At 42.6% G+C, this 576,716-nt stretch overlaps 1 pseudogene; it reads left to right on the top strand.

The window, feature by feature from the left end:
• The first annotated feature begins 491,344 nt into the window (after window positions 1-491,344).
• LOC126212653 (5S ribosomal RNA) lies at window positions 491,345-491,462 on the top strand (annotated as a pseudogene).
• The last annotated feature ends 85,254 nt before the right edge of the window (window positions 491,463-576,716 follow it).

Raw genomic sequence — 576,716 nt, 5'->3', positions numbered from 1 at the left:
TTCAGACAAACAGTCGAACAAGAGACTGCTGAGTCAGATTGCCTAGCGGATAGTCAGAGGGAACAATTATTCAATATATTAACAGAATATGAGTCAGTTTTCAATGAAAAGCCCGGAATTATTAGAGGATATGTTTGTACATTACAGATTAAGCCCCATAAGACATTTTGCCGCACACACTATCCCATTCCCTGGCGGTTAAAACAACCAGTTCAGGAAGAGATACAAAAATGTTAAACTGGAATCTTATTGAACCGTCGAACAGCCCATATTGTTCTCCGTTCCTTGTTGTACCAAAGCGAGGAGGAAAAGTTCGATTGCTATTAGATGCAAGGGAAATTAACAAAATTATAGTACCTGTGCGCACACTTCCGGAGAACATCAATGAGTTAATACAGAAATTTCAAGATGTATCCTATTTAACCAGTATTGATTTGAGAAGTTCGTTCTGGCAAGTCCAGTTAGACAAGGACTCAAGAAAATATACTGCTTTTATATATGGAGGGAGAAGCTATCAGTTCAAAGTCGTTCGGTTTGGTCTCAATATCAGCTCTGGAGTTTTTATTTCTGCGTTGGACTATGCCCTTGGACCAGAACTACGTAGTCGAATAACAATTTTTGTGGATTATTTATTAATTGCCTCTAAAACTTGGGAGGAACATGTACAACATATTATGAGGATTTTTGCTGTGTTCAAACAAACAGGTATAACTGCAAATCTAAAAAAAAATCCCATTTTTCTCTACAGAGAATTAAATTCTTAGGACATATGATTAATGCAAAAGGCATTCTTCCAACAGAAACGAAGATCAGTGCGATTAAAAATTTTCCAACTCCAAGAAACAGAAGACAACTGAAAGGCTTTATAGGCTTGGCTTCATTTTTCCGTCGATTTATTAAAACTCAAGCAATGAACTCTGAAGCACTAAACAGGCTCCTGAGGAAAGATGTACCATGGCAATGGTCTAATGTTTGTGAAAAGGCTTTTTGTGAAATTAAGGATCAACTGATAAAAGCTCCGTTATTATTGTCAAGATCTAAAGAAGGCACAACACCTGAAATGGATGTAAATAATAAGGCAGAATTTCCAGTGCTTCTTCTTCAAGAAAATAATTACAAGTTATATTATATTCATTTATGTAAGACAATGGCTCAGCTTCAGAAGAAGGATCGGCGATGGAATGCTATAATACGACAATTCAATCAACAAAATCCTACGGTCAATTTGGGATACTACCGGCTTGTGGATAATATTTTATTTTTTAAATCTGGGAAGACCGAGAATCCAAAGTGGTGCGTCTGCATACCCGAAGAATATGAAGAACGATTAATTTGGTTTACACATTTGACCTGCGGTCATGTTGGTGTTGTAAAGTGTGCTAATAAGATTAGATATTGTTGTTACTTCCCAAATGTAAGGCGAAAAGTGCACAAAGTCATACAGAAATGTGTTCTCTAAGAAAAGGCTAAGCCGGACAATAAGGGAAATAAAATTGCGCTTCACTCAATAATACCTGATGCACGAAGATCATTTATATCATGTGATATTTGTGGACCACTTCCTCTAGCCAGAGGTGGTGTTAAGTACATTATTGGATTCTGTTATGTGCTTACAAAATATGATAAATTGTATCCTATAAAATCAGCAACTGCAAGAGTTGCCGCAGTAAAGTTTGTAAATGACTACATTCCTCATGCAGGGATTCAAAAATCTATAATCTCTGATAATGCGAAGATATTTACTGGATATTTATGGAGAAAATTAGTATCAAAACTAGGAATAAAACAGATATTTACATCTTGCTATCATCCACAAGGGAATTTAATTGAACGGGTTTTCCGAGAACTAAACAGATTCATGAGAACGTACTGTCATGATAAACAAACTACCTGGATAAACTGTTTGGCCGAGTTTGAGCAGATTTATAATAATTTACCACATAGTTCTACAAACTTTACCCCGAATGAACTGATGTTCAGAGATAACGAAAGAAACTTTTGGGTAGATAAGTTGCCTAAACTCGAGGACACCAAAATGTCATGGTAATAAAAAATTCGCAATGCTCTCATTAATATTGCGGAGAAAGCAAGACAGCGAAAGGAATTCCATGATAGAAACATCAAACGGATTCAGACTTTCAACATCGGACAGAAAATTCTTTTAAGAAAACACATCAAGACATCAAGGTTGAAGAAGACCATCAGAAAATGGAATCTAATTTATACAGGTCCATATATAATAGTTGATATACCGAATCCTGGTGCGTATTTATTAGCATATCCGGATTCTGGAAGAATAAAAGGATTATTTCCCCATGCAGACCTAAAGAGGCACTTTTAACGAAAGTGTGTCAAATTAAATGAAAAGTCTGTATAAAGTATTTGGGTGTTGAAAAAAATTGAAGTGCGAAGGACAGTATGCCTCAGCTACTGTGATAGGTTAAATGACAGCATGCCAAGCATCTGTGATAGTTTAATGAACAGTAAGCGATTGCTTCTGTGATATAGGAATATTTAGAAAAGTAAGTGGAGCTGTAGCTATTGCTGCTGTGAAGACTTACGGGTTATCTGTCTACGCGATATTCATCAAAGAAGCTTGTGCGTGTGAAATATTATACATTCAGGGAGAGTTAATCTCCAGTGATAATAAATTTACTGAAACTATATGATCGAATACGGCGCTTGCGTGTGAAGTTAGTGTTTGTAAACTGACAGTTCACAGGAGAACAAATGAACCGCGTTAGGAAATTAGAATCGATTGCAACTGTCCACAGACATAAAGACTCGCTGGTTTTTTTTTTTTTTTTTTTTTTTTTTTTTTTTTTTGGCGCGAGATAAATTCTGTTCAAGAGAATTTAATTAACTAGCTTAGTGTGTGTTTATAAATTTAGAGTTAATAAGAAAGTTCTTCATTGAATTTATAATAATGTGTCATTTTCCAGTTGAATTTGTTTATTGTTATATTGCAATCATATATGTTCATGAGAAAATGCGGCAGTCAGAGTATAAAAGAGAAAAATTAGATGGTCAATCACTACTAACAAAGATTAATTTCAGCTGGAGAGGTCATGCAGCAAGACTTAATTAAACGTTCTCTTTCAGCAAAATTTCATTGTAATCATGTATGAATAAGACATAATTTTTTTTAAATTGTCTCAAATAATAAAGTTTTTAATATTCTGACATGCTATCCACATTCGTACTTGAAACCAAATTAGGAAAGATTCAGATCTACTTCCTCCTGGAAAAGCCAACGAAACAAAAAAAATTAAAACCAGGATTAGAACCTTTAGCCTTACTCAATAAGATGGATGAAATTATCCATGTTTTCAAAATTGTTTTCCGACCTGGAGTTGTGATATTGTGCAACTACAGTATCGATTAAGACACCTACGTGTGGAAAGTATAGAGACGAATGGATTTTCCCATTCTTCAGATGGAAGACTGGATGGATCAGGTCTATATTTGAGTTAAAAATGAATCTGGAGAAATTCGACTAATTGGATGGATCAGGTCCATATCTGAGTTCAAAATGAATCTGGGGAAATTCGACTAACCCTTCTCTTCCAGAAATCTTTTATAGTTGACCATTCCTTAGACGATTTTCGATTGTTTCATGCCACAATCCTGAGTACCTGTTCCTGAGGGTCCTTCTGGTCTCTCAAATCCGTTACGTCTCCTGTCCGGTACGCCAGTGCGACGCCTGTCCTCCGTGCCGTGTCCCATGTTCCTAATCGATCAGTTTCACCGCAGTTCAGCAAGACATCGATGAAGAAAATTTTTCAGAAGATTGTAAAAATTTGCATGTGTAAAGATTTTTTTTTTTGGCTATGAAGCAGATTTTATCTTTCCTATGAATTCTAGAATATCTCTCAAATTTCTAAATTATTCTGTCTTTCCTATCACCTGTGATACCTAGTTGGGGTCTAAGCCTCCAGGTTTTCCGGGGTTTCCCTGTGAAGACCAGTCCCTGAATAGATAGACCTGATTAACAACTATATAAGTCCATCTTCCCTGATTGTGTACGTGGGATGCGGGTATGCCCCAGCACAAGTGAAAGCAACAACTAGGTATCTAGGTAACGAAGATCGGTGTTACCTATACCAAATCTCTTTCAATTCTTCTAATCAAAAAAATCTTACTAACTTCTTAAATTTTATATGAACGTATGTTCCACAAATTCTAACGAGTTAGCTAAACCAATAGTTAGCTCGCAAAGTGGATGCATATCAACTTTGCTCGCTGCGAGGGGCGATGTAATGTCTCTTGCAGCGGTCTCTTCGCGATATTTTCAGAAATTTGATAAATTATATAACTCAGTACATATCTCGAAATATCTCTTCTTATCTTACCGATTCCTAAACTTTAATATACGATGATTATCAATGCAAAGTAGTCTCAAGCCCTATCATTCCTTCGAGCGTGCATTTACTCCATGGAATATCTTCTCTGCTATCTATGTTTTCTCTTATGAAAAGAATGATTCAGACCTTGCGGATTAGCCGTGAAAGAACGAAGATGTATATGTATGTATTGTTGAGCTAGTCGCCATCTTCATGAGATTCTGCATGAGCAGGAATTTAATACATGAACTAAACTAACGTAAGTGTGTTCGCGTATTATTTAACTGATTATTATTGACAGTGTCTGCTTTCTACGCTTTCTTGCACGGGATCAGTGGGGAACGTCTGATTTACATTGGACGAACCTGCCGTTTTGTACGCTCAAGATATCCAGTTTATTACTTTCAATAAATGGGCTAACACGGTCTTACCAGCAGATCTCCGGTCTTCCCCATGTGATCACCGAAAGTTAATAATTATTACAAATGTTTTCAGGAGATCGACTGACAATTTTCGTCGCACCGAGACTTCGAAATTGTTTCACTGCCTTATAGAATTTAAGTTAAGCTCAATTTAATCAGGATAGAACAGTATTGAACTGTGTGAATGTGATAAGCCTGCTTTGTGAATGAAAATTCCCTTAATATACGCATGTTTTTTACTATACTGATCGGTGAAGCTAAATCAGGCCGGTGTGAAAGAGGTTTTCAAATTTCAGATCCCACAAAAAAAAAATATTAAAAGCAGTTGACCGGCGTTGCCTGGTGAAACGTTGTTGTGATGCATCGTGTAAGGAGGAGAATTGCGTACCATCACGTTTCCGACTTTGATACAGGCCGGATTGTAGCCTATCGCGATTGCGGTGTATCGTATCGCGACATTACTGGTCGCGTTGGTCGAGATCCAATGACTGTTAGCGGAATATGGAATCGGTGGGTTCAGGAGGGTAATACGGAACGCCGTGCTGGATCCCAACGGCCTCGTATCACTAGCAGTCGAGATGACAGGCATCTTATTCGCATGGCTGTAACGGATCGTGCAGCCATGTCTCGGTCCCTGAGTCAACAGATGAGGACGTTTGCAAGACAACAACCATCTGCACGAACAGTTCGACGACGTTTGCACCAGCATGGACTATCAGCTCGGAGACCATGGCTGCGGCTACCCTTGACGCTGCATCACAGACAGGAGCGCCTGCGACGGTGTACTCAACGACGAACCTGGGTGCACGAATGGCAAAACGTCATTTTTTCGGATGAATCCATGTTCTGTTTACAGCATCATGATGGTCGCATCCGCGTTTGGCGACATTGTGGTGAACGCACATTGGAAGCGTGTATTCGTCATCGCCATACTGGCGTATCCCCCGGCGTGATGGTATGGGGTGCTTTTGGTTACACGTCTCGGTCACCTCTTGTTCGCATTGACGGCACTTTGAACAGTGGACGTTACATTTCAGATGTGTTACGACCCGTGGCCCTACCCTTCATTCGATGCCCGCGAAACGCTACATTTCAGCAGGGTAATGCACGACCGCATGTTGCAGGTCCTGTACGGGCCTTTCTAGATACAGAAAATGTTCGATTGCTGCCCTGGCCAGCACAATCTCCAGATCTCTCACCAATTGAACAATTGTAAACGTCTGGTCAATGGTGGCCGAGCAACTAGCCAGTCACTACTCTTGATGAACTGTGGTATCGTGTTGAAGCTGCGTGGGCAGCTGTACCTGTACTCGCCAGCCAAGCTCTGTTTGACTCAATGCCCAGGTGTATCAGGGCAGTTATTGCGACCAGAGGTTGTTGTTCTGGGTACTGATTTCTCAGGATCTATTCACCCAAATTGCGTGAAAATGTAATCACATGTCAGTTCTAGTATAATATATTTCTCCAATGAATACCTGTTTATCATCTGCATTTCTTCTTGGTGTAGCAATTTTAATGGCCGATAGTGTATTTCAAGCTGCATTAGTGAAATACCCGTGCATATACTGTACATAAAGACAGGGTGGATGCTACTCTGCATAAAACAAAAACCTACCAGTAGGTATACTCTCCTGTCGTAAATTCTACTTGACGGACTTCAAGTACTGCTTCCACAAGGTGTGCAACTGTATCATTCAGTTAAGCAGACTCAGTCCTCCATGCAGTCCCAAAAGCATATCTTCGGTAATATCGCTATCGAGCACAAGCTGGACAGCTTTTCCTTCCAAACCATAGGGAGCAGGATTATCCAGCAAAAGTCATATTAGTTACACACGGCTGGCGTACCCGGGCCCTTGAGACACCCAACTGACAAGTCCTTCGCTAGAAGTCCCTTCCATACGTCTCGTACTGCTCGGTGACAATGACTGCCCCGCCCACTGCCACCAGTCTGGGATAGCCTAGGGTTCAGCACACATTACATGACACCAAAGATCTACTGACCCCCGGCACACTGGGATGAACACCTCCGAAATGTCAACAGTAAGCCTCTAGGTGATGACCTGCGCCTCTCTTGTAATGTCTGCCACTGGAATTTGGTAGAACCTCCGTAACGCACTCGCGGTTGTTCAACGATTCCCTGACGACACGCGCTCCACTTCTTTGGTTGTTCCACGTTCTTTCTCCTCTGTCATTCCTCGTACCAAGCCTATATTCTCTCGTAATCCTTTCTTCTACTTCTTCCCCACAATCGCAATCCAGTCCCCCATAACTATTAGATTTTTCATCTCCCTTTGCGTCCTAAAATACTCGTTCAATATCATCGTATACTTTCTCTGTCTATTGATCTCCGACTTACGACGTCGGCAGGCATACCTGAATTATCGTTTTTGGTGTTGGTTTGCTACCGATTCAGATGAATTACAATTACGAACAACTTTAATCGGAATGTTGGTAAAGATAACGTGGTGTGGAAGGCAAGGAAAGGACTGTGTTTTTTTGGTGGAACACTTTTATGAAGCAAGAGGACTGCTAATGAGACTGTCTGTACTGTGCTTGTGCGCCCTCTGCTAGAATACTAGGATACGCGACCTTTGTCAGATGGGACTGACGGAGAATGTCGAAAAAATTCAAACAAGGGCAGAGCGTTTGTGTTATCGTGACATAGGGGACAGAGCTGTGTTGGCAGTCTTTAAAACAAAGGCGTTTGTCGTTGAGGTGCGATCTTTTCAATAAATTTTAATCTCTAACATTCTCCTCCAAATGCTCAAATATTTTTTGACACTGAGAAATGATCTTTATAACGAAATAAGTGAAATCAAAGCCCACGCGCTCTTAGAGAGCGCAGTGGTAGAGGAACAGAGTTAAAGTGGTGCGATGAACAGTCTGCAGGGCATTCAAGTGTGAACTGTATGTAGCTGTAGACGTGATAATTATGGTTTGGCTCATGAGTGTCCCTACCCACGTACTAATAACGGCTAGAACAAAGCTGAGAAAGTACATTACAGTTGTGGTAGGCCTCTTCAACAGACCAAGGAGTATACAGTCCACATACTGGCATAATTATACAGCTGTGTGCTGTAGTTGCGCTGATTCATCAGCCCACAATGCGGCTTTCTACTGTCAGGGGTGAAGCAGATGCCTCATGCTGTAGCATAATGTGGCGTTTCTACAGCTGAAGACATGATTGGAGGCTACCACCTGTCATAACATACAAAGTTGGACCAAGTACCAATACATATACGGAGATGGTATCTGTTCTTTCGGACCTTGACCCTCTTCTGTGCGGATGCACACGCATTGCCCGAACTCTTACGGGACTTGTTAAGATTGTCCGCCGCGAGTAATTAATGTAATGGGCAGGGGCACAACGCATGTAGTGTGGACATTAAGTTGAGAATGTGGGTCTCACAGAGAGCGTGCAAGGGATAAATCCCTGCATTGCCACTATCCTCTGTACCCTCGGTGGCTCAGATGGATAGAGCGTCTGCCATCTAATCAGGAGATCCCGGGTTCGAGTCCCAGTCGGGGCACACATTTTCAACCGTCCCAGTTGATGTATATCACCACCTGTCGACAGCTTAGGGTCTTGATTTAAGTATCAATTGCAAGTATAAATACTTCCATCTGAGCTGGTAGAATCATTCTCTTAGTGCCATGCACTGGACTGGCACAGTCTCCGCAAGCTACTATAGCTTCATCGAGCAGTGTCACCAGCTACGCAAGGCTACTGATCTAAAGCCATCAGCAATCAGCAAGCACTGGTGTTTCTGGGCTTCAGGTTTGATCCACCGAGGTGAGGCCATCCCATGGATGCCTGACGCTCTAGCCAGTCTCTGAGAATCCTGGGTTAATCTTGGGACTGTGACGAGGCGAGGCCACTCTACGAATGCCTGACGCTCTAGCCTGTCTGAGGATCCTGTATTAATATTGTGGCTGTTCCGAGGCGAGGGTACCCCCAAGAAGTCCTGTCACTATAGCCAGTCTCTGAGGACCCTGGGTTAACCTCTGAACTGCGCTGACGTCGGGCCACCTGGTGGATGCCGGACACTCTAGTCAATCTCTGAGAATTCTGGGTTAATCTTGGGGCTCCACCGAGGTGAGGGCGCCCCTGGGTGCCCGACAGTCTAGCTAGTCTCTGAGGAGCCTGGGTCGTCTTGGGGCGCCTACATGTTTCAGCCAGCCATTTTTGGATGCAGACAATACTACCCAGCGCCTTCCCAGTCAATTAGCCTTGCTGTGATGAGAAGGTGACAGTAGACTTGCGCCAGCACGGACACTACCTGACACAGCACGCTGTCTCAGCTCCTGTCACTCACTGCCCTCTACGGTCAACACCTGGATCCCCATCATTGGAAGGCTGTATGAATGGCAGATGGCAACTGTTAAGAAAGCGTTCTTGACACCACACAGGTCGCAGTGCTGGAAAATCTAACCCACAGTTACCGCATACGCCCCTCCAGGGTTAGAAGTGGCTGTCCTGCAACACTGCTGTCACTCAGCTGTACCAGTACAGTAGGAGCACCATGCGGAGGCCAGGCCGTACACTGTAGTCGCTCCAGGACTCCTTCACGAGATGGAAGCACGGCACAGCAGGGCATGGTTGAAAGGTTGGTTCGTGTCTGCCACTGCGCTTACTGACCCAACTGGCAGCGGATGGTCTCTGCTCGTGGTTGGCCCATGTAAGTGGGTTTACTTCGTGCCAAACCTAAATTTCTTATCATTTTGTGGTCGAAGTAAGATCTATATTCACGAGGCAGCGACTCTATAAGAGAATTTGCTGCCAGAAGTATAAAGCATTCTCTTTGAGAACTGCACTGAAGTGATAACTCTTCACAGTGACCTTTCCCTCTGCAACCGACAGCCCAAAGCTAGTTATCATGGTCTCCGATGTGGTAGCACATTTGAAAGGCCAAATAAAGACGTTTTAATTATATTCAGTTTTCTGATAAATCTGTATAGCCGTGTCTAATAAAAGAATGTAAACGAACAACTAAGTAGCATGCTTCTGCACACCTTCTGCATGTGATGAATAGTCCAAAGCGATTACTCAAATTGAAGAATTTGTGCACATAACCGTTGACAACATCAGAAAGGAAATTTTCGTAAATTCCTAAACGTTAAAAAATTGAAATAATTGCACGGAGGTGACAAATCAGGGAAACGGAAGGGAAGGAAGGAGAAGCATTAATTTTCGCCTTTTCTCCTAAGTAACCATGTCATCTCAGATGAAAGACTATTGAACTGAACTGAAAGGAATCAGTGTTCCACACTCATTCTAAATAGAAATTAAAACGACCAATGGCAAGAATAATCAAAGAGTTTATGCCAAAGCTTACGTAACTGGTGTTACTGCGAAACTGTATTTTAATCATTTCGGGCTTGTAACAGAAAAAAGCAATTATGGTTGTACAGATATGCTGTAACATATTTCGGATGATGAAGTCGAGACAAATAATTTGTTGCTGTAAAACGTCAGCAAATAAAATACGTTCCAATAAGGTATCCACGCATAAATACTATCTCTCTCTCTTCTCAGCGATCACAGGCCCTGTAGACCACGGGTTGCATCAACGATCTGCTTCCACCGCCCTCTAGCTCTCGCAGCCTCTCTCCACCCTGTCGAAATTACTACTGCTGCAATGTCCTTTTCTGTATCATCTTTCCACCTTGTACGAGGTCGACCCAATGGTCTTGTTGCCTGGAGACCTCCTTCAAATGCTTTCTTGGTGATTCTGTTGTTTTCCATTCTATCCACCACATGTCCAGCCCATTCCAGTCTCCTACTTTTTAATTTCTGGATGATAGTGGGTTGCTTCATTAACTGATAAATTTCATTGTTCTTTCGAATTCTCCGTACGCCTCGGATAATGGATTCACACATAAATACTACTGAGTACAAAATTCCCGGAAAGTCGTAACTCAGTTCGTTACCCTGAATAGTAAAGCAAGTGACGGCTTACGATTTGTGGGCACGGTAATGAGAAATTCACAGTTTGTCAAAAAAAAAAAAAAAAAAAGGTATGGACCTACTTGAACATAACCTCAGTGTTTTGGACCCGTAGCAGGTCTTACAAAGAGGGTACTAAGAAGAGTGGTCCGAATTGTGAGAGCTTTGTTTGGTTGGCGAAAAAGTGTAACGGAACAGTAGAAAAATCATAACTGACACAAACTCGAAGACAGACACCGTACACTATAAGAACAGTCTTTTCAGAGCAGAACTTTTTGAATACGTTTCAGTTACCTGCCCGCTGGGATAGTGGAGATAACATCAGCCAAGTAACTGTGTGGAACCAGTGGTTCTTCTCGCGATCTGTTCGTGAATGGAACGAGAGGAAAATTTAATACCTATCGCGATGAAAAGCACCATTCTCCGCGCACTTCACAGTGACTGGCAGAGTTCAGATGTAGATGATAGATCCTATTTCTGTCATTATTAAGAATCTGTGAACCAGAGGCTCAGATGATTCTGCGGCCGTGTAGGCTGCCAGCTCCACAGCTTTCGCCATTGCGTGGTGACTTTCCGAATTCGGCTTAACAGGTCAGGGGTCCGCTACACGTAGGAAGCGGCTACACGGCCAGCGGGTGCTGTGTGGTGGGGAATGGGCGGGTTTTAAGGTTAGAGAGTCTCGGGAAAACACAGAAATGGTGTCACTCTAAAACGATGCAGGACAAACTCATGAAGGCAGACCCAGAAACAATCAGTACTGTAGCTGTACATTGTTGTAGCTCTGTTGGAAAAGAAACAAAGCTCCAAGCGCTAATAGAAAGCACTGAAGCTCAGATCATTACATGTACAGAAATCTGGCTAAAGCTGGAAGTTCAACCGAAATTCTTACATAAGATCTAATTGTGTTCGGAAAGGGTAGATTCAGTTGGTGGTAGTGTGTTTACTGCCGTCAGAAGTAGTTTAAGTTGAAGAGAAATTAAAGAAGGCAGTTCCTTTGAGTTAGTATGGGTAGGGGCTATACTTGACAACTTGTGTAAATGAAAAATTGTTTCCTTTCTTTCACCTCCCACCTCCTACCCCATCCCGGACTCAGATAATTTAGTTGCTGAACAGTTCAAAGAAATCTTCAGTCTTATTTGAACTAGGTACCCCAGTTATACAATCGTAGTCTATGGTGATTTCAATGTACTCCAGAGAGTAAATGTTTCAGGTCGGTGGTAGGCATAAAACGTCTTCCGAAATGGATCTGAATGAGTTCGCAGAAAATTATTTTGTGCAATTTGGAGCTCACTCGAAGCGCAAATGATTGCGGAAAAATACTTTACCTCTTAGCAATAATTAATCCCGAACAAATAGGAAGCGTCATGCCCGATACTGGGATTAGTGATCGCAAGGATTTCGTAGCTGCACTAAATACTGTAACACCAAAACCCACCTAACTATAAAGTCAAAATACATCCGTTCAAATACGGAGATCTCTTCCTAAGAGACAGTTTTCACTCCTTCCAGTCTATGCAGGCGTAGACGAAATCGGTTCAAATTCAGAGAAATAGTAGCGGCGGCAATTGAGAGATATATACCAAATAAACATAAGAGGTGGTACTGTTCCCCACGGTACGCAAAACAGGTCAGAACATTGTTACACAAGCAACGAAAAAAGCACGTAAAAGAACGCAAAACCCTCAAGAATGGCGAAGTTTTACAGAAGATCGAAAGTTAGCAATAATTTATGTGAGAGATGCTTTTAACAGTTTCCACAGTGAAACTCTTTCTCGAAATCTGATAGGGAATCCCAAGAGATTCTCATCCTAAGTGAAGCAGACTTGCGAAAAGACACAATCAATATCGTCACTGAGGGATTACAATGATCATGTCGCTGATGACAGCGCCACTAAAGCAAAGCTACTAAACATGTTTTTTTCCGAAATTCTTTCACAAAATAACACAAAGTAAATACTCCAGAATTCGAATCTAGAAAAACTGCCAACATGAGTAATTTAGAAGTAGATAGCATCGGTGTAGCAAAGCAAATTAAAACAACGACGGCAAGGCCTCCGGTCCAGATGGTATGCCAACCAGGTTCCTTCCAGAACATGCTGAGACAATAGTTCCGTACTTAGCAAACTTTACAACAGATCGCCCTTAAAAGACCCATACACAAACACGAAACCCAAGAAAGGAAATATGAGTAATCTGTTGCGTTGTGGACCCATGTCAATAAAGTCGATTTACAGTAGGATTTTGGATCATGTCCTGTGCTCGAACATTATAAATCACCTCGAAGAAAACGATTTATTTACAAATAGATAACACAGATTCAGAAAACATCGTTCTTGTGAAACATAGCTAGTATTCACTTTCACGAAGTAATGAATGTTATCGACAAGGGACGTCAAACTGATTCCAGATTTTTAGATTTCAAGGAGGCTTTTGACACCGTTCCTCAGAAGCGACTTCTAATCAAATTACGTGCCTGTGGAGAATGGACTCATTTGCGTGACTGGATACATGATTTCCTGTCAGAATGGTCACAGTTCTCAATAACTGGCGGAAAGTCATCGAATAAAACTGAAGTAATATGTGGCGTTCCCAAAGGAAGTGTTATAGGCCGTATAGTGTTTCTGGTCGACGTGAACGATTTCGGAGACAATCCAAGCAGCCCTATTAGGTTGTTTGCAAATGATGCTAACATTTACCGTCTTATAAAGTCATTAGATGGTCAAAAAACATTGAAAAATGATTTAGACATAATATCTGTATGGCGCACAAAGTGGTAACTGATTCAAAATAATAAAAAGTAATCCATACGAGTACTAAAAGGAATCCGCTAAATTTCGTTTCACGATAAATCACACAAATCTAAAGACTGTAAACTCAATTCAATAATTAGAGATTACAATTACGAATAATGATCACATGGATAATGTCGTGGAGAAAGTAAACCAAAGAGTGTGACTTATTGGCAGAACACTTGGAAAACGTAACAGGTCTTCCAAAAATACTGCTTACACTACGCTTGTCCGTCCTCTTCAGGAATACTACCGTGCAGCCTGCGATTCTCGTCAGATAGGATTGACGGAGGACATCGAAAAAGTTCAAAAATCGCGAAATAGGGGAGCAAGTGCTACGTATATAATATGCGAATGGCAATCTTTAAAAGAAGGACCGTTCTCATTATGGCAGGATCTTCTCATGAAATTTCGATCACCAACTTTCTCCTCAGAATGTGAAAACGTTTTCTGGCACCCATCTACAGATGGAAGAATGATCATCACATTAAAATAAGAGAAACCAGAGCTGTCTCGGGAAGATTTAAGTGTTGGTTACTCCCAAAAGCTGTTAGAGAGTGGAAGCGAAGAGAAATAGGTTGAAGATGGTTCGAATAACCGTCTGACAGGCACGTAATTGTGAATTCCAGAGTAATCATGTAGATGTAGATGTAGATGTAGATGTACACTCCTGGAAATGGAAAAAAGAACACATTGACACCGGTGTGTCAGACCCACCATACTTGCTCCGGACACTGCGAGAGGGCTGTACAAGCAATGATCACACGCACGGCACAGCGGACACACCAGGAACCGCGGTGTTGGCCGTCGAATGGCGCTAGCTGTGCAGCATTTGTGCACCGCCGCCGTCAGTGTCAGCCAGTTTGTCGTGGCATACGGAGCTCCATCGCAGTCTTTAACACTGGTAGCATGCCGCGACAGCGTGGACGTGAACCGTATGTGCAGTTGACGGACTTTGAGCGAGGGCGTATAGTGGGCATGCGGGAGGCTGGGTGGACGTACCGCCGAATTGCTCAACACGTGGGGCGTGAGGTCTCCACAGTACATCGATGTTGTCGCCAGTGGTCGGCGGAAGGTGCACGTGCCCGTCGACCTGGGACCGGACCGCAGCGACGCACGGATGCACGCCAAGACCGTAGGATCCTACGCAGTGCCGTAGGGGACCGCACCGCCACTTCCCAGCAAATTAGGGACACTGTTGCTCCTGGGGTATCGGCGACGACCATTCGCAACCGTCTCCATGAAGCTGGGCTACGGTCCCGCACACCGTTAGGCCGTCTTCCGCTCACGCCTCAACATCGTGCAGCCCGCCTCCAGTGGTGTCGCGACAGGCGTGAATGGAGGGACGAATGGAGACTTGTCGTCTTCAGCGATGAGAGTCGCTTCTGCCTTGGTGTCAATGATGGTCGTATGCGTGTTTGGCGCCGTGCAGGTGAGCGCCACAATCAGGACTGCATACGACCGAGGCACACAGGGCCAACACCCGGCATCATGGTGTGGGGAGCGATCTCCTACACTGGCCGTACACCACTGGTGATCGTCGAGGGGACACTGAATAGTGCACGGTACATCCAAACCGTCATCGAACCCATCGTTCTACCATTCCTAGACCGGCAAGGGAGCTTGCTGTTCCAACAGGACAATGCACGTCCGCATGTATCCCGTGCCACCCAAGTGCTCTAGAAGGTGTAAGTGAACTACCCTGGCCAGCAAGATCTCCGGATCAGTCCCCCATTGAGCATGTTTGGGACTGGATGAAGCGTCGTCTCACGCGGTCTGCACGTCCAGCACGAACGCTGGTCCATCTGAGGCGCCAGGTGGAAATGGCATGGCAAGCCGTTCCACAGGACTACATCCAGCATCTCTACGATCGTCTCCATGGGAGAATAGCAGCCTGCATTGCTGAAAAGGTGGATATACACTGTACTAGTGCCGACATTGTGCATGCTCTGTTGCCTGTGTCTATGTGCCTGTGGTTCTGTCAGTGTGATCATGTGATGTATCTGACCCCAGGAATGTGTCAATAAAGTTTCCCCTTCCTGGGACAATGAATTCACGGTGTTCTTATTTCAATTTCCAGGAGTGTAGATGTAGATGTAGATGTAGATGCAGACGTGGATGTAGATTTTTTCTCCAAACTTTGTTGTAGGAGACTGAGGTACGACCACTTATGAAGCCCTATAGATGTTGAAGCTTGATAAAACGTGGTTCATACAATGCGGAGTTTCACAGTGCGGAGTTGCTCAGTGCGTTTGTTGCAGATTCGGGATTGTACTTGTAGTCGCATTTGTCACAGAGTTTGTTGAAGGATCAATAGAATAGGAAAGATGACAGTGGGTGAAGCTACCTTCCCCAATAAACCACACTTTTAATGATAGTGAAGGTAATAATGTAGAAGTGATCTAAACTTTAGTTCTTCTTCTTTCACCTTCATCAGAAAATTGTAACTGTCTTTCAGAACAACAACGACGATCCATGAATGTCAACTATCATGCCGTGGACCTCAGATAGCATTTCCCTTACTCGTGAAGTACACTATTGTTTAACATTAGACTATGATTATTTTGTAATGTAATTTCTGAGGCAATCAGAGTACGTAAATGTTAACTTAATTCAGTAGCATGCTGGAGTACTTTATTTCGGAACAGTAATTCAAAATCCATTTATATTTTCAGTGGAGAGCATTACATCCCATGCTGAGCCACTCGAAACAAACCGCAGGTCATTGAGAGCCCTCTCGACCTCGTTTGTAATGTACTATATAGAATAGCTTCAGATGATATATAATACACACACTCAATAAAATGTACAGGTTCCAAATCGAACATCTGGAAGTAAAAATCGTAAATATATTTCAGAGCTTGCCTGTGTATGGTAAACAGACTTTCAGTTTCCACTTTCCATTTTTCTACACTTCGCTGAATGCAACAAATTTTTTCTACCGTTTATCGTAGGTCTCTAGAAAAGTGGTGGAACCGAAGAGTTTGGAAAAAGACAATTTCATCCAGACTTTAACAAATTTCTCTGTACGAATACAGGAAAGGAATGAGACAGGGTTGTAGCCTATCCCCGATGTTGTTCAATCTGTATTTTGAGCAAGCAGTAAAGGAAACAAAAGAAAAATTTGAAGTAGGAATTAAAATCCATGGAGCAGAAATAAATACTTTGAGGTTCGCCGATGACATTGTAATTCTATCAGAAACAGCAAAGGACCTGGAAGAGCAGTTGAACGGAGTGGACAGTGTCTTGAAAGAAGGATATAAGATGCACATCAACAAAACTAAAACGAGGATAATGGAACGTAGACGAAGTAAGTCGGGTGATGCTGAGGGAATTAGATTAGGAAATGAGACACTTAAATTAGTAGATGAGTTTTGCTATTTGAGGAGCAAAATATCTGCTGACGGTCGAAGTAGAGAGGATATAAAATGTAGACTGGCAATGGTAAGGAAAGCGTTTCTCAAGAAGAGAAATTTGTTAACATCGAGTATAGATTTAAGTGTCACGATGACTTTCCTGAAAGTTTTTGTGTGGAGTGTAGCAATATATGGAAGTGAAACATGGACAAGAAATAGTTTGGACAAGAAGAGAATAGAAACCTTCAAAATGTGGTGCTACAGGAGAATACTGAAGATTGCATGGGTTGATCATATAACTAATGAGAGGTATTCAACAGAATTGTGGAGAAGAGAAATTTGTGGCACAACTTGACTAGAAGGGATTTGTTGGTAGGACATGTTCTGAGGCATCAAGGGATCACCAATTTAGTATTGGAGGGCAGCGTGGAGGGTAAAAATCGTAGAGGGAGACCAAGAGATGAATACTCTAAGCAGATTCAGAAGGATGTAGGTTGCAGTAGGTACTGGGAGACGAAGAAGCTTGCACAGGATAGAGTAGCATGGAGAGCTGCATCAAACCAGTCTCTGGACTGAAGACCACAGCAACAACATCTCTAGCTGTAACTGAGAAGAATGTTTCTTTACGGACGGACAAACGGACAACAAAGTAATCCTATAAGAAGTCCGTTTTACCGACTGACGAAATGAACCCTACAAATTATATTCTAGGCAACATTTGTTTGTCCACATCCGACGTGTGAACTCTCCGAGCTCTTGCTCAATCCCTTGGCTTTGTTTGGAATGACGTCGTGGGTGCAACACGCTGGAAATTCAGACGGACTGCGGCGTTGAGGATGTCACGCAGAGGACAAGACCCGTACCTGTCGATACTTCCCCATTTTCAACGAGGAATAACAGGACCCAGTTACACTATTCACATTTTTCACAGTGCACATAATCACTCAGCTTCTGACTCCAGCAGAAGCTGAAAAGGTTGAGTACGGATGGCTGGCGTACGACACACCGGTCCCACTAGAATATCACAGTCAGGAAAAACACCATAGAAAATGAACGTCAACTGGAAGGCTAAACGTCAACATAACTAAATACAGTCTGTTCTCGACACAAATAAGATGGACCATGTCTCAACAAATGTTTGTTCCAGAATATATGTTTCTAGGACGTCTAGTTTTGATCAGCGCTATTGTAAGAATATGGTAGCGTACTTTTTTTTAAAGACAGCTTGAAGAAAATTCCTCTAACGTTATTAGCCGATGCCATAGTTATACCTATAGTGATGACGCCTGTTCTTCACTTGGTATTGTAATTTACCCTCCCACACATCACCATTAAAGTTCTCATTCTTTGCGCAAGTTCTGAAAACTTCGAGAGGAGTTAGATTGCTGCTGAAAATTTCGATTTAACGTTGCGGGTTCTGCAGACGAAATAACTGATGAAGATTTGCGAGTTACTATCATTTTCTTTTATTTTTATCTCATTCTTCTAAATCCTACTGACTTTGCAATTTTCATTTCTATCACACCAAGAATTACATTTTTGTTGACAGGTTTAGACAAGAATCTTACCAAATTACATCATTATTTCATATATATAAATCAAGAAACAAATTTAATAACCAGCGTTAGATTGCGAAACTAATTATATGAATTGTAGGTATGCCAGAAATTTTGTAATTTCAATTATTTTTAAAAGAAGAGTAATTTTAACTGTTAGTACATACCGAATGTAACACATTAATTTCGTTTTCATACATTTTAAGCTGAACCTTCAACATCGCAGCGCGTCAGCAATCGTTGGTTAATATATTAAAAAACTAAAAACTCGCCTTGATTGCGAAAAAAGCACCTAGTGTTAAATGTTAACTCAGGTTTCGGTGTAGATAACACCTTCTCCAGAAGAACAATAAAACCCATAAGTGCCTAAGAAGATCTTTGCCAATGAATCATTGGCAAAGACCTTTGTCAATGATTCATTGACAAAGATCTTCTTAGGCACTTGTAGGTTTTATTGTTGTTCTGAAGAAGGTGTAGTTATCTACGCCGACACCTGAGTTAACACTTAACACTAGGTGCTGTTTTCGCAATCGAGGCGGGTGTTTAGTTTTTTAATATTTTAAGCTGAAATATAAGACATGGTATACAAAATGATATGAATTCTTTTAGTGAAACAGCTGAGATAATTTTAACTTATCCAAGAATCCATAGAATACATGGTATCGGTTATCTCTATAAAAAAGCTAATGTTAGACGAGGATGATTCATTATAGAATGAAACTAACTTTTTGCAGGCCGCTTCGCCCGCACTCGCGTATGTCACATACATACTGTCCGAAAAAAAAAAACAACCCCAAGAAGGAGTTGTGTAACATAAACGTAATTTGGTAGGGGTGTTTCTTCATCTGAAAGACGATGTCTATTCAAATTTTGCGCCAGTCGCACAAGAATGTCGCTAGTAGTGCTATTATGAGGATGCCAGTCATTTGCGTTGAACACACGCTGTAGCGGTCGTGGTGTGTTGATGTTAGTGAGGAGTGCCTTTTAGGCGACAGTGACGTCATTACCAACATATCACTGAGTTTGATCGAGGTCGTGCGATAGGGCTACGAAAATCTGAATTTCCTTCTGCCATATTGCAGAAAGACTTGGCACGAATCTGGCCACTGTACACGGTTGCTGGCGGCGATGGTCGCGAGAATTTAAGGTCGCAAGAAGACCGCGCTGTGGACGACCGCGTCGCATTGCCGAGAGGGCGTAGGGGACTGGCGCATCGTACTGAGCAGCAGTTGGCACCACTGCGACACAACGAACTGATGCAAATCGGTTACTTCAACGACAGCTCCGAGCCAAACGCCCTGCAGCGTGCAGTCCACTAACCCCGAAACATGGCCATTTGCGTCTTAAGTGGTGTCAGGCGAGAGCTCACTGGAAGGCAGTTTGAAGACCTGTTGCGTTTTCTGATGAAAGCTGGTTTTGTCTCGGTGCCAGTGATGGTCGTATGTTGGTTAGAAGAGAGCCTGCAACCAACCCGTCTATGGCTAGGCAAACGGAACCTACACCTAGAGGTATGGTCTGGGATGCGGTTTGGTACGACAGCAGGAGCACTCTCTTGATTTTCCTGCAAATTTGTACGTCATTCTGGTGATTCTATCTGTTGTGCTGCCATTTATGAACAGCATTCCAGCAGATGTTTTCCAACAGGATAACGCTTGCTCAGAGCTCCAGCGTCATCCACAAACAGGATTAACCGTGCCTGTATTGACTGATCAAGTGCAACTGGCAAAGAACACCATCCCGTAAGCTGACATCTGTGAGCTGTACAACACAATCCGTGCACATGTGCATGCTTGCATTCAACATTCTGGCGGATAAGCCTGTCGTTAATGTACCAGAATTTCACATTTGTAATTGTTTCTCTCGCCTTACATTAATTAACATGTGATCTTGCAATGTTAACTACTTAAATATGTTACCTAGACAAATGTATTCCCGAAGTTCCGTTACTCTACATTAATTATTTTTTGCTGTTGCGATTTTTTTCCGACAGTGGATTTGTTTTACACCACGAGACTCGAGAGTGGACGTTAAATTAGATGTGGTATTCAGCCGCGTGGCAAGATTTTTGGCCCTCAAACACTCTGGGAAAGCTATTGGTTCTCGGTGGTGTTCATTCTTGAGACCTAATTGACGCACTGAACAACACAAATAAGAACAAGTAGTATTTCTTACTTTTAAACGATTCTAACTTAATTATCCTTTCCTTCCTTCTAAGCGTTAGGCCCCTTCACCTCGTACTATCTCTTTGAGGTCTACCATCTTCCCATTGATCGACCTAGCGAAGTTGCACCGTCGGGGTGGTAGCATAGCCTGGAGTTTTCGCATTCCCTTTGAGCTCATTCGTTGTAGATGTTTCCTCCAGGTGCCTTGGTACTTCTGTATACAACGTGTAGGTAGCTCCATTTCAATTTTATTCAACAAGTCCTCATTTCTTCTCTGATATCATTTTGTGCAGCTGATTGTTCGTATCAAGAATTTTATTTTAGAGGCTGTTAATCTTTCATATCTTTTGCCTTTATTATTCTCTCTTCGCCGTCTCAGTACATCACAGCTCTTGAAAGGTTATTCTAGTGTCCTTCTGAACGAGGGAAGGCTTCATCATTTTATTAATGACCCCTGTTGCTTTTATATATGTGGTGGCTTTTTCAGATAGGTTTGTTTCGTCCAGAAACGACAGTTTATAGTCTTTGTAAACAATGCATCATGAATATACCAAATTAGGTAAAAACTTTTCCAGGCGTCCCTGAGTTCGCTTTTCTCAGGCCTTTTCAACCCCAACGTCAGCTGTAGGGATGTTAGTACTACCTTACTGTCACAATAAGTTCTTCTCCATAGCTTGTGACTCATGTGCCAAGTTTGGGAGAAATTGCTTCAGGCGTTACAGATATGTGTTGACATGATACTAGTTTTGCTAATCCCTTGACCCGTATCGCCCCCCTCCCCACCTCGGCCCATACCTAGGGGAATAACTTTACTATCAATGAGCCTAGCGACACCGAAAACTATGGATTCGATACTACTATAAGCTATTACCGAATACTTTTGCATATGGGAGCCTCTCACCTCGACCCACACCCATGGCAGTGGTAGGTATATGTCATCACTACAGTACTATACAAATAATATGAAAAACTGCAAATAATGAGTCATTTATGTATAAAATTTGGCTGATATTTGTCCAGTCTTTCGTGATATATGTTTCTATATCACCACCATTCTCACCCCCGTAACCATCTTTATGAGAAGAAGGTCGTTCTTACTCTCACAGCGCTTCTTTCCAGATAGTAAATGATGTGTGTACCAAGTTAGGTTGAAACTAATCTAGTAGTTTAGGAAGAGATTCGGAGCGAACACACATTCACACAGTTATTTTTATGAATGGATCGATTGTTACTATGTCGGTGAGCGACCCTATGGAACAACGACGAAATACAGAAAACTGTGCAACATGATAATCGTTAGTTCTGCAGCTGGCACTTGTTTCTCAATGCAAGAAACCTGACGTGTGCGAGTACGACTCGCGCTCTGAGCCTTTCGTACAATCTTAATTGTCTTCTACTATGTAGACAGTTCATCTAAAAGTTTCTATGAGTGAGTTTGCTAGAATCAAAATATATGACATAAATGGCCGTTTCTTCCTGCTGTATTAACTTCGAAGTTTAAATTTTTTTCCATCGTCAAGGGATCTTAGACGACAGTATCCACACATGTTATGAAAGTGGATGAACGCATCTGTGTATGATCATATTTAAGTCCAAATGGATGTGTGAATGCTTCACTTCTTCTAAGCCACTGGGCCGATTTCGACCAAACTTGGTACACGTATAACTTACTGTCTGGAAACAATCGCTGTGGGGACAATAAGCAATAACCTATCAAAAGGTTGGGAGTGGGGGTGAGAAATCAGTGTAACCCACGACGAGCGACTACCCGTAATTATTTCATACAGTATTCGAGAATCAGAGCACCTAATGACCTGCAACAAACATTACACATAATTTCAAATCTTAACGAAACGTTTTCTTGCTGACAGCACACACAAAAAGCTAAATGTAAAATGTTTATTTCTTGATAAATTTTCGCTGTTTATGCAATAAAACTGCCGCATGGAGCATGACGTTTTAATTTATTACTTCCTTACTACCAAATGCCTTCGCGACAAATTTTGCAGAAAGTATTCAGGTATGATACTGAATACACCAGCGAAATTATATCACTGTGTGGCTCTAGTTTAAGAAATGTGACATCATTAACACAAATACATGAAAAACTCTCCCATTATTCATGACGTTTAAATTTATTACTTCTTTGTTGCTAACTCTATTCACAGCACATTTCTCAGACAGTATTAACACACGTCGATCAATTTAAGTACAAAAATATATCGTTGTACGATATAGTTCACGAGATGTGATGCCAAATACTGAGATGCGTGCGAAACTGTCGCTCCATGTATCACGTTTTAATGTATTATTTGTTTACTACTAATTCTATTCAAGAAACATTTCGCAGACAGTTACTGGATGTACCTGTAAAATTATATCATTTAGCCATTCATAGATCAGGAGGCACGACGTCATAACCATTGAGGTTCATGAAAGTGAAAATGTAAGGCTGAATTTGCTAGAGGTACAGGTTCAATATGTTTACAAATACGTGTGAAATGCATTACGTGATAAAAAGTATCTGGACATCCTCAAAAACATACGTTTTTCGTATTAGGTGCATTGTGCTGCTAATTACTGCCAAGTACTCTATATCAGCGACCTCAGTAAGTCATTAGAAAAGTGGCTCTAAGCACTATGGGACTTAACATCTGACGTCATCAATCCCCTAGCCTTAGAACTACTTAAACCTAACTAACCTAAGGACTTCACACATATTCATGCCCGAGGCAGGATTCGAACCTGCGCCGTAGCAGCAGCGCCTAGAACCGCTCGGCCACAGCGGCCGTCAGTCAGTAGACATCGTGAGAGAGCAGAATGGGGCGCTCCACGGAACTCACGGACGTCGAACGTGGTCAGGTGATCGGGTGTCACTTGTGTCGTACGTCTGATGCGTGATTTCCACAGTCCTAAACATCCCCAGGCCCACTGGTTCCGTTGTGATAGTGAAGTGTAAACGTGAAGGGACACGTACAGCACAAAAGCGTACAGACCGACCTCGTCTGTTGACTGACAGAGGCCGCCGACAGTTGAAGAGGGTCGTAATGTCTAATAGGCAGACATCTATCCAGACCATCACACAGCAATCCCAAACTGTATCAGGATCCACTGCAAGTACTATGAAAGTTAAGCGGGACGTTGAGAAAACTTGGATTTCTTGGTCGAGTTGCTGCTCATAAGCCACACATCACGCCGGTAAATAACAGACGACGCCTCACTTAGTGTAAGGAGAGTAAACATTGGACGATTCAACAGTGGAAACACGCTGTGTGGAGTGACGAATCACGGTACACAATGTGGCGATCCGATGGCAGGGTATGGGTATGGCGAATGCCCGGTAATCATCATCTGCTAGCGTGTGTAGTGCCAACAGTAAAATTCGAGGGCGGTGGTGTTATGGTGTAGTCGTCTTTTTGGTTCAAATGGCTCTGAGCACTATGCGACTTAACTTCTAAGGTCATCAGTCGCCTAGAACTTAGAACTAATTAAACCTAACTAACCTAAAGACATCACACACATCCATGCCCGAGGCAGGATTCGAACCTGCGACAGCAGCGGTCGCGCGGTTCCAGACTGTAGCGCCTTTAACCGCTTGGCCACCACGGCCGGCAGTCGTCTTTTTCATGGAGGGAGCTTGCACCCCTTGTTTCTTTTGCGTGGCACTATCACAGCACTGGCCCACATTGATGTTTTAAGCACTTTCTTGCTTCCCACTGTTGAAGAGCGATTCGCGGATGGTGACTGCATCTTTCAACACGATTTAACACCTGTTTGTAATGCACGGCCTGTGGCAGAGTGGTTACACGACACTAACATCCCTGTATTTGACTGCCCCCCACAGACTCCTGTCCTTGATGCCTACAGAACACCTTTGAGGTGTTTTGGAACGCTGACTTCGTGCCAGGCCTCACCGAGCGACATCGATACCCCTCCTCAGTGCAGCACTCCGTGAAGAATCGGCTGCCATTCCCCAAGAAACCATCTAGTACCTGATTGAACGTATGCGTGTGATAGTGGAAATTGTCATCAAGGCTAAGGGTGGGCCAACACCGTATTGAATTCCAGCATTACCGATGTAGGGTGCCACGAACTTGTAAGTCATTTTCAGCCAGGTGTCCGGATACTTTTGATCACATAGTGTATGTTAAACGTATCTGAAATACATTTGACATGTGCGTAGGCGGGAAAAGCCAGGGATAAAAAGACGGGACGATTTCAGTCAAATTTGGTACATATATTCGTTACTATCTAAAAAGAAGAGACAGAGGAGGACAGGGAAATCGACAGAGAAATGGAAGTGGATGCGACGGTCAGTGAGAGTGGAGAAGGCGAGATGTACAGAGAAAGAAAAAGCAGGTGTTGGGTCGAGGGAGAAGGAGAGTTAAATGGCGACGGTCCACTAACAGACGTCGACGGTCCACAAACAGATGGACATGGATAGGGCCTATAAGGAGATGGACAAAGAAGATCTGATGGACAGAGAGAGGGCAGGAGGCGATCATACAGTGAGTGGAGTAGGTGGAGAGAGAGATAGATGGGGTGGAGAAGACGGACAGAGAGGGGGGAAGAAGGAGATTGATTAAAAGAAGAAATGAATAAAAATAAAGAATAAATGAATATGGAGGTGGTGTCGGGTATTCAGCTAGTCTGACATAGATTTAAACTTGATATCTCCATATGTTCCTGGAAAAAGGGGTCTAAACATGCAGATGAGCAACAAAATGACCCTGCAATGATTCCGTTTTTACCGACTGAGGTAGAGAACTTATAGAGTTAAATATTGTTTAAGTAAACAGGCGAAAATACCTTATATTCTTTGACGTAGGCAGAAAAAACTGTACAAAACATTCGTTTGACCGATTACTGAACATTGCTCATAAGTTTTTTCATAATGTTGCATTGACAGAGGACACAGATGAGAGCAGCGGGCTTCGCGAAGGATTTCTTTTACTTGGCATAAGGGAGATGCGGAAATTATCAACAAAATCTAGTATCAGACGCTATAACAGAGGTGCTACGTGTTGCAGAGACGTTTCCTTTTGAAATTCCGAGAGCATACTTTCCAAGAAGAAACAGTTTATGTGTTACTTCAACCCGCATACGTTTTTTAAAGTACCCAACGTGTGAGAATCACAGAAACTATAGTTCATACGGACGTTCTTCCCAAGCATATTTTGCAAATTTGACAGCAGAGATAGTAAATGGTAGTGGTAAAAGAAGTACCCTCCACCACATGCCGTGAGTTGGCGTATGAAACACATTTGTAGATGTAAGTGAATTTTACAATCGAACGCTGCGCATAAATCACCACAGGACGCCCAGGCGTAAATACTTTGCGTTTCATGCTGCATAATGTTTGCATACTTATATTGCAGTAATGTGACATCTTCAATATACTTTCGCAGAATTCTGAACGGGAGGCAAGCGGTGGGTGAAAACCACACAATAAACAGCGTCACAATGGCGTAAATTCTTCTCTCCACAAAGGCTGGAGAACGCATTACTGCCTCTGTGACGTGCAGTTAAACCCTCTGATGTTATGGAAAGCAAGCAAATGAGGGGAGAAAATCCATTCAGGGAGAACAAAGGGATACACATAGTTATGTACCTATTTGCTTTATTAGCTTTTGTTGGTATTTCTGTTTCCTTCTCGTAATGAAGTATTGTGTGAAGTTGGAGGATAAATTCTGTCTGTCCGCAGATGGAAACGCTGTTTACTAACTACTGCGTAAGTGGAGGATCATTGCATCGGATTTCCAGAGGAAACTGTAGATAGCTGTATACTCTATATCTATAACCCTGAAGCCACCTTACGGCGTGTAGCGGAAGATACCTTAGGAATCACTATCTTTCTCCCTTCAATGTTCCACTGACGAACGGCGCATGGTGTGGCTTGTCGTTACTTCGTTTCGTTATCTCGCTATGAAAAGCCTCTTAAATTGTCTGTGTGTGCTTTCCACCTGCTTTGCTGTCTGCAAGAATCTAAAAAATAATTGTTGCTGTCTGTCAGAAAGCGGTGGAGAACATACTGACGTTAATTTACACTAAATGCGAACATTTAGGCTTAGGCTTTACCGTGACTGTTACTGACATTAAATGAAACAAGTTTACTGTTACTAGTCACCGTTTATTTACCTCCACGACGCGTTTCAAAGGTTTAAATCTCCATCATCAGGTGGATTTACAACTGTTAGTATGACATTTCTCTGTGTGTTGTGTTACGCTATTTGGAGGAATTTGTGGCTCTGTCTCCAGTGGTCACAGGTTCCATTCGCTGTAGTAACAAATCACATGTACACTGTCATACTTAGTAAACAAATATGGAGCCATATTATTTCTTAAATATTTTCAGACAAGATGACACAAATTTAAATTATATTTGTCATGTGTTCATTGGTGGTGATTTAAAATTTGTTTATTTTAAAGAAAAGTGAAGTAAATTTTGGAATAAATATGAATTTGGTTTTATTACAATAGATATGACAGGAAATACTTAATGTTTCTTCTTCTTTAGTAAATACGATACAGAGATTGTAAAAAGGCTGGACAAAATAGAAAAGTAAAAGAGCAATAAGCTGAAGATTTTAAAATATGGAAAAAAACCAATACCAGAACATGAAAAATATAAAAAACAAGATAAACCTGTTATCGATGCAGCCGAGAAAGTAAAATAAGGAATTGAAGAATTAGGTGGTATTGCATTACAAGCTATTGAAGAAATAGAGAACCTGAAAAACAAATTATTCCTTATAATCGACACTACTTAGTAGAATTTAATGATATACCAGCAGTTAAGCACTCTGATAGGAATTATACATTAAGCGAATCAGAAATACAGGATTTATTGAATAAATACAGGTATGAGGTTGAAAGTAGAAGGAAACAACCCACTAAGATTAAATATAAGTGAAAGAACACTGGAATATACAGTATTAATCATAGTGAAGATAACATTTTTGGATTAAAACCTGATGGTAGTTTTAAACATGTTGGTAGATTACCTACAGAATTTGAAGGAGATAAATTAACTATTGGTGATAAAACATATAAAGGTACAGATGGATTAATCAACTAAGAAACAGATTAATGTGGTAGATATGAATAAACTAATTACAGGTTCTCATTTATCAAATTATGCAGACATATTTATTCATTCAGGATAGTTGTAATCTTATAAAATCTAAATAAAATAAAATCAAGTAAAGGTAATTAATATAAATATTTGATAAAAGAAATCGCCGAACTTTAGCTTTCCAAAACAAAATTACCAGTAGATTTAGATGCAAGTACAGACGAAAAAACAGGTGCAACATTCATTGGAAGATACACAGGAAAACCAATCGAATATGTTGGATGGACGATGTCTCTCAATTAATCGATAGATTAGCTATAATTCATGGAGAAGAATTAGCTGGAAATGAGAAGTATCGTAATGAAAAAGTTGGTGCAGCACAGATATAAACAAATAAATATAGTGACTTCATAATTGATAATCGAAAAGGAATTCCATTTTTAATTAGATTTGTAAATAATCTTCCTCACACTTTCTGGACAAGTGAGAAACATTGTAAAGGATCAGTAAACACTTTTATTAATAAACTTCCATTTGAAATGGATCTACCTGGTGCTTTGTACTGTGGTCCTGGACCCAAATTAGATGAAAGATTGGCTAGAGGTGATCCATGAATAAATAAATTAAATGAAGCTTGCAAACAACATGACATCACCTATCGTGAATATAAAGATTTAGAAAAAAGACACAAAGCTGATATAGAAAATCAGTTAGCTGCAAAAGAAAGAAAACAAGCTTTGATTGCCTCATTAAGTGAAAGATTAGCTGCAGCTGCAGTTAGGGGAATAATATATGGAAAACTAAATTAAGTATAAGCTCAGATATGGATGAAAATAATAATCCTTTTAAATTTTTTATCTATGAAAATGAATAACTTCAGCACTGACTATGCTTTGCTACCTAGTTGGAAGACTAAACAAAAATCAGTTCAAATTAAATTGAATTATGAACAGTTAAATAGTGTTGAACCATTTTTAACTGACATTAAAAAATGAAAGAAAGACAGGAAAACTTTTGGAAACTGAATTATTACATTACATATTACAGTTGTGAAAGAAATTCTTGAACATCTAATAAAAAAGGAAGAAGGTCCAGGATTAAGAAAACATGAATCTGGATTTTTACCATTACAAATGGCTGAGATACCATATCTAGCAACAATTGATTTACTCTCTGGTGGAGCAGCTGCTGATGCAAATGCAATCATAAATGAGAAAAAAGTGATAAATAATGAGAAAACAAAAATTCATAACCAAGCAACGCAGATGAAAGTAACTAAAGCAAAAAATATTAGAAGAAATTATTAGAAAGTATGATAGACCATAAACAAATTTTGATATACTGAAACTTTGCTAAACATTTAAAAATTAAACACTTTCATTGTGCCAAACAGTCCATGGGTGTACTGCTGGTCCATAGTGTCCAATGTTCACAATATTTCGGCGATCAGACATGTTGCCATTGTCAGGTGCGCTGACGAACTGAACTCCTGAGGGCGGACGGCCGTCTTAAATCCCCTCCCCTCGCGAGGCGTTCTCTCCGCGGTCCGCAACCGCACGTTAGCGGTCAGTGAGACGCTGTTATCGGCGTCTATGATGGCGTCGGTGTATTTGCCTAGTCCGCCCTAGTCGCCCGTTCGTTTCCTTTGGTCAGCGTCTTTTTAATTAGACTCAATGCTGGTTCCCATGCCCTGCCATGGGGTATACAGGAAGAAAACGCACACCGACCTATATTTGCAAGAGGATAGCTGCCACCACCCTGCGCAGAGAAATGGTGTGCTAAAAACACTGGTGCACAGGGCGCACACCATCTCTGATGCAGAGAGTCTGCCCCAAGAGCTGGAACACCTCAAAACTGGATTCCGGAAAAACGGGTACTCGGAATGGCAGATCAGATGCGCTCTCCACCCCACCTCTACAATACAGCGTGTGGAGACAGAAGAAGTTACGGGGGAAGAGATAGCCACTGCCTATATACTGTATCCGGGCGCTATATCGGGGAAAATAGGACGAATATTGAGGAAAAACCGAACAGGAACTGTCTTTTGCCCACCAAATAAAACGTGAACATTATTGGGAAGCGCCAAAGACTATCTCGGTTTGCCAAAGGCCGGCATATACCAGATTCACTGTCAATGTGGGAAGACTTATTTTGGACAGACAGTGCGCACCATCGAAGATCGTTGCCGAGAACATCAGAGGCACGCTCGACTTGGGTACCCCAACAAGACGGCAGTCGCAGAGCACTGTTTGTCCGAAAGTCACGAAATGGGCTACCAACATACTAGGGTCTTGGCAGAGACATCCAAATACTGGGACAGTGTCGTTAGAGAGGCTATCGAAATTCGTACCAGGGACAGACTCATTAACCGAGATTGCGGCTACAACCTCAGCACGGCATGGGAATCAGCACTGAGTCTAATTAAAAAGACGCCCAGCAAATGAAACGAACGGGCGACTAGAGTGGACGAGGTAATTACACTGACACCACCACAGACGCCGACGCTAGCGTCTCATTGACCGCTGACGCGCGGGTGCGGATCGCGGAGAGAACGCCTCGTGAGGGAGGGGATTTTAGACGGCTGTCCGCCCTCAGAATTTCAGTCGTCAGGGCACCTGACGATGGCGACATGTCTGATCTCCGAAATACTGTGCCCGTTCGACACTATGGACTGGCAGTACACCCATGGACTGTTCGAGCAAGAAATACGCCAGGAGAAACTGAAGAATCAGACTTTCGTTGTTTTTATATGATTGACAAATTACCAAATAAACCATAAAAATTCAATCTGGAATAGTACATTTAGACACATCTGATCATATTGGTACTCTTTGGATTTGACATCCTAAATCGAGAAACTTGAAATTTGTGTTTGATTCATTTGGAGGAAATATATCAAAACAACTAGTTAACTATTTGGGAAAAAATGATTCATTTTACAATATCAACTAAATACAAAATTTTAATGAAGTAATATATGGTCAGTTGTGTATATTTGTGTTAAAACAATTAACAGGCACTTGTAAGTTTAATGATATTTTGACTTTAATAAATGGACAATTTTGGAAATAAGATAAATGAACAAAGTAACAGATAATTTTAAAATGTAATAATAATGAATTAGCTCAGTTGAAGCAGTTAATGTGGAATCAAAATTTATCCAAAAATTAAAATGTAATTAAATAGTTCCATATAGAATTAAGTAATACATTTATGTAGCATATTTAAAGCAACTAAAGGTTATATCTATTTGAAAGGTATGAGATTAGTAGATATAAAAGATCCAGTAATTGATCAAAATGCAGATGCTAAACATATTTAGAAACAAATGTCACAAAAGCTGAGTACACATGTATTTCAACACCATTCGGGATCTATATTAATAAAGAAGATCTAAAAGTCTTATTACTGAGGCTGAACACACAGCCATTTTCACAGATTTTAAGAAGCAAAATGCTTTGTGTGATGGAGCCTTAGAAGATTATCATGAAAGACACATGATATAATTTTTAAAGTTTCTTATGATTTAGATGAGTTTAATGGATTAAAAAATATAGTACATGACAGACAAATAATTGAATTTATTTACATAACTGGAAATGAACAAAAAATGCACAATATCCAATACGATTTCAGGCTTATAAGAATCATTGTTGTTGTAAGAATTCAAACAAATACTTGACATTTCATGAATTTCATATTATATAAGAGTTACCAATAAGCTATACAATGTAAATAATAGTAATCAACTTACAATGGTACGAAAAATCAAATTTACTAAGTTTGATATTAAAAGACACAGTTGCAACTGTTCCTGTTGATGTAAAGCTAATTGTATTTGGTGAAATAATTTAAACCTTATTAAATTTTTATTCTGTATAAATGGATAATCATATCTACTGTTTGACATGTCAAAAATTTACTAAGACAATCCTTACAAAATCATCACTACAATTGTAGGACAGAGGATTGGAAGTCTTTTTACAATATGTAAAAGTAAAAATAGTAAATCTGTTAAAAGATTTTACATGAAGAAATGTAATTTCTCTCAGTATTGGTGAATTATTGTTAACTGATTTAGTGGAAATGAATTCAGGATATTTCAAATTATTTTAAAAATAAATAAAGGCTATGAATATTTGTCAATTGTTATCATTTTTTCAAAATTTTCTTGGGCTATTCCAATTAAAATTAAACATATAAGAACGTGTCTTTTGAAAAATTAATTAGAGAAGTACACATTCCAAAACATTTGCAAACAGATAATGGTAAAGAATTCTATAATAAAGAATTCAAAATACTAATGAAAAATGGTGTACAGTTCATTGTCTCACTTCCCAAGCGTGGGGTCCTGAGTTCAATTCCCATAGTGGTCAGGGATTTTCACCTGCCCTGAGATTACTGGGTGTTGTTGTGTCATCTTCATCATTATCATTCATCCCCTTTATGGTCAGAGGAAGGCAATGGCAAACCACCTCCATTATGACCTTAGCTATTATGGTGGTGCAGATCTCCTGCATAGTTTCCCTACGCTCTGTCAAAAGCATCAGACATCATTTCCAATGAAAAATATAATATTAACCATTATTGAACTCCTACAGAATTAAAAGCATCTATTGTTGAACGATTTAATAGAACATTGAAAAAAAAGATGTGGAAAAATTAGACTCAGAAGGAAATTGCAAATGGAATGACATGGTCTTCAAATTAGCTGATGAATATAGTACCACAAAATATTTGACAATAGAAGTGAATCTGATATAAGTTAATGAAAAGAATTATAAAACAACTGTTATTGTAGCTAATGAAAAGTTGAAACTTAAAAAAGGTGATAAAGTTAGAATCAGTAAGCTCAAAGGAAGTTTTCAAAAAGGATTTACTGCTAGCTGGTTGACAAAAATGTTTGAATGGATTGTAGTCCAATAACATATATATTAAGTTATTTAAATGGAGAAGAAGTAAACAAAAATTTTTAAGAACAAGAATTGATGAAAACAAAATATTCACATGTACATCTTGTTGAAAAAGTTTTGAAAAACGAAGTAAACTAAGTATATGTTAAATGTCTGGCATTTGATAATCCACAGAAAAGTTGTGTAAATAAAAATACTGTTATTTTATTAAAAAAATTATTTTTAAATGGAGTTCGTTACTGAAAATTTAAACATGTTTGGTACTGATTATGTTCATTCTGCTAATTGTTTTATTAAAAGCGATAAAGTATAATCCAATATTAAGGGAAAGTTAACAAAAACGATACAATGTCAGAATTATTTGAGAACTTTGAAATTTTGAGTTGATTGAATCAAATCAAGGCTTTAGTGAGTTTTGATTATTGGATGTATAGAAGAATCGTTAAAAATGTTATAAGAAATGTAATTATGAAGAAGTAATTGGAAGTTTATTAAAATGAGAAATAAATAATATTTAATTGTAATTTTAGTTTCATTATTTGTTGTTGATTTTTTATTACTTTTCCATTTCTTTCTTTAAAACTATTCCATAGTTTTTATTAAAAAACCTGATCAGTTTCCATTCTATCAAATAACTGCTTCCTAGTTAGACTTCAATTATTTTCATTTATACAATCATGTAAGAGTTTATATCTTTTTCTCTTGTAATTCCTCACCATCTAATTATTTTTCTTTAGGTGTAGTTGGATCCATCATATACACATTGATTATAATTCAAGTTAAACTTGCAAACTGCTGTAGAAATAACAAGTTGAAATTGAGATCCAGTATGTTGTACAACTTAAGTGTTTCTGGGGCTAGGTTAACAATGTGTTGCGCAATATGTGCCTTCAATGCTGCTAAATTTGCAATCAGAACACTGATCACAACATCTTTCAGATACCCCTACAGCCAGAAGTCACACAGATTAAGATCTGGTGAACAGGATGCCAGGCTGTAGGAAAATGGTGACAGATAACTGTAGCATTTCCGAAATGGCGCTTTAGCAGCCGCCTAACTGGATTTTCAATGTGCGGACGTGGACGATCCTGCACAAAAATGATGCTTTTGGAGAGCTGGAATGATGTGGTTGTGCAAAAGGTACTCACAGCTCTGACCAGTGACAGTACAGGTAACAGGACTGGAAGCACCTGTCACTTCGAAAAAATATGGCCGTATGATAAATGATGCCGTAAAACCGCACCAAACAGTGATCTTTTCAGGATGAAGTGGTACTAGCTGATTTGTGTGTGGATTTCACGTTGCCCATATTTGAGAATTCTCTGTATTGACATATCCTGTCGGATGGAAGTGGATTTCGTCTGTCCACAAAATCTTCCACAGCCAATCATGGGTAATTTTGAATGGATAGCACACAAGGATGTCTCATAGGATTTTACGCACTGTGGTCACAGATATGTCCAATGTAATGGCAATTCTCCATGCACTATACGTTTTCACACCACCACACGCCTCTTCCTGCATAGCTGTGGCCACTGCTTCTACTGACATAGAATCAGTTCATTTGCTCCCTCTACCTGTTGCACACCAAAAATCCCGAATCATTTTCTCCATACCTACCGCAGTCATAGAACCAACGCCTTTTTTTTAAACCTTTCAGTTTCCGGAACTTCTGCAGAGCGATATGTGCGCAGTCATCATTTTTGTAATACCGCTTTACTACTACTAATCTTATCTAATCCAATCTAATCTACAAGCAGAGTGTGATCCTCCATTGAGACAGTCGTGGAAAATGTCGCAAACATTAAAGGAGGAAAACTGTGTACATGGCATGTTTATGCCAACTTCAGTGGGTTGTTTGTATGACAAGTGTTTTCATTTACGTATTCTGGTACATGCAGCGCCATCTATTGATGAATTTTCAAAGATTTTTTTTTTCTTTTGCCATACGTTTTCCTCGTCCTCCGTTAATATTCCATTGCAATTTTCACGTCATTCTGAACCAGTGATGTTATTTCTACAGCATTTTGACAGTTTAACATTAATAATAATCACCCTGTATGTTTATCTTAGGCAATTCCTAGTTAGGTCGTTAGTATAATCAAAAGTTTCGTTTATATTTTTAATCGTTAATTTAACAATCTCAAGTAATGGTGTGTAATGTAAAACAAAAATTTCTTTACCCGTCTTATCTCTATAATCACAAAGTAAATGATGGTTTAATTTTTCTGCTTCATTTACGCTATATGCTTTACCATAGTAACACAAATAAAATTTATCTAATTCATTGTATGAAGAATTAAAATTACAGTTTCTAATTGACAAACTGTCTGTTTTTCCTACTTTAAAATTATTGAATAAAGAATATCTTTTCGAGGTAGTTATGTTAATATAACCATTTTTAGCTTTTTGTTTAACCTCGTTCATAAACTTTTGAATTGTTCTAGAGTTTTACTTTTATTTTCCAATTCTTCCTTTTCTTCTTCTTTGATTTTTAATTCATTTTGGAAATCTATAGCTATTTGCGCATTTAAACTTTTGAAGTTTTTAGCCTCTTGTTTATTAAATGATAAAATAAGTGAGTATAAACCAGATTCAAAAATCAATATTGATGAGTTTTCATTACCTCTCAACCCTGGCAAATCACCAGAGTTAAAAATATTTTCATATTTTATTTTACCGTCAGCATCTACATGTTTACAAATTGCATCATTTGCATCTTTATACTCCAATATTTCAGGAACATCTTTCCTTTAAACAATTGTCATTTATCTTTATCAACAATGACACACACTTCCTTGTTTGATATGAAAGCATGTTATTCTGAATTAATTCAAATATATTAATAACATGTACTTGCAATAGCTGCCCTTCATCAAAAATAATTTTTATTAAATTAATAAAAATTTATATGTACAAGTGGCAATACTAAGAATGAAAACTCTTGCTCTTTCGTTCTTTCTGGCCATTGTTATCCTAGCGAAGATACATGTGTACTGTTGATTGATACTATAAAAGAGCAATTTAACGTGTAAAGTTTATTTGAAAATTATAATTTTTATTGATTTAATTAAATCTCATGTTATTTGTTGAATTATTTCAGGGTGAAACATCACAGACTCTGCAATCCTATAATGTATAAAAGATAAACTTGTCTACAATATTTCTTCCAAAACCTTTTTCTTATTTTTTACAAATCTAATAAAAAAAAGTCTTATAGATTGTGAGTTTAAATAGTCTGAAAGTCAATGAATTAAAAACTAGAGCAAAGGAACTGGGAAATAAATGAATGTCTACATTAGAAAAGGAAAAACGTTTTGTATTGAATAATTATAGTTTTGAAAACTTACATTTTAAGGAATTGTATAAATAAATCTTCTGCCTTGTGAAGACCATGAATGAGGAGAGTAAGATGGATTTTTTATTCTCTTTTCTTATATATATGTGTATATTTAGTGTTGTTTGCAAGAGCTATTTTCTGTATTTGTGTGTTGCCTTGGTTTTTGTGCTCATATTCGTGATGACCATTGCTGCATGTTAAGAACATACTCTTATTGTGCAGTGTCCATCATTAAGCTAGCAAACAAAAAGCAGTCACAAATAGCATGTTTGTTGGTGAAGTACTTAGGTAGTAGCAAAATCCTGTTTTGGGTAGACACGTAATGATCTGTGTTTATTGAAATACCAATATTCGTCATGGTTTTCTGAGCGAGAGTAAGGACTACCTTACGTGTGTGGCAGTGATTAGTAATCATATGAGCGGGCCACATCTGTTTCATAGGTGATGAATTACTGCATACAGATTGTGTTCTCGTAAAGCGACTTTCTTTTTTTCGAAACACAACTGCAGCCATTAGCACGGATTCCACGGTTATCAATCGCATTAAATCCTTCTTGCTCCCTTTGTTCATGATCTCCACAAGGAAGAAGACAGCGGAGCTCACGTTTATGTCGTGTTTCTTGACTTCCACAAAACGTTGTAGTTAATTCTACAGCTTCGTTTACCTAACAGTATACATTATTTCAGAATATACGATTAGATATGTAATTGATGCGGTTATAAATTCGGCAATCCTTGAGCTCCTACAACTGAGAAACAACACGTGTAAATATACTGAACACGGTCTCTAGGCCTGGGACTTTTAACAGATGAAATTTAATGAAATATTCGCACGGAAAGCCGACCGTGTTAAGGAGCGGCTACCGGGATGGGGAGGTGCACCGGCTCCGGACCGAATCTGCCCGGCGGATCAACGACGAGGCCCAGCATGCTGTCCAGCCTTGATGTGCTTCTAAGGCGGTTTCCCACGTCCCAGGACAAGAATACCAGGCTGGCACCCAAATCCTGTCTCAGTTACACGATTCGAAAACATAGGGAAAACTTTCGCTGACTTTCACATGAACAACACTACAAGCAGACATTTGGAATGCACATATTCCGCTGTTATAAAGATAGCTTCTAACGTCCTCAGGCTGATGTTTTAGGAGTTGTCTGATCTTCCAGCTGATCAGCAGTAGTCGGTGCATGTAACAAAGCTGGTAACCTTTCACATGCAGACGTTTGTCTAGAATGTATCAGGTAGCTGATTGCTCGCACGTGTCCCGATTTCTTCTCGCTCCTGCTGGATGACTCTTGCGCATGTTCCACCTTCTCTGCTAAAGATCCTGGACGGCCTGTTTTCTAGTCATCACAGAAACAGCCAGTCTCATGGAACGTGTTGTACCAGCCACAGATTGCTCTTCTTTTTTAACTTTTTACCTACTCCATCAATAAACACTTCCGGGCTAAGTTGCCGTGGTCGATCTGTAAAACTTCTTCTCCCTGACGTTTCGTTCTCAACTACGGAGAACATCTTCGGAGGTGAGAAGTTTTACAGATCGACAACGGCAACTTAGCCCGGAAGTGTTTATCGATGAAGACGCCGGCCGTGAAAGCCTACATGGAATGATTTTTACCTACTGTTTAGTATGAAACATTGATGTGTCACAACTGATTCACGTTCAGCGAGTTCTAAGGTACAAAACGCACCGCTCCATTATACGCCGAACTCCTCGTGGTGCTCTCTGCGACTACACTATGGCGCTTTGAAAGATGCTATAGCTAGTCATTTTTCTGTGTCTAGTTTTCGCTCAGTCGTCATCTGAAACCACAGAGATAGTTTGAACAACCTGTATAATTTGCTTCGCTGCAGATTAAACCACTCTCGCATGTTGATCCGAGCTGTACACATTAACTGTTTAGGAGATATGGTTGTTCTAATAGCAGTCGTGGCTCTTAAGTATATATTCTCGGTGTTCATAAATTTTTAAATTCAGGTAAAATGAGGATGTGAAATTCATAGCATCTGCTGTACAACAGGTATGCTTATCAACATATTTACACAACTTCAGCCACTGTCAATAATAATAATAATAATAATTAGTATGAATAGAGGAAGAATCCACTTTCTGGAAATTTGTTATTTTGTACATAATCAGGCACAGTTTACGGCAAGAACGAAATAATATTTAAGCTTTCACTAATGCCCGTTTCGCATTATTGTGTAAGTGGGAGTTTTCGGGATTTTTTTAGTTGTCTGAACAAATGTACATACTCACTAATCATGTATCAGTTAACGAATTAACTTCCAGGCTGAAAAGCATCCACATACCGAATTCCGTTTATTATACTCTCCTTCGTTAAATGTTTGCTTGTAGTTACGCTTGTTTGACTTCGTCACTTTCTGACAACGGATCTGGTCTGGGAGGAGCTAGTTCCATTGCGGCTGACTTTTCTCGGTAATTTTATTATATGTTGGCATTTATAATAGGTTTAACAGAGTTCATGCCGACACTGCACAGGAAAGCCGATTCCTGCATAGTAAATGACGAACCCCAAACAGAAAGTGCCATACGTGGAAATGATTAAATTAAAGTAGCACCAGTAAGGTCACTTTGACTAGAATACAAATGAGGCGCTGAGAGCCATAAGGGCCAAAAGCAAGCCGCCTTCCATCCCACATTTAGGTGAATGTCAAAGGAACCAGAACATAAGATCCACAGATGTCAGAAGCATGAATCAGTGCTATGCATCTCACAACCGACGATGATGTGCTTTATGTTTCTCAGCGCCTCAAACGGATAACTCTACGATAAGATCCAAAATTTGATATATTGTTTCTCATTCAGAATCCCAGAAAATAGGTTCAAATAGCTCTAAGCACTATGGGGCTTAACATCTGAGGTCAACAGTCCCCTAGGCAACTACTTAAATCTAACTAAGCTAAGGACATTAAATACATCCATGCCCGAGGCAGGATTCGAACCTGCGACCGTAGCAGCAGCGCGGTTCCGGACTGAAGCGCCTAGAACCGCGCGGCCACAGCGGCCGGCCCATAAAATAGGTCTATCATTATAACTACAACATATATCGATGTCCATTATCTGTGGAGAATGCTACTGCCTAGCGGGATTTATGCCAAGCGAACGGGCATAAAAGTCTGCTGCTGTGTGCTACAACCTGGTGACAGTGAAGTGAACTTGTAGGGGAGCAGTAAGTGCTATCTGTGCACGCCGTCAACCGTTTGTTTATGAAATCCATATGTATTTGGCCTGTAAGGCAGTGATGTCACGCCAGTTGCGCATGCGCAAAAGCTACTTCAAACGTGTGCAGCTGAAGGTGTACTCATAAACCTGATGCCATGTTTCAGCGACCCTAGAGGAGCAATGTAGCATAGCGCGGTAGATTTAGTGCCGTGTATTTCAGATTACCGCATCTACATTACGTTTAAATGCAGTCAAACAAAAATAACCAATAAATCCACAAGGTGTCAACAGTTAGGGTGCAACTTCCTGGAAGATTAAAACCGTGTGCTGGACCGAGACTCGAACTCGGGACCTTTGCCTTTGGTAGAGCACTTTCCCGCGAAAGGCAAAGGTCCCGAATTCGAGTCCCGGTCCAGCACACAGTTCAAATCTTCCAGGAAGTTTCATATCAATGCACACTCCGCTGCAGAGTGAAAATCTCATTCTGCAACAGTTATGGTGTTCACATGCTCTTGTGCTCTTACGGCCCCAGATCTATGATCACGCACGCACGCGACGCGACGGACGCACGCACGCACGCGACGCGACGCACTCCGCTGCTCGACACGCTGCGGCTCGCACCGTTTACACCGTCGCTCGCTCGCCACTAGCCCATCGCCATGTCCGGACGCGAAAAGGGAGGCAAACTTGCTGCTGTGGCAAAGCTTCTGTTCACGCTGACAGGTGACGGCCGCGGCAGCAACAAGAAGAAGCAGCGCAGCCGACCGCAGCACAAGAGGCAGTGCTACCGCTGCCAGATGATGGGACACGTCGCCAGGACGTGCAGGGACGCAGTCGCGTGTCTGAAATGTGCAAAGGCACATGATACACGCGACTGCGACAAGCCACCACACGTCGCGCCAACGTGCGTTAACTGTGGCGGCGCGCACGCCGCAAACGCACGCAGCTGCGCATACCCGAAGCAGCGGACACCAACAACCGCCAATAAAGCGGTACATGAAGAAGAGGCAGCCGTCCCGCCACCCCCGCCCAAGGGGGAAAACGGGGCGGCCGCAATCCCGTGCAGCGCCGCTACCGACGACGCCGTGGCCGCCCTCAAAGCCGCGATGGCAGCTGCATCTCCACCGGCAGCTGCAAGAGTTGCGGGAAGAAATCCGGACGACGCAGAAGAAGACACCCGCCCCCGTTGCCACCCCCACGGTGGCACGACAAGTTGGGGCGGATGTGTCCACGCAAACGGATGTGTCCACGCAGGCGGATGTGTCCGCACAGACGGACGTCGCCCCGGAACCTGTAGCAATACAGGAGACCGGGGAGACGCCCATGGACATGGTACAGTCCGTCTCGCCGCCGCCGTCGGTAGTGGTGAAGCAGCACCTGCAGGACATACAAGCAGTCGTCACTCCTGTGCGGAAACGCAGACGACACAGGAAGTGCTGACGGAGAACGAGGGAGAAGAAGAAGACGCGCCGTTCGAGTGCCTCCCCCTCCCCAACAAGAACTGTGTGAGGGAGGTGCTCACCAAGATCGCCGATTCCCTGCGTGACGGAAGCTACCCCCATCATGACCATCCTTACCCTTTCACGGCAGATAACATCCCTCCCCTTCCTCACACACCTTACGATTTCCACTGGGAGTGCGAACCCTTAAACCAGAAGCTGCGCGGGAGGGCAATCGTCAGCCGTGGAGATCTGGAGCTCATAAACAAGCACCCGATCTTCACGGACGAGGACTGGAAATGCATGACTGAGGAAGCAGTCAAGTACATCCGGACACAGATGCCGCCAGTGGACTGGTCCCGCCTGAAGAGAATAGAATTCGGGCAGCCAGGAAGCAGTGATAAGAAGAAGAAGAACAAGAAGCCGCCAGAATCAGCCGGCAGATAAGCTGCTGCATCTACAGAAACCAGAGGACAGACCAACACGCGAAGAAAAACCATTCCAAACCGAGAGGACTTCAGGAGGAACAGCTCAAACAGCTTAAACTCCGCTACTTCGGGCCAAGGCAGGCCCGTCATTATAGTGAGTGAGTGAGATCTATGATATTTCCGAACCGGAAGAAAAGCTTGATAGAGGAGCCACCCCCCCCCCCCCCTCCCCGTCACCGTCCCGTGTAACGTTTGAGATAGGACGTCAAAGCTTTTTCTTTAAGAAATGCTAAGAAATGGATTTTTGAAAAAAAGTTAATTTTGTAGTGCACGTCTTTCTGAAGAGTTTGATATATAAAACATATCTGTTCGAGGAAATGTCAGAACATGTTATCTAGTTTTAAGCGTGCTAAAGTGCAGTGCCATGCCTCTTCACACGGAATTCTTCTGCCGCACATCACTGTATCTCGCTCTGTGGAATTCAAATGCGTATATTTTGTAAGGGAAACCATTACAACTGTATTCAGGACAGTGGAAATGAAAATGTCTCGTGGTGCCTCTCCTTCTCCCAGGGGGGCCGTTTCAAATCCTACCACATGAAAACAAAACTCACAATTAATACAGCGTGGGATTATTTGTAATGGGCAGCATAAAAACTCTTCAGAGCACTTTCACTCTTTGTTGCCTATTAGCAAATAACTTTCTCCTGTTGCATGAAAACAAATATAGGGTACATAAAACCAATAAAGACAGAGACAACCATGACAGTACACTTTTCTTCAATCCTTAGGTCCCAACAGTTTTTCTCTCTAATCTTGCTCTAACTTTACATTACTTGCTTTCCATTATGCGAAAGAATCTATTACCTCATCAATCTTCCTCAAACGTTTTGCTGCATGAAAAATTAAAAATGTCCTTTTCGAATGCAGAAAAACATCTTAATACAAATAGTACCCAACACTGGTGTTGTTTCTCGATTTGTTTACGTCTGTCTTGTCACTGTCTGTTAGATAAAACGAAAAAGACCTTTCTAATATTGCAGCAATTTTAATAATAAACGAAAAGCAATAGATTGCTTTTGTTCTACAACATTACTTTTATTGTGTTAACCGATTTTCGTCTTACAAAGCCATCTTCAGACATTTACTGAGTGTTTTCACCAAAGAAGTAACAATGTTTGCAAACAACATTGGAAGAGAAGTAACAGACTAGACTGAAGAAGAAACATACTGTAAGTAACATCTTTGACAGTGTGGTGGTAATGCAATGAAAAAGTAAAAAATTAAACAGTAAATAAATAAAAATGGAGTAGACAGGAAAAACTTTAACACAAAATAGGAACAGCATGCCTACATAATACAGTAGTTTCTATTAATAAACAAAAGTAATAAAATAAAATTAGTAGTTGACAAGGCTACATCAGGAGGTATAAAACATGGAGAGTGATACACAAACCAATTAAGAGAAGAAACAATTATCAATGTTACTACAGAATACATAAGGAACTTAAGCAATATCGATAAGATAAACATCAATAAATAAATGCATGAAAATGGAGATGTTTGAGGGAACATACAGTAAATTCAATCTTTGAGAGTGTAGTGGTACTGCATTTTAACATTAAAATTATATTCAGAACTGTGCCTATGTAAGAGTTCACATTAAATATATGAACAAAGTAAAATATGAACAATACTTGATGAGACAACTACAAGAGGTGTTAAACACGGACATTAATAGAAGTACTAGTTAAAAGAAAGCCCTAACAATTGAAACTACAGTCTATATGGAATACACAGACAACTTTGTAAAACAAAAGAACTTAATGGACACAGGAAAATGGGAATATGTAGGAACAGACGTGTGAGAAGCAATGAACAACAGAAATGATTATATAAAGTTTAGGAAAGGGGAAGTGTTGAGCTGTGTCTGCTCATTTAGGATTAGCCTTGGAAATTAACAAACATCTTCCTCACAGTCCTGATCTGTAGATGGCCTTGTAAGTCGAAAACTGGTTAACACAGTAAAAGTAATATTGTGGAACAAAAGCTAACTGGTGCTTTTCATTTGTTCTACCAAGAACCGACAGAAGATTCTGTTAGCAATTTTAATACATGCCCGACAAGCGAGACTGTTTTGGCACAAATCGTCACTTTTATGTACCTAATTTACATAAATAAAGCTATATAATATAACTGACGAAGTACCCATATCAAATGCCTATTAGGCCTACTACAAGCAAAATGTTTTATCGACGTAAAAATTTTCTTGGTATGGTGCCGCGTCAAATTGTATAAAACTACTGCTGGAGAAAACCAATGTTTCGGTCACAGTTGCAACGGCCTTCTTCTGGGTCTATTGTGACCCAGAAGAAGGACGCCGCAAGCGTGACCGAAACATTGATTTTCTCTAGCAGTAGTTTTATACAATATGACGCGGCACCATACCAAGAAATTTTTTATGTCGACTGACTTTGGCCACAGAAGCCTACGCAATTAAAGTGTTTTATGTTAGGAAACAGTTTCACATTTCATTCATTCGCCTCAGTTTCTCATGTAGGAGAACGAAAAGTAGTAGTACGAAATTTGTACATAAATTTGGAATCGTCATATTCTTCAATATAATTTGTGTGAAGCCCCCCGTTTCTTCTCCTCCCTCGTTCTAACACTCTTTTCATCGCTAATTCTGTAACTATTACTGCCATTTTCAAAACTTATTCTTCCGGTTAACTTCACTAACCCTGTGTTTATTCTCCGGTTAGATGTTTGCCGCGCTATTCCGAGAACTGAACTTAAGCGCCTGCTAACCGGGGACTGAATAACTGGCTCTCAGTAGTGTAGTGATTTGGCAAAAGTTTCCTGTCAGGATTTCATTTTTCTGGGATAGATCGAGAAGATAATCTTTCTTGCCTGTTATTCCTGTTAGCCGTTTATTTCCTCTCTGATAGTCTGAATCTGTGGATTTCGCTAGTAATTACAACAAAGCTGATCATTCGCACACCCAACAAACCACATAAACGAACAGCGATTGGGATTCAGCCGTTCGGGTGTATTCGGCTCAGTTCGTTAGCCCCATCCTGCGAGTAAGTTTTCTATTTCTAGATGCGATGGAGATTCCCATAGCAGAGACATCACGTACATTATGCACGCATTCATAAATAAACTTATGATTCGTTCAGAAACCAACTTACAATGTGTTAAAAAATGTTCAAAAATCAATGGCGCGCCCTGATACTTCCGTCTGGGACAATAACCCCGGTTTGCCCCCCTCCCCTCCCCCCCCCCCCCCCCCGTGCCCACCGATAGATCTGGGATTGTGCTCTTACACAACAACCGCCACTATCTAATAGAAATTTATTCGATAGGGAAACCCGCTCCCCACTTAAATAATTTAACAAGTGACACGTCCTCGACCTTTAAATGAAAATGATTCGCTCGAAAATAATAAAAAAGAATTCTTCTTTCGTCTAATCTCGATCGGCCTAAATGTGTTGGAATTAGAGCGTAGTATGTTTTCATGTATACGGCACGACAGAAGTTGTTGATTTTTCGTCCACCTTGAGAACACATCAAGTCTGAGGATGCATTTGCAAATATTTTCTCATTAGGGAAAACAGTACGCCATCGGCTAACACAGCTGAACATTATTCTTGCCAGTAATATCAAAGAAAGGAAGTTACTGTGCACATTAATACGTTAACCAAAGCAGAAAATTTAAGGCACAGCAAAGAACAGTGTCTACGTAACGGAGAACTCAGCTTCCCTCCCTCTCTCTCTCTCTCTCTCAGTGACATCCTTAATTTCCACTCAGGGGGGGGGGGGTGTAGTCTCAATGAAGACCAGAAAATTACACCTGCGCGGAAATGACTCGGAAGTTCCGAGTTCGTTTATGTTCCCTCAAATGTTTTACGAGCGTTCCTTACTGCTTGCGAGTGTTTTATTTAATGCGGCACGCGAAGGCGGTATGTACACACACACATACACTCACACAAGCGTAGCATCCGCCAAGGAGCGATGTAAATGAGCCCAAATGCTAGTGTTAAGCTCCTTGCACGAACGTTCGCAAGGAAGTTCTTCCTTGGAAACATTACCCTGCGCAGACATTACTCCACGTTAATGAGCCTACGCGCCGAAATACGGACGTTAATTACGCACGTTAAACGTGTAAAGTCTCGCTGCACGTTTCGGTCTGTTATGACGACGAGGAGCTTTTGTCGCCGTTATCATTTCTTAACAGGCCGAGAATATTAACACATTTCCGCTATGGCGTCCCTTAAACGCTGCTTCTACGTCTACATTCCAAGCTACTGTACAGTAAATGGTTGAGGGTACTTCTTACCAGTGTTTGAGAATTTGTGTCCTTTTCCATCTGAGAAATGACCAAGCTGAAAATAATTGTCCAAATGGCTCTGTGCATGTCCTAATCTCTCTGATGCAACTATCACGGAAACTTTACTACACGTTTGGCGGATACAGATGAATAATCGGAAAATTTTCCCCAAATTTAAGTTCTCTCAGTGTACCAACACGTAAGAAGAATCAATTCTCCACTCTTCCAAAGAACACCGTTTACTTTTTCTGGCAACCTCTCTTAGAATTTGGTAAGCGCTAAACCAATCTATTACGATCCTAGCAGAGAGGGTACGAACTTTCTGGATATCATTTTATAAGGTCTCCAAATACTGGAATTGTAGTCTAGAATTGATCGCACTATCGTCTGGTATGAGATGCGTCTATACCATTTCATTGGACAGTCCCAGACCCATCCAACAACTCTATGACTTCCGTTTGCCTTCCCTTCTGTTGAGTGCATACGGTCGTCCCATTTCATATCACTTCTTAAATTTAACGTTCTGGTTGCGTTAAAGTATTTTATGCTAATAATTATCAGATACTAGCGAGTTCTTTCTCTTTGTTACAGACGTTATTGTGAATTCATCCACATTTAAAGAGAACTGCGATTCATTACGCCAAGTGGAAATTTTGCCAAAGCCCTTCTGCGTTTGTTTACAATCATTCAACGGTCATAATATCTTCCTTGACGATGCAGATTCCTACAGATATATCATACAGCTCCTGACCCTATCGAATAAGTGGTTCACTTGCATTTGTGGCCCTATTGCGCTTCATCCTAATGTCACTGGCTGGTCAGGGAACAGAAAAAATAAACTGCAATGTAAAGATGGGAAGATCATCAGAGATCAATCCCATAAGTGTTAAAACGTCCTGTACTGCATAAAAATGCCAAATACATACTCTTTGAGAACAGTAATAAAACTGCTTAATTTATCATGTATTTCTAAGTCCATCATGAGTTATGGGAGCGGAAACTATTCATACCAATGGAGCAAGAGCTGAAAACGTTTGAAATAAATCTGCAGGCAATTACCAAAGCTTCTGATAGTTAACATATACCCTCAGAAGGGAGACATTTCCCAGAGGACTGGAGTTCAAAACCAACTTCAGACTATGCATACAAATTCACATTTGCAGCCACTTCACTAGGAATCGCTTTCGCGAATTTCATGAAGTTCTTCTGCAAGCGCAGCCTAACAGTCTACCCTAACTGCTGCATCTGGATTAGACGTTTCATCCACTAGTACAGCTGACTCTGTATTATCCAGACTACTATTAGTTACTGTGGAAATACTAGCTACATTATCTGCGTTAGAATGTCTTTCTAATTCCGATACTTCCACGTTCTCATCTCTACCTCTTCCCAGCAGTTCGTTAGACAATCAACCAGAATTACAACTGCCATGGAACCATGCCACCTCCAAGAAGTCAATCTTAGAGCTCTAAAAGAAATATTCACGAAAGTCGACATTGTCTCTCTAACTATAAAAACCAACCAAAACTGAGTAAATAGTATTGCCATAATAGTCAAGTGTGTGCATAAACTCTATATAACATGTTGCATATTTTCCGTAATCATCCTGTATGTGCACTGACAGTGAAGAAAATTTATATGTTGTCAGCGGGAAACATTTTCGAAATAATTTGTAAAAAAATCTCATCTGCAATATATATTCTTTATTAGAAAAAGCATTTCACGTTATGTAATGAGTAAGACTGGATGTCACTAGAACCGGAATTCACGAAACTCTGTTCGCTTACATATACGGCATGTAGGAAACTTAGCTGTAAATATTAGTCCAAATGTTTACCGTATTGATTTTATACTGCATAATGTAGTAAATGTTACCCATACTCAGTCACACTATGTAATAAAAAGTATCCGCACACCTGTCTGAAAGTGACTTACAAGTTCGTGGCGCCCTCCATCGGTAACGCTGGGATTCAATATGCTGTCGACCCAGCGTTAGCCTTGATGACAGCTTCCACTCTCGCACGCACACGTTTAATCAGGTGCTGGAAGGTTTCTTGGCGAATGGCAGCCCATTCTTCACGTAGTGCTGCACTGAGGAGAGGTGTCGATGTCTGTCGGTGATGCCTGGCACGAAGTCGGTGTTCCAGAACATCCCAAAGGTGTTCCATAAGACTCAGGTCAGGACTCCGTGCAGGACACTCCATTACAGGGATGTTATTGTCGTGTAACCACTCCGCCACAGGCCGTGCATTATAAACAGGTGCTCGATCGTGTTGAAAGATGCAATCGCCATCCCCGAATTGCTCTTCAACAGTGGGAAGGAAGAAGATGCTTAAAACATCAATGTAGCCCTGTGCTGTGATAGTGACACGCATAACAACGAACGCAAGCCCAATCCATGAAAAATACGACCACAACATAACACCGCCGCCTCCGAATTTTACTGTTGGCACTACACACACTGGCAGATGACGTTCACCGGGCGTTCGCAATACCCTCACCATGGCATCGGATAGCCATGTTGTGTACCGTGACTCTTCACCCCACACAATGTTTCTCCAGTATTCAATCGTCTAATGTTTACGCGTCGTTTGGCATTTACTGGTTTGATGTATGGCTTATGAGCAGCCTCCCGCCTAACTGTCATAGTACTTGCAGTGGATACTGATGCAGTTTGGAATTCCTGCGTGATGGTCTGGATAGATGTCTGCTTAATACACATTACGACCCTCTTCAACTGTTGGCAGTCTCTGTCAGTCAACAGACGAGGTCGCCCTGTACGTTTTTGTGCTGTATGTGTCCCTTCACCTTTCCACTTGACTATCACATCGGTAACAGTGGACCTAGGGATGGTTAGGAGTGTGGAAATCTCGCGTACAGACGTATGTCACAACAGACACCCAATCACCCGACCACGTTCGAAGTCCGTGAGTTCCGCGGAGCGCCCCATTCTGCTCTCTCAGGATGTCTAATGACTACTGAGGTCGCTGATATTGAGTACCTGGCAGTCGGTGACAGCACAATGCACCTAATACGAAAAACATATTTTTTGAGGGTGTCAGGATACTTTTGATCACATAGTGTATTAACAACGTAAAAAAACGTACTTTGCATCTGCCATTGAAATATGCTTATTGTAAGCAATGTATTTCGAAAATACTAAGTGGGTAACTATCAGTCATTTAAAATACAATAAGTTTAGTGTAGTTCTTATCAAAGTTAGTCCTATGGACACGGCACGTTTTCAAATTCAGATAATTTGTTATATGAAAAACGGTGGTTTTGAATCTTGCCCTCTTAAAAAATATATGCACCTGTAAATTAGTCGGAAACTTTTTATAAACAGTCGCAGAAAAACAGTTACGATAAACTCCGAGGAGCGAGGGGAAGACCTGAGATTGCTGTTGTCCCAGCAAGCTAAAAATTTTAGTACACCGCTAATTTACACAAATGACTCCCAAATTCTTTATCAGGCGTGAGCCGAAGTCTTCCAGACGTGTACAAAAAGTCGTTTGTCTTGTTGCAGATCAGTTGATTCCACACTCAGGTGGAGATACGGTCTCATGCTACGCATCTTAAGGATTTGCGTTTTTCTTTTTCTTTTCTTTCAATTTGTTTTATTGGTATCGTGCTACGAACATATGCTGCGCAGATCGGTTTTTCACATATTATTTCAAATTGTTGGAAATCGTCGAGTTTAGGAAGATCGCTCTGAAGTACATTACTCGGTGAGAAATGTAGCACAACGACGAACGACGTATTCGCTGTCTGTAAGCAAGAACGTAAGTATGGAGATGATCAAACACATCCAGTGCCAGGTAACTAACGTCTTTTTCTTTTTCCCCTCCACCTCTAAACATTGAGGAAGTTCTCAGAGACCCATTGTAGAGTATGGAATTTTTCACACAAATAGCAGCCATGCTTGTAGTGTGGCAAAGAGAATCCCATTTCTGGATACTTTTGAGCAGATTTTCTATTCCAACATCTGTCTTACAGCCAAAGGTAAGCTCCCGAAGGTTTCGCATGGAATCGGGAGATGGGAACAGTTTCAATATGTGCAAGTGTATTTCTTTATTTGTATGTAGAATGAAGTCAATTTTACTCCACGTGTGAAATGTGCCTGTTTTATGGACACTTCAACCTTACTCCTAAAGGAAGAGCGAGTTCCTCGAGTAATGACCCATTGGAGATCAGCAACTTTTCAGCCTCACACCAGAAAATCTTGCAACTGGCCCCCACTTCTCTTCTCAGCCGACAACAATGCTGTGTATGCGAAACGTTAGGTACGTAGCTTGTGCATCCACAGGACAACACTCGGTGGCTGTGCACAGGGAGAGAGGCCATCAGATGTTTCATGGAAGAGATGGCTTTACACATAGCTGGTTTGAATCTTACTTGACCAACAGAGAGCAGAAGATAGTGCTGTGTAATTCAGACAGTGTCACAAAGGTAGAAATCTTAAGTGACTGGGTTAAAATCACAAATGAAGTACTGCAGGGTTCAACTTTGGGCCCACTCCTATTCCTTACAGTGACCTTCCTCTTCATATTGAACAAGTAAAATTGGTACCTTTTGGGTATGATACTAGTGTTGCTATAAAGCAACAGAAACAGTAAACGATATTTTCCAAAGATTTATTAAGCGGTTTCTGAAATGGACACTCCCTATATTTTGAAAAAAAAAAGACACACACACATTACGTTCAGTTCTGGAAAACAACCTATAATTGCTGGTCTTGGAAACAAACGTACCAGTCACCTGACAGCTTTACATATGTACAATCAATAAAATCCCACAGAATAATTTTCTGGGGTAATTCATCACTTGAAAAAAAAGTACTGATAGCACAAAAGCGAACAGTAAGAGTAATGTGAGGAGTTCGCCCACGGACGTCATGTAGGCACCTCTTCAAGGAGATACGGGCATTTTAACTGTACTATCACAATACATATTTTCGCTAGTGAAATTCGTCATAAATAATCCATCACAATTTGAGAAGAACAGTTATGTAGAAACCTACAATACTAGAGGGGGAGAAAAGACCACTTTATTACTCATTGTTAAAGCTGTCAGTTGCTCAGCGAGGAGTTCAATAACCATCAATAAAAATATTTGATCACTTGCCTAATAACATATAATGTCTGAATCTGGATAGTGCGCTGCCTGATTTAAAATCATTGCTCCTCGGTAACTGCCTCTACCCCAATGACGAATTTCTACTTAAAACTGGCAGCCACTAAAAAAGTCTTTAAGTGCAGTTGGCTGAATAGAAATAAAATGTGTTCATTAATGTTGACGGTAATCATGCATACATATCCTGTAAACTGACTCATTACAAATCATTTTGATACAACAATCGTTCAGATGATCTATGGAACATTTAACTAATTAACTAAGAAGGCAGTTCGGTGGTCTTCCGTAATTTGCAGTGAGCAGGTAGACCGTCCACGGCCGTCACACCGGAGATATTTCAGCGTGCTGATGTTCTCGTTCGCGAGGATCGGCGCATTACAGTTCGGCAGTTGGTGCTGCTGCTGACAATCAGCAAAGGAGGTGTGTACGCAATACTTCAATACTCAGAAGTGTGTGCACGATGTGTTATACGCTCACTTACGATGGAACTCAAATCTTATCGAAAAGCACATCTTTTCTGAGTTGTTGCAAAGTTATGAAGCTGATGGGTGTCCTCCTTGTCGTGGACAGGTCATGAAAACTGGGTGCACTGTTTTGAGCCCGAAACAAAAAGACAACCGATGCAATGGTGTCATCCTCATTCCCCAGAGATGGAAAAATTTTAAGCAACATCTTCCTCTGGTAAGATCATGATTACAGTCTTTTGCGACCGTTAGGGTGTTATTCCCATCGATGTGATGCCAAGAGACAGTAGCATTGATTCGGAGGTATACGTGGACGCATTAGCCACACTCAAGAAGCGTTTCCAGTGACTTGAGTGCCGTAACAATCCAGAGAATATTTTGCTTCAACACGATAACACTCGGCTTTACTCAAGTTTGAAGACGTTTGAACACATCACGGAACAGGGTTGGACAGTGTTACTCCATGTACCATATAGCCCCGACCTCCCTATGACTTCAGCTTGTTTGAGACATTTGTGGAAGACTTTTTGAGAGCAACGAAGAGGTGATTTGGGCAATGAAGAAATGGCTTCGTGATCAGAACTGGTACCGACAGAGCATAGACGTCACGTCCTTGTCACTCACTCCAGCAAAGCCGTAGAACTGGAAAGAGATTACATACGAAAATAGGGTGCGTTAAGAAAACATCGTTCTCCCATGAGTGTAATTTTCATTGTGTGGAATAAATAATTGTTGAAAGAAAAACATGTGGGGCATTAGTTTCTGGACAAACTTGTAATGGGGAGGGGTATTAAGTACTTTCTTTTGCCTTTCGAAAATCTTGGTCATAACTGGAGAATGGAAACGATCTTTAACGCTGGAAAATAACGTCCCCGACGAAATATATGAAATCCTAGTGAGCGTATTTGTTTCTGAGTATGCAGAGTTCAATGACATGCTCGAAATCCGCTTTGTTTTCACTCCCAACAGGTGAAAGCTGAGCGGGTTGAACTGATGTAGAACTCCGCCGTTTTCAACCCAAAGAGCCAACAGGCTGCGAGTGGGGCGGAGGGAATTGCAGGTGGGAGTCATTCAGAAGATATTTCCAGTTCGGGCTTTCGCCTGGTGACCAAGGGAACCTCACGACAAACTTGGTCGTGCTGACGGATTGCAAGTATTTTAATCCCAGAACAATGATGTTAATTAAAATTGTATGTGTGTGTGTGTGTGTGTGTGTGTGTGTGTGTGTGTGTGTGTGTGTGCGTGTAGGTCGATGTGACCTCCTATCTGTGATTGAACAGGAAAATCTATAGGCTTCGCCTGTGTGATTTTGGCAATTTTCTTGGCCGTAACTGTCTCTTGACCTGTTTCGGCCCTAATGACTGCCTGTGCAGAGTCTCTCTCTCTCTCTCTCTCTCTCTCTCTCTTACACACACACAACACACACTCGCACACATACACACTTGCAGTCCGCTGCTAGGTTTTGGATGTGCGCCGTTGCTGCCATTTGTGACAGGCGAGCAGCCAATTAGCGTGTAACGAGAACAAACAGGGGGTAGGGTAGTCTGGCCGTTAATAACGGGCTCTAAGCCGTGATTTGTGAGTGTGTGTGTGGGGGGGGGGAGAGGGGGGGGGGAGCCTGAACTCTGCACTCACCAGCACAGCTGAGCCCGTAGATCGTTACATCCACTTGCTGCCGGGGCTGCAACTGCGACGCCGCAAACTCACATCTGGGTTATCCGCAGCAGCGTGTTGAACTCTGGCTTAGCCCTTCGAGACGGTGGTGAAGTGATGACGGCCATTCAGCCGAAAAGTAAATTCTGGTGCAAAAAATAAGTTTAGGGAGATGTTGTTATTGTGGTCTACAGTCCTGAGACTGGTTTGATGCAGCTCTCCATGCTACTCTATCCTGTGCAAGCTTCTTCATCTCCCAGTACCTACTGCAGCCTACATCCTTCTGAATCTGCTTAGTGTATTCATTTCTTGGTCTCCCTCTACGATTTTTACCATCCGCGCTGCCCTCCAGTACTAAATTGGTGATCCCTTGATGCCTCAGAACATTTAGGAAGATATATGGACAAAACTTAGACGTGATAGGGATAAGTGAAAGAGAAAGAGGTGTCGTAGTGGCCCAGATGTATATGAAATTGGAGGAGGGACGCACGGCAGTTTGCCTCCGTTTACTTTCTATTTTTTACACCCAACGTCTTCTGTTACTTGCTTTATACTGTTTGTTTCCCATTTACTACTACCGACTCCTAAGGGATGTGGAAGGGACTTGGCGCTTGGATACAAAAGAATTTAAGATTGGATAAGTTTCACATCTTCCGCTTCACGGCACACACAAACTCAGAAGACGTCGCCGTCCTTTGTCTGTTGTAACTTACGTCGTACACCATTTTCGCCGAACCACAACAACAGCTGCGGGAAGTAAGCACGTTCGCGACTTGAGGGTTGACGACAACGAAGTGACAAAAGTCATGGGATACCGATGTGCACATAAACAGATGGCGCTAGCATCGCTTACACACGGTATAAATGGGCAGTGCATTGCTGCACTCTTCATTTGTTCTCAGGTGATTCGTGTGAAAAGGTGTCCCACGTTATTATGGCCGCTCGACGTGAATTAACAGACTTTAAACGCGGAATGGTAGTTGGAGCTATGGGCATAGGACATTCCATTTCGGAAATCGTTCGGGAATTCAATATTCCGAGATCCACAGTGTCATAGAGTGTGCCGAGGATACCGTATTGTAGGCGTTACCTCTCACCCCGGACAACACAGTGGCCGACGGCCTTCACTTAAAGCGGCGTTTGCGTAGAGCAGTATTGCTAATAGACATGCAGTACTGCGTGAAGTATCACAGCAATAAATGTTGGACGTACAATGAACTAATCAGTTAGGACAATGCGGCGAAACTTGGAGTAAATGAACTATGGCAGCAGACGATCGACCCGATTGTCTTTGCTAACAGCTCTGCATCGTCTGCAGCGAACCTCCTGGGCTCATGACCGTACCAGCTGGGCCCTAGACGACTGGGAAGCCGTGATCTGGTCATAGCTGATGGTGGGGTTCCAGTGTAGTTTAGACCCCACGAAGCCATCGACCCAAGATATCGATAAGGCACTGTGAAATCTGGTCGTGGCTCCCGATTGGTGTGTTTTGCGTTTACATGGAACGGACCGGATCCTCTGGTCCGTTTGAACAGTTGGTTGACTGCAGAGGCAACGGCCGTGCCGCAGTGTCAATACCAGTACCCGGCGGATCACCGAAGTTAAGTGCTGTCGGTCTGCCTAGAGCTCTTGTGAAGCAAACTGAGGAAATGCTTGATTGAAAAATAGCGGCTACGGTAACGAAACCTGATAAGGCTGGGAGAGAGGTGTGCTGACCACACGCCCCTCCTTACCAGCATCTAGTGACGCCTGTAGACTGAGGATGACATGGCGGTCGGTCAGAGCCGTTCTGTCTTCTGAGACCTGTTCGGACGGAGTTAAGTTTAGTCTTTTTATTGACTCGCTATGGTTATGTTCGGCTACTTCGAGACCATTTGCAGCCATTCATGTACTTCATGTAACCAAACATCGATGGAATTTTTTTGGATGAGAGTGCGCTACAATGGTTCGTGATTGATTTGACAGACATTCTGGAAAATTCGAGCTAATGATTTGGCCACCCACATAGACCGACATGAATCAAATGCAACATTAATGGGACTTAGTCGAGAGGTCAGTTCGTGCAAGAAATTCTGCAGCGGAAACAGTTTCACCATTATGGACGGCTATAGAGCCAACCAACTTGGCTCAATTACTCTGGAGGAGACTTCCAATGACTAGTTGAGTCCGTGCCAAGTCGAGCCACTGTATTTTGCCGAACAAAGGAGGTATCCCATTACTTAGGTCACCTCAGCGTATGGTGCTCCACGGACGCGCAGCACTCTCGACTTTGAGGAAGGCGCCCTTCTTCACACAGAAGGGAACGCAAATGCGAGTACTCCAAACATGGCCTCCTGTACAGCACTCATGTCAGAGCCCATTGTCTCCGCTGTGTGCGTAGCGTGTTGCGGTTTGAAAGTGATTCATTCTGCAAATTTATTTTACATCCAAACGGTACATTTCCGGACATGGGCTCTTTATTAAAATTTTGTCTACTGAGTCCCCTCAACAACCCGCAGCCTTCAATAGTAAATGTGTAACACACACTAGGGTAAAGCTAGAAGAATTGACACGGAGAGGTGAGAAGATACACTTTCCGTTTTCATAGTTGCTGGCATGTGCCAACATAAGTCTGTTAGCAGTCAATTAGTGGGCGTGGAAGACAGATTTTCTGCAAATTCTGTAGAATTTGTGAACATATTCACAAGAAGAGCGGCGCGTTTCGTCACAGGGTTATTTGGTAAGCGTGATTGCGTTACGGAGATGTTTAGCAAACTCAAGTTGCAGACTCTGCAAGAGAGGCGCTCTGCATCGCGGTGGAGCTTGCTGACCAGGTTTCGAGAGGGTGAGTTTCTGGATGAGGTATCGAATATGCCGGCCGCGGTGGTCTCGCGGTTCTAGGCGCTCAGTCCGGAACCGCGCGACTGCTACGGTCGCAGGTTCGAATCCTGCCTCGGGCATGGGTGTGTGTGATGTCCTTAGGTTAGTTAGGTTTAAGTAGTTCTAAGTTCTAGGGGACTGATAACCACAGATGTTAAGTCCCATAGTTCTCAGAGCCATTTGAACCATTTGTATCGAATATATTGCTTCCCCCTACTTATACCTCCCGAGGAGATTACGAATGTAAAATCAGAGAGATTCGAGCGCGCACGGAGGCTTTACGACAGTCGTTCTTCCCGCGAACCATAGGCGACTGGAACAGGAAGGGGAGGTAATGACAGTGGCACGTAAAGTGCCCTCCGCCACACATCGTTGGGTGGCTTGCGGAGTATAGATGTGGATGTAGAAGTTTTAGGAGGGAGTTTTCTCACCAACTGGCTAAAGTGACTTACTCAAATTTCACGAACATAGTAACATATAATTATTTTACTTTGGTGTGGAGCTACAGTCATACAAAACTTCTTGAAATATATAACTGCTTATTTAACTGTAAACAGGTTTTATTCCACAATCTAGATTTCGGCCTTTGACCATTTTCAAGTGGTACAACTGCAACAGGTTAAAGCACGATGAAAGTAGAAGGATTAGAAAAATAGGAGGGCAAACAGTTAATGTATGGACTGGGTGACTTATATAATAGAAGACAGATAATTTGATAATGACTTGTGTTCAACTCAAGTCTCATGATTTTTTATGTGTGATTCTACGTCTGCGTGATTACTCTGCTATTCACAAGAAAGTGCCTGCCAGAGGATTCATTGAACCACCTTCAAGCTGTCTCTCTACCGTTCTACTCCCGAACGGGGCGCGGGAAAAACGAGCAAATAAATTTTTCTATGCGAGCCTTAATTTCTCTTATTTTATCGTGATGATGATTTCTCCCTATGTAGGTGGGTGCCAACAGAATGTTTTCGCAATCGGAGGAAAAAACTGGTAATTGAAATTTATGAGAAGATCCCGTCGCAACGAAAAACGCCTTTGTTTTAATGATTGCCACTCCAATTCACGAATCATGTCTGTGGCACTATCTCCCCTACTTCGGGAATAAAAACGAGCTGCCCTTCTTTGTACTTTTTCGATGTCATCCGTCAGTCTCATTTGAAGAGGATCCCACTCCGCACAGCAATACCCCAGAATAGGGCGGACAAGCGTGGTGTAAGCTGCTTTGCGACACCGAGAATATCAGTTTCTATGTTTCTCATCTTGGAAGTTGTTCTTGATTGGAATTCAGGAATATTTACTTCGTCTTCTTAGACGAGAATAGCCCGAAGAGAATAACTCACACAACCCGTACATTAATTCAACAGTTCGCCCTGCTATTTTTCTACTACTCGTAGTTTCATTGTGCTTTAGTCTGTTGGAGTTGTAACAATGGAAAATGGCCTAAGGCCGAAATCTAGATCGTGGAATAAAACCTGTTGTACAGACAAATGGTGGTTATAAATGGTTCAAATGGCTCTGAGCACTATGGGTCTTAACATCTGAGGTCATCAGTCCCCTAGAACTTAGAACTACGTAAACCTAACCAGCCTAAGGATATCACACACATCCATGCCCGAGGCAGGATTCGAACCTGCGACCGTAACAGTCGCGCGGTTACGGACTGAAGTAATGGCGGTTATACCTTTCAAAAATATTTTTATATAATACGCATTCAAGGGAATTACCGGAGAACCAAATAATGGAAGCAACAGATAGGTTACTGATTGTAGCTTGTGGCGTGTTTAACGCTAGTCGGACATGTTTACATCAGAAAGACAAGGTACATCTTCTTCACTAGCACAGTTAACGCCTGAAGGCTGTAGGAGGGAAGACGAGAACCCAAAACGGGTATCAAGTTATTGCGCTGCAATTTCGCACTTACAGTGTAGTATAGCTTGTCTATGCCACCTGTGTTGTACTTGCAGGTTAAATACATCATACCGAATACCTATTGTCGGATAACAAATCGAGCTCCATGGAGTGAAGATGATTTGAGAAATGCGACCAGCGCTGTAATGAATAAAATTATAAAATTATTTTTTTGCGGGCAGCGTGCAAGCATTTCAGCATATCTGAGAAAACTCTAAGGACTGGAATAAAAAACAATAAATTCATTCAAGGAAGTGTCGGCCATCCATGTTATTACTTGAAGCAGAAAAAGTGGTAAAACTAATTCTTGAGTTGCATACTGTAAGATTTGCTACATCGAGAAGAGATCTTAGGGACATAGCGTACAATATAACGTACCTGCTCTATTTAAAAATCACATTTCATAAACATGAGAAAATGACGGGAAAAGTATCGCTAAGTTCCTTCCTAAGAAGAAATCTTTCTAAGAAAAAATTGCGAGCTCTTTACAAGGAAAAATGAAGGGTGTTCGCGACCAAGAACAAAAGGCATAAACAAGAAAGACTTATCTGATTATTTTGAACTTTTGGCCAAAGTATTGACAGAATACAATCTTCTTGACATACGTGATTCATATGGAATGGTGATGAAACTTGATTTCAGATGAACAGTGTTGGCGGACAAGTGTCTGCTCGGAAACGTAGCAAAGATGTTACAGTTATAACATCGACAGAGAAAGAGTAGACAGTTATTGTTTCGGCTTGCTGTAATGCACTTTTTACCCCATTACTGCATAATGAAGGGCGTGTACAGCAAATTACCATTACTGCGTAATGCACGGCGTGTACAGCAAATTAGAATTTTGAAGGGGGGCATCTCAAGGGACTGTTATCAAAACGAAGCTGAGTCAACCTACATTAACGGAGCCTTGTTCACGGATTGGGTACTAAATTATTTCATTCCTAGAAAGCTTTCAGGCGAAAATATTCTTCTCTTGGATAGTCGTGCTTCGCGTATGAACAATGCTAATTTATTAGAAGTATCCAGAGATAATTACATCACTATAATCTGCCTACCGAGTCATAAACGCATTATTTTCAGCCACAGGAATGTGTTGCTTTCAGACCACTAAAACCGTATTGGAAAGACATTTGCCAAAAATTCATGAGGGTGAACAACGGCATCAAGAATATCTCCAGATCCCATTTTGGAGAATTATTGAATTCAGCGTGGATTCGATATGCTGATGTTTAGAACGGTGTTTCAGTAGTTACAGGTACTGATATATATTCACTTAATACGCACGCTATTCTCTATTGTGCTTTTCTTTTATTCTGCGGCCCAAACCATTTTGATGTTCCTCTCCTAGCATACTATACTCATGTTATTTCCCCCCAACACCACAGCCAGCTACAAGTACTTCAGTAACTTCTCCTATTGTGCGTTCCTCACCTTATTTTCCTGATCCCACTTCTCCTCAGCAAGGTGCTGAGTTCTGGTAATGAGTCTTCAATAAATGTAATCTTATTTCAAATATTTGCGTCTAATACTACCCTGAATATTCAGCTGATGCCTTACAAGGCGCTGAGGGCTATTTGGCCTATTGCATCAGATTCAAAACCATGTGGTTCGAAAAGGAAACAACGTATTGTTAACGTAACGGATCCAGATAACATTTCCAGACAGAATGCCAAGAATGAAAACAAGACAAACCAAAACAACAAAAGGTCTGCTGAAACGTCCTTCATAAAGAACAGAGAAATGAATCTATGATGCCTAGACCGAGCAGGATTTTCCAGGAAGGTGTAGAGAAGATTGGGGTTAGAATCTTCATCAGATGATTAAAACGACCAGGAAATTATTGCGGTGATGAATCAGGGGAGTTCAATGAATATGAATGTGTAGAATGTCTGAAACTTTACTGCGAAACTTGGCCTAAAACTGACTGGATATAATACGTAGAGAACTAACGGTGATTGCATTAGGACTTTTTACTTTACAACAACAAATATGCCATTTATGGATGAAATAAAAACAAAGATTAGTAAAAGGCACAGTTACACAAAAAGTGACATAATAATTCCTATCTTGTAATTTCATTGCTGGTTTAGATACGTATCTATGGAAAATTTCATTCAGTTTCCACCACAAGTGTTTATAACCATCAAGTTCTAAGAGGTTATCATGTGTACCTTATGCAAATATTTTATCCGTGAAACCTGTTGCAATTTTACGTTGACAAGAGCCTCTACCTGTGGGCATTTACTAGTGAGCGCTCATTCTGAAGTACGATATATGTAATCTGGCTGCTATCTAAAGTCATGGTTTGCGATAATTATTATTGTTTTGTCAGTTATGTTTATGAGAAGAGCCGATCGGCTTCATTTAATCTAATGTACAATCATGTGATGTAACAAGGCCCACTACTTCTGAAGAAGGCTTTTTTTTTTTTTTTTTTTTTTTTACAAATATCGGTACCTAGGTCGAGAGCTAATTAACCTTAATTTGCAACTGGCTGGCTGATTTTTCATCCTCTCCAGATATACAGAGTTGCTGCTTCGCAGCCATGTTCAAGACATGGATTTAAGTGTTATTCAGACACATTCATCGTTTACGTTGGCTTGAAACAGTAACAAGAATTTCTCAATCCAGTTGTAAACCAGTAAACTAGACATATCTTTATAATTAAACGAATCAATTCCAAACTACAATTATGAAGCGTCTGTCCTAACAATAGTGCTTCATTAGATAGCGTTTAAAAGTCCAGTTTCATTGATGTATTTACGGTAGCGATCTTTGTCCAAACGGCAATAAATGCGTGTCAAACATTTGGCAAGCATTTATACTTTTACCTGTGCATTTTTTTAGGATTTAGATAATGTTTTCGAAATATGCGTGTTCTCTCCATTATCATATATTCCAAACTCTGTCTCCCTCTACCTTCCGGTGTCTTTCTGCTTCCTGTGGTAGCATGGAATTCATTCCCTAAGATATTTATACACGTCCCATCACCTTGTCCTTTACTGCAATCAGTATTTTCAAAATATTCGTGTCCTAATCAATTTTTCGCGAACTCCTACATTTCTTACAAGTTGCAGCGTTACCCTTCCAGTTTGTGCTTTTCCAGCACTGATACAACTGCATAAAATAGAAAGTGAGTTTTCTGTAATACTTCCCTAGGATTTGTTTAGTTTCATGGTTTCGGGTTGCATTTTGCAAATATTTATGAAAAAGGTTGTCAAGGAACTAGTTGCATAGCGCAAATTGTTTCATGTACGACTCATCAAGTGTCCTTATGTAAGGTATTAAAACAGCAGTCAGTTCAGTGATCTAAAAAATAAAAAAAAGAGTGGAAGTAGGAGAGATTATTATAGACGAGGGTGACATGTGGCCAAAAAGAAATCCAACTATGTTCCTGTAGCAGGGGTGACCACACATTAGTGAAAAATAAAAAAATAATAAAGCACCACAGTAATTATATATAATGACCGAAATCTAGACTTGCAATAAATATTGTTCGTGACTGATTGCTGCACCCTTGCTGTACTCTTTACCATTTGAAAAAAACAGCCATCAGGAGCATCTATTTCCACATTGAATCAAACTTGATTTAAATTGAACTAGCCATTTTAAAAAAAATGAACAGGAAGAAGGTGTACTGAATTGTGAAGAAAGAAGCACAATATAAACAGTGGACGGTCCAAGCTCAAGACGCGCAACATCGAGCATCCTGAAACAATTACTGTGTCGTGGTTACGTGGTCACGGTGATGGAATTCAAAGCGGGAAATCCGTGTTCAATTCTCCCTCGTGCTGCATTATAATTTTTTTTTTTTCACAAAATTATGAGGTTTCCGTCGGATCACCGACGTGTCTGTTCTCCTTCTGTTCATCAAGAGTAGTGACTGGCGAATTGTGACGAGCCAGTTGGTCGGCCATCATTGACCAGACGTTTTCAACTGGTGAGAGATCTGGAGAATGTGCTGGCCAGGGAAACTGTCGAACATTTTCTGTATCCAGAAAGGTCCGTACAGGACCTGCAACATGCGGTCGTGCATTATCCTGCTGAAATGTAGGATTTCGAAGGGATCGAATGAAGGGTAGAGCCACGGGTCGTAACACATCTGAAATGTAACGTCCACTGTTCAAAGCGCCGTCAATGCGAACAAGAGGTGACCGAGACGTGTAACCAATGGCACCCCGTACCATCACGTCGGGTGATACGGTATGTGGATGACGAATACACGCTTCGAACGTGCGTTCACCGCGTTGTCGTCAAACACGGATGCGACCATCATGACGCTGTAAACGGAACCTGGATTCATCCGAAAAAATGACGTTTTGCCATTCGCGCACCCAGGTTCGTCGTTGAGTACACCATCGCAGGCGCTCCTGTCTGTGATGCAGCGTCAAGGGTAACGGCAGCCATGGTCTCCGAGCTGATAGTCCATGCTGCTGCAAACGTCGTCGAACTGTTCGTGCAGATGGTTGTTGTCTTGCAAACGTCTCCATCTGTTGACTCAGGGAACGAGACGTGGCTGCACGATGCGTTACAGTCACGCGGATAAGACGCCTGTCATCTCGACTGCTAGTAATACGAGGCCGTTGGGATCCAGCACGGCGTTCCGTATTACCCTCCTGAACCCACCGATTCCATATTCTGCTAACAGTCATTGGATCTCTACCAACGCGAGCAGCAATGTCGCCATACGATAAACCGCAATCGATACAGGCTACAATCCGACCTTTATCAAAGTCGGAAACGTGATGGTACGCATTTCTCCTCCTTACACGAGGCATCACAACAACGTTTCACTAGGCAATGCCGGTCAGCTGCTGTTTGTGTACGAGAAATCGATTGGAAACTTTTCTCATGTCAGCGCGTTGTAGGTGTCGCCACCGGCGCCAACCTTGTGTGAATGCTATGAAAAGCTAATGATTTGCATATCACAGCAGCTTCTTCCTGTCGGTTAAATTTCGCGTCTGTAGCACGTCATCTTCGTGGTGTGGCAATTGTAATGGCCAGTAGTGTAATTTAAATACTGTCTGTTAGTAATTCACTGCTAACATCGGCGCATTTAGGAGAGGTTCCCCTCTACTGACAACATCTCCAGTAGGCCGCACTGTTGGCTCTCACCCCCTGCAGAGCCGCCAGTTGCCAGCCGCCCGCCCCGCCACTTTGCCCGCACTGCGCCCCCCCCCTTCCCCCCCCCCCACCACTCGCAATGGCTTTGGGTTCCGGGTTGCCTACCTCTGAGGCGCTTCCGCCAGCTACGGCTCGTTTTCCGCGCGGCCGAACTTCCGGCTCCGGCCGACATCAGCCCGGAGGCTAACGGGCCAGAAGGGGATTCTGTCTTTCGGGACGACGTCTTCCTCCACCGTCCGACGCGACGGTTCACTCAGACGGCAAAATCACTTCTTCGTGCTGCCTCGGCCTCCAGCGTGCTGTGTGTACGCCTAGTATCTGAGAACTTTGCACGGTGTTCATTATTGTAACTTGCAGCTGAGGTTCGTGGAAACACATCTCACTCAGACTGGAGACTTCCAGTCATTTTACTGCACAACATTCTAACAATGCATGTTCACTTTCTCCATAAACAGAAATAGTAAAATAATTTTCAAACCTATGTAGCGAACCTGGCAATGCTTCTCAATCGCTAAATACGTATGGGAATGCTACATCTACGTCATACTCCGCAAGACACCTAAGGGTGTGTGGCGGAGGGTACTTTCGGTACCACTATCTAATCCCTCTAATACTATTCCACTCCCGAATAGTCCATGGGGAGAATGATTGTCGGTAAGCCTCTGCATTGGCTCTGATTTCTCGAATTTTCTCCTCGTCGTCAATACGCGATATGTAGGTCGGGGTTAGTAATATGTTGTCCGACTCCTCCTGAAAAGTGCTGTCCCGAAATTTCAATAGTAAATCTCTCCGTGATGCACAACGCCTCCTTGGAACGTCTGCCAGTGGAGTTTGTTTAGCATCTTCGTAACGCTCTCTCGCCAGTTAAACGATCCCGTGGCGAAACGCGCCGCTGAACAATACTAAAGAATCAGGCGAACAAGTGCATTATAACCCACTTTTTTCATGGATGAGCTACATTTCCTTCAGATTCTTCCGATGAATCTGAGTCTGGTGTCTGCTTTTCCCACTATCTGTTTTAGATGGTCATTCTGTTCAAGGTCTCTCTGAATATTTTACGCCTAGATTTTTTACGGCAGACGGTGTTTCCAGCTGATTTTCATCAATAGTGTAGCTGTACAGTAGTGGATTTTTTTTCGTACGTCAGCGCAATGTGTTACATTTATTTACGTTCAGGCTGAACTTCCAGAGCCTCCACCATTCATCATTTCTCTGCAGATCGTTCTGCAAATTCTTACTATCATACTTTGGTATAGACGATTGCATCATCTGCAAATAGCCTTAGACAACATCCTCCGCTTTCTACTAGGTCATATATATGCACTATATGATCAAAAGTATCAGCACACCTGGCTGAAAATGGCTTACAAGTTCGTGCCGCCCTTCATCGGTGATGCTGAAATTCAATAAAATGTTTGTCCGCCCTTAGCCTTGATGACTGCTTCCATTCTAGCAGGCATCCGTTCAATCAGGTTCTGAAAGGTTTCTTGGGGAATGGCAGCCCATTCTTCATGTAGTGCTGCACTGAGGAGAGGTATCGACGTCGGTCGGTCAGAGCTGGCACGAAGTCGGCGTTCCAAAACATCCCAGAGGTGTTCTATAGCATTCAGGTCATGACTCTGTGCAGGCCAGTCCATTACGGAGGTGTTACTTTCGTGTAAACACTCCGCCACAGGCCGTGCATTATGAACAGGTGCTCGATCGTTTTGAAAGATACAATCGCCATCCCCGAATTGCTCTTCAACAGTGAGAAGCAAGAAGGTGCTTAAAACATCAATGTAGGTCTGTGCTGTGATAGTGCCATGTGAAACAACAGGGGGAGCAAGCCCCCTCCGTGAAAAACACGGCCACACCGTAACACCACCGCCTCCGAATTTTACTGTTGGCATTACACACGCTGGCAGATGACGTTCACCGGGCATTCGCCATACCCATACCCTGCCATCGGATCGCCACGTTGTGTGCCGTAATTCGTCACTCCACACAACGTTTTTCTACTTTCCAGTCGTCCAGTGTTTACGTTCCTTACACCAAGCGACGTGTCGTTTGGCATTTACCGGCGTGATGTGTGGCTTCTAAGCAGCCGCTCGACCATGAAATCCAAGTTTTCTCACCTCCCACCTAACTGTCATAGTACTTGCAGTGGATCCTGATGCTGTTTGGAATTCCTGTGTGGTGGTCTGGATAGATGTCTGCCTATTACACTTTACGATCCTCTTCAACTGTCGGTGGTCTCTGTCAGTCAACAGACGAGGTCGGCCTTTACGCTTTTGTGCTGTACGTGTTTCTTCACGTTTCCACTTCACTGTCATATCGGAAACAGTGGACATAGGGATGTTTAGGAGTGTGGAAATCTGGCGTACAGACGTATGGCACAAGTGACGCCGAATCACCTGAACACGTTTGAAGTCCGTGAGTTCCGTGGAGAGCCCCATTCTGCTCTCTCACGACCTCTAATGATTCAAAAATGGCTCTGAGCACTATGGGACTGAACTGCTGAGGTCATAAGTCCCCTAGAACTTAGAACTACTTAAACCTAACTAACCTAAGGACAACACACACATCAATGCCCGAGGCAGGATTCGAACCTGCGACCGTAGCGGTCGCGCGGCTCCAGACTGTAGCGCCAGAACCGCTCGGCCACCAGCGACCGGCTCTAATGATTACTGTGGTCGCTGATATGGGGTACCTGGCAGTAGGTGGCAGCACAAATCAACTGGTATGTTTTTGGGTGTGTCCGGATACTTTTGATCACATAATTTATATTGTAAACAGTAACGGTCCTATCACATATCCCTGTGGTACTCCGGATATTACCTTTACATGTGTCGATTTTGTGCCGTTTAGAGCGATGTTTTGAGTTCTATCTGCAAGAAGATCTTGAATCCAATCGTAATTGTATATATAAATTTCCGCCCCCCCCCTTCCACCTCTCTGCTCATCACCTTTTCCCCTTTCTTCCCCACTTCCTCTTAGTCCTGGAGCCTTGTTTATTGTTATGCAAACGGAACCCTCTCTGGTAACTGAAACCACTTAAAATGAACGGGTAATCCGGCTGGGATCATCGGTATACATGCTATGAGAGAGGACTCTTCAGCTGCTGGAACTTTGAGGATGGCAGCTTCAATGACAACATTTCATATAGTTTTAATCTACGAATGGGTAAGATGAAAACGTTTCGGGCGATTCAAACTCTGAGGTGGTTTTCTGATCATAAGCCGATGAGCAATAAAGTCACCTTTCTTATATTCCGTTCAAACCGATGGCAAGGACGAAAAGAAAACAGTGAATTGCTGTACATGAAATTTATGTCTGAAATTATAGATAATGAGAAACAATATATGTTGTGAAAAACAATATTTCTAATAGTTTAAATGCGTTGTCATCGTAGCTGAAACTGCCTGCAAGGAAGACAACGAAAACCCACATTTTCACAGAACAGTCCAACGTGTTCTTTCTCGCAGTTAAGTTTCAACAGATATCCTGTACTTTGTAGAAAAATAAGTAACCTCTGTCCATGTGAATGGCTATTATTGCATCAAGTAAAAAACTAAAGTAAATCGGTCAAGATCTTTTCGAGAATTTTGATAAGTACTTTTCCCATTTGCGTATTATGTATACATATATATTATACTGTATACGAAAAATATAGCCTGTATCTGTTCGAATGTTCATTAGAGTATTCCGTAAAAATTTAAAATAAATCGGTCTAGAAGTTTTCGAGGTTGTTGCTAGTAACGTTGTCCTCTTATATAGTGTATATATAGTTATGTATCACATACATATATTCAAAAATATATAGCTCACGTTCGTTTAAATGTTTAGTAGAGTATCGTGTAAAAATCTGAAGCATATATGTCAAGTACATTTAGAGATTTTTGGTAACAATGACTTGTCTTTTTATAGCAGTATAGATAACAATGCTCAAACATCTCTATATGGGAACAAAAATTAGTGCCATGACAAACCAGAAAGACAGAAACAGTTTTAACACAAGATACTGTCAAACACGGACACAGTAATTTCAGGCTATTTCGTAACGATCACTGGCCTCTAGAGAAAATTGAAATATTGTTCTTTCCAAAAATATTCGTTTGATGTTACCTTTTAGTGGACCTCAGTTTCTGGTGGTACACATGTAGGACGGGCTTCGTATGTAACGCAAAACAAATACAAAAAAAAGATTAGTGCATACTTGATGGTATTATATCTATCTGGTAAAGTGGGATAGCAGGATAACGGAAGTCATCAGTTGTCCATGCACTGAATCGGTGTGGATGTGATTTGTTTAGTGGATGTATATGATGCTGGCGGGATATGCACGGGGTGACCCAAAAGACCGTTAACATTTGAAACTTCAAAACTTCGATGAATAGTGTAGGTAGAGAGATGAAAAATGACACATTCTTGAAATGACATGAGATATTATTGAACCAAAAATATGTACAAAATGATCAACTGTCGGTGCTTCATACTATACGAAAGCAATAATTTTCAGTAGCATAACAACTGATTATTAGTAAACACAATGTTGTTCAGAGCCAGTGCTCAACATATCGGCTGTCATTCGACAGTAATGTTGTGAACAGCCCTGTCCAGTATATCAGTAGGTATTGTAAGAAATTGTTTTCAGATTTTATCTTTTAGCATCCCTAATGAGGTCGGACGATCGCGGTAGACTTGCGATATGAGGTAACCCCACAATCAATAATGATGCCTATTGATGTCTGGGGACCTGGGAGGCCAAGCCTGAGGAAGTGGCGGCTAAGCACGCGATCCAAACGACGTGCACAAACACGTAGAGTGCCATCTTGCATAAAATTCGTACGTTCCAGCAGGTGTTTATCAGGCCGGTTGGGATTAAGCGCTTCTGTAGCATCACGCCACACGGACGATTATCATGCGCTATCACTGACGTTTGCCTGTCTTCGCCGGCTTTTACACCTGTTTTTTGTTTCGATGAAACTTCCTGCCAATTCAGCCATGCATGTCAAATTTTACCTCTCTACCTACATTATTCCGTGAATTACTGCATTTTCAAACGTAAACAGTCTATTCGTTTATTCTGTATTCCGAAAACTGTCGTGTTTCTTGTATGAAAAATGGATACCAACAAAGTGCCACATGAAGAATTATGTATTCTTTCGCATAGTAAAATACATTGCAGCCTATTTGTGCATACGCATTCAAAGGCACAGACAAGAGATATGGGTTGGTTCATAATTTCGCAGCGTTTTTTCATAAATTTAATAAATGCTACAGATACACGTGAAAGAGACATTAGTCACCAATAATATATTCTCCTTCACTATTTACAACAATCTGCCAAAGCTGGGGTAAGTTTTCGATGCAGTAAATGTAGAAATTACGTGGGTTTGAAGTGGAGAACTTGTCGAGTCATTTTCGGAACGCGTTTTTGTCCAAAAAGGAAGTTCCTTGAAGGTTGCTCCCAGAGAGCATCCGAGAGTGCCCCAGAGAGCATCCCAGAGTGCCCCTGAGAGCTAAAACACCAAGAAGAATCGCTTCTCGGCTTTTGACAAGATCAATGTGTAGTACTTTGTTCTAAATCATAAAATAAAATAAAATAAATTTGCATCCTACAAATGTAATAGGACCACTCAGAAGCTCTTCTTGAACAACATTATTAGGAACAAAACCGAAAGTATCAACGGTTTTATATATGGGCATTCTCTGCTTCCTATAATATCTTCTCCGACGATATGACATGGCTGTGTGAGCATTTTAGACATCAGGTGAATAAGGTGGGTATGAAATGACTTCCCAACCCAACTGCTGTATAGTGGTTTTACCCGTCTAGCAGAATGCTGGTGAGCGTTATCAGCGTTTAAACGATCTTCATCAAATCTCGAAAGTCTTCCTGAACCTGGAGAGTCACTTTTGTCAAAACGATCCTCCTTAAAACGAGAAAATCTGTTTCTTGCCTTGGTCTATACGATGGCTTATACCCTGTAGAACGCAAATGTTTCCTCCTGGCTCCACTGCTGTCAGCCCTCTACTGAACTCAAACAGAAATGGCCGGCCGAAGTGGCCGTGCGGTTAAAGGCGCTGCAGTCTGGAACCGCAAGACCGCTACGGTCGCAGGTTCGAATCCTGCCTCGGGCATGGATGTTTGTGATGTCCTTAGGTTAGTTAGGTTTAACTAGTTCTAAGTTCTAGGGGACTAATGACCTCAGAAGTTGAGTCCCATAGTGCTCAGAGCCATTCAAACAGAAAAATATGTCTGAAATATTCCTAATCCTCCACTTGGCACCCCACTTTCTGGCATCCAAAGCGTCTCTCTAAATGACAAAATGACGACATTTAAACGCACATAGCAACAGTGAACAACGAATAAAAAACGACAAACGATAAATAAATCCATAGCAAACGGAATACCAACATGCGAAACAAAGACGCTACGAACTTTTGCACCAACCTAATTACCTGTCCTATATGGCAGCTCACGGCATAAATGTAAAATAATTTACTCCTAACTTATTGTGAAAAGCAATCTCTAAAATATATCACGAAAACTTCGGTTTATTTCCACTTCCATAACTAAACTGAGGGTATGTTGTCTCTAGTAACTGCCTCTCCAGATAACAACGCGAATACGTAGCACACTACACATAGATTTAGAATCTTGCGCTTCACTGGCATTTAATGTCATCTTTTGTTCGATAAGTACGTTTCATTCACTCAAGATACGTAATGAATAAGCAATGTGCGAATGTAATGTTTTACACCAATTCGTATCTCATTTTCGGCTAAATGCATTTACCTTCAATATCCTTCAACCGAAAGAGAAAGCAAGGGGAGATTCATAAGGACGTGATAGATTTTATAGTAATTCTTGGCAATCTGCGAGTCGTATCCGAAGACGACAAAGATTCAGTCTGAGAGCCTACATAAAGTTAATGACCACTTGGCAAAGAGAAAATATGTAGCGATTTTCTAACATTTCCCTGCGACGTATTGTATGCTTCATACTTCTGAAAGGAGAGATTAGAATATGACAGTATCCTTGCTGTGCTACATTAGCACAAATGGTCGAGCATAAACTTCATTATATTCTTTTTAAATGTCCATCTTCATGGTACCAGAGACTGAGTTTTTACACTAGCGGAGTCCATTGGAACGTAAAGCTGAGAGTGTTTCCCTGTAGTCTGTCGGCGTCTATGAACATTATTATCTCCACGGCCACTCAGTGGTATGATTCAAAGGACAAGTGTTTCATTTAATCAAACACATGAAGGAATGCTCACCAAGTGTGACAAGGGTTGTTGCAAATCCCAGAACCCAGAGGTCAAGACTGAACTTAACAGGGCGCTGCAACTCTTTTATCGCATTTATTGATTGGAAAATAACTCTTAAGCCTTTTCTGTATATAGTTACACATTACAGAGAACGTGGAGTTCAGAATGTGAACAGTAACTTTAACGGGGCAAGTGGATGTAATCGTTGTAGTAAGTGGACATGTTCTCTCATTGCTGAGATGTTGCAGATAAAACCAGTGAGCTTTTTGCGTTCTAAAGGAAGCCACGGGCATCAAAGACATCTTCACGTTCTGAGGCAGAATGACAACAGTTTAGTCTAAATTGAGATGGCAACAGTACCGAGAATATTTCACACAAGAGCACTACAATTGCGATTAATTTATTGATAAATCAACAACCAGTTTCGGTCTCGTGGGACACTTGTAACACGTCCTTTTGTATATTTTAGTTATCCGCTCGTTCACGGACCTAAGTAGCAGCCCAAAATTAGATAATTAATTAATGTGACCGTGTACCTAATGGGCGAGCAATCGGATTGGACTGCTCAGGAGGTGTTACATTCCGTACTGTCCTCACAAATATGGTAATAAGTATGGTTTGGTGGTAATGAGGACAGCAAACACAGTTTCATAAACAAAACCTATATTCTTAGCAAAGCACAAAAATAAGGAGACAGCCACTGCCTTCGTCAATACATAGTTAATGACGGCTAATCTCATCACAGGTCTCTATAATTATCGTTAATCGTCACACGCAATATCCAATCACTGTAATCCAATTAATGCCGGCGCGGTAGACGCGGAAGTATAGCAGCGGCACTCAATCTCACTGAAATCACTTTATAATAAAACTTTCTCACTTTCCCGCATAATATTGATACAAAGGGGTTAAACCACGGCGTTGGCCACTCCCTTTGCCGGTAAATGGTAATAATTTCTGCTGGCTTTTGCACAGCTATGCCCGCCTCGCGGGAACCTACCACACCTTGACTCGGCACTCTACCCAACTAACCTCGCACTGCTCTCCGCCCAGTTATTCCCGCCTCGCGGGAATCTACCCAAGCCGTCCACTCGGCACTCCGGGGAATCCCCTCTAGCTCGCGCGTCCTGCACACACTACTCGATATTTGCCCTGTCGACCTGTGTGAGCGCAAATTTTAATAGTAAGGGCCTGTGGACCCCTTACATCCCCGCCCTCAAAAACTTCTTTTGAACCACAGGTGAAAAAGAATCGGCTAGGGATTTAAAAACATAGTTACATTGAATCAAAACATGCAATACAAATCATTAATGAATTTACAATTTGTCAAAATAATCCTGGACTCCGGTAGTGGGCTGCCTCCACAACAATTTCTACAAAAAGGTTATTACATCACATAAATGGCATTGTTCAAAATTACAAATTTTCATTTTAACCAGCAAGTCGTCTATAGTTCAATATCAAAAATGAAAACATACACAACATATACACTCAAAAATTCCTTACCTAAATACAGAACATATGGATTATTATTACAACATAGTTATTACAAGTTTTATATTCATTCTGAGATAGTCTTTGACATGAAATATGCAACTCTAACTGTAATATAACACAAAGCACAAATGTAAACAAACCCTTTCCTTTCAATTGTCCATTTTACAGCTAATTGTCCTAACCATGTCCTAGCATGTTTATTTTGGGTCATTATAGCCCTCACTCTAGACCGGACCTCATCTGGAGTGTCATTCGGTTTATTGGTCCCTCCTCCTCTTCCTCGGAAATCAGACGAATGATTAATATGAATCCTTGGGTCATTACTCCCTTCTCTGTTTCGATCATTAGCTTGCTTGTATTTCTGTGACCTAATAGACTCCAACTGCTCCAGTATCTTCATTAAGGCCTCTCTACCTTTAATTGGGCTCCTGGATACGGTTCCTTGTCTTTTCTGATTCAATCTTCTTTTTATTGCAGATACCATTACGTTGTCACTCAGTGGTCGTTCCAAAGTCTCGTTCAATTTACATGAATGCTTGGCAATTTCTTCCGACGTTCCTTTCCCATTACTAAGTGGTCTGCATCGTAGTGGGTTCTCAAGTGTTGTACACTGACGACTTTTGGGCCAGCATTCCTTCAACAATTCTCTTCCTATTCGGTGCATTAAGCATGGGTCCTTTGATAAACTTCCTATAAAACTCACACACCCCAAAGAATGCTCGCAACTGTTTCTTACTATGGGGAGCCGGAAAATTCCTAATAGCCTCCAATTTACTAGGATCAGGATAGATACCCTCCTCGGATATTATATGGCCCAGAAATTTTATCCTTGATTTGCCAAATTCCGACTTATCCAGGTTTACATTTACTCCCGCGGTTTCAAAAGCTGCCAAGATTGCATCCAGTCTATCCAAATGCTCTTCCCATGATTCGCTTGCTATCAAGAGATCATCCACGTAGACAGTGACTTTTTTAAGTAACTCTTCACCTAGTATCTTATCCATCGCTCTTATAAACTCAGACACTGATACGTTAAGTCCAAATGGCAACACTCTAAATTGATAGCACCTTCCTCCATAAGTAAATGCTGTATACTGGCGAGACTCTGTGGCTAATGGTATCTGCCAGTACCCAGCAGTCAAATCGATACTACTCAGCACCTTTGCTCCTCGGAATTTTTGAATCAGTTCTTCTATGGTTTCTGGTTTGTCCCTCTCCGGTTCGATGATTTTGTTCACCGTCCGGGCATCCAAAACTATCCTTACTTTTCCATCTTTCTTATCGACAACAAATAGGGGGTTGTTGTATTGACTATTGGCCCGTTCGATAACCCCAAGGTCCATCATCCTCTGTATTTCTTCATCTACTGCTTTTCGTTTTGCCTGGGGAATGGGATACTGTTTTATATTGAATGGTTTATGGTTCCTTATTTTTAATTTACATTCCACTCCTTGCATGATACCTGGCCGTTGAGAAAATACTCTACAATGCTTATATAATATTGCAGCTAATTTCTTCTTAGCCCCCTCATCTAGGTGCGTCATTTCCTCCAATTTTTTTCTGATCTTGTCCTCTTTATGTCTATCTTCTCGTGCTAGTCCCTCAAGGTATATCAACACTTCTGCTACTGGTTCCTCTTCACCGTATCCCGTGGTGGGTTCCTCTTCGTGACACAAATTTATTCTTCTGAATTCTTCCTCTTCTTCGATCGCATTCCCCTCAGCAAATTTCAACCTCTTTTCTTCGCCCTTTCTTCCTTTAACTTTGATAGTACCTTCATCAAAACTCACTACTGCATCAACTTCATTTAACCAATCTATCCCTAAAATAATCGATAACTACCAAAAATGTTGCTTCATATTCTTCTTCCTCTATCTCGAATGTAATTAATACTTGTTCTTTAATAGGTTTGCTCTTTGCACCTACTGTGTTCACGATCCTCACTGCACTCACTGGGAAACTAGGCAAGTTAACCTTCGCTTTTAGTATCTGTTCATATAACCTTTTGGATATTGCACATGCTTCACTTCCTGTATCAACTAATGCTTCGATGTTCAGCCCACATAACTTGATTCCTATCATGGGTAACCTGGGTTCTTTGGGAATCTCACTTCTTTCCTCTAGTAGATCTTCTCTGAGGTCTCCACCATCGTCCTGTCTCAGTAGGTTTATTCTGGTCCTCATAGCTCTCACTCCCGATCGGTTTCATTTTCTTCCACATCTTCTTCTATCTTCTCAACCACGTCGTTGCATTGTTTCTGCATCTGCGTCACTTCGGTGATCTTTTCTCCCAATTCGGTTCTCTTTTCTTCAACATCTTCTTCTATCTTCTCTGTTAACTTTCCTTCTGTCTTCTCCACGTCTCCCTGGACCTGGTCTATATTTGTCTGTAGTTTATTTTCTTTCTCGTCGACGTTCACCTTCAGTCGTTCTGGTAACTCCTGCATTTCCTTCTTCAGATTATTTTCCATCTTCGTTTTCGATGTTTTGATTTCTTGTAAATCTTCCTTTAGTAATTCTCTCGTTTCTTGTGAATTCTCCTCTAACGGTGCGTTAGTTTCTCGTAAACGCTTCTTTAACGATTCTCTTGTTTTTTGCGAACTCTTCTCTAATGATTCGTTAAATTCTTGTAAACTTTTCTTAAACGAGGCGTGATATTTTTCTACTGATTCGTTAGTCTCCTCTAGCACTTCCATCACCCTCGACCACGCATCTACCGCCCTTGAAACTAGCTTATCTTTCATCGTTGTGCTCGATGTTGTGATCTCTTGTAAATCTTCCTTTAGTGGTTCCCTGAATTCCTGTGACTTCTTCTCTAACGGTGCGTTAGTTTTTTGTAAACTTTTCTCTACTGATCCGCTAGTCTCCTCCAGCCATTCCATCAACCTCGACCACGGATCTGCCGCTCTTGAAACTGGCTTATCTTTCATCGTTTGTCCCGGTGTCTCCGGGTAACTAGTTGAATGTGCTGATGGGCTTCCTAATGACAATCCACAATCACTAATTCCTGAATCATCTCTGTCTCTCTGTCCTACCCCTTTCCTTTCAATTATTGCCTCACAGACCTGCCTATCTTCAGAAGACATTTTTGGTTTATATTTAATGCCCAGGCAAGTAATACAAAATAACCTCCAATAATCCAAAACACTCCTAATTACCATGAACCTAATCAAACAGTACCTGTAATCCTTTCATTTAGTTCCCACAATGACACAACATGCCTGAGTACTGAACATAACAGCTCTCACAAACCTACATTTCCAAAAACAATTTTCACATACACAATTTATGTAAAAATATTTTAAACAAGATAATCACAACTCTCACAAAATCTATAAATGCAAATTCCTCAAAACAATTGTCATTTATACAATGCAGTGTGCACCAATAAGCATGCTAGACTTCCGAGTATGTTTCGCAACTCTTCTGAATTTACTGCAATTTAGCATTTTTTCTAATGTAAATACCAGTTAAGAATTGTTTATTTATCGCGAAGACTGCACACTGCAATTTACTGTTATTTTAACCCGTCGTCTTCACTCACCAACCGACGTTACCGCGAGTCGCGATGTTTTGACGTTTAAGATGGGCGTGGCTGGGCCGCCGCTGGAGCTCGCGTGAAGGCGACGTAGTTCCCCGTCGGTCGCTTCGTGGCGCTGCAGGCGGGCGTAGATCATAGTTCGGCCGCTAGATGCCAGGACTGCGCTCGTTGTCTCGAAGTTGCGTCGCTCGCCGTGGTGTCGTGTGAAATCACCTCGCGGATCGAAGCTCTTTGGTGCGACTGCTACGTGGCTCTGCGTGACGTCACTCACTAATTGCGTCGCCACAATACGTTATCGTCAGCATACCAGTTTATGGGTCCACACGAAACCGTCCGATTTTCACCGTTCAAAGGGCAATTTCGGTCAACATTTTATCACAAAATACCTTTCTGACAACTTGTATGACGGAATCTTGTCTCGTCTCACTATTTTACTGTTCACACGTGTCTTTCTTTAGTATCCACTTTTCACAGGATTTCGCGCGGATTTTCGCATTTGTACTTTACAACATAGTTTAATATAGCCAGCAAAACAGTTTAGTCACAATCTTGCGATATTATTACTTCGTATTGTTCAAAAATTGCACTGTTCCTTATCGCGATTTTAACGTTCATGCACTGTCCCGATTCCACATTGAAAATTTAGATTTCTCGTCCGAAATTTGCACTTGTTCTTTTCACGATAAGCCAACTGTGTAACACTGCGTTCGAAAATTGCATTAGTCCGAATCCTGTCAACGGTAAGCCAAGGTGTATAACACGTCCTTTTATTCTTTTAGTTATCCGCTCATTCACGGACCTAAGTAGCAGCCCAAAATTAGATAATTAATTAATGTGACCGTGTACCTAATGGGCGAGCAATCGGATTGGACTGCTCAGGAGGTGTTACATTCCGTACTGTCCTCACAAATATGGTAATAAGTATGGTTTGGTGGTAATGAGGACAGCAAACACAGTTTCATAAACAAAACCTATATTCTTAGCAAAGCACAAAAATAAGGAGACAGCCACTGCCTTCGTCAATACATAGTTAATGACGGCTAATCTCATCACAGGTCTCTATAATTATCGTTAATCGTCACACGCAATATCCAATCACTGTAATCCAATTAATGCCGGCGCGGTAGACGCGGAAGTATAGCAGCGGCACTCAATCTCACTGAAATCACTTTATAATAAAACTTTCTCACTTTCCCGCATAATATTGATACAAAGGGGTTAAACCACGGCGTTGGCCACTCCCTTTGCCGGTAAATGGTAATAATTTCTGCTGGCTTTTGCACAGCTATGCCCGCCTCGCGGGAACCTACCACACCTTGACTCGGCACTCTACCCAACTAACCTCGCACTGCTCTCCGCCCAGTTATTCCCGCCTCGCGGGAATCTACCCAAGCCGTCCACTCGGCACTCCGGGGAATCCCCTCTAGCTCGCGCGTCCTGCACACACTACTCGATATTTGCCCTGTCGACCTGTGTGAGCGCAAATTTTAATAGTAAGGGCCTGTGGACCCCTTACATCCCCGCCCTCAAAAACTTCTTTTGAACCACAGGTGAAAAAGAATCGGCTAGGGATTTAAAAACATAGTTACATTGAATCAAAACATGCAATACAAATCATTAATGAATTTACAATTTGTCAAAATAATCCTGGACTCCGGTAGTGGGCTGCCTCCACAACAATTTCTACAAAAAGGTTATTACATCACATAAATGGCATTGTTCAAAATTACAAATTTTCATTTTAACCAGCAAGTCGTCTATAGTTCAATATCAAAAATGAAAACATACACAACATATACACTCAAAAATTCCTTACCTAAATACAGAACATATGGATTATTATTACAACATAGTTATTACAAGTTTTATATTCATTCTGAGATAGTCTTTGACATGAAATATGCAACTCTAACTGTAATATAACACAAAGCACAAATGTAAACAAACCCTTTCCTTTCAATTGTCCATTTTACAGCTAATTGTCCTAACCATGTCCTAGCATGTTTATTTTGGGTCATTATAGCCCTCACTCTAGACCGGACCTCATCTGGAGTGTCATTCGGTTTATTGGTCCCTCCTCCTCTTCCTCGGAAATCAGACGAATGATTAATATGAATCCTTGGGTCATTACTCCCTTCTCTGTTTCGATCATTAGCTTGCTTGTATTTCTGTGACCTAATAGACTCCAACTGCTCCAGTATCTTCATTAAGGCCTCTCTACCTTTAATTGGGCTCCTGGATACGGTTCCTTGTCTTTTCTGATTCAATCTTCTTTTTATTGCAGATACCATTACGTTGTCACTCAGTGGTCGTTCCAAAGTCTCGTTCAATTTACATGAATGCTTGGCAATTTCTTCCGACGTTCCTTTCCCATTACTAAGTGGTCTGCATCGTAGTGGGTTCTCAAGTGTTGTACACTGACGACTTTTGGGCCAGCATTCCTTCAACAATTCTCTTCCTATTCGGTGCATTAAGCATGGGTCCTTTGATAAACTTCCTATAAAACTCACACACCCCAAAGAATGCTCGCAACTGTTTCTTACTATGGGGAGCCGGAAAATTCCTAATAGCCTCCAATTTACTAGGATCAGGATAGATACCCTCCTCGGATATTATATGGCCCAGAAATTTTATCCTTGATTTGCCAAATTCCGACTTATCCAGGTTTACATTTACTCCCGCGGTTTCAAAAGCTGCCAAGATTGCATCCAGTCTATCCAAATGCTCTTCCCATGATTCGCTTGCTATCAAGAGATCATCCACGTAGACAGTGACTTTTTTAAGTAACTCTTCACCTAGTATCTTATCCATCGCTCTTATAAACTCAGACACTGATACGTTAAGTCCAAATGGCAACACTCTAAATTGATAGCACCTTCCTCCATAAGTAAATGCTGTATACTGGCGAGACTCTGTGGCTAATGGTATCTGCCAGTACCCAGCAGTCAAATCGATACTACTCAGCACCTTTGCTCCTCGGAATTTTTGAATCAGTTCTTCTATGGTTTCTGGTTTGTCCCTCTCCGGTTCGATGATTTTGTTCACCGTCCGGGCATCCAAAACTATCCTTACTTTTCCATCTTTCTTATCGACAACAAATAGGGGGTTGTTGTATTGACTATTGGCCCGTTCGATAACCCCAAGGTCCATCATCCTCTGTATTTCTTCATCTACTGCTTTTCGTTTTGCCTGGGGAATGGGATACTGTTTTATATTGAATGGTTTATGGTTCCTTATTTTTAATTTACATTCCACTCCTTGCATGATACCTGGCCGTTGAGAAAATACTCTACAATGCTTATATAATATTGCAGCTAATTTCTTCTTAGCCCCCTCATCTAGGTGCGTCATTTCCTCCAATTTTTTTCTGATCTTGTCCTCTTTATGTCTATCTTCTCGTGCTAGTCCCTCAAGGTATATCAACACTTCTGCTACTGGTTCCTCTTCACCGTATCCCGTGGTGGGTTCCTCTTCGTGACACAAATTTATTCTTCTGAATTCTTCCTCTTCTTCGATCGCATTCCCCTCAGCAAATTTCAACCTCTTTTCTTCGCCCTTTCTTCCTTTAACTTTGATAGTACCTTCATCAAAACTCACTACTGCATCAACTTCATTTAACCAATCTATCCCTAAAATAATCGATAACTACCAAAAATGTTGCTTCATATTCTTCTTCCTCTATCTCGAATGTAATTAATACTTGTTCTTTAATAGGTTTGCTCTTTGCACCTACTGTGTTCACGATCCTCACTGCACTCACTGGGAAACTAGGCAAGTTAACCTTCGCTTTTAGTATCTGTTCATATAACCTTTTGGATATTGCACATGCTTCACTTCCTGTATCAACTAATGCTTCGATGTTCAGCCCACATAACTTGATTCCTATCATGGGTAACCTGGGTTCTTTGGGAATCTCACTTCTTTCCTCTAGTAGATCTTCTCTGAGGTCTCCACCATCGTCCTGTCTCAGTAGGTTTATTCTGGTCCTCGTAGCTCTCACTCCCGATCGGTTTCATTTTCTTCCACATCTTCTTCTATCTTCTCAACCACGTCGTTGCATTGTTTCTGCATCTGCGTCACTTCGGTGATCTTTTCTCCCAATTCGGTTCTCTTTTCTTCAACATCTTCTTCTATCTTCTCTGTTAACTTTCCTTCTGTCTTCTCCACGTCTCCCTGGACCTGGTCTATATTTGTCTGTAGTTTATTTTCTTTCTCGTCGACGTTCACCTTCAGTCGTTCTGGTAACTCCTGCATTTCCTTCTTCAGATTATTTTCCATCTTCGTTTTCGATGTTTTGATTTCTTGTAAATCTTCCTTTAGTAATTCTCTCGTTTCTTGTGAATTCTCCTCTAACGGTGCGTTAGTTTCTCGTAAACGCTTCTTTAACGATTCTCTTGTTTTTTGCGAACTCTTCTCTAATGATTCGTTAAATTCTTGTAAACTTTTCTTAAACGAGGCGTGATATTTTTCTACTGATTCGTTAGTCTCCTCTAGCACTTCCATCACCCTCGACCACGCATCTACCGCCCTTGAAACTAGCTTATCTTTCATCGTTGTGCTCGATGTTGTGATCTCTTGTAAATCTTCCTTTAGTGGTTCCCTGAATTCCTGTGACTTCTTCTCTAACGGTGCGTTAGTTTTTTGTAAACTTTTCTCTACTGATCCGCTAGTCTCCTCCAGCCATTCCATCAACCTCGACCACGGATCTGCCGCTCTTGAAACTGGCTTATCTTTCATCGTTTGTCCCGGTGTCTCCGGGTAACTAGTTGAATGTGCTGATGGGCTTCCTAATGACAATCCACAATCACTAATTCCTGAATCATCTCTGTCTCTCTGTCCTACCCCTTTCCTTTCAATTATTGCCTCACAGACCTGCCTATCTTCAGAAGACATTTTTGGTTTATATTTAATGCCCAGGCAAGTAATACAAAATAACCTCCAATAATCCAAAACACTCCTAATTACCATGAACCTAATCAAACAGTACCTGTAATCCTTTCATTTAGTTCCCACAATGACACAACATGCCTGAGTACTGAACATAACAGCTCTCACAAACCTACATTTCCAAAAACAATTTTCACATACACAATTTATGTAAAAATATTTTAAACAAGATAATCACAACTCTCACAAAATCTATAAATGCAAATTCCTCAAAACAATTGTCATTTATACAATGCAGTGTGCACCAATAAACATGCTAGACTTCCGAGTATGTTTCGCAACTCTTCTGAATTTACTGCAATTTAGCATTTTTTCTAATGTAAATACCAGTTAAGAATTGTTTATTTATCGCGAAGACTGCACACTGCAATTTACTGTTATTTTAACCCGTCGTCTTCACTCACCAACCGACGTTACCGCGAGTCGCGATGTTTTGACGTTTAAGATGGGCGTGGCTGGGCCGCCGCTGGAGCTCGCGTGAAGGCGACGTAGTTCCCCATCGGTCGCTTCGTGGCGCTGCAGGCGGGCGTAGATCATAGTTCGGCCGCTAGATGCCAGGACTGCGCTCGTTGTCTCGAAGTTGCGTCGCTCGCCGTGGTGTCGTGTGAAATCACCTCGCGGATCGAAGCTCTTTGGTGCGACTGCTACGTGGCTCTGCGTGACGTCACTCACTAATTGCGTCGCCACAATACGTTATCGTCAGCATACCAGTTTATGGGTCCACACGAAACCGTCCGATTTTCACCGTTCAAAGGGCAATTTCGGTCAACATTTTATCACAAAATACCTTTCTGACAACTTGTATGACGGAATCTTGTCTCGTCTCACTATTTTACTGTTCACACGTGTCTTTCTTTAGTATCCACTTTTCACAGGATTTCGCGCGGATTTTCGCATTTGTACTTTACAACATAGTTTAATATAGCCAGCAAAACAGTTTAGTCACAATCTTGCGATATTATTACTTCGTATTGTTCAAAAATTGCACTGTTCCTTATCGCGATTTTAACGTTCATGCACTGTCCCGATTCCACATTGAAAATTTAGATTTCTCGTCCGAAATTTGCACTTGTTCTTTTCACGATAAGCCAACTGTGTAACACTGCGTTCGAAAATTGCATTAGTCCGAATCCTGTCAACGGTAAGCCAAGGTGTATAACACGTCCTTTTATTCTTTTAGTTATCCGCTCATTCACGGACCTAAGTAGCAGCCCAAAATTAGATAATTAATTAATGTGACCGTGTACCTAATGGGCGAGCAATCGGATTGGACTGCTCAGGAGGTGTTACATTCCGTACTGTCCTCACAAATATGGTAATAAGTATGGTTTGGTGGTAATGAGGACAGCAAACACAGTTTCATAAACAAAACCTATATTCTTAGCAAAGCACAAAAATAAGGAGACAGCCACTGCCTTCGTCAATACATAGTTAATGACGGCTAATCTCATCACAGGTCTCTATAATTATCGTTAATCGTCACACGCAATATCCAATCACTGTAATCCAATTAATGCCGGCGCGGTAGACGCGGAAGTATAGCAGCGGCACTCAATCTCACTGAAATCACTTTATAATAAAACTTTCTCACTTTCCCGCATAATATTGATACAAAGGGGTTAAACCACGGCGTTGGCCACTCCCTTTGCCGGTAAATGGTAATAATTTCTGCTGGCTTTTGCACAGCTATGCCCGCCTCGCGGGAACCTACCACACCTTGACTCGGCACTCTACCCAACTAACCTCGCACTGCTCTCCGCCCAGTTATTCCCGCCTCGCGGGAATCTACCCAAGCCGTCCACTCGGCACTCCGGGGAATCCCCTCTAGCTCGCGCGTCCTGCACACACTACTCGATATTTGCCCTGTCGACCTGTGTGAGCGCAAATTTTAATAGTAAGGGCCTGTGGACCCCTTACATCCCCGCCCTCAAAAACTTCTTTTGAACCACAGGTGAAAAAGAATCGGCTAGGGATTTAAAAACATAGTTACATTGAATCAAAACATGCAATACAAATCATTAATGAATTTACAATTTGTCAAAATAATCCTGGACTCCGGTAGTGGGCTGCCTCCACAACAATTTCTACAAAAAGGTTATTACATCACATAAATGGCATTGTTCAAAATTACAAATTTTCATTTTAACCAGCAAGTCGTCTATAGTTCAATATCAAAAATGAAAACATACACAACATATACACTCAAAAATTCCTTACCTAAATACAGAACATATGGATTATTATTACAACATAGTTATTACAAGTTTTATATTCATTCTGAGATAGTCTTTGACATGAAATATGCAACTCTAACTGTAATATAACACAAAGCACAAATGTAAACAAACCCTTTCCTTTCAATTGTCCATTTTACAGCTAATTGTCCTAACCATGTCCTAGCATGTTTATTTTGGGTCATTATAGCCCTCACTCTAGACCGGACCTCATCTGGAGTGTCATTCGGTTTATTGGTCCCTCCTCCTCTTCCTCGGAAATCAGACGAATGATTAATATGAATCCTTGGGTCATTACTCCCTTCTCTGTTTCGATCATTAGCTTGCTTGTATTTCTGTGACCTAATAGACTCCAACTGCTCCAGTATCTTCATTAAGGCCTCTCTACCTTTAATTGGGCTCCTGGATACGGTTCCTTGTCTTTTCTGATTCAATCTTCTTTTTATTGCAGATACCATTACGTTGTCACTCAGTGGTCGTTCCAAAGTCTCGTTCAATTTACATGAATGCTTGGCAATTTCTTCCGACGTTCCTTTCCCATTACTAAGTGGTCTGCATCGTAGTGGGTTCTCAAGTGTTGTACACTGACGACTTTTGGGCCAGCATTCCTTCAACAATTCTCTTCCTATTCGGTGCATTAAGCATGGGTCCTTTGATAAACTTCCTATAAAACTCACACACCCCAAAGAATGCTCGCAACTGTTTCTTACTATGGGGAGCCGGAAAATTCCTAATAGCCTCCAATTTACTAGGATCAGGATAGATACCCTCCTCGGATATTATATGGCCCAGAAATTTTATCCTTGATTTGCCAAATTCCGACTTATCCAGGTTTACATTTACTCCCGCGGTTTCAAAAGCTGCCAAGATTGCATCCAGTCTATCCAAATGCTCTTCCCATGATTCGCTTGCTATCAAGAGATCATCCACGTAGACAGTGACTTTTTTAAGTAACTCTTCACCTAGTATCTTATCCATCGCTCTTATAAACTCAGACACTGATACGTTAAGTCCAAATGGCAACACTCTAAATTGATAGCACCTTCCTCCATAAGTAAATGCTGTATACTGGCGAGACTCTGTGGCTAATGGTATCTGCCAGTACCCAGCAGTCAAATCGATACTACTCAGCACCTTTGCTCCTCGGAATTTTTGAATCAGTTCTTCTATGGTTTCTGGTTTGTCCCTCTCCGGTTCGATGATTTTGTTCACCGTCCGGGCATCCAAAACTATCCTTACTTTTCCATCTTTCTTATCGACAACAAATAGGGGGTTGTTGTATTGACTATTGGCCCGTTCGATAACCCCAAGGTCCATCATCCTCTGTATTTCTTCATCTACTGCTTTTCGTTTTGCCTGGGGAATGGGATACTGTTTTATATTGAATGGTTTATGGTTCCTTATTTTTAATTTACATTCCACTCCTTGCATGATACCTGGCCGTTGAGAAAATACTCTACAATGCTTATATAATATTGCAGCTAATTTCTTCTTAGCCCCCTCATCTAGGTGCGTCATTTCCTCCAATTTTTTTCTGATCTTGTCCTCTTTATGTCTATCTTCTCGTGCTAGTCCCTCAAGGTATATCAACACTTCTGCTACTGGTTCCTCTTCACCGTATCCCGTGGTGGGTTCCTCTTCGTGACACAAATTTATTCTTCTGAATTCTTCCTCTTCTTCGATCGCATTCCCCTCAGCAAATTTCAACCTCTTTTCTTCGCCCTTTCTTCCTTTAACTTTGATAGTACCTTCATCAAAACTCACTACTGCATCAACTTCATTTAACCAATCTATCCCTAAAATAATCGATAACTACCAAAAATGTTGCTTCATATTCTTCTTCCTCTATCTCGAATGTAATTAATACTTGTTCTTTAATAGGTTTGCTCTTTGCACCTACTGTGTTCACGATCCTCACTGCACTCACTGGGAAACTAGGCAAGTTAACCTTCGCTTTTAGTATCTGTTCATATAACCTTTTGGATATTGCACATGCTTCACTTCCTGTATCAACTAATGCTTCGATGTTCAGCCCACATAACTTGATTCCTATCATGGGTAACCTGGGTTCTTTGGGAATCTCACTTCTTTCCTCTAGTAGATCTTCTCTGAGGTCTCCACCATCGTCCTGTCTCAGTAGGTTTATTCTGGTCCTCGTAGCTCTCACTCCCGATCGGTTTCATTTTCTTCCACATCTTCTTCTATCTTCTCAACCACGTCGTTGCATTGTTTCTGCATCTGCGTCACTTCGGTGATCTTTTCTCCCAATTCGGTTCTCTTTTCTTCAACATCTTCTTCTATCTTCTCTGTTAACTTTTCTTCTGTCTTCTCCACGTCTCCCTGGACCTGGTCTATATTTGTCTGTAGTTTATTTTCTTTCTCGTCGACATTCACCTTCAGTCGTTCTGGTAACTCCTGCATTTCCTTCTTCAGATTATTTTCCATCTTCGTTTTCGATGTTTTGATTTCTTGTAAATCTTCCTTTAGTAATTCTCTCGTTTCTTGTGAATTCTCCTCTAACGGTGCGTTAGTTTCTCGTAAACGCTTCTTTAACGATTCTCTTGTTTTTTGCGAACTCTTCTCTAATGATTCGTTAAATTCTTGTAAACTTTTCTTAAACGAGGCGTGATATTTTTCTACTGATTCGTTAGTCTCCTCTAGCACTTCCATCACCCTCGACCACGCATCTACCGCCCTTGAAACTAGCTTATCTTTCATCGTTGTGCTCGATGTTGTGATCTCTTGTAAATCTTCCTTTAGTGGTTCCCTGAATTCCTGTGACTTCTTCTCTAACGGTGCGTTAGTTTTTTGTAAACTTTTCTCTACTGATCCGCTAGTCTCCTCCAGCCATTCCATCAACCTCGACCACGGATCTGCCGCTCTTGAAACTGGCTTATCTTTCATCGTTTGTCCCGGTGTCTCCGGGTAACTAGTTGAATGTGCTGATGGGCTTCCTAATGACAATCCACAATCACTAATTCCTGAATCATCTCTGTCTCTCTGTCCTACCCCTTTCCTTTCAATTATTGCCTCACAGACCTGCCTATCTTCAGAAGACATTTTTGGTTTATATTTAATGCCCAGGCAAGTAATACAAAATAACCTCCAATAATCCAAAACACTCCTAATTACCATGAACCTAATCAAACAGTACCTGTAATCCTTTCATTTAGTTCCCACAATGACACAACATGCCTGAGTACTGAACATAACAGCTCTCACAAACCTACATTTCCAAAAACAATTTTCACATACACAATTTATGTAAAAATATTTTAAACAAGATAATCACAACTCTCACAAAATCTATAAATGCAAATTCCTCAAAACAATTGTCATTTATACAATGCAGTGTGCACCAATAAACATGCTAGACTTCCGAGTATGTTTCGCAACTCTTCTGAATTTACTGCAATTTAGCATTTTTTCTAATGTAAATACCAGTTAAGAATTGTTTATTTATCGCGAAGACTGCACACTGCAATTTACTGTTATTTTAACCCGTCGTCTTCACTCACCAACCGACGTTACCGCGAGTCGCGATGTTTTGACGTTTAAGATGGGCGTGGCTGGGCCGCCGCTGGAGCTCGCGTGAAGGCGACGTAGTTCCCCATCGGTCGCTTCGTGGCGCTGCAGGCGGGCGTAGATCATAGTTCGGCCGCTAGATGCCAGGACTGCGCTCGTTGTCTCGAAGTTGCGTCGCTCGCCGTGGTGTCGTGTGAAATCACCTCGCGGATCGAAGCTCTTTGGTGCGACTGCTACGTGGCTCTGCGTGACGTCACTCACTAATTGCGTCGCCACAATACGTTATCGTCAGCATACCAGTTTATGGGTCCACACGAAACCGTCCGATTTTCACCGTTCAAAGGGCAATTTCGGTCAACATTTTATCACAAAATACCTTTCTGACAACTTGTATGACGGAATCTTGTCTCGTCTCACTATTTTACTGTTCACACGTGTCTTTCTTTAGTATCCACTTTTCACAGGATTTCGCGCGGATTTTCGCATTTGTACTTTACAACATAGTTTAATATAGTCAGCAAAACAGTTTAGTCACAATCTTGCGATATTATTACTTCGTATTGTTCAAAAATTGCACTGTTCCTTATCGCGATTTTAACGTTCATGCACTGTCCCGATTCCACATTGAAAATTTAGATTTCTCGTCCGAAATTTGCACTTGTTCTTTTCACGATAAGCCAACTGTGTAACACTGCGTTCGAAAATTGCATTAGTCCGAATCCTGTCAACGGTAAGCCAAGGTGTATAACACGTCCTTTTATTCTTTTAGTTATCCGCTCATTCACGGACCTAAGTAGCAGCCCAAAATTAGATAATTAATTAATGTGACCGTGTACCTAATGGGCGAGCAATCGGATTGGACTGCTCAGGAGGTGTTACATTCCGTACTGTCCTCACAAATATGGTAATAAGTATGGTTTGGTGGTAATGAGGACAGCAAACACAGTTTCATAAACAAAACCTATATTCTTAGCAAAGCACAAAAATAAGGAGACAGCCACTGCCTTCGTCAATACATAGTTAATGACGGCTAATCTCATCACAGGTCTCTATAATTATCGTTAATCGTCACACGCAATATCCAATCACTGTAATCCAATTAATGCCGGCGCGGTAGACGCGGAAGTATAGCAGCGGCACTCAATCTCACTGAAATCACTTTATAATAAAACTTTCTCACTTTCCCGCATAATATTGATACAAAGGGGTTAAACCACGGCGTTGGCCACTCCCTTTGCCGGTAAATGGTAATAATTTCTGCTGGCTTTTGCACAGCTATGCCCGCCTCGCGGGAACCTACCACACCTTGACTCGGCACTCTACCCAACTAACCTCGCACTGCTCTCCGCCCAGTTATTCCCGCCTCGCGGGAATCTACCCAAGCCGTCCACTCGGCACTCCGGGGAATCCCCTCTAGCTCGCGCGTCCTGCACACACTACTCGATATTTGCCCTGTCGACCTGTGTGAGCGCAAATTTTAATAGTAAGGGCCTGTGGACCCCTTACACACTGTTATTCTATGGAACATTTAACTGGATAACGAAATCAGCCATTGGATAATGGCCAACACTATATTTTTATTTGCCACTAAATCAGTTTCAGTAGGAGCTGTCGTCTTCTCCATCATATAGAGCGAGATGTTATAAACAAATTAGTGGATACAACGTTTGTCAACCGGAGACGATCGACACGTAATTGCAGAGCCTCAACAACGCGGTGCTGAAAAAGAAGTATTCGTTCCCTGAGATAAAAGGAAGTCTGAGACAACCAATGGAAGATCACAGCAATCTACAGGCGAAATCCGAGGTTTCCCTGACGGCATAGGAAAGGTCTTGGCGAAACGAAATATCACTGTAATCTGCAAACCCAATCGGAACACTCAAGGACACCTAATGTCCGCCACGAATAGTCGTAAGCCGCTGAAAATATCCAGAATTTACAGGACACAGCGTACGTGGGGTCACGTGCACGTAGGTACTGCCAAAAAACCTGTCTAGAAACTAAAGCAAGACAAGGGCAACTATAAAAGGAGAGATACAAATACATCAGCTGTATCACAACATGTATTGCTGCTTTTGCCCGGCGTGCTATAGCAAATCGACGAGGCAGACTCAACAAGTCGTTGGAACTCGTCCGTAGAATAATTCTGCCATGCTGCCTCTACAGCCATTCTTAACTGCAAAAGTGTTGCCGGTGCTGGATTTTGTGCGTGAACTGACCTCCAAACTACACTCCTGGAAATTGAAATAAGAACACCGTGAATTCATTGTCCCAGGAAGGGGAAACTTTATTGACACATTCCTGGGGTCAGATACATCACATGATCACACTGACAGAACCACAGGCACATAGACACAGGCAACAGAGCATGCATAATGTCGGCACTAGTACAGTGTATATCCACCTTTCGCAGCAATGCAGGCTGCTATTCTCCCATGGAGACGATCGTAGAGATGCTGGATGTAGTCCTGTGGAACGGCTTGCCATGCCATTTCCACCTGGCGCCTCAGTTGGACCAGCGTTCGTGCTGGACGTGCAGACCGCGTGAGACGACGCTTCATCCAGTCCCAAACATGCTCAATGGGGGACAGATCCGGAGATCTTGCTGGCCAGGGTAGTTGACTTACACCTTCTAGAGCACGTTGGGTGGCACGGGATACATGCGGACGTGCATTGTCCTGTTGGAACAGCAAGTTCCCTTGCCGGTCTAGGAATGGTAGAACGATGGGTTCGATGACGGTTTGGATGTACCGTGCACTATTCGGTGTCCCCTCGACGATCACCAGTGGTGTACGGCCAGTGTAGGAGATCGCTCCCCACACCATGATGCCGGGTGTTGGCCCTGTGTGCCTCGGTCGTATGCAGTCCTGATTGTGGCGCTCACCTGCACGGCGCCAAACACGCATACGACCATCATTGGCACCAACGCAGAAGCTACTCTCATCGCTGAAGACGACACGTCTCCATTCGTCCCTCCATTCACGCCTGTCGCGACACCACTGGAGGCGGGCTGCACGATGTTGGGGCGTGAGCGGAAGACGGCCTAACGGTGTGCGGGACCGTAGCCCAGCTTCATGGAGACGGTTGCGAATGGTCCTCGCCGATACCCCAGGAGCAACAGTGTCCCTAATTTGCTGGGAAGTGGCGGTGCGGTCCCCTACGGCACTGCGTAGGATCCTACGGTCTTGGCGTGGATCCGTGCGTCGCTGCGGTCCGGTCCCAGGTCGACGGGCACGTGCACCTTCCGCCGACCACTGGCGACAACATCGATGTACTGTGGAGACCTCACGCCCCACGTGTTGAGCAATTCGGCGGTACGTCCACCCGGCCTCCCGCATGCCCACTATACGCCCTCGCTCAAAGTCCGTCAACTGCACATACGGTTCACGTCCACGCTGTCGCGGCATGCTACCAATGTTAAAGACTGCGATGGAGCTCCGTATGCCACGGCAAACTGGCTGACACTGACGGCGGCGGTGCACAAATGCTGCGCAGCTAGCGCCATTCGACGGCCAACACCGCGGGTCCTGGTGTGTCCGCTGTGCCGTGCGTGTGATCATTGCTTGTACAGCCCTCTCGCAGTGTCCGGAGCAAGTATGGTGGGTCTGACACACCGGTGTCAATGTGTTCTTTTTTCCATTTCCAGGAGTGTATGTCCCACAAATGTACGATGGATAGCCAAACAATTCATTCGAATTATCCAGAATGTTCTTCAAACCAACCGCAACAATTTTGGCCCGGTGACATAGCACATTGTCGTCCATAAAAATTCTATCGTCGTTTGGGAACATGAAGTCCATGAATGGCTGCAAATGATTTCCTATTTTGCGAAAACAACCATTTCCAGTCAATGATAGGTTCAGTTGCACCAGAGGACACGGTCAATTACATGTAAACACAGTCTGCATCACTATGAAGCCACCACCAGCTTGCTCTGTGCCTTGTTGACAACTAGGATCCATGGGTTCGTGGGGTCTCCGCCACATTTGAGCCCTGCCATCAGCCCTTACGAACTGAAATCGAAGTTCAGCTGACCGGGTCACGGTTTTCCAGTCGTCTGGCGTCCACCCAATATGGTAACGACCTCGAAGAGGCGCTGTTAGGAAAGCCGCTCGCGTCACTCGTTTGCTGCCATAGCCCGCTGACGCCAAATTTCGCCGCACTGACCTAACGGATACGTTGGTCGTAGGTCCTGAGCTGGCCAGCAGAAGAGTGTCTCGCCAGTGGATGAAAGCCGGCGTATGCTCGACTCACAGGAGTACAGGTAGTGCATTTAATAGTTGTGTAGCTGCTTGGACGTCGACTGTGTAATGCAGTGACCTCTAGCTCTGCATATCGATCTCCAGACTGCTCTCATGGACCTCGAAGATTTGCACTGTGGAGTTCCGCCCCAGGTAGGCCTAATACACCTGCTGGTTTGCAGGGGGTGGCTCTCAGCTCCGTTTAGGAAACGGGAGACAGTAGCATTGGTGTTGGACTCGGGAATGAAATGACCAACAGCTTTGCTCCCTCTACCGAAGTCGGACGATGGACAATTCCCAGGTCGTGCAGGGTGACGGCGGCCTCCGTGGTCCGTTAATGTGGCCTCGGAAGTTGGCAGTGCATCAGGCAGGAGCACAGCATCCTTCCACAGTATCGTTGATTGAAGACAGCGAGCTGAGCTGAGGGTCGACCTCCGTAGCCTCCCCTCTGACTGACAGCTGCAGCTGAGGCTACGCACTGAGCAGTCGGCAATCAGCACCTGACATTCCTACATTTGCTACGAAGGGTGGGATATTTATGCTGGCGCTTCCGGTGTGCTCTCTGGCGGTGGGAAAGTCTATGACATCATGTGTCCTTTTCCCTCACTATCAGCTCTCCTAGTGACTTCAGACTTTCGCAACTCCACCTTGCAGAGGCTATTTTCTGCTGCCTCGACACCTGAATACTTACAGTTGTGTCGTACCTGGCCTTTCCCGCGCAACTCTGCTTTGTCACTAATATGTTATCTCTCTGTTTCCATAACGTCATTATGCTTTCATTGCAGACTTGGGCGTTTGGTCATCCCCCTGTACTGTGATAGCTTCCGTGTTTGCCGCAACTCGGTCATATTTTTCTCTAGCTTGCAGTCTACCCTCATAGACACAGACAGTTCGGCTTCCAGGGGCTGGCAAGAGAGAACTTGGACAAATTTTTAGTGTCCGCCAGGAATGCTGCCCTCAGACATGCCTCCCCCTCGCTTCAGAAAGTTCGTCTCGAATTTTTCAATTTGCAATACCTCGTTACTGAGCGTAGAATGTCTAGATTCAGAGCGTTATTTAAGAAGGTTAAGTTTTGCGTGGGCAGGGCCTCTAATTACTTCTTGAGCGTGGGTTGTCACACTTACGTGTGGTCGTACGAGCGATCGGAGGTGATAGACGAAATGACGCACCTGTTACTTCACAAGTCGTACCGTTTATTTTTATCCCGCTATCCCGTTATTTCAGTCTGTTCACGCCTTTTTATTTCCCGTGTACATAACAGTTTATTATGACTACTTCTGGTTCAAAATGGTTCAAATGGCTCTGAGCTCTATGGGACTTAACAGCTGTGGTCATCAGTCCGCTAGAACTTAGAACTACTTAAACCTAACTAACCTAAGGACATCACACACATCCATGCCCGAGGCAGGATTCGAACCTGCGACCGTAGCAGTCGCGCGCTACTTCTGGTGAAAAACTGAATAGACTCAGTGGGTGCCTAGTCCCTAGATATGTGGATATGGCGCTAAGGCTGCCCTTTGACATTCACTTACTTGGATTTTCCCAGGGAATAGCTGGACCTCGGATGCCTGTACGACGGTCTGTATCATCCTACTTGGGCAGATAGTAACACTTTCCCTCTGTATGTCTTCCTACAACATTAAAGCGTAGCCATCTGCTTGCCCTGAAAATATTAATACCTGCACCCCTTTCGGTAAGCGACCAGAGAGAAATGAATATCCATAACCATCTCTACCTCCCCTCAAAAAGCGAGATTACCTCCAATAAAGCTATACGCGCTTATAAAAAAAATCATTGTATTGATTACTCAATAATGGAAAAAAAGACTTTAAAACATAATATAAATAGAATAAAACAATACTGTACGACTTTCTAATAATCTACACAAGATCAAACGAAGAGCAAAATAGGCAAACAACAATCTCAAATCTTATCTGTCGACGTGACCTAAGGGCGTAAGACAATTTAGACGTGCTCTGGTCATAAATCGTCTTCTTTGTTCCACGAGTCATCGCATTCTGTACTGCTGAGGCTGTTGGTATTTGTGTCAATGCATCGACGATTGACACCTTACTTAAAAGGTTTAATACGTCCCATGTGAATAATCGAAGACTTCGCTGGTATCTGAATTTTAACATTGGCAGATGACGTCATTTCCAGTACTTGGTGTGGTCCATGGTATCGGATTAGGAATTTCTTTCTTTTGCCACTTAGTGTATATGGCTTCGTTGCAAATACCCATTTTGCAAACTTGTATTGTGGTAACCTCCTACGCGTTGTTCTGTCTCTTGTGATTTTAAGGCTTTCGTATTTTCGAGTTTTAATTGTCCCCAAATGTCTAGCAATCTCTTACCAAACTCTTTTTACTGATTCGACGTCCGATCTAAGCTTCGGCTTAAAAATATGAAGGCATTTTCTCCCATACTTCACCTCTTATGACGAAAGTCTAGTAGACGTAAGGACTTTGGAATTGTGTGCAGCAGTTACAAAATTTAACTCTACGTCCCAGTTTTCGTGACTACTGCTGATGTAACAAATCAACATCTCTCTCTGTTCTCCCATTGCCTTGAGGGTGAAAGGAGCTTGCTCGCACTTTTGCGAATCCGGAGCAATCGACACAACTGCATCATAATATCTCTACAGTAAATTGATTTCTTAGGATGGATAGGATGTGTGACTGCTGTGTAGGGACGCAGGAGGAACTGGCCACTGTTCGCGAACAGCTGAACGTGTTGATGGCCGCGGTCAGCCGTCTTCAGGCTGCTGCCTCGGAGAGTAGCGGCAGTGGGCAGTCTGGTAAGTCGCATGGTACACCCCAGGTGTTACATGCTTCACCCACTGTCCCTGCTGTCGAGACATCTTCGTGGGTACCGCGCGCGGTTGGGCCACCCTCTCCCCAAGGGGAGTGGCGGGTTCAGCGGCGTTCGCTGCGCACGAGGCGGAGGGTCAATGTGGAAGCTGGCCGTGTGGCATCGCCCGCTCTGCCTGTGAGTGGACATGTGGCCGCTCCTTCAGCTAGGTCCGAGCAGGCACACGGGGGGAGGGGTTTATTAGTTATTGGGAGCTCCAACGTTAGGCGGGTGATGGAGCCCCTTAGGGAAATAGTGGAAAGGTCGGGGAAGAAGGCGAGTGTTAGCTCTGTCTGCTTGCCGGGGGGTCTCATCCGAGCTGTGGAGGAGGCCCTGCCGGCGGCGATAGAGAGCACTGGGTGCACCCGACTGCAAATTGTTGCTCATGTCGGCACCAATGACTCCTGCCGTCTCGGTTCAGAGGTCATCCTCAGTTTATACAGGCGGTTATCGGAGTTGTTGAAGGCGGAAAGCCTCGCTCGCGGGGTGGAATCAGAGCTTAAACCAGAGGCTCAGACGATTCTGCGGAGATCTGGGGTGCAAATTTCTCGACCTCCGCTATCGGGTGGAGAAATGTAGAGTCCCCCTGAATAGGCCAGGCGTGCACGACACGCAGGAAGCGGCTACAAGGGTAGCGGAGTATGTATGGAGTGCACATGTGGGTTTTTTAGGTTAGAGAATTCCCTCCCTAGGCCCGACTAGACGCCTCCTGAGACGCGAGAAGGTAGTAGTAGGCAAAACGGAACGGGGAATAACAATATTAATGTGGTAATAGTAAACTGTAGGAGCGTCTATAGATAGGTCCCAGAACTGCTCTCATTAATAAACGGTCACAATGCCCACAGAAAGTTGGCTGAGAAAAGATGTCAACAGTAATGAAATTCTAAACTCAGGTTGGAATGTATACTGCAGAGACAAGCTGGACAGTGAAGGGGGAGGCGTGTTTATAGCGATAAGAAGTGCAATAGTATCGAAGGAAATTGACGGAGATCCGAAATGTGAAATAATTTGGGTGAAGGTTACGGTTAAAGCAGGCTCAAACATGGTAATTGGATGTCTCTATAGGCCCCCTGGCTCAGCAGCTGTTGTCGCTGAGCACATGAAGGATAATCTGGATAATATTTCGAGTAGATTTCCCCTCCATGTTATAGTTCTGGGTGGAGATTTTAATTTGCCGCATACAGACTGGGAGACTCAAACGTTCATAACGGGTGGCAGGGACAAAGAATCCAGTGAAATTTTTAAGTGCATTATCTGAAAACTACCTTGAGCAGTTAAACAGAGAACCGACTCGTGACGATAACATACTAGACCTTCTGGTGACAAACAGTCCCGAACTATATGAAACACTTAACGCAGAACATGGAATCAGCGATCATAAAGCGGTTACTGCATCGATGATTTCAGCCGTAAATAGACATATTAAAAAACGCAGGAAGATTTTTCTTTTTAGCAAAAGTGACAAAAAGCAGATTTCAGAGTACTTGACGGCTCAACACAAAAGTTTTGTCTCAAGTACAGATAGTGTTGAGGATCAGTGGACAAAGTTCAAAACCATCGTACAATACGCATTACATGAATATGTGCCAAGTAAGATCGAAAAAGATGGAAAAGAGCCACCGTGGTACAACAACTCAGTTAGAAAACTGCTGCGGAAGCAAAGGGAACTTCACAGCAAACATAAACATAGCCAAAGTGTTGCAGACAAACAAAAATTATGCGAAGCGAAATGTAGTGTGAGGAGGGCTATGCGAGAGGCATTCAATGAATTCGAAAGTAAAGTTATATGTACTGACTTCGCAGAAAATCCTAAGAAATGATGGTCTTATGTCAAAGCGGTAGGTGGATCAAAACAAAATGTCCAGACACTCTGTGACCAAAATGGTACTGAAACAGAGGATAACAGACTAAAGGCCGAAATACTAAATGTCTTTTTCCAAAGCCGTTTCACAGAGGAAGACTACACTGTAGTTCCTTCTCTAGATTGTCGCACAGATGACAAAATGGTAGATATCGAAATAGACAACAGAGGGATAGAGAAACAATTAAAATCGCTCAAAAAAGGAAAGGCCGCTGGACCTGATGGGATACCAGTTCGATTTTACACAGAGTACGCGAAGGAACTTGCCCCCTTTCTTGCAGCGGTGTACCGTAGGTCTCTAGAATAGCGTAGCGTTCCAAAGGATTGGAAAAGGGTACAGGTCATCCCCGTCTTTGAAGAAGGGACGTCGAACAGATGTGCAGAACTATAGACCTATTTCTCTAACGTCGATCAGTTGTAGAATTTTGGAACATATATTGTGTTCGAGTATAATGACTTTCCTGGAGACTAGAAATCTACTGTGTAGGAATCAGCATGGGTTTCGAAAAAGACGCTCGTGTGAAACCCAGCTCGCGCTATTCGTCCACGAGACTCAGAGGGCCATAGACACGGCTTCCCAGGTAGATGCCGTGTTTCTTGACTTCCACAAGGCGTTCAATACAGTTCCCCACAGTCGTTTAATGAACAAAGTAAGAGCATACGGACTATCAGACCAATTGCGTGATTGGATTGAAGAGCTCCTAGATAATAGAACGCAGCATGTCATTCTCAATGGAGAGAAGTCTTCCGAAGTAAGAGTGATTAAAGGTGTGCCGCAGGGGAGTGTCGTAGGACCGTTGCTATTCACAATATACATAAATGACCTTGTGGATGACATCGGAAGTTCACTAAGGCTTTTTGCGGATGATGCTGTGGTTTATCGAGAGGTTGTAACAATGCAAAATTGTACTGAAATGCTGGAGGATCTACAGTGAATTGACGCATGGTGCAGGGAATGGCAATTGAATCTCGATGTAGACAAGTGTAATGTGCTGCGGATACATAGAAATAAATATCCCTTATCATTGAGCTACAATATAGCAACTGCAAGCAGTTAATTCCATAAATTATCTGGGAGTACGCATTAGGAGTGATTTAAAATGGAATGATCATACAAAGTTGATCGTTCGTAAAGCAGATGCCAGACTTAGATTCATTGGAAAAATCCTAAGCAAATGCAATCCGAAAACAAAGGAAGTAGGTTACAGTACACTTGTTCTCCCAATGCTTGAATACTGTTCACCAGTGTGGGCTCCGTACCAGATAGGGTTGATAGAACAGATAGAGAAGATCCAACGGAGAGCAGCGCGCTTCGTTACAGGATCATTTACTAATCGCGAAAGCGTTACGGATATGATGGATAAACTCCAGTGGAAGACTCTGCAGGAGAGACGCTCAGTAGCTCGGTACGGGTTTTTGTTGAAGTTTCGAGAACATACCTTCACTGAGGAGTCAAGCAGTATATTGCTCCCTCCTACGTATATCTCGCGAAGAGACCATTAGGATAAAATCAGAGAGATTAGAGCCCACACAGAGGCATACCGACAATACTTCTTTCCACGAACAATACGAGACTGGAATAGAAGGGAGAACCGATAGAGGTTCTTAAGGTACCCTCCGCCACACACTGTCAGGTGGTTTGCGGAGTACGGATGTAGATGTACACTCCTGGAAATTGAAATAAGAACACCGTGAATTCATTGTCCCAGGAAGGGGAAACTTTATTGACACATTCCTGGGGTCAGATACATCACATGATCACACTGACCGAACCACAGGCACATAGACACAGGCAACAGAGCACGCACAATGTCGGCACTAGTACAGTGTATATCCACCTTTCGCAGCAATGCAGGCTGCTATTCTCCCATGGAGACGATCGTAGAGATGCTGGATGTAGTCCTGTGGAACGGCTTGCCATGCCATTTCCACCTGGCGCCTCAGTTGGACCAGCGTTCGTGCTGGACGTGCAGACCGCGTGAGACGACGCTTCATCCAGTCCCAAACATGCTCAATGGGGGACAGATCCGGAGATCTTGCTGGCCAGGGTAGTTGGCTTACACCTTCTAGAGCACGTTGGGTGGCACGGGATACATGCGGACGTGCATTGTCCTGTTGGTACAGCAAGTTCCCTTGCCGGTCTAGGAATGGTAGAACGATGGGTTCGATGACGGTTTGGATGTACCGTGCACTATTCAGTGGCCCCTCGACGATCACCAGTGATGTACGGCCAGTGTAGGAGATCGCTTCCCACACCATGATGCCGGGTGTTGGCCCTGTGTGCCTCGGTCGTATGCAGTCCTGATTGTGGCGCTCAACTGCACGGCGCCAAACACGCATACGACCATCATTGGCACCAAGGCAGAAGCGACTCTCATCGCTGAAGAAGACACATCTCCATTCGTCCCTCCATTCACGCCTGTCGCGACACCACTGGAGGCGGGCTGCACGATGTTGGGGCGTGAGCGGAAGATGGCCTAACGGTGTGCGGGACCGTAGCCCAGCTTCATGGAGACGGTTGCGAATGGTCCTCGCCGATACCCCAGGAGCAACAGTGTCCCTAATTTACTGGGAAGTGGCGGTGCGGTCCCCTACGGCACTGCGTAGGATCCCACGGTCTTGGCGTGCATCCGTGCGTCGCTGCGGTCCGGTCCCAGGTCGACGGGCACGTGCACCTTCCGCCGACCACTGGCGACAACATCGATGTACTGTGGAGACCTCACGCCCCACGTGTTGAGCAATTCGGCGGTACGTCCACCCGGCCTCCCGCATGCCCACTATACGCCCTCGCTCAAAGTCCGTCAACTGCACATACGGTTCACGTCCACGCTGTCACGGCGTGCTACCAGTGTTAAAGACTGCGATGGAGCTCCGTATGCCACGGCAAACTGGCTGACACTGACGGCGGCGGTGCACAAATGCTGCGCAGCTAGCGCCATTCGACGGCCAACACCGCGGTTCCTGGTGTGTCCGCTGTGCCGTGCGTGTGATCATTGCTTGTACAGCCCTCTCGCAGTGTCCGGAGCAAGTATGGTGGGTCTGACACACCGGTGTCAATGTGTTTTTTTTTCCATTTCCAGGAGTGTAGATGTAGACGTGGAATTGGTACCCCGATGTGTAATCAGCGTGTCCGGAATGCCAGATGTGAGAAACCAATTATTTGCTAACGCTTTAGCAATTGTACTCGTTTTTTTTTTGTCACGAATTGCAACCATTACTATATAAATTGAGAATTGCCCACCTCTTCATCTCAGAGTAGCACTTGCAACCTACGTCATCATTCGCTGGATGTATTCCAGTCTCTGTTTCCTTCTACATTTTGTACTCTATAGCTTCCTCTAGTACCATGGATGTTATTCCTTGATGTCTTAACAGACGTCGTCTCATCCTGTCCCTTCTTCTTGTTAGTGTTTTCCATGTATTAAGTTCCACGCCGATTCTCCGGAGAACCTCCTTGTTCCTACCTATTTTTCGACATTCTTCTATAACATCACATCTCAAATGCTTCGATTCACTTTCTTTTACCAGTTTTCCCACAGTCTATTTTTCACTACCATACAATACTGTACTCCAAACGTACATTCTCAGGAATTTCTCCCTCAAATTAATGCCTATGGATGTAGTAGATTTCTCTTGTCCAAGAATGCCCTCTTTTCCAGTGCTAGTTAGCTTTTCATGTCCTCCTTGTTCCTCTCGCTGGCTAGATAACAGAACTCCATAAAATTCCTTAACTTCGCCAATTTCGTCATCACTAATCCTGAGCTAAAAATTCTCGCTGTTCTCATTTCTGCTACTTCTCACTGCTTTCGTCTTTCTTCAATTCTCTCTCAGTCCATATTTTGTACTCATTAGAAGGTTTATTCCATTTAGCCGATCCTATAACTCTTCTTCACTTTCAACGAAGACAGAAATGTTATCAGTCAATCTTATCACTGATGCCCTTTCACCTGGAATTTTAATTCCGCTCGTGAAGCTTTCTTTTATTTCCGCCAATGCTTCTTCGATGCACAGATTGAACAGTCTATCATCTGAAGTATTTCTTCTCTCACTCATGGTTTTTTCACAGTTACCTTCTTCGTACCTATGATTTTCTTTTCAACTTTCGTGACTGCCCCTTTTAGAGGTACTCCCGTATCCCATTTCATTGCGCATTGATTCTTCCTGACTAGTCTCTGAAACTTCAGGCTATTCCTCATCACTACTAAATATGTTCTGAGCCTATATCTGCTACTGGGTACACTTTACAATCCAGTATCTGATTTCGAAATCTCTTCCCGACCATAATGTAATCTAAATGAAAATCCTCCCGTGTCCTCGAATTTTCCAAGTATGCCTCCTCCTCTTGTGCTTCTTGTACAGGGTATTCGCCAATACTAGCTGAAATCTATTGAAATATTCGCTACTACTAGGTGAAATTTATTGCAAGTCCATATTCTCCCGTAATCCTCTCTTCTACTCCTTTTCCTACAACCGCATTCCTATCCCCCATTACTATTACATTTTCATCTGTCTTTACATACTGAATCAGCTGTTCAGTATGTTCATATACTTCCTTTCTCTCTAGATCTTCAGCTTGGAAAGTCAGCAGGTACACATCGATAGATGTAGGTGTTGGTTGACTATCCATTCTGATGAGAACAACCCTGTCATTGAACTGTTCACAGTAACTCTCTGCCCTACCTTCCCATTCATAATGAATACTTCTTTCGTTACACCATTTTCTGCTTCGGCCGATATCACCCTATACCCATATGACCAGAAATCCTTGTCTTCTCTCCACTTCACTTCACTGACGCCCTACTCCTCCTCTACGTCTAGACTGAGACTTAGAATTCCCTTTTCCAATTTTCTAGGTTTCCTACAATGCTCGAACTTATGACATTCCACGACACACCACTTAGCACCTTATCCTTTCTTTGGTTGTTCAGTCTTTTTCTCATGATCACCTTCCCCTTGGTGCTGCCCTCCCAAAAACCTGAATGGGGGACTAGACCACTACATCATTGACAATGACATACACTATGTGATCAAAAGTATCAGGACAACGCCAAAAACATACGTTCTTCATATTAGGTGCATTTTGCCGCTACCTACTGCCAGGTACTCCATATCAGCGACCTCAGTAGTCATTAGACATCCTGAGAGAGCAGAATGGGGCGCTCCGCGGAACTCACGGACTTCGAATGTGCTCAGGTTATTGGGTGTCACTTGTGTCATACGTCTGTACGCGAGATTCCCACACTCCTAAGCATCCCTAGGTCCACTGTTTCCGATGTGATAGTGAATTGGAAACGTGATGTGACTCCTACAGCACAAAAGTGTACAGACCGACCTCGTCTGTTGACGGACAGAGACCGCCGACAGTTGAAGAGGGTCGTAATGTGTAATAGGCACACATCTATCCAGACCATCACACAGGAATCCCAAACTGCATCAGGATCCACTGCAAGTACTACGACAGTTGGGTGGGGGGTGAGAAAACTTTCATTTCATGGTCGAGCGGCTGCCCATAACCCACACATCACGCCGGTACGTGCCAAACGACGCCTCGCTTGGTGTAAGGAGCTTAAACATTGGACGATTGAACAGTGGAAAAACGTTGTGTGGACTGATGAATCACGGTACACAATGTGGCGACCCGATGGCAGGGTGTGGGTGTGGTGAATGCCCGATGAACTTCATCTGCCAGTGTGTGTAGTACCAACAGTAAAATTCGGAGGCGGTGGTGTTATGGTGCGGTCGTGTTTTTCGTGGAGGGGGATTTTACCCATTGTTGTTTTGCGTGTCACTATCACATCACAGGCCTACATTGATGCTTCCCACTGTTGAAGAGCAACTCGGGGATAGCGATTGCATCTTTCGACACGTTCGAACACCTGTTTGTAATGCACAACCTGTGGCGGAGTGTTTACACGACAATAACATCCCTGTAATGGACTGCCCTGCAGAGAGTCCTGACCTGAATCCTATAGAAAACCTTTGGGATGTTTTGGAACGCCGGCTTCGTGCCAGGCCCCTCCTCAGTGCAGCAGTTCGTGAAGAATGGGATGCCATTCCCCAAGAAGCTTCCAGCACCTGATTGAACTGCCTGCAATAGTGGAAGCTGTCATCAAGGCTAAGTGTGGGCGAACACCATATTGAATTACAGCACTACCGGTGGTGGGCGGCACGAAGTTGTAAGTCATTTTCAGCCAGATGTCCGGATACTTTTGATCACATAGTGTTTTTATTAGGCTGTAATATAGGTTTGTCTTCCAGAGTGCCGAGCATCAGCCAGGCCGGCAGAACAGTGCCGGCGTGCGCTCGTCTCGCAGCATAGCGAAGCGTCGGGCAGTGGTTGCTACGTAGCAGGCAGTCGTTGACTGCAAGATCTGGAGGCCTCCAATTCTGCATATCGAACTGCAAAGTGCTCTCATGGACGTCGAAGTTCTACACTCAAGAGTCTCGGTCCACCTGAAGTACTCGCTGGCTCTCAGGGGGCGGCTCTCAGCCCCTGTTTAGGATTCAGGAGACAGCAGCATCGGTGTCGGACTCAGGAACGAGATGAGCAGCAGCTGTGCTCACTCTCTCTCTCTCTCTCTCTCTCTCTCTCTCTCTCTCTCTCGTCTCTCGAAGGCAGATGACAGGCAGCTTACAGGACACGCAGGTCAAGCCTCGACCAGATCTGCAGGTGTAGGCTGCCTTCGTGGCCCATCTGTGTGGCCTCAGAAGTTGGCAGTGCAGCTGACAGCGGGAGAGTCCTTTCAGCTAGGCTTATAGTTCCATAGATGATCGAAGACAGCTACTCATACCAAAGGTCGACTTCCACAGCCCCCCCCCCCCTCTCACTGGAGAGCTGCAGATGACGCAAGAGCCGAGATTACACAATTGGCAACCACCATTCAGCACTCATCAATCTGACATTTGTTAAGATAGGTGGGGCTTCCCATGCACTCTGCAGCGGCAAGGATGCTTAAGATATCATGTGTCCTCGTTTTCACTCGGTGTCAGCTCCCCTAGTGACTTCAGAGTTTCGCAACTTCAACTTTCAGAGGCACTTTTCTGCTGGCTCGACATTTGGATAGTTAAAGATGCTTTGTATATACCATTTTTTACGAAACTCAGCTTTGTCACTGGTATGATAGAGCTCTCGTCTTCCATGACGTTGTTATGCTTCGCTTGCAGACTTCTGCGCTTGGTCATTCCCGCGTGGTGCGAGAGCTCCCGTGTTTGTCGCAACTCGCTCAGCATTTCCCTCTAGCTGGTAGTCTACTGGTCTTTGACAAAGGTCAAGGTAGAACTTTTAGTGTCCGATGGGGATACTATCCTCTAGCTGGCAGTCTACTGGTCTTTGACAAAGGTCAAGGTAGAACTTTTAGTATCCGATGGGGATACTATCCTCTAGCTGGCAGTCTACTGGTCTTTGACAAAGGTCAAGGTAGAACTTTTAGTGTCCGATGGGGATACTATCCTCTAGCTGGCAGTCTACTGGTCTTTGACAAAGGTCAAGGTAGAACTTTTAGTGTCCGATGGGGATACTATCCTCTAGCTGGCAGTATACTGGTCTTTGACAAAGGTCAAGGTAGAACTTTTAGTGTCCGATGGGGATACTATCCTCTAGCTGGCAGTCTACTGGTCTTTGACAAAGGTCAAGGTAGAACTTTTAGTGTCCAATGGGGATACTATCCTCTAGCTGGCAGTCTACTGGTCTTTGACAAAGGTCAAGGTAGAACTTTTAGTGTCCGATGGGGATACTATCCTCTAGCTGGCAGTCTGCTGGTCTTTGACAAAGGTCAAGGTGGAACTTTTAGTGTCCGATGGGGATACTATCCTCTAGCTGGCAGTCTACTGGTCTTTGACAAAGGTCAAGGTAGAACTTTTAGTGTCCGATGGGGATACTATCCTCTAGCTGGCAGTCTACTGGTCTTTGACAAAGGTCAAGGTAGAACTTTTAGTGTCCGATGGGGATACTATCCTCTAGCTGGCAGTCTACTGGTCTTTGACAAAGGTCAAGGTAGAACTTTTAGTGTCCGATGGGGATACTATCCTCTAGCTGGCAGTCTACTGGTCTTTGACAAAGGTCAAGGTAGAACTTTTAGTGTCCGATGGGGATACTATCCTCTAGCTGGCAGTCTACTGGTCTTTGACAAAGGTCAAGGTAGAACTTTTAGTGTCCGATGGGGATACTATCCTCTAGCTGGCAGTCTACTGGTCTTTGACAAAGGTCAAGGTAGAACTTTTAGTGTCCGATGGGGATACTATCCTCTAGCTGGCAGTCTACTGGTCTTTGACAAAGGTCAAGGTAGAACTTTTAGTGTCCGATGGGGATACTATCCTCTAGCTGGCAGTCTATTGGTCTTTGACAAAGGTCAAGGTAGAACTTTTAGTGTCCGATGGGGATACTATCCTCTAGCTGGCAGTCTACTGGTCTTTGACAAAGGTCAAGGTAGAACTTTTAGTGTCCGATGGGGATACTATCCAGGAGGCCCAACTCTACGAACGTCGATACGGTAGATATTGAGATACTCGATTGGGAGAATAGAAGCGCATCTACAGTTGGTTAGAGGTGCAGAGGCATCAGTGCCACATGAGATACCTATAATATTCTGCAAAGATTGAGCGAAAGAACTTGCTCCCCTTCTAGCAGTAGTTTATCGTATATCACAGTAGCAACGAACCTAGTAACTGCGAAAAAACAAAGGCCATTCCCATTTTCAAGAACTCCATTGCGTAAAAAACACTCGAAAAATATCATGTTTGCTACTCAGGAAGGACTATTACGTCACTTTTTTCTGAAATTCGAGCCGCCATTTCGCTGGCTGCTCTGACCGGCATTAAGAGCGGCATTTTTCTCATCGATTTCCGTAAAGCCTTTGATCATGTCGGTTATCAATATATAATGAGAATAATGGAGAAAGGGGTCAGGAAGAGAGTGTAATAAAAGTCATTAGGAATACGCTCACTGGCATATCCGCTAGGGTACAAGTTAATGGATAGCTAACAAAGTGTTTTCACAGTCAGCGGTGTGCGCCACAGAGAAGCGTCCTCTCTACGCTCCTTTTCATGCTGTAACTGGGACTGTTGCTGCGATTTTTTAAGCAAACATCAGGTATTCAGTATCCGATCAAACGCTAGTAGTAATAACGTACGGTGATAACGTCGCTAATGACCAATGAAGAGGAGATAGCATCTCTGAAACGAAACATTGAGAGTTATTGCGGCATGCCAGGGCAAAACTTAGTGAGCGAGAACGTAAACTCCTAAACATCAGGGGATTCGATAACCTCGATATACCGTAGACACGAGTTGTGGACTATCCCACAATGCTAGGAGTCATCTGTAATGTCTCAAATGATTGTTACGACGTGAGTCAGAGTAGCTTTTGTGTGAAAGGTTTCGGTATAGGGCACTCATCTCGTGTTGTTATCGCTATCACATTCCAACTGTTCCAAATTTCTTCTTTGATAAAGGAAATATTAAATAATTACCCTCATATACACTCTGTTGTACTCTTCCGATAGGAAAGGATGTACTGAATAATGAGTCGTATTCAACCGTTTGTATAACGTTAATGGCGAACATGCGTGTTTATAACTGATGTGCTATCATTTCATATTACCTTAAGAGCGCTGTACTAAACTTGGTGAAATTGTTTCATGCAACTTTTGTTCTTATGGTACAGATTAACGTTCGTGTCATTGCTCCTCTTCTTTTCTTGAAACGATTACAAGTGGTATGATATTATTTTCCAGGTAAAGGTACAACAAATGAGAGCTTGCATCCTTGGAGTTGTTGAATTCGATACTACTAACAAATAAATAACTTGGCTCAAGCACGAGCAAAGCAAGAGCGTTACACTTTGCCAGCCACTAAGCAGAAAAACTGTCTGCCCTCATACTGATAATAATAAGAAGAAGAATTGAAATTTATATCTTTAATTTCTATTAAATGAGGCACATAATTTAACTGACTCCGGTTGTTGCAGGACGTTGTTAGTAGTAGAATTAGTACTAAAATATTCTTTGTATGTATCGTACTGCATAACTTGTATGTTTGTTCTGTTGCATGTGCTTGACTATGAATGGAGGAAAATTAAACAATTGATAAGAACAAAAATTCCCCCAGTCGAAAACTTTATCGGTGCAGCTGTAAACAAGTTAGAAAATATAATCTTACTTATCCTTCTGATCTCTCTTGCTTGAATTAAGTTGTATTGGACAAAAGTTCAAAATTCAGTTGTAGCTGTGTGCATATTTCGTTCCTATAGTAGAATTAGTTGATTTTTGACGAGGAAAATTGTGCGTCGCATCAATGTAACAGAGAAGCAGTGCTGAATTTTTTCTTAATGTAGCATTTGCGTTTATTTGGTCGAAATAATTAGTCAGTCTATGTGAGCTTGGATTGGTTTATTGTTGTTTTAATTGTTAATTACTGATTTTATAAATTTTGTAAATTTTCGTATAGTATGATAATGGTAGATCAATGTTAGGTGGATGTAGCAGACGAAAGCAACGTTCACCAGACAGATGCTGAAAATATTGAGCAAGCCGAGCAAGGCAGTGAACCGAAAGATCGTTTATCGGAGTTATTCCTAAAAATTGAGATGCTTAAAGGACAATATCAAAGGTACTAAATCAGGTTGGTATCACATCAACAAAGCAGGAGGTTACGCCTACAAACCAGAAAATAACAGAAGCCCAAACTGTGTTAATAAAGGAATTTTCTGATTCACGAAGCGGAATGTCAAGGGAAGCTACTAACGGAACAAAGAATTAAAACAAGCTCTGAGTGGCTTGTCTGAAGCGAAAGCTAAACTCGAGGTTCAGGGGTTGAATACAGCCATGTTAGTTTTGTAAAGCTAAGACGGGTAAAAAAATGTAGAGAAAGTTCATGGCTTCAGTAAGTAAGGACATCCAGATTTATGTACCTGTAGGCTGCGGTAGTTATGCAAAGATGAAAAATCTCACATAGAATATAATAACGTGGAGAGCAGTATCATACCATTCTTTAGACTCAAGACCATAACAAAAATTGTAATGGTTTTACAGCCGACTTTGAATTTTGTTCTGTTAAGCCCTTCAAGCCGTTGTGTACGTATAAATCTGCCTACAGAGAAGTAAACAGTAAAATGTCGTCACCATAAGGAAATGATTTCAGATATCTTCCATTAGCAGACATCTTTCGTCGTTTCCGCGGTTTAAGTGTGTGAAACACTTTTGGTGACGGGGAGCTTCCTTCCTGAACACTTTCAAATCTGAATGCCTCGCTATCTTGATGATGCACAATGGAGACTACAATACAGACGTGTGTATTCTTCATTATACTAACGTCGTATAATAACGTAGAATCAATGCATTCTTTCTCAAGAGTTGCCCATGCAGAGTTTGTTGAAATAGAGTCAAAACCTTTCTCAAAGTCTATGAACTGCAGGACGTGTAGAAACTCATCCTAATACTCATTGCTCCGTTCCATTAATTCCCTAAACTAATCAAAAAAGGTCTGTTGTGCCACACCCAGCTGTAAAGCCAGTTCCTTCCATTGAATCAATGAAATACGAATTTTTGTATGAGATTAATGATAATTTAAGCCATATCCCTGTAAATTTTTCTTCCAGCGATGTGCTGCACAGCTTAACGAGTTTTACTGGTTACAGTCGGAGCTGATTCCTCAATGTAATTCATCGCCTGTGCTGTATGCACTCGGGGGTCATAACCGTCGCTATACCTCTCGCTTTTCTGATAATGTGCACTTGATTAACTCCTTCAGGACTGTTGTACGTTCCCCACACATGATCGCCTGACATTTGCATGGCCGATTTCCTTCCCTAATCCTACGAGGGGCGTTCAGAAAGTAAGCTCCAATCGGTCGCGAAATGGAAACGACTATGAAAATCCGATAAAGCTTTGCACAGATGTGTTGGGTAGTGTCTCTAGTATAACCCCAGTTAGCATCACGTCGCTCTTCTCATTTCTGAGCTCGCAGTGAGTGCGTAAAGATGTCTAGAAAATAGTGTCTGCCGCCAAGTACGAGGGCCTGGTGAGAAATTTCGCCTGAAACTATGCAGCTAACATTACATAACTGTCGTGCTGTTTCTTCTTCAAGACAATTCTCAGCCACATTCTGCAGGGGCAATGAAGATGCTCCAGCATCGTTTTCAAATGGAAATGTGAGATTACCCACAATACAGTCCGCAATTGTCTCCCCCTGGGTTTCATCTCTGGTCACATGAACCGCTGTCTTTGAAGACAACATTTTGACACAGACAATGAGGTGTAGGCCAGCGTGGAGAATTGGCGGAAAGCACTGGCGGCTGCCTTCTATGAAGAGGCTATTGAAAAGTTGGTACAACGCTATGACAAAAGTCTAAGTCAGAACGGCGACTACGTAGAGAAGTAGATGAAAGGTGTAGCTAATTGTTACAAGTAAAACATTTCTGATGTTCACTGTGGTTTCAATTTGGCAATCAATCGGAGCTTACTTTCTGAACAGGCCTCGTAGTTTGTGCTCGGTCTCTCCCGGCCTCGTTGCTGACACGGCGTTAAACACTAACTCCTCCTCCATTCTCCGATAACATTTGACTGTTGTGCTATAAAGTAGGAGAACATCACAAGGTTCAGTTGTGGAGCCGTTACTCTTCGTTACACAGCAGTGATGTCACCAGAGCTGTCATGTGATTCAGAAATATTTCTGTTAGAAATATGTGAAATAAGTGGGCTGTAATATAAATTGTTTAGTACGTAGGACAGGGGGGACCTCAGCTAAGAGCTTACAGGGAAAATGTTGACATTTATCTGAAAAAAAACACAGTGCATAATGTATCTGACACAGAACTCTTGCAGAACTAAAATTTTACATTCATAAGGCGATCAAATAATCAGTGACGAAGATTATTTTAAATTCTTAGGACATGCTACCAGAAAAATTTCAGTGATGAACCCTGTATATTGAAACCACTGTAGTAAAAGCTTCCTTGCGCAGCACTATTTTTATTTTGTTCAGGGACTTCTAGCTTTAGTTTACAACTTCGCTCTATAACGTATAATTTGCTGTAAATGCTGTTGTAAAGCGTTTTGTGGCTTTCTGTTTATTTAGATCAAACAATTGTCTCCTTTTGATTTTCTTTACACATAATCTTCCTATGAATTATCAAGCGACTCGTCCCACGACCAATTTGCTTTGGCTCATATGCTTCCATGGAAGATGATGGAAAATAAAGTAAAACGAAGAAGTAGTCTTTTTGCAACACAGTCATACGTGGTTGCTTGCTGCTATGATAAACCTGCACTTTCGCTTCGAATATTTCTTCCACTGTAAGGTGTTAAGAGAAAGTACAAACGAGTAAGTGTAATAAATAGAAAACAACTTTACTCGAAGCTTTCAATGGAGTCCTAGGAAGCGTGAACAGGAACGGAAGTTTCGTCACTGCCTATGGTAGCCACAATAAACACTACCCCAGTGTTCCCTTCTGGAAGTCCTCAATATTAACTGCTGCCATTACTTTAACAACCCCTCCAAGCCTGTGACTCCCGTTCGCACTTTTCGTTCACTAATCTCACGCCTGAGGCACTTGGCGTCAAATCCCGGTCCTGACGCCAACTGCTGTGAGCACCCCGTAACTTCTATAATTCCCTGAGCCGTCACTCCTGTCTGCGGCTTCCTTTTAACTCACCATGGCACTCTACGGGCGCTTACGAACTCTTTTAACAGCTTCAATGAATTTTTCATTTCTCTTGCTTGTGGCAGACGAGCGTCGGAGTAGAATCTAGCTGAAGACGTTAGCTTCAGTACTGAATGCGCTGTCGATTATCTGTCTTAGACTTTATATAACAAAAATATTTTTAAAGACAGATGAAAAAGTTAATATTTTTATTCTTTATGACAAAATTCGCAAGATTTGAATGATGAATTAGACTGTGGCCAGCAATTTTCAAAAATAATTTACAGTGATTTAATTATGTAAAAAAAAATGGTTCAAATGGCTCTGAGCACTATGGGATTTAACATCTTGTGGTCATCAGTCCCCTAGAACATAGAACTACATAAACCTAACTAACCTAAGGACATCACACACATCCATGCCCGAGGCTAATTATGTAAGTTTCCACCTAAATTCTGTTCACTTTGCATGTAACAAGGTTCATTTTGCGTAAAACTTGAATACATTTTTAGATTAAAATTTTATCTGACTTTGCGTGTCACATGTACAATTGCATCTACATCTATAGATGTGCGGGTAACTTTGGGTGTATCCGAGGGAAGTGTACTCGATCTCCTACCGTTCATGTTATACATTAATGACCTCGTGGACAATATTAACAGTAACCTCAGCCTCTTCGGAGATATTGTAGTTACCTATAATGAAGTACAGTCTGAAAGAAGCTGCACAAATATTCAATCAGATTCCGATAAGATTTGAAAGAGGTGCAAAGACCGGCAACTTGCTTTAAATGATCAGAAATACACTCCTGGAAATTGAAATAAGAACACTGTGAATTCATTGTCCCAGGAAGGGGAAACTTTATTGACACATTCCTGGGGTCAGATACATCACATGATCACACTGACAGAACCACAGGCACATAGACACAGGCAACAGAGCATGCACAATGTCGGCACTAGTACAGTGTATATCCACCTTTCGCAGCAATGCAGGCTGCTATTCTCCCATGGAGACGATCGTAGAGATGCTGGATGTAGTCCTGTGGAACGGCTTGCCATGCCATTTCCACCTGGCGCCTCAGTTGGACCAGCGTTCGTGCTGGACGTGCAGACCGCGTGAGACGACGCTTCATCCAGTCCCAAACATGCTCAATGGGGGACAGATCCGGAGATCTTGCTGGCCAGGGTAGTTGACTTACACCTTCTAGAGCACGTTGGGTGGCACGGGATACATGCGGACGTGCATTGTCCTGTTGGAACAGCAAGTTCCCTTGCCGGTCTAGGAATGGTAGAACGATGGGTTCGATGACGGTTTGGATGTACCGTGCACTATTCAGTGTCCCCTCGACGATCACCAGTGGTGTACGGCCAGTGTAGGAGATCGCTCCCCACACCATGATGCCGGGTGTTGGCCCTGTGTGCCTCGGTCGTATGCAGTCCTGATTGTGGCGCTCACCTGCACGGCGCCAAACACGCATACGACCATCATTGGCACCAAGGCAGAAGCGACTCTCATCGCTGAAGACGACACGTCTCCATTCGTCCCTCCATTCACGCCTGTCGCGACACCACTGGAGGCGGGCTGCACGATGTTGGGGCGTGAGCGGAAGACGGCCTAACGGTGTGCGGGACCGTAGCCCAGCTTCATGGAGACGGTTGCGAATGGTCCTCGCCGATACCCCAGGAGCAACAGTGTCCCTAATTTGCTGGGAAGTGGCGGTGCGGTCCCCTACGGCACTGCGTAGGATCCTACGGTCTTGGCGTGCATCCGTGCGTCGCTGCGGTCCGGTCCCAGGTCGACGGGCACGTGCACCTTCCGCCGACCACTGGCGACAACATCGATGTACTGTGGAGACCTCACGCCCCACGTGTTGAGCAATTCGGCGGTACGTCCACCCGGCCTCCCGCATGCCCACTATACGCCCTCGCTCAAAGTCCGTCAACTGCACATACGGTTCACGTCCACGCTGTCGCGGCATGCTACCAGTGTTAAAGACTGCGATGGAGCTCCGTATGCCACGGCAAACTGGCTGACACTGACGGCGGCGGTGCACAAATGCTGCGCAGCTAGCGCCATTCGACGGCCAACACCGCGGGTCCTGGTGTGTCCGCTGTGCCGTGCGTGTGATCATTGCTTGTACAGCCCTCTCGCAGTGTCCGGAGCAAGTATGGTGGGTCTGACACACCGGTGTCAATGTGTTCTTTTTTCCATTTCCAGGAGTGTATAACACTGTGCACGTCATACAACGAAAAAAAAGGCAATATCCTGCGACTACAGTGTAAGTGAATCGCATATGGAACAGGTAAACTAACAATGTCTGGGTGTAACACTTTGATGAAACATGAAATGGAACGATCACATAGCCTCAGTCGTGGATAAAGCAACTGGTAGACGTCGGTTCATTGGTAGAATACTAGGGAAAACCAGGCTGCTTAAAAATCACTCGTACGACCCAGTATGTGGACCCGTTCCATACTCGATTAAAAGGGAATACTGAAAGAAAGACAGCTGCAACATGAATGGTCATAGACTAAATTGCCCATGGGAGAGTGTCACAGGGATCCTGAGTAAATTGAACTGAAAGATGTACACAAATAATACTGAGAAAGCTTACTTACAAAGTTTCATGAACCATCTTTAAATGGTGGTTCTAAGAATATATTACAACACCCGAAGTATCGCCCTGTGCGGATCGTGAGGACAAGATGAAATTCATTTCAACAAGCACAGAAGCATTTAAGCAGCCACTCTTCCTCCGCTCACATCGTGAGTTGAACAGGTAGAGCCCTAATAAGCTGTATAATGGGACTCTCTTCCCCAACGTAAAGTCCCGAGCGACTGGAAAAAAGCGCAGGGGACGCCTGTATATAAAAAGGGTAGAAGGACGGATCCACAAAATTACAGAACAATATCCTTAACATCGATTGTTGCAGGATTCTCGAACATATTCTCAGTTCGAATATAATGAATTTCCTTGAGACAGACAAGTTGCTGTCCATGCATCAGCACGGCTTTAGAAACAATCGCTCCTGCGAAACGCAGCTCGCCCTTTTTTCACATGATATCTTGCGAACCATGGATGAAGGGTATCAGACGGTTGCCATATTCCTTGACTTCCGGAAAGCGTTAGACTCGGTGCCCCACTGCAGACTCCTAACTAAGATACGAGCATATGGGATTGGTTCCCAAGTATGTGAGTGGCTCGAAGACTTCTTAAGTAATAGAACCCAGAACGTTGTCCTCGATGGTGTGTGTTCATCGGAGGTGAGGGTATCATCTGGAGCGCCCCAGGGAAGTGGTGTAGGTCCGCTTTTGTTTTCTATCTACATAAATGATCTTTTGGATAGGGTGGATGGCAATATGTGGCTGTTTGCTGATGATGCTGTGGTGTACGGGAAGGTGTCGTCGTTGAGTGACTGTAGGAGGATACAAGATGACTTGGACAGGATTTGTGATTGGTGTAAAGAATTGCAGCTAAGTCTAAATATAGATAAATGTAAATTAATGCAGATGAATAGGAAAAAGAATCCTGTAATGTTTGAATAATCCATTATTAGTGTAGCGCTTGACACAGTCACGTCGATTAAATATTTGGGCTTAACATTGCAGAGCGATATGAAGTGGGACATGCATGTAATGGCAGTTGTGGGGAAGGTGGATAGTCGTCTTCGGTTCATTGGTAGAATTTTGGGAAGATGTGGTTCATCTGTAAAGGAGACCGCTTATAAAACACTAATACGACCTATTCTTGACTACTGCTCGAGAGTTTGGGATCCCTATCAGGTCGGATTGAGGGAGGACATAGAAGCAATTCAGAGGGGGGCTGCTAGATTTGTTACTGGTAGGTTTGATCATCACGCGAATGTTACGGAAATGCTTCAGGAACTCGGGTGGGAGTCTCTAGAGGAAAGGAAGTGTTCTTTTCGTGAATCGCTACTCAGGAAATTTAGAGAACCAGCATTTGAGGCTGACTGCAGTACAATTTTACTGCCGCCAACTTACATTTCGCGGAAATGAAGATAAGAGAGAATAGGACTCGTACAGAGGCATGTAGGCAGTTATTTTTCCCTCGATCTGTTTGGGAGCGGAACAGGGAGAGAAGATGCTAGTTGTGGTACGACGTACCCAACGCCACGCACCGTATGGCGGATTGCGGAGTATGTATGTAGATGTAGATGTAGATACTCTGCGTCAAGCACTTCACAGTGATTTTCAGAGTATCGTTGGTGTAGAGATATTCCTCGAGCCATTTCTCGTATAATTAAGTTTTGCATAGGCCTAATTCCTGTTCAAATCGTAAACGTCGCAGCAACAACTGCAGACCAGTGTTCACAACCCATCGAGAAGAGTACCTACGAAGTCTTGCCATCGGGTGCTAGATTACTGCTGGTACAGCACGATACAATATGACGCTATGGCTTAGCAGAGTTTCCGCATGCCGTGCTATTACAATGCTGCGCCTCTGGAGTCGCCAACCTTGCTGGAGGCAGGCTCCTAAGACAGCTGGCCAGAGCGGCTATAGCAACTCGCCACTCACCCATTATTTTGTGCTACGAATGGTTCCGGTGACCTCAGCCGACACAGTACCAGTCTCCACGCCAGTTCACAGGACAACGTGGGACCAAGCAGCCTGAACTTCGCTCAACAGCGTCGTCAGCTAGCCGCTGATCTACAAGCCGCAGCTGGACCTGATGGTTCCGGGTGATGAGCTGGTGTCGACATCTGGCGAAGTCAGCTACGGCATTTTCGTTCGGCTCTCCAGACGACTCCGAGGGTGATGCGTTTGGCGCGGGGGGCATCTGCACGGCTGACATGTTGTTCATAGCCAGCGACTGTGAGCTGACTGGCTGCCGGAGACACCTTCACTGCGTCAGCACGACGCCTTCCTTGCGTCAGCACAAACCCCTCGGCCGCCACAGTTCTGCCGCTGAGTCAGCACCCGCTGCCTAATGTACCCACCCCCTGCTGCTGGCAGTGTACGCCGCTGCAGTTACGCTGTGATAGCAACCCGCTACTTCACTGACCGCACACGTGACCGAGAGGCCGACAACAGTCTCTGTCCGGAAGACTTGCAGAATAAAGAATGTCGACTGCATGAGCTCTCCTGATTCCGCACTCGCTTTTGCACTGGTAGACCGCAACCCACAGTTCCTATACGCTCCCTTCTGGGGCAGAAGCAGCAATCTTGGCTTATAGTGATGTCGGTATTGCTGATCACAAGAGGAACAAATATGTCTTGGAGCGTTTACTCTCTGAATTTCGTGATTAAGTATCTCCACGATGCAAAACACCTCTCTTGTAATGTCTGCCACTGCAGTTCGTTCAGAATTTCTGTGGCACTTACAATCTGACTCTCATTCTCACTACCGATGCATATTTTAGCCTTCCTCTCGCGTTAATCAGACTTGTTAACTTTTCCAAGCACATGAACTATATTCGAGAATTCGTCAAACGAGTTGTTGTAATCTAGTTCATTCGTGTGTAGATTACATTTAGTAATGACCATTCAATAAATTTACCTCTGCCTACCCCATGACTAGATTTTGTGAGGCAACGGGCGAGTCGTGGCGCCCTGGAAATATTCTAAGTTCAGACTTGCCGTGGCTGAACTGGGGCCCCTCGGCGGGCCGCGGCCCGTCAGCAAACCACGTGGTGCCGAACGTTAGCTGAGCAACCGCGTGATGCAGCACAACGGCCGGACCACGCAGCTGGGAATTCCATGGTGACGCTGTGTAGATGAAGGAGACACGCTGGGAATGCCAAAGATGGCGGACTCGGTCAAACCTTAATGTCAGAAATTTCACAGTTCATACAGAAATTAATAGTAGCCAGATGAATCATGATACCTCAAAAAGAAACATCTACATTTCCATTATTTGCACGACCAGTCTCTTGGTGTAATCAGATTTTCAATATCTTTATTAGTTTAAAGTTTAGTACCTTACAGTAAATTATACAAGTAACGCTCAGCAACGAATTTCCAAAATCTAAAGGCTTCATCCGATTTCGTCGGTCGTCGTGTCTTTAGAAAGATATTGGTGTAAACCTAAATTGGTATAAATTACAGGCAAGTAACTTGAATAGTACTTGAGTTATTGGAGGTCAAAGTGGCCGATTACTATCGATCGCGTCAGGCAATAAGTACTCCACAGTTACACAAAAAACAGTAGCAGCATGCTTATAAATATATTTATTCAGCTATGACTTTGTTTATATCCGATATATACTATTCATGAAGAAATTGATTAAATATTTACTGTGTTTTAGAAAGCACAGAGACATTAGGCTACTGGCCTACCTTTTGTTCTATTCCTTTGATATTTGTTTACTTAATTTGTTTATGTATCTAATAATGTGTGTTAGAGCGTGTTTATGGTCCAGCCATAAAATATTTATTTAATTCCTAATTATTTAAATGTGAATCCAGTATTTCGAGTATGTTTCATTATGTTTGTGTGGATGCATTGGCTTGAAGACATGGCGCGAGTGCTCTAGTCAGTCACAGCGATCGTGAATGGGGAAACTGGATGGAAGCGTGGGGACGGGGGTACGGCATGGGACAGGGCAGGTGCTGGACGCGGCGGTCGCAAGTAAGGACTTGGACAGTGTGGAGCGGTTTGCGCGTGGTCGCGGCTGACAGAAATACTTCGGAGTGTCGATTTGTGCACTTGTGAGATTTCCGTGGCTTCTACAGTGAAGACGTAGTGTGCGTTTAGAAGTGAAAATCTCGCGAGCTATGTTGTTGTTCATAGCTAATTACGTGCAGTAGGAATGTATTGTTTCCCTGTTAATCAACTTATATTTTATTTAACTGCTGGACCATCGCCACAGTGTTTAGCAGGTATATACCGCATTCTCAAAAGCACTTCTACTATCGTACTCATCATTTAAAGTCGTTAAGATAGTACCTGCAGATTTTATTTAATTGCAATCTTTCATTTATAAATTATATGTTACATTCGTAAATCGCACACCGAGCGAGGTGGCGCAGTGGTTAGCACACTGGACTCGCATTCGGGAGGACGACGGTTCAATCCCGTCTCCAGCCATCCTGATTTAGGTTTTCCGTGATTTCCCTAAATCGTTTCAGGCAAATGCCGGGATGGTTCCTTTGAAAGGGCACGGCCGATTTCCTTCCCCATCCTTCCCTCACCCGAGTTGGCGCTCCGTCTCTAATGACCTCGTTGACGACGGGACGTTAAAAAACACTAACCTAACCATAATTCGCAATTGCCGCGTGATAGGAACCTTCTAACCTTCGATTCATGTGTATATTCTTATCGTATACTGTAGACTCAGCAGTATTTGGCCTGTAATGCGGCATCTACGTATCCCAGCCCCTAGACAACGAAACCAGCCAAAACTTTTAATACTGCAACTCTGACTCGGAGAGTATGTAGATGAGGGTTACATCACACCACATCCTTTCATCATTTATTATTTGAAATCCCGCAATTTACACAGTTATTCCACATCATTCTGGATAGAAGGGGCTACATACTTCAAGAATGTGACTTACTTAATCGATAATGGGTGAGAAGACTTAGTAATCACACAACAAATGTTGAAAGCCTGGCAGTGCTTTTGTATTTGAACCTCAGTTGGTTGTTGCCCTGAATTATAGCCCTGGACAGTGAACATGACCTACCAATAAGGCAGTCTGACTGTTAAGCTGATGTTTCGGAGAAGTCAAACTTATCGCAAAGCGCAACGAAAGGAGAAGCTGCTCGAAAGCAACACAAACGAAATTTACCTTCGAACATGGACTGGAAACATCGTACAACACTCATTCAAAGTGTAATAAATTGTGCCTTCTAAGCTCAATGTCCGCACGACGAATGCCTTTGTCAGCTGTAATCTACGCTACTTATAAACCATATGGAATAAATAAGTTCCGAAGACGCTGCCTGTGTAGCCCTGTATTTGAAGTACTACTTTACGTCGATTTATCTGAAATGCTGAATAGTTTTCACTCAAGGTACCTGAAAGGGCTTCTTACACACCGTAGCCTTTGAGTAGGTTGCAATATAAGCCAACAGAAGTCCTTTTATGTAACGGATCTTAAGTACCCACAAGCAGAGATCGCGGGGTACGTAGTATGAGGACGTGCTAAAAAGTAACATCTTCTAACTTTTTATGCGGAAAGTCTTAAAGCTTTTTTTAATAAAACAAACGTTATCAATGTTATACATCTTTTTTTATGCTTACAAAATTGCAGCTCTCTATCGCTAGAGGGCTCCAAAACGGTGGCGTGTAACGTGATGGTACGTAACGTAACTGTGTCGGGAAATGAGAAACAGCGTGCTGTAATCGAGTTTCGAATTCGAAGAGTTCCTCCACAAGTGGAGCAGCCTCTCTTTCAACATATCATTGCAGACCACACACGACCGTTGTTACATCTGCTACAGTCCGACGCCTTGGGTTCACTTTTCATCTATCATCATCCATACAGTCCACACTTGGCCCCATCCAATTTTTGTCTGTTTCCAAAACTTAAAGAACATCTTCGACGGCTTCAGTTAATCGATGCAAGCAGAGGCGAAGTTGTGGTTTCGTCAACAATGCCAAACATTCTGCGGTGACAGTATCAACACACTGGTCTCTCTTGGGGGAGACATGTTCGTCGGCAGGAAGACTATTTTGAGAAACAAAATATGTAAGCATGAAAAAACGTATACTGTTAATAATGTTTCTGTTATTTAAAAAGGCTTAAGAGCTTTCACACATCAACTTCGAAGGCATTACTTTCCAGCACACCCTCACAGACCTCGCTAACACAGGTAGGTACGCTAGATGATAGATTCGTGAACACCATACTTATTTTTAATACGTATGTAATGCATTTATTTTAGACAGATAACATGCGTAAGTTTCTCAATCACGTATAGATACAAGTATGAGACATAGTACAAAGAAAAATTCAAAATAATGTTACAATCTTCTAATACATGATCTAACACGTGGGAAAAACTACTTGATATCCCAGATGGTTAAATTAGAAACGCCTACAGGGCACCATGTGTTCTCATAAGCTCAAATGAGAGAAAAAAGGCATAAATCTCCCAACGATAAGTTCGAATGCCGAATGCAACACGAAAATGAAATCAATGCTGCATAAACTTAAAGAACTGACATATGCCAACAACGTAAATGCAACCATAAAATAGGTAACTTGCTGCAATCTCACCATATTCATGCTGAATATGAGTTCAATGCCCCATCCTGAAATCACAAGACAAGCGTCTACACTTCGTCCATTCAATGCACTGCCAGGAACAACAGTGCTCTATGCCAAACCACTCAGCATTCTGTCTGGGTGACATTGGTCGAAGCTTGTGCCTACTTTCAGATTGCAGTCACTTCAGGTATCTATGAGTTTCTGTGCGGCATAATTTTACTTGGAAAGACTACGTGGGTGTAACAGTAGGGAAAATAAATTATAGACTCAGATTTGTTAGAAGAAACCAAAGAACACATGATTGTCTTACAAAAACGGTTGCATCAATACCTCTTTTGACCAGTTCCTGAGAGGTTGTTGAATTAATGACTGCAATGGTAAAAGGCCAGTATATTAGGGGTTTAACATTTTGTTGTGTTGTACTTGTGCATGCAGTTTTCCTAACACAGGAAACCGGGGCACTGTGACCTGCTTGGTGTTGTCCACACAGTTTTGATCCCAACCTATACCTTTAAGTAACTGTATGCCCTGCCTGACAATAGATACATTCAGCACTCACCATAAAGCATGCAATAACATCATGAGGAACTAATAGTAATTCCAAGGCCGCTACTGGGTCCCCAACACAGAATAAACTTGTCACACTCCATCAGTAGTAGGCATTCTGATGCACTTGGCTGACATTTGTGATGTCATGGGACCGAGGCCATGGGTGTAGTGATATAACTCTAATCAGAAATATCGTCACTCTTAGCAATGTAATCATCATCCTTACCAGTGACATCATCAAGCCACATTCCCTTTCCCCCACCTTCCCTTCTTTCCAACCAATCACAGAGTAGAACTGAAAATGAAAGAGTCATTCAAAAACCACAAAATGATATAAGAACCAAATTCTGTTAGTGGGATTCAATTAAAAACCCTCTGCAACTCCCCTCTCATTCACTTACCTTCACCTATGCAAAAATCCGAGATGGCGGAGCTAATTCAGTTGTGATTTATGCTCTACCTCCTCCTCGTCATCTCCAATCAGTCATAGAAAATTGTTAAAAAATATATAAAAACGGAGTCATGTTACATAAATTCCTTTCCTATCTCTGGCATGAAAATGCTGCCAAGTTGCATTATTTTTGAGAGATATTTTACATACCTCCAGTATAATATTAAAACTCAGCGAAATATTAAAATTGCTGTTTGCGCAAAATGCCATACGCAGACACACACACACACACACACACACACACACACACATTTAAGGTGACCACCATTTCTTCCTAGGTGACCACCATTCCCCCTAGAAGAACATTATTCCCCTGAATCACCAAGAAAGGAAACAGATCACCGCTCAAAGAAACTGGTCAATGTTTAACAAAATGAGTCACTGTTTAAAGAAATGAGTAACCATTTAAAGAAGTGTGTCATCATTTACAGAAGCAGATCACCATGTAAGAAGACGTGTCACTGTTTAAAGAAACGGGTTACCATTTATGAAAACAGGTCATAGTTTAAAGAAAAAAGGAAATGTCAAATGATAAATGATGAACTGAAAACAGTGAACTGTAAATGATAAACGTTAAACAGCACAAGCACGCCCTCTCTACAAACTATGTCAGGTTCCTCTTCAAACTTTAGCAACTCATTCCTAAAAATTATAATAAATTGCCGTTAAAATTTTATCAACTTGCCCTTGAACCATATCCAATTTTACCCAGTTTATATCAAATGGTCAGAAAATTGTATCAAATTGCCCTTCAAACTGTATCAATGTGCCTCTTAGCTGTGTCAAGTTACCAAACCTGTATCAATTTGCCCTCAAAGTGTAACTAACTGGTCATGAAACTCTGTCAAATTGCCTCTCTACCTGTGTGGTATTGCACTTCAGACTGTATCAAGTCGTCCCCAAAACAAAAAATTTTGTTACCAAAATTGTAACAATTTACTCAAAAAGGATAACAAATTTCCCTAAAATGTAAAACATTTCCCCAAAACACATTGCTCAACGACACTGTAACAAATTGCCCACTTGGCCACTGCACTATCTCGTCCTTTAAATTTCGGATTTACTATGTCTCTACCGTGTCGCTCAATTTCAATTCACACAGGTTTATATGTACGTGTGTATGTGTGTGTGTTTGTGTGTGTGCGTGCACAAAATACTTCGCAACTTTCAAGCTCTGTCTCAAGTGTCATCTCTCCACATTTTTAAAGATATACCTCAATTATTTGTATCATTGTTAATTCTTGAGCTCTTGACCTTTTCCTCTCACTAACAAACACAAACACACAAGCTTACAATACACATGTTAAGGGCATCAGTACAGGTCCCCTTTTTTATTTACCAGCAGAATATTGTATCTGTTGTTTGCTGGGAAACCCAAACTATTAGTCCTTGTATGTACATCATTCCCGATATCTTCGTAGATATTATGACTTTTAATGTGATATACGAGGTTATTAGTGTCTGTTGTGTAACAGAGCCTTACACTATCTGGCGGAAATTTGTTTAAAATATATCGATAATCAATTTCAAAAATAAATATACTTCAAATATCCCAAATCGCCAACTGGATTATCAAAGACTACATTTAGTCTGCTCAGTTCGTTGGCGACTAGATTTCTCTTATAAATAATGCTCCATTGAAAATTTTGCTTTGCAGTTAATTCAGCTGCCCCAAATCTGCCTTCTCATGACGTAGCTAGTCTTACGTCCCGCATCTTTTGCACATTTTGCATGTTTTTTTTCATACAAGCAATTATTCATTAGTTTGAAAAAGTTCTTCTCGAACGCGCTGAGTGCTCTCATGCATTTTCATGTATCGATCTCAATATATGGCTTCATCCAGGAGGACTGGCCAAATAATAAGTCAATGAATTTTTTAAAAACCAATTTATGTTGCCTACATTTCTTTTCAAGTTTCTGTACTGAATGACATATGTCTTCTTGTCATATAATATTCAGAATAATTTATTTGGTTTCTTTCTATCTGATGGAGGCACCGTTTTTTGTGAACGAGAGTGGTAAATCTGAACGCAAATCTTAAATGCTTCACTCTCCAGTTACACAATGGTTCTCTCCACCCTCTGCTTTTCTTTGTATGTCCATTAGTAATGACAATACTAGTATTAAGTTTATAAGTTGATATCATAGATGATTGTGTATTACTGTAACTTGTTTTTTTTTCTGTAGCAAATCAATTCTGATATGATTTTATACTGGTTGCAGAAGATGAAGTGTATTCTAGGTACAAATTCTGTGTGTGTGTGTGTGTGTGTGTGTGTGTGTGTGTGTGTGTGTGTGTGTGTGTGTGTGTATACATGTTTGGACTTTTACTGTAAGGATGGAAGTATTTGGAGGCTGATAGTCTCTCTTTGTGGTCACCTTTATGTACACATAAATGCCTGTCAGTTAGTTCTGGAAATTATCATACATGTTTTACAAATTCTAAGCTCTTATAATTACTTTTCAGAATGTTACATGCATTACTCTCTACTAGTGATTCCGCCCCTTTTAGTACATCCATAAGAGTGACACTTCAAATATAAAGTTCCGTTTGTCATGCTGTAGATTCTTCTGTTATTATAATATGGTCTCTAATGTACCAACCAATTTCTGATATGATTTGATAATATTACTTATGTGAAGTGTATTTTGTGTGAAGGCTAAGTAAATACAGCAGATTGGATTTTCTCCTGTAATTATGCAAATGTTTGGAGATTGGGGCTTTCTCTTATTTGACTCCACCAGTGAACATAATTTTTAAGTATATACATGTTCCTCATGTTAACATTGTTTTACACTCTTTGAGAAAAACTGTGGTTTAACTTTTTTGTATATACAATGCGTTTTCTAATGTAAGCTCCTTAACTTCTTTTTTGGAAACAGAATATTTCCTGGCAATAAATATTTTAAATGTGGAATGTAACATTTTGATACTTCCTGACAGTAATATTGTACTATTTAGTTTTTAAACATAACAGAGATATTGGTTATGGAAGTTGTTTGACAAGACGTGTAAAATTAGGTTTTTTTTTAGGATTTACCCTCATCTGACTGAATAGCATCGCTTCTATTGTAAACATTTGTAAATCCTACTTCACATCCAGTTTTTCTTTTGAGCCCTCAGATCCATTCCTGGCTCAGTACACCCCATGGGCTCCCATGTCCTACATGGTTTTGTTTGCTTAGGTTTTGGCTCGCAGATCATAAAAGTTATCTATAATTTTGATAAAAAAATTTCCGGTCCCCTCCCCTCTCTATTAAATAAAAAAATTAGCACTGTTTTCCTCCTGCTAGCTCTCTAGTGAGTTCTATACTCAACACTCATTCTAAAAGTTTCTACAGTTTAGGAATCTTCTCACCCCACCCACAACCATCCCCCATCCGGATCTTCTATTTTGTATGCGAAATTAACAGTGTAATAAAGTTTTAATCTCTATTTTCCCATTTCTCAACAAAAAACTTCTACTGTTTAGAAGATTCCCCCACCCCAAAAACCAGCCCCGTCCCCACATCTTCAAATCGGCATGTGGAATTAAAGGTGTAATAAAATTTTAAGCTCTCTGTTCAATAGGAATGCACGTTACGGTTACATATATTTTGGTACAGGGTACTATGCAGCATTGATTTTTGTTTTGTATTATGGCGAAATACGGGAGCGAGTGTCACTGAAATGATACAGTATTTAGGCTGGACATCATTTAAAAAAGGCGTTTTTCATTGTGACGTTATCTTCTCACGAAATTCCAGTCACCAATTTTCCCCCCTCAAATGCGAAACTATTTTGTTGACACCGACCTACATAGGGAGAAACTATCACCACCATGAGATAAGGAAAATCAGAGCTTGAACGGAAAGATACAGGTGTTCGTTCTTTACGCGCCCTATATGTGATTGGAATAATAGAGAATTGTGAAGGTGGTTGACGAACCCTCTACCAGGCAATTAAATATGATTTGCAGAATATCAATATAGATGTAGAAGTAGATTTAGTTACATTTTAAGAATTTTTTTACGTGGTATGGTGGGCTTAAAAGATCAGATTACTGTTTTTGATATGGTATAACTGTCTGCCATTTATGCCAGTAAGTGAAATACTATTTAACCTCATATTTCCCTGTAGACTATGTAATCTCTAATAGTTTGATTTGTGTGTTTTTTAGTAGCAAATCGTGCAAAACAAATGACAGCTGAAAGTTTCACCATGAATTTTAACAATTATCCGGTTTGCACCAGCCAATCATGGACAGCTACCTCTTCCACGACACTTTATCTTCTGATGTAAATTTGTATTAACCATGGATTGGAATAAGTAATTAAAGCTGGTGTAAATGTAGATGTATCTCATCAGTAATTATCTGTCTTCAAAGGGATGTACTGAACACTATCTCCTTCGTCTTCACTTCAAGAAGTAGGCTTATAACCTGTTCCAGCAACACAAAAACCACGTTTTCCTTGGTCTTCCTATATCTGTCTACCTATAGGTCTATAGTCTACAGTCTACTATATGCCTGACAATTCTTTCTGCCTTCATTCTTTCAGTATGGTTCTTCTAGTTTATTATCTCGTTTTCTATTCTTTCATTCATGTAAAAAGTATTTAGTTCTGTCCTTACTTCAAAATTCTTTATTTGAGCTCTTAGGGTACACCTGTTTACCTTCCATTAAAATTTCATTTCAGTGGACAGTATCCCTGTGCATTTTTAACTTCTTGCGGCGTAATGAAAATCGATTAAATTTTGGGCATGCAGCCACGCAAATGCTATTTCTTCAACTGATATGTCGCCCGCTTATTGTTCGGGCGTCCTCAGAGTGAGTCACAAGACTGACGGCAAGGTGTTAAGCGCGACCTTCAATCCTCCACTGGGACAGTGCTGAGATGCGGGTCACAGATGATGGTCGGCAGCAAAGAGGTACAGTTATACAAGCGCCACCAGTGGTTAAGGTGATCAGACATTCGAGTCGCTTATCGATGTATGAATCTTTGGCCATTTATCTGCAGTTAAACTACACCAGTGACCAGATTCGATGCCTAATTAAGAGAGTCATAGAAATTAGGTTAACTGGTAACTTAATGAACAGAGATAATAGATAAGAATGAGGTTTTCACTCTGCAGCGGAGTGTGCGCCGATATGAAACTTCCTGTCAGATAAAAACTGTGTGCCTTACCGTGACTCGAACTCGGGACCTTTGCCTATCGCGGGCAAGTGCTCTACCAACTGAGATACCCAAGCACGACTCACGCCCCTTCCTCACAGCTGTACTTTCGCCAGTATCTCGTCTCCTACTTTCCAAACTTTACAGAAGCTCTCCTGCGAACCTTGCAGGATTAGCACTCGTGAAAGAAAGGATACTGCGGAGACATGGCTTAGCCACAGCCTGGGGGATGTTTCAAGAATGAGATTTCCACTCTGCAGCGGAGTGTGCGCCGATATGGAACTTCCTACCAGATTAAAACTGTGTGCCGGACCGAGACTCGAAATCAGGACCTTTGCCTTTCGCCGGTAAATGCTCTAGAGTGTGGTAGAGCAATGGCCCGCGAAAGGCAAAGGCCCCGAGTTCGAGTCTCGGTCCGGCACACAGTTTTAATCTGCCAGGAAGTTTCGGAGATAATGGATAAATTTGGCTAATATTCTATGTATAGTTCCACATCCCCCCCATGAACCATGGACCTTGCCGTTGGTGGGGAGGCTTGCGTGCCTCAGCGATACAGATGGCCGTACCGTAGGTGCAACCACAACGGAGGGGTATCTGTTGAGAGGCCAGACAAACATGTGGTTCCTGAAGAGGGGCAGCAGCCTTTTCAGTAGTTGCAGGGGCAACAGTCTGGATGATTGACTGATCTGGCCTTGTAACATTAACCAAAACGGCCTTGCTGTGCTGGTACTGCGAACGGCTGAAAGCAAGGGGAAACTACAGCCGTAATTTTTCCCGAGGACATGCAGCTCTACTGTATGATTAAATGATGATGGCGTCCTCTTGGGTAAAATATTCCGGAGGTAAAATAGTCCCCCATTCGGATCTCCGGGCGGGGACTACTCAAGAGGACGTCGTTATCAGGAGAAAGAAAACTGGCGTTCTACGGATCGGAGCGTGGAATGTCAGATCACTTAATCGGGCAGGTAGGTTAGAAAATTTGAAAAGGGAAATGGATACGTTAAAGTTAGATATAGTGGGAATTAGTGAAGTTCGGTGGCAGGAGGAACAAGACTTTTGGTCAGGTGATTACAGGGTTATAAATACAAAATCAAATAGGGGTAATGCAGGAGTAGGTTTAATAATGAATAAAAAAATAGGAGTGCGGGTTAGCTACTACAAACAGCATAGTGAACGCATTATTGTGGCCAAGATAGACACAAAGCCCATGCCTACTACAGTAGTACAAGTTTATATGCCAACTAGCTCTGCAGATGATGAAGAAATAGATGAAATGTATGACGAGGTAAAAGAAATTATTCAGGTAGTAAAGGGAGACGAAAATTTAATAGTCATGGGTGACTGGAATTCGTCAGTAGGAAAAGGGAGAGAAGGAAACATAGTAGGTGAATATGGATTGGGGGGAAGGAATGAAAGAGGAAGCCGCCTTGTAGAATTTTGCACAGAGCATAACTTAATCATAGCTAACACTTGGTTCAAGAATCATGAAAGGAGGCTGTATACATGGAAGAAGCCAGGAGATACTGACAGGTTTCAGATAGATTATATAATGGTAAGACAGAGATTTAGGAACCAGGTTTTAAATTGTAAGACATTTCCTGGGGCAGATGTGGATTCTGACCACAATCTATTGGTTATGAACTGCAGATTGAAACTGAAGAAACTGCAAAAAGGTGGGAATTTAAGGAGATGGGACCTGGATAAACTGAAAGAACCAGAGGTTGTAGAGAGTTTCAGGGAGAGCATAAGGGGACAATTGACAGGAATGGGGGAAAGAAATACAGTAGAAGAAGAATGGGTAGCTCTGAGGGATGAAGTGGTGAAGGCAGCAGACGATCAAGTAGGTAAAAAGACGAGGGCTAATAGAAATCCTTGGGTAACAGAAGAAATATTGAATTTAATTGATGAAAGGAGAAAATATAAAAATGCAGTAAATGAAGCAGGCAAAAAGGAATACAAACGTCTCAAAAATGAAATCGACAGGAAGTGCAAAATGGCTAAGCAGGGATGGCTGGAGGACAAATGTAAGGATGTAGAGGCTTGTCTCACTAGGGGTAAGATAGATACTGCCTACAGGAAAATTAAAGAGACCTTTGGAGAGAAGAGAACCACTTGTATGAATATCAAGAGCTCAGATGGAAACCCAGTTCTAAGCAAAGAAGGGAAGGCAGAAAGGTGGAAGGAGTATATAGAGGGTTTATACAAGGGAGATGTACTCGAGGACTATATTATGGAAATGGAAGAGGATGTAGATGAAGACGAAATGGGAGATAAGATACTGCGTGAAGAGTTTGACAGAGCACTGAAAGACCTGAGTCGAAACAAGGCCCCGGGAGTAGACAACATTCCACTAGAACTACTGATGGCCTCGGGAGAGCCAGTCATGACAAAACTCTACCATCTAGTGAGCACGATGTATGAGACAGGTGAAATACCCTCAGACTTCAAGAAGAATATAATAATTCCAATCCCAAAGAAAGCAGGTGTTGACAGATGTGAGAATTACCGAACTATCAGTTTAATAAGTCACAGCTGCAAAATACTAACGCGAATTCTTTACAGACGAATGGAAAAACTGGTAGAAGCCGACCTCGGGGAAGATCAGTTTGGATTCCGTAGAAATGTTGGTACACGTGAGGCAATACTGACCTTACGACTTATCTTGGAAGAAAGATTAAGAAAAGGCAAACCTACGTTTCTAGCATTTGTAGACTTAGAGAAAGCTTTTGACAATGTTGACTGGAATACTCTCTTTCAAATTCTGAAGGTGGCAGGGGTAAAATACAGGGAGCGAAAGGCTATTTACAATTTGTACAGAAACCAGATGGCAGTTATAAGAGTCGAGGGGCATGAAAGGGAAGCAGTGGTTGGGAAAGGAGTGAGACAGGGTTGTAGCCTCTCCCCGATGTTATTCAATCTGTATATTGAGCAAGCAGTAAAGGAAACAAAAGAAAAGTTCGGAGTAGGTATTAAAATTCATGGAGAAGAAGTAAAAACTTTGAGGTTCGCCGATGACATTGCAATTCCGTCAGAGACAGCAAAGGACTTGGAAGAGCAGTTGAACGGAATGGACAATGTCTTGAAAGGAGGATATAAGATGAACATCAACAAAAGCAAAACGAGGATAATGGAATGTAGTCAAATTAAGTCGGGTGATGCTGAGGGAATTAGATTAGGAAATGAGACATTTAAAGTAGTAAAGGAGTTTTGCTATTTAGGGAGTAAAATAACCGATGATGGTCGAAGTAGAGAGGATATAAAATGTAGACTGGCAATGGCAAGGAAAGCGTTTCTCAAGAAGAGAAATTTGTTAACATCGAGTATAGATTTAGGTGTCAGGAAGTCGTTTCTGAAAGTATTTGTATGGAGTGTAGCCATGTATGGAAGTGAGACATGGACGATAACTAGTTTGGACAAGAAGAGAATAGAAGCTTTCGAAATGTGGTGCTACAGAAGAATGCTGAAGATAAGGTGGGTAGATCACGTAACTAATGAGGAGGTATTGAATAGGATTGGGGAGAAGAGAAGTTTGTGGCACAACTTGACTAAAAGAAGGGATCGGTTGGTAGGACATGTTTTGAGGCATCAAGGGATCACAACTTTAGCATTGGAGGGCAGCGTGGAGGGTAAAAATCGTAGAGGGAGACCAAGAGATCAATACACTAAGCAGATTCAGAAGGATGTAGGTTGCAGTAGGTATTGGGAGATGAAGAAGCTTGCACAGGATAGAGTAGCATGGAGAGCTGCATCAAACCAGTCTCAGGACTGAAGACCACAACAACAGTTCCACATATCATTTGAAAATTATTTAACTTATTGGAGATATCATTATCGCGTTCATAACCTACATCATATTCGAATAGCAGAAAGCGAGATACCTGATCAACTGATTTTCAGTTCAGCATTATTTTCGAACGTACTGGGTATTTTCCTTTAACAGCCATAACTTTAGTTTTATTTTCTGGTATTTTTAGTAGTAGAGTTTACCTACTGTGATCTTCGATCTTTTATTCCATCGAAATACATCGAATCAAATATGAACGCAAGGGAAACTAGGTGTTTGCAACCACTTCCAGAATAGTCGAGCTCCACAAATGAAAGTTTGTACCGATGCGAGCAGCTGAGGTATTTACAGTCTGCGGGAAACGAAATCGTACGTTTGAGTCTTTGTCAGTTCCACTTGAAATGTCGTCCCAGTTTTAGAATTCCGCCAGCTTGCCACGCCGCTTGCAGTTGTCACCAGCTCACCTGCTCCCCGCAACTGCGGCCGCAGTCCCGCCCGTCGGCTAACTTGATGGCTGAATTATGCATCATCGCAGTACTAGCAGCGCACGCTGCGCTCTGCGCCGGCAACGCTGCACTAAGTCCTATCTACATAATTGACAGCAGCGAGCGAAATACTGCGCAGCAGAACACGAGATGGAGGAGCTGGGGTGGTTCTGTCACTGTTATCTGGGATGTGGAGTTACAGCGCCAGGACAAGTAGCGACAAAGGTACGTCTCCACAGTCTGCCGCTCTGCCGTTACCTGCAACGTCCTCAGGCCGTCATTCCACTGGCTGGACCTCGGCTACGGCTCCGCTGTATCATAAAAGTGAGTTTCAATGCAAGTATCGACTACATATCTCGTCTTGTAGAAAGATCGTCGAGTGACAGAAAAAGCTGATAGTTTTCTGAACTGTCATGGGAATGGGAAATGAATTGAATGGTTCCAACACACACACACACCCACACGCCCAAACACACACCCACACACACACACATACACATAACATACACATACACACGACACACACACACAAACACACGACGAAATGTGAAGACAGAGGGAAAAAATAAACACAATCCTAGAAACACAAAAATTAAAACTGCCTTTCAACGTTAAAATATTTAAACATCAAAAGTATAGCCGTAAGTAAATACGTACATATGAAACCACGTAATTAAAAAAATCGGAAACACGAAGAAAATCCGAAATATTTATGTTTTTCTTGCTCGTAGCATTATGAATAAAGAAGTGAAAATACACGGAAGAGCCAAAGAATCTGGTATACCTGCCTAATATCGTGTAGGGCCCTCGTGAGCACGCAGAAGTGTCGCAACACGACGAGGCATGGACTCGAATAATGTCTGAAGCAGTGCTGGTGAGAACTGACAGCATGAATCCTGCAGGGCTATCTATAAATCCGTAAGAGTACGATGGATGCAGATTTCTTCTGAACAGCATCTTCCATGGCACCCCAGATATGCTCAATAACGTTCATGTCTGGGGAGCTTGGTGGCCAGAGGAAGTGTTTAAGCTCAGAAGAGCGTTCCTGGACCCACTCTGTACCAATTCTGGAGTCCGGGGTGTCGCATTGTCCTGTCGGAGCTGGCCGAGTCCGTCGGAATGCCCAGTGCACATGAATGGATGCAGGTAATAAGGCAGGATGCTTACGTACGTGTCACCTGTCAGACTCGTATCTAGACGTATCATGGGTCCCATATCATTCCAACTCCACACGCCCCACACCATTGCAGAACATCCACCAGCCTGAACAGTCCCCTACTGACATGCAGGGTCCATGGGGTCATGAGATTGTCTCCATACCCGTACACGTCCATCCACTCGATGCAATTTGAAACGAGGCTCTTCTGACCATGCAACATGTTTCCAGTCATCAAGAGTGTAACGTCAGTGTTGACTGGCCAGGTGAGGCGTAAAGCTTTGTGTCTTATAGTCATCGAGGGTATACGAATGGGCCTTCGGTTCTAAAGCCCATATCGATGATGTTTCGTTGAATGGTTCGCACGCTGATACTTGATAATGGCCCAGCGCAGAAATCGGTAGCAATTTACGGAAAGGTTACACTTCTGTCACACTGAACGATTCTCTTCATTCGTTGTTGGTTCCGCTCTTGCAATATCTGTTTCCGGCCGCAACGACGTCGGAGATTTGATTTTTTTCTGGATCTCTGATGTTCATGTACACTAGTGAAATGGTCGTACGGGAGAGTCCCCACTTCGTCGCTCCCTCGGAGAAGCTGTGTCCAATCGCTCTTGCGCCGACTATAACACCACCTTCTAACTCATTTAAATCTTGATAACCTGCCATTGTATCAGCAGTAACCGATCTATCAAATGCGCCAGACACTTGTTGTCCTATATTGTCGTTGCCGACCGCAGCGCCGTATTCTGCCTACTTACATATCCTTGTATTTGAACACGCATGTCTATACTAGTTTCTTTGGCGCTTCAGTGTAGAAGCTTCTCTGTCACATTAATTGTTCTTCCCACTATGTGTTGCGTGGGCTCATTTATTAACTCTTTTCATTGATAAATTTATTTCACCTGGCAACATTATGTCCTTAAGGCTTTCTTTTACATCTAACCATGCAGCCTCAGTGAGTCAACATTTCAACATCGGCATGATTATAATGACAATAATAATGGTTTTCTTCTTATTCAGTTCATGCACTGACATTCTTGCCAATTCCGTCTTCAGAGTTGCCTCCAACATCTCTTTGGTCATCCTCCAACTCTTCTTCCCCTCCACATGTAATCCAACACTGCCTTTGGCAGACTGGTATTTTCACTCTTTGTTACTGGTCGGTCCAACATCAAATCATGTACTGAATCTATATTTCTTTTCTATCTACCTCATATCGTATCCTGTCCATTCTCATACATCCTTTAACCCTCCTTAAAAATCTAATTTTTACCGAATGTCATTTATTCAGTGCTTTGAGATATCGCCCAGCATACGCTCCATAAACCGATGTGGCTAAGCCATTACTTTATAAGAGTCATCTTCGTTTCTTTCCTAATTTTTTAAAAGTAAAGTTAGAAACGAAAATTAAATTCTATTAAGTAATGGCTTAGCCACATAGCTTTATGGAGCGTATGCTGAGTGCTATCTCATAAGCAGCTGATTATTTTAAACTGTGCCGCATACAGGTTACAATTTCTTTAATTTCTCCTCTCAGTCTACCTCTCATTATAAAAACTTTCGTCACAAACACCATATTTAAAATTCCATAGTTGTTCTAAAACGTTGTTCGCCTGTACTATTTTTGATCTGAGCGGATGCTTTCCTCTAACAGCTACAATTATGGTTTCGTTAACAGAGATTTTAAAATAATAAGATTACATGGTTTATTTCAAATAACATGGATTACTTTAGCTGGGTGTCATTGATTTGAAACAATATTTTATCATCTGCAAATAAACAAGTGTTTGAATAAACACTATGTGATAATTTGATTCCTGGATCTACTGGCGGTTTCCATTTCTTTAAAATGACATAGATGTATTTATATTACAAAGAATGGGTGACAAGCTACATCCTCGCGTAAGTACTGTATTTACTAAAATCCGTTGCCTCTGAAAGTCGATTCGTCATTCGGCACTTTTATTTCTTCACATTATATTTTGATTTAAGTAAATCACGATATTTCCCTTTGCAGTAACTTACACAAGTGCGCTAAAATCATTTTCGATTAATCTATATATGCTCTGCACTGTCTTCTTTCTATGGTTAATGGAGCAGTTTTACGTCTTCTTGGAGTCACTTTGTTCTCAATCAATGGCAACCGTTTGAGAGTTGCAGCCCATGAGGCGCTTTTTGTTTGAAAGAGTATTTGTCATCACAGTCTATGTTCTTTTCTGAAAGCTGTTGGATACTAGATGGTGGATCCATGTTTTGAATGGAGACTGCTTCATGCTGTTGTAGACATCCTACAATGAATTACAAATTGACTGAAACCATTTCAGTTTACTTGTGGTGGTAGAGCTTATTTAAAACGCTGAAGTTATATTGGCATTACTTAAGCACAGAAGGTCAGATGAGAACATGATGTTTCGATTCCTTGCCACGAATCTAAATATTGTAGATGTAGTTTTGAGTACCCATAAGGATCTGTAAAATCGTGTCTTTGTGTTCAAAATTGCCACTCAATCTACTTCTTTCTGGTTTATTTCGATATATACCTTGCCCTTCTTTGTATTAAGGCACTGGAGTCTACCACATTACATGACCATTATCTTGTTGAATCTTATGACCTCGATTCACGATCCATAAATATTCAAGCCCTATCTGAGATCAAATGTTGAATTCTGATCTCAAAAGGTATTAGTAACAAGTAACTTTTCTTTGCACGCTCCTAGATTTCAGGTCCAGGCAAGGTAGGTCGATGTACTGTCTCACCAACTGCTGTTTGTTACATATTGTGCGGATAGATATTTCACATTACTATGTTGTTAATTAAAGACCTTATTCAGTATTTATGTGTTTTTTCAGTCGGTTTACAGATTCTTTATGTTCAGGTTCAATGCTTACAAAGCTGAGGAACACCATGACGCACAGAGTTAATACATGTTCAGTTTGATTCACTGCGTTCATGAATCAGTACTCAACGAGCAGTATTTAGCTTTTAAGTATGCAAGCTCATTTCCTTTTAGTTGCATTGAATTATGTAAGTGCGTGTTTGGGCACCTGTTTCTATTAAAATTTAGAGTAACAGTGTTTCCGCATTGTTTTTCTGGGGCAGGAGAATACACGATTTGCATAGCTTGAAGGTTTAACAAAGTTACATATAATCCGTCTTGATTACAAAAATGTTCATTCACATGACGGGTTACGGTTCCTCTAGAACCATCTTCAGATGTGAAACGACAAAGATACTAATTTACTATTTCACAAATGCAAACCTATTGCCCCCTACCCAATCAACATCAAATGTACCAGAACGTACCTGCAATTTCGGTTGCAGGAGTAACCTGTCCACACTCAGCAACCTTCATAACCTTCACACGCTGCGTCACATTAAATTGATTGGCGGAATGCACGTCACTTATATTAATTGTAGAACTATTACCGACAGGTGGCATCTGATACATTTGTTACATTACATATGCACATACTGTATTAAGTAGATTTTTCTAATTTGCTTTTATCTCTAAAAATACTTAGTTATGATCTGTAGTTGTCAAGATTAAAATATGTACTTGTCAAAATTAAAATACACAATAAAATTATCGTTTTTTTACGATCGAAAACAAAGAGGGATTTCTATATCCATGGCGTCGGTGTAGACTTGTTTTCCTGCATGGTCTGCTTCCGTGGTTCCCGCTATTTGGGTGTTGTGCCGCGAGCCGAGCCGTTCAGTCGCCTGATGCCCATCGCCGTGGGAAAGAGGGCCGTGCAGGAGGGCCGCGTCAACGACGCCAGGCGCTGCACGCATCTTCCACCTGTTTCACCGTCCACCATCTCTCATCCTTCGGACTGGACTACTATACGCAACAGTGATCACTTCAGTAAGTCGTCATAAATACTGAAATAGCAGTTATTATTGAACTCGCTTTGTTCGTTGAAGATTAAATCCGGGTCTTTCTTTTTGTGGCTGTATATTTCAATTTCTTCTAAAATGTTAAGGAGGAAATAGGTTTGCATTTGTGAAATAGTAAATTAGTATCCTTGTCATTTCAGATCTGAAGATGGTTCTAGAGGAACCGAAACAGGTCATTTGAATAAACATTTTCGCAATCAAGACGGATTTTAAGTAACATTGCGTAACCAGTGATTGCGGTATCCCTTCAGGCATTATGTCTGTTTTTGCAAAATTGAGGTGGTTTAACGCTTGATTGTCACTACTTACGAGTATAATTCAAATTGAAGGTTCTAACAACCCTACCACAACAAAGGTCAGCATTTTAATAACGATTGTGGTGTTGCTCACGCTGCTAAATACTGCATTTTCGGGCAACAACAGTCATATTATGTGGCAGGTGTCATTAGAGCACAGTTAATAAAGTCATTTCATGTAATAATCAAAAAACTAGGCAGTCATCTTTTTGTGTTTCCCACGCTGGTCTCGTCGTAAAATCATGGCTCAATCGTTGAAAATCTAGGTGGTTATGATTCCAAGCTCGGATGCAAAGAGGCCTAGGTTTTATTCTGCTATATTCAAAAGTTTTGTAGATACGCTTCTCAAACCATTCTTGGAGATTAAACCTATCAAAGTTAACACAATGGCGATGTAAAAAAATAATCAGCCCTCCGAATTTAAGTTACACTTCCTTTTCATTGCTTTTATTGCAATATCACGTAACACACAAAACATCAGTTCACAATACGAAACATACTTGAAAACATATTCCTCACAGTCACTATTAAAGTTCAAATTTTATAAGCTGACGACAATATTCGTCTTTCCAACATGACGTCCACGACTTAACTTTCTCAAGGTCCGACTCTCTAACAAGTTAACAACTAACTAACTATCGCTTACGCGCCCAAAAATCAGAGTTACAAGTACGTCAAAGATCATAGTGACAAAAGAAAGAATACACATAAGAATAATATCATTTCAATATAAACATATCGATGTATCACAAATAAAATAAAATCTGAATGTTGTCTCAGAAATATGTTAAGTAGTTAACAGAAATACAGTAGAATATTACTGGTATCGAGAGGTTCAGGTGAGGTACCATAATGGGGCGATGAGTGAAAACGTGTGCCGGACCAGGACTCGAACCGAGGATATCCTGTTTATTGGACAGCTGCGTTAACCAGTGCGCAATCCGGGCACAGTGTTTACTGCACATGCGCGGACGGTCTCGGCACACTTCCCAGCCGACCCACACTCTGACCTAGCGCCACCTGTCCGTAGTCCCACCCATGTCCTTGGTGCTAGCTAATTTTCAGTTCTAGCCCGGAAGTCGAACGATATTATGCATCCCCACAGAAGGCGACGGTCCAAAAGAACGCACACCACGCTGTCATATGACTGACTCGCCTCGATGGGCAGTGAATCCACTACTTCCAGTGCGGATGCACAATATCTTTCGACTTCCGGGCTAGAACTGAAAATTAGCGAGCATGGAAGACATGGATTAGGACTGCGAACAGGTGGTGTTAGGTAAGAGTGTGAGTCGGCCGCGGAGCGTACAGAGATAGTCTGTGCATCAGCAATAAACACTCTCTCTGGCTAGTGCGGTGATCAACGCAGCTGATAGTAAGCAGGAGATACTAGATTCGAGTACTGGTCTGGCACAAATTTTCACTCGTCGCCGCAGATTCTGCACGAAGTCCCGCTGCAGCTAATATCACCAGTTCCTTTCCTTAATAAAATTTTCTCAGGCTTCCAGCCGCGTCAGGTGGTTAAAATCCCACGAGCTTTCGACCGAGCTTTCCCCGGTCATTGTCAGGTGGGAAGACTGACTGCTGTGTCGCCGTGGCCGCGTCGTTATATAGCTGCACTGCTGGCTGTGACGTCACTGGTGCTCTCTTCCTCGCCATACATGGTAATGTTTTCATCCCGCGTCCGACGCACCCGTCCCAGTCTGTGCTGAGCTGCAAACCGCCGTCCTTGTTTATGGTGTTTTCAGAGGTTTTTATTTCAATAGTTTCTTTTATGACGCTATCCCTAATCCCTTCGTCTTCATTACGACAGATGTTTCGTCGAATAGAATTCGGTGTCCATTTTCTAAGGCGTGTTCTGCCACGGCAGATTTTTCTGGATAGCGTAGGCGTAAGCACCTCTCGTGTTCCGTCCGGCATTGCTCCACAGCGCGTACTGTTTGGCCGACGTAGTAACAGCCACACTGACATGGTATCTTGTACACTGCAGGCGTTCTAAACCATAGATCGTCCTTCACAGGCCTCATGAGCTGACGAATTTTTGCTGGGAGCCTCAACACCGATGAAATATTATATCTCTTCAGGAGCCGGCTAATATTTCCTGACACTGTACCACAGAAAGGCAAAGCACAAGTTTCTTGCTTTCTTCTTCGGTGGCGTTCTCTTCACTGTTGGTGTATTTCTTGCGTGTCACACCAGATATAGCCTGTGTCACCTGCCCGTGGCTGTACCCGTTTTCCCTGAAGACTTTTCGGAGGTGGCTGAGTTCTAGTAGCAGACTTTCAGCGCCTGAGACGACTTCAGTACGATGGACGGGTGTATTCAGAACGCCACGTTTTTGTGCCGGATGGTGGTGGCTGGGAGCGTGCAGATAATACCACTCTGTGTGTGTCGGTTTCCTGTAGACACTGTGGCTGAGGTGCCCATTGATTTTCCGTCGAGCGAGGAGGTCGAGGAAGGGCAATGCACCGTCTGTCTCGACTTCCATCGTAAACTTGATGTGGCCGTGAATGCTGTTCAGGTGTTCTAAGAATTCTCCCAGTTTTTCACGACCATGGGGTCAGATGATAAAAGTGTCATCGACGTAACGATAAAAGCAACTTGGCTTAGCTGGAGCTGTGTCCAAGGCGATGTCTTCAAATCTTTCCATAAAAAGGTTAGTTATGGATGGAGCTAATGGGCTTCCCATAGCCACGCCGTCCAACTGGTCGAAATACTGCCCGCCATGTAGGAAGTACGACGATGTCAACGCGTGTTTAAACATTCCCACAATTGTGCTATCAAATAACTGGGAGAGGAGATCTATACAGTCTTTGACCGGAACACGTGTAAACAGGGAGACCACATCAAAACTAACCATTGTATCTCCTTGACTAAGACGCAGTTGTTTAATTCTGTTGATAAAGTCGTCGGTGTTCTTCCTTTCCTTTCCTTTCCTTTCTCCCCCTTCCTCGTTCAATTTACATAATATGGATCAAAACTGCGGATTTCGCGTGATGTCTGTTCTTTCGGACATGTGGGATTAGCCACTGCTTTTTATCACAACATGTGTCTACTTATTTGAATTCCCTCCATATGATAAAATTAGTGATTTTATACAGCATCCTTATTACCAACGTTAGGTGTGGTGTGTAGTCCTCCAGTTCTAGTATTTGCCATACTTTCATTCGATTTACCCTGTCAAACGCATCAGAAAAATCTTTAAAAGCTAAGTCTGTTTCCAGATTGCCCCCATGGACTACACCATTAAAGGGAGTAGTTGATTGGATGCCTCAGTGATCCACAGCTTGGGGGATTTACATTCCTTGCAGGGTCATCCATATCATACTGGTCAGTTTGCGAGGGACCAGACAAACAGTAGTACCTCTTGGGAGCATATGGACGACAACCACATTTTCTATTTTCTTTCCTTTCCAGCTCTTGCTTTCCATTTTCAACCTCGACGGTATTAGGATGAAATTTTCACTCTACAGCGGTGTGTGCGCTGATATGAAACTTCCTGGCAGATTAAAACTGTGTGCCGGACCGAGACTCGAACTCGGGACCTTTGCCTTTCGCGGGCAAGTGCTCTACCATCTGAGCTACCCAAGCACGATTCACGCCCCGTCCTCTAGAAACATCCCCAAGGCTGTGGCTAATCCATGTCTCCGCAGTATCCTTTCTTCCAGGAGTGCTAGTTCTGCAAGGTTCGCAGGAGAGCTTCTGTGAAGTTTGGTAGGTAGGAGACCAGGTACTGGCAGAAGTAAAGCTATGAGTGCCGGGCGTGAGTCGTGCTTTGGTAGCTCAGATGGTAGAGCACTTGCCCGTGAAAGGCAAAGGTCCCGAGGTCGAGTCTCGGTCCGGCACACAGTTTTAATCTGCCAGGAAGTTTCGATGGTATTAGGTTATCAGACCCGAGGATATCTTTTTTCATTATCTAGTCTTATCTAAGACCTGGCTCTCGATAATGGCACGGGCAAAACTCGTTCGTGACCCGTGCTGAAGGTAAACGTTAGAGGAGAAGGATGTCAGAAATCATACCCTATCCTGCCAGTAGAGGGTTGTTTGAGGTGCTGGTGCCTCTCCAACTTAAATTTCACTCAATGTGCTTGCGGTACGCCGCCAGCTGGATGTAATGGGGTATCTTTAAAGGGTTCTTGATCTTGAATGAAAGATACTTTTATAAAAATGATGATACCTATAATAATAATAATAATTGTAATAATAAACAGAGTGGTTGTCCACATTAACAACAGATCCTGACGAGGTGAATTCTCTTGTGCGCTACAACGATACAGATAGCAACATCAGAGGGTTATCTATGTAACCCCCTCCGGATATTCGGATGGGGCCTACTCAGGAGAATGTAGTCACTTGAAAAACCAAAACGAGAGTTATACGAATCAGAGGATAGGAATTTAGATCGTTTAATCGCGAAGAAACGTTAGAAAATTTTAAAATAAAAATGCGTCGGTTGAATGTAGGTCCAGAGAAGAATTAGTGAAGTACGACGGCAGGAAGAAATATTTTTCAGGTAGACTAGCGTTGTAAACAATAAAATCAAAATTGGTAATGGTGGAGTATGTCAAATAGCAAAAAAGGAAAACAGGAATGTGGGTAACTTTGAACAAGATAGTGAGCGTATTATCGAACCAAAGGTACACACAAAGTCAGCAAAATAATCGTATTACAAGATTATGTCTAATAACTCCTTAAATAATAATGAGATTGAAACAGTATATGACGACGACGTAAAAGTTTTCTGGGTATGGTACCGCGTCATAATGTAAAAAATACTGCTGCTGGTTTTTCTCCAGCAGCAGTAGTTTTTACATTATTACGTGGTACCATACCCAGAAAACTTTTATGTCGACTGACTCTGGCCGCGAAAGCCTACGCAATTATAAGTATATGGCCAGATAAAAGAAGTAGAAAATGTGATTGTGATGGGAGATCTGAATTGGATAGTAGGGAAAAACGATAGAAGAAAAATAACAGGGGAACATATACAGGGAGGAAACAAGAGAAAGGGGAAGCCACCTGTGGAATTCTACACAGAGCTTAATTTAACCATTGTAAACACTTGGTTTCAAAATAAAGAAAGGGAGTTGCATTCGTGGAAAGGACCAGGAGACGCCGGAAGGATTCAGTGAAATTATATAATGATAAAATAGTGATTTCTCGACGCTTGGCACTGAAAAAAATACCTTGCAACCGTTTTTCCTTGTCAGAGTCGGTGAGTAATGTCATTGTAAATTAAAAATTGTTCAGTGCATGAAAACTCACACCTACGCGTTGCCTGAAGGGTTGTTTCAGTATGAAATGTAAAAATGTTTACTTTTTCTTTTTTATTCACTTCATTAATTTGTTTTCGGAACCGGTACGATTATAAATGAGGTAAACTAACCCACAACTGTTATTGACATCCGTACCAAACTGTAGCGTTTGACCTTTGGACTGTGTTATGCATTTTCTCTAGGCAGTACATGTGAAAAGTTATAGGTGTTTTAATATTAATAATTTAATTAATTCATATTTATCAATACATCATTTTTGTGGGCAACTAGGTGTCTGAATAGAAATGTTTCAACCTTCTGCTTTTTTCCAGATAGCTCTACCTGTTGAAAAAAGCTTTGTAATATCTACGTCGTTCTGCAAAGCCTGCTTTTAGTAAGGCGAACATAAATTCTTCTCCTTTGGTACACGTGGCTTAACGACAGGTGTCGACTGGAGGAATTACATCTGACTGCGTCCTGTTTCTTAAATTGCTGGTGACTTTGTCCATTTTTAAAGTCATCCAGTGTTTCACGTTTTCTTCTTTTTCTTCATTTCCCCGTCCCATTTCTTCTCTACAATCTTTCCTTTAAGGGGCTCCGGAAAGGCTCAAAATAATGAAAAGTTAAATTTTTACTTTTTTGCGTTTTCTGAATCTGCAGACTATTACCTTTTAATAGATGTATAATTTATTCAATTCGGAAGACTACAACTATTTTTAAATTTTTTTTGAAATGTGTTCTACATGGGCGTGACCCACTGTGGCGCTGTTAAACTGCTGTCAAATGGTGTTATTATTAACGTCCGTGTTCATCAGGTACATTTTAGTGATGTGAGATAAAGTATGTGTTGTGGCTAACCTGTGATGGTTCAATATATATCGCTGGTGTGATTGTCGATTGTTTCATGTTTATTTACTCTGTCGTTATCTCGAAAATATTCGTAATTAATTCTGTTTCTTGAGTCTCTGTTTTGTTGAAGTATAATAATGAGTAAGAGTAAAGTTATTAGAAATCCTCTGAAGGCTTTGAAGAAAAGGAGAAATGTTGGAAAGCCAAAGGTATGTGTTATTACTGTAAACAATAAAGACGATGAAAATCCCCAAAATAGCTTGTGTCCCAAAGAAGAAGACAGTTGGTGTAAATATAACAAAGGATTGCTAACTGGTGAAGTGTACACACATACGCATAGTCTGCCTCATGCAATAATGGAGGTGATAAAACCTATTTTCAGAGACTTAGCAGCACCTGAACTGTTGAAAAAGTGTATTCACGGAAAAACTTAAAACCCCAATGAAAGTTTAAATAGTGTTATATGGTCGAGAATCCCCAAGACTGTATTTGTTGGAATAGAAACACTTCACTTTGGTGTGTGTGATGCTGTTGCGACTTTCAATGATGGCAACATTGTAAGGTGCAAGGTATTTAGAAATATGGGAATGAAGATAGGTTCTAACATGGTACGAGCGATGCTTGCTTTAGACAAGGAACGCCTTCGGGCTGCAGACATGGCTGTAAAGAGTCTAGAAATACAAGCAAGAGTAAACAGGAGGAGGAACAAGAGGAAGCTGGAGGAGGAGTTTGCAGAGGATGAAGATAATCCATCCTATGGACCTGGAATGCACTAAAAAGTTAATCCAATCTTTGTCGCTCGATTCCCAAAACTTTTGTTTTCTCATACTAATTACATGTTTTCTAAGGATCTTCCAAACATATTTGTTTCAAACTTTCAGTAAATGTTACACAGTACCTTCTGCATAATTTAACACAGCCTTTTTCCAAAAAACTGTATATTTTTGAATATATAAATAAAAAATTGCAAAAAAAATGTTGTGAATTTTCATTACAATTGAAAAAAAATCATCTTTAATAACTGAACTACAATTTTGTAAAATCCCTGTGTTAAGTTGTAGCCCATATTCCAATAAATAATCTGTAAAAAGTTCAACTTCCTACCTCAAATACTTTGTGAGGAAAGATGTAATTTATAAGCGTTATTTTAACATTGCAAGTATAGGGCGTTCCGGAGCCCCTTAATGACTCTACGCTGCAGTCCATTTCATCGCATTATCCTGCATGGCACAGCCAACATATTTTCGCAAATCTCATCATTTCCGCAAGATTTACTTCCTCTGCTATCCTTGAATCTACGTTTTCATTCTCCGTTATGTCAGTCCATTTCACTTTCGGAATTTTTCCCAATGCCATATTTCAAAATTATCCAAATCTTTCGCCTCTTTTGTTTGTCCATGATTCGCTGCCATATAATGCAACATTCCAGATAAAAACTACGGTAAATCTCCTTCTTAATCCTAGATGAATACTTTTTGATGTCAACAAAACTTTCAACCTAGATGTTATACATATTTCCTTCGCACAGCTTCCATTGCCGTCACCACAGTTCCTAAATACGTAAAATATTTGATTTGTTCCAAAGACTTCCAGTTTTTTTTCTCTCGCAATCTTCGCATTTGCTGATTCTCATCAATTTGGCTTTCCCTATATTTCTCACCATTCTCTCGAGGATAATACATAAGGAAACTAGCGGACGGCCGAACTCACTGCTAGGTGCTATGACATTAGCAGTGCTGCGATCTGAAACTTACGCTCCCTGATTGTCTGTGCAGTGTTTATATTTTCGGGTTAAGTGTCGAGTGCCATATGGAAGTAAGCAGCACCACTCCTCGGAAGATGAATTTTCACTAATTATTACTTCATTACAGATTGTGTGATGGTGCTTTTCAGTTTAATGAAAAAGTAGCGTCATGTGGGACAAATGTGGATGTTGCCTTAGGTTAGTGGCTCAAATGGCTCTGAGCACTATGGGACTTAACATCGGAGGTCATCAGTCCCCTAGAACTTAGAACTACTTATACCTAACTAACCTAAGGACATCACACACATCCATGCCCGAGGCTGGATTCGAACCTGCGACCGTAGCAGTCGCGCGGTTCCGGACTGGAGCGCCTAGAACCGCTCGGCCACCACGGCCGGCTTAGGTTAGTGTGGGAGAAACATGTCAACAATGTGGCTTGCTGCTTTATGCGAGTGACCGTAGCGGGGAAGCCAGGAACCTATCAGATGACATTTTAACGCAAATTATGTAAAGTGTTATACTACATATATATATTCACATACATAAAAACACACGAAAGAAATATTTTAACTAAAATTAGATAACGTCTTATATTACAAACACATATACATAAAAGTAATACGCTCTCCTTTGTTGCATCATTTCATTCTCGATAGTTTTAGTCTGGGATGTCTCGATATTTTTTCTTTTGTGTTAACACAGGAGTTTATAGTTGTGGTGTCACCGCTAGACACCACACTTGCTAGGTGGTAACTTAAATCGGCCGCGGTCCTGTAGTACATGTCGGACCCGCGTGTCGCCACTGTGGGATCGCAAACCTAGCGCCACCACAAGGCAGGTCTCGAGAGACTGAGGAGACCTCGTCCCCAGTTGTACGGACAACATAGCTAGCGATTGGACGTGCTAAGCCTTGCTCTCATTTGCCGAGAGATAGACAGTAGAATAGCCCTCTGCTAAGTTAAATGGCGACCACCTAGCAAGGCGCCATTTGTATCAGTGCCTATAGCTTACTAATATTCAAGAGAGATGTATTCCAAGGACTAATTAAAAGTTAAGTAACAAGCATCTACGTACTTTTCTTCTTATTCATTTATAAGTCTCATGTTCCAGACTTCACGCCCGTCTGCGTTAGCATTGCGTGCCCTATCGGCTACAGCATTGTGTCTAGGCTGTATGGTCTAGACACAACAATAGTGAGGATATATTTACTCCTTTCTCCACAAATTTCTTCAATATGCGCTCGCATAAATGTATTTGTGAGGTTAGCTTCCTATTTTTTTTTTAATTCGCTATGTCCCTACGTCTGTTGGGTGGAGAGAACGCTGGCGCACACATGAGAACGTAAACAACAATCAGTACGGTACCGGAAAGTGGCAACTGATCTTCCTGTCCTCTGCAGTTGAGAAGCACGGCATACTTCATAACCGTACGTGTGTTACGAGCGTGAACTACCGAGTGCTTTCTTTCATCGTGGTTTTATGTGTTCCAGACTCCACCACACCCAGACAAGAGTAGCAACGTTTTTGACGAAGTCTAGAGTTCCTTGCTTACTACTAGAGGCCGGTAAGTAACACAACTCCATGTTTATTTGCATGCGTCATTCTGCCTTAGGTACTGTTACAGCCCACACTTGCAAGTCTGCAACAACTTTTTTTCCACAACGGGAATGAAACTTTGTTAAATCACAGTTTTCTTTTCACTATATTTCCACTGCTCGAATGTAATCACTCAGTTTATAGTTTTAGCTCCCTCTCACTACTATTTAGTGCGTAAGACCACCTTGTGCTGCCAGCACACCGAAACTTTTTTATGTAGCAGCAAAAAAAGGATTAAATGGCTCAGCTGAAGTAGCAAGAGAATATAATAAAAAAATGTCACTCCACAATACATTAAGCAACTAGAAGCAGTGCAATCATCTTCAGTGAAATAAATAGAATTATAAAAATTGTAAAAGAGGAAACCTCATATGTTGCTAATGGAATTTCGGACAGAATTAATCCTAATTTAATAAGTAATGCCCTTAGTAATATTATCTAATGCATCACTGGCACAAGAAATTTCTTTGGACGGGTTAAAATGTCTTCCAGGTTTCTTATCAACATCTTTTCCAAAATATTCGATAAAGCAATTTACTCAAGATTTGTCTCACATTTAGAATTACAGGAGGCTTACTCGACTGAGGAAGCTATTTACACTTTCTCTCACCAAATAAATAAAGCTTTAGTTAATAAAATGTCGCCAAATGGTAATCATTGTGATCTTTCCAAGATATTTGATTTTGTAGATCATGTTACCCCCTTTAGAGAAGGAAGTCTTTTTAGAACTAATGGCTTTACAAGCTACTGGCTTGAATCATGCTTAAGGCAGAAAGTTCTGCTGAATAATTCAAACAATGTTGAAAGGAGAGAAAATTTTAGTGGCTCTGGAAAAACCACGGAGGGGCAGTCCCGCTAGCTTCGGCTCCACTCCTATTCCTTACATATTGAAGGACGTTTCCGTATCAAGTAGAATCGGTAGGCCTACTTTTTGCACATGTACTATTGTCGTAATAAATCCTGTTATAGAGAAAGCAACAGATAACGTTGTTAATGATTTTCAAAAAATTACTAAGTGGTTCTGTGAAAATGGCTCTCCCTTAATTTTAAGAAAACACACTGTATTCTGTCCTGCACAACAAATCGAGACACAGCAACAATTGTTGTAGCTTCTGAAAAGGTAGCAGTAAACGGGGTAGAATTCTACAAATTGTTCAGTGTGCATGTTGAGAAAAACTTGAACTGAAAAAAGTATATTACTGAGCTGCTCCATCATTTAAGTTCAGTTACTTTTTTTCTTCATTTTATTGCTAGTCTTTGGAACAAACTAATCAAAGTCCTGACTTATTTTGCATATTTCTGCTCAATAACTTACAGAAAAAATTCTGGTGTATCTCATCATTTACAAAGAACGTGTTGATTGCACAAAAAGGAACACTAAGAATAACGCAGTGTTCACCAAGCAGGAGTTGGGCATTTTAAATGCACCATAACAGTACACACATTCTAAAATGAAATTCGTCATAAGTACGCATTACAACTTGGGAAGATTAGTGATTAGTGATTCCTATAATTCAACAATAAAGGGAAAATTACCCTTATTACCCATTATTAAAGCTGTCAGTGGTTCAGAATGGAGTTCAAAACGCAGCAACAAAAATTTTTCATCTTTGCTCAATACCACAAAATGTCCGACAGGTAGCAAAGCACATTTTAAATCTAACCCAAAATCACTTCTTCTGGATGACTCCATCTTTTCCAAGGACAAATTTATACTTAAAAACTGGTTTCCTGTAAAAATAAAATAAAGTAAAAGAAAATGAACCACAGTGTTTAAGTATATTTGCATGTTTAGAACTAAAAAATTATGTGTTGGTTAATATAAAGACCAGTCATGCATACATATCCTGTAAACTATCTCGTTCCACAACATTTGGATAAGAGAATCGTTCAAATTACCTGTTGTTGTTATGGTCTTCAATCTGAAGACTGGTTTGATTCAGCTCTCCATGCTACTCTATACTGTGCGAGCCTCTTCACCTCCTAATAAGTATTAGGCTGCTGCAACCTGCGTCCTTATGAATCCTCCTGTCTCCCCATTTCTGTTCAGTACCTCCTTATTAGTTACACGATCTACCCATATAATCGTCAAAATTCTTCTGCAGCACCATGTTTCAAAAGCTTCTATTCTCTTCTTGTCTAAACTGTTTACTGTCCATGTTTCACATTCATACATGGGTACACTCCAGACAGATACTTTCAGAAAAGACTACCTAACACTTAAATCTACAATCCATGTTAATAAATTTCTCTTCTTCAGAAATGCTTTGATTGCCATTTCCAGTCAACATTTTATATCCACTCTTCTTCAGCCATCGTCAGTTACTTTGCTGCCCAAATAGTGAAACTCATCTACTACTTTAAGTGTCTTGTTTCGTAATCTAATTCCCCCAGAATCACCTGATAGAATTTAATCGTTAATGTTTCAAATCAAATAAGTCATTTTTTACACTTTTCAGGAGAAACAAAAAACTGGATACTACCATATGTATTAGTGCTACATTACTAGAATTTTTGAGAACTGAAAGTAACTTCATTCTGCTTTTATTGAGAGAGAAATAATTAACTTAGAGTACATCATTTCGTTATTTAATTATTTCAAAGTTATTTGACTAACTTCGGTTCAACACACATATTTTTTTTTCCTTTTTTAGCATTTAATTGTATGAACACTTCATTATACATTAGCATGATCTGACAAAATAGAATAAACTGAATTATTTTAAAAACAATATTGATTAACTATACATTAGCTATAATTTTAGTCACTCACTGGCGAAGAAAGCACTTATTCATACAATGACGTCTTTGCAGCATGCACATTTTCAGTGACTTCCTTCACGTCTTCCATCTTCAGCCTGGAAATACGTACTTGGTATATTGGGTAGGCCATTCGAAGGCTGTCCATTAATCCTGGAGTGATGGACTCATATCTTTTTCTTAAGTGAAAAGTACGTCTTACTAATCCATCGATATACAGATTCGAACCATGCGTGAAATCGTCACTGCATGTACAGTCAGGATTCAGGAAAGCTTTCTAGCGAAACAGTTTATTTTCACTTCCAGGCATTATATGGTAAATAAATGTTGCATCCCTACAGTTTTCGCAATATTCTGGATCAGATTTCCGAGGACGCCTCTGCTTTACTTCCTTTGCTCCTATAAGGCGCTGCAGATGTAAGTCCTGGGCATCTTTGGTAGGAAGATCAAGAAATCTTGCCAAACTATTATTATGTTCAGTTACTTCAGTGGAGTCATAATATTTCACTCTGCAGCTGAAAGGAAATATAAGATTGGTATTGCTGCTAATATTGATATTATTTACATCTATACAGTTTCCTACGGTTTTTCCAAAAAAGACTGATATTTACCTGCAAAATTCTCTAACTGCTTTGCTTGGAACATAATGTCCTATGTAACTTCGATAAGGCAGTCCTTTGGTACGAGATGTCTTTATCTTACTTCTATCATAATCTGCACTGCTGTTCTTCCTTTTTGGAGCCATAGTAATACAACCAGCTGCCACTCAATGAACATTAACAGTGACTGTTAGTGTCACAACACAGGAAATGGATAATTTCATCAACAATGTACAGTATTAGAGGAAAACAGATTCCGCGTGGGAACGAGCAACATCTGTTGAAATAAGTCAGAGACTTATTTGGTTTCAGCAACAAACAGCATAAAGTCCACCACCTTTTATACAACTTGTAGGAGCATGACGTGTTTCCTATCAGCACCAAACGATAGGCTATACTCTTAAATGTACTATTCAGTAAAGAAACAAAAATTGAAAATTTTGACTTATTTGGTTTCAACAATTTGCCATTCAATTCTATTTCATTCCATTACTCTTGTTTTGCTTTTGTTGTTGTTCATCTTATATCCTCCTTTCAAGACGATGTCCATTCTGTTCAATTGCTCCTCGAAGTCCTTTGCTGTCACTGACAGAATAACAATGTCATCAGCAAATCTCAAAGTTTTTATTTCTTTCGCCTGAACTTTAATTCCTGTTCCAAATTTTTCTTTACTTTCGTATACTGCTTGTTCATTGTACAGATTGAATAACATAGGTGATAGGCTACAATCCTGTCTCACTTCCTTCTCAACCACTGCTTCTCTTTCATACCCCTAGTCTCTTATAACTGTCGTCTGGTTTCTGCACAAGTTGTAAATAGCCTATCGCTCCCTGTATTTTACCCGGGCTACCTTCAGTATTTCAAAGAGAGTATTCCAGTTAATATTGTCTAAAGCCTTCTCCAGGTCTACAAATGCCATAAATGTAGGTTTGCCTTTCCTTAACCTATATTCTAAGATAAGTCGTAGGGCCAGTATTGCCTCGAATGTTCCTACATTTCTCCGGAGTCCAAACTTATCTTCCCCGAGGTCGGCTTCTACGAGGTTTTCCATTCTTCTGTAAGAAATTCGTGTTATTATATTCGCAACCATGCCTCATTAAAATGATAGTTTGATAATTTTTAGACTTGTCAGCAACTGCTTTCTTTGGAATTCGAATTATTACATTCTTCTTGAAGTCTGAGGGTATTTCGCTTGTCTCGTACATTTTCCACGCGAGATGAAAGAGTTTTGTGATGGCTGGCTCTCCCAAGTAGACCTGACGGAATACGGTCTACTCCCGGGGCCTTATTTCGACTTAGATCTTTCACAGCTCTGTCAAATTCTTCTCGTCGTATCATATCTCTCATCACATCTTCATCTACTTCCACTTCCCTCGCCATAATATTGCCTCAAAGAACTTCTGCCTTGTATAGACCCTCTATATACTCCTTCCACCTTTCAGCTTTTCCCTTCTTTGCTTAGGACTGGTTTTCCATCTGAGCTCTTCACATTGGTAGATCTGCTTCTCTTTTCTCCAAAGACCTCTTTATTTTTCCAATAGCTAGTATCTGCCCTTCCCGTGTAACATGTAACCAACTAAACAACTAACACTGGTCAAACCGCTGATCTTTGTGGATTGTCAGTTTTTATGACTCTCCGCTGTACCTTCTGCGTTTCTTTCATTGTCTGTTGTTGTCGTCGTGTTCAAAACATTGCTAGGCCGGTTTACAGATTTGTTAAACCAAACAGACAGTATTGAAGTATTTCCTGAAAGTAAGAAAAATCAATAGAGTAGGCCGTTGTCAAACCATGGCGTTTAATGGTGTTAAACACTTTAATAGGAACATGTTGCTTTTATGTTTCCCAAAGCCTGATAGATGATTTTCAGATGCGTCGTTCGTCATTTTAGTCTTGAGAGCATAGTGGGGTACGCGGAAATCATGCGGAACCGAACACTGGAGCGTAACGTGGATGCTTCGTCCCGCGAACAACGCAGAATCAGAATTTATTCTGGTCGTCGCAACAGAATACAAACAAATGTGTAATTCGATATTCAGTGCGCGCCGTTACGTGAAATGCGGTCACTGCAGTTTGCTGCACACTCGGATTTCCACACCTCTCGTAAAACCAGGTGGTGATGGCGCACTGCACATCCGATTTTACGAGAGCTTGAGTTAAATGTGTTCCACGAAAAATGTTCGGTGACACATTTAATGAGTCTTTAGCAAACTTGGTGACATAGGTAGGGATGTGATGTTTCGGTTGAAAAAAAAAAGAAAAACGTTTTCCAAATACATGTAGGTTTGCGAAGCTGCTGCATGCTATGACGTCATCAGTAGATGACTTACTACTGTTGATAAAAAGCGTCTGTCGTGATTTTCCGGATATTTTATTCGAGTACCTGTTGCTATATCAGTAATTCCCACCGCAACTCTGGCACTTTACTGGTAGAACATCCATCCACATAATTTTTGTTATTAACACCACGATGCCGCAAGGGGTGTGCTTTGATTGTTGTTCAAATGGCGTTGCCATCGGTACATTATTGTTATTGTTATTGTGGCTGTCACTGAGATACGGCCGCGCTGGTTAGCCGTGCGGTCAGGGGCGCCTCGTCACGGGTCGCACGCCCCCCCCCCTCACCCCCCCCCCCCACACACACACACAAACAAATTTCCAATTTTACTGAGATACGCACAGATTTCCAGAGAAGCAATCTGTAACCATAGATTAAGCCACGTACAGAAACTACTAACAGTTATAATCACTCTGGAAAGGCCACAAAATGGCCGCAGAGTCGGTAGCGCTGGTTAATGTCGGCTCCTTTCGTATCACGTGTTTGAGGCAGAAAACAAAATTCACCAACGTTGACGGTCGATTAGTGAGTTCGTCTTATGGAATCGATACCGCTCGAGATCGTGAGATCTGTGCGGACGTTACTGTAATAATGAGAGACGTATAAATACTCTTTGTGTATTCGCCTTTGTGTAACAGTCGTTTTCCGTGGGTTGGGCCGCGTCGCATTGCGAAGCGTCAGCATTCAGGCCAAGTTGAGCGCAGCGTACGCCAGCAGCAACACCAGCATCAGCTGCCACACCGCCGGCCACCGCGGGCAACGGCTACGTCGACGAAGGAAGCGTGTGACGTCAGTGACTGCGGAGGTAGCAGAGGCGTTGGCAATAACGACATCTGTAAGTGACTATCAATACAGCAAGGCGTAGGCATCTCATACACTCAGTATGAAACATGGGTTAGGCAGAAAGCGACACAGAGTGTGCAACAAAGCCCTCCACAAAACGTTCGGAGCATTCGGTGACAAGTAATGTACGAACTTTGTGGTTATAATACAATTCCCCGTAATCACGACGGTTACTGCCGCAAAAATACTATAGATGAAATACAAACTCACTGCGCAATATCACATGCAGAACTGACTGGGCGTATAGAACAATTGCAAAAAAGAAAATGCCAGACTTAGGGAGGAAAACAGAAACAAGATCGTTCGCTAATGTGGCCTTCACAGCTCCGCTAGCTCAGATGGCTGTCACAGAATCCATGGTCGAGACCACACAAGCTAAGCAAGGTAGGCAAGCTATTCACTACATCCAAGGACAAGAAAGACGCAAAGGAAACAGAGACACGTCTAATCATAGCTAACTGATTCGAAGAAATAAAATATGAATATGAAGAAAATAAAGACAGCGAACAATGTAGTCATATCTGAAGCTGAAACAGAATTGGGAGTCAATTAAAGAAATGGTACGCAAGCCACCGAGGAAACGGAAGCCGAAAGCGGTAGTGTATGATGTCTCAGTTACGACTCCAGAGAGTAAATTGATTGAGTCATTATACAAACAGAACTTGTAGGTAACCAAATACAGGAAGAAACTGTTAGACGAAAAACACTTGTTAAAATTAGGTGAACGGGAGAAGCTGACTGTAAATTATGTGCTGGAGGTAAATCCAAAAGTCAGAGCGCAATTGGCCACATAGAAAAGAATATACATTGTACAGGGTGATTCAAAAAGAATACCACAACTTTAGGAATTTAAAACTCTGCAACGACAAAAGGCAGAGCTAAGCACTATCTGTCGGCGAATTAAGGGAGCTATAAAGTTTCATTTAGTTGTACATTTGTTCGCTTGAGGCGCTGTTGACTAGGCGTCAGCGTCAGTTGATGCTAAGATGGCGACCGCTCAACAGAAACCTTTTTGTGTTATTGAGTACAGCAGAAGTGAATCGACGACAGTTGTTCAGCGTGCATTTCGAACGAAGTATGGTGTTAAACCTCCTGATAGGTGGTGTATTAAACGTTAGTATAAACAGTTTACAGAGAATGGGTGTTTGTGCAAAGGGGAAAGTTCTGGATGGCCGAGAACGAGTGATGAAAATGTAGCACGCATCCAGCAAGCAATTGTTCGCAGCCCAGGAAAATCGACTCGCAGAGCTAGCAGAGAGCTGCAAATTCCACAATCAACTGTATGGAGAGTCCTACGAAAAAGGTTAGTTATGAAACCTTATCGTCTGAAATTGGTTCAAGCACTGTCTGCAGCTGATAAGATTAAAAGAATCGATTTCTGTGATTTTCTCCTTGCTCAAATGGAAACAGATGAATCTTTCGTTTCAAAGATTGTGTTTAGTGATGAAGCAACTTTCCACACTAACGGGAAAGTCAACCGTCACAATGTCTGTATATGGGGCACTGAGAATCCGCGGGAAACAACTCAGTATGAACGTGACTCGCCTAAGGTGAACGTTTTCTGTGCCATTTCAGCCAATAAAGTTTTTGGTCCCTTTTTCTTCGAAGGTGCTACTGTAACTGGACTACAGTATCTGGATATGTTAGAGAATTGGCTGTTCCCTCAGCTCGAACAAGAAGCACAACAATTCATATTTCAGCAGGATGGAGCGCCACCACATTGGCACTTATCTGTCCGTAACTACCTGAACGTCAACTACCCGAGGCGATGGATCGGCCGCCAGGCAGCCTGTGACAGAGCACTTCATCACTGGCCTCCAAGAAGCCCTGTTCTTACCCCCTGCGATTTTTTCTTATGGGGGTATGTTAAGGATATGGTGTTTCGGCCACCTCTCCCAGCCACCATTGATGATTTGAAACGAGAAATAACAGCAGCTATCCAAACTGTTACGCCTGATATGTTACAGAGAGTGTGGAACGAGTTGGAGTATCGGGTTGATATTGCTCGTGTGTCTGGAAGGGGCCATATTGAACATCTCTGAACTTGTTTTTGAGTGAAAAAAAACCTTTTTAAATACTCTTTGTAATGATGTATAACAGAAGGTTATATTATGTTTCTTTCATTAAATACACATTTTTAAAGTTGTGGTATTCTTTTTGAATCACCCTGTATTTCGAACAATCACTGTGAAGGACTACGTTGCAGTCAGCAAATGCTATAAGATGCCACGCCTATGGGCACATTACAAAGCACCGTAGGGAGACCAAACTGATGTGTTCCCACCGTGAAGAATGTGACCATCTGCAAAGGGACTGTAAAAATAGCAAGAGAGCTCCAGTGTGCATTCCATGTGCGAAAAGGAAGACATCGTTCAACCAAGAATTAAAGACTGTGTGCAAACAAAATGTCGTTGGAACGGGAAATTCAAAGAACAGAACATTCAGTAAGATGCTGGGAAGCATCACAGGAGACCACAGAGCAAATAGAAACACAACAAATATCAAGTCGACAGCAGAAGATGAAACACTGTCCAGGAAGAAAGCTAGCAAACACGAGCCCATTGTACAAACACGTTATAAAATTGCCTGATGTTTTTGTAAGTAACGAAAATCCCCGACGGAAAGAAAGCGAGATTTGCTGATGACATTGCTATACTCAGTAAGAGTGAAGAATATTTTACAGGATTGTTGAATGGAATGAACAGTCTCATGAGTAGACAACAAGGATTTAGAGTAAATTGAAGAAAGGCGAAAGTATGAGAAGTAGCGAAAATGATAACAGCGAAAAACTTAACAGCATAATTGGTGATCACGAAGTAGATGAAGTTAAGATATTCTGCTACCTAAGCAGCAAAATAACCCCTGGCAGACGAAGCAACGAGGACATAAAAATCGGACTAACACTGGAAAAAATGGCATTCCTGGCCAAGAGAAGCCTACCAGTATCAAACACAAGTCTTAATTTGAGAAATAAATTTCTAAGAATTTGGAGCACAGAATGGTATGGCAATAAGTTGTGGACTGTGGGAAAACCGGAACAGAAGAGAATCGAGGCATTTGAGGTGTGATGCTACAGACAAATGTTGAAAATTAGGAGAACTGATAAGAGAAGAAATAAAGGGGTTCTCCCCAGAATCTGCGAGGAAAGGAATAGACGGACAACACTGACAAGAAGAAGGGACAGGATAATAGGACATCTGTTAAGACAGCAGGGAATAACTTCCGTGGTACTAGAGGAACTGTAAAGAGTAAAAAATATAGAGAAAGTCAGAGATTGCGGTACATAGAACAAATAACTGACAACGTAGGTTGCAAGTGCTACTCTGAGATGAAGGGGTTGACATAGAAGAGAAATTGGTGACGAGCCCCATCAAACCAGTCAGAAGACTGATGAGTCAAAAAACAAAAGATCCTATGTATATTCTCATCCTATATTTTTCCCGCGCCCTTTGAGACTGAAGACCTTCTCATACTTTCCGAAGACTCTCTCAACCTAAAAAACCGCCCAATCAACCCTACACCGGCGCACCTTGAGTGTAGTGTGCCCTCGACCGGTTTATTGTAATCTGAATCCCCACCTCGCTAAGACGCTGGTCAATGGATCTGCAGCCTACACGGTCGCAGAACCGTCTGAGCCTCTGATTTAGACCCTCCAGTCATCTTGTAACGCCGGAAATGCATATCCTCCTATTTCCATCTATTGCACTGCAAATTCTAATCCTTATTTTGTTACCTGAAGATATGACATTTCTGTGTCTTTATATATTGTAATTATTTTACTATTTGTATATATATATATATATATATATATATATATATATATATATTTATGTCGATGTATAATTGGTTGTTTTGTAAATATTATTTGTATTTTTACGCTGGGTCTTGCCTAGGGAAACTATGCTACCGAACGAATACATCGATAGGTCGTGTGGAGAACCAAAGTGTTTAGGATCTTTAGTAGTGTTAACTCTGCCGCGTGGAGCGCGGGCAGAGAGAGTCTGGCTGGAGTAGTGCAGTGGAGCAGGTGTGCTGTGTGACGCTCCCGCGAGTTGCCACGCTTTCGGGGTTTGGCAGCATGTAATTGCGCTCGAATTGCTATGATAGTTTCTGACACGGTGTCGCGGACGGGAAGCATTAGCTGGCACACATCAAGAGCCCGTTTTGCCTGGTGACCGTGTCGAGAAAAAGGCGCGCCAACATCCAGCTTCTGCAACAGCGACGGCCGACAATGAGTGACTGTCGTCACTTGCTCGACCGACGACTGCAAACCTTCAATCAACCAACAAGGAAGACTGGAAGCACGTAAAGTTTTAGAACTGTATGGCAGACCTCAGCTTTTAAAATTGTTGCATCACAAAATTACAGCAACTTAGCATGAACCTTTGTTGCTCATTGTCCCAATTGCATTACCAAGCAGGGTCCCTTCCTTTTCCGAAATGAACCTGAGTATCGTTGAAATTCAGACGCCAGCGTTGAAGTAATATCATTCCATTTCACTGCTTTAATTTCAAAGTTCAGTTGATGTATTCATAGCTGGCTACAGTATTTAGATTACGCAAGCACAAATTAAGAGTGCGAGTTTTGTTACCTTATTTTAGCTTACCTGTGACTGCAGCTCGGCTTGGTACGTACTAAATGTTACTATTGTTAATTGTTCAGATTCATTTAATCCAAGTTCAAAGTTAAATCTCTTATTTCTAAATTGCGTAGATTCAAGTAGCTTTTGAAATGATTGTTGAGGTAGCCCAAGACTAACCTTATTTTACTGAATTTCGTAGTGCTTCAGAAACAAATCTCACTATTAATTTCAGTCACTAAATTAAGCTTCAATTTTCCGGTTTTATTAATTCTTTTGCTAAATTAAGTCAGAGTGTAGCGAAATTTATTACTTCTGACAAACTTTCAGATTGCCAATTGGCTTCTGTCTCGGGTTCTTCGGCCGACGTTCATCTAATGATTTTTCTGACGTTTCGCCAGCACGAGTGGCTGGCATTGTCAAAGCTTCACCCTCCATTGCTGGTGGTGAACTGGAGGCGAGCTCGCGGCCGCAGACTATATGTACCTGGCGCGCCAACGTCCGAGGGCTTCTCCGCGGTCATTTCCGGTGTGTGTCGGTTTTCGATACACGCTGTGTCCCAGGGTTTCGCCGACCCTTGTGACCAGCACATCTAGAAATGGTACGTCGATGATACTTTCGTGGTGTGGAGCCATGGGGAAGAACAGCTCGGCTACTTCCTAAGACACTTGAACAGCCTCCATGCCAACATAACATTTACCATGGAAGTAGAAAAGGACAAGAAACTGCCATTTCTAGACGTGCTGGTCACAAGTGATGGCGAAAACCTGAGACACAGCGTGTATCGAAAACCGACACACACGGACCGATACCTGCACAAACTGTCAAACCACCACCCGAGCCGGAAAAGAGGCTTGATTAGTACGCTCGTAACGAGAACAGGACGAATATGTGAGCTGCAACACCTCAAACGAGAAATGCAACACCTGGAAACTGTCCTGAGGAGCAATGGGTACTCCACAAATTATATTAGAAGTGTAACAGAGCCAAACACTCGGCGAAGTAAGGAACCAGAAAAAGAAATGTCGGGTACGGCCTTTCTACCATACATTCCCAGAGTGACGGACAGAATCGGCCGTATATTGCGCAAACATGGCGTAAAGACGATTTTCAAACCGACAAGGAAGATCAAAGAGTGTCTTAGATTGGCGAAGGAGAAAAGAGACCCACTTGCAATGTCGGGAATATACCGTATACCATGCACATGCGGAAAAGTTTATGTCGGAATGACTGGACGATCCATCAACACCACGATCAAAGAGCATAAGCAACATTGCAGGTTGGGGCAGGTGGAGAAATCGGCCGTGGCAGAGCACGCACTGAATGAGACCGACCACGTAATAAAATTCGCCGACACGGATGTTCTGGCTGTAGAGAAGCATTATCACACGCGCTTATTCAGAGAAGCTGTAGAAATACAAAAACACGCGAACAGTTTGAACAAGAAAGAGGAAAGCCTTAAGGTCAACGGATCCTGACTTCCCGTACTGCAGCGAACGACCGTCGCAGGTAGCAAGAGGAGAACCGCACCGGAAATGACCGCGGAGAAGCCCTCGGACGTTGGCGCGCCAGGTACATATAGTCTGCGGCCGCGAGCTCGCCTCCAGTTCACCACCGGCAATGGAGGGTGAAGCTTTGACAATGCTAGCCACTCGTGCTGGCGAAACGTCAGAAAAATCATTAGATGAACGTCGGCCGAAGAACCCGAGACAGAAGCCAATTGGCAGTTTGTCAACAAGTGGCCACGAAAGCCTTAACAACTTTGTAAACTTTCAGATTTCACACAACACGTGTCAACCTTCAGTTGCCACGCTTTTGGTGCCAATTATATGTGCAATAACCTTTCTTTTTCAGTTATTATATATGTTGTCCATAGGACTGGTGGCCGTAATTTTCCGCAAATCTCAAATATCTAATTAACGCCAATTAATTGTTAAGGGAAAGGTGGGAATTTAAGGAGATGGGACCTGGATAAACGGAAAGAACCAGAGGTTGTACAGAGTTTCAAGGAGAGCATAAGGGCACAATTGACAGGAATGGGGGAAAGAAATACAGTAGAAGAAGAATGGATAGCTTTGAGGGATGAAGTAGTGAAGGCAGCAGAGGATCAAGTAGGTAAAAAGACGAGGGCTAGTAGAAATCCTTGGGTAACAGAAGAAATATTGAATTTAATTGATGAAAGGAGAAAATATAAAAATGCAGTAAATGAAGCAGGCAAAAAGGAATACAAACGTCTCAAAAATGAAATCGACAGGAAGTGCAAAATGGCTAAGCAGGGATGGCTAGAAGACAAATGTAAGGATGTAGAGGCTTATCTCACGAGGGGTAACATAGATACTGCCTACAGGAAAATTAAAGAGACCTTTGGAGAGAAGAGAACCACTTGTATGAATATCAAGAGCTCGGATGTAAACCCAGTTCTAAGCAGAGAAGGGAAAGCAGAAACGTGGAAGGAGTATATAGAGGGTTTATACAAGGGCGATGTACTTGAGGACAATATTATGGAAATGGAAGAGGATGTAGATGAAGACGAAATGGGAGATAAGATACTGCGTGAAGAGTTTGACAGAGCACTGAAAGACCTGAGTCGAAACAAGGCCCCCGGAGTAGACAACATTCCATTGGAACTACTGACGGCCTTGGGAGAGACAGTCATGACTAAACTCTACCACCTGGTGAGCAAGATATATGAGACAGGCGAAATACCCGCAGATTTCAAGAAGAATATAAAAATTCCAATCCGAAAGAAAGCATTTGTTGACAGATGTGAAAATTACCAAACTATCAGTTTAATAAATCACGGCTGCAAAATACTAACGCGAATTCTTTACAGACGAATGGAAAAACTAGTAGACGCCGACCTTGGGGAAGATCAGTTTGGATTCCGTAGAAATATAGGAACACGTGAGGCAATATTGACCCTACGACTTATCTTAAAAGCTAGATTAAGGAAAGGCAAACCTACGTTTCTAGCATTTGTAGACTTAGAGAAAGACTTAGAGAAACACTTGGTTCAAGAATCATGAAAGGAGGCTGTATACATGGAAGAAGCCAGGAGATACTGACAGGTTTCAGATAGATTATATAATGGTAAGACAGAGATTTAGGAACCAGGTTTTAAATTGTAAGACATTTCCTGGGGCAGATGTGGATTCTGACCACAATCTATTGGTTATGAACTGCAGATTGAAACTGAAGAAACTGCAAAAAGGTGGGAATTTAAGGAGATGGGACCTGGATAAACTGAAAGAACCAGAGGTTGTAGAGAGTTTCAGGGAGAGCATAAGGGGACAATTGACAGGAATGGGGGAAAGAAATACAGTAGAAGAAGAATGGGTAGCTCTGAGGGATGAAGTGGTGAAGGCAGCAGACGATCAAGTAGGTAAAAAGACGAGGGCTAATAGAAATCCTTGGGTAACAGAAGAAATATTGAATTTAATTGATGAAAGGAGAAAATATAAAAATGCAGTAAATGAAGCAGGCAAAAAGGAATACAAACGTCTCAAAAATGAAATCGACAGGAAGTGCAAAATGGCTAAGCAGGGATGGCTGGAGGACAAATGTAAGGATGTAGAGGCTTGTCTCACTAGGGGTAAGATAGATACTGCCTACAGGAAAATTAAAGAGACCTTTGGAGAGAAGAGAACCACTTGTATGAATATCAAGAGCTCAGATGGAAACCCAGTTCTAAGCAAAGAAGGGAAGGCAGAAAGGTGGAAGGAGTATATAGAGGGTTTATACAAGGGAGATGTACTCGAGGACTATATTATGGAAATGGAAGAGGATGTAGATGAAGACGAAATGGGAGATAAGATACTGCGTGAAGAGTTTGACAGAGCACTGAAATACCTGAGTCGAAACAAGGCCCCGGGAGTAGACAACATTCCACTAGAACTACTGATGGCCTCGGGAGAGCCAGTCATGACAAAACTCTACCATCTAGTGAGCACGATGTATGAGACAGGTGAAATACCCTCAGACTTCAAGAAGAATATAATAATTCCAATCCCAAAGAAAGCAGGTGTTGACAGATGTGAAAATTACCGAACTATCAGTTTAATAAGTCACAGCTGCAAAATACTAACGCGAATTCTTTACAGACGAATGGAAAAACTGGTAGAAGCCGACCTCGGGGAAGATCAGTTTGGATTCCGTAGAAATGTTGGAACACGTGAGGCAATACTGACCTTACGACTTATCTTGGAAGAAAGATTAATAAAAGGCAAACCTACGTTTCTAGCATTTGTAGACTTAGAGAAAGCTTTTGACAATGTTGACTGGAATACTCTCTTTCAAATTCTGAAGGTGGCAGGGGTAAAATACAGGGAGCGAAAGGCTATTTACAATTTGTACAGAAACCAGATGGCAGTTATAAGAGTCGAGGGGCATGAAAGGGAAGCAGTGGTTGGGAAAGGAGTGAGACAGGGTTGTAGCCTCTCCCCGATGTTATTCAATCTGTATATTGAGCAAGCAGTAAAGGAAACAAAAGAAAAGTTCGGAGTAGGTATTAAAATTCATGGAGAAGAAGTAAAAACTTTGAGGTTTGCCGATGACATTGTAATTCTGTCAGAGACAGCAAAGGACTTGGAAGAGCAGTTGAACGGAATGGACAGTGTCTTGAAAGGAGGATATAAGATGAACATCAACAAAAGCAAAACGAGGATAATGGAATGTAGTCAAATTAAGTCGGGTGATGCTGAGGGAATTAGATTAGGAAATGAGACACTTAAAGTAGTAAAGGAGTTTTGCTATTTAGGGAGTAAAATAACCGATGATGGTCGAAGTAGAGAGGATATAAAATGTAGACTGGCAATGGCAAGGAAAGCGTTTCTCAAGAAGAGAAATTTGTTAACATCGAGTATAGATTTAGGTGTCAGGAAGTCGTTTCTGAAAGTATTTGTATGGAGTGTAGCCATGTATGGAAGTGAGACATGGACGATAACTAGTTTGGACAAGAAGAGAATAGAAGCTTTCGAAATGTGGTGCTACAGAAGAATGCTGAAGATAAGGTGGGTAGATCACGTAACTAATGAGGAGGTATTGAATAGGATTGGGGAGAAGAGAAGTTTGTGGCACAACTTGACTAAAAGAAGGGATCGGTTGGTAGGACATGTTTTGAGGCATCAAGGGATCACAACTTTAGCATTGGAGGGCAGCGTGGAAGGTAAAAATCGTAGAGGGAGACCAAGAGATCAATACACTAAGCAGATTCAGAAGGATGTAGGTTGCAGTAGGTACTGGGAGATGAAGAAGCTTGCACAGGATAGAGTAGCATGGAGAGCTGCATCAAACCAGTCTCAGGACTGAAGACCACAACAACAACAACAGAGAAAGCTTTTGACAATGTGGACTGGAATAGTCTCTTTCAAATTCTGAAGATGGCACGGGTAAAATACAGGGAGCGAAACGCTATTTACAACTTGTACAGAAACCAGATGGCAGTTATAAGAGTGGAGGGGCATGAAAGGGAAGCAGTGGTTGCGAAGGGAGTGAGACAGGGTTGTAGCCTCTGCCCGATGTTATTCAATCTGTATATTGAGCAAGCAGTGAAGGAAACAAAAGAAAAATTCGGAGTAGGTATTAAAATCTATGCAAAAGAAATAAAAACTTTGAGGTTTGCCGATGACATTGTAATTCTGTCAGAGACAGCAAAGGACTTGGAAGAGCAGTTGAACACAATGGACAGTGTCTTGAAAGGAGGATATAAGATGAACATCAACAAAAGTAAAACGAGGATAATGGAATGTAGTCGAATTAAGTCGGGTGATGCTGAGGGAATTAAATTAGGAAATGAGACACTTAAAGTAGTAAAGGAGTTTTGCTATTTAGGGAGTATAATAACTGATGATGGTGGAAGTAGAGAGGATATAAAATGTAGACTGGCAATGGGAAGGAAAGCGTTTATGAAGAAGAGATTTTTTATCATCGAGTATAGATTTAAATGTCAGGAAGTCGTTTCTGAAAGTATTTGTATGGAGTGTAACCGTGTATGGAAGTGAAACATGGACGATAAATAGTTTGGACAAGAAGGGAATAGAAGCTTTTAAAATGTGGTGCTACAGAAGAATGCTGAAGATTAGATGGGTAGATCACATAACTAATGAGGAGGTATTGAATAGGATTGGGGAGAAGAGAAATTTGTGGCACAACTTGACTAGTGGAAGGGATTGGTTGGTAGGACATGTTCTGAGGCATCAAGGGATCACCAATTTAGCATTGGAGGGTAGCGTGGAGGGTAAAAATCGTAGAGGCAGACCAAGAGATGAATACACTAAGCAGATTCAGAAGGATGTAGGTTGCAGTAGTTACTGGGAGATGAAGTAGCTTGCACAGGATAGAGTAGCATGGAGAGCTGCATCAAACCAGTCTCATGACTGAAGACCACAACAACAAACAACAATTGTTAACGTGACGACCGCACATTTATTTACTTTATTAATTTTACCCTTTTCTCAAAATTAATTTCCACAAATTTCATTTGCATTTTTCCTTTCATTTAGATGTAACCCTTTCCTCCCTCTTTACCGACATATTGACTTCGGTGACGATTGTTTTTCCCCTAATTTCCATTAGGTACACGCGGTTTAATTTTTAACTGTCATTAAGGTCGGTAAGTGAGGGGGAGGTTACACGTGGCCACCTGGTGACAGGACCGTCTTCAGATTTGAGGTTGTTCTGGACACGAATTTTGCATTGTGCAAATCTCGTAACAAAGTACTGGTTACGAACAGGCCGTTACGTCAGCGAGAATAAGTAGTGCGAGTAATCCTAATTATATTTGGGTTTTGGCATTTATATTGAAAATTATTAAAAAGAGTGAAGGCAACAATTACCAAAATTTGGTAGACTTGGATACGGAACAATCGGTCGAACAGTGGGAAACGCGCACCGCGGTACCCATTATTCAGGGGCAGGCGGCGAGCATGAAAGACGCGACCGCCGAAACGCAACAAAGAGCAGAAATGGAATTGCAAACTTTAGAAAATGTTTCGGAATCGGAAGTGAAAATCAAATCTTAACCCCTTGATGACGAATACGGGAGGACAATTAAAGAGGAAGCCGCTAAGAAAGTAAAACCGGTAGTTTCCGGGAATTTAACTGATTTATTGAATGTTTTAATTAACTAAATCAAGAGTCAGTCGGCTGAAATTAAAGCTCAGGCTGCCAAGCAAGAAGCTCAATCTGCCAAGCGAGAAGCTCAGTCTGAAAAAATTGAACGGAAGCTAGACAATCAGAACAAAGGTATTAATGTTGTTAACAACAACGTTGGAGTTGTTAACACAAAAGTTGATAAAATCAAAGAAGATATTGTTGTGATTAATACCGAAATCGGTAATCTTAAACAGGAAATGATAGGCGTTCAGGTGGAAATTGCGAGCATAAATACTCGTTTTTATTCCGAAATTAGCAGAATCGAGAAAAGTGTAGGAGGAACAGTTGCTCCGATCATCGAGAATAAGGTGACGGAACAAATTCAATTAGTGAAAAAAATGGATCAAAAGAAGGTAGAAACTTTAAAGGCTTTAGTATCCGAAGTAGATACCAAAGTGAGGAAGCAGGCTAATACCTGCGAAGAGAAAAAGAGGGAAGTGGAAACGCTTGCGACAACCACTTGCCAAGTAATTACGGTAGTTTCGGAATTAGAAAAGAAACTTGACGAAAAACAGAGCTATGTGCCAATCTGTGCACACAGTTCCGAATTGTTGGCGAAAGAGGAGCGGTTCGACCCCTTGAAAAAAGGCGGTATACACGCGACGGATTTCATTAAAAACTGTGAAAGAGTTTTACCCAGATCATGGACTAATGAGAGAAAAATTAATGCGGTTATTGACGTGTTGGCTGGTGATGCCAAGCGTTGGGGCCTAAACCTCAACATTACGAACCTGACTTTTGGCGAATTTAAAAATTTGTTTCTGGCTGAATACTGGTCAGAGCAAAAACATCAAAGTGTCTGGCGCGAATTTGTCGTATCGAGGCCTTTCGATGCGAATTCGCGTGGCTCGATGAAGGAGTTTTGTGAGGGCTGGATCCGCAAGTTCGAATATTTGCGTGATCGCCGCACGGAATCCGAAATAATGTGGGAACTCTACAGGAAGCTTCCAGATGATACAAAACGCTACGTAGGAAGCAATTACAGGACAATCAATGATTTCCTGGAAAGAGTTGAGGACGAGGACAATTGGCGCAATAATCGCGACAGTGGTAGAGGCCGTGGTAATAACAACGGGTACCACAGCAACCACAACAACGATAACTATGGGAATAATGCATACCGCAATCTTGGCAGCAATAACAATAGTGGTTCGGGCCGTAATGACAATCGGTACAATGCAAATAATAACAGGAATGACGGAAACCAGTATTATACTAGAGTGATACGGGCTTCGCAGAATAGTAATAACGCCAGAGGGTGTGATCAGCCGCCTCAGCAGCATCCGGGGAGCGTATCTGCTGGGACTAGACAGGGAAACCATGTAGCCGCGCCGGTGAGGGGCCGACCGGGCGTGGAGAAATTTTGGCGGCCCATTAACAGTAAAAAACCGAGGTGTCGTCGTTATGAAAATTCCGTATGGAATAATCAACGGCGGGAGAATGTGCCAGTGTTAGGAGAAAGGAGTGCGTCCACAAGTAGTAGATCAGCTGTAGACACGGCAGCAGAAAATACATTCACTGTCAGTGAGAACAATTTAAGTAGTGTTCCGGAAATCTATTATAAAGTGGCAGCTGTAACACCCACAGCTACACTGGAGATTGAGTTTAAGAATGATTCGCAACTGTTGAGAGAAAATTAGATGTCGGATAACACGTCCGTCATCGAGGGAGGGGATGCAGAGAGGGATGAGGTCTGGTTAAGGCAGTTCGGTCGCTTATACGACGAACTAAGAGATTATGGGGGCCTGTACGGGAGAAGTGTTTATGGGGAGCGCGGGCAGGATCTGCCGCGTCTCGTCCCGCAGGAAGATAGTGTTTGTGAAATGATAGAAAGTTCTGGCCTTAACCGGCAGACTTTACTAGAAATAGTTGATGTTAATGGGGAGCACGAGCAAGATTCGTCGTGTTTCATACCGCAAGAGTTGGATGTTGAAGTAGTAACGGAAAGTTCTGGCCCTGACCGGCAGACTTTACCGAAAGTTATAGTGTTAGAAGTGCCCGACCCATCCGACGCAAACCTCCAGTTTAAACATTGCGAAAGTATTGAGGAGAAAGATTGCGAGAATTTTAGTGATAGCCGGACACGATTGGTAGAAAAGCACGTAGATTACAGCGTGTATGAGGTTAGAGCTGACGTTATATGGTCAGACGGTAGCAGTGTGGGTTGCTCAGATCCAGAGGAAGTAATTGCAGATGCTACTGGGCACATTCCTCCAGGTAGATTGGCAGATGAGATCAATCTGACCAAAGAGGAATCAACGAAGGTGACAATTAGTGAACTGATAGCAAAGCAACACTCACTAGTCGACGAGTTACAGGAAAAGGTTTCGCTATTGGAGGCGAAGCTACAGACTAAGCCTCAGGACAAACGTGTTGAAATTAAAACTGTATGCGAACAGAAGCTGAAAAACCCGCCAGATAAGCCGGATTTAGGCTCAAAGCCGGATGGTTTTTTCTGGAATGACCTGGATATAGACGAGGATTTACTGTGGGAAAATAAAGAAACAGTCGAGGACAGGTGTAGACAGATAGTAGTGTCTGTTAATATGCACGACCTACAACTAAACGTGTTGATTGACACCGGTGCAGAATTGAGTGCTGTATCTGGGAAAATGTTTGAGTTACTGAAAGACAGACCTGGCATCGTAGTTATGCCAGTAACAGGAGTGAAAATTATCGGTGCTACTGGGAAGGCCAGTAAACCGGTCACAAAACAGATTTTTGTCAACTTCGAGATACGTGGGGCACGATTTCAAAAAGAGTTTGTCGTCGTGCCAGACTTAACTACGGAAGTAATTAGCGGGTTAGATTGGCTATTAAAGTACCGTGCAGTGATTAATTGCGAAAGCAAAACTTTGACATGCACGTCCCAAGATAAAACAATGGTAGTTGGTTTTGACGAGGCAGGAGACGGTGTGCATAGGCAATACCAGCCTATACACATTGTTAACTGGCCGGATGCCATTGACGTAGGAATGAATTTGAACTACTGTAACGTGAGGAATCTCGGCATTGACAATAGTGTAGAAAGTGAATTGGAAAGTATTGTAGACGGTGTGTCAAACGTAACTCACGAACAAAGACGAGGCCTGTATGAAGTAATAACGAGGAATAAGAGTTTGTTTTCAGACAAATCGGGACTTGTGGAAGAGATAATCAAATTCCCTCCACGGATTGACATTATTGTTGGTGTGAAAAGAGATCGTTTGCGAGAAATAATGAAGCTAAAAGCCGATGCTCGCATACGTCGTCCTGACGCTAAAGCACGTTTTGCTAAGTTTGCAATCTGAGACTTAGTACTTGTAAAAGCTCACGAGAAATCGAGCGTGATAGGCAATGAAATCTCTAAAATTAAATTTGTTTATAATGGCCCATACAAAGTCATTGGTATAACTCACACAAATCCTTATTGCTTATAGTATCCAAGCTCTGGAAAACTATTAGTTATACGGAACATTGTAGACTTCAAATTGTACCAATCAAGGATTGATTAATAGCACAGAATGGGTAATTTTTATAGTACGTAAATACAGAGTGTAATATTTAAGGATTTGCCGTGTTGTCATGCTTTTGCCTGACCAAAAGATCATTAAAGAAGTCGTAATTAATAAGTAATTAATTTTGATTAAATGATTTAAGAGTATCTAATTATTAATCAATTGAAAAATCCAAGCTGCTAGTTTAAGTTTTCAGCTGAGTCACAGCAGATTAAAGAATGTAAATATGATTTTGTAAACTAGCTGTAATATTTCATAAAGATGTGATTTACTAGTTACTGCCGATGTACTTAGACGCTGTTTTAAGTTTCAGGCTAGTACATGCGTGTGATGATGGACAGTGTTGAGTTATCCACTGTGATAGTATTAATGGACCCCTTGAGATTACTGAGGAGTGAGTTTTTCAGAAAGAATTCAGTGAAACGGACGTTCTGGAAGTGCCGATACAAGGGCGAGTGAGATCAAGCGTGCAGCACAGGCGGGCTCAACAATACTGGCGAGGCGGAGTCGCAGTCGGCTCTTGTGCCGCTGTCGGCATTCTTTGTACTTGCGGGTACGGAAGGCGGAGTTGGTTTTCTTCCCGGACAGCTGATGTGAAAGAATTCTGCTGTCAATATTTATGTTTTTGTCGATCTGCTGTATATTATTTTCTTGTTTAGCGTTAAGTGGACTCTCATGGCGAGAGTATTAATTATGAAAAGGTTATATAAAATTTGTATTCTATGTAATTAATTATTAATTTGTGTATTTTGATATACCTGTTTTTTATGACCATGTACTCTGATTAATTTTGTAAATAGTATTCCATTTCTTGATACTGTTAGAAATTTTGATTTTTTTGGATAGCTAATCCATTTTCTATGTTTTCTATGAATTTTAATACGTTGTCAACCTGTTTTCTTTTGTGTAAGATGACAGAGTGGAATAAGATTAGGGGTGTCTCCACTCAATTATTATGGTCTAAAAATTGGTTTATGGTTAATTAGCCTAATGCTAAATTTTCTTGATGTTTTGAGCATATGCATTTCCGCTGGTTTTTTTTTTCCTTTTTGGGACATTTTCTGAGTCTGTTTAGGTTACACGAACATCGTCAGACAATGTGGGGCACGTGTAACGCCTATTTCCATCTATTGCAATTTCCATCTATTGCACTGCAAACTCTTTTCCTTATTTTGTTACCTGAAGATATGACATTTCTGTGTCTTTATATATTGTAATTATTTTACTATTTGTATATATATATATATATATATATATATATATATATATATATATATATATATATATATATGAATTTATGTCGATGTACAATTGGTTGTTTTGTAAATATTATTTGTATTTTTACGCTGGGTCTTGCCTAGGGAAACTATGCTACCGAACGAATACATCGATAGGTCGTGTGGAGAACCAAAGTGTTTAGGATCTTTAGTAGTGTTAACTCTGCCGCGTGGAGCGCGGGCAGAGAGAGTCTGGCTGGAGTAGTGCAGTGGAGCAGGTGTGCTGTGTGACGCTCCCGCGAGTTGCCACGCTTTCGGGGTTTGGCAGCATGTAATTGCGCTCGAATTGCTATGATAGTTTCTGACACGGTGTCGCGGACGGGAAGCATTAGCTGGCACACATCAAGAGCCCGTTTTGCCTGGTGACCGTGTCGAGAAAAAGGCGCGCCAACATCCAGCTTCTGCAACAGCGACGGCCGACAATGAGTGACTGTCGTCACTTGCTCGACCGACGACTGCAAACCTTCAATCAACCAACAAGGAAGACTGGAAGCACGTAAAGTTTTAGAACTGTATGGCAGACCTCAGCTTTTAAAATTGTTGCATCACAAAATTACAGCAACTTAGCATGAACCTTTGTTGCTCATTGTCCCAATTGCATTACCAAGCAGGGTCCCTTCCTTTTCCGAAATGAACCTGAGTATCGTTGAAATTCAGACGCCAGCGTTGAAGTAATATCATTCCATTTCACTGCTTTAATTTCAAAGTTCAGTTGATGTATTCATAGCTGGCTACAGTATTTAGATTACGCAAGCACAAATTAAGAGTGCGAGTTTTGTTACCATATTTTAGCTTACCTGTGACTGCAGCTCGGCTTGGTACGTACTAAATGTTACTATTGTTAATTGTTCAGAATCATTTAATTCACGTTCAAAGTTAAATCTCTTATTTCTTTTCACACAACACGTGTCAACATTCAGTTGCCACGCTTTTAGTGCTAATTATATGTGCAATAACCTTTCTTTTTCAGTTATGCCATGCTTTTAGTGCTAATTATATGTGCAATAACCTTTCTTTTTCAGTTATTATAGTAGTTGTCCATAGGACTGGCGACCGTAATTTTCCCCAAATCTCAAATATCTAATTAACACCAATTAACTGTTAACGTGACGACTGCACATCTATTTTCTTTATTAATTTTACCCTTTTCTCAAAATCAATTTCCACCAATTTCATTGGCATTTTTCCTTTCATTTAGATGTAACCCTTTCCTCCCTCCTTACCGACAGATTGACTTCGGTGACGATTGCTTTTCCCAAATTTCCATTAGGTACACGCGGTTCAATTTTTCACTGTTTTCACTGTCATTAAGGTCGGTAAGTGAGGGGGAGGTTACAATCTCAGTACCAAAGGTCCACAGTTGGTCCTGTCGACAATACTATAGATCAAAATGCTACAGATAGCTGTATCGTGGGCACGACTAGCAACCTGTACCACTTCAAATGGTCTACACAGTTTTTTTTTAATACTGGGACGAGCCACCACCTGTAGTTGGTTGCATCCTGTGCACTTCATGGCACCTGGAAGCACTCGTTCCGTATCACGTATGGACACAGGATCTCTTCACGTCACTGGCAGCCCTATCCCTATGGAGCCACAATAAGAGCCTAATATTGGAGTTCACGTCTACCAGCTCGGTGAATTTCCGGATCCTGCAGGCCCAGAGGCTTCCTCTGAAAGAGGACAAGTGAGTAAATGTGGCTCAGCATCTTTATCAGCCAAAGCGTTTGAGACCTGATTCTAAGACCAGCTGGGGAGGCCTTTCGATCGGTCGTCCAGGAAGCTTTTCTCTTCCTGCCACACACTGAAATGACCTTCCACTCGACCATGACTGAGGGATCAACCTCACTGCAGGCGGTAACATCTACATCTACATGATACTCCGCAAGCCACCTAATGGTGTGTGGTGGAGGGTTCTCTCGGTACCACTATCTGATCCCTCCAATTAGTGCGTGGGAAAAATGACTATCGGTAATTGTATTGGTTCTAATTTGTAGAATTTTCTCCTCGTGGTCAATACGCGAGATATATGGGGGGAAAGTAATATGTTTCCAGAATGAGATTTTCACTCTGCAGCGGAGTGTGCGCCGATATGAAACTTTCTGGCAGATTAAAACTGTGTGCCGGACCGAGACACAGTTTTAATCTGTCAGGAAGTTTCAAGTAATATGTTGTCCGGATCCTCCTGAGAAGTACTGTCCCGAAATTTCAGTAGTAAATCTCTCCGTGATGCACAACGCCTGTCTTGTAACGTATCCCAGTGGAGTTTGTTTAGCATCTCCGTAAAGCTCTCTCACCACCGTAACGATCCAGTGACGAAATGTGCCGCTCTTCGTTGGATCTGCCCTATCTCCTCTATCAGACCTACCTGATAGGTATCCCAGATAGATGAACAGTACCCAAGAATCGGGAGAACAAGGACCTTATAAGTCACTTCTCTCGTGGATGAGTAACTTTTCCTTAAGATTCTTTAGACGAATCTGAGTCTGGTGTCGGCTTTTCCCACTATCTGTTTTATATGTTCATTAAATTTAAGGTCTGTCTGAATATTTTACGGCAGACGCTGTCTCCAGCTGTTTGTTATCAATAGTGCAGCTGTACAGCAGTGGATTTCTTTTCCTACGCATGCGCAATATGTTACATTTATTTACGTTCAGGGTGAACTGCCGAAGCCTGCACCAATCATCAATTCTCTGAAGGTCATTTTGCAAATTCTTACTATCTTTTGGCGTTGCTACTCTAGTATAGACAACTGCATCATCTGCGAATAGCCTTAAAGAGCATCCGACGCTTTCTACGAGATCATTTATATATATTGTAAACAGAAACGGTCCTACCACACTTCCCTGTAGTAGTTGGGATATTACATCTGTCGATTTTGTTCCGTTGAGCGACGTGTTGAGTTCTATCTGCAATCCAGTCTGCTTCGATACTCGATAAACTCGTATTTGTTTTCATTAAATGGTAATACGGTGTGGTGTCAAATTCCTTGCTGAAATCGGCATCAACCGGAGCGCCGTTGTCCACTACACTTGAATCTCATGGAGGAACAGAGCCAGCTGAGTTTCGCAGGATCTCCGTTTGCGGAATCCATGTTGATTTTTATATAGGAGCTGTTCATTTTCCAAAGAAACGTCATAATTCTTGAGCATAGAACATGTTCCATAATTCTACAATAAACTGACGTCAACGATACAGGTCTATAACTGTGTGGGCCTGCAACAGCAGCTAACCGAATGAGATACCCGTGGGATATGCTGGTCGTCCCTTCGATGCCTACGTCCGTCCGTTCACAGTGGTTTCATCTTCAGGCCTCACAACATGTAGCGTTAATGGATAAATTTCAAGAGCAATGACTAATGCGATACGTTTTTTCTGAAAGTATGTTGGGTTTATTCGGCATTGCAATAGATCATATAATTACCCACTCATTTGGCTACTATTTTTAACACAGCCTCCATTCAATGCGTCGGCCTTACGGCTCCTTACTGGGAGGGCGTGTATGCCAGTATCGTACCGCTCTTCTGATCGAAGTCAGAGCCAACGTCTTGCTGCATCAATAGCCTCCCGGTCATCCATGTACTGCTTCCCGCGAAGTGCAGCCTGCATTAGGCCAAACAGATGGAAGTTTTGTGAGATCTTCTCGGGAGCCTTGCATTGTCATGGAGAAGGAGAAGTTCGTCTGCATTTTTGTGGCGGTAAACACGTTGAAGTCGTTTCTTCAATTTCATGAGGGTAGCACAAAACACTTCAGAGTAGATCGTTCCAGAATGATGGAGAACATCTAACTGAATAACTCTCTGAGTGTCTCAGAAGACCGTCCCCATCAATTTACCATCTCAGGTTGCGGCTTTGAACTTTTTCTTCGGAAGAGAGGTAGTGCGGCGCCTCTCCATCGATTGCCGTTTTTTCCGGTTCGAAGTCAGGAGCCCATGTTTCATCGCCAATGACGATGTTCACCAAAAATTGTCACAGTCAGCCTTGCAACGCGCAAGCAATTCCGCACATCGTTGCTCTTTATGGTCTGTTAGGCGCTGAGGAACCCGATGGTCGCACACGTGTGAGTACCCCAGCTGATGGTCGAGTGTGTCAGCACTGTCAACAGAGACGTCTAGATGAGCAGCGACGTGTTTGATTGTGGTCCGTCGAACACCTCCAACACTGCAGGAGTCACAGCTGTGGGTGGCCGGCTGGCAAGCGGGAGATCGGGGAGGTTTTTGTGCAGGCGCCTCGCCCAACGACTCACCGTGCTTTTGTTCACTGACAAGTCACCGTGGACATTCTGAAAGCGACTATGAATATTCGCGATGCTCTGGTTTTCCACCAAAAGAAACACAGTGACACCTCTGTGCTTGGATTGCACCTTCTTACAGATTCCATTTTGGAAGTTGGAATAGCGCTGTCACCTGTCGCGACTTAATGAATCCACAGCAGCTGAAGCGGGAATATTTCACTATGACCCACAACAAATTCTGTATTTTTCAACCTAAATTTGCCTAGAAAAAAAGTGTTACGTTACTTACTGAATGCTCCTCGTACAATACGCTTTAGAGACGTAGGTGCCGATCGAAGTTATGAGTAATGGAAAAGACCCGCCTTCGTTTGACAACCATGTTAGAAAGCTGCTACGAAACCAAAGAAAGCTTCACTGTAAATTTCGAAGTAGCCAAAGCTCAAAGACAAACAACAAAATAAACTAAGCTAAAATTAACCTAAGGAGGGCCTTGCGTGAAGCATTCAAAGAATTCGGAAGAAAGATTCTAAATAGTCGACAGAAAATCTTATTTAAGTTTTAATCTTACTCTAAATCAGTAAACGGTTCGAATACATTTGCTCAGACACTCTGTGACCACAACTGCATTGAAACGGAGGATGACAGAGGAAAGGCCGAAATACTAAACGTCTTTTCCACAACTGATTCACAAAGGAGAATCGCTCTGTAGTTCCTCCTTAAAATCGTCGCACTGACCACAGAATGACAGATACCGAAATAAGTGACTATGGGACAGAAAAGAAACAGAAATCGCTTAAGGCCACTGCAACTGAAGGGATACAAATGCGATTCCACATTATAATGGAACCTCTCTACTGTCATGCAAAGTTATTTCCATAAAGATACCGTTACAGTGTGGCTAATGGGTATAAAGTAGTTTGTAGAGATGATCATGATGTCACTTATCTTGATGCTGCTGAATATCTGTTGCACACGTGGCGTCTCTGGATGAAAATGGTGCGGGTTTTGACTATTACCAGATTACCGAAATCATGAAGCAGGACTCCACGATTTTTTGTTTAGAAAAAAAAACATGTTTACTGTCAGAACTTTGAACTCAAAAGTAATTTAGTAACCTTCACAATCTCGAATCACAAAAATAAAGTACCACTTGCATTGTGGACACCACACGTTTATCAGGAAACATACGTAAAAAAAAATACTCTAGACCTCGGCCAAAACACACTGGCTCAAATCACTTTGCTGACCAAAGATTACAGGGTCATATCGACAAAGAACTTACGAGTTCTGTATCGATTATTGATACTGCATTTTTAAGTTACATGAAATATCAAATAGGATAAAGAATAATTCAGTGACAATAATAATTTGAGTGACAAAATTACACATATAAAAATGCGAGTGGAACTTTTAGAATTAATAAAAGTCGTAATTTAAATATACACACTTTCAAATTTTCACTGATCGCAACAACTACCCTAATAACATACTAAGCGAATGCTTTTCGAAAACAGCTTTAATTAGTGTATAATACCCCTTAAAAATGGGCGTTATTGGTCAATTCCATTACAACATGGAGTACACAAAACAATTTGCCTCTGTTGAGCTACCAGTGTACCATAGGGCACTGGAGGAACGAAGAGTTCCTAATGATTGGAAAAATAACACTGAAAAAATAGCACAGGCGATTCCCATTTTCAGGAAGGTTCGCTGAACAAACGAACAAAGTTATAGGCCCCTATCTCTGACGTCGGTCTGTTCTAGAATTCCGGGACATGTCGTATGCTCACTTATTATGACATTTCTGTAATACGACAATCTCCTCTGTAGGAATTAACAAAGGTTCCGGATACAACGATCGTGTGAAACTTAGAAAAACAGTACAAGCGCTCAGCTAGATGCAATGTTCCTCAACTTCTGGAAGGCGTTCGATTCAGTTGTGGCGGTACCTCACGGTTATTGATTAATAGTTGCTCTTCTTAATAGCATCCCATACGAGCAAACCAGTTGCGTCTTTCCCTGCGGTTACTTGTGCTACATGTGTCTGAACTGTGCAGGGCTCTGTTTAAAAGGAATAGCTTGATGTAGTCATAGGATCGAGCGGCGCACGTCTGCCTTAATGTCCGGTAGCTAACTCACTGCAGACAATAATCTAGAGCTGTGACTCTACAGTCAAATTGTCTATACAATGTCTAGACAGACATACACAATAAAAGTTAAATGTATAATTTAATAACAGTGGTACTATTGTAACGTCTGAAATTAATGTGGACGACAGAGAATAATATTTACTCAAGAAATGACATTCCAAATAAACGGGAAGTGATCCTTTGATATTCATTTAAAATTCAGACAGGAAATATCCTTACTAAACGCAGCAAAATTTCGTTGAGAGCTACTAGGATATGTACATGCTCTGAGACTGCTATTAATAATATTTTTGTAGATACATCTAGGGAAAAATGTCATATCACAAAACCAATAATAAATGGGCTATTTGATCATGACATGCAGCATCTTGTGATAAATGTTGAAACTTCTCAGTATAAAAAGCGTATTAAATCTGAGTACAGTAGGGTAACAAGTACGTCAACGATTGAGCAATTCAGGAAATTGCCCAAAGACATCGACCAGATAGATGGTTACAACACGTCTGACTCAAATAGAAAATACAAAGCATTCATTAATAAAGTTGCCTCCACTTTTGAAAATTGTTTTCCCCTAAAGGTAACTCAAATCACAAAGAAGTCAGAAAATTAACTGTGGATTACACAAGGAGTAAAGATGTCATGTAGGACAAAAAGGAGACTGTTTGTACTATCTAGCAACAGCTCTGATGTTAGAATTGTAATGTATTACAAAGAATACTGCAAAATATTGAAGTAAGTAATCCGGAAATCGAAGCAGCTTTATTATGAGAAAAAGATAATTGCATCATGTAACAAAATAAAAACTGTATGGGATATTGTGAAGACAGAGACAGGTGGGGCCAAAAAGGAAGAGGAGCAGATAGCTCTAAAAATAAATGACACTTTGGTAATAAGTACGAGGGCGGTTCAATAAGTAATGCAACACTTTTTTTTCTCGGCCAATTTTGGTTGAAAAAACCGGAAATTTCTTGTGGAATATTTTCAAACATTCCCGCTTCGTCTCGTATAGTTTCATTGACTTCCGACAGGTGGCAGCGCTGTACGGAGCTGTTAAAATGGCGTCTGTAACGGATGTGCGTTGCAAACAACGGGCAGTGATCGAGTTTCTTTTAGCGGAAAACCAGGGCACCTCAGATATTCATAGGCGCTTGCAGAATGTCTACGGTGATCTGGCAGTGGACAAAAGCACGGTGAGTCGTTGGGCAAAGCGTGTGTCATCATCGCCGCAAGGTCAAGCAAGACTGTCTGATCTCCCACGTGCGGGCCGGCCGTGCACAGCTGTGACTCCTGCAATGGCGGAGCGTGCGAACACACTCGTTCGAGATGATCGACGGATCACCATCAAACAACTCAGTGCTCAACTTGACATCTCTGTTGGTAGTGCTGTCACAATTGTTCACCAGTTGGGATATTCAAAGGTTTGTTCCCGCTGGGTCCCTCGTTGTCTAACCGAACACCATAAAGAGCAAAGGAGAACCATCTGTGCGGAATTGCTTGCTCGTCATGTGGCTGAGGGTGACAATTTCTTGTCAAAGATTGTTACAGGCGATGAAACATGGGTTCATCACTTCGAACCTGAAACAAAACGGCAATCAATGGAGTGGCGCCACACCCACTCCCCTACCAAAAAAAAGTTTAAAGCCATACCCTCAGCCGGTAAAGTCATGGTTACAGTCTTCTGGGACGCTGAAGGGGTTATTCTGTTCGATGTCCTTCCCCATGGTCAAACGATCAACTCTGAAGTGTATTGTGCTACTCTTCAGAAATTGAAGAAACGACTTCAGCGTGTTCGTAGGCACAAAAATCTGAACGAACTTCTCCTTCTTCATGACAACGCAAGACCTCACGCAAGTCTTCGCACCCGAGAGGAGCTCACAAAACTTCAGTGGACTGTTCTTCCTCATGCACCCTACAGCCCCGATCTCGCACCGTCGGATTTCCATATGTTTGGCCCAATGAAGGACGCAATCCGTGGGAGGCACTACGCGGATGATGAAGAAGTTATTGATTCAGTACGACGTTGGCTCCGACATCGACCAGTGGAATGGTACCGTGCAGGCATACAGGCCCTCATTTCAAGGTGGCGTAAGGCCGTAGCATTGAATGGAGATTACGTTGAAAAATAGTGTTGTGTAGCTAAAAGATTGGGGAATAACCTGGTGTATTTCAATGCTGAATAAAACAACCCCTGTTTCAGAAAAAAAATGTGTTGCATTACTTATTGAACTGCCCTCGTACATGTAGTGTTGCAAACTTCTTAAACAAGCACTACATTTCTGTTACTGACAGCTTGGGTTTATCAGGTTCGGTGAACAGCAATGGAGTATCTGAGACCAGTCTTTAAAAACAGCTTCCGTAAAATGGAAATAACACTCATGTCTCCCAAAAAAGAAGCATCCATCATAAAATCCCTCAAAATCTAAGTATTCCAGTGGGTATGGTAACATATCAATAAAGTTAATCAAAGAGTGCTCATGCGAGTTGAGTTCTGTCTTAAGTTATTAATTCAATTGTATTAACAGAGTAGAGAAAGTACCTACTTTCCCAGTGACGGGATGTAGTGTTTCCTGTGCTCTTGGCGCTTCAGTTAAACCCATTAAAGCTCAAGTGATGGCGGAACTATGTACTCAGGAGGAAAGACTTATAAGCACCTAACTGATTGAAACCTACCCGATTATTAACAATTTATCCGTAACATGCATTTGGGGGTGGGATTATTTGGCCAACAACCGGGCAGTCATCGGTATAAAAAAAGGGAGTATATATTTTACACACAGTCAACGGAATTGTTGAACTGTCTCTATTGAAAGAAATGAGGGTTCCTGATATGTTGTCAGAATCTATCAGTAGAATGCAATTAGAGTAATGCAACATCATATGACACCGAGAACTTGTCTGTAGCTAGTCCCAATCCCGATCTTGAACTGATTATACAAGATAAAATAAGTGAATCGGAATGTTTGTCTAGCGTACAGCGACAGGAACTATCAGAGTTGTTACATGATTATGCTCCAGTTTTTGATATTCACCCTGGTGTGATTAGAGGATTTAAATATAGAATGCGTGTGAGACTTCATGACACCTATTGTAAGACAACCTATTCTATACCCTGGTCAAAACGTGAAGAAGGCTAGAAATTCAACGGATGTTGGAATGGAGTATCATTGAACCATCCAACTCGGAACATAGTAGTCCACTCTTAGCAGTAGTAAAACGTAATGGAGACGTAAGATTGGTACTTGACGCCAGGAATATCAATAAAATCTTAATACCTGTCCAAACCAGGCCAAAAAATCTAGATGAATTGTTACAACGTTTCAATGGTGTTAAGTACCTATCCCCCGTCGACCTCCGTAGTTCATATTGGCAGGTCCCCTTAGATGAAGAATCTAGGAAGTATATAGATTTTATATTTATGGGTCATCAACAAAAGCAAAACGAGGATTATGGAATGTAGTCTAATTAAATCGGGTGATGCTGAGGGTATTAGATTAGGAAATGAGACGCTTAAAGTAGTAAATGAGATTTGCTATTTGGGGAGCAAAATAACTAATGATGGTAGAAGTAGAGAGGAGATAAAATGTAGACTGGCAATGGCAAGGAAAGCGTTTCTGAAGAAGAGAAATTTGTTAACATCGAGTATTGATTTAAGTGTCAGGAAGTCGTTTCTGAAAGTATTTGTATGGGGTGTAACCATGTATGCAAGTAAACATGGACGATAAACAGTTTAAACAAGAAGAGAATAGAAGCTTTCGAAATGTGTTGCTACAGAAGAATGCTGAAGATTAGATGGGTAGCTCACATAACTAATGAGGAGATACTGAATAGAATTGAGGAGCAGAGAAATTTGTGGCATTACTTGACTAGAAGGAGGGACCGATTGGTAGGACATATTCTGAGGCATCAAGGGATCACAAATTTAGTATTGGAGGGCAGCGTGGAGGGTAAAACTCGTAGAGGGAGACCAAGAGATGAATACACTAAACAGATTCAGAAGGATGTAGGCTGCAGTAGGTACTGGGAGATGAAGAAGCTTGCACAGGATGGAGTAGCATGGAGAGCTGCATCAAACCAGTCTCTGGACTGAAGACCACAACATCAACAAATATTTATGGGTAAGAGTTATCACTTTAAAATTATGCCATTTGGTTTAAATATCAGTGGTGGAGTTTTTATTTACGCTCTCGATACCGTGTTGAGCCCGGACTTTGTGAATGAAGTGACATAGTATGTTGATGACCTCCTAGTGGCTCCTGAGGCATGGGAACGTCCCACTATGTAATACTTATTGGAGGGCCGTAGGAAAAGCTTGATTTACGAGACTCTTGTAGAGATGGAAGATATGCTGGCACGAGTTCAGGTAGCTGCACTAAAAACTGAAGAGACACCAGGTGGGATGGGTAGCGTGTCCCAGAACATACTTCGTAGGTACAATGTCTATAACAACGTTGGTGTTCGCCACATCAAGCCGCTGCTGTAACACATTCGTACTGTACCACACTTACAGTATGCTGGGTTCTTTTTCATTCATAATAATGTAAACGCATAATGTTTAAGTCTTAGTAAAAATAAACGTGCTTAAGTGATAAATGGATGTTTCGTTATGTTTTCTTTAGAACTGTTTGAACCGTGAATTTACTTTCAAAATCTTTTCTTAAGGAATTTACTTTATTTACTAACGATTCATCAAGAACATTAACACATTTAATCACACTATGTGAGCGTGGAAGTAGTTGCCAGCGGGTAACTGATGAAAACAAAAATTTCTGTGAACAAATGGAAATTTTATTCCTAAAAGCCCTTTTTTTAAAACAGATTTAAAATTATAATCAGAAAGCTTACGATGGAAGGGTGGCAACCTTATATACTAAAATGACTATTTAAATAAAAACCCATGAAATGCAGTCTTACATAAATGTACAAACATGCTCTACACTACACATATACCGCCTCTCAAGATGGTAGACAAGAGAAAAACATATTTCAGGAATTCGGTCTTTACACCTTAAGCAATAAATTCGTTAACACCGTCCGACAAACATGACAGAGGCAGCTATTAACGTGCGGCAGACCGACAGATAGACAGACAGCCACTAACTGCCAAACAAACGCGGACGAGAGACAGACAAGCAAGCTGGGGACGAGAGACTGACCAAGAAAACAAGTAGAATTTAACAAGTCAATGAAACAACATATCACGAATCACTTAACTTCTGGGACTGATGACCTTAGCTGTTTAGTCCCCCTTAAACATCCCAACAACAACTACTTAACTTCTAATAAACTGCGATGTCTGCCGAAGACCCGGCGCAGCACCCCAAAACGCTCTCCCTAAACGTCCGCTGCCAGCCGCTTCAACGGACGCAGGAATGCGCGCCGATCTCACGTCTCACGGCGTCGCAGCTCGCCCCGGCCAGACCGATGTCGTGGGTCGATTCCTGTTGCTCTCGACTCGGCCGCGAAGCCACTGCCCTTCGCTATACGCCGCGGCCCACTGGACTCACGTGGCGACATCACATGCGCCGACACTCAAGGCGGACAAGTCATCCTGTGTCCCAGGGCGCGGCCGACCAACCGATCGATCCAACCGCCAATGACCATTGCCTGAACAAACTCGAGCAGGTTGGTTGGTTGGTTGGTTTGGGGAAGGAGACCAGACAGCGAGGTCATCGGTCTCATCGGATTAGGGAAGGACTGGGAAGGAAGTCGGCCGTGCCCTTTGAAAGGAACCATCCCGGCATTTGCCTGGAGCGATTTAGGGAAATCACGGAAAACCTAAATCAGGATGGCCGGACGCGGGATTGAACCCTCGTCCTCCCGAATGCGAGTCCAGTGTCTAACCACTGCGCCACCTCGCTTGGTCAAACTCGAGCAGACTGGCGGCCTAACACATACTAGCACTCCGGACGACAGACAGACACTGACTGCCCCACACTGACCCGGCTGACCAACTGATCAGACTCGCCGAGACTGACCAACTGCCGAGTTTTTCTTTTTTTCCTTTATTGTGATTTTGATCACGTTACACAAGGCGGGCTGTCAGCAGCAGAGTACGCCGCTCTTCAGCCTTTAGTTTTACAATAAGTAAAACATAGAGGTGGCACAGAGAAGACAAAAACGGCGGTCAATAAATGTAGACACTAAAAAACAAAAAACATGGAGCCGTTCACACTGGACGAGAAATATCACTGACACTAGTTGACACGGCGCACATAACACGGATGATGGCGACGGTACACGTGAACAGTGGTGGCGTGACGGCGAACAAACACTACACACAAACGAAGGCACACACACGAGACACTGACGGCGATGACCTCCGGCGCGCGAATGTTCACTGAGCGTATGCGAGTCCGGGGACCTGCCAAGAGAGGAGGAGCGGGAAGGGGAGTGGGACAGGGAGAGGGGAGAGCAGGGATGCCATGGGCAGGGGAGATGGGGGGAGGGAGGAAGGGGGAGGGGAAGCCCAGGGGGTAGAGGGGTGGATGGACGGGACGGGGGAAAAGGAAAGAGAAGGGAAGGGAAGAGAAGTGAGGGAGGGTGCCTAAAGGAAAGGACACCAGAAGTGGGGGGGGGCAGGATCAAAGTTGATCGGAGGGGTAGACGGAGGGGAAGACATCATCAGGGAGGGGGAGCTGGCGGAAGCCACCTTGGGAGAGGGTAACGAGGGTGGAGAGATGGAGACCGGGTGGGACGTGGGAATACAGGCGCGGCAGCGGGCGGGGGTGGGAGAGGATGGGTGAGACAAGCAGATGAGGAGGATCGAGTTTGCAGGAGGTGTACAGGATCCGTATCCTCTCAAGGAAAAGGAGGAGGTGGGGAAAGGGGATGAGATCATACAGGATCCGCGTGGGGGAGGGGAGACGGATGCGATAGGCGAGGCGGAGAGTATGGCGTTCAAGGATTTGAAGGGATTTATAAAAGGTAGGGGGGGGGCGGAGACCCAGGCTGGATGGCCGTAACAAAGGATAGGGCGGATGAGGGATTTATAGGTGTGGAGGATGGTGGAGGGGTCCAGACCCCACGTACAGCCGGAAAGGAGCTTGAGGAGATGGAGTCGGCAGCGTGCCTTGGCTTGGATTGTCCGGAGATGGGGAGTCCAGGAGAGGTGACGGTCGAGGGTGACGCCAAGGTACTTGAGGGTGGGAGTGGGTGAGATAGAAATCAAGGAGGCGGAAGGAAGGGGTTGTTTTGCGTACAATGATCGCCTGGGTTTTGGAGGGATTGACCTTGAGCAACCACTGGTTGCACCAAGCGGTGAACCGGTCAAGATGGGATTGGAGAAGGTGTTGGGAGCGCTGCAGGGTGGGGGCAATGGCAAGGAAGGCGGTGTCATCGGCAAACTGGAGAAGGTGGACGGGGGGTGACGGCGGCGGCATGTCCGCCGTGTACAAAAGGTACAGAAGGGGGGAGAGGACGGAGCCTTGGGGCACACCGGCGGAGGGGAAAAAGGTGTAGGAATCCGTGTTATGGATGGTGACGTAGGAAGGACGGTGGGAGAGAAAGGAACCGATCAGACGGACATAGTTAATGGGAAGGGCGAAGGTTTGGAGCTTGAAGAGGAGACCGGAATGCCATACGCGGTCATAAGCTCGTTCGAGGTCCAGGGAGAGGAAGATTGCTGAGCGACGGGAATTAATCTGTTCGGAAAGGAGATGAGTGAGGTGAATGAGAAGGTCGTCGGAAGAGAAGGACGGTCGAAAGCCACAGTGGGTAACGGGAAGGAGGCGGTGCTGGCGGAGATGCTGGTGGATGCGTCAGGTGAGGATAGATTCCAGGCCCTTGCTGAAGACCGAGGTAAGGCTGATGGGACGGTAGGAGGAGACGGCGGACGGCGGTTTGCCAGGTTTAAGGAACATCAGGATACGGGAGGTTTCCCACAGGTTGGGGTAGTAACCGGTGGACAGGACTACATTGTAGAGCCTGGCCAGAGTGGAGAGGAAAGAGACAGGAGCTTCACGAAGGTGACGGTAGGTGACACGATCGTGACCAGGAGCGGTGTTGCGTTTAGTGCGGAGTGTAGCAATGAGATCCTGTCTAGTGATAGGGGCATTGAGTTCCGTGTGTGCAATGTTGTCCAAGTACTGGAAACCAGGAGCGAGGGAAGGGACAGAGGTGTCAGTTCGATCGCGGACATCCGGCAAGAGGGAGTAATCGAACTGGGGATCATCGAGGATGGAAAATACATCGGAGAGGTAGGAGGCAAAGTGATTGGCATTACTAAGGGTGTCAGGGGAGGGGTGATCGTCATGGAGAAGAGGATAGCAGGGGGAGGGTTTAGTTCCGGTAAGGCGGCGGAAGGCTGACCAGAACTTGGACGAGTTGATATGTAGGGTAGCACAACTGCCGAGCTCATAGCGCCCCTTACATGCGCGTGAACAGGCAACTATTCCCCTTTCCCACCAGAGGGAGACACCAAAGTTGCTATTGCCCCAGCGGCGCCAATGCCAAAAATGGGGGGCGACTGCTTCACACAACGCGCTGCGGCGCTCTCTTCAAAACAGCAGTTTTTACCACGGCTCACTGCTACCTAATAATTGTACTGCTTCAGTCCTAATTCAGTTCCTCAAGCAGGAGTGGATGAGTAAAGCATCTGAACTGAAATCGTCGTAGAACGGAAACGGTATGTCTCTGGACATGGGTTCCTCTTCAAAATATGTACTCCCTCTCATCTACAAGTATGTAACGGAAATACTCGAGTAACATGTACAGTGAAGAGCGAAAGAAATTGGTACGCCTGCCTAATATTGTGCATGGCCGTGCGAGTACGCGGAAGTGCCACAACACGATTGTGGCAAGGACTCGACTAATGTCTGAAGTAGTGCTCGAGGGAACTGACACCACGAATCCTGGCTGTCCATAAATTCGTAAGAGTATGAGGGTATGGAGATCTCTTCTGAACAGCACTTTGCAAGGCATCCCAGATATCCTCAATAATGTTCATGTCTGGGGCGTTTAGTGGCCAGTGGAAGTGTTTAAACTCAGAAGAATGTTCCTGGAGCCACTTTCTTGAAATTCTGGATGTGTGGGGTATCACAGTGTCCTGATGAAATTGCCCAAACCCGTCAGAATGCACAATGGACGTGAATGGATGTAGGTTATCAAAAAGGATGCTTACGTACATGTCACCTGTCGGACGTATCAGGGGTCAATATCACTCCAACTGCACACGCCCCACTCCATTACAGAGCCTGCACCAGCTTGAACAGTCTCCTGCTGACACGAGGTTGTCATGGATTCATGAGGTTGTCTCCATACCCGTACACGTCAATCCGCTCGATACAATTTGAAAAGACCAGCAACATGTTTCCAACCATCAACAGTCCAATGTCGGTGTCGACAGGGCCAGGCTAGGCGTAAAATTTTGTGTCGTGCAGTCATCAAGGGTACACGAGTAGGCCTTCGGCTCCGAAAGCCCACATCGGTGATGTTTCGTTGAATGGTTCTCACGTTGACACTAGTTGATGGCTCAGCATCGAAACCTGCAGTAATTTACGGTGGGGTTGCACTTGAAGGATTCTATTCAGTCGTATATGGTCCCGTTCTTGCAGGATCTTTTTCCTGCAGCAGCGATACCGGAGATTTAATATTTTACCGAATTCCTGATGTACACAATACACTTGTGAATTCGTGGTAAGGGAAAATCCCCAGTTCGTCGTTGCCTCAGAGATGCTGTGTCCTATCGCTCGTTCGCCCACTGTAACAGCACGTAATCTCGATAACCTGCCATTGTAGCAGCAGTAGCCGATCTAACAACTGTGCTAGACACTTGTTGTCTTATATAGGCGTTGCCGACCGAAGCACCTCATGCTGCCTCTACATATCTCTGTACTTGAATCCGCATGCCTATACCAGTTTCTGTGGCGCTTCAGTGTATATTACACTACTGGCCATTAAAATTGCTACACCACGAAGATGACGTGCTACAGACGCGAAATTTAACCGACAGGAAGAAGATGCTGTGGTATGCAAATGATTAGCGTTTCAAAGCATTCACACAAGGTTGGCGCCGGTGGCGACACCTACAACGTGCTGACTTGAGGAAAGTTTCCAACGGATTTCTCATACACAAACAGCAGTTGACCGGCGTTGCCTGGTGAAACGTCGTTGTGATGCCTAGTGTAAGGAGGATAAATGCGTACCATCACGTTTCCGACTTTGATAAAGGTCGGATTGTAGCCTATCGCGATTGCGGTTTATGGTATCGCGACATTGCTGCTCGCGTTAGTCGAGATCCAATGAATGTTAGCAGAAAATAGAATCAGTGGGTTCAGGAGGATAATACGGAACGCCGTGCTGGATCCCAACGGCCTCGTATCACTAGCAGTCGAGATGACAGATATCTTATCCGCATGGCTTTAACGGATCGTGCAGCCACGTCTCGATGCCTGAGTCAACAGATGGGGACGTTTGCAAGACAACAACCATCTGCACGAACAGTTCGACGACGTTTTCAGCAGCATGGACTATCAGCTCGGAGACCATGGCTGCGGTTACCCTTGACGCTGCATCACAGACAGGAGCGCCTGCGATGGTGTACCCAACGACGAACCTCGGTGCATGAATGGCAAAACGTCATTTTTTCGGATGAATCCAGGTTCTGTTTACAGCATCATGATGGTCGCATCCGTGTTTGCCGACATCGCGGTGAACGCACATTGGAAGCGTGTATTCGTCATCGCCGTACTGGCGTATAACCCGGCGTGATGGTATGGGGTGCCAATGGTTACACGTCTCGGTCACCTCTTGTTCGCATTGACGGCACTTCGAACAGTGGACGTTACATTTCAGATGTGTTACGACCTGTGGCTCTACCCTTCATGCAATCGCTGCGAAACCCTACGTTTCAGCAGGATAATGCACGACCGCATGTTGCAGGTCCTGTACGGGCCTTTCTGGATACAGAAAATGTTCGACTGCTACCCTGGCCAGCACACTCTCCAGATCTCTCACCAACTGAAAACGTCTGGTCAATGGTGGCCGCGCAACTGGTTCGTCACAATACGCCAGTCACTACTCTTGATGAACTTTTTTTTTATTGTTTCGTTTGGCATAAAGGATACATTACTTGAATTGAACAGCAATGATGTTACTGGTAACACGATATGCATGTACTACAAATAAAATAGATTACATTCATTTATGGTAATAAAAGTCTTAGATTAGATCGATAAATCAATAATATACATATGGATGAAAACACTAGGATGAGTTACATGTAAAAGAGAAAATGTGGTTTTTATAAACAGTAATATTGACAAACAGAGCTTCAAGTTGTAATAAAAACTATAGGTTAATATCTAAAGTATCCAGCCAGGATATTGCTTCCTCAGAGTCCTCATGTGTGCTGGTCAGAGTTCCAGCATATTTCCGTAGGGGACACTCTGTGACTATGTGGTGTATTGTTTGTCGTTGGTGTCCGCAGTCACACTTGGCACTTTCAGCGATTCCCCACTTATGCTTCGAGTCCTGGCATCTTCCGTGCTTGGTGCGTATTCGATTTAGGGTGGTCCATAACCACCTAGGTCGGTGGAATCCAGGAGGGGCTCGTGTAGGATCAGCAATGAGACCTGCAGAATCGGGATTGGCTGCGAACCATTCTTCCCGCCATGCTGTTTCTGGTTGGGATCCTTCAGAAGTAAGCCTATTTCCAAGTCTCCAGGAGGGTTTCCTGGACTTAAGACGTTGCCTTTGAGTGGCATCACAGTCCTGGTGTAGCGGTAATTCGGGATTCTTGGAGCATTTCACCCATTCCCTTTTCAACGCTGCTTGACGTCGTAACTTCGGTGGTGCAATATTAGACAGAACAGGTAGCCATTCTGTGGGTGTGGATTTTATTGTCCCGGATACGCTTCTCGTGGCTACATTCAGCTGCGTGTCTACCATGGCTGTATGAGCGCTGTTCAGCCATACTGGGCTGCAGTATTCCCCAACAGAGTATACAAGTGAGAGGGCAGTTGTTTTGAGTACTGATGCCTTAGCTCCCCAGCTTGTTCCGGAGAGTTTGTGTAATATATTGTTTCTGGTTCTCATTTTTAAAGCTGAACTGTGGTATCGTGTTGAAGCTGCATGGGCAGCTGTACCTGTACACGCCATCCAAGCTCTGTTTGACTCAATGCCCAGGCGTACGAAGGCCGTTATTACGGCCAGAGGTGGTTGTTCTGGGTACTGATTTCTCAGGATCTATGCACCCAAATTGCGTGAAAATGTAATCACATGTCAGTTCTAGTATAATATATTTGTCCAATGAATACCTGTTTATCATCTGCGTTTCTTCTTGGTGTAGCAATTTTAATGGTCAGTAGTGTAGTTTACTGTAATGGGAGAGTCAAAGTGTTAGATAACTAGAGAGGACACTCATTAACGGTTTGGTAGAATCAAGAAAACGAGCGAGGTTGTTTCGTTGTACAGTAGTCAGATGGATTTTGGAAGAGTTTGTATTGAGATGAACTGGTTACGATGACACTACCAGTAGGATTTCATTAGTAAAGACGGTTAGGAAAATAATTTCACCAGCTCTCTGTAAAGAGATTAACTGTTGGGGGAAGGATGAGGTTTATCGACAGGCAGCCCCGGGTCTAAGATACTTCCGAGCCGGGCCAGAAAATTTTCATAGTGGATGTCCCCCCGTCCCCCGTCTATCTCGAGCCTTTTGAGATAGGTAAAAAACTTATGAATAATCGATTTTTCAAAAATATGTTCATTTTGTGGCACATATCTTTGTGAAGAGTTTGGTATGTAAAACATATATGTTCGAGTAAATGTAAGACAAGTTTTTGGTCTTAAGTGTGCCAAAGTCCAGTGCGACGCCACATCACACGGCAGTCTTCTGTCGCACATCACGGTATCTCGCTCTGTGAAATTGAAACCTATATCCCAGGTAATGGAAGCCGTCAAACCTATATTCATGACAGTAGATATTAAATTGTCCTGTGGTGCCTCTCCTGCTCCCAGTCGGCCTGTTTGACATCCTACCCCTTGCAAAAAACTCGCAATTAATAGTGGGTGGAATTATTAGTGAGCAGGAGAAAATGTACTCCTCAGAAAATTTGCAAACTTCATTGCCAGTTAGCTATTAATTTTCTCTTTTGTGTGACATAAAATCAAATATAGGAAAGATAAAACCAGTTAAGACAAGAGACAAGCAAGGTAGTACATATTTCTTCGATCCTTCGGTCCCAGCATTTTTTTCTCTATAATCTTGCTGCAGATTTATAGGGTGTGCAGTCCTTTCTGCGAAAGAATCTATTACATCATCGAAGCTCGCCAAACATTCTGCTACATGAAAAATCAAAATGTCATTGTCTAATACTGAAAAAGATGTTAATACGAATAGTACCAAAGGTTTGATTACGTGTATTTTGTCTCTCTCTGCTAGATAAAACTAAATACGCCTTTCTAATATAGCAGCAATTGTAACACACGCCAAATAAGCGAGACTGTTTTGGCACAGATGGTCATTTTTATGTACCTCATTTACATAAATAACACGACAGAATATTATTCACGAAGTACCAATACTAAATGCCTGTCCGCATCTCGTGGTCGTGCGGTAGCGTTCTCGCTTCGCGCGCCGGGGTTCACGGGTTCGATTCCCGGCGGGGTCAGGCATTTTCTCTGCCTCGTGATGACTGGGTGTTGTGTGCTGTCCTTAGGTTAGTTAGGTTTAAGTAGTTCTCAGTTCTAGGGGACAGATGACCATAGATGTTAAGTCCCATAGTGCTCAGAGCCATTTGAACTAAATGCCTATTAGGCCTGCTACAAGCAAATAGTTTTATGTCAGGAAACAGTTTCGCATTTTATTCATATGCTCCAGTTTCATAAGCACGAGATCGAAAAGTAGTAGTAGTACGAAATTTTTCTATGAATTTGTAATCACCATATTCTTCCATACAATTTGTGTGATGCTCCCGTTTCTTCTCCTGCCTCGTTCTAAAAACAGTCTTGTCATCGGTAATTTTGTTACTATTCCTGGCATCCTCAAAACGTATTCTCCGGTTAACTTTACTATCCCTGCCAGAATCACCGGTTCAGTTATTCCGCATTTAATCTCCGATTAGGCGTCATTGCGTGTTCGTACAACACGTTTTCCGCGCTGTTCCGAGAATAGAACTCAAGCAGCTGCTAACTGGGGACTGTCAAACTGGCCCTTATTAGTGTAGCGATTTGGCAAAAATTTTCTGTCAGAGTTTCATTTTCTTGGATACTCCTAGGAGATAATATATAATCTTTCTTACCTGTTATTCCTGTTAGTCGTTTATTTCTACTCTGGTAGTCCGAATCTATGGATTTCGCTACTAATTATAATAACGCTTATCACTGACAGACCCAATCAGCCCCATAAACAAACACCGACTGGCAATGCACACTTTTGGGTTTATTCAGCTCAGCTCTTATAGCCCTGTCCCCATCTGTCTGTTGTCTTTTTTTTTTTAAGCGGTGGGGACTCTCCTGGCAGAGACATCACGTGCACTATGCACCAATTCAAGTCAACTTATGATTCGTTCAGAAATCAACTTACCATATGTTCAAAAATGTTCAAAAACTGTTGTGTACATAGTTCCACGTAGTCAGCACGTACAAAACTTTCCCACTAGAGCGCGCCCCGCTAAGCACAACAGCGCAGGCGCAGCGCTCGTCCGTCTCCGCACTACGAGATGGCGCTGTCTTAGAGATGGACCAAATTCTGCTTCCGCCGATCCGCGTATTAATATGTAACGCAGCCAATGAGATTGCTGCTAACGTAGAACCTTTTCTCCTCGCGGATCACACTCGCGCAGTGATACCTGAACGCACGAGGTATTATAACGGGTGTACAGACCTCCGATTAGTCAGTCTGCATTAGTCTGCATTTGTCTGTACCAGTCTATAGTCAAGTTTCAGTCTGCACCTCATAAGATTATCATATTCCTGTACATAGCCATGAAGAGAAATGTATAGACACTTTGTCAAGTATCAGAGAAATGTGAGAATAAGATTAACATACCAAGACCAAAGGAACTTCAGATTGTCAATTGTAAACAGCATCCAGAATCAAGTTACATAATATCCATGCCTTTTTATTATTTTAATAAATGTGTGTGAAAATTAATCAAGTTCTGTTAAACATTGGTCACCGTCAATCTGCTACTCTAAGCGTGCGAGTGGCATTTCTATCGTCTGACCTAACGGCAGAAGATAAACACGCCACGATAAGACCACGAGACATATTGCTGACACTCGCCTACTTCGCTAGAGTGACAAGTCAAATAATCTGATGGTGTGTGTACCAAAGGTCTTACAGTACGCACACCACAAAAACCAACAGAGATGGGTTTCGAAATTATTTGAATAATCGATTGACCAACATGCGCTGGATGCTGGACGCTTTGTGAAAGAAGGTTTCTGTTTCTTCAAAAAAATGGTTCAAATGGCTCTGAGCACTATGGGACTCAACTGCTGAGGTCATTAGTCCCCTAGAACTTAGAACTAGTTAAACCTAACTAACCTAAGGACATCACAAACATCCATGCCCGAGGCAGGATTCGAACCTGCGACCGTAGCGGTCTTGCGGTTCCAGACTGCAGCGGCTTTAACCGCACGGCCACTTCGCTGTTTCTTCAAGAATATGAATTTGGTGCCTCCTGAAACTGCCGCCGGGGGCAGAAATCCCGATTTGACCCTCCCCCTCCCTCCCCCCTTATAGATCGGCGACTGTTGACAGCAGCGGATATACAGGTTGTAGGATGGTAGGTTTCAGAACTGATGTTGTTAATTGTGCTAGACTATTACAGAGGAAGGATGTAATATGGTGGCCATGGTTAACCAGAGTCAATAAGTTTGGATCGTGGAGACAAAATGCTAAATGTTGTTCTTGTTGTGGTCTTCAGTCCTGAAACTGGTTTGATGCAGCTCTCCCTGCTACTCCATCCTGTGCAAGCTTCTTCATCTCCCAGTACCTACTGCAACCTACATCCTTCTGAATCTGCTTAGTGTATTCATCTCTTGGTCTGCCTCTACGATTTTTACCCTCCACACTGCCCTCCAATGCTAAATTTGTGATCCCTTGATGCCTCAGAACGTGTCCTACCAACCGGTCACTTCTTCTTGTCAAGTTGTGCCACAAACTCCTCTTCTCTCCAATTCTACTCAATACCTCCTCATTAGTTATATGATCTACCCATCTGATCTTCAGCATTCTTCTGTAGCACCACATTTCGAAATCTTCTATTCTCTTCTTGTCCAAACTATTTATCGTCCATGTTTCACGTCCATACATGGCTACACTCCATACAAATACTTTCAGAAACGACTTCCTGACACTTAAATCTATACTCGATGTTAACAAATTTCTCTTCTTCAGAAAAGCTTTCCTTGCCATTGCCAGTCTACATTTTATATCCTCTCTACTTCGACCATCATCAGTTACTTTGCACCCTAAATAGCAAAACTCCTTTACTACTTTAAGTGTCTCATTTCCTAATGTAATTCCCTCACCATCACCAGATTTAATTCGTCTACGTTCCATTATCCTCGTTTTGCTTTTGTTGATGTTCATCTTATATCCTGCTTCCAAGACACTGTCCATTCTGTTCAACTGCTCTTCCAAGACCTTTGCTGTTTCAGACACAATTACAATGTCATTGGCGAACGTCAAAGTTTTTATTTCTTCTGCATGGGTTTTAATACCTACTCCCTATTATTCTTTAGTTTCCTTTACTGCTTGCTCAATATACAGATTGAATAACATCGGGGATAGGCTACAACCCTGTCCCACTCCTTTCTCAACCACTGCTTCCCTGTCATGCCCCTCGACTCTTATAACTGCCATCTGATTTCTGTACAAATTGTAAATAGCCTTTCGCTCCCTGTATTTTACCCCTGCCACCTTCAGAATTTGAAAGAGAGTATTCCAGTTAACATTGTCAAAAGCTTTCTCTAAGTCTACAAATGCTAGAAACGTAGGTTTGCTTTTCCTTAATCTTTCTTCTAAGATAAGTCGTAGGGTCAGAATTGCCTTACGTGTTCCAACATTTCTACGGAATCCAAACAGATCTTCCCTGAAGTCGGCTTCTACCAGTTTTTCCATTCGTCTGTAAAGAATTCGTGTTAGTACTTTGCAGCTGTGACTTATTAAACTGATAGTTCGGTAATTTTCACATCTGTCAACACCTGCTTTCTTTGGGATTGGAATTATTGTATTCTTCTTGAAGTCTGAGGGTATTTCGCCTGCCTCATACATCTTGCTCACCAGATGGTAGAGTTTTGTCAGGACTGGATCTCCCAAAATACCTACACAGATTTTCTAGAGGTCAGGGCACAGTTACTTTCAAAAGAGTGGTTAATTATTTCTTGCAGTATGAACAGGAAAAGCTGCATCCGAACAGTGCACATTATTCCTTTTTACTGTGTTTTAGTGGATTCACTTGTTAGGCCTATATCTGCTGCACCCCAGTCTCTCTGTTAGCTGAATTTTCCCGGTAATTGTCCCTGCAGGGGCCACACATCTCCAGGCTTTCTTCCCTAAAGTAGTGGGACTCTTCTTCTCCAGGGACTGGCCGCGCATAACTCAGGTGAGACGGAAAACTGGGCTTAGGCCGGGCTCTGGCTGGGAGCCGCGGTAATTAATGGCGGAGCCAGCCGCGCCGGGGCGCCACCACTAACTCACGACGCAGGTGCTGCCACCTGCCACCTGCCACAGGCCGCCTTTCCACAGGTGACTGACCGCGACACTCGACCGTCGTACGGGTAACACTGACTGTGTTGTTCCACCCGTAAAGAACACTGTCAGTGCCGATAAACGTACAGACAATTTGTAAGTTCATCGAAGTATCCTGTAGCGGTACATTGCTGACACAACTTTATCAACCGTTTTCGCATTTGTCCTAACAACTGTAATCATTTACCGCATCCTAAATTCTATCACTCCCGCCAGAGGTTCGAGTCCTCCCTCGGGCATGGGTGTGAGTGTTGTCTTCAGCGTAAGTTATTTTAAGTGGTGTGTATGTCTAGGGACCGATGACCTCAACAGTTTCGTCCCATAGGAATTCACTCACATTTGATCATTTTTGAAATTCTGTCCCAGCCTATCGGCAGATCATCAGCTGCTTTATTTACTTTATCTCCTATACCAATACAATAAGGGACGTCCCTCACTGCTCTGCTCTCTGGACACCAAAAAAGTGTAACGAGTGGCTGTCTGTTGTACTCACATCTCCCGTTTAAACTCACTGCTATGCACTTCAAAAACATGGTTCAAATGGCTCTGAGCACTATGGGACTTAACGGGGGTAGGACGTCAAACGGGCCGACTTGGAGTAGGAGAGGCATCTCAGGACATTTTAATTTCCAGTGTCTATAGTTTTACAAATAAATTCATAAAACTTTTTCAGCATCACCAGGAAGGATTCAGGATTCACACTCATTGCAGTGGAAATTCGAAAACATAACGAAATAAATTTTTTACGTGTCAAATTTCCTCATCTTTTCACTTGCTAATGGCAGCATTTGTTGCTATAGGTACATTTTTCTTCATAAGTAAGAGAGATTCTTCGATGAATTTTGCACAGCATACATACCATACTTGAGGAGTGGCTCTCAGCACTATGGGACTTAACAGCTATGGTCATCAGTCCTCTAGAACTTAGAACTACTTAAACCTAACCAACCTAAGGACAGCACACAACACCCAGCCATCACGAGGCAGAGAAAACCATACTTACAGGTGTATGAAACTCTAGAATTTATTCCATTATGAAAAAACGAATGAGCTGTTATATTTTAAACTTCATGTTTAGAAAAACCACAAGTTTTATAGTTAACTACCTCAATTTTTACCACGGTTTTTAATATATTTTGAAAATCCTAGAGTTTCATATACCTTTAAGTATGGTTTGTATGCTGTGAAAAATTCATCGAAGAATCTCTCTTACTTCTGAATAAAAGTGTACCTATAGCAACAAATGCAGCCATTAGTAAGTGAAAAAAATGATAAAATTTCACATGTAAAACAATTTTTTTTCGTTTTGTTTTCCAACTTCCACTGCTAGGAGTGTGAATTCTGAATCCTTCCTGGTCATCCTGACAAAGTTTTATGAATTTATTTGTAAGAGTATAGACAGTGGAAATTAAAATGTCCTGTGGTGCCTCTCCTGCTCCAAGTCGGCCCGTTTGACGTCCTACCCCCCTTAACTTCTGAGGTCATCAGTCCCCTAGAACTTAGAACTACTTAAACCTAACTAACCTAAGGACATCACACACATCCATACCCGAGGCAGGATTCGAACCTGCGACCGCAGCGGTCGCGCGGTTCCAGACTGTAGCGCCTAGAACCGCTCGGCCACATCGGCCGGCCAACAATCCAATCAACGCAGTTAAAACACTAAAGTACCTATGACTAATATTCATTAAAATTTATCCTAGACGCCCCTCTTACTAAACATCCAAATGAAAGCCCATGCCCGCATCTCGTGGTCGTGCGGTAGCGTTCTCGCTTCCCACGCCCGGGTTCCCGGGTTCGATTCCCGGCTGGGTCAGGGTTTTTCTCTGCCTCGTGATGGCTGGGTGTTGTGTGCTGTCCTTAGGTTAGTTAGGTTTAAGTAGTTCTAAGTTCTTGGGGACTTATGACCACAGCAGTTGAGTCCCATAGTGCTCAGAGCCATTTGAACCATTTTTTTGAAAGCCCATACCTCGCCTACGCACAGGGTCTCCCAATTCCGGTTGAACTGATTGTATGAAATTCCAAACTGCAATGCTGCCTCGTGGCGAATTGAAACGTTACTATCCTTGAAGTTTCAAAAACAGCTGTGTAAAAAGTCAAAGCTCTAGTATTACTACAGCAGACATCCTGGCCACAAGTGTAACAATAAATGTCTGACATTCGTCGGAATATGGCAGTGAGGCAACATCAAATTTTTTTGAGCCGTCCAGCGTTTGTGGGCGAGAATTCGTCGAATTCGCCGCGGATACCGCAAGGCAGGTTCCTGGTTGCTCCTCCATGACGACACCCCAACCCGCAAAGTGAAATTGCGCAAGAGGTTTTGGCAGAATGGATCACAGTTCTGACCCACCCACCGTATTCGCCGGATTTGGCCCCAGCCGACTTCTCGTTGTTCCCGAAATCGAAGTTGGCAATGAAAGCATACCGTCATGACGCAGTTAAGGACATCCAAGAAAATTGTACTGCATTACTAAATGTAACTCCAAAAAAGGTCTAAGTGGCTATTTTGAAACACTTTTAAGACGATTGGAGCTGTGTTTTGATTCAGACGGAGACTATTTTGAATAAATACATGATTTTTTAACATAGCCAATGACTTTTACTTTTCATTTCCAAAGTCCTAACGGAACTGGGACACACTATGTGCACACTGTATTCAGCAGACGTATACTTTCATTTTTCTTTTCTATTTTAAATTATCAGTCTTTCTATTGGCTTTATATTGGCCTCAGTCTTTTCCAAACTTTTCTCCTAACTTCGCAAGGCAACCTTCTGTTGATTGGGTACATACATGAGAAAGATGCGCTGATATTCATTGTACCTGAAACATTATTCACAAAACATTGGTTCATACCCTTGCAATAGCGGAGACAGTTATTCACAAAACTCCGAGAATACACATTCTACAAATACGTTCTGAAATACTCGCACCTCTCAGCGTGTGTCCTGTTTGGAAACGGAATTATTCAATTATTCTCGAAGTCAGAGACTACTTCGTATGTCTCATTCATCCTGCAAAAGTTGTGAGACAGGTCAGCCATGGCTGGTTCTCCAAGATCCTTAATAACTCTGAGGGAATGTCGTGTACTCCAGGCGATCATTCAGTGCTCTGTCTAACTCTCCCGGCAAAATCGTATCCTCAGTTTTATCTTCATCCCTTTATGTCTACCTTCTATAAAATTATCTATGAAATTTATTTCCTTTGCATATCCCTTTAATAGATTCCTTCACCTTTTGCTTAATGGTACATCTACATCTATATGTACATCCATACTCCGCAAGCCAGCTGACGGTGTGTGGCGGAGGGTACCTTGAGTTCCTCTATCGATTCTCCCTTCTATTCCAGTCTCGTATTGTTCGTGGAAAGAAGGATTGACGGTATGCCTCTGTGTGGGCTCTAATCTCTCTGATTTTATCCTCATGGTCTCTTCGCGAGATATACGTAGGAGGGAGCAATATTCTGCTTGACTCCTCGGTTAAGGTATGTTCTCGGAACTTCAACAAAATCCCGTACCGAGTTACTGAGCGACTCTCCTGCAGAGTCTTCCACTGGAGTTTATCTATCATCTCGGTAACGCTTTCGCCATTAGTAAATGATCCTGTAACGAAGCCCGCTGCTCTCCGTTGGATCTTCTCTATCTCTTCTATCGACCCTATCTGGTACGGGTCCCACACTGCTGATGAGCAGTATTCAAGCAGTGGGCGAACAAGCGTGCTATAACCTACTTCCTTTGTTTTCGGATTGCATTTCCTTAGGATTCTTCCAATGAATGTCAGTCTGGCATCTGCTTTACAGACGATCAACTTTATATGATCATTCCATTTTAAATCACTCCTAATGCGTACTCCCAGATAATTTATGGAACTAACTGCTTCCAGTTGCTGGCATGCTATATTGTAGCTAAATGATAAAGGATCTTTCTTTCTATGTATTCGCAGCACATTACCCTTGTCTACATTGAGATTCAATTGCCATTCCCTGCACCATGCGTCAATTCGCTGCAGATCCTCCTTCATTTCAGTACAATTTTCCATTGTTACAACCTCTCGATATAGCACAGCATCATCCGCAAAAAGCCTCAGTGAACTTCCGATGTCATCCACAAGGTTATTTACGTATATTGTGAATAGCAACGGTCCTACACGGAATCTATGGAAGACAATTACTAGCACTCGACAATTAAAGCTTCCTAAAAGCAGAAACACGCGGAAGAAGAAGTAACAAGTAAGAAAAATACAGTTAATACTTAAATTAACGTAGGTCGTTGCACAGCAGACGTGACGCAGACGGCAGCTACGATGATACGTAGCTAGTAACCTGAAATTTTGACGTAATGAAGAAAATATTCCTTTTAATGTAATAGTCTTAGATCACTGTTTGATTTAAACGGAGAAACGCTTCCCGAGTCTTGTCAAACCATCACGTCGTCGCGCTACAGTTTTCCAGCACACGTTACATTTGCGTCTCGTTTCCTGGGCGTCGTGTTCGCCCCTAAGGCTGCCGCAGCCGAGCAGCTAGTGCGCTTGCGCAGCCCGGACTGGCCAGCAGGCAGCCTTAGTGGCGAACAGAGAGGGGCCGAGCGGAACAGCTTAGCAGCAGTGCAGCCCCGCCCCGGTGTAATCTGCATAACGTCGTTTGCAGCGCCGGCCCCTGCTGTGGCCACGGGACCATCACTACCTGTAACCAGATTCTGTAGCGGCCCCTGCCCGCTTCTGTCTCTCTCTGCCCGTGGAATACATCAGGGCGTAGAGTCGCTGCACTCCCACGCGGGCGTCAAAAAAGTAGTCAGCTCAGCCCTAGATTGCTGTACTATTTTTACGCTCCTCTAATAGTACGGAAAACAAAACCGAGAACGTTTTTGTAAAGCTAAAGGTACCTGAGAGGCAGTCCTGACGTTAAGCTTGATAATGGAAGCAAGGATTAAAAAAAATTCGAGACACTTTCGTAGCGTCTTTAGAACTAGAAAAAGAGTTCGCTAACTTGAAGATCCTAAGGGAAATAGGTATTCGCTATCTACATCTACAAGTATGTACATTATCTACAAAAATACTCTGAAGTGCATGGCCGAGGGTACTTACCTTCTCATTACATACTAGGTTTTCTTCCCATTCTAGTCACATATGGACCGAGGGAAGAACGACAGCTTAAATGACTCTGTGTGTTCTGTCTGTTGCTGTTGGCATTCTGTAAATGTCAAGCCGGTCGTTGTGGCCGAGCGGTTCTGGGCGCTTCAGTCTGGAACCGCGCGACCGCTACGGTCGCAGGTTCGAATCCTGCTTCGGGCATGGATGTGCGTGATGTCCTTAGGTTAGTTAGTTCTAAGTTGTAGGGGACTGATGACCTCAGATGTTAAGTCCCATAGTGCTCAGAGCCATTTGGACCATTTTTTTAAATGTCACATTTGTTCTTAATGTCATCTCTCTTTATTGGTACATCCAAGAACATTTTATGTAGCTCTTTTTGTGTGGTAAAGTGGATACCTTTATGCACGCTGCTCATGTATGCATCAAATTTATTTATTTTCTTAATTGGTTCATCTTCCAAACAAACTGTCACTTACAAACCTCTACCACTAAACACTTTTGTAGCTTTCTTTCGAGATTATTGTATCAGAGATCTCATTTTCGGTGTGGCTGATAAATATGTTTGCCAATTTCCCTGTATTGGAGATCTCTTTATCCGTTTGGAAGGCCATCTTCTTCTAATATTCCTTTTCATATTGTAAGTAATTTTAAGGTGTGATTTCTGTGAGGGTTTTGATTATTTCTTTAAAATTTTCTGCTGGTAGTTTGTTGTATGACAGTAGTGTCTCTTCAATTACGCCGGCCGCTGTGGCCGAACGGTTCTAGGCGTTTCTGTCCGGAACCGCGCCGCTGCTACGGTCGCAGGTTCGAATCCTACCCCGGGTATGGATGTGTGTGATGTCCTTAGGTTAGTTAGGTTTAAGTAGTTCTAAGTCTAAGGGACTGATGACCTCAGATGTTAAGTCCCATAGTGCTCAAAGCCATTTGAATCTTCGATTTGTTTTATTGTGTCCGCTACTGGCGTTGAGGTCTTCATGTTCTCTGTGTCAGAAACAATGGGTGAAGCTGTTTGTGGAATATGTAAGTTTTTTTATTTTTAATGATTTTGTGTGATGTGTTTGTTGTTTCTGTTTGTGTGTTAATAAGTGTTTGATGTCTTTGAGGTTTTGTCTTGTGTGTCCCAAAAATGTGGTGTTCCGTCAAATTTCAGATTTTTGCTTTCAGAGTAAACGAATTCTTTGGTTTTTTCAATACATTAATCTTTATTAATCAGTGATGCGTCATTCGTAATTTCATAAGCAAAACCTTGATAGTAATTATACCTCAAAAAGCTTCTTCTGAAAAAAGTTGTTTTTCACCTGTCAAAAACCTGTATCATAATAATATATGTGTAATTATTATATAACGCAATTACGATATACGTGAAACAAACATTTATTACATGCTACTGGAGACACTTCATAAATAAAAAGAAACGCAATGCGTGTGGCACACAATAAGCAGCCATTCATTTAGTTCCACAAACGGACTACATCTCCAAAAATACAGAAGCCACTTAGGAACCACGAGAACATAAAAAACGACTATTTGTCATTAGCGTCAGGAAAGAACACATCTTCCCACCAGATATTATCATCTGAGTTGACGAAGCATCTTCGTAAAACTCACGTGTCAATCCAGCGTACCGGCAACAAATTTAGCAGCCCGGCTCTGAAGTGCTTCGATCTGTTCCCTTAAACTGACTTGGAGGGGATCCTAAACGCTCAAGCAGTACTCAAGAATGAATTGCACTTGCGTTCTGTATGCCATCTCCTTTACAGACGGACTACACTTTCCTAGAATTCTACCACTGAATCAAAGCTGACATTCACCTTCGCTAATACCGATCTTATATTCTCGCATCATTTAATATCACTTTGCAACGCTGTGCCTGGATATTTAATCTATGTGGCTGTGTCAAGCAGCAAACCACTAGTACAACCTTCAAATATTACAGGATTGTTGTTCCTATCCATCTGCTCATTCGCGTTGACATATATTTTTCTACATTTAGAACAAGCTGCCATGTATCATGCCAAACAGAAATTCTATCATCTTGTATCTTTCTATAGTCATTCAATGACGACAGTTATCCCGCACACTACAACATCATCAAATCGTTGCAGATTCCTGCTTACACTGTTCATCACGTCCATTAGGTGATTTGTATATCGGAGAATAAGAATGATCCTATCTCACTTCCCTGGGGCATACCCGGAGATAGCCTTGCCTCTGATGAAACTCAGAGTCCAGGACGTCGTACTGGGCTCTTTTACCTACTCAGTATGTTCGGACCTAAGTTCACAATTTGCACTACGGCACTGTGTTAAACGATTTCTGGAAATCTAGGAATATGTAACCTGCCTGTTAGCCTTCTTCCATGTTTCGTAGAGTATCATGTAAGAAAAGGACAAGCTGAGTTTCGCACGAGCGGTGCTTTCTAAATCCTTGCCGATTTGTGGGCATAAGCTTTTTTGTCTCAAGGATATTTATTCTATTCTGCCTTAGAACATTTTTGAGAATTCTGTAACAAACCGATGTTTAGGATATTGGTCTGTAATTCTGCGCCGCATCTGTTCTTCTACTCTTCTTGTATTAGGGGGTTAGGTGCCATTTTTTCCTGTCGCTAGGGTCTTCGCGCTTTGCGATAAGCGAAACCTGAGTAAAAGTCCAATGCCAAAGAGTGAAACCGAGTTGGAATTCCCTTCAGACCTGACGATTTATTTAGTTTCTACTCTTTTAATTGGTTCTCGACACCAGGGATGCTTATTTCTAGCCGGCCGCGGTGGTCTAGCGGTTCTAGGCGCTTCGCAGGTTCGAATCCTGCCTCGGGCATGGATGTGTGTGATGTCCTTAGGTTAGTTAGGTTTAAGTAGTTCTAAGTTCTATGGGACTGATGACCACAGTAGTTAGGTCCCATAGTGCTCAGAGCCATTTTGCTTATTTCTATGTCCTGCATACGGAAGTGCGCGCGATGGTCGAACTATGTTATGTCTATACGACCATCCATCGAACATGGTTTTTTAAACACGAAATTTAAAGCTTTAGATGTCCTTTTCTTGTCTTCTATTGGCACAGAAAACTAGCCAACGGATGACTGGGCGGAATCTATCCATCTGCTTCGTGATTTTATGTAGAACTATTTCGGAAAGATCTTTTACTAAGGTAAGCGAGTGTTCGACACTGTAATACAACATCGACCAAGTACCAATCTACAACCACACATGATATTCCATTGGGGAGATGATTTTTTTCATTAACTGCGCCAAGATCAACATAAATGAAAGTAATATCGGTCCTGTTCCAAGCACACGTTCCCAAGATATGTATCAATAACATCAGTAGCATTATCAGACTGGTCGCTGACGATTCTGTTGTCTAATGGAAAGCACCTTTACTGGAACCATAAGAAAAAATAGAAATTTTGATTTATGGGAGAAAGACGACGTTTTTCTCGCGAAACCACGTTAGGCAAATTTTGATAACCGGTATTACAGGAAGTCTTTCCAACATTCTGCTGTCACTGTCATGTCTCGCGTGGGGGTCATGAGAATAGCACAAGATAGCTACAGAGGTGCATGACTGTCGCCTCGCACAAAAAACAACTGTAACACGACAGTAGTTCTCTTATCTTGGTTCTAAGTACTCTCTATAACGCACTGTACGGTGGCTTGATGTAATCAACGTTTTCAGACATTTTTTAGCCTTCATTGCGGGTAACCCCCACGATTATAAAGAACTATATACGATTATTGTTCCCAGTATAGTCTAATTAGTAAGGTATATGGTAAAATATTAATCTGAACTATGCAAACTGAAAGGAAAAAGCAGAAGCAAGAGACTTTATGGAATGAGAGATACTGAGGCATGTAAAAATTTTGTTAGTACTTCCAATCGGAACTTGCGACACAACGTAGTGATACTGAATGACTGGCGTGCTGGAAAAACAACTAAAAAGGTTTGCATCCTATTTACGAGTACCTGAAGAAATAACCCGAGAGCAATATAAGCGCCGAAGCCAAGACCACTGATCGACAAAAACGTCAGTTTTAATTCACTGTCGGTTGAAATTAGCTTAATTAAAGCATAGTGCTTCATCATAACATAATAGCCCGGTGTCTGTTTTCCACAGAACGTCGTATTATTAATTAGTTTTCTAATTAACAGCTAAGGTAAATACTGAGATCATTTAATTGAAGCCCTTTAACAAAGAAAACATTATTAGGCTGTAAGTTTGCAACTCAGACGCGATATGAGCCAAGCTGCTTATTAGCGTTTTCAAGTTATAACTTTGTTTCGAGGTTGCGCAGAGGAGTTCCACGCTCCGTGTTTTGCACTGCAACAAAGCGAGAGATTTCTGTGGTGCACCTTTGTGCACTGTTTGGTGTGGGGGTGTTAACAGCTGTAAGAGGTGCTACGTGAAGATCTACTTTTACACAGTAGCCATGTTGCACGAATTTCTACAATAAGTACATTACCAGTCATCCCATGTCCACTGATTGACACAACAATGAAACGTACAGGAGACGTGATCGGATGTCATTGTAATTTTGTACACGCAAACATCAGAGCCGGTATGATGTTAATTGGGATTGCATTTCTCAATGCCAGGTAGAATGGCCACTGGAGTGTTATTAGTGTTTAATATTGTTACCAGGCCTGGAAGGGGATTTAAGGGGCGGAACACCGTCAAGTGTTGAACACGGTAATGCTGTGCACTCGTGTGAGACAGTGTTATCAGCACCTGACAGTGTAAGTAGGCTGTTTAGGTTTTTTTATTGGTAACGCCACCTCTGTATGAAAATCACTGGCTGTGCTGTGTGCAGTCTGTGGCTGCTTTGCATTGTTGTAATACTCGCCATTGTAGTGTTAGGCAGCTGGCTGTGAACAGCGCGTAGCGTTGCGCAGTTGGAGGTGAGCCGCCAGCAGTGGTTGATGTGGAGAGAGAGATGGCGGAGTTTTGAAATTTGTCATGAACTGCTATATATATTATGACTATTGAGGTAAATACATTGGTTGTTCTCTATCAAAATCTTTCATTTGCCAACTATGCCTATCAGTAGTTAGTGCCTTCAGTACTTTGAATCTTTTATTTAGCTGGCAGTAGTGGCGCTCGCTGTATTGCAGTAGCTTGAGTAGCGAAGATTTTTGTGAGGTAAGTGATTTGTGAAAGGTATAGTTTAATGTTAGTCAGGGCCATTCTTTTGTAGGGATTTTTTTTGAAAGTCAGATTGCGTTGCGCTAAAAATATTGTGTGTCAGTTTAAGCACAGTCCCGTATAATTGTTGAAAGGGGAGGTTTCATATGTCGACCCTTAGCCGAGGATACCTCACTGGAATCTTCTGATTTTTTTCTTGTAGTTTGTGTAATTAGTGTAGATTTTGTTTATTGCTAGCGCGTAATTGTAGAGAAAATCACCTTTGTAGTTGCAGTCTTTCATTGTTGTACAGTAAAATAGGTGTGGCACGCATGTAGATTTGCACCAAGTATTTCGCTGCTGCAATTAACTAGATATTATTTTCAGTGTTATGTTAATGTGTTCTCTTATTTTTGCTCTTCAAATTGTGCTTTTCTGTGTTGTCGTGTGAAATATTGTGACAATAATGGCGTGTGAAAAACGTAATACTAGGCTCCAAAGTAAACTGAGAAATGACAGTGAAGACGAAAGCAGTGTGTTAGCGCCGCAGAGTAATGAATTAACTAATGTTCAAAGTAGTAATTTGGTAATTGTGCATAGGGAAATGGAGCGGGCGGCAAACAATGGCATGGACAGTGAAACAATTAGTGAAGAGGGAAGCATTATCGATCGATCGGTCGGCAACAGCTCGCCTCAGGAATCGGGAATGACAGAACACAATATTGCAAATACTGTAGATTCAGGTTTTGCGTCCTCACCCTTTTCTCAAATAAGTCAAGACACATTTTCTGCTTTTCAAACTGCGAATATTGCCGGTTCAAATGCATTGCCGAATAGCACTGAGGAACATGTTTCAGACACCAGTGCATTGTTATTACAATTAATGCAACAAATGGGACAAAAGCTTCAAAAGTTAGACACAATGGAACAAAATCAGAGACAAACACAGCAAAAGTTAGACACAATGGAACTAAATCAGAGACAAATACAGCAACAGCTTCAAAAGTTAGACTCATTGGAGCAAACTCTTGAACAAACACGTGAGGATTTAAGTACTGAGTTACATCACATTGAATCGAAATGTCAAAAAGTCTGTAACGACGTAAAAACCCAAATTTGTGAGCATTTCCAACCTATTTTTTCGCGTCATGAAAATGCACTACAGAATCACGAAGCAGCCATAAAAGAACTGCAAACTATTGTTCATGAAAATCATGAGACCTTGCAAGCTAAATTTGACTCAGTTGCATCAACCGATTCGGTTACGCAACTTGCAAAAACTCAGGAAATCTTAAAGGACACAGTAGATACTCTGAAACTTGGTTCAGAAAAACACACTGAGGAAATAAGTACACTATCGGACAAAGTAGCCGAACTTTCAGATCAGTTCACTAACTTATCTACAAAGGTAGATGATCATCTGAATGACACAACACCTGTAGCCTTCACTGACACTGAAGAGTATGAAGAAATTAGAAAATTCAAACAAAATCAAAATCAAATCAATACACAGTACAAAAGAGAAATCTGCGAAGTACAAGATCAGCTGACACAGGTAATACAAGAATTACGTATTTCAGAGGACACTCGCGCCCCAATACGGGAAGAGGGACATAGAAATACGGAACAACCACAAAATAATAACACAAGACACTTCGGAAATTATGAAAGAAATTGGCAAGGCACACCCAATTTTGAGATGGAACCGCCGACACGACGTAACAATGACCGCTATGCGACTCGCCGACATGATGATTTTGCCTATAAGCTGTTCATTACTACACGTAAATTTAAAACATTTAAGAATTCTGCCAACGACATTCATCCACAAGCATGGCTCCATCAATTCTCTCCTTGTTTTCCTCCCAACTGGTCGTTAGAACACAGATTAGAATTTATGTGTGGCTACTTAGAGAATGAACCAGCTGTAAGAATGCGATCGGTCATTCACGATTGCCACAGTGAAGGAGAATTTTACCATGCCTTCCTCTCAGCATATTGGTCTCAAGCCACACAAGACCGAGTAAAACATGGCATCATAATGATGAAACATTTCGAACAATCTGAATTCTCCAGTCTTGTGAAATATTTTGAAGACATGTTGCACAAAAATCAGTACCTCTCAAACCCATACAGCACCTCAGAACTCAACCGCATTTGCTTAATCACATTGCCTGAACATTTACGACACATTATTTTGGCAGGACGTTGCAAAGACGACATTGAAGCATTTCAGGGACTGTTACAAGAATTGGAAATTGACGCTGACAATCGCGGAATGCGGAAACAGGAGCACAACAATTACAGATCACATCTGTCACAATTCCGCGATGACAGAAATAATATACGACAAGGCTATTCTTTCAACGTAAATCGTGACCGAAACAGACACCACCCATATGACAACCACTGGCAGAGTAATAACAGTTACAGAGAAAGATCACATTTCCATAGTAATGAATGTGACATAGATAGCCATAGAAACAGACAATATGGGAACCAGAATAATTATTACCAAGGGAGACAGAATAACTTCAGACGCAACGGTCCACCACGCAGTTACGATTCCAGGAGAAATTCTCCACCACATGACAGAGAGAAAAGAAACTATGTAAACTACCGACATAACGACAGACCTGAATTTCATCAGAACTGGCGGGATTCTAACAGAGCTGGGCCCTCTCGGCAAGGCGAATTTGTAGAAGTTAGGTCTCCAAATCCCAATAACGACGCACGCCAACAAAGAGACAGACAATGACTCGCACCGCAGGCAGCCGCTTGGGCCGGCTGGCTCAGAGAAAAATAACATAGAAGCTAACCTTGAGAAAAATTCCAGAATTCTTTACCGACGTATACCGCATGATAATTGCATTCAAGTTCAAACTCTAAGTACTATGAAGAGTAAATGATTGCACCACACTTCACATGTAAAACCGTTTATTGAAAGATAATCTGCTTTTTAACTTAGTCTTTGCCATAAAACTTTTCACTTCACATTTCTAGTATGCTTTGTGAGAATTAAGAAACTGTTAACATGCAACAATGTTTGAAGTTAAATATCCAGTCTAGAACCTAGGGAACATTTTTAAACAGAAATTACGAATGCATTGTTATTGTGAACAGACGACACAGTGTTATTGTGTGTGTGCATTCTTGCTTGTTTGTTGCACGATTACGTAACGACTATAAGGCTCACATACTTAGAACATTTACCAGTACTGCTAATGAGATTTTAATGCAACATTTTGGTTTATTTGAAAATACATTCTGAATTTAAAGTGCTTTCTGAGAGCTACCAGATGACACAGAGGTTAGTTTATGTGACAGCTACACGGTTTTATCACGACGCTACTAATGAGTGACAATTTACAATGTTGCTTTTGCGGTGTATCTGTTTTATATTTGCACAATTTTTCTGAATTCTTCTGGAAAGTAAAACATGTTTAGTAGTAACTTTTGTGGTATAGCTATAAGGAGACAGCCTTTTCTGTAGCACAACAATACGTTACAGCACAGTACTTTCCTCATCACGGCAATAAGCGTAATAACTAAGATATCTATACGCAAAGCATTTCACTTTTGCTTATCATGAGGTAAGTACATTGACTTCTGCAGAACTTAGCTTTCGGAGGACGATAACTACGACACTTCCACAGAATTATCTTACAACATGACACACAGTTTAGCGCTACAGTACACGTATTTGAGTGATTAATTTCGCACTTAAAACATTTTTTTAAGATATTTGAAGTGCAATGATACAAGGGTTTTCTGTGATACATTTCATTGCATTGCTATAATCTGTAACACCTGAGGGTATAATTACATTAATCCTCAGGGGGGTACACGCTTACTTTGTGTACCATGTGTTTGGCAAGCACAAGGAGCCCTAGCTAATATGGTATTTGCTTATACAACTTTACACATTGGTACCATATTTCTCCAACACAGAATTACACAGCTACCTGATTATTTAACAGAGAAACGAACATTTTTTTACTACATCAGTGACACATGTTTACGCAATTTCACAGTTGGATAACTTCACACTTATGAAATTGTATTTTGTCTGTACTTTGTGAACTGTTCATATTTTTTCGGAACCATTGTGATACTATGAGAGCTTTGAATGATGTATTTGGTAAGGGAGCATGATTTTAAAGTACGTTTGAGGTAGATGACACCACTGAAATGAGTAGAGAATTTTTTTTAGGTTTTGACATTATTGCAGAAAGCTACGACGTTTTTGAGATTTGACTGAAGTGTTTCGATGTTGTTTTTACGACAAAGATGTGTATTATGCTGTTGAGGTATGTTTATGATCAATAAGCTGATGTTACATGAGGAATTTGATTATGCTACATATTTATAATGATGAAATATTGAAGAATTGTCGACGAATATGTATATGTGTAATAAGGTAAGGAATAATGAGTAGTGGTTAGGGACGCTGATTTGTGAAAAAGGTTGTTGGAAACCAAAAATCGTACTTTAAGAGTTATGAAATGTATGTAAATGCGTGAATGTATCACAATGCCAATGAAAATTTTTTTTGGACACTGTTATATCAATAGGATTTTGTTTCTACATATTTGTAACGCAAATTCTTGACCTGTGAAATTTTTTATATGAGACTGTCACTGTAGCGGAAACTGGTGTTGTAAATATTTCGGTAAGAAAGTTAGGTGACTACCTGCACGTAATGCGTCGTGGGCACCCAGCTGGGCGACAGTCGCCCGAAAAAAAAGCCATTAGCGTGTGCCTTTCAGCGGCACAGGTAGAAAAAAAAGGGAGGCCATTATCCTCGCTATTGACGTTCCTTTGTAGAAAGCATCGCAAAAAACGACACGGTCGAACTTGAAAACATATGATTACACTGTGGAGCTCTTAATTTATGATATTTACTAAATTGCCTAATGAAATGACGAGGAACATTTTTACATCTATTGTCTTGCTAGTTGAGAGAAATGCCATATGGCTTGCTTTATGTATATATTTGCTCATTTCGTTTAATATCTGGTTTCTAGCTGCACTGCAGCAATGGTTAAAATAAAATTTTATAGATGTGCTAATATAAATATTTTCTGTCTACAGATCGAGTAAATAAAAATTTTTTTCAAAAAAATGAGGGAGCACAAAAAGACATTTACCTTCACAGGAACTGCAATCATAGTTTTCTTTTCAAGTACTTGGTAATTTCTTTTGTAGAATAAATCGTCATGCATCACTCTAGTGTTAAGATGTGACATAGGTATTAGACATGGCCATTTTTAGTGTAATATTTTTTTCTGCTTGAGGTCTAGGTTTAAATTTTATTTGCTGCTGCTGTTTGCCAGGCATAGTGTTACTGAATTTAACTTTGTATTACTCTGTTAAGCTAGTTTTACTACTGATGTATTTTTGTTGTTGCTGCACATTGGCTCATATTAGTTGTAACGTTGCATTGCTTGGTAATTTAGATTTCCTGTAGCTTGCTTTGCAATTTTGCCTTTTTTTGTCATTGCTGTTTATGTTAATTGTTTTGTGCTGCTGCATTGCCTCGTCTCTTAGTTTAGCATCTGAGCTCAGTAGATTTAAGTTAGCTTAAGAGGGGGTAGACTATATAAGAGAATGAGTTGCGATGAATTGGAAGAAATGCATTGAGAAGTCATACGAAAAAAGTACAGAAAGCAGGTATAGATAGGACTTTTTGGAAATAATGACGAATGAAGGGAGATCTCTGAGAAGTAAAGAAAGTTTTGTTTGCAAAATACTGCAGTAAAAGAAACCCTGTCCTTTCCTTGTGTTATCCCACTATGTGTTTGTGTTCCCTTGCGTATTTGTGTTTTTCCTGTCTTTGTGTGTTTAGCTGATGTTGTTATGTTGTAGAATTTTTCTAATACCATGTTATTTACCTTGTAAATATGCTTACACATTATTTATTCTGTTTTGTATTAATGCTCATGTGTGAAGTTGTTGTTTCAAAATTTATTCTGATCTTTTATGTATCTACTTATCTCATAATTCCTGTAACATTGATGTATATGTCTATTTCTATTCTGTTGTAAAACCTGTACTACAAATGTTATCTGTATTGTTATGTTCTTTAATGATGTATTTTGTACCTTTGTAATTGTATTCTTATGTTATAAAATTGTAATTGACACCAGTTCATCAAATTAAGTAACTTGTAAGTTACATTTCACTGCACACGTTTCTGTTGGTCATAGTATATGGACAATATGTGAGAAGTAGGGACTGTTAGTGTTTGCACGTGTGTTAATAATTCAGCAAGGGACTGGATAACAGCATTGCTGGTTCTAAGGACATTTCAAAAAAAAAAAAATTGTGAGTGCACAAGTGGTGGTTCATGGACTTGCTATATTGTCCACAAGACTCTTCGATGGTGATTGTGCACCTGCACAATCGCAACAGATGGCTGCTGGCCATCTCTACAAGGACTACAGTGGGTCTGCATCTTTGATGACCCACCAGTACCATTATTTCTACAAGGACTGCAGTGGGTCTGCACCTCTGGTGGCCCACCAATACCGTAATCTCTACCAGGACTGCAGTGGGTCTGCTCTGTGATGACCTACCAAATGATATTCTTCAAAACTTCGATTGACTCCGCTGTGGGTTTGCTCTGTTGTGGCCCATTACCTGTCAGCATGTCAAGAGTCAGCACTGTCTTTCCGTTGGAAGGACAACACTACTTCTTCAAGACTGCATGGAAATCCACTACTTCTGTGTGCAATTTCTTTTACTAATGAGAGTTTGTGAAAAAAAACTGTAATTACTATTATGATGAATGATCAGGACTAACTATATGGACTGTGAGAAAATTTTAGCTTTTGACCAACATTGTATCAATAAGTGTGTGCATTTGATTTCTTTGTTATTGTAATTACGATTATGAAAAATTTTAACAAATATGTATTGCCCAGTGCCCAAAACAATTTGTAAAATTTTTTGTGGGGAGCATGGGGGCTATGTAAGTAGGCTGTTTAGGTTTTTTTATTGGTAACGCCACCTCTGTATGAAAATCACTGGCTGTGCTGTGTGCAGTCTGTGGCTGCTTTGCATTGTTGTAATACTCGCCATTGTAGTGTTAGGCAGCTGGCTGTGAACAGCGCGTAGCGTTGCGCAGTTGGAGGTGAGCCGCCAGCAGTGGTTGATGTGGAGAGAGAGATGGCGGAGTTTTGAAATTTGTCATGAACTGCTATATATATTATGACTACTGAGGTAAATACATTGGTTGTTCTCTACCAAAATCTTTCATTTGCCAACTATGCCTATCAGTAGTTAGTGCCTTCAGTACTTTGAATCTTTTATTTAGCTGGCAGTAGTGGCGCTCGCTGTATTGCAGTAGCTTGAGTAGCGAAGATTTTTGTGAGGTAAGTGATTTGTGAAAGGTATAGTTTAATGTTAGTCAGGGCCATTCTTTTGTAGGGATTTTTTTTGAAAGTCAGATTGCGTTGCGCTAAAAATATTGTGTGTCAGTTTAAGCACAGTCCCGTATAATTGTTGAAAGGGGAGGTTTCAACAGAGTTATAAAGAGGTCTAATTGTGGGTCTCCATTTGGTAGGATGGTTGAACCATGCAATATCCAGATTTTTGTGGCTTTCGCATGTGACAGTAGCCCGATGTTGGACTGCTTGGGAAAGTGAGGGAAGCACACTTGTCAATGTTTCGGTAGAATGCCTCTGACCACGACAAGGAAAGACTACCATACTGTGCGCCAAGCACATCGTAACACCTCCAGTTTAGTATACGAGTACAGCCAGTCAAAGGCCACACACGAGTACGTTTATTCTTTTTTGGGATATGTAAGTTCAGCACACGTCTTGTTCCATGGTCATAAACAGAGCTCTTTGTGCAGTAATTATCAATGTCGTTTTTTGATGTGCACAACTGACTGGTAAATGTAATCAGGTGGTATTGTTAATATCCCATATTTTGAACATATTTTTATAATAAGCTCGGCTGCTATTTTTGGTTCATATTCTTAAGAACCATTTCTGTTGTTTGAAAACTGCATTCATATTTTGTGTGTTTTTCCCCAGAAAAGAATTCCATAATTAAGAACTGAGGGTACTTGTGAATAGTAAGTAAGTAAAAGATACTGGCTGTTACATACTCATGAGCTGACTATAAGAGCATAACACGCTGATGACGTTCTGTTTGCAAGCATCTTTGTGTGTTCGTACCACTTCAGCCGAGAATCAACATTCATTGCTAGATATTTTATGGTTGTTATCCGGTCTGCATTTAAAAGTGTCATTTTCCTGTTCATTTGTTATGTTTTCAGTGTCACCTGACCAACTGTAAACTACCTTGAGGGTTTCAGTTAGTTTCTCCACAAGTAGTTCTCTTGTTTTCTTAGTGTTTGGAATTACACCAATTGAAAACGTACGAAAAGCTATAATATCTCTCTCGTTATAACTCTCCAGTCCTCCAAGAGGTAAATCAACTCCTCTAATTATAGCAACAGTCAACCAAGAATTACCAGAAACAACTTCTGTAGTAGTACAAGAAAAATTAATCTTTCACCCTACAAAAACAATTGGCCCTCCTAATAACTGTTGCTGAGAAGTATTCTTCGGTGTTAAATTGAATGTATCTACATTCTTGTACACAGGCAATCTGCTTCTTCTTGCATATCTTCTCCTCCGGAACGGCATGGCTGTCTGTACTGTGCGGCTGCCTCGAGTCGAATGAGCGTGCAGCTGCCTCAGTAGCAGTGACGTTACGACTGATAAGAATGGGCGCGGCAGGAAGTAGCGCACTGATAAACCGCAATGGCGGCGCCGGATCGAGCAATAGTGCGGATCGCGCTTAGTTAGAACTCTAGCGCGATCCTCCACCTCTAGCGGCAGCCAGGCGAAGCTCATTCAAGGCCACCCGCCTTTCGTAGCTGCAGCGGCTAATTGAGACAGCCATGCAACTGTCATCAGCAAAGAGGATTTTTTCCCAGTGATCAATACATTTGGCAAACTCATTGATGTATTTCAGGGACATTACTGGTCCTAAAATGCTACTGTGAGGAACTGCTATATTAAGATATTTTTGATTTCGATGTTTCATGAAAAGTTTAGCCTTATTTGAAGTACGTGTCATCTCTATTCTTTCTATCTCATCTGCTAGCTACGATCAGAACCAGTGATTAGCTGCGCCTCTTATTCCTAATAATTCTGTTTATTTGGTGGAATGATATGGTCAACAGCATCAAAAGCGTTAAGACATTCAAAAATATGCCTGTGACACACTCATATTTGTCAAGATCATTAAGTCATTGTCTAAAAAGTAACCAGCGTCACAGTATCACTTCAGAACAAATCCATGTTTTCGTAATATTCTTTACAACTCACCACAATAATCAAAGATAATTTTTTTGTTACCTGCTAGGATGATATGCTATTAGGACCAGTTATCAATTACCGTGGGTGCTGTATGTACTTATAAAAAAATTTATTTTCTTTTATTGATATGTCGTGCACAAGACCTTATGATTATACTGCTTGGTTGTTGATAGCTGCAAATTATAATTAGCTTTCTCATGTTTAAAACGAGCTGCATTGAATTTTGAACATAGCTTCCTCTAACCAAGCATTTTTTTACTGAACCAGACACAATGCTCAATAGCCCTTAATACATGTTAAAGCACACATCATACGAAACAAAAATTGAACTCAGTACGGAACTCATCCCCCAGAAGTTCTAAATTAAACAGTAAAATCAATTTCCGAAGTGAAATCACTAATTGCTGTAATAACTTGGAGAGTGCTCTCATTGGAAAGGGGAATAACGATCTGTGGAACATTGAGACGTGATAAACTCAATGCTTTCTTAATTTTTTTTCTTTTGAAGTTCACACTTGCTGCAGGCGAAATACCTTCATACTTCAAGAAGAATATAATGATTCCAATCCCAAAGAAAGCAGGTGTTGACAGATCTGAAAATTACCGAACTATCAGTTTAATAAGTCACAGCTGCAAAATACTAACGCGAATTCTTTACAGACGAATGGAAAAACTGGTAGAAGCCAACCTCGGGGAAGATCAGTTTGGATTCCGTAGAAATGTTGGAACATGTGAGGCAATACTGACCTTACGACTTATCTTAGAAAACAGATTAAGGAAAGAAAAACCTACGTTTCTAGCATTTGTAGACTTAGAGAAAGCTTTTGACAATGTTGACTGGAATACTCTCTTTCAAATTCTAAAGGTAGCAGGGCTAAAATACAGGGAACGAAAGGCTATTTACAATTTGTACAGAAACCAGATGGCAGTTATGAGTCGAAGGGCACGAAAGGGAAGCAGTGGTTGGGAAGGGTGTGAGACAGGGTTGTAGCCTCTCCCAAAAGTTATTCAATCTGTATATTGAGCAAGCAGTAAAGGAAACAAAAGAAAAATTCGGAGTAGGTATTAAAACCCATGCAGAAGAAATAAAAACTTTGAGGTTCGCCAATGACATTGTAATTGTGTTTGAAACAGCAAAGGACTTGGAAGAGCAGTTGAACAGAATGGACAGTGTCTTGGAAGCAGGATATAAGATGAACATCAACAAAAGCAAAATGAGGTTAATGGAATGTAGTCGAATTAAGTCGGGTGATGCTGAGGGAATTAGATTAGGAAATGAGACACTTAAAGTAGTAAAGGAGTTTTGCTATTTTGGGTGCGAAATAACTGATGATGGTCGAAGTAGAGAGGATATAAGATGTAGACTGGAAGTGGCAAGGAAAGCGTTTCTGAAGAAGAGAAACTTGTTAACATCGAGTATTGATTTAAGTGTCAGGAAGTCGATTCTGAAAGTATTTGTATGGAGTGTAGCCATGTATGGAAGTGAAACATGGACGATAACCAGTTTGGACAAGAAGAGAATAGAAGCTTTCGAAACGTGGTGCTACAGAAGAATGCTGAAGATAAGGTGGGTAGATCACGTAACTAATGAGGAAGTATTGAATAGGATTGGGGAGAAGAGAAGTTTGTGGCACAACTTCACAAGAAGAAGGGATCGGTTGGTAGGACATGTTCTGAGACATCAAGGGATCACCAATTTAGTATTAGAGGGCAGCGTGGAGGGTGAAAATCGTAGAGGGAGACCAAGAGATGAGTACACTAAACAGATTCAGAAGGATGTAGGTTGCAGTAGGTACTGGGAGATGAAGAAGCTTGCACAGGATAGAGTAGCATGGAGAGTTGCATCAAACCAGTCTCAGGACTGAAGACCACAACAACACATCAGCTTGCTGCAAGGAAAGAACAGATGGTTAAGGTATTGGACTGATTGATTTTGACAGTCAGAAAATTATGCTGCATTGATGTTTATTCCTACACAGATGAGACGTAGAACGTCTGCGTTCAAATCTCATCCTTGAAGTAATGATGATGGTTCGTTTTCACAAATCAGGGTGATAAGTTCCACCTCAGCGTTCAGTTGTTCTCGTGACATGCACGCTACTCTCGAAGTCGGTAATATATTACATTCACTTTATGTAAGCGTAGACCGTCCGTGGTCTAGGAGCAGCGTCTTTGATTAAAAATAAAAACAGCCTCGGGTTCTAAACCTGCCACTGCTTAAATTTTCAATAAAAAATGAGCAAGACTTCCGGCATAAGATGTCATCTTCATTCTGCCCACGACGTTGTGAAAGATGGCATAGGAGCGAACACAGTTTCACGGTACTCTCTCGCTCTTGCTGTGGGAAAATTCCCATGAAGCCGGAAGAATCAGCAATGACCAGAGGCATGTGGATGTAGAAGACAATGGAACCACTGTGTTAAAGACACATAATGTGTATCCACAGTACATGTGGTCTGTAATTGAAAAAGTGTCTCGATGATCTCTCCATAGACAAAACATTACGGAATAGCCCCCTAGCCCCCCCCCCCCCAATTCAGATCGCCAGCAGGTGACTGCCAAGGGGGAGGTGACCATGAGAAAAAGACTGAATAACCAACGAAAGGATAACGTTCTACGAGTCGGGGCATGGAATTTGAAGTTTGAACGTAGTAGGAAAGCTAGAATATCCGAAAATGGAAATGCAAAGGATCTATCTAGATGTAGTGACGTCAGCGAAGTGAAACGGTAATAAGATAAGAATCTGAGGTCAAGTGACTATAGAGTAAAACCAACAGCAGTAGAAAGTGGTGGATTCGTTATGAATAGGATGGTAGGACAGGGAATGCGTTACTATAAACAGTTCAGTGGTAGGGTTGTTCTCATCAGAATCGACAACAAACCGACGCCGACTACGACAGTTCAGGTATACATACCGACGTCACCAGCTGAAGATGAAGAGATAGAGAAAGTAAATGAAGATATTGAACGGGATATTCAGTACGTAAGGGGAGATGAAAATCTATTAGACATGGGGGACGGGGATGCGATTGTAGGGGAAGGAGTAGAAGAAAAGTTTACGAGAGAGAATCAGTATGGGCTTGGTCCTAGGAATGAGAGAGGAGAAAGACTAAATGAGTTCTGCAATACATTTCAGATAGTAATAGCGAATACTCTGCTCAAAAATCACAAGATGGGGAGGTAGACTTGGGAAAGGACGGGAGATATAGGAAGATTTCTGTTAGATTACATCATGCCCAGTCAAAGATTCCGAAATAAGATGCTGAATTGTAAGGCGTACCCAGAGCAGATATACACTCAGATCACAATTTATTAGTGATGAAGAGTGGGCTGAGGTTTAAGAGACTAATCAGGAAGAATCATAGTGCTGAAACGGAACTTGTTGTCCCGTTCCATATTTTTCTCAATAAATTACGGTACAAAAGAATTAATAGTGAGAGTGTTTTCTACTCTGCAGAAATGAATCAGAGGGTAACAAGCAGGAGAGAATGGATCAAACGGTGTTTATTTATTTATTTATATTTCGTGTGTGGCACGTTTACCTGCATCCTTTCCCTTGTGTGACCTGGGCTGTACGAATGAGAAATTATGTGAAGTAGCAGAAAGCTTTAGCCAGAGGTTGTAGCATTGTATGAGTAGAATGATTCTATGGTAGGATAGTACCAACCCCTAAACGCAAACAATTTTGGCAAAGAAAGTGTGCTGAACTTGTTCTGTTTGACCTGTAGTAATTAAATGTAATATCAATAGAAGGCATGGGCCTAAGTATAAATGTGTGGCTGCATAAAATCCCACTGAAGCCAGGTCTGCGCTCCCTTCTCCCTTTCCATAATTACGTGGCTAAAGCAAATCATGTTAACTAGATAGACCAGTTGTGATGATATATAATATGAGAGACCCTGCTGTTGCATAAGAATGGGCAGTAACTATTCCAACAGATACAAGGCTAGTTGTTGATATACCATGGGTATTAAATAAATATCAATTAATCTGTATCCTCGACTGATTATTTCCTCCCTTCATCATAAAGAACAGGTGAAACCTAAAGTTAGTCACAACCTCAGTCGCATGCTGGGTCGACAAATGAAAGTAAACAAAAGCTCTATACTGCCTATCAAGCCCTGCATAGGTGCCTTCTGTAGTGGTTCTAAAGATTGCGTTATCCGTTGCCTTCAAATTTTTACCGGTTGGTTAAAGCCACCCACTGGAAATTATAAATACCCCAGCAGTAACTCGCAGCGGCCTGTAATTTAGTGGACCACTCAAATTTGTTAGACCGGTACTACAGAGGGTAACTCGCAGGAACTGTGGGACATGATAAGCGACAGTAATCTTCCTACCAGGTCGAGTTTTACCAGGATCACCGATAGTAAGGTTCGTTGCAGTGCAAAATAGTGGGATACGGAAATATAAAGGAATGAAGAGATACACCTGAAGTTCTCTGAGTCTGTAGATACTGCGATAAGCAATAGTTTAGTAGGCAGATAAGTACAAGAGGAATGGACATCTTTAAAAAGAGCAAGCACGAAAGTTGGGAAGGAAAAATAGGAAAATATAGGTACAAAGAAGATTACTGCGAATAAACCATGGGTAACAGAAGAAATACTTCAGTTGATAGGTGAAAGAAGGAATGTGCAGGGAAATTCAGGAATACAAAAATACAAGTCGCTTAGAAATGAAATAAACAGCAAGTACATGGAACCTAAGACGAAATGGCTACATGAAAAATGTGAAAAAATCGAAAAAGATATCACTGTAGGAAGGACTGATTCAGCCAATAGGAAAGCCAAGGTATGAGAGAGTGGATAGGGTACACTGAAGGCCTCTATGAGGGGGAAGATTTGTCTAATATGAAGAAGAAGAAACAGCAATCGATTTAGAAGAGATAGGGGATGCAGTATTAGAATCAGAATTTAAGATAGCTTTGGAGTGTTTAATATCAAATAAGGCAGAAGGGATAGATAACATTCCATCAAAATTTCGAAAATTATTGGGGGGGGGGGGGAGTGGCAATCAAACGATTACTGGCGTTGGTGTGTAGTATGTGCAAATGTGACTTTCGGAAAAATATCATCGCACAATTCCGAAAGTGCAGGAGTGCGAGAATTATCGCACAGTCAGCCTAAAAGCTCATGCGTGCAAGTTGCTGACGAGAATAATATACAGAAGAATGGAGAGAAAAATTGAGGACCTGTTAGAAGACGATCAGTTCGCCTTTAGTAAAGGCTAAGGCACCAGAGAGGCAGTTGTGACGCTGCGGTTGATAATGGAAACAAGGCTTAAGAAAAATCAAGACACGATCATAGGATCTGTCGACCTGGAAAAAGCGTTGAACAATGTCAAATGGTGCAAGGTATTCTAAATTCTGAGTTGTTGAAGAGCCAAGAGTCCTCGAATTAAAAAGGGTGAAAGACAGGGATGTAGTCTTTCGTCCCTGCTGTTGAGTCTATACATAGAAGAAGCAATAATGGAAATAAAAGAATGAGGATGTTCTGCGCAGAATCGGAGAGGTAAAGGATATGTGGAAAACACCGACAAGAAGAAGAAGGGACACGATGACAGGACACATGTGTTAAGACGTAAGGGAGTAACTTCCATGGTAACAGAGGGAGCTGTAGAGGGTAAAAAAACTGTGGAGCAAGACAGAGATGGAATACGTCCGGCAAATAACTGAGGACGTAGGTTGCAAGTGCTACTCTGAGATGAAGAGATTGGCAAAGGAGGGGAATTCGTTGCTGGCCGCATCAACCAGTGAGAAGACTGATGAAAAAAAAAATAGAAAAGAAAAGTACAAGCTTAATATCGAGGCAGCCAACGGCCTTGCCAGCGTGGTAACACCGGTTTTCGGAAAATCACCGAAGTTAACCGCTGTCTGGCTTGGGTAGCTCCTGGATGAGTGACAGTTCAGATCTGCCGAGCACTGTACGAAAGCGGGATGCACTTATCTCTCGTGAGGCCAATTAAGGTTCTGCTTCAGCTACCTGACAGAGAACTTGCGGTTTCGGTCACGAAAACCGACAACGGTCGGGAGTGCGCTGTACTGACCACACACCTCTCTATATTCGCCTGCGGGCTAAGCACGAGACGGCAATCAGTCGGTACCCTTCAACCTTGATGGCTTGTTGCGACGTAGTTTAATATCTAGATATGATCCATTAAAAACAGCATCGTTCATCCTCTGGTCTATCTCGACACTACGCGTTATAACACTATGGTCCTTCTACTGCCAGACTGCACTTTCTACATTTTATAAGCTCCTTTATTATTTTGATAATCATACCGCAATAATCACAGCTAACGATTTTGTAATACCAGTAAACTCACAATTGTTTAAAGAATCCAATCCCAAGCCTTAAAGTCTTATTACAAGTGTATTAAATATTTGACGTTAAACATGAAAGCAAGGAAAAGTTTGAAATTATGCTTCAAGTATGTTGAAGTTGCTAACTGTCCTCATTATGAAGCACTGGAAAAATACATTCTGGGTAATTTTCTCTCCGTTTTAAGCAAAAGCAAGTCTTTTTTTTTTTTAACTCATCTCCATGTTTATCACGCCATGTCGCTTGAATTACGATACAATTTTACCGGTAGATTCGGTGGTATATGTGGCTACTGCCTCCAAACTGAATGCGCACAGAGTCGGAACTCAAGGAATATTGAAATGTCATATCTGATGTCTTTTGTTACTGAATGAACGGCAAAAATATAGTAAGCCATCAACTTACTTCCTCTCGTCATTTTGTGGAGTGTCTCAACGAGAAAAAAGTTTCTTAAAGATTTGAGCATAGATTTAAGTCTCAGGAAGTCGTTTCTAAAAGAATTTGCATTGAGTGTAGCCATGTATGCAAGTGAAACATGGACGATAAATAGTTTTGACAAGAAGAGAATAGCAGCTTGTAGTGCTCTCGTTCTCAAATACTGGAGGAATAAGGTCCGAGCATTTGCGCTACATCACTTATGTTGCCTCATGAAAAAAACACACAGTTTCAAACCACAACACTTTTTTTTATTGTGTTAAACTTTTAGCATGAGGTTATACCTGTTAATGAGTAGGTTGCAACAGCATTTAAAATTTTTAAATTCAGTTAGTAACTACGCGAAATATTGAAGATCATATGTTTGTTGCCCAAAAGCCATTAGTTATGCATCCTGCAGCTGGGACAGGATTCCAGTTTCTGGGATAGTCGCTTAGTAATATAGATAGCGCTGGTTGCGTACTTTCTATGTTACTGGCAAAGTGTCTCACCAAGGCACTGTGTACACTTCCCAGACAATGTGTGTAAGACAGAGAACTTTCTGGCAAAATGCTTAATTTAATTTAATCTAATAACTTTCTTATGAAATGTGCAAAATGTCTAGACATTTTAATAAATTCGGAATGGACACAGATAAATTATAAAATTGCATTGAAATGTTGAAACTGGAAATTTACGTATTTAATGAAAATTAAATTGAAATGTGGAAATTAGCACTATTGTGTATGCCTGAAAATTGGCTTATCCTGCACTAGACGTGTTATAATAGTTTTTATTCTTAAATTAGTAATATGTAATAAACATTGAAAAAAGAGACTAATTTTCAACAGTTGTTACAAATGTATAACAAATAAATAAAAACTGTTCCTGAATATTATTCCTCATTGTAACTAACTATCTAAAATGTTGATTTCATTTCATTTGTACCATCACCAAGCAAAACATTTTCTTGATCATCACGTGCTGTCTCCATTTTAGCGAAAGGGATGCTCTGACACTACTGAACAGCGACCGAAGTTGACTGAAACTGTTACAACAATAATGTCTGTGGATCTTCTAATTGTCGAAATAATTAAATTATCTTTCTTTCATACGTAACCGGCATTCTAATATCTACATCTACATCTACATACATACTCCGAAATCCACCATACGTTGCGTGGCGAAGGGTACCTCGTACCACAACTAGCATCTTCTCTTCCTGTTCCACTCCCAAACAGAACGAGGGAAAAATGACCGCCTATATGCCTCTGTGCGAGCCCTAATCTCTCTTATCTTTGTGGCCTTTCCGGGAAATATAAGTTAGCGGCAGTAAAATTGTACTGCAGTCAGCCTCAAATGCTGGTTCTCTAAATTTCCTCAGTAGCGATTCACAAAAAGAACGTCTCATTTCCTCCAGAGACTCCCATCCGAGTTCCTGAAGCATTTCCGTAACATTTGCGTGATTATCAAACCTACCAGTAACAAATCTAGCAGCCCCCCTCTGAATTGCTTCTATGTCCTCCCTCAATCCGACCTGATAGGGATCCCAAACGCTCGAGCGGTACTCAAGAATAGGTCGTATTAGTGTTTTATATGCGGTCTCCTTTACAGATGAACCACATCTTCCCAAAATTCTACCAATGAACCGAAGACGACTCTCCGCCTTCCCCACAACTGCCATTGCATGTTTGTCCCACTTCATATCGCTCTGCAATGTTACGCCCAAATATTTAATCGACGTGACTGTGTCAAGCGGTACACTACTAATAGAGTATTCAAACATTACAGGATTCTTTTTCCTATTCATCTGCATTAATTTACATTTATCTATATTTAGAGTTAGCTGCCATTCTTTACACCAGTCACAAATCCTGTCCAAGTCATCTTGTATCCTCCTACAGTCACTTACGGACGACAGCTTCCCATACACCACAGCATCATCAGCAAACAGCCACACATTGCTATCCAACCTATCGAAAAGGTAATTTATGTAGATAGAAAACAACAGCGGACCTACCACACTTCGCTGGGGCACTCCAGATGACACCCTCACCTTGGATGAACACTCACCATCGAGGAGATGCCTTGGCAAAGTATTAAACAACACACATTTCATACCCTGCCTAACGATTTTTGACATTCTATACTTATGTTGCCTAGGCTTTCGACGAAATACCAGATTTTGCAGTTTACCAGTAACATGAAGATTAACATAAATCTTCAAAAATTAAAACGATAAAGCTCGAAGTTTCATGTGAACCCACAAACGGACACTAATACGTAAAATCATAGCGTAAATAGTACGTGTTTTTCCGCACTGATATTCGACTGTGAAGAAGCAGATCGACGTAATGGGTTTCCAGAGAGCACGATTCCGTGCATTGAGTAGGCAACCAGATACGTCAGATTGTGAAGTGACTTGAGCAACACGTCAGGTTCGCCTGTGGGAGTTTGGCCCCGTCAGCTTAGAAAAACTGCTGATCTGGGCGCACCTTTAACGAGGCGGCAGCCCCAGGCAGCAGTGTGCATACAAAAGTGCTGCCGTCAGCAGAAGCAGGCAGCGCGGGCGGCCCGCGAACTTTCTCCGCGGCACGCCACGGGGAGCGCAAAAAGTTACCAGCGGTCCGACAATTCCCACCATTTAAACTCAGCGAGGGGAACGTGCTTACTGTACATTTTTAGAACACAGAAATCGCACAGCCGTCGTTATCGTCTCCCAACTTCTGAAAACATATTTCTTTGAGGGAAAAGCGCTGGAATCTGCAAGTTTTTGAAACATGCAGTATTCAGGAAATATATGCTGACGACATTGTTGTACTGAGGCCATGGGTTAAGAATAAATTATATTACTTTTAAGCAATTAGTTCAGGTTTTTATTTGTGTACTGTGTGTGTGTGTGTGTGTGTGTGTGTGTGTGTGTGCATTTTCCGTAGTACTGTTCGCTATAACTGAAAATGATGTGGAACGTCTCAGTAGGCGCACAAATAAGATGCGTTTTCTCTGAGAGAAGAGGGTTACATGCTGGCTATTTACAGTGGTAAATTTTTGTTTTGGCCTTGATCCGCAACAAAAACTTGACGAAAGTAACCTAACCACATGCATTCCATTACAATTCATTTGTGAATTAGTAGGAGTTATCAAGTATAAGTGATACCACTTTGTTTCTAAAACTTTCACAGTCTGCCAGAATCTTCAAGTGAGAAGTGAGGGATACATATGTTGCTCCATTTTGGTCGAAAGTAAGGATAAGTTGTATATAGCTGAGGATATTTTGCTTTCTAGTGTTCTGTTTCTCAAATAATATTTGATACTTCCAAACAAAAAAAAAAAGGCTTCATAAGAGTTTAAACGTTTTGTGAGGCTGTTGTGGTATTCTTTAAATAGTTGCCAACATGAAGCTCGAGAATAGACATCAGGTATTACCGCCACAGCACGTTTGTTTACGCTGAATCTTTATGTCTATGAGTGGAATTGCGTCAGAGAGTTGCTCCACATAAGGGTGGAAGTATGCAAAGAAAGCAAGTTAGCAAATGTTTTCGTCAGCAATGTGAGCAATTACACCTAGAGCAAACTCTACTGAACCCAACCGTTTGAGAAAATCCATAACATACGATTTACAGTTCAGTTACCAATATACGTACCTAGGAATTTTGGACAATCCCTTTTACATATTTTCTTTCCTTCCTGCTGTTTGTTATTGATGATGATTTACCTTACCTTATTCGGAATTCTACTTTAAATGTTATACCATTTACTACAAACCAGTCAACAACACAATTTAAAAATTCATGTATTGCTCGTTGTGTTGTTGCAGCTCTATTGGGCTTCATTATTATGGTTGCGTCGTCGGCATCGAGCACTTTCTCTGCATCATCTGAAATTCTTTTATGTACAGCATGAACAGAAACTGTCCTAGAATTGAATCCTATGGACACCAGTAGCAATTTTTTCTCTATTTCGTACCTCAAAACTTCATCCCTTGATGCGCTTTCGATATAAAAGTTAAAATATAACTGAGAAAGCCCACAACATAGCTCCAGACCTCGATCATTGTTCATGCCTGCAAATAGTGTATGGTTCAAGAATATCTCACGTAACGAAACCTTCATCCGTTCATTAAGACTACAGGATCTTCCTAGCAACCTTGATCATTTATGTTCTAGGAAATAAAACATAAATTATATACTTACCATCTTCAGAGCCATTCAACATCCACCGCTGGATAAAAAAACTAACCTCAGAGTTCCCCATTCATTACAGTTTTCAGGTTCTGGAAAGTGTCATATCACTTCTTTCTCAGCCTTTGGAATCCGACCAGAAATGCCTTCTTACATCAACCTTCAGTTCACCTGGCTACATCTATTGCTCACATCCATTTCATTTCCATTATTGTCATAATTAAGACTCTCAATACTGCTTGATTCCTGATTCTATTTTTATTCCACTTTCTCTCCCATTGTGGAGGACGACCGTTCAAATGCACGTCTGGCCATCAAAATTTAGGTTTTCGTGGTTTCCCTAAATCTCTTCCGGCAAATGTAGGGACACGGCCGATTTCCTTCCCCATTCTTCGAACAGTGTGAGTTTGCGTTCCATTTCTAATGACTTACGATGTCGACGGGACGTTACACCCCAATCTTCGTTCCTTTTTTTTCTCCCGGAAATTTGCTACTTGCATCGTTCCATTGCTCTCTAAGGAATTCTCAGTTTTTTAGTCGTTATTTATTTTAAATTCAGAGGTTATTCTAGGAACTTCCTAATCGCGTCTGTTTACTCTGATGTTTACTTACGATACGTTTAAGAAACCGCCGTTACGTAGATTGAAACTGATCCTGCACTTAATTAACCTTAACAGCAACTAACAAAAGATTTTACTGTGTAAATATACATGGTTTACTGATCCGGTGGAGCAAGCGAGTGAAACCAGACATAGAATGCAAGCAAATGTAAATTTAAAAAATAAGGGAAACTGATGTGGAAAATATATGTAAGTAATGTTCTACTCATAACACATGAAATATACTTCCTGGTACTAGCACCTCCGCTCTAACAAGAACAAAAGAAATTCGTGAACGATTTACTATCGATATTGCCTGCGTAATTACAAAGTGATTTTAAAAATGTTTCTACATTTACTACTACATATACAATTCACAAAGAACACTGATGTGCCTGGAAGAGAATACTTCTAAAACCACTATTGTTTCCCCTTCCCAGCGTCATTCGTGAATGGTGCAAGGGAATAACGACTGTCCGTGGAGCCGGCCGCAGTGGCCGAGCGGTTCTAGGCGCTTCAGTCCGGAACCGCGCGACTGCTACAGTCGCAGGATCGAATCCTGCCTCGGGCATGGATGTGTGTGATGTCCTTAGGTTAGTTTGGTTTAAATAGTTCTAAGTTCTGCGGGACTGATGACATCAGATGTTAAGTTCCATAGTGCTCAGTGCCATTTGATTTCACTGTCCATGAGTCTCTATACTAGTTCTGATTTCCCTGATTTTACCGCCACGGTCATTTCGAATGGCGTTTGTGAGTGTAAAACGTGAAAGTGGTATCTCATCTCACTGTCCACTCTCAGCTCACCATTAATAATATGATAAATTAGAATAACGAAGGAGAACTGGAATCAAATGGAGTTGTAGGTAGATATACGTAAAATTTTAGTAGAGGGAGATAGTTGGTAACCGCATGGTGACCCGAGTGAGGACTCACGAAACATTAAAATATTAATTGGGCTTAATGATCCAACCTTGCCGCAGTGGTAACACCGGTCCCCATCAGATCTCCGAGGTTAAGCGCTGTCGGGCTGGGATAGCACTTGGGTGGGTGACCATCCGGTCTGCCGAGCGCTGTTGGCACGCGGGGAGCACTCAGCCCTTGTGAGGCGTCTAACATTCTGCGTGGTGTCTGTTAGTTCTATATCGTGTCTCCCTACGACTTTGCGCAACGACGCTCTGAGCGTGTTTTTTTGGGGATTGACTAGTTTGAACCTGGGACCTGTTGCTGGTAAGCAGACGCCAGACCACACATGACATGTAGAATTCAGAAGAGTTCAGTGAGACTAGCCATGATATAACCAAATACTTAATGATTTCAGCGTCAGCTCCACTGCACTCCCTGTAAAAGAATCTTAATACTAACTGAATTTAATGGAAGGGGTTCAAGACTTTCCTATATTTAATTAGCTGGTAAAATAACGTAGAAAAAGCAGTTAAGTTTACCATTGGAAATTTTATTCTACTCACAAAACATCGTTTATAAATTGCACTATTGATAAAAGGAAATGTTTTTAACACAGGATGGTAAAAACCAACTGCGTTCAATAAAAATGTGAGCGAATATTCCCTGAATGGGATTCCAAGTTCAACAATTGATCGAAGGATGACCTATGCCATATCACATCTATAATCTAGATTTATATTAAGTTTCATAAAAGAGAAAACTATCAAAATGGTCTACAGTGACCCTCAATTATCTTTAATTACTTATCTAACTTGTCGTAAATTACAGTGGCTGATGTGGCTTCTCAATAACTATGTAACAGAAAAATCATCGCGTTTCAGATTTTTACTTCAAGTGGCAAATGTGAACACCATGAGCTTTAATTGACGATCGACACTAGTACTACGCAAAAAAGGGGGTGTAACAGATGAGACTTCTGCAGTTCTGAGTGAAGCTTTATGCGCTGTTATGCGGCATCGCGTGCGTTCATTACCTTGTCGGTGTTCGTCAGGGGGCGGCGGGCAGCACAGCTCCACTCACCTCGCCGTCTCGGAAGCAACTCTCTCCTAACTTCTCCTTACTACAATTTACCGAAGTTGGTTTAAAAAAACTATCTGGCTGTGTTTTCATCTGACCAATCAGGGTCTCACTGTTAACCTTAAGCTCCGCCTACAAAAATTCTGTCTATCCAATGAGAAACGTTATACTTTTCGTGGTGGGGCAATGTTTGCAACATAACAGAGACGCAAAAAAGTCTCACGCTAAAACTTGCAGCTGGTGTGGTCCTTTTAATGTTATCGTAAGATCTATACTGTTCTTCTGGAGGGCTCTATCTTTTAACGTGGGCTGGCGGATGGTCCTAACGTAACAGAGACGCGAAAAAGTCTCACGCTAAAACTTGCGTCTGGGGTGGTCCTAGCGGTTAGCTGGCGACGTGGGTGTCCGTCCCTTATCGTAGGGCCTTCTCGCTTAACACGGTTCTGCTCTCGGCTTCTGTTCTAGTTTCTCCCCTCGGAACTGCGTCTGTCTCACGGTGGGAAGGTATGACATGCATTTAGGCATTCTTGTGTTAGTCTGTGGTATTCCATTTGCTCACTCGTTACTCGTATTACTTTGGTTAATTTAATGTCGGAGCTATGTGACATACTACTGGATTTGCTTATCATGTCAGGGTTTTCATGGAAGGTGTTGGATTTGCCTGACACCTTACAGGCGAAATGAGGAGCTACTTGATTGAAAAGTAGCGGCTCCAGTCTCTAAAATTGACATACGGCTGGGAGAGCGGTGTGCTGACCACAAGCCCCTCCTTACCCGCATCCAGTGACGCCTGTGTCTGAGGATGACATGGCGGCCGGTCGGTAACGTTGGGCCTGCCATGGCCTGTTCCGACGGAGTTTAGAGTTTTAATTATCCGAATTCAGAAGAACCGACGGCTGCTGCGGACAGCCGTGGTCGTGGAGACGGGCATAGGTGACCACGAAAACGCAAATCAGCATGACGGGAATTTAGGCTATGGCTTCTGGAAGCCTAAAAGCCGGCTTCAGAATAGTACAAATGGTCGAAATAAAAATACACCATAGCGTGCAGGGGCAAACATCCCACAGATACGACTTGATGGAAGATTCGAACAGAACACAGAAGCGAAAAATAAAAAATAGTCCATGATAAAGTTACGGAGTGTCATAGTTAGAGGGAGGAGCTATTATGTCATGTATCGTTCTGTGAGGGTCTGTCCTGGATATTTAAGCTATTATAATATTAGAAGTGTAGAAGGTACGAGGGTTGTTTTTTAAGTAAGGGCCGTTTTTATTTTTTAAAAAAGATACAAATACTTTTGTAACAAAACTTTTATTTTCTGATTCTACACACTTTTACCTATTTTTCTACATAGTTGCCTTGTTTATTTAAGCACTTGTCATACCGTACAACTAAGTTTTTAATTCCCTCTTCAAAGAATTCGGCCGCCAGCTCCGACAGAGTTCACGGCCGCTTTCACTTCATCGTCGTCATTGAAGCGCTGCCCGCCAAGATGGTGTTTCAGGTACCGGAAAAGGTGAAAATCACTAGGAGCAAGGTCGGGGCTGTTTGGTGCATGGTCCAAAACTTCCCAGCCAAAAGAATCAATCAAATCCCGAGTCTTTTGAGAGGTGTGAGGTCTAGCGTTATCGTGCAGGAGCAAAACTCCTTTTGTCAGCATGCCACGCCTTTTGTTTTGAATTGCTCTGCGGAGCTTCTTTAGAGTTGCACAGTAGGCGTCTGAGTTGATTGTCGTTCCTCGCGGCATAAAGTCCACTAGCAAAACACCGCGCCGGTCCCAGAACACAGTTGCCATAATCTTGCGCTTTGACAGCGTCTGTTTGGCTTTGACCTTGACGGGTGAGGTTGTGTGTCGCTATTCCATCGATTGTCGCTTGCTTTCTGGAGTGATATGGGATACTCATGTTTCATCTCCAGTGACAATTTGACTCAACATGTCATCCCCTTCTTCCTCGTAACGAATCAAAAAGTCCAATGAAGTGGCAAATCTCTTCCCTTTGTGGTCCTCTGTGAGGAGTCTGGGTACCCACCGAGAACACAGTTTCTTAAAGTTTAGGTTTTCAGACACAATTTTGTACAAAACCGATCTTGAAACTTGTGGAAATTCCAAAGAAAGAGTGGAAATTGTGAATCTTCTGTCCTCACGAATCTTTGTTTCGACTGCAGCCACCAAATCATCAGTGATCACAAAGGGCCGGCCTGAGTGTTCTTCGTCATGGACGTTTTGACGGTTATTTTTAAACTCTCTAACCCATTGACGCACTTTACCTTCACTCATTGCATTCAAACCATAAACTTCTGTTAACTGACGATGAATTTCTGCAGCTGATAGGCTTCTCGCGGTCAAAAAACGTATCACTGACCGTATCTCACACGCGGCGGGCGATTCAATAATCGTAAACATTATAAAGTAGCACAGCGATGCGTACACGTCAGCTACAGAGCTGCGACTTGCATCAGTGTGAACGGGAAGGATGCCGGCAAGTGGCGCGGTGGCTTGTTGCGGCGTCCGCGCGAACTACGGGACTATATGCGCGAACGGCCCTTACTTAAAAAACAACCCTCGTAGGAGACGAGATGATGACGGAATTAAGTCTGTGAGGACGGCTCCTGAGTTGTGCTTGGGTAGCTCAGTTTGTAGAGCGCTTGTCCGCAAAGGTAAAGGTCCCGAGTTCGAGTCTCGGTCCGGCACACTGTTTTAATCTACCTGGAAGTTTCAATATTAGAAGAATTAATATTCCTAATGTGGATGGTCTGACGTCATAGTAGCACAGGTAGCAGTGGGTGGCGACTCGCCATTGTTAAGTAGAATGTGGCTGGTTCTGGAAGAGCTCGGATGTGCGGCGAATGTCTCCTCCACCTCTATTTACACTTGTCTGCAGCTAGTGGTCTCGCAGTCGCGTTCTCGCTTCCCGATCACGGGGGTCGGGGTTCGATTTCCGGTGGGGTCAGGGATTTTCTCGTGCCTCGAGATGACTGGGTGTGTGTGTGTGTGTTGTCATCACCATTCATGAAAGTGGCGAGTTTGGACTGCACAACGGTTGGGAATTTGTACGGGCGCTGATAACCACGCAGTTGAGCTCCCCACAACCCAAACAACGTCATCATCATCTATTTACACCTACATCTACATCACTACTGTTCATTTCACACTTAAGTATCTGGCAAAGGGTTCTTCGAACCACCATAACACTATTTCTCTACCGTTCCACTTCTAAAATCAGGTGGGAAAAATGAACTTTTAAATCGTTATGTGCGAGTCGTGATTTCTCTTATTTTATTTTGAAGATCATTTCTCCTGTGTGCATGGTGGCGACAATAAAATATTTTCACATTGATACTGATTGATCCTTACCATGTAGGACTGACGGAGGACATCAAAAAAGTCTAAATAAGGGCAGCTCGTTTTATATTAGCGCGAAATGGGGGAGAAAGTGTCAGGGATATGTTACACAAGTTGGGTGACAATCGTTAAAACAATGTTGTTTAAAGTTGCTGCGAGATCTTTTCAGGAAATTTCAATTATCAGTTTTGTGCCCACTCCAGATGCCTAAAAGTTACATGCGTACTTCACATGTGTACATCACGTGTGTACCACTTGCTGTTCATGTGATCAGCTGTGTCACTGGTTTTGTTCGTATCCATTTGGAATTCCAAAAAGCAATTTCCTAAAGCTTCTTTCTGTCCCATTTCTGGTGGCCCATTACTTGCTCTCCAGTATGGGACACCTGTCCGGTCACCGACTCCCACCACGGGACGCCCCCTAAAAGGTTTTTGGTGGTGCCTCCCGTGGTGCGGCCTCTGCTTCTGCCCACGCTGGCTTCCACACAAAACGTTTCCTCTCGCTGCTTATTTCACCTTCTACTTATTGACATGCATTATATACAAGCAGTGTGTTAATATCGTCGATTGAGTGTCATCCCTTTTGCCTTACATACTTATAGGCAAATCCGCTCATTACCGCCGAAGTATGTTAGGTGTCATATTCACATTTCTGTTACGATGTGTAAAACTCTTACGTAAGGTGCGAAATTGACCTTCATTTATTCTGCCACCTTACAACTTTTTAAAAGGATGGCATTCCTTTTAGTTTTCGCTGTTAGTTTTCTTCTAATTTTTATCTTTGCCTGGCAGAGAGGGGTTTCTCCAAAAGCGGTAGGAAACAGGACAAGACCCCCAATCATGCTGATCGGATAAGATAAAAATAGAACTTGCCATGCATGGTGAAAGTTGACCGAATTCACAAACGAGGCACATATTAAGAAGAGAAGTAAGGATAGAATTCCGTTAAGGGACGGCGTTCTGGCAGCTCCCTGAAATATGGAAAGCTGTCAAAATAAACACATGCACCCATCATGGTTGTCTGCCGCAGATTCGGCAATTTCTAAAACAACGCAATACAGGATAGTTCGTTTCTGAAAGAGATGTGACATTATTTCATGACCATCATTATCATAGGTCTTGATAAAGTAAACTCAGTTGTAGATGTGATAGAGGTGTATTAAAAATTTCATTAAGGTATAAATACACTAATGAACAGTAATTAGTATATGATGTTCTTTCAACGGGTGCCTGCAACACGTTCTAGTGCTCGGTTTACGTAATCATCTGCAGGTATTTTTCATCAGCGACATAAACCGTTAATCAGATTAGCTAAATGGATGGCATTTGGGAAATGTTAACGACTCAAGTTCTATTTTAAGATCTGAATGTGATTAAACCATCCTAATGCGGCGACGTACGTTTTACTAAACTCATTTCTTGCACAAGATATTTTTATTGCTCACTTTCAGCAGTGAGCTCCACAAATCTACTGCTTGATACTGGATGACGCACCATGTAGCTCCGTCGAGAAAAGCTCATGGGATGTGTCCCTAGACTCCATTGTGTTCATCTGTTACAAGTCTGTGCTATACATCCTGAATAACTCACGAGAGCTCTTTGAAAAAAAAAAAAAAAACAGTACTGCATTTTCGTTTGGAAAAATCACCAAAACAAATTGCCACTAAGTCTGTGCTAAACGAAAAATATAGGTTACCAACCCCCAGCTCGCACTACAAAAGTTAGCATTGACTGTCTCCTTCACTGTTGAATTGATTTGTACTAACAGTCAGTATTCATATAGACGCAACGACATTCCAACTGAAAATCACGAGAAACTCAAAATGCTAATAGCCAGATGACGATTAGTTATGCTACCCAAAATATTAGGTAGTTCCATACTCCTTAGAGCTGGTACCCCTAAGCAATATACCGCGCTTTGTTACATCATGTCATGTGAAAGACAGTTTTTATCTCAGCTGGAAACCAAGAAGAAATACGCAAACTGAAGTGAACTTCAGGGAGAGGAAAGGAAATGAAACTTCCTGACAGGACTGGGGACCTTTTCCGTTCGCGGGAAAATGCTTTACCGACCGAGCTACCGCAGCACGACTCACGACCGTTCCTCACAGCTCTACTTCCACCATTATCTCGTCTACTACCTTCCAAGCTTCACAGAAGTCCTCTTGCAAAATTTGCAAGACTAACACTCCTGGGAGAAACGATATTGTGGAAGCATGACTTAGCCACAGCCTGGAGGATGTTTACAGTGGAATGTGCGCTGATTCGAAACTTCCCAACAGGAAAACTGAGAGTTTTGGAAGGTAGAAGACGAGGTACTGGCGAAAGTAAAGCTTGAGGGCGGGTAGTGAGTCGTGCTTGGGTAGCTCCGGTAGAACACTTGACTGCCGCATGCAAAGGTCCCGACTTCGAGTCTCGGTCCAGTAAACAGTTTTAATCTGCCAAGAAGTTTCACTCAAGAAATGAAATCGCTGCATGCCGCTACTGACTCTGAGCGGCTGAAAGGTCTGATTGTCGAATAATTTCGTAGAGCCGTTTGGAGATTGGATCGAAGGGTCAACTTACAGTCCTCGCCGATGTAGGTGGTGTCGTGTACCCTCTGGGGCTGAAGTAGAGTTCTAAAGGGTGCTTCTGAAGAAGTTGGTTACCCTGAATAATCAACTCTGTTACTTCCCCAACACGGAAAGTCTACGAGAATGGGAACTGCGTTACCGTATCCCAGAGTGGAATTCTGCTCAAGCACCTTCCCGTTCTCTGGACGAGAGTTGCCTTTCAGTGAAAGTGAGCGTGGCCTCTAGACTGATCCCTTTCATCATATGGAGGAGGAGCCAGTGGCTGGCTCAACTGTCGTGTTTTTGTGAACGAGACGTACTTGGCGATGTTTAATTTAAGCCAATAAATTATATCTGATTCCGTGGAAATTTACGAGTGCTTTTTTACGAGTTTTCTTGCCTCATTGATATTGAAGTGTATTCTTGTTTTATTATGTGTCGGCTATCGGGGAGGTAGCTGCTATTTCCAGGAAATAGTTGGATTGCTACCAGGATTTGATTATTGCCATTGCAGTAGTGACAAGTTTAACCTCGTCTTGCGGGTCAAAAGGAGGCTGACGTCTCTTATTAACACAGTTTAGATACCGTAGCAAAGCAGAAAATTAATTCCGGTCCGCCAATAAACGTTTCCGATTATATATGCGAAGCAGCACGTTCCAGAATTTGTCTTGCGTGTCACAGATCGCCAAGAGCGCGTGGATTCAATATGACTTCACACGACGCCACGGAAACTTCGAGATAAGAACAAAATGAAATTTTAAATGTGTTTACCTATATTTTTTCTACGATATGCATCAAATATCATTACAGTACACCAGGACGCCATTCTTTATGGAATACTGACTACTTCATCCCTAAGTAAACTTATTAGCTTGAAACAGGACTTGTACTACTGTTTTTATTTCAGTGTGTTGTGTGAAGTTCTGTTACAATCAGTGTACTGGAAAAGACTGAAGCGGCCTAACAGGTTAACGAATGAATTACCGACTAAATATGGTTCCTTTGCCAAAAACAATCACAGAACTCAAAATGAACATCTCTATACCTCTCTAATCGGTGACCCCATATATTCTTGAGTAAGTGTGGTCTTTTAGCTGTTCATCTTGTGATTAACTGGAGTCATTCAGAAAGCTGAATGTAAAAATTTGTTCTTTCACTTGTATTAACTGTTATTTTTGTCGATATGTGATTAAATAATTATGGCCATTTGTTACATCTTTATTCATTTTGCATTACCCTGTAATAATGATCGACTTCCTTGTTTTAATATTTTTGGCTCCAAAGTAGCTATTTCCCCTCCATGTAATTTGTTACTAAGTCTAGAAATTTAACAGTTCTTGGTTAACCTTCGGTGGTCTGGGGTCCAGCAGTCAGTGAAAGTACGGCTGGTAGGATGCTAAGATACAGTAAGTCGCTCCCAATGGAAAGAAATCTTCAGACGTAAAAAATTTGGATATTTGTGGTAAGATCTTATGGGACCAAACTGCTGAGGTCATCGGTCCCTAAGCTTACACACTACTTAATCTAAATTAAACTAACTTACGCTAAGGACAACACACACACCCATGCCCGAGGGAGGACTCGAACCTCTGGCGGGGAGTCTTCAGACTTAATGCTAGCTTCGAGCGTGGCAGAAGGGAGTGTTGTAGGGCCATTGTCTTTCACAACACACACACATATATGACCTAGTACATATCATTGGAATTTCCACGAGGCGTTTCTCGGGTGAAACCGTTAATACAGAGAATTTCCTACTGTAGAAAATTGCAGCGAAATGCAGGAAGCACTGCAGAGGGTAAACTCTTGTTGTTGCGATTAGCATTTGGCCCTCAACAAAATAAATGTAACGTACTGCGCATAAACAGAAAGAAAGAACCATTATTCTACGATTACACAACTGCAGAATAGCTGGAAGCAGTCACTTACTTAAAATAACAAGAGCTATGCATACAGAGTTATTTAAAGTGGAATGACCCAACATAAACTACTAGCAGATAAGGCAGACGCCATATTCATCGTATGAATCGCCACGAAGGATAGTTATCCACGAAGAAGGTAAATTACATAATATTACTTGTCAGCCTGGGATCCGTACCGGATATAATTGATAAACAGAGAAGATCCAAGAAAGAGCAGGACATTTCGTTACAGGGTCGTTTAGTAAGCGCGAAAGCATCACTGAGATGCTAAACTAGCTACAGTGGCAGACGCTGCAAAAGAGGAATTCTACCTCACCGAGTAGTTTCCAGTTGGATTTGTGAGATCGCACGTTCCTAGAAGCGTCGGTGAATATGTTGTTTCAGACTACGTACACCCCGCGAAAATCTCATGATCGTCAAATTATACAATTCACACATAGACTTCTCACGTAGCATTCGCTACTGGAACAGGAAAGGCGGTAAGTACATAAGGTATCCTCCGCCACACTCCATATCGTGCCTTGCAGAGTATGTACTCGTACATACGAGGTGTGGCTAGAAAAAAACCGGACTAGTACTGGTGAAACAATAAAACGAATGCAATAAGGCTGAAAGTCGCGTGGCCTGTCACGTGACTCTCGCTTCGCCTACTGCTCGAGTTTCATCTGCCTCCTGCACTCAGTCTGCGCGTGGAGTCTGTTTTAAGTAGTTGACGTTTTGTCTGTGCGTCGGAAAATGTTGAGTGTACAGAAAGAACAGCGTGTTAACATCAAATTTTGTTTCAAACTAGGAAAATCTGCAAGTGAAACGTTTGTAATGTTACAACAAGTGTACGGCGATGATTGTTTATCGCGAACACAAGTGTTTGAGTGGTTTACAACGATTTAAAGATGGCCGCGAAGACACCAGTGATGACACTCGCACTGGCAGACCATTGTCAGCAAAAACTGATGCAAACATTGAAAAAATCGGTAAACTTGTTCGACAAGATCGCCGTTTAACAATCAGAGCAGTGTCTTAGTTAACAGGAGTTGACAAGGAAAGTGTTAGGCAGATTCTTCATGAAAGTTTCAACATGAACAAAGTGTGTTCAAAAATGGTTCCAAAGTGTCTCACAATTGAACAGAAGGAACGCCGAAGAATGATTTGTTCTGACTTCCGGGAAAACATTGAAAGTGATCCCACCTTCTTACAAAATGTTATTACTTGCGATGAATCGTGGTTTTTTACTTACGATCCCGAAACTAAACGCCAATCGATGCATTGGAAAACTCCTGGTTCTCCACGACAAAAAAAAGCACGAATGTCAAAATCGAAATTCAAGGCAATGATGATTTTTTTTTTGACATCAAAGGGATTGTGCACATTGATTGGGTACCAGAGGGACAAACAGTGAATCAGCATTACTACATTAGCGTCCTGGCTACCCTACGTGAGCGAGTACGGAGAAAACGGAACGATTTGTGGAGAAAAAAGTCATGGATCCTTCACCAAGACAATGCCCCAGCTCACAGTGCGTTGTCAGTGAAGACGTTTTTGGCAAAACACAACATTCCCATCTTAGATCATCCACCCTACTCACCTGATTTGGCCCCCTGTGACTTTTTTCTTTTCCCTAAAGTCAAGTCAGCCTTGAAAGGAACTAGATTTGAGACTGTTGAAGCAGTAAAAGAAAAAGCGACGGAAGTAATGTATGGACTTACCGAAAATGATCTGCAGCATTGCTATGAACAGTGGAAAATTCGTATGGAGCGGTGTAGAGACCGAGGAGGAGAGTACATTGAAGGAGATAACATGAAATTGAAAATACACTCCTGGAAATGGAAAAAAGAACACATTGACACCGGTGTGTCAGACCCACCATACTTGCTCCGGACACTGCGAGAGGGCTGTACAAGCAATGATCACACGCACGGCACAGCGGACACACCAGGAACCGCGGTGTTGGCCGTCGAATGGCGCTAGCTGCGCAGCATTTGTGCACCGCCGCCGTCAGTGTCAGCCAGTTTGCCGTGGCATACGGAGCTCCATCGCAGTCTTTAACACTGGTAGCATGCCGCGACAGCGTGGACGTGAACCGTATGTGCAGTTGACGGACTTTGAGCGAGGGCGTATAGTGGGCATGCGGGAGGCCGGGTGGACGTACCGCCGAATTGCTCAACACGTGGGGCGTGAGGTCTCCACAGTACATCGATGTTGTCGCCAGTGGTCGGCGGAAGGTGCACGTGCCCGTCGACCTGGGACCGGACCGCAGCGACGCACGGATGCACGCCAAGACCGTAGGATCCTACGCAGTGCCGTAGGGGACCGCACCGCCACTTCCCAGCAAATTAGGGACACTGTTGCTCCTGGGTTATCGGCGAGGATCATTCGCAACCGTCTCCATGAAGCTGGGCTACGGTCCCGCACACCGTTAGGCCGTCTTCCGCTCACGCCCCAACATCGTGCAGCCCGCCTCCAGTGGTGTCGCGACTGGCGTGAATGGAGGGACGAATGGAGACGTGTCGTCTTCAGCGATAAGAGTCGCTTCTGCCTTGGTGCCAATGATGGTCGTATGCGTGTTTGGCGCCGTGCAGGTGAGCGCCACAATCAGGACTGCATACGACCGAGACACACAGGGCCAACACCCGGCATCATGGTGTGGGGAGCGATCTCCTACACTGGCCGTACACCACTGGTGATCGTCGAGGGGACACTGAATAGTGCACGGTACATCCAAACCGTCATCGAACCCATCGTTCTACCATTCCTAGACCGGCAAGGGAACTTGCTGTTCCAACAGGACAATGCACGTCCGCATGTATCCCGTGCCACCCAACGTGCTCTAGAAGGTGTAAGTCAACTACCCTGGCCAGCAAGATCTCCGGATCTGTCCCCCATTGAGCATGTTTGGGACTGGATGAAGCGTCGTCTCACGCGGTCTGCACGTCCAGCACGAACGCTGGTCCAACTGAGGCGCCAGGTGGAAATGGCATGGCAAGCCGTTCCACAGGACTACATCGAGCATCTCTACGATCGTCTCCATGGGAGAATAGCAGCCTGCATTGCTGCGAAAGGTGGATATACACTGTACTAGTGCCGACATTGTGCATGCTCTGTTGCCTGTGTGTATGTGCCTGTGGTTCTGTCAGTGTGATCATGTGATGTATCTGACCCCAGGAATGTGTCAATAAAGTTTCCCCTTCCTGGGACAATGAATTCACGGTGTTCTTATTTCAATTTCCAGGAGTGTAATTGTAAATAAATGTTTTTTCCAGCATCAGTCCGGTTTTTTTCTAGCCGCACCTCGTAGATGCAGATGTAGAGAACCACTATAGCTTTGTAACACGTAAAGTTATGGTACTTGTACAGGTTTGCGTAAAGCTGCAAATGTGGCGGATTGTAGCGTGTGGAATCGCTCACATTGTGCGGACGGTAAAGAATGGCAGACAGATGCACACCAGCCGTATTTCACCAGCAGGTCCTACGTATGTGTGTTATCTCGGTCGGTACCTCGGCCGGGTGGGACCGAAGTATACGCCTTCCGCCCTGTTAGGAAACGGGCGCAGGCGTCCAGATAAGCGCAGTTTCAGCCGGACGAACGCATCCTCAGGCACACACGGTACAGATAAGGAGGCGCGGCGCAGGCGCAGATATACGGCGCCACTCTGACTCGAGCCCTGGACGCTGGGCGCTGGACGCCGGCCAAGGAGAGGGGGCCAGGCAGAGGGCAGTGGGTGGCGCTATCTGTGCCTGAGACTGCCCCGCTTCCACTTCCCAGCGTCTTGTGGCGCTTCACGAACCACGAAGGGATCCGCTTTCTGCTGCAACGTTTACAGCGACACTACGAGACGTGGTCGAATAACCCACAACATGTACAAAACAAAAGTGAAAACAACGAAACTAGAAGGTCAAGAAAGATCAGTTTTGCACTAAGAACGACTTAAGACAACGAAGCAGCTTGTCGCCATGCGACGGTTCCACTTCTTTTAACTCTTCGTTTGTTGATCGCTGTCCTCGGTGTCGAGATACTGCGTTGCTACACTGGCTGAAAAATAGGAGTTGTGGATTCCGACCCTGACTACTTTAAATGATGTAGCCTACATACGCCCAGTACGTTTTACAGTACTTTAGTTTCGTTGTTCACAACCCACTAATGATACACATTATATGGCCAGTGCACTCTTGTTAAACTTTTGATAAGCCTCATTATTAGTTAGCAGGCGAAACTCCACATACTGCTACAATAGTTACTTATTGAACATCTACGAGCAGTAAAACGTAACCACAAAGGTAACAGTTCTTGAAGAATAATCAGCTACGTATGGAACAGACACTGTCACTGTTTTTACACACGACCTAATTGTTTAACACTTGTTCCACAGTTAATCTGAAGTATTGTTGTTGTTCTACCCAGCACCGGTTACTCGTCTGAAACTCGGCCGTGGACTGACTGTCTCGTGACCAAAAATCGGGCCCTTATATATCATCACAATAATCGGTGCTGAAACTACACATTGTTCGAAGTTTGATTTACAGAATTACAATTAAAACTTAACTCATTAAATTAATTGAATACAACGAAAAATTTGTTCTTTTTAGAAGTTTCTACGAGGGTTATACCACATTATTTATTTAAATCGTGAAATTAACAAAAATAGTTACACAAGGAATACTTTTGACAAAACCGTTAATTGCTTTGGAATTAATGAAGGGCTGGCTTTGCTAACATGTTTCCAACTGGAGCGAAATAGATACTTAAAGTCTGCTAGCATTTCGTCTTCCAAATGTTTATAATTATTACAGAATTTATATGCGTTTATACGTCAACAACAGAATTTAAGTTACGAAACAATTACTGTTTTCGCCCTATAATGATAGTTACTAACTAGGAGTAACCAAAATAAATTAGAAAATCAAATACATATATAAAACTAAGCACACAATTAGATCTGGTGTTAAATCATTTAGAACTGAGGACCAACCTTTGTCTTTTTTGGAAATGCAGATTATGCTTACGTATGTTAATGGTGAATTGTAAAAAGTGAAAAAACGAATTTAAGGAGGCAGATGGCAAAACAAGAGGGGAATTAAAATTATCCCAGTCACATCCACTGCTCTCTAATTTGTATGTCGAACGAGAGGTAAAGAAAATGGGAGAACATTTTGGAAGAGGAATCAGTTTCCAAGGGAAACTCATATCAACACAGATTTAGCTGGCGAGTTAGCTCTTCTTGCACATGTAACGAAGAATTCCAAAGTATTATCACTAGTGCCTTCCAAAAGATTGAATGATGGCGTTTTGGGCGCGAGTCACGGTTAGGAAAGTGGTTTAATAGCCGTGTTAGAAAACTGCTACGTAAACAAAGTGTGCTTTATCGCCGATTCAAGAGAATCAAAACCCATCAGACAAACGAAAGGTGAACGAAGCAAAAATGAGCGCAAGGAGTGCGACGAGAGAAGCATTCAGTGACTCTGAAAGTAAAATTTTGTCAGCCGAGCTGACTAAAAAACCTAAGAGGATTTGGTGTTACGTAAAATCAGTAAACGGGTCGAAATCTGGTCAGTCGTTCAGTGACCGTACAGGTACCGACATAGATGACAAAGAGAAGGTAGAAATACTCAATTCGATCTTCCGAAATTGTTTCACCGCAGAACATTGTACAACAGGGCCACTCCTTTCAACGGTCGTACGAACCTCAAATGGCAGGTACTGAGAAAACCGACTGCTGAATAGTAACGGAACGCCATTAGGACCCGATAAGATACCTGTAAGATTCTACCAAGATTATGCGAGAGAACTTGCTCACTTTCTGGTAGTGGTTTATCGTTGTTCACGGGAACAACATAGGGCACCTAGCAACTGGAAAAAAGCACAGGGCATTCTCGTTTTCAACAATTGTCATAGGACAATGCACGTAATTAATGGCCGATATGGTTGACATCATCTATCTGTAGTAGAATTTTGGAATATGTTTTGTACTCGAATATTCTGAAGTTTCAGGAGAGGGAAAATGTTCTCTATAAATTTCAACATGGATTCCACAAACGGAGATCTTGTTAAACACAGCTCGCTCTGCTCCTTCCGGAGATCAACAGTGCCATAGACAATGGTGCCTGGGTTTATGCTGTGTTCCTTGATTTCGTGAAGTAGTTTGACACCGGCCCACAATGCCGGCCGTCTAGTGGAAAAAGAAAGAAACTACGAGGTTGCCGAGTAACGGACCAGATTTGCGACTTCATTGAGGAGCTCCTTGCAGATAGAACTCAACACGACGCTCTTAACGGAACAAAACCGACAGATGTAAAGGGGAGTTACAGATTATTCTAAGAAAGTGTGATAGAACCGTTACTGTCTACAGAGTATGTAAATGGTCTAGTAGAAAGCGTCGAAAACTGTAAGACTCTTCGCAGATGATGATGCTGTCTACAAGGAAGCAGCAACGCCAGAAGACAGTATCGATTTGCAAAATGACCAACAGAAGATTAATGAATGGCGTAGTCTCTGGGAGTTGATCCCGAATGTAAATAAGTGTAACATATTGCGCATACATAGAAAAAGAAACCATTTACTCTACAACTACAATGCTGATGACAAATTGCTTGGAACAGTACATACCGTAAAATATCGACGGGTAACTATACAGAGCGAATTTAAGTGGAAAGAACCCCGTAAAAAAAAATAGTAGGAAAATCGGGCGCTAGACTGAGTTTCATAGGAAGAATCTTACTGAAATGGAACTCATCCACGAAAGAAGTTGCTTACAAAACTCTTATTCGACTGATTATTGAGTGTTTTTCATCAGTCTGGAGCCTTACCAGCTAGGACTCACTCCGTCTTCACGCCACGAGTGGCCTACCGGGACCATCCGACCGCCGTGTCATCTTCCGTGGAGGATGCGGATGGGAGGGGCGTGGGGTCAGCACACCGCTCTTCCGGTCGGTATGATGGTATTTTTGACCGAATCCGCTACTATTCGGTCGAGCAGCTCCTCAATTGACATCACGAGGGCTAGTGCACCCAGAAAATTGGCAACAGCGCATGGTGGCCTGGATGGTCACCCATCCAAGTGCCGACCACGCCCGGCAGCGCTTAACTTCTGTGATCTCACGGGAACTGGTGTAACCACTGCGGCAAGGCCACCAGCTTGGACTCAAAGTAGAGAAAACCCAACGAAGAGCGGAGCGTTTCCTCACAGGGTCGTTTATTCGGCGCGAGAGGGTTACAGAAATGCTCAACAAACTCCGGTGGCAGACGCTACAAGAGAGGCGTTGGGCATCACGGAGAGGTTTACTACTGAAATTTAGAGAGAGTACTTTGTGGGAACAGTCGGGCAGTATATTATTACTTCCTCCGACAAAAGTCTAGTAAAATGACCACGAAGAAAGAACTCGAGAAATTAGAGGCGATACGGAGGCTTACCGACAATTATTCTTCCCATGCGCCTTTAACGAATGGAACAGGGATGGTGGGATCAATTATTGGTATCAGAAGTACCCTCCGCCACACACCGTCAGGTAGCTTCCGGAGTATTGGTATGGATGCAAATGTAGTTTAGTGGAGCAGAGGTGGATGGTAATTATGGTCGGGACGATAGGGCTCGAAAACTAGAAAATAGCCTGATATATGTACCTACATCCGCATCTATACTCTGCAAACCACAGTGAAGTGCATGGCAGGGGGTGCGTCCCATTGTTCCAGTTATTAGGGTTACGTGCACCTGATCCACTTCTCCGACTATATTTGACGAATGTGCAGAAACATACAAACATGCTAGACGGCAATGGCATATGGAATGACGCCACTGGGGACAGGAATCGCATCAGATAGTACTTTCGGACGAATCCAGGTTCTGTTTGTTTGAAAATGATGGCCGGATTTTGTTTCGCCGCAGACAGGGAGAGTGGCATCACAGTGACTGCATTCGCACGACGTACAGCGCCAGTCCAAGGCCTTCTGGCGTGGGCTGCCATTGGGTACGACCACAGATCACAGTTGGTGCGTGTCCAGGGCACTGCGACGAGTGTGAGCTACGTGTGTGACATTCTGAGACCCCACAGCACACCTGACACCATCGTTCAGTGGCCGAGCAGTTCTAGGCGCTTCAGTCTGGAACCGCGCGACCGCCACGGTCGCAGGTTCGAATCCTGCCTCGCGTATGGATGTGTGTGATGTCCTTAGGTTAAAGTAGTTCCACGTTCTAGGGGACTAATGACCTCAGATGTTAAGTCCCATAGTGCTCAGAGCCATTTGAACCATTTTTTGAACCATTGTTCAGTAAGACAATGCACGACCACATGTTGCTACATGAACACGTGTCGTCTTGGTGTCACAGGGTGTCAGCGTTTTGCCCTGGCCCACCAAATCACCAGATTTCTCGCCAATCTAGAACGTCTGGGATATACTGAAGACGGGTCCAGCGCTGTGGCCTAAAGCCAACCACCACATATGAACTTTGGAACGAGGTGAACGCAGCATGGATGGCTATGCTACAGAACGCCATTCGCACCTTATACGCACTGATGCCGTCACGCATGGGATAAGTGGTCAGGGCCCATGGAGCTTCCTGTGCCTACCAGGCACATGTGAACTGAGATGACTGAAATGCTAATCATTTCTGCAGAACATACTAATGTACATGTCCTGCGAATATAACGTCCTGTCTCTAGTCGTTGAAAGTGTTCTGTTGTTTTTCTGAACACGAGTGTACTGTCAACGCAGGCATCTCCAGCGGCGCTCCTCAGTCGCATCTTTTTGGCAGTTAGCGGGATCTGTTTCTTATTCTCTCTACTGCTACTTATTGTCTGACCTGTTGTCGTGTTTCTAGTGACGACAGAATCAACTGTATTCGCTGACTGGGTGGTTCACTTCACTTCCACGGGAATGACGTATGAAGTTCTACAGCCTAATGGACGATTCTCGCTTGACCAAAAAGTCTTCCACATCATCAACGGAATCCAACAATCCAAAATACGTTGGCTAGTAGACACCCAGAGTGACCACACAGAAATCAATATTACTATTCGCCACTGACTACTGAATTCAAAAGATATTCTAGTAACGGTTGTTGAATTCAGAAAGGTCCTTGATTCCTTTGACAGACCAACTAAGGTAAAATAATCCGAGAAATCAATATTACTATTCGCCACTGACTACTGAATTCAAAAGATATTCTAGTAACGGTTGTTGAATTCAGAAAGGTCCTTGATTCCTTTGACAGACAACTAAGTTAAAACAATCCGAGAATTCGGTGTAAAGATTAAATTAGCAAATATAATACGTGCAACACTTACAGACACAGTACCTAAAGTGAAATTTATTGGAGAAATAACCTAGCCATCGAAATAAGCACAGGTGTATAGCAAAATGGTTCAAATGGCTCTGAGCACTATGGGACTTAACATCTGAGGTCATCAGTCTCCTAGAACTTAGAACTACTTAAACCTAACTAACCTAAGGACATCACACACATCCATGCCCGAGGCAGGATTCGAACCTGCGACCGTAGTGGTCGCGCGGTTCCAGACTGAAGCGCCTAGCACCGCTCGGCCACAGCGGCCGGCAGGTGTATAGCAAGGCGATGGCCTGTCAATAATCCTTTTTAATTGAGTTCTAGAAAAAATAGTGAGATTATGGAATGAAAAGCTGGATGAATGTATCCAGAACTAAATTTTCACTCTGCAGCGGAGTGTTCGCTGATATGAAACTTCCTGGCAGATTAAAACTGTGTACCGGACCGAGACTCGAACTCGGGAGCTTTGCCTTTCGAGGGCAAGTGCTCTACCAGCTTTTTTATTTATTTATTTTATCTTATTTTGTTCGGTATTGTTCGGTGGAGGGGGCACGCCACCCACCTCCACATTCTGCAGTGAGGCGTAGATGTAGATGTAGACGTAGATGTAGACAATCAACACTCTGCCCCCTACTCGTGGTTTTACAGTCCGTCAGCCACATTCTATAGCAACGAACGAACAGTCGACCAGCTTCGCTGCTTGCGAATTGTTTCGAAACGCTGGACCGTAACAGTCTGCCAGTCTGGCTTACGTCAGTGGATTTCCCTGTTTGCGGCTCGCATCGTCGCTAGACCGATTCCTCATTCGCCTCTGCGCCACTCATATACTTTCCTTACACGTCACGTGACCACAACATGTCCAGGCGGCGTTCAGTCTCGCGATGGGCAGTAGTCATGTCGCTTTTGCTCGTCGGTATACCGATTTTGTTTCACGATATGGTCCAAGGTTGGCTGTATGCAGTACCATGCACCAAATTTCAAATAAGGAAAAGGATAATAATATTTGTGCTCCTGTTTAAAATAATTCTACTTAGTCAAATTTTCCATAATAATTCTAATCTACTCTCCTGGAAATGGAAAAAACAACACATTGACACCGGTGTGTCAGACCCACCATACTTGCTCCGGACACTGCGAGAGGGCTGTACAAGCAATGATCACACGCACGGCACAGCGGACACACCAGGAACCGCGGTGTTGGCCGTCGAATGGCGCTAGCTGCGCAGCATTTGTGCACCGCCGCCGTCAGTGTCAGCCAGTTTGCCGTGGCATACGGAGCTCCATCGCAGTCTTTAACACTGGTAGCATGCCGCGACAGCGTGGACGTGAACCGTATGTGCAGTTGACGGACTTTGAGCGAGGGCGTATAGTGGGCATGCGGGAGGCCGGGTGGACGTACCGCCGAATTGCTCAACACGTGGGGCGTGAGGTCTCCACAGTACATCGATGTTGTCGCCAGTGGTCGGCGGAAGGTGCACGTGTCCGTCGACCTGGGACCGGACCGCAGCGACGCACGGATGCACGCCAAGACCGTAGGATCCTACGCAGTGCCGTAGGGGACCGCACCGCCACTTCCCAGCAAATTAGGGACACTGTTGCTCCTGGGGTATCGGCGAGGACCATTCGCAACCGTCTCCATGAAGCTGGGCTACGGTCCCGCACACCGTTAGGCCGTCTTCCGCTCACGCCCCAACATCGTGCAGCCCGCCTCCAGTGGTGTCGCGACAGCCGTGAATGGAGGGACGAATGGAGACGTGTCGTCTTCAGCGATAAGAGTCGCTTCTGCCTTGGTGCCAATGATGGTCGTATGCGTGTTTGGCGCCGTGCAGGTGAGCGCCACAATCAGGACTGCATACGACCGAGGCACACAGGGCCAACACCCGGCATCATGGTGTGGGGAGCGATCTCCTACACTGGCCGTACACCACTGGTGATCGTCGAGGGGACACTGAATAGTGCACGGTACATCCAAACCGTCATCGAACCCATCGTTCTACCATTCCTAGACCGGCAAGGGAACTTGCTGTTCCAACAGGACAATGCACGTCCGCATGTATCCCGTGCCACCCAACGTGCTCTAGAAGGTGTAAGTCAACTACCCTGGCCAGCAAGATCTCCGGATCTGTCCCCCATTGAGCATGTTTGGGACTGGATGAAGCGTCGTCTCACGCGGTCTGCACGTCCAGCACGAACGCTGGTCCAACTGAGGCGCCAGGTGGAAATGGCATGGCAAGCCGTTCCACAGGACTACATCGAGCATCTCTACGATCGTCTCCATGGGAGAATAGCAGCCTGCATTGCTGCGAAAGGTGGATATACACTGTACTAGTGCCGACATTGTGCATGCTCTGTTGCCTGTGTCTATGTGCCTGTGGTTCTGTCAGTGTGATCATGTGATGTATCTGACCCCAGGAATGTGTCAATAAAGTTTCCGCTTCCTGGGACAATGAATACACGGTGTTCTTATTTCAATTTCCAGGAGTGTAATACAGAAAAAAGGTTACTTGTTTGTGCTCTTGTGTGTGTTCCTGTACCATTCATCCGATTACGATGAAACTTTGGTATACTGCTGTACGCACGCTCGTGATCATTCTATAGAGATAAAAATCACTGAAAAGTATCTGTTGTTTGCTCCTTCATTTTGTCACCACCTGTTTAACCTTCATCAATATCTGTAACATGATAGGGCTATTGGGAAAATAAGGAACGATCGGTCACGAAATGAGAAATCGAATGAAGCTTTGCAGAGGTGTGTTGGTCAGTGTCTCTAATATCCCCGCAGACGGCGTCAGTTCTGAGCCCCTTGGGCAAATGAAATACACGGGCCCAGGAACGAACTTGTGACGTCACATTAGTCGGCTTGTCCGTCACACTTCGCGAACTTTCGGCTCCATGTAGAGCCCACGATAAATCAATATTTAATTGAAAAGGTACCCACTAACGATCTTAATTTTGTTGTGTGCTATCGAGAACTTGCATGCATTTAAACGAGCAGTCAAGAATTATTAAACTCGTCTAGAATGTTTACTCGATTCCCGCTGGAGACTGCTGCTGTCACTCGTAAGACCTTCAGTGTCACGTAACACGGCCTGTCTTCCTCGCGGACCTCGTGAGCGCGCAGGGGGCGCGTAAAGCTGCCCAGAGAATAGTGTGAGCCGCAAAGTGTGGGTGCCTGCCGAGAGATTTCGTCTGATTTCATGCAACACCACGTGACGTGTCATGCATTTCCTTCTTCATGACAGTTGTTGTCTGCACATTGCTGGGGGAAATAGGGAACCTCCGGCAGGAGTTTCGGTGGGAAGTGTTTTATGACACACCATACAGCCATGATTTGGCTGCCTCTGACATTCATATCTGCTCAAACGAAACGCTGGCTATGAACACAACATTTTGGCACAGGTAGCGAGGTGCAGTCCAGCCTCGAACATTCTTGGAAAACACAGGAGGCTGCCCTCTGTGACGATTGTATTGAAAAGTTGGTACAACGCTACTAGATATGACTAAGTTGGAGCGACGACGTAGCTGGAAGTTGTAGCTAAGTGGTGCAAAAACAACGATTTTCGCTGTGGTTTACATTTCGCGACACATCGTTTCTTACTCTGCGCATAGTCCTCGTTTATCCCTGAGCTATCTCTAGAACTTTAATCCACCCAGCTTCATCACTTATCGATTCTCGTACGTTTGTAGGCTCTTTGCATAATGAGTGCATCGTTATGAATGTTTCGGTGAGCGGTTGGCCGCCTGCCCATCACAGGCCTAGTTGGTTGTATTTGCAATGTGCTTCGGGACCTAAAAGTAAGTCAACCGTTATTATTCTTTATTCCTACGTTCTAGACCGATGACCAAGTAGTTTGATCCCTTCTCCCTCCCCCTTTAAACCAACCATGTTAAGGTTGCTGTGTGTGGGCGGGTCACTCCTGTAACCGAACCTGCAGATCTGAAGATGGTCCTAGAGGAACGGAAACCGGTCATGTGAATAAACATTTTTGAAATCAAGACGGATTATAACTAACATTTTAGGACCAGTGATTGCGGTAACCCATCAGACATTATGTCTGTTTTTGCAACCAACCTTCGTTCTAGAAGTAGTAATTGCTCTGGAAGGACGTATTCTCTGCCTTGGAATGATGTGAAATGCTTTGTACTGGAGCCGTATTTGAAGAACACACTGCTCTGATGAAATTAGTTTACCATAAGGAGTGTTATGCTTTTGAATTACTGTACGATACATCATATTACCAGTAAAACAATTCCGTGTTAATTTATTGTGGAAAATGATGGTATGGTAGATGACGACCCGAAATTTCGTATCCTTCCGTGCGCCAGTGATGTAGGCTATGAGAGAATAAGGACAATCCAGTATTGCAATTAGTTACCGCATCATTTTTCAGGTTTATTTCATCTGATTGTGTTTTCAGATCTCCCATCCCAATTGATGTTATCCCAATGATTTCTGGTTCTGCTGCCTCAGTGTGTAAGATTGTTTTGTAAAATTAACTACGATGACGATTATCACTGTAAAACTGTAATTTTGTGCTTCCGTTTTGTTGAAGATGAATATTTTCATTTTAATTACGCGAGCTGAACAGTCATTTCTACTCCGGACACTTTGTTCATTCATGTTTTATTTAAATTCACGGAACACATACTGTCACCATATTTTCAAACTTCGGTTAGATGAGCAGTACCAGAAGTGAATCATTATTGACGATTAGAACTTCGTGTCATGACATGAGAATGTGGTTAATTTTCAGGCGTCATAGGATATAAGGCTCTACATGTGGTAGCTGGCTCATATCCCATATTCAGTTCACATATGTGCGGTGTGGAAATGAGATTGAATGTTTGCTATGCGCATGTTTAATTGATGCATTCGTTTTGACCAGATGAATACAAACTCGGGCAGATGACGCGGGGCTGTATAAGCATGAAGCTTATACAAAGTAGTGGCACCCGTTGCAGTCATGAATTTATTTATTTACGTATTGTATTTTATACTGAGAAATGCTGACCCTTCATCAAATGATGCGCTTAATTATATGAAAGCGTGTGCTCTGTATTTTTCCTAAAGCTTCACGTCAAATATCGTTAGCAATTTTTTAATTTCCGTTACTTAGGCATCTCACTATAATATCTGGGGTTCCTTCGTCACTATTTCTGAGAATGACATACGTTTCAACACACACGCACCTTTCACTACCTATCACCAATAAGGGTGAGGGTAAAAAGGCGGCGACAAGGAAGCTTAATTCAGGAACTTCTGGAAGAATTTCAATCAAATTTTATGCATACCCAATTCATTATTTCTAAAATAATTTGTATGAAAATATTGAGGATATTATAAACCTCAGTCACACCTGGGTTGGAGTGATAAGACGTGACATGAAATAATATTCAATAACGACCGATGTTAGAATCAAATTCACAGTTTTCGGGGTCGCTAGGCTACAGACAGCCTGGGTCACGGATTCGAACAGAAACATTGCATAAATTTTGAATAAAAATCATCAGAAATGGTGGCTTAATACGTACAGCATAAGATGTCACCATCGTTCTGCCAACGGCCTTGTCAAAGAGGACGGAGGTCCAGGGCACGGACTTACCCTTGTGGGGGTAACTGCCCCTGAAGAATCAGCAATGATCCATGCCTTGATGTTTCAGAACGTAAAACCATTGCATTGTGGTCACATAACGTGTAGCCACAGGACATTTTCACTCTGCAGGAGAGTGTGCGCTGATATGAAACTTCCTGACAGACTAAAACTGTGTGCTGGACCGAAACTCGAACTCGGGAACTTTGACTTTCGCAGGCAAGTGCTCTACCATCTGAGCTACCCAAGCACGACTCACGAATCGTCCTCACAGCTTCAATTCTGCTAGTACCTCGTCTCCTGCCTTCCAAACTTCACAGAAGCTCTTCTGCGAACCTTGAAGAACTAGCTCTCCTGGAAGAAAGGATATTGCAGAAACATGGCTTAGCCACAGCCTAGGGGATGTTTCCAGAGTGAGATTTTCACTCTGCAGCGGAGTGTGCGCTGATATGAAACCTGACAGATTAAATCTCTTCATTGGCAGAAGATTCTGGACTAGTTCCCTATTCGGATGGGATACGTCAATACAAATCACTCAGGAAAGAAATAAATAGGAATTGCAGGGAAGCTAAGGCGAAATGGCTGCATGAAAAGTGTGAAGTAATTGAAAAAGGAAAAGATTGTCGGAAGAAGTGATTCAGCATTTAGCAAAGTCAAAACAACCTTTGGTGAACCTAAACTCAAAATCGGTAACATTATGAGTGCAGTGGCAGTTCCACTGTTCAATTCAGAGATGAGAGCGGATAGGTGGAAACAGTACACTGAAATCCTCTGTGATGGGGAGGACCTGTGCGATAGAAGAAAAAACAGGAGTCAAACAGCTTCTACAAGACAACCCCAATCATCGTTTGTCGAAATTTTATAAATCAAACAATGGTGTTTTGTTTCATCGTACATCTATGTTGACGGAGCAATGGTGTGTTTGTATTCCTGAGGAGTACGTTGAATATCTCATATGGTACACTCACCTATCCTGGGGACATTATGGCCCCGAGAAGTGTAAAAGAAAGATTTCTGCCTATTGCTATGTACCCAAACTGCATAAGAGAATTCATAAACTGCTAAGCACTTGTTTAATCTGTCAGGAGGCAAAGCCCTTCAATCTTTCGAATGTCATACCTTTGAATCCTATCTACACTGAGCGTCCTAACCAAATCGTCAGTCTCGACTATGCAGGTCCACTTCCGAGAGGAAGAGGAGGTGCTGAGTACCTTGCTGTTTTGCTAGACCTCTTCACTAAGCACGTGCGTTTATACGCGATGAAGTCTTCCAGTGCAAAATCTTTAATAAGACGAATAGAAAAGGATTATTTTCCTCTTTTTGGTAAGCCAGAAACCATGTTGTCTGATAAGGCTTCAAACTTCGTTGGAAAAGAGTGGAGACAGTTTCTTGCCAATAATGGTATTAGACAGATTCTAATCTCAAGATTTAGACCGCAAAGTAAACCGACAGAACGAGTCTTCAAAGAATTTAATCGTTTTATTCGCACCTATGTACCGATCCAGCAAACACGGTTGGTCGATTTCGTTACTCCATTTTCAGAGATTGTAAATAATCTTCCGCACATTTCGACCGGTTTCACACCTTCGGAACTAATCTCCAGGTAAAAGGAAAGCAATGAATGGACTGATCCTATCCCCAAGATACATGGTCCAGAAGTCAACCAAGATAATAAGTTAATACAAGCCCTGATCTCTCTCACAACTCGTGCCAATTTAAGAAAAAAGGCATTTGACAAGCATGTCAATAAAGTTCTGTCGTATCGCCTGAACGAGCGTGTTCTTCTGAGGACACACTTCAAACCATCTCTTATCTCATGTAAAAATCGTAAGTGGCAACACCTATACGAAGGACCGTTTGTTATAGTCAGGAAGCCACATAATGGTTGTTACGTGTTGGCAGATCCAGTTAGTGGACGAATAAAAGGACTTTACCACCATGTAGACCTAAAGAAGTACCATGAAAAACATTTTAAAAAAATATCATTTATTATGTTAAGCTGCCACTTGAAACAAGAGTGTGATCTGTTCAGAAAGTATGTGAGTCAACAGCATGTACATGTATTCTGCAGGTGACGTAATCATTTGAGTGAGGTGGACACAAAGTAATGATGGAGCTTGAAAGATATGAAGTGATGAAGAAGGTACTCTACGTATTTGAAAAAATAAGATTTGCCTTAGTTTTAAGTTTCTTGAGCAATAGAGGGCTGCAGTCGTTGAATTGAGTAAGGGATGTGCCAAAGTGCCAGCTGCTGCTTTAGTTTTAAGTTATGCCAAATCTCCTTTTTACCAGGTAGTAAAGGTTTTCTTTAAATCCCTCATTCAGACCCGAATGTCCGTATATGTGAAGTAATAACTTAAGTTAAGCTTTCAAAGGATTGATATTTTAAGTCGCTAGAACCATGTACGATGCAAAACTGATACATTGTAATCTGTAGATTACACCGAGTATAAGCAGCAACATACAGTTAATGTACAAAGAAATGAATAATGGTACTCGCAACTGGAGAGCAACTTTAATTTATTTATTACTATGAGTCAACCAGTTAAGAAATATGGATTTATAAAGATAATTAGGTCCTGTATTGGAGAAACGTAGAGAGACTATTCCTATGTCATGAGTATCATGCAGAAACCTTCGTTACTAAGATACCTAGTTGAGGACTGAGATAATATGCTTATGTTCTTCTGCTATGTCAGCATGGCGTGATTTTGAGATATATTTGAAGATGTTTTGGAAGCGGATTTGTGCGACATTTTAATACTGAAGTCAAGTTATGCCGCGTGGATGACACTAAAAACGGTCGAGCCGAAGAATGAATTTGCTAAACTGATTATTTCACCTATTATCTATCTTCGTATCTTTCATTTCTTTGCACTATCGTATTGTAGTTTTCTTCTTTAGCATTCTTACCTTTCTATTCTACCCGGTAGGGGAAGAAATTTGGAAATTGGTTCAAAAGACTTGACGTGTGTATATTGTGTGTATTGACGATCGTGGCTCGTTGGTTAATGCTTATCTGCAGTTACTTATCGAAACGTGATGTAAATCTGATTTGCTGTGAGCAAAAGCATCCTAGGAAATATGAATAATTTTCCCGATTTCTGTTAGATGAAGTTTTGAACGTGAACTGTTCGGCACGCCAAAGTGGGTATATTTTACTGATTATTGATGTAACCGAGAAAATAAAAAGAAAGAAACAAAAAAGGGCTGTTATAGAACAATAAGAAAAGGAAAAAGATCAGATTTAACATACATATAAAAGCTAACATGCTTCAGAATCATCCATTCAGAATAGCAAACACGTTTTTCGTTAGGTCTTGGACAGTAATAAAAAAAACTATGTATATTTTGTAAATGATCCTTTCATGATAAGTAATTTTAGCATTACCTGTACTACTCTGTAATATAAAGACACCTAAATGGACACGTATGGATTGATGCGTGTGACTCAGTGACAAAATGATGGTCACAGGTGTAAAATCGTAATTTGACACATGTATGGACTCGAAAAACTAGTTATCTCTGTGAGTCAAACCTGTAATAAACCTATGGACACGTGTGATGTTCCGCGTGTGAAGTAGCATTACAAGTATTCTCACGTTGCAACGACGATACAGTGACTATCAGTCAAAGGATAGACAAGCTATTGTACTCAATGCAATAGGTGACAGTAGTCATTTTCATCGATGACTGTTCTTCGTCGCTGGTGCAGTCAATTTACCGTCCAGGTTGAACAATTCGCCTTGATGAGCTGCTCCAGTACCCATGATTCAACAAAATGCACAAGTTATAAAACGATTGGTAGCCACTGATCTATCTGCCTCGTGCAGGACGCGGACTGCCAACGCTGTCAAACCACCAATTCGTTACCACGTGACTGTGAAGCACTGTGGCAACATTCAATGACTGCTCGCCGGCCCGCACTCAACAATAAGCATTCCTCTCCATAACGGGCGCAAGCGTGCTAAAGATTTGAGATGAAAATGGACATAAAAATAATAAAACGTTGATAAACTACGCACGATTTTACTATATTTACATTAAAAGGACACTAATTATGACTTTTCCTTAACTATGAAAATTGCTACGGCAATATTGCTAAATACATTGCTTAAGAAAGACCTGTACAAGACGAAACGTGTTTTGCTAATATTTGCTAACGAAAGAATATAAAACCTAGACTCAAAACATGAATAATATATAATGTATACGTACATAGTCTATGTAGTAATTTTTATTGTCTAGCCGGCCGAAGTGGCCGTGCGGTTAAAGGCGCTGCAGTCTGGAACCGCAAGACCGCTACGGTCGCAGGTTCGAATCCTGCCTCGGGCATGGATGTTTGTGATGTCCTTAGGTTAGTTAGGTTTAACTAGTTCTAAGTTCTAGGGGACTAATAACCTCAGCAGTTGAGTCCCATAGTGCTCAGAGCCATTTGAACCATTTTTTTTTTAATTGTCTTAAATTCTTACTCTATATATTCCCTTAGATTAAGATGCTAAAGTGCGCGTCATATATCTTGGCGGCCGAGTTTAGGTTCGTTCTGCGCATCTGACGTCAAAACATACAGTCAGCCAATGAACAGAGAACGACGTTGCCAGATCTCGACTGTAGTACAGAGCACGGACGAGTGTCTTCAGTTTTAGAAACGTTCAGTCATAAAGTAATAGAACAAAAGCAATGTCTTGATAGCAGACTTTGTTTTTTGAAAGTTTGGAAAAACCATTATTTATGCCAATTGCTTCATTTTCTATTAATTAATTAAACCAAACAAGCAATAAGACTCTTAATTCAGGCGATAGCAAGGAAAGGTGTTTGTATCAATTTCACGAACCGCTTTTTCGCAATAGAGAACAGCGGTAATTGTTTATTTCCTATTGTACTTCGACGAAGTGCGAGTAATTCATAGGCATACCAACAGTGTTTGTCAGAATTTTGGACCGAGCGAGGTGGCGCAGTGGTTAGCACACTGGACTCGCATTCGGGAGGACGACGGTTCAATCCCGTCTCCGGCCATCCTGATTTAGGTTTTCCGTGATTTCCCTAAATCGCTTCAGGCAAATGCCGGGATGGTTCCTTTGAAAGGGCACGGCCGATTTCCTTCCCCATCCTTCCCTCACCCGAGCTTGCGCTCCGTCTCTAATGACCTCGTTGTCGACGGGACGTTAAACACTAATTTCCTCCTCCTCAGAATTTTGCGTGACGTGTTAGAGTCCTTATGGAGGGATTTCGCAGGACGAGCTGCGTTAGCGTAATGGTTAAGGTGTTGGATTAGAAAGCGATAGGTAACGAGTTCAAACCTTGTGCGATGCTAAATATTTTTTTTATTTTAAAACAATATCGAAGTGTCTTACTTCACGAATTTTATTCGTTTGAATGCAGTTTTTTGAAATTTCTAGTGCTTTGTCTCTTCATTAACCCTTTCGCTGCTGCAGTCACGTGCTCCCCGCATTCCGCGCTGTGCGCGATTTTGTCATCGCTGCACTGCTCGCCTGTGCAGACAAATGGTGTTCCCACTGCTTTGGCACACTTATCATTCGATTTCACAAAAACTATTTGGACCAAAAATTAGATTTTTACACATCTTCTTGACTGATACCTTCCCCCCATAAATGACTTAATTTTGTTTCGATGTTCAACCCAGTTATTGTGCAGCATTAAATGTAGTAAACCGTTGCACGAAATTTTGAAGAGTTTGCAGAGGTAAAAGTCCATAGCGTATACTTTCCGTATGGTCGATTTTAGTGCCACAATGTTGAGAATGAAATGTGGACAAGGTACCTAAATTTCATATAAAATTTACTGTATAACAATATCTAATTTAATTTAAGTACCACATAGGTGTCGTATGTAATATTGAGAAATATTCCGTCTTTCGCGACTGTAATAAAAGTTTTATTTACACCGGGCGCGTTTGGCTTTATTTTAAAGCACTTCAGTCATTCAAAGGAAGTGGGGGGAAGGTATCAGTCAAGAAGATGTGTAAAAATCTAATTTTTGGGCCAAATAGTTGTTGTGGAATCGAATGATAAGTGTGTCAAAGCAGTCGGAAACACCATGTGTCAGCACAGGCGATCAGTGCAGTGACAAAGTCGCGCACAGCGCGGAATGCGGGGAGCACGTCTCTGTAGCAGCGAAAGGGTTAATGCGGCCGTGGTGGCTTTACTTCACAAACTGCGCGCTCCCCCCCTAAACGTAAGCTTGCGATCTATACTGTACTATGGCGCTGTTTCTCTTGGCGCGTGCGTCGTGTGCAACTGGCAACGCAGCAATCTCCCGCGTCTGGGCGGGCATGCGCGAGCCGCCAAGATAAAAGAATTCAACTATAGTTAATGAGCAAGTCCTAATACAGATTTTTTTTCTGTATTTTCATGTGCTGAAACATGAATTAGAATGAGATTAAGACAGCTACCAAACTGACTCATTCGTCATTGAACCAGTCATCAACTTCCCTCTTTCCCGACATGACCTGATGGTTCGTCGAGTCAAGAAATATCACTTCCCCCTTCACATAGTGATATTCCCAGTGTTTTCCACCAGAATGTGAAAAGGTGATCCCCAGTTGTAGTGCAGTGAAATGTGAAAGGTGATGAAAGAATTCCCCTGTGAAAATCACCCGAGTTCATGAGAAATACTCCCAACTACAAAGTGAAGAGTGACGTCGCTACGAGAAAGACTGATAAAAGATTTATGTTCTGTTCAAAATTGGCGGAAATGCACCAATACTGTAATCGAATTTTTTTCTTTTTGTCAGTATTTATGTATATATGTATCTGTATGTGTATTTGATTTGTACTTGTATCTATGTTAGTATTTCAATGTTTCTATTGATTGAATGAGAGTAATTCTTGAGAACACTCCGAAAAGGAACCTATGTTAAATCCTTGAACACTTATGATGGCATCATGCCACAACCAAGTTTGTTAATGATCAAGCAACTGTGATGTTTGTGATGTCCTTAGGTTAGTTAGGTTTAACTAGTTCTAAGTTCTAGGGGACTAATAACCTCAGCAGTTGAGTCCCATAGTGCTCAGAGCCATTTGAACCTTTTTTTTTTTTAATTGTCTTAAATTCTTACTCTATATATTCCCTTAGATTAAGATGCTAGTTAATGAGCAAGTCCTAATACAGATTTTTTTTCTGTATTTTCATGTGCTGAAACATGAATCCTTGAACACTTATGATGGCATCATGCCACAACCAAGTTTGTTAATGATCAAGCAACTGTGAGTAGCTTTGACGACTTAGTGTGAAACCTATATATTTCTATATTCCTTATGTTATGTTTGTTTTGCTCTTTACAAGGAGAGATCCTTAAATACTTCATTCACTAAGTACGTGAATCCAATAATATTACGGCTGTGCGTGAGTCGTAACGATCTTTCAGAATCATTACTCCTCACGCGGGAAGCGATGTAATATTATTGGGATTTCCGTAGTATGAAAGCTGTGAGTACCCTTGGAAAGGCATTCACCTATCTGTATATTAAATGATCAACTTATGAGATGAGACATATTCTTTGAAAGACATTTGTTTTATATAATTTACGTAACTGTAAAGATGCGCATCTAGCGCGGACGCTAATACATCGATTGCGCAGTCAAAGAAACATTTTAACAGAAGCTGAACTGACGTTCCGCTTCGATCTAAATAAAAGATGACAGTAAAAAACTTTTGTAGATCTTCAGATTTTTAATGTACTTCTGCTTGTAATGTAAAAGAAGGTCGACTTTAAGCTAAAAAAGTGAGCGGTCTTGCCAGCGTGCAGACAACATTATTAATTAATAAAATTCAAGTAATTTATGCTCGAAACTGTAAATCGGTAAGTCATTGTTATGAAGGTGTTGAACGGTGCAAGAATTGTCTCGAGGGAAGGAGAAAAGTAATAACTGTGATTTGTGACAAAAACGTAAACCAAGGAGCTAGTACAGAACAGGCTGAAATCTGATCGCACCATACAGGTAGAAAAGTACTTATGTAAGTTATACTGTTTATAAATAAGCCCTAATTTGCTAGTGAGGATTGTTTGAATACATTTAGTGTTTACCAGATTTCTTATTCTGTTCTTTTCCTTCATACTTTTTTAACCTCCATGCCATATTATTTTTATAAATGTCAAACAGCCTTTACTACAGCAGAGAATACTGCGGTATCCTGGTCGTAGACAGAAGGCCACCCCTTCTCTTCTATACAACTCATAGCTGCCCCATTTATTAATGATTTCATTTGCAAGTGCAATTTTTTTTATTGTTCATCGTTAAAGGTCCCTTAGGTAATTGTAAAATTCATACTGATTACGTAAAGAAATCCGGGTTGTTCTTTTCGAAACAATAGAAGTCTTTGCGTAATCAAAAACTAGCCTCCTTCTGACAACGATCAGGAGCCGACCAAAAGACGAACGTCTTCGACCGCTTTCGTGTCTCCTGTGGCAGAGCTGCGCCTGGGAACACGACATTCTAGTATGAAACGCAATATATATATATATATATATATATATATATATATATATATATATATATATATATATATATATACAATTATAAGATTAAATTTGAAAAAAAATTTAAATATATTTAACCTAAATTTTTTTTACCATACTAGAAACTCCTGAAGATAGACATTGACTGTGGATATTGTATCACAGACACAGTCCCTTTGACTGTTCAGAGATGTCACTAAACCCACCCAAAGATGTAAACAACGATACATGAGCAGCGCTTATTAGACGGAGGGGGACCGACAGCCGATCATTTCCAATCTTTCCGCCAGGAAGGAGGTACACTGCTCGTGTTGTCTATAGTTCAACCATGTCTAGACGGTCACTACCGCGGTTCTATCGCGTCCGCATTGTTACTTTGTGCCAGGAAGTATTCTCAACAAGGGAATAGTTCTGGCGTCTCGGAATGAACCAAAGCGATGTTGTTCGGACATGGAGGAGATACAGAGAGACAGGTACTCTCCATAACATGCCTCGCTCACGCCGCCCAAGGTCTACTACTGCAGTAGATGACCACTACCTACGGATTATGGCTCGGAAGAACTCTGGCAGCAACGCACCCATGTTGAATAATGCCTTTCGTGTAGCCACAGGTCGTCGTGTTACGACTCCAACTGTGGGCAATAGACTGCATGATGCCCAACTTTACTCCCGACGTCCATGGCGAGGTCCATCTTGGCGACAACGACACCATGCAGGATGGTACAGATGGGCCCAACAACATGACGAATGGACCGCTCAGGATTGGCATCACGTTCTCTTCACCGACGAGTGACGCGTATACCTTCAACCTTCTACCAGACAATCGTCGGAGACGTGTTTGGAGGTAACGCGGTCAGGCGGAATGTATTAGACACACTGTCCAGCGAGTGCAGCAAGGTGGAGGTTCCCTGCCGTTTTTAGATGGCTGTTAGTGCTGTTTGTGCATGACGCTGGAGTCACCGCAAATAATGTACCATATGTGCCCGATTGGAGACAGACCTGGTGATCGAGGAGATCAATGCAAGTTTTCGACATTTTGTAGAGCACTTTGGGTTACAACAGCTGTTTGTGGACCATCGTTATCGTGTTGGGAAACACCACCTGGAATGCTGTTCATGAAAATCAGCACAACAGGTCGACTCACCCTACAAATTTGCATCTACATCTACATTCTACATTTATACTCCGCAAGCCACCCAACGGTGTGTGGCGGAGGGCACCTTACGTGCCACTGTCATTACCTCCCTTTTCTGTTCCAGTCGCGTATGGTTCGCGGGAAGAACGACTGTCGGAAAGCCTCCGTGCGCGCTCAAATCTCTCTAATTTTACATTAGTGATCTCCTCGGGAGGTTTAAGTAGGGGGAAGCAATATTTTTGATACCTAATCCAGAAACGCACCCTCTCGAAACCTGGAGAGCAAGCTACACCGCGATGCAGAGCGCCTCTCTTGCAGAGTCTGCCACTTGAGTTTGCTAACCATCTCCGTAACGCTATCACGATTACCAAATAAACCTGTGACGAAACGCGCCGCTCTTCTTTGGATCTTCTCTATCTCCTCCGTCAACCTTATCTGGTACGGATCCCACACTGATGAGCAATACTCAAGTATAGGTCGAACGAGTGTTTTATAAGCCACCTCCTTTGTTGATGGACTACATTTTCTAAGGACTCTCCCAATGAATGTGAACCTTGTACCCGCCTTACCAACAATTAATTTTATACGATCATTCCACTTCAAATCGTTCCGTACGCATACTCCCAGATATTTTACAGAAGTAACTGCTACCAGTGTTTGTTCCGCTATCATATAATCATACAATAAAGGCTCCTTCTTTCTATGTATTCTCAATACATTACATTTGTCTATGTTAAGGGACAGTTGCCACTCCCTGCACCAAGTGCCTATCCACTGCAGATCTTCCTACATTTGGCTACAATTTTCTAATGCTGCAATTTCTCTGTATACTACAGCATCATCCGCGAAAAGCCGCATGGAACTTCCGACACTATCTACTAGGTCATTCATATATATTGTGAAAAGCAATGTTCCCATAACACTCCCCTGTGGCACGCCAGAGGTTACTTTAACGTCAGTAGACGTCTCTCCATTGATAACAACATGCTGTGTTCTGTTTGCTAAAAACTCTTCAATCCAGCCACACATCTGGTCTGATATTCCGTAGGCTCTTACTTTGTTTATCAGGTGACAGTGCGGAACTGTATCGAACGCCTTCCGGAAGTCAGGGAAAACAGCATCTACCTGGGAGCCTGTATCTAATATTTCATGAACAAATAAAGCGAGTTGGGTCTCACACGATCGCTGTTTCCGCAATGCATGTTGATTCCTACAGAGTAGATTCTGGGTTTCCAAAAACGACATGATACGCGAGCAAAAAACATGTTCTAAAATTCTACAACAGATCGACATCAGAGATATAGGTCTATAGTTTTGCGCATCTGCTCGACGACCCTTCTTGAAGACTAGGACTACCTGTGCTCTTTTCCAATCATCTGGAACCTTCCGTTCCTCTAGAGACTTGCGGTACACGGCTGTTAGAAGGGGGGCATGTGATAACTACGAGTATGTTCCTGCTGTCGCACCCCAGACCATGATTCCAGGTGTACCTCCAGTGTGTCTAGCACGCAGATAGGTTGGTTGCAGGCCCCCAACTGGCCTCTTTCTAACTCACACATGGCATTCACTTGCACCGAGGGAGAACCAGCTTTCACCAGAAAACACAACATACCTCCACCCTGCCCTCCAGCGAGCTTTCCCTTGACACCACTGAAGTTGCAAATGGCGGTGGTCTGGGGTGAATGGAATGTACGCTACAGGACGTCTAGCTCGGAGGTGTCTTTGAAGTAACCGATGTGTAACAGTTCGTTGTCTCGCTGAGGTGCCAACTGCTGCACAAATTGCTGCTGCAGGTGGAATAAGATGTGCGAGAGCTATATTTGAAACATTGCGATCTTTCCTCTCAGTGACCATCCGAAATCTGGTCTTCTTGCGGCCGTACATTCACGTGACCACTGCTGCCAACAATAATCTACAGTGGCTGTATTCCTGCCAAGTCTTTCTGGAATATCGCAGACATCCAGTTCCTAGTAGCCATCGTTCACACTCAATGAGGTGATGATAATGGCGTCATGGCGTCTTTGTTGACTTAAAGGCATTCTTGACTAACATCAACTCACCACGTCCAGTCTCAAAGATAACTAACACTCACGACCGTTAGAGCTTGTATTTAAAGCAAACCTAATTTGCGTCCTCATCGTGGCGCCACTAACGCTATTCCTATGCGACAGCCGTGAAATTTGAATCGGTATCACCTTTTAGATGTAGAAACACCCATAGAAACTTTCATTTATATTGCACAACTCCTTCTTGGTGTTGCGATTTTTTTCGTCATAGTCTTTAATTAAATGCCACACACAATACGCCACGATTTCCTTACCTGTCATCAAGTATTTCATCTCACATTAACAACAGTTATCTTCAAATAATCTGGCGTGTCGCAACATAATAGTATTAACAGCCAGGGAGTTACACGATGCAACGGCTCACGGTTGCAACACTTTTTATCACATCTTTACCAGTGGTAATGGCGTCCCGACACTCTTGGCTGCCGGTCCATTGTCACTTTGCTGTCATCGCACAAGCTGATGAGGCTAGGTACTTCTTTCGCTATTGCTCGAGACAAATGCATGGCGGCGTGTTTTTCTAACTACAACAGCCTTCGAAATAATCGTCTTGGGGTTAAAGCTCTTTTCTCCGTGTTTGCTTTAACAATACCTATGTTTTTGGATAGGGCCTGCCTTTAGCAAAACACAATTTTGTTTTCTAACACAAACATGTTTCACTGCAGTTGCAGCATCTTCAGTGGGCTTTTATTTCTCATCTGTTAAAGATAAAGAAAGTTGTTTACTGTATGTATGCTTCAAATGGCTCTGAGCGCTATGGGACTCAACTTCTGAGGTCATTAGTCCCCTAGAACTCAGAACTAGTTAAATCTAACTAACCTAAGGACATCACACACATCCATGCCCGAGGCAGGATTCGAACCTGCAACCGTAGCGGTCTCGCGGTTCCACACTGCAGCGCCTAGAACCGAACGGCCACTTCGGCCCGCTACTGTATGTATACATGTAACTATTAGTTTTTAAGTCGTAATTACAGATATTTGAAAAAACACATAAATTATGAATTCATACCTCTTTACCGCATGGTGTGGTTTTTCTGATGTGTTGTGTTTCTATAGTGACTGTTTTGTCCCACAGTTTGTCCTCTGCAACCACTTACACTAATTAATTCTAGAATTAATTAACTTCAGGCATAGAAATAACAATTTCAATTCGTAATTTTGGCTTAAACAATTTATCTACTTTAAGGTGTAACTTAATTAATTCTAGAATTAATTAATTTCAGGCATAGAAATAATTTCAAATCGTAATTTTGGCTTAATTTATTTACTTTAAGGTGTAAGTAGTTGCAGATGACCAACTGTGGAACAAAACAGTCATTGTAGAAACACAACACATCAGAATAACCACACCATGTGGTAAAAAAGTATGAATTCATAATTTATGTGTTTTTTTTCAAATATCTGTAATTACGACTTAAAAACTAATAGTTACATGTATACATACAGTAAAGAACCTTCTTTATCTTTAAGATATGAGAAATAAAATGCCACTGAAGATGCTGCAGCTGCAGTGAAACATGTCTGGGTTAAAAAACAAAATTGTGTTTTGCTAAAGGTGGACCTTATCCAAAAACATACGTAGGTTTCTAAATAATTAGTACACGGTGATCCAAAACACGTAATTTGATTCTACCGCCCATAATTCCTCTCAAATCTCTCTTATGTTCTTACTTGGTACAGGAAAAAAAAAACGAGTGTGTGGATATTCGATATGAGAAGACCGTTATATAACCCGATAATGCGGTTCAAGCAGGAGGGTTGTCGTGAGCACCGTAACAATTCACTCTGCAGACCATAAAGTTCTGAGTTACATAGCCAAAGGCTGTGGACAGGACACGAAACACACTAAAACGCTAATTTTCATCTTTATCTCTCTCCAACACAAATAGAACAAATCCTCTTTATCGATATAAGACCAGCGTTATACTGAAGGTTAACCTTTGACTACTAAACCCTCGAAAAATTTACATTTACAGTTGGTTAAAAAAAAATGGCTCTGAGCACTATGGGACTCAACATCTTAGGTCATAAGTCCCCTAGAACTTAGAACTACTTAAACCTAACTAACCTAAGGACAGCACACACACCCATGCCCGAGGCGGGATTCGAACCCGCGACCGTAGCAGTCCCGCGGCGTTTGCAGTTGGTATCATCGTGGTTCCCGCCGGTCTAGTATTGTCAGTATAGAATGTAAAACAGGACATTTTGTACTTATTTTGTGTTTTACCTACCACTAGAGATCTTGTAATTGGAATTATGTAGTACAAATGGTTCAAATGGCTCTGAGCACTATGGGACTTAACATCTATGGTCATCAGTCCCCTAGAACTTAGAACTACTTAAACCTAACTAACCTAAGGACAGCACACAACACCCAGCCATCACGAGGATCCCTGACCCCGCCGGGTATCGAACCCGGGCGTGGGAAGCGAGAACGCTACCGCACGACCACGAGATGCGGGCTATGTAGTACATACAGTACAAATTGTACGAGGGCTGTTCTGAAAGTAAGGTGCGATCGGTAGAAAAATGAAAACTACAGTGAAAATCAGAAATTTTTTATTCGCAACAGTTAGCCACATGGCGTTGTACAATCTTTCCAGAACGCTCGTCATAGAAATCAGCCGCCTGTGCTTTCAGCCAGTTCTCTACGCTGGTCTTCCTTTCGTTGTGTGTGCCAAAATGTTGTCTTCGTTAGCCAGTGGTTCATGTGAGCAGAGATGAAGAACGGAGGGAGCCAATTAAGGGCCGTATTGTGGGTGGTCAAACACGTCCCATCGAAAACGCTGCAGGAGCGCCTTCATTGCCCCCTGCAGAATGCGACTGAAAATTGTCTTGAAGAAAGAAACGCGTGACATTTATGCTATGTGGGCTGCATGGTTTTAGGCGAAATCTCTCACCAGTTCCACATAATTGGCGGGAGAGACTGATGGTTTTAGGCATTTCTACGTGATCACTTTGCGCTCTGAAATGAAAAGAGCGACGGGAAGCCATCGACAGACACACTAAAGACCCTGCCCAACACATATGTGCAAAGTTCCATCGGATTTTCACAGTGGTTTCCATTTCGAGCCTAATCGGACCTTACTTATACGCTTAGTAACGTACTTCCAATAAAATAAGGAGTAGTAAAAGTTGCGATGATTTAGTAACAATGTAACATTTCCGCCCCATCAGTGTTCTAGGGCTAAACCATTGTGATCGTTCCACGAGAACTCAAATCTGTGATTATTTTAAAAGTCAGTCAACCCCCTGCGGAGGCACTCTAGAGCCGCCTGTTCCTCTTAGACGTTCCTCTCCACTTCTCAGAATTTTGCTACCCGTTGTTTGGCGGAGCTCGTTCCTTCCCCGCCCTCGGCAGACAAAGCGGGTAATTAGTTACCAGCGGCAGTTCAGAAGCGAAAGAAAGTCTCGTCGCTGCTCGGAAGGCAACAATGGGCGTAAAGTGCGGCAAAATTTCTTGAGCCGGAAGACGTTTAATGAGAAATCCGCAGCGCGACTCGTGTTTAAGCGACCGTATTGTTTCCGGTTTGTACGACGTAAACATGTTCCCCTCCACAGGGACAATAATGCACTTAATATCAGAGTTCTAGCGAAGCTATAAAGTTTTCCCGATATCTGGCGTGCGAAGTGCGAGCAAGTAAATCGGAAGTGCGGGTAACTGAGGCGTATTTCGCTGGAGGGGCTGTACCGCCATCCGCTCTAAAAGTGCTTTTGTGGAAGTGTTGAAACCCGTGCTTCATCTCTCCTGCGGGTGAGAAAGTCGCAAAAGATATGGCGGCAAAGGAGAACTGTGCTTTTGAAAGCCGATGAAAATAAGCTGTCGGTTCGTGTAACTGGCTGTTAATAATACTTGTTACACACCCAGTTTCGTACACGACTCTCTGCTGCTATTGTAACTAACTCCGACAAACTGTAGAAGACATTCCAACTAGAACGCACTAGAGAGGGCGTTCCATAACCCCTAGCAGAAACTGAGTAGACCGAGGTCAGGAAATAATGGTCAGAAACAAATATTAAGTTTTCAACTGTCATAAAAATATAACCCTTTTACCAATAACGTAAGCGCATTTTTTGGGGCAGAGGGCAATTTTATGGCTCAACTATATGTTAAGAATAGTTAATTTAACAAATTTGACTGTATGGACAGTGCTATACTTTTGCGTAAATTAGATCTACATCCATACTTCGCAAACCGTCATGACAGCTGGGACAGAAACAAAAAGGGAATCAAGCGAAAAGATGAACAATGTTTCAATTTGCATCTACAAACAGGAAACGAATTGTTGCTGTATAGTGTCAACAACCAGAGAACAGGGTGCTGTTAATTGGAATGCGGAAGGGGACAGAAGCATGGAGGGAGGGGATGTTGTAAGAAGGCTGTTTATGTTTTCTTATTGGCAACGTTACGTAGCGTTCTGTATGAAAATCACTGGCTGTGCTGTGTGCAGCCTGTGGCTAGTTTGCATTGTTGTCTGCTACTGTAGTGTTGGGCAGCTGGATGTGAACAGCGCGTAGCGTTGCGCAGTTGGAGGTGAGCCGCCAGCAGTGGTGGATGTGGGGAGTGAAATGGCGGAGTTTTGCACAGAGACAGTAAATTTGTAAGACTGGATGCCATGAACTGATATATATATATATATATATATATATATATATAATGACTTTTGAACACTATTGAGGTAAATACTTTGTTTGTTCTCTATCAAAATCTTTCACTTGCTAACTATGCCTATCAGTAGTTAGTGCCTTCCGTAGTCTGAATCTTTTATTTAGCTGGCAGTTGTGGCGCTCGCTGTATTGCAGTAGTTCGAGTAACGCAGATTTTTGTGAGGTAAGTGATTTGTGAAAGGCATAGGTTAATGTTGTTCAGGGCCATTCTTTTGTAGGGATTATTGAAAGTAGATTGCGTTGCGCTAAAAAATATTGTGTGTCAGTTTAAGCACAGTCATGTATAATTGTTCTAAGGGGACGCTTCAATGTGCAGCAAGCTACTTTTCTAGGACCCATCAATGTCTACCTCTAGCAAGACAACAGATTCGATTTCTTTTCTATGCAAGTATCATGTTTAAAAGCATGGCATTTAATTTTAATCATTCATCAAATATAGTAGTAACATTAGCTCTTGGTTTATAGAAAATAAACTGACCATCAGCTGCAAGAGAAACAATATAAACAATTGTTGACGGTAGTGCCTGAACTTTTTATCTATTCAAAAAAGTATCTAAAACGCGAGTCTATAAAACTTCTCTAAATGCTTTGAAAATCGTCGCATCGTTTTAATAAAAAGGTTTTATGGAAGGTTGTCCAGGATTGACTTCGACAATACAACACACGCATATTTACACACAAGATTGCACACAAATGACACAGAAAACACTGCAACAAGAGATCTTTCTATATCAAAAGTAATGTGTGGCAGCAGTCTTGTATTATTGTTATTTGAAAAGAAATGTGTCTTCTGAAACTTACTATTCGAATTAACTGTTTCTGATTTTAGACGAACGGCGTCGCCGAATTGGTTTGAAGCGTCATGTCACGGACTGCGCTGCCCCTCTCGCCAAAGGTTCGAGTCCTCCCTACGGCATGGCTGTGTGTGTTGTTCTTAGCATTAGTTTAAGGTACTTTAAGTAGTGTATAAGTCTAGGGACCGATTACCTCAGCAATTTGGTCCCTTAGAAATTCAAACACATTTGAACTGATTTTACCAAAGTACTCTACCGTGCTATTATGTGCAGAGATTGGAAAACTGCTTATTCACTTCCAGAATTCCACAGTTAGAAAAAGAGGAATGACGCATTTTTATCATTCTTGGTTGAAGAATATCACTGTACTACTGAGAAATTCTTACCTTTCATGGCAAAGTCGTTCATCGTCACATTAATTATAAAAAATAACCAACATTAACATCATTTTGAGTACTATGGGAGCTCAGAATATTTAGAAACAACAGATAGCAAAAGAAAACAATAACGAATCAGTGCTATGATGACATGCTAGGATAAAGTTGATTTTTGTCAGACACAAGATTATTGTCCACACAAGTCACTTAATAAATGAAATATCGGTGGTTATAATTAATCTTCCATTATTTAACGTGTTATAATATGGAAACTAATTAGACGCAAAATCCCCAAGATTGGCGATTTTTTACAGAAGCTCGAAATTTAGCGCGTACTTCAATGGGAAATGCTTATAACAGTTTCCACAACGAAACTTTGTCTCGAAACCTGGCAGAAAATCCAAAGACATTCTGGTCGTATATGAAGTATGTTAGCGGAAAGAATCAATGCCTTCTCTGCGCGATAGCAATGGAGATAATATGAAAGTCAGTGCTGCCAAAGCAGAGTTACTAAACACAGCCTTCCGAAATGCCTTCACAAAAGAAGACGAAGTAAATATTCCAGAATTCGAATCAAGAACGGCTGCCAACGTGAGTAATGCAGAAGTAAATATCCTCGGAGTAGTGAAGCAACTTAGATCACTTAATAAAGGCAAGTCTTCTGGTCCAGACTGTATACCAATTAGATTCCTTTCCGAGTATGCTGATGCATTAGCTCCATACTTAAAAATCATGTACAACCGTTTGCTCAACGAAAGATCCATACCTAAAGACTGGAAAGCTGCACACGCCACACCAGTATTCAAGAAGCATAGTGGGAGTAATCCACTACATTACAGGCCCATATCGTTAAGGCCGATGCGCAGCAGGATTTTGGAACATATATTGTGTTCGAACAATATGAATTACCTCGAAGGAAACGTTCTATTGACACACAGTCAACTTGGGTTTAGAAAACATCGTTCCTGTGAAACACAAGTAGCTCTTTATTCACATGAAGTGTTAAGTGCTATTGACAAGGGATTTCAAATCGATTCCGTATTTCTGGATTTCCGGAAGGCTTTTGACACCGTACCACTTAAGTGGCTTGTAGTGAAATTGCGTGCTTATGGAATATCGTCTCAGTTATGTGACTGGATCTGTGATTTCCTGTAGAGAGGTCACAGTTCGTAGTAATTGATGGAAAGTCATCGAGTAAAACAGAAGAGATTTCTGGCGTTCCCCAGGGTAGTGTTATAGGCCCTCTGCTGTTCCTTATCTATATAACCCCTCCCCCCCCCCCCCCCCCAATGAACCGTGGACCTTGCCGTTGGTGGGGAGGCTTGCGTGCCTCAGCGATACAGATAGCCGTACCATAGGTGCAACCGCAATGGAGGTGTATCTGTTGAGAGGCCAGACAAACGTGTGGTTCCTGAAGAGGGGCAGCAGCCTTTTCAGTAGTTGCAAGGGCAACAGTCTGGATGATTGACTGATCTGGCCTTGTAACAATAACCAAAACGGCCTTGCTGTGCTGGTACTGCGAACGGCTGAAAGCAAGGGGAAACTACAGCCGTATTTTTTCCCGAGGACATGCAGCTTTACTGTATGATTAAATGATGATGGCGTCCTCTTGGGTAAAATATTCCGGAGGTAAAATAGTCCCCCATTCGGATCTCGGGCGGGGACTACTCAAGAGGATGTCGTTATCAGGAGAAAGAAAACTGGCGTTCTACGGATCGGAGCGTGGAATGTCAGATCCCTTAATCTGCAGGTAGGTTAGAAAATTTAAAAAGGGAAATGGATAGGTTAAAGTTAGATGTAGTGGGAATTAGTGAAGTTCGGTGGCAGGAGGAACAAGATTTCTGGTCAGGTGACTACAGAGTTATAAACACAAAATCAAACAGGGGTAATGCAGGAGTAGGTTTAATAATGAATAGGAAAATAGGAATGTGGGTAAGCTACTACAAACAGCATAGTGAATGCATTATTGTGGCCAAGATAGATACGAAGCCCACACCTACTACAGTAGTACAAATTTATATGCCAACTAGCTCTGCAGATGACAAGGAAATTGAAGACATGTATGATGAAATAAAAGAAATTATTCAGATAGTGAAGGGAAACGAAAATTTAATAGTCGTGGGTGACTGGAATTCGATTGTAGGAAAGGGGAGAGAAGGAAACGTAGTAGGTGAATATGGATTGGGGGTAAGAAATGAAAGAGGAAGCCGCATGGCAGAATTTTGCACAGAGCACAACATAATCATAGCTAACACTTGGTTTAAGAATCATGAAAGAAGGTTGTATACATGGAAGAACCCTAGAGATACTAAAAGGTATCAGATAGATTATATAATGGTAAGACAGAGATTTAGGAACCAGGTTTTAAATTGTAAGACATTTCCAGGGGCAGATGTGGACTCTGACCACAATCTATTGGTTATGACCTGTAGATTAAAACTGAAGAAACTGCAAAAAGGTGGGAAGTTAAGGAGATGGGACCTGGATAAACTGAAAGAACCAGAGGTTGTACAGAGTTTCAGGGAGAGCATTAGGGAACAATTGACAGGAACGGGGGAAAGAAATACAGTAGAAGAAGAATGGGTAGCTTTGAGAGATGCAGTAGTGAAGGCAACAGAGGATCAAGTAGGTAAAAAGACGAAGGCTAGTAGAAATCCTTCGGTAACAGAAGAAATATTGAATTTAATTGATGAAAGGAGAAAATATAAAAATGCAGTAAATGAAGCAGGCAAAAAGGAATACAAACGTCTCAAAAATGAGATCGACAGGAAGTGCAAAATGGCTAAGCAGGCATGGCTAGAGGACAAATGTAAGGATGTAGAGGCTTATCTCACTAGGGGTAAGATAGATACTGCCTACAGGAAAATTAAAGAGACCTTTGGAGATAAGAGAACCACTTGTATGAACATCAAGAGCTCAGATGGAAACCCAGTTCTAAGCAAAGAAGGGAAAGCAGAAAGGTGGAAGGAGTATATAGAGGGTGTATACAAGGGCGATGTACTTGAGGACAATATTATGGAAATGGAAGGGGATGTAGATGAAGATGAAATGGGAGATACGATATTGCGTGAAGAGTTTGACAGAGCACTGAAAGACCTGAGTCGAAACAAGGTCCCCGGAGTAGACAACATTCCATTGGAACTACTGACGGCCTTGGGAGAGCCAGTCCTGACAAAACTCTGCCGTCTGGTGAGCAAGATGTATGAGACAGGTGAAATACTCTCAGACTTCAAGAAGAATATAATAATTCCAATCCCAAAGAAAGCAGGTGTTGACAGATGTGAAAATTACCGAACAATCAGTTTAATAAACCACAGCTGCAAAATACTAACACGAATTCTTTACAGACGAATGGAAAAACTAGTAGAAGCCGACCTCGGGGAAGATCAGTTTGGATTCCGTAGAAACACTGGAACATGTGAGGCAATACTGACCTTACGAGTTATCTTAGAAGAAAGATTAAGGATAGGCAAACCTACGTTTGTAGCATTTGTAGACTTACAGCAAGCTTTTGACAATACTGACTGGAATACTCTCTTTCAAATTCTAAAGGTGGCAGGGGTAAAATACAGGGAGCGAAAGGCTATTTACAATTTGTACAGAAACCAGATGGCAGTTATAAGAGTCGAGGGACATGAAGGGGAAGCAGTGGTTGAGAAGGGAGTAAGACAGGGTTGTAGCCTCTCCCCGATGTTATTCAATCTGTATATTGAGCAAGCAATAAAGGAAACAAAAGAAAAATTCGGAGTAGGTATTAAAATCCATGGAGAAGAAATTAAAACTTTGAGGTTCGCCGATGACATTGTAATTCTGTCGGAGACAGCAAAGGACTTGGAAGAGCAGTTGAATGGAATGGCCAGTGTCTTGAAAGGAGGATATAAGATGAACATCAACAAAAGCAAAACGAGGATAATGGAATGTAGTCGAATTAAGTCGGGTGATGGTGAGGGAATTAGATTAGGAAATGGGACACTTATAGTAGTAAAGGAGTTTTGCTATTTGGGGGCAAAATAACTGATGATGGTCGAAGTAGAGAGGATATAAAATGTAGACTGGCAATGGCAAGGAAAGCGTTTCTGAAGAAGAGAAATTTGTTAATATCGAGTATAGATTTAAGTGTCAGGAAGTCGTTTCTGAAAGTATTTGTATGGAGTGTAGCCATGTATGGAAGTGAAACATGGACGATAAATAGTTTGGACAAGAAGAGAATTGAAGCTTTCGAAATGTGGTGCTACAGAAGAATGCTGAAGATTAGATGGATAGATCACATAACTAATGAGGAAGTATTGAATAGCATTTGGGGACAAGAGAAGTTTGTGGCACAACTTGACCAGAAGAAGGGATCGGTTGGTAGGACATGTTCTGAGGCATCAAGGGATCACCAATTTAGTATTAGAGGGCAGCGTGGAGGGTAAAAATCGTAGAGGGAGACCAAGAGATCAATACACTAAGCAGATTCAGAAGAATGTAGGTTGCAGTAGGTACTGGGAGATGAAGAAGCTTGCACAGGATAGAGTAGCATGGAGAGCTGCATCAAACCAGTCTCAGGAATGAAGACCACAACAACAACATCTATATAAACGATTTGGGAGACAATCTGAGCAGCCGTCATTGGTTGTTTGCAGTTGACGCTGTCGTTTATCGACTAATAAAGTCATCAGAAGATCAAAACAAACTGCAAAACGATTTAGAAAAAATATCTGAATTGTGTGAAAAGTGGCAGTTGACCCTAAATAACGAAAAGTGTGAGGTCATCCACATGAGTGCTAAAAGCAAATCGTTAAAGTTCGGTTCCACTATACATCAGTCTAATCTCAAAGCCGTAAATTCAACTAAATACCTAGGTATTACAATTACGGACAACTTAAATTGTAAGCAACACATAGAAAATGTTGTGGGGAAGGCTAACCAAAGACTGTGTTTTATTGGTAGGACACTTAGAAAATGTAACAGACCTACTAAGAAGACTGTCTACACTATGCTTGTCCATCCCCGTTTAGAATACCGCTGCACGGTGTTGGATCCTTACCAGCTAGGACTAATGGAGTACATCGAAAAAGTTCAAAGAAGTGCAGCACGTTTTGTATTATCGCGAAATATGGGAGAGAGTGTCACAGAAATGATACAGGATTTGGGCTAGACATCGTTAAACGAAAGGCGTTTCCCGTTGCGACGGAATCTTCCCACGAAATTCCAATCACCAACTTTCTCCTCCGAATGCGAAAATATTTTGTTGACACCGACCTACATAGGGAGGGACGATCACCAGGATGAAATAAGGGAAATCGGAGCTCGTACGGAAAGATATAGGTGTTCATTCTTTCCGGGCGCTATACGAGATTGGAATAATTGAGAATTGTGGAGGTGGTTCGATGAACCCTCTGCCAGGCACTTAAATGTGATTTGCAGAGTATCCATGTAGATGTAGCTTACAAGTACCAAACTTGGTAGCTTTAATGTCACGGGCATGGGGAAGAGAAATAATGCAGAATCGATCCAATTGAAACGCTTTTAATGTGCTGCTACGGTGCATCATACCATGACATACGGGTACCATTACTGCTACAAAAGGGGCTCAGTAGGTCGCCCGTCAGTGTCCAGAAGGGCCTGAGAGCGCAGGACTGCTTTCTGCACAACAGAACCAAGCATGTCCGTAGGTATACTTGCTGCCTTCCTCGACATGCTGCGCTTCGGATCAGCACATGTTGGAATGTTCCCTCTGGCAAACCCTGTCCTTTAGGTAGCCCCACAACCGAAAATCACAGGGAGTAAGATCGAATTATCAGCCGATCATTTCCAAATGTGTTACGGGGAAGCAGGTGAACTTAACGAGCGGTCTGAGGTGGGGCCCCATCTTGCATGACAACTTTTGAGTTCAATGCGTCTTTCTCCTGTAGAACGGGTATAAAATGCTGGCGAAAGATATCGCACGAACACTGGCCAGTCACACTGCACGTTTATGGCCGATGAGCGCCAATCTGTTCAAAACAAAAAAAAAAAAAAAAAAAAAAATGGTTCAAATGGCTCTGAGCACTATGGCACTTAACTTCTAAGGTCATCAGTCCCCTAGAACTTAGAACTACTTAAACCTAACTAACCTAAGCACATCAGACACACCCATGCTCGAGCCAGGATTCGAACCTTTGACCGTTGTGGTCGTGTTCCAGACTGTGAAACGTCCCCTCAGAAAAATTATACATGACTGTGCTTAAACTGACACACATTATTTTTGGTGCAACGCAATGTGACTTTCAAAAATCCCTACAAAAGAATGGCCCTGACTAACATTAACCTATACCTTTCACAAATCACTTACCTCACAAAAATCTTCGTTACTCGAACTACTGCAATACAGCGAGCGCCACTACTGCCAGCTAAATAAAAGATTCAAACTACGGAAGGCACTAACTACTGATAGGCATAGTTAGCAAATGAAAGATTTTGATAGAGAACAAACATTGTATTTACCTCAATAGTGTTCAAAAGTCATTATATATATATATATATATATATATATATATATATATATATATATATATATCAGTTCATGGCATACAGTCTTACCAATTTACTGTCTCTGTCCAAAACTCCGCCATCTCACTCCCCACATTCACCACTGCTGGCGGCTCACCTCCAACTGCACAACGCTACGCGATGTTAACAGCCAACTGCCCAACACTACAATGGCAGACAACAATGCAAACTAGCCACAGGCTGCACACAGCACAGCCAGTGATTTTCATACAGAGCGCTACATGGCGTTACCAGTAAGAAAACCTAAACAGCCTACTTACAACTGTAGTGCCTAGAAACGCTCGGCCACCCCGGCCGGCTATTCAAAACAGATTGGGCCAATGATGAACGTAGCCGTGAAGCCACATCATTCGGTAACACGTTAACCATGCAGAGGAACAGTGACTGGAGATGAAGATCCCCGTACTAGGCAATTCTGTGTGTTCTCCTCACCCGTCAGAGAAAGATGAGCTTCGTCTGTACATAGGACTTAAATCCTTGCGAAAAAGTGGAGAGCCAAGTCAACACGTCTTGTGCGTCCTGTAGTGCAAGGCGTTGTACAACATGAATCTTGTACAGATACCATCTGAGAACGGTTCGAAGCACCTTCCGTACAGTAGACCACGGGATGTTCAGCTGTCGTAACACAGCAAGCGCTCTCCCTGACGATCGGGAATTGCGCGCAGCGTTGTCTGCCATAGCAACAATGGCTCTAAGCAGTGTGAGACTTAAAACATCTGAGGTCATCAGTCCCCTAGACTTAGAACTACTTAAGTCTAACCAACCTAAGGACATCACACATATCCATGCCTGAGGTGGGATTAGAACCTGCGACCGTAGCAGCAGCGCGGTTCCGGACTGAAGCGCCTAGCATCGCTCGGCCACAGCGGCCGGCTGCCTTTTTTTTGTCATCAGTCTACTGACTGGTTTGATGCGGCCCGCCACGAATTCCTTTCCTGTGCTAACCTCTTCATCTCAGAGTAGCACTTGCAACTTACGTCGTCAATTATTTGCTTGACGTATTCCAATCTCTGTCTTCCTCTACAGTTTTTGCCCTCTACAGGTCCGTGTAGCACCATGGAAGTCATTCCTTCATGTCTTAGCAGATGTCCTATCATCCTGTCCCTTCTCCTTATCATTGTTTTCCACATATTCCTTTCCTCTCCGATTCTGCGTAGAACCCCCTCATTCCTTACCTTATCGGTCCACCTAATTTTCAACATTCGTCTATAGCACCACATCTCAAATGCTTCGATTCTCTTCTGTTCCGGTTTTCCCACAGTCCATGTTTCACTACCATACAATGCTGTACTCCAGACGTACATCCTCAGAAATTTCTTCCTCAAATTAAGGCCGGTATTTGATATTAGTAGACTTCTCTTGGCCAGAAATGCCTTTTTTGCCATAGCGAGTCTGCTTTTGATGTCCTCCTTGCTCCGTCCGTCATTGGTTATTTGACTGCCTAGGTAGCAGAATTCCTTAACTTCATTGACTTCGTGACTATCAATCCTGATGTTAAGTTTCTCGCTGTTCTCATTTCTATTACTTCTCATTACCTTGCCATAGCAGCAGCAATTTGATCAACCAAAAGTTGTGCGACCAGTCGTCGGCCTCGTCTTGCGACCCCCAGTTCCCCAGTCGATTCGAACTTCTTCATAATGCTGCGCACAACAGGTGGCGAAAGAAGACCCTTCCGCAATTCTTTACGTCAGCGATATTCTCGAATTGCAGCTGCAGCGTTGTAGTTGTTTTCATAATGGAGCTTCACCTGCTCCTTTTGTCCGAGCTCACGTTGACACGTCAACAAGTTCACTGCCACTGGTCAAGTGTGTGAGACTATGAATGACGATGACTGATCACGGCACTTGGTAGCCATAGTTGGAACTGGCCGGTGGCGTTCTGACACAAGTAAACCGTGCTCCACATACTCTGGACATTAATGCGACCAAGTTTGGTACTCGTACTGTAATTAGTTTCTGTGTTATAATGTGTTAAATTGGGCAAGTTTAATTATAACCACCCGGTATTTAATGTATGCAGACATTTCGACTGCAGAACGTACTACTGTTAGTTAGTCAGTTAGTTACATGTTCCATAGATCGTTTGAACGATTCATTTATCGGAATGATGAGAAACGAGTCAGTTTACTGGATATGTATCCATGTGTAAAGGCAAGAGAGGTAGGCTGTCTGGATGTAGGCTGGGTTCTCTGTCCAAGATGGCGGATGTGGCCAGCAGCAGCTCTTTATAGGTTATAGACTAATTCGTACAGTTCAAACAGCCTTATGGTGGTGTTCCATTCTCTGGCGCGGTGTCAGCAGCTGGTGGTCCAGTGGCCAGCATTGCTGCCTCTGGATCACGGGGTCCCGGGTTCGATTCCCAGCTGCGTTGGGGATTTCCTCCGCCCGAGGTACTGGCTGTTTGTGGTTTGCTCGTCATTTCATCATCATCATTCGTGACAGTGGCTAGATTGGACCGTGTGAAAATTGGGACTTTGTACAGGGCGCTAATGACAGCGCAGTCGAGCGCCCCACAAACCAGACATCACCATCATCATCTGGCGCGGTCCGGATTTCCCTCGTAACATTCAGTATCCTGGCGTCGCAGCTGCAGGCGTGGACGTTACGTCGGGCGGCGTGCACGCGCTGCCCGAGACACAGAGCGCTGCGATGGTGCCTCCGATACGCGAGGCGAGCTCAGACGGCAGTGCGTGGCCACGCTGACGTCACGGGCGGCCACCAGGTCTTCCCTGACGCAGGCGGTCGCCTGGTTCCAGCGACGGCGTTGCCGGGACTCGAAGTCTGTACCTGCGGAGAGGAGCACGAGCGGGCGTATGGCGAGGTGTTGCCTGCCCGGGCTTGACAGACAAGCAGAGGACCCTCCTTCGTGGTCCGGTGGCAGCAGAGTTCACAGCGAGGATTTCCAGCTGGCGCCGGACGTGGCCCTGACGTACTCGGCTGAGCCAGCGTTCAAATGCTGGTTCCCAGTGTTGAATTCGCGGCAGGGCTGCGTTTGTGGGCCACTGAGAACCATCTGGAACAGGGCAATGACCGGGCTCTAGCGTAACCGCTGACGATGCCGAAATCTACTGTTAACAGTAACGAAACATTGTCATTATTTTATTCCTACTCATGCAAATATATTTAAAAACAAGGTCTATTTTACGACACGACGTACAGTACAAAACGTACAGTACAAAACTTTACATGTGCCGCATCGAGTAATATTATTCAACTTCATAAATAATTAGCAGAAGTAGTAAGTTACAGGCAGCTTCCCAATAGAAAAACATTTAGATCAGACAATTTGTAACACTCGATGCAACCTGCTCGAAGAATTTCGCTCCTTGAACCGTTTCGGTACTTTTACATAATACTACTAGATCATACCTCAAGTCCGTCCATCTTTCATAATGCCCAATAGGCACAAAAAAACAAAACAAAAAAAAACAAAAAAACGGGTGACAGAAGTCACATAATCACAAATATGGCAAATTGGAACAATTTTCTTGTAACTGTTACTGGAATTTTAGCAGTTTTCCCACTGATAAAAAACCTTTAGGGGTTCCACCATGATGAAATATTACAGCTTTTTCTCCTTTACATTTTCATTTTGCTGGTCTGGAATATTTCTACGTACTCGTCAGTTATTATTTTGTACTTAGATTGCCATTTTTCCACTGTATTACATCAACAAAGACATGAGGAGATGGTATTACAGAAGGAAACAGCCGAGGATTTAAATGACATATGTAGCCGAGATCCAGCGTCTGTTTGTACAGGCATTACAGGGGATTATTCTCTTCACACTTATTCTGAGAACAGTACATCTCACTTTCGTTGCACTATGCAGTATTTCGAAAGTTCACAGTTGAGGATAAAATACATTTCAGAAAATCGGTGTTCAGAGTCGCAGAAAATACACAGAACTTTATCCCTGCTCAGGCAAACCTCAACGGTTCTTCAGAAAATTTATCTGTCGTGTTGCCAGTTAATAAATATGCAAAACAGACTGTGTTGCTGTAAAGGCATAAATGTATAATTACTTAAATTGTTGCGTCACAATCTTGAAAGTAACTGCTAAGTCAAAACCTATAATAGAAATTGTAATACGTATGTGATTGTAAGACAAAACTTTATGTGACTGCAAAAATCAGCACACAATTATATAAATACGCATCCCGGCAGAAAATAACGGCAGGTGAAAGTTTTATATAAGTGTTAAAATGGTGTCTGGGTAATGTGTAAGAGTTATCTTGTTATCTAAATATGTAAATATCGGTGCAGGACAATAGAACTATGTGAAAACTCAATTTTGAACTGAAGTCTCACGTTACACCATTCGAAATCCAGAGGTCAGTACATCAAATAATTCGTCTGCGAGAAAGCAATTCATTTTCAATGAAACTAACAGATGCCATCTGACAGTAAAACACAATGACTCAGATTAAAATGTTGGCACTGAATATCGCTAATTTTTATCTTTTCTCTTGTAAGCAGTCACTGCACAAGGACTTTTACTGTAAGTACACAGCAAATGAACATAAAAATTAACGCATCTGTTCAAAATGGTTCAAATGGCTCTGAGCACTATGGGACTCAACATCTTAGGTCATAAGTCCCCTAGAACTTAGAACTACTTAAACCTAACTAACCTAAGGACATCACACACACCCATGCCCGAGGCAGGATTCGAACCTGCGACCGTAGCAGTCCCGCGGTTCCGGACTGCAGCGCCAGAACCGCTAGACAACCGCGGCCGGCAACGCATCTGTCTTTCTGGTAGAACTGCCTGAAAATTCACAATTAGCACTTTAGCAAAATCTTCTATTGGTATTAGGCTCTGAACTAAGATGGTATTTTTTGCACAAATATATCCCGACAGTCACTGTACCTTGCATTGGTAATGAACTTTGATAGTACTTAAATTTATTGGCCTACCTGTGCACACCGAACGCTTGTCTGCTCTGCAGCTTGAGGCAAAAATCAAATTTCATTTGCCGTACTTGTGATGTAGAGTGCAAGATGGTAACTTACCAATTTACATAAAATGCTTCTCAGTACACAACTCGCGATGTGCAATGCAAGTCTGCAAACAATGTCATAAAAGTAGAGAATGAAACTGGGGAACTAATCTTAACGACTGATAAATGAGGACAAGTGTAACTATGCTTCAAATGGTTCAAATGGCTCTGAGCACTATGGGACTCAACTGCTGAGGTCATTAGTCCCCTAGAACTTAGAACTAGTTAAACCTAACTAACCTAAGGACATCACACACATCCATGCCCGAGGCAGGATTCGAACCTGCGACCGTAGCGGTCTCGTGGTTCCAGACTGCAGCGCCAGAACCGCGCGGCCACTTCGGCCGGCTAACTATGCTTCATTAAGCCACGACAATAATACACCTTTTCATAAAGTTGTCAAACCTAGACTAGTTAGAAAAGTATTGTTTCAACTATAAGGCCATGTGCTTCATTGCAAAATTTCTACAGCAAGTTTCAACCATGCACAGTGTTCTAACAACAACAAAGTACACAGTTACATATATAAAAAGATTTTATTACCTTAAAAGCTGATTTTTATCATTCTTCCATCAGTACAATCTCATCTGTTCAATATCTTTCCTCAGAACATATTATTACAAAATCCCTTTAAAATAATGCTGCCCCCTCTACACAGCAGATCATCTTCCATCCTTTATAAAGGAAGTAGGTTGCTAGACTGTCCAATACACATTGCTGCTGCTACTGTGTGACCTACTCTGACCAATATCTCTGATCTCAAAGACATTATTACAAAGAATATGTTTATATCGATTCTATAGAGTTCGAGTAAATTAATCAAATTTACAGCTTCATTCACATTTATGGGCAAAGTCAAATTCGGAATGTGATTCATATTTATGGCTAAAATTTCCTAAAAATCGTCATGGCAAACAGAACAGCCCCATTTCGAGGTGCTGGCTGTGTTTTTGTTGTTTGATAGCGCGGAGTGATCTGATGGTAGCTGTGATCTTCATCTGTATTTCTGGATGAAAGGTAGACAAAAACGTGACAACAATCCCTTAATCACCGATTCCAGTTCTTATTTTAACACATTGTTTTTTTCACTGATGATGGTGTCGTACCCCATAGGTTCAATGGCTACACAGTGGTTGCCTGGTGCATCTTTAAATGACCTTGAGGTCTCGAAGTAAAAGAGTGAAATCAAACCTTTGAATTTAATAACAGTTACTTTTACGTGAAGGAAATTTGAACTGCTTAGCGAGAAATGTTCTTAAATGCTACTAGCCCTGACGAAATGAAGACCTGACAATAACTTAGCAGACAAAATGATCATCATGGGAGGACAGGTATCTCTTTGGGGCAAGGAAAATGATGTTATAGTCTCGTGCGTGATCCAACATGCTACAACAGAGTCAAGCGTTGCTGAGGGAGAAGAACAAGAGAGAAAGTTGTTATTACTCATTCTGAGAGATTCGTGGTGCTGATAAACCTAAAATTCCGTTACCCGAAGTGCGCGGGACAAGAGCAAAGCGAGAGGAAAATGCATGTGTTTTACAGTTATTGAAGCAAGGGAACGAACATACTGGTCAACCTAGAACAGGGCGTTGTAAAGAATTTACCTGACGACTGTCCGCCCCTGATAGCTGAGTGGTCAGCGCGACGGAATGTCGTACCTAACGGCCCGGGTTTGATTCCCGGCTGGGTCGGAGATTTTCTCCTCTCAGGTACTGCGTGTTGTGTTGTCCTTATCATAATCCTTTCATCCCCATCAACACGCAAGTCGCCGACGTGGCGTCCACTCGAACGACTTGCACCAGGTGAACGTTCTACCCGATGGGAGACCCTAGTCACACGGCATTTCCATTTACTTCATGACACACGTGACAAAGATTTTAGCGATTCGGAAGGATTCTGGTACAAATAACTGTAACTACGGACAAGCTCTTATCGCGAGCTAACTAGCACCACGCCGTCAATGCCTCGTGTTACAGCTGCACGGAGTGTCCCCACGGGCCGACAGCATCTCCAACACGTCTAGACTGTAGCTCGCCCGTCTTCGACTGCCCACCGTTCGCTTCTCAACACTTCCGAGAGGACGCACCCTCTGGCGTACTTTCCGGTAAATAACGAACCTAGCTTCCGGGTGCAAAACAACAGCTCGCGTCAGAAAGCGCGCCCTACGGACCCCTTTTTCGTCCGTTTAAAGTAACAGATTTCCTAGGAAGAACACGAAGCTTCTACCACTATTCTCCAGTAACCAGTGGAAACGGTCGCCCACTAATTCGGCAGGAAAGATTGTTCCACCTACGTGCTCCAAGACACGTACGTCAAGGCAGAGAGGGCTGGGGTTCCCTGCCACCATTTCTCTCCTCGTTCTTCGATTCCTTCCCCCCTCCCACCTGCTATGGCCATGCGCATTCCAGCGGTTCAGCCCTCCGTTTCTAAGCTTGGAGTGAGTAGATAATTCGCCTTAGCCCACAGACAAACTAAGAGAACGGATTTCATGCAAAACAGGTAGTGTTCAGGAAACAGAGGCTACTCATAAAGTACAAGATAGAATTAAGTAGAACGCGTACCCCACTCTTCCTATAGACATTGGTCCGAGTACAATATGATAAAGATGGCATACGAAAATGGTAAAGGACCGTACCCAACCGTTAGGATAAACGCTGATGAAAGATGAACTGCAATAAATGTACGTCTTCACTGTTGGTTAAAATTAATTTTATACTAATTTGAAGTAGTAACAGGTTATATTCTGGGTTTATTTGTGTAGATTTTTGTATGCTCTGAAAAACGTCAATACCTAGTGCACGATGTAAGAATGACGATTAAAAGCTATACTCAACGAGTATACATGTGTTAACAGTTTAATGCCATTTTTAAAATAATTTCCCTTAATACCGGACGATTAAAAAAAAACCTTTCTTCAGCTCATAGCCTTTGTAGAAGCTGGTTCATGAGCAAAAGCGACACGGCAGTTACAGTCACCATTATTGGAGAAGACGTTTTGATGGGAGAATCTGTCACAGATCTGTGAAGTGAAAAGAATGAATATAAGGAGAAAATGGCTCTGAGCGCTATGGGACTCCTAAGGTCATTAGTCCCCTAGAACTTAGAACTAGTTAAACCTAACTAACCTAAGGACATCACACACATCCATGCCCGAGGCAGGATTCGAACCTGCGACCGTAGCGGTCTCGCGGTTCCAGACTGCAGCGCCTAAAACCGCACGGCCACTTCGGCCGGCGAATATCAGGAGAGTTGAGAAGAAGTCACCTAAAGAGGGGAAAAGGCATTAGCAGCTTAAAATAAATTATATGTTGGAACCAACGGCATTGAAGGAAAATTGTGTTCCCTTAAAGCAGTAGCGTTTCTGGCGGCATTATTAAGGTCATTTCTTCCAGCCCATTTTTCATAGATTTACGTCTGAGAAGCAAACGTCCGTTGTGTTAAGTCATTAATCTTTCGACTGGTTTGATGGGTCATCTGTCTTTCGTATCTTGTGCTGATCTCTTCGTTTCTACGTAGCTTCTACAGTCAACATCTTCTACTACCTCTTGTGCAGCTTCCCATCTTTGCCTGTGCTATTTTTCCCCTATACGTCTCCATCCGGAGACAACTTCAGTGCTCCTTGATACAGCTGAATATGTCCCTTTAACTTGTCCCTTCCTCCGTTAGGGCTCTTCAGCAAACTTCTTCTGTCACCTTTTCTGGTTAGTATTTCTTCATTTCCGACTTTTATCATTCTTGAATAGCTAAAGCATTTCTAATACTTCACATCTTTTTTCCTCCGAATTTCCGTTGATCCATATTTAAGTTGCAAACAATGCTACTCAGAGGATGAGGAGACGGACGGAGGAGGGAGAGCAAGAATAAATATAGCATTTGCATTGTTCTCATCATTAATTTACGTAGAGCAACCGTAGTCTGGTTCAAAGTTGTGTTAAATCTCAGATCTTTTGGTACACCAACGTTATGCCTAGTCCGGAAGCTACCCCTGCCAAGCTCGTACAGTTGCTCTTAAGTGTATTAAACTAACAAGTGAGAACACTGTATAGAGTAAATAAACTAGTTTCGCTTCTCTACCATTAAAAAAGGCTGTTTTCACTGAAGAAATTAAACATTTTTCCTCTCCCTTTCTTTGCTTATTTCAGAGAGTTTACTGTAGTATTGTGGCTTATCGGTACTGCCGGAGACGGCGGTTCAGTGAAGATTCCTGCGGACACCGCGAGCATTGCTTTGAACTTCGCCAACAGACCATTGAAGCATTTCCAGGCCGCCGATTAAAGTGCAGTTGTGTCAACAAATCTTTTGCTTACCTGCCCATATTCCTAAGGCGACAGATCCCTTCGAGCATTTTCCACATGTATTATTAGCAACGAAGACATAACATTTCGCTGCTCAGAACATAACGGTTGATGACTCGCATCATAACATTTACTGTATTCAATATACCTGGTTCAGATTTCAGAGCAAAACTGTCTAATCTTCGGGCACCTTACAAGGATGTAAAATCGATCTATGAGGACATGCACAATATATACTAAAATATTGTGACCTCTGGTCACCTCGAAATTCAATACACCAGCTGTACTGCGGGAGTGTGACGTGGCAAGGATAACATAAAAATGGAGTGGAGACGAAACGGTAACCATTCCAACGACGATATGGTCGAAAATGGGGAAATACTATTACGCAAGCGACCTTCTCGAAGGGCAAATTGCTGTCACCAGACGATTAGGAACATGCATTTCGAAAATAGCAAAGGTGGTAAACTGTCCACATGCTACTATGGTGAGAATCTATGGAAAGTTGTTGAAGGACGCTAAAACACAAGTAGATGATGTGGTGTCACCGCCAGACACCACACTTGCTAGGTGGTAGCCTTTAAATCGGCCGCGGTCCGTTAGTATACGTCGGACCCGCGTGTCGCCACTGTCAGTGATTGCAGACCGAGCGCCGCCACACGGCAGGTCTAGAGAGACGTCCTAGCACTCGCCCCAGTTGTACAGCAGACTTTGCCAGAGATGGATCACTAACAAATACGCTCTCATTTGCCGAGACGATAGTTAGCATAGCCTTCAGCTACGTCATTTGCTACGACCTAGCAAGGCGCCATTACCAGTTTATATTGAGATTATAATTATGTATCATCAAGAGCGATGTTCTGCAATTATGGATTAAAGCATCGGATTTCGGGATCGGTGCTGTGCTTGCGCACAAAGATGGATCGCATGATCGCCCTATTGCCTTTGCGTCCAAATTGCTCTCGTCTGCGCAAAGAAATTATTCACAGATAAAGAAGCTTTGGCTCTCGTATTTGGTGTTACTAAGTTTCATGATTTCTTGTATGGTCGTCACTTTACCATCATCACAAACCACAAACCTTTGACATCGCTTTTTCATCCGAACAAGCCTGTACCTCCACGTACAGCGCAGAAATTCATTCGCTGGTCTATTTTCCTCTCGCAGTACCGCTACGATATCTTGTATCGGTCCACTGCTAAGCACGGAAACGCCCATGCGTTGTCCGGTTTGCCTGTTGCTGAGGATAGAGCATTCGATTCTTCCGAACTTGCTTGCATGTTCATTGATGCGGAAACCGATGACGTGGTCGAATCGTTTCCGATTGATTTTCGTCGTGTGGCTACAGCCACAGCTGCTGACCCTGTCCTTGCTACCGTTTTGCGTTTTGTTGCTAGTCAATGGCCCTTGTCAAAGTCACGGATCGAGGATCCGATAGTTCGCCGATTTTTTGCTCACAAGGAGAGACTTTTTGTACGACGTGGTGTATTGCTGTTGCGTTCTGATAGTGATCAGTCCAGGGTCGTGGTCCCACGTCCATTACACTCCTCTGTCTTACGGCTTCTCCACCAAGGACATTGGGGTATAGTGCGAACGAAACAACTTGCTCGTCAGCACTGTACTTGGTTCGGAATCGATGCTGCGATTACGAATATGTGCTCTTCTTGCATGGCGTGTGCCGAACAACAATCCGCACCACCGCGGAAATTCATTGCATGGCCAAAAGCCACTTCCCCTTGGCAACGCTTACACATCGATTTTGCTGGTCCATTCTGGAATGCTCGATGGTTGGTTGTGGTAGATTCATTCAGTAATTTTCCTTTTGTTGTCAGGATGTCTTCCACGACGTCATCTGCCACCATCCAAGCGTTATCTGCTATCTTTTGCATTCCCCACGGCGGGCGGAAGCCTTATAACACAACCGTACGCCGATTTGCGGGGGAGGAATGTGGTGTCACCGCCAGACACCACACTTGCTAGGTGGTAGCCTTTAAATCGGCCGCGGTCCGTTAGTATACGTCGGACCCGCGTGTCGGCACTGTCAGTGATTGCAGACCGAGCGCTGCCACACGGCAGGTCTAGAGAGACGTCCTAGCACTCGCCCCAGTTGTACAGCAGACTTTGCCAGAGATGGATCACTGACAAATACGCTCTCATTTGCCGAGACGATAGTTAGCATAGCCTTCAGCTACGTCATTTGCTACGACCTAGCAAGGCGCCATTACCAGTTTATATTGAGATTATAATTATGTATCATCAAGAGCGATGTTCTCCAATTATGGATTAAAGTTAAGTATTCCAGAAGCTATGTACTATTTTTGGCTACTATAACTCCTTTAACTGTTCCAGACCTCACGCCAGTCTGCGTGAGCTTAAACGCGTACATTTCGGCCTCCTCTAGCAACACGGTGTTGGCTCTTCTGCCAACACATCAGATGACAAAGCGTTGCAAGTCCACACTTCATTATCGAAGTCTAAGTCAGAGACTGGTGCTCTGTAAACGACAGACGGCGATCTCAGGAAGATTTGACAACGAGTAAAAATCTGGTAGAAGCAGGATACTTTTGGAGAGTGATGTTCAGCGCACGCTGGTGAACATGCTGCTTTGAAGCAAACGACTCCCCGTCTACCCGTGTTGACATCATGACATCTGAATTACTATCGCATTGGGCATGACATTATCGAAATTAGAGAATGGGGCAATGGAACTGTGTCACTTGGCCAGATGTTTGTCGTTACATTAGGTCATTGGTTGTATCTCGATGTGCTATGTGAACGACTGCACGAAACATGCACTGCGTCACGAACTCAGGCCAATGGGGCACTATTAAGCCATAGAGGATATTTATCATGGCTTCCACGGGGTCTTTTGTTGTAATCTAAAGCACCATGACTGATGTGCACTATGTGAACATTATTGTGGATCACCCCCATCCTTTCAAGCTTACGGTGATGGAATGTTGCAGCAAGACAACTGTCCTTGACACATTTTTCCGTGTCCTAACAAGTCCCAACACGTCTCGACTAAGGAATGACATAATGCAGAGAACAACAACCGCAGCTGAAACTACGTATAAATCAGCAAAAACAGGTGTAAGTGCCGTAAATGCTCTCGAAGCATCAGTGAGAAGAGCCACTAGTATGATACTGCTGAAGCAGCAAAGGACGAATTTATGGCGAGGTCACACTCCATCACAGAGGGCAAGAGAAAAGAGAGAGAGAGACAACGAAAAATAGGTTGTGGGTTTGCCACGACCTTACCACCAGCAGCGCTAATCCAGCAATGTGTGTGGGAGAATTTCTGATACATTTGGAATGATGCAGATAGTTACCTAAAAAGCCTAGCGGTAAGATGTGCATGGATAACTCAGGAAGAACACTGTCCACAAAAGCCGGCTTTCAGGTACGAATTCCTGTCAGACACGCAGCTGGGAAGTACAAACAACGGCTCACACTTGGCTTCAGACTAAATGATTCACACTACACAAAAAAAATGTTCATTGTACAAAATAAATCTGGGAAATCACTGACGGTTTCGATTTCCCTTCTGGTAAAAATTCTGAGATGTCTCGATACATGATGATTTATGATTTCCAACGTAGACATATTATGACAAACTGTAGGACAGAGGACAGAATTTTTTTTCTTCCTGTTGACAGACAGTAGGTAGACAGAAAGCCTGAGACTGCGTCAGATTCAAAGCAGATGAGCACTGAGAGATATGTTAAATGAATATACTGAATGACTGAGCATACATTTTAGTACAGTATGCCATATATCTCAATCTAAAAATCTAAAAAAATTTGAAAAACTGTACATAAATTGGACATATGGATTAAGGGGTGTACACTGAGTCACAAAATGCGACGACAGCATACATCACCCGCGTCGATTTCCAGGTATGTTTATAACCTTCATTGATGTCTGGTTACATGTTAGACGTCACTGCGGTAATCATAACCTGGTAGAGGTAATGCTGAGCATCACGATGCACAAGCCCTAAGTGACATAGCCGTAGACAGCTCTGGACATAACAATAAATCTCTACAGACAGCTACTTAAAACAATTTGAACTGCACCATTTACATCAAAGGGTTGTTAGAGACACAGATAAAGCTCCCCTTTCAAACAGCTCCACACGCCATACTTCAGCACGATTGTCTTTTGAATTCCATGAATAGATGTCATGAAAGGGAACAGGTCCTCTATAGTTCTTTGCATTTATATTTAGATACATTGGTTTGAGTAGAAAAGAAAACTGAGGTTCTGGTAAATGACGATCAGTTTGACATTAGAAAAGGTAAAGGTACAGGAAAGACACTTCTGACGTAGCACTTCACAATGGAATCAAGACTTAAGAACAAGAAACGTTTATATGATTTTTCTACGGAGATAAAGCGTTAGTTAATGTACAGTTTTTTTTAATTTATTTTACACGTCTAGTTCCGTAGGACTAAATTGAGGAGCAAATCTCGAAGGTTATGGAACGAATCAGTACATGAAATTACAACGTAAAAGAACTATCAGATAATATAAAATGCTTATGAACCCAAGAAAGACAAGCCATAAGTTTAAGTAAATGTAGTCATCAATAAAACATATGAATCAGCTTAATATTTCAACGAACTCCTCGACAGAATAGAAGGAGTGACCCATGAGGAAACTCTTCAGTTTAGATTTGAAAGCGCGTGGATTACTGCTAGGATTTTTGAATTCTTGTGGTAGCTTATTGAAAATGGATGCGACAGTATACTGCACACCTTTCTATACGAGAGTCAAGGAAGTGCGATCCAAATGCAGACTGGACTTCTGCCGGGTATTAACTCAGTGAAAGCTGCTAATTCTTGGGGATAATCTGAAATTTTTCACAAGAAACGGCAGTAAAGACTATCTGTACTCAGAGGCCAATGTCAGAATACCCAGACTAGTGGAGAAGGGTCGATAAGAGATTCGCGAACTTAAAGTACTTATTGTCCGAACTGTCCGTTTGTGAGCCAAAAATACCCTTTTAGATTAGGAAGAGCTACCCCAAAATATAATACCATACAACATATGCGAATGAAAATAAGCAAAGCAGACTACTTTTCATTTCGAACTTTTCATTTCAGATACCGCTCGAATAGTAAAATGGCAGCATTAAGTCTTTGAACAAGATACTGCACGTGGGCTCTCCACGAGAGTTTACTGTATATCTGAACACCTAGAAATTTGAACTGTTCAGTTTCACTAATCATATGCACATTGTGTGAAATTAAATAGTTGGGTTTTGTTGAATTGTGTGAGATGTTCGAAATTCTCAGCAAAACACATGTAAGCTATAGAGAAATATTAGTGTACATAGTATGTACAAGACCTAAAGGGTAAAAACAAGAAAGTAAGAGCAAAACGGGGCAAAAACAAGAATGGAAGATTAAGAACGAAGCGCTCGGATTAGAGACGTCAAAGAATGGGAAGGAATCTTTAGCCTGCACTGTTGAATCTATACATCGGGAAACAAATATACAAATAAAAAAGGATCGAGAGTAGGATTAAAATTCAAGGTGAAAGGATTTCAATGATAAGAGGAATTTGCTGTCCTCGGTAAAAGGAACTAAGTGTTGCAGGATATATTAAACTGAAGGAATAACGAACGCACATTATGGGTGGAGACCAATAAGATGAAAGACGAAAGTAATGACGATTAGGAAAAATGAGAATATCGATAAACGTAACACCAAAATTGAGGTCCACGTAGCAGAAGAAGTGAAAGAATTCTGTTACATAGGAAACAAAAATGAAAGACGTAGCAAGGGGAACATAAAATGCATACTCGCAGAGGTAAAGAGTATATTCTTGACCAAGCGATGTCTGCTAGTATCAAAACTCTGCCATTATTTGAGGAAGAAATATCTGAGAAGGTACGTTTGGAGCGCAGCATTATTGGTAGAGATTCACGAACTGTAGGGAAACCGTAAAAAATGGAACCGACGCGTTTGAGATGTGGACGTTTGCATACATGAGATAGTCACGTTATACAGAATTTTTTAGGTTAGACTTGTCTTCACTTGTGTAACCATAGTCGTTGTGTAATTCCAATTTAATTTTCCTAGTGTATCTTAATTTGTGATCCTGGGGAACAGTGGTCTGTAGGAACAAAATAAGAGTAACTAGAAGCCCAAGGTTGCTCTAATATTCCACCGAAAGTTAGTCAGTCAACATTTTGATAAAAGAGTGTACTTTTCCTGACGATATACAGCTATCCTAACACAAATACGGTGATAGTCTATAGTATAACTTAATAAGAGCATCTAAACTAGTCACAAGCTGTCACTCACACTTATTTTCAATTTAGAGAGTCTAATAAATATTTCCATAAAATTGACCTTTCTTTAGTACGGTCGAATCTTGACCATTATGCAGCACAAATACAGGAAACACTATAAGACTCCCGGTATCCATGAATGCTTGCTTCAGGATCTACGTAATTTACGATTGTTTGACCATGTCAGTTGTTCTATGCTCTGTGAAAGTAGACAGGGTGTTCATTTCAACTAGACATTGAAATAGCTCGTAAACCACGGATCGGATAAAAAAATTATAATTTCAATTTGTTTGTCCCTGATGGGACACCCAATGATACCGCACTCGACCCCCCCTCCCCCCCCTCCCCGCCACCCAACCTTATCCCGTGCTTCGGTGGCGGGGCCAAATTTGAAATCTTCAATGGTAACCCCGTTTTTTATTGCAGATTACGATTTTAAGATAAAATCCACATACGTTTTTTTCAGATGGTAGTGTAACAAGAGGAGTAGAAAATGGTGCACAATCTTAATGTACGACATGCTACTCAATGGTCCTCCAATATCCAATGGCACGTGATACCCCACCATGATGCTGCGAGTATAGGACACGCCAGTATTTTATAACTTCTAATTCGAAACCCAATTTGAACTATTGTATTCCTCCGCAGTATCGAACATGGGACTATTCAACGCGCCACCGTGCCCATGTAGCGAACTACGACGTATTATAACACGCAGTACAGTGTGACCGGAGCTCACATATCGTGCAGACGTAGAACAGATAGCGGCTCCAACATTACAATACTTACGCAGTGTTTATTGCCTGCACGCCTACGTATCTTTTCCAGAACAGACGTGCAAGTGTACGATGAACGTTGCAATCACCGAAGAAAAAACTGAAGTGATCATAATTTACGGATAGTGTAGAATAAATGTTGAAGATGCTACTACCTTGTATGGCAAGCGTTTTCCAGCGAAAGCTCGCTCTAGTTCGTCCTTTTACAAAGTTGTGAACGCCTTTATGTCAGATGGCAGTGTACTGACCGGCAAAAGGAAACGAAGCAAACATAGCAAATATGTTCCCACGTGTCACTGCATCAAGAACTTTCGGCCGTTGGTTGCCATAACCGACTAGCGTTTTGTGACTAGGCACATCAACAAATGCAAACGAAGCACATGTTTTTTGTCGAGGTACTAGTTTCCGATGAGCCTACATTCACAAACCGTGCTAGTCTCAACAGGCATAACATGTATTACTGGAGTGTAGACAATCCTGAGTGGCTACGGCCATTTGACCATCAACGTGTTTGGGCGGTTGACGTATGGTGTGGAATCATTGGGTCCCAACTCGGTGATCTGTATTTTATCGACGGCACGTTGGATGGACGCAAATATCGAACTTTCTGGAACAGAAACTACCGGTATTACTGCATGGTGTTGCCATGCATGTTCGACAATGTATGTGGTTCCAGCATGATGGTTGCCCAGCACATTACGCAATTGAGGCCCTATCAGTTGGCCCCCGCAAGTCGCCAGATTTGACGAAGCCGGATTTCTTTCTGTGGGGTATTTAAAGGATATGGTGTACCATCAAGCGCCAACAAGTCGTGAAGACATGGTCGGCTGCATCAGAACGCCTTTGTTGACATTCTGGCTCCTGTGTACGGTCATTTGAAAGGTGGATCACTAAGTGTATTGAAGTTGGCGGTACTACGTTTGAACACTTACTGTAATTGGAAAGGCAGAGTAGCGTTCGCCTTGAGCCATGGCCACAGTGGCGCATGGAGAAATCCCCCTTTCGATATATCGGAGGAATACAAAGCTGTGAATGGGGTATCCAGTTAGAAGTTATGAAATATTGGTCTGTCCTACGTTCGCAGCATGGAAGTGGGGTTCCATGTGCCACTGCATATCCAGGGACCACTGAGGAGATCATTGAGTAGCATGTCGTAAATAAAGCTTGAGTAATCATTTCCATTCCTTCGAGTACAGCGCAATCTGTAGTGTCGGGGGGGGGGGGGGGGGGGCACCAAGAATATGCCTCGCATAAAACGTATGTAGATTTTCCCAGAAAATGGTAATCTGAAATAAAAAACTGGAGTTCCCTTTGAAGATTCAAAGTTTCCCCACGCCACCGATGCCCCGAGTAGGGTGGGGAGGTCGTGTGTGGTATCATTGGGTGTGATTTCCCAGATATTTCAATGTCTTCAGTTAAAATAAACACCCTGTATAAGACCATACAGGCGATGTGACTTTCACACACTGTGCGTCCCTCATCACTTGCTTGGTCCTGGTGTTCTCATTACTTCTCCCACCTGCTTAAAAATTAGAAATACATAACATTGTTCCATAACTGAAGCGATTCTGAAAATAATAGAACTATGCTGTAACCTGCGTGTTTTCCAAAACAACACGAAAAACAAGAGGAAATTCAAGCTATCTTGCTATTACTGGTTTCATCACTTTTACCCATTTCCGTATTCTTTCTTCCCTTAAATTTAATATTTCTTTTTCAGGCCAATAGTCCTGTACTGCTGCCCTACATTTCTGTTAGTTATTGTTGCCACTCGACACAAACTATATGTATTTGTCAAAAAATTATCAAAATGTAAATAAGACTGATATTACTGTAATACAATAAATTAGTTACTGTAACTCTTTTTATTTTAATCATTGTTATTATTAATACTACGTACAGTCTCATGCACTCTGCAGATTGCGGTGTTACCTGATTAAGGATGTGTAATTAGGTTTAAGAGAAGACGAAATCTATCCACCTGTAAATAAATATTCCACGTACCATTTAAACGCATTTCGCGATGAATCGAAGTGTAACAAAAGAGCTGTGCAGTAAGTTTCATTGGAACTGTCGGGAGCGCCCGGGCAGTGGGTCGGCCCGGCCGCCACTGCCAGCTCTCCGCAGTGCGGTCACGTCTCGCATTGCCGCGGGGAAACTTGGCCGTCTGCTCTGTCCTCTGCTCCTCCCCCCCCCCCCCCGCCGCCGCTATCCTCCCTGCCTGCTCGCGGTGGGAATGGCAGCGGCTATCGATGTCACCGGCGGCTCCTCTCCGACCAGGGCGCCCTGAATGCCCGCTGATTGCGCGGCTACCAGCCGAGCCCTCGCTCTTCCCTCTGAGGTGCGCTCGCAATACAATATCCAGCCCCTGGCTGCTAGGCACGCGCGCGATACAGTACCCAGCTCCTGTGTGCTAGGCACGCCTGCTACACGTGGGCGCCCCTGGCAGTTAGGCAGAACCGTGTCACATACTGACGTGCATTCGAAAACCGAGGGACCCCTTAGATTTTCTCCCTACTTACAGGATCTGTAGATTCGTATCCTGATATCGACTTCCTAAAGCAGTGCGACGCAAGGAAAAAAAAGTTCTTACAAAACGCTTTGAACATATTCCAAGCGCTGTTAAATAAAAAGCGTTTTGAAATACGTAGCATGTAAGCCTTGTAACCGTAATTTTTTTTAATATCAAGTACCAAAGCCATATTTATTAAAAAAATTCTTTTTTCCACATTCACTTTTAGGCAGTTACTGTCATTTATGCTACAGGATAGTTGACTTTGGCATCGTGACGTTTTCAAGTGCTACTCCAATCTTCCTAACTTCACACCAGCACCCTGTGTGGGTGTATACCGTGTGCATCTATCATTTACATATTTGACTAGTGTCAGAACGAACTAGGGCGATCGTTAGAAGTAAAATCGCTCACAAATTACGAAAATAAAATTGCATACTGCTTAGACCAGTGGTTCACAACCTTTCTGAGACCTTTACCTCTAAGCGCAACCATATATTAGCTAAAACTTCTTGGCAGATATATTAGCTAGTACCCCTCTCAACACCCAAACCCCACAACCCACCTTCCCTGATCAGCACTTATCTAAATTGTAGAATCACAAAAAGTTTTCTTTCAACAGTTTCATTTTTAAAGTGACGAAAGGTAGATTACACTTAATTTTTGTAGGTATCTCATTAATTAATTAATCAATAAATCAAATAATACTGCTTATTTCTGACCAAACGTCTTTTTCAGAATGATTAAGTAATTCTCAGTGTATCGTGAGCACTAGGTAAAAATAATTCTGAGAAAAGAAAGCTAACTATACACATGTTGCGTAGACACTACAGAACGCCCTTCCTCCACGCCATTTCTTTCCCTAGCGACACTTGGTTCACCACACCCCCATTTACAATCAACTAGTTTAAAATGCGTCCGCTATACTCATTGTTTGTAAGCCACTTGATTCCTGGACTCCTTACTTCTGAACTGGTAGACATTGTAAAACTTAAGGCTGCCAATGCTTTGTGTATGGCCACTCTCAATAATAATAATAATGTGCTCTACACCAATGTAGTAGCCATTATATAGTTACTGGTGTGTATTGCTGTCAATTCCTTGTTTATCTATTGTGAACTGTATAACGAAACAATTTTTCGTCTATTGGTGGAACTATTTACAATTGGGAGAAGGTATTTTCATGAGCTATTTCGGTACATGTGACATAGTTTCTAAGTTTTACCTCATAAATGAATTTACACAGAACAAAGTATATGTGTAATGGGTGGACCACATGGAGAAAATGTTGTTCACACATATGTCCCACGAGCTGTAACCCTTGCCATATTCTATCATGTGTTAATGCTCGTATTTGAAAATATAGTTATTGTTCTAATCAAATGAAACTGTGTGGTTCCAGAGACCTTTTGAAGCCTCAGACATCTATAACGTATAGGTGCAGACTTAAGTGCGTATGAAAATTTGTATGAAGGCCAGTATTTGAACCCAGGCCTCCGGCTTACTAGGCAGATGCGCTAGCCACTAACCCTCTCTGGCACAATGGCTTTGCACAACTGCATGCACTACCCTAGCACGCCTCCTTCCTCAACCAAATTCCCATTCACACATCACCCACTTGGTATTTCCCCCAAAGTCAAACAGCATTGCAGAGGCTCTTTAGCCATATTTGAATAACACCTCAGCATCGACCTAAAGGGGGATCTCGTCTGAAGCAAGGATAGATGCTTTAAAAAAATAAAACTATGTGGCACCAGAGACCGTTTCAAACCTCAAACATCTATTATGTATATGTGCAGACTGAAGCAATGAATGAAAATTTGTACCAAGTTCGAGATTCGAACAGGGGTATGGGAATGGGGACTCAGAAGGGAAGCATGCTGGGGTAATCCATGCCGTTGTGCAACGCCGCTGTGCCAGGGTGTGTAGTAGCGCATCTGCCTACTGAGCAGGGGATCTGTGTTGGAATCCCAACCTTTGTAAATAATTTCATTTGTCACTTCGATCTGCACATAAACGTAATTACTGCTAACTTATGTAAGCAATTCTACGATCTTTCGAAAATAATTTAGTCTCGTGACCAAAGTACAATGGAAATCTTACTTTTTTTACCCCTCAAAAAATTCAGTTTTAACCCTCAGAAGGATAAGAATCAAGAGGACATAGTATAACAAGATTATCGATGTATACTGATCGATGTTTTCACTAGTTAATCCGTCTTTTCAGTAATGCTCTAACAATCTTATAGATAGTGCTCCCCTATCAGGCTTTACAGTGTTATTTATGGAAGGTGCAAAACATTATTTCATTGTATATAGAAGGTAATTCTTACTTCCAGAACATGATAGAAAAGCTGGATTAATTTGTAAATGACACACTAAATACGAAAACTTAAAACACATGAAGAAATTTGACAAATTAAATACAAGTAAAAAGATCAGTAAGAACGGGGACAGATAATTTCAAACCATTTCATGTAGTCGCCCCAAAACTGTTCGTTACATTACATCAGAACTAACTTTTACTGTGCACAATTTTGGTCACGACGAACTTCTTCCTTCTGATGAAGTCTATTTAGAACAGATCAAATGGTTGCAGTTTATGTCGGATTTACAAAAAGAGCTGTGAATTCAATAAAAATGCATCACGGTTTCTAATCAGGCTTTTCTGTTACTGTAGTTTTCCGTTGTTGTCCATAGGACAATGGGAAAAGCTGGTTATTGTTTGAAGAAACTTTCCCTGAGCGCATTAATTTCCTCAATAACGATAACACAAAAAGCGTGCTGTCAAGATAAGTTCGCTGCGTTTTATGATACATGGAGACTGAAGCGATGAATGAAAATTTTTATCAAGGCTGGCAGTGGCATCCAGGCCTCCTACTCACTCGCAGATGCGCTAACCACTACCCCACCATGGCACAGTGGCTTTGCACAACTGCACAGATCACGCTATCACATCTCCATCCTCAATCGAAATTATAGTTCACGCCCCGGCCCAAACTTGAATCACGCGACCTTTGGTTGGTAGGAACGTAGTCGAATTTTCTTCAACACTGTTTTTATCGTCTGAATCAGTACTCATTAACGCGGAGTGTAGGGGCAGGCAACAGGAAGCCTATCGAGGTAGGTGGACTGAAGAGTTAGGGATGAGAAGTTATATCCTGCCCCGTCGATTATGGTGCATTTCGTGTCCGGGAAACGTAAAGTTGAAGTGAGTCAGAATTTTAAAAACAGCAGTGTAAAACATGAAAAAATAACACACACACGTGTGAAGACAGACTTTCGAAGTGGAAACATAGAATAAGGTCTTATACTTAATGCCGCTGTTGTGTACTGTGAACAATATTAGCGGTGTAATCAAGATACTGCTGCAGCTGTTCAGCGAATTAGAACGGCAGCAATGGAAGCTGCTTACAGCAGCGTGGCGTGGCGGTCTGGAAGCAGGAGCAGTTAGCAGCCGTCGACGGTGCTGTGGGACCCAGATTCTACAGGGTGTTACAAAAAGGTACGGCCAAACTTTCAGGAAACATTCCTCACACACAAAGAAAGAAAAAATGTTATGTGGACATGTGTCCGGAAACGCTTACTTTCCATGTTACAGCTCATTTTATTACTTCTCTTCAAATCACATTAATCATGTAATGGAAACACACAGCAACAGAACGTACCAGCGTGACTTCAAACATTTTGTTACAGGAAATGTTCAAAAAGTCCTCCGTTAGCGAGGATACATGCATTCACCCTCCGTCGCATGGAATCCCTGATGCGCTGATGCAGCCCTGGAGAATGGCGTATTGTTTCACAGCCGTCCACAATACCAGCACGAAGAGTCTCTACATTTGGTACTGGGGTTGCGTAGACAAGAGCTTTTAAATGCCCCCATAAATGAAAGTCATGAGGGTTGAGGTCTGGAGAGCGTGGAGGCCATGGAATTGGTCTGCCTCTACCAATCCATCGGTCACCGAATCTGTTGTTGAGAAGCGTACCAAAACTTCGGCTGAAATGTGTAGGAGCTCCATCGTGCATGAACCACATGTTATGTCGTACTTGTAAAGGCACATGTTCTAGCAGCACAGGAAGAGTATCCCATATGAAATCGTGATAACCTGCTCCATTGAGCGTAGGTGGAAGAACATGGGGCCCAATCAAGACATCACCAACAATGCCTGCCCAAACGTTCACAGAAAATCTTTGTTGATGATGTGATTGCACGATTGCGTGCGGATTCTCGTCAGCCCACACATGTTGATTGTGAAAATTTGCAATTTGATCACGTTGGAATGAAGCCTCGTCCGTAAAGAGAACACTGAAATGAGGATTGACACATTGTTGGATGAACCATTCGCAGAAGTGTACCCGTGGAGGCCAATCAGCTGCTGATAGTGCCTGCACACGCTGTACATGGTACGGAAACAACTGGTTCTCCCGTAGCACTCTCCATACAGTGACGTGGTCAACGTTACCTTGTACAGCAGCAACTTCTCTGACGCTGACATTAGGGTCATCGTCAACTGCACGAAGAATTGCCTCGTCCATTGCAGGTGTCCTCGTCGTTCTAGGTCTTCCCCAGTCGCGAGTCATAGGCTGGAAGGTTCCGTGCTCCCTAAGACGCCGATCAATTGCTTCGAACGTCTTCCTGTCGGGACACCTTCGTTATGGAAATCTGTCTCGATACAAACGCACCGCACCACGACTATTGCCCCGTGCTAATCCATACATCAAATGGGCATCTGTCAACTCCGCAATTGTAAACATTGCACTGACTGCAAAACCACGTTCGTGATGAATACTAACCTGTTGATGCTACGTACTGATGTGCTTGATGCAATGTAGAGCAATGAGTCGCATGTCAACTCAACATAAGCACCGACGTCAACATTACCTTCTTTCAATTAGGCCAACTGGCGGTGAATCGAGGAAGTATAGTACATACTGACGAAACTAAAATGAGCTCTAACATGGAAATTAAGCATTTCCGGACACATGTCCACATAACATCTTTTCTTTATTAGTGTGTGAGGAATGTTTCCTGAAAGTTTGGCTTTACCTTTTTGTAACACCCTGTATATCGGAGCCGTGCAGTGCTTGACGGACAAATTCGCAGTATCATTGCGCCCTGCTGGCACCGAGGGGAGAAAAGCTAAGTGTGATTTTACTGCGTTGGTGTGTGAGTGTGCATAATGTAAATGAGCACCGGTATGATAATGAGAACTCTATAGAGAAAGCGCTGTGAATGCAGAAACACTAGCTGAAGTGGAGTATAGACAAACAAGAGAAGAATTTTATAGGAGAGAAGAAAATTCGTCGTATAGTCATGAAGTAACAAAATTAGAGGAAACTGGGTGTTATATAGAAAATTCTGACAAAGCAGAAGAAATTGTTGCTGGATCTGACATTATTAGAGAGAGAGGAGGTTTTGAGAAATGGTTCGATTTTTCAGTGGCTTACAGAGTGGTTAAAGCTGCCACAGTTCAGCAAGAAAATTCTCCCATTTATATGTGCTTTATGTTCACAGAATGTGCAGCATTCAATTGACGTGAAGTAGTGCAAAATTTGGTGGATGAACCTGCTCCTCAAATCACTGAAGAAACAGCAGAACAACCAATAACAGAGGTTGAAATTTTGCATCAGAAGGTATCTTGTTTCAGAATTCCTTTGGATGTATGTTTGATGTCACATACCTTTGTGAATTCCCTCCTTGATAAATTAGACGTGCTTACTAGGCCAGCTTCTAGAGCAATCATTACTGTGGCCACAGGAAAGAGTAAGAAAGCATTAAAGCAAGAAATTATCTTACCTTTAAAGATCCAAGGTATACAGCTGCACCGGGAGATTCTTAAAATATCCGGTTTTAAGTGTGGAAACGTTGGCTGGAACAGACGTTTTAAAGAAATACAAAGGGAAGGTGGATTTGGAAAATATAGATGCTGTAATTGTTGTAAATGGAAAAGCAGTAACCATTTCCTTGTGCGAAGAAATTAGTTACAAACCAGTGGAAAGGCATGATGCGCTGTACGTTACAGCATGAAAAAGGAGATCATAGTTGTGTATAATGAATACGGAGGTAGTAGTAATTAACTGGTCTAAGGTAACACAAGATCTTTGCTACATCAGGTGTTTGACGAACACCAGCACCCCAAGTTATTGAAGAATATTACTTCCTTTTAGTTTCGCATTGTCAACCTACGTCTTCTTCATCCAGAACTTTTGTTATCGTCTTACCTTCTTCCCTATCTTGTGTAAATAGTGTATATAGTGTTTGTATGAGATAACAGTTATGGGAAATTCTTTTTGTAGAAATATAAAGCAAAAACAATATTTATAAGGAAAATATTTTGTTAATTTAAATACAGAAATACATATTGATCTACTAACTAGTGGATGAGTCATGAGAGAGACTGGTGTGTGTTTTGGAAATTTTGTAGAATAAGATGATGTATAATGAAAAGGTAAAGTAATATGGTACAGTATATCCACGTGTAAGTTTCAGAACAGTTGCGTAAACTGACGATCGTCAAAGTATAAGGCGAAAAGAATTCATACACAGAAGAAGGTAAATTGGTTTTGTGTTCTATGTTTATTGCCAACTACAGGCACTACTGACAATATTTTCAGCATTTTGCATTTATCGTGGATTTGTATATGTTATGTTAAGATTGTAAGATGTAAAGCGTTTCTGAAGTTATGGAATGTGCTTACTAGTTTCGAAAGGAAAAACGTTTGAAAAGATACGAGAAGAAGTAAACTACATAATAAGATTGTTTTCAGCACTAGTATGTAAAAGAAATAAATTTGAGATTAAAGTGCATTTCATTATTATATACGTTTTGGAAACTGAGTCAAATAGTAATAGCATCATGTAGTTTATCATTTTGCTTTTATTAGTGGCTGTTAGTTCACTTTACTAAAAAAATATTAATACTGAATAATATTTTCTTGGATTAAAGTTATGATTGTTATGACTGAATATATATTACAGGAAGACTATATAGCTGCCTTTTTGAAAAAGTACTGTTTATGACGATGAGAAAAATTTATATGTAGTTAGAAGGAACATGTAAAAACTTCCCTCTCTGCAGGTTGCAAAGTTATGATTGCCAGACTTAGACATGCTGTATTTTGCAGGTAAGTCCATTATGTAAACCTGACACGACACTCACTGGTACATAGCTGAAGACAGATGACTGCACACTGTGGTGAATAAAATACCCTTGTTGTGCAAGAAGTGTAATTGTGAAAATGGAGGGATCACCCCTCATTCTACTGCATCATAGAGTAAGTGTAGAAATGTTGCAAAATTTTTCGTAGATACCAGTCAAAGCGAATTATGTAAAAATGTTTTGAAATGTCAGCTACTGTAATTGTGGAAGTAAGGAAACGGCTCTTTTTTTGTTGTTAGAAATGTTATCATTAACACCAATCATAGCGATCTTTGTGAAAAATTAATCTGTGGAAAGAGTGGTTCTGGTACAAAGAGAGACATTAGCCACAATACCTCTTCATATTATAAGTGACATAATGTTCTGGAATTTTCTAATGAACGCTGACCATAGCGAGTTAGTGAATAGCACATTCAATAAAGAAAAGTTTTTGCTGTCATATAAAGGACACACAATTACGCCTTTCAGTGATGTAACTAAGGTGTTCCTATAAGACAGAGTATTGTCATGACGAATGTTAAAAATTAGAGGAAATTTGAAAATACAGTTGTGATATGTTTACTCAAATGAACATTCATTTTCATTGAGAAGGATCAAAATAAGAGGATTTTGTAGACAACATAGTTTTTTGTAACAATACCGTAAAATATTTTCGATACATTGCTATCAACTTCATGGTAGTAGAATTTTTATGTAATGTCGTAATCAATACTATGTTTCGTTAATATTTTTCAGCAAGCTTTCTGGTTGTTGCATTCTGGTCAATAATCCAAAGTTAATTGGTTTTGTTTTTTTCATTTAAAGGAAGATGTTTCGTAATAATCGTGTCGTTGTACGAACCTCGTATGTACTTGAAACTGATTTATGGTTCGTAGGGGATATAACACAGCACATTATTGCGAGTCAATTGCAGTGAAGTAAGTGATCTTTAAGTGTGTCTTGGCAGGTAGCTCGGAGGAGAGCAGTTGTGCACAGCGACTGTGACAGGGAGGCACAGTACTTAGTGCGTCTGCCTAGTCAGTTGGAGACACTGATTCCAATCCGAACCTCGGTACAAATTTTTATTCGTCACTTCAGTCAGCATACACACATCATAGATGTTTGAGTCTTGGAAAGGTCTCTGGAACCATATAGTTTCATCTGGTCACCATGATTGTTGTCTGACCTCGTTCCCAAATATCATAATAGTGGCTGACTTTTTCCTGTCTTCATCTATGAAGTACATTTCAATGGTATGCTTCGTTCTTGGTGCTGTAGTTTCACGTTATAGTTTCTTTACAAATAATAATTTATTTGGGAAATTGCTGTTACTTGTAAACAAAGTTTCTGGTTTGAAATTATGTGCAACTATCCCATGAAGTTTCGGAATTGCAATCTGATGACGTTGACGTCTTGCCACATTTCGGCTTACAACCATTCAGCCATCTTCAGCTGCGTGTTTTGCACTGGAATGTACTAACCTTTACGTCGGAAAAACTTAAAGTATGTACAGCTAATAAGTTTTAAATATGATGGGCTTACAGAGGGTTCCGTGTTTGTGTAATACAAAAGTAATCATTTCACATCAAGGCACATTCGGTTGTTTATTTACAGTGTACAATCAATTTAGAATGGATAACATTCAACTGCAAATGATCGGAAGATGGGGTTTTGTACATATGTCCGACCATAGAATTCGTACTAATTGCCATGTGTGCACAATGAGCGATTAAACGTTCATCTTGGTGAATTTTAAAGAAAAGTCAGCTATGAAGAACGTAACGACCACTTATGTGTCGTTGGTTGTTGCAACTGTGCACAAATGACAAGGAAATACAACGCTTGACGCCTTGAACCTCTCAAGAAACTGTTCACAGATATAATTATGGACATATTACTTTTTATAAACACATCTGGAACACATTTTCTAAAATATTTATGCCAAAACACGTGAACGAGTGATACAATGTGGCAGTCAGCACAAACTTAGCGTAGTACCTACTCTGAAGAACCAAAGGAACCGGTACACCTGCCTAATATCGTGAAGGCCCCCGCGAGCACGCAGGAGTGCCACAACACGACGTTGCATGGACTCGAATAATGCCTGAAGTAGTGCTGCACGGGACTGACACCATGAATCCTGCTTTCCATAAATCCGTAAGATTCCGAGGGAGTGGAGATCTCTTCTGAACAGTACGTTGCAAGACATCCCAGATATCCTCAATAATGTTCATGTCTGGGGAGTTTGGTGGTCAGCGGAAGTGTTTAAATTCCGAAGAGTGTTCCTCGAGCCACTCTGCAGCAATTCTGGACGTGTGGGGTGTCGCATTGTCCTGCCGGAATGCCTAAGTCCGTCGGAATGCACAATGAACACGAATGGATGAAGGGGATCAGGCAGGATGCTTACGTACGTGACACAGGTCAGAGTCGTATCTAGACGTGTCACGGGTCCCATATCACTCCAATTGCACACGCTCCAGATCATTACAAATCGTCCACCCAGCTGAGATGAAGGGTCCTTGGATTCATGAGGTTGTCTCCAAACCCATACACGTCCATCCGCTCGATACGATTTGAAATAAGTCTCGTCCGATCAGGCAACAAGTTTCCAATCATCAATAGTCCAACGTCGGTCTTGATCAGCCCGGGCGAGGCGTAAAACTTTGTGTCGTGCAGTCATCAAGGGTATACGAGTGGGCATTCGGCTCTTAAGGCCGATATCGATGATATTTCGTTTAATGGTTCGCACGCTGACACTTCTTGACGGCCCAGCATTGAAATCTGCAGCAATTTGCGGAATTGTCGCACTTCTGTCACGTTGAAAGATTCTCTTCAATCGTCGTTGGTCCCGTTCTTGCAGGATCGGTTTCCGGCTGCAGCTATGTCGGAGATTTGATGTTTTACCTGATTCCTGATATTGACGGTACACTCGTGAGACGGTCGTAGAGGAAAACCCCGCTTCATCACCACCCCGTAGATGCTGTGTCCCATCACTCGTGCGCCGATAATAACACCACGTTCAAACTCACTCAAATCTTGATAACCTGCCATTGTAGCAGCAGTAACCGATCTAACAACTGCGCCAGACACTTGTCTTATACAGCTTTGCCGACCGCAGCGCCGTATTCTGCATGTTTACATATCTCTGTAGTTGAATTCGCATGGCCATACCAGTTTCTTTGGCGCTTCAGTGAACATATCACAAGCGAACAAAGAAAAGATGTAAAAAACTCAATTCTTATGTGTCGAGCGGATATGCAAAAATACAAAGCTTCTTACAAAGTAACTAAAATCAAAGGTAAGAATAAAATCTTCCTGTTTTCAGGGACATATGTATAAAACGGTTCCCGCTAAAAATAATAATATGGTTTAAATTGTCCTCAAATTAAATCGAGTCAATTTCTGGAAACTTTGATAGTAAAAAAGGTTCTCTTAAAAGTAAATCTAACAATGTTCTTCCTCAGACGATACGTGCACAGTTTTTAAAGTTACTGGCATGGTTACATTCGAATGCTGCAATGAAATCTACGGTATGTACTCTTATGTGACTTGAGGCAAGATGTAACTTCTGTGGAGTTAGTGGAGTAGGAGATAGTGTGTGGAAGGGTAGGAACAGTATGGGAGGAAAAAGGCGACAGGTTTTGAGAGGTACGTACTTACGGTATCAGAAGGGTCATGTTAATGAGATAGTTACGTTGCACAGTACTATAGAAACTGATGGAATTTGGTCTAGGTTCACTTCATATATTGCATGAGTACTCAAAATGTTTGTTACGGGAACTTTAATCCATTAGGATGAAGGTTGCAGTAATTCTGTTTGCTAAACTAGTGAAAGTTTGTGGGAAGAAACTGGAAACGAGGAAGTCTGTTTGCTCAGTGAGTACACCGCATGGTGACTGCATGAGGAGGTATTTTTGCAACTATCGGAGTACATCCGTTGCTCGTCCTTTTCGGTAGAGCGGATGATCTCAAGTGTTTATTCTTTACTCGGCGTAATTTTTCGGTGATATGGTTGTTGAAACTGAATTTCCATACCCATTTATTTAAATTTGTAAGGTAATTGCTGCCTTTTGCGAAACACAATGCATTAGTTTTTCTTTTATCCAAAGATGTTTCAGCACCTTATGTACTCTCCGCTATTTTGTATCTGTAGTGTCTTAAAGCATATTTTCATAGTATCCTGTTGCGCTTGTGTTTTATTTACTAATGTATTAGCTGTGTTAAAGCACTGTTCGAACTATCGCACATGCATTTTATTTTATTTAATCTCGAAAACACTTAGTTTCTGCATTCAGCTCATATTATCTTAGTATAAGGTGTTATACATGGTACTATAAGTTCAAAAAAACGGATAGCGTATTGGAAGCAGAATAATAAGAAAAAAACACTGAAGATGGTATATAATACGAAACGAGTGTGTGTAGAACAAAACAAAATTGCCTTACGCAAGGCTGAAATTCCCTCCAGTTTTTCTATGTAAGTAAGGGCATTAAGAAGAGCTAAAATATCCGAGAGATGATTAAATTTTTAAGCTCATTATAACGAATCTTAAGATTCCACGGAGCGGGAGCAGCGAGTGTGAGGTGTACCGGCAGAGGACGCTTTTGCCAGAAAGGCTTTTGAGGCGATCCCCCCTGCGAATGGCGACTTGTAGCCAGAGTTCGCATTCACCATGTTGGCAGCCCTGTTCACGATCCCCTCATTAGTCGGTCGGGTGGACAGGCTTAATGGTGAATAAATCAGTACAGGCAGCCAATTTAACAGTCTCAAACGCCAATATCGTTCTTAATACTTCTTTGCTAGCAGGAGCGTCCACTAGGAACTGTTAGACGCTAAGAGGATCCACGCTTTATTCAAAGCAGGCGCTTTAGTTTCAATCAAGTGCAGTTAGTGAATATGAGGGGTTAACTTGTTCGAGGTTAGGTTTTTACGTATTGCTGTGATCCAATGTATGTCATTTACTGAATTAATTTTTTTGACACTTTAATAAAACAGACTTTGGGGTGGGTGAGTAAATTTTACATTACTATTGAGCTTCAGCAGATCCCCCAGTGTCAATATGAACTAGAACTGAACATTTAACAATATTCCATGAAATATGGAACTGCACTTTACGTCCAACCCACATCCGTACTCCGCATGTCACCACACAGAGGTTGGCAGGGAGTATTTCCAGTGCTACTATCATGCCCCCCTTTCTTGTTCCATTCCAACGTCTTTTTGATACTCTCGTGGAAACATCGACAAATACAAAAAAAATTTTTAAACAAAAAATATTCAACTTTGAGATCCCTATGCAATTACACTAATTTTTTCCAATGTTCCTACACAAAATTCTAAGCTGAACTCTTCCTTTCAGAAGCTTCCAGGCAACGTGTCATATTCGCCCTTATCCACATCTGCATGGCTACTCTGCAATTCACACTTAAGTCCGTGGCAGAGGATTCATCGAACCACCTTAAGACTACTTCTCTACTTTTACATTTTCGAATAGAGCGTAGTACATACGAACACATAACCGTCGCAATATCAACGGGGGGGGAGGGAAAGCCGTACGCCGTACTTTACGCCCAACTTTTTTTGAAAATGTTGTAATCTAGTCACGTACTTTATATTTTAAAAATATAGGTATTTTTATCGATTTCTTATAAAAGATTCCGTAATTCTTTTGAATTTTTCAGTAAAACGTAACTCAACATATCATTAAAAAGGATGCTGCGAATTAAACTCAACGATATTTACCGAAAACAGTGTTTCCCTCGTGTACACATTGTGGAAAATGCGTTGATATTGCTAAAAGACAGTTTCAGGCTCTAGACCCTACTTGTACATCTGTACCTATTTAAAAATGAGATTGTTAATAAACGTTAACAACAATAAAGGAATTTTTTTATCTGTTCGTGGTGGGTACAAAGTACTACGCGCCGCTGGTAGTACGCGTTATGCAAAACGTGTTGGTATTACTATGGTTAAATCTCTCCTTGCGAGCTCTGATTTCTCTTATTATTTTACGATTTTCCTTTCTCCCCACGTACGAGGGTGTCAACGAAATACTTTCGCATTCAGGAGAGAAAGGCTCCTGATTGAAACTTCGTGACTCTCTCTCCCTCTTTCGCGATAGTACAAAACGTGCTCCCCTTTTTAGAATTTTTTCGATGTGCTCCATCGATCCTAACTGGTAGATATCCCATACCGCACACCAGTACCACAGAAGAGCTCGGACAAGCGAAATCTAAGAAGTCTCTTTAGTAGATGTCTTGCATCTTCCTAGTGTTCTAACAATGAAAGGGAGTCTTGGTTCGTTTTCCCCACAACATTTTCTGTGTCATCTCTCCAATTTAAATTATGATCCATAGATATTTAGTTTCACTTACAGGCTTCACATTTGTGCGATTTATCGTGTAACCGAAATTCAACGGTTTCCTTTCAGTAGTCATGTGGATGACTTCACACTTTGCATTAATTAGGGTCATTTGTCACTCTTCGAAGCGTACAGATATCTTGTCTAGATCATCTTGCATTTGGTCTTGATCTGCTGATCACTTTACTAGACGGTAATGACAGCATCATCTGCGAGCACTCTAAGAGGGCTGGTAAAATTCACTCTCAACCGTTCATTTCCATTAGGAACAGCGGTGAGCCCGCTATAACACTTCCTTGGATAGCGGCAGATGTAGCTCTCTTTTACCCGATGTCTTTCCGTCAGTTACTACGAACTGTAAACTTTCTGACAAGATATCATGAATCGAGCCTCACAACTGAGATGATACTCCGATGCTCCACAAGTACTCTATGTGATTAGAAATCGCTTGTGAAGAAAGGAGTCTAAAACAGTCTGGATATCTAAAAGTATGGAATCCCCCATCGTGCGAATGAAGAGCTAGTTCTGCTTCACAAGAACTATATTTTCTGAATCTGTACTGTGTGTCAAGACATAATTTTCTTCGATGTAATTCACAAAGTTCACAGAGCACACGTCCATAAATCCTAGTACAGACTATGTATCTACACTACTGGCCATTAAAATTCCTACACCACGAAGATGACGTGCTACAGACGCGAAATTTAACCGACAGGAAAAAGATGCTGTGATATGCAAATGATTATATGCTTATCAGAGCATTCACACAAGGTTGGCGCCGGTGGCGACACCTACAACGTGCTGAGATAAGCAAAGTTTTCAACCGATTTCTCACACACAAACAGCAGTTGCCTGGTGAAACGTTGTGATGCCTCGTGTAAGGAGGAGAAATGCGTACCACCACGTTTCCGACTTTGATAAAGCTCGGATTGTAGCCTATTGCGTTTGCGGTTTATAGTATCGCGACATTGCTGCTCGCGTTGGTCGAGATCCAATGACTGTTAGCAGAATATGGAGTCTATGGGTTCAGGAGGGTAATACGGAGCGCTGTGCTGGATCCCAACGGCCTCGTATCACTAGCAGTCGAGATGATAGGCATCTTATCCACATGGCTGTAACGGATCGTGCAGCCACGTCTCGATCCCTGAGTCAACAGACGGGGACGTTTGCAAGACAGCAACCATCTGCACGAACATTTCTACGACGTTTGCAACAGCATGGACTGTCAGCTCGGAGACCACGGCTGCGGTTTCCCCTTGACGCTGCATCACAGACAGGAGCGCCTGCGATGGTGTACTCAACGACGAACCTGGGTGCACGAATGGCAGAACGTCATGTTTTCGGAGGAATCCACGTTCTGTTTACAGCATCATGATGGTCGCATCCGTATTCGGCGACAACGCGGTGAACGCACATTGGAAACGTGTATTCGTTATCGCCATACTGGCGTATCACCAGGCGTAATCGGCCGCGGTGGTCTCGCGGTTCTAGGCGCGCAGTCCGGAACCGTGCGACTACTACGGTCGCAGGTTCGAATTCTGCCTCGGGCATGGATGTGTGTGATGTCCTTAGGTTAGTTAGGTTTAAGTAGTTCTAAGTTCTAGGGGACTGATGACCACAGCAGTTGAGTCCCATAGTGCTCAGAGCCATTTGAACCATTTTTGAACCAGGCGTAATGGTATGGGGTGCCATTGGTTACACGTCTCGATCACCTCTTGTTCGCATTGACGGCACTTTGAACAATGGACGTTACATTTCAGATGTAACCGTGGCTCTACCCTTCATCCGATCCCTGCGAAACCCTACATTTCAGCAGGATAATGCACGACCGCATGTTGCAGGTCCTGTACGGGCCTTTCTGGATACAGAAAATGTTCGACTGCTGCCCTGTGAAAATAAAATACGGCTTCAGAAATGACATATTGTTTAAAATACTTGTAGTGTAAGCTTGTAACTAGAAGTATGGAGTAATCAGAAAATATATTCTACTGTGTAAGTGAGTGTGAGAGTTCCGCCATTAGCGGATGATGCTTCCCGTCGCCGCGTACCGCCATAGCAAATGTTACATAGTGATGCTGTATCAATTAAAAGCGTAGAAATTCTGGAGGAATTTGTAGAGATGTTTCTTCTATAGACTGGTCAGCAAGAGGAATGAGAAATCTCGTTTGGAGAGTTCGCTGAATTGCCGAGTAGAGAAGAGGTGTCTGCCGCAAACACGCAGCGCCCCAGATTCGCCATCATCTGCTCAATTCCGCGAATTCCGCTCTGCGCGCAGAGTGACCGTTCACACACACAGACACACACACACACACACACACACACACACACAGGTGGTAGCCTGCGCTCGCGAAAACTCAAACCCGAAAAACAATTTTCGCCGAGCGGAAGACAAATATTTGGAGAGCGGAGAGCGGCTCGCTGTGGGACCGCGAAAACTGCACGTGTGTGAGTGAGTGTGTGCGAACGAGAGAGAGGGAGAGAGAGAGTTAGAGAAGGAGATCGAGAGATGAGGATGAGCTGTTGGTGATGGTCCAGAAGGATTTTGCAGGCCATCTGCTCGCGAAGCCAGGCCGGCGTGGGGACGCGTCTGGAAAGCGGTCCCGCATAATACCGCGTGTGGAGCACCCCCGCAGAAAGCACCGTGCACAGTGATTTATGGTTCCCTGTGCCGCGACATGCGCCACTTCTTCCTTAAAACGTTGGATTTAGGGTCTCCATATGATCCGGCATCGTCTCTTGTCAGATGATCCGTGGCTCTACTTTGGAAACTCCACTGGCTACTATTGATGCCGAATTTCTTATTTCCGCCGGATAATTCGATAAATCTACGCTTACATCTCTTGACGGGCACGGATTTGTGCGTTATCCTGTAAGGAGTGTCATCTACAGATTCTGAAGCAATGTCTGGCTTGCCCGCAAGGGAGTGTACGAACGACATTCAGTAAGTAACGCAACATCTACATCTACATCCATACTCCGCAAACCACCTGACGGTGTGTGGCGGAGGGTACCTTGAGTACCTCTATCGGTTCTCTCTTCTATTCCAGTCTGCTATTGTTCGTGGAAGAAAGACTGTCGGTATGCCTCTGTGTGGGCTCTGATCTCTCTGATTTTATCCTCATGCTCTCTTCGCGAGATATGCGTAGAAGGGAGCAATATACCGCTTGACTCCTCGGTGAAGGTATGTTCTCGAAACTTCAACAAAAGCCCGTACCGAGCTCCTGAGCGTCTCTCCTGCAAAGTCTTCCACTGGAGTTTATCTATCATCTCAGTAACGCTTTCGCGATTACTAAATGATACTGTAACGAAGCGCGCTGCTCTCCGTTGGATCTTCTCTATCTCTTCTATCAACCCTATCTGGTACGGATCCTACACTGCTGAGCAGTATTCAAGCAGTGGGCGAACAAGCGTACTGTAACCTACTTCCTTTGTTTTCGGACTGCATTTCCTTAGGATTCTTCCAATGAATCTCGGTCTGGCATCTGATTTAGACTATTAATTCTATATGGTCATTCCATTTTAGATCACTCCTAATGAGTACTCCCAGATAATTTATGGAATTAACTGCTTCCAGTTGCTGACCTGCTATATAGTAGCTAAATGATAAGGGATGTTTCTTTCTATGTATTCGCAGCACATTACACTTGTCTACATTGAGATTCAATTGCCATTCCCTGGACCATGCGTCAATTTGCTGCAGATCCTCCTGCATTTCAGTACAATTTTCCATTGTTACAACCTGTCGATATACTACAGCATCATCCGCAAAAAGCCTCAGTGAACTTCCGATCTTATCCACAAGGTCATTTATGTATATTGTGAGTAGCAACGGTCCCAAGACACTCCCTTGCGGCACACCTGAAATCACTCTTACTTCGGAAGACTTCTCTCCATTGAGAATGACATGCTGCGTTCTTTTGTCTAGGAACTCTTCAATCCAGTCACACAGATTTATCTTATAGTCCATATGCTCTCACTTTTTTCATTAAACGGCTGTGGGGAACTGTATCGAACCCCTTGCGGAAATCAAGAAACACGGCATCTACCTGGGGACACGTTTCTTTCTTAAAGCAGGTTGGTTTCATTCAGAATTCGAATATACCTTACTATTCCTCGCTCTTTTTGCTACAAATCTCTGTCTTTCAATAAAATCTCCGTTCAATGCGACGGCCTTACGCCACCTCAGTGGAAGGGCAGGATGCGCGCTTGGTACCACTCTACTGGTCGACGTCAAAGTCAACGTCTTACTGCGTGAGTAACCTCCCGATAACGCATGTACTGCTCCCCTTGGAGCGCATTCTTCACTGGGGCAAACAAATTGAAGTCGGAAGGCGCCAAACCAGGCCTGCTGGGTGGGTGAGGATGGACAGTCCAGTGAAGTTTTGTGGGCTGCTCTCGAGTGGGCAGACCTGTGTCAGGCTTTGAGTTGTCATGGAGAAGAAGTTCGTTTGCGTTTTTGTGGCGACGAACACGCTGAAGTCTTTTCTTCATTTTCCTAAGGGTAGTACAAAACGTTTCAGAGTTGATGGTTGCATCATGATGGCGAACATCAAACAAAATAACACGTACACTCACTTCAGAGTAGCTGAAAACCTTCTTTACCAGGACTTTACCCACTAAGATTGAGGTTATAAACTGTTTCTTCGGAGGTTGTGTTTCGCCGCTCCACGGCTCCATGGACTGTCATTTTTTTTTTCGGTACGAAGTGATGAACTCATGTTTGATCGCCTGGGCTATGTTCGACAAAAATTGTCACGATCAGCCTCGTAAAGTGCAAGCAATTCCGCGCAGATGGTCCTTCGTTGCTCTTTATTGTCTTAGGTGGTGACGAACACTTCGGGGACAGACCTTTGACTACCGCAACTGTTGGACGAGTGTGTCAGCGCTATAACAGAGACGTCCAATTGTGCACCTCGAATGAAAGCGACTGCACGTTCGGACATTGCACGAGGCACAGCTTTTTACGGCCGTCCGGCACGCGGAAGGTCAGACAAGTTTGCTCGACTTTCTCGCTAGATGCCAGACGCCTCGCCGACGACACGCCGTGCTTTTGTTCACTGTCAATCTCCGTAGACATCCTGCAAGCACCCACGAATATCTGCGATGTTCTGGTTTTCCGCCAAAAGAAACTCGTTGACATCCGTCTGCTTGGAATGCACCTCCGTTACTGACGCCATTTTCAAGAAGGATACCTATAGCGCCACCATATACCTGTACTTCATGAAACTAAACGAGCTGAAGCGGGAATACTGCACGATATTACACGACAAATTCCGCATATTTTCCAGCGATATTGACAGATAAAAAAAAATGCGTAGCTTTACTTAATGAGTGCCTCCCGCACAATACCGGTTACGGTTCACGTTACCGAGCAATGACTCATTGGATACTACCAGGTGTGACCTTGGGCTTTTTGTAAATGATACAGTTGTTTACGAAGGAATTCTATCCGTGAAAATTACATTAGTATCATTTATATCTCACGTCAAGTACAAACTCTGTCAACTAACTATTTATGTACAGAAACACAAAATCGTGAACATGAAAACTGAAAGTGTGGTATCCTTTCACTGCAAGATTAACGAGTCACATCAAGAATAATTCATGTTACACAAGTATTGGATAAAGAAGTATGTAGATATATGAACTGGATCGGTCACATTAGTTTGACTGCAAAAAAATGGTTCAAATGGCTCTGAGCACTATGGGACTAAACATCTGTGGTCATCAGTCCCCTAGAACTCTGAACTACTTAAACCTAACTAACCTAAGGACATCACACACATCCATTCCCGAGGCAGGATTCGAACCTGCGACCGCTGCGACCGTAGCAGTCGCGCGGTTCCGGACTGAGCGCCTAGAACCGCTAGACCACCGCGCCCGGCGTTTGACTGCAGGTAAAGATAATGGCTGGATACGATTCATTGGCAGGTTGCTTGGAAACTGCAGTCTACAAACGGGACTGAATACGAAACCCTTATTTGTCAAATACTTGAATACCGTTCATGTGCATGAGACCCACATTAGGTCAACCTAAGATGGGTATCAAGTGTTTACTATGAAGGCTTGTTTTGTCTTGCGCGAAAACATTAGCTGGCAGACACTCGTAGAAGGCATTATATATGTTTAAGTGAGCCTGTATAGAAAACATCAAGAACCTTTTTTTACGACAGAAACTGCGAATACTCTCCAACCTTCTGTGTATCTTATACCGCACAGACTAAGTCAATCAAATAACAGCTCCTATGAAGGCGTACAAACAGTCGTTTCTCCCACGTACACCTTAATATTTGGCATAACGGAAAGTGCACTCACCCATGAATTTAGAAAATTATTTTGAAAGTACAGTTGCTGACGCAGATATATTTAATTAGAATTTCTACCCAATCCTAAAGCCTATAAAAATACTGCAAACGATAGAACTATTTCTGCTACCACCTTGACTGCTTTATTCTTGAGTAAATTGGTCTACCATTTCGTCACGACAAGCCAGTGACTATTTGCTACTAGTAACTAAACATGCAACACATACATAGTGTAAGGTTGGTAATCATAGCAATACATACAGTATATCAGTTACCTCCATAAATGAAGCAAGAGTTGTGGGAGCACTTATGAGTGTCACGTTCACACACCAATCTGTAACAAATACTAGTGCAATATTTAGTCCTAGGAAATATTTACTACTGCAATATGCTTCATCATGGGAATAACAGTGAAAATTCCAAATGTCTCCAGCTAGTTATGAATGCTTTTAAGATTTGTGTGTAATGTCGGACTGTTCGATCGCGTGAGTCTTTCGTACGGTAAGTTGTACAAAATGCGACCAGATAAGCCATGCTCTGTTTACTGCATTGGATCTTAAGCATTGATAATGTCTTTCCTCACGTATCAAATACAAGTCATCCTTCGATTACTGCAATAGAGGGTCTGATACGTCCAACGTCTTGGCTATACTTGCGTATTACAATTTTTTCTCCACTTCTTTCTCCATTTCTCTCACACAAGCCCGGAACAAAGCATTCAGCAATATGCGGATTATCCGAAATCACAGTGCATCCATGAGGAGATATAGCTCTATCTGTTATTATTAAATCTAACTTCCTCCTCAGCATATCTCAGTTGTCTTCCTTCTGCGCAGTAGTGGACCATTATTTCTGCCACAATGTCAACATTACTTAAACTTTCCTCTTCCTTAATTGCTTTTCTTTCATCCATGTTATATGCTCTCTCCGACCCTGTCAACGTCTGCTCCATATTTTATTCCCTGTGTACTGCTAGCACACACTGTGTTAGTATGTCATTCTTCCCCCTCGACAGGAGCTATAGATAATGAGAAATTCCTTAAAATAATATTAATGACACAAATAGTTATGTAATCACCTAGAGGAAGACGAATTCTTAACAAACGGCCAACACGGATAAAGGAAATATCGTTCTCGCGAAGCACAACTATCTCTTTATTCTCACGAGGTAAATGAGTGATATCTACAGGAGACTTCAAACTGATTCCATAGTTTTACAGTTGCAGAAGGCTTTTGACACCGTTCCTCATAAGCGACTTCTAATGAAACTGTGTGCCTATGTAATTAAGTGTCAGCTGTGTGGCTGGATTCGCGATTTCCTGCCAGAAAGGTGACAGTTCGTAATAAGTGACAGAAAGTCAGCGGCTAAAATACAAGTAATATATGGTGTTCTCCAAGAAAGTGTTATAGGCCCTCTGCTGTTCCTGATCTACATAAACGATTTAGAATACAATCTTAGCAGCCCTCTTTGATTGTTTGCAGACGATGCTGTCATTTAGCGCCATGTAGTCACCAGGAGATCAAAACGAATTGCAAAATGATTTTGACATTATATCTGTATGGTTCAAAAAGTAGTAGCTGATTCCATATCATGACAAATGTGAAGTCATCCACATGATCACTAAAAAGAATCCGCTGAATTTCAGTTACATGATAAATCATATAAATGCAAAGGCTGCGAACTCAACTAAATATTTAAGGATTATAATTACGAATAATTTAAATTGGAACGATCGCGTAGATAATGTTGCGGGGAAAGCAAACCAAACACTGCCATTGACTGACATAACACTTAGAAAATGCAACAGGTCTACTAAAGAGACGGCTTTGCTTACACTACGTTTGTTCCTTCTCTTCTGGAGTATTGTTGCACAGTTCAGGATTCTGATTAAATAGTATTAACGGAGGTCATCGAACAAGTTCAAAGAAGGGCGGTTCGTTTTGTGTCATCTCGAAATAAGGGTAGAATACCACGGTGATAAACGAATTGGGGTGGCACTCATTGAAATAAGGGCGTTTTTCGTTGCTGCAGGATCTTCTCATGAATTTTCAATCACCAACTTTGTCGTCTGAGAGTGAAAATATTTTGTTGGCGCCCATCTACACAGGGAGAAATGATCATCATAGCAAAGTATGGGAAATCAGAGCTCGTACGGAAAGATTCAAGTGTTCGTGTTTCCGGTGAGCTCTTCGAGAGTGGAACGGTAGGGAAACAACTTAATGGTGGTTCGATGAACCCTTTTCCAGGCACTTAATTGTGGATTGCAGTGTAATCATGTAGAGGTAGATGTAATTGTTACTACGACTATCAGTGCCGTTGTTATTCACGATTATTATAAGGTACATCTATGTACTGTGCCCATGATAATGATAACTCACCTGCAGTCTGCCGGTATGCAATAACTCAGGGTTTCCCAACGGGTGATCCGCGGACCCCTTAGGGGTCCGCCGGCTCTTTCTAGGGAGTCCGCGGCCACCTTTCACCAAATCGTGTAAAATAATGAGTAAAATTATTGAATAAAAATGTGAAAATCAAATTCATCACAATTTTTTTTTTTTTTTTCGTGTGAAAAACATGTGTACTTTTACTTCAGGTCGTATCCCCAAGCAACCTTTTCGTTTCCTAAGTGAGAATGTATATGCAGTTTAGTGCCGGAGAATGCGGCTTCTCTGATCGACTGTATCGCAACAATACGCGGGTCGCTTGTGCGCCGGCTCACGGCGCTGGATGCGCTGAAACCTTTTACGCATGCGCGGAGCGAGCTTTGTGGACCAATAACAGCGCCCGCTGGCACGTATGCGGCCCCAGGCATCATTAAATGTTAAACTTGCTTTGTCAGTGCACTACCTGTTTCATAAGTCGATTTTAACCGGTTTATTACTTCTAACATGGATCGGTGGCTGAAGTCAGGATCATTGAAGAAGGCTGCAGTTTCTCCATCGCCTTCACAACAAGGGAAGTTTCCAGTTGAAATGAATGAGGAGGGAGGACGACCAAAGGAAGACTTTACATACATTTGAACATTTTTCTTCGGATTTCACGAAAAACCACACACACACACACACGACTGTTACGAAATATGCATGCTCCTTACACAACAGTAGCCAAATAGTGGAAGTGAACAGACCATAAGAGGCAGCTTGTCAACAGCGAACAGTTGAGACGTGACGTTGATTGCTCTTGGAGGAAGACAGCTCCATGGTGTGAAATTTCAATTACCAAGTAATTTTAATCAGGCTATAGTGTGTTGAACAAAGGGAGTAAATCCACTAGTAAGTGTCCGGATACAGTGGGAATTCAAATCGGATCGTTAATTTCAAGTTGTTTTCATTCATCTCTAAACCAAATACTATTGATTCTACAGGGGGAGGGGGAGAGGAAGGGGGGGGGGGGTCATTGGGACCATGGCACTTGCATTAAGAAGCTTTCAGTTTCCTGAAGAAGGGGTCCGCCAGCTGCAAAGGTTGGGAAGCCGCGCACTAACGAGTCAAACCACTATGCCCGCTGCCCACCACGGTACTGAATGCCACCTGTTGGCGCTGTGGGCACGTGGCGAAGTGAGGAACATTTATAAGTGGAGCAGAGACGAATGAGGAATCGTTCTAGGGAAGGAACGGACCGCAAATAGGGAAACCGATCGACATACGCGTCTGACAAAGAACAAATTGTTGTGGTCAGACAATCAGACAAGTGGAAATGAACATCTCGTGAAGCTGGTGTTGTTAGCGTATTACTGACTTGAGCATCGATGGAAAGTAGTCGAAGGGTGTGAAACCACGAGTAAGCGACAGTGTGTTGGAAGTCCACGTCACATCAAAGAGCGCGAAGGTCGGAAGTTTTCCAGGTCTGTAAAGAAGATTACACTGAGATCTGTGGCAGATATGACGGCAGAGAACAATACTGGTGCCGTCGTAAGTGCTTCGGAGGACGCCACTCGGCGCACGTTGTTGTACAAAGGACTCTGCAGCAATCGCCCCCCTAAGTGTTGTCATGTTGACCCAGTGCCATCATCAGTTACGATTGCGGTAGGTATACGATCATCGAGATTGGGTCGTGGATCAATGGAAACGAGTCGCCTGGTCGGATGAATAATGTTCCTCTTTACACTAGGTCGATGTCCGGATTAGCCGTTAGGCAAGCGTAGGGCTGCCTGAAATACGCCTCGCGCCTCAGAAGCAGGAAAGTGGTGACAGGGTAATGTTATGCTACGTGCGGCGCGGTACACGACCTGGTGACGTCACAAGTACAGTATTTTTTTCATCTGCTTTTAGGGTATTTCCTGACATTTGCGGTCCCACGTGTCTTCTATTACACTACATGTCTCAGCGCCAGCTACGTCTCTTTAGGGGTTTTTAAACATTAATACGTTAATAGGATCACCATATATACTTCCCTTACCGCGTTACATGCCTGCACCGCCACTAGGAGGCTTTCAATCTGACGGTGGGCAGCAGTCAAATGGTTTGCAGTATTTTTATTGGTTTGACTCATTAGCGAATTTTGTGAGGTGCCCGCAGATTCGCCACCACACGCGGTCGTTACCGTAAGTGCCAAAAGCAAGTAGCCTCCCACCTGTCGATGACGTCTGAACGGCTGGCGGCAACAGTCCCACCCCGTCTGCCCCAACAGCGCTGACACATGCGGCCACCTGACAGTGGGCAACGTCTGTCAGACGGGCGCGGTTTATTTCGAGCGCAATGCCAATAAAATTTCACACTACCTATAGGCACGTTTTGACATCAGAGACCATTCAGAACACTTGGTATACTCAAAAATAACACATATTTTATCATTTAGTTTATATTTTACCAGCTGATTAATTATTTCTATCTGACTTCGATAGAGAAATGATTGATATCTGTCTATAATGTAAAAAACCGTAGCTTCTATGTCTGTATGTAAAATTTTAATAAAGTATACAAATTGTACCCTAAAATCTATCCCTAACACCGCTCATAGCCACACATCATTTTTTTCCAGTTCATTTCAATTTAGTCAAACACAGGAAAGAATAAAAACTAGCCTGAAACATCCTGGCAGCTTAATAGTCTGTACTGAACCGGGACTCGAAGCTAACATCTTTCGCCGCGCGGTTAGAGGCGCCATGAAGTGAATCGCGCTGCCCCTCCCGCCCGAGGTTCGAGTCCTCCCTCGCCCATGTGTGTGTATGCGTTCTCGTTAGCGTAAGTTAGTTTAAGTAGTGTGTAAGCCTAGGGACCGATGACCGCAGCAGTTTGGTCCCTTAGGAATTCACACACATTTACAGGGTGTTTCAAAAATGACCGGTATATTTGAAACGGCAATAAAAACTAAACGAGAAGCGATAGAAATACACCGTTTGTTGCAATATGCTTGGGACAACAGTACATTTTCAGGCGGACACACTTTCGAAATTACAGTAGTTACAATTTTCAACAACAGATGGCGCTGCAAGTGATGTGAAAGATATAGAAGACAACGCAGTCTGTGGGTGCGCCATTCTGTACGTCGTCTTTCTGCTGTAAGCGTGTGCTGTTCACAACGTGCAAGTGTGCTGTAGACAACATGGTTTATTCCTTAGAACAGAGGATTTTTCTGGTGTTGGAATTCCACCGCCTACAACACAGTGTTGTTGCAACAAGACGAAGTTTTCAACGGAGGTTTAATGTAACCAAAGGACCGAAAAGCGATACAATAAAGGATCTGTTTGAAAAATTTCAACGGACTGGGAATGTGACGGATGAGCGTGCTGGAAAGGTAGGGCGACCGCGTACGGCAACCACAGAGGGCAACGCCCAGCTAGTGCAGCAGGTGATCCAACAGCGGCCTCGGGTTTCCGTTCGCCGTGTTGCAGCTGCGGTCCAAATGACGCCAACGTCCACGTATCGTCTCATGCGCCAGAGTTTACACCTCTATCCATACAAAATTCAAACGCGGCAACCCCTCAGCGCCGCTACCATTGCTGCACGAGATACATTCGCTAACGATATAGTGCACAGGATTGATGACGGCGATATGCATGTGGGCAGCATTTGGTTTACTGACGAAGCTTATTTTTTCCTGGACGGCTTCGTCAATAAACAGAACTGGCGCATATGGGGAACCGAAAAGCCCCATGTTGCAGTCCCATCGTCCCTGCATCCTCAAAAAGTACTGGTCTGGGCCGCCATTTCTTCCAAAGGAATCATTGGCCCATTTTTCAGATCCGAAACGATTACTGCATCACGCTATCTGGACATTCTTCGTGAATTTGTGGCGATACAAACTGCCTTAGACGACACTGCGAACACCTCGTGGTTTATGCAAGATGGTGCCCGGCCACATCGCACGGCCGCCGTCTTTAATTTCCTGAATGAATATTTCGATGATCGTGTGATTGCTTTGGGCTATCCGAAACATACAGGAGGCGGCGTGGATTGGCCTCCCTATTCGCCAGACATGAACCCCTGTGACTTCTTTCTGTGGGGACACTTGAAAGACCAGGTGTACCGCCAGAATCCAGAAACAATTGAACAGCTGAAGCAGTACATCTCATCTGCATGTGAAGCCATTCCGCCAGACACGTTGTCAAAGGTTTCGGGTAATTTCATTCAGAGACTACGCCATATTATTGCTACGCATGGTGGATATGTGGAAAATATCGTACTATAGAGTTTCCCAGACCGCAGCGCCATCTGTTGTTGAAAATCGTAACTACTGTAATTTCGAAAGTTTGTCTGCCTGAAAATGTACTGTTGTCCCAAGCATATTGCAACAAACGGTGTATTTCTATCGCTGCTCGTTTAGTTTTTATTGCCGTTTCAAATATACCGGTCATTTTTGAAACACCCTGTACACTAGCACCTTTGCCTTCGCGAGCAGGAACTCTACTGAGTACTCTAGTGACACAACCCCCCACTCTCTCCACGCGCTCACGGCTTAATTCGACTAGTGCCTCTTGTCCTACATGTTAAACTTCACGGAAATTTTTTTGCGCAGCTTACGAAACTAGCACTCCTGACAGAAAAGATTCAGTGGAGACATGGCTTGGAAGAGTCGTACTGGCAGAAGTGAAACTGTAAACGGGTTGGGCGCGTCGGCTTTCGTCAGCTCCGTCGGTGGGTCACTTTCCTGTGAAAGGCACAGGTCCCATGTTCGAATTTCGCTACGATAAGAAGTTTAAATCTGACAAGAAGTGTCAAACCATAGCACAGACCATCGGCCAGTGAAAATTCCTTTTAAAACAACCTATTTTTAAAATCCTTTGTTTCTTTTCTTATGTACAGCTTCTCAAGGACATGGATCAATGGATTTTTTCGATAGCTTACCCATGTAACTCTACCTACCAAGGGACTTACGCTGCAGCGCCAAAGGAACTGGTACAGGCATGCGTATTAAAATACAGAGATATGTAAACAGGCGCAATATGGCGCGGCGGTCGGTAACGACTACATAAGACGAACAAGAGTCTGGCGCAGTTGTTAGATCGGTTACTGCTGCTACAATGGCAGGTTATCAAGATTTAATAGAGGTTGAACGTGATGTTAAAGTTGGCGCACGAGCGATGGGACACAGCATCTCCGAGGTAGCGATGAAGTGGGTATTTTCCCGTACGACCATTTCAAGAGTGTACCGCGAATATCAGTAATCCGGTAAAACATCAAATCTCCGACATCACAGATGCTGGAGAAAGATCCTGCAAGAACGGGGTCAACGACGACTTAAGAGAACCATTCAGCGTGACAGAAGTGCAACACCTCCGCAAATTTCTGCAGATTTCAATGCTGCGCCATCAGCAAGGGTCATCGTGCGAACCATTCAACGAGACATCATCGATATGGGCTTTAGGAGCCGAAGGCCCAGTCGTGTACCTTGATGACTGCACGATACAAAAATTTACGCCACGCCTGGGCCCGTCAACACCGATATTGGATTTTTGATGACTAGAAATACGTTGCCTGGTCGGACGGGTCTCGTTTGAAATTACATCGAGCGAATGGACGTGTACGGGTATAGAGACAACCTCACGAGTCCATGGACCGTGCATGAAATCATGGTACTGTTCAAGCTGGTGGGGACTCTGTAATGGTATATGCAGTTTGGGTGATATAGGGCCCCTGATACGCCTAGATACGACTGACAGCTGACACGTACGTTAGCATCCTGTCTGATCACCAGCATCCACTCATGTCCATTATTGTGCATTCAGAAGGACTTGGGCAGTTCCAGCATGACAATGCGCCACACCACACGTCCACAATTGGTACAGAGTGGCTCCAGGTACACTCTTCTGAGTTTAAACACTCCCGCTTGTCTCCAAACTCCCCAAATAGTAACATTATTGAGCATATCCGGGATGCCTTGCAACGTGCTGTTCAGAAGAGATCTCCATCCCCTAGTACTCTCACGGATTTATGGACAGCCCTACAGGATTCATGGTTCCTCCAGTTCCCTCCAGCAGTGCTTCAGACACTAGTTGAGTCAATGTCACGTCGTGTTGCGGCACTTCTGTTTATTCGTGGGTGTCCTACACAATATTAGGGGGGGGGGGGGGGGGGGTACGAATTTCTTTTGCTCTTCAGTGTATTTCATATATTCGTTTCATGTACTTCACAAGTTCTTAAAAGAAATATCGCCAGACCGTCGATCACAAACAAACCGTGTGAACATGCGTCTGTACTTCAGCAATGAGACATTCACCTCTTTCTGCTGTGGCTGTCACTATACCCCTGAACGCCATGCTAAATCAACTTCATGACAGCACAGCTACTTGCTGCTTCCATTTCGAAAGAAAGGCACTACAGACAAAATTTCTATGACTAGCATGATGATATGTGGTACTGCTGTTGTTTCCTGGATGAGTTTTGGTTACTTCAGCAGTAGTGACACTTTGTTATGTACACTAATGTAACAGGTGTAAATGTGGTCATAGAGCTACCTAAGTTATAAATGCTATACACTTCGTTTTGTATGACAATATTACTAATGTGAATATAGTTCACTCTAATTATAAACTTCTGGGCAAAAACAGGAAAGAAGTGTGAGACCTGAGTTTCTCCTGGCGTATACAACTTTCAAATAACTTCCGGGAATTCAGCCAGGTAACACTTTCAGCGACCGCCGATATTTCGGCGGGAGAACACCCCGCCATTTTCAAGGCAAACTGCAACGGACAGGCGGCGTGCATGCAAATTTAATACCTCGGTTCTGCGACAGAAGCAGGAAAGATAACACACACACTGAACACTAGTGCCACCAAAGATGACCAAAGTCAGAGCTATCGATAGTGAGACTATGAATTCACAGGTGAGGCAGCATTGACTCTGTTCCTCTGTTTTTTGACAAGGGAGAGAGTCGGATTCCAAACAGAGTTTAAACAGAAACCTCCATCCCTGTTAACGAGGTTGCTCGCTAGTTTAATCTCAACTGCCTCCTTAATGACACTGTCCCAATAGCTGGACGTGCATGCCAATATCTCGGTGTTATTATATAACATGGGGTGACCAGTATCCAAGCAATGTTCGGCAATAGCAGATCTATTTGGCTGCTGTAATCGTGTGTGCCGTTTATGCTCAGTACATCTGTCCTCCACGGTCCTGATAGTTTGACCAATATATGCCATACCGCAGCTACAGGGAATACGATACACACCTGCCTTACGCAATCCAAGATCATCCTTAACGGAACTCAAAAGTGCTCTAATTTTAGATGGAGGTCGGAAAACACATTTCACATCGTATTTCCGTAAAATACGACCGATCTTATTGGACGTGTTTCCTACGTAAGGCAAAAAGGCAGTAGACTTAGGTGTTGACTCAGAATTATCATCAATCACCCGATGTACAGTTGGTCGATAGCGCAATGCACGTTCAATCTGTCTCTCACTATAGCCATTTTGACGAAATGTAACTTCAAGATGGGACAGCTCAGCTGGCAAAGTCTCAGCGTCAGCTGTCGAGTTAGACTGCAATGTGCTTTGTCGTTTTTATTGAGGTGTCGTGATGAAAATCATGTCCCAACATTTGCTAAGGTTGTGCACCATATTAATTCACCTGCCGCCAATCGTATCAAGCAACGTGCTGGCTTGGCTCTTGTTCGCGAAAGGATTCGTTTTACTCGTCGACGTTTGGATTCTGTTTCCACAGAATTGTATCGTTTTCATTTAATGGTTGCATCTGAAGTGTCTGATTTCACTTGGGATTGGTTGGACGGTGCCTCATGGACCCAAGCTGACTGGGAGTACAACTCCGTTACTGCCCGGCATTTGGCAAAGTTTGAACGTTTTCATCGCGCGGAGTCGGATGTTATATCTCGACGTTCTGTGATAAATCTCACAGAGAAATCTTTTGACGACGCAACCTTATCCGTGCTAGGGAAGGGTTTAAATTTTGCACCCACTCCGAAGAATTTGCCGGTAGTTGATTTTATTAGTTCAATTGAACAGGCAGTTTGCAAACTACCTCCTGACGCTGCAGAGGAAGTTAGGAGGGAGGCATGCCGTGTTTTGACTAGGGCTCGTCCACCCAAGAGTAATGTAACAGCAGCAGAGAGGGCTGCTTTACGCTCTCTCAAAGTTGATCCCAGTATTGTTATTTTACCTGCTGACAAGGGCAATGCCACCGTTGTTTTAAATAAACCTGATTATGTACAAAAGATGCAACGTTTACTATCTGATTCAGCGTATCGCAGAATCGATGCTGACCCCACGAAAAGTGTTGAGAGAAAGACCAACAGCCTCCTGAAGAAAAGTGGTTTTTCGCAGGACACAATCAAGAGGCTTAACACCTATAGTGCCGTTCCCCCTAGGTTATATGGCCTTCCAAAGGTTCATAAGGAAGGGGTTCCTTTCCGTCCTATAGTGAGTAACATCGGCGCTCCGACATATCGTGTATCCAAGCATCTTGCTTCTCTGTTGAGTCCACAAGTAGGACAGTGTGAACATCATATCAGGAACTCAGCTGATTTTTTACGTCGTTTGGAGGGACTGAGGCTGAATGACTCTGATATTTTAGTGAGTTTCGATGTGGTCTCTCTCTTCACTCGTGTTCCTCTGTCTGATTCGTTGCGGTTAATTGAAGCCAGGTTTGGTGCTGATTTAACTAATCTCTTTAGGCATGTGTTGACATCCACTTACTTTTTATTTAATGACCAGTATTACGAGCAGACAGATGGAGTTGCGATGGGTAGTCCGTTGTCTCCTGTGATCGCAAATTTATTTATGGAAGACTTCGAGGAACGTGCATTGGAGTCGGCGCCTTTAAAACCCGCCTGTTTCTTTAGATACGTTGACGATACCTTCGTTGTTTGGCCTCACGGTAGGGAAAATTTGAATGTCTTTCTAGAACATCTGAACTCGATCCACCCGAACATTCGTTTTACGATGGAGGTGGAAGAGGATGGTTGCCTTCCCTTTCTCGACGTGTTGGTTAGGAGGAAGGATGATGGATCATTGCGACATGCAGTCTACAGGAAACGTACTCACACCGATTTGTACTTACAAGCTAATAGTTGTCACCATTCGGCTCAGCGTGAAGGGGTACTTCGTACCTTGGTACACAGGGCACATGTCGTTTCTGACGCTGAGACTTTGCCAGCTGAGCTGTCCCATCTTGAAGTTACATTTCGTCAAAATGGCTATAGTGAGAGACAGATTGAACGTGCGTTGCGCTATCGACCAACTGTACATCGGGTGATTGATGATAATTCTGAGTCAACACCTAAGTCTACTGCCTTTTTGCTTTACGTAGGAAACACGTCCAATAAGATCGGTCGTATTTTACGGAAATACGATGTGAAATGTGTTTTCCGACCTCCATCTAAAATTAGAGCACTTTTGAGTTCCGTTAAGGATGATCTTGGATTGCGTAAGGCAGGTGTGTATCGTATTCCCTGTAGCTGCGGTATGGCATATATTGGTCAAACTATCAGGACCGTGGAGGACAGATGTACTGAGCATAAACGGCACACACGATTACAGCAGCCAAATAGATCTGCTATTGCCGAACATTGCTTGGATACTGGTCACCCCATGTTATATAATAACACCGAGATATTGGCATGCACGTCCAGCTATTGGGACAGTGTCATTAAGGAGGCAGTTGAGATTAAACTAGCGAGCAACCTCGTTAACAGGGATGGAGGTTTCTGTTTAAACTCTGTTTGGAATCCGACTCTCTCCCTTGTCAAAAAACAGAGGAACAGAGTCAATGCTGCCTCACCTGTGAATTCATAGTCTCACTATCGATAGCTCTGACTTTGGTCATCTTTGGTGGCACTAGTATTCAGTGTGTGTGTTATCTTTCCTGCTTCTGTCGCAGAACCGAGGTATTAAATTTGCATGCACGCCGCCTGTCCGTTGCAGTTTGCCTTGAAAATGGCGGGGTGTTCTCCCGCCGAAATATCGGCGGTCGCTGAAAGTGTTACCTGGCTGAATTCCCGGAAGTTATTTGGAAGGAAAGAAGTGACATGCAATAAAATTACGCTATGAAAAATTGTAATCGGTACACAGAATCTGGCCAAAACCTTTTCCCAACATTTTTCACTCAGATATCATCACTTTCAGCGTCTCTGCCTTCGAGGTGCTCAAGGTACCAGCTGTACAAAAATCCACTGGGCTATAACTCTATACATACCTTATTTCTGCTTTTCTGGATCGTGTTTGCCTCTCCTTCTCTCTGTCTCTCTCTCTCCATGTGCAGTTTTCCCTCCCCTGTATGTATGTATGTCTGTGTGTGTGTGTGTGTGTGTGTGTGTGTGTGCGTGCGTGCGTGTGCATGTGTGAATTTGTATCAGAGAGATCAGCGATTACGTAAGTGGAGTTCAGATTTAGCGCTCCCCTCGCAACTTAAAAATCACGCGGTCGAGTCTGCGGCCTAAAAAAAATCTGCTGCCGGATTTTCCGGCTTTTCCACAAGGGCTTCCCTCTCTGCCTGTGTTTCGCTAACCAGCAGCGTAGCGTCCAGTTATTCGGCCCTCACACTCGCCGCTTTGACGAACTCTGGTTTTAAGCCACTGAATAATTCAGCAGAGTTGGCGACCCTGTCAGGACGCAGCCCTGGCGGACCCGTGACGAAATAACGGGAGCAGACGACCTGCGCCTCTCTCCCTTCATTACTCGCTATCAGGAATACAAAAATTCGATTGTTCACCACCATGGAGGCGAATGAACTCTCTATGCTCTGCGACTGTACACGGCGTCCTCATAAATTGTGATTGGCAGCTCTGTGAGTGGACGCAGTCCAGCACATAACATGCGAGAGGGAGCGGGACATCTGCACCAGCAGGACATCCACTCACAGTAGCGTGTTTTATGGAAATTGAGGATTTTCGTCTACTCTGATGTTAAACCACTCTCAGTGCAAATTTCATTCCCTTAATGTCACTTCTCAGCAGAAGATGAGGTAAGAGAGTACCATTCATTAAATTTCACTGCTAAAATCAGATTAATTAAGTACAGGCTCATAGTGAGACAATCTAGACTGTGATATATTTTACTTAATTTAGTTTAATTGGTCAGGTTCGATGGAACATGCAAACCAAAGATACTTGGTCATGGAATAAATCACAACGTAATCCACAAAAGCCTAGTACGATATTTGAAAAGCAAAAAAAAAGACAAATAAATATTCAGAAAGATGCACAATATTAAATAACATGTTACAGTGTGATTTACTTCTGTAAAGCGCTTCTGTACAGAATAAAACGTGTGTGCCACCAGGGAGCCTTGCAAGTTATATTTGAATATTTCACAGATCTACTGACAGCCTAGGGAAAATCAAACTTGCAGAATATATAACACTACTGGCTACTATTAAAGTAATAACATGCCGATAATATTTTCCTTGTGAAAATAATTAGATTTTTGTGACCATGACAAAGGGCAATGGAAAGGTGTCAGGCTAAATTTACTTCCCTAAAGATTTCTGCTGAAAGAAAGCAGAAGCAACGTAAATGGGAATCGAACCAAGGTTCTATTAGCAATCTAGTAAACTGTAATTACGTGAAAAGAAACGATCACCAGCCAAATTACGCAAAGTTGTACCCTGTGCTATCATGGTTCATAAAGAAAGCTAATTATTGGGGTTGACACTACCACAGTCTAGAAGGAATGTACCAGTGAATCCACTTGGACTGCTCAGTAGAAGTATTCATGTGTCTAGGCAACAACTGGCTCTGAATAACACTTACTATCTGTACATTATAGTAGCAAGATCCTGATAATTATAGGTAAATTATTGCTGATGGTGGAGCAATACTAACTTGGACAAGAGGTTCCTTTGTTAGTTTGAATATTGGAAATTACTACTATTGAAATAGTTATGTATCTTATGTTTGTGTCCTAGTACATTTCGAATATCTGTAACCAGTTGCTAATCTTAATTGCTGTTATTAGAATATGACATTTAAATTTGGCTCAACAATTAGCGTGGGGACCCAGAAACTAATTTATCATTAGATTCAGATCGTGGCTGAACACTTCAGTCACAACGCAGCAAGGGAAACATTGTTAAATACATAATACCTGAAATTGTAAACACTATTACACACATCAAAAAAGTTTTGCATCACCCCGGTTCCCAGAACCACTGAAGATAGACGTTGACTGTGCACACTGTATCACAGACACAGTCCCTTTGACTGTTCAGAGAAGTTACTAAACCTGCCCAAAGATGTAAAGAGCCACGCATGAGCAGCGCCTATTAGACGGAGAGGGTCCGACAGCCGATCAGTTCCAGTCATTCTACCAGGAAGGAGGGACACGGTTCGTGTTGTCTGTAGTTCAATCATGCCTAGACGGTCAGAACTGCGATTAGATCGCGTCCGCACTGCCACTTTGTGCCAAGATGAGCTCTCAACAAGTGAAGCGTCCAGGCGCTTCAGTCTGGAACCGGTCGCAGGTTCGAATCCTTCCTCGGGCATGGATGTGTGTGATGTCCTTATGTTAGTTAGGTGTAAGTAGTTCTAAGTTCTAGGGAACTGATGACCGCAGATGTTTAGTCCCGTAGTGCTCAGAGCCATTTGAACCATCTGGATGTGTCCAGGCGTCTCAGAGTGAACCAAAGCGATTTTGTTCGGACATGAAGGAGATACAGAGAGACAGGAACTGTCGATGGCATGCCTCGCTCAGGTCGCCCAAGGGCTTCGACTCCAGTGGATGACTGCTACCTACGGATTGAGGCTCGGAGGAACCCTCACAGCAACGTCACCCTATTGAATAATGCTTTTCGTGCAGCCACAGGACGTCGTGTTACGACTCCAACTGTGTGCAGTAAGCTGCATTATGCGCAACTTCACTCCCGACGTCCATGGCGAGTTCCATCTTTGCAACCACGACACCATGCAGCGCGGTACAGATGGGCCCAACAACGTGCCGAATGGACCGCTCAGGATTGGCATCACGTTCATTTCACCGATGAGTGTAGCATATGCCTTCAACCAGACTGTCGTCGGAGACATGTTTTTGAGGCAACTTGGTCGGGCTCAACGCCTTAGACACACTATCCAGCGAGTGCAGTTAGGGGAGGTTCCCTGCTGTTTTGGGGTGGCATTATGTGGGACCGATGTACGCCGCTGGTGGTCATGGAAGGTGCCGTAACGGCTGCACGATACGTAAATGCCATCCTCCGACCGATAGTGCAACCATATCGGCAGCATATTGGCGAGGCATTTGTCTTCACGGACGACTACTCGCACCCCCATCGTGCACATGTTGTGAATGACTTCCTTCGGGATAATGACATCGCTCGACTTGAGTGGCCAGCATGTTCTGCAGACATGAACCCTACCGAACATGCATGGAATAAATTGAAAAGGGCTGTTAATATACGACGTCACCCACCAACCACTCTGGGGGATCTACGCCGAATCGCCGTTGAGGAATGGACCAATCTGGACCAACAGTGCTTTGATGAACTTGTGGATAGTATGCCATGACGAATATGGGCATGCATCAATGCAAGAGGACGTGCTACTGGGTATTAGAGGTACCAATGTGTACAGCAATCTGGACAACCATCTCTGAAGATCTCGCTGTATGGTGGTACAACACGCAATGTATGGTTTCATAGGCAATAAAAAGGGCGGAAATGATGTTTATGTTCATCTCTATTCCAATTTTCTGTACAGGTTCCGGTACTCTCGGAACCGAGATGATGCAAAACTTTTTTGATGTGTGTATTTCAATAAAAAGAATACTTGAATCGAATACTTGACTGTCTATTTAAGAAAACTACGAGGAGTATTTCATACCTTATGCTCACTAACTAATTATATACTTTACAGCTCTACAAAGTTTGTTAACATTTGTTAAGGAAAATAATTGTTTTTCAGTTCAGTAAATTAGGATACTCGGATTCATCGCAGCACTTGGGATAGGACCCTGTCCAGGTAAATTGCTGAGGGTAAAATACGGTAGCTCAACACAAAGTTTACAGAAGACAAAATTATCATTTAAAACGAAACCACACTACTGGTCCACGCAATGAAACAGTACTCAAGTGATAATTTGACCTGAAGGTGGTGCTATTCAAAAAAGGGCGGCAAAATCATGTATGGCTGTTCCTGTTAGAGGCTCTGAGAATTCTCTTCTTAGCGTCGAATTTTCATAGTACAGAGCTAATCAAAGTATACCACAAATAATAAGCCACATTACTTCCATATCCGAGGCGCTATATTATATAATATATGCGGTTTTCCTCGCCTCTTTCAGTTCACAAGATGCGCACTCTTTGTCTACTAACCACCGACTGACTCATGCTACACAGGAGCCTTGCAGTTCGACCGCCAGATCCACCTTTTCTATTCCCGACTAACCAGTTCCATTGTGGAGGGACTTCCCTCCAAGTTATGATTACTGACCTCTTCTCCCTACGCATGAACCAGTATTTCAATTAAATTTTTGGTTTTTTACTTCTTTTACAACACATATTTTCGAAATTACACCCACAGATTAATTACAATTACATATATTATCAGAAATAATGAATATAATATTTATATGGATGTTACATCCAACAGCATACATATGCAGAATTCACACTAAGTAAAAACAGACAAAGAAATTAGATGAGACCATTATAGGTAATATCGCTAATAGAGTTACAAACGGTACACACTTTTCTGTCCAATGATTAAAGAAGTGTTATTAAAGCAGAAATATTTTATTTTTGTCAGAAATTAATTAGATGAATTCGTTTTGAAACACAGGATTCGTGAGGCAGTATATGCATAGGTATTGGATAATTAGAAATCTGTGACGCTTGAAAATTAATGTGCTACTGAACCGACAGACTGTCAGATTTCCTGTTTCTGAAACAGAATAATCTCTGTGAATATGCAGAATTTTGCTGAAATGTGATACCACAAAATGTACGAGAGCATGTTCAAAAGTAATGCCACCGAATTTTTTATGTGAAAACGCTTCAAGTGTTTTAAATAAAATACATGTTATTAACATCCTACATCTTTATTCTTCATGTCTACATATTTGCAACCCTCTGCCGTTGGGGGGGGCTCCAAATTGTGCAGTGTAACATGTCGGTGTAACACAAATTTAAAGAACACTTTCGAGGAGTGGTGAAGCGGTGCTAGTAGTGGTGAGGTTAGGGCTCTGTCAACAAAATCAAACAATCTACGGTGCCGGTATCAACAAACTTTTCTGTCACTGGGGTGAATGCGTTAGTAGCTAGGGCGACTACGTTGATAAATAAATATAAATACATGGAGAATGAAGACGTAGGTATAGAATGTTAATAACGACTGTTTTACTTAAAAAGTTCTAAGAGTTTTCACATAACAAATTCTTACTTTCCAGCACAGAGGGAAATCAGGACACTTGAAAAAGCTTTCGCGTTTCAGTATCAAACATAGTGGATCCTTTCTTAGAGTGAATCAGTCAGGGCAGAGTTTCTGTACAGCATCCAGAACGTGATGCTTCTAAGAAGGTGTTCCATGTTTCTTCAGTCTTAAGAGTTTATCTTGATTGACTTCACTGAATACTTGATAACCTTGTGACAAAATTTCGCTTCTGCCGTAGTTCCTTGTCGGAAAACCGTTCGTGTTAAACGCAGACCGCAAAATACCGATTGCTGCAGTTGGCACCACCCAGGTAGCTGCCGCAGTCCAAGGCTTTTTGAAAGCATTCGTCACATTTACGCGCTGCTCCTTAGTGAACAAAATGAGACTGCATAGATTGTACTTATTCCTAGGGAGCGATCTGTCGTTGGTGAATGGGAAAATATCCTGCAAACAAATTCACTTGCCATTTATATTTTATTTCACAATGACCGGTTTCGACAGTCTTGCTGTCATCATCCTAATCTTCGTAAAATTCCTATTAATATGTGTACTTGCCACCACCAGTGTGAGAACACTTTCCACGCACTGTAGTGTTGGCATGCATGCATGTTTGTAAGACCGTTCCGAAGATCCGATCATGACATCGTAACTCTGTCGAAAGCAGGCGATCTTGGCTGCCGAAGATTTTATGTTCACCAAAATCAGACCAGCTTTGCGACGGTATTTGGAATCCTCTAGCAGACAGAACTTAAAACACTGCATCAGGGGCGAAACTGTCAAAGGAAAACGTAAATTCCGGAGTGGCCTTTACTACTTACAATATACTGAAATGATCCGGAAGATAGCATAGAGGGGCCCTCTCGGGCTGTCTGTTGATCACTCTGTCATATACAGGGAAGATGCAACTTCATGAGACTCTGGTGGAGGGCCTTCTAGTTTGCCCTCAAGGAAAACAAACGCGAAGATTTGCACTTAAATTGACGGCAAGACCCATTAATGTTCGAGTGCAATGTTGGCTATGTTTATTAGGGGACAGTAACTACCGTAGAATGTGTAGGAGTATCCTCCAAACTGAAGTAGAAAGATCACATAACATATATAAGAAATTGGTGTTGAGCCTTGCTGGTCCCAGCTTATGACTGTTACTCTGCATTTGGTTTCCCGCGGCTATTGCTGTTATGCCGCGGTTCTTCCTCTTTCTACGTGTGGCAGCTGCGGTGTGTATCGATATTCGCACCTTGTACTATCTTTCGTCTGGTGCATATAGTTTCCGGATAGCCGGTGTGCGGCAGTGGGTCGGTTGGTGTGGATCAGCCAGGAAATCTCCGCGCGGCGCAGTGGGCCGGGCCCGCTGGCGGTCTCTACGCAGTGTCGGAGTGTGTGGCAGCTGTTCCGATTGCTACCAGGTTCGTGGCTCACCGACATCAAAGTTGAGTGGTGATTTAATTACTGAAGCCAGTCTGTTCACAGTGTGCGTTGGTTTTCATGGTTGGCTGTTCGGGGTATTCCCGTGAGCAACAGCGAGTGTTCGAGGGACGAAAGTTTGGCCACCATCCGGTGGAGTTTAACTGTATTTTGGTTATTTGAAGTCCAAGTGCACCAGCGGAATTTACTGCTTTGTGGCTGTTAGCGTTCCGGTTACCTGACCTTGCCGCTGACGTAAAATTCATGCAGTGTCCTTCCCTCAACGTGTTGTCGCTGTCCAACACGTCTGTGTAGTTTTGACACCTTATGTATACTTGGTTGTGGGCGGCTCACCTTTTCCGTTTTGGCTTTCGAGTTCCCTGTGTACTGGTCGGATGGAAAGCAAGTCGTCTTGTCGGTGGGTCCGTTGACCGTCTCTTGGTTGGGTTGCCGGCGGATCGGATATAGTTGGGCAGACTACCTGTCTCCCCTAAGCGAACGTTAATATTTCAAGTGCAGACCGATCCCTGGAAACTTCTGAGCGCCGCTGGCTGTACTGCGTTTTCTTATTGGTGTTTGATTGATTGTGTATTTTAATGGTTTACAGCCGATGGTTTGAATTTGTATGCTTTTAGTTGGGTTTTAAGTAATGGGCCTTCAGCTGTTTTAAAATTGTAAGTTCCTTACTTGTCAAGTCTTGCATTGTTTGGGCCTTCAGCCGCATTTGAAATAGTATTTCCGGATAAAACTGAGCCGTGGCGGCTCATATCGATAGTGCCACTGTGGTGGTTTATCTTTCCTGCCACGGTCAGGGCGGTAAGCAGCGCCCTCTGGGGCCTACGCGAAGAGTAGGCTGTCGGATTGACTCAGCGAGTGTGGGGCCGGACCTATCGCATGGAGATATACAAGTTGGCTCTGAACGGAAGGCGCCGTAGCAAGCAGCGGGAAGCGGGCGTCCTGTGATTAGTGTGAAGGATGTCCTAGTGGTTGCCGAGAGTTGCGGTGGCTGCTTTCGGAGAAGAGAATTGGTAAGAGCTTGTGTCTACGCTCTTTTCCGTACGATGTTGCTGCCTACCGTTATAAACGGGTGAAAATCAGGCGCTTGTATTGACTATACGGGAACTCATGTAAAATTACATTTGGGATTGAGTCTCACTTGTACTGTGACAATTTAGAGGCGAAAACTGTGGTGGTTTCATTAGGTCTGGTTCTTTGCTGTGCAACTAAGGGAGTCAGTTATTTGGGGTAACTGACGGAGCACCATTATGTTGGTCTAAGTGATACGTTCTCCACGTTTTGTCTATGGCTTTGCGAATCGAAATCGTGGGGGAGTACACGTGTGAGTAATTCGCTATTGTATTGATGGTTATGTTGTAAAAACTGTTCTCTGGTGTGTTAACTCACGCGCTGATTTGTAGCCAATCTAAGCAGAAGTTACCATTGCTACTTATGTGCTACTGTCCTTATGATTGGCGTTGTTTGTCTTTTGATTGTGGGTGTGCTCACGTTTAAAAAAAATAATTACACCTATTCATAAGGGTTGTCTAGTAGGGAAATTGCTTAAGCTTTTATCATATGCTGGTCTGTTTGCCTATCACATTGGCTATCTATGCAGTAACTGAAGGAATGTGTATGGTGGTTCAAGATTGTAGGTTGACTAGTATTTCAGCTGGTGCTGAGTTTAAGGGCGAGATCAGCATCCCGCAAACCTGCACGCTGCGCGTGGTTAAATGTTCCGCTATTGGGGAGCCGACTCTCTGTTCTTGGATTGTATAAGGACACGTGATGAGTGCATCGCTGTAGTTTCTCGCGTGCTAAATTGCGGGGTGTCGGTGCCGTCCTAGGGCTAGACTTGTGGTGTATGTTATGTTGAAAGGGAATTAACTGTACCAAACTTAAGACAGCTTTTAGTTTGTTTTAAGTCTGTACATGGAATGATGTTGGTATTTTGCCGATTGCGGGAATAACTTCCTGTGTGGGGAGATCCTCTGAGGGACTTGTATTGTACTATTGCAGTGCAGTCCATCTGAAACGTGCAGCTTAAAACTTGGGACTGCAGCTCTCTGATGTTATATATTACTGTTTAATCTTAAATGTCTTGGATGTAATATGGTTGTTGAGGATTATGTAATTTTGACCGCTGGTTCCTTAAAGGAAGTATTTCGTTTTAAAATATGTGCTCGGTCAGAGCCTATTTAAATATGATTTTAACTCATCATTCAAATTTTCTAGTCCTGCTTTCTTAGAAGGCTTTCAGTTAAATGATTGCTATTTGCCTGTTTAAAGGAAAAGAATATTATTTTGTGATTTGTACTGATTGTTCCTTTGGGTAACACCTGACTTATGTGTTCAATACATGAGTGTCTAGTCAATGGTGATGCACTGCTCTATTGCCAGCCTACCCCTTCCACTCAACAGCCTATTGAGCTGCTTTGTGTCTAAATTGTGTTCAGAACACCCCACTAACCTGACACCTCAAACCTTGCGCTTTCTGCCTTTTTGAAAATTTATTGTAGTTGTTTTAAATCATGGGCCTTCAGCCGTTTTAAGAATTAAAGAGGTTGTGCCCTTAAGCCATAAGATGGTGTGACATATTCAATCGACAGTTAAGCTCGGAAATTTCCGCTGTAATGTTTGGGCAACTAAATAAAGTTGTGTTCGAGTGTAACTGACAGCCGCTCACTTTTGGCCCCTTTCCACAATGCCAACTAACTGTTCTGTACTGAGGATTTAACCAGGTGTTTCAGGTGTTATACTGAAATACATCGTCAGAATCGTAAATAAATGCAATTTGCTCACGAATAAAATATCTGAGAAAGCAGCCGTTCAGCAAACTCTTTGAGTACTGCTAATCAGCACTCGTGGTCTAGAGGCAGTTCCGCCTCGTGCGCCGAGCGGGAAGGTCCTTAGTTAACAGCCTCACAGCAGCGACTAATGACCTCAGAAGTTGAGTCCCATAGTGCTCAGAGCCTCACAGCAGCGTCGCTCCCCTGGACAGCTTTTCCTCAGTCTTGTTTGTGTCTTGTTCGTATTTATCGCATCGTTTTTCGGTCTGTAGCACTAGTTGTTGCGCTGTCCATTGGCAGCGGCGTAGTCTGTAACGTGCGCGTGGGGCACACGATACTCATTAAAGCCTGTACTATAGTGAGTGGGGTTCACCTTACGAGACAGGATTTTTGTATATATATCGACCGTGTGTACCCGAATGGTGGCAAATCAGACTTACACCCACTCTGTAATAACAATGATACGTGAAATAAGTCCGAAATGCAACTACACGTCAGGACGGACAAAAAGCAACACAGAAGATGCTATCAGTTGTTAATAATACGGTCGCCAGCCTAATTAGGCATTAACTGAGTTTCTTCCCTGTACAAGTTGTCAGATATTCGTGCAAAGCAACAAGTAGTAACACTGCATAATATAGTAGAATTTTAGAACCAGAAAATCTATTGAACTGATAGTTCCACGTTCTGTACTAATATGGAAAAACCATAAATACATAACACTACACTATAATGTATACTACAAAACTTCGTACTGTCTATTGATCTGATTAAAATCGGGCATAGGTTACCCTAGAAATAGCACTTTCGAATCACACACACAATGTCAATTTTAATAAAGGTAAAACACTGATAAATATAAAAATTGACTTTAACTTTGCTGGTCAAATCAGTTTAAAACACTTCAGAATTCAAATGAATAAAAAAAGGGGGGGTGGACCCTGAAACTGTTATGATCACGGTATTAAAAAAAAATTTGATTACTGAATTCATTATGCGTTCAAGATTTCCAGTATATGAGTTACTACTCTTTTTATCTTATTTCCTGCTTATTTAAATACCTTTTTATCTGTCTCGAAATAATTAAACTTCATCACTAAATCAATATTAAAGTTATCTTCCAACTTTGTCAGACCTTCGTTATTCATTTACTCGTTCATTAACAAAACAGTTCTTTAAACACTATTCTAACATAATTAGGTCTGCGCTGCAAGTAATTATTATTAACACAAAATTTAATTTTTCATTCCGGGACACTCGGATTGCACAACATTTGGAAAGGACCCTATCTAGGTTAGTTGTGAGGATAATTAAATGATATGAAAGTTCTGGTAAAATTTAAGTTGTTATTGAACAGTATCGAACAAAAGTAACACTGGTCCATACGAATACAGTACTAAAAGTTTAAACCTGTTTGTATCGATGCGGCGGTTGGCGGCGGCGAGATGGCGAGGCACAGAGCACACATACAACCACAGCTATGGCTCTTGACGTATCGGCACTTTAATTCTTCTCAGCGTCGCAATACTTTCTTCCGTTTAGTGCCTATGGAATTTTGCCATGCTGTATGGGCGTTGGAACGGCATACCCGAGGCTCAATGAAACTACGTCTTCCAGGAGAGCCTCCTCGCTCCAGAAGGTGTTGCTCAGACCAGTGCCAAACTCAAACTACTACTGCTGAGCCCGTTGCGCCGTGCAGCGCCCGTGTGCATTTTCTCGCGCTCGCCTGCCATCCACCTTTTACCGCTCCCTTACAGACAGGGTATTCACCCGAGGTTTTGCATTCTACATATTCTAATACATTGCCTACGTATGGACCAGACGCACAATTACAATTTTAAACATCTTACAACAGTCTCAACATTTGTTACACTTCAATTCTATTACAATATTGTTTGACATTTGATATAAACATTAATATTCACATTGAAAATTGTTTACAGTTTTCTTAACACAATGGCATGAAACAAGAAAACAAATGAAATCAGAACATCAATTACTCAAGTTTAACGAAAATTCAGATGGAAAAAAATATTATTTATATGTACAATAGTACAACGTCGCTGTTGTTACAAGTCCTCTCATAATGCCATGGATTCCAAGTGCGTTCCAAGCAAAGGTACGTCAGCTTTAGTTTCGACAAACCCACGCGTTACGTGCAGCCCGAATCTTTGGAGATTCATAATTGGCTCGTTGACACTGCCTGTTTTAATTCTGATAACTGCGCCTTTTTCATAAAGTTTTTTGAACAACTACAAGTAAATAGGTTATTTTTTCGTCGAGGTTCTCAGGTTCCCTTTAAGTATCGTGATGGTTCCTTAAGTATGGTGAGAGTTGGCAATACTCTCTTCGGATGTAAAGGTTGGCTACAGCGCGCATACACAAGCTCTGGAATCTAAGATATTGTTGTCGCGCCTCGCAGCGCACAGATTAACTAGTGGCAGTTTGGAGGCCAGTGTAGGAGCCCGCCTGCTGTGGTGCGCACGTGTTGGGCGAGGGGTCGTCGCCGAGCTGCCGTACTGCCGTGTCCGCCGGCAGCGACACAGGATTTGGTATTGAGTTGATATTTTTTATAATTTGCAGCGCGCTTATTAATTTAAAGAAAAGGGTTTGTGTATGCGCGTAGCAGCAGACGGTAATTTTGATAATGATAGGAGTTGAATTCCTAAGGGGAAACCATTGTTAGATTAAGTATTGATTTTTGTCAGTGATTTATTTTGTAATTGTCAGGGAATTGTTTCACTATGTATTCAATGAGATGTATTTCAGTCTGTCTCAAGAGCTTGATTAATTTGTAATATTGCTTTAATGCCACTGGAGGCAGATTTACAAACGAAGCGACTGTTCAAAGAGCTTCTAGCGTTTTGTTAATTGAATGAGAAAGAATCGCTTTCAGAATATAGTTTGTTTGGGTTATTATTTATCGAGTTTAGATTTGACCAAACCCTTTCTCTGGAATTATATGTAGTTAAAGTAAGCAGCAGCAGCCGCAGCAACAGCAGGAGCCGCCATACAGAACATGCATTGCAATCAGCATGAATAATAGGTTTTTTTATGTTTTTGTTAAATAACGGAATGCAGCAGATCAAGCAGTGGCAGCAGAAAGACCAAGTAAGTTATTTGTTGCGCACAGGACCAATAAAAAAAAGAATGAAGTTTTGGCGATCTCTGTAATAATAAAGTTAACAAGAGTAAAAGCACGAGATTTTCAGTAGAAAACACGAGATAAGAAGACAGAGCTCGCAACTTTCAATGGTGCTACTTGCTAATGCAGAACTGGGTTGCATCAATGTGCAAGTGTTCAGTCTCCCACCGGAACTTGACGACAGTTTACTTGAGGAGGTATTGTTCGCTTAAAATGATGTGAGGATTGTGCGACATGAACGCTGGTCCACTCAATACCAGTTGAAATGTTAAAGCGGAATCCGTTCAGTGGAGATGGCAGTGAAAGATAACATTCCATCTACATCTACATCGTTACTCTGCAATTCAGACTTAAGTGCCTGGCAGAGGGTTCATCGAACTATTTTCATACTACTTCTCTACCATTCCACTCTGGGAGCGGCGCGTGGGAAAAAGGAACTCCTAAATCTTTCCGTTCGAGTTCTGATTTCTGTTATTTTATTATGATGATCATTTCACCCTACGTAGGTGGGTATCAACAAAATATTTTCGCATTCGGAAGAGAAAGTTGGTGATTGAAATTTCGTAAATAGATCTCACCGCAAAGAAAACCGCCTTTGTTTCAGTGACTGACACCCCAACTCGCGTATCATATCAGTGACACTCTCACCCCTATTGCCCGACAACACGAAACGAGCTCCCCATCTAATGTCAATATATTTCATCTGACATCTTTGTTAGATAGAGTTAATAATTTCAAGAGGAAAGACGAACAGGATGTGCGACCTTACAAGGTCTCATCGCCTGTAACAACGTACAAAGACCTCTTCCACCTAAAAATGTCATCCATTAAGCATAGTCCAGGTTTTAAGTTCATCATACTCAATGGTGAAAGGAAGGAGATCGGTCAGAAGGCATTTATAGATTTCCATCGTCTTAAAGGTCGTCTAAGAGAACTGTTGATAGCTGGAAAATCTAAAGTTGATTTAAAAGGCAAAAAACCCAAAGCAAATGCAAATGCTGCCAAAAGTAAGATGCTCATACATCAACATACTGAGTCTTTTCCAAGAAAGGAGACTTACTATCCCTCAAGATGAAAGATTACCTTAATTTAAAGTTAAATGTGAAAACATGCTTCAGATGTTTAAGGAAATCATCGCGACATAGATATTACATATCATTAGTTCTATACGAAATACTTCAAAGACAGTTTTCACCTCGGTTTTGGGAGGCCTCAAGTAGATACTTGCTGTACATGTGAAGATCTGGAACAGAAAGTCTATAACACCCCTGTCTACTACTGCTGTACCATAACCTTAAAGCTGGAAGCAGGTTGTGTAATAAAACTATTTTATTAAAGCAATTATGGTACAACGCAACAGAGCAGTGTTACCCTCTGGGAGGAATTTTGTTATGTTGACCGTGTTGTACCTAATGGAGGTGGCTTATCGGAAAATGAAAGTCAGAATTACGTAAATATTCGAACAGTAATAAACAAAACGGTCGCCAGCCTAATTAGGCAAGAGAAAGATTAAATTTCTCGTTTAAGCAAGTGGGTATAAGTAACTATAACGGGCAAACACAACCTAGACTTGGCCACACGCGAGTGCAATGAACTTTGACACATACATATGTTTTAAGATCGAAACTAACAACTGGAGCAGCACAAACTATTTGCAAAAATATAACAGATACCGAAACACACTATTACTTTCAGGGCTTGTTCAAACTGAACGGTCTTTATAACATTACTATTAACATTCACTGCAGGATCATACATTAGACATAGGTTAAGTCTCTATCAGTTAAATACTTTACTATTTAAAATGAAAGTTAATTGGAATCCACTAACAGGTTGCTTCTCACTAACATTTGAATAAAGAAATTAGTGGTCTTTCCGTTACTTGTTACCGAGCATTAACACAATAGACAAACTGTCGATCCTGTTATACTATTAATATGCACTTCTAATACATAAGAGCGACAAACACTTAGCAAACATGAGTATATAACGTTTAACAACTGCAGTTTTCCACTGTTACTACAGTGAGACATAAAATTAACATATATGTAAGATACTGACTCACCTTCTGCGATTTACAACAGGCAGTAATGTGATCATTTACTAAGCTAAACTTTATAAGCCTCAGTCTTAAGAACTTTTAATTTGAAGTTGGCAACAACACATTAATAAATAGTTTTACTAGGAAAATTATTTTCAGCAAGCATCATTAACTTTAATTCACTCTCTTGCCACATTAACTTTAAGTTTCTTTTTACTATGTTCAAGAGGCATCAATTAGCAAAACACTGGACTTTAATGTTCTTTCAGTAAGGACACTCGGAAATCACTTTAGTTCAAACGGAGAGGAACCTGAGAGGTGTTATGATACGGAGAAAAATCAGGGTAGGTACATAAATTCAGTTATAAATTACCTTATATTTGAGCACACTAACACATCCATTAAGCTGATCCTTCACTGTACATTACTATAGTGCTCCATTACAGTGATTGCGCAATGTGGTGGCGATTGCATGTTAGTAGGTGGCATTGCCGGTAGAATTGCTGGACTCTATCATTTCTTGGTGGCGACGATAGATACAAATTCCAGAATAGTTCCAGCTATTTATCCATACATCCGAGGCATTGGAAAGCGGCAGGAAAAGCCTCTCTCGGAACCAGCACAAAATGCAACATTTACATGACAGTGCACAGTTTGGTAGCTCGTCCCCGACTGACTCTTGTTCCATCTTTTCCACGTAGGCCAACCACAATTTGCGCGCGCTACACAGTTCCGTTCCCGAGGGGAACCACTACCCCTTTTACATACTAAAGAACTAAGAACCCTAATTGAAGGTCAGCAATTTACATAATAGCAACCAAACGCATTAAATAACACAGAACATTTGCACATATTAACATTTCTACAAAAAATTATTCACACAGAAATTACAATTATGTATTTAAGTTTTGTTCCATCCAAATGGGAAAAGAATTTAAATGACAGATACACTACTTTGCATAGAATCAAAGTTCTTACAAAGAAAGGAGTATACAATTTTGTGTTATCTATTCAATCAAACACATTTACAGAAGCTTAACGATGTAATATTAAATGAAACAAAAGCAAAATAAATCAGTAAAGCACTAGAGTTATGGTGTTACAAGTGCCCATTCCTTAATGAGAAGGCAAAGAAGATTGCTGAAGCAGAATGAATGAACTGCAAAAGAAGAACTAAAATTTTTACAGTACTCTTCAAGCTTCAACGAATCCGTCCCAAGAAAGGGAGATCTGGCTGTCATAACATTTTACTACATGCATAATACTTGACTTGCCTAATATTCCTGGACAGGAATTGTTTTATCTTCGACAGTAAACCCTCAACGTTTTTTAAATTCGTAATGCGAAATAAGGAGACGGTTATTTTTACCTCTGTGATGAAACCCACAGTATCAAAGGGCCAAATGAAGTAGCTTCTTTTCTTCTGTATTACATATGTAATTGAATTCCGAAGGATATGAAGGAACTGAACTTCTTTAGTGATAGCTATGGTGGTCAAAACAGAAATCAGACCATGGTAAGGCTTTTAAGGCCGTTGTAGAAAGAGAGCGTTTTCATAAAATCCAGCACTTGTTTCCTCTGAGAGGAGTTCTTTTCTCCCGAATGACTATGAAGTAGGTGATGTGCAGAGTCTTTTGGACATTTCATGGTTGCTATGGTAGACTTTGAAGATGTAATTAACTTCAAGGATGGTGGCCTCTTCTTTATAAGAAGATAGTGAATTCACTGGAAAGCGAACATCTTTTAAGAGACAAGCATACTGCATTCCAGATATCAACATAAAGACATATGAAGTACTCATTTCGGAATCTAGGGAGGGTAATTACATCACCATTCATCAACGAAGCAGAGGAACATTCATTCATCCTGCCGGGTACTGGGAAGTGGTGGTGGTAAGTACTATGGGACCAAACTGCTGAGCTCACCGGTCCCTAAGCTTACACACTACTTAATCTAACTTAACTAACTCACACTAAGGACATCACACACACACACACACACACACACACACACACACACACACACACACACACACACACACACACACACACACACATGCCGGAGGGAGGACTCGAACCTCCGACGGGAGGAGCCGTGCGAACCGTGACCAGACGCCTGAGACCGCGCGAAGTACTGGGAAGTAAACGTGTGTTTACAGCAAACAAAGGCATACAACAGACAGGTGTCAATTACTGAAGCTTAACATGCTGACCTGAAGATCTTGCAGTGTATCCCTGAAGAACACAAGCAATTTTACCTTGAAATTTTAGACAATCATTGACATTTGAAGTAACTGTTTTCAGTCTTGCGTTTGCATTGTCACATCATGAAGTTATAAGATTATTTTTGTTGAGTAATTTTAAAAAAATGTTAGATGCTTCAAATTAATGTTAATGTTAAAGGCAATATACACTCCTGGAACTTGAAATAAGAACACCGTGAATTCATTGTCCCAGGAAGGAGAAACTTCATTGACACATTCCTGGGGTCAGATACATCGCATGATCACACTGACAGAACCACAGGCACATAGACACACGCAACAGAGCATGCACAATGTCGGCACTAGTACAGTGTATATCCACCTTTCGCAGCAATGCAGGCTGCTATTCTCCCATAGAGACGATCGTAGAGATGCTGGATGTAGTCCTGTGGAACGGCTTGCCATGCCATTTCCACCTGGCGCCTCAGTTGGACCAGCGTTCGTGCTGGACGTGCAGACCGCGTGAGACGACGCTTCATCCAGTACCAAACATGCTCAATGGGGGACAGATCCGGAGATCTTGCTGGCCAGGGTAGTTGACTTACAGAGCACGTTGGGTGGCACGGGATACATGCGGACGTGCATTGTCCTGTTGGAAGAGCAAGTTCCCTTGCCGGTCTAGGAATGGTAGAACGATGGGTTCGATGACGGTTTGGATGTACCGTGCACTATTCAGTGTCCCCTCGACGATCACCAGTGGTGTACGGCCAGTGTAGGAGATCGCTCCCCACACCATGATGCCGGGTGTTGGCCCTGTGTGCCTCGGTCGTATGCAGTCCTGATTGTGGCGCTCACCTCCACGGCACCAAACACGCATATTACCATCATTGGCACCAAGGCAGAAGCGACTCTCATCGCTGAAGACGACACGTCTCCATTCGTCCCTCCATTCACGCCTGTCGCGACACCACTGGAGGCGGGCTGCACGATGTTGGGGCGTGAGCGGAAGCGGCCTAACGGTGTGCGGGACCGTAGCCCAGCTTCATGGAGACGGTTGCGAATGGTCCTCGCCGATACCCCAGGAGCAACAGTGTCCCTAATTTGCTGGGAAGTGGCGGTGCGGTCCCCTACGGCACTGCGTAGGATCCTACGGTCTTGGCGTGCATCCGTGCGTCGCTGCGGTCCGGTCCCAGGTCGACGGGCACGTGCACCTTCCGCCGACCACTGGCGACAACATCGATGTACTGTGGAGACCTCACGCCCCACGTGTTGAGCAATTCGGCGGTACGTCCACCCGGCCTCCCGCATGCCCACTATACGCCCTCGCTCAAAGTCCGTCAACTGCACATACGGTTCACGTCCACGCTGTCGCGGCATGCTACCAGTGTTAAAGACTGCGATGGAGCTCCGTATGCCACGGCAAACTGGCTGACACTGACGGCGGCGGTGCACAAATGCTGCGCAGCTAGCGCCATTCGACGGCCAACACCGCGGTTCCTGGTGTGTCCGCTGTGCCGTGCGTGTGATCATTGCTTGCACAGCCCTCTCGCAGTGTCCGGAGCAAGTATGGTGGGTCTGACACACCGGTGTCAATGTGTTCTTTTTTCCATTTCCAGGAGTGTATTACTAACGTCAGACATTTGTGTAAGTTTGCTGTATAGATCAGTTTTATATGTTTCATAGCTTTTGAAAGGAAAATTATTAAGTTGTATACAATAGTACGTTTCAGCGATAAATTTTCACAAGAATTTGAGCTAATTTTAGAAAAAAACGTAACTCCATCCACTTTGATCATTGTTTTGACTGGATCTGAGCTGGAGATTATATTGTATATTAAATTCTCACCTAACTATACTCTTTAAAGAGGACGAAGCAACTTGGACATGTATTGCGCATTCTTTCAAAATTAGTTTTTTATGTTCCCTGAAAAATATGCGTTTATGGAGTCACGCTGTTTCTAAAATGACCGATTTAGTAGGATAGAGATTCCGTTGCTCAAGGCTGCATTGTATGTCTATTTTCCCTGTATCTGGTGGTCGCATCAAAGAAGGCTAACCTCGATTAATGAAGTTACGGGGTTTCGATAAAGCTGTGGGCGAACGTGATCGACAGACGTAAATCTTTGAGAGACATAATTGAACGTTCTCCACTCCAAATGGCTGCATTTAACTGGAAGTCGGTTACGGAGAAGATACAAGTCTTGGAATACGAATGGCGTTCCCTTGCCTGCTTCAAAAAGTTAGGATTCTGGACGCCTACGCTTTGTTCAAAGCTTATTAATCGCTCAAATCTTTCTCCTCCCAACGACGATGCCTGGGAAACTAAAGCAGCTGTCTAGTCGTTCTTTATGCGAAGTTGCACATTTTTCGATTGTGATACAAAGTGGTTGTTCGTTCGCGTTCTCTCGGGACTAGGGACTTCCCGATATTCAAAGGAAAGCGTCTCCGTAATTTGTTCGGCGAACTGCGCTGCACGTCTCTCACGCAATCCCGACATTCGTGTCTCGGTTAATTACTCTCTGTGGCCGGGAGTCTTGCTCCGCCTGTCGATGTTGGTGAATGAAATCCCAGTTAAAACAGGTTCTGTCGGTTACTTGGGGGCTGATGCTCTACAGCGGCAGCATCTCACTATCACATTTTTGTTGATACTAGAAAGGCGGATTGACTGTACGGCGCCGGCTGAACAGGCATCACCGTGAACGTCTTGGTGTGGTTCCCTCTTACTCTTCCTGTTGTATCGATGGCGGTGGCGTCCCCTTGGTATCAAGTGGCACACAAGCTGTTATCCACCAGTTACCGCCTACTTCGTATTTGACTGTCCCTCCTTCTTATCAGTGTTTTCCACATATTCCCTTCCTCTACGATTCGGAGGAGAACCTCCTCATTCCTTACCTTATCAGTCCACCTAATATTCAACATTCGTCTGTAGCAAAACATCTCAAATGCTTCTATTCTCTTGTGTTCCGGTCTTCCCACTGTCCATACTTCACTACCATACAATGCTGTACTGCAGACCTCTCTTGGCCAGGAATGCTCTTTTTGCCATAGCTACTCTGCTTTTTATGTCCTTGCTCCGTCCGTCATTGATCATTTTACTGCCTACATATCAGAACTGTACAACTCATCTACTTCGTGGCCATCAATCCTGATGTTAAGTTTCTCGCTGTTCTCATTTCTACTACTTCTCGTTACCTTCGTCTTTCTTCGATTCGCTCTCAATCCATATTCTATACTCATCAGACTGTTCATTCCATTCAGCGGATCATGTAATTCTTCACTTCACTCAGGATAGCAATGTCATCAGCGAATCGTATCACTGACATCATTTCACCTTCAATTATAATTCCACTCCTGAACAAAAAAAAATGGCTCTGAGCACTATGGGACTTAACCTCTCAGGTCATCAGTCCCCTAGAACTTAGAACTACTTAAACCCAACGAACCTAAGGACATAAACACATCCATGGCCAAGGCAGGATTCGAACCTGCGACCGTAGCGGTCACGCGGTTCCAGACTGTAGCGTCACTCCTGGACATTTTTCTTTATTTCCATCATTGTATCTTCAATGTACACATTGAACAGAAGGGCCCAAACAATACACCCTTGTCTTACAGCCTTTTTAATAGGAGCACTTCGTTCTCGGTCGCCCATTTTAATTATTCCCTCTTGGCTTTTGTACCTATTGTATATGACCCGTCTCTCCCAAGCTTACCTTACTTTTTTTCAAAATTGCGAACATTTTGTACGATTTTACACTGTCGAACGCTTTTCCCAGATCGACAAATCCTATGAACGCGTCTTTATTTGTCTTTAGTCTTGCTTCCATTATTAACCGCAACTTCAGAATTGCCTCTCTCGTGCCTTTACCTTTCCTAAAGCCAAACTACTCGTCATCTAGCGCATCCTCAATTTTCTTTTCCATTCTTCTGTATATTATTCTTGCAAGCAACTTGGATGGTTGAGCTGTTAAGCTGATTATGCGGTATAATAATGTCGTGTGACTAGGGCCTCCCGTCGGGTAGACCGTTTGCTTGGTGCAAGTCTTTCAATTTGACGCCACTTCGGCGACTTGCGCGTCGAGGGGGATGAAATGATGATGATTACGACAACACCCAGTCCCTGAGCCGAGAAAATCTCTGACTCAGCTGGGAATCGAACCCGGGCCCTTAGGATTGCCATTCCGTCACGCTGACCATTTTTTTTTTTTTTCTAATCTCATTTGGTTCGTTTTCGTTCGTTGTATCTGCTCGGGGCGGACGTCGCAAGACACCCGTTTCAGTTCGTCGTTGAACCATTAACTCAGTTCTTTTATTACAGAGGGCAGCTAACCCTCTGACCGAACACGCTGAGTTACCGTGCCGGCAACCACTCAGCTACCGGGGGCTGACATTTTGCGGTAATTCAGGCACTTGTCAGCTCTGTGTGGATGATGCTTCTCCGAAAGTCAGATGGTATGTGGCCAGGCTCATACATTCTACACACCAAAGTGAATGATCGTTTTGTTGCCACTCCCCACAATGATTTTAGGAATTCTGGTGGAATGTTATCTATCCCTTCAGCCTTATTTGATCTTAAGTGCTCCAAAGCTCTTTTAAATTCTGATTCTAATGCTGGATCACCTATCTCTTCTAAATCGACTCCTGTTTCTTCTTCTATCACATTTGACAAATCTTCCCCCTCATAGAGACCTTCAGTTACTCTTTCCACCTATCCTCTCTCTCCTCGGCATTTAACAATGGAAATCCCGTTGCACTCTTAACGTTACCACCCTTGCTTTTAATGTTACCGAAGGTTGTTTTGACATTCCTGTATGCTGAGTCTGTCCTTCCGACAATCATTTTTTTTTCCAATGTCTTCACATTTTTCTTGCAGCTATTTCGTCTTAGCTTCCCTACACTTACTAGCGCTTCTATTTGGTCCGTTAAGATTGTCTTTTCGTCTGATATCCTAAAGCGTCCAGACGCCTCCTACATTCTAAGGGCAAAGTAAAAAACCTTTGCACGGTTGTTACGCCACTATGGTCATTACATCGTACATGGAGGCGGTGGTGGAGACGACACTCGCCTTCTCCCAATATATGGCCACTGCATATTGCAGGTGTTTACACCTGCCATCGTATCGCCAACTATTCGTCGTCAAGGTGTCGGTTGAGTCAACTTGTCCTCGTGGTGTACCTCATCATGGCCCCTTTCCAGGTGTACAGTTGCAGTTTATTTCATTTTTGAGGACGCTTTTGCTTGTTTGTTTAATTTTTAAAAAAATACACAGAAAATTGTAATAGGCAACGACTGGACTTGAAATTTGGTATTCGTTTCTTAAGTGGCGGAAACCATGTAGGATTAACGGCGTTATTTCATTCCTTTTTCAGCAGGAAGTTGTAAATTTTCAAAACAAATAAATACATAAAAAATAAATAAGCAATCTAGTACCATAACAGTGTGGGGAGGGGGGGAGGGTAAAGTAAGGTGGTCATTCTTCGGGATTCCAGCCTGAAGCTGTGTCCGTTCTTTCCCTGACAGTACAAGCGTAAAAATAGGCGGTAAAGGGAATGGCTGCAAACCGAGAATTGCGGGAACGAATCGCTACCGCACCCAGGAAATTCTGAGTCTGCCTTTAGAAAAGCTAAAAAGAGAAATGGAGGAAACAAAAGGAAAAAAACAAAACAGAAAAAAAGAGGTTAGCATTGCTGCTTCCATATCGTGCGGCGCAGCCTTCGATTTCTGGAAAAGGCGGGGAATTTCTCCGTACATGTCTGGGTATTTGTCTTGTTCTCGTTATTTATGTCACCTTCACCAGGTCGCCGAAGTAGCACTATACTACTTGATGCCACATATGTCTCTCGAAGTAACCACGACCAGAAAGTCAGAGAGATTAGAGATCATACGAAGTCTTGCCTACAGTCGTTCTTCCCATGACATGAATGGAACTCTAAAGACAGGAGAAAATGATGTGGGTACTGGATGAGTGGCCTAAGTCAGCCATGCACTGCAAGGAAAACAGTGAATTTAAAATAACTGGTGCAGCCAGAAGTTCAGTTATTACACCATTTGTGTGACCAGAGAATAGGCTGAGAAATAGTAAAATAATTTCATTTACAAGAATGCCACTGTGTTTCCCAAGGTAGTATGCTTATTTGTGTAGGAAGAATCGTGCTTTTTAGAGACCGCTGAACATTGAAAGTAAGTGAAGGAATTATCAACGTTTACCTGCTTGCCTGTCGGATACGCTTTAATGCCAGTCTTCATGGCCGTAAAGTTGTAGTTGCCGCATATTTCCACGAAATGGATGGGCTCACTGCCTTTTCTGACTCAGGAAGCACTGGCTGATTGAATGATGCAGCACGTCAGTGGTTAGAATCTGCAAGTCAGATCGCGGGGGAGCCCGCAGTTAATTCCGAGAGATCCGTAGCCGATTCTTGGGGCCAGCAGTGCTCCGGAAACCGCCCTCAGGTAGGCCTCGCTTCCCTTGCCGCCTCCGGTCGCTGTTTTGCATAAAATCTCATTTGGCCTGTAGCGGTTGCAGTCTGCGGCGTTATGCAGGGAGGCAAACCGTGTTATGCAGATTATGCGGGGAGCGACGCTGCTGGCAGGGCAGGTAGCGGATGCCGTGGGGTTGGCGGGCCTGACTCTTCGACTAGGGGAGGGGGTTCCCCGCGAGACCGGGGCGGTCAGCCTTACGTAACTTCCGGCGTCCCACGTGAGTTGTTTGCTTGGGCTGTAACATAAACGCGCAGCCGAGTAAATCCAGTTTCGTTCTCTGGAGAGCTGACTACGCAGCAGCTGCGGTCTCTGAAAACACACAAACTGTTTGCGGTCATTACGTTAGCACTCGCTTCTGGCGGCTGTCATTAAGGTGCCAACAACCGACCGTGGAACGTCGCGTCGCGTGTCTGTGGAATACAGACGAGGCATTTATACAACAGATGAACGCTACAGGAACTCGTGCGTTCACGTTCTTTTTCTGTTTTATACAATGTGAAGATTGTTCATGAAGTACTGTAAGTTCTCTGTCTATATTCCATGTTTTGTATGTTACAGATTCTTGTTGTATGCTTGTACTGGATATAGTTAGTTATTGGTTTTCTTGAAACTACATCGCATTAAATTAATGTGAAACGCAACGATCGTGCTAGCGCTTATACAGCACTACAAATGGGGATACTGAGAAAGCCCAGAAATCAGAAAAGCTAAACTTTTCAGGAAATAAAAAAAACATTTCAGGTCTTAAAATTAGGCCCAAAGATTTTCTTCTGATTTTGGCACTTTAGACAATCTTAAATACATTTTCTTGACGTTAAAATTTGTTTAGGTCATGTGAGCTTTCTCAGTATTTTGTGATAAATAAACATAAATCTTGACTTAACTCATACTTTATTGCTACTGTGTACAAAAATCAAATTATGGCTGTTTTCCATTATCCCCGTGCAGAGAGACATGGCTCATTCTTAGACACATGTGCTGGTCAGTTCTATGTGTCAGAGTAGCAGTTCGAGATATCTTGTTTTGGTGGGAATGGTACAAATCGCCTCAGGTCACCCTAAAGATTTCACACTTTTTTCCTTGGAATAGCAACCCTCTGTGATAACAATCTTGTCGTTCCAAACATCTACTACTTTTGCCTTGTAGGGTACTAGCTACGATCACAAAATTCCAGTAGAGTACGATGAACAACGTCTTTATGGAAATCACCTAAATCACTGACAAAACTTCTTCAGATAATACCTTCCCTCGGAGATTGAAACTTCATACCTTGACCACAGGTTTCCATTGCCTGCGCTTCTGCGAATATTCTCTGTGCGCTTCGTAGGGAAACACCACAGGCCATGTCTTTTACAGACTGAGATGTCGATAATATTTCGTCTCTCAAGACACTGTCGCTCAGATCTCGAATAGATTCGTTTACCTTACATACAACACCGATTGTTTGGCTCTGTGTGTTTCGAAACTCAGTCACTTTAACTCACAATCATAATTAACAATACTACCCTATGATAATCACTGCTGTCTTCATATACGTACACTTCCTCGTAGCGCACACACAAGTAAATGCGGGATAGTAGGTAACAACAAATCCATGTCACCGGTATCGTCAATGAAGCAGATAGTTACTACAAAAACCTACTAACGACAGGTGTTCGTTTGGTAGCCGTCGCTTCCTTCGATGCTACCTGAATGACACCTATTCCAGAATGACACTATGGCAACAGTGTGAGCTTAAGAGTCACCTACCAATCCTGGCTAGGCCAAAGACTTGGAATTTCCACTTAGAAACGAAAGGAAGATGAGGGGTGGGATAACTGACACACTCTTTTTTTAATTTATGCTAGAAACTGGAAAACCGTGAAGTCAAAACCGCACATGAAATCTCCTTTAGTTTCGGCTAACACTCTAGCCATCTTAAGATCAAAAAACAATCTTGATTAGTGTTTGTGCCATTATGGTTTCATACATCGAAAATCTTTCTTAAAATGACAAGATCCATGCATGACATAATTAAAAACAGCTTTTCATCGTTCCTGGCCACCGTAATTGAACGTTATGCCGTTAAAACTTAGTACCTGTCACAATCAGGATTTACATCATCTTGTAACAGAGATCATCATGATGTAAATACGGTGTCAGTTGCTAATTTTTAATGACCTAACACTTTTGTTTCATGACCATCGTTCAATTACACCAGTGGCCAACATAGAAAAGCTCTTTCTATGTGTGGATGCTGCCATTTTAAGCAATATTTTAACGATGTGTGAAGCCGTAATGGCACCAACAATAATCAAGAATGTTTTATGATCTGAAGTTGGCTGGACTGTTAGCCAATACTAGTAATCCATCCAAATAAAGAAGGTATCATGAGCAATCTTTACTTCGTGGGTTTTCAATCCCTAACATAAATTTAAAAAAATTCCAGTAGATCACTATCTCCTGGTTGATAATGTCAACAAACGTGACCTACCCTTGAAACATCGTGGCAAATTAAAACTTTGTGCCTTACCGAGACCCGAACTCGGGAGGTCCCGAGCTCGAGTCTCGGTCCAGCACACAGTTTTAATCTGCCAGGAAGTTTCATATCAGTGCACACTCCGCTGCGGAGTGAAAACCTCATTCTGTGACCTACCCTTCTTGGCCACCACTTCTGCTGCACCCTAGTATAGTCCAGTTTCGCATCAGTAACGCTTCTGTATTTTTCTGACATCTTTGCTATTTCGATGGATTAGGCAACTTTTTTGTGTTTCGTATGTGTGGCCGACTCTTGACAGAGACCATAAAACATTTCCGCTCGCAAAGAATGCGGATCCTTGCTCATATTTCACACTCCGCGCTGCAGCGGACCGTATTTAAATGTAATATAATGCGCATACATAGGGGCAGAAATCCATTCCAGTACGATTATTCCATAGGTGGTAAATCATTGGAAGCGGTAACGACCGTAAAATACTTAGGAGTTACTATCCGGAGCGATCTGAAGTGGAATGATCACATAAAACAAATAGTGGGAAAAGCAGGCGCCAGGTTGAGATTCATAGGAAGAATTCTAAGAAAATGTGACTCATCGACGAAAGAAGTAGCTTACAAAACGCTTGTTCGTCCGATTCTTGAGTATTGCTCATCAGTATGGGACCCTTACCAGGTTGGACTAATAGAAGAGATAGACATGATCCAGCGAAAAGCAGCGCGATTCGTCATGGGGACATTTAGTCAGCGCGAGAGCGTTACGGAGATGCTGAACAAGCTCCAGTGGCGGACACTTCAAGAAAGGCGTTACGCAATACGGAGAGGTTTATTATCGAAATTACGAGAGAGCACATTCCGGGAAGAGATGGGCAACATATTACTACCGCCCACATATATCTCGCGTAATGATCACAACGAAAAGATCCGAGAAATTAGAGCAAATACGGAGACTTACAAGCAGTCGTTCTTCCCACGCACAATTCGTGAATGGAACAGGGAAGGGGGGGATCAGATAGTGGTACAATAAGTACCCTCCGCCACACACCGTAAGGTGGCTCGCGGAGTATAGATGTAGATGTAGATGTATTTATAAACAGCACTTACTTCAGGAACACGCATAGTACCCATCTTATATCCCATCAAGTAAACAAACAAAGATGCATCATTATGTGTTGCTTGATACCCAAGGGCGTGTGGCGTTCTGGAGTGCTCTTCACGCTACGAACGTATGCACTAACGGTAACCCATATGTGGCTTACAGCGCCCTTCCCTCACCACCGTCCTATGTATGTTGCAATCAGCCACACTAGCTCCTTCATCTTTCACACCTCTCCAGGTGTACGTCAAGGCTCTGTCCTGATCCCCCCTCCTTCATATTCTGTACACCGCAGACATTCCCAAACCACCATGTCCCACCTACCTTCTGCATTATACCAATGCCACTGCCTCCCTACCTAACCATTACACACTCAAACTCTTACAAGCTTCCCTTCAGCGCCACTTGAATCTTCAGGTCGAGCTTCAACTAAATCCATGTAAAATACAAGCCACAGTCTTTGGCCACACCCCTTGGAGTTTCTGCCGTCCAGATTTCCACCTCACCATCTACGACCAACACCCCCTGACAAACATAGTAAAGTACTTAGGACTATCCCCAGACAGAAAACTAACACGCAGTGCACACCTCCTTACCATCCAGCACCAAGCCCTCAACCTACTATAATGGCTGAAACTGCACTGTAAATCCTGTATAACGTATAGAAACATTGCCTCAATGTTTGTCTCCCCAAAATTCTGCAAATCCCGTGATATCCTGGAAAGAAATGCAAGCTACCTCCCCTTCCGCATCTTCCTACCTGGCACCCTATCCACTAATCACTGATCCAAGTACTCAACTACACCACTGCATCCGTATCCACCTTCCATGAGCCCTCATATCTTATGCATCCAATCCCCCAGGATGTCAAACTAGCTCCCACTACCTGACTCTGATATACCTCCCAAGATACATACTTCTTTCCAGCTCTGATCACAACGCTTCACCTCACATCACACTCTCATTTTCTTTCCCCTCCCCCCCCCCCCCCCTGTGACTTATAGCCACTACTTAAAGGTCACAGAGCTCCATGACTCCATGATCATACTCAGCATTGCACCTCCATCGTGTTGTTGTGGTCTTCAGTCCTGAGACTGGTTTGATGCAGCTCTCCATGTTACTCTATCCTGTGGAAGCTTCTTCATCTCCCAGTACCTACTGAATCCTACATCCTTATGAATCTGCTCACTGTATTCATCTCTTGGTCTCCCTCTACGATTTTACCCTCCACGCTGCCCTCCAATACTAAATTGGTGATCCCTTGATGCCTCATAACATGTCCTACCAACCGATCCCTTCTTCTAGTCAAGTTGTGCCACGAACTCCTATTCTCCCCAATCCTATTCAATACCTCCTCATTAGTTACGTGATCTACCCACCTTATCTTCAGCATTCTTCTATAGCACCACATTTCGAAAGCTTCTATTCTCTTCTTGTCCAAACTGGTTATCGTCCATGTTTCACTTCCATACATGGCTACACTCCATACATACTTTCAGAAACGACTTCCTGACACTTAAATCTATACTCGATGTTAACAAATTCCTCTTCTTTACAAACGCTTTCCTTACCATTGCCAGTCTACATTTTATATCCTCTCTACTTTGACCATCATCAGTTATTTTCCTCCCCAAATAGCAAAACTCGTTTACTACTTTGTGTCTCATTTCCTAATCTAATTCCCCCAGCATCACCAGACTTAATTCGACTACATTCCATCATCCTAGTTTTGCTGTTGTTGATGTTCATCTCATATCCTCCTTTCAAGACACTGTCCATTCCGTTCAACTGCTCTTCCAAGTCCTTTGCTGTCTCTGACAGAATTACAATGTCATCGGCGAACCTCAAAGTTTTAATTTCTTCTCCATGGATTTTAATACCTACTCCGAATTTTTATTTTGTTTCCTTTACTGCTTGCTCAATATACAGATCGAATAACATCGGGGAGAGGCTACAACCCTGTCTCACTCCCTTCCCAACCACTGCTTCCTTTTCATGTCTCTCGACTCTTATAACTGCAATCTGATTTCTGTACAAACTGTAAATAGCTTTTCGCTCCCTGTATTTTACCCCTGCCACCTTCAGAATTTGAAAGAGTGTATTCCAGTCAACATTGTCAAAAGCTTTCTCTAAGTTTACAAATGCTAGAAATGTAGGTTTGCCTTTCCTTAATCTTTCTTCTAAGGTGAGTCGTAAGGTCAGTATTGCCTCACGTGTTCCAACATTTCTACGGAATCAAAACTGATCTTCCCCGAGGTTAGCTTCTACCAGTTTTTCCATTCGTCTGTGAAGAATTCGCGTTAGTATTTTGCAGCTGTGACGTATTAAACTGATAGTTCGGTAATCTTCACATCTGTCAACACCTGCTTTCTTTGGGATTGGAATTATTATATTCTTCTTGAAGTCTGAGGGTATTTAGCCTGTCTCGTACATCTTACTCACCAGATGGTAGAGTTTTGTCAGGACTGGCTGTCCCAAGGCCGTCAGTAGTTCCAATGGAATGATGTCTACTCCCGGGTCCTTGTTTCGACTCAGGTCTTTCAGTGCTCTGTCAAACTCTTCACGCAGTATCATATCTCCCATTTCATCTTCATCTACATTCTCTTCCATTTCCATAGTATTATGCTCAAGTACTTCGCCCTTGTACAGACCCTCTATATACTCCTCCCACCTTGATGTGAAGCATGTCTACAGAGAAACAAACGATTAACGTTTGAGAAAAACTGGCTGATTCACTCAAGAGAAGGAGCTTCACAAACTGAGCAAATCAGTAATGCGATTGTCGACCTATGGCAAGCAGTTATTTGGCCTTCGCTGTTCATTGGGTCTCAATTAGAATCGGGACTCATCATTGAAGACACTTTCGCTCAAGCAGAGGTTGAGAATAGCGCTTCAGTTGTAAATTACTTTATTTACACACGACCGTTTTCGGACTGTTATACGCCCATCCTCAGGTGTCGTAGCTGTGCTGTGGTCCCCGAGCGCCGCCGTTTCGGATAATCCATGCGTGGTGGGCCGTTTGTTTCTTTCTCTTCCTTAAAGTGAATTTCTATCACTTTTTTTTATCTACACTACGAGCCATTAAAATTGCTACACCAAGAAGAAATGCAGATGATAAACGGGTATTCATTGGACATATACAGGGTGTTACAAAAGGTAGGGCCAAACTTTCAGGAAACATTCCTCACACACAAATAAAGAAAAGATGTTATGTGGCCATGTGTCCGGAGACGCTTAATTTCCATGTTAGAGCTCATTTTAGTTTCGTCAGTATGTACTGTACTTCCTCGATTCACCTCCAGTTGGCCCAATTGAAGGAAGGTAATGTTGACTTCGGTGCTTGTGTTGACATGCAACTCATTGCTCTACAGTACTAGCATCAAGCGCCGGCCGTGGTGGTCTAGCGGTTCTAGGCGCTCAGTCAGGAACCGCGCGACTGCTACGGTCGCAGGTTCGAATCCTGCCTCGGGCATGGATGTGTGTGATGTCCTTAGTTAGGTTTAAGTAGTTCTAAGTTCTAGGGGACTTATGACCACAGATGTTGAGTCCCATAGTGGTCGAAGCCATTTGAACCATTTGAACTAACATCAAGCACATCACTACGTAGCATCAACTGGTTAGTGTTCATCACGAACGTGGTTTTGCAGTCAAAGCAATGTTTACAAATGCGGAGTTGGCAGATGCCCACTTGATGTATGGATTAGCACGGGGCAATAGCCGTGGCGCGGTACGTTTGTATCGAGACAGATTTCCAGAACGAAGGTGTCCCGACAGGAAGACGTCCGAAGCAATCGATCGGCGTCTTAGGGAGCGCGGAACATTCCAGCCTATGACTTCCGACTGGGGAAGACCTAGAACGACGAGGACACCTGCAATGGACGAGGCAATTCTTCGTGCAGTTGACGATAACCCTAATGTCAGCGTCAGAGAAGTTGTTGCTGTACAAGGTAACGTTGACCACGTCACTGTATGGAGAGTGCTACGGGAGAACCAGTTGTTTCCGTACCATGTACAGCGTGTGCAGGCACTATCAGCAGCTGATTGGCCTCCACGGGTACACTTCTGCGAATGGTTCATCCAGCTATGTGTCAATCCTCATTTCAGTGCAAATGTTCTCTTTACGCATGAGGCTTCATTCCAACGTGATCAAATTGTAAATTTTCACAATCAGCATGTGTGGGCTGATGAGAATCCGCACGCAATTGTGCAATCACGTCATCAACACAGATTTTCTGTGAACGTTTGGTCAAGCATTGTTGGTGATGTCTTGATTGGGCCCCATGTTCTACCACCTACGCTCAATGGAGCACGTTATCATGATTTCATACGGGATACTCTACCTGTGCTGCTAGGACATGTGCCTCTACAAGTACGACACTACATGTGGTTCATGCATGATGGAGCTCCTGCACATTTCAGTCGAAGTGTTCGTACGCTTCTCAACAACAGTTTCGGTGACCGATGGATTGATAGAGGCGGACCAATTCCATGGCCTCCACGCTCTCCTGACCTCAACCCTCTTGACTTTCATTTATGGGGGCATTTGAAAGTTCTTGTCTACGGAACCCCGGTACCAAACGTAGAGACTCTTCGTGCTCGTATTGTGGACGGCTGTGATTCAGTACGCCATTCTCCAGGGCTGCATCAGCGCATCAGGGATTCCATGGGACGGAGGGTGGATGCATGTATCCTCGCTAACGAAGGACATTTTGAACATTTCCTGTAACAAAGTGTTTGAAGTCACACTGGTACGTTCTGTTGCTGTGTGTTTCCATTCCATGACTAATGTGATTTGAAGAGAAGTAATAAAATGAGCTCTAACATGGAAAGTAAGCGTTTCTGGACACGTGTCCACATAACAGATTTTCTTTCTATGTGTGTAAGGAATGTTTCCTGAAAGTTTGGCCGTACCTTTTTGTAACACCCTGTATACTATACTAGAACCGACATGTGATTACATTTTCACGCAATTTGTTCAATGCGAACAAGAGGTGAACGAGACGTGTAACCAATGGCACCCCATACCATCGCGCCGGGTGATACGCCAGTATGGCGATGACGAATACACGCTTCCCACGTGCGTTCGCCACGATGTCGCCAAACACGGATGCGACCATCATGATGTTGTAAACAGAGCCTGGATTCATCCGAAAAAATGTCGTTTTGCCATTCGTGCACCCAGGTTCGTCGTCGAGTACACCATCGCAGGCGCTCCTGTCTGTGATACGGCGTCAAGGGTAACTGCAGCCATGGTCTCCGAGCTGATAGTCCATGCTGCTGCAAACGCCGTCAAACTGTCGTGCAGATGGTTGCTGTCTTGCAAACGCCCCCATCTGTTGACTCAGGGATCGAGACGTGGCTGCACGATACGTTACAGCCATGCGGATAAGATGCCTGTCTTCTCGACTGCTAGTGATACGAGGCCGTTGGGATCCATCACGGCGTTCCGTATTACCCTCCTGAACCCACCGATTCCATATTCTGCTAACAGTCATTGGATCTCGACCGACGGGAGCAGTAATGTCGCGATACGATAAAGCGTAATCGCGATAGGCTACATTCCGACCTTTATCAAAGTCGGAAACGTGATGGTACGCATTTCTCCTCCTTACACGAGGCATCACAATGTTTCACCAGGTAACGCCGGTAAACTTTTGTTTTTGTATGAGAAATCGGTTGGAAACTTTCCTCGTGTCAGCACGTTGTAAATGTCGCTACCGGCGCCAACCTTGGGTGAATGCTCTGAAAAGGTAATCATTTGCATATCAGAGCATCTTCTTCCTGTCGGTTCAATTTCGGGTCTGTAGAACGTCATCTTCGTGGTGAAGCAATTTTAATGGCCAGTAGTGTATTTTAAGACTTCTATCAAATATGAGAAATGTTTTGTTGAAGAACAATTTCATCCTCTGTTAGCCCGCCTCTTCGTGGAGAATTGAACTAATAACAAAGAAAATAAACAGCGACGTGTCTCGTATTTATAGTGACGCACTATTTCCCCCGCCGTTTCTTACGGTCATAGAGCCTGCAGGGCGCGGGGCTGTGGGCTGGCTGGCTGTGAGGAGGGTAAGCGCACCAGCGGCTGGCTGTCAGGGCCCCGGATCGCCGTTTACAGCCGCAGAGGAACTCACAGGGAAGCCGCCAGTCGCGCTGTTGGCTGCCTGCTTCCTGCCACCCCTACCTCTCCCCCTCCCGTCCCCTTCTCGTTCACAACGGCTGGCTGAGCAATCCGCACCGAGGCAGGCGGCAGCAGGTTATGTGGCTGCAGTTGGCATCCCTGCCTTCGTCCAGCCTGCCTACACTGGCTGCTGAGGCAGATAGGGAGCTGTAAGGTGCCGAGTTCGCTGTAGGAGTGGAGGGGAGGTGAATGTCGCGCCCGGCCCACCATTTGACTGAAGTACGCTGGGGCTCTCTAGGGAGTAAAGCCGGTATTGCACTATCAAATTTCTTTGTCAAATATCTTTGTCCAATATCTTGGTCAAAGTTATTTGATGGTGTAATAGGGAACTTAGTCAAATGTTGTCCGATATTTGATCAAATCCAGGGCCTCGCTGTAGATTTGATCAAAGAAGTCGCTTGTCTTCTGTTCACTGCAATGTGACATGTTACCACAAGGAGCGCTACCATCGGTGCAGCATTCTGTCGTCTGTGTTGTTTTTATAAACATTGCCGGAAAATACGATTGGTGTGTGCCGACAACTACAAAATTAATAGAGATGTATGAAGCTGATGAGGCGCTTTACAACGTGAGGCAAAGATTGGTGACCTGACCTAACCTAAGACTCTCCTGTAGCAAGGAATCGGAGTGTTACAGTGAGCCTGTCTTCTGAAGATGTAGCAGTTCTTAAGTGAATAGTGTGCTTTGTGATATGAGGATACACTTCATTGAGCACATACAGAAATGTATGCTCATCCATTCTTAAGTAACTGATGTACGACTTGACGTCCTACACTATAAGCTCACGTAACAAGTTTTGTTGAATGTTTTTATCGTGTCGTCGTAAAACTCACGGCTTCACCCAGGTATGTTCCCTTTTTTCCCCCGCTTCTCTTCCGCATGTGTGCACAGCGCAGTTGTGGTACATGCAACTGCTGCGGTTAATAACAAGTTGTTGTTGTCAGCCATCTTGAACTTTGACGAAAAATATGATGACAGTGTAATACCCCTTCTAGCGCTACGTCAAAGATCTTTGTGAAATATATTCGACGGAATATTTGATCACATCTTTGATCAAATCTTCGACAAAGAAATTTGATAGTGTAATACCGGCCTAACATCTGGTTCCATGTAGCTTCGAAGTCATTGAGAAGAAAAGTAATAGTCACTGCTGATGGAGTAGCTCTCTGTGCTTAGAGCTGCAATAGGGATAGGGACATTCATTCTCGTTCATCTTTACCTTCATCTACATTTCGCGAACCACATTACAGTGTGTGGTGGAAGGTGCTTCTGTTACCACAATAATTTCCCCGCCTCCCTGTTCCAGCCAGCGTGGGTAGAATGAATGTCGGTAGAGCTCTGAATGAGGTCTAGTTCCTGTGATTTTTACGTCGTTGTCACTTCGAAAACGGCTGTAGAAACAATATGTCGTCTGACCCTCCACACTACGTACTCTCTCGAAATTTCAATATAAACCCATGGTTCACAATGCCTCTCTTGTGGCGTCTGCAACTCCAGCATCTCCGCAACGTTCTCGCATCCACTAAATGATCCTCTCCTGAACCGCACTGTTCTTTGTCGATTTTCTCTGTCTCTGCTATTAATTCTATCTGGTAAAAGTCCCAGGCTGATGAAGAACGACTCAATAATCGGTTGACCAGTATTTTGTAAGCCACTGGGTGAATTAACTTTCCTTAAGATTCTCCCAATGATCCGCACCCTGGAATCTGTTTCTCCTACAGTTTGTGTTACGTCATCATTCCCCTGTAATTATCCCTGGGTCGTTAAGGAAAAGGTAAAATTTCGCGTTGTGACCTGAGACGGGCAAATCGGGTCCGACCGACCGCCGTGTCATCCTCTGTCAATGTCGGCATTGGGGAACCGCTACTACTCTGCCAAGTAGCTCCTTAGTTGAAACTTCCTGACAGTTTAAAACTGTGTGCCGGAGCGAGACTCGAACTCGGGACCTTTGCCTTGCGGGCAAGTGCTCTATCAACTGAGCTACCCAAGCACGACTCACGTCCCCTTCTCACAGCTTCTCTTCTGCCAGTACCTCGTCTCCTACCTTCCAAACTTTACAGAAGCTCTCCTGCGAACCTTGCAGAACTAGCACTCCTGAAAAAAAGGATATTGCGGAGACATGGCTAAGCCACAGCCTGGGGGATGTTTCTAGAATGAAATTTTCACTCTACAGCGGAGTGTGCGTTCGAGTCTCGGTCCGGCACACAGTTTTAATCTGCCAGGAAGTTTCATATCAGCGCTCACTCCGCTGTAGAGTGAAAATATCAGCCGGCCGAAGTGGCCGCGCGGTTCTGGCGCTGCAGTCTGGAACCGCGAGACCGCTACGGTCGCAGGTTCGAATCCTGCCTCGGGCATGGATGTGTGTGATGTCCTTAGGTTAGTTAGGTTTAACTAGTTCTAAGTTCTAGGGGACTAATGACCTCAGCAGTTGAGTCCCATAGTGCTCAGAACCATTTTTGAAAATATCATTCCAGCTCCTTAGTTGTCCACACGAGGCTTAGTGCAGCCCATTCCAATCCCCCCACCAAAGAAAAATCTCTGGCAGTGCCGGTAATCGGCCAGACATGGAATTCTTACTGCTAAGTATTTTCCCTGTAGTGGTTGGTTGCCAGAACTTCTAGATATTTCATGGTAGTACTTCACTCAGTGATTTGTCATCAACAGTGTAATCGAACTGTAATAAATCCTTTCGTGTACTTGTGCTCAATGAGATAGATACATTTATTTACTTTGGTTGAGGTCATCTTATAAAACTATTATTCAATCAGTCATCTACTTTGTAAAACTTTTTACAAATTAGATGACTGAATAAACCGACAATCCCTCCACCATCCGTCGATCCCCTGCAGGTTTTGCAGCATTTCACAGCAGTCTTCTGGAGCTGCAACGTTCGTAGACACAACAGTACTGCCCGTGAATAGCCTTGCGGAGCCCCCAACGTTATGCAGTTACGCACTAGATCATTAAAATACAGTATAAGCAGTGGCGGTTCTGTTTCACTCCATTCGTCTACAGAAGACGTTCAGAACGAGCTTTGTAGTTAAAACCGCTTTCGTAAAGCGGGTTTTTCTCGCCAAAAAGGCCTAAGAGCCGTTGACATGCATTGCGACATTTTTCCTGTATAAGGAGCAAACGTGATGAGTGATGGTTTGTGCGTCAATGGTGTTGTTTCTTCAAAAGTGTAAAGACGAATGTTCATAACGGAAAGAGAAATAGGCGTCTGTGTGCAGTCAGCAAGCAACTGATAAACAAATTTTACGAAGAAATTCCTGAAAACTAGTGGTTCACGATATATCATATCTCAGATAACGTTCTGCATGTTCCTCGACGTGTTTTTCATAAGATCATAACTGTACAGTTAGACAGTGTGTGTTGGATTCTAACACTTTGAGGCAGTAGAATTTTATGGAGAGGGAAACTGTCTTCTCGTTAAGAGAGATGATGAATGTTAAAATCTACATTGTTATCGCGCAGAGAAATCTTTTGGAGTTTTAATTTTAAAATCTTTCTAATACATTTGCTTGAACTACTTCAGTATTTTACTTATAGGCTGAAGGAGGTTACTTACTTCACACCCCTCATTTCTACCGTGTGGTTATAACTGGACGTTTGCTACTTGAAAGGATCCCAAGAATAAAGAGTGATCGTAGGACAGTGAAACTTCGAGGAATCATTTGTAAGGAGATGCAGAAGAGAAACACCGAATAAACCATTGAACCACACACATTTTAATTTCCACGTGAGATGGTAATATTTGCTAATTGCTTACCACGTTTACCTTCCAAGCTACGTCACTTGCTCGCTGTCACGACTATCCACATCGATGACAGCGTGGAACCGAACTACTGCTGCCCGAAACATCTTTGGTAGAATGTTGGCTACCTCTCTCACTATACTCATTTTTAACCTCCAGTGTGTCTTATTGTCCCGTTGATGAACCTCGCCCTTCAGATACCCCACAGCCAGAAATCACAATGGTTCAAATCTGGTGACCTTGGTAGCCACGCAATTTGGAACGATCAGGTAGTGATTCGGTTTTTACCCAACTTTTTTAAGAAGAAACCAAGTGCGATGTGAGGTGGAACCTCTTCGTGCATCAAAACATTTGACTCCAAAGCACTTCTCTCCCGCAGAGCTGGGATCACATGTTGGTGAAGCAGATCACAGTAAAGTGTGCCCCCCACTCTGCATGCTCTTGCCCCTTGGAGTCTGATTTCCTTTCTACTTCGCCATACCACACTAACACTACTAACAACGCAAATCCTGTAGCGCGCAGTCTGAACATCATTCCTACAGAGTTGACCAAACACGGTAAATACAGGGTGTTTCAAAAATGACCGGTATATTTGAAACGGCAATAAAAATTAAACGAGCAGCGATAGAAATACACCGTTTGTTGCAATATGCTTGGGACAACAGTACATTTTCAGGCAGACAAACTTTCGAAATTACACTAGTTACAATTTTCAACAACAGATGGCGCTGCGGTCTGGGAAACTCTATAGTACGATATTTTCCACATATCCACCATGCGTAGCAATAATATGGCGTAGTCTCTGAATGAAATTACCCGAAACCTTTGACAACGTGTCTGGCGGAATGGCTTCACATGCAGATGAGATGTACTGCTTCAGCTGTTCAATTGTTTCTGGATTCTGGCGGTACACCTGGTCTTTCAAGTGTCCCCACAGAAAGAAGTCACAGGGGTTCATGTCTGGCGAGTAGGGAGGCCAATCCACGCCGCCTCCTGTATGTTTCGGATAGCCCAAAGCAATCACACGATCATCGAAATATTCATTCAGGAAATTAAAGACGTCGGCCGTGCGATGTGGCCGGGCACCATCTTGCATAAACCAAGAGGTGTTCGCAGTGTCGTCTAAGGCAGTTTGTACCGCCACAAATTCACGAAGAATGTCCAGATAGCGTGATGCAGTAATCGTTTCGGATCTGAAAAATGGGCCAATGATTCCTTTGGAAGAAATGGCGGCCCAGACCAGTACCTTTTGAGGAGGCAGGGACGATGGGACTGCAACATGGGGCTTTTCGGTTCCCCATATGCGCCAGTTCCGTTTATTGACGAAGCTGTCCAGGTAAAAATAAGCTTTGTCAGTAAACCAAATGCTGCCCACATGCATATCGCCGTCATCAATCCTGTGCACTATATCGTTAGCGAATGTCTCTCGTGCAGCAATGGTAGCGGCGCTGAGGGGTTGCCGCATTTGAATTTTGTATGGACAGAGGTGTAAACTCTGGCGCATGAGACGATACGTGGACGTTGGCGTCATTTGGACCGCAGCTGCAACACGGCGAACGGAAACCCGAGGCCGCTGTTGGATCACCTGCTGCACTAGCTGCGCGTTGCCCTCTGTGGTTGCCGTACGCGGTCGCCCTACCTTTCCAGCACGTTCATCCGTCACGTTCCCAGTCCGTTGAAATTTTTCAAACAGATCCTTTATTGTATCGCTTTTCGGTCCTTTGGTTACATTAAACCTCCGTTGAAAACTTCGTTCTAGGCGGTGGAATTCCAACACCAGAAAAATCCTCTGTTCTAAGGAATAAACCATGTTGTCTACAGCACACTTGCACGTTGTGAACAGCACACGCTTACAGCAGAAAGACGACGTACAGAATGGCACACCCACAGACTGCGTTGTCTTCTATATCTTTCACATCACTTGCAGCGCCATCTGTTGTTGAAAATTGTAACAACTGTAATTTCGAAAGTTTGTCTGCCTGAAAATGTACTGTTGTCCCAAGCATATTGCAACAAACGGTGTATTTCTATCGCTGCTCGTTTAGTTTTTATTGCCGTTTCAAATATACCGGTCGTTTTTGAAACACCCTGTAGTTTACCGTCTACAATGAAATAAGTAGAGAAATTTTAATTATAACCACCTCACACCTCACAGCATTTTGCAAATGCATCAAGAGAACGCCAGTGTAAACAGTAAACTGTGTCGCAACAGAAATTCAGTATACAAAGGGCAGCCACTCTTCCTCTTGGTGTTCTATTGAAACGTCCTTCATATTACGCGATCTGTTCTCGTGATACATTTCCCCTCACAATAAGTGTCGTTGTTCACGCTTTGAATGATTAATTTTGAAGTTGTTCCATTAATCTGCGTTCTGTATGTTATGTGCGTTTGTATTGAGAGTTTCGAAAGCGTCTGATTCTCCTGACGGCTGTCGATGTTCGCCTGAGCATGTCCCATCGCTCTTGCGCCGACTATAACATCACCTTCAAACTCATTTAAATCTTGATAACCTGCCATTGTATCAGCAGTAATCCATCTAACAACTACGCTAGACACTTGTTGTCTTATATAGGCGTTGCCGACCGCAGTGCCGTATTCTGCTTGTTTACATATCTCTCTATTTGAATACGCATGCCCATACCAGCTTATTTGGCGCTTCAGTGTAGTTAGCTGATTTAGGTAACATGAGCAATAAGCAGTGGTGACACTTAGAAATCAAGTCCGGCTGCCATTGCGCTCTCTTGCAGTGGGCTGTCATTTAGTTCTCTTGCAGTAGGCTGCCTATACTATTAGGCCAAAATCATTTTATTTAGTACTGAATTGTAGACCCCAAAAAGAACTACAAAAACGTCTGCAAGAGCATATGTTTATCTTTTACAGCTGAGTCGCAGTCTCCCTCGTTCTTCGTTGCACGTGCTCTACCGAGGGACTACGAAGGACAAAAATCATTGTTGTTAGTCAACCGTAAAAGATTAACCTATTTTCTCCTGAACTTTTATTTAGATCTCTATGAGCTCTAGAGTCCGGTACTACGTAACTTGATGTAGTTCTTATGTATTACACAGCGTACCGGTATAACAAGAGAGCGCGCTGGCGGAAAACAGTTTTACTTAATTTAGCTGATGAAATTGAAAAGGCTGAATAGACTTTCATGGAACAAAGCTAAGAACCATGCCAATAAAATCAGCTTTCAAGTAAAAAAAATACTGCATTAAAATGGAACCTTTCATTTGTAAGCTACAGTACCACACACAGAAACACAGATGCACATGTGAAGCATACAACACCCCTGTGTTGCATTGGGGACAAAAAAATAAATTACTGGAAAAGTTTCTTGAAGCTGATTATTAAAATACCATGACCATTCGTTGTTTGTACATCAGTGCATTAGAATTCATCGACACGTTAAACTTTGGAACGGCGGGTTAATATTAATGAAAATTGTGGTGTCACCGCCAGACACCACACTTGCTAGGTGGTAGCCTTTAAATCGGCCGCGGTCCATTAGTATACGTCGGACCCGCGTGTCGCCACTGTCAGTGATCGCAGACCGAGCGCCGCCACACGGCAGGTCTAGAGAGACTTACTAGCACTCGACCCAGTTGTACAGCCGACGTTCATAGCAGTGGTTCACTGACAAATACGCTCTCATTTGCCGAGACGATAGTTAGCATAGCCTTCAGCTACGTCATTTGCTACGACCTAGCAAGGCGCCGTATTCAATTGATATTTATATTGAAGCATGTACAGTAAAGAGCGATGTACACCAATTATGGATTAAAGTTAAGTATTACATCATCTACGTACTTTATTTGCAATTCTCAAGACATTGTCCTGTTCCAGACCTCACGCCAGTCTGCGTGTAATTAAACGCGTGCATTTCGGCCTCCTCTAGCAACACGGTGTTGGCTCTTCTGCCAACACTTCAAAAATAATATATCACAGGTAATCGGTAATATTTGAAATATTGTTTCCCGTCTTTTACTAGAGACTGGAAACTATTTCTGTGGTCAGACAGAAAGCGACGGAGAACATATTGATCATCGGTTCCAGTCTGAAAGTCCACATTCTTGTCCAGCCCACTGAAAGAAATCTTTCTATTCTCTATTTTGCTCAGCTGGATCATTACTATGGTTATAACTGAAGATTCTGAGTTGTAATTAATAGATATATTTTGTAAAGTTTTCACACGCACAACACTGTAATATTCATTATGTTAATACCAATAATAATTCTCTCTATCCTAAACAACACTCTGAGCAGTTCAGAAGCGAACTCTACGGTAAGTTCATATTAAATTGTCTTTCGCCCTGACTTCTGATAATCAAAATAACTGCTCGCCACAAAAGTGGAAAATAACTGGCACCACTTTGCACGCAGATTTGTTAGCATAACGGGCGGCATACTAACACTTACTTCTGCAAAATCTAAGCGATCGCGGACGGTGTACAGTCATCGCGTTTTCACTTCCTATTTGTTCCGAAAACATGAGTTTAGTTGCTGTCTGGCCGTGACGTCATCCGAGGCATCATGTACTCTGGCGTTTGACTGACGTGGATCGTACGATGGCTGGGTGCGAAGTGAAAACTAGTCTTGCTTCTTGGGCTGTATTTATGTATTGGCGCAGCGGACGGACAAGGGAACACCCGCTGTCATCCGCTTTATGCCCGCTATAGTAGCATCTAAGCGGCCGCCCTGTTAGACCCATAATATTTTATAACACTGTAGTGTATTAATTTAGAATCTTCGTAATTTTTGTAGGAATGTAGTTAAGTTGGTTAAAATCACAGAAAAAATGACAGCTCGCCTACACACAAACTTTACCGTCTAGAATTGTTAGGACGGAACTGCCAGTAGAACATTCTCTCTGACCTACAACTTTAAGAGGCCTTTTATTTGTTACTATTCACATCCAGGCCTTGAAAGTGGTTATACCTCTGTTATTTAATAGGTTTTATCATGTGCTGTAACCAAAACTTTCTAGCATTACTATAACAGCTACTTAATCTATTACAAATAAGGACATTCTTCTTCCAAATCTAGTTTTCAGTAAATTATTCGGAAACTATAAGAGGTAGTTCACTGGGGTTACATAATTAGTGTTTTTATACTAACCTGAAACTTCATACAAATTTTCATATTTCTAAGTCTAATATTTAGCGCCTTCAGTTTTTCTTCAAAACGTGGATTCTGACCAAAATATTGCTTTAATCAGGTTGAGACCTGTACATAGTAATTTTGAAGTACATCTGCGCATTGTTACCAATTTTTTGGTTCCTAACTTTTTATTTAGCGCCACTTATTTTTTATTAAAAATAAGAAATTTAGGGAAAAATATTCATCTGATCAGTCTGAGATTTGACAGTTTAAATATTAATATACTAAACCACATGCCCACAAAGTTTGGAAAAGCAACTAATCTTTTAATTACATTCTTAAATTACGGTGCTACACACAGATGCGTTATGGTGAGGTGGCGCTAGTAGCAGTGAACTGGGGTAAGTCCCGGCATATTCGGTCGCCTCTGTATCTCTCGACTGATAAGACGCTGTTTCGCCTCAAAAGGCTGATCTTACTTCTTTTTATCTTTGAAAGCAACGACACGGACGTGGCGTTCTTCCTTCCGGCAGCTGCGGATGGAAGAATTACTCTTTAAACGCCTCCAGATGGGGCACCGCCCTTTGATCTATGGATTCCTCCAGTTCCACCTGTATGCAGGGCTTGTCGCGTACATCTGTGCACCACATTTTAACAGAAAGTGATTATGCCATGAGGGATGCATGCAACTAACCAGTTGACCTGCCCTCTATTTTAGGAGACCATGAATCGAGTGTAACCTTTTTTTTTTTTTAACTACGTGATGTCTGGTGTTGTCAGTGGTACTTTAGGTAGAAGATTTTATTGTGTCTGCAAGTGGTTGCTTTATATTCTATTCTCCAATTGCTCAACCACGCACAGTTCCCTGTTACACTATTTTGGATGTTCTGCAGTTCCAGCCTGTGTATTTTTGTCCAAAATGCGTTGAGGCACATATGTTTTGGTGTTCTGTGTCAAAGTGTCAGTGTGAGTGAGAGAGAGTGTCCCATGATTGCTGGGGATTACATTTTGCGCTTTCCATTCACATTAATGCGACCACATGTCAAATAACTGAATAACCACCTTCCGCTGCGCGGGCCGCCTCGGGACGTCCAGGAAGAATGTGAGTGGAGTTCTGGAAGGCACCGAAAGGGATATGGAACCAGGTCGACTCCAGCGCCGCAGTCATCTGCGCTAGGTTTCGCTGTTCACGATCCGTGGCGCAAACAGCCCAATCGATGTGGTCCAACGGAGTCTCGATTCGGTCCAAATACTGGGTGGACTCTTCACACCATGCACGTAGTCTATGAACTATGTGGCACGTTGCATTGTCCTGCTGGTAGATGCCATCATGCCGAGGGAAAGTAAGATGAATACAGGGGTGCACCTGGTTCAAAAATGGTTCAAATGGCTCTGAGCACTATGGGACTTAACTTCTGAGGTGATCAGTCCCCTAGAACTTAGAACTACTTAAAACTAACTAACCTAAGGACATCATACACATCCATGCCCGAGGCAGGATTCGAACCTGCGACCGTAGCGGTCGCGCGGTTCCAGACTGTAGCGCCTAGAACCGCTCGGCCACCCCTGGCCGGCGGTGCACCTGGTCTCCTAAGACAGGTGAATACTTGTGTTGATCCGTTTTCCTTCCAGAATGACGATGTCAGCTCCGAAAATATTCCCCAAACCATAGTGCACCATCCTCTGGCCTGGATCACTCCGACGATTGTTGAAGCCTGTTTGGTTCCAGACGTTTCACACTGTACAAGCCAACAGTCATCTCCGTTGGAGCATAACACGTGATTCATCTGAGAAGGCCACGTGTCGCCTCCCAGTGGACGTCCACTTGGAGGACTGACGTGCAGATTTCGGCCTTCGTCACCGGTGAACAGCAGCCAGCAAAGGGTGCACTAACCAGGCACCAGCTGCGGAGGCCCAGACGCATCAACGTTCGCAGAACGGCCCTTGAGAAGATATTGTTGTTAGCCCCTTCGTTCGTCAGTTGCTCAACAGTCGCACTCTGCTCGCCCGTACACATCTCGGCAGCCGTCATTTACCCACGTCATCATGGCACGTGTTGCATCACATTTGCCTCGGCGCCGGATTTGGATAGCGCCATTTTGTCACGCACGGTACAGTTTAACCACTGCGGCACACGAACAATTTATAAACTTAGCCATTTCTGAAATGCCTCCACCCTTGGCTCTAAAGCTAATCATAATACCCTGTGGACGTCAGGTAAGTTGTTCTGTTTCTGCATTATGACAGCTACTGCTCTGTTTTTCGTGTGTCCCGACACGCTTCATATAACCTCCACCACTAATGTTTCCACCTGCCGCCTGTGAGTGGTTACTGCACGTCGACGTCGGCTGCAGGCGCTAGTCACATTAATATGAATCGACCGTGTACATTTTACAATCTCTTACATACGTTTCACAAAACAAACCTACATTCATCTCCAATCAGTTGAGTACGATTGCTGATCACCCCGCTGTTGAGGTCCCTATATATATCACCGCCAACAACAACAACAACAACGTCTTCTTTTTCTCTTGCCGAGAAAGCTGGTAGCATTCTCGAGTCTTCCTGCAGCAAAAGGTCTGACGTGGACACTTTCCCATCACTTCTGATCGAAGACTTGCTTTTGTCCTTCGGCCCTTTCCTGATGTGGATAGCGAAGGGCGATTGCGGTGGGCGCCCCATTCGCAAAGTGCGTCGCAAGTATTGGAGAACCGCTGGGCGCGCGACGTGATTAATTCAGCAGCCAGAAGGCCGCTAATCGAACGCGGCGCGCGCCCCTTCTTCCCCAGAACTTGGGCCCGCCCTTACGCGGGAATGTTCTCAGCTGCCTCCATCTCGCCTCTCTGTCGCCTCCACCACTGGCGTCCCCACAAACGATGACTTACTTTCAGAGCTCTGTTTTTTCACAGACACCATCGGTTACCGTAATACATACATAAAGGTCATGGGATAGCGATACACACGTATACACATGGCGGTAGTCTCGCGTATACAAGGTATAAAATGGCAGTGAGTCACGTGACGAGGTCTCCGAAGTGATTACGGCCGCATAACGGGAATTAACAGACTATGAATCAGACTGCAGGAATCAGCATGGGTTTCGAAAAAGACGGTCGTGTGAAACCCAGCTCGCGCTATTCCTCCACGAGACTCAGAGGGCCATAGACACGGGTTCCCAGGTAGGTACCGTGTTCCTTGACTTCCGCAAGGCGTTCGATACAGTTCCCCACAGTCGTTTAATGAACAAAGTAAGAGCATAAGGACTCTCAGACCAATTGTGTGATTGAAGAGTTCCTAGATAACAGAACGGAGCATGTCATTCTCAATGGAGAGAAGTCTTCCGAAGTAAGGGTGATTTCAGGTGTGCCGCAAGGGAGTGTCGTAGGACCGTTGTTATTCACAAAATACATAAATGACCCTTTGGATGACATCGGAAGTACACTGAGGCTTTTTGCGGATGATGCTGTGGTATATCGAGAGGTTGTAACAATGGAAAATTGTACTGAAATGCAGGAGGATCTGCAGCGAATTGACGCATGCTGCAGGGAATGGCAATTGAATCTCAATGCAGACAAGTTTAATGTGCTGCCAATACATAGAAAGAAAGATCCCTTATCATTTAGCTACAATATACACTCCTGGAAATTGAAATAAGAACACCGTGAATTCATTGTCCCAGGAAGGGGAAACTTTATTGACACATTCCTGGGGTCAGATACATCACATGATAACACTGACACAACCACAGGCACATAGACACAGGCAACAGAGCATGCACAATGTCGGCACTAGTACAGTGTATATCCACCTTTCGCAGCAATGCAGGCTGCTATTCTCCCATGGAGACGATCGTAGAGATGCTGGATGTACTCCTGTGGAACGGCTTGCCATGCCATTTCCACCTGGCGCCTCAGTTGGACCAGCGTTCGTGCTGGACGTGCAGACCGCGTGAGACGACGCTTCATCCAGTCCCAAACATGCTCAATGGGGGACAGATCCGGAGATCTTGCTGGCCAGGGTAGTTGACTTACACCTTCTAGAGCACGTTGGGTGGCACGGGATACATGCGGACGTGCATTGTCCTGTTGGAACAGCAAGTTCCCTTGCCGGTCTAGGAATGGTAGAACGATGGGTTCGATGACGGTTTGGATGTACCGTGCACTATTCAGTGTCCCCTCGACGATCACCAGTGGTGTACGGCCAGTGTAGGAGATCGCTCCCCACACCATGATGCCGGGTGTTGGCCCTGTGTGCCTCGGTCGTATGCAGTCCTGATTGTGGCGCTCACCTGCACGGCGCCAAACACGCATACGACCATCATTGGCACCAAGGCAGAAGCGACTCTCATCGCTGAAGACGACACGTCTCCATTCGTCCCTCCATTCACGCCTGTCGCGACACCACTGGAGGCGGGCTGCACGATGTTGGGGCGTGAGCGGAAGACGGCCTAACGGTGTGCGGGACCGTAGCCCAGCTTCATGGAGACGGTTGCGAATGGTCCTCGCCGATACCCCAGGAGCAACAGTGTCCCTAATTTGCTGGGAAGTGGCGGTGCGGTCCCCTACGGCACTGCGTAGGATCCTACGGTCTTGGCGTGCATCCGTGCGTCGCTGCGGTCCGGTCCCAGGTCGACGGGCACGTGCACCTTCCGCCGACCACTGGCGACAACATCGATGTACTGTGGAGACCTCACGCCCCACGTGTTGAGCAATTCGGCGGTACGTCCACCCGGCCTCCCGCATGCCCACTATACGCCCTCGCTCAAAGTCCGTCAACTGCACATACGGTTCACGTCCACGCTGTCGCGGCATGCTACCAGTGTTAAAGACTGCGATGGAGCTCCGTATGCCACGGCAAACTGGCTGACACTGACGGCGGCGGTGCACAAATGCTGCGCAGCTAGCGCCATTCGACGGCCAACACCGCGGTTCCTGGTGTGTCCGCTGTGCCGTGCGTGTGATCATTGCTTGTACAGCCCTCTCGCAATGTCCGGAGCAAGTATGGTGGGTCTGACACACCGGTGTCAATGTGTTCTTTTTTCCATTTCCAGGAGTGTAGAAGGTCAGCAACTGGAAGCAGTTAATTCATAAATTATCTGGGAGTACGCATTAGGAGTGATTTAAAATGGAATGATCATATAAAGTTGATCGGCGGTAAAATAGATGCCAGACTGAGATTCATTGGAAGAATCCTAAGGAAATGCAATCCCAAAACAAAGGAAGTAGGTTACAGTACGCTTGTTCGCCCACTGCTTGAATACTGCTCAGCAGTGTAGGATCCGTACCAGATAGGGTTGATAGAAGAGATAGAGAAGATCCAACGGAGAGCAGCGCGTTTCGTTACAAGATCATTTAGTAATAGCGAAAGCGTTACGGAGGTGATAGATAAACTCCAGTAGAAGACTTTGCAGGAGAGACGCTCAGTAGCTCGGTACGGGCTTTTGTTGAAGTTTCGAAAACATACCATCACCGAGGAGTCCAGCAGTATATTGCTCCCTCCTACGTATATCTCGTGAAGAGACCATGAGGATAAAATCAGAGCGAAACTTCCTGGCAGATTAAAACAGGGTGCCCGACCGAGACTCGAACTCGGGACCGTTGCCTTTCGCGGGCAAGTGCTCTAGCAACAGAGCTACCGAAGCACGACTCAGGCCCGGTCACGCTGCAGAGTGAAAATCTCATTCTGGAAACATCACCCAGGCTGTGGCTAACCCATGTCTCCGCAGTATCCTTTCTTTCAGGAGTGCTAGTTCTGCAAGGTTCGCAGGAGAGCTTCTGTAAAGTTTGGAAGGTAGGAGACGAGATACTGGCAGAAGTAAAGCTGTGAGGACTGGGCGTGAGTTGTGCTTCGGTAGCTCAGTTGGTAGAGCACTTGCCCGCGAAAGGCAAAGGTCCCGAGTTTGAGTCTCGGTCTAGCGCACAGTTTTAATCTGCCAGGAAGTTTCATATCAGCGCACACTTTGCTGGAGAGTGAAATCTCATTCTGGAAACATTCCCCAGGCTGTGGCTAACCCATGTCTCCGCAGTATCCTTTCTTTCAGGAGTGCTAGTTCTGCAAGGTTCGCAGGAGAGCTTCTGTAAAGTTTGGAACGTAGGATACGAGATACTGGCAGAAGTAAAGCTGTGAGGACTGGGCGTGAGTCATGCTTCGGTAGCTCAGTTGGTAGAGCACTTGCCCGCGAAAGGCAAAGGTCCCGATTTCCAGTCTCGGTCGGACACACAGTTTTAATCTGCCAGGAAGTTTCATATCAGCGCACACTCCGCTGCAGAATGAATCTCATTCTGGAAACATCCCCCTGGCTCTGGCTAAGCCATGTCTCCGCAGTATCCTTTCTTTCAGGAGTGCTAGTTCTGCAAGGTTCGCAGGATAGCTTCTTACAGAGACGAGGTACTGGCAGAAGTAAATCTGTGAAGACCGGGCGTGAGCCGTGCTTCAGTAACTCAGTTGGTAGAGCACTTGCCCGGGAAAGGCAATAGTCCCGAGTTCGAGTCTCGGTCGGGCACACAGTTTTAATCTGCCAGGAAGTTTCATACCAGCGCACACTCCGCTGCAGAGTGAAATCTCATTCTGGAAACATCCCCCAGCCTATGGCTAAGCCATGTCTCCGCAGTATCCTTTCTTTCAGGAGTGCTAGTTCTGCAAGGTTCGCAGGAGAGCTTCTGTAAAGTTTGGAACGTAGGATACGAGATACTGGCAGAAGTAAAGCTGTGAGGACTGGGCGTGAGTCGTGCTTCGGTAGCTCAGTTGGTAGAGCACTTGCCCGCGAAAGGCAAAGGTCCCGAGTTTGAGTCTCGGTCTGGCACACAGTTTTAATCTGCCAGGAAGTTTCATATCAGCGCACACTTTGCTGGAGAGTGAAATCTCATTCTGGAAACATTCCCCAGGCTGTGGCTAACCCATGTCTCTGCAGTATCCTTTCTTTCAGGAGTGCTAGTTCTGCAAGGTTCGCAGGAGAGCTTCTGTAAAGTTTGGAACGTAGGATACGAGATACTGGCAGAAGTAAAGCTGTGAGGACTGGGCGTGAGTCGTGCTTCGGTAGCTCAGTTGGTAGAGCACTTGCCCGCGAAATGCAAAGGTCCTTAGTTCGAGTCTCGGTCTGGCACACAGTTTTAATCTGCCAGGAAGTTTCATATCAGCGCACACTCCGCTGCAGAGTGAAAATCTCATTCTGGAAATATCATCCAGGCTGTGGCTAAGCCATGTCTCCGCAGTATCCTTTCTTTCAGGAGTGCTAGTTCTGCAAGGTCCGCAGGAGAGCTTCTGTAAAGTTTGGAAGGTAGGAGACGAGAAACTGGCAGAAGTAAAGCTGTGAGGACCGGGCGAGAGTCGTGCTTCGGTAGCTCAGTTGGTAGAGCACTTGCCCGCGAATGGCGAAGGTCCCGAGTTCGAGTCTCGGTCGGGACTAGGGACTGCTACTTATTGCAAAATATTACTGTCTGAGGGGTACTCATTTGCCATAAATATAATATAGTCCCCCTTTTATTTTTTTCAAACTGAGAAATTCTCACATACGCAATAAAAATTTTGAAAACTGATGAGACAGAAACTGCTTTGTCCACTCTTTTGTTTAATATCATGAACGGTTTCTCATTTAGTGCCGACGTTAATTGAGATGAATAGACCTCAATGCTATCATAAAATAAAATAATATTGCTACTCACTGTACGAGTATTTAGGTTATCTTTCATAAACGGTTATCCTCGGGACAGTGTCATGAATTTGTATCTGTAATATTACCACCTTTTGTTGCTTGAAGTTTAGTCGTCCTTATCCCACAAACAATCTCACAGACTTAATCAATATACATAAAACATAACTAAATTTCTAAATTAATTAAATTTATAAATAATAACATAATATTTTTGCACGTTGCCATCTCTTTTACAAAACGAACATCTGATCACATATATAACATTACCTGCTTCGAGAGTGGGTCATCTAGGGTGTGGTTCCACATGATGGTGAGTTGTTACTGGCAATGTTGATATCTTCCCTCAACAATACTAGGGCATTCCAGTGATGATCCCTCCATCTTTCTTTCGTCCCTACCAGATGAATGAATTAGTATTAAATCATGCAACAAAATATGTTAGTTTGTTACAAGTCATGTTACACTAAACCTGATACATAATTATGGTAAAATTTATGTTAATTATTCATATTTCTAAATGCTATTGCAGTTTGTTTTATATATTCACATCTGTCATTGCTGTCCTAATATCTAATGGGAATTGCTCCATTCTGCTTCTTACTCAGCCGCTAGGGATGCCATCATAACGAAATTGTTTATCGTCGAAAGTGAATGTGGCATGCCGCACAAGCAACCCGCTGTAGTCTTGTGATATACAGGGTGTTACAAAAATGTACGGCCAAACTTTCAGGAAACATTCCTCACAAACAAATAAAGAAAAGATGTTATGTGGACATGTGTCCACAGATTTTCCATGTTTTCCATGTTAGAGTTCATGCACATTTCAGTCGAAGTGTTCATACGCTTCTCAACAACAGATTCGGTGACCGATGGATTGGTAGAAGCGGACCAATTCCATGGCCTCCACGCTCTCCTTACCTCAACCCTCTTGACTTTCATTTATGGGGGCATTTGAAAGCTCTTGTCTACGGAACCCCGGTACCAAATGTAGAGACTCTTTGTGCTCATATTGTGGATGGCTGTGATACAATACGCCATTCTCCAGGGCTGCATCAGCGCATCAGGGATTCCATGCGACGGAGGGTGGATGCATGTATCCTCGCTAACGGAGGACGTTTTGAACATTTCCTGTAACAAAGTGTTTCAAGTCACGCTGGTACGTTCTGTTGCTGTATGTTTCCATTCCTTGATTAATGTGATTTGAAGAGACTCAGGAACCAGGTTTTAAATTGTAAGACATTTCCAGGGGCAGATGTGGACTCTGACCACAATCTATTGGTTATGAACTGTAGACTAAAACTGAAGAAACTGCAAAAAGGTGGGAAATTAAGGAGATGGGATCTGGATAAACTGACTAAACCACAGGTTGTACAGAGTTTCAGGGAGAGCATAAGGGAACAATAGACAGGAATGGGGGAAAGGGATACAGTAGAAGAAGAATGGGTAGCTTTGAGGGATGAAATAGTGAAGGCAGTAAAGGATCAAATAGGTAAAAAGACGAGGGCTAGTAGAAATCCTTAGGTAACAGAAGAAATATTGAATTTAATTGATGAAAGGAGAAAATATAAAAATGCAGTAAATGAAGCAGGCAAAAAGGAATACAAACGTCTCAAAAATGAGATCGACAGGAAGTGCAAAATGGCTAAGCAGGGATGGCTAGAGAACAAATGTAAGGATGTAGAGGCTTATCTTACTAGGGGTAAAATGGATACTGCTTACAGGAAAATTAAAGAGACCTTTGGAGAAAGGAGAACCACTTGCATGAATATCAAGAGCTTTGATGGAAAACAAGTTCTAAGCACAGAAGGGAAAGCAGAAAGGTGGAAGGAGTATATAGAGGGTCTATACAAGAGCGACGTACTTGAGGACAATATTATGGAAATGGAAGAGGATGTAGATGAAGATGAAATGGGAGATATGATACTGCGTAAAGAGTTTGGCAGAGCACGGAAAGACCTGAGACGAAACAAGGCCCCCGGAGTAGACAACATTCCATTAGAACTACTGACAGCCTTGGGAGAGCCAGTCCTGACAAAACTCTACCATCTGGTGAGCAAGATGTATGAGACAGGCGAAATACCCTCAGACTTCAAGAAGAATATAATAATTCCAATCCCAAAGAAAGCAGGTGTTGACAGATGTGAAAATTACAGAACTATCAGTTTAATAAGTCACAGCTGCATAATACTAACGCGAATTCTTTACAGACGAATGGAAAAATTGATAGAATCGGACCTCGGGGAAGATCAGTTTGGATTCCGTAGAAATACTGGAACACGTGAGGCAATACTGACCCTACGACTTATCTTAGAAGAAAGATTAAGGAAAGGCAAACCTACGTTTCTAGCATTTGTAGACTTAGAGAAAGCTTTTGACAATGTTGACTAGAATACTCTCTTTCAAATTCTGAAGGTGGCAGGGGTAAAATACAGGGAGCGAAAAGCTATTTACAATTTGTACAGAAACCAGATGGCAGGTATAAGAGTCGAGGGGTATGAAACGGAAGCATTGGTTGGGAAGGGAGTGAGACAGGGTTGTAGCCTATCCCAGATGTTGTTCAATCTGTATACTGAGCAAACAATAAAGGAAACAAAAGAAAAGTAGGTATTAAAATCCATGGAGAAGAAATAAAAACTTTGAGGTTCGCCGATGACACAGTAATTATCTCAGAGACAGCAAAGGCTTTGGAAGGGCAGTTGAACGGAATGGACAGTGTCTTAAAAGGAGGATATAAGATGAACATCAACAAAAGCAAAACGAGGATAATGGAATGTAGTCGAATAGGGTCAGGTGATGCTGAGGGAATTAGATTAGGAAATGAGACACTTGAAATAGTAAAAGAGTTTTGCTATTTGGGGAGAAAAATAACTGACGATGGTCGAAGTAGAGAGGATATAAAATGTAGACTGGCAATGGCAAGGAAAGCGTTTCTGAAGAAGAAAAATTTGTTAACATCGAGTATAGATTTAAATGTCAGGAAGTCGTTTCTGAAAGTATTTGTATGGAGTGTAGCCATGTATGGAAGTGAAACATGGACGATAAATAGTTTAGACAAGAAGAGAATAGAAGGTTTCGAAATGTGGTGCTACAGAAGAATGCTGAAGATTAGATGGGTAGATCACATAACTAATGAGGAAGTATTGAATAGAATTGGGTAGAAGAGGAGCTTCTGGCACAACTTGACTAGAAGAAGAGATCGGTTGGTAGGACATGTTCTGAGACATCGAGGGATCACCAATTTGTTATTGGAGGGCACCGTGGAGGGTAAAAATCATAGAGGGAGACCAAGAGATGAATACACTAAGCAGATTCAGAAGGATGTAGGCTGCAGTAGGTATGGGAGATGAAGAAGCTTGCACAGGATAGAGTAGCATGGAGAGCTGCATCAAACCAGTCTCAGGACTGAAGACCACAAGAACAACAACATTTCTCCCTATGTAGGTGGGTGCCAACAGAGTGTTTTCGCAATCGGAGGAGAAAACTGGTGATTGAAATTTCATGAGAAGATCCCGTCGCAACGAAAAACGCCTTTGTTTTAATGATTGCCTCTCCAATTCACGTATCATGTCTGTGACACTCCCCTATTTCGCGATAATACAAAACGAGCTGCCCTTCTTTGCACTTTTTCGATGTCATCCGTCAGTCCCACCTAATGCGGATCCCACACCGACCAGCAATACTCCAAAGCAGTCTCTTTAGTAGACCTGTCGCACCTTCTAAGTGTTCTGCCAATGAATCGCAGTCTTTGGTTTGCTCTACCCACAATATTGTTTAAGTGATCGTTCGAATTTAGGTTATTTGTAATTGTAATCCCTAACTATTTAGTTGAATTTACAGCCTTCAGATTTGTGTGACTTACCGTGTAATCGAAATGTAGCTGATTTCTTTTAGTACTCATGTGAATAACTTCGCACTTTTCTTTCTTCAGGGTCAATTTCCACTTTTCGCACCATACCGATATCCTACCTAAATCATTTTGCAAGTCGTTTTGATCATCTGATGACTTTACAAGACGGTAAATGGCAGAATCATCTGCAAACAATCTAAGACGGCTACTCAGATTGTCTCCTATGTCGTTAATATAGATCAGGAACAATGAAGGGCCTATAACACTTCCTTGGGGAACGCCGGATATTACATGTGCTATACTCGATGACTTTCCATCTATTACTACGAACTGTGACCTTTCTGACAGGAAATCACGATTCCAGTGACAGAACTGAGGCGATACTCTGTAGGCACGCAGTTTGGTTAGAAGACGCTTGTGCGGAACGGTGTCGAAAGCCTTCTGTAAATCAAAAATATGGAATCATTTTGACATCCCCTGTCGATAGCACGTATTACTTCATGAGTATAAAGAGCTAGTTGTGTTTCAATAGGACGATATTTTCTGAAACCGTGCTGACTATGTGTCAATAAATCGTTTTCTTCGAGGTACTTCATAATGTTCGAATACAGTATATGTTCCAAAATAATGAAATTAATGAAATGAAATTCACTGAAACTTTCACTGAGAAACGTTCCACAAAGTTTCTAGCGTTAACGAAAATAAATCCATCTTCCAGTTCGTTGCAGATGTTAAGCAGTCGTCTTCGTTGTTGTCGACAATGCTCCCATTGCTCCATAAAATATCGCAGCCACACGTTGCCTCGCGATGACCAGTTCGTGGGGAGGGATCTCGACATTATTGGAGCTTCTCATATCTGCCCACAGTCGTCATGCTCTTAGTGCCTCACTAGTATCAAGTCGAAGAAGTTTCCTGGGCGCTCTGCTCTGACGTCACACTCGAGTCCAGAGATAGCGCTCCTACGCAAGTCCTTACTCTCTGCCAACGATATTGCTTTTCCTTACTTTTCCTAACGGCATTAATCCGTGGTAAATACATCACAATACAAAATAATTTATACTGGTTGCATCACTAATCACATTTATAAAAGTTTTAGGTAGCGCATCTGTATTATCGTGTCACATATTCACAGAGGATATTGACACATCCGAAGAGGGCTGTTGTGTCAGTTCCCAAAGTTTGCACAAGGCATTGTCCAGGTGGCCCAGCATTATGACTCTGACAGTGAATGATTGTAACAATGAAGAAGAATTGCAAAGAAAGTGAACAGTGAATTTTGACCGGAGAGGGTAATTTGGTGAACATTGTTTTGAAGAGGAGTGACAGAAACTTGTGGTAGTAATAGCTATGATGGGCACAAAAATGAGTGGAAGTGACTTTGAGGAGTTTTTTTGTGATACCAGAATTACGCAACATTTCAATGACAGCTGTTTCAGTGATAGTTGAAGTTGTCGTAAATGTACGTAAAGCGTTTGGAACGCTATGAATGATGATTTCTGATGCAAGGTGAAAGACTACCGTCAAGAGAAGAAGTCTGCGAGACTTTATTCACTACGCACCACAGCGGACGTATAGTAAGGCAGCTGATGGCGACGTATCGGGCCTTGCAGCGTACGGCAGCAAGTTGTCGCGAACTTTGCTTCGCCGCAGGCCGACGAACCTTCTCACCCTGGGGAACCGCCGCAGAAACAGAAACTCACCACCCGGTAACCAAAGAAAGCACACAGTGGTCGACAATCGACTGCAAGACGTCGTAAATTCACAGCAGCACTATCTTGTCATCCTTGAAAGCCCAGCAACGTAGGGTGTCACAGAGAGCAGGACAATGCGGAGCAGTACGCACCCTTAGCGTAAAGCAGTACCCACCCTTAGGCTACAAACCAATGGACAAATATTTTTAGTTATAAATATCTGTATCTTTTGGGCCAGGTGTGATAATGGTGAAAAAGTCACTGTATTAAGGAAAAGGAAATGCGTTACTCTTCTCATGGGAGAGATGATGACGAAAGTTCATTGGCGCAAGATATTTCAGATGTCACGGAAGACGCTTCTCAGTTGCACTCAGAGGCCCATGGGTTACAAATGAGTGTACTGAGTAAACGTCAGCCCAATATATTGACCGACACTGTGATGTTACTGGTAATGAAAATGTGAAACGTCCCCTTAGAAAAATTATACATGACTGTGTTTAAACTGACATACAATATTTTTAGCGCAACGGAATCTGACTTTCAATAATCCCTACAATAGAATGGCCCTGACTAACATTAACCTATACCTTTCACAAATCACTTACCCCACAAAAATCTTCGTTACTCAAGCTACTGCAATACAGCGAGCGCCACTACTGCCAGCTAAATAAAAGATTCAAACTACAGAAGGCACTAACTATTGATAGGCATAGTTAGCAAAAGAAAGATTTTGATAGAGAACAAACAATGTATTTACCTTAATAATGTTCAAAAGTCATGTTCATGACATCCAGTCTTACAAATTTACTGCCTCTGATGGAAACACGTCCAGATCATCCGCTCTCAAAACTCCGCCATCTCACTCCCCACATCCACCACTACTGGCGGCTCACCTCCAACTGCGCAACGCTACGAGCTGTTAACATCCAGCTGCCCAACACTACAATGGCAGACAACAATGCAAACTAGCCACTGCACACAGCACAGCCAGTGATTTTCATACAGAGCGCTACATGGCGTTACCAATAAGAAAACCTAAACAGCCTACTTACAAATGGTATGAGGAGGTTTGTCAGAGGGTTCCACCTATCTACTGAAAACTCCATTAACGAAAATAAACAAGGATTTTTCAGTATCATGCAGAATCTCACAAAAATGTTGAAGAAGTGAATCACTTGAGTAAAATAAAACTTCTATTGAACAAAAAGTTGAAACAGCTACTAAAATTTCCAGTGAAGAAACAAATCTCAAAATTGATAAACTGAAACATAACATTTGCGTGGAAACCTTAATCTTACTTAAGGATTACGAAGAGAGGCAAAAATTAGCAACTGATCCTTTACCAGTAGTAGTTTCTATGAGAAAACCCTTGTTTGGAGCCGATGAGCCTCGAATAACTTGTTTAGAACCCCATGTTGTGCAATTAGTGAATGATCGAAAAAGAAACTAGCGAAATTTCTCGAATGATTCATAAGCAGCAGAACATAAAAATGGAAAACCATCTTGTTGATCTGTTTAAGAGGGCAGAAGTAGTAAAAAATGAGATTTGCTGTGATTGTGGGCGAGCTTCATTCAGAGCTAAAAGGAATTTGCAAAAAAATTAAAAATAGTTCTGAGACAGCATTAGACAGTTGTAACGTCGCGAGTCAATATGCAATAGCATTTATTGCACTAGCATTAGACAGTTGTAACGTCGCGAGTCAATATGCAATAGCATTTATTGCACTAGCATTAGACAGTTGTAACGTCGCGAGTCAATATGCAATAGCATTTATTGCACTAGCATTAGACAGTTGTAACGTCGCGAGTCAATATGCAATAGCATTTATTGCACTAGCATTAGACAGTTGTAACGTCGCGAGTCAATATGCAATAGCATTTATTGCACTAGCATTAGACAGTTGTAACGTCGCGAGTCAATATGCAATAGCATTTATTGCACTACTTTGCAGTACGGGCTCGTAGCTTTGGAACCGTTGGAGCTTGTATCTTAGCGTGACTCATTGGCACCTGTCGCTAGCCTGGCCGTGGGAAGCGGTACCTGTGTCACTTCGAGCGACTGAATATTCGAGCCCTTAAGAGTCTAAATGAACTATATTAAATATTATTCAGTTTAGTTAAAAGTCGATATACTGACCTTTGTTATTAAAAAGGACATCATGTAAAAATTTCAGCTTTCTATCTTTCATACTTTCAGAGTTAGAGAAAATTACCTAAAACACCCCAAACCGAGACTTGTAAGATTAAAGTCAGTTAGGATTCGTAAGAGTTTGTCTTTTAGTATCATTTGGAATCATTACTGAAATTCACAAAATGTTAGGTCAATTTGTTTGAATTTTCATAATTAAAAATGTTAACTATTTTTCATTTTCGTAATATAAAATTCAGAAAAGATCAGTATTTATTTAATGTGTTGTTATATGAGTAAATGAGAATGAGTGAGATTGTGTATGTGGGACATACGAAAAAAAAAATCAATATTATCTGATGTTAAACATTGTGTACCTGTGTCATGGGAAAGTGTTAAACAAGCAAGTTGCAATGAAAAATGTAATTTCCCGACCGTGTTTATGACGTATGTCCAAGGGAACTTGCTTTTCTAAGAAAGCAGCCAGAATAGCCACTTGCAGAGTAATAGTTTTCTAAAGTTATTTCAAGATTAGTTTTCTTTTCGTTTGGTTTTGTTAAATATTTTATTAATATTTGCATGATGAAGTGACCCTAAATGCATTTGTGAATGGTGATTGGCGTAGGACAGTTTGGGGCGAGAATGATCTCGAACGATTGTTCTCATTGGATGGTCATTTTGATCAACCAATTAGAGTTTAGCAGTTCCCGCGCACTGCCAGGTAGCTATAGGCTGTGGAAGAAGCAGCAAGGAGAAGTCGCTAGTCAGCTATCGGACGTGCAGGTCATGTTGAACGCTTCCATCTTTGTTATGTGCAAAATGAATAAATAATTGGCTCCTCACGTCCAGATAAAAGGGCAGCACATTGGTGGTCCTGTTGTTTGTACTCTGGTGATTCACGTGGAAAGGTTTCCGACTTCATTAGGTCCGCACGACGAGAATTAACACACTTCGAACGCAGAATGGTAGCTCGAGCCAGAGGCAGGGAACGCTCCAGTTCGAAAATCGACAGGGAATTCAGTATTCCGAGATCCACAGTGTCAAGAGTGTGCCGAGAATACCAAATTTCAGGCGTTACCTCTCACCACTGCCATGCTAACAGACAAGGAACACTGCGTGAAATAACAGCATAAATGAATGTGGGACGTACGATGGACGTGTCCGTTAGGACATCGCGGAGAAATTTGGTGTTACTGGGCTATGACAGCAGACGACCGACGCGAGAGCCTTTGCCAACAGCACGTCATCGTCCGCAGCGTCTCTCCTGGGCTCGCGACCATGTCGGTTGGACCCTAGACGGCTGGAAAACCGTGTCTTGGTGAGGTGATACTAAGGTTTCGTTGTGGCGCAGACCCCACAAAGCTATGAATGTAAGTTGTCAGTAAAGTACTGCCCAAGCTGATGGTGACGCTACAAGGGCGTGGGTTGTGTTTACATGGAATGGACTGACTCCTCTGGTCTAACTGAACCTATCACCGACTGCAAATCGCTCTGTTCGATGACTTGAAGGCCATTTGCAGCTATCCATGGACTTCACGTTCCCGAACAACGATGGAAGCTTTACGGATGTCAATGCGCCATGTCACCAGGCCACAATTGTTCGTGATTTGTTTGAAGAACATTCCGGACAGTTCGAGCAAATGATCTGGCCACCCAGATCGGCGGCTTTCCCACCGGCATTCTCATCGTACGGCTGGCCAACGGCGAACAGTTTTTGCGAAGATGCAGTGATTTGGGATCCTTGCACTGACTGGCCCGACCGCATGTTATGCATTACCAAATATAGTAATTTCACACACCTGAAAATGCGATTTTAATATCCCGAAACCGGTCGTGTTTTGAATAAATAGTTAATAAAACTGAAGCGGATCTTTCTAAATCAATTATATTGTCAGCTCAGTGTATAAACGCGCGAAACTGACTTTAAATACTGCATCTTAACTATGTTGTTGTTGTGGTCTTCAGTCCTGAGACTGGTTTGATGCAGCTCTCCATTTCACTTTAAAACCGAAAATGCGATGAAATTCAATTGAGTTATTGAGTAACTTCTGCTTTTATGTATCTCAGTCGTTGTACAGTGTTCTTCGACCAGCAATTGGCTCTACAAGACATCGAGGAGTTGTAACAATTCATGTTGAATGTTACTTATGTTCTTCTGCCTGGTTCATTGATGAATGAGTGGGAAATTTACATGCGTCACAAAGTTTATTCACATTAATTGACATCTGAACTGCACACTCGTCATGTAAACAACACAGACAAACTTCAAGGACCTCTTTGACTTCCAAAAGTAACTTTAAAACTGACTGACAAAACAACTCGACAACTAACTCGCAGCCACGCTGCACCGCTTTATATAGAATTTTAACAATAACTTTCATAATAAAGCATTATTAATTTTGTACAATTTTGATGTTACAATTAAAATTTACAAAATGTAAACAAACTAATGTTACAGCCGAATAAGGTATAAAATACAATATTGAATGAAATCTTTTATAGTAATATCTTTAGTTTTCCGTAAGAAAAACATTCTGAACTTTTATTACAATAATGTCTCTCGTATTATTTTAGTTATGTAATTAATTACAGTTTGGATATGGTTACTAACTTGTGATGGTAATACAGAGCTCGTGCTTTATCCGATTAAATACATAGAATGCACAAATAAGGCCTCAAATTCTGAAAATTAGGAAACTGTGAGATGTAAACAATTGGAGAGTTAATTAGAAATGTAATTACAAAGAATATTAATTACAGAGGAAGACATAAAAAAATAAAAAATGAAAATACATCGCTTGGTAATAACTTTCAAGCTGTTTCTCAAGATAGTGTGTTCTTTTGATACTGGATTTTTAGATTACCATTTTATAATTAGAATCATTGATTTTTCATGCTAACTTCTCTGCAGTCTCTAGTTATTTATTGCTAAGGCCTTATTACTTCAATTTTTTGATTAGTTACTTAATTTATTATATGTACATAATTTTATCAATTACAACAATCCACCGATAGTTGCGACAACGCACGTCCTTCTAGAACATTCCACATGCCATCGCAATGAATATCAAGTTTTTTATCAAATAGGACACAATGATATACTTGTAGACACACATAGAAGGCCTTAGGAAGCACTGAATTGTCTGATAACCATCCAGATGCATATAAAAAAAGTTGGTATCGGACATTTCATATGAGTCCCGGGGGAGGCTGTACCGTTATAGGGTCAAGAATATTCTTTGCGATTTTCTCCACTCTTTTTCGGCAGTCACTAAGTGAGTCAATGCAGCTATTTTACGTGTGTCCATTTTTGTACAGAAATTGTGTGGTTTGCGAGTCAAATAAAGCGGGAAGCGGCCACTGGAGAGCGCTAATAGCACAAATCACGTTTACCGGCTGGTCCCGTGTTCCGACGGTGCCGTCCTCTCGTGAGGTCGGATATCCCGTCCGCGTCCACGTCAACGTTCGGTGCCTCGCCCCGTGTGACGATGGCTTAGGCTCTACTTGTACTTCACGGGTACCTACATACAGGTGGATGTAGGAGAGAACGGCTGCTGCCGTGCTGAACTGCCACCAGCGTTGCAGCAGAGACTGCGGGGTAATGGCCCCGCAGCAGATAGGAAGAGAGTCTAAATTATTCCTCGTCCCTGGAGCTTTTTCCCTTTCCGGTCCTCGTTTCTCAGGCGGCGGCAGCGTCTGCACGTACAGGGGACGCCTCGTCCTCAGCGCTCAGCCCTCAGCCCTCTCACCGCCTCATTCCGCTCCATTTGAGGCGCCTCCGTGGTGAACAACCACCTCCACCGTCCTCCCCCCCCCCTCCCACTGCCGCCCCCGCCACTGCTACAGCGGATTTGCGCCCCTGGCCACCATTCAGGGAGGAAACTTGCCCCACCGCTCACTACCGCAGCGGCATTCGTCCCGTCTCCCGAGGCAGAAACACCAGTGAAGTTCCCGATACAGCACTGGCTCTGATGCGACGCTGAGGTCCTCCCCACTCAGCGTCAATACAACACTTGTACACCACACCGGCAACCTCATCTTTACCAACATCATTATCATCGTCTCTTCAGTGGTTAACTAGTACAGAACATTTCTGGATAGCCAAGGATCCCTAGCTGTGGGTGAGTGATAATGAAAGCAACTCGCGCCGTGGGTATTGCGTGCTCAACCACTGGCCAGTCTCATACACTAAAGCGCCAAAGAAAGTGGTATAGGCTTGTGTATTCAAATTGCGCTGAACCGCCGATCCTGTCGCAGCAACTCAGCAACGCTGTCTGCAGCAGGGAAAGAAAGGCAATCTGCAAACCAACAGCCATCACAACAGCCAATGCGTCTGCCCAATATCGACGGTCCGCGGCAGATCAAATTATAAGTTCTTTTCCCAGTTACTTGAAAAATCCAGAAAGCAAAACATTGAGCTGTAGCAGATTCAACCTAGAAGATAAGGATAGACGCAGCAAAATACACCAGTCCCTGTTTTATACAAGTTTTATCGTAAAAAAAATTTTTTGACAAAGTCACAGAGTTTCTGTGTGTTCATTGTGCGATCTGGCACTCCTTGATATCTTTTCCAGAATAAATTGAAATTCTCCTAATTTTTCCTTAAATAATTAATTAATTCCACTAAAGAATCAATCTTGTTCTCATTTAACGAAATATTCCACTTTAAAACCGGATCTTCTTGACCACAGTAGCCGATAAAGTTTTAAAACAGAATTTTAATACACTTCACAGTATCGATTATTTTCAAAATGTCAATACGTGTCGACTTCTCATTAATAAAACTTTAAACTAGTTAATTGTTGAAAATCGTGCACACTCCTGATAAAATTCTGCCGGGATCTCTTCAAGCAGTCTGAATTTTAATAAAATTTGCAAATTTCACACATAAGTAATATTTACGACGTATATCGTAACAACAGAGTCAACTGACTGTTTTAACTTCCAACTCGAAGTTTATTTAACAGTTGATAACCAATTGACATCCACTTACAAACTTTATCATTCCACCTTCAACATTGAACTCCTTTTCATTTTATAAAAAAAAACATAAAAAATATTTTAATAATGGTCAGCATGATGTTTCAACGGTTGTTTCAGACGCCGGCCGTCAACTACGATGCAACAGTGGTTAGCTCTCGTCGTCCGCCGCGTCTGGAGACCCCACTGGATCATCTTGCTGCCACGCTCGACATGAAACAAAAGAAACAAAATCTTTTTAAATCACAAGTCTCCACTTGACATACTACAAAATAAATAAATATATATATATTAACATTTCTTACCTGGCGTCGCTCAATCGGTAAAGAAACGCGATGTTTCCTGATTAGACTTTTGAAACACCACAAAATACAGAGATGTAAACAGGCACAATATGGTGGTGCGATCGACAATGACTATACAAAACAAGGGTCTGGCAGAACTGTTAGATCGGTTACTGTTGCTACAAATGGCAAGTTATCAAGATTTGAGTCAGACTGAACATGGTGTTACAGTCCATACAAGAGCAATGGGACACAGCATGTCCGAGGTGGCGATGAAGTGTGGATTTTCCCGTACGACCAATTCACCAGCGTATCGTGAATATCAGGAATCCGGTAAAACATCTTGCAAGAACGCGACCAACAACGACTGAAGAGAATCGTTCAACGTGACAGTAGTGCAACGCTTCCGCAAATTGCTGCAGATTCCAGTGTTAGGCCACCAGCAAGTGTCAGAGTGCGAACCACTCAACGAAACATCATCGATATGGGCTTTCGGAGCCGAAGGCCCACTCGTGTACCCTTGATGACTGAACGAAACAATGCGTAACGCCTTGCCTGGGCCCTTCAACACTGACATTGAACTGTTGATGACTGGAAACGTGTTGCCGGTCTGGTGAGCCTCGTTTCAAATTGTATCGAGAGGATGGACGTGTACAGGACAACCTCATAAATCCATGGATCCTGCATGTCAGCAGGGGACTGTTCAAGCCGGTGGAGGCTCTGTAATGGTGAAGAGCGCGTGCAGTTGGAGTGAGATGGGACCCCTGATACGTCTAGATACGACTCTGACAGGTGACACGTACGTAAACATCCTGTCTGATCACCTGCATTCATTCATGTCCATTGTGAATTCCGACGGACTTCGGCAATTCCAGCAGAACAATGCGACACCCCACACGTTCAGAATTGCTACAGAGTGGCTCCAGGAACACTCTTCTGGGTGTAAACACTTCTGCTGACCACCAAACTCCCCAGACATAAACATTATTGAGCGTATCTGGGAAGCCTTGCAATGTTCTGTTCAGAAGAGATCTCCAACCCATCGCACTCTTACGGACTTATGGACAGGGCTGACTTTGGTCGCGCACTTACGTAATGATGGATTATTTTTAAGGCCCGTTGTTGGTTACCAATTGCGTAGTTCAGAATGTTGTACCTGGAGGATGGTCTACTTACAGACACATGATGTTTAGTGGTCGGTGTTTGACTAACGATTTTAGAAAAGAAATCGAGAGACCCCATAAGCCGTTTCCACCATATTCTATTATTTTTGTTGTAGTGAGATATCAGGTTATGTTTCGTGTAGCTTTTGTAAATATTACGACTTCTACATATTTCAGTGCTTGTAGTATATAAAAGCTAATTTGAGGATACTGTTAATCCTTCAGTTACAGAGTTTTATGACGAGTAAAATTCTGTATATTTTTAATACTAGTTACATAACATATGGACTGTTAGCCATGATTCATCAGCCGTGCACCGTCTTCCACCTTGAATCAGAAGATCCCCTTACCATGGAATACGTGATATTTGAAAATGACCTAAGCTTCTTTAATGTCGTAACTTTTTTCCCCGTCTCGGAAATGAAAATTAGTGTCAGCTGCCAATCTTCTATTTCAATCATTTTTTACTTGTAACTGATTTTTGACAGTACTTCTTCTTCACTTGATTTAACTTGCTAATTACTGGTGAGTAGTAGAATAATAATATAACAAATAGACTATTAAACAGAGTACTGACAAGGTTTACTCCATTTCACCACCTAAATTTGAATAGAATATTTGTGTGTGAGAACATAGTCCGCTTGCTTAGCTAGAAAAAAGAAAGTGGTAACCTGTTTGCGTACCATGCAGCAGGCCCAGGTCCGATTCCCGGCCAGGTTGGAGACACAAATATCACTTTTGTCTTTCTGCCATGAATAGCGCACACTATCTCACAAGATGCCAAGCTTGCAGTAAGAACGGAGAACTAGGGAGAAAGAAACGCTCGTGTATCTTTGTCCTATATCTGTCCTCATCGGGAGACGAGGAGAAGAGAAAACGCCACCTCAGCGAGAAAATTTAATTCGAGCTTTAATTATAGCGGCGGCCAAGGGAGACGCCACAGACCTGTCCTGTACAGTCCTTCTTTCCGCCGACACGCCTGTTCTGCGACGCATCTTTAAGGGCAGAGAGCAGCGGCGGCGTGGCGGTGAGTGGCGGAGGGTGCGTGCGGAGTAAATCCTTTAATTATTGCCTGCCCGGGCGCGCGGCTTATCCCAATATTACGACTTAGGGCGCTCCGACCAGCACAGCCCCTGAGGAGAGACTGCCCCGGCGCGTCGCCCCGACGCGGCACAAAATCAGAGCAAGAGTGCTTCCGCAATGGCTGCCTCTGCGCTCCAAAATTACTTGCGCCATGTCTTAAGGGGCCTGGACGAAATGGGATGGGCATTATGGCGTAAGGAAATGTATCGCCAAACCAAATTTGAAATGGCGTGCTGGACGTCGTGGCCTGCGGTTTTTCCTGGTGTTTTGAACATATGACATACTGCACTTAAAATGTTTAATAATTGTTGAATAACGTGGTTAACTGTGTGGGCAAGCACTATATTATTATTCGTGCAAAATTTTGTTTGTGTAACTTAAATATTGGTTGAGATTATCATACCTAAGTGGCTGGCTCTGAGCACTATGCGGCTTAACTCTTGAAGTCATAAGTCGCCTAGAACTTAGAAGTAATTAAACCTAACTAACCTAAGGACATCACACACATCCGTGCCCGAGGCAGGATTCGAACCTGCGACCGCAGCGGTCGCTCGGTTCCAGACTGTGGCGCCTAGAACCGCACGACCGATCATACCTAAGTATGCGGAAGTTTTGTTTACGGGAAAATGAAACTAAAAATTTGTATGCTATTTTCTTCTCAGTGATAACGTGTCAGAATATTCCAGCTCCGTAATCTTGTTGATTCAATGTGTCTTTTTCATCTTCTTTAGTTTTCTTTCTTTTCTTTGCTATTGTTGCCTCCTTTGTAGCGCTGTCAGCAGCTCCTCAGCTTCAGCAACACGTTCCCTGTTTACTTTTCATACTGTCCGCAGTTTTGATGCCTAGTCTGCTCATGTTTACCATAAATTTACGAATGGGACGTGGCAACACATACTAGGTCCTAAGGAGATCAGACCACAAGACGCTTTGCCGATAACATGCTTGTAGGAAAGGCATTCAGGCACTATAAGCAAGTATACTGTTTATGCCTATGTTTACTCAGTTAGGGTGAAAGGATTCTGGACATATCTTTGATCCATAGATACTGATTATTATTATCCCCCTTGGAGAAAAGCAGAATATTTACATGCGGGACATGCTGACAGGGAAATCAGAGATATGAATGTGTACAACGACTTCTGGTGAGCAAGATGTATGAGACAGGCAAAATACGATCAGACTTCAAGAAGAATATACACTGTGTGATAAAAACTATCCGGACACCCCCAAAAACATACGTTTTTCATATTAGGAGCATTGTGCTGCCAGCTACTGCCAGATACACCATATGAGCGAACCACGTAATCATTAGACATCGTAAGAAAGCATAGGAGCGCTCCGCGGAAAGCACGGACTTCGAATGTGGTCAGGTGATTGGATGTCACTTGTGTCATTCGTCTGTACGCGAGACTTCCACACTCCTAAACATCCAACGTGAAGGGACATGTACAGCATAAAAGCGTACAGGCCGACCTCGTCTGTTGACTGACAGAGACCACCGACAGTAAAAGAGGGTCGTAATGTGTAAGAGGCAGACATCTTTCCATTCAATCACACAGGAATTCCAAACTGCACCAGGATCCACTGCTAGTACTATGACAGTTAGGTGGGAGCTGAGAAAACATGGATTTCATGGTCGAGTGGCTGCTCATAAGAAACACATCACGCCAGTAAATGCCAAACGACGCCTCCCTTAGTGAAAGGGGCGTAACCATTGGATGATTGAACAGTGGAAAAACTTTGTGTGGAGTGACGAAACACGGTACACAATGTGGTGATCCAATGGCAGAGTGTGGGTATGGCGAATGTCCGGTGAACGTCATCTGTAGCGTATGTAGTGCCAACAGTAAAAATCGGAGGCGGTGGTGTTATAGTGTGGTCGTGTTTTTCATGGAGGAGGCTTGCACCCCTTGTTTTGCGTGGCACTATCACAGCTCAGTTCTACAGGAATGTTTTACGCACCTTCTTGCTTCCCGCTGTTAAAGAGCAATTCGGGGATGGCGACTGCATCTTTCAACACGATCGAGCACCTGTTAATAACGCACGCTCTGTGGCGCTGTGGTTACACAACAGTAACATCCCTGTAATGGACTGGCCTGCACAAATTCCGGACCTGAATCCTACAGAACACCTTTGGGATGTTTTGGAACGCCGACTTCGTGCCAGGCCTCACCGACCGACATCGATACCTCTCCTCAGTGCAGCACTCCGTGCCATTCGCCAACAAACCATCCAGCACCTAATTGAATACATGCCTGCGAGTGTGGAAGCTGTAATCAAGGCTAACGGTAGGCCACCACCATACTGAATTCCAATATTACCGATGCAGGGCGCCACGAACTTGTAAGTCATTTTCAGCCAAGTGTCCGGATACTGTTGGTCACATAGAGTAATAATTCCAATCTCAAAGAAAGTAAGTGTTGACAGGTGTGAAAATTACAGAACTATCAGTTTAATAAGTCACGGCTGCAAAATACTAACACGAATTCTTTACAGGCGAATGGAAAAACTGGTAGAAGCCGACCTCGGGGAAGATCAGTTTGGATTCTGTAGAAATATTGGAACACATGAGGCAATACTGACCCTACGACTTACCTTAGAAAATAGATTAAGGAAAGGCAGACCTACGTTTCTAGCATTTGTAGACTTAGAGAAAGCTTTTGACAATGTTGACGAATACACTCTTTCAAATTCTGAAGATGGCAGGGATCAAATACAGAGAGCGAAAGGCTATTTACAATTTGTACAGAAACCAGATGGCAGTTATAAGAGTCGAGGGGCATGAAAGGGAAGCAGTGGTTGGGGAGGGAGTGAGTGACACAGGGTTGTAGCCTATCCCCAATGTTATTCAATGTGTATATTGAACAAGAAACAAAAGACAAATTTGGAGTGGGAATTAAATCCACGGAGAAGAAATAAAAACTTTGAGGTTTGCCGATGACATTGTAATTCTGTCAGAGACAGCAAAGGATCTGGAAGAGGAGTTGAGCAGAGTAGACCATGTCTTGAAAGGAGGATATAAGATGAACATCAGCAACAGCAAAACGAGGATAAAGGAATGTAGTGTGATTAAATCAGGTGATGTTGACGGAATTAGATCAGGAAATGAGACACAGAAAGTAGTAGATGAGTTTTTCTATTTCAAGAGGAAAATATCTGATGATTGTGGAAGTAGAGAGGATATAAAATGTAGACTGGCAATGGCAAGGAAAGCGTTTCTGAGGAATAGAAATTTGTTAACATCGAGAATAGATTTAAGTGTCAGAAAATGTTTTCTTAAAGTATTTGTATGGAGTGTAGCCATGTATGGAAGGGAAACATGGACGATAAATAGTTTAGACAAGAAGAGAATAGAAGCTTCCAAAATGTGGCGCTACAGAAGAATTCTGAAGATTAGACGGGTAGATCACGCAACTAATGGTGAAGTACTGAACAGAAATGGGGAGGAAAGGAATTTGTGGCACAACTTGACTAGAAGAAGGGATCGGTTGGTGGGACATTTTGAGGCATCTGGGGATCGCCAATTTAGTATTAGAGGGCAACGTGGAGGGTAAAGATCGTAGAGGGAGACGAAGAGATGAATACACTAAGCAGATTCAGAAGGATGTAGGTTGCAGTATGTACTTGGAGATGAAGAAGCTTACACAGGATGGAGTAGCATGGAGAGCTGCATCAAACCAATCTCTGAACTGAAGACCAGAACAACAACAACAACAACAATAACAACGACTTTATGTTAATCGAATTTATTCGCCTCAGCTTTGTTGCGTTTTTCCTTCTCGAGGTCATAAATATGAACTGACATCCTGATGCTCTGAGCCTCAAATTTATATATGTCCTGCATCTTAGCGTGTAATTCGATACCGTGAAAGTTATAAAGCCCAGGAACAATATTATCTACATGGTATCTACCAGGATGCTTCCACTGACATTGATTATAAGCGCACAAGCAAACGTAACTGCAGAAAGATGGTTAACACACACAAATGGGCGTAACCAGAGGCCAGAGCAAATTGATGATGACTGTGGAGTGGATAGGTGTTATATCACTATTGTAATCTACAGCATCTTGGGGATGGACCTAGTTAGAATCACCTGCGCTATCTACTTCAAGCAGTTTCTCTAATTGAAGAGAATATTGATTTACATACTAAAAATACAGCCTCCGTGACGAGTAATTTCAAAAAACGCTTTTCTAAAATTCATGAATAATGAAATTTTCAGCAAGACAATGGAGAATTTGAGAAAACATGGCGAAATTCATATTAGGACGAAATGGGATCAGCATTATGGCGTAAGGAAATGTACCGGCAGATCAAATTTGAAGTGGGTCACGATCTCCAATAAGAACTTTGTTGCTGTGGAGCCGGCGAAGATTGCAGTAGAATTCACAAGGTCTGTCTGTGTGGGGATGTGCATATTAGACCTGCCCAAACTTCGCATGTACTGATGTAATAAGTTTGCGGAATCTCATTTCGCAGATCTAAAGTTACTTTATGTGGCTACAGATATCTTTATCTGTTGAGTGAAGAGCTATGACCCATATGAAGTAATGACGTGCAACGCCAACTCCACAGAACAAGGTTATCGGCCCCAAGAAAGACGAGGCGAAAGGATAACCAACTGTGCAGTTTGTCAATCTCAGATCGAAGAGGTATGCATATTGCACACTGAGAAGTGCCACCTAGAGGTGAGAAAAGGGTTAACATTGTGTGGCATCAAACTCTCTCACAACAGAAGACTACTTGCAGTGTCTGTATAGCAGCGTTTGTGGTGCTCCACTGCGGCCACAGCATATGGTGTGGCAATCTAGTAATATAGTAATCAACTGTGAAGGCACGAGGTGTATACTGTGCTGCGATCTAAAGTCAGCCTGTTGCCTCACGACAAGAAGTAGGTCATTTGTGGGGACGGGATTCAAACACACTCATATTCACACTATTCACTTGATTCATTTGACGAGAATGGTGAAACTGAGAGAGAGAGAGAGAGAGAGAGAGAGAGAGAGAGAGAGATAGTGGTTGTGAATAGTAATTATATGTGGAATAGGACGACCCATTTGTCAAAGTGTAAATATTCTTAATTGTGTGCCATGTCTGCTGACAGACTGTAAATACATAACCACACCACTTATGCTGACAAAAATATACACTTTGAAACGTCCCCTTAGAAAAATTTATGAATTACTGTTCTGGTAAAACCCTTACGTTATTTGATTTTCAAACAGCTGAGCAGAACTGAACGTACTTGGACATTTCTCTCTTCACTTATTCTGATCAACACTAAACTGACACACAATATTTTTTAACGCAACGCAATCTGACTTTCGATAACCCCTACAAAAGAATGTCCCTGACTAACAATAACCTATGCCTTTCATGAATCACTTACCTCACAAAAATCTTCGTTACTCGAACTACTGCAAAACAGAGAGCGCCAATACTGCCAGCTAAATAAAAGATTCTAACTACTGAAGGCAAGGCACTATCTACTGATAGGCATAGTTAGCAAATGGAAGCTTTTGATAGAGAACAAACAATGTATTTACCTTAATAATATTCAAAGGTCATCATATATACATCAGTTCATGATATACAGTATTACAAATTTACTCTTTCTGATGGACACACGTCCAGATCGTCCGCTCTCAAAATTCTGCCATCTCTCCACATCCACCACTGCTGGCGACTCACCTCCAACTGCGCAGCGCTACGCGCTGTTCGCATCCAACTGACCAACACTACAATAGCAAATACTCCAACAATGCCAACCAGCCACAGACTGCACACAGCACTGCCAGTGATTTTCATACAGAGCGCTACGTGACGTTACCAACATAAAAACCTAAACAGCTTACTTAAAACTTGTAAATGGAGTAGTTTTTAGGTTTCACCTGCTGCTAACCGTCCAAATCTGATTAGTTTTTAGTGTAGATATACAGTTTCTTCTCCTGCCCTGTACATCAAAACTGGAAATGTTTTTAACCTCAACTGGATGCAACCAGCGCTACTGTTGGGTGTACTATGGATTTTTTTATGTTACACTTATTAGTAATAGTACTAGAGCAAAAAAAGTATCTCTGAATTCAAAGAAGGATATTACAGGAAAATTTCTTAAGAACTAAATTGTATGTATCATATTTTATGAGTGTGTCTAAAAGAGATGTGAAATTCTTTGCAGAACCAAAACTGAAATGTGTCTATCATTTATATACATCTGCATCTAAAAAAAACTGAACAAATGAATTCGTTACCATAAGACTTTGCTGTTGTTATTTACAGAAAACTTATTCCCATTGAGTTTTATATGCATAAAGGGTATGCAAAACACACACGACACTAGTTCTGAACATGGGTGCTATTAAGGAGGTGAAGTTTAGGATGGAGAATAAAAAAATATTTGGAATGGTTGCATTGGGATTTTGCCTGTCATGTTGCACATATTGGGTTATGGGAGCAGGTGGCTCGTGACTGTGTCTGCTTCCAAATACACATAGCAAATATGCATTATATCAGCTGTGCTTGAAGAAAACCAGAGACACAGTATCTGGACAAAGCTGCATACTATCTTACAATACGTGTATCAAAGTGCGAGCAGCATAAAATCACTAAAAGTACCCAATGTGAAAAAAATTCATTTTTTTATCCAACTTACGAGTAATTTTACATTTTCAGAAATTGACGCCACACTGTTTTTTTCATATCCGTAAGTCTCTTGAGCTGATGCAGGGAAGAGCACTCGTCGAGTTATGGGTCTTGAATAGCTGCGTGGTTGTAGCTTCTGTGCATCCATGACATCTCCTCCATGCGTTTAACATAGATTATGCTATCCGTGTAGTTGAATAACTAAATCGATGCCGCCATATCTTTACAGGGTACACCATGATCATCTCAGTTCATTCCGTGGAAGAAACATGTTACCCAAATTGCAGTCCTCCACGTTTTAGCACATTTCACATTCTTGAAAGGCTCCAGCGATGTGATGCTTGCTGAATGTCTCTATTACACTGGCATCTTATGTGAATACAATGTCTTCAAATATGAACTGTCTGCACTCATCATCATAGAAATCATGAATGTCTGGAATAGTGTTCACTCTCTGAGATTTCATTGTGAAATGCTCCAGGTATGACACAACGCCTGTTCATTTACACAGCTCCCCGCACGACACCAGTGAGCGGGCAATAGTTGATCGCACAGTCATGTAAAACTAGAGCATATGCCACAATTCATTCTGGGAAATATACTGAAGGTAAAAATTCAGTTTGTACATGTATGGGTTCTGATTTAATTATCTCATTCTGCTTTGAGCAGTCTGTTACGGTGATCAGTGCCAGCTCCTTGAATTCTCATGGCCTGAATAGACGTCCTTTTTCTTCAGCACCTTCATAGTAAGAAGCACAGAACCTCACACGTATATCAAATGCTAGTCTATATACATTTTCACCGACTGTAACAGTAAATTGTCATACAGACACAATCTCGAATTCAGTTAGTTTCTGGTATTAGTTAATTTGCAGATGTCAAATGTGGTGGGTGTATTTGCTATATTCGCCTCTCCATTCGTCTGAAATGGAGGTATGATGAATGCAACTGTCTTTAACTGAACAGAGGTTTTAATAGTCCACATTTTTCTGGTTGCCGTCAGCAGCACTGAGTATTAAATAAGCTCCCACGAATGGACAGTTAATGGCAGATATGTACCAAGATTCAGAACTTTCAAAAGCTTCAAACACTCCTCGTCCACTGCAGTAATGTGAGGTATTTTCCATATTATTTTATTGATGGTCTCGATCTCATCTTGGCCTCCTTGAATGTATGAGTCGTTAGCTGTCACACTCTGTATCAAAAATAAGTCCCTGTTTAGCATTCATAATAATTTGCCACATGTCCTCAAAGTATACCATAAGCATTTTTAGAGGTATTCAAGCAGTAAATCGCTTGAACTCTTCCACTGTTCTAGCCAGAATTGTCTATGAACTATTCTGCGTTTCCTAAACCTATCAACCGAGCGAGGTGGCGCAGTGGTTAGACACTGGACTCGCATTCGGGAGGACGACGGTTCAATCCCGCGTCCGGCCATCCTGATTTAGGTTTTCCGTGATTTCCCTAAATCACTCCAGGCAAATGCCGGGATGGTTCCTCTAAAAGGGCACGGCCGACTTCCTTCCCCATCCTTCCCTAATCCGATGAGACCGATGACCACGCTGTCTGGTCTCCTTCCCCAAAACCAACCAACCAACCTAAACCTATCAGACCTGAAGGTGATGTTTTAAGTGTTGATGCTATACATACATCATATGTACAGTCTGTCTCAAACCCGTTAAGTTCATATTGTATCTCCTGAAACAGGAATACTAAAGCAATAGGTGTAAGTTTCGAGGTAACTGTTGCAGTACCACACTTTTTCTTAAATTCTCCATTCAGATATATGAACTCTTGCATGGAAGCGTTAAGGCGTCTTGGCACTGGATAACAATCCTAATTTCATTGTTCTTTTTAAATGTGGTTGAAGCTTGATATTTACGCGAAATATATAAATTGCTCATCATGCTCTACTGGGGCAGTTATACTGAGTGACATCACTGCAGGGTTTCAGGCCTTCTGATTTACGAAACTCTTAGTTTGCATATGATATTACCCTACAGTTCTGCTGCAAAGAGCTGTGCAGTGTAAGGTAACTGCACTGGCGGGAGTCTCAGTAATCTTATACCCTCATCCAGCTGAGTGGAAGAATCTGTGAATTGTGTGAGTCAGTCTATCGTTGAGATACACTCAACACAGATTGTACTGACAGGGCACAGATCCACAGTCTGATCAGACTAGTACAATTTACTAGGATCCTTCTTCACAACTTGTCCCTTGGTGAACTCCAGCAGCCGCCTTATTGAACATTTCTGCTTAAAGTCATTCATTACATTCATTGACCGTAATATATATTTCATTGCATTGATGTTTCCATGTAGTTCAATCCCTTTTCAAGACTGTTTTAAAACCTCGCTTAAATTGTCGATATCATATCACCTGCCTTCTACACTCCTGGAAATTGAAATAAGAACACCGTGAATTCATTGTCCCAGGAAGGGGAAACTTTATTGACACATTCCTGGGGTCAGATACATCACATGATCACACTGACAGAACCACAGGCACATAGACACAGGCAACAGAGCATGCACAATGTCGGCACTAGTACAGTGTATATCCACCTTTCGCAGCAATGCAGGCTGCTATTCTCCCATGGAGACGATCGTAGAGATGCTGGATGCAGTCCTGTGGAACGGCTTGCCATGCCATTTCCACCTGGCGCCTCAGTTGGACCAGCGTTCGTGCTGGACGTGCAGACCGCGTGAGACGACGCTTCATCCAGTCCCAAACATGCTCAATGGGGGACAGATCCGGAGATCTTGCTGGCCAGGGTAGTTGACTTACACCTTCTAGAGCACGTTGGGTGGCACGGGATACATGCGGACGTGCATTGTCCTGTTGGAACAGCAAGTTCCCTTGCCGGTCTAGGAATGGTAGAACGATGGGTTCGATGACGGTTTGGATGTACCGTGCACTATTCAGTGTCCCCTCGACGATCACCAGTGGTGTACGGCCAGTGTAGCAGATCGCTCCCGACACCATGATGCCGGGTGTTGGCCCTGTGTGCCTCGGTCGTATGCAGGCCTGATTGTGGCGCTCACCTGCACGGCGCCAAACACGCATACGACCATCATTGGCACCAAGGCAGAAGCGACTCTCATCGCTGAAGACGACACGTCTCCATTCGTCCCTCCATTCACGCCTGTCGCGACACCACTGGAGGCGGGCTGCACGATGTTGGGGCGTGAGCGGAAGACGGCCTAACGGTGTGCGGGACCGTAGCCCAGCTTCATGGAGACGGTTGCGAATGGTCTTCGCCGATACCCCAGGAGCAACAGTGTCCCTAATTTGCTGGGAAGTGGCGGTGCGGTCCCCTACGGCACTGCGTAGGATCCTACGGTCTTGGCGTGCATCCGTGCGTCGCTGCGGTCCGGTCCCAGGTCGACGGGCACGTGCACCTTCCGCCGACCACTGGCGACAACATCGATGTACTGTGGAGACCTCACGCCCCACGTGTTGAGCAATTCGGCGGTACGTCCACCCGGCCTCCCGCATGCCCACTATACGCCCTCGCTCAAAGTCCGTCAACTGCACATACGGTTCACGTCCACGCTGTCGCGGCATGCTACCAGTGTTAAAGACTGCGATGGAGCTCCGTATGCCACGGCAAACTGGCTGACACTGACGGCGGCGGTGCACAAATGCTGCGCAGCTAGCGCCATTCGACGGCCAACACCGCGGTTCCTGGTGTGTCCGCTGTGCCGTGCGTGTGATCATTGCTTGTACAGCCCTCTCGCAGTGTCCGGAGCAAGTATGGTGGGTCTGACACACCGGTGTCAATGTGTTCTTTTTTCCATTTCCAGGAGTGTATTTCCACAATTTCTTTTATACCTTTAATTTACAGATGAAGTTTCTTTTAGCTTCTGCAGTATTTGGTATGTTGTTATATGTCTCCAGCCCAGTTAGTGCAATACTCCAATCTCCAATGCTTACATCGATTCGTTGGAAATAATTTGCACATGATACTGATGATTACTCATTGAAAATCAGAATATACGACATTACATCTGAAACTCTGCTGGTATTGTATCCTTGTAATTCTTCTGAAGGGTCCAGGTCATCAAATGAGCCGAAATAGTAGATGCTATTTGTATTTTTTTAACATACTCCACACTATGAGTTCTACACTACATGCCATTAAAATTGCTACACCAACAAGAAATGCAGATGATAATCGGGTATTCATTGGACAAATATATTACACTAGAACTGACACGTGATTACATTTTCAAACAATTTTGGTGCATAGATCCTGAGAAATCAGTACCCATAACAGCCACCTCTGGCCGTAATAACGGCCTTGATACGCCTGGGCATTGAGTCAAACAGAGCTTGGATGGAGTGAACAGGTACAGCTGCCCAAGCAGCTTCACCACGAGATCACAGTTCATCAAGAGTAGTGACTGGCGTATTACATGATATATCACTCCTTAACTGTGCTAGGTAAATGCCCTTTACATTCAGACAGTCTTGTTTCGAGGCTATAATGAGGTCTTCAGTATCCCTCACCAGCTGTTTTTGGATTCCGGAATACGTTTGACTCAAATAAAATACATCAACACCCATATGGTGACTAAAACAGAAATATATTCGTATTTGATCCTAGTTTTTCACAACATCATCTTCGAATATCAACACAGTGTTTGACTTTACATTCTCCAGTCGAGGGATATCAATGGTTTCACTGAATGTCATGTACGTCACGCCGTCAATACCTTGCAAATCTTCTGCAACAGATGACATTTGGGCTGGAACAGCATTTTTGAAAATATATATTTATGCTCAAAGCGGACTCCATTTCGGTGTATTAGAAGCGACATGAAAACATTTGTCTTGTCAGATTTGGATGCACCCACAATCATCACTCGTATATTATCAGGGAGGAGTATCCAATTCTACTTCTTCTCGTCTTCTATGCCAACAAAGAGCTAGTCACATGCAACAAAGTCCTTGAAATGAGGATACTTCATCCAAGCTGCCGTGATACCAACACATCAGGTACTGATGTGCAATGGGCTTCTATAAAAGTAAACTTGTAACAATTGCATGCGTAGCCGCTACAGTGCAGTCCATAACTAGCACCTTCCACGTTCCAGACCGACGTCTAGGGTTACAAGTGGTGTTCAGGCTGTGCTAACATCTAGCATTGGAAGCAAAAACTGTGTAGAATGGGATCTGTCTATCACGTCAGATGTAATCGAGAGTGTGGCTTAGGTCCACGCGCCTCCCGTGCCATCTTCCGACGATACCAACCTTCGCTGAGAACCTCTGGAGCTGCTTGAAGAAATGAAGTGTTACGTGTGACAACAAGCAGGAACCAAGGCAATACAGATTATGTGGGTGAAGCTTTATAAAGAAGTCGACGAAAATCTGATAGAGGGCAGAACTTAGTCTCAGCAGTCCATCAATGAGAAGGATTTTGAAGAACGATCTCTACTGTACAAGATGCAGGTGATGCAAACCCTCAAGCCTCAAGATTATAATACAAACTTGGTATGAAATTCGTTTTACTGAATGTTGATGCAAAACCACAGATACACTCCTGGAAATGGAAAAAAGAACACATTGACACCGGTGTGTCAGACCCACCATACTTGCTCCGGACACTGCGAGAGGGCTGTACAAGCAATGATCACACGCACGGCACAGCGGACACACCAGGAACCGCGGTGTTGGCCGTCGAATGGCGCTAGCTCCGCAGCATTTGTGCACCGCCGCCGTCAGTGTCAGCCAGTTTGCCGTGGCATACGGAGCTCCATCGCAGTCGTTAACACTGGTAGCATGCCGCGACAGCGTGGACGTGAACCGTATGTGCAGCTGACGGACTTTGAGCGAGGGCGTATAGTGGGCATGCGGGAGGCCGGGTGGACGTACCGCCGAATTGCTCAACACGTGGGGCGTGAGGTCTCCACAGTACATCGATGTTGTCGCCAGTGGTCGGCGGAAGGTGCACGTGCCCGTCGACCTGGGACCGGACCGCAGCGACGCACGGATGCACGCCAAGACCGTAGGATCCTACGCAGTGCCGTAGGGGACCGCACCGCCACTTCCCAGCAAATTAGGGACACTGTTGCTCCTGGGGTATCGGCGAGGACCATTCGCAACCGTCTCCATGAAGCTGGGCTACGGTCCCGCACACCGTTAGGCCGTCTTCCGCTCACGCCCCAACATCGTGCAGCCCACCTCCAGTGGTGTCGCGACAGGCGTGAATGGAGGGACGAATGGAGACGTGTCGTCTTCAGCGATGAGAGTCGCTTCTGCCTTGGTGCCAATGATGGTCGTATGCGTGTTTGGCGCCGTGCAGGTGAGCGCCACAATCAGGACTGCATACGACCGAGGCACACAGGGCCAACACCCGGCATCATGGTGTGGGGAGCGATCTCCTACACTGGCCGTACACCACTGGTGATCGTCGAGGGGACACTGAATAGTGCACGGTACATCCAAACCGTCATCGAACCCATCGTTCTACCATTCCTAGACCGGCAAGGGAACTTGCTGTTCCAACAGGACAATGCACGTCCGCATGTATCCCGTGCCACCCAACGTGCTCTAGAAGGTGTAAGTCAACTACCCTGGCCAGCAAGATCTCCGGATCTGTCCCCCATTGAGCATGTTTGGGACTGGATGAAGCGTCGTCTCACGCGGTCTGCACGTCCAGCACGAACGCTGGTCCAACTGAGGCGCCAGGTGGAAATGGCATGGCAAGCCGTTCCACAGGACTACATCCAGCATCTCTACGATCGTCTCCATGGGAGAATAGTTGCCTGCATTGCTGCGAAAGGTGGATATACACTGTACTAGTGCCGACATTGTGCATGCTCTGTTGCCTGTGTCTATGTGCCTGTGGTTCTGTCAGTGTGATCATGTGATGTATCTGACCCCAGGAATGTGTCAATAAAGTTTCCCCTTCCTGGGACAATGAATTCACGGTGTTCTTATTTCAATATCCAGAAGTGTAGAACTACTGAATCTCTGAGAGCTACTAACTCTGAGATCCTATCTGATACTAAAGTACGAAGTCTTTTACACATATAGTATTCGTTTTAACGAAATGTGTTAGCTATGAAATAACAAACATTGACGAAAAAAGCCACGCACATAGAGATACTAATTCATAGAGCTACTTAGTCTCACAACTGCTACGAAACCCATTTTGAAGAAATAACACACCACTGATTTGTTGAAGAGTAAAATATGTACTTACAAAGCATTTCTTCTTCGTCCAGTTTTATGCATTTGCAGCTGGCACTGCCAGTGGATAAAGAACACTTCATGACTATTTCAGAGAGGTAAGCAATCACAGCTGCAAACTGAGCCAGAATGAAGATCATTGTGGAAGGGGTAAGGTTTTCATAATCTCAAGCTCCTCCCCTATTTTGATGGCAGCCACTGGGATTGCAGGAACTCCGATCAGCTGTCTTTGACAGACAGAAATCTCCAGCTTCTACTGTGTGGTCTCCTTTTTTGGAGCAGGTAGATTGCTAATGGGATAAATTGTCACATTTCAGGCAAAACAGCAAGTTCCCACAGAGGAAGTGATGAAGATGGTGGTTTATGGCAGAGGGATCACAGAGGAAGTTACTGCCTACTTCTTTACTTGTGTGGTCCAGTCTCCCTTGCGAGGGAGGAAACATCTCCATCCTGGAAGGAGCTGGTATCGCCTTTGACGGTGAAATACTTTGTTCTGCTTCAGACAAAGCTACGGTCCCAGTTTCCTTGGTATACAGAGACCGACCGACTTCTAGTGGTTGGCCTGGAAACTTCTTTGAGCATACTTACAAGGGAACCTCCCCATCGTACCCCCCTCAGATTTAGTTATAAGTTGGCACAGTGGATAGGCCTTGAAAAACTGAACGCAGATCAATCGAGAAAACAGGAAGAAGTTGTGTGGAACTATGAAAAAAAAAAAATAAGCGAAATATACAAACTGAGTAGTTCATGTGTATGATAGGCAACATCACGGAGAACGTGCGCTCAGGAGCGCCGTGGTCCCGTGGCTAGCGTGAGCAGCTGTGAAACGAGAGGTCCTTGGTTCAAGTCTTCCCTCGAGTGAAAATTTTACTTTCTTTATTTTCGCAAAGTTATGATCTGTCCGTTCGTTCATTGACGTCTGTGTTGACTGTAATAAGTTTAGTGTCTGTTTTGCAACCGCACCGCAAAACCGTGCGATTAGTAGAGAGGCATTGGAGAGGCACGTCCTTTCGTCTACTATTCGCACGGTTTTGCGGTGCGGTCGCAAAACACAGACACCAAACTTATTACAGTGAACACAGACGTCAATGAACGAACGGACAGATCATAACTTTGCGAAAATAAAGTAAAATTTTCACTCGAGGGAAGACTTGAACCAAGGACCTCTCGTTCCGCAGCTGCTCACGCTAACCACGGGACCACGACGCACTTGAGCTCACACTGTTATTTCCCTTAAAAAAAAAAAACAGATCGTTATCATCCTTGACGTTGAAATTTTTTTTTGTTTCTGACAAAGATACGGGTCTCAGTTTTCCTGGTATACACGAAAACATATCTGGCATCGTCACAGGTGACTTTTTTATCATTAAAGCACCCCCACATGTTACGGAAGATATGCTTATTTCCATCAGTAGTCCAGCCAGGTCACTAAGAGAGATAATTCTCCAACTTTCGATGGCGGAGCTAGCCATCGAAAGTTCGAGAACTGTATTCAAATTGACACGGCTTGAAAACCGAGAAGATTTTATTTAGTCATGTCGCCGTGATAAGCTCCGAGGACATTTACTAAACATCCGTGATAGTGTCTCATACTGCAATTACTATTATTAATTAATATTACAGACTAATTTATGTAGTTTACCAGTTAACAGTAAGGTCGATAGGGGAAGGAGTTGTAAAGCATACATCGCCACTGTTCTCGGTGATATCGACAGAGCAAGCTTGTTCCTTTATTTTTTTTAGTAAAAACTTTGTTTTCGAGTCGTTTGATGTAAGATGAGAGATTTCGTTGCCTTTGCTTGTGTGTGTGTGTGTGTGTGTGTGTGTTTGTTTGTTTTCTATTTCCGATGAAGGTCTTGTTGGCCGAAAGCTTCCTTTCGGATAGTCTTTTTCTGCGACTCATCATCTCCGCTATATGGTGAGCAGCAACTATTTTTTTTTTCGTAATATTGTCGTATTCCATTCTGGATTTTCCATTGTCTGATAAGTCATTTATATTATTCTTGTCACCTCATCTTTATATCTGCCCGTGGTAGCTGAGTGGTCAGCGCGACAGAATGTCATACCTAACAACCCCGGTTCGATTCCCGGCGGGGTCGGAGATTTTCTCCGCTCAGGGACTGGGTGTTGTGTTGTCCTTATCACCATCATTTCATCCCCATCGACACGTAAGTCGCCGAAGTGACGTCAACTCGAAAGACTTGCACCAGTCGAACGGTCTACCCGACAGGGGGATATGGCCACACGACATTTCCATTACCTCATTTGTATGAAGATTTTTGGGAGAACTGAATTTCTGTTTGAGTGGCCACTTCACCCCCACCCCCCCTTCCTACACGGCCCGACGTGACGCCCTACAGTGACAACATTGGCTCTTGAGTGAAAACGTTTGACGACCACCGGCCTACAGTTACGGCGCTGACACGTGAAACAACTTTCCTCCTACGCAAAATAGAGCGCAGGCTGGCATCATTCTGCCACTCACGGATAAGTGAAGGAGCGCAGTGACACTTGGCCAGTTTGCACAGTTCGTCAGTACCCGGTCTCACGGTTCCAGTCAACAGCCAGCGCCAGCCGATGGCTACCATCAGTTGCCGTCATTACAGCCAGCCGCTATTAACGAGTGATCCTCGGACAGTAAATGGCGAGAGCGCGTTTGATATTCAATGTGCAGAGACTGAAGTTTAAACTGTCAGATACAGCAGCCCAAACTCAACTTCTACACATTATCTCTCTTTCAGTGTGTTAGGTTACCTTAGCGTGTAGGACTTGGACTACAGGGCAACACACATTGATCACTCAAAGCTGACTTTTTCATTGTAGACTCTAAGACGAAAAAAGCGAAGCACAAAGAATGAGTTATGCAAATTGGTGACAAACTGGTATTCACACAGGTATCGACGGAAAATGCAAATTATTAACTTTGGCGGCCGATGGATGAATGCGTGACGCTGCAGCGCAATATCATCTCGCAGCGGGCAACGATAGTAAACAGGGGACATGTCAGAGCCATGGCATAAAATATTTGCGGATTTCATTTCGTGTATTCAGATGGACAGTAACTATGCCTTGCAGATAGGCGTGTGAACAGTACATCTACATCTACATACATACTCCGCAACTACAATACGGTGCGTGGCGGAGGGTATCTCGTACCACAACTAGCATCTTCTCTCCCTGTTCCACTCCCGAACAGAACGAGGGAAAAATGACTGCCTATATGCCTCTGTACGAGCCCTACTCTCTCTTACCTTATCTTTGTGGTCTTTCCGCGAAATATAAGTTGGCGGCAGTAAAATTTCACTGCAGTCAGCCACAAATTCTGGTTCTCTAAATTTCCTCAGCAGCGATTCATGAGAAGAACGCCTCTTTTCCTCCAGAGACTCCCATCCGAGTTCCTGAAGCATTTCCCTAACAAATCTAGCAGCCCGCCTCTGAATTGCTTCTATGTCCTCCCTCAATCCGACCTGATAGGGATCCCAAACGCTCGAACAGTACTCAAGAATAGGTCGTATTAGTGTTTTATAAGCGATCTCCTTTACAGATGAACCACATCTTCCCAAAATTCTACCAATGAACCGAAGACGACTATCCGCCTTCCCCACAACTGCCATTACATGCTTGTCCCACTTCATATCGCTCTGCAATGTTACGCCCAAATATTTAATCGACGTGACTGTGTGAAGCGCTACACTACTAATGGAGTATTGAAGCACTACGGGATTCTTTTACCTATTCATCTGCATTAATTTACATTTATCTATATTTAGAGTTAGCTGCCATTCTTTATATCTATCGCAAGTCCTGTCCAAGTCGTCTTGCATCCTTCTACAGTCAATCAACGACGACACCTTCCCGTACACCACAGCATCATCAGCAAACAGCCGCACATTGCTGTGCACCCTATCCACCCTATATATACCCAGATGTCAGGATCCGAGAGAGGACGTGTAGTTGGACTCAAAGTAGCCGGTTGGAGTAATCGGTGAAACGCTCCACGTTTGAATAGGAGCGATGTCATTATCCCACGATGTTTCCAGGAATGGATGAACCGTGGAAGAACACAGCGTTCAGAAGGAAGACAGAAAGTGAGCATCGAGCAATCGTCAGAGGCATTTAGGGCCTTGAATTCATATATACCGTCGATTCGAGATGCAACGTCCTTCAGCGACCACAAACACCATTAATAGGTGGGGCACAGAAAGGGGGCTGAGCTCACAGTATTCCGACTACCATAGAATGAGCCGATTGGCCGGCGAAGACGTGTCTGGAGATACCCCGGACAGCGCTGGGATACCAGCCTGAGTGTCGCCCAGCACACAGCGTGACAACCAGGAGTGATGGTCTGGGACTCCATTCCAATTCAGGGCAGGTCATCCGCGGCGCCCTTACGGCCCTAGCGGCACATCGCCAATATTCTACGTTCTGTTTCGTTGCCCTTCATGCCAATCTATCCACGGCCTACATTTCAGCAAGACAATGCCGCCCATGCAAGGCGAGAGTTTCTGCTGCTTGTCTTCGTGTTTGCCAAACCCTACTTTGGCCAGCAAGTTCGCACGATCTCTTCCTAGTTAACGTTTGGAGCATTATGGGAAGCAGCGCGGGGTAGCTGCGCGGTCTGAGGCGCCTTGTCACGGTCCGCGCGGCTCCCCCCGTCGGAGGTTCGAGTCCTCCCTCGGGCATGGGTGTGTGTGTTGTCCTTTGCGTAAGTTAGTTTAAATTAGATTGAATAGTGGGTAAGCTTAGGGACCGATGACCTCAGCAGTTTGATCCCATAAGATCTTACTACAAATTTCCAATTTTTTCCATTATGAGAAGGTTCTGCAATCAGGTCGGGATTCTGACGATCTGACGCGCCTTCTCGACACAATTTGGCACGATACCCCTCAGGGGGACATCAGACGCCTCTATCAATGAATTCCAAGCCGAATAACTGCTTGCATAAGGGCCAACGTGGTACGGACTTGCTCACATTATGAATTTTTACTGAAATTTTAATCGTTTGTATGTCAGTGCACGTACTTCACATCTACCGACTTCCAGTTTACCAATTGCTTCATTACTGTTGGACAAGAATTTCTGTTTTAGATAGGACGATCCGTTAGTACACCTGTTGCTTACGTGCAAAACAGTTCCCTTGTTCAAATGGCTCTGAGCACTATGGGACTCAACTGCTGAGGTCATTAGTCCCCTAGAACTTAGAACTAGTTAAACCTAACTAACCTAAGGACATCACAAACATCCATGCCCGAGGCAGGATTCGAACCTGCGACCGTAGCGGTCTTGCGGTTCCAGACTGCAGCGCCTTTAACCGCACGGCCACTTCGGCCGGCTGTGCCCTTGTATGACAACGATTTTTCTGAAGTTGGGTTCGGTTCATGCTACCTTGTATGTTGGCCATCAGACTTATTTTGATGAATACAACTATAACGAAGTTATGGGTCTTGACGCGCAGTCATTACCTTAGCAGTGAATCAGCATGTGGCATCCTCTGTTGGTGTCACGTCAGCGAAATGCAGGACTTCGACCAAATGTTGTGCCGTGTCCAAACATGTGGCAGCTTTCCGTGGCGTCAAACTTCGATCTATACTTTTTTGTAACGTTAGCTGCCACTTATAACAGTTAGAGTGCTTTGGATTACAAAATTGGTGCAGGGGATGGCAATTGAATCTGAATGTAGATAAGTGTACTGTGCTGCGAATACATAGAAAGTTAGATCCCTTATCATTCAGCTACATTATAGCAGGTCAACAACTGGAAGCAGTTAATTCCATAAATTATCTGGGAGTAGGCATTAGGAGTGATTTAAAATGGAATGACCATATAAAATTAATCGTCGGTAAAGCAGATGCCAGATTCATTGGAAGAATCCTAAGGAAATGCAATCCGAAAACAAAGGAAGTAGGTTACAGTACACTTGTTCGCCCACTGCTTGAATACTGCTCACGGGTGTGGGATTCGTACCAGATAGTGTTGATAGAAGAGATAGACAAGATCCAACAGAGAGCAGCGCGCTTCGTTACAGGATCATTTAGTAATCGCGAAAGCGTTACCGAGATGACAGATAAACTCCAGTGGAAGACCCTGCAGGAGAGACGCTCAGTAGCTCGGTACGGGCTTTTGTTGAAGTTTCGAGAACATACCTTCACCGAGGAGTCAAGCAGTATATTGCTCCCTCCTACGTATATCGCGCAAAGAGACTATGACGATAAAATCAGAGAGATTAGAGCCCACACAGAGGCATACCGACAATCCTTCTTTCCACGAACAATACGAGACTGGAATAGTAGGGAGAACCGATAGAGGTACTCAAGGTACCCTCCGCCACACACCGTCAGGTGGCTTGCGGAGTATGGATGTAGATGTAGAACACACACATCCATGCCCTAGGCAGGATTCGAACCTCCGACCGTAGCGGTCACGCGGTTCGAGACTGAAGCGCCTAGAACCGCTCGGCCACACCTGCCGGCCTGTATGTTGGGCATCAAACTTATTTTGATAAATACAACGATACTGAAGTTATGAGTCTTGATGTACAATCATTACCCTAACAGTGAATCAGCACGTGGTATGCTCTGTTGGTTTCACGCCAGCAAAATACAGGACTTCGACCAAAATGTACCGTGTCCAAACATGTGGCAGCTTTCCGTGGCCTCAAATTTCGATCGATACTTTTTTGTAACGTCAGCTACCATAGCCACCGCCAGAGCGTTACAAATCTCCTAAAAAGTTTGAAGTGGGACACACTTGCAGATAGACGGCGCGCTAAACAGAAGGGGCTGCTCACTAAATTCCGAAATCTGATCTTCACTGAGGATGTAGAGCATATGTTATTACCACCAACTTTCTAATCGCGCAATGATCGCCATTCAAAGATTGTTGTTGTTGTGGTCTTCAGTCCTGAGACTGGTTTGATGCAGCTCTCCATGCTACTCTATCCTGTGCAAGCTTTTTCATCTCCCAGTACCTACTGCAACCTACATCATTCTGAATCTGCTTAGTGTATTCATCTCTTGGTCTCCCTCTACGATTTTTACCCTACACGCTGCCCTCCAATGCTAAATTTGTGATCCCTTGATGCTTCAGAGCATGTCCTACCTACCGGTCCCTTCTTCTTGTCAAGTTGTGCCACAAACTCCTCTTCTCCCCAATTCTATTCAATACTTCATCATTAGTTATGTGATCTACGCATCTAATCTTCAGCATTCTTCTGTAGCACCACATTTCGAAAGCTTCTATTCTCTTCTTCTCTAAACTATTTATCGTCCACGTTTCACTTCCATACATGGCTACACTCCATACAAATACTTTCAGAAACGACTTCCTCACACTTCAATCTATACTCGATGTTGACAAATTTCTATTCTTCAGAAACGCTTTCCTTGCCATTGCCAGTCTACATTTTATATCCTCTCTACTTCGACCATCATCAGTTATTTGCTCCCCAAATAGCAAAACTCCTTTACTACGTTAAGTGTCTCATTTCCTAATCTAATTCCCTCAGCATCACCCGACTTAATTCGACCACATTCCATTATCCTCGTTTTGATTTTGTTGATGTTCATCTTATATCCTCCTTTCAAAACACTGTCCATTCCGTTCAACTGCTCTTCGAAGTCCTTTGCTGTCTCTGATAGAATTACAATGTCATCGGCGAACCTCGAAGTTTTAATTTCTTCTCCATGGATTTTAATACCTAATCCGAATTTTTCTTTTGTTTCCTTTAGTGCTTGCTCAATATACAGATTGAAGAACATCGGGAAGAGGCTACAACCCTGTCAAAGATAAGGGAAATAAAAGCTGGTACTGAAGCGTTCAGACAGTCGTTTTTCCCTCGTGCGATCAGCGAGTGGAACAGAGTGGGGGAAATATGATTTTGGCCCGAATTTTGCCCTCCGCCACACACCGCTTGGTGGCTAGCGGAGTATATATGTAGATGTAGATCACTTAAAGTGCTTTGGATTACAAGAAAGTGAGCATGGTTGCAAGAGCCAGCAAAAGAAGCGAAGTAGTCAACTTCGCACCATTTCGAGCCCTAATGGAAAGGAGATGGGAAGGCGCATAATCGTTTTAGAGAACGCTCCTTTCGACGCGCTGTACAGCGGCCGCCAGAGTGTACGCGTTTCCCGGCGATTACGAGCCGTCGCTGACCACGTGGATGAGCGGGTTGATTCGAAATGCGGGCCGCCAGTTGCGTGCTTATTGATTAAAGGCCGGTAGGGCTACCGCAGGGACCGCACGCCACGCACGTGCGTGTGTGCATTCGCGTCTGCGTGTGGCCGCTCTGTGGTCGGAGTGTCAAGGGAGGACACGGGGGACCCGGCTGGCTGTGTGGTCTGGCAGCGCTGGAGGCACCGCAAATCACAGGAGAGCCAGCCAGGCCGGCTGCAGCGGGGGTCTCTGGTGCAACTCCCACCTCCTCTGCACACCGCACAAACTAATACACGGCACGTATTTGCATTCCAACTTACACATTAATTAACAAACCCAGGTACATTTACACCTACACCTCTGTTCTACAAGTCATTGAACGGTGTATGGAGGACAGCGAAACTTAAAAGATATTCTAATGAGTTAATGCGGAAGCGATTTACGCTGGAAAAAAAGTTAGTTCCAACTATAACAGCCAGGTGCAAATCTGGCGCTGCTCGCTTGAGGCTTAGCGCCATATACCACTCCTGCCTTGGAGGCGGTTAAGTGGGAGATGTGTCTCAGAGTTGGAGAGTGACAGATGGTGACGCGAGACTGGACGCGCACGTAGTTTATGTATCAGCCGATAGAGGACAATATTGGATAGGGGGGACTGTGATTTTAGTTTCGATTGTGCCCACTAGAGTGCATTAAAGTAATAGAATGTTTTTCATGAACTGTTATAGTATTTTCATAAAGTGTTATGTCTTTTTATGTAGGTAAAATGTTATAAATGTGTTTTAGCAGTATGAATGATGCGCGAGTGTCGTTTAAGGTTAAAATGAAGATAATTGTTTAACGAGTTATGTAGTAGCATTTAGTGTGGAAACATTTCGAAGAAGTATGAATATGGACAAAGGGGATTTTTGTAGAATATATTTGTAAAGTAAGTTTATGGTAAAGGGAAAGGTAATTCAGGTATAAATAACAATAGTAAATAACTTTATGCATAATCAAAACTTCAGCACATTAGATAATTACGTCGGTAAAAAGTACAGTCGTTAGGTTTACTATTTTTGCGGTTGGTTATTTATGAAAAGCGCGGACTGACGCGGGAGAATGTTGTTTTGCTATTGGATGTTGAGTAAACTGACCAATGGAAAAGCAATATTCTTCGTGCGCATTTCTCTGCTAGTAGAGAAGACTTAGAGTATTCTAGACAGGAGTGGGAGCCTAGCCATGAAACAGTTCGGACGTGTGTAGTAGTAGTTCCGATGGAAATGACAAGTTGCCGGATCTAGCATTGTTTCGTACATCAAAAGTGTTGTAAAGTGACGGCATAATTATTCCGATGGGCGTGTACAAATTTCGGAAGTTTTAAGTGAATTTTGTGACGAGAAAAGACATATATTCCGCGTGGCGTATTGAGCAGGTGGGTGACTAAAAACTGTGACTGCATTAGGTACCGACAGACTTAATCTTTGGCGAGCATTCTGAATCAAAAACAATCCGTATTTTTGTAGCTATTACGTTTTCGGGAACTACAACAGCATAAACTTGCTAACGCGAGTGAAAGGTCACGGCAGGTATCACAACATTGAAACTTCCTGGCAGATTAAAACTGTGTGCCCGACCGAGACTGGAACTCGGGACCTTTGCCTTTCGCGGGCAAGTGCTCTACCAACTTTTTTTTTTTTTTTTTTTTTTTTTTTTTTTTTTTTTTTTTACCAACTGAGCTACCGAAGCACGACTCACGCCCGGTACTCACAGCTGTACTTCTGCATCTCGTCTCCTGCCTTCCAAACTTTACAGAAGCTCTCCTGCGATTTGTAATGGATGGGCCCGCGGCCAATTGGTTTCAAACTCCCAATATGCCATTTCTACGAACTAAGAACCATAAAAATACCTTGTGCTTTTAGCGCCCGATCAGGCGCCATCGACGTCTGCTCAGGCCGTTAACTTTCTAGAGTCTCGCTCAAGGCACATCAGGTTGTAACAGAAGTGCCATTGCACTTGTCTTATGTGATTGTGTGGTGTTGGTTCACTTGCACCTTCCTTCCCAGTCCGTTCTTCTTTGAAGAGGGACCCTCATGTGCACCATCACGAATGAATGTTATCGAGACCTGCTTGTACAACACGTGATTCATGCTTTCGAAGAGCGCACCTCTGTAGAAACCACTGTTTTCATGCAAGATGGGGCAACACCTGATGATGCTCACGTAATGAAAGATTTACTTAATGCAACGTTCCACAAACATGTTATCTCCAGACGTTTTCCAGATTCGCGGCCTGCGGGGTCGCCTGATCTCATCATATCACTTTTGGCTCTGGCGAGCGTCTAACTGGGACACATTCGATCTCTACCTGATCTGAACGTCAGTATACAAGAATGCGTTGCTCAGATTCCACTGGAACTGTTCAAATGGTTCAAATGGCTCTGAGCACTATGGGACTCAACTGCTGAGGTCATAAGTCCCCTAGAACTTAGAACTACTTAAACCTAACTAACCTAAGGACAACACACACATCCATGCCCGAGGCAGGATTCGAACCTGAGACCGTAGCGGTCGCGCGGTTCCAGACTGTAGCGCCAGAACCGTTCGGTCACCAGCGGCCGGCCACTGGAACTGTTGCGAGCAATTGTTGAACATGTCGTTTTACAGGAAGCAACATTTCTTCGACGTCTCCGGTGCTCATATTGAACAAATTGTGTAAGTGGCTGTTAATAATAAAATCAAAGAAACACCTTTCTCACTCGTTTGACCATTCGTAATCCCTTACATATGGAAACATGTCTACACGTCTTTATTGCGTTCACAGCACCAGATTTGCACCCATTGGCCAATATTGGAATTATTTTCTTTTCAGCGTAAATCAGTCTTGCATTAACACATTAGAAAATCTACCAAGTTTTGCTACCGTACGATAATTACAGCTCACACTGGATCTCTGTGAGTAGCTGTACTTTAACTATAACCACACGGTAAATGAGCGGTGCAGAGATAAATGGGCCGGAAATGGGGAAATGCACTGAAATAAGTAATTTTCACAAAGTCTTCATTGTTATGGGCCGGCACCTGGTACGGAGAATCTCTAAAATGGCGAAGCTGGTCGGGAGCATCTATGGACAGTGGTTGCAGGCTGGTGAAAGCTTCAGAAGGTGACAAGGATTTGTCCACACCTCATTACAGAACCTGGAGACTGGTGGCAAGGACTTTTCCAGTCCATACTATGCAGAATCGCCGCTGCATTGCGTTCTAAAGGTGGGCCAACACGCTACTAAGCGGGCCCACAGAACATGGAGGCTGGTATTTTGCAAGTTCAGCAGACCAGTATAGATACCTAATTGTGGCAGGTCTGGCTCATAGAGTGGATCGCTGGTACAGGCGCAAGTATTTTGCAACACACTGGTCAACGCGCATTGTTGAACACGGGGCTTAACCCGAAGACATGACTGCAGTGGGCACAGAATAGTCCAGATTGAAATGGGCATCAATGGAAACTTGTCCCTCGGTCGGGTGAATAACATTTCTTGTCATGGTGCTACGCTAAGAGAAAAGTCACCTGGCGTTCCACGGGACCTGTGGCATCTCCCAGCAACGAAGTCGTCTTTATTTAAAAAATTCTAATTTATGTTCGCTGACCAACATATATTTTTGTATGACCTATAGCGCCTTATGATCCTAGCAAACGCGAATGAGTGCTTTTGTATGATTAGATTGCACATGTTACAGTTAATCCTGATGCAAAACGAATAGCTGTATTAACCAGTGGAATTTGTATAGTGTTGAAGGTCTGGATTCCTGTTGGTGGTCATAATATTCATTATTCACAATATAACTTCTCATACCTATTTTATAGGACTCCAAACACTGGAAAAATACTCTAAAATTGATCGCGCAAACGCCTCGTAATCTATTTCTTTTACAGTGCAATGTATTTTCCCAGGATCTTTCTATCGAGTTTACTTCTTCCCTTCGCCTTCTGTACCACTGGATGTACGTACTTATCCCATCTCATGCTGCTTCTTAGTATCACCCCTAAATGTGCTCCGTATGTTTGTCGCTAGTCCTGAAATGACGGCGATGAATCTAAGGAGGAATTTTATTACCATCATCCTCACTTGGACTATTTCTGAAGACGGGGCTCGTTATTTCTAATTTTATCACTTTTCATTTCCATACCGGTATCTACATTTGCGTCCTATTCCGCAAGCCACATAACGGTGATTGACAGAGGATACTTCTGCCACCACTAACTGATCCCATCTTCCATTTTCCACTCGTGAGTGGCACCTGGGAAGAATGATTGTCGGTAAGCCTCTGTATTGGCTTGAATTTCTCGAATTTTCTCCTCGTGGTCAATACGCGACATCTATGTGGGGGAAGTAATGCGTTCTCCGACTCTTCCCGGAAAGTACTCTCGATATTTCAATTGTAAAATTCTCCGTGATGCACAATGCCTCTCTTGTAACGTCTGCCGCTGGAGTCGGTTGAGCACCTCTTTAAAGCTCTCACGCCGACTAAACGAACCCGTCACGGAACGCGCCGCCCTTCATCCGATCTTCTCTACCTCTTCTATCAGTCTACATCTACATTTATACTCCGCAAGCCACCAAAAGGTGTGTGGCGGAGGGCACTTTACGTGCCACTGTCATTACCTTCCTTTCCTGTTCCACACGCGTATGGTTCGCGGGAAGAACGACTGCCGGAAAGCCTCCGTGCGCACTCGAATGTCTCTAATTTTACATTCGTGATCTCCTCGGGAGGTATAAGTAGGGGGAAGCAATATTTTTGATACCTCATCCAGAAACGCACCCTCTCACAACCTGGACAGCAAGCTACACAGCGATGCAGAGCGCCTCTCTTGAAGAGTCTGCCACTTGAGTTTGCTAAACATCTCCGTAACGCTATCACGGTTACCAAATAACCCTGTGACGAAACGCGCCGCTCTTCTTTGGATCTTGTCTATCTCCTCTGACAACCCGACGGTACGGATCCCACACTGATGAGCAATATTCAAGTATAGGCCGAACGAGTGTTTTCTAAACCACCTCCATTGTTGATGGACAACATTTTCTAAGGACTCTCCCAATGAATCTCAACCTGGCACCCACCTTACCAACAATTAATTTTATATGATCATTCCACTTCAAATCGTTCCGTACGCATACTCCCAGATATTTTACAGAAGTAACTGCTACCAGTGTTTGTTCCGCTATCATATAATCATACAATAAAGGATCCTTCTTTCTATGTATTCGCAATACATTACATTTGTCTATGTTAAAGGTCAGTTGCCACTCCCTGCACCAAGTGCCTATCCGCTGCAGATCTTCCTGCATTTCGCTGGAATTTTCTAATGCTGCAACTTCTCTGGATACTACAGCATCATCCACGAAAAGCCGCATGGAACTTCTGACACTATCTACTAGGTCATTTATATATATTGTGAAAAGCAATGTTCCCATAACACTCCCCTGTGGCACACCAGAGGTTACTTTAGCGTCTCTAGAAGTCTCTCCATTGAGAACAACATGAACAACATGCTGTGTTCTGTTTGCTAAAAACTCTTCAATCCAGCCATACCGATGGTCTGATATTCCGTAGGCTCTTACTACGTTTATCGGGTGACAGCGCGGAACTGTATCGAACGCCTTCCGGAAGTCAAGGAAAATGGCATCTACCAGGGAGCCTGTATCTAATATTTTCTGGGTCTCATGAACAAATACAGCGAGTTGGGTCTCACACAATCACTGTTTCCGGAATCCATGTTGATTCCTACAGAGTAGATTCTGGGTTTCCAGAAATGACATGATACGCGAGTATCGCGGAGTATCGCTTCAGTTGCGTGACTGGAGTCGTGATTTCCTGTCAGAAAGGTCACAGTTCGTAGTAATAGACGGGAAGTCATAGAGTAAAACACAAGTAATATCCGGCGTTCCCCAAGGAAGTGTTATAGGCCCTCTATTGTTCCTGATCTATACTAACGACATAGGAGACAATCTGAGCAACCGTTTTAGATTGTTTGCAGATGATGCTGTCATTTACCGTCTTTTAATGTCATCAGATGATCAAAACGGCTTCCAAAATGATTTAGATAAGATATCTGTATGGTGCGAAAAGTGGCAATTGACCATGAATAAGGAAAAGTGTGAAGTTATTCACGTGAGTACTAAAAAAATCAGCTAAATTTCGATTACGCGATAAGTCACACAAATTGAGAGCTGTAAATTCAACTAAATACTTAGAGATTACAATTACAAATAACCTAAACTAGAACGATCACATAGATAATATTGTGGGTAGAGCAAACCAAAGACTGCGATTCATTGGCAAAACACTTACAAAGTGCAACAGGTCTACTAAAGAGACTGCTTACACCACGCTTGTCCGCCCTATTCTGGAGTAGTGCTGTGCGGTGTGGGATGTGGGGCCCGCATCAGGTGGAACTGACGGATGACATCGAAAAACTACAAAGAAGGGCAGCTCGTTTTGTATTATCGCGAAATAGGGGAGATAGTGTCACAGACTTGATACGTGAATTGGAGTGGCAATCATTAAAACAAAGGCGTTTTACATTGCGACGGGATCTTCTCATAAAATTTCAATCACCAGTTTTCTCCTCCTATTGCAAAAACATTTTGTTTGCACCCGCCTACATAGGAAGAAATGATCATCACGATAAAATAAGAGAAATCAGGGCTCGCACGGAAAATAAAATGCTCATTTTTTCCCCCGTGCGTTTAGAGAGTGGAACGGTAGAGAGACAGCTTGAAGGTGGTTCATTGAACCCTCTGCCAGGCACTTTATTGTGAATAGCAGAGTAATCACGTAGATGTAGATGTAAATATGACGGGAACGATCGTTCCAAGCATTGGGCTCTAAAATACATATCTTACAAGCAATAAGCACTTTTTCAGCATAAGAGATGTGTTTCGCAGGAGCGAAGAGGAACAAGTTCTCATTGTTCCTAGGTATGCACTTTAGAGCCCCTGTTTACTGGACCTTTTCTTGTGACTGCCGTTATGCTTCGGATTCAGAGGTGATACCTGAGTACAACTGCAAACATTTTTCCGTGACAGTACTGACTGTACTGTTTCACAGTGGGATAAATGTATTAACAGCTATGGCGATTACTCTTGAAATAATAAACAGTGCACTTACCTTTTTCCATCTGTCTCGGTTTCATTCGGCTGCCCTTTGTGTCTTGCATGCTGACATAGCTATGCCGACGACCTCCAGCTCTACCTAAGCGTCAGACCTGAAGATGTAAACACTGCAATCGCTCAGATGAATGATGATCTGTCTTCAGTACTGACATGGGCGAAAAACCTGGGGCTTAAACTAAATGCAAAAAAGACGCAAGTAATCTTAATAGCCCATCAGAAATTAATAAGTTCAGATTTCCGCGAACGGCTACCTCCTATTCTGCTCGACGGTACTTCAATACCATATCAGAAAACAGTGAAGAACTTGGGTGTAACTTTGGATGAGCATCTAAACTGGGCGGAGAATACAGTCGCAGTGTGCCGAAAGACGTCTGCTTGTCTCTATGCTCTCAAAAAGTTTCGGAACATATTTCCACAGGACTTGAAACGCCAGCTCGTGCAAGCACTCGTTCTACCGAACCTCCACTATTGTGATGTGATTCAACAAGGCATGAGTAGTGAAAACAAAAGACGGCTAGAGCTAACCATGAATGCCTGTGTGCGTTACACCTGCAACATCCGCCGATATGATAATGTTATTGCTTCATACTCCGAGCTAGGGTGGCTGCGGCCGGACAAATTGCGTGACTACCACACTCTATGTCTACTCCACCGACTCCTCGTCGCGCAAGCACCCCAGTACCTTGCTTCAGAGATTAAAAACCTGTCATGTCATCATAATCGAAACACGAGGTCACTCTTATTTGGTATCCTAACTGTGCCCACTCACAAAACAAAAACTTTTGCAAACTCCTTCTCAGTTGCCGCTGTCCGCCTCTGGAACAAACTGCCCCTTACCTTCCGCAAAATTCAATCTCCTGCTGCTTTTAAGAAGAAGCTGAAGCATTTCCTACTATCATACTGATAAAGTTCTCCACAAAACTGATGTACAAGGCCAATCCTCTCATCCGTCAAATAGCAAAGCTAGTGTCTCCTATCTTGCTCCTGAGATGCCTTCCTCTTCATCTATCTCTATTAGCCACGCAATCTTCTTTTCCTTTGTATTTCCTTAATTATGTTTCATCATGTCTCTCTATTCTTCTCCTCCCGTCACCATGAGTCTCCCTCATACTCCCTGCTGCCAGCACTCCTATCTAAAATCTGTCTCTTCAATAATGTCTAATTATAACAGTACTTGTGATCTAAGAATATAAACTCTATATGTATGTATTTTTCCAGGTGTACCTTTCAAATTGTTTATTTCACTTTTTATACTAGATGTAGTTTAACATGCCTACTAAAACATATGAATGTAAAATAAGTAGAATGCCTGGTTAGATGTAAGAGTGGGCCTGATGGCCCTAATCTTGCCAGGTTAAATAAATCAATAAATAAATAAATAAAATAAATAAATAGAGATTTTGTGTGATATGGATAACAGCTGTCGAAAGAGTCATAAGTTCAGTTAATGACAATATCCGATGTTTGATACAGGAAATATCAGAAGAAGAATTCTATCAATTATTGGTCACAACTGTAGCGTTGTTACAATGCAGCCATCTTCAAGTTTTGTTAAGTAAATGCCGTGGATAGCATATTGAAGACGATCCACATGAGATCTCTGTGTAGGCTATGACCTTAGTTTGTTATATTTTCGAGTTAACTGTGTTTCATTGATGCCGAATGCCATGGCGGTATCAATATTTTCTGGTTATTATTAACAGTAGCTACCTGCAATCTTATCAGTTTACAGTACAATAGTACTGCTGACTGCGAGGGACATGATTAGAAGAATTGCAACGGGAGACAATCTGAACGATTTCTCAAGAGGTTAATTCGAGGACGGACTAACCTTACATGCTTCCCTCAAGGGAATGGTATTGCCCAGTATAAGAATGTGGCGCACAGTCAGAATGTCTGCTTCCAATTAACAATGTTGGAAGCTAGGCATCAACAAATCCAAACTGTCCTATCATTTCGAAGGTAGCTCAACAGCGGTGAGGACGACTGACACAGTCCTCCACTATCTCGCTGGAAAAGAAGTGAGCTACTGCCTTTTCAAGGAAATCGTTCCTACGTACGTTTGCGTATATTGTTGTGTTGTTGTTGTTGTGGTCTTCAGTCCTGAGACTGGTTTGATGCAGCTCTTCGTGCTACTCTATCCTGTGCAAGCTTCTTCATCTCCCAGTACTTACTGCAACCTTCATCCTTCTGAATCTGCTTAGTGTATTCATCTCTTGGTCTCCCTCTGCGATTTTTACCCTCCACGCTGCCCTCCAATGCTAAATTTGTGATCCTTTGATGCCTCAGAACATGTCCTACCAACCGATCCCTTCTTCTTGTCAAGTTGTGCCACAAACTCCTCTTTACCCAATTCTATTCAATACGTCCTCATTAGTTATGTGATCTACCCACCTAATCTTCCTAATCTTCAGCATTCTTCTGTAGCACCACATTTCGAAAGCTTCTATTCCCTTCTTGTCCAAACAATTATCGTCCATGTTTCACTTCCATACATGGCTACACTCCATACAAATACTTCCAGAAACGACTTCCTGACACTTAAATCTATACTCGATGTTAACAAATTTCTCTTCTTCAGAATCGCTTTCCTTGCCATTGACAGTCTACATTTTATATCCTCTCTACTTCGACCATCATCAGTTATTTTGCTCCCCAAATAACAAAACTCATTTACTACTTTAAGTGTCTCATTTCCTAATCTAATTCCCTCAGCATCACCCGACTCAATTCAACTACATTCCATTACCCTTGTTTTGCTTTTGCCTTATATCTTCCTTTCAAGACACTGTCCATTCCGTTCAACTGCTCTTCCTTGTACTTTGCTGTCTCTGACAGAATTACAATGTCATCGGCGAACCTCAAAGTTTTTATTACTTCTCCGTGGATTTTAATACCTACTCCGAATTTTTCTTTTGTTTCCTTTACTGCTTGCTCAATATACAGATTGAATAACATCGGGGAGAGGCTACAACCCTGTCTCACTCCCTTCCCAACCGCTGCTTCCCTTTCATGCCCCTCGACTCTTATAACTGCCATCTGGTTTCTGTACAAATTGTAAATAGCCTTTCGCTCCCTGTATTTTACCCCTACCACCTTTAGAATGTGAAATAGAGTATTCCAGTCAACATTGTCAAAAGCTTTCTCTAAGTCTACAAATGCTAGAAATGTAGGTTTGCCTTTCCTTAACCTATTTTCTGAGATAAGTCGTAGGGTCAGTATTGCCTCACGTGTTCGAACATTTCTACAGAATCCAAACTGATCTTCCCCGAGGTCGGCTTCTACCAGTTTTTCCATTCGTCTGTAAAGAATTCGCGTTGGTATTATGCAGCTGTGACTTATTAAACTGATAGTTCGGTAATTTTCACATCTGTCAACACCTGCTTTCTTTGGGATTGGAATTATTATATTCTTCTTGAAGGCTGAGGGTATTTCGCCTGTCTCATACGTCTTGCTCACCAGATGGTATAGTTTTTCAGGACTTGCTCTCCCAAGGCCGTCAGTAGTTCCAATGGAATGTTCTCTACTCCGGGGCCTTGTTTCGACTCAGGTCTTTCAGTGCTCTGACAAACTCTTCACGCAGTAATGTATCTCCCATTTCATCTTCATCTACATCCTCTTCCATTTCCATAATATTGTCTTCTAGTACATCGCCCTTGTATTGACCCTCTATATACTCCTCCTTTCTGCTTTCCCTTCTTTTCTTAGAACTGGGTTTCCATCTGAGCTCTTGATATTCATGCAAGTGGCTCTCTTTTCTCCAACGGTCTCTTTAATTTTCCTGTAGGCAGTATCTATCTTACCCCTGGTGAGATAAGCCTCTACATCCTTACATTTGTCCTCTAGCCATTCCTGCTTAGCCATTTTGCACTTCCTGTCGATCTCATTTTTGAGACGTTTGTATTCCTTTCTGCCTGCTTATTTTCTGCGTTTTTATATTTTCTCCTTTCATCAATTAAATTCAATATTTCTTCTGTTTCCCAAGGATTTCTACTAGCCCTCGCCTTTTTACCTACTTGATGCTCTGCTGCCTTCACTTCTTCATCTCTCAGAGCTACCCATTCTTCTTCTACAGTATTTCTTTCCCCCATTCCTGACAATTGTTCCCTTATGCTCTCCCTGAAACTCTGTACAACATCTGGTTTAGTCAGTTTATCCAGGTCCCATCTCCTTAAATTCCCACCTTTTTGCAGTTACTTCACTTTTAATCTACAGTTCATAACCAATAGATTGTGGTCAGAGTCCACATCTGCCCCTGGAAATGTCTTACAATTTAAAACGCGGCTCCTAAATCTCTGTCTTACCATTATATAATCTATATGATACCTTCTAGTATCTCCAGGATTCTTCCATGAATACAACCTTCTTTTGTGATTCTTGAACCTAGTGTTAGCTATGATTAAGTTAAGCTCTTCGCAAAATTCTACCAGGCGGCTTCCTCTTTCATTTCGTACCCCCAATCCATATTCAACTACTATGTTTCCTTCTCTCCCTTTTCCTACTCTCGAATTCCAGTCACCCATGACTATTAAATTTTCGTCTCCCTTCAGTACCTGAATAATTTCTTTTATCTCATCATACATTTCATCAATTTCTTCATCATCTGCAGAGCTAGTTGGCATATAAACTTCACTACTGTAGTAGGCATGGGCTTCGTGTCTATTTTGGCACAATAATGCGTTCACTATGCTGTTTGTAGTAGCTTACTCGCACTCCTATTTTTTTATCATTATTAAACCTACTCCTGCATTCAAATGGTTGAAATGGCTCTGAGCACTATGGGACTTAACATCTATGGTCATCAGTCCCCTAGAACTTAGAACTACTTAAACCTAACTAACTTAAGGACATCACACAACACCCAGTCATCACTCCTGCATTACCCCTATTAGATTTTGTATTTATAACCCTGTATTCACCTGACCAAAAGTCTTGTTCCTCCTGCCACCGAACTTCACTAATTCCCACTATATCTAACTTTAACCTATCCATTTCCCTTTTTAAATTTTCTAACCTACCTGGCCGATTAAGGGATCTGACATTCCACGCTCCGATCCGTAGAACGCCAGTTTTCTTTCTCCTGACAACGACGTCCTCTTCAGTAGTCCCCGCCGGAGATCCGAATGGGGAACTATTTTACCTCCGGAATATTTGACCCAAGAGGACGCCTTCATCATTGAAACATACAGTAAAGCCGCATGCCCTCGGGAAAAATTACGGCTGTAGTTTCCCCTTGCTTTCAGCCGTTCGCAGTACCAGCACATCAAGGCCGTTTTGGTTAGTGTTACAAGGCCAGATCAGTCAATCATCCAGACTGTTGCCCCTGCAACTACTGAAAAGGCTACTGCCCCTCTTCAGGAACCACACGTTTGTCTGGCCTCTGAACAGATACCCCTCCGTTGCGGTTGCACCTACGGCACGGCCATCTGTATCGCTGAGGCACGCGAGCCTCCCCACCAACGGCAAGGACCGGAAAAAAATAACACACCTATTTAGTGACTTCAAATTCAGTCAAGATTTATTGCTGCAACAGCGCATATAGAGGAAATGAGTACATTTACAGATCAATAGCACAAGCAGTTCTGAGGCTGAAACACGCAGACTACCATGTGGTGTAGGCTCCACGGGCGTCAATGCAAGCGTTGACTCAGGACACGTTATGCCACGCCTACTCGACAATTCCACGTAGGTCTGTAAGAGTTGTTGTCTGACGTGTCGCACGAGCGACTTCTCGTCCCATCATGTCCCACACACACTCGATTGGAGACAAGTCCGTATAACGTGCTAACCAGGCAAGTTGCTATGCGTCTCGCAGAGCACGTTGAGTTTCGCGGGCAGTGTATGGGCGAGAATTATGCTGTTGGAACAACACATCACCTTCCTGGTTTGCAGGAAAGACAAAAGAATGAGCCGGCCGCTATGGCCGAGCGGTTCTAGGCGCTTCAGTCCAGAACCGCGCTGCTGCTACGGTCGCAGGTTCGAATACTGCCTCGGGCACGGATGTGTGTGGTGTCCTTAGGTTAGTTAGATTTAAGTAGTTCTAAGTCTAGGGGACTGATGACCACAGATGTTAAGTCCCATAGTGCTCAGAGCCATTTGAACCATTTCAACAAAAGAATGGGTCTAATAATGTTCTGAACGTGCTGAGTGCTGGTTAGCGTCCCCACCAGAAACACCAAAGGTGAGCGAGAGTTGTAGCTTATCGCACACCAGGCCATGAGACCTGGGGTGGGTGTGGCACGTCTTGGACGAATACATTCTACTCACCAGCTCTACACCGTACACTCAAATGACCATAGCTTGCGTGCAGGCAGAATTTGCAATCGTTGCTGAAGATCAGAAGTGAGTGATCGTTCGACACGAAAATTAGTCTACTTTGCTTATTTTCATTGGCTTATGTCGTATGGTATTATATTTTGGAGTAGCTCTTCCCATTCTAAAAGGATATTCTTGGCTCAGAAACGGGCAGTTCGCGCAATAAGTGGTGTAAGTTCACGAACCTCTTGTCGATCCCTGTTCACGATTCTGGGTATTTTGACATTGGCCTCTCAATATATATATTCCTTACTGACATTTCTTGTTACTAATAGTAGCTTATTCCCAAGAATAAGTAGCCTTCACTCGGTTAATACTCGGCAGAAATCAAACCTGCGTTTGGATCGGACTTCCTCTACTCTTGTGCAAAAAGGTGTGCAGTATACTGCTGCATTGATTTTCAATAAGCCACCACTCTAATTCAAAAATCTTAGCAGTAATCCACGCGCTTTCAAATGGAAACTGAAAGAGTTTCCTCGTGCTTCACTCCTTTTAATCTGTCGAGGAGTTCCTTGAAAGCTTCTTTTTGTATTGTTGATTGCGTTTACTTAAACTGGACTGACTTTTTTCGGGTTCATCAACATGTATTTTTCTCTGTTATTACTGTTATGTTTTAATTTCATGTATTGACACGTTCCATGACCTTGGAGATTTGGTCCTGAATTTGGTCCTACGGAACTTGACGTGTAAAAGGAAAAAGAAAGCGTATGAAAAATGGCTACATACTAGAACTCAGGTAGACAGAGAAAGTTATGTTGAAGAAAGAAACAAAGGCAAACAGATAATTGCAGCATCCAAGAAGAAATCTTGGGAAGACTTTGGAAACAGGTTGGAGACTATGGGCCAAGCTGCTGGAAAACCATTCTGGAGTGTAATTAGCAGTCCTCGAAAGGGAGGTATGAAGGAAATGACAAGTATTTTGGACAGGTCAGGAAAACTGCTGGTGAATCCTGCGGATGCCTTGGGCAGATGGAGGGAATATTTTGAAGAGTTGCTCAATGTAGGTGAAAATACGATCAGTAATGTTTCAGATTTCGAGGTAGAATGGGATAGGAATGATGATGGAAATAGGATCACATTTGAGGAAGTGGAGAAAATGGTCAATAGATTGCAGTGCAATAAAACAGCTGGGGTGGATGAAATTAAGCCGGAACTCATCAAATACAGTGGAATGTGAGGTCTTAAATGGCTACACAGGATAATTGAAATGGCCTGGTAGTCGGGACAGGTTCCATCAGACTGGAAAAAAGCAGTAATCACACCAATCTTTAAACATGGAAACAGAAAAGATTGTAGAAACTAAAGAGGTATCTCTTTAATCAGCGTTGTGGGTAAAATCTTCTCAGGTATTGTTGAAAGGAAAATGCGAGTATTAGTTGAGGACAAATTGGATGAAAATCAGTGTGGGTTTAGGCCTCTTAGAGGTTGTCAGGACCAGATCTTTAGCTTACGGCAAATAATGGAGAAGTGTTACGAGTGGAACAGGGAATTGTATCTATGCTTTATAGATCTAGAAAAGGCATATGACAGGGTTCCTAGGAGGAAGTTACTGTCTGTTCTACGACATTATGGAATAGGAGGCAATCGTTTGCAAGCAATTAAAGTTCTTTACATAGACAGTCAGGCAGCAGTTAGAGTTGACGGTAAATTGAGTTCACGGTTCAGAGTATTTTCAGGGGTAAGACAAGGCTGCAACCTGTCTCCATTGTTGTTCATATTATTTATGGATCATGTGTTGAAAACAATAGACTGGCTGGGTGGGATTAAGGTATGTGAACACAAAATAAGCAGTCTTGCATATGCGGATGACTTAGTTGTGATAGCAGATTCGATTGAAAGTTTGCAAAGTAATATTTCAGAGCTAGATCAGAAATGTAAGGACTATGGTATGAAGATTAGCATCTCCAAAACAAAAGTAATGTCAGTGGGAAAGAAATATAAACGGATTGAGTGCCAAATAGGAGGAACGAAGTTAGAACAGGTGGACGGTTTCAAGTACTTAGGATGCATATTCTCACAGGATGGCAACATAGTGCAAGAACTGGAAGCGAGGTGTAGCTAAGCTAATGCAGTGAGCGCTCAGCTACGATCTACTCTCTTCTGCAAGAAGGAAGTCAGTACCAAGACTAAGTTATCTGTGCACCGTTCAATCTTTCGATCAACTTTGTTGTATGGGAGCGAAAGCTGGATGGATTCCGGTTACCTTATCAATAAGGTTGAGGTTACGGATATGAAAGTAGCTAGGATGATTGCAGGTACTAGTAAAGGGGAACAATGGCAGGAGGGTGTCCACAATGAGGAAATCAAAGAAAAACTGGGAATGAACTCTGTAGATGTAGCAGTCAGGGCGAACAGGCTTAGATGGTGGGGTCATGTTACACGCATGGGAGAAGCAAGGTTACCCAAGAGACTCATGGGTTCAGTAGCAGAGGGTAGGAGGAGTCGGGGTAGATCAAGGATAAGGTACCTGGATTCGGTTAAGAATGATTTTGAAGTAATAGGCTTAACATCAGAAGAGGCACCAATGTTAGCACTGAATAGGGGATCATGGAGGAATTTTACAAAGGGGCAATGGTCCAGACTTAACGCTGAAAGGCATAATCAGTGTTAAATGATGATGATGATGATAAATCACGGCACGCCATTGCATCTTGCAAGTGATCCTCTGACGGCAGCAGTCGTTCTTATGGTTGAGTAGAAGATGGTCTAGACGTGTGCGGGCCACTGTCCCACTGCTAATAATCGGTTCGCAAAGGTTCGTGTTGACACGTCCGGCTCAGAATCCCTTTTATCTGTGCTTAGGTAGCTGTACGATCTGCCACTGCCGCCTTTACAATACGACGATCCTGGCGTACATCTGTGCTGCGTGATGTCCAGAATCTCGTCTACGGGTGTGAGGATGTTCGCGTGTCCATAACTTCAGCATCGTTACACAACTGGCGCAATACCCCCAACTTGTGTCTCAGCTCTCCGAAAGGACCATCTCACCACTCGGAGGGCCACAGTTTGACGCCTTTCAAACTCCCTCAGTTGGTTGTAGGAAGCACGATTGCGTCTCCGTCACATGGTTGCCTGTTTGCTTCACACATTTGCACCACAGTGATTCTTCTGGCTGTGGGCATTCCCAGTTAAAGAGTAGACGCAGATGGCGCTCCGATAGCTACGCCACTACGCTGTCTATTGGCGGACGACGCTCAAACATTTATCAGTACATCTACTGCCATGGATAGATCCTGGACACGATCCACATGAGATCTCCGTGTAGGAGATGACCTTAATATGTTGTATTATACTGGCAATGGCAAGGAATGCGTTTCTGAAGAAGAGAAATTTGTTAACATCGAGTATAGATTTAAGTGTCAGGAAGTCGTTTCTGAGAGTATTTGTATGGAGTGTAGCCATGTATGGAAGTGAAACATGGACGATAAATAGTTTGGATAAGAAGAGAATAGAAGCTTTCGAAATGTGGTGCTACAGAAGAATGCTGAAGATTAGATGGGTGGATCACATAACTAATGAGGAGGTATTGAACAGAATTGGGGAGAAGAGGAGTTTGTGGCACAACTTGACAAGAAGAAGGGACTGGTTGGTAGGACATGTTCTGAGGCATCTAGGGATCACCAATTCAGTACTGGAGGGCAGCGTGGAGGGTAAAAATCGTAGAGGGAGACCAAGAGATGAATACACTAAACAGATTCAGAAGGATGTAGGTTGCAGTAGGTACTGCGAGATGAAGAAGCTTGCACAGGATAGGGTAGCATAGAGAGCTGCATCAAACCAGTCTCAGGACTGAAGACCACAACAACAACAACAACATTGTCCCCCTAGGTGGCATGCCGACATCAGATCAAAATCGACTTCGTCTTTCGAGATGCACTAATTTTTTTCCTGAATTGTGTTTTGGGAATACATAGCCTAAACGTATACCTCGATGGTCCGAACGGAGTTTGCACCTTGACCCCTGGCGCTCCACGCCGCTAGAGCGAGCGTTGGGTCACCGCTGAGAGCTGCTGCGACTGCGCGCACCTTGCTCCCTCTTGCCTCCTCCTCCTCCTCCGCCTTTCGTAGTTGGGCCACGCTGCCGCCAATTAGAGCCGTACTTAATTACCAGCCTGGAGCGTCCGCCATTCACCGCCGCGTCTCGCGCCGGCATAATTAAATAAGGCGGCGCCCCCCCTGGTTGCTCGCCGGCGCTACCTGCTTACCCAGGCTCTCCGACTCGGCGCACCTGGCTGGCTCTGCTCACTCCAGAGTCTGACTGCTCAGCTACCTCCAGCACCACCTGCGGCTTAGCGCCTGTGAGCAGCTGCCTGCCTACAAAGTCTACTACCGCGTTAGGAAATAAAGAAAGGCTAAAACTTAGATTTTTAATGTGTTTTCCAGTTACATGAGAAATTACTATACGCAGTCTGCATTTTATTGTTAGTGATTTTCTGAGTTTGCTACAGCTATTCACCACTGTTGTTTAACTTTTACGTCAAAGAAGCAATGAATAATCTGAAAGACAACGTCAAGGTTTGCAGACAACACGTCCCATCTCAACTGATGTAAGTGATGTGTGAGAATCTTTCGACACATCAAAAGTAAACACATAATCAGTTTGCAGTTGCCACACACTTCTTTATTACAAACATATTTCTCTTATCAAATTAACAGTAGCAAAACTGTCTCAACCAAAGTTCATTAATTAAAACAACGTTCATAAAATCATCATTAATCAAATATCGCTGAGTGAACTAAATCACACAAACTTCATGACTTAGATGGAACAGTTTTTCAGATGACTCACATCAAAACTCTGACTACTTCCAACAGCTAAACAATGCATTAAGTCCAACAAACTCAGATCTTTCAAAATTTGCTTAACCAACTTTCAATATTCATAAAACCATTATTCATAAAATATAACTGCCATAACTAAACCTCACAAGCTTCATAACTTACATTGAAACTGTTTTTCATATAATTCACATCAAAACTCTAAAACTACTTCCACAACTAAGGGGATGCATTAAGTCCAACGAATACAGATGTTTCAAAATCCGCTTAGCCAACTTTCATTAATTAAAACCTTATTCATAAAACCACAATTAATCAAATCTCAAACGTGTTTCAACTAACATAGAGACTGGTTTTCATGCAACTCAGGACCTGGCTAAGAACATTAATCCACTTGAGTCCAATAAGCTCAGATCTTTCCAAAATTAGTCTTAAAATTTCTGACAAATTAACAGGATTATAATACATTCAATGTAATAATAACATATGAAATCGTCTTAACATGGGACCGCCTCAACTTTACGATAAATTGCCGATCGACGCGAGCAAACCGAAAGGTTCTAACAGATACAGGAGATGCACGGACCACAAGGTGAAATAAAAATACACTCAACTTTCATCTACAAGTAAGCTTGCGGAAAACCACAACGCTCCACCGGCAAGATGGAATTGCCGCACGTTAACCACGTAACTATAGAGTGGGCTTCCAAAAAAAATAATGAAATGAGGTGTGGTGTGGCCCTCAACTACGTACCCTCTGACTCAGAGTTGCAAATTTAAAAGTTTTGGCTGGTTTCGTTGTCCAGGGTCTGGGATACGCTGTTGCCACATTGCAAGCCAAATACTGCTGAGTCTACAGTATAGAATATTAATATACACATGAATCGAATGGTCGAAGGTTCCTATCACTCGGCAATTGCGAATGTAACGTAGAAATTTATAAATGAAAGATTGCAAATTAAATAATAGCGTAGAAATTTATAAATGAAAGATTGCAAATTAAATAAAATCTGCCTAACGACTTTAAATGATGAGTACGATAGTAGAAATACTTTTGAGAATGTGCTATATTTCTGCAAAACACTTATAGGTGTCGATGGTCCAGCAATTAAATAAAATATAATTTGAATAACAGGGAAACAATAGATTCCTACTTCACGTAATTAGTTATGAACAGCAACATAGCTCGCGAGATATTCACTTCCAAATGCACACTACGTCTTCACTGCAGAAGCCATGGAAATCACACAAGAGCACAGGTCGGCAATCCTAAATACTTGTATCTTCCGCGACCACGCGCAAGCTGCTCCACTGTCCAAGTTTCCCGCGACCGTGCGTCCGTCGCGCCGCACTGTCCAAGACTCCACGTGTCCTGTGCGACTGTCCCTGCGCCGCCCTCTTCCGAACTCCTCGTGTCCTCTCCGGAAATGCTGCACCTCCCCAACCTCCATACGTTACTCATAGTAACGAGTGCTGTGATTGGCTAGAGCGCTCCCTCCATTTCTCTGGGGCAGTGTACACTCACAAACATATTGAAACACATACGAAATACTGGATTTACATTTAAATAACGTGAAATTAAATAAATATTCCCACGTATGGACCATAAACACGCTCCACACATTCTTAAATACATAGTCAAATAAAATGAACATACATCAAAGGAATAGCAACAAAAGGTAGGCCAGTAGCCTAATGTCTCTGTGCTTTCTAAAACACAGTAAATATTTAACCAATTTCTTCTTGAATAGTATATGTCGGGTATAAACAAAGACATAGATGAATAAATATATTTATAAACATGCTGCTACCGTTTTTTTCGTGTAACTGTGGAGTACTTACGGCCTGACGCAATCGATAGTAATCGACCACTTTGACCTCCAATAACGCATGTACCGTTCAAGTTACATGCCTGTAATTCACACCAATTTAGGTTTACATTAATAGCTTTCTAAAGACACGTCGATCGACGAAATCGGATAAAGCGTTTGGATTTTGGAAATTTGTTGCTGGGTGTTACTTGTATAATTTACTGTCAGATAAACTGTCGTGTAAATAATGGCAATGTACATGTTTCTTTTTGAGGTATCGTGATTCATCTGGCTACTATTGATTTCTATACGAACTGTGAAATGCCTGGCATTATGGTTTCACAAAGCCCGCCATCTTTGGCACTCCCGGCATAGACATCTCCTTCATCGACACAAAGCACCGTCCTCTTCACAGCGTCACCGTGGAATTCGCAGCCACGCGGTCGGCCTGGACCCCTCTTGCTCCGGCCAACGACCGGCACCACGTGGTCGGCCTGCCGAGCGACCCGTGCGTCCACGCCAACTCCGAACTTAGAATATTTTCAGGGCGCCACAATTCGCCCGTTACCTGACAATAGACAAAGATCCAGGTCGTTAATTTTCACTCTTCCAGCGTGATACCCCAATCGGAGCTTGCTCACGTTGACCACCACAACCAATTATCTGAGACATATACACATGTGTTGAGTGGTACTTAAGATAGGTAAATAAATTAGTGAAATCAATGAGAAGTGAAGTAGAAATTAGAAAATAAAAGAAAAACTAAGTTTAGTTTAGAGAGTTACACACTGGCAAATAGCGGGCAGAGCAGCAGAGGCAATGACCGTGAAGTCAGCACGCTCAGGAGAAGCCATCGCCCTCCCCACACAAGCGGAAGCTGTCGATTCAGCTGTCAGGGCATCGCCTGACCAGGTCACGTGTTTCTCAATTTCACATGTGATCAAAGGCCCTTGCCTACATTCCAGGAGCCAATGACCGACGTTAAGAAGATTCTTCGAGAAGCTTTTTAACGTGACAGAAGAGGCAATGACCGGCTCACGTGTTTCTCAATTGTCACATGTGATCAAAGGGACTCGCCTACATCCCAAGAGCCAATGACCGACGTTAAGAAGATTCTTCGAGAAGCTTTTCAACGTGAGAGGCATATACCGTAAAGTCGTTCACCTCCAGTGAACTGAAGTGAATAAATATGCTAGACGCAGTGGGTCCGACAGTAGCTTTCAGTTCCAGTACAGTTCAGTCGGTGCTGAAGACCATCATGCAGGAAGAGACTACATCGTACACAGAAGCACCAAGTCCGCCGCTGTGATGGAATAGCAAGCCGCAGCCTCGCCGCCCGAAGACAGACGTTAAAAGGTATTTGAAGTCTGATTTTTACGTACCCGGGTGACTCGTGAGGACCGGAAGGAGATGGCCTCACATCAGCAGTCACCTGTGAGCTGATGATGAAGATCTGACAGCCGAAGACTGGCAAGCCGGAGTCCGTTGTTCGAGTCCGGGACACTGGCCTTCCCCTGCCGCACCGCTCCGCTGGCCGACGCACAACACTGACACACGCAGCCGCATAGAGAAGAGAAACACTGGGACGCCACATCCAAGGTATCACCATCCGATTCACGACTTCGTTCTCAATAATTAAACGGGCCACCTCGTGATGCGCGTCTCCAGTCAACTGGGCGAAACAGCGACACGAGATACACACCGACAGGCGTAATCAGACGCCGCCGCTCACGCAGCAAGGCTTCGCAAACGACACAGCTGCCGCTCTCCCAGCCAGAAGAATCCAGTAAGGAAACCATTGCTCAAATCTTTCAATAACAGTTATCTTACGCAAAAATGCTGTTTCATTCTACCTCATACCCGAGCCAAGGAAGAACCCATCCTGCCCACGTGTTGCTGAGAGAGGAAAAGTAATTTATGTAGTGTTTTTCACCCTGACAATGCTTTAGAATCAAATGCCCTTTGCAGTAATGCTCATCCTGACAATTGACTAGCATCAAAAGAGGTTACCCAGTTACACATCAGCGGCAGACAACATTCTGACGCAACAGGTACACAAGGATATTAACCCAACCAGTTATCAATAAACCTTTAATTCTACGCAACACAAATGAACCCTAAGCATACTTAACATACGTGACACTGGCTCTTAAGATTCGATTACACAACCTTTAAAACCACAGATAAAATAACAAAATAAAAAGGGAATTAGGGAAAATATTTCGGCTCACTTCTGAACGCCAGGCACAAACTTACGTACTACTTATGCAGGCATCGAAAATCGACTCGGACGATCGTGATCAGAATCGATGGAGACTGGCGCCATCAGCGAACTAGCTCAATAAGGTAGACAAATGAAAATAACAACTCGCTTCATATCAAAGTTGGGAATGACAAAATTTTACAATAAATAAAAAAGCTGACCTCTCAAGACAGCAGAATTACACTAGTCGTCGCAAGTAAGGAAAGCACATGAAATAGACTCACACCGACGAAAACGGAATTCTTCAATCAAAGACCTCTGTGTATGTGTCCCTGTCATACGCATTCTCGTTATGAGACCACGTGTGCTTGGATACGATGAACATCATATTTCATGTAGCTACATATGTAAGTATATAGCTTCATTATATTTTGTGTAGACAGTGAAGATAGCTTTTAGGAAGGTTGAAAATGGGATTCTACAATACACAGCTATACTACTTTATTTTTGATAAAGTATTACAAGCGTGTACTGTCTATTGATATTTTAACCCTATCATACAGGGTGTTCTTGCAGAAGAGAATGAGCACATCATACTTTGAATAGGAACCGATGACATAAAACGACCGTTTCTGTTATATAATGATTCCATTTCAGATCTTTAGCTCATCCACTTGTAACCTCCCCCTCACTTATCGACCTTAATGACAGTGAAAAATTAAACCGCGTGTACCTAATGGGAAATTTGGGAAAGCAATCGTCACCGAAGTTAATCTGTCGGTAAAGAGGGAGGAAAGGGTTACATCTAAATGAAAGGAAAAATGCAAATGAAACTGGTGGAAATTAATTTTAAAAAGGGGTAAAGTTAATAAAGAAAGTAAATGTGCGGCCGTTACGTCAACAATTAACTAGCGGTAATTAGATATTTGAGATTTGGGGGTAATCACGGTCGCCAGCCCTAAGGACAATTACTATAGTAACTGAAAAATAAAGGTTATTACACATATAATTAGCACTAGAAGCGTGGCAACTGAAGGTTGACACGTGTAGTGTGAAATCTGAAAGTTTGTCAGCAGTAATAAATTTCGCTACACTCTGACTTAACTTAGCAAAAGAATTAATAAAACCGGAAAATCGAAAGTTAATATAGTGACTGAAGTTAATAGTGAGCTTTCTTTCTGAAGCACATCGAAATCCAGCAGAATACGGTTAGTCTTGGACTACCTCAACAATCATTTCAAAAGCAACTTGACTCTACGCAATTTAGAAACAAGAGATTTAACTTTGAACTTGAACTAAATGATTCTGAATAATTAACAATAGTAAAATTTAGTACGTACCAAGCTGAGCTGCAGTCACAGGTAAGCTAAAATATGCTAACAAAACTCGCACTCTTAATTTGTGCTTGTGTAATCTAACTATTGTAGCCAGCTATGAATGCTTTAACTGCACTTTGAAACTAAAGTAATGAAATGCAATGATAGTACTTTAATGCTGGCGTCTGAATTTCAACGACACTCGGTTTCATTTCGGAAAAGGAAGGGACCCTGCTTGGTAATGCAATTGGGACAATGAGCAACAAAGGTTCATGCTAAGTTGCTGTAATTTTGCGAGGCAAATGGAACAATTTGAAAAGCTGAGGTCTGCCATACAGTTCTGAAACTTTACGTGCTTTTAGTCTTCCTTGTTAGTTGATTGAAGGTTTGAAGCCGTCGATCGAGGAGGTGGCGACAGTCACTCATTGTCGGCCGTCGCTGTTGCAGAAGCTGGATGTTGGCGCGCCTTCTTCTCGACACGGTCACCAGGCGAAACGGGCTCTTGATGTGCGCCAGCTAATCCTTCCCGTCCGCGACACCATGTCAGAAACTATCATCGCGAGTCGAGCGCAATTACATGCTGCTAAACCCCGAAAGCGCGGCAACTCGCGGGAGCGTCACACCACACACCTGCTCCACTCGCTACTCCAGCCAGACTCCCACTGCCCTGCCCGCGCTCCACGCGGCAGAGTTAACACTCCCAAAGATCCTACACACTTTGATTCTTCACACGACCTATCGATGTAATCGTTCGATAGCAGTTTTCCCTAGGCAAGACCCAGCGTAAAAATACAAATAATATTTACGAAACAAACCAATTATACATCGACATAAATGCATAAATATATATATATATATATATATATATATATATATATATATATATATATATATATATATATATATATATATATATACAAATAGTAAAACAATTACAATATATAAAGGCACAGAAATGTCATATATTCAGGTAACAAAATAAGGAAAAAACTTACAGTACAATAGATGGAAATAGGAGGATATGCATTTCCGGCGTTACACGTGCCCCACATTGTCTGAGGATGTTCGTGTAACCTAAACAGACTCAGAAAATGTCCCAAAAAAATAAACAGCGGAAATGCATATGCTCAAAACATCATCAAAATTTAGCATTCGTCTAATTAAGCATAAATCAATTTTTTAGACCATAAAATTTGAGTGGAGACAGTCCTAATCTTATTCCACTCTGTCATCTTGCACAAAATAAAACAGGTTGACAACATATTAAAATTCATAGAAAGCATAGAAAATGGTTTAGCTATTCCAAAATCATTAAAATTCGTAACACTATAAGAAATGGAATACTATTTGCAAAATTAATTAGAGTACATGGTCATAAAAACAGGTAGATCAAAATACGCAAATTAATTATTAATTACATAGAATACACATTTTATATAACCTTTTCATAATTATTATCTCGTCATGAGAGTCCACTTAACGCTAAACAAGAAAATAATATACAGTAGATCGACAAAAACATAAATATTGACAGCAGAATTCTTTCACATCAGCTGTCCGGGAAGAAAAACAACTCCGCCTTCCGTACTCGCAAGTACAAAGAATGCCGACAGCGGCACAAGAGCCGACAGCGACCCAAGAGCCGACAGCGGCTCCACCTTGCCAGTATTGTTGCGCCCGCCTGTGCGGCACGCTTGATCTCACTCGCCTGTGTAGCGGCATTTCCAGAACGTCCGTTTCACTGAATTCTTTAGGAAAACTCACTCCCGAGTAATCTCAAGGAGTCCCTTAATACTATCACAGTGGATAACTCAACACTGTCCATCATCACACGCATGTACTAGCCTGGAACTTAAAACAGCGTCTGAGTACATCGGCAATGACTAGTAAAACACACATTCATGCATTCATGAAATCTGACAGCTAGTTACAAAAGCATATTTACATTCCTTAATCTACTGTGACTCAGCTGAAAACTTAAACTAGCAGCTTGGATTTTTCAATTGGTTAAAACGTCTAATCAAAAATTAATTACTTGTTAATTACAAGTTCTTTAATGACCTCTAGGTCAGGCAAAAGCATCGCAACATGGCACATCCTTAAATCTTACACTCTATATTACATACTGTACAAATTACTCATTCTGTGGTATTAATCAATCCTAGGTTGGTACAATTTCAAGTCTACAATATTCCGTATACCTAATCGTTTTCCAGAGCTTGGATACTCTAAGCAATAAGCATTTGTGTGAGGTATACCAATGACTTTATATGGTCCATTATAAACAAACTTAAATTTAGAGATTTCATTGTCTATCTCGCTCGATTTCTCATGAGCTTTTACAAGTACTAAGTCTCCGATTGCAAACTTAGCAAAACGCGCTTTAGCGTCATGACGACGTATGCGAGCATCGGCTTTTAGCTTCATTACTTCTCGCAAACGATCTTTTTTCACACCAATACTAATGTCAATCCGTGGAGGGAATTTGATTATCTCTTCCACTAAACTTTTACTTCTGTCATTGCCGAGATTCCTCACGTTACGGCAGTTCAAACTCATTCCTACGTCAATGTCATCCGGCCAGTTAACAATGTGTATAGGCTGGTATTGCCTATGCGCACCGTCTCCTGCCTCGTCAAAACCAACTACCACTGTTTTATCTAGTGACATACATGTCAAAGTTTTGCTTTCGCAATTAATCACTGCACGGTACTTTAATAGCCAATCTAACCCGATAATTACTTCCGTAGTTAAGTCTGGCACGACGACAAACTCTTGTTCAAATCGTGCCCCACATATCTCGAAGTGGACAAAAATCTGTTTGTGACCGGTTTACTGGCCTTCCCAGTAGCACCGATAATTTTCACTCCTGTTACTGGCATAACTACGATGCCAGGTCTGTCTTTCAGTAACTCAAATATTTTTCCAGATACAACACTCAATTCTGCACCGGTGTCAATCAACACGTTTAGTTGTAGGTCGTGCATATTAACAGACACTACTATCTGTCTACACTTGTCCTCGACTGTTTCTTTATTTTCCCACAATAAATCCTCGTCTATATCCAGGTCATTCCAGAAAAAACCATCCGGCTTTGATCCTAAAACCGGCTTATCTGGCGGCTTTTTCAGCCTCTGTTCACATACAGTTTTAATTTCAACACGTTTGTCCTGAAGCTTAGTCTGTAGCTTCGCCTCCAATACCGAAACCTTTTCCTCTAACCCGTCAACTAGTGAGTGTTGCCCTGCTATCATTTCACTAATTGTCACCTTCGTTGATTCCTCTTTAATCAGATTGATCTCATCTGCCAATCTACCTGGAGAAATGTGCCCAGTAGTATCTGCAATTACTTCCTCTAGATCTGCGCAACCCACACTGTTATCTTCTGACCGTATAATGTCAGCTCTAACCTCATACACACTGTAATCTACGTGGTTTTCTACCAATCGTGTCCGGCTATCACTAAAATTTTCGCAATCTTTCTCCTTAATACTTTCGCAATGTTTAAACTGGAGGTTTGCGTCGGATGGGTCGGCTACTTCTACCACTGAAACTTTCGGTAAGGTCTGCCGGTTAGGGCCAGAACTTTCCGTTACTACTTCAACATCCAACTCTTGCGGGACGAAACACGACCAATCTTGCTCGTGCTCCCCATTAACATCAACTATTTCTAGTAAAGTCTGCCGGTTAGGGCCAGAACTTCCTATCACTTCACAAATACTATCTTCCTGTGGGACGAAACGCGGCAAATCCTGCCCGCGCTCCCCATAAACACTTCTCCCATACAGGCCCCTATAATCTCTTAGTTCGTCGTATAAGCGACCGAACTGCCTTAACCAGACCTCATCCCTCTCTGCATCCCCTCGCTCGATGACGGACGTTTTATCCGACATCTGATCTTGTCTCAACACTTGCGAATCACTCTTAAACTCAATCTCCAGTTCCGCTGTGGGTATGACAGCTGCCACTTTATAATCGATTTCTGGAACACTACTTAAACTGTTCTCACTGACAGTGAATGTATTTTCTACTGCCGTGTCTACAGCTGATCTACTACTAGTGGGCGCACTCCTTTCTCCTAACACTGGCACACTCTCCCGCCGTTGATTATTCCACACGGAATTTTCATAACGACGACACCTGGGTTTTCTCCTGTTATTGGGCCGCCAAAATTTCTCCACGCCCGGTCGGCCCCTCACCGGCGCGGCTAATGGTTTCCCTGTCTCGTCCCAGCAGATACGCTCCCCGGATGCTGCTGAGGCGGCTGATCACACCCTCTGGCGTTATTACTATTCTGTGAAGCCCGTATCACGTTAGTACGATCCTGGTTTCCGTCATTCCTGTTATTATTTGCATTGTACCGATTGTTATTACGGTCCGAACTATTATTGTTATTGCTGCCAAGATTGCGGTATGCATTATTCCCATAGTTATGATTGTTGTGGTTGCTGTGGTACCCGTTGTTGTTACCACGGCCTCTACCACTGTCGCGATTATTGCGCCAATTGTCCTCGTCCTCCACTCTTTCCAGGAAATCATTGATTGTCCTGTAATTGCTTCCTACGTAGCGTTTTGTATCATCTGGAAGCTTCTTGTAGAGTTCCCAGACTATTTCGGATTCCGTGCGGCGATCACGCAAATATTCCAACTTGCGGATCCAGCCCTCACAAAACTCCTTCATCGAACCGCGAGAATTCGCATCGAAAGGCCTCGATACGACAAATTCGCGCCAGACACTTTGCTGTTTTTGCTCTGACCAGTATTCAGCCAGAAACAAATTTTTAAATTCGTCAAAAGTCAGGTTCGTAATGTTGAGGTTTAAGCCCCAACGCTTGGCATCACCAGCCAACACATCAATAATCGCATTAATTTTTCTCTCGTTAGTCCATGATCTGGGTAAAACTCTTTCACAATTCTTAATGAAATCCGTCGCGTGTATACCGCCTTTTTTCAAGGGGCCGAACCGCTCCTCTTTCATCAACAATTCCGAACTATGTGCACAGATTGGCACATAGCTCTGTTTTTCGTCAAGTTTCTTTTCTAATTCCGACACTCTCGTAATCACTTGGCAAGTGGTTGTCGCAAGCGTTTCCACTTCCCTCTTTTTCTCTTCGCAGGTATTAGCCTGCTTCCTCACTTTGGTATCTACTTCGGATACCAAAACCTTTAAAGTTTCCACCTTCTGTTGATCGTCTTTTCTCACTAATTGAATTTGTTCCGTCACCTTATTCTCGATGATCGGAGCAACTGCGTCTCCTACACTTTTCTCGATTCTGCTAATTTCGGAATTAAAACGCGTATTTATGCTCGCAATTTCCGCCTGAACGCCTATCATTTCCTGTTTAAGATTACCGATTTCGGTATTAATCACAACAATATCTTCTTTGATTTTATCAACTTTTGTGTTAACAACTCCAACATTGTTGTTAACAACATTAATAGCTTTGTTCTGATTGTCTAGCTTCCTGTAAATTTTTTCAGACTGAGCTTCTTGCTTGGCAGCCTGAGCTTTAATTTCTGCCGATTGAGTTTCTATCTTGCTAGACTGAGCCTTGATTTCGTTAATCAAAACATTCAATAAATCAGTTAAATTCCCGGAAACTACCAGTTTTACTTCCGTAGCGGCTTCCTCTTTAATTGTCCCCCCGTATTCGTCATCAAGGGATTCCGATTTGATTTTCACTTCCGATTCCGAAACATTTTCTAATGTTTGGAATTCCATTTCTGTTCTTTGTTGCGTCTCGGCGGTCGCGTCTTTCATGCTAGCCGCCTGCCCCTGAACAATGGGTACCGCGGTGCGCGTTTCCCACTGTTCGACCGATTGTTCCGTACCCAAGTCCACCAAATTTTGGTATTTGTTGCCTTCACTCATTTTAATAATTTTCAATATAAATAACAAATCTCAAATCTAATTAGGATTCCTCAGACTAATATTCTCGCTGACGTATCGACCATTTCGTAACCAGTACTTTGTTACGAGATTTGCACAATGCAAAATTCGTGTCCAGAACAACCTCAAATCTGAAGATTGTCCTGTCACGGTCGCCACGTGTAACCTCCCCCTCACTTATCGACCTTAATGACAGTGAAAAATTAAACCGCGTGTACCTAATGGGAAATTTGGGAAAGCAATCGTCACCGAAGTTAATCTGTCGGTAAAGAGGGAGGAAAGGGTTACATCTAAATGAAAGGAAAAATGCAAATGAAACTGGTGGAAATTAATTTTAAAAAGGGGTAAAGTTAATAAAGACAGTAAATGTGCGGCCGTTACGTCAACAATTAACTAGCGGTAATTAGATATTTGAGATTTGGGGGTAATCACGGTCGCCAGCCCTAAGGACAATTACTATAGTAACTGAAAAATAAAGGTTATTACACATATAATTAGCACTAGAAGCGTGGCAACTGAAGGTTGACACGTGTAGTGTGAAAACTGAAAGTTTGTCAGCAGTAATAAATTTCGCTACACTCTGACTTAACTTAGCAAAAGAATTAATAAAACCGGAAAATCGAAAGTTAATATAGTGACTGAAGTTAATAGTGAGCTTTCTTTCTGAAGCACATCGAAATCCAGCAGAATACAGTTAGTCTTGGACTACCTCAACAATCATTTCAAAAGCAACTTGACTCTACGCAATTTAGAAACAAGAGATTTAACTTTGAACTTGAATTAAATGATTCTGAATAATTAACAATAGTAAAATTTAGTACGTACCAAGCTGAGCTGCAGTCACAGGTAAGCTAAAATATGCTAACAAAACTCGCACTCTTAATTTGTGCTTGTGTAATCTAACTATTGTAGCTAGCTATGCTTTAACTGCACATTGAAACTAAAGTAATGAAATGCAATGATAGTACTTTAATGCTGGCGTCTGAATTTCAACGACACTCGGTTTCATTTCGGAAAAGGAAGGGACCCTGCTTGGTAATGCAATTGGGACAATGAGCAACAAAGGTTCATGCTAAGTTGCTGTAATTTTGCGAGGCAAATGGAACAATTTGAAAAGCTGAGGTCTGCCATACAGTTCTGAAACTTTACGTGCTTTTAGTCTTCCTTGTTAGTTGATTGAAGGTTTGAAGCCGTCGATCGAGGAGGTGGCGACAGTCACTCATTGTCGGCCGTCGCTGTTGCAGAAGCTGGATGTTGGCGCGCCTTCTTCTCGACACGGTCACCAGGCGAAACGGGCTCTTGATGTGCGCCAGCTAATGCTTCCCGTCCGCGACACCATGTCAGAAACTATCATCGCAAGTCGAGCGCAATTACATGCTGCTAAACCCCGAAAGCGCGGCAACTCGCGGGAGCGTCACACCACACACCTGCTCCACTCGCTACTCCAGCCAGACTCCCACTGCCCTGCCCGCGCTCCACGCGGCAGAGTTAACACTCCCAAAGATCCTACACACTTTGATTCTTCACACGACCTATCGATGTAATCGTTCGATAGCAGTTTTCCCTAGGCAAGACCCAGCGTAAAAATACAAATAATATTTACGAAACAAACCAATTATACATCGACATATATATATATATATATATATATATATATATATATATATATATATATATATATACAAATAGTAAAACAATTACAATATATAAAGGCACAGAAATGTCATATATTCAGGTAACAAAATAAGGAAAAAACTTACAGTACAATAGATGGAAATAGGAGGATATGCATTTCCGGCGTTACACACTTCTGCTTGAGGAACTCAATTAGGCATGGCGCAGTACAATTATTAGGAAAAAACTCGAAAGCAAACATAATGGAACATCCATTTATCACTTCAGCACACTTAAACATTACGTGTTTACACTATTCCAAAACCAAAAAGAACCCAGCGTACTGTACGCAAAGAATAATCAATAACGTTGTAAATAAAAGAAATTACGTTCCAAGATGTTTTATGGACGTCACTCAATCTAGACGTAAGCACAGGATAAAAATCTCATAGTAACGTTGCATAGACGTAGAATAAAATGATACACAAATTTAATGTCAAGAGAACTCTTGGCAATGGTACAAATGCCGAAAGAAGTTATTTACAACTACCTTTATGAAAGTATAAAGCAGATGTAATATTATTAGCTTCTGCAGTAATGAATGTTTATCGACTGCTTTTTCCTGAATGTTTGCACAAGATCTTGTTCCTTAGTAGACAATATACATTCCCCCCATAACCTTTTTCCTATGTTGCATATTCGGGCGTAGGCATAACATCTTACGGATATTCAATATAGCCCCGATGACATAAAACGTACCGTTTCTGTTATATAATGATTCCATTTCAGATCTTTAGCTCATCCACTTCTGCTTGAGGAACTCAATTAGGCATGGCGCAGTACAATTATTAGGAAAAAACTCGAAAGCAAACATAATGGAACATCCATTTATCACTTCAGCACACTTAAACATTACGTGTTTACACTATTCCAAAACCAAAAAGAACCCAGCGTACTGTACGAAAAGAATAATCAATAACGTTCTAAATAAAAGAAATTACGTTCCAAGATGTTTTATGGACGTCACTCAATCTAGACGTAAGTACAGGATAAAAATCTCATAGTAACGTTACATGTTGTTGTTGTTGTGGTCTTCAGTCCTGAGACTGGTTTGATGCAGCTCTCCGTGCTACTCTATCCTGTGCAAGCTTATTCATCTCCCAGTACCTACTGCAACCTACATCCTTCTGAATCTGCTTAGCTTATTCATCTCTTGGTCTCCCTCTACGATTTTTACCCTCCACGCTGCCCTCCAATGCTAAATTTGTGATCCCTTGATGCCTCAAAACATGTCCTACCAACCGATCCCTTCTTCTAGTCAAGTTGTGCCACAAACATCTCTTCTCCCCAATCCTATTCAATACCTCCTCATTAGTTACGTGATCTACCCACCTTATCTTCAGCATTCTTCTGTAGCACTACATTTCGAAAGCTTCTATTCTCTTCTTGTTCAAACTATTTACCGTCCATGTTTCACTTCCATACATGGCTACACTCCATACAAATACTTTCAGAAATGACTTCCTGACACTTAAGTCTATACTCGATGTTAACAAATTTCTCTTCTTCAGAAACGCTTTCCTTGCCATTGCCAGTCTACATTTTATATCCTCTCAACTTCGACCATCATCAGTTATTTTACCCCCCAAATAGCAAAACTCCTTTACTACTTTAAGTGTCTCATTTCCTAATCTAATTCCCTCAGCATCACCCAAACTTAATTTGACTACATTCCATTATCCTCGTTTTGCATTTGTTGATGTTCATCTTATATCCTCCTTTCAAGACACTGTCCATTCCGTTCAACTACTCTTCCAAGTCCTTTGCTGTCTCTGACAGAATTACAATGTCATCGGCGAACCTCAAAGTTTTTACTTCTTCTCCATGAATTTTAATACCTACTCCGAATTTTTCTTTTGTTTCCTTCAGTGCTTGCTCAATATACAGATTGAATAACATCGGGGAGAGGCTACAACACTGTCTCACTCCTTTCCCAACCACTGCTTCCCTTTCATGCCCCTCGACTCTTATAACTGCCATCTGGTTTCTGTACAAATTGTAAATAGCCTTTCGCTCCCTGTATTTTACCCCTGCCACCTTCAGAATTTGATAGAGAGTATTTCAGTCAACATTGTCAAAAGCTTTCTCTAAGTCTACAAATGCTAGAAACGTAGGTTTCCCTTTTCTTAATCTTTCTTCTAAGATAAGTCGTAAGGTTAGTATTGCCACACGTGATCCAACATTTCTACGGAATCCAAACTGATCTTCCCCGAGGTCCGCTTCTACCAGTTTTTCCATTCGTCTGTAAAGAATTCGCGTTAGTATTTTGCATCTGTGACTTATTAAACTGATAGTTCGGTAATTTTCACATCTGTCAACACCTGCTTTCTTTGGGATTGGAATTATTATATTCTTCTTGAAGTCTGAGGGTATTTCGCCTGTCTCATACATCTTGCTCACCAGGTGGTAGAGTTTTGTCGTGACTGGCTCTCCCAAGGCCATTAGTAGTTCTAATGGAATGTTGTCTACTCCCGGGGCCTTGTTTCGACTCCGGTCTTTCAGTGCTCTGTCAAACTCTTCACGCAGTATAATATCTCCCATTTCGTCTTCATCTACATCCTCTTCCATTTCCATAATATTGTCCTCAAGTACATCGCCCTTGTATAAACCCTCTATATACTCCTTCCACCTTTCTGCCTTCCCTTCTTTGCTTAGAACTGGGTTGCCATCTGAGCTCTTGATATTCATACAAGTGGTTCTCTTCCCTCCAAAGGTCTCTTTAATTTTCCTGTAGGCAGTATCTATCTTACCCCTCGTGAGACAAGCCTCTACATCCTTACATTTGTCCTCTAGCCATCCCTGCTTAGCCATTTTGCACTTCCCGTCAATCTCATTTTTGAGACGTTTGTATTCCTTTTTGCCTGCTTCATTTACTGCATTTTTGTATTTTCTCCTTTCATCAATTAAATTCAATATTTCTTCTGTTACCCAAGGATTTCTATTAGCCCTCGTCGTTTTACCTACTTGATCGTCTGCTGCCTTCACTACTTCATCCCTCAGAGCAACCCATTCTTCTTCTACTGTATTTCTTTCTCCCATTCCTGTTAATTGTTCCCTTATGCTCTCCCTGAAACTCTCTACAACCTCTGGTTCTTTCAGTTTATCCAGGTCCCATCTCCTTTAATTCCCACCTTTTTGCAGTTTCTTCAGTTTCAATCTGCAGTTCATAACCAATAGATTGTGGTCAGAATCCACATCTGCCCCTGGAAATGTCTTACAATTTAAAACCTGGTTCCTAAATCTCTGTCTTACCATTATATGATCTATCTGATACCTTTTAATATCTCCAGGATTCTTCCAGGTATACAACCTTCTTTTATGATTCTTGAACCAAGTGTTAGCTATGATTAAGTTATGCTCTGTGCAAAATTCTACAAGGCGGCTTCCTCTTTCATTTCTTCCCCCCAATCCATATTCACCTACTATGTTTCCTTCTCTCCCTTTTCCTACTGACGAATTCCAGTCACCCATGACTATTAAATTTTCGTCTCCCTTCACTACCTGAATAATTTCTTTTATCAGCGTCATACATTTCATCTATTTCTTAATCATCTGCAGAGCTAGTTGGCATATAAATTTGTACTACTGTAGTAGGCATGGGCTTTGTATCTATCTTGGCCACAATAATGCGTTCACTATGCTGTTTGTAGTAGCTAACCCGCACGCCTATTTTTTTATTCATTATTGAACCCACTCCTGCATTACCCCTATTTGATTTTGTATTTATAACCCTGTAATCACCTGACCAAAAGTCTTGTTCCTCCTACCACCGAACTTCAATAATTCCCACTATATCTAACTTTAACCTATCCATTTCCCTTTTTAAATTTTCTAACCTACCTGCCTGATTAAGGGATCTGACATTCCACGCCAGTTTTCTTTCTCCTGATAACGACGTCCTCTTTGTAGTCCCCGCCCGGAGATCCGAATGGGGGACTATTTTACCTCCGGAATATTTTACCCAAGAGGACGCCATCATCATTTAATCATACAGGAAAGCTGCATGTCCTCGGGAAAAATTACGGCTGTAGTTTCCCCTTGCTTTCAGCCGTTCGCAGTACCAGCACAGCAAGGCCGTTTTGGTTAATGTTACAAGGCCAGATCATTCAATCATCCAGACTGTTGCCCCTGCAACTATTGAAAAGGCTGCTGCCCCTCTTCAGGAACCACATGTTTGTCTGGCCTCTCAACAGATACCCCTCCGTTGTGGTTGCACCTACGGTACGGCCATGTGTATCCTTGAGGCACGCAAGCCTCCCCACCAACGGCAAGGTCCATGGTTCATGGGGGAGGTAACGTTACATAGACGTAGAATAAAATGATACACAAATTTAATGTCAAGAGAACTCTTGGAAATGGTACAAATGCCGAAAGAAGTTATTTACAACTACCTTTATGAAAGTATAAAGCAGATGTAATATTATTAGCTTCTGCAGTAATGAATGTTTATCGACTGCTTTTTCCTGAATGTTTGCACAAGATCTTGTTCCTTAGTAGACAATATACATTCCCCCCATAACCTTTTTCCTATGTTGCATATTCGGGCGTAGGCATAACATCTTACGGATATTCAATATAGCCTACACTGATAAGCCAGATCGTTTTGATTAGCAACCTACTATCGATATAAACTCGGTCAGGCCATAGCAGCGTCAGCCGGCGAGGAATGACTGCCAGTCACACACACACACGGACATGTACTATCAGTGAGTGTATATAACAAGGAAGGTGCGTGAGCTATCAGGGTTTCACCGAGGGCAGATTGTGATGGCCCGGATACTCGCCACGAGCGTTTCGGAAACTACACGACTTGTACAGTGTTCGACGAGTGCTGTGGTGAGACTGGTTGCGAAACCAAGTGGAAACCACGCACAGACGTCGTGGGGACGGGCAGCCATCCATCATTACAGATGTAGGACGTCGTAGATTGTGCAGGCTGTTAAAACTGGACAGACGGCGAACTCTGGCGGAACTGAAATCAGACTTCAATAGTAGGCGGAGTACAAGTGTGTCAGAACACGCAGTGCACCGAAAGCTCCTAACGATAGGCCTCAGCAGCCGACGACCCATGCATGTGCCAATGTTAACACCGCGTCATCGTTAACTACGATTGAAATGGTCACGTGATCACCGGCACTGGACTTTGATGCAGTGGCAGAGCGTTGCACGGTCTGATGAATCCCGATACCTTCTTCATCATACCGATGGGAGAGCACGAATCCGTTTTCTTCCAGGGGATCAGTTCATTGACACCTTCACTGCAGGACGGAGACAAGATAGGAGCGCCTCCATTATGCTCTGGAGAACATTCACATGGGCATGCATGGATCCAGTGGAGTTCGTGCGAGGCACCATGACGGCCAAGGCGTATCTTACACTGGTTGTAGACCACTCCCCTTCATGACTATCATGTTTCCCGACGGCAGTAGCATTTTTCAATAACATAATGCTTCGTTTCACAAGTTCAGTGGTGTGACACAGTGGTTCGAAGAACACAGTGGTGAGTCCCAATTGATGTGTTTCCGTCCAGACTCGCCAGATCTGAACCCGATCGAACACATCTGGGATGTGATTGAACGTAGTCTCAGAGCTCACCGCCCTCCTGCTCGGAATTAGCGGGAATTAGGCGAATTGTGTGTGCAAATGTGCTGCCAACTCCTTACAGCGACCTACGAAGCCCTCATTGCTTCCATGCAATGACATGTAGCCGCTTTTATCCGTCCCAAAGGTGGACATACCGCCTATAAGGTAGTCATAACGTTCTGGCTGATCAGTCCATTATCTCAATTTAAACCTATTTAATATGTGTGGTAAGAACCATGCCCCGTTAAAAACACAATGAGCATTACATTATGTGGTCATACGTATCCGGTCACCTGGCTGAGAATGACTTAAAAGTTCGTGGCGTCCTCCATCGGTAATGCTGGAATTCAGTATGGTCTTGGCCCACCCTTAGCCTTGATGACAGCTTCCACTCTCGCAGGCATACGTTCATTCAGGAGCTGAAAGGTTTCTTGGGGAATGGCAGCCCATTCTTCCCGGAGTGCCGCACTGAGAAGTATCGATGTCGGTCGCTGAGACCTGGCACGCAGTCGGCGTTCCAAAACATCCCAAAGGAGTTCTATAGAATTCAGGTCAGGACTCTGTGTAGGCCAGTCCATTACAGGGATGTTATTGTGGCGTGACCACTCCGCCACAGGCCGTGCCTTACGAACAGGTGCTCGATCGGGTTGAAAGATCCAATCGCCATCCCCGAATTGCTGTTCAACAGTGGAAGCAAGAAGGTGCTCAAAACATAAATGTAGGCCTCCGCTGTGATAGTGTCACGCAAAACAACAAGGGGTGCAAGCCCCCTCCATGAAAACCACGAGCACGCCTTAACACCACCGCCTCCAAATTTTACTGTTGGCACTACACACGCTGGCAGACGACATTCACCGGGCATTCGCCATACCCACAATCTACCATCGGATCGCCACATTGCGTACCGTGATTCGTCAAACCTCACAGAGTTTCTACACTGTTCAGTCGTCCAATGTTTACGCTCATCACACCAAGCGAGTCGTCGTTTGGCATTTACCGGCGTGATGTGTGGCTTATGAGTAGCCACTCGACCATGAAATGCAAGTTTTCTTACCTCCCGCCTAACTGTCATAGTACTTGCAGCAGCTCCTGATGCAGTGTGGAATTCCTGCGTGATGGTCTGGATAGATGTCTGTCTATTACACATTACGACCCTCTTCAGCAGTCGGCAGTCTCTGCCAGTCAACAGAATAAGTCGACCTCTACGCTTTTGTGCTGTAAGTGTCCCTTCACGTTTCCAATTCACTACCACATCGGAAACAGTGGACCTAGGTGTGTTTAGGAGTTTGAAAATCTCGCGTATGACACATGTGACACCCAATCACCTGACCACGTTCAAAGTCCGTGAGTTCCGCAGAGCGCCCCATTCTGCTCTCTCACGATGTCTAATGGCTACTGTGGTCGCTGATATGGAGTACCTGGCAGCAGGTGGCAGCTCAGTGCACCTAATATGAGAAACATGTTTTTGGGGATGTCCGGATACTTTTGATCACATAGTGTATATTATCTCAAATACCTTTCGTAACAACCCAAACTACTAAATACATACGTAATAAAACGTGAGAAACTGAGCAATTAAAGTTACGTCGTATGTAATACACAGGACATACTAAAAAACTTACCTCTAACACCTGTAGACTCTGTAAGTATGAATATAAAAACATCGAACATTGTGTCAAGCAAAATTAAACTGTTACTTTAACCTAATGAAATCAATCTGAAGGTATTTGTCTGGAGTGCAGCTTTGTATGAAAGTGAAACTTAGACGATAATCAGTTCAGATAAGAAGAGAAAAGCACTTTTGTAACGTGGTGCTACAGAATAATGCTGAAAATTAGATGGGTAGGGGGAGTAACCAATCAAGAGGTACTGCACCAAACTGAAGAGAAAAGAAATTTGTGGCACAACGTGGATGACAGAAGGGGTCGGCTGGTAGGATCCTTCCTGAAGCATCGAGGAGTCGCCAATATGGTGATGGAGGGAAGCGTATGGAGTAGAATCAATAGAGGGAGACCAAGACTAGAATACAGTAATCACGTTGAAGTGGAAGTAAGTCACAGGAGCTGTGCAGAGATGAAGAGACCTGCACAGAACAGACTATCACAGAGAACTGCATCAAAACAGTCTTCGGACTGAAGTCCACAACAACAACGACGAAATCAAAGAACCAAATAGGTAAGATGTGAACACTTAAATTGACATTAATAAGGTCTAAAGAAATTCCAATATCATTTCAGTTCAACGACCTTAAAATATACTGGAGCGGGAACTAATCAACAACTTTAAGAAAATTGTGAAATGTTTCTTGTCGTTACACAAGCTCCGCTAAAAAATATATGAAGACCTCTTCAACTAATGGGTATCCGCATTTGGAGACAATATTAACGGTAAATGGTTGTAATGTTGGTGGTAGTCATGTCATCTGAACATTGTTAGCTGCGAGAATTCTACTACTTGAGATCGTACCAGAGGAACCATGGGTGAATTACGTACTGTCGGAAAACCCAGTATGAGATTCTTTTAACATCCACTTTACATAGCGTTGATGTGTGTGTTTTTGCCGTAGGTGGCTGCAAGCAGTATTTAGCAGATAATGTGCGGAAGTGGTATTGAAGTGGCTGTGAGAAGTTCGTGGTTCGCCAGGATATTAGTTGAACTTTGCTAATCATTTGCTCACTGTCTCACCTTCTGACTGTACCATTTTTGCAGCCAGCAGCTTGCAGATCTGAAGCTGACAACAACTGCTTCGGGATACACTCTGAACATTACTAACTACGTTTCCAGTAGTATTGTACTAAAGTTTATATTAATATAAGCGGAATGGTGTGCCGTATGCTTTCGCGTGTCGCTGCCACAACTGCTAGGCCCACACGCCTGCAGTGTATCCAACAACTTACCCGCGCTCTGGGCTACAGCCCAGCGGGTTTACATAAGCTTCGCTCACGTCGCAGTATTTGTTCTCCCAACAGGCCACTTCTGTTGGCCTCATTAATGATATTACGCTGTTGTAGCACTCTAAAAGAGCGACATTCAAGTGTCCACACGTGAGGGTGAACGTAGACCTGCGTTTTAAATAACCATCTTACTGTAAGGGGTGCGTCACTAGTCTCTTTAAATACTGCATATTTACTTACCACGTAAGAATTACATCATTCCTGTCTTAAACAGGCAGTGGTGTGGCCTAGAATTCTTACGCTAGCAGAGTGTGGGGTGTAGTACACACCATGTCCTATTTTTTACATTTTGAATATTGTAGCACTGAAATTAGTGATTTAATCGACTGTAAGTAATTATTATGGATTAATGTTATCGTATATTGTTAGTTAGTTAGTTGGTTGGTTGCGTGTCCTATTGATCAATCGCACAGTATGGTAACCGTTATGATGTGGAACGTGTCAAGTGCACAAGAAATGCACATATGAAACAAGATTTTGTTAAAGTTTAATATTTCTATTATTTACCCCATTCCCTTAAATGGCACAAAATGCATATGCTGTATTTATAGATTTATTTATTCCTATTCAAGAATTCATCTATGGTATAGAAGGAGTTGTCAAGGATATATGATTTCAATTTATTTTTGAAGCTGTTACTGCTGTCTGTCAGACATTTTATTTCATATGGTAATTTGTCGAAAATTTTTCTAGCAGCAAATTTTACCCCTTTCTGTGCCAAAGATAGTTTGAGTAAAGGATAGTGTAAGTCTTTCTTTTTTTCTGGTATTATAATCATGAATGTCACTGTTGTTTTTAAACTGGTCCATGTTGTTGTTGAGAAAAAATTTCATTAGTTAGTAAATGTACTGTGAGGCTGTTGTAAGAATTCCAAATCTATTAAAAAGATGCCTATAAGATGTGCAACCATCAACCACACACATTGTTCTAACCACTTTCTTTTGAGCAGTGAATACTTTTTGCCTAAATATTGAGTTACCCCAAAATATTATTCCGTATGACATCAGAGAGTGAATGAATGCAAAGTATGTTACCTTACTAATTTCTATATCCTCAAAATTGGCAGTTATTTTGATTGCAAAAGGTGCTGAATCTAGTCGATTTAGAACATCCAAAATATGAATTTTCCAGTTAAGACTCTCATCTATGTGTACACCCAAAAACTTGGTATACTCTACCCTATCTACTGACTTCTGTTGATGTGTTATATTTATTGAAGGAACTGTACTTTCAATTGGAGTTTCTTTTATTGGATTGATAATGATGCGTGTATCATCAGCAAACAGTGTCAGTTCAGCTTCCTGTTTCAGATAGGAAGGGAGGTCGTTCACATATATCAAGAACAGAAGGGGACGCATGATTGAACCCTGTGGAACACCTAATGTAATTTCATCCCAGTAAGATGAATAGAAGAATACTCGAATATTGAGACAACAATAAAATAGAATTTTTATTTACTGATCTCTAGTCACATACCATTTACAAATATTGAGTCATACAAGACGGAAATTACTGTTTCGTATCGAAAGCTAAGAAATATCACAAGCTGCAAATAAAACAGTGACCTGAATACAGAATAAATTTCTTTTACTTTACGTCTATGGTCACAAACTTTTTGTCAACAGATTACAGGTTTCGGTCTGTAATGACCATCTTCAGATCTGTTTTATAAAAACAATGTCCTAGTGTACTGCAGCCATAGAGAATAAATTTCCTTTACTTTACGTCTATGGTCACAAACTTTTTGTCAACAGATTACTGGTTTCGGTCTGTAATGACCATCTTAAGATCTGTTTCATAAAAACAATATCCTAATGTACTGCAGCCATAGAGGCATCGTCAGATGTTAAACAGATCTGAAGATAGTCATTATAGCGGTAATCTGTTGACAAAAAGTTTGTGACCATAGACGTAAAGAAAAGGATATCTATGTTAAAAAATATATTTGAAGTACAAACTGTACCACAACACACTCATCATGCAATAAAACATTTTCATAATTTATCATCTAATTTATTCTCAGTGACGCAGTTCTTTTCTCCATATAGTCGTTTTATCTTTTCCCAGATAGTGATTATCACTGACCTCACCTTCATCTTTATCTCCTTTCTGCTCAATGATAATAACAGTATATTCTTCATCTTGAGTGTTGGAATCAACTGGTCCCACAACAAGTACGTCATCAGTCAATTCTTGCTCCCCTTCAGGCCTGTAATGATCCCACTGCCTTAAAAGGAAGTAGTGTTTAAGTCTAGGGACCGATGGCCTCAGCAATTTGATCCTTTAGGAATTGACACACATTTGAACATTTGACAAATGTAATTAAAAATGTTCATCCACAATTTGATCCCATTACAAGATGACTTTCTAAAAACACTGAACAAGTAATTTTCAATTTCAAGCCAAGAGGTAAAACACTTATTTTCATAGATGTAGGTTTAAAAATACTTTATTTGTTCTTGAATGACGATTTATTTTCAAAGACATTTCCACCCATTTCTTCATCCCATAGGCGTTAAATTCCAAAAATGCTGAAACACGTTTTACTTTATTTCTGACTGAGAAACCAGATACCAATTTCTGTAGGTTTGGCTTCAAAATTGCCTTAATCTTGTGGCGGGTGCGTGACGGCATACATTACTGCCAATTTAGTTTTCTTTCCGTAATTAGTTAAGCGCGCCGTCCACCCCGATAGGTGAGTTGTCAGCGCGGCGGAATGTCGCGCAATGGGGCCCGGGTTCGATTCCCGGCTGGGTCGGGAATTTTTCTCCGCTCAGGGACTGGATGTTGTGTTATCCTTGTCCTCATCGTCGTGTTGTGTTGTCTTCCTCATCATTTCACCCACCAGGGTGGCGACAGGAAGGGCATCCGGTAACCCCTACAATAAACCTGGCGAAATCAGCCCATACCAATCCCGACCCTGCGACCGTGTGGGACGAAGGCACAAGGAAAGCGAATTAGGTTAGCGCGCCAAGACACAATACTGGTGATAGATGCGCTTCGGTGACATTGTCAGGCGACAAGTTTCATTATTGTCCAATTACAAGACATTTCATAACATCCGTGACGGATCTGTGAAGTGGACAACTACACTGAGGCGGCACTGCTACCTCAAGCATCCGGTGGCGTAAAATCTGCTGAATGTTTTGAAGAGCAGAGGCTGTATTTTACAAAAAGCACTTCCAGTTAATGATTATTTAGTTTCTGAAGATTAATATTATACTTTTCCTATTATCTTGAAGGTTCGCACAAAGAAAAGGATTGACAGCAGACGAAACTGTGCCCCTTCATCTGGAATCATCTGACGAAGAGAATTACGCAGATTTTTTTCACAGCGATGATGAAGCAGAAATAATTGAGATTGCACATTATTCCAGTGAATCTGAACAAACTAAAAGAGAAATTGAAAGTTTTCCCAATTTTTTCATCCTAAGATAATTGATTGGGTTGTTGCGAACACTAACAGATATATGTATAAATAACAAGAGATCATCTGTGAATTACGCGAGCGACAGAGACTGCTGAAATATTTCTGCTTCTGAAATAATGGCTCTCTGAGGGGCGCTGTTTCTCGTTGCTGTACAAAAAGGAAGATGCACAAACGTATAAGAGCTGTGACCATCAAGTGGCACAGAAATGATTATTCTCAGGGCAGCATTTAGCTACAATCGCTGTCTGTTGCTGCGGTCACTAAGGAACGATGATACTTCAGCGAAAAAAGAGGGACTCGCAACTGAAAAAATTGCTGCCATCCGCGATCTACACTCTGAATTTTTGAACTGCTGCAGAAATAGCTACGGCCCTGGGGAGTTCACAACCATAGACGAAATGCTTGTTCGTGTTCGCGGACGTTGTGGTTTTTGTGCAGTAAATACCCTATAAGCCTGCGAAGTATGGTTTGAAGTCGAACGCATTGTGCGACAGCGACACTTGTAACTTTGAAGTACACTGCGGCAGACGGAATCGTGGACCATATCTTGCATCTAACTAGCCTGTGGATATTATGAAGAGATTAGTTGAACCAGTCGATGGACTCACAGCACTCTAACTACAGACAATCTTCTACAAAATGGGCTAACCTTCATAGGGAGTCTGAAAAAGAACAAGGCGGAAATTCCTCCTGTTTCCTTGCCAACAGGTCACGAGAAACTGGAAACTATCTTTTCGGATTTCTAGATGACGTCTCTCTTGTTTCGCGCCAAACGAAAAGAAACAAGGCTGTACTTTTTCTGGCGTCAGTGCATGAAACTGATGATATAGACACTGCTGCAGGAAAGTCTGCTGTAAATCTGGACTGCAGTGAAACCAAAGGTGACGTAGATACTTATTATTACATGTGTACATCCTACACCACTCAGAAGTCAACAAGAAGAAGGTCCTTGGCTTTGTTTTTCTGGTATCCGTGTATTGGTGGAAGGTCTCTTAAACTGACAAAACGGCCGGTAGAGTGGTGTGCTGACCACATCCCCCTCCCTATTCGGGCGTAGTTTAGGATACTACTGGACTTAATTCCGAAGTGCTGTTCTTCGCAAATAATCCAGATAAAAGGTTCATAAGAAGAACATACCTCACAAACCTGGCCTTCCCTCCAACGCAGATCGAGTTGAAAGAAAGGGCTAAACTCTTTACTTTACCAAGGGAGACTCAAAGATTTCTGTCACCCCATCGATCAATCCCCGTAAGTAACGAAGAGGTTGTTAAAAAAAGGCATAGAAGGTGCTATCTTTCTAGTGTTAAAAAAGAAAAAAACTGCCGTGACGTACAACAGTTGCAAGAGCTTTGTTTGTAAGGAACACAGCCCCAACACTGTGACTTGTAATGACTGCACAGCTTGTCCAGAGGAACAAAGTGTGTAGTTCTTGAGATGTGTTCACGATAATTTTTTCTTAATTGGATGTCTTGTTCGTTATTATGCCTATACAGCATTTCCGTTTCTCTTCACTATACATTTCTGTTAGACTTGCTTTAAATGAGGGCTGTAATAGCACTGACATCTGAGGTTATAACGATCTTACTTCCAGCTCAAAATCCCTTCTATAAATTCTACCAACAAACTAAAAAAATTGTCAGTTAAGTGACATTTAAAGCCGCACGTGCCTGCTGGCGTAATTATCTTCAGCGTGCCTGCCGCAGAGCTAATAGCGACACATAAACTTTTCATTCCCTATTTCATGTCCTTAGGAGCAGAATTTCGAAAACTCCCATCTTAAATGAGGGTACTTTTATGGCCTTAAGTTGGCATCTCTGGGATGAGCCCTGACAGATGATGTATCAACATTGATTTGTTTAATGTTACAGGGTTTAGCTTAGCATCTCACTTTTGTAGATCAGAAATGGAGAAAGGAGGAGTTGCCACATTCATCAGGAACTGTTATAAATTTAAGAACATAGACATTCATAAATTTTGCCTAGAACACCATATGGAATCGTGTGCAACAGAAGTAGAATTTCACAAAAAATCCTTCATAATATTGAGTGTATATCGAGCACCTGCAGGTAACTTTAATCTCTTCGTCAACCACCCTGAAGCTGTACTGGCCCATTAACAACAAAAAACAAAGAAATAGAGGTTGCCGGTGATTTCAATGTAGATTTCCTTAAAGCCTCTCGCAATAAGAATTTACTTGAGTTAGTAACACTATCATTCAACTTAATTCCCACTGTAAAGTTCCCCACTAGGGTAGCCAATTGCTCACAAACAGCCATTGATAATATCTTTATAGAAAAGTCCAATGAACAAAATTATATTACAAAACCAATAGTCAATGGCCCCTCAGACCATGACATGCAGTTCCTTCTGTTAAATGTTAATACTGAACAGGATATAAAATCTGTTAAATCTGAGCGCAAGAGGGTAATCAATAAGCCAAAAATTGATTATTTTAGGACACTCCTCAGAGACATTCACTGGATTGATGTTTACAGTGCTCATGGCATGAATGAAAAATATAACACTTTTGCTAATAAAGTGCTTACCTTATTCGAACACTGTTTTCCCCCAAAACTTACCAAGGTTAGAGCAAAGTGTATAAAGAAGCCATGGATTACTCAAGGAGTAGGGATATCTAGTAAAACAAAAAGAAAACTGTATCTGTCAGTCCAAAACAGTTCCGATGTTGATGCTATAGCACATTACAAGAAATACTGCAAAATATTGAAAACTGTAATACGGATGTCAAAGCAAATATATTACAAGGAAAGGATAGTTATATCAGATAACAAAATAAAGACAATATGGGATATAGTGAAGGAGGAGATCGGTAGAACCAGACATGAAGAGGAACAAATAGCATTAAGAGTAAATGATACATTTGTGGCAGATGTGTATAGTGTTGCAGAACTTTTTAACAAACATTTTATAACTGTTACTGAAAAGATGGGGTTGTCAGGTTCAGTAGATGCTGCTATGGAATACCTCAGACCAGACATTTCAAATAACTTCCATAATATGAATTTGACCCTCACTACCCCAGCAGAAATAATGTCCATCATAAAATCTTTAAAGTCAAAAACATCTAGTGGATAGGATGAAATATCAACAAAGTTACTTAAAGAATGGTTCTGAGCTAAGTAACATATTAAGCTATCTGTGTAACCAGTCGTTTATCAGTGGAATATTTTCTGAATGGTTGAAATATGATGAAGTTAAGCCACTGTTTAAGAAGCGAGATAAAGAAACAGCATCAAATTTCCGTCCAATTTCACTGTTGCCAGCAGTCTCAAAAATTTTACAAAAGGTAATGTACAATCGGCTTTATAACCATCTTATCTCAAATAACATACTGTCAAAGTCACAGTTTGGATTTCTAAAGGGTTCTGATATTGAGAAGGTTATCTACACTTACAGTGAAAATGTCCTTAATTCATTAAACAAAAAATTGCAGGCAACTGGCATATTTTGTGATCTGTCAAAGGCATTTGACTGTGTAAATCACAATATCCTTTTAAACAAATTAGAATATTATAGTGTAACAGGAAATGCTGCAAAATGGTTCAAATCTTCTATCTGTGGCAGGAAACAAAGGGTGTTATTAGGAAAGAGACATGTATCAAGCTATCAGGCATGATCCAACTGGGAACTAATTACATGTGGGGTCCCACAAGGTTCCATTTTGGGGCCCTTACTTTTTCTTGTGTGACCTTTCATCAGCAACATTACCAGATGCCAATTTCGTTTTGTTTGCTGATGATAAAAACATTGCAATAAATAGCAAATCAAGTGTAGTCTCAGAAAGATCAGCTAATAAAATATTTGTGAACATTAATCACTGGTTCCTGGCAAATTCTTTGTCACTAAACTTTGAAAAAACACACTACATGCAGTTCAGAACCTGTAAGGGGTGTCCCACGACTATATGCCTAACATTAGATGACAAGCAGATAGAAGAAGTAGACAGTGTTAAATTCTTGGGATTACAGCTTGATAGTAAATTCAACTGGGAGGAGCACACCAAAGAACTGCTGAAGCGTCTTAACAAATCTCTATTTGCAATGCAAATTGTGTTATACATAGGGGATACAAAAATGAAAAAGCTGGCATACTATGCTTACTTTCATTCCATAATGTCATTAATGAATTTCTCAGTAGAACCAACTGATTTGCGTATATATATATATAGTTCAATATAACTTCTGCACAATTTCAGTGCAGTAACGTGTTCATTGTAAATGCGTGTGTGTGTGTGTGTGTGTGTGTGTGTGTGTGTGTGTGTGTGTGTGTGTGTGTTGTAAGTAGGCTGTTTAGGTTTTTTTATTGTAACGCCACCTCTGTATGAAAATTGCGCTGTGTGCAGTCTGTGGCTGCTTTGCATTGTTGTAATACTCGCCATTGTAGTGTTAGGCAGCTGGCTGTGAACAGCGCGTAGCGTTGCGCAGTTGGAGGTGAGCCGCCAGCAGGGGTGGATGTGGGGAGAGAGATGGCGGAGTTTGGAAATTTGTAAGATATACAATGATCTGTTATGTATATTATGATTTTTCAACACTATTAAGGTAAATACATTGTTTGTTCTCTACTAAAATCTTTCATTTCCTAACTATGCCTATCAGTAGTTAGTGCCTTCAGTAGTTTGAATCTTTTATTTAGCTGCCAGTAGTGGCGCTCGCTATATTGCAGTAGTTCGAGTAACCAAGATTTTTGTGAGGTAAGTGATTTGTGAAAGGTATAGTTTAATGTTAGTCAGGGCCATTCTTTTGTAGGGAATTTTGAAAGTCAGATTGTGTTGCGCTAAAAATATTGTGTGTCAGTTTAAGCACAGTCTTGTATAACTGTTCAAAGGGGACGTTTCATATGTCGACCCTTAGCCGAGGATACCTCACTGGAATCTTCAGATTTTTTTCTTGTAGTCTGTGTAATTAGTGTAGCTATTGTTTATTGCTAGCGCGTAATTGTAGAGAGAATCTCCTTTGTAGTTGCAGTCTTTCATTGTTGTACAGTAAAACAGTTGTGGCATGCATGTAGATTTGCACCAAGTATTTCGCAGCTGCGCTTGCAATTAACTACATATTACTTTCAGTGCTATGTTAATGTGTTCTCATATTTTTGCTCTTCAAATTGTGCTTTTCTGTGTTATCGTGTGAAATATTGTGACAATAATGGCGTGTGAAAAACGTAACACTAGGCTCCAAAGTAAACTGAGAAATAATAGTGACGACGAGCGTAGCTTGCCAGCACCACTGTGTAATGAATTAACAGACGTTCAAAGTAGTAATTTGGTAACTGTGCATAGGGAAATGGAGCGGGCTACAAACAATGGCGTAGACAATGAAACAGGTAGTGAACAGGAAACCATTATCGATCGATCGCTCGGCAACAGCTCGCCTCAGGAATTCGAAATGACAGGACACAATACTGTAGATTCAGGTTTTTCGTCCTCACCGTTTTCTCAAATGAGTCAAGACACATTTTCCGCTTGTCAAAATGTGAATGTTGCCGGTGCAAATTCAGTGCCGAAAAGCACTGAGGAACATGTTTCAGACACCAATACATTATTATTGCAACTAATGCAACAAATGGGACAAAAGCTTGAAAAGTTAGACACAATGAAACAAAATCAGAGACAAACACAGCAACAGTTAGACACAATGGAACAAAATCAGAGACAAACACAGCAAAAGCTTCAAAAGTTAGACACAGTGGAACAAAATCTTAAAAAGTTAGACACGACGCTTGAACAAACACGTGAAGATTTAACTACTGAGTTACATAACATCGAATCGAAATGTCAAAAAGTCTGTAATGACGTAAAAACACAAATTTGTGACCATTTCCAACCTATTTTTTCGCGTCATGAAAATGCATTACAGAATCACGAAGCAGCCATAAAAGAACTGCAAACTATTGTTCATGAAAATCATGAGACCTTGCAAGCCAAATTTGACTCGGTTGCATCTACCGACTCGGTTACGCAACTTGCAAAAACTCAGGAAAACTTAAAGAACACAGTAGATACTCTGAAACTTGGTTCAGAAAAACACACTGAGGAAATAAGTACACTATCGGAGAAAGTAGCCGAACTTTCGGATCAGTTCACTAATTTATCTACGAAGGTAGATGATAATCTGAATGACACAAAACCGGTAGTCTTTAATGACACAGAAGAGTGCGAACAAATTAGGAAATTCAAACAAAATCAGAATCAAATTAATACGCAACACCAAAGAGAAATCCGGGAAGTACAAGATCAGCTGACTCAGGTAATACAAGAATTACGTATTTCAGAGGACACTCGCGCTCCAATACGGGAAGAGGGACTTAGAAATACGGAACAACCACAAAATAATAACACAGGACACTTCGGAAATTATGAAAGAAATTGGCAAGGCACACCGAATTTTGAGATGGAACCGCCGAAACGACGTAATAATGACCGACATGCGACTCGCCGACATGATGACTTTGACTATAAGCTGTTCATTACTACACGTAAATTCAAAACATTTAAGAATTCTGACAACGACATTCATCCACAAGCATGGCTCCATCAATTCTCTCATTGTTTTCCTCCCAACTGGTCGTTAGAACACAGATTAGAATTTATGTGTGGCTATTTAGAGAATGAACCAGCTGTAAGAATGCGATCGGTCATTCACGATTGTCACAGTGAAGGAGAATTTTATCATGCCTTCCTCTCAGCATATTGGTCTCAAGCTACACAAGACCGAGTAAAACATAGCATCATGATGATGAAACACTTTGAACAATCTGAATTTTCCAGTCTTGTCAAATATTTTGAAGACATGTTGCATAAGAATCAGTATCTTTCAAACCCATACAGCCCCTCAGAACTCATCCGCATTTGCTTAATCAAATTACCCGAACATTTACGACATATTATTTTAGCAGGACGTTGCAAAGACGACACTGAAGCTTTTCAGGGACTGTTACAAGAACTGGAAATTGACACTGACAATCACGGAACGCAGGAGCACATCAATTACAAATCACATCCGTCGCAATTCCGCGATGAAAGAAATAATAACTGGACGCGACAAGGCTATTCTTACAACGCAAATCGTGAACAAAACAGACACCACCTGTATGACAACCGTTGGCAGAGTAATAGTTACAGAGAAATATCGCATTTCCATAGTAATGAAAGTGACAGAGACAACCATAGAAACAGACAATATGGGAACAAAAACAATTATTATCAAGGGAGACAGAATAACTTCAGACGCAACAGTTCAGCGCGCAGTTACGATTCAGGGAGAAATTCTCCACCACTTAACCGACAAGAAAGAAACTACAGGAACTACCAACATAACGACAGACGTGAATTTCATCAGAACTGGCGGGATTCTAACAGAGCTGGGCGCTCTCAGCAAGGCGAATTTGTAGAAGTTCGGCTCCTAATCCCAATAACGACGCGCGCCAACAAAGAGACAGACAATGACTCGCACCGCAGGCAGCCGCATGCGCCGGCTGGCTCAGCGAAAAATAACATAGACGCTAACCTTGAGAAAAATTCCAGTATTCCTAACCGACGTATACCACATGATAATTGCGTTCAAGTTGAAACTCTGAGTACTATGAAGAGTAAAGGATTTCACCACACTTCACATGTAAAACCGCTTATTGAGAGATTATCTGCTTTTTAACTTAGTCTTTGCTATAAAATTTTTCACTTCACATTTCTAGTATGCTTTGTCAGACTTAAGAAACTGTTAACATGCAACAATGTTTGAAGTTAAATATCCAGCCTAGAACCTAGGGAACATTTTTAAACAGAAATTACGAATGCATTGTTATAGTGAACAGACGTCACAGTGTTATTGTGTGTGTACATTCTTGCTTGTTAGTTGCACGATTACGTAACGACTATAAGGCTCACATACTTAGAACATTTACCAGTACTGCTAATGAGATTTTAATGCAACATTTTGGTTTACTTGAAAATACATTCTGGATTTAAAGTACTTTCTGTCAGATACCAGATGACACAGTGGTTAGTTTATGTGACAGCTACACGATTTTTATCACGACACTACTAATGAGTGACAATTTACAATGTTGCTTTTGCAGTGTTTCTGTTTTATATCTGCACAGTTTTCTGTTTTATTCTGGAAAGTAAAACATGTTTTAGTAGTAACTTTTGTGGTATAGCTACAATGAGACAGCCTTTCCCATAGCACAACAATACATTACAGTACAGTACTTTCTTCATCACAACAATAAGCGTAATAACTACGATATCTATACACAAAGCATTTCACTTTTGTTTATCATGAGGTAAGTACATTGACTTCTGCAGAACTTAGCTTTCGGAGGACGATAACTACGAGACTTCCACAGAGATTATCTTACAACATGACGCACAGTTTAGCGCTACAGTACACGTATTTGAGTAATTAATTTTGTATTTAAAATATTTATTTTTAAAGATATTTGGAGTACAATGATACAAAGGTTTTCCGTGATACATTTCATTCCACTGCTGTAATCTGTAACACATCAGGGTATAATTACATTAATCCTCAGGGGGGTACATACTTACTTTGTGTACCATGTGTTTGGCAAGCACAAGGAGCCCTAGCTAATATGGTATTTGCTTATACAACTTTACACATCGGTACCAATTTTCTCTAACACATAAATTACACAGCTATCTGATTATTTAACAGAGAAACAAACATTTTTTATTACATCAGTGACAAATGTTTACGTAATTATACAGTTGGATAACTTCACACATACGAAAGTGTATTTTGTGTGTACTTTGTGAACTGTTCATACTTTTTCGGAACCATCGTGATACTATGAGAGCTTTGAATGATGTATTTGGTAAGGGAGCATGATTTTAAAGTACGTTTGAGGTAGATGACACTATTGAAATGAGCAGAGAATTTTTTTTTAGGTTTTGAAATTATTGGAGGAAGCTACGACGATTTTGAGAGTTGACTGAGGTATTATGATGTTATTTTTACGACGACGATGTGTATTATGCTGTTGAGGTATGTTTATGATCAATAATTTGATGCTAATGAGTTATTTGATTATGCTATGTATTTATTACGATGAAATATTGAAGTGTCGTCGCAAGATTGATGTGTCGACGAATATGTATATGTGTAATAAGGTAAGGAGTAATGAATAGTGGTTAGGGACTCTGACTTGTGAAAAAGGATGTTGGAAACCAAGAATCGTACTTTAAGAGTTATGAAATGTATGTAAATGCGTGAATGTATCACAATGCCTACGAAAATTTTTTGGACACTGTTATATTTATAGGATTTTGTTTCTACACATTCGTAACGCAAATTCTCGACCTCTGAAATTTTTTTTATATGAGACTGTCACTGTAGCGCAAACTGCTGTCGTAAATATTTCGGTAAGGAAGCTAAGTGACTCAGGTGGCGCCCAGGTGTGCCAGCTGCCTGGAGAAAAAGCCATTAGGTGAAAAAAAGAGGCCATTATCCTCGCTGTTGACATTCCTTTGTAGAAAGCATCGCAAGTACGACACGCTCATTACTTGGAAAGATACTTACATCTGCACACCTGATTATGACAAGCGTATTTCTACGAGAATTGAGAGAATTTCTACTAACTTATGAAATGCCACATGACTATTGAATGATATTTTTATGCTTTGTACATAGTTGCTTATTTCATTTGATATCTGTTTTCCAGCTATGTTGCAGCATTGGTTATATAAAATAAAATTAAATGCATTTGCTAATGTGAAAACTTTCTGTCAACAGATCTATAAAATAATAATTTTATGATCCACGTTCTTCGAAAAAGGAGCACTTGGAAAGGAAAGAACAATAAGAAGGGATTAATAACAGTAACTGCATACATAATTTTCTTTTCAACTACTTGGTAATTTTTTTTTGGTAGAGTTCGTTATCGTGATGCATCACTGTAGTGTTAAGATGTGACATAGGTATTAGACATGGCCATTTTTAGTGTAATATTTTTTCTGTTTGAGCTTTGTCATGTTTAGATATAAGCTGCTGTTTGCCAGGCATCGTGTTACTGAATTTGACTTTGTGTTACTCTGCTAAGCCAGTTTACTACTGATTTATTTTTCTTGTAGCTGCACATTGGCTCATATTAGTTGTAATGTTGCATTGCTTGGTAATTTAGATTTACTGTAGCTTGCTTTGCAAATTTCCATTTTATTTGTAAGTGCTGTTTGTGTTAATTGTTTTGTGCTGCTGCATTGCCTCGTCCCTTAGTTTAGCATCTGAGCTCAGTAGATTTAAGTTAGCTTAAGAGGGGGTAGACTATATAAGAGAATGAGTTATGATGAATTGGAAGAAATGCATTGAGAAGTTATACGAAAAAAGTACAGAAAGCAGGTATAGATAGGACCTTTTGGGACTAATGATGAACGAAGGGAGATCTCCAAGAAGTAAAGAAATCTTTGTTTGCAAAATACCGCAGTACAACAAACCCTGTCCTTTCCTTTTGTATTATTCCGCTATATGTTTGTGTACCCTTGTGTATTTGTTTTCTTCCTGTCTCTGTGTAGTTTCATAGAATTTTTTCTTCTTCTAATACTAAGCTACATTCACTATGATGAGGAATACTGTTATCCTCAAATATAATTGGCATTAATAATATGTTATTTACCTTGTAAATATGCTTAGACATTATTTATTCTGTTTTGTTTTAATGCTTATGTGTAAAGTTAATGTTTCAAAAGTTATTCTGATCTTTTATGTATTTACTTATGTCATAATTCCTGTAACACTGATGTATATGTTAGTTCGATTCTTTTGTAAAGCCTGTTTTACTACAAATCTTATCTGTATTGTTATGTTCTTTAATGATGTATTTTGTACCTTTGTTATTGTATTCTCATGTTATAAAATTGTAATTGACACTAGTTCATCAAATTAAGTAACTTGTAAATTACATTTCACTGCACACGTTTCTGTTGGTCATAATATATGGACAATATGTGAGAAGTAGGGACTGATAGTGTTTTCATGTGTGTTAATAATTCAGCAAGGGACTGGATAACAGCATTGCTGGTTCTAAGGACAATTCCAAAAACTTTGTGAGTGCACAAGTGGTGGTTATGGACTTGCTATATTAACTGCGAGACTCGTCAATGGTGATTGTGCACCTGCACAGTCACAACAGATGGCTGCTGGCCATCTCTACAAGGACTACAGTGGGTCTGCATCTTTGATGACCCACCAATACCGTTATTTCTACAAGGACTACAGTGGGTCTACACCTTTGATGACTCACCAATACCATTATTTCTACAAGGACTACAGTGGGTCAGCACCTCTGGTGGCCCACCAATATCATACTCTCTACCAGGACTACAGTGGGTCTACTCTGTGATGACCTACCTACCAATATTCTTCAAAACGTCAAATGACTCTGCTGTGGGTTTGCTCTGTTGTGGCCCATTACCTGTCTGCATGTCAAGAGTCAGCATTGTCTTTCTGTTGGAAGGACAACACTACTTCTTCAAGACTGCACGGAAATCCACTACTTCCGTGTGCATTTTCTTATACTGCTCAGACTTTGAGAAAAACACTGCAATTTTACTGTGATGAACAATCTGGACTGTCTTTATGGACTGTGAGAAAATTTTAGCTTTTGACCAACATTGTATCAATAAGTGTGTGCATTTGATATCTTTGCTATTGTAATTATGAAAAATTTGTTCAAATCATTATTGGCCACTGCCCAAAACAATTTGTAAAATTTTTTGTGGGGAGCATGGGGGCTATGTAAGTAGGCTGTTTAGGTTTTTTTATTGGTAACGCCACCTCTGTATGAAAATCACTGGCTGTGCTGTGTGCAGTCTGTGGCTGCTTTGCATTGTTGTAATACTCGCCATTGTAGTGTTAGGCAGCTGGCTGTGAACAGCGCGTAGCGTTGCGCAGTTGGAGGTGAGCCGCCAGTAGTGGTGGATGTGGGGAGAGAGATGGCGGAGTTTGGAGATTTGTAAGATATACAATGATCTGTTATGTATATTATGATTTTTCAACACTATTAAGGTAAATACATTGTTTGTTCTCTACTAAAATCTTTCATTTCCTAACTATGCCTATCAGTAGTTAGTGCCTTCAGTAGTTTGAATCTTTTATTTAGCTGCCAGTAGTGGCGCTCGCTGTATTGCAGTAGTTCGAGTAACCAAGATTTTTGTGAGGTAAGTGATTTGTGAAAGGTATAGTTTAATGTTAGTCAGGGCCATTCTTTTGTAGGGAATTTTGAAAGTCAGATTGCGTTGCGCTAAAAATATTGTGTGTCAGTTTAAGCACAGTCTTGTACAATTCTTCAAAGGGGACGTTTCAGTGTGTGTGTGTGTGTGTGTGTGTGTGTGTGTGTTAAATAAGTGTTTAGTAGTTGTATTAACGTTTGTTACCTTATAAATAAATTAAACCTTTTTTATTTTAAATTCAGTGCATTAGTATTTGTAAAATGATTCTTTAATATAGCGTTCATTAAAAAATGACGACCATGCCACTTGGGACCTGTGGAATGGTACATTAGCTTATTTCTTTGAGTTGTAAATATTTGTCATGTATTGTTGTTTTTCTGACATGGTCTACATCCTGGAGGACCTCCTCACTATGGATCAGTTGGAATGAAAGTAAATCTAATCTAATCTAATCAAAACTGCATTTCAAGATGGCCTGTCCGCTTGAAATGTCCACATTAGTTGAACAACGTTCTGTTATTCGTTTTTTACTTGCTGATGGCGAAAAATCAGTGGATATATACTGTAGAATGTCTAAAGATTATGTTGAAGGTTGTATGAATCGTGCAAATTTTTACAAGTGGGTAGAGCAGTTCAAAAATGGTCGCGACTCAGCGACTGACGAAAATCGTTCTGGCCGACCACTTACAGTTTCAACTCCCTCACTTGAAAGTCGAATTGATGACATTATTCGTGCTGACCGCCGTGAGACTGTGGAAATGATAGTTGATAAGATTCAAGTTAGTAATAGTACAGTTCATAACATTATCTTTAACAAGCTGAAGTACCGGAAAACATGTTCAAGATAGGTCCGGAAGGAGTAGTCGCAGCTACACAAGGAAACAAGGTTGAGAGTGTGTCCAGAGCTAAATAAAACGTTATGAAAGAGAAGGTGAGCACTTTCCTCAACAAAACTTTAAACTTCTTATGAAACTTGGGTTCACTGTTTTGAGCCGGAATCAAAAAGACAAAGCACAGAGTGGAAGTACACCAACTCACCTGTCAAGAAAAAATTCAAAACCCATGCATACAGGTATCTGTATGTGTGACGAGCGTAAGAACTTTCGTTCGATCATTCGGCTTCCGCATAATCAACAAGCATCCGCCTCGAGTCGGTTACGCGTATGCTCGTCTGAATTATATTTTGGACTGTTAATCATTATCACGAAAAAGAAAACTGGCGTTCTACGGATCGGAGCGTGGAATGTCAGATCCCTTAATCGGGCAGGTAGGTAAGAAAATTTAAAAAGAGAACTGGATAGGTTAAAGCTAGATATAGTGGGAATTAGTGAAGTTCAGTGGCAGGTGGAACAAGACTTTTAGTCAGGTGAATACAGGGTTATAAATACAAAATCAAATATGGGTAATGCAGGAGTAGAATAATGAATAAAGAAATAGGGGTACAAGTAAGCTACTACAAACAGCATAGTGAACGCATTATTGTGGCCAAGATAGATACGAAGCCCACACCTACTACAGTAGTACAAGTTTATATGCAAGCTAGCTCTGCAGATGACGAAGAAATTGATGAAATGTATGATGAGATAAAAGAAATCATTCAGGTAGTGAAGGGAGACGAAAATTTAATAGTAATGGGTGACTGGAATTCAAGAGTAGGAAAGGAAGAAAAGGAAATATAGTAGGTGAATATGGATTGGGGCTAAGAAATGAAAGAGGAAGCCGCCTGGTAGAATTTTGCGCAGAGCATAACTTAATCATAGTTAACACTTGGTTCAAGAATCATGAAAGAAGATTATATACATGGAAGAATCCTGGAGATACTAGAAGGTATCAGATAGATTATATAATGGTAAGACAGAGATTTAGGAGCCGCGTTTTAAATTGTAAGACTTTTCCAGGGGCAGATGTGGAGTCTGATCACAATCTATTGGTTATGAACTGTAGATTAAAACTGAAGAAACTGCAAAAAGATGGGAATTTAAGGAGATGTGACCTGGATAAACTGACTAAACCAGAGGTTGTACAGAGCTTCAGGGAGAGCGTAAGGGAACAATGGACAGGAATGGGGGAAAGAAGTGCAGTAGAAGAAAAATGGGTAGCTCTGAAGGATGAAGTAGTGAAGGCAGCAGACGATCAAGTAGGTAAAAAGACAAGGGCTAATAGAAATCCTTGGGTAACAGAAGAAATATTGAATTTAACTGATGAAAAGAGAAAATATAAAAATGCAGTAAATGAAGCAGGCAAAAAGGAATACAAACGTCTCAAAAATGAGATCGGCAGGAAGTGCAAAATGGCTAAGCAGGGATGGCTAGAGGACAAATGTAAGGATGTAGAGGCTTATCTCAGTAGGGGTAAGAAAGATACTGCCCACAGGAAAATTAAAGAGACCGTTGGAGAAAAGAGAACGATTTGTATGAATATCAAGAGCTCAGATGGAAACCCAGTTCTAAGCAAAGAAGGGAAAGCAGAAAGGTGGAAGGAGTATATAGAGGGTCTATACAAGGGCGATGCACTTGAGGACAATATTATGGAAATGGAAGAGGATGTAGATGAATATGAAATGGGAGATTCGACACTGCGTGAAGAGTTAAACAGAGCACTGAAAGACCTAAGTCGAAACAAGGCCCTGGGAGTAGACAACATTCCATTAGAACTACTGATGGCCTTGGGAGAGCCAGTCACGACAAAACTCTACCATCTGGTGAGCAAGATGTATGAGACAGGCGAAATACCCTCAGACTTCAAGAAGAATATAATAATTCCAATCCCAAAGAAAGCAGGTGTTGACAGATGTGAAAATTACCGAACTATCAGTTTAATAAGTCACAGATGCAAAATACTAACGCGAATTCTTTACAGACGAATGGAAAAACTGGTAGAAGCGGACCTCGGGGAAGATCAGTTTGGATTCCGTAGAAATGTTGGATCACGTGTGGCAATACTAACCTTACGACTTATCTTAGAAGAAAGATTAAGAAAAGGGAAACCTACGTTTCTAGCATTTGTAGACTTAGAGAAAGCTTTTGACAATGTTGACTGGAATACTCTCTATCAAATTCTGAAGGTGGCAGGGGTAAAATACAGGGAGCGAAAGGCTATTTACAATTTGTACAGAAACCAGATGGCAGTTATAAGAGTCGAGGGGCATGAAAGGGAAGCAGTGGTTGGGAAAGGAGTGAGACAGGGTTGTAGCCTCTCCCCGATGTTATTCAATCTGTATATTGAGCAAGCAGTGAAGGAAACAAAAGAAAAATTCGGAGTAGGTATTAAAATTCATGGAGAAGAAGTAAAACCTTTGAGGCTCGCCGATGACATTGTAATTCTGTCAGAGACAGCAAAGGAATTGGAAGAGCAGTTGAACGGAATGGACAGTGCCTTGAAAGGAGGATATAAGATGAACATCAACAAAAACAAAACGAGGATAATGGAATGTAGTCAAATTAAATCGGGTGATGCTGAGGGGATTAGATTAGGAAATGAGACAAAGTAGTAAAGGAGTTTTGCTATTTAGGGAGCAAAATAACTGATGATGGTCGAAGTAGAGAGGATATAAAATGTAGACTGGCAATGGCAAGGAAATCGTTTCTGAAGAAGAGAAATTTGTTAACGTCGAGTATAGATTTAAGCGTCAGGAAGTCGTTTCTGAAAGTATTTGTATGGAGTGTAGAAATGTATGGAAGTGAAACATGGACGATAAATAGTTTGGACAAGAAGAGAATAGAAGCTTTCGAAATGTGGTGCTACAGAAGAATGCTGAAGATTAGATGGGTAGATCACATAACTAACGATGAAGTATTGAATAGAATTGGGGAGAAGAGGAGTTTGTGGCACAACTTGACAAAAAGAAGGGTCCGGTTAGTATGACGTGTTCTGAGGCATCAAGTGATCACAAATTTAGCATTGGAGGGCAGCGTGGAGGGTAAAAATCGTAGAGGGAGACCAAGAGATGAATACACTGAGCAGATTCAGAAGGATGTAGGCTGCAGTAGGTACTGGGAGATGAAGAGGCTTGCACAGGATAGAGTAGCATAGAGAGCTGCATCAAACCAGTCTCAGGACTGAAGACCACAACAACAACAATCATCAAGATTGTTAATTGGGATAAACATTTACGAATGAGAATGTAAACAGTGCAACCTGTGGTTTCCATATCGTCTCAGAATATATATTTTCATACCAGACATAGGGCAGAGTTGTGTTTTAACGTTGAGTGGCTCCCCTAAACCCGCTTGCATATTTCGATAGATAATTTCAGGCAAGCCAGCTTCAGTGTGGGCAGAACAGTAGGACCGCAGCGGGGTTACCAGGTACGTGTTGTGGACACGCGCACGGTCACGAAACGAGTAGTCAGTATAAGGTACCCCCAGACCCATTCGTACTCCCGGGCGTGTTACAAGTTCTTTTTTGCAGGCGGAGTAAAAAAGCTTGCAGCACGTTGGAGCAAGTGCATAAATGTTCACGGGGGTTATTTTGAAAAGCAGAAAAATTGTTGTTTTGTAAAAATAAACGCTTTTCCCTCCAGACCAATTTGTCTCTTTAATTATTGAATGGGTCTCATATACGTATAGTGGAGTGACCAGTAAGTGTTATGTTTTGCATTGGGCGTAATCTGATGGTAGGTTTCTCAGTTTCTCGGTCAGCGGGGTGCCCTGGGGTCGTCCGCGGCTGTGACAGCGTGGCTAGTGGTGGCTGGTCCGCCACACAAATCAACGAGATGGCGCCGCGACTGTAAATCAGCTGCCTGCCGGCGGCCGTGTAACGGGGCTGCCGATGCCGGAGCCGTGTTGCCCGCCATTAGGGGCTGACGTATTCAGTCGCCGAATATGCAGCGCCGGCGCGCCGTATTAACGTGATTTATCGCCGCCCCGCAGCCGGTGGCCGGATCCGCGGCCATTTGCATTATGTATTCCGCCGCCCGCGCCGCCCTTGGGAAGGCTTCGGCGACCGAGTGACGGCTCTCGCGCGCTGCCGGCTGGATGGCGGCCAGTCACGAAATACGATCGACGTAACCTCGTGTGAACGGTGCGGGGCGAGTCCTCTGAACCGAGGCCCACGTGGAAGACGGGCCGTGGCGCAGCAGGTCCTACGAGTACCAGTAGCGCTCTCTGGCGGGGAGCGAGTAACTGTTTCAGACGAGTTTAATAATTCCTGACTGCGCTTTTAAATGCATCTGAGTTCTCTATAGCACACATTGATTTCCCGTGGTCCCTGCACGGACCCGAGTGTTCGCGAAGTGTGGCGGACAAGCCCACTAGTGTGACGTCAGAAGTTCGTTGCAGATCTCGTATATCAGGTAGGCCGCGCTATGAACAGACCTGTGCACAGAGCCCATTTACAGAGAGAGCGCCCACTGTTGAAATCAGAGAGTGATTGGCTAATCAGTTGCGAGGCCTTCTGTGTCTATTTCGATTTGTATGTTCAGAGTCCTTCCCGGAATTGGATTATTGTTTCGAAGGCTTTTGGAAAACTGTTTCAATCTGTAGGATACCAAGTCTGCAGACTACTCGTCTTGGGTAAAAAAAAAATTCGATTCGAAAATTTCTGGGTACTATCATCTACAAAACATTTCACCTGTCTGTTGTAATGTCACATATTGATCAGTAGTTACCATTAAAGATTATAAATCGTGCTGACGGCACTTCGATTCTCACTGTCACCAAATTAGTTTATTTACTTGTCAATAAACAAATTTTGGATCGTAATTTTTTTATATTTAATTACTAACGGCATGGCAATGTGAATATCCGTATTAACAGCAGTTTCCTTCTCGAAAATCAGCTAATGTGGAATTGATTCCCCATACTCTCATTTTTTAGCGTTTACAGAAGTATGTCTTCTGCATTTTCCTGTATAAGACAGTTCAATGGCTCTCAGCACTACGGGACTTAACTGCTGAGGTCATAAGTCCCCTAGAACTTAAAACTACTTAAACCTAACTAACCTAAGGACATCACACACATCCATGCCTGAAGCAGGATTCGATCCTGCGACCGTAGCGGTCACGCGGTTCCAGACTGTAGCGCCCAGAACCGCTCGGCCACTCCGGCCGCCAATATGTGAGTGTCAGATTCAGGTCTTATGATAGGGAATAAGCTACAGCATTCTGGCATGAAAATGGCGGCCGCGTGTGCAATTTGTCTACCGTCCAACGGGCATTAACCACTCTCTCTCTCTCTCTCTCTCTCTCTCTCTCTCTCTCTCTCTCTCTCTCTCTGTTTACAGCCTCTCTAGACCTACGCACTTCCCCCCTCTTTATTAAGACGGCACTTAGTCAGGCGTTTTTCCGTCCTCAGTCGCGCGCGTGGGATTGAAAGCGCGCGCACGGCCACCTGGGGATCAGGCGGACATGAAAAACAAGCAGGAGCGTCGCTTAGGAGGCGCTTAGGAGGCGACGGAGCGTAGCATCAACTATGGAGACACAAAGATCCTTTCGTCTGCTTCAAAGTACTGGTAACTCCAACATTAAGAAAGCAGTAGAAATGTGTATAAGTAACTAAGGCATCGTCGGCCGGAGACAAACGGACCCGAGTTAACACGGACGGGGAATCGGAGTCTGCGAACTTGTACTTGACGAAAGCGGTCTGCCCGCATGCGAGCTGGGCCACGATATTCTGCCGCGCTTTTCCCGCGCTTCGCATGCGAAGACCGTGGCCCGTTTCTCCGGCAGGGGGCGCCGGATGTCGCCGTACTGTATGATTCGCCTACGATGTTGTTATAACCCCACGTCTCTGCGCCTGCGCTTTTCTAGTGAGCCAGCGTATATACTGCCGAGCCACTGCAGAAACACCTATCACCTCAGTGTTCAGCAAGCTCCTGGAATCCATCCATATGTGGCGCATCCATCACCACCTCCACCGACACCACCTCCTCCCCAACACCCAATGTGGCTTTCGACCTTCCTTCTTTGCTGATGACCAACTCCTCCGCCTCACTCATCTCCTCTCCCTCCAACTTCTGTCGCTCCACCATTTTTGTCTCCCTCGACCTCGAAAAGGCCTACGACAGTGTCCGGCATCCCGGTCTCCTGTTTAAATTCCAAACCTACGCCCTTCCTATCAACTACATCCGTCTGATGGCCTCCTTCCTCTCCCACCGCCCCTCCTGTGTGACCATCCATAACGCCAATTCCCGCACCTTCTACCCCTCTGTAGGTGTGCCGCAGGGCTCTGTCCACTCCCCTCTTCTCTACCTCCTGTACACGGCAGATATGCCCCAACCCTCCCCTCCAGTACACCTTTTGCAGTATGACGATGACACCACATTCCTTGCCCTCGCTCCTACCCTCCAACGGTCCCAACAACCTTTCTGCCACATGGTGTAAACCAGTGGCTCTTGAAAATCAATCCTTTCAAGATCCAGGCAATCATTGTAGGTCGTACCACTCGCTCCTTCCATCTCCTTGATTTCTCCCTTACCATCTGCGCCTGTCCTGACCGCCTCTCCCCGACCCTCACCTACCTTGGCCTCAACTCACCTGGACCCCTCATCTCCGCTCTATCCAATCCAGAGCCCACAACCACTTCCGACTCCTCAAACACCTCTCTGGCTGGACATGGGGGTTGAACCCATCTACCATCCTCCACAACTACAAACCCTTAATCCGCCCCATCCTCTGTTATGCCAGTGCCACCTGGATATCCGCCTCGCCCCCCAAATTCTGTAAGTCCCTCCAGATCCTCGAGCACCTTGCACTCCGCCTCGCCTTCCGTATACGCCTCCCATCCCCCAGGTGGATCCTCTATGGCCTGATTCCTTTCTCGCATCTGCTCCTATTCCTCGAACATATCCGCATACTGTACACCTCCCACTGCCTTGATCGCCCTCATTCCCTGGTTGCTTCCCTCCTCTCCAACCCCCGCCCTCTTCAGCGCCTTCACCGTTGTGTACCCTCTACTCTTCATCTCTACGCCCTTCATCTCCTTTCCAAAGGTGGCTTCTGTCGACTCCCCCTGCCCGATGATGCCCTCTCTCCCTCCATTTATCCCTCCTATCAACTCTGATCCTCACCTCCCCCTCCCTTCCTCTGTCCTCTTCCTGGGCTCCCTCCCCTCTTTCCATCCTGTTTTTCCCCGCCTACCCTCCTCTGCCTTTCCCCATTCCCTCTCGCGTCTGATCTGCCCTCCCTCATGAGTCCTCTCCCTCCGTCAGTTCCCCCCCCCCACGTTTTACCTCTCCTCCCCCCTTTTCCCCTCATCTGTCCAGGTCCCCCCCATCTGCCCTTGGCTGTGGTGTGTCATCTTCGTGCCGACTTTTTAGTGCAGTGTTTCCAGTGAGTGTTAAGTGTTTTCCGAAGTGTTGTGAACGGACATCATACTGTCGCTGGGTGTGATTTTTATATCTCTTGTGAACAGAAACCAGACTGTCGTCGTGTTTTTTAATTGTCTGTCTACTATTTTACCTGCCTGTTTCCTGTGTATTTTTTTAGCATCGCCAACCCCTTTGTTTTATGTTTTAACTTTCCACAATTTTCCACCGTTTTACAATTTAAGTCACCGTTTTATCGCCTGCTTTTATTCTTTAAACACCTCAGTAAGCACCCGAAGATGACGAGCACCTGTCTCCTTGAAATATTGAGCCGCTTCCACAACATTATCCGACGCAGTGCTCGTGAACCAATGAAGCAGTAAAGTAAGTAACTTTCATTAAAGTAATTCTGGCAACTAAAAATCAAAGAAAAGATTCAATTAAGTCCACGTATTTCTGATCTGTGTCCATTGTAACAATGCTGTTGTGTGCTGTTCGTATTTCGGCTTTGTCAATCTGTTGAAAGCCAACAGTTACTCATTTGATGTAGTAAATTCTTGTAGTAATTATAATCCGTTCGAAGCACGTAGCTTACCATGTCTAGGAATCCAGTGCACGTAAGTAAACGTTAATTTGAGGTTAGGTAAATTGCTGTCGTAACAAAAGAACTACCTCCAGTCTTTTAGACAGCTGCTTTCTTTGCTCACTATTATTTCGTCACGTATTGGGTTGTCAGAAACGTGTGTCAAACTTCTGTTGCCATACGTACCACCAAACGGTTACTTATTCATCGCTGTCCACATTAGTGATCAGATATTGGACACACAGTGCCCAATTCAGCTGGCGGCTGAGTTAATTAATTTCTGTATTATTTCAATTACTCTTTAAGTCATGTGGTACCCCTTTTAGTTCCGTTTCTTATGTGAGTGATGATATTGTTTTAAGCACTAAAGATAATCAAAATAAGTAGAAAGTGTAGCATTAGAATAAATTCCTTAGAACGGCTTGTTGTACACTTCTCTCCACTAACCTGTCAAATTTTCTTCGAAGACGATAGCTTCATCAAAAATGAAATTCATTAATAACATGCGATCGTGGTTATATTATCGCATTAATCCAATAGTAATTTGGGAGGTTACAAGACCTTGAAGAGACTATTACAAGTTGATATGGCATTTGGATAGTGAGGGCAACAAGTAATAACTTACGTTTTGCTGTAACTGTAGCAAGTTAATCAAAATTATAAGTAACAAAGGCAACAAAGCAAAATCAAAATGTAAATGTTAAGGCACTGAGCTTGAACAGGTCAGTACTTAATAATATTGTTAGTTGTGGGATGAATTTTAAGATTACTTAGTTACTCGATGGTAAATCCATAATACTACCGCATATAAATAGTAATTCTCAGTGAAACTAAGCTAATAACGCAAAACATTATAACTCCCATAACACAACCGTTAAATGAAGAAGCTGTATGGAAAGGTAAAAATAAAATGATAATCTATTTTCTCATGGCATTAACGTAAAATAGAGAAGTCAGACGTACAGCGGTCAATTCTTAAAAACTCATCACAATAAAACCCAATACTCAAAATCAGATTAGCACAACTATTCTGCAAAGGATATCACTGTAATTATAAACAACGAAATAAAAACGTGTTGCGTAAATATCCTCTTACAGGCCTGCGAGCATCATATCTCTTTCAGTATCATTTACACAACCACAAATGATCCAACCCAATAAAGGTGTAAAGTGAATAACATGAAATGTAGGGGAAGTTAGTATTCAGTAAATAACACAAAAATTCAAATGTCACGTTCACCATTAGTTAGTATCTCTTAACTCACAACAGAGTTCTTGCTGTAGCCTTACAGAGAGTTCACTTAGCAAACAGACTCAAATTTTTTTCTCAATATTGAATAGAACTTTTATATACGGATGCATTTTTTCTTCTTCAAGTGGGAAAACAAAGTACAAATACAAGAGCCTGAAGCAAACATTAATCAAGAGCACCTAATAATAGATTTACCAAACTTGAGTGCCAACTTCAAAAATCAGTGAAACATACATCATACATAAATATTCATTACTTAATATCCTGTGAAAAAAGAAAAAAATTGCACTGTAAACATTTTATAGACGAAAGTGAAGAATATCCTTCTGAAGATCCACAAGGGTTCGTCTTAGGCTTGTAATCAGTAAATTGGTGTTCGGGCAGATCGTGTAACAAAACATGTAACTCCTCTGTTGTGCCCAGTAGCAGGTCAGTATGTTGTAATGAATCTTGCCTCGTCACAACTTTCATACGTCAATTGAAATGATCGATTCTCTAAAAAATTTGGCCTGACTTGAGTTAATTTTCATACTTAAATTATATATTCCACATCTGAAGATATTTCTGCATATATTTAATCACCGAAATGCTATTTTTCTGATAGTATGTTTTCATTTTTCATATCGATCCATTTTACAATATCGATCTTGAACCATGAAAATTAGTAACCACAGTTGTCAATTTAAATGATCTGGAAACTAAATTACAGTAAAAACAATATTATTATGCTCCAGTTTTCATGCAAACAAAATTTCTATTTTCATATTTCACTATCGACAGCAAAGTCGATATTGTACAAATACAGAAAGCTGCGATTCTTACAAACTGCCAAAATTTGTAACCATTGGTAATAACTATTAGGGGTATAAATCTTCATGTAAATAACAATTTCCAGAAAACATTATCTAAATTAAATCTGAAAAACAGTTTCAAGTGAGACAGTCGTTTGAAATACGACGAAAGATCCATACTAAAGACTGTAAAGTTGCACAGGTGACACCAATATTCAAGAAATGAAATAGGAGTTAATCTGTTAAATTACAGACACATATCTCAGACTTCGATTTGCAATAGGATTTCGGAACGTATATCGTGTTCGAACACGATGGAGTACCTCGCAGAAAACTATCTATTGACAAAGAGTCAGCACGGATTCAGATAAGATTGTTCTTCTGAAATGTAACTAGTACTTTGTTCATACGAAGAAATGAATGCTATCGACAGGAGATTACAATTTGATTCCATATTTCTAGATTAACGGAAAGTTTTTGACACAGTTCCTCCACAGATACTTCTAAACAAATTACCTGCCTGTGGAGTGTCGTCTCAATTATGCGACTGGATTCGTGATTTCCTGACAGAAAGGTGACAGATTTTATTAACCGACGGAAAGTCATCCAGTGAAGAAGAATATATATTTGCCTTTCTCCGAGGAAGTATTATAGGCGCTCTGCTGTTCCTAATCTGAACTGCACAACACAATTAAAGGGAATTTTTTTTTCGACACCTTGTAATTGTCTTCTACTTAAGCGCAGACGTTTGAGATTTGACTCAAAGGTGCCTGCAGACTTCCTCTGTAATGGAGCAAAAGCGAGGCGCCCTGCGACGTCGCATTCGGTCTCGGCGAAGCTTCAGACAGCAAGGTGTCGACACATGTGAAGGAAAGGCCAGAGCTCTGAAGTTTGTGAGGGGTGTAAAGCGGGTTAATGACGTCACATTAGCACCAAATCTCACTACAATTCTGGCAATCGCCACCGTTAACGTGTCACACTATGGGAAGGTTGTCGCACGTTCTGTTACCTGCATTTCACCCCTTATCTTGACGCCTGTGCCGCGGAGGTTAGACTCGCCCGCCCAACGTTGAAATCAGGTGGTTTTCTAATAGGTGGCGGAGCAAAACATTTCAGTCTCATCGCCGATCAGAATCGACAGGAGAAGATCTCAATGGGTGATGTAAAGGCCATGAATGAAACCACCCCTTCCCTTGGGGCGTTGTGTTCCATTCATTTCGTGGTCGAAAACGATAGTTCCTAGTGCCATGGGCAACAGAACGACGTTATTGACAAGCTTTGACACTAATGACACCCATCCCAGGATTCATCCCTTCTCGAAGGTTGGTTCTGAGCACTATGGGACTTAACTTCTGAGGTCATCAGTCCCCTATAACTTAGAACTACTTAAACCTAACTAACCTAAGGACATCACACACATCCATGCCCGAGGCAGGATTCGAACCTGCGACCGTAGCGGTCGCGCGGTTCCAGACTGAAGCGCCTAGAACCGCTCGGCCACACCGGCCGACCCATCTCGAAGGGCATCGTGGGCTGCAGCCCTATTTAACGTGATCTGGTGCCTTTTGGAGTGTAGCGAGACCGCAGTCTTTGCTCCTGTATACATGGTGGAACCATTAGCGACCATGCAAAACCATTCGACGAAAGTTGCATGATAATAATAATGGCGTGTGACGAGGGCCTCCCGTCGGGTAGACCGCTCGCCCGGTGCAAGTCTTTCGATTTGGCGCCACTTGTGCGACTTGCACGTCGATGGGGATGAAGTGATGATGATTAGGGCAACACAACATTCAGTCCCTCAACGGAGAAATTTTCCGACCGAGCCGGGAATCGAACCTGGGCCCTGAGGATTGACAGTCCTTCGCGCTGACCAGTCAGCTACCGGGGGCGGACAGTTGCATGATCTGCAGCAGCGACGGGTGTTTATTCTTCTTCAGCCCTCGTTTCTCACGGCCCCTGTGGGGAAGCTACGACATTCACACTTGCACTAATAAAGCGGCCAAGGTTCTACCACTTCGACCAAACCCTCGACACCATCTACGCACCTTTGTCGGTCACTTCAAAAATGTCACTGTACAGTGACAGCCAATCACTGATTCCTAAGCGCTGGTGTGACGCAAGAATTTCATCACACCTCAGGTGAGTGACGCCACGTCGCTAACTAAGGGTGTCGAAAGGGATACCTATAGCGTCGGCGACTAGGGATCAGTCAATGGTTGTTTCCGTACAGGAACGTTACTCTTAAAGTGCCCAACAAGAGTTTATGGGTGGCAGTCAGGGTGTTGCCAAACTAGGGTCCTTAGAGAGGCTCTTTGCCATTTTATTCTCGTACGTGCCAATGTCGCACCTTCTCACCTTCACCCCTCCGCTCTTCTCCCCTCCCCTCCCCCCCTCCCCCCCCCCTGTGACTACGTTCAAATTTTTTCGTCGAATGGTTTTCAAAGGTCCCAATAGCTTCCACCCTGTATACCAGAGGTTGCGGTCGCGCTACACTCCAAAGGGTTGCAGTCCCACGGCGTCCTTCGAGAAGGGCTGAATCGTCCGGAGGATGTCAGCAGGGTCAAAGATTGTTGAGAACGTCTTCCTGTTGTGCGTCGTACTGCGGACTGTCGGTTTTTACCGCGAAATGTGTGGGAATCAACGCCCTTAGGGAAGGAGTGGTTTCATCGAAGCCCTTTACGCCACCCCTTGAGGTCTTTTCGTGTCCTTTCTGAGCTGAGGGTGGCCACCCAAAAAAAAAACCACATCGTGATTTCAGAGCTGGGCACCACGATCCTAGCCTCCATTGGAGACGTGTCAAGAGAAGCAGTGAAACGTGGGTAACAGAAGGCGTGGCAACCATCCCATTGAGTGTGACACATTCACGGCTCCGCTGGGCAGGCTGTAGTGAAGTTTGGTGACATCATTAATCCACCTCACGCCTCACACGAACTTCTGAACTGTGGCCTTTTCGTTCGGATGTGTCGACACCGTGCTGTTTAAAGCGTCGGCGAGTCCGAGAACGATGTCGCCGGACGCCTCGCTTTTACCCTATTGCAGAGGAAGATTGTAGGCATCTTCGATCCAAATTTCAAAAGTCTGCATAGCATTCCGAGACAATTACGGAGTTTCGAAGAAGTGACAGTTTAATTGTGTTGCGCAGTGTATATAAGCGATTTGCGAAAATTTGACCATCCCTCTTGTTTGCAGTCGATTCTGTCATTTACCGTCTCGTAAAGTCATCAGGAGATCAAAACAAATCGTAAAATGATTTAGACAAAATATTTCTATGGATCTAAGGTTGTATACATGGAAGAACCCTGGAGATACTAGAAGGTTTCAGATAGATTACATAATGGTGAGACAGAGATTTAGGAACGAGGTTTTAAATTGTAAGACATTTCCGGGGGCAGATGAGAAATCTGACCACAATCTTCTGCTTATGAATTGTACATTAAAACTGAAGAAACTGCAAAAAGGTGGGAATATAAGGAGATGGGCCCTGGATAAACTGACTAAACCAGAGGTTGTACAGAGTTTCAGGGAGAGCATAAGGGAACAATTGACAGGAATGGGGGAAAGAAATACAGTAGAAAAAGAATGGGTAGCTTTGAGGAATGAAATAGTGAAGGCAGCACAGGATCAAGTAGGTAAAAAGACGAGGGCCAGTAGAAATTCTTGTGGCACAACTTGACTAGAAGAAGGGATCGGTTGGTAGGACATGTTCTGAGGCATCAAGGGATCACCAATTTATTATTGGAGGGCAGGGTGGAGGGTAAAAATCGTAGAGGGAGACCAAGAGACGAATACACTAAGCAGATTCAGAAGGATGTAGGCTGCTGTAGGTACTGGGGGATGAAGAAGCTTGCACAGGATAGAGTAGCATGGAGAGCTGCATCAAACCAGTCTCAGAACTGAAGACCACAACAAAATTTCTATGGCGCGAAAAGTGCCAGTTGAATCTAAATAATGGAATATATGAGGTCACTTTTTGAGTACTGAAAGGAATCCGCTAAAATCCGTTTATACGATAAATCACACAAATCCAAGGGCTGTCAGTTCTACTAATTGCTTAGGGACTACAAGTACAAAATATGGCAGAGAGTGTCACAGAAATGATATAGGATTTGAGCTGGGAATCATTAAAAGAAAGGCGTTTTGCGTTGTGACGCAATCTTCTCACGAAGTTCCAATCAACAGCTTTCCCCTTCGAATGCGAAAATATTTTGTTGACACCGACCTACATAGGGAGTAACGATCACTTCGATAAAATAAGGTAAATCAGAGCTCGTACGAAGAGATATAGGTGTTCATTCTTTCCGCGCTGTACGAGATTGGAACAATAGAGCCTTGTGGAGGTGGTTCGTAGAACCCTGTCCCAGGCAATTGAATGTGATTTGCAGAGTATCCATGTAGATGTAGATGTAGATGTAGATGAAAAACTTAAATTGGAACGATCTTGTTGATAATTTTGTAGAGAAAATTGATCAGATACTGAGAGGCAAGAGGTGTAGAAGATACAACAGGTAGTAACATAACACACCGCCTACTAAATTTTATGCATAATTAATTCTGTGACCATAATGTAACTGTCATACGTAGCTTTTATTGTTTTATTAATGTTGTCATGTAATTAAATGTTAAAGAACTAATTCGAACGACCTAATTAAAAAGGAATATTATTTGAATATTGCTCACCAGTGTGGGATCCGTAACAGATAGGGTTGATAGAAGAGATAGAGAGGATCCAACGGAGAGCAGCGCGCTTTGTTACAGGATCATTTAGTAATCGCGAAAGCGTTACGGAGATGATAGATAAACTCCAGTGGAAGACTCTGCAGGAGAGACGTACAGTAGCTAGGTACGGGCTTTTGTTGAAGTTTCAGAACATACCTTCACCGAAGAGTCAAGCAGTATATTGTTCCCTCCTACGTATATCTCGCGAAGAGACCATGAGGATAAAATCAGAGAGATTAGAGCCCACACAGAGGCATACCGACAATCTTTCTTTCCACGAACAATACGAGACTGGAATAGAAGAGAGAACCGATACAGGTACTCAATGTACCTTCAGCCACACACCGTCAGGTGGCTTGCGGAGTATGGATGTAGATGTAGATGTAGATATTTATGATGTAGTAAAACCGCTTGCCTAGTCATGGAAGATTGCTACAGTACAGAGAAAAAGAAAACGTTTGAAGTAAGGAGTATTGTCACTGATAGCGTACGAGAGGAGTCGGGCAGAACGAGTCGGAGGAGAAAAGTTGCTAGCGACATGTGATCGCGGTTTTCGGGACTGTAAAGAATAAACTGCAAAAATTTTAATATGTGGCTGGGAATATTATGTGGTTGTAAATGGGAACAGTATAATACCTTACGTTGCACCAAGGTCCGACGAGTTTCATCTTTAGATTGCACGAGTTTAGCCAGCGCAGTAGCTTTTCTTCACTGAAAAGCAAAGTGTTCATTGCGGCAACTGTTATAGTGTAAATGAACTTTACCTCAATGATTTACCTAACAGGGCCCTATTCTATCGCTATTATTGATTCCGAGAATACTATCATTCAATGAACAAAAAAATATTGAATGTGACGAGCTTATTTAATTTCGATAACTAAGAGAAAGAAGTGCAGTTTACAAAACTGAGAACTATCCAAAACTGCCATTTAACAAACAACAGTGAACTTCGTTGCTTGTTAGAAAAACTAGTTAAAGAATAATGACTGGCAGTAAATGAGTAAAAGTATAATTTAAATGGATATTGACAAAACATTACTTCAGATTAACACATTCCATGTTTTTGTGTGCATTGCAAATTCCTCTCATATTTGCAAATTTCGTAACAGTGTAGTGAAAAATAACTTATTCTTCTCTAAATGAAACACTGCGATCGTTCCAGAAATAACTTACTGTAATAGAAGACAAGTAATTATGATCATCTTAATTACTAAAATCAGTAACTGAATTACAGTGAGTAATGTAAAGCTGTTCATTGCGCGAAGTCTTTTGCAAACAATTAACTTTTACGTGCATGTATTCAGTTCAAATTATTCTGCTGGTTTCTTGATTAACTTTAATTCATGGTATTAACTGTGTTTTTACATCTAAGCAGGAGTCAGTGCCTATGATTCCGTGACGAACTGAATACAATTCAATGACTAGTTTGTGATTACGTTTATAAACAATTAATAATGATACAGTAATTTATGTACACACTGTAAGCTGCGATCATTCTAAAGTAACTTGTTGCCGGCCGCGGTGGTCATGCTGTTCTAGGCGCTGCAGTCCGGAACCGCGGGACTGCTACGGTCGCAGGTTCGAATTCTGCCTCGGGCATGGATGTGTGTGATGTTCTTAGGTTAGTTAGGTTTAAGTAGTTCTAAGTTCTAGGGGACTGATGACCCAAGATGTTAAGTCCCATAGTGCTCAGAGCCATTTGAACCACTAACTTGTTATCTAAAAGTATAAGATTCAGTTTATTTATCCCAAATTTTCTAACTATTTCTGTTTTTACCTTTTTTGTCAGAATTTCTTCCGATCGTTATCTTGCGAAAGTTGTCATGTGATAACGATTCTGTTATAACTGTATCTGCACTTATCCTGATTTTCATTATTCTTTGGAACAGATTCCCTTCCCAAACAACAGGGGATATTAGGTGCACGTGTCACTTAAAAATCTCAATTAACTAGATATATAGGTCCGTGGTCTAGGGGTCCAGTCCGGCTTTCGCCGCCGTGCAGTGCGGAGGTGTTGTTGCTGCCGCCTGCGGAGCGCGCGCGCTCGCTGTTGTTTACATTTCAGCGGCCGTCACTTACGTGTCGCTTACGTGCACTAGAACCATGGCCAACCGTTTTCGAAAATCAACTTTACGTTTCAACTTCTGCAACGAATACGCACGACCAAAGGCCTTGGAAGTGGAACGCTTCCTACGCGACGTTGCTACGATCCCTGCTTCCGACATCTTGGGCACCCATTTGTCCATATTAAGCAGTACGGTGTACGTCAAAGTCGTCAGTGACGCGGTATGTGAAAGAATACTTCGTGACACCAACCACGGATTACGCTTTTGCCACGCCGACGGCAATGTCGGAGCGGTCACTGTCGACCATACCGGCTTAGGAATGCGCACCGTACGAGTTTTCGAACTCCCGTTCGAGCTTCCGGCGGAAGACGTTATCGCGGCTTTCCGCTCCTTTGGCACTGTACATGGCCACATTGCCGAACGCTGGGCGCAATTCCAAACGTACCCCGTTCTTAACGGTGTACGGCAGATCACCATCGACCTCCATCGCCACGTGCCATCTTACCTGCAAATTAGGGGGGGGGGGGGGGGGTGGCGGTTGTCGTATACGACGGCCAACCCAAGACCTGTTCCGGGTGCTGCAAAGAAGGCCACCTCAGATCTGAGTGTCTTCAGCGGCGAATCACCCAATTGCCAGCCGCTACCGTGGCACCTCCGGCTCCGACGACGGTTTTACCGATCACCTACGCCTCGGCGCTCTCTTCTCCTCCCACCGGCCGCCGCCCATCGGACCATGCACCGGTGACTCTCCCAGCTGCTACGGATACCGCCGGGGCCGACACGTCGTGCTCAAAGCCTGACGCTACTCCGGCGCCTCTACCAACAGCGACGACTTCCGACCCCCACCCGCCAGACCATATGGACGCCCCTTCATTTGACGTTCCCGCGACGGCCTTCCTCTCAGAGCGACGCGACTCCCGTCTTCCGACACGGAGGGACGAACCCGCAAACAACGTTCACCTAAGAGGCGCAAGAGGAGGCGCCGTACGGTCTCGGAACGAGACGGATCACCTCCCCCTGATGCTCCAGAGACCGCCCGATCCGACGAGGCCTCGGAGAACCTGCACGACGATACGAATGACGACAACATGACGCCTACTGTGGATGCGTCGATGCCTACTCTACTGGCTCGCCCAGGTGCTCCTGAACCAATGGACTCCACCGCTGCGACTGCCGCCGAGACGTCCTCCGCCCCTACGACCGAAGTGGAACGTACGACCATCACAACGACAGCGCCTTCAATGGTGTGGAGTGAGGACGTCGATGAGGACCCTGACCACACGCTGGGGACAGTCACCCCAGACGGAAGCAACGTTACGCCGCTGATAACGCCGTCAGGTGGCGTACGGCACGACTCGCCCCTCTTCATCCTCCGCCTGTGGAGTTCCCCTCCACGGCGGGGTACGGCTCCAAACCTACCGAATAGCGACGATCAACACTAACACCATTAGCTCACCCGTGAAACTTCAACTGCTGCGAGAGATGATATGGGCGTCGGACGTCGATATCGCACTACTACAGGAAGTACACTTGGCCACACTTCCAGACGTCGCGGGATATAACACTTATCCTTCTCCTGGTGACCACCTGGGACGCGGCGTAGCCATCTACGCCAGAGAAGGCATTCCAGTGGCAGATATCACATACCTTCCATCTGCCAGAGGCATGGCCGTCACCGTCATGGGGACCCGTATCGTCAACATTTACGCTCCGTCAGGCTCCACCCGCAGACGCGACAGGGCACTCTTCTATTCAGAAGACATCGCTCCTTTGTTTCTTGGACGCTGCGACCATTACTTGCTTGGGGGTGATTTTAATTGTGTCTTGCACCCTAAAGATCAAGTGCCCCACTACAACACCTGTCAAGAACTGCGTCTTGTCGTCCGAGATCTGTTGCTCCGCGACACTTGGGAAGTTCGGCACGGCGACGCGCCTGGACATACTTACCAGACGAGTCACTCCGCGAGCCGCCTTGATAGAATTTACGTCTCTCGGGAACTCACACCTGCAGTCCAAGGTGCAGAACTTTGGCCCCTGGCCTTTTCGGACCACTGTGCCTACATCTGCAACATTCTCTTCCCCAAGCAAGTGGTCTGGCGTAGTCGTGCACCGTGGAAGCTAAACACCTCCCATCTTCATGATCCCGAATGTCTTCAACGTGTTACCGAGACATGGGCCACCTGTGAACGTCGCTTACCTAAATACGGCACGACGTTGACCTGGTGGCTAGAATGTGCCAAACCTGCCATTCGACGTACTTTGATTCAGTATGGAAAGGAAGTTGCTATGTGGCGCCGGCACACTACCGACTATTTCTACGCCGTTCTCCGTGACCTGGACGCCCAACCGCCCACCCCCGACACCCAGAGGGAACGCAGCAGGATTAAGGCGCAAATTGTAACTTTGACACGCCGTAGACTGCAGGGGGCTATGGTGCGAACCCGATGTCAAGATTCGGCGGAACAAGAACATCCGACCATGCATCATATCGCCTCCGATAGGAAACATCGACGGCGACAACTCATCACCGAGATCACCACCTGTCGCGGCCAGCACGTCACTTGCCAGGCCTAAATCGTCAGTGCCTTTGTCGACCACTACCGCACAATGTACCAGGAGGAGACTACCAACAACCACGCTGAGGAGTCTGTGTTACCACACGTAACTCGCACCCTCACCAGCGACGAAGCGGACGAGCTGATGGAGTCCATTACGCGTGACGAAATCCACGATGCAATCAAAAAAGGTGCTCTGAATAAGTCACCCGTGTGTCGACGGATTGCCGATAGAATTTTATCGCGCTTTCTTCACACTAATGGCGTCACGGTGGACAACGATGTTTCATGAACTGGTGACGATGGGGAACGCCATACCGCCGTCCTTCGTCACGGGAATTATTATACCCATCCACAAACCGACACCAGGTGTGACGACAGCACATTACCGTCCCCTGACTCTGCTTAACGCAGACTGTAACATTTTTACACGCCTACTGGCAACGCAATGCCGCAAGGTCCTGCCTAGCATTCTATCCCCGGAACAGACAACTCCGGGCGGCTCAGTTAATATACAAACGGCCACAGGAGAATGTCGCGATTTAATTGCACTGGCAGCGGCGTGCAGACTCCGCGCCGCAGTGGTTGCCATTGATTTAGACAGCGCATTCGACAAAGTGCGGCATCTTTTTCTGTTCTCAGTGATGAACCGCATGGGTTTTCCACCAGTCTTTATCGACGTGATCCGGCGCCTGTACGGCACCGCCGAATCGCTGATTCAGGTTAATGGCCGTGTGGCGGGACCAGTGGCGATCCGGCGTTCCGTACGGCAAGGCTGCCCACTTTCGACCCTACTCTATGCCATCAGCCTGGAGCCACTCATCGGGAGTCTGACGAGCCACCTTTCTGGCCTCACTTTGCGACAGCACAGTTTTCGAAGTCGTGCGTATGCGGACGACCTCCTCCTCTTGATCCGCTCACGGAGTGAAACACACACGGTACCTGATTTGATATCAACGTACGGCACTGCAGCGGGCAGTAACATGAATGTGGCTAAATCCGAGGCGATGCCCATTGGACGCGGCCTCTCACACGACGACTTAGCACCTCTCCCGTGTGTACAAAAACTACGATACCTTGGTATCATTTTCACCTCCACCGTGCGCCGCTCCGCTGCCATCAATTTTCGGCGTGCACTCCAAACCGTCCGCACGACGGTGCGACAAAATCTTCTCCGACGACTCGATTCTTTACAACGTGTCCAATACCTCAATCAACATGTGGCGTCCAGAATGGTCCACATTGCACAGGTCCTCCCGCTGCCATCAACTATTGGACGCAGCCTCCAGGCAGCCTTCGGATACTTCCTTACGGCCGGTACGCTCTTTAAGGTCCGCTACGACACGCTCACCCTTCCCCCGCGAGCGGGGGGCCTCGGCCTTGTCAATGTGCGACTCCGCGCGGCGTCCTTGTACATGTCCACCATGCACAAGCAGTGGCACGGGGGCACCTCCCTTACGCGCAGCTTGCTGGAAATTCTTGTGCCCGCGACCATAACACCACCAGTACCAGTCGGACACATCAAGCACCATCTGACACACATTTCTGATTTCATCGTCGACTTCAGTTATGCTCACACACACTTACCGACCACGCGTTCTCCTCGACCTAAAGATTTTTACACCCCACTCCTTTGTTCCATATCCAGCAACAACATCGAACTGAGACATCCGTCCACGCGGTGGCCCACGGTTTGACGTCACATCCACCAGCCTTTTCTTCCCTCCAACGTCCGGGCAACATGGTACCAAGTCGCAAATGAAAAATTCGCCACAAATCATCGTCTTCACGCCATCGGACTAATGGACTCACCACTTTGTTCCCTTTGCCACCTCGTGGATGACGATGTCCACCAACTGACTTGTGCTGCCACCAGTGCCGTCTGGAAACCAGCCCGACAGTTTGTTGCCTGTTACCTCCGCGTTCCACTGGACTCGATTGACTCATGGTCTTTTATCCATCCTGAGAATACTTATTTCCCCGCCACCAAAAATCATGCGACTGTATGGGTCAAGGGATAGACGATCACCTACATGTATAATAATGGCGACAAATCACGCCTTGATTTCTGGCAGTACTCACAAACCGCCCACAGTGAAGTCGAACACCGACCGCGCTACCGCGCCTTCTTCGCCAATTACCTACATGCGATCTTTACTTCACCCCCGCTCAGTTGGATGGTGCCACACGCCGACAACACTCCCGCCCACCCTGCTGACATCTGAGACTCCCCGCGCTACTATCTACATTGTAACCCACAGTGGAGTAGGCGCATGGAGACGCGCCTCCTTTCTTTTGTGCACTACACCAGAAAATACTGGTCTTTCCCTCACTCCACTGTATATTGCTTCACACCTTTTAGATTACATCAGAATTATTATTCTTTTTTTTCCTACACCTTGTACATAAAAAAAAATTGCTCCCCTTGTACGAGTATTATGTCTTGTGTTATTTTCGCCAGAAGGATGGCATTTCTGTTGTAGTTAAGTTTGTACCAATAAAGATCTTTTTTTCATGTACCCTTTTCCTGGTGAAAAAAATAATAATAAAAATAATAAAATAAAACAAAAATAAATCAAAAAGCTACTTTGCGGGAGTGATTCAGGGACGGGAGGGGGGAAGACATCGCGGCCAGGCCTCGGGTTTCGACCCCTGCCCGTCTTATCTCCACCTACTCATAACTGAACACTCTTTTATTTAAAAAAAAAGTAGCGTAAAAAAAAAGAAAAGATGGATAGAGCGTCTGCCATGTAAGCAGGAAAAAAATAAAAAAATAAATAAAAAAAAGATGCATAGAGCGTCTACCGTGTAAGCAGGAGATCCCGGGTTCGAGTGCCGGTCGGGGCAAACATTTTCACCATGTCCCCAATGAAGTATATTAATGACTCTTTAAAAAAAAAGGGGGGTAGCGTCTTTGATTCATAATCAAAACGTCTTCGGTCCCGGGTTCGATCCCCGCCACTGCCTAAATTTTGATAAATAATCAGCATTGGCGGCCGAAGACTTCCGGCATAAGAAGTCAGCGTCATTCTGCCAACGGCCTTGTCAAAGAGGGCGGAGGAGCGGATAGAGGTTCAGGGCACTCTCTTGTCCTAGGGGTGGGAAATTGCCCCTAAAGGCGGAAGAATCAGCAATGATCAACGACATGAGGATGGAGAAGGCAATGGAAACCACTGCATTAAAGACACGTAACGTGTATCCACAGGACATGTGGCCTGTAATTGAAGAAGTGTCATGATGATCTCTCCATTGGCAAAAAATTCCAGAATAGTCCCCCATTCGGATCTCCGGGAGGGGACTGCCAAGGGGGAGGTTACCATGAGAAAAAGATTGAATAATCAACGAAAGGATAACGTTCTACGAGTCGGGGCGTGGAATGTCAGAAGCTTCAACGTGGTAGGGAAACTAGAAAATCTGAAAAGGGAAATGCAAACGCCCAATCTAGATATAATAGGGGTCAGTAAAGTGAAGTGGAAGGAAGACAAGGATTTCTGGTCAGATGAGTATCCGGTAATATCAACAGCAGCAGAAAATGGTATAACAGGTGTAGGATTCGTTATGAATAGGAAGGTAGGGCAGAGGGTGTGTTACTGTGAACAGTTCAGTGACCGGGTTGTTCTAATCAGAATCGACAGCAGACCAACACCGACAACGACAGTTCAGGTATACATGCCGACGTCGCAAGCTGAAGATGAACAGATAGAGAAAGTGTATGAGGATATTGAAAGGGTAATGCAGTATGTAAAGGGGGACGAAAATCTAATAGTCATGGGCGACTGGAATGCAGTTGTAGGGGAAGGAGTAGAAGAAAAGGTTACAGGAGAATATGGGCTTGGGACAAGGAATGAAAGAGGAGAAAGACTAATTGAGTTCTGTAACAAGTTTCAGCTAGTAATAGCGAATACCCTGTTCAAGAATCACAAGAGGAGGAGTTATACTTGGAAAAGGCCGGGAGATACGGGAAGATTTCAATTAGATTACATCATGGTCAGACAGAGATTCCGAAATCAGATACTGGATTGTAAGGCGTACCCAGGAGCAGATATAGACTCAGATCACAATATAGTAGTGATGAAGAGTAGGCTGAAGTTCAAGACATTAGTCAGGAAGAATCAATACCCAAAGAAGTGGGATACGGAAGTACTAAGGAATGACAAGATACGTTTGAAGTTCTCTAACGCTATAGATACAGCAATAAGGAATAGCGCAGTAGGCAGTACAGTTGAAGAGGAATGGACATCTCTAAAAAGGGCCATCACAGAAGTTGGGAAGGAAAACATAGGTACAAAGAAGGTAGCTGCGAAGAAACCATGGGTAACAGAAGAAATACTTCAGTTGATTGATGAAAGGAGGAAGTACAAACATGTTCCGGGAAAATCAGGAATACAGAAATACAAGTCGCTGAGGAATGAAATAAATAGGAAGTGCAGAGAAGCTAAGACGAAATGGCTCCACGAAAAATGTGAAGACCTCGAAAAAGATATGATTGTCGGAAGGACAGACTCAGCATACAGGAAAGTCAAAACAACCTTTGGCGACATTAAAAGCAACGGTGGTAACATTAAGAGTGAAACGGGAATTCCACTATTAAATGCAGAGGAGAGAGCGGATAGGTGGAAAGAATACATTGAAAGCCTCTATGAGGGTGAAGATTTGTCTGATGTGATAGAAGAAGAAACAGGAGTCGATTTAGAAGAGATAGGGGATCCAGTATTAGAATCGGAATTTAAAAGAGCTTTGGAGGACTTACGGTCAAATAAGGCAGAAGGGATAGATAACATTCCATCAGAATTTCTAAAATCATGGGGGGAAGTGGCAACAAAACGACTATTCACGTTGGTGTGTAGAATATATGAGTCTGGCGACATACCATCTGACTTTCGGAAAAGCATAATCCACACAATTCCGAAGACGGCAAGAGCTGACAAGTGCGAGAATTATCGCACAATCAGCTTAACAGCTCATGCATCGAAGCTGCTTACAAGAATAATATACAGAAGAATGGAAAAGAGAATTGAGAATGCGCTAGGTGACGATCAGTTTGGCTTTAGGAAAAGTAAAGGGACGAGAGAGGCAATTCTGACGTTACGGCTAATAATGGAAGCAAGGCTAAAGAAAAATCAAGACACTTTCATAGGATTTGTCGACCTGGAAAAAGCGTTCGACAATATAAAATGGTGCAAGCTGTTCGAGATTCTGAAAAAAGTAGGGGTCAGCTATAGGGAGAGACGGGTCATATACAATATGTACAACAACCAAGAGGGAATAATAAGAGTGGACGGTCAGGAACGAAGTGCTCGTATTAAGAAGGGTGTAAGACAAGGCTGTAGCCTTTCGCCCTTACTCTTCAATCTGTACATCGAGGAAGCAATGATGGAAATAAAAGAAAGGTTCAGGAGTGGAATTAAAATACAAGGTGAAAGGATATCAATGATATGATTCGCTGATGACATTGCTATCCTGTGTGAAAGTGAAGAAGAATTAAATGATCTGCTGAACGGAATGAACAGTCTAACGAGTACACAGTATGGTTTGAGAGTAAATCGGAGATAGACGAAGGTAATGAGATGTAGTAGAAATGAGAATAGCGAGAAACTTAACATCAGGATTGATGGTCACGAAGTCAATGAAGTTAAGGAATTCTGCTACCTAGGCAGTAAAATAACCAATGACGGACGGAGCAAGGAGGACATCAAACGCAGACTCACTATGGCACAAAAGGCATTTCTGGCCAAGAGAAGTCTACTAATATCAAATACCGGCCTTAATTTGAGGAAGAAATTTCTGAGGATGTACGTCTGGAGTACAGCATTGTGTGGTAGTGAAACATGGACTATGGGAAAACCGGAACAGAAGAGAATCGAAGCATTTGAGATGTGGTGCTATAGACGAATGTTGAAAATTAGGTGGACTGATAAGATAAGGAATGAGGAGGTTCTACGCAGAATCGGAGAGGAAAGGAATATGTGGAAAACACTGATAAGGAGAAGGGACAGGATGATAGGACATCTGCTAAGACATGAGGGAATGACTTCCATGGTACTAGAGGGAGCTGTAGAGGGCAAGAACTGTAGAGGAAGACAGAGATTGGAATACGTCAAGCAAATAATTGAGGACGTAGGTTGCAAGTGCTACTCTGAGACGAAGAGGTAAGCACAGGAAAGGAATTCGTGGCCGGCCGCATCAAACCAGTCAGTAGACTGATGACCAAAAAAAAAAATAGGTCCGTTATAAGGTCTACTAAGGAGACTGCCTACACTATGCTTGTCCGTCCTTTGCCAGAGTATTTCTGTGCTGTCTGGGAGCCATAGTGCAAGGGACTGACGGAGGACATCGAAAAAGTTCCGCAGCACATTTTGTACTATCGCGAAATACGAAACATAGTGTCACTGATGAGATACGGGAGTTGGGGTAGCAATCACTGAAACAAAGGCGTTTTCCATTATGGCTAGGTGTTTACCCGAAATTGAACACCACCAACTTCCTCTTTCGAATGAGAAAATGTTTTGTTGGTGGCCACCTGCCAAGGGAAGAAACCATCATCGTAATGAAATAAGAGAAATCAGGACACTTACGGAGAGATTTAAGGGGGGCACGGCGTGAAACTGGACGCCTCGGGGCAGGAGAGGCACCACAGGCATTTTAATTTCCACTCTCTATACTTTTACAAATAAATTGAAAAAGCTTTGTCTGCATGGCCAGAAATGATTCAGGATTCACACTCATAGCAGTGGAAGTTCAAAAACATAGTAAAATACATTTTTTTACATTTGAAATTTCATCATTTTTTTCACTTACTGGTGGCTACATTTGTTTCTACAGGTACACTTTTCTTCATAAGTAAGAGAGATTCTTCGAAGAATTTTGCACAGCACACAAACCATACTTACAGGTGTATGAAACTCTAGAATTTATTTAATTTATGAAAAAATGGACGAGCTGTTAATTTTAAACTTCATGTTTAAAAAAAACTCAAATTTTATAGTTAATTATCTAAATTTTTACCACAGTTTTTTTACAGATTTGTAGAACCTAGAGTTTGATACACCTGTAAGTATGGTTTGTATGCTACGCAAATCCCTCTTACTAATGAAGGAAACTGTACCTATAGCAACAAATGCAGCCAACAGTAAGTGAAAAAAAATTATGAAATTTCACATGTAAAAAAATTATTTTGTTATGTTTTTCAAAATGGTTCAAATGGCTCTGAGCACTATGGGACTCAACTGCGGAGGGCATTAGTCCCCTAGAACTTAGAACTAGTTAAACCTAACTAACCTATTGACATCACACACATCCATGCCCGAGGCAGGATTCGAACCTGCGACCGTAGCGGTCTCGCGGTTCCAGACTGCAGCGCCAGAACCGCGCGGCCACTTCGGCCGGCTGTTATGTTTTTGAACCTCCACTGCTACGAGTGTCAATCCTGAATCCTTACTAGTCATGATGACAAAGTTTTATGAATTTATTTGTATAAGTGGAAATTAAAATGTCATGTGGTGTCTCTCCTGCTCCAAGTCGGTTCGTTTCACGTCCTACCCCACTTAAGCGTTGGTTTTTCTCGCGCTGTCCGAGAGTGGAAGAGTACAGAAATAGCCTGGAAGTGGTTCGATGAACCCTGTGCCAGGCACTTAATTGTGAATAGCAGAGCAGCGTTGTAGCTGTAAATATCGAGCAACAGTTGTGACTGTCTGGTGTTTATCTCCAGAGGCAAGAATAACTGCATCATAGTATTTTAGATTCGGCACGACTATAGCGTCATGAAGGGAGAAATACAATGAAACGTAAATCAAGAAAGCTTTTAACCGGTTGGTGTACTCCAGTGGCCGATTGCCAGTTCATTTCCAGCAAATATCGACTGTGTGCAGGCAGTAAACGAGACTGAGAGACTGACGCATTGCTATAAAGTTACTGGACGTAGTAAACCCTGCAGCGTCGTCTTGCAGTCGCGACCGGCCGCGACATAAAACTGCGGGGACTGCCCGACAGAGGCCTCTGCGGCCGGTGGCGGACGTTAATCACGCGACGGCCCATTGTCCGCCATAATTGGTTTTGGGCCGCGTTTTGAAATCCATCACTTGGCGGAATTAATTTGGGCGGAGCGGCCTGCGACGGCATGAGCGACCCGCTTCTGCGTGACGGGCTGGGATGGCCATCCGTGGCACGCGACGTGACAGCCTGCCAGGCGGGTAGCGGCAGTGTAGGCGTCCGTCCGTAGCAGGCGCCACTCGCCGGCTGTCAAACGGCAAATAAAGGGATTCGTGTGATAACTCTTGTCAGACTAGTATAAACAGGAAGTGCAAGGAAGGTAGGGCGAAATGGCTGCACGAAAATGTCAACAAATCTAAAATGAAATTATTGTCGGAACGACTGTCTCAGCATATAGAAAAGTCAAAACAACCTTGGTTTGGGAGGTAGCATCAAGAGATAAATGGGAATTCCACTGTCAAATGCAGAGGAGAGAGCGAGTAGGTGGAAAGAGTACACAGAAGGCGTCTACGAGAGGGAAGACTTGTCTAATGACGTGATAAAAGAAGAAATGGAAGTCGACAGGGAAGAGATAGGGGATCCAATATTAGAATCAGAATTTAAAAGAACTTTGGACGACTTAGCCAACGGCCTTGCCGCAGTGGTAACACCGGTTCCCGTCAGATCACCGAATTTAAGCGCTGTCGGGCTGGGCTAGCACTCGGATGGGTGACCATCCTGTCTGCCGAGCGCTGTTGGCAAACGGGCTGCACTCAGCTGTTGTGAGGCAAACTGAGGAGCTACTTGATTGAGAAGTAACGGCTCCGGTCTCGTAAACTGACATACGGCCGGGAGAGCGGTGTGCTGGCCACACGCCCCTCCATATCCGCATCCAGTGACGCCTGTGGTCCGAGGATGATTCGGCGGCCGGTTGGTACCGTTGGGCCTTCCAAGGTCTGTTCTGACGGATTTGGACGACTTGTGGTCATGAAAGACAGAATTTCTAAAATCATTCTAGGAAGTGGTAACAAAACCAGTATTCACGTAGGGAAGAGATAGCACTCCGTCTTCAGGCCACAAGTGGCCAATCGGGACCATCCGACCGCCGTGTCATCCACAGTTGAGGATGTGGATAGGAGGGGCGTGTGGTCAGCACACCGCTCACCCGATCGGTATGACGGTTTTCTTTGACCGGAGCCGCTACTATTCGGTCGAGTAGCTCCTCAGTTGGCATCAAGAAGCTGAGTGCCCTCCGAAAAATGGCAACAGCGCATGGCGGCCCGGAAGGTCACCCATCCAAGTGCCAGCCGCTCCAGACAACGCTTAACTTCGGTGATCTGACGGGAACCGGTGTACCCACCCACTGCGGCAAGGCCGTTGCCAGGGAAGAGATAGGGGATCCAGTATTAGAATCAAAATTTAAAAGAGCTTTGGACGACTTAAGGTCAGAAAGACAGAGTCTCTAAAACCAATGGAGGAAGTGGTAGCAGTATTCACGTTGGTATGTAGAATGTGTGAGGGTGGCGATATGCCATCAGACATTCGGAGAAAAATCATCCACACAATTCCGAATATTGCAAGAGTTGACAAGTGCGAGAACTGCAGCACAGTCAACTTAACAGTCCATCCATCCAAGTTGCTGACAAATATAATACACAGAAGAATGGAAAAGAAAATTGAGGATCTGTTAGATGACGAGCAGTTGGCTTTAGGAAAGAAAGGTAAAGGCACCAGAGAGGCAGTTCTGTCGTTGCGGTTGATAATGGAAACAAGACTAAAGAAAAATTAAGACACGTTCATAGGATTTGTCGACCTGTAAAAAGCGCTCAAATGGTGCAAGGTGTTCGAAATCCTGCGAAAAACAGCAATATGCTACAGGGAAAGACGGGTAATACACAATATGTATAAGAACCAAGGAGGAATAATAAAAGTGGAAGAACAAGAACGAAGTGCACGGGTTAAAAAGAGTGTGCGGCGGCGCGGTTCTTTCCGTCCCTTTACGACGGACCTGCACCTACCTGTGAACATTGTCTCAGCAGATCATCAGTAGGAAAGCCGAGGGAAACCTACTGAACTTCGACGTGAACCAGGCTGCAATTTAAGTCACTAATCTACGTTTCGAGAGAAAGTTTTCACACAAATAAAAGGCTGGAAATTTTGTCCTCAATTAATATATTCTGAAACTTAGGTGAACAAATATAACTGCCAAGCCCGTGCTAGTCTTAACACAGTCACTCATAATCCCTTTCACTCACGTTAGCAAGTTTATGGTGTTGCATTTCCCTAAAACGTAATAGCTACAAAAATATTCATTGTTTTTGATTGATAATGCTCGCCCAATAATAAGTCTGTCGGTACCAAATGCAGTCACAGTTTTTAGACACCGACCTGCTCAATACGCCACGCGGAATTCATGTATTTTCTCGTCACAAAATTCACTTAAAAATTCCGAAATTTCTACACGCCCATCGGAATAATTATGCCGTCACTTTCCAACACTTTTGATGTATGAAATACTGCTAGATCCGGCAACTTATCATTTCCATCGGAACTACTACTACACACGTCCGAACTGTTTCACGGCTAGGCTTACACCCTTCTCTAGAATACTCCAAGTCTTCTCTACCAGCAGAGAAAGGCGCGCAAAGAATAATGCTTTACCATTGGTCAGTTTACTCAACAGCCAATAGCAAAACAACATTCTCCCGCGTCAATCCGCGCTTTTCATCAATAACCAATCGCAAAATAGTAAATCTAACGATTGCACTTTTTACCGACGTAATCATCTAATATACTGAAGTTTTGCTTATGCATAAATTTATTTACTATTGTTATTTATACCTGAATTAACTTTCTCTTTACCATAAACTTACTTTACAAATCTATTCTACAAAAATCCCCTTTGTCCACATCCATACTTCTTCGAAATGTTCCCACACTAAATCCCACTACATAACAACGTTAAACAATTATTTTCATATTAACTTTAAACCACACTCACGCATCGTTCATACGCTAAAACACATTTATAACAGTTCACATAAACAAAAAGACATAATAACACTTTATAAAAATACTATAACAGTTTATGAAAAACATTCTATTACTTTAGTGCACTCTAGTGGGCACAATCGAAACTAAAATCACAGTCCACCTATCCAATATTGTCCTCTATCGGCTGATACATAAACTACGTGCGCGTCCAGTCTCGCGTCACCATCTGTCACTCTCCAACTCTGAGACACATCTCCCACTTAACCGCCTCCAAGGCAGGATCGGTATATGGCGCTACGCCTCAGGTGTAAGAGAGTAATGTAACCTTCCGCTCCTGCTGTTCAATCCATACGTCGAAGAAGCAGTGAGGGAATTTAAAAGAATTAAAAAAATAAAAGGTTCAGGAGGGGGATAAAAATTCAAGGTGAAAGGATATCAACGATACGATTCGCTGATGACATTGCTGTCCTGAGTGAAAGTATCTGCTGAGTGCAGCGATCAGTGTAATGAGTACATAATATGGATTGAGAATAAATCGAAGAAAGACGAAGGTAATGAGAAGTAGCAGAAACAGGAACGGCGAGGAACTTAACAGTAGTATTGGTGATCACGAAGTAGATGAAGGTAAGGAAATCTACTACCAAAGAAACGAAATACATGACGGGCATAGAAAGAAGAATGTAAAAAGTAGGCTAGCACTGGAAAAAAGGCCATTCCTCCAAAGATAAGTCTTCTAGTATCAAACACAGGGCTCAATTCGAGGAAAACATTTCTTAGGATGTGCGTACGGTACTGGAACATGGCCTGTGGGGAAACCGGAAAAGAAAAGAATCGAGTTTGCACATAGCTCAGCCATGTTGTCATGAAGTCTTTCACTTCCTCGTCTGAAGCGAATCGTCGGCCTGCTAGGCGCTCCTTCACGTGAGCAGAAAGCAACAGAATTAAAAACAGCATTTAGACCGTCTGTCCACTAAACGCACGGGAAGTACAGAGACATATGTGGCTAAAACTTTGAAAGATTCAAAATTACAAAACAATATATACAAGATAGTTATGGTTAAGATCTGTAAACTATATTCTGATTTGGTACAACCGAAATCAACATTGCTCGAAAACAACAAACATTAATTATGTTAAAATAGGAGTCCACAGATGCGTTGAAGATAAAAAGGAAAGACAATAGTCAAGCGATATCATGCGACTCAGACGAATATCAGTACGTGTTGTTGTTGTAGCAATTTTCAGTCCGAAGACTGGTTTGATGCAGATCTCCATGCTACTCTACACTGTGCAAAACTCTTCATCTCTGAATAACTACAACAACCTCCCTCTACGGTTTACACCCCACACACTTTACTCCAGTATTGAATTGGTGATCCCTTGATGTCTCAGATTGTGTCCCATAACCGATCCCTTCTTTTGGTCAAGTTGTGCCACAAATTTCTTTTCTCCCCAATTTTATTCAGTATCTCCTCATTAGTCATGTATCTACCCTTCTAATCTTCAGCATTTCTCTGTAGCACCACATTTCAAAAGCTTCTGTTCTCTGCTTGTCTAAACTGTTTATCGTCCGCGTTTCACTTCCATACTTGGCTACAGTCCATAGAGATACCTTCAGAAAGGACTTCCTAACACTGAAGTCTATATTTGATGTTAACAAATTTCATTTCCTCAGAAACGCTTTCCTTGCCATTGCCAGTCTACATTTTATATTCTCTTTACCTCAGCCATCATCAGTTATTTTCCTGCCCAAATAGCAAAACTCATCTACTAATTTAAGTGTGTCGTTTCCTAATCTAATGCCCTCACCATTACCTGACTTAATTCGATGACACTCGATCATGACTGTCTTGCTTTTCTCGATGTTCATCTTACATCCTCCTTTCAAGATACTGTCCATTCCCTTCAATTGCTCTTCCAAGTCCTTTGTTGTCCGGCATAATTACAATGCCAAACGGAAACCTCGAAGCTTTTATTTCTTCTCCTTGGACTTTCATTCCCACTCCAAATTATTCTTTGGTTTCCTTTACAGCTTGCTCAACTTATAGACTGAATAACATCGGGGTTTAGCTACAACGCTGTCTCACTCTCTTCTCAACCACAGCTTCCCTTTCATGCTCCTCAACACCTATGACTGATGTCTTGTTTCTGTACAAGTTGTAAATAGCCTATCGTTCCGTGTATTTTGCGAGTGTTACATTCAGAATTTCAAAAAGAGTCAACATTTTCAAAAGCTTTCTCTAAGTCTACAAATACTACAAACGTAGGCTTGCTTCTCCTTCAACTCTCTTCTCAGCTAAGTTGTAGGGTCAGTATTGCCTCGTGTGTTTCTACATTACTCCGTAACCCAAACTGATCTTACTCGAGGTCGGCTTCTACCACCCTTTCCAATCTTCTGTACAGTATTCGTGTTTTTATTTTGCAACCGTGACTTACTAAACTAATAGTTGGGTGGTTTTTACACCTGTCAGAAACTGCATTCTTTGGTATTGGAATTGTTACATTCTTCTTGAAGTCTCAGGGTATTTCAGCTGTCTCAAACATCTTGCACAACAGGTGGCAGAGGTGTGTCATGGCTGGTTCTCCGAAGGTTATCCGCAGTCCTGACGTAATGCCGTCTACTGCCGGGGTTCTGTTTCGACATTGGTCTTTCCGTGCTCTGTCAAATTCTTCTCGCAGTATCATATCTCCCATCTCATCTTCAACTACGTAGTCTTCCATTTCCATGACATTGCCTTCAAGTTCATGTCCTTCGTACAGACCCAATATATTCCTTCCACCTTTTTCGACTTTTCAGCTTACCCTTTTTTTCCTTAAAACTGGTTTTCCTTCCTACTTCTTGGTATTCATACAGCTGCTTCTATTTCCTCCAAAGGCTTCTTTAATTTTTCCTATAGGCGGTATTTATCTTCCCCCTAGTGAAATGTGCTTCTAAATCCATACATTTGTCCTCTAGCCACTCCTGTTTAGCTATTTTGCACTTCCTGTCGATCTCATTTTTGTATTCCTTTTCATCTGTTTCATTTACTGCATTTTTATATTTTTTCCTTTCATCAATCCATGTCTTCTGCGTTAACCAAGAATTTCTGCTAGTCCTTGCCTTTTCAGTTTGTTGATCCTCTGTTACTCTCACTATTTCATCTCTTAAAGCTACCCATTCGTCTTCTTTTGTAATCCTTTAACCTGTTGTTCTCAACCGTTTCCTTATGTCCCCTTTGCAATTCTCAACAACCTCTGGTTGTTTCTTCTTACCCAGGACCCATTTCCTTAATTTCCTACCTTTTTGCAATTTCTTCAGATTTAACCTACAGTACATAACCAATAAATTGTGTTCAGAGTCAACATCATGCTCTGGAAATGTCTTACAGTTTAAAATCTGGTTCCGAAATCATTTATATGCTCAATCTGAAACCTTCCGGTGCCTCAAAGTCTCTTCAACGTATACAGCCTTCTTTCATGATATTCAAACGAAGTGTTACCGATGGTTAAATTATGCTCTGTGCAAAATTCTACCAGGCGGCTTCCTCTTTCACTCCTTTATCCACTGCACAATCACCTAATATTTTTCTTTCTCCTCCTTTTCCTACCATCGTATTCCAGTCCCCTATCACAATTTGATTTTCTTCTCCCTGAATAATGTGAATAATTTCTTTTATCTCATCATACGTTTCTTCAACCTCTTCATCATCTGCGGCGTCAGTTGGCATACAGTCTTTCACTAGTGTGGTGGGTATTGGCTTTGTGTCTATTTTGGCTACAATAACACGTCCACTATTCTGTTAATAGTAGTTTACTCGGATTCGTGTTAACTTATTCATTATTAAACCTACTCCCGCATCACCTCGATTTGATTTTGTGTTTATAGCCCTGCATTCATCTGATCAGAAGCTCTATTCCTCCTGGCATCAAACTTCCAATTCCCACTATAGCTAACTTCAACATATCCATTTCCCTTTTTTAAATTTTCTAACCTACCTGTCCAATTGGGGGATCTAACATTCGCCACTCCGATCCTCAGAATGCCAGTTTTGTTTCTCCTGATGACGACATCCTTCTGAGTAGTGCCGCCTGGAGATCCGAATGGGGGACTATTTTACGTCCGGAAATATTTTACCCAGCAGGACGCTAAGAGGACCATACTGTAGAGCTGCATGCGCTCGGGAGAAATTATGGTTGTCGTTTCCCCTGGTTGGCCGGGGTGGCCGAGAGGTTCTAGGCGCTACAGTCTGTAACCGCGTGACCGCTACGGTCGCAGGTTCGAATCCTGCCTCGGGAATGGGTGTGTGTGATGTCCTTAGGTTAGTTAGGTTTAAGTAGTTCTAAGTTCTAGGGGACTGATGACCTCAGAAGTTAAGTCGCATAGTGCTCAGAGCCATTTGTTTGCCCTGGCTTTCAGCCGTTCGCAGTTCCAGCACAGCAAGACCATTTTGGTTGATGTTACAAAGCCAGATCAGTTAGTCACCCAAACTGTTGCCCCTGCAACTACTGAAAAGGCTGCCGGTCCTCTTCAGGAATTACACGTTTGTCTGGCCTCTCAACAGATACCCCTCCGTTGTGGTTGCACCTACTGTACGGCTGTCTCTATCGCTGAGGCACTCAAGCCACCCCAACGACGGCAAGGTCCAAGGTTCATGGCAGTAAGTGTTATCACTCAAAATAAATGACACTCGTGAACACAGACACAAAATGTCCACCATGACAGACAGTAAAGTTCAATGCCAATCTCTGGTGATATTCAAAATTACACTAGTTAACATAATTTTCTCACCAACGTAATTTTCCTCTCTCGCCGTCCTACAGTAACGATTTCATAGCCGTCGGTGTCATTCACTTCTCGAAGATAACGGCCCTGTCAGGACTGCAAGAAACGCACCAGAAACAATGGACCAAAGCAGAAACCTTCCCAGTCGACCACAACGGGGTGCGATATGACCAAGTAATGCATGTAACCCACTATCGACACACTCTGTACTTCCTCCAGCACAAGTCTGCCGTGGCGAGAGCGACCGCTTAAGCCAGCATACGTCGGTTGCCCTCTCTGGGAAACGAAAGTAAACACTTTCTCGCGAGTTTACAGTCACAGAGACATCATCGATCTCGCGCACTCGCACAGGTCAGAAGCAATCTACTACTTACGAATTGTGGAAGTATACATACCGGTTAGTGGGACATAGAGCACTATACCTATTCGCCAACTTATCCCACACTTCCAGAAATAGTACACACGAGGGGATCTCGTAGATAAAGTTATGATGAGGAACCCATGTCAGGAAGTGACCGCTGGGGTGTTAAAGAAGTTCGAAGATCGGGTCACTTCCAAACCTCCCACGTCACGGTACGCACACAAACAGAAGTTTGCGCCCTCGTCTGTCCCTGTTGTAATTATGGTATCACCTACCATTTTCGTCCGACTTCAATAAGTGCTGCGAGAAATCGGTACGATAGCAACTAGGACAGATACATGTGGTGCTCCACGGAAGCGCAGCACTCTCGACTCTTAGAAGTCGCCCTTCGTCAGGTAGAAGAGAACCTGACAACGCCGGCCGCTGTGGCCGAGCGGTTCTAGGCGCTTCAGTCCGTAACCGCGCTGCTGCGACGGTCGCAGGTTCTAATCCTGCCTCGGGCATGGATGTGTGTGATGTCCTTAGGTTAGTTAGGTTTAAGTAGTTCTATGTCTAGGGAACTGATGACCTCAGATGTTAAGTCCCATAGTGCTCAGAGCCATTTGAACCTGACGAACCATAGCCCCTGCCTGGGGCTCCTGCAGAACACACATGTCAGAGATCACTGTCTGCGATGTGTGTGTAACGTGACTCGGGAGATTAGTAAGCGACCCGACCTTCAAACTTGTTTTGCATTAAAAAGGCACATTTCTGGACGTATGCTACTTAACAAAACTTTATCTACCAAGTCCTCACTATAACCTCTACAAGACTGCAATAGGAATTCTAACACAGCCTGTACTTTTCTACCGTAAGTAGGTAATACGTATAGAACTACAATTGTTGGGTCGTAGCTTACATTAAATTTCTCGACAGGACCAATGAAACTTTCTTGAGAATGACGGCATATAAACGATCTGATTTCCATAATCTGTTGAGTGCGACAATCTATCCCGCTCCACGTCTGCCTAATGCATAAAGAAAACCACGGGAATTCATCAAAACAGGTCGTAAAACAACCCACAGAAGTTAATGCAAAGATAATTCACTTTAGAAGCAAGAAAGCGGTCTCTGAACTTACAAAGAGACATGAACGTGTGTCAAACACGCTTCAGCACCGAGCGTGCCTGAACCACAAGGAAATAACGATTAAATCTGAATTTACTCGACAAAAGGTACTATGGAATGGATAGCGTTCACCAAAAGATCGATTTATACTGACAGAAAGTTGAAATGAAACAGTGGATCTAACATGAAATTCTGAAAACCCCTGTATCACACTTGCACACGCACGTTCAGTAGAAGAGATGCGTTACACAGTGGCGAAGATGACGTGCTCGTAGGTGTTAAGGTATGTGCATTATAGCCCATGTTTACTGGACTTTTTTTCTTGACTTGTTCCATATTACTTCCTCCAAAAATATGGAAAGCAAAGAGCTTGCACAGGAAGAGATGTGTTTCATAGTATCGAGTATAAACAAGTTATCTTATCTCTTAAGGTATGCGTTTTAGACCCCATGTTTGCGGACAGTTTTTCTTGTTTTTGTGTACGCAACAAGTCCACAAATTTTTAAAACCTCGTTTTGGAACAGCCGGTAACGAATGTAACTTCCTAACAGATGCAAAAGGAAATAAAGTTCAACAATCTGTCGAAAATGAAGAGGAATTTGTGCATGACCAAGGACCCTCTGCTACTCAGAAGGTTTCCCAGTGAGGAATCAATCTAAGAAATCGTGATTAACTTTGCCCTCCAATTCGTTTCCAAAACTATGTGGCTTATACAGCAGTCATTAATGAACCGCAAAGTTTTAGTGAGACGATGGCTTCCGGAGACTCTGAGAAAGGGTACAAAGCAATGAAAGATGAAATGTTTTAACTGGCCCTAAATAATACATATGATTTATTAACTCTACCTGCAGATCGCTAGGCTATTGGTTGCAAGTAGGTTTACAAAATTAAAAAAATAAAAGTAAACCAGATGCTAGGATACTGATGTATAAATGTAGATTACTTGCAAAAGAGCATTCTCAGAAACCTGGTCTTGATTATGGAGAAATCTTTTCACTTGTTGCTCGATAAGAATCAATTCGTTTTCTTTTTGATTTGGCAGGAATGTATGATATGGACATGAAGCAATGTGATTTGAAAACTGCTTTTCTCAATGCAAGAATTTGCAAGAAGGTATATTCATGAGACAGCCAGAGGATTTCACTGCTGAAAAGCAAATTTAGTCTGAAAATTAAACAAAATTCTTTATGAAATGAAACTTTTCTCCTCCATGTTGGAATCAAAAATTTGTTTGATTTCAAACAGCTTCACTCAGATAATTGTGTTTCGCGTCAAGTTGATGGCCAAGACGTGTTTTTGGCTAGTTTTGTTGACGGTGGGATAATTATAAGTAAATCAATAGCAGCTACAAATAAAAACCTTGAAGAAATCAAAACTCAGTTTGAAATTGTGGCTGACAGTCCCAGTTACTTTGTAGGATTCGAAATCATCCAAGAAAATGAAAGTAAAGAACTGTTTAATTGCCAAGAGGGGTGCAGTAGTCCTCTGTGAGAAAAACTGAACATGAACAACTGCAGGCCCTATGCAATACCCACTGATTACAGTTTGTAACTTCGTTTAGGACAGTGTCCAGCGAATGAAGATAAGAAATCCATAGAAAATGTTCCATTACGTGTAGCTGTAGGTGGGTTTGTGTTTCCTGCCACAGTGACAAAACCTGATATAATGATTTGTGTCAGTCAAGAAAGTCGGTTCCTTAACATCCCTCGAACTGAGCACTGGACTGCTGCTAAACGCATCCTAAAGTATCTTCAAAGTACAAGAGATATGTATTAAAAGCAGTAGTAATAAGCTTAAATTTCATCTATTTTCAGATGCTGACTTTGCTACAGATATCGATACTCGTCGTTCAATAATGCACTATGTCAGTGTGTGCTGACCAGTGGATCTTCAGGTGGGCCATCGTAGAACAATCTCCGACGGCGCACCTGAAGATAACTGGTAGGTTCCCAGTCGAAATACCGCGGGATGAATTCAACCATGACCGGCTGCAAGCCCGAAATTCTTTTGAACATTCAATTCGCCGGAAATTTTTTTTAAATTTGAGACTAATAGTGAATCATTAACGACTGTGTCTTTAAATCAGCAAACAACAGTGGGAGTGTTGCATAGTATAGTTCATTGTGTTGATTACTTTGCATGCGTGTGTGAAAGTATGAGCCGGCTTTTAGTGGCCGAGCGGTTCTAGGCGCTTCAGTCTGGAACTGCGCGACCGCTACGGTCGCAGATTCGAATTCTCCCGGCCGAGGTGGCCGAGCTGTTCTAGGTGCTTCAGTTCGGAACCGCGCGACTGCTACGGTCGCAGGAGTGAATCCTGCCTCGGGCATGGATGTGTGTGATGTCCTTAGGTTAGTTAGGTTTAAGTATTTCTAAGTTCTAGGGGACTGATGACCTCAGATGTTAAGTCCCATAGTGCTCAGAGCCATTTGAAAGTATGTCTTTGAAGTTTTATTATTTTTGCCGCTTCTGACCAGCATACTGTTTGTTATTTCTTTGCACATATTTGTGCTGAATTCTAGGAAATGTTCTGTGTTTTTCTGTTTTAAGCGCCTTCGTTTTATACAAGAAATAAATCTCATCCACCATATGCTGCTATAATTTAATTGCAGCCTGTCCAACACTAATTCTTCCCTTTCTTTTCATTTATAGTTTTAACTGAGAGGGTACATCCTTTTACTACTCTTAAGGATCTCGTTTCGGAAGCCTGTATCTTGTTATTAGTGAAAAGAAAGTTTAAATAGAAAGAATATAATGTAATACATTTATTGGTATACAGGTTCCATATTTATCTTTATTTATATATAACAGAGAAGTAGTTGTGGTCATGAAACGGGCTATGGGTTTTTTGTTGTTGTGTGTTCTTTTTTCTTTTATTTTCTTTAAATATTTGTGTCTCTTCTTTTTTCCTATTTTGGTTAATTTTTAAATTTCTCATTTTTGTTCCTAAACGTTTTATTCTTGCTTGTCTATTCACTTTTTCTTTGTATTATATGTAATTTTTGTTGAAGTATATGTTCTTTTGCAGTAATTTGATTTAATTATCAAGTAATCTTGGATTTAGCAACTCATTCAGTATTGGCATAATTAGTGCCAGCAGCTGCGGTTATACGATTGATGCAAGTCAATATTATTGGTTAAGACAGTTGTTTATATTATTAGGGTTAAAATATAAATTTGTAAGATGAAATGTTAAAATTTATTTGTAGCTCTTTTTATGAAACTATGAAATTTAAATAATAAAAGTAAGATTAGATACTCTATTATTTTAACTGTTAATTATATTTACCAGGATACTATTAGTTATGTTCTTTAAACTCAAAGAATTTAGTGGTATCTCATTCCATTTAGAGGAATCTAACCTGTGACTGATAATACACGATTTACTCTAGTTAATTTACTTGTTTGTATATGTCCATTATCAGAGAATCTTTTTAGAGTTATAGTTTTCAGGATTTATAATTATAAAAGATTTCAGGTCAAGGTGCAGCTTTTAATTAAGAGGCAGTGGGTTACAATAGATTTTTGTTTATAACGGATTTGATGTTGAAATACTGTTGATGAAGGTGGATTTGATAGTAATTTGATTTATTTAATTTAACTGATATTTGCTCAGAGGTGTGTACAAATCACCCATCACTCTCATTATTGATTATTCTATTTTAATTATTTTAAGGGAGCTTCATTTAGATGAGATAAGTCGTTACATAGTAGATTTACTAGAAAAGTGTATCTAGGAAGAGGTTCAAGATATAACTTATTAGTAAAGTATTTCACTTACACTGAAAATTTTTCTGTGCAAATCAGGATGTCTTGATTATTTATTTTATTATATTGATTTTTTATTTATTTAATTATTTAATGTAAATTATTTTGTTGTTTTTTTGTCTTAGTACATTTTATAGAATTGATTTTTTAAATTATAGTATACTGGTAATGTAAGTGTTTTATGAAATATTATTTTAAATATTTTAAAGAAGATTTTATTTATTGTACCTTTTGTATCAGGGTTTACCAAAAGTTTTGGTATTTATATTACTTGTTTCGATTTAATTTGATTTATAAATAATTTATAGTTAATGTATCATAATTATTTTCAAATTATTTATAGAGATTAGATGTTAATCGTTTCCTAAGATTTCTAGTTTCTTAATAAAAAATTTAATTTTTAAAGTTAGCTGTTTTTATTTAATTTTGTCGACAGCTATGCTTCAGATCCACAGAGGAAAGCTAGCACAGCCATTACTTTGTAGAACTTCAACAGTGTTTTCTTTTCTGATTTTAATTTTTAGGCTTCTGTTTATCTGTTGGACATCCCATATTTGTCCGGAGCGTCTCCAGACACGCATTCGCTTGTCATCGGAACTCAGTTCGAAACGGGACTCATCACTGAAGACAGTTCTACGCCAGTCAATGAGATTCCCAAGTCGATGAGGTGTCTGGTGACGCCCCGGACAGAGATAGGATACCAACCCGATTGTCGTCACCCATATGGCCCGATAACCAGGAGACATGTTCTGAGGTTCCATCTCTTTTCGTAGCAGTACCCCTTTGTTTGTCATCCGCGGCACCACAACAGCAAAAAATGGCTCTGAGCACTATGGGACTTAACATCTATGGTCATCAGTCCCCCAGAACTTAGAACTACTTAAACCTAACTAACCTAAGGACAGCACACAACACCCAGCCATCACGAGGCAGAGAAAATCCCTGACCCCGCCGGGAATCGAACCCGGGAACCCGGGCGTGGGAAGCGAGAACGCTACCGCACGACTACGAGATGCGGGCCCACAACAGCACATCGGTACGTCGACGATATTCTACGCCCCGTTTTGATGCCCTTCATGGCAAGCCATCCTGGGCTTACATTTCAGCAAGATAATGCCTGTCCACACCCGGCGAGAGTTTCTATGCTTCCCTTCCTCCTTTTAAAACCCTACCTTGGCCAAAAAAATGTCTCTGGATCTTTCCCCAAATTGAGAACTGTTGGAGAATTATGGGCAGGGCCTTCTAAATCTCTCGTGATTTTGACGATACCGCGACAATTTGGCATAATTTGGCACGATGTCCCCCAAGACGACATCGAACAACTATAAATACCAAAGCGGATAACCGCTTACATAGATGCCAGAGGTGAACCGACGCGCTACTGACTCTCTCAGTTTGTGCAGCTCATTCTCTTGAATAATTTATCCAATTTTTATGAAATTGAAATCATTTATCTGTCTGTATGTGCATCACATCTACCTGTTTCGGATTCATTCCGATAATTCCTTCATGGTGCGTCATTTTTTTTTTTCTTAGTGTAACTGAGAACGTTTGGTGTAAGTTCTAAGCTGAAGAAATTGGCACTGGAGAGGAAATGAGAGGATCTGCATCAAGCCGCTCGGAGGACCCAATGAACCAATAACAGTGTAGCTCAACAATCCCAAGAAAAAGACGTGAAAGAACCTTTGCTTTCGGAAAAATTTTGTCTAACATTTGCGACTGTTCAAAGCACGCACTCCGTGATTCGTTGCAGCGTTTCAGGACGGACAGTAACTGGAGAGGATATCGCCGACACCGCACACGTGATTTGCTGCGAACTCAGTGCGGGCCGCCGCAGACTCCCTCGCTTGTGGAGCGCGGACCAGATCTCTTTTGTCCGTCCGTCTCCGCCTGGTGGAAAACTTTATCTTTCACTTCTAGCGTAATTAAACAAAGAGAGATCGGCGGCGAGCTCTGAAAGACAAATAGCCCGAGGGAAAATGCGCGACGGAAATGAGGGCTGTCCATTTCCCCCACCCATCCTTCCCCCTCCCACGCTCAACCTTTACGTCTCTTTTCTCTTCCCTCCAGTCCCCATTTCCACTGCACGACTGGCTCCTTCCTCGTCGTTTCTCCCTCCGTTCCACCTGCTCCAGATCAACAATTTTTACTCTTTTAAAAACGAAAATTCCAAAGAAATTATTCTGCACCGGAGTTTCGCCCTATGTCACATATGATAGAGCTCAGCAATTAAGAAGTAAAATGCCCTCTTACAAAAGTTACGCCACATTCCACCATATACTCTTCGCTGTTTCAGTCAATTTTGATTTCTCAAAAAATTGAAGACTGAATCCTGCACGTAAACGTTCATATAGTTTGAATTATTACAGTCTTTTCTGATCTGCTGCGCTAACATTCATCTCACAAGACTTTCTGCAAACGTTACGTCATTTTGTCGTCACACGCAATATCGATAATCGATGCGGTAGATGCATTTTCGTTTCGGCATGTTTAGATGTTTAGTATTATAAATTGCAGTCTGGTGTTTCAAAGCAACGGGGCATTTAAAATTTATTACAAACACGTCTCCAGCGCTAGCAAAATGAATAATATCGTGGGAGTCGAAAGACGTATGTTCGCATCCAATTACATGTTAAACATTTATCTTAGCGATGTTAACACATTCTGGGACTTCATTATGATAGTAATGCAAGCACGTTCTTCAGGGGTTTTTTTTTTTTTTTCATGCTCTTCTGTCCCCGTTTTCCCGCAGTCCACATCTCACTAACGTAAAAGTCTGAACTCCAAACGTGCATTCTTATAAATTTATTCTTCAATTTAAGACCTGTGTTTGATAGTTTTCGGTGATTTCCCTAAATAGCCTCAGGCACACGGCGTGATGCTTCAGTTGAACGGACGATTTCCTTCCCCATCCTTCCCTAATCCGAGCTTATCCTCTGTTTCTGATGACCTCGTTGTCGGCGGGACGTTAAACATTTTAATCTCCTCCTCCTCCTCCTCCTCCTCCGCCAGCAGAATTTCTTTATTACACCTACTTCGTGACCACCAACCCTGATATTAAGCTTCTCGCTGTTCTTATTTTTGCTACTTCTCATTACATTTGTCTTTCTTAGATTTACACTCAGCCCATATTCTGAGCTCGTTAGACTGTTCACTCCATTCAACGGGCCCTGTAATTCTTCTTCACTCTAACTAAGGATAACTGAATCTTGTCATTGATATCGATTCACTTAGAATTTTAAGCCCATTCTTGAACCTAAAACTTCTATTTCCGTCATTGTTTCTTCGACGTACAGATTCAACAGCAGGGGCGAAAGATTAGATCCCTATCTTACACCGTTTGTAATCCGTTCATTCCGTTCTTGATCTTCCACTCTTATTGTTCCCTCTTGGTTCTTGTATATTTTGTATATCACCCTTGTTTGCCTATATCTTACCCCTATTTTTCTCAGGATTTCGAACATCTTGCGTCATTTTACATTCAACTCTTTTTCCATGTTGGCAAACCGTATGAACGTGTCTTGATTTTCCTTCAGTCTTGTTTCCATTATCAACCGCAACGTCAGAACTGCCTCTCTGGTGCCAGTGCTTTCACCTTTCCTGAAGCAAACTGGTCGCCATGTAACAGATCCTGAATTTCGTTTCCCATTCTTTTATATATCATTCTTGTCAGTAACTTGGCTGCATAAACTATCAAGTTGATTATGCGATAGTTCTCGCACTTGTCGGCTCCTTGAGAATTGTGTGGATAATGGCTTTTTTTTTTCGAAAGTGTGATGGTATAACGCCAGTCTCTTACATTCTACACAGCAATATAAATAATCGTTTTATTGCCACTACCCTCAATGATTTTAGAAATTTCAATGGAATGTTATCTATCTCTTCTGCCTTATTTGATTTCAGTCTTCGAAAGTTTTTCTAAATTCCAATATTGGATCCCCTGTCTCTTCCCTATCGACTCCTGTTTCTTCGTCTTTAGAGAACGAAGAAAGCAGTATTTGGCCATTTCCGAGAGTATAGTTTGGCAGGAACATAAAGAGGACAGCTTAAATTACTACGAGTAAAACGAGGAGCAATGCCATTCATATTCTTCCTTGTCACAATGTCGATAGCAATTCCTACTGTTGTTGATATTGCATGGGACGTCAAAATGACGTCATGTTTGCAGAAAGCCTTGTGAGGTGAATGTTTACCCGATCTACCGCTATAGGGAGCCGAAAATAAAAATCCCAACGAAAAATTAAATCACTAATGTAAATATTATAATTGCAGCCTTAGGATTTGCGGCTCACTGCTTCTAATTATGTTCTGCCACTCAGGGCGCCGAAAAGCACCAAAGAGTAGTACTAAAAACGACAAATCTAAGAACAGATCACTGTCTAAGCTTCGCACAGCAATTAAAATATTGCACGCTGCACTAAATTACTGGAAACAAATTAGAATATTTTCATGTCATTTAACTTTGAAAAGGAAACGACGAACTGCTGGTAAAGAAACAGAACACATTCCTCACACAATATTACAGGCACAATGACTCGTAGAATAAAACTTCCTACCAGTATTTTAAAAGCACTGAACACAGTCAATACCTCCACTGCGAGATAGTAATGGTAACATTACTGATGACAGTGCCACTAAAGTAGAGTTTCTAAACGCGGTTTCCAGCAACCGAGAGTTGCTGCCAACATTAATGAAGTAAATATCCCCGGTATAGCAAACTAGTTTAAATGACTCAGTAAAGGCAAGCGCTCCGGTCCAGATTATATAACAATTAGATTTCTTTCAGAAAATGCAGATGTAATAGCTTCGTACTTAACACTGGTATACAAGTCCTCTCTCGACGAATGATCAAAATTCAAATGGTTCAAATGGCTCTGAGCAGTATGGGACTTAACATCTGAGGTCATCAGTCCCCTAGAACTTAGAACTACTTAAACCTAACTAACCTAAGGACATCACACAACACCCAGTCATCACGAGGCAGAGAAAATCCCTGACTCCGCCTGGAATCGAACCCGGGAAACCGGGCGCGGGAAGCGAGAACGCTACCGCACGAGACGAATGATCCTACCAGTACCTAAAGACTGTAAAATTACACAGACCACGCCACTATGAAGAAAGGAAACAGATGTAATCCGTTGAATTACAGATCCATATCACTGATGTCGATTTGCAGGGGGATCTATGAACACATACTCTGTTCGAACATCATGAATTACCTCGAGGGAAAGGATTTGTTGATACAGTCCGCACCGGTTCAGAAAATATCGTTCTTGTGAAACATAATCAGATCTTTACTCTCACGAACTAATGAGTGGTATCGATAGATGATTTCAAATTGATACCATATTTCCAGATTTCCAAAAGGCTTTTGATACCGTTTCTCACAAGCAGTTTGTAATCTGACCTCATAATTAATAAGCAATGTCTCAGTTATGCGACTCGATTTGTGATTTCCTGATAGAAATGTCACAGTTCGTAATGAGGCATGGGAAGTTACCGAATGAAACAGAAGTGATATATACCGTTCTCCAAGGAAGTGTTACGGGTCCTCTGCCGTTTCTAATCTATATAAATGATTTAGGAGACAACCTGAGCAACCATCGTAGGTTATTCGCAGATGATGTAGTCATTTGTTGTCCAGTAAAATCACTGATATTATTTAGAAAAGATATCTGTAAGGAGTGAAAAAATGGAAATTGCTCCTAGAGAATGACGAGTTTGAGGTCAACCACAGAGTCCTAAAACGAAATTTCTGTTAACGGTGAATCACAAAAATCTAGAGGCTTTTTATTAAACTAAATGTCTAGGAATTACAGTTACGAACAATTTAAATTGGAACGAACACATAGATAATGCAGCGGGGAACGCAAATGAATGACTGCGATTCACTGCCAGAACACTTAGAAGTTGCAACAGATCTACTAAAGAGACAGCCTATACTACACTTGTCCGTTGTTTGCTAGAGTACTGCTGTACAGTATGGTTTACTTAGCAGATAGGATTGGTGGAGGACATCGAACAATTGCAAAGAAGGGCAGCTCGTTTTGTGTTATCGCGAAACAAGGGAAGATTGTTACGGATGTGATACACGAGTTGGGATGGCAATAATTGAAACACAGACGTTTTACGTTTCAGCAAGATCTTTTCACGAAAATTTCAGTCTCCAACATTTTCCTCGCTGTGAGAGAATATTTTGTTGATACCCACCTACTTAGGGAGAAACGATCATTGTAATAAAATAAGAGAAATCAGAGTTTAAATGGAAAGATTTATGTGTTCGTCTTTCCCGCGCGCTGTTCGAGAGTGGAACGGTCGTGAAATAGAGTGAACGTGTTTCGGCAAACCGTCCACCAGGCACTTAAGTGGGAACTGCAGAGCCGTTATGAAGATGTAGATGAAGATGCAGAAGACCTGTCCTGGTGCAACTGTCAGTCCAAAATGGATACAGCGCAGTAACTGATTAAATAATTCCAGTATTGCCTTGTTTCAGCGATGCAATGGCGGGTTGTGAAGTGCCTCTGCTTCACCGCAGCTTTCCAGGAACTCGCAACTGGGTGCCGGCTCGGACATTCTTTCGTTGTTACATGAAACAAATTTTCCAGGAATCATTAACAAAAGCATTTTACCCCACTCGTCGCCCTTCTCCCGTACACCGGCACTTGTTTGAAATACATATTCTGCTAGCTTTATATTTGAAATTAATATTTTAGCAGGGAATAACATATCGTATGTAGCTGGAGCGTTACAAACACTGGCAGCGAATTATATGCATCACTCCTCACATAACTCCTCATACAACAAACATTGTATTCTCAAACAACAATGAAATCAAGTTTTTGCGACTGTAATTAGATCGCAACCAACACAAGAAAATCAGCATCCTAGACTGAATGATGCGCCATCGTTTAGCCATTTTAGCAGTACGTATTACACTGAAGGAAAAAAATCGCCGTACCAAAAAGGAGTTGTGCGACATAATCGAAAGTTGGCAGGCGGGTTTCTACATCAGAAAGATGGAAGTCTATTCATATTTCGCACCAGTCACGTAAGAGTGGAGATAGTAGCATAAATTTGAGGATACAAATTAGGTTTCCTTTAAATATGCTCTGTAACTGTCGTGAGTGTTAGCTGCATATGAGACCGAACGTAGTGAGTTGATGTTAGTCAAGAATGCCTTTAAGACAACAAAGACGCCATTATCAACACCTCACTGACTTTGAACGACTTCGTGTATTAGGACTGCGAGAAGCTGTATGTTGCTTCTGCGATGTGGCAGAAAGACTTGCAAGGAATGTAGCCACTCTACATGACTGTTGGCGGCTCTGATCACGAGAACGTACGGTCGCAAGAACATAGGGCTCCGGACGGCCATGTGGCATTGCCGAGAGGGAAGACCACTGTGTTCGGCGTAAAGCTCTGACGCATTGTACTCAACCTGCGGCAGCAATCTGAGCAGCAGTTGTCACCACAACGAACTGTTACACATCGGTTACTTCAGGGACACATCCGAGTCGGACGCCCTGTAATGTGCATTCCAAGAACCCCGAACCATCGCCTTTTGCGACTCCAGTGATGTCAAAAGAAAGCTCATTGGAGGGCAAAGTGGAAGCCTGTTGTGTTCGGCGAAAATACATGTTCAAAGCCGGTGTAGACAGAAAATATCCTCCGAAATTGTGCTAAATGCTTTCTCTGAGAATTACTTTGAACAATTAGTTCATGAGCCCACACGAACTCCAAATGGTTGCGAAAACACACTTGACCTCTTAGCCACAAATAATCCTGACCTAATAGAGAGCGTCATGACAGATACAGGGATTAACGAACACAAGGTCATTGTAGCGAGACTCAAAACCATATCAATCAAAACCACTAAAACAAAACAGCGTATAAAAATTCGCTTGATCCCTTCCTAAGAAACAGTCTCCACTCCTTCCAAGCTAATTATATAAGTGTAGACCAGATATGGCTCAAATTCAAAGATACAGTATCGACAGCAATAGATAGATTCATACCGCATAAGTTAATAAGAGACGGGACTGATCCACCATGGTACACAAAACGCGTCAGACCACTGTTGCAAAAGCAACAAAAAAAGCATGCCAAATTCAGAAGAGTGCAAAATTCCCAAGACTGGCTAAGTTTCACGGGAGCTCGAAAATTTAGTGCGGACGTCAGTGCGAGATGCTTTTAATAGTTTCCACAATGAAACATTGTCTCAAAATATGGTAGAAAACCCAAAGAGATTCTCGTCGTATGTAAAGTACACCAGTGGCAAAAAACAGTCAATACCGTTACTGCGCGATAGCGAAGAAAAAGTTACCGATGTTGGTGCCACTAAAGTGGAGTTACTAAATACAGTTTCCCGTAATACCTTCACGAAAGAAGACGAAGTAAATATTCCAGAATTCGAAACCACAACAGCTGTTAGCATGAGTGACATAAAAGTAGATATCTTAGGTGTTGCAAAACAACTCAAATCAATTAAGAAACGCAAGTATTCCTGTCCAGATGGTATATCATTCAGGTTCCTTTCAGAGTGTGCATACCTTTCTTAGCAATCATATACAACCGCTCACTTGAAGAAAGGTCTGTTTCTAAAGACTGCAAAGTATCACAGGTCACACTAATATTCAAGAAAGGAAATAGAAGTAACCCATTGAATTACAGACCCATATCACTGACCTCAATTTGCAGTAGGATTTTGGAGTATATACGGTACTCGAACATTATCAGTTACCTTGAAGAAAATGACTTATTGATACATAACCAACATGGATTCACAAAATATCGTTCTTGTGCAACACAGCTAGCTCTTTATTCCCATGAAGTAATGAGTGCTGTCGACAAGGGATCTCAGATCGATTCCATATTCCTAGATTTTCAGAAGGCTTTTGATACAGTTCCTCACAAGCGACTATTAATCAGATTGCGTGCATATGGAGTAACGTCTCAGTTGTGTGGCTGGATTCGTGATTTCCTCTCAGAGAGGTCATACTTCGTAGTGATAGACGGTAAATCATTGACTATAACAGAAGTGATATCTGGCGTTCCGCAAGGTAGTGTCGTAGGCCCTCTGCTGTTCCTGATTTACATAAATGATTTAGGCGATAATCTGAGCAGCCCCCTTAGACTGTTTGCAGATGACGCGGTAATTTACCGTCTAGTAAAATCATCAGACAGTCGATTCCGATTACAAAATGATCTAGAGAGAATTTTTGTATGGTATGAAAAGTGGCAATTAGCACTAAACAAAGAAAAGTGCGAGGTCATCCTCATGGGTACAAAAAGAAATCTGATAAATTTTGGGTATACGATAAATCGCACAAATCTACAGGCTGTCAATTCGACTAAATACCTAGGAATTACAATTACGAGCAACTTAAATTGGAAAGATCACATGGATAATATTGTGGGGAAGGCGAAACAAAGACTGCGCTTTGTTGGCAGAACACTTAGAAGATACGACAAACCCACTAAAGAGAAAGCCGACATTAGACTTGTCCGCCCTCTGCTGGAATATTGCTACGCGGTGTGGAATCCTTGCCAGGTAGGATTGACGGAGGACATCGAAAAAGTTCAAAGAAGGGCAGCTCGTTTAGTGTTGTCGCGCAATAAGGACGAGAGTGTCACTGATATGATACGCGAGTTGGGGTGGCAGTCACTGAAACAAAGGCGGTTTCCTTTGCGGCGAGATCTATTTACGAAATTTCAATCACCAACTTTCTCTTCCGAATGCGTAAATATTTTGTTAACACCCACCTACGTAGGAAGAAATGATCATCATAATAAAATAAGAGAAATCAGAGCTCTAACGGAAAGATTTACGTGTTCCTTTTTCCCACGCGCCATTCGAGAGTGGAATGGTAGAGAAGTAGTATGAAAATGGTTCGATGAACCCTCTGCCAGGCACTTAAGTGTGAATTGCACAGTAACCATGTAGATGTAGACGTTGTGGGTAAGAGCAATTTGGTTTCATAAAAGGCAGAGGTATAAGAGATGCTGTTCGAGAAATTAGAGTAATTGGGGAAGATAGACAGAAAGAAGGAAAGGAATGAGTTGGTACAGAACAACTAAGAAGTAATTTTGATCCTGTTTGGCGTCACGGCTGAATAATGTTGGTGATTAATAAAAGCCAACTCAGCTGTAGTATTAAATATTTATTGTGTTCGTTGAATATCTTCAGGTTCCCTTTAGCACAACTCGGCAATCTAAAGATGGTCACCAGACGAAACCGATCGTAACACAATAACAATATTAATGTGTAACAAAACATCTGATGTGGGATATATAAATCGTTTAGTGTAATTAAGTAACTGTACACTATGTAGAAAGCGACCACGAAGCTACATAAGTGCAGATTGCAGATTTTTCTGTTGTTCACTCAACATTACATCGGTATTTATTTCATTTGCTGACTAATAATTACTGATATTAGGAGTAGCATGTTTTTAGTTTGGTTAGTACCTCCAAGTACACGCGGCAAGATCAAGCCATTAACGCTTATGTTCGCCTGGGCAATAGATCAGATGCTTAAGTGTGGACACGTTAACCCAAAACGGTTAGACTGCAGTAACAGTGATAGGCCACTTGTGGTGCAGTTATGACCATGCAGAAAACATCAGTCGTAAATTTGGTGATGTGTCTAAGGGAAGACTGTTCGACACAGATAAAGAACAGCCAACACGCCGATGTGTTTACTTACCAAGGTACGACATATAAAAATACCTGCACTTAAACACATTACACGTTTTGTATGTATTGTATGATTAAAAAAAAGATGCATTAAACGGAAACAATATATCGAATACTGGATGAAGACATGACAGCTAAACAAGCAATCATTTATATCCGAACAGGAAACAGAGATAAAGTCGAATCGAGAAACAGATGGCTTCTGCAGAGGACAATACGCTGTAAGCATTCTCCGTGAAGTGAAAAGAAGAGGAAGACGAAGAAAATCAGTCCTCTTTTCTTAAGTGCCCACTACCTCTGATTCTGCATTGCTTATGTAATTTTCTCCCAGATGGGAACCTTGTAACACATTTCAAACATTTTTCCCGTAACGACCATTTAATCCTCAATGAGCAATCACAATTACGTGATAAAAATTTCTTTGATGGTGTAAAGCCCTTGCTTAAAATCACTTAACGCGGAATATTGCTATTATGCTTCCCGTACTGTAGCCTTAAATATTGTTCTCTCTCTCCCTGTTTTACAGTATAATATTTTGTTCAGCTTTCGATCTGACATAATGTAATCAGCACATTACGTGCACTCCTGTTCCAATGCTTCTGACAGCTGTTGTCACTGTAAATTACAAGCATTCAATACTAGACGGCGCGATACAAGGTGCCGACTTGCTAACATCGACGGCGCGCGCGCCTCTCAGTCTGATGCTGCTTACAGTGCCGGCCGCACACGCGACCCTTAGCGGCGCGTCTTAATCAAGTTGTGCATTCCTAGGAAAATTTTATAATGTACAAATATATTTTTATCTTTAAAGTGAGCACTGTTGCTCTAAACCATTTCATAACTATTTACTCTATGTAAGTATGCTTTCTTTGTCTACTGTACCGTAGCAGTTGGCTATGATGTAATTTTATTACATATGTTTAATTTAATAATTTTTATATTATTCCAAAACTCTGTTATAGATAATGTAAACATTTTTTACTTCTGATGAAGGCTGCCTTAGAGCAGTTGAAACCTAGGTAAACTTGTCTACTGTACCGTAGCAGTTAGCTATGATGTAATTTTATTACATATGTTTAATTTAATAATTTTTATATTATTCCAAAACTCTGTTATAGATAATGTAAAATTTTTTTACTTCCGATGAAGGCTGCATTAGAGCAGTTGAAACCTAGGTAAACTTGAAAATTTTTTACCTGTGCAACCGAAGAGCTGTATTTTCAAGTAATATTATAAATTTCGTCTACGGTTGCTGCATTATCGGCCATGTTCAAAATTGTAATAATTCTTTTGTATCTTATTTGACGTTTAAGCGTATTTCTAGACCTTTATCTCAAGACATTTCTAAAAAAATTGCCCTAAAAATCGACGGTGCCGTTACAGACCGCCAGCCACTGATGTGTCACCGAGGGGATGTTTTCACTGCTTCCTTCGTCAGGACTGAGGGACGCTACGAGACGGAATCTTCACCCATCGTCTCTGGGGGCACTGAACGCCCTACAGGAGGGTGCTCCACACCTCAAGTTCTTTTCCTTTTTTTCGCGTTGAGCGGCGCTGCTATGGAAATATATGCCGTGGAGCGAGGTGCCAGAATTTAGAATGAGGCTGCGCCTACGGCAAAGTGTTTGCTACCCGCACCACACGGGGTCTCCACAAGCACGTCCTCCTGCCGGTGTAGGCAACACGTCAGCACATTCGCTAGCTTCAGGGCGAGTGCGGATCCTCCACTTGACACATCGATTCTGTACTGCTAGAGTCCATACAACAGGCCCCTGTGATTAGTGTATTTTTTGAATATAAAGATAGCGTCACTAGTGGAATGTGTAGCCAGAGACCTGTTCAATTGCTTCCAAGGGTCTTTGGCCGATCGTGCAACACAAACTTACCAGAGGGTTTTGATAAGTCCTGGGCTTTCCCCAGTTAAAACTGTTTTAGATTAATTCTGATGTTTAGAATTAATCTTGTTGTTTGCATCATACGTGATAACTGCATAGCAATAACATTGGAGTAAACATGGCGTAATAAAATAGAGAATTCACAATGAAAGAGAGACGTGAAGTGATTAAGAATGATCTTTTAAAGGGAAGACTGCCAAAGGAATTTATGATGATATGTCTAGTACACTGTTTGGTAACTTGCCTTCCTACTCCAGTATCAAGAATTGGGTTGCTGTAATGACAACAGGCATTTCAGTATTGAAGATGAAGAGCGTCTTTGTAGGTCAACCAAGTCACAGTTCCGGAAACCGGGGATGCTGTTCACTCCATGATGCTAGATGGTCAAAGGAAAACTGCTGGACAGCTAGCAGATAACCTGGGCATATTCCGTGGTGGGTCGTTTTATTCATGCGATTTAGAACATGAGAAAGCTCTCAACCAAATAGGTTCCAAAATGTGACAAAACAGACCAAAACCGTGAACAGTGGTTGCTTCACAGTCCGTTTTCGCCCAGTTTCGCCGGGATCCTGTGAGATTTTTGGATCGTCTCGTCACCATGAATGGAAAATGATATATACTTATGGTTCAGAGACCAAAGAATGGAGACACAGTGATACCCCGCATCCAAAGAAGCTGAAAACAAAGATCAGCAGAAAAGGAGGCTTCACGCAGCAAAACTGGCAAATCTGCGTTTCGAAATCCTCAAACATCCACCTTATTTACCGGTATTGGTCCACTTAGACTTGTCTGTTCCCAGACCTCAAGAAACAGCAAGGGAATTCGATTTCTGCACATTGAGGAAGCCAGAAAGGTTGCAGACGAGTGGTTTGCAGTACAATCGAAATCTTTTTTTTTGGGAGGGGGGGTTAAAGAAGCTGGAACAAAGATGTTATAAATGTGTTGAGCTCAACAGGAAATAAGCTGAATAAATATTTTTTTTCAAACTAGAACAGCATTTTTTCTTTGTAGAGCCAAGGACTTACAAGCAGGCCCTCGTATTTCTGGAAATGAACCCAAAGGGGGCTGGTTTATAAAATCGTTATGGGTGTGATCATCCTCATCTGTACTCTGCAAATCACGGTATGTGTGGAGCAGAGGGTACTTTTATCCCATCGTGCATTAATCCTCCCTACTTTCCAAATTTAGGGATGGAGCTTCGCAGAAACAAATGCTTGTACGCCCTGTTATTTTTCTAACACTATCTGCACGATCCCGACGGTATGGATTAGTTGTCAGCTGAGTGTTCGCATCTTCTGTGCCAGAAGACCGTTCACGAAGCATTATAAGCAGGAAAGTATTCGTTGCAGAAAAGTGTACCATAAGAACAATTGGTGGTGTTCACTCCCTATCACCTTGTAGACAAGTGTTTCAGTTAGGTACAATGACTACAACACCACAGTAGTATTTTCTCTCGTGAAATGTGTCGCACATATAGAGTCGAGAAGGAGTAATATCATTCACAATTACACAATAGAAGCAGAATATTGCCTCATTTGTCTACATTAAAGCTGACTAGCTCTGGAAGGAGTGAATAATGTTGTTACAAAATTTTTCATACAGTTCCCTATGAGCAAATTCCATTACATAGAAGAACTGTTATTTAGAAAGTTGTAGTTTATGCAGTGCAAAAGAGTTAAATGCTTACTGAAATTATGACAACAAATATTGCAGAACGCCTTGGAGTGTGCGCTGATTTGAAACTACCTGGCAGATTAAAGTTGTGTGTCGGATCACGACTCGAACCTGAGATCTTTACCTTTCGTGGACAGTGGACTACCGGCTGACCCATCCAACTACAACGCAAACCCCCGTACCTCCGCCAGTACCTCATCTCCTACCTCCTAACCTTCACAGAGGTTCTCCTATGTACTTTGGGGGACAGGCACTCCTGAAAGAGAGGATATTTTGTAAAAGAATCATATTGCGTTCCTACAGAGTATCGTCTCAGTTGTGCGACTGGATTCGTGATTTGCTGTCAGAAATGTTACAGTTCTTAGTAACTGACGAAAAGTCATCAAGTAAGACAGAAGTGATGGCTGGCGTTCCCCAAAGATGTGTTATAGGCCCTTAACTGTTCCTAATCTATATACATCAATTAGGCGATAATCTGAGCAGCCATCTTAGATCGTCTGCAGATGAAGCTGTCATTTACCGTCTAGTAGTCATCAGAAGATCAAAACCAACTGCAAATTGATTTACACATGACGTCTGCATGGTTTGAAAAGTGTCAGTTACCCTAAATAATGAAAACCGTGAGGTCATTCAAATGAGTATTAAAAGGTATTGTAACACCGAAAATGCAGATAAAATACCTTCTGCACAATTCAAAATTTTCGTCGTTTAGCATCCGTTGATGAGATGCACCGTACTTTTGATTCTGAAGCTATAAGCTGTATTACAGAAACAGAGGTTGAAAATACCGCTTCAGTTGTAAAGTTCTTTTATTATCACACGATCGGTTTCGGCTCTCATAAGCCCATCCGCAGGTGTCGCAACTGAGGCCCCCGAGTGCCGTGGTGAACTGTAGTAGGCCCGGTTTGGTACCTATAGGCGCAGAACAGGGAGTCACTCTTCTGCTCTCATAGGTAGCACACGGCGCCTAGTAGACGTCCACCGCGGCGCTCGGGGGCCTCAGTTGCGACACCTGAGGATGGGCTTATGAGAGCCGAAACCGATCGTGTGACACTAAAAGAAATTTACAACTGAAGCGGTATTTTCAACCTCTGGCATAATTTTTGGATGTGAGGTCCGCCAGTTACGCAAAACATCGTTTTTCTCAGTACCTAAACATGTTTCGGCACCACTGTGCCATCATCAGTGAGTTTTCGTTTTTATTTATTCTGCAATGTGAACATTTTTGTTAAATGATTATAAAATTATGTGCATTTTTAGTTCAAACAACAGATCGTTTCTTTTTGTAAATACCTTTACATTTGGTGAGCATGAATTTTCTGGATCACTTTTCTGTTAATTATTACAAACTTTTCATCTGCAACCAAACGATGTTGATGAGAAAGTTTTTTGCTGGGAGTTAACCTATCTTCTACAATGTAATTTAGTTTTTCGCTATGTTTTCGCGCCTATTTTCGTATTTACTTGCGTTTTCGTGTGGTAAGCACTTCCATTCTCCGCATCATGCTGAGATGTTGTGATGCATACGTAACTATACTGGGTATTGAGAAAAACGGTGTTCTGCAAAACTGGAGGACCTCACATCCAAACATTTTAATTGCAAACACGCCCAATACAAGGAGCTGCAAATCAAAAAGATAGATATCTGTGGTATAATGTTCAGTTGTGGATATTCTTCCAATAGGACAGTTTGTGTATTACAGAAACTATACGTAATACGTAATCGACGTACTAATATACCTATTTTTGACTTATATAATTGATTGTAATTATAATGAAAAGATTGTAAATTGCTGTGTAATAGGCAAGGGAACTTTACTGAAATATATCGATAGCAACGAAGAAATTGTAGTAGCTGTCCCGTCGTTTACCTTTGCGTATGGAGGTTCTCTGTCGCGTTGCGAGCAGAGAGGAAGCAGAGCAGCTTGAGTCATGAAAGAGTGCGGAGGTGTTTGTTGGGCGCTCCCGCCGCCGCGGCGTGCAGCTATGCTCGTGCCAGTGTAGGCGCGAATGTTGAGAGCACAGTAAGAGTGTACAGGCAGAGGAAGCTGCAATTCCAACTACTGCCTGTCCCGTAATTATCTGTAGCTCTGAAGACGACTCAGGGTTTGCACGGAACTGCAGTAGCAGCAACAACGGCATCTCAGCATTGTTGTCAGCTACGTTCTTGGTCGTCCGCACAGCTACAACTTCGTAAGACTGTTCAGTGAAAAATTATAAACTTAAGTTGACATTTCCCAGCCACATTTCTTTCACAAAGAATGAATAACTTGAATAATAACTTGCAATATTTAAAACTCGTAGGGCACCTGTGTTGTCATTATTCTCAGACAGTATTACCAAGCAGGGTCCCTTTCCTTTCCATGCAATCGCCCGAGTGTCGCAAGAATATGTATGCAAACTGATCAATTATTTACTGGCAGTTTTGTGTGTTTGCCAATGACCAGTTTCAATCTAAATTTTCTGTCTCAGTAACTGTTCATTCATATATTGCATGACAGAGGCTACTTAAAGTAAAGAAAAATCTCAATCACAAAACTAATAACCAAAGATACAGTACAAATAAAGAGCGCGCAATTTCATTTTTTCTGTATTTAACTTAGCGAGTGACTTCTGCTGGCTTGGTATGTATTTTATTGTCGTCATTTTAAAAGTAAAACCAATTGCTCATTTGCGTAAAGTAAATACAGTTTAGTGTTTCATCAGTCAAAAATAAACTGCTTACCTTTTTCCTAAATTTTGTACTCCTTTACACTGAGGTTATGAAAGCTATTTTTTACGTAACAAAGTTTACGTTAAGCCAGCCATTTATTTAACCAGTAATTTCACTGAATTTTATTTGCAAAATGTAGTATTTCGAAATAGGTAACTGCAAACTCAATGCTTTCTGATTGATTTATTTTGTCGTGAACTGTTGTGCTGTGGAACAGTGTGACAACCTTCAGTTGCCATGCCAGTGAGTATTTGCTTAAATTTCTTTGCCATTACCTTTCTTAAGACTCATTGCCCCAGTGGGATGGTGACCATTTAATTATGACCTTTTTAGGTAATCAGTGTTTCCTTCGTGTTATCAGTAAATTTTGTAGTAAATATACCCTTTTCCAACTTATACGGTTCATGAGCGATTGCACTACACTCCACCCATTTCGAAGTTATTAGTATTTAGCTGATGTTTACAATAGACTCTTCCTTCAGAAGTGTCTGTGGTACACTTTCCTCCAACTAACCGGCGTTATTTTCCTTTAATTCAAATGTTTCAAATGGCTCTGAGCACTATGGGACTTAACATCTGAGGCCATCAGTCCCGTGGAACTTAGAACTACTGAAACCTAACTAACCTAAGGACATCACACACATCCAAGCCCGAGGCAGGATTCGAACCTGCCACCGTAGCAGCAGTGCGGTTCCAGACTGAAGCGCCTAGAATCGAGCGGCCACACAGCCCGGCTTTACTTTCGTAACGATAGCCTTACTCACTGAAAAATTTCTTTAGACATATGCGATCACGGCCAGTTATATCGCAATCCAGTTGGCCGATTAGGAAAATGGAGGTTACAGCATCCGTTAAATATCGTGTACACGATAAATCACACAAACCTAAAGGTGTCGATTAAGCTACAAGGAGCGTTCCGAGAGTAAGATTCGCCTGTTTTGGAAGAGAAGATAGTACATCATATGACACGAACAAACGCCGCGTGAATCCGCACCCATTTCTGGTTCAACGACGGAAACGGCGTCAGTAGAAGAGGAAAGAAGCATGCGCAGATCGCCAAAGAAAGAAGAGTAGCCATCAGGATGGCAGAAGGACATACACAGCCAACGCAGACGCTAACAGAAGTGCGTGCTGATATCCGGTATTAATCGGCCCATGGGACTAGTGTGTCTGTCATCCATGAACGCCTACAGACAGTGTACCTAGTGAAGAGGTCATGTCTCGTCAAATGACTGGTCGCTGTGTTTCATGTACAGAGAAGAAAAAAGGTTCAAATGGCTCTGAGCACTATGGGGCTTAACTTCTGAGGTCATCAGTCCCCTATAACTTAGAACTACTTAAACCTAACTAACCTAAGGACATCACACTCATCCATGCCCGAGGCTGGATTCGAACCTGCGAACGAAGCAGTCGCGCAGTTCCGGACTGAAGCGCCTAAAACCGCTCGGCCACTCCGGCCGGCCAGAGAAGAAAGCCAAAGTGTGGAGGAAGATGGTTGAAATGGGCGTCGCCCCACATCCACGAATGAAAACAATACGCTGAGGCGGAGCAGGCTGTGCGACAATTCCTTGCATGACAGAGCAAAGAGTTTTATCAGAGTGCTTTGTTCAAACTGATTGTACGTTACGACAAATTCCTTAACGTCTGTGGCGACTATCTCTAAAGATAGAGCAAAATGTGTAGTTCGTTATGTCATGGTGTATTTGTTTTTGGCAATACAGTTTCCGTGTAAAAAAACAATGACGAAACTTATTTTCGAAACGTCATTCGTAAATACCAAGGGATAACAACTGCGAACAACTTAAATTGCAATGGATACACAAAATTTTGCGGAAGGTGAACCAAACACTGTGTCTTATTGCCAGAACACGTAGAAGATGGAACAAATCCACTAACGAGACTGTCCACAAACGTTGTCCAGCCTCTGCTAGAGAACGAATGATGCAGGGCATCGAAAACGTTCAAAGAAGATCAGCTCGTTTTGTATGATCGCTCAATAGAGGAGAGAGGATGACGGATGTGATACGCTAGTTGGGGTAGTAATCACACAAACAGAGGCATTTTTCGTTGCGGCGAAATGCTTTCACGAAATTTCGATCACCAACTTTCTCCTGCGTAGGTGGAAATATTTTGTAGTCCGCTACGTAATGAGAAATGATCATTGTATTAAAATAATAGATGTCAGAGCTCGCACGTAAATATTTAAGTGCGCTGTTTGATGATGGAACGATAGAGTAATAGTGTAAAAGTAGTTAGATGAATACTCTTGCAAGCAGAACAGTCGTGTGCTTGTAAATGTAGACATCACTTCATCGCTTTGTTGCTCCAATCGCGAATAGTTAAAGGGAAGAACGACTGCCGGAGAGCCTCTGCCTCCAACTGTACCTTCTTTCTATTTCCACGAGATACACATAGGAGACGTACATAGTGAAACATCCCCATAGAAAAATTTATAAATTACTGTGCTGGTCAACCTGTTACGTTATTTGATTTTTTTTAGCGCAACGCAATCTTACTTTCAATAATTCCTACAAAAGAATGGCCCTGACTAACAATAACCTATACCTTTCATGAATCACTTACCTCACAAAAATCTTCGTTACTCAAACTACTGCAATACAGCGAGCGCCAATACTGCCAGCTAAAGAAAAGATTCTAACTACTGTAGGCACTAACTACTGATAGGCATAGTTAGCAAATGAAAGATTTTGATGGAGAGCAAACAATTTATTTACCTTAATAGTGTTCAAAAGTCGTAATATATATCAGTTCATGACATCCAGCCTTACAAATTTCCTTTTTCTGACGGACACACGTCTAGATCGTCCGCTCTCAAAACTCTGACATCTCTCTCCCCATATCCACCGCTGCTGGCGGCTCACCTCCAACTTCACAACGCTACGCACTGTTCACATCCAACTGCCCAACACTACAATAGCGAATATTCCAACAATGCCAACCATCTACAGATTACACACAGCACAGTCAGTGATTTTCGTACAGAGCGCTACGTGGCGTTACCAACATAAAAACCTAAACAGCCTACGTACAATAGTACCATTCGAGGAACATACGCTCTCAGAATCTTAACAATATTTTTTTTCATGATGAATAAATCCTCTCCAGTTTTTCTTGATTTGGATAAAATCGTACACACGACCCGGATTTTAAGGTGCGAAACAATCGTACCAGTCATGTAAAATAACCACACCCTGATGCAGAACGCCTCTCCTGCAGTGTCTGCCATTGAAGTCGATTGAACGTCTCTGTAACGCTTTTACACTAACTAAGTGAACCTGCATTTCGTCGGATCTTCTCTATTTGCTCCGTGAGTACCCTCTGGTATGCATCCCACAGTGATGACCTATAATCAGGTATTGGTTGAATGAGTGTTCTTTTGCAAACTACGTCATTTGTTGATGGACTACATTTCCCGTGGATTCTTCCAAAGAATCTCAGCTTGACATCTGCCTTACCCGCGATTAATTTAGTGTGGCCAACATGCAGCCGAAATGAAATTCCTACGCCGTTAATAGTCTGCAAACTAACTAACTGTACGCAGTACGATATACCTGACAAAGTGTCACATGGAACATGCAACTAAATAAGAAACAAATATGCTGACTATCATGTACTCCTATTAATATTTAAACCAATAAAATTATTCATAATCAGAAGCACCATATACACATATGTAATTAGCGTAAGGCTGGAAATACAACATCTATCATGACAGAAATTTACATTCGTATGTCCAGATTACGAATGTAGTCTATAGTTTGTGGAGTCGCGAGAGCAAGTCACTAGCACTGTCATTGTATTTTCTTGTACCACATTCGGTGATGATGTGCTGAATCGTCTGTTGTGTAGCACCACAGTCACACTCAGGTGTTCAAGGCATGTTCCACTTGAAGTGGGAGGCTGCACAATTCCCACGGTTGGTTCGGATTCTGTTTAGTGTGGACCATTGTCTGCGAGGGAGGTTGAAACCAGGTGGCAGCGTCTTCTTCACAAGAGGCATTGTTGGGCAGAATTTGTAGTTAAGTCTCTTCTGCCACTCAGTGGCAGTTTGGAAGTTGCTGCTCCTCAAGTTCATGCCATCTCTAGTTGGTGGTTTTCTCGAACGCAGGCGACTAGCATTCGCGTTGCTGATGTCAGAATGTATCTGTAGTTCTGGATTGTCCACTATTTTGTTGAATTCTCTTAAGAGAACGTCTTTACGTCTGAGGTCTGGCGAGGGGATATGACTTAGTACTAGTAGCCAGTGTATGGGAATAGATTTGATTCTGCGAGTGGTTTGTTTGTTGTCTTCAGTCCTGAGACGGGTTTGATGCAGCTCTCCATGCTACTCTATCCTGTGCAAGCTTCTTCATCTCTCAGTACCTACTGCAGCCTACATCCCTCTGAATCTGCTTAGTGTATTCATCTCTTGGTCTCCCTCTACGATTTTTACCCTCCACGCTGCCCTCCAGTACTAAATTGGTGATCCCTTGATGCCTCAGAATATAGCCTACCAACCGATCCCCTCTTCTAGTCAAGTTGTGCCACAAACTCCTCTTCTCCCCATTTCTATTCAATACCTCCTCATTAGTTATATGATCTACCCATCTAATCTTCAGCATTCTTCTGTAGCACCACATTTCGAAAGTTTCTATTCTCTTCTTCTCTAAACTATTTATCGTCCATGTTTCACTTCCGTACATGGCTACACTCCATACAAATACTTTCAGAAACGACTTCCTGACACTAAATCAATACTCGATGTTAACAAATTTCTCTTCTTCAGAAACGCTTTCCTTGCCATTGCCAGTCTATATTTTATATCCTCTCTACTTCGACCATCGTCAGTTATTTTGCTCCCCAAATACCAAACTCCTTTACTACTTTAAGTGTCTCATTTCCTAATCTAATTCCCTCAGCATCACCCGATTTAATTCGACTACATTTCATTATCCTCTGCCAGTGGTAAGATAGCATAAACAGAATTTTAAATAATTTGCTTCAACATTTTGCTGCTTTTCGCATTTCGGCGGGTCCACCCCTCCCCCGCTCCGTAGGACATTCTCATTCCTGCTGCAGGTAGCAAGCGTGCGAGACGGCAGCAGATACTAGCCAGCTACCTGTTCCTCCTCTTACATTCCCCATTCAAATAAATTCGCCGCGCCGCACCGGTTGCGGCGATATACATACAGCAGGGAGAAGAGACGGCTGCTGGCCTACTTCGATGCTGACAGCGAAATGAATGGCCACGGTTATCGTGGGAGGTACCAAAGAAACGCGAGGAATATGAACAACGGCCGACCTCCCGCATTGCATATCGACCCTCTGCATAAATTCCGCACCCCGATCTCCAGCCGGAGAGGGCTGTCGTGCCGTTTCTTTTCAGGGAGGCTCCGTCTGAATAGGAATGGGGGTGGATTCCTGTTGCCCCTGAGATAATCGCCAGGCACACGGGCCGCCCCCAATTCATACAGTAAACGCAGAGGTTGGCAGCAACTGAAAATTAAGTTCTGCACTATGTGGTGTGTTTCTTGGAGGGCAGACTAACGCCAGGTGACTCCATATGTGCTTGGAATAATTAGTTAATTCTATATTTATCCGTAGATCATTTACAAAATTATGTCAGACATACTGTAAGCTGCCCTTTGCTTGTCGAATTCAGAAAACATATGAAAGATGTCTCAGAAAGTTGTCCCGACTGAAATTCTCTTATAAATGAAATTATAATCCATAAAATTTTATTTAATTATCTGACTTCGTTTTGAGAACAAATTTATAAGCGCATGTCTTACACTGCGCAACGTTCCGAACTATGGGCATAAATAAATACTGAAGCTGAACTTTCGTGAAAAGTTTTCGATAGTGTTGAGCCAAACACAAACAAAATATCAAAAAAAAAAGTCAAACCGCCATTTGATTGTGTATTACTATATTTGTCTTCTCTGCTATCCAGATTTCGGCTTTTATGACATTTCAAGTACAATGTTAAAATTTGTTAGACTTCAATTACGTCATATCAGCTAAGGCAGTCCAAAGCAGGTAAACAAGACTAACACATGCCTTTAAGATATAACTGTCAGTTACATTTTAAAATAATGTGTTAGTATTGTTTACTTTACTGATTTGACAGATATGACATAATAATAATGGTCTAACAACTTTTACTTTCAGTATTGGCATGTTGTTGTTGTGGTCTTCAGTCCAGAGACTGGTTTGATGCAGCTCTCCATGCTACTCTGTCCTGTGCAAGCTTCTTCATCTCCCAGTACTTACTGCAACCTACATCCTTCTGAATCTGCTTAGTGTATTCATCTCTTGGTCTCCATCTACGACTTTTACCCCCCACGCTGCCCTCCAATGCTAAATTGGTGATCCCTTGATGCCTCAGAATATATCCTACCAACCGATCCCCTCTTCTAGTCAAGATGTGCCACAAATTTCTCTACTCCCCAATTCTATTCAATGCCTCCTTGTTAGTTATGTGATCTACCTATCTAATCTTCAGCATTCTTCTGTAGTACCACATTTCGAAAGCTTCTATTCTCTTTTTATCTAAACTATTTATCGTCCACGTTTCACTTTCATACATGGCTACACTCCATACAAATACTTTCAGAAACGACTTCCTGACACTTAAATTTATACTCGATGTTAACAAATTTCTCTTCTTCAGAAACGATTTCCTTGCCATTGCCAGTCTACATTTTATATCCTCTCTACTTCGACCATCATCAGTTATTTTGCTCCCCAAACAGCAAAACTCATTTACTACTTTAAGTGTCTCATTTCCTAATCTAATACCCTCAGCATCACCCGACTTAATTCGACTACATTCCATTATCCTCGTTTTGCTCTTGTTGATTTAACAGATATGACATAATAATAATGGTCTAACAACTTTTAGTATTGTACTTGATATTCGCATAAGAAACCGAAATCTAGGTAGTACAAAAGATAAATATACGAATAGAGTCGAATGGTGGTTTACTCTTTAAAAAAATGAACTTTGCGTCAGATTACCTATTTTAAGTTCCTTGAAAAGATTTATGAGGTATGTAAATGTCCCATCTTTTAGACAGAGGCATGTGCAGTCAGAATGTTCGTCTCTGATTGTCACCATTGCAAATACTGAATGCATCGTAAGACGCTGTCGTCGACAGTGAAGGTTTCGACGCAAGTTTAGCTTTCAGAAACACGAAAAAATCGTGTAGAGAAGTTAGAACTAATTGTACTGCTGAAAAAGTGAACGCTGACTTTGAAAGTAGGTCATCTGAATAAATATGCCTAGTGAAGGCTATGGTCTTTGCATAACATTGACAGCAGCTTAAGTGCAATTTGTACGTAGAATCGAACCATAAATTTATTAGTGTCAAGGAAATGTAAATAAATTCTGGAGTATTGTATTGAAGTTAACGTTTACCCAAGTCAAACCACTGCCCATATTATAAGGAGGAATGCAATTATTCATACATGAACCACAAGGCATCCTATGCCACTCATGATAAAGAATTTACGCGCGAGTTGTTACATAAGACTAAGACAATATCAAACGTGGTTAAATGGATACGAGTGTGACTTATTTAGTTCACCTACGTTTAGCATGAATTAATATGACAACGACATCTGCTCCACATGAATCGAGACTGACTGTCTCAGAGTACGTAGCATGTTAAATTCTACCATTCGTAAAGGTTAGTTACAGACTTGATAAAACTGCAACGAATTAACTGCTGAATGCTAGGCGTTATCTCCACCTTAACTCGTAACAATAGTTTGCAGAACGCAATCACAAGGTAAGTTGACAACTCAGTCTTCTCCAGTAAGAACCTCTGAGCACAGTGCGGCACATGGAGACCCATCCATCCAGCGCCGAGTGGAAACCAAAACTGAGTAAATCTGTCTCCCTTTGCAATAAGTAGCAAGTGAAGTACAGATTTACGAATAGCTGCTAATCAAATTTTCACTTACATTCATAAATGGTATAAGCTAATTCACTGTCATTAAACTTTGAAAAGACCCACTACATGCAGTACAAAAACTAGACACGCAGATGGATGAGGTTGACAGTGTTAAATTTCTCGGATTACAACTCGATAATAAATTCCGTTGGGAAGAGCATACTACAGAATTTCTGAAGCACCTAAACAAGTCCATATTTGCAGTGAGAATGATATCAGATGTAGGAGATACAAACATAAAAAAGGCTTACATACTTCGCTTACTTTGATTCTATTAGGTCATTCAGAATCATATTCTGGGGTAACTTCTTAAACCAAGCAGAAGTTTTTAGCGTGCAAAAGCGTGTAATAAGAATCATTTGTGGTGTAAATTCAAGAACATCATGTACAAAACTGTTCAATCACTCCTCAATTTATTAATTCCCTAATGAAATTTGTTGCAAGTAATAGACACTGAAGCGCCAAAGAAATTGGTATAGGCATGTGTATTCAAATACAGAGATATGTAAACAGCCAGAATACGGTACTGCGGTCGGCAATGTCTATATAAGACAAGAAGTGTCTGGTGCAGTTGTTAGATCGGTTACTGTTACTACAACGGCAGGGAACCAAGGTTTAAGTGAGTTTGAACACGGTGTCATAGTTGGCGCACAAACGATGGACACAGCATCTCCGAGGTAGCGATGAACTGTGGATTTTCCCGTACGACCTTTTCATGAGTTGTGCCGTGGATATTAGGAATCCGGTAAAACATCAAATCTCCGACATTGCTGGAGCCGGAAAAATATCCTGCAAGAACGACGACTGAAGAGAATCGTTCAACGTAACAGAAGTGCAACCCTTCCGCAAATTGCTCCACATTTCAAAGCTAGGCCATCAACAAGCGTCAGAGTGCGAACCATTCAATGAAACATCATCGATATAGGCAGTCGGAGCCGAAGTCCCACTCGTGTAGCCTTGATGACAGCACGACACAATGCTTTACGGCTTGCCTGGGCCCGTTAACACCGACATTGGACTGTTGATGACTGGAAACATGTTGTCTGGTCTGAAGAGTCTCGTTTGAAATTGTATTGAGCTGATGAACATATACGGGTATGGAGACAACCTCATGAATCCATGTCAGCAGGGGACTATTCAAGCTGGTGGAGGCTCTGTAATGGTGCAGGGCGTGTGGAGTTGGAGTGATACGGGAACCCTGATACGCCTACATACGACTCTGACAGGTGACAAGTACGTAAGCATGCTGCCTGATCACCTGCATCCATTCATTTCCGATGTGCATTCCGACGGACTTGGGCATTTCCAGCAGGACAATGCGACACCGCCCACGTCCCAGATTACTACAGAGTGGCTCCAGGAACACTCTTCTGAGTTTTAACACTACCGCTGGCCACCAAATTCCCCAGACATTAACATTATTGAGCAAATCTGGGATGCCTTGCAACGTGCTGTTTAGAAGAGATCTCCACACCCTCGTACTCTTTCTGATTTATGGACAGCCCTGCAGGATTCATGGTGTCTATTCCCTCCAGCACTACTTCAGACATTAGTCGAATCCATGCCATGTCGTATTGCAGCACTTCTGCGTGCTCCCGTAGCCTCTACACGATATTAGGCAGGTGTACCAGTTTCTTTGGCTGTTCAGTATATCAGAGAAGATTGCAAATGTTTTAAAAATAACAAAGTAAATATTTGGTTTTCTTCATGAAATAAACAACAATAAAATGAACACATAATATAAAGTGTAATCATAAACCCACACTCAGACTCTGGAGCATACAACGTAACATGCCAGCAATGCTCCATGTTCTACCTAAGACAAACAGGCCGATATTTCAAAACCAGGTACACAGAACATATTAAAGCCTATATATCCAACAACATCAGCAATAGCCACATGCATACATAATACAAATGGTTCAAATGCCTCTGAGCACTATGGGACTTAACATCTGAGGTCATCAGTCCCCTAGAACTTAGAACTACTTAAATCTAACTAACCTAAGGACATCACACACATCCACGCCCGAGGCGGTCGCGGGAACCCAGACTGAAGGGCCTAGAACCGCTCGGTCACAACAGCCAGCTGTACATAATACAGGATACCCAGTTAGAAAGGTAGGGCAGTATGTCAAAGTACTCTACCGACTATATAAAGGGCATAAAATAAATTTGTTAGAAAAACTGGGAATATATTCACATTACAGTAAACATGAAAAAATGTTAAACGAAAAACATGAAACTGAATGTGTGAATTTCATCAGATGCTTTGGCAATACAATTAAAGAAAAAACAGTAACACATAGAAATAAGCACAATTGGAAAATACTCTTAGCCAGCCGATGTGGCCTAGTGGTTCTAGGCGCTTCAGTCTGGAACCGCGCGACCGCTACAGTCGCAGGTTCGAATCGTGCCTCGGGCATGTATGTGTGTGATGTCCTCAGGTTAGTTAGGTTTAAGTAGTTCTAAGTTCTAGGGGATTGATGACCTCAGAAGTCCCATAGTGCTCAGAGGCATTTGAACCATTTGAAAATAGACATAAGCTAATTATGTTCCATGTGTTAAGATAAATGTCCTCTGTACAAAAGAATGTCATTCCACAGTCTAATAAACACAGTCACGACACTCTCCAGTGTGAAAGTTGTTAATGTTTGACAGATGGAGCGACACCAGCGCTCTAAGCGGCGAGAAAACAGACAGTCACATGCGTCGTAAAGATAATGTTTGTTTGTAATTATTTTCTACTTAATTAACTGAATAGTTGTTATAGTTTTGCGTTCCATGCGTTAGTAACTTACCAAGAGACATATGAATTATTTTGAAATACATATAAAAACAGCAGAATAACACTTATTATATAACATAAGCTGTTCATGAACAAATACTTTCGAATATTCCGACGTCAACAGCTTATTCCGCTGAAAGCAATAGAATATAAACAGATTTCACACAAGAAAGGCATATATTTCTATTGTTGTCTACCGCTGTTATCATAAGCGCGTACCTTGAGACTTGAAAAATTGTTATGGAGTCCCAGTGATTTCCCATTTCTTACACTTTACACGAATTTCTGATACACCGGTATATTTGTAAATGTAATTACCTTTGCTTCAAAAGCAAATGTGTTGAAGATTCTTGCCGTTTGGACTCATATTTAGCAACAATTGGGGAACTGGTTTCTCCTGTTCCAGGAAACAGTTTCTTTTAACGATTTATTATCACGTCTGTGTGGTTTTCGTTCAATTTAAAGTTGTGGTAGCTTACTTGATACTTTAAATGACGCAGGTACTACATTTCTTATAGGTGCCCTATATTTCTCATTGACTGATTTGGCTGAAAGTGTAGCGAACAAAACTCTGTTTTGTTGTGTAAAAGATCAGGTCTTTTAGTATTTACTACAAATTTTTGGTTGTTAAAGGAAAACGACATTATCGAGAAAACGTCTAAACGTTACAAGTGAATGATAAATAAACTGTCCCATAATGCATCGTTTCGCATCTCCCACGACCCTTAGGAAACTAAGTAATCACAAGTTTAGTGTAATTGTTTTACTTATTTCCGATTTTTTGGCACTAGATACACTCCCTATTGAAAAAATTATTTTAGAAACCAGTATAAACGTTAGTATTTGCACTCATCCGATATCATATTCAGAAGTGTCGTTTTCTGGCCTCTTGGGATACTTTTGTCGATGGGGGTAACAAAAACGAACAGGAGTGTCACGACTGTCACGTTAAACTGTGATCGTACTATGTGAAAGACCTGTAACATTATCGCTGTCAACTACATCTAAAAATATCTTTGTAATGATTTGTTTATACAAGTTAATCTCGATGTATACTGAGCACTGAAAGTAGTGTATGATGTTTAAAATGTGTGATACTCCGCAAAAATGGACCCTAAGAAATATGTAAGTATATATTATTCCAAATTTCGCCACTTACTACACATAAAAATCGATAATTACCTAAAAACAGCACGTTTGTTGTGTACTGCAGTAAAGTCAGCAAAACAAAGCAGGACCTCACACAACGAAAACATTATGTAAAAAAGGCATGGTAAAAAGAGAAAACGTGTTTGAAACGCGTCGAGAGAAATATGAATAAAAGAAAATCGTGTCTGGTAGCAGAAAAGTTATTTATAAACAAACCAATTCTTTTCACAGTTGCCAGCTTTCACAAAACCATTTATAATGGACAAAATCATGTAATATCTACAGTTTACGGTTTACGGTATTTATATTCAAAATGGAAAAAGTGGTAGAAGCCGACCTCGGGGAAGATCAGTTTGGATTCCGTAGAAATGTTGGAACACGAGAGGCAATACTGACCCTACGACTTATCTTAGAAAATAGATTAAGGAAAGGCAAACCTACGTTTCTAACATTTGTAGATTTAGAGAAAGCTATTGACAATGTTAACTGGAATACTCTCCGTAAAATTCTGAAGGTGGCAGGGGTCAAATACAGGGAGCGAGAGGCTATTTACAATTTGTACAGAAACCAGATGGCAGTTATAAGAGTCGAGGCGCATGAAAGGGAAGCAGTGGTTGGGAAGGGAGTGAGACAGGGTTGTAGCCTATCCCCGATGTTATTCAATCTGTATATTGAGCAAGCAATAAAGGAAACAAGAAAAGTTCGGAGTAGGTATTATAAATCCATGAAGAAGAAAGGAAACCTTTGAAGTTCGCCGATGACATTGTAATTCTGTCAGAGACAGCAAAGGACCTGGAAGAGCAGCTGAACGGAATGGACAGTGTCTTGAAAGGAGAATATAAGAAGAACATCAACAAAAGCAAAACGAGGATAATGCAATGTAGTCGAATTAAAACGGGTGGGAAATGAGACGCTTAAAGTAGTAAATCAGTTTTGCTATTTGGGGAGCAAAATAACCTTTGTTGGTCGAAGTAGAGAGGATATAAAATGTAGACTGGCAATGGCAAGGAAAGCGTTTCTGAAGAAGAGAAATTTGTTAACACAGAGTATACACTTAAGTGTTAGGAAGTCGTTTCTGAAAGTACTTGTATGGAGTGTAGCCATGTATGGAAGTGAGACGTGGACTATAAATAGTTTGGACAAGAAGAGAATAGTAGCTTTCGAAATGTGGTGCTACAGAAGAATGCTGAAGATTAGATGGGTAGATCACATTAATAATGAGGAGGTATTGAATAGAATTGGGGAGAAAAGGAGTTTGTGGCACAACTTGGCTAGAAGAAGAGATCGGTTGGTAGGACATATCCTGAGGCACCAAGGGATCACCAATTTAGTATTGGAGGGCAGCGTGGAGGGTAAAAATCGTAGAGGGAGAGCAAGAGATAAATACATTAAACAGATTGAGGAGGATGTAGGTTACAGTAGGTACTGGGAGATGAAGAAGCTTGCACAGGATAGAGTAGGATGGAGAGCTGCATCAAATCAGTCTCTGGACTGAAGACCACAACAACAACAACAGCAAACTTACACAAATGTCTGACATTAGTAATATATTGCATTTAACATTAACATTAATTTGAAGCATGTAACATTTTTTTGAAATTGCTCAATAAAAATAATCTTATAACGTTACGATGTGGCAATGCAAATGCAAGACTGAAAGCAGTTACTTCAAATTGTCAATGGTTGTGTAAAATTTCAAGGTAAAATTGCTGATGTTCTTCAGGGATACACTGCAAGATCTTCTTCAGGTCAGCATGTTAAGCTTCAGTAATTGACACCTGTCTGTTGTATGGCCTTGTTTGCGGTTAACACACGTTTACTTCCCAGTACTTCGCGCGGTCTCAGGCGTCTTGTCACGGTTCGCACTGCTCCTCCCGTCGGAGGTTCGAGTCTTCCCTCCGGCATGTGTGTGTGTGTGTGTGTGTGTGTGTGTGTGTGTGTGTGTGTGTGTTTGTTTGTTTGTTTGGGTGATTGGGTGTGTGGATGGGCGGGAGTGTGTGTGTATGTGAAGGTCACTTAATATTTACAGTACTCATTCCCTCAAAGCTCTTTCCAAAATCAATTCGCAGTGTCTCTTCTAAAGGGAGGACACGGATTTTCTCACTAGTCAGCACTTTCTCGTTTCTTATGTGCGATGTGCAGTCATACATTTTCCACATTACGCTCGCCCATTGCTAATGATTTACTCGGTGAACAAAGTCGTTCTCAGTTCTGAACTGGTGGTCATTCTGTTACTTTCTTTTCGATTTTATTGCAGTTGTGATCATATTGGGAACCTCCATTGGCCTTGTGACCTATTCTATTACCCAAAATTACTAACGTCTATAATAAAAATATTAAGTTGACTGGAATTTGCGGATGATTTTGTTGCATAGTCTGAAGATCTAGAAGACGCAGAAACAAAGGTAGAGTTCTTCGAGTAGCTGTCAAGTAAAGCAGGTTTAAGAATATTCCCAGAGAAAACTGAATTTCTTAGTAACAAACAAAATGCACAGAAAATTTTAGTATCAGATATCGGTCGGATAAAAAAGGTTAAATAGTTCAAGCACCTAGAAGCGACAACTGAAGGAAACGAATAAGAAAAAGCTGACATTTATCAAAGAAGACAGAAAATGAAAGAGTATATCTGCAATAAGCAAAAATATTTATATGTGGACTATAAGAAATATAAACATAAGGTATAACGATTCGGTAGTCAAATCACAAATCAGGATTCCTGTATGCATTCAAATGTCTAGTACTTAAATACAAATTAGACAAATCAGAACGAACATAACGAATAATTACGAAAACATTTTACGTCCGATAAAAAGTTCCGAATTCTACAAACGAAGAAGTAATTATGAGATATCTCACAACATGGAAAAGAAACAAGAGAGGTACCGTGTCCTCGACGGCGAATATTCATCAGACACAAGGGTACCGTCACTAGCACCCCACAAAAGCGTGACAGAGCTGCTCTTGCTTTCTGCTCAGTGGCGGCCGGTTGTCGTGTGCTAACGTGCTATAAATATGACACTAAAATTATATTGTTTCTCGCCGACGCGAGCCGGAAATCTCACTAAAATTACGCCCCTTGTCTCGGAGCTCGTGCTAGTATGTAAATAAAACGGACATGTTTCCTAGTGTTGTCTCTGCGATAACTAGAAACGATTGTCGAACGCTGAAATGATGATCAGCCGCGCTACGGTCAACTCAGGGAAGAGACGCTGTTCTCTGTTTCCGACTGCGCATGCTCTGGTGCGACGTCATTCCCGTCGGCACTGTGGCCCACGAGAAATGCAGGCTATGCAACGAACTTGTGACGTCACACTAGTCGAGTTGCCCGCCACTCTTCGCGAACGCTCGACTCGGCGCAGGACCCACGGGAAATCAGTATATAATTGAAAAGGTGTTCACTATAGGTCTTAACTTTGTCGCGTGCTACAGAGAGCTTGCATGCGTTTAAACGCATAATCAAGAGTTATTAGAAACTCTGAAACAGTTACTCGCTCCTCGCTGAGCATCAGGTCAACTTTTTTTAACTGCATGTAAAGTATCGTGCTAGCATCATGGGCAATTCTGTAGGTGATCTGCTAAAGAGGCCCTTTTGCAGTAGTTCTCTGGTGAAGAAATTTTACATCTACATCTACATCTACATGGATACTCTGCAAATCACATTTAAGTGCCTGGCAGAGGGTTCATCGAACCACCTTCACAATTCTCTATTATTCCAATATCGCATAGCGAGCGGAAAGAATGAACACCTATATCATTCCGTACGAGCTCTGATTTCCCTTATTTTATCTTGGTGATCGTTCGTCCCCTTGTAGGTCGGTGTCAACCAAATATTTTCGCATTCGGAGGAGGAAGTTGGTGATTGGAATTTCGTGAGAAGATTCCGTCGCAACGAAAAACGCCTTACTTTTAATGATTTCCAGCCCAAATCCTGTATCATTTCTGTGGCATTCTCTCCCATATTTCACGATAATACAAAACGTGCTGCTTTTTTCTGAACTTTTTCGCTGTACTCCGTCAGTCCTACCTGGTAACGATCCCACACCGCACAGCAGTATTCTAAAAGAGGACGGACAACCGTGGTGTTGGTAGTCTCCTTAGTAGGCCTGTTACATTTTCTAAGTGTCCTGCCAATAACACGCAGTCTTTGGTTAGCCTTTCCCACAACATTTTCTGTTTACCTTCGCGTTGCGAGCAGAGAGGAGGCAGAGCAGCCTGGATCATGAAAGAGTGCAGAAGTGTTTGTTGGGCGCTCCCGCAGGTGCTGCGTGCAGCTATGCTCGTACCAGTGTAGACGCTCCTGATTCGTTAACCCACGAGTATTGGGAGCACGACTGGGTGTACAGGCGTAGGAAGCTGCATTTGCAACTATTGCCTGCCCCAAATTATCCGTGGCTCTGGAGACGACTCGGTGTTCTCAAACAGCAGCAGCAGCAACAGCAGCAGCTCAGCATTGTCGTCGGCTACATTCTTCGTCGTCCGCCCAGGTACGACATCGTAAAAGACCGTTAACTGACAGATATAGTAGTGTAGAAGATTTAGCCAGATGCATTTCTTTCACAAAGTATCACTAACTTGAATAATAACTTGAAATAGTTGAAACTTGTAGGGCACCTGTGTTGCCATTGTCCTCAGGCATTATTATGAGGCAGGATGCCCTTCCTTTCCACGCAGTTACCGAGTGTCGTAAGGAATTTGTAATATTGAGTTCTAACTACATTCAATTAAATTAACGTAAAATTTCACTGGCAAAGCTAATGAATAAAGATAAAGCATAAATTAAGCGTGAGCAATTTCAATTACTCTGTATTTAGCTTAGCGAGTGATTTCTGCTGGCTTGGTATGTATTTTAGTGTTCTTATTTTAAAAGTAAAATCAGTTGTTCAATTGCTTAAAGTAAATTTCATTCAATCTTTCAATAATGAAAAGGAAATTGCTTGCCACTTTCTAAATTTTGCATTACGTTACACTAAGGTTACTGAAAGTACGTAACAAAGCCTTAGTTACATTTATATTTAACCAGTATCTTCATTTAACTTTACTTTCAAAATTTAGTACTTCAGAGTAACTGCAAATGCAATGCCTTCTGGTTAATTCATTTTCTCGTGAACTGTTGCGTCGTGGAAAAGAGCGACAACCTTCTGTTGCCACGCCAGTGATTATTTGCTTAAATTTCTTTGTCATTACCTTTCTTAAAATTCTGGAGATTCATTGCCTTAGCGTGCTGTCGGCCGCTTAATTATCACCTTTTTAGCTAATCAGTGTTTTCTTTGTATTGTCACTAATTTTTGTAGTAAATATTACGTGGTACTCTTTCCCCCCTGTGTGTTCGTGAGCGACTGCACCATATTCCACCCATTTCAAAATTATCATCAGTATTTAGCTCAAGTTTAGAACAGACTCTTCCTTCAGAAGACTCTGTTGTACACTAACAGGTCTTATTTTCCTTCGGTAACGGTAACCTTAGTCACTGTAAAATTTTCTTAGGCATATGCGATCACGGTCAGTTATATCGCAATCCAGTAGACCGATTAGGAAGGGGACGTTACAAGTGATGCATGGGATACCGGAGGAACGAAAAATCAAGGACATATTTAGGCATTCGGGAACAGAGTGTCACACCGAAAACGCATATAAAACACCTTCTGCACCATCCAAAATTTTCGCCGTTTAATGTCCGTTGATGACTTGTACTGTACTTCTGATTCTGAATCTGTAAGCTTTATTATAGAAACTATATTTAACACGTAATCGATGTAACATTGTCTCTATTTCTGACTCTATATAACTGATTGTAATTATAATGAAAATATTGCAAATTGCTAAGTAATACTCAAGGGAACTTTATTTAAATGTATCGATAGCAACGACGAAACGGCAGTAGCTGTGCCATTGTTTATCTTTGTGTAACGAAGTTCTCTGTTGCGTTGTGAGCAGAGAGGAAGCGGAAATTATAAACATATAAATAGCATTCGAACGTAGTGGATTACGTAAGCTAATATCGCAACAATGTTAAGTCGCGCCTGTCATGACGACATAATGAAACACTATCTGTTTATTTTTGTAATATTGTTGTACACTGGTTAAATTATGCACGAGCCGTCGCTGTTTCTATATACATGAACAGTCTGACGGATACGGTGAGCAGACATTTGCGACCGTTTGCTGATGTCCTATTTTGGGTACAGGAAAGTGTCGTCGTTGCGTGGCTGCAGGAGGATACAGCATGAGAGACAGAAAAACCATTTGATGTGATGGATAATAGCTTGCTCTAAATGTAGAAAAATGTATGTTAATGCAGATTTTTAAGGAACAAACACCTAATATTCGAATAAGATGTCAGTGGTGTGCTGTTTGACACAGTAGTGTCAAATAAATATCCAAGCGTAACGACGCAAACCAATATGAAATGTAATGAGTACGCAAGTTCTGTAGTTAGGAAGAATTTAGGAAGACGAATGGCCGAATTGAGTTTATTGAGAGAATTCTAGGAAAGTGTAGCTAATCTAAAGAGGAGTCCCCACGTAGAACTCTAGTGCGATCCATTCTTGAGTACTGTTCGTGTGTATCGGATTCTTACAAGACTGGATTAAAGGGAGACATAGAAGCTATTCAGAGGAATGCTGCTGGATTTGTTACCGGTAGGTTAAATCAACACAGGATATTATGGAGACTATAACACTTCCACCCGCTACTGCTATACTATAACCTCAAAGCTGGAGGTAGTTTGTATAATGAAACTGTTTTTATTCAAGCAGTTATAGTATAAAGAAGCAGAGCAGTGTTACCCTCTGAAAGGATTTTATTTATGTTGACAGTGTTGTACCTAACGGAGATGGCTTATCGGAAGCGAAAGTCAGAATTACGTAAATATTTAAACAGTACAAACAATATTTTACCTATCTACACTGTTCAAAGAAAAAGGAAACGGTCGCCAGCCTAATTAGGCATGAGGATGATTGACATTCTTGTTCAAGAAAATAGGTATGAGTAACTTTAACGGACAAACACAACCTATATTTTGCCACACGCGAGTGCACTGAACTCTGGCACCTGAATACAGTATGTTCACGTTAAGATTGGAGCTGCCAGATCAGAACAAACTATTTGCATAAATATAACAGATAACGATACACACTACTACTGAATGGTCTCAATAAAATTACTATTACAGTGCTCTTTAGAATCAAAATTGGACATAGGTTCAATATTACTTTTTCTAACATATTCCTTCCTAACATGAAATATGAATATGGTTCACAGCAAAATTAATTATTATGCATAGATTAAGTCTCTCACTACTAAACACCTTTCTACTTAGAATGAAAATTAAATGGAGTTCACTAACAAATCACCTCTCACTGTCTTTTGAATAAAGAAATTACTGTTTTTGTAGTAGTGGTCTTTCTATTAATTGTTATTTATCATGAGCATAAAGGATAAACTGTGGATCCTATTACACGATTAATATGCACTTTCAATACACAAGAGGAACCCAATATTGTACAGAATTTCACTTGAATAGCAAGAGTAATAGAAACTTTCTATAATTAAGTAACTTTGTGCGTTTTAACTACTTTCAATGGAGAGGGGCCCTTAATCTTGACCACTGTAGCAAACTAAACATACTTTCAATACACTAAAGAAACAAGCAAACTAAACATACTTTCAATACACTAAAGAAACAAGCGCTTAACAAGCATGAACATGTAACTTTCGACAGTATCAGTTCTGAACTTTTACTGCATTGAAACACAAAACTGAGATATTTGTAATATCCTTTCAACAAACAATATTAAATTTAGAAGACTCTATTGCCATATTAATTTTAATATGCTTTCAATAAAGGACACTCGGTAATCACTTTAGTTCAAACGGAGAGGAACCTAAGTGGAAATGCGACAGAGGGATAAAAAATCAAGGTAGGTATAAGAGTTCGACTATAAGTTACCTTATATTTGCGTACACTAAAATATCCAATGACCTGATCCTTCACCATACATTTCTATTATTCCCTGGTTCCTATTCAGTGATTGCGCAATGTGGTGGCGATTGCATGTTGGTAGGTGGATTTGCAGGTAGAATTGTTGGACTCTCTCATTTCTTGGTGGCGATGATAGATATCACTTCCAGAATAGTTCCAGCTCTTTATCCATTCATCCGAGACATTGGAAAGCGGCATGGAAAGTCTCTCTCGGCACCAGCACAATGGTTCAAATGGCTCTGGGCACTATGCGACTTAACTTCTGAGGTCATCAGTCGCCTAGAACTTAGAACTAATTAAACCTAACTAACCTAAGGACATCACACACATCCATGCCCGAGGCAGGATTCGAACCTGCGACCGTAGCGGTCGCTCGGTTCCAGACTGCAGCGCCTAGAACCGCACGGCCACTCCGGCCGACGCACCAGCACAATATGCAGCTTTTACATGAGCAGTTGACAGTTTGGTAGCTCGTCCCCGACTGATTATTTGTTCCATCTTTTTATCCATGCCAACCACATTTTGCGCGTGCTACACAGTTTCGTTCCCGAGCGGAACCACAACACCTTTTACATACAAAATAACTAAGAACCCTAAGTGAAGGTCAGCAGTTTACGCAACAGCAATCAAACATATTAAATAAAACAGAACATTTGCACATATTGACATTTCTACAAAAAGTTATTTAAACAAAATTATTCAATTTTAAAGATAACCAAAGAGATTATATGAAAAAGACAAAACATCATTTGCTCATATTGTGCATATTACAGAGATTAAACTTCATTACAATATTGAATTAATCATACACTAATTACAGAAGGTCAACGATGGGATGTTGAACAAAACAGAAAGCTAAATGAATCAACAAAAGGTATGTAATGTCTAAGCTATGGTGTTACAAGACGCTTCGAGAACTCAAATGGTAGTCCCTGGAGGAAAGGCGACTTCCTTTTCGCGAATTAGCATTGCGAAAAATTTATAGAACCGACTTTTGCAGCTGATTGCAGTACGCTTCTACTGTGGCTAAAGTGCATTCCGACCAAGACCCATGAAGACAAGATGACAAAAATAGGATTCTTACGGAGGAATATAGAAAGACTTTTTTCCCTCGCACGCCATTTGTTAGTGTAACCGGAAAGGAAATGACACCGGTACAAGGTAAACTCCGCCATTCACCGTATGCCGGCGTTCGGAAAATGTATGTAGAAGTAGATGTTCATAAAGAGAAGAAAAAATTATATTTCTATCTAGTGTGTTTCGAAATAGATGCTTTGTTTCCAACCCACTGAGTACCCTATTGTTACACGTTATAGATGATTGAACTGCTGTTACAGTCTCCCCTGCCTCAAAACGGAGAGGGTAAATCCTTTTTATAAAAGAACTCGTTATAGCTGGCCCACAAATAATCGCCCTTTACATCCTCTTACTTACACAAAGACGAGAAATAGCTTTTGACGTCAATGCCAAAAAAGGATTTATTTCGCTTGTTTCACATAAAAATGGTCACATTTATTTCGCTGCGGTGCAAATCGCAGCTTTTGTTTATTCGAACAAAAAAAAATGAACACATAATCTATATCCCTCGGTTTCCCCTTTTTGCAATTGTTCTGTGATTATTTAAGCCCATTATCCGTTCACAAAGCCATTTCCAATAAAATTTATTACTCAGCGAACAACGGCATAGGGACTGCATTTATTTCGCTGTCCAATTTGTACTGGACTGGAGCTCCACATTCAGCATTCTTCGTTCACGGTTCTATCATTTGCCTTACGTTGTTTCTCAAGTACTGAGTGTATGTCTCCAGAATTATTGAAAAGCTGCCTGTTCGAAGCAGGCAATGGAGTACCTACACCGCACCGCCTGGTATTAAATGTCTATACTATACGCTGACGGAAATGCGAAGTGTCGCATCATGGACACCTTGACCGAACGCTACCAAAGTAAATACCCCAGTACCTCCATACCTGCGGGCTAGTCAATTAAAATTTCATCCTTATACGAGCCGATTTTTAGTAGTTTCAATGCGGAGAAAACCATTCCAACACACGAAGAACGGTGCGTGTACTTGTTAGCTAGTGGGAGTTTGTGTATTTGTCATGTTCCGTGGAATTATGCGAGATAAAACATCTTGGTCGCGGCTGTACAGAATACAAGGAATGTCCCACAGGGAAACTTTTCAGTTTGGAATTGAACACTCAATTTTTATCACTTAATTATTTCAGTTTCCTAGCCCACTGAAAATGAAACGTGCTGAATAGTGCACACTTTTCTCCACAGTGTTTAAAGGAGTATCACCCAAGTGTATATCGTTTTCCGTCTAGTGTTCACGAAATGAACAACGCAGTTTCTTCCGAACGAGTCAGTACTGTCAAAAACAAATTTCATGATGGAATATGGGGTGGCAGAATTGGAATTTCGAATGACTTGAACAAGATGTTACAAGAAGTTTCCGCATTAATACTGCGGATGAGTCTGACCGCCCTTTTCTCGGCGAAGAATATTCTTGGTGAGTATAAAGGATTTCTCCAAAATATAACATCGTACGAGATAAGAGAGCGAAAAGAAGTAAATTTACGATAATTCTCATTTGTTGCCCCGTCTGTTCAAAGTGCGTATTGTACAGGGTGTTTCAAAAATGACCGGTATATTTGAAACGACAATAAAAACTAAACGAGCAGCGATAGAAATACACCGTTTGTTGCAATATGCTTGGGACAACAGTACATTTTCAGGCAGACAAACTTTCGAAATTACAGTAGTTACAATTTTCAACAACAGATGGCGCTGCGGTCTGGGAAACTCTATAGTACGATATTTTCCACATATCCACCATGCGTAGCAATAATATGGCGTAGTCTCTGAATGAAATTACCCGAAACCTTTGACAACGTGTCTGGCGGAATGGCTTCACATGCAGATAAGATGTACTGCTTCAGCTGTTCAATTGTTTCTGGATTCCGGCGGTACACCTGGTCTTTCAAGTGTCCCCACAGAAAGAAGTCACAGGGGTTCATGTCTGGCGAATAGGGAGGCCAATCCACGCCGCCTCCTGTATGTTTCGGATAGCCCAAAGTAATCACACGATCATCGAAATATTCATTCAGGAAATTAAAGACGTCGGCCGTGCGATGTGGCCGGGCACCATCGTGCATAAACCACGAGGTGTTCGCAGTGTCGTCTAAGGCAGTTTGTACCGCCACAAATTCACGAAGAATGTCCAGATAGCGTGATGCAGTAATCGTTTCGGATCTGAAAAATGGGCCAATGATTCCTTTGGAAGAAATGGCGGCCCAGACCAGTACTTTTTGAGGATGCAGGGACGATGGGACTGCAACATGGGGCTTTTCGGTTCCCCATATGCGCCAGTTCTGTTTATTGACGAAGCCGTCCAGGTAAAAATAAGCTTCGTCAGTAAACCAAATGCTGCCCACATGCATATCGCCATCATCAATCCTGTGCACTATATCGTTAGCGAATGTCTCCCGTGCAGCAATGGTAGCGGCGCTGAGGGGTTGCCGCGTTTGAATTTTGTATGGATAGAGGTGTAAACTCTGGCGCATGGACGTTGGCGTCATTTGGACCGCTGCTGCAACACGGCGAACGGAAACCCGAGGCCGCTGTTGGATCACCTGCTGCACTAGCTGCGCGTTGCCCTCTGTGGTTGCCGTACGCGGTCGCCCTACCTTTCCAGCACGTTCATCCGTCACGTTCCCAGTCCGTTGAAATTTTTCAAACAGATCCTTTATTGTATCGCTTTTCGGTCCTTTGGTTACATTAAACCTCTGTTGAAAACTTCGTCTTGTTGCAACAACACTGTGTTCTAGGCGGTGGAATTCCAACACCAGAAAAATCCTCTGTTCTAAGGAATAAACCATGTTGTCTACAGCACACTTGCACGTTGTGAACAGCACACGCTTACAGCAGAAAGACGTACAGAATGGCGCACCCACAGACTGCGTCGTCTTCTATATCTTTCACATCACTTGCAGTGCCATCTGTTGTTGAAAATTGTAACTACTGTAATTTCGAAAGTTTGTCCGCCTGAAAATGTACTGTTGTCCCAAGCATATTGCAACAAACGGTGTATTTCTATCGCTGCTCGTTTAGGTTTTATTGCCGTTTCAAATATACCGGTCATTTTTGAAACACCCTGTATTTTCTCACGCTGGTATAAAACTTCTGGTGAGTTGTTACAAATACACGTTTTCCGTGGCACAGTTACACGACGAGTTTCAGAAAATGCCCAACCCATCTTGCAGAAATGCCAGGCTCTATCAATACTACAGTTTATGATGGTACGCCTTTTCACTTTCCTAGTATCACTGACTCTGGTTTGCTTACCTTGCGTCTTCTAAAGTTGTCTCGTAGATCTCGTCCCGATTGGCTTTTTCTCCATAAAGGCGCAAAACAACGAACTGTGCTAAATTGAGGTATCAGTGTGAGAGACAGTCTAGTGCTAAGAAATAAAATTATCAGAACATATGATCCCACTTGATTTTTATTCATTAACGTTTAGCGGTAATCAAGAAACGCAGGTAAGAGCCGGATTATGTTCATTCATTAAATCAACTCCCACGGAAGTTAACTATATTCAGAGTACCGCAACAAGAGACGATCTAACGATTCACATTGTTACAAGATGTTCAAAACTCGTACGGCCGTTCACCGACGCACTGTTAAACCCGACAAATGATTTTCGGTAACTCGTTACACTCTTTCCGTCCAAAGCGCGTGTTTCATTTGTTTGTACCGAATATAAAACTTCTAGTGGCGTGTCACACTAAACGTTTTCCGCGACACTGCCAACTGCGGCACATGAAATGAAATGTCGTGTGACAAGGACCTCCCGTCGGGTAGACCGGGGATGAAATGATGATGATGATGATTGGGACAGCACAACACCCAGTCCCTGAGCAGAGAAAAAATCTCCGACCCAGAAGGGAATCGAATCCGGGCCCTTTGGATTGACAGTCCGTCGCGCTGACCACTCAGCTACCGTAGGCGGACAATTGCGGCAGATAATTATCGGCATCGTATTCCACACGACTGTCCCAACGCGTGTCGCCTCGCTCGTCCCCCGATAGAAGACTCGTAGTGTGTTACTGTAACTGTTTGGCGCCAGCTTATTCAGGGCGCGCTTCTGATTGATCCATCGTCTTCCACCAATAACAACTAAGTTCAAATGGTCTTCTCATTTACGTTTTTACTTTAGTTAATGACTTTATGTGATTGTTATTAAGCTTCTGTCAGGGCAACTAATGTCGACGGTCTGACATCGTTTGACAAAATAGATTACAAAATTTAACTTGTCTGTATCAGGATTACAAAATACACAAAATTTTACAAATCGGGCACACCAAATCAACCTATTCATTGAATCTGATGGCAAATATTTGGCTCCTACATTCAAGGGTCAGTACTGCAAAATTAGCAAAAGCCACATTGCGCAGCTGCATACTTAAAACTAAACATACAAAATTTCATTACCTTACAAAACTGTACTATGGTGCGTCCATAGGCCAACAGCTAAATTCTCAGAGCTGGCCACTAGTTTAAAAATCTTACAGCCTACCATTAACAGACTACAACGGCAACTGCTACTGCGCTCTGCGCGCCGCTACTTACAAAATGGTTCAAATGGCTCTGAGCACTGTGGAACCTAACATCTGAGGTCATCAGTCCCCTAGAACTTAGAACTACTTAAACCTAACTAACCTAAGGACATCACACACAAACCATGCCCGAGGCAGGATTCGAACCTGCGACCGTAGCGGTCGCGCAGTTCCAGACTGAAGCGCCTAGAACCGCTCGGCCACAGCGGCCGGCCGCTACTTACACTCAGGCAACAGCTTTGGTTCAGTGGTGTCAAAGATACAATCTCTTCTACAAGTGATAATGATTACATGACATTTTTCATGAAATATATTACGAAATCCAGCTCTACGTACAAGAGGAACCCTTACACAATTAATTTGGAAGCGTTACGAACAGATACACTACTGTCCATTAAAATTACTACACCACGAAGATGATGTGCTACAGATGCGAAATTTAACCGACAGGAAGAAGGTGCTGTGATATGTAAATGATTAGCTTTTCAGAGCATTCACACACGGTTGGCGCCGGTGGCGACACCTACAACTTGCTGACATGAAGAAAGTCCAACCGATTTCTCATACACAAACAGCAGTTGACCGGCGTTGCCTGGTGAAACGTTGTTGTGATGCCTCGTGTAAGGAGGAGAAATGCGTACCATCACGTTTCCGATTTTGATGAAGGTCGGGTTGTAGCCTATCGCAATTGCGACATTGCTGCTCGCGTTGGTCGAGATCCAATGACTGTTAGCAGAATATGGAATCGGTGGGTTCAGAAGGGTAATACGGAACGGCGTGCTGGATCCCAACGGCCGCGTATCACTAGCAGTCGAGATGACAGGCATCTTATCCGCATGGCTGTAACGGATCGTGCAACCACGTCTCGATCTCTGAGTGAACAGATGGGGACGTTTGCAACACAACAACCATCTGCATGAACAGTTCGACGATGTTTGCAGCAGCATGGATTATCAGCTCGGAGACCATGGCTGCGGTTACCCTTGATGCTGCATCACAGACAGGAGCGCCTGCGATGGTGCACTCGACGACGAACTTGGGTGCACGAATGGCAAAACGTCATTTTTTCGGATGAATCCAGGTTCTGTTTACAGCATCATGATGGTCGCATCCGTGTTTGGAGACGTCGCGGTGAAGGCACATCGGAATCGTGTATTCGTCATCGCCATACTGGCGTTTCACCCGGGGTGATGGTATGGGGTGCCATGGTTACACGTCTCGATCACCTCTTGTTCGCATTGACGGCACTTTGAACAGTGGACGTTACATTTCAGATGTGTTACGACCCGTGGCTCTGCCTTTCATTCGATCCCTACGAAACCCTACATTTCAGCAGGATAATGCACGACCGCATATTGCAGGTCCTTACGGGCATTTCTGGATACAGAAAATGTTCGACTGCTGCCCTGGCCAGCACATTCTCCAAATCTCTCACCAATTGAAAACGTCTGATCAATGGCGGCCGAGGAACTGGCTCGTCACAATACGCCAATCGCTACGCCTGATGAACTGTGGTATCGTGTTGAAGCAGCATGGGCAGCTGTACCTGTACACGCCATCCAAGCTCTGTTTGACTCTATGCCCAGGCGTATCAAGGCCATTATTACGGCCAGAGGTGGTTGTTCTGGGTACTGATTTCTCAGGCTGTATGCACGCAAATTGCGTGAAAATGTAATCACATGTCAGTTCTAGTATAATATATTTGTCCAATGAATACCCGTTTATCATCTGCATTTCTTCTTGGTGTAGCAATTTTAATGGCCAGTAGTGTAATTTCGTATTCCTTATACAGGCCATCGTAACTGCTCTCCTTCCTTCCTTATGTCGGTGCTGACTCCCACAATGGCCGACACAAGACACTCTCTCTCTCTCTACCTTGCTGCTACTGAATGTTCTTCTTCGACTGATAGCAAGCAGAAGTGAAATAAAAATGTGATGTGGGCGAAAAATGTGGCAGAAGTGCCACTCGTTCCTCATACTGCACAACAGTACTGTAACTGTAATACCACGATGTGTCGAACATCATTGTAAAAGTGATCTGCAGATGAATAAAACTAGTACTACTACTGCTTCTAAGCCAGGCGCTGTGGCCGAGCGGTTCTAGGCGCTTCAGTTCGGAACCGCGCTGCTGCTACGGTCGCAGGCTCGAATCCTGCCTCGGGCATGGTTTATGTGTGATGTCCTTAGGTTAGTTCGGTTTAAGCAGTTCTACGTCTAGGGCACTGATGACCTCATATGTTAAGTTCCATAGTACTTAGAGCCATTTGAACCATTTTTTACTATATATTTTGAGGAAGTACAATCACCATTTAAAAGTGTTTGATTATAAAATTGCTTACATCTAAAAAAGCTGTGACTTTACAAATCTTTTTGTAAGAAATATTGTTTAATTATCTGGCAAAAGCAGCATTGCCCAGATATTCATTTTGCCAATTTTCTATTAGATACGAAAACAAAAAATTAACTGTGTTTGTGCTGTAATAACGAAAAATTTTCAATTGGTTCAAATGGCTCTGAGCACTATGGAACTTAACATCTGAGGTCATCAGTCCCCTAGAACTTAGAACTACTTAAACCTAACTAGCCTAAGGACATCACACACATCCAGGCCCGAGACACGATTCGAACCTACGACCGTAGCGGTTCCATCGCTCCAGACTGAAGCGCCTAGAACCGCTCGGCCACACCGACCGGCAAATTTTCAATTCCATGTATTCACGAAAACACCTTTGAAATTATGAAACAGTCGTACAAATAAACATGCACAATGTACAGACATATAAGTACACTATCCAAAGCATTCCTCACCGTCCGAAGCATATCGACACCAACGAATGGAAGAAACATAGTCGTAAAATATAAATTCTCTATAATGCTTAACTCAGAACTTGATTATAAACAACATTTCTAGTACGCTGGGCGTAGCTGCCTTGCGTGTCCACTACGTGATTTTGAAGACGTGTATATGGCAACGTATCTTCATAACTCTATAGACGGCTATTGTTACCGCCTACAGCAGTTTGCGCTTGGCAGTTGAAAGCTGCCGAAAATGTTGCCAAGTGTCAGGGATTTCCTTAAGCTGACTCGGTTCAGGAGTGTCTTTGCAGAAAAGACTAAATCTATGAATGATACGGCATTTTTTTCATCTCGAAGTTTATGACGTCATATCTCTTAATCTGTTTGTCATACAATGACACATTTGTGTAGGTACATTAAGTGGCATTGTGGATACTGTCTGTGAAATACGTTGCGAATAGAGTTAACAGCAAAGAAGGAATACATTTAAAGGCTATGCATGATGCGGCAGTTTTCCATCCATCTCTGTGTTTATGACGTCATCTCTACTGATGTATATGTCATACAGCGATAAAGTTTTGTAGATACTTCCAGCGGCATATGTGAGGACTGTGTGCGTAATTTATTGCGAACAGAGTTAGTAGCACAGAAGTTACAAATTTAAACGTCGTCGGCGATGCAGCAGTTTTACATGCGTCTCGTTGGTTATGACTTCGTATCTAAACTATGTTAGGTTGGCGTTTGTTGCCTGACAGTAAGAGATACATGCACCAAGTTTTGTTGAAATCGGTCTAGTGGTTTAGGAGATGTGGAACATACGCACATACACACGTACACATACACATACATGCATTTTTATAATCTGTATGGATTAGTAACATGTTCACTTCTCTGTTAAGAAATTAGTTTTTTATGATTACTGTTGTCTAAAAAGCATAACTGTTGAAATCTTCATAATTTAATTGCTGATCGCTAATGTACTGCAGCTGAAGGCTAAATATATGAGGCACTGAAATGAAAACGGGAGAAATGGAAAAAAAGGTAAGTAAACTCTTTATTATTTCAAAAGTCATCGCCGTACCCATTAATACATTTATCACACGGTGAAACAAGACTGTCAACGCCTTCATAGAAAAATGTTTGCGGTTGCCTACGGAACCACGGTTTTACCTAGGCGTGCTTCTCTTCGTCCAAAGCGAATCGACTTTCTAAAAAGTCTTTCTTCAGAGCTTCAAAAACATGGGGGTTCGAGTACCAGTCAAGCACAAATTTTCATATGCGGTAGTTGGATAATATATCTACACTCATTGCAGTTGATGTCATGAAATTCGCCTTCAGCGAATAATTTGGAATAAGATTAAATAAAAACGACTAAATTACGTTACGTTTCATTTCATATCCCATGGGTCCCTTAGAGAGGAGTTTCTGGGATGTGAAAAAAAAGTTTACATTTTAATTAACTGCGATACAATTAAATGACTTGATACTATGAAATGTTGTTGAATTACATTGGTAGTGATACTTAAGGGGCTCCGGAAAGGCTCAAAATCATGAAAAGTTCAATTTTTACTTTTTTGCGTTTTCTGAATCTGCAGACTATTACCTTTTAATAGATATATAATTTATTCAATTCCGAAGACTACAACTATTTTTAATTTTTTTTTGAAATGTGTTCTACATGGGCGTGACCCACTGTGGCGCTGTTAAACTGCTGTCAAATGGTGTTATTATTAACGTCCGTGTTCATCAGGTACATTTTAGTGATGTGAGATAAAGTATGTGTGGTGGTTAACCTGTGATGGTTCAATATATATCGCTGGTGTGATTGTCGATTGTTTCATGTTTATTTACTCTGTCTTTATCTCGAAAATACTCGTAATTAATTTTGTTTCTTGAGTCTCTGTTTTGTTGAAGTATAATAATGAGTAAAAGTAAAGTTATTAGAAATGCTCTGAAGGCTTTTAAGAAAAGGAGAAATGTTGGAAAGCCAAAGGTATTTAGAAATATGGGAATGAAGATAGGTTCTAACATGGTACGAGCGATGCTTGCTTTAGACAAGGAACGCCTTCGGGCTGCAGACAGGGCTGTAAAGAGTCTAGAAATACAAGCAAGAGTAAACAGGAGGAGGAACAAGAGGAAGCTGGAGGAGGAGTTTGCAGAGGATGAAGATAATCCATCCTATGGACCTGGAATGCACTAAAAAGTTAATCCAATCTTTCTCGCTCGATTCCCAAAACTTTTATTTTCTCATACTAATTACATGTTTTCTAAGGATCTTCCAAACATATTTGTTTCAAACTTTCAGTAAATGTTACACAGTACCTTCTGCATAATTTAACACAGCCTTTTTCCAAAAAACTGTATATTTTTGAATATCTAAGTAAAAAATTGCAAAAAAATGTTGTGAATTTTCATTACAATTGAAAAAAAAATCATCTTTAATAACTGAACTAAAATTTTGTAAAATCCCTGTGTTAAGTTGTAGCCCATATTCCAATAAATAATCTGTAAAAAGTTCAACTTCCTACCTCAAATACTTTGTGAGGAAAGATGTAATTTATAAGCGTTATTTTAACATTGCAAGTATAGGGCGTTCCGGAGCCCCTTAAAAATAACCTACCAGATTAATTTTTTAAAGAGTATATGAAGACACTCTTTACAGTAGTAGATGGAGTTGCTTAACATATTGTTCTTTCCAGAATGAAATTTTCACTTTGCAGTGGAGTGTACAGAGATACGAAAGTTCCTGGTAGATTAAAACTGTGTGCCAGACCGAGACACGAACGCGGGTCCCTTGCTTTCGCATGCAAGTGCTCTACCGTCCGGTCCAGCACACAGTTTTAATCTGTCAGGAAGTTTCATATCAGCGTACACTCCGGCGCAGGGTGAAAATTTCATTCTATGGCTAGGCCATATTTCCGCAGTATCTTTTCATCCAGGAGTCTGTATCTTGCAAGTTTCGCAGAACAGCTTCTGTGAATTTTGGAAGGCCGGAGACGAGGTATTGGCGGAAGTAAAGCAGTGAGAACGGGTCGTAAGTAGTGCTGGGGTAACTCGGTCGGTATAGCACTTGTCCCGCGTTCGACTCTCTGCAGCACACGCAGTTTTAATCTGCCATGAAGTTCCAGATTGTTCCTTAATTTAGTCTTACTCCTGTACATTATCCACAAGTCACTTAAGGTGCTTTGCCAGGTTGTTGAATAGATGTATACCTATGTACGTGACTTCTTTCTGTGCTAATGTTATCGAATTGAAGTTCCTGTAGATGCGATTTCTAGCCTTAGTATCATATTAACGAAACACCGCTGTTCCGGCCACAGATGGCCCAGTAGGGCCCGATCGACTGCCGTGTCGTCCGTCAGCCAATGGTGTCGTGTGGATGCGGTACGGAGGAATAGGGCAGCACATCTGTCCCCCGGCCGTTGCCTGTTGAGCAGCCCAGTATCCGCGGCTTCTTTGTCAAGTAGCTACTCAGTTAGCATCGCGAGCCAGAGCGCACTCCGCTCGTCCTCCCACCAAGGAATGATCCACGGCAGCACCTGGAACCGACAGCAGGCCACACTTATCACTCAGCTAAGAAAGCGTGTAACGTGCGCGTGGGGCACACAATACCCGTTAAAGCCTGTACTATGGTAAGTGAGCGGGGCTCACCTTATGAGAAAGGATTTTCGTATAGATATCGACCGCGTGTACCTGAATGGTGCCAAATCAGACTTACACCCACTCTGTAATAACAATGATCCGTCAAACAAGTTCGAAATGCAATTACACGTCAGGATGGACCATAAGCAACACTGAAGATGCCGCCAACTTGATAATAATACAGTCGCCAGCATAACTAGGCATTAACTGAGTTTCTTCCCTGTACAAGTTGGTATATATTCAGGCAAAACAACAAGTTGTAACACTGCGTAATATAGTAGAATTTTAGAACCAAAAAATTTATTGAACTGATAGTTTCTCGCTCTGTACTGATATGGAAAAACCATGAATACGTAACACTACACTATAATGTATACTACAAAACTTTATACTGTCTATAAATCTGATTAAAATCGGGCATAGGTTACCCCAGCAATAGCACTTTCGTGACACACACAAAATGTTAATTTTTATAAAGATAAAATACTGATAAATTTTGACTTTTATATTGACTAACTTTTGCTGGTCAAACCAATTTAGAACACTTCAGAATTCAAATGAATAAAAGGGGGTGGGGGGACCCTGAAACTGTTATGATCGATGTATTAAAAAAATGATTACTGAATTTATTATGCGTTCAAGATTTCCAGTATATAGGTTATTACTCTTTTCATCTTATTTACTGCTCATTTAAATACCTTTATATCTGTCTCGAAATAATAAACTTCATCACTATATCAATATTAAAGTTATCTTCCTCAGTATAAAGTAGTGCCATTTGGGCTTAGCACTTCTGTGGCACTCGACTTTGTATTAGGGAGAGAATTGAGTTCCCGGCTAACCATTTATGTAGATGACTTACTGATTGCTACTGAGGAATGGCAAGAGCATTGTGAATTATATCAATATTAAAGTTATCTTTCAGCTTCGTAAGACTTTCGTTATTCAGTTACTGGTTCATTAACAAAACATTTCTTTAAACATCATTCTAACATACCTAGCTCTGTAAATAGTTACTATTAACACAAATTTTAATTTTCATTTCGGGACACTCGGATTGCACAACATTTGGAAAGGACCCTGTCTAGGTTAGTTGTGAGGATAATTAAATGATGGGAAAGTTCTGGTAAAATTTAGGTTGTTGTTGAACAGTTCACTCTCTGGTCCATATGAATACAGTACTAAAAGTTTCAACCTGCTAGTATCGATGCGGCGGTTGGCGGGCGGCGAGATGGCGAGGCACAGAGCACACATACAACCACAGCTATGGCTCTTGACGAATCGGCACTTTAATTCTTCTTAGCGTCGCAATACTTTTCCATTTAGTGCCTATGGAATTTTGCCATGCTGTGTGGGCGTTGGAACAGCATACCCGAGGCTCAGTGAAACTACGTCTTCCAGGAGAGCCTACTCGCTCCAGAAGGTGTTGGTCAGACCAATGCCAAACTCCAACTAATTACTGAGCCCGTTGTGCCGTGCAGTGCCCGCGTGCATTTTCCCGCGGTCGCCTGCCATCCACCTTTTACCGCTCCCTGACAGACCGGGTATTCACCTTAGGTTTTGAATTCTACATATCCTAACACATTGCCTACGTATGGACCAGACGCACAGTTACAATGTTAAACATCTCACAATAGTTTCAACATTTCTTACATTTCAATTCTATCACAATATTACTTGACATTTTACATAAACATTAATATTCACATTGAAACTTGTTTACAGTTTTCTTAACACAATGGCATGAAACAAAAAAGAAATGAAATCAGAACATGAATTACACAAGTTTATCGAAAACTCAGAAGAAAAAAATTACTTATATGTACAATAGTACAGCGTCGTTGTTGTTACAAGCGGACATTGTGTTCACGCTTTGAATTATTTTTTTCGAAAATGAGAAATGTTGGACGCTACAAAAGACATGAGTGACTCAGTGTACTGTGAAACATTTGTCACATTACTAAGTTTTTCAAAGAGGGTTATAAAGGATGACATAAAGTCAACATCCGGTTGTTTTTGTTGTTCTTGTTGTTGTTGTGGTCTTCAGTCGGGACACTAGTTTGATGCAGCTCTCCATGCTACTCTATCCAGTGCAAGCTGCTTCATCTCCCAGTAAGTACTGCATCCTACATCCTTCTGAACCTGCTTAGTCTATTTATCTCTTGGTCTCCGTCTACGATTTTTACCCTCCACGCTGCCCTCCAATACTAAATTGGTGATCCCTTGATGCCTCAGAACATGTCCTACCAACCGATCCATTCTTCTAGTCAAGTTGTGCTACAAACTCCTCCTCAATTCTATTCAGTACCTCCTCATCAGTTATGTGATCTACCCATCTAATCTTCAGCATTCTTCTCTAGCACTACATTTCAAAAGCTTCTATTCTCTTCTTGTCCAAACCATTTATCGTCCATGTTTCACTTCCATACATGGCTACACTCCATACAAATACTTTCAGAAACGACTTCCTGACACTTAAATCTATGCTCGAGGTTAACAAAATTCTCTTCTTCATAACGCTTTCCTTGCCATTTCCAGTCTACATTTTATATCCTCTCTACTTCGACCATCATCAGTTATTTTGCTCCCCAAATATCAAAACTCCTTTACTACTTTAAGTGTCCCATTTCCTAATCTAATTCCCTCAGCATCACCCGATTTAATTAGACTACATTCCATTATCCTCGTTTTGCTTTTGTTGATATTCATCTTATATCCTCCTTTCAAGACACCAACATCAGGTATAATTCTTATAATGTGTTTCTATTTTCTCAAAATACTAACCCTGAAATATGATACCATAACTCTTAGTTGAAGATATTGTGGTTCACACAATCAAAAAAACTACATACGAATCAGAAAATGACTGAAACAAAGGAGTTGAAAAAAGCCAGAATAGAAAATAAATTAAAGGAATTGAGGATGTCGGTGTCATCATTCCGTTGATTTTCCATCACGCACTGTCATCCCGTTAAACAACACAGCAACTTATACGAGCTTGTATTCATTGGTACCTCTGTTTTCAGCGTTGTAAATTGCATAAAGGTTATTCGAAAATGTCAAAGGATAAGTCTGTTGGACATCAAACGTTTCATAACCACTAGAAACCTGAGAATGCTTGAATGGCCCCGACAAAACGTTTTCCAAGCACAGAGTTTGGTTCAGCTCTTTTCGGAAACTGCGCCGCGCCACTGCCGCCGTGACCCTGCGGAGTCCCCCGCTGTCTCTCCCTAACCGCAGCCATTGTCTTCCTGTGGGCGACGCCGCTTTGCTTTTAGCGGCAGGCGTCTGGTCTCGCCGCCAATCCGGCGTCACGTTTCACCTCTGAGTAGGCGGCCGCCTCACGTCTCTGGGAATTACGAGTGAAAGCAGAGGAGAGAGAGAGAGAGAGAGAGAGACAGAGAGAGAAAGAGGACAGGGGGACGCAGATCGATGTTTCATAAATAGATGGATGCCGGTACTGAATCCGAGAGACGGTCCACCGAGATGACATTTTCGTTGCTGCTTGCAAAAGGCTTCATGAAGAAACGTCTATCGCAGTTTATCAACGGATTTTTAAGTTATTCTTTGACACTGTCAACCGTGGGATACGGGATCTGTTGATTTAAAACATGTGTTCATAAAAATCCTACATCAAGATAGCAAATCTTCTTTGTTGATTACAGGTTTCAGCTCACTGACTAGCCATCTTTAGATCAATCTAAACTGTTGTTCGGTGTGTGACAATCATTACAAATCGTCGTATTCTTAGACACTGATGTTGTTGTGGTCTTCAGTCCTGAGACTGGTTTGATGCAGCTCTCCATGCTACTCTATCCTGTGCAAGCTCCTTCATCTCCCAGTACCTACTGCAACCTACATCCTCCTGAGTCTGTTTAGTGTATTCATCTCTTGGTCTCCCTCTACGATTTTACCCTGCACGCTGCCCTCCAATACTAAACTGGTGATCCCTTGATGCCTCAGGACATGTCCTACCAACCAATCCCTTCTTCTAGTCAAGTTGTGCCACAAACTTCTCTTCTCCCCAATCCTATTCAGTACCTCCTCATTAGTTATGTGATCTACCCATCTAATTTTCAGCATTCTTCTGTAGCACCACATTTCGAAAGCTTCTATTCTCTTCTTGTCCAAACTGGTTATCGTCCATGTTTCACTTCCATACATGGCTACACTCCATACAAATACTTTCAGAAACGACTTCCTGACACTTAAATCTATACTCGATGTTAACAAATTTCTCTTCCTCAGAAATGCTTTCCTTGCCATAGTCAGTCTACATTTTATATCCTCTCTACTTCGACCATCATCAGTTATATTGCTCCCCAAATAGCAAAACTCCTTTACTACTTTAAGTGTCCCATTTCCTAATCTACACTCCTGGAAATGGAAAAAAGAACACATTGACACCGGTGTGTCAGACCCACCATACTTGCTCCGGACACTGCGAGAGGGCTGTACAAGCAATGATCACACGCACGGCACAGCGGACACACCAGGACCCGCGGTGTTGGCCGTCGAATGACGCTAGCTGCGCAGCATTTGTGCACCGCCGCCGTCAGTGTCAGCCAGTTTGCCGTCGCATACGGAGCTCCATCGCAGTCTTTAACACTGGTAGCATGCCGCGACAGCGTGGACGTGAACCGTATGTGCAGTTGACGGACTTTGAGCGAGGGCGTATAGTGGGCATGCGGGAGGCCGGGTGGACGTACCGCCGAATTGCTCAACACGTGGGGCGTGAGGTCTCCACAGTACATCGATGTTGTCGCCAGTGGTCGGCGGAAGGTGCACGTGCCCGTCGACCTGGGACCGGACCGCAGCGACGCACGGATGCACGCCAAGACCGTAGGATCCTACGCAGTGCCGTAGGGGACCGCACCGCCACTTCCCAGCAAATTAGGGACACTGTTGCTCCTGGGGTATCGGCGAGGACCATTCGCAACCGTCTCCATGAAGCTGGGCTACGGTCCCGCACACCGTTAGGCCGTCTTCCGCTCACGCCCCAACATCGTGCAGCCCGCCTACAGTGGTGTCGCGACAAGCGTGAATGGAGGGACGAATGGAGACGTGTCGTCTTCAGCGATGAGAGTCGCTTCTGCCTTGGTGCCAATGATGGTCGTATGCGTGTTTGGCGCCGTGCAGGTGAGCGCCACAATCAGGACTGCATACGACCGAGGCACACAGGGCCAACACCCGGCATCATGGTGTGGGGAGCGATCTCCTACACTGGCCGTACACCACTGGTGATGCTCGAGGGGACACTGAATAGTGCACGGTACATCCAAACCGTCATCGAACCCATCGTTCTACCATTCCTAGACCGGCAAGGGAACCTGCTGTTCCAACAGGACAATGCACGTCCGCATGTATCCCGTGCCACCCAACGTGCTCTAGAAGGTGTAAGATAAGTACCCTGGCCAGCAAGATCTCCGGATCTGTCCCCCATTGAGCATGTTTGGGACTGGATGAAGCGTCGTCTCACGCGGTCTGCACGTCCAGCACGAACGCTGGTCCAACTGAGGCGCCAGGTGGAAATGGCATGGCTAGCCGTTCCACAGGACTACATCCAGCATCTCTACGATCGTCTCCATGGGAGAATAGCAGCCTGCATTGCTGCGAAAGGTGGATATACACTGTACTAGTGCCGACATTGTGCATGCTCTGTTGCCTGTGTCTATGTGCCTGTGGTTCTGTCAGTGTGATCATGTGATGTATCTGACCCCAGGAATGTGTCAATAAAGTTTCCCCTTCCTGGGACAATGAATTCACGGCGTTCTTATTTCAATTTCCAGGAGTGTAATTCCTCAGCATCACCCGACTTAATTCGACTACATTTCATTACCCTCGTTTTGCTTTTGTTGATGTTCATCTTATATCCTCCTTTCAAGACCCTGTCCATTCCGTTCAAATGCTCTTCCAAGTCCTTTGCTGTCTCTGACAGAATTACAATGTCATCGGCGAACCTCAAAGTTTTTATTTCTTCTCCATGGATTTTAATGCCTATTCCGAACTTTTCTTTTGTTTCCTTTACTGTTTGCTCAATATACAGATTGAATAGCATCGGGGAGAGGCTACAACCCTGCCTCACTCCCTTCCCAACCACTGCTTCCCTTTCATGTCCCTCGACTCTTATAACTGCCATCTGGTTTCTGTACAAATTGTAAATAGCCTTTCGCTCCCTGTACTTGACCCCTGCCACCTTCAGAATTTGAAAGAGAGTATTCCAGTCAACATTGTCAAAACCTTTCTCTAAGTCTACAAATGCTAGAAACATAGGTTTGCCTTTCCTTAATCTAGCTTCTAAGATAAGTCGTAGGGTCAGTATTGCCTCACGTGTTCCAACATTTCTACGGAATCCAAACTGATCTTCCCCGAGGTCGGCTTCTACCAGTTTTTCCATTCGTCTGTAAAGAATTCGCGTTAGTATTTTGCAGCCGTGACTTATTAAACTGATAGTTCGGTAATTTTCATATCTGTCAACACCTGCTTTCTTTGGAATTGGAATTATTATATTCTCCTCAAGTCTGAGGGTATTTCGCCTGTCTCATACATCTTGCTCACCAGAGGGTAGAGTTTTGTCAGGACGTAGACATAATTCACCCTAAAATGAAAAATCGTAGTTGGTTACGTAAATCGAAACGTTAATCACTAACAAAATACTGTTACAGTGCCCATATTGCCACAGTCTTTCTCGCAGATACACAGTGAATCACCTGAAACTTGCACCCCTTTCCTTTCGTGAGCGGTTCAAGATATCGAAACGAGGTTTTCGGCAAATGATAGCAGGGACACGAAATTTTGATGCGTCGGTAAAGCTCCTAACTCTTGTAATTCCACAACCCTCGTTCGACCATCATTGGAATACTGGTCGCCAGTCTGGGGCCTGCACCAGATAGAGCTGATAGGAGAAACAGAGAAGATCCAAAGAAGAGCAACGCTTTCCATTGCTGGTTGTTCAGAAAGCGCGAAAGCGTCACGGAGGTGCTCAGCGAACTCAGGCGTCAGATGCAGCAAGAGAGGCGGTCCACGTCACGAAGTGGCTTACTATTCAAATTCCGAGAGAATGCGTTTCTACAAGAGTCAACAAATATGTTTGTTTTTCTTGCATACATCTCGCGGAAAGACTGTGAAGATAAAATAAGAAAGAGGCGTACCAACAATTGTTATTCCAATTATCGTTGTGGTGTCTGTTCTGTTCTTGTTGGAATGCAGTGAGGCTGAGATCAAAGGGGAAGATTAACGGGATAACAACATTAGTGGTGAGCAGCACTTGAGAATTTGAGTCGGACGGGAAGCGTGTCCAGATGGCGGAGGTGGTCAAGGTGACCGTTGGCGAGAAGTAGAGAATCTGGGTTCGAGTCCCGGTCCGGTCACAAATTTTCAAGAGCAGCTGTTGAACTGTTTCAACGCCCAAAGCTGCTAAGTCATACAAATTTCCCTTTAGTTATTAATATTTCTTCCCGCGCACTCTTTGCTACTGGAACAGGAAAGGGGAGAAGTGAAAGTTGTATAGAAAGCACCCTCCACCACACACCGTAAGGTAGCTTGTGGAGTATATACAGTGGTTGAACAGAAATATGGGAACACATGGAGATTGTATGTACATTTGAACACAAATGCAGACGATAGCCAAGCCTGCAAGTTGTGCAGTTGTATTTTATCATGAACGACGATACCTGCACAATGTCCTCAATAACTTGCAAGTGTCAGTCGTGGTCAGATCGATGTAGTGTGTAGTTGTTGAGTGCATTATGGCGGAGCTAAGTAAATTCGAAAGTGGGCAGTTTGTTGATGCTTGTACAGTGGTTGCTTCTATAAACGAGGTAGCCTAAGAGTTTAGTGTTTCAAGAGCCACCGTATTGAAAATTTATATTATGTACAGTGAATACGTGATAAACATCAAAACGCGGAAGAAAATGTGCGTCGAGTGATCGTGACGGGCGGTCATCCAAGAGGATGACAGCTGAAAAAGTCACTGCAGAACTGAATGTTGCACTCGCGAACCCTGACAGCACCAAAACAACACGAAGAGAGTTCCATAAGCATGGAATTGCAGGGCGAGCTGGAACTTCAAAACCACTCGTCAGTTATTCAAATACCCATGACAGGAAAACGTAGGGTCGAAACCATAAAGCTTGGACCGCATATTATTGAACTATATGGAATAAAATCGTCATAACTTCTGAACGGTTTGTGTTAGGGCGTTCAAACTGCACGGTTAGCCGCGGAGCATGATTGGAATTAGTATGCGCATGCATGGTTTGGCTTAAGAAGGAGCCCACTTTCCTTTGGATTGGTTCATCAATAAGCAAAAATTGATGCATTTGGGACTGAAAATCTGCATCTCGCGATCGAGAAGTCTCTCCGTCCTCAATGAGTGACTATGTGGTATGCAGTGTCCAATCACGAAATAATCGGCGCGATATTCCTTGATGGCACGATGACTGCCGAACGGTACGTGAAGGTTTTGGAAGATGATTTCATCCCCATTATCCAAAGTGACCCTGATTTCGACAAGAAGTGATTCATGCAAGACGGAGGTCGACCCCATCGAAGCAGGAGAGTGTTTGATGTCCTGGATGCTCTCGGAGGAAAGGAAAATGTGGAAAACATTGACAAGAAGAAGGGAAAGGATGATAGGTCACGTGTTAAGGCATCAGGGAATAACTTCCATGGTACTAGAGGGAGCTGTAGAGGGTAAAAACTGTAGAGTAAGACAGACACTGGGATATATCTAGCAAATGATTGTGGAGATAGGTTGGAAGTGGTACCCTGAGATGAAAGGCTTGGCGCTGGAGAGAAATTCTTGGCTGGCCGCATAAACCAGTCGGGAGACTCATGACTAAAACAAATTAAAAGACTGTATTTTAAGGAATAATGCATTAAGTAATATAGGAAAAATTAAGTAATTAAGTACTCGTTAAACATACGTCACAGAAAGTCTTAATGGGAGTAACAACTTATGTGCTCAGAATGAAAATTGGTAACATGGAACAGCAAACTATTCTCCCAGTTTTATATTTTAGGGGAAAAGTAGTTATTTTTAACTGACAATGTTATCCAAATTGGCTTCTTCTCGCCGAACCAGATCGATCTGATAAATATAAATCGTTATTCCAAACCAAACAAAAGGTGATCGTATTGTGAGTGGCATTTAGTAATATCGTGCTTCAATAATTTATGTCTGAATTTGGTCTTCATAAAAAATCAGTGTTAGCGAAAATGAGTTTGGCTCTTAAACGATAAAGGTAGTGCTCCCTACGAGATTTGGTTTGAACATTGTTCATGTTAAATGCTTCGGATGTAAAATAACGTTTAAAAATTAATAACTCACTAACGCCTTAAGGGATTCAGACAAACGTACTTCCAATGAACAGGGCTCAGTGGGCACTATCGAACCGTTCTAATTCATTTTTTTATTCGTACTGAAGCAAGTGGGGGCCCGAGATTCGAGTTTTGATGGAAGCGCAGTTAATAGCTTCATCATTAGTTAGTCACTTTTTCAGTAAGCAAGCAGTACAAAAACAGGCATTTTCTCCACACTTATTCCCCCCTAAAGTGTCTTAACTTCGACCACCCCACAGAGAAAGAAGAGCATCATTAACAGAAGATACAGACAAACCAGCACTAAACCATCTGACTAAATAGTACTTTCTTCGCCTGAGATGTCAGGTGGAGGACCATATGGTGGAAACATTACTTGAAATTTTCCGCAGCGAACCATTCAGGTCGAAAACCAAACCTCTCTTTGTGTTTTTCACGTCACAGCGTCAGAAACACGAGGTGGTTGAAAAAGCGGCAGCTCACCCGTAGGATGGCTCCCATACTCCCGCGGGGCGTTAATGGTTAATGTGGATGAGCTGAGACTACTAGCACATGCGAGGGTAATGTGATTTTGCATCAAAGACATTAATCTGAAATGTTGCGGTGTGAACGCTATACGCAGAGGGATTTCGATGCTCGGTAATCCACTTACCGTCCACGAAGGCACGCAGCTAAGGACATACCTAACCTGGCGATTCCCCCTAATGTTATGCATTGTGTAACAAGACTCCTCCAAGGACATCTGCAACTGCATCGTTGCTCCGCAGTTCGTATCCAAATGCTTGGCAGAGGGTTGACAGGACCACTTTCACACCATTCCTCGAACTGGACTTGAGAAAAATGAACCTACGTATTTCCACGCCAGCGCTGGTTCCTGTCTATGTATGTTGGCGTCAACAAAATATTTTCACACTTGGTGGAGGAAGTTAGTGATTGAAATTTCGTGAAAAGATCTCGCCGCAACGAAAAAGTACCAACGCAGGTCGCGTATCACATCCGTGACACACTCTCCCCAACTTCGCGATAATACAAATCGAGATACCCTTCTTTGAAGTTTTTCGATGCATTCCGTCAACCCTATCAAATAAGGATACCACATCGCGAAATATTACTCCAAATGAGGGCGCACAAAGGTAGTGTAGGCAGTTTCTTTATTAGATTTGTTGCATCTTCTGTGTTCTGTCATAAAACGCTTGGATCCCCCTGTTCTGTGTGATGATTCAAATTTAAATTGTTCGTAATTGTATTCAGTTGTATTTTTTCAATCGTCAACCTTTTAAAATTTGAATTATTTCTCGCGTAGCCGTTTAACGGATTCATTCTAGTACTCATGCAGAGGACCTCACAGTTTTTATTGTTCGGGGTCAGGTGCCATTTTTCGCACCATGCAGATACCCAGTCTAATTCATTTTGCAGTTGCACCCTGAAGTGTATATGTAACATGAATTTACATGTCAGACGCCCTGGCAGAACACAGAACGGCTGATGAGAGGTGCGAGGAGATGGCACTTAAACAAAGAAGCCAAGTAATTATAAGAACATAGGTGCAATGCTTTCATCGTAAAATAAAATTCGGAACTATATGGTATTTAAAAAAGTAACGTAGATACATAGGAGAAAGACACGTAAAAATTAATAGATGAAAAGGGTAAATAAAATAGACGACGCTCAGAGCACTGCATTGCAGTTGTGTCTACAGAGCACCTACTGCGCAGGGTAGCGCTTCATGTCCATCATCTGCTACCCCACAAAACAGGACTATAAAAGCAAGACTAAGATTTAACATCCCGTGAGTGTCAAGGTCATTACAGGCGGAGCGCAATCGCGGATTACGGACTGAAATCGGGCGTTTCCTTTTCAGTGGAATCCTCGCTGCATTTCCATTAAACGTTTCAGGCAAACGACGGAGAACCTACATCTGGATGACTGGAAGGAGAACTGAATCGCCGTCTTCCCAAATGCGAGTCCAGTGTTCCAGCTGATCTCTGTGCCACCTTTCAGTAGAAGACTCTATCCGATGCCCCGTCTACTCCTCCTTTGTTCGGGTTTTAATACAAACAGCGTGTACACTTGATATCAGGTGCCCAATACCGAAGAATCAGCCACGCAGCGCTTGTCCAGTACAGCGGTTTAGCTAGCTGCTTCAAGCAAATATTTAACTGACGATCAGGCAGAATAATTATGTTTTACCATCAGCAGATTTAATAATGAGAAATCATGGGTCTATCAAGTGACATTGAAGAAACAGATTGGAATGATGAACCAGAAAAATTAAATGGTCCGCAGCAACAGCTGTCAAGAAAACGTTTCTGTAATTGTACTGCTCGGCTCAGTGAAAGGAATGTGACAAGACCTCCACGCTTCCTTATCGAACTTGAATTCCATCCACTAAGACCTCGTGACCTTTTGCTAACCCTGTTAAGGTCTTGTTGTCGTGTCGTGAAGAAATGGTTCAAATGGCTCTAAGCACCTTGGGACTTAACATCTGAGGTCATCAGTCCCCTAGACTTAGAACTACTTAAACCTAACTAACCTAAGGACATCACACACATCCATGGCCCAGGCAGGATTCGAACCTGCGACCATAGCAGCAGCGTGGTTCCGGACTGAAGCGCCTAGAAACGCTCGGCCACAGCGGCCGGCGTGTCGTGAAGAACTCGGTGTTTCTCAAAACGACCTGGTTCTTTAATTTGCATATTTTTTCTACGTTATGGTAACGTCAATGAGCCACTTAGGCTCTTAACGTCACTTTTGCGGTACCGTCAGCTGCTCCCTGCTGCAGACATCCATCTGAACCGGCAGTTTACAACCGTTTCTGCACTTTAAGGTGATAGTCATTCCTTGAAAACTTCAAAAAAAATTCTTTTGGTAAAAATGTTCTCGAGGATGTCTGTTTTAGTATTCATCAGAAGTTTGCCAGAAACTCCGTTATCGAATTACAAGGCGATTTGTGAAAACATGTCTCCAAGAGCCCTTCACAGTGGTGAAATAATAATCAAAATCGCGGCCAATGTGGAAGCATGTAAAGACAACGACGACCAAAGAGGCATTATGGAAATCATCAACGTTCTCAAGCTTGAGATGGACTAAACTATTACAACTTCTGCACAAAAGCAGTGAATGACAGAATATATTACAAAGGCCTGCAGGACCACCTTAGCCACGAAGAAGATAGACGATGATCTCCTTTTGGGTCTGCAAGAATTTCTGCATGGTCCAGGGATCGCTAACTAGAGGTATGTGAAACAATTTTTCCTCGAAGTCTTTTTTTTTTTCATATCGAGGGTAAACGACTTTAGAACGGTGGATACGATGTTGATAGCAATTTGATATCAGTATTCTAAGTCGAATTCTGAATAAGCATACGTGTAAATAAAAATAAAAAAGTAAAGTGTCTGTTCTGCGATATCTTCAGAAGTCTATTTTCGGTCCACGCTTGGTAGAGTGGTAGAGCACTTGCCCGCTAAAGGCAAAGGTCCCGAGTTCGAGTCTCCATCCGGCACATAGTTTTAATCTTCCAGGAAGTTTCATATCAGTGCAAACTCCACTGCAGAGGTGAAAATCTCATTCTGGAAACATCCTCCATGCTTTGGCTAAGCCATGTCTCTGCAATATCCTTTCTTCCAGGAGTGCTAGTTCTGAAAGGTTCACAGAAGAGCTTCTGTGAAGTTTGTAAGGTAGGAGACGAGGTACTGGCAGAAGTAAAACTGTGGGGACGGGTCGTGAGACGTGCTTGGGTAGCTCAGATGGTAGAGCACTTGCCCGCGGAAGGCTAAGATCCCGAGTTCGAGTCTCAGTCCGGCACACACTTTTAATCTGCGAGGAAGTTTCATATCAGCGCACACTACGCTGCAGAGTGAAAATCTCATTCTGTAGGATTGTGTGACACTATTGGCGCCCAGGACGAGCAGAAGTGGGGGTGACGCGCCATTGTTAGGGGAGAGCGCGGCTGGCATTGGGAAAGCACTGACGTGCAGCGAACTTCAGCGACTGCAGCGAACTTAAGCTCCACCGTTCTGGCAGAATAAGGTTTGTATGATTATTGCTACCTGTCACCATGCATTACAATCTAGTACAAATCATACGTAATAAAATTTAAAGTTTTAATATGTTTTGCCCAATAATCAGCTACACAGATGGCTTTATCAATAGTTAGCTGTAAAACTAGCTGGATACAGCTTAAGGTGAGGTTTGAGCACGTCAGTAGGTGGTACTGCAATTTGAGACCCTAATCCTCAGCCCTTTGAGAGCCTTCCAAATTGTGAAGGATTTGTTACTTCCAGCTGCGAGTTCTTCCTTCATTCCAGGATAGGATCTGGTGGAATTGCTGGCAATCAATAAACGTAAATTCCCAAAGACACAGAAAGATAGCCTAATCCTACTGTCGCAACCAAGTGGTCAGCAGCGACGGTAAAATTACCACACCGAGACAGTGAAAATTGGGGCAGTCAGAGCATAAAGTGAAGTAATGGCGCCTCACCTGGCGAAACTTTGTGCATCATCTACCATTGTCTAATTCTGCACATGTTGTCACGAATAAAAATATACTTTGTAAACATCAAACAAATCCACTTCCTAGGCGACTTCGTTGAATTAAATGTTGTTGACTTAATAAGAGTAGAAACTAATATTTACCGAAATTCAGAATGTCCTCTTGTCAGCAATGATATCATAGGGTTTATGGGGAATCATTTCCATGAGGTAATCCCACAAAGCCTCATATGAAAGAATTGCGCATCTTATCTTTTACACCCTTTGAAAAAGGTTTTAGGAGCCACTGAGGATCTCAGTCGAAGGAGGAGGTGAGAAGACTTCGATTGAAGGTACCAGTTTAACCTAAAATATGTTTTAGTTGATGTTAATTAATTAATTAATTAAGCATCAACAACTTTTAAAATACTTTGACTTGAGAAAATCAGGTTGCATTAATTCGGTATACATAACAACATTCTGTTCAACTTTTATTCAAATTTATTTTGAAATGATGTTTGTTTTATTTGTTATTCCCCTACTATCTTCAAGTCAGTCCAGTTCAATAAATAAAACATAAACATGTTTTGCAAGTGAACTGGCAATCCATGAGAGACCTTTTTCATTACAGTGCATTGACTCTTTGGCAATACTGTCCTTTAGCTAGGTTTAAAATTGTGAAATATGATTAGAACAAAAACACACGTTGCAAATATTATGATATCTGGCTTGTCTGACATGATAACAATGAAGACACAAACCACCATCACAAAAGAGGCTGCCGCAACTAAACATATGTCGTGGTGGATAGGGGTTGGACTGTTAACAGCAGGAGTAATAATAACACACTGTGTATCACTTTAGACGGAACTTTATTTTCGTTTTAAATAATTTTGCTGTGATAACACTGATGGCAACCATGCTGGTGTGGTTCAGGCATAAGGTTTTTGTCTGAGTTGAAAGTTAACGCAATAAAAAACATTTTATAAGGTTTTTCTCTGTTATGCATATCACAATATGACCTCAGACATCATACAAAATCTTGGACCTGTAAGTCTGAACAAAACGGCGGCAACGATCTGTATGTCCACTGGGTTGTGAAGAGAGAGACAGACGGAGAGAGAGGATCAGGAGTGAGTTGGTACTTTGGTTGAAAGAAACGAAGTTGTGTGGTGATTAGCACAATTGACAGAAGTTGGAGGAGGCAATGCCGTTTAGGATTTCCATGGTTTCGCTAAAACGATTAAGGCAAACGCCAAGATGTTTACTTTGAAGTACATGCAGCCAATTTGTGTCCCATCCTTGCTAAATCCGAGCTTGTGCTTTGTGTATGATGACCATTTCACCCACAAGGCATTATACCCAAATAATAGTTCTTTTTTTAAGGTGAAATTAGTTTGTTCTTCATCGAATGGCGTGAAAAAGGGACAGTGAGGAAAGAATGAGATGCTACCGGCGTTTTCTACAAGTAGTTTTATGTGCTCATTTCATTTCAGGTCTCTTCGTTTCTAGATATTTTGTGGTTTATTTATGTAACTGTTAAGGCTTTCGTGGCCACTTGTCGACAAATAGCCTGTTGGCTTCTTTCTCGGGTTCTTCGGCTGCCATTTATTCGATGATTTTTCTGATGACTCGCTAGCACAAGTGGCTCGCATTGTCAAAGCTTCATCCTCCATTGCTGGTGGTGGACTGGAGTCGAACTCGCAGCCGCGAAGTATGTAGGCTCTCAAAGGGCTGAGGATTAGGGTCTCAAATTGCAGTACCACCTACTGACGTGCTCAAACTTCACCTTAAGCTGTATCCAGCTAGTTTTACAGCTAACTATTGATAAAGCCATCTGTGTAGCTGATTATTGGGCAAAACATATTAAAACTTTAAATTTTATTACGTATGATTTGTACTAGATTGTAATGCATGGTGACAGGTAACAATAATCATACGCCGCAAAGCATGGCACAGTTATGGAAGCTAAACTGTATATATTCATGCACGAGGAACTCTTCCTTGATTGTCAGTAGCGTCGGAGCGAGAGGAAGTAGTGGCGGTCGGATGAGCTCCGTGTATTCAGATAAAAACATTGGTAACTTTATGTAAGTGATACATACGAGCGTTAGAACTTAAATAGTGGCACCTGTTACTGCCTGTCGAATATCTGGAACAGTTCTGAAGCGAATGCCACGAAGTGGTTCCTTCATCTTCGGAATCAAATAAAAGTCACAAGGACTTACGTCCGGGGAGTATGGTGGATGGTACAGTACTTCCCAGTCCCATCGACCGAACAGAGCAGCCACAGCTTGCGCTGTATGCGCCGGCGCGCATGATGGGTGGGTCGCGCAGAAAGTGTCGCCGTTTCTTTCGCAAAGCTGGTCGCAAGTGATGCTCCAAAAACGAACAGTAATACTGTGCACTGACGGTCTGCCGTGGACGAACGTAATGCGTTAGGATAACACCATCACAGGCGTACACGAGAATCACCATAACTTTACACCGCTCCATTCGCACCATCAACACAACAGGCTCTGCTAACGGTATACTACGCCTTTCACATCGCTGGCAACGGGTTCTACACAACGCTGGTGACTACTTTGAAGCACAGTAACAGGTGAAAACATGTAACTCTTTTGTATCGGTTGTGAGTAAATAGTTACCACTATTTAAGTACCAACCGTCGTAGATGGAAAATTCGTTCTGAGAGTTACTTATTTTTGAAGCCACTGTCAACGAACACAGCTGAGAATTCCCAAAAGAATTTTCCAGTGGCAAACTCAGAATGTGTGCAAGTCACTATGTGGCTCATAAGTGATATTCAAAAACAGTCGGATGTGTATCTTTGGGACGTATATAAACAGTTAATCTGAAGCTGTTCTCTTATCAGTATCATTCTTCGTTAACCAAAACCTAATGTTTGTAAATAAATTATTTATAGAGAGACATCGTACACTCCGACACGGCCAGAAAAAACTACTACACAATACGTACTCAATGTAAACACGCCACCCCTCCTAGCCCCTCCCCCACTCCAGTGCCCGGTAGGCAAAGGTATATTTAAGAAAGATGAACGGACTGGTACAAGATGTGCACCAAGTTAGAGTTAATTTTCTCCACCCGAAGCCTCCGGCGACTTTAACATGAAACCCCATCTTCTTTATAGCTTGGAAAATAATAAGGTGCTACATTAAGCGTTTAATCTTCTCAGAGGAAGCCTGTCTGAAGCTAATATTTCACCTTCGCCGGGCAGATCAAAGGCCAAGTTTGCCCTCCTGCAGCGACGTCGGCGTTGAAAGAAGATCCGAGGCTAGCTGGCTTCCACGTGTCTCTAACTGGCAAGGCGAAGAGCCACCAGACGAAGCCCGCTCCTCCCCCCCCCCCCCCCCCCCCGCCATTCCCCCTCCGCCCTCTCTCCCTTACTGTCGCACAGTGAACGCAGCACAAGATCGCAGAAAATCGCACCAACCTAGTGACTGGGTTCAGGACTTCCTAAAAGGCAGAACTCAATACATAGTTCTTAACACGTTCGTCGCCGTGTCACGGTCGAGGTCCCGTGAGGGCCCTATCCCGTCTCCCTTACTCCTCCTCGCACTTTTTTACTACTGGAGTTAATTTTATTGTTAAGTTCAGACATGGAGTGGGAGAGGGAATAAACACTTTTATCATAAATGTGGCACACCGTGGATCAAATTATTGCTTTTCCACATCTGCTCTGGGTAATCATGTGGGGAACATTCACTTGCTACTGTAACGTAATCAAGAAAGAAAGAGAACTGTACCTGAACTCACTACCTTGCATCGTATTCAGAAAAGTCAGTAATGAAATTCAAATGATCGTTACAGCACTGAATATTGTTTACGTTATGCAGTGGATTTTTGAATACTGTTAATTAGAACAGGTGCGCGGCTAGCCCGCGTTCTCTTAATCTCAGGGAAAAATGTAAAATATTTCTTTAGTTTCACAGAGCAGACCTTGCCACAAAATGTGAAAATAATAAAGTCATAACACAGTTATTCGTTATATTTTTTGCGGCCGCATAGAACATGTCGCACAGCACCTTCCAAATCAAACTGAGAAATGCACTGAATAATATGATATCGTCTGCCGGCACTGCTGGAAGCTGTAAGAAAACGTTAAATGTTATTATGTTACCTCGCTTTACCGGCGAGCCGACGGCGATGCCTGAAACAAATATTTTTTTAAATGTGCCGCTTCTGCGGCCGTTGCCCACGCAGATTGGTACAGCGGCTTCCGCTAAATTAAATGCTGAAAATGTCTAAATTATTTACGGGACGAATGTCTGGCAACTTTACAAATTATTCTAAAAACATATTTGCTCAAACTCTATATATCCAAACAAAAATGCATTCATTTTACACACCTTTTTACAACAACTCGCCTAATGGCGGATCTCAGGCTTCATGAACAAAAGACTCACGGCTAGCAAATACATTTGCTTAACACGCAAGTGTTACGCGTAACGAAACCCAAAGAGAACAGAGAGATTATTACAATGCTTTATACTATTTATACATGTACTGAATTGTCCTTTTTATCTGAGGCACAGATCATAATCACTAATTCATTTAACAAGATAATAATATTTCATGGATTCAGAGTTAAAAAATGTGTAAAACGTCAAATAATTATGAATGTTCTACATACACACATAATATATTCGTGAAATGTTTACACAGTCTTGCTTTATTGTTTCACTTCGTCATGTTTATTCGTGTTTAAATTATTTCTCTTTCGCCATGTGCGTGGCACTATATCGATACATGTTAACTGGTCTTACACACACGGAAAAAATTCTATCACACGCTTTTTATGACGACTGGCCAGGAGACGCTACAGCCCTATCACCCACATATGGGTCGCGCTCTTCTCGTTCAAGTTCATACGATTTGCAGTCGGAATTTTCAATGGAATTTAATAGAATAAGCACTGAAATATAACTATAGGACATACTAAATTAAAATATGAACAATATACACAGAGTAGTTTAATTGCCGTGTTAGAAAACTGCTAACTAAACAAAGAGAACTTCATTTCAGACTCGAGAGAAGTAAAAACGTAGCTGACAAGCAAAAGCTGAACAAAGCGAAAACTATCGAAAGGAGAGCAATGAGGGCAGTGTGCAATGACTTTGAAAGTAAAACTTTGTCAATAGCTCCGAGTAAAAACCCTAAGAGGTTTTGGTCGTATGTAAAATCAGTAAGTGGGTCAAAATCGTCTGTTCGTGCACTGTGTCAATACTGACACCGAAACAGAAGATAACAGAGAGAAAGCCCAAATACTCAATTCGATCTTGCGAAATTGCTTCACCGCGGAACATCGTAACAAGGTCGCCCCTTTCAGTCGTCGTAAGAATAAGAACATCTAAATAGCAGACACTGAGATTAAAAGTAGAATGTTTGTGTGTTGGCAGCGCTATAGACTGTGTTAATACACACTCCTGGAAATGGAAAAAAGAACACATTGACACCGGTGTGTCAGACCCACCATACTTGCTCCGGACACTGCGAGAGGGCTGTACAAGCAATGATCACACGCACGGCACAGCGGACACACCAGGAACCGCGGTGTTGGCCGTCGAATGGCGCTAGCTGCGCAGCATTTATGCACCGCCGCCGTCAGTGTCAGCCAGTTTGCCGTAGCATACGGAGCTCCATACAGTCTTTAACACTGGTAGCATGCCGCGACAGCGTGGACGTGAACCGTATGTGCAGTTGACGGACTTTGAGCGAGGGCGTATAGTGGGCATGCGGGAGGCCGGGTGGACGTACCGCCGAATTGCTCAACACGTGGGGCGTGAGGTCTCCACAGTACATCGATGTTGTCGCCAGTGGTCGGCGGAAGGTGCACGTGCCCGTCGACCTGGGACCGGACCGCAGCGACGCACGGATGCACGCCAAGACCGTAGGATCCTACGCAGTGCCGTAGGGGACCGCACCGCCACTTCCCAGCAAATTAGGGACACTGTTGCTCCTGGGGTATCGGCGAGGACCATTCGCAACCGTCTCCATGAAGCTGGGCTACGGTCCCGCACACCGTTAGGCCGTCTTCCGCTCACGCCCCAACATCGTGCAGCCCGCCTACAGTGGTGTCGCGACAGGCGTGAATGGAGGGACGAATGGAGACGTGTCGTCTTCAGCGATGAGAGTCGCTTCTGCCTTGGTGCCAATGATGGTCGTATGCGTGTTTGGCGCCGTGCAGGTGAGCGCCACAATCAGGACTGCATACGACCGAGGCACACAGGGCCAACACCCGGCATCATGGTGTGGGGAGGGATCTCCTACACTGGCCGTACACCACTGGTGATCGTCGAGGGGACACTGAATAGTGCACGGTACATCCAAACCGTCATCGAACCCATCGTTCTACCATTCCTAGACCGGCAAGAGAACTTGCTGTTCCAACAGGACAATGCACGTCCGCATGTATCCCGTGCCACCCAACGTGCTCTAGAAGGTGTAAGTCAACTACCCTGGCCAGCAAGATCTCCGGATCTGTCCCCCATTGAGCATGTTTGGGACTGGATGAAGCGTCGTCTCACGCGGTCTGCACATCCAGCACGAACGCTGGTACAACTGAGGCGCCAGGTGGAAATGGCATGGCAAGCCGTTCCACAGGACTACATCCAGCATCTCTACGATCGTCTCCATGGGAGAATAGCAGCCTGCATTGCTGCGAAAGGTGGATATACACTGTACTAGTGCCGACATTGTGCATGCTCTGTTGCCTGTGTCTATGTGCCTGTGGTTCTGTCAGTGTGATCATGTGATGTATCTGACCCCAGGAATGTGTCAATAAAGTTTCCCCTTCCTAGGACAATGAATTCACGGTGTTCTTATTTCAATTTCCAGGAGTGTAGATGACAGCGCTCTGCGGCCTCAGCAAGAGATTGTATGGTTGGACGGACTAGCAGGTAGCGAGCGAATAGACAAGTGTGTGGACATGATTTGCTTAGTGGAGACTCTGCGCTGGTAGCACATGCATTGTAAAGTGAGATCGCAAGGGAATGTATGAGGATGGTTGTTTGTAGATTTGGTACTGGAATTATTGACAACTTTATAATTTTTGGAACTGGATGTCACATGAATAAGGTAAACTTTTCTTAATAGATTGATTGTTCTTCAACAAAATCTTTCTTTTGGTAATCATATGCCTCCTAGTGGTTAGAGTCTGTAGTAGACTCTTTTTTATTTAGATTGCTGTAGTTGCTGTTTGCTGTAATTGCTGTAGTTCGTGTTATGAAGATTTTATGTGAGGTAAGTGACTTATAAAAAAATGAGGTTCGTGGTTGAAATGAGTTTAGGCAATTAACAGAGTTTGAGGTAGTTTCATATTTCTTTAATTTCATGTTTTTTGGACTTTTATTATTGTTAGGATTTCTTGCAATACCAGGACCATTCTTTCGTATTAGTTATTGGAAGTCATGTTGTCACTGTATAGCAGTCAGGTTGCGTTGGGCTTGTACATCGTGGGTAATAAATGAATATGTTAAGTCTGATTGTCTTTGTCAGGAGAAGTTCTGTAGGTCAGTGTTTAAATGATAAAAATAATTAAAGGCATAATTTCACGATAACCGATAGCGGAATAGAAAAAGAGCTACATTAGCTTAGTAGCGGAAAACAGTTAGGACCTGATGAGATACCTACAATATTCTACAAAGACGAAAATAAAGAACTTGCTCCCCTCCTAGCAGTAATTTATCGTAGATCGCTTGAGTGACGAAAGGTACCTAGTGACTGGAAGAAAGCGCAGGTCATTCCCGTTCTTAAGAAGGGCCGTATGACAGATGTACAGAATTATAGACCTACGTCGTTGACTTCAATCTGTTGTAGAATTATGGAACATGGTCTATGCTCAAGGATTATGCTGTTTTTGGAGGATGAAAATCTCCTCTATAAAAATCAACATCGATTCCGCAAAAACAGAGATCGTGCGAAATTCAGCTCGCTCTGTTCCTCCATAAGATCCACAGCGCCGTAGTCAACGGCGCTCAGATTGATGCCGTGTTCCTGGACTCCAGGAAGGCGTTTGACACTACTCCGCATCGCTATTTCGTGAAAAAATACTAGCTTATCGAATATTGGACTGGCTTCACGGCTTCCTTGCAGACAGAACACGTCGCACTTAACGAAACAAAATCAACAGACGTAAAGGTAATTTCCAGAGTACCCCAAGGAAGTCTGCTATCACACTTCCTTGGGGTACTCTGGAAATTACCTTTACGTCTGTTGATTTTGTTTCGTTAAGAGCGACGTGTTCTGTTTACAATATCCATAAATGATCTAGTAGAAAGCGTCCGATGCTCTTTAAGGCTGTTCACAGGTGTTGCTTTTGTCTGTAACAAAGTAACTATTTAAAATGATCTCCAGAGAATAGATGAATGGTACAGGCTCTGGCAGTTGACCCTGAATGTAAGGAAATGTTACATACTGCGCATGTGCATGTACTATTGTACAGCCACACTATTGATGACAAACAGCCGGAAACAGTATCTACCGTTAAATATTTAGGAGTAGAGTGACCTTAAGTGGCATGATAATGTACAACAAATAGTGGGGAAAGCAGATGCCAGACTCAGATTCATAGGAAGAATCTTAAGAAAATGTAACTTACCTGCGAAGGAATTGGCGTATAAGGCGCTTGCTCGACCGATTCTTGAGTGTTGTTCATCTACCTGAAATCATTATCCGGTATGAGTGATAGAGGAGAGAGAGAGAAGATCCAACAATGAGCAGCGCGTTTCGTCACGGGATCGTTTAGCCGGAGCGAGAGCTTTCCGGAGTTGCTCATCAAATTCCATTGGCAGACGTTACAAGAGAGGCGCTGTGCATCAAGGAGAGATTTACTATTGAAATTTCGAGAGGGCACTTTCCGGGAAGAGTCAGACAACATATCACTTGTCCATACATACGTCTCGCATAATTACTACGAAGAGAAAATTTGAGAAATTACAGCCAATACAAAGGCTTACCGAAATCAATCTTTCCATAGTCTATTTCCGAGTGGAACAGGGTTGTAGGGCTCAGTTAGTAGTACAAAAAGTACCCTCCACCACACACCATTAGGTGGCTTGCTGAGTGTTATGTAGATGTGCCAGCCTGGGGGCAATCGCACATAGGCAACCCGCGCAAACGCGCTGGGCAATACAGCTCTGTGTTGCGGAATGTAATCAAGCTCTCACAGAGACCCCAGGGGTGTGGACATCACCCCAGAGTGTTCCTGAGAGCTATAACGCCAAGAATCATTTCTCGACTTGTGGCAGGATCAATGTGCAGGTTTCCTTTTTTGGGAGGGGGGGGGGTGGAATAATCAGGGTTCTTTATTTATGGCAATATGTAGTCTAGTCACCAATATGTTTTACAACTTCACAAACACCAGATCCTTTACACCACACATAAAAAGCTTCATCTTCATCCACCTGAAGACGTTCAAAAGTCCTCAGAACAAAAGGCATTGAAGAGTAGAAGTATGATGTACCCTTATTCTTCTTAAAAACTTCGCCAACATTAAAGGTACTGTACGTAACAACGTCACGGTTGTTAAAACTTCAGAGTCCACAAATACTCTCAATACCTCCGCAACGAACAACAGCCACGGTAAGTGATATGTCTGCGTAAGCAGAAGAAACTAACGATCAAAGTCCGAAACAATTTATTAGACTGTTCAATTAACCAAAACAAATTCTCCAAGTATAACACTAACACAAAACAGTGATCCGTCTTCGAATCACAAATACATACAAGAATAAGATAGAAAACAACTGAAATAATTTCCTACTAGTCTCCACCAGAGACTTCTCCGATATACCAAGCCTCATCCAGAGATCAGCGAGAAGATCCAAGCTGGGCTGCCGGGGCGGCAGCTATCCAAGTCTGCTGGCGGTCGATGAACTGCCGATGTGCGGTTTTTTTTTCTTTATTGTTATTTTAAACCTGTACAACAGGCAGGCTGTCAGCAGCATTCTACGCCGCTCTTCAGCCAGAGGATACACAAGGAGAAGAAACACTGAGAAGACACATAAGTTACAGAACGGTGGGCAATAAAACAGTAGACACATAAAGACAGACACGGAGCCGTTCACACTCGACGATAATCCACACTGCAAACTGTTGATACGACGCACAAACACTGAATAAGACGATGGCACTGGTGAACGATGGAGTGTGACGGTGAACACTGAACACTAAACATGACGGCACACACGAAACACTGATGGCGGTGATCTCCGGCGCGCGAATGTCCACTTAGCGTGTGCGAGTCCGGGGACCTGCCAAGAGGGGAACAGGGGTGAGGTGGGGGAGAGGGGAGAAAAAGGATGCCA

Source organism: Schistocerca nitens, chromosome 1 (assembly GCF_023898315.1).
Source record: "Schistocerca nitens isolate TAMUIC-IGC-003100 chromosome 1, iqSchNite1.1, whole genome shotgun sequence".
In the NCBI taxonomy this organism is placed as follows: Eukaryota; Metazoa; Arthropoda; class Insecta; order Orthoptera; family Acrididae; genus Schistocerca; species Schistocerca nitens.
The sequence above is the reverse complement of the archived record's forward strand: the minus strand, read 5'-3'. Positions and strand labels throughout refer to the sequence as shown.